Source organism: Lepus europaeus, chromosome 10 (genome assembly GCF_033115175.1).
Source record: "Lepus europaeus isolate LE1 chromosome 10, mLepTim1.pri, whole genome shotgun sequence".
Classification (NCBI taxonomy): domain Eukaryota; kingdom Metazoa; phylum Chordata; class Mammalia; order Lagomorpha; family Leporidae; genus Lepus; species Lepus europaeus.
Genome location: NC_084836.1, coordinates 19,591,193 through 20,167,908, shown reverse-complemented (window position 1 = coordinate 20,167,908; position 576,716 = coordinate 19,591,193). Strand labels below are relative to the sequence as shown.

General features: G+C 40.1%; 1 protein-coding gene and 2 pseudogenes across 1 annotated transcript; all 3 read left to right on the top strand.

The window, feature by feature from the left end:
* The first annotated feature begins 149,820 nt into the window (after positions 1 to 149,820).
* ANO4 (anoctamin 4) lies at positions 149,821 to 559,312 on the top strand. The gene is made up of 26 exons (XM_062201997.1): positions 149,821 to 149,895; positions 278,401 to 278,598; positions 327,673 to 327,809; positions 331,103 to 331,261; positions 382,567 to 382,667; positions 386,374 to 386,418; positions 400,083 to 400,214; positions 438,951 to 439,057; positions 453,050 to 453,105; positions 455,681 to 455,802; positions 458,369 to 458,503; positions 459,583 to 459,679; positions 471,798 to 471,858; positions 484,281 to 484,363; positions 487,555 to 487,695; positions 490,300 to 490,464; positions 495,061 to 495,097; positions 497,120 to 497,231; positions 498,198 to 498,255; positions 498,401 to 498,498; positions 500,474 to 500,616; positions 530,320 to 530,472; positions 532,212 to 532,359; positions 541,893 to 542,012; positions 556,225 to 556,330; positions 559,121 to 559,312. The coding sequence occupies exons 2-26, from the start codon at positions 278,544 to 278,546 to the stop codon at positions 559,310 to 559,312; spliced, it is 2,763 nt and encodes a 920-aa protein (XP_062057981.1). The 5' UTR covers positions 149,821 to 149,895; positions 278,401 to 278,543.
* On the top strand, positions 400,778 to 420,586 carry LOC133767428 (serine/threonine-protein kinase Kist-like; annotated as a pseudogene).
* Positions 508,608 to 512,047, top strand: LOC133767575 (mitochondrial-processing peptidase subunit beta-like; annotated as a pseudogene).
* Positions 559,313 to 576,716: the final 17,404 nt, after the last annotated feature.

Sequence of the window (576,716 nt, the reverse complement as noted above, 5' to 3'; positions counted from 1 at the left end):
CAGGCCTATTAATGGCTGATCTGTACAGTGATCTGCCCTCAAGGAGACCCAACAGGCCAGTCCACTGCAGTGGCTTTCAATGTGGTAAGCCTGGGCTTCAGTAGAAGTCAGCTTGTGAAGAGTCCTGGCAGCTCTGCCAAGAGTTGGATCACTGGAAATGGACCTGCCCTGGAGTCGAAGGATGCCCAGGTCAGAGCCACAGATCTTATTGGCTCTAAGCTGAAAAGCCCTTCACTCAGCCCAACTTCCAAAGTGACCACTGCAGCTGAGGGGATGGTCAAGTAGGGTCAGCAACATTGCAGGCAGAACTGTAAATTTCTTGTTAGAGATGCCACCTGCCTTTACCTGGCCAGCTCTCCTCCCAGGCCAGCCAAGTAATGAAAGTCAACAGAGTGCCTTCCCCTAGGAGGTTCACACCTCCCTTAGGATATACCCCATGTGAAGAGATAGATAGGCCTGGGCCTCTGAATTTACAAGGCCTAAAGCCCACCAGATTATTATCAAGCCCCTTCTATCAGGTTCTATTTGCCTCTCAATCAGAAAACTTAATTGTAGCTTAGAAAGCACCTTTCTTAGCTCCTCTAATAATGACTCTGTCCTTTGTTCTAGGCCCTGTCTAGTGCACTTGGGCCTCATTCCTTTGTAATCATAACCTCTACTCTACCACCAATGGCTCTACTCCCAACCTGTGTGTACTGATGGTCCTCTTCCCCACTTAATGCTGTATAATTGTTCAAACCTGGTAAATGCCACTCTTAGGATCATTGGTTACTATCCTCACTCTGTCTTTTATGACCTTGTCTAAATATGATCACAGTCGGCAAACTTGGAAGGCTTCCATAGCCTTGGCAACTCATGACGAGAGCCTAGGATGGTTACTGGCGCCATAAACTAGAGTGTCAATTTGTTGGGTCAACAACAGGAGCCACTGTGCACTTGCTCCTCATGTGGGATCTCTGTCCTTAATGTGCTGTACATTGTGATTTAATGCTATAACTAGTACTCAAACAGTATGTTTCACTTTGTGTTTCTATGTTGGGGCAAACTGTTGAAATCTTTATACTAAATTGATCTTCTGTATATAAAGAGAATTGAAAATGAATCTTGCTGCAAATGGAAGGGGAGAGGGAGCGGGAGAGGGGAGGGTTGCGGGTGGGAGGGAAGCTATGGGAGGGGGAAGCCATTGTAATCCATAAGCTGTACACTGGAAATTTATATTCATTAAATAAAAGTTAAAAAAATGATAAAAAAGTATAACTTTAGACAGCATATAACTGGTTGTGCTTCATTTATCAGTCCAATAATCTCTGTCTTTTAGTCAGAGTGTTTAAACCATTCACATTTACTACAATTATTGATGTGGTTGCATTAAAGTCCACCATCTGATATTTAGATGCTATTTTCCCTTCTGTTCCTTGCTATCTTTTCGTTCCCTTCCTGTCTTGTTTTAGATTGACTAAGTATATTTTAGGGTTTCATTTTATCTCTATCATTAGCTCATTATCCATACCCATTCACTTTGCAATTTTTTTTACTTCAAATAGTTTGTATTATGTCTATAAGTTATATGTACTTCTTTTTTTGAAGTATGTTGGTTTCTCTACAGACAATAAATTCCTTTAAATACTTGTACACAGTTATAATTATGTTATAATACATATTTTATGTCCTATATTAACTCTATCATTTTTATTACTTCTTGGTCTTTTCATTGACTTATATTTTTGCTGTAAGTAATTTTTCTGCTTCTTGATGTGTCAAGAAATTTTTGATAGCATGCTGAATATTATGTTTGAGCTAAATGCTTGGGCTTGATTCTGGTTGACAGTCAAATTATTCAGCTTGGTCTTTTCTTTCTTTTTTAAAAGATTTATTTATTTACCTGAAATTCAGAGTCAGAGAGTGAGAGAGAAAGAATTTCCTCCACTGGTTCAGTCCCCAGATGACTGCAACAGCCAGCGCTAGACCAGGCCAAAGCCAGGAGCCAGGAGTTTCATCCAAGTCTCCCATGCGGCTGTGGCCCAAACACTAGGACCATCCTCTACTGCTTTTCCCTGGCCATCAGCAGGTAGCTGGACCAGAAGTGGAGCAGCTGGGACACAAACTAGCATCCACATGGGATGCCAGCATTGCAGGTTGAAGCCCTACCCACTACACTACAATGCTGACTCCTCAGTTTGGTCTTTTCAAGGCTTGTCTTAAAGTTTTGTTAGAATGGGATTAGATTATCCTTCTCCATAGGAATAATTTGGTCCCTCTACTAAGTGTGGATTTTCTAAAGTCTCTATAGAATGCTCAAATGATCAATAAGGATTCTTTCCTTATCTGGTGGGAAGTAGAATAATTCCTAAAACTGTATGATCTATAGGAAATGTTGAGCTTATAAATCTTCAGCCACTGAAAATTTTTTTATCTATTTATTTATTTGAAAGGCAGAAAGACAGAGAGGGAGAGAGCTCTCATCTGCTGATCCACTCTCTAAATGCCTTCAATGGCTGGCGCTGGGCTGGAGAGGAAGCCAAGAGCTGGGAACACAATCCAGGTCTCCCACACAGGCGGCAGGAACTCAATTACTTGAGATGTCACTGTTGTTTCCAATAGTTTACATTGTCAGGAGACTGGAGTCAGGAGCTGGAGCCAGGAACAAAACCCTGGCGCTCTGATAAGGGCATCACACATTGGCATCTTAATTGCCAGGCCAAATGCCCACTTCCCTCCTCAGTCTTTTCTTGCCTGGCTTTGTGAAGTTTCATTAGCCCCTTTAAAGAGGATGTGTGTGAAGACTTGGGGTCCTCTTTTACCATGTCTCTCCTTTCTCTCTGGAACTCTGCTGCACAATTTTTAGCCACATTAGTTCCCTGAGCTTCAGACTGTGTCTTCCGTTTCAGAGGGACCTCCAGTCTCTGCTTGGCACTCCCTTTCCTATTCTACTACATAAAATGTGCCTCTGGGCAAAAAGCTGGAGTGATAATAAAGTTCACCTTTTTTGTATTCTTTCTCACAAGAATAATAGTTCTATGTCACTTGTTTGTAATATCTGAAAAGAATTGTTTCACATATTTGCCTAATTTTCTAATTATTCAAGATGGGAATTTACAAATCCAATTTCTGTTCCACAATCATGGCCAGATGCAGAAGTCTGATAATTCATACCTGATATTTATTCAACTAACATGTGCTAAATGCCTACTGTGGGTCAAGCATTTTGCCTTACCCTAGGGTTCAACAGTTAAATGATAACTAAAAAGAGGCTCATAACCTATTTAAGGAGAGAGGTAGGAGTTACCGCAACACAAAGTTAAAAAAGCATAGTCCATCTGCTTACTATACACTATGGGGTAAGAATTGAACAGAAAAAAAAAAAACAATCAAATCTGAAAGTGTAAAGAAACACTTTTTCAAAGAGGAAGACCTAATGGGTGAGTAAGTAGATGGGCGTTAAGGCCCAGTTGTGTAGCCTTCTCACGTGCTCAAAGGATGACCCAGCCCCAGATCAACTCTCCTTTCCCATAGACAAGGCTCCAATCCAGGCTGGTTAGACTCAGATGTGGGCATGATTGAATTGACTGCTACTATTATTTGAACTCCATTAACGTATCTTTCCAAAGGGGGATTTATAATTGAAAATAACAACTCACTTAATAAATTACTTTCATGATAAAATTGTAATAGATGTGTTTTGAGTTAGGAAACTTCTGGTTTTGTCATTAAGTTTTGTTAATAAGTGTATGTCAATAAGCTAAAATTTATAGGATCTGCCAAGATAACACTTAAAACAACTATTTTTCTACCTCCTTCATCACCATAACCACTTTCTTCAAATATACACTTTCAAAGCACTGAAATAGTATGTCCGAGTCAGCTAGACAGACCATTGATTTGCTGGACAGTGGCTTCATTCCTTTTCACGTAGCAAAAATTAGAAATATTGTGATGTGAATAAACCTACTTGTTCCAGATCTTAGAAGCTGGGAGACTATAGTGTCTCTTTCCTTGAAGGAACTGCTTTTCTGGAGATGTTGCTAGGTAGTGAGCTCTCTCCTTTCAGAATGGTAGAGGTTTCTGAGGTAGATAATGAATAGATAGATAGATGTAGGAATGAGTGGATCAAACAGAGATGAGTCAATGTAGTGCACTAGAGAGTGCATTGAATAAGGAGTATAAAGAGAAATAAGAGACGATTGATAATAGATACAGCAGAATCACAAGTCTCTTTCTAATGCACTTAGTAGATGAATCAGAATCACAAGTCCCTCTCAACAGATAAAATCAGAGACTGTGAAAGAGGTGAGAGCTGGTTCAGCAACTGACTTCACGAAGTTCATCAGAGGGTTGCAGACAAGGTCCCAAGGCAGGAGACAGAAATACTTGTGCTGGTTCAGTTCCTCTGTATTTCACTCTCCTGTATTCACTGTTTCTTGGCTAAATGTAAAAAGATGTAATCTTCATTATGCCCAGTACACTGTTTCATTTTGATTTTTTTTGTTGAGACATTATTCACATGCTATAACATCCACACCTTTCAAGAGTACAGTTCAGTGACTTTTTGTGTGGCTGGAGAACTGTGTGGACATTACCTTCCCAGCCCTAAACCCATTAGCAGTTATTCCACAAGCTTTGCTTGCCCAGTCCCTGGCTATCATTATCTGCTTTCTGTCTCAGAAGATTTGTGTAGTGGGCCTTTCATATAAATGAAATCACACAAGTAGTATTTTCTGTCTGGTTTATTTCACTTAATATGCTTTTTACTCTCACACGTTAACAAATCAACTTTATATTTTAGAACAATTTAGTTTTACAGAGAATTCCCTCACCCCCACTCCCCTGTGCCTTACACACACTTCCCCATTGCTGTTTTTTTTTTTTTTAACTATCTCAACTATCTTTAAGTATACAGTTTAGTAGTGTCAACTGCATGTGGACTGTTGTGCCAGTACACCGGGGTTTTTATGTTTTAAAAAGAGAGAGAGGGGAGGAGTCTGCAAGCCAAAGAAAAAAAAAAGTTGTGTCTTCCCTGGAACCAAAAGCTCATAATCTTTAATAAAACTCTCATTTCTCATCATCATACAGCATCCAGTCAGGCTGGCCTTGGCTCTGCTCCTTTCCTTTTCCCTCTCAGGAAGCCGGGTGAAAGGCCAGAGATGAGCTCCTGGGAGCAGCGGCGACTCTCCAAGAATATGCACCTTCCTCCCTGACCTTGGCGGTAAGCATTGATTTGTTCTCCTCCACTTTAGTAAATATTTTAAGGCACTGAATTGGATTTTAAATTCAGAGGCTTATTTTTATTCTGCATAAAACTTACCTGAATTAATGTTGAAAGCACTAAGTGATTCAACTCTGAATACTTGTTGAATAAGCCTTCCTAAAACCATTTTCATTGTTTAGTTGTAATATATTTGTTATGAGCCCTGAGGGCAATTGATTTATAATACTTGGAATATTGTTAAAATTCTTAAACATTAGAGATTTTTGAAAACATGGCAGGTAATTTAGAAATAATTCCCATGAGACTAAAATACTTCTCAATGATTCCAGAGAATAAACTGGGTTGAATGCATAGGGACATGATAAAATGCTTTCTGCTTTATTTATATCTAGTAGAAAAAAACACATTGTACTGGAAATAATAACCACTAGCATTTCTTGAGGGATTAGTATGCACCAGGAACTGTGCTAAGCATTTTCACATGTATTTTATTTTTTTTAAATTCACGATATCCTTATGAGTTAGGTGATTTTAGGAAGATGATGAAGCTAAGAAAAATTTAATAACGTACTCAACCACCTCCATTTTAGAGGTGGATTTAACTCCAGAGTGAAAGTGTTTTTAAGTATTTGTCGTCATTGGAGTTTGATCAAGTGAATTTTCATCCTGATTGTGTGGCTTAATATACGTAAATCTTATTTTCCTCATTTGTGAAATGAGGAGATTGAACCACAGTCATGATTGCTGACTGGTGGCTGCTTTGGACACATTCTGTACCATTTCTTCCAAAACTGATGTGCTGAGCATGGTTGATGTTATGCCCAGATAAGTGGATCCCCAAGAAGCTATCAGCGACCTGATCACACCGAAATGCAAAAGCAAGGTTTTTATTAAAAAGGTACAAGCTGCGACAGGGACCTCATCCAACCAACCGGTGTGGCGGAGGAAGGAGGAAAGGCTCAGGTCTTTGTTCCAGGACGCTTTTAAAGGGAAGATACGTCAGCAAGGGCTTAGGGTGCAGGGCCTTATGGGATTGGGCAGGGCGGGGGCGGGGGGTCTCTGTTTGGCTTGGGTGCAGGGAGTTACCTCATTTGGTAATCTCTACTGAGCTGCCCTTGGTCTGCTGAGCTAGCTGTCCTTGGTAGGATTTGATATCTCTGGAATGCCTGAATGCCTGCTTTTACAAGGCCTCGGGTCTGCTATGGGGAACGGAGGCTGCTTTTTATTGTTTCAAAATAGAGTCGCTTTGGCTCTTCAGTTGACTGGCAGCTCCTATTGCCTCTGTGGGCTAAGTCCACTCTTCCAGAGTGCGCTCAGCCAATGGCTGAGTATGGAGGGGTACTGGTGTCTGCCAATGGCCAAATGGGGGACTCCCAGGCAGGGCTTTCTCCTAACGGTGCTTCAGTCTGAGGTTCTTCCTGCCCAATTCTTCCTTCTCTCCTTCCCAGGTGTTGAATCTTCTTTGTGATCGGAAGGCTCTCTTGGCCCTCTCCCGATCCTACCCCTTCTATCCACAGAAATTTCCCTCATTAAGTTGTTTCCAAATTTAATCTGCTAGGCTTCTGCTATTCAGATGCCCGGAAATGAGAGAATTTCCATACTTGAGAAGTCAAGAACATATTTCAAGGAGTACAGAAATTCCCATGTGTAACTAGCAATGAATCCTAACTCTCACAATTACAAGGATATAAACTGCAACTTCCAGATGAGACCATGGATAACAAACATAATGCAGATTCATTTGAGAGCATTATTGAATTTTAGCTACTTCTATCACTGTGTATGTTTTCAACTTGTGAAGGTTAAAACAATGATTAATCAACAATCTTGCTTGAAAATATAGGGAGCCATAGACTAGATTCATATTCAGGGTCTCTCAGATCTGACACCCTTTGACCCACAGTACAGGCAGTACAGAACAGTGGTTACAGAGCAGTACTGAGAACATGGGCTGTGGCATTAGATGGACTTGTATTTGTATACTTACCTTTCTCCCCATTAGTTCAGGCAAGATCCACAACCTCTGCGAGCCTTTATTTCCTCATCTGTAAAGCAGAGATTCTAATAGTGACTTCCTTAAAGGATGATTGTGAAGGCCAAGTGAGAAAAAATGAATGTGGAGTCTTTTTCTGGCCCGAACCAAGTGTTCAATGAAAACTCATTGGAGTCATAATCATTCTTCATTCTTGGTGTAATCTTGTATATTCACCTTCAGTTCTAACCCAAGCATTGTTCATAGTATATTTCGTGGTCCTTGACTTAACTTTATCAGAATGTCTCTTCTTCCTGAACCACATGGTTCCTCTTTCTATAGAAATTGCACCCTGCTCCTTTAAGCTTATATCTTTGTAACCAACTAAATTTTCTTTTAATAGTCTGGAATAATCTTGCCCTTAGCGTTTTTCTACCTATGTAATGTCATTTAAGAGCCAATTTGTCCTTAATGCTCAGAATAGTGTAATAATATCAACATGAAGAATTAAGGAAATCTTGCATCATTCATACAACTCCATCTCAAATAGATAATTATTTCAGGCAGATTTAGAGGCCTAAGTTTTGCAGATAGGGTAGTTTTCAAAATAACATAAATAACTGTTTGTTGGAGTGCTGATTTTACAGTTGACAGCAAAATGTCTTATGGGATGACTCATTAGTGGGACAGGTGCAAGGACAGCTGTTCTAATTATTGTGTTAGGAATCCCCATTCTTGGTTTCTTTAGAGAGAGGAGAGAAGCTTTGCTATCTACCTGGTTACATAAAAAACTGGACTGAGAAAGGGTAGCCATGAGGATTTTTGTAGGCTAAAAGTAACCAGTTCAAACAAATAGAAATTTTTCTTAGCAAATGGTTGCTGGTGTCACCAGTGTGGCAATGTCTGACTACTGAAAGCATTGACTTTGGCATCAGATGGCCCTCAGTTTCTGTTGGCCTTTCTTTATCCTAAAATGGCTACAGGAATTCCAATCTTCACGCCTACAGTCTTCACGTATTAGTCAAGGCAAGAAGAAGAAGGAAGGAGTTGGGGAGGAAGCAATACTGGCAGATCCTGGGCAGTCCTCAGTATAATCGGACGCTATGCCTAAATCCCATGGGCCTGGGCTATGTCATGTGGCCTGCACTTAGCTACAAAGGAAGCTGGGAAAGGAAGTGTTTACCTGGCCGGCAGGCTGTCCTGCTCTACTAGTCAGGACTCTACTAGTAAGGAAAAGCAGAGGCAGTACTTTGGGAAGGCAGTTAACTCTAGCTGCTCTCAGAGGTGAGCCAGGAATGCTCTTCCTGGTAAGAATGGGAATAGTCAATGTAGTAGTGAATGCGCTGGAGCTCAAAGCACATCACAACAAGCTCAAACAGGTGTCAACATGTACCCTCAGTTTAGTCTTCCATTATCCCGAGAAATATTTGTGAGAAAAACTAGGAACCATTTTTAGTCATGAAGAAAATTTTGTGTAAAAATGTTATGGCAGTACAAGTTACCTGAAATTAGAGAATTTCAGAATGTAACAGAGATTCTTATGAAATTTCCCAATTTCTCAGAAACAATGAGGTATACCTAAGGGGAAGTTTATATTGGAATCTGTTTGAGAAGCAGTTGTAATTCCCCGAAATTTGTTGTTCTCAGATTCACAAAGTTTTTAAAAAAGATTCAGACTGCATCAGAAGCTTAGCCAGAATATAAATAGATCTTATAGTCCTGAGGTGTGCAATATAAAATAGGACATGCCTCAGGAGTTTCTTACGGAGATGCCTGCAACGTGAACTTTTGGACCCTGATTCTGCAGAAATTATCCATCTTCAGAACTAGGTGAAATTGTTATACTTGAGCAAGTCTCTCAAATCCATGGCATTTGACTACTTTGTCAGAAATTACAATTTAAATAGTTTTATTTCATTTACATTTTAAATATTGCTTAAATTTATGTGCTTGTTATGGATAAAATGAGTACAAGTACTATATATATATATACACACACATTAGTGAATGAAGGGTATTCAAAAAGTTCATGGAAAGTATATATTATGAAAAAACTATGCATGGATTTCAAATTTTTTTTGTACCAAAATAAATTTATCTTTTAAATCCATTTTCTCCATGAACTTTTGAAATTCTCTTCCTTCCTGATATCTTTAACACTCTAGCCTTCATGCTTTCCTCTTTGAAAATGAGTGATATTGTCAGATTATGCCCTTTGGGGAAAATTTGAGAACTAAAGAAAAGGGAAAAGTAAAATACCACATTATTGCAGATACATGTATATGTGTGTATCTGTTTCAATGCTAAGGACTATTTGGGGCAGGATCCAGGGTGAATTAATAGATAGATAGACAGTGATGGTGTGTCCCTGGAATATATGAGCACTTCCCTAAATCTTGGAGAAGCTAAAATGATGTCCCAAACTATTTGGCGGAGGGGTCAATTTATAGCCTAACTTGAGAACGGAAGTGAGGTCAGGGAGGATGGGAAAGTAGAAGAAAAAGCTGAAAGCAGCAGCTTTTAGAACTATTTGATCATTTATCATACTATGAGTAGATATGGTATCTCATTAATTTAAAATAAATGCAAATACCTATTAAAACAGGAAAGTTAAGTGACATAACTGGGGACACAGAGACAGTCACAGAATCAGAATTAGAACTTGGGCTTTCTTATCCGTATGTTTGAGTTTTGCCACTAAAAGTGGTGGCCCAGATTATGCAAATGAACTCTAATATGCTTCTCTAACAATTACCCCTGCAGTATTTTCATATTTTATGTTTGTGCCTGAGGATAGGCTGAGATGTGAGGCCTAGTTTAAAACAATGTCCTTATTATTGCTTTTGTTTTCTTCTCCCTCTCTCCCTGCCTGGATTCCTGCCTCCCTTTTTTCTCTATTTCTTCTTGGAGGGTGTGGGCAAAGAGGATTTGGGACTCAAACAGACCTGGATTTGAATCGTGGGTCTGCCCCTCACTAAATATGAGACTCTAGGTCATGTGTTTAATTTTTTCTATGTTTCCATTTCTTCTCCTATCAAATTGAAGGAAAGACACTTGACTTATGTATTATTTAAGGTCTAATTGTCCAGTTGGGCTAGTTTTGTACTTCAGTAAGAACTAACTGCAAAGATTCCAGTGGCCCATTACACAGGTTCATCCCTCACTCAGGAAAAGTGTGTTGCGAGTCTGCTTGACTCTCCAGGCCTCAGCATTTAGCCGCACATCACCTGTATAGTAACGTGTTTCTATGGTCACCATGGCAGGTTTAAACACTTTAACCTAGAAGCACTTCTGCTCACATGTTAAACCAGACTAATAACCAGTTTCATGGAAATGCCTAATTTCAACACGGGAGAAATGCAATGCCCTTGTGTGCCCACAGTGGGAGAACTAGAAGTGCTTGCAAGCAGTACTAATAACCACCTCCCCTCTCCTGTCTGCTTTGTATTTTAATCACCGAGGTTTCAGTGTGTTCCCTTTTGTTCACACTGAATCCACTTCCCTTCCCCCAAGGAGACAACCTGATAGTTCCTTGTCATCACAGTGTCAAACTTCCAGATGAGGCATACTTCACACCCAAATTTGGCTTTTGTGACCCAGAGGCATATGATATAAAGTTCATAAAGTGCCTGATGCCTCCTTCAAAGTAAATTCACTCTGACTAGTTGTGAGTGATTAGTTAACAGCAGCAACAGTAGTGTTTTGCCAATCATGTAATCACACAGCATCTTCTTCATCAGGACATTTTTACAATCCAGCACTTCCGTTGTTTGGACAACTCAGCATCTAGTCCTCCTTGGGGAGTTCATCTCATCTCATTTCAGCCCATGTGATACATGTGAGATTTCTCTACCCTATCACCAAGGCCAGGCATATGGCCAAGGTCTAAAGAATCACTTTATGCTTCTTCACCAGCCACAGGGGCAGGTTTAGAAGTGATGCCTTATTTAAGGAAAGGAAGACTCGGTCCTAGGACTTGCATTCAACTTATTTTTCTGTGTTGGGATTTTCCAAGAGGCTGAGATGAAAGTTTATATCTGTTAAAGGCCAAATCATGATAAAAGTGAGATCCTTCCAGGAATGAATCCGGCAAGGAGGGAGAACTGAGAATTGGTGACAATATTACTGAGTTCTACTGATAGTTTGAGCCCCTGGATTCAGCCATGGTTTGTTCCCTGCAGGTTTTTTTTTTTTTTTAAGATTTATTGGTTTATTGGAAAGGCAGAGTTATAGAGAGGCAGAGAGAGGGAGAGAGGGAGGGAGGGGGGAGGGGGGGAAGAGAGAGAGAGAGTCTTTCCTTTGCTGCTTCATTTGCTGCAATGGCTGGAGAGGGGCTGATCCGAAGCCAGGAGGCAGGAGTTTCTTCTGGGTCTCCCACGCGGGTTCAGGAGCCCAAGGACTTGGGCTATCTTCTACTGCTTTCCCAGGCCACAGAAGACAGCTGGATTGGAAGTGGAGCAGCCAGAACTCGAACCAGCGCCCATATGGGATGCCGGCACTGCAGGCAGGAGGTTTACCCGCTACGCCAGCACCAGCTCCGGTTCCCTGCAATTTTAACAACATGAACCAGTAATTTCTCCTGTTGCTTAAATTGGATTGACTTGTGTTACTTGTAGTGATAGAATAAAAAAAAAAATGGCCAGGAACTTCCCCCCTCCATTATTCTTACCCATACAACTTAGAGATCCTTTGCACTTTGATTCTTGGCCTATTCATGTGATTTGCTTCAGACCAAAGTTTCCTGCAAACAAGATATGAAAGAGGTTTGCAAAGCACATGCATAGCAGGCTTGTCCTGTTTTGATGCTCTTTGGATGTCTCATCACAGATGCATGTGGATAAATCTAGGCCACCTTACAGAGAGATCACAGGAGTAGAAGAGTTTCCCCAGCTGAGCCATCCTAACTGAGACAGCCTCAGCCAATCCGCCAATTAACCACAGATGCATGAAAACCCTAGTGGAGGACAATGTCTTGTCCAGATGAGGAAAACTTCTCAGCAGTATTTTGAGTCAAATAAAGGATAACTACTTTAAATCAGTATGATTTGGGTTGTTTGTTATGCAGCAAAAGCTAACTGATATGCCTTCCAACAAAAGAGTGCTACCTGCTGCAACCATACCATGGTAGATAGATGGTAGATAGTTCTCCTTTTATATCTTCTCTTGCCCCTTTGAAATCATGCTCATTTTGTGATAGTTCAATGAGCACAAAGCAGATATTCAACAAATGTTCCTTAGAAAATGTTCCTTGAAATGAATTGGCAGGGGTGGTAGAGATTTGAGACACAATATTTTAGCCTCCACAAATGAGTTCACTGCTGAATATTTTAGGCATCAGGGCAGAGCTAACTGAGAAGCCGAGCATCTTTTCATGCACTTACTGATAATTTACAATCTTTGTTTTTGAAGTGTCTGCTCAAATATTTCCCCCATGTTTGATAGGAAATACTTGTCTTATTATTGAGTTGTGAGGATTCTTTATATATTCTAGATACAATTCCTCTGTCAAGCCCTAATCTAGGACTTGCCTTTTTCATTTTTAATTATGTCTTTTAAAAACAAATTTTATTTTTGGTAAAATCTAATTGATCAATAATTTAAATGCTTAACAATTAAATTTATTTAAAATTTTTTTTACCTAACCCAAGACCACAAAAAATTTTCTCCTATACTGCTTGCCAGAAATATTTTGGCTTCAACTGTTATATTTAAGGTTGTGATCCATTTCAAATACAATTTTGTTTACAGTGTATGATGAAGGTAGAATCCTTCCATCCTTCTCCCTTCCATCCCTTCCCTTATTCATCCTTTCCTTCCATTCTTTTTTTTGCTGCGTCTAGATGCCTTGTTATCCCAAAAATATTTATTGATAATGTTGCCCTTTCTCCATTGAATTATGTTGCTGCTTTTCTTCAAAATCAATTGACCATCTGAGTCTATTTGTGGATACTCTATTTTGTCCATTGATCCATATGTGTGTGCTTGTGCCAGTATCACACTGTCTTGATTCTATGGCTTTGAGTTTTCAATCATTAAGAATAAATATTCCAAGATGTTTTTTCTGTTTTAAAATATTTTTTGCTGTTCTAAGTAGTTGGCATGTCCATATATAATTTAGAATCACCTTGTTAATTTTTACAAGAAGTTCTGCTGAAATTTTCATATAGGTTACATTGAATCTATTGTTCACTTTGGGAAGAGTTGATATATCAATGATACTGAATCTTTATTGATAAGTATGTATGTCCTTTGTCTTAGTCTGTTTTTTCTTGCTATAACAAAACCCTTGAGACAGGATAATTTATAATAAAAGAGATTTATTTAGCTCACAGTTCTGGAAGCAGGAAGTCCCAAGATCAGGTGGCTGCACCTGCTTTGCTTTTGGAGAAGGTCTCCTGCTGCCCTATGCACGATGGAAAGGTAGGAAAGCAAGTGCAAGAAGAAGCAACAGAAAGCCGAGGAGGCTAAACTTGCTTTATAACAAACCACTCTCTTAATAACTAAATCACTCTTGTGGGGACTATATAAATCCCCTTATGGAGGTGAAACTCCATGACTAATTACCTCTTAAAGGTCTTACCACCTCTCTACACCATTAAATTGATTATTATTATTTTTAAGATGTATTTATTTGAAATAGTGATGGGAGCAGGGAGAGAGAGAGAGAGAGAGAGAGAGAGGTCCATCCAATGGTTCACTCCCCAAATGGCTGCAACAGCCAGTGCTGGGCCATGCTTAAGCCAGGAGCCAGAAACTCCATCCAGGTCTCTCATATGGGACAGAGAACCAAGTACTTGAGGCATCACCTGTTGCCTCTCAGGCACATTAGCAAGAAGCTGGATCAGCAGCAGAAGTAGGACTCCAACTCAGATACTCTAAGATAGGGTGCGGTGCCTGAGTGGTGGTTTACTGCTTGCTGTACCACATCATCCACTCTAGGAGTGGCTATTCACACAAAGTTTTATTTTTCCTATAGAGATGGAGGTTTGTATCAAGGTTTTTTATAAGCAAGAATTCAGAATAAGGTAGATTAACTTGAACTCCATTCAGATGGTTTTGAATATAATATATTTTCATCTGTATAGTCATTGCAACACCTAGAATTGGAGCATAAGATACAAGTGTCTGTTTTCAGAAAAAAAAGTCATAAAACATAACAAAATAAAGCACATCTGAGGTAAATAAGATTGGGTCCTATCATAGATTTTCTCTGTATTAATGCATGGGATCCAATGGCAAGGCAATGCCTGACCCCTAGAACTATGTTTTATGTATTTTAAACTTTATTTCAAATTCTGTTAAATTTTCGTTAGTATAATTAGTGTGATTTGTTACAAAAGGCATTCATATAAGGACAAAATTCATGATGCAGTAAGAGACTCATATTATAGCTAAAAGTGTTTTCTGCTATAAATTGAAGAGAAATCTTCGTGACACTTGAAAAATGGAGACCAGGAAGGCAGAATAATCTGTTCTCTTTCTTGAGATAAGAACTCACTGTTCATGTTTCCTCCTTCTGCAGCTTGTTTCAATGGGCTGAGCCTGATGAGCTTAGGCAAACCTCACTGAATCTCTTCTTTATCATTTATCACACCTTAACTGCCTTTCAGTACAACTTACCTATTAATTTTTAAAGAAAAATATCTGAATAAAATGATGAGATATTTTAAATCAAAGAGGACTTAGAAGGCAAAATAATCAGATGGCTTCTGTGCTTTCAATGTTAAGAAGCATTGGCTGTGGAGTCCAGTTACAAACCCTGAATTCACCCTTTATGGGCAGTTAATTGACTGCCAGGTACCTCAGTTTCCTTTTCTGCCAGTGCTGATCCCAGTAGTATCTGCTAGTGTGTGTGAAATAGGCACAGAATAATATACATACACACACACACACACACACAGACTTCCAAAAATTCATGGAAAATAGAATTAGAAGATAAAAAAAGACATAAATTTCATTTCTCAACATAAACTCCATCAGGTTCAAGGTGAACCAGCCATTTAGTCCATCCCTAAATCACTGAGGGTTTAACTATGTCTATGAGGTCTTTTGAAAGCATTAACTGAAGAAAAGCAGGTTCTTTTTAAAGATCTTTTTTAAGACTGGGAAGCAAAGAGAAGTCAGAAGGAGCAAATCAGAAGTAGAAGGTGGCTGCCTAATTATTTCCCATCAAAACTGCCCTTGTTTAATGGGAGGAATGAGCAGGAACAATGCTGAGGTGGAGAAGGACTCTCTGGTAAGAGTTTTCCTGAGCATTTTCTCTGTAAGGCTTTGCAAGACTTTCTTAAAACCCTCTCCCAAAAAGCTGATGTTATCATTATTTGGCTTTCCAGAAAGTCAACAACCTAAATGCCTTGAGCATCTCAAAAAACTGTTGCCATGACCTTGTTCTTCACCACGTTTGCTTTGATCGGACAGCTTCCAACTTTTGGTAGCCGTGGCTCTGATTGTCTTCAAGATCATTCTGGTACAATCATGTTTCATCTCCTATTCTAATTCTTGGAAGAAATGTTTCAAGATCTTGAGTCCATTGTAAAAGATTTTGATTGAAATCTCTGCCCTTAGCCTGAAGCTGATCAAGTCAGGACGGTTTTATCATCTTTTGAGCAGAAGGTTTTCTCCACTTTAAATTTTCAGTTGCAATTGCATGTGATTAACTGATTAAGGTGTCTATGGTGTTGACTTTCATTTCTGCTGTTAATTGTCAGTTCTATTCAACAAAGGCCTGAACAAAAATTTTATTTTTTCCTTGCTTATAGATGTGACTAGTCTGTTGTTCCAGGCTTCATCATCAACATTATCTTACCCCTTCTTTTTTATTATAAGATTTATTTATTTGAAAGTCAGCGTTTCACAGAGAGAGGAAAGGCAGAGAGAGAGAGAGAGAGAGAGAGAGAGAGAGAGAGAGAGAGAGAGAGGTCTTCCATCTGCAAGGGCCAGAGTTGGGCCAATCTGAAGCCAGGAGCCAGGAGCTTCTTCTGGGTCTCCTATGCGGGTGCAGGGGCTCAAGGACCTGGGCCATCTTCTACTGCTTTCCCAGGCCACAGCAGAGAGCTGGATAGAAAGTAGAGCGGCTGGGTCTTGAACCAGTGCCCATATGGGGTGCCGGTGCTTCAGGCCAGGGTGTTAACCCGCTACACCACAGTGCCAGCCCCGTCTTACCCCTTCTTAAAGCAAGTTATCCATTTGTAAATTGTTGGTTCCTTTTGGGCATTGTCTCTATAAGCTTTCTGTAAAGCATTAAGGATTTCAGTATTCTTCCAACACAAGTGTCACCATGAATTTGATGTTTGTTCTTTTATCATCTCTAGCAGAATCCATGATGCTCCTAGGAGCCCTTTTCAAACTGATGTCTTATCCTTCTTAGAACTAGATCCTGTGCAGACATGCTGTAACAACATGTTAGTGCAAGTTTATTTTGATGCAAAAATATTTTTAAATCTGTAAATACTTTTTTCATAGTATGCATTTTAATGAACTTTTAAGAGATCCCTCACATGTATCACTTAGAATAATAGATAGTACACAATAAATTTTAGCTAATTTCATTGTTGCAAATATGATAAATTTTGAGTATGCTATAAAACATACAGTCTCAAAATATGAGCTTGATGTACATGCTTCTTTGACATTTTTTTCCCAGAAAAATAGCTTAATTGAGGATTTGACAATATTTTTTAAGAAACTCCAATTTAACTGTGAGGGCCTAATTATACAATTTGAATTAACTTTGAAATTTTGAAAAAAAAAGGGTCATTTTATCTTTTTTTTTTTTTTTTGACAGTTCAAATGTATTTATTTGCTAAGAAAGTAAAAAATACTTTTGGGGGTAAGTAATAAGCATATAATGCCTGCATTGTGTAAGTTTTGATTTAATGCATTAGATGTACTTGTTTTTTTTTTTTTTTTTTTTTTTTTTTTAACTTTTATTTAATGAATATAAATTTCCAAAGTACAGCTTATGGGTTACGATGGCTTCCCCCCTCCCGTAACCTCCCTCCCGCCCGCAACCCTCCCCCCTCCCGCTCCCTCTCCCCTTCCATTCATGTAAGGATTCATTTTCAATTCTCTTTGTACACAGAAGATCAGCTTAGTATATATTAGGTAAAGTTTTCAACATTTTGCCCATATAGCAACACAAAGTGAAAAAAACTACCATTGGATTACTAATTATAGCATCAAATAACAATGTACAGCACATTAAAGACAGAGAACCCACATGATTTTTTTTTCAAATTAATTAACTTTCTATGCCATTTCCCCTTCAATACCAGGTTGTTATTTTTTTTTTTCATTTCCAATTCTCTTTATATACAGAAGATCACTTCAGTATATCATTAGTATAGAGCTCATCAGTTTGTGCCCACACAGAAATGCAAAGTATAAGGATAAAGTATTACATTCTATATCTAGAGTCAGGACCTAAGCTGATCAGGTCATTGTTTCTTATAGTGTCCATTTCATTTCAGCAGGTTTCCCCATTGGTGCTCAGTTAGTTGTCGCCGATCAGGGAAAACAAATGATATTTGTTTCTTTGGGACTGGCTTATCTTTTTTATCAGGTGTAGAAAATTATAGCATAGATCCAAGGGGATCATTATTATCAAAAGGATCTAATATATAGCTATACGGCTTCATCATTAGTTTTGTGTATAGGGTACACTTCAGATGTGAAATGCTTTGTCATTTTTTTTCTTTTTCCTTTTTTCTTTTTCTTTTTTTCTTTTTCTTTTTTTCTTTTTCTTCTTGACAGGCAGAGTGGACAGTGAGAGAGAGAGACGGAGAGAAACGTCTTCCTTTTCTGTTGGTTCACCCCTCAGTGGCCGCTTGGGCCATCCTCCACTGCACTCCTGGGCTACAGCAGAGAGCTGGCCTGGAAGAGGGGCAACTGGGACAGAATCTGGCGCCCCAACCGGGACTAGAACCTGGTATGCTGGCGCCACAGGTGGAGGATTAGCCTAGTGAGCCGTGGCGCTGGCCACTATGTCCTTTTTAATAGGTCAGGCTTTCTTCTAAAACTCTTCTGAAAATGACGTGTATTAGTATGGATTCTCAAGCAACAGAATCAATGAGATGTATTTATATACACACAAAGAAATGTATTAAGAAGAATTGGCTCTCATGATTTTAAAAGGTAAGAAGTCTTTCAATCTGCCTTCTGCAAGCTGGAGACCCAGAAAAGCCAGTGGTGGTTTTAGCTGGTGTCATTTGACACAGAGCAAGAAAGCTGGTGTTTTAGATTCTGGGTTGAATTTGAAGGCCTCACAACCAGGAGCTCCGAGGGCAAGAGAAGACCGATGGCCCTGCTCAAGCAGCCAGGCAGAGGGACAACTCAACTTTCCTGGGCCCTGTGTTCTATTCAGGCCCTCAACAGATTGCATGATGTCCACTGCGTCACGGAGGGCCATCAGCTCAACTCAGGCCCCCAAGACAAATGCTGACCTCTTCTGGAAACACCTTCATGGACACACCCAGAAATAAAGTTTAATCAGATATCACAATGCATATTATGACTTGGTTAAGCCGAAGTAAAATTAACCATCACACTATGGATCTTTTTTCCTAAAAAAGTATACACACACAGCTAATTTTGAACATGATTTTTAGAGGTCTTTATGAACCCCATGCAGTTCAGTCATAGACTCTTTTCCCAACCCAGTAGTCCAGGGAGAGCTTCAAGGATTCCAGCACAAGACCTCATCCTAGGGGCCAGCGCTGTGTTGCAGTGGATTAAGTTGCTGCCTGCAGTGCTTGTATCCTACATGGGTGCCGGCTCCAGTTCCGGATGCTCCACTTCTGATCCATCTCCCAGCTGATGCACCTGAGAAAGCAGCAGACAGTGGCTCAGTGCTTGGGCCCCTGCCAGCCAGCTACGTGGAAGCCTGAGAGGAAGCACCTGGCTCCTGGCTTCCAGGCTGTTGCCACCATATGGGCAGTGAACCAGCAGATGGAAGATCTCTGTCCTTTATCTCTCTGTAACTGCCTTTCAGAAAAATGAATCTTTTTTAAAAAAAGAACTTACTGGGGCCGGCGCCATGGCTCACCTGCGGTGCCAGCATCCCATATGGGTGCTGGGTTCTAGTCCCAGTTGCTCTTCTTCCAGTCCAGCTCTCTGCTGTGGCCTGGGAAGGCAGTGGAGGACGGCCCAGGTGCTTGGGCCCCTGCACCCGCATGGGAGACCAGGACGAAAGCGCCTGGCCCCTGGCTTCGGATCAGCGCAGCGCGCTGGCCGTAGCGGCCATTTGAGGGGTGAACCAATAGAAGGAAGACCTTTTTCTCTTTCTCTCTCTCTCACTGTCCAACTCTGCCTGTGGGGGAAAAAAAAAAAAAGAACTTACTCCCTTTTATTTTTCAGTGCCTTAACAGAACAGACATTGCAGTTCTGACAGTTCTCTGGCCCTTCCAACGTGTGTTATACAATGGTTTCCATGTAGTTGTCTTCCTCAAATGAAGGAGGTGGTTGAGAGCTACACAACAAGCCCTGTCCCAAGTGAGGCCTCTTAAGCACTGATGACCTCTTCCCAATCAACCTTTTTATTTTTCCTCTCCCACATATTTAACTGATAGATATATGTTCCCCAAGATGTGCCAGGTACTGTGCTGGGTGGCTATTGAGATATCCTAAAGCACTCATATCAGACCTGGTCTCTACTTTCCAGTGGGGAAATGGGAGGGGAAGTAAATTAAATTATGTGATAAGATGCCATAATAAAGATATTAAATGGTATGGGCATACAGAGGGCAAAAGCATTATTTTAAAATGTTCAGTTTGCTGAATTGTTAATAACAGATCAAATTCCAAGTTGATTGTGGGCAAATGGGAACTAAATTATTTTTCTGATGCAATACTATTTAAGTGATGTTTGTAGAACAGTTACTAAACTATAAAAATAAAATGAATGATTAAAATACTAACCAGAGATAGCCTCTTCTTTGCCAAATACAACGTAAACACATCCAGGGCAGTTAACAGTAAGCCAAGGAGTTCAAGTGCAGAGCATGCTGGAAAGGGAAGGAGACTTGGTTTCCCTCCATCTATCATCCAGAAAAGGCATTTTCCTGGAAAGATTCAGAGCACAACCTTCAACAGGGTTGTGGCAGTTCATATTTTACTCATGAAAACATGGAGAATGAATAAAACATAAGAAAATCTGAATGGTAAGCTTGTCTTGAAGAAATTTTATTGGCAACAACACAAATCCCAGACCTCATCTTTCAAATGTCACTTCCTGAGTGAAGGCACGTGTGCATCCTGCAAAGATGGAACCTCCTGCTCCCCTGGGGTTTATGAACCGCCCTGTGCTTCCCCAAGGGTATCAGGCTTCTTCAGTTGCCTTCATCACCCCCCACCCTCCCACCCTGCCCCCAAGAATGGGAGGCAGGTGGAGACCAGGCTCTCCTGGTACAGACCCGAGGCAGGTTGGCTGCTTAACGCTCTCATCGCCACCTGACAGCATTGGGACTAACAACTAGGAGGCCACTAGCAAATCTGACAAGGGATGAGGTGTACTTGGCCACCAATTGCTCAGAACGTGGGGCACAGTGTGCCCTACCTTAATTCTATCTCTCGGAGTGGTGTTAGATGGGCAGAAATTCAGGTAGCCTTCAGAGAGGTTAACTGCACACTACTTCATAGTTTCTGCTAATTAGATGGAACTGCCAAGAAGAATTAGTGCCATTTGTAACTCATGATGAGTGTCCTTTCTCATGACTCTATAAGAGCTGAAGCCAGGCGGGCGACGCAGGAGGAAGGCCTGGGTATCAGAAGACAACTTACACAGGAGTCTGCACCCAGGAGGCAGAGGGAGCAGCCTTGGGCTCAGGGAGGGCCCCAGAGCTGGAACAGACAGAGGAAGGGCCCTGCCAGCGCTGCTGAGTAGCAGAGGGTGGGGTGCAGGAAGAAGAGTCTGGCGAGGGCTAATAAAGTGGGTCCTGAGGCCGAGGAGGCGGCTTGGAGCGCACCATGGCAGGCAGTCCTGCCCCAGCCTACATCACGTACTGGAGCTCAGGGAAGGTGTCTAGACTTGGGGGACGACAAATTCAGCCCGGGATCCAGAAATATGTGAGGCTGAAGAGCCCCTGGCGGGTGGGGGAAGAGGCAGACGGGGACTCTCAATGACAAGGTGGAGGTGGGGACCACGCGGTCCGTGTCCCACATCATCCCAGCAACGGTGGGCACGTCGGTAATGGCGGTTAGAGAAATGAAGCCTTAGGAAGGTGTTTTGATCACGGGTCACCCAGCTGGTGGTGGTCTGGGGGGGGGACAAAGACCAGCGTCAGAGAAGTGCGCACTGCAACTTTTCAGCCTAGAGCTGCTGTCTTGCTGCCTTCACCAGGGCGCAAGTAGGAAGCGCCAAAGGCTCTGAGCGTGCGCCTGGAACTGGGGCGCTCTGGATGCTTCCTGAGTAAAGGCCTGGTTCTGCCACCGCCCAATTTCTCTGCCCTCTGTGCCTCCACCAGCGGCCCCGAGTTCGCGCCCCAAGCCGGGCGCGGGACCGTCAGAGTGGAACAGGACACCCGTCTCAGCCCCGTGGTGAGGTGTACGCACGAGGAAAGGTGACAGGATGGTGTGCTGGGCTCAGATTCGCTGCTCAGCGGACAACGACTTCATTAATAAAAGCCCTCAGGGCAAGGCTGCCACTCTCCCCTGGGCTTTGGTCTCCTGGGCTGGGGATCGCGGACCCACCCCTGCGTCCCCGGCGTGCGCTCCAGGGGGACCTTCACCAGGAAGGGAGCTCCGGGCGAGGTCTAGAAAGCGGTGGGAGCTCAGGCCTCCCCGACCCCTATCCTGGGGGACCTCCTGCTTGGCGTCGACCCAGGAGGGCTTGTGCAGGACGCCTGCCCGAGGGCCGAGCGCGCCGCGCCTCCAATCGGCACCTCCCGCCGCCTCCTCGCCCCTCCTCTCTCCCAGCCGCGCGTCCTCGGCCGCAGGTTCAATCCCCGCGGGACCTTGCGCCCGGCGTCCAGGCCGCGCCCTCACAGCCGAGCCCCTGCCGCGGCACCTGCGCGCCCCCACTTCTCCGGGAGGTGGCGGCGGCTGGCTCACTGGGCATGCTCAGGAGCGAGGCGGCCGGGCGCCGCGGGAGCCGAGCGCATGCAGTCGCCGGGCCGGGCGCCGGCCGTCCAGGGGCGCGGAGCGCAGGCGGCCGCTCTCGCCGACGCCCTGGCCAGCCTGGGCAGGACGCGGGCCAGGATGGCCTCCCTCACTGCTTACGGTAACGGCGGGGCCGTAGCGGGTTCCCTGGGCGCGGGGTCGGGTGGGGCGCCGGGAGCCGTCAGGGCACCCCGAGAAACTTGGGGGTTCGGCTCCGCGGGAGGATCTGGAAGGGACGTAGCCGGTCCCTGCTCGCGGCGCCTTTGGGACTTGGGGGACCCTGCTCCACGGAATAGGAGGCTCCCTGGAACCCGGGGAGGGGGTGTTGGCAGGAATGGTCGGTGCAGTCCGGGCGTCTCACATTTATGGAGGGTTTGGGAGCTTCAGGACAGACTCTGGTCGCTTCCCACCAGTTTAGGGGAAGGGATTATGGCGTTAGTCGGTTATAGCGGTGCGATGCTTAAAGTTGGGAGACGTGTATTCAGTCTGCGCCTTTCTTGTCCCTGACTGACCTTGGGCAAGTTATTTAAACTTTTCTGTTCCCGCATTTCTCCATCTGTAAGTGAGAGATGAGAACATCTCTCTGACAGATGCTGTGGAGTGAAAATAACATGCACCGAAATATGTTTTTAATGCAAAAAAAGTCAGCTTGGAAAGAAAAGTTCCATGGACTAGAAGGGAACCCCCACCCCTATGTTTGGAATTAGGAATGTATACTCTAGGGCAGTGCACAATTCTAAGGAAAACAAAACCGACGTGTAAAGGCTTGGGACTCAGCTGGAAATCCCAGCGACGCTTATCAACATTCCTGCTTGTGTGGAAAAAGCGATTCTCTGGTTCTTTATCAGAAATGCTGCCGTGACTGGGTTGTGGTCGTGGGAGGCACAAGCTCAGGTGGACCTCCCTCCCTTCCCTTTGCTAGCAATCAGCTGCTGTGATAACAGCTGGGCTTCACATTTTCAATGCGATGCTGGGACAATGCTCACGGACTTCTCAGAGCCTGGGGTCGTTGGGAGAGAACTGACAGCTCTGTGGTCTAGAGGCTTTGTTCACCTGGCCAGGGATGTCCCCTGCTGATTTTTCCAAGGTTAAATGGGCTGGCCTCAGTCTTCTGGATTTACTGTTTGCAGTGAGCATTCAGGGGTCTCTGATGGTTTACAGTAGATGCCTGGGACTCACTAAGAAATTGAGCAGACTGCAAATTGCTTACTAGTGGTTCTCTCTTACTCTCACTCTCTTTCTCTCTGGCTCTCCTGTCTTTCCCTCAGCATTCTTGCTGGGCTGTGAGTTCCTTTTCATACTGATTTAACATTGAACATTGTTCTGTGTTTCCATCTGGCAGTAATTGAGTATTCTGATTGTGTTTTAGGTACATTGATTGGCAGTATACCCCTTTACCTACCAGAGGGATCTAACTTGTGGTTATCTACTTTTTTTTTAAACTTACTGGAGAGGGGAGGGAGAGAGGGAGGGAGATAGCTCTCATCTGCCAAATTGACCTGCAGTAGGCCTGGCAGAAACTTGGAGCGAGGAACTCAGTCCTGGTCTCCCACATGGGTGGCAGGAATCTAACCTCTGGAGCTGTTCCTGCCACCTCTCCAATAGCAGGACGCTTGGATCGGGAGCCCAGGCACTCTGATACGGGACACGGGCATAGTAACTGCAAGGGTGAATGCCTGCCTGTCCCTCATTTATGTAAAATCTGCCCTCCAGGTCCTTGTTAGTAATAGATTTATGTAACATTCAGTTCCATAAATTTCTAGAAGCTTTAAAACTTTACTGGGCACCCAGGTGGAGAAAATGATGTCAGAGTAAGAAGTCACTTTAAAAAGCATGTAATTTCAGTAACTAGAGGAAAAAGGTAGGTCTTTTTCAACTAAGAATCACACAGGTTTCTCTACAGAACCTTAAATGGAGCTGAAGCAGACTTAAATAAGGATTATCAGTTACAACTTTTAAAAACATTGTTGTCTTATTCTCCTCTCATCTCTAAAATGGTAATTATAACTGGCCTCAAGTGTTCCACATTGTTTTCTCTTTTTTTTCTTTAAAGCTATATTTGAAGTTAGATCTTCTATCTGCTAGTTCATTATCCAAATAGGCTCAATGGCCAGGGCTGGGCCAGGTGAAAGCCAGGAGCCTGGAGCTCCATATAGGTCTCTCACATGGGTGCAGCAGGAATCCATTTATTAGGCCATCTTCTGCTTTCCCGGGCACATCAGCAGGGCACTGAATTGGAAGTGGAGTAGCCAGGACTAGAACCAGCACTCATATGGGATGCTGGTGTCATGGGTGGTGGCTTCATCCCATGTTCCACAAAGCTGGCTCTCATCTTGGGTCGGTAGCTCTGTGGACCAAGAGATGACAAGAGAAGTTAGTCCATCAGGGTTTCCGGACTAACGAATACAGGAAGGAAAACTGAATTTGTACACATTCAATATATTCTTCACTCACTGGATGCTGTTGATCATTGATAAGGGCTTGGCTCAGTTCTGGAACTCTTTGCAAATCATCTAACTGCTTAAAGAAATGTCCCCTTGCACTTCTGAGTCTGGGTTTAGACGACATGATGGAGGACAATCTAAATTTTTTGCCTAGAATTCATAGGTTTCAGCTTATCTAATCATTTGATTGATGCAATCAATGCTTTAGTCCTATCTTTAGCATAGGGGCTGCCAGGAGAATGAACAGTACACTGTAGACTGTGTTTTAGGCTTCTAGGGAGAGAAATTTGGCCTATGTATACATTTCATTTGCAGCAGCCTGCAGTAAACTTCATCAGCTTTCCTTCCAATATGCATTTTTGATCCTATATAACAACTTTCTTTTTTTGTATCTTAGCATGAATTTTTACTTTTAAGCCACCATCTACTCATATTCTATAAATGTGATATGAAAGCAGGGTAATAAATAATGACCTCTGGTAAATATATGTCCCATGAATGATGGAATTTTTAAAATTCTGGATTTTAAAACCTCAACTCTTTATTATCATCACTGGCATTTTTTTCCTTGTCTTGTGAAATGGTTTGGATTCTTAGCAGCTTTTAGCTCATTATGTAATCATGTGCACGAGACTAAGGATGGGTGACAAGTCTCTTTCAGAGAAGTGACTGGGACTTGGTTTGATCCTGGCTAGGCAAAGAGAGCCACAGGGGCCTTGTCCCTGCCTGAACCAGGAAGGGCTTTGTGGATGTAACTGCAGGCTTGGCGTTGAGCTGTCAGCTTTTGATAGGAGGCAGCTTAACAAGGGACCCAAAGAGCTGACAGAGCATAATGGTGGTTCTTCCAGATTAAGAAGTCCTCTCTGGGAACATGTTTGAGCAGAGACCTATGTGAAGGTAACGAATGAATCCTTATCTGTACCAGAAGGCGGATTGCTGGCAGAGTAGAGAGTAAGTGCAGAGGACCTGCAGCAGGAGGGAGCTTGTCATGTTCAAGGCTAGCTAGAAGGTCAGGGTGGTACAGCAGAGAAAGCAAGCAGAAGACAGGAGGAAAACGCAGGCAGAGCTGTCATTGTTGTAACTTCTCCCTCACTTCCCTGCTACCTCCTCAGTTGCTTTTTTGTGGACGATGACTTCTGTCCATGATGTTTGCTTGGGTTCTGTTGTTGACCTTGTACAAGCTCACTCTAAACCATTTGGATGATGTTGATGAGATAACCTCCCAAGTGCCAGTTGCCAAGTCAGTCTCTTAGTGGGAGGCCTACAAAGTAGGACCACAAATTTTTGTGAGTTTTAAATAGAAGTGTGGCATGTACTTGGATACAAAGAATAATAATGGTACTTTATATGGATTGGTTCAGTTAATCCTCACAACTTGTGAGACACTAGTCCAATACTAACCCTGTGTTCATTTGAAGAAGTTGAGGCATAGTTAGATTGGTTAGGGGGCTTATTCAGTGTCACATAGTGAGGGAGGAGCCCAAATGCAGATGTCAGATTTGGCTCTCGAGCCTGTGGGTAGGGGCAGTAAGGAAGGGGAAGAAAGATGAGCAGATGTGTGGTGAGTGTGGGTCAATCCAGACGGAAGGCTGGCTTGAGCCATGGTTGGAAGACAGTGGTTGACTGGAGGACCAGCAGTTCTGATTGAAAGTAGGTACAGCAGAGGGGTGTAGTGAGAGCTAAGCCTAACCACAGGACATGGAAATCAATGCAGGCAAAAAGCGACGAGAGCCTAGGATACAGCTTGCCCTTCTGTGACTTCATCTATTCAGAAGACATTTACATGGAAATCAAAAACTCAGAACTTCCTTCTTGCAGGTGCAATGCTTGTGTAGCCAGCTGTCGGCCAAACATCTGTACTAGAATGCCCTTCTAGCATCTCAAACCCTGTGTGTCCAAAGCAACTTTCACCTTGCTCTCTCATACATATTTCCTGTAGCATATCTCCAACTACTGTAATCAAACTATGTGCCAGGCTCTAGCCTGTACCTGAGGTTGCCAGAGGGAATGAGATCAATATTTCTGTTGGAGGTAGCAGAGTTGGCTGGGGGAGACAGATTCCTAAATGTGGAATGACAATGCAGTACTCTAGGACACGGATTGTGAGGGACAAAGGATAGACAAGGAGGAGGAGAAAAATGTGAGAAGACTGGGAGGAGAGTATTCCTGGGAGTGATGACAGCAGGAAGGGGAGAGAGCAGAAGGGGAGAGAGGCCAGCATTGTGGCACAGCAGGTTAAGCTGCCACCTGCGATGCCTGCCTCCAAAATGAGCGTGGATTCAAGTCCTGGCTCTCCACTTTCCATCCAGCTCCCTGCTAATGTACCGGGAGAGCAGTGGAAGATAGCCCAAAAACTTGGACCCCTGCCACTCTGGTGGGAGACCTGGATGGAGTTCCTGGTTCGGGCCTGGCTATTGCAGCCATCTGAGCAGTGAACCAGCAAATGGAAGATGGATCTCTCTCTCTTCCCCTAACTGCCTTTGAATTAAATAAATCTTGGCCAGCGCCGCGGCTCACTAGGCTAATCCTCTGCCTGCGGCATTGGCACCCCAGGTTCTAGTCCCTGTCGGGGCACCAGATTCTGTTCTGGTTGCCCCTCTTCCAGTCCAGCTCTCTGCTGTGGCCCGGGAAGGCAGTAGAAGATGGCCCAAATCCTTGGGCCCTGCACCCGCGTGGGAAACCAGGAGAAGCACCTGTCTCCTGGCTTCAGATCAGTGCTGTGCGCCAGCCACAGCTGCCATTGAGGGGTGAACCAATGGCAAAGGAAGACCTTTCTTTCTGTCTCTCTCACTGCCTACTCTGCCTGTCAAAAAAAAAAAAAAATCTTAAAAAAGGGGGGAGATGAAAGGGAGAAATGTGAGTGTTAGGAAGGCATTAGTGTAGGTAGAGGCCCATCCAAGGATTTAGGCCATGGAGTGGCTGGAGAGGTTTGCTCTGCCCATCACTCGGGCCACAATCCTGAGAGTCATCTGCAAGTTTCCCTTATTCTGGTACTAATAACTGAGTAAATCAACTCGTTTCCTGTGCCTCCATTTTCTTATCTGTAAAATGGGATCACCATAAGGTATAGATGCAATCGAAGTGTGAGTGGGACATAGCCAACATTCAGTTTATATTAGGTATTACTGTTGGCTGTCTCTTCCAGCCACTGTGCTCTCAATCTTTAAATCCTGTTGCTGCTTTCTTATCTATCGCCGCTTTCTTCTCTGTCTACCCCAGGCCTCATTGTTCACTCTGACTGCAGTGGCAGCCCCTTCACTGGTCCCTCTGCCTCTAGTCCTAGCCTCTTCTGGTCCCACTTTCAGAGCTGATCAAGGTATTCTCCTGCTTGGAGCTCTTGGTTGCTTCCCCTCTGCCCATAAGTTGCAGCCTAATTCTACTACTATTGGCCATAACATCCTGTCCTTCGTGGAGGGGGATAAGGCTGGCAGATCGCACCAGGCGTGATGTTTCTGCACCATGGCACGTGCTCTGGAATAGCCTCCCTCCTCCTCTAGCAGGCATCCTCCCCTCTTCTTGACTCCTTCTGTCTGACTTGATGTGGCCCCAGGGGCCTCTCATGGGGAGATCCTGTCCCTAGCACCTTCTCTCTTATGGGTAATCGCCTCCATAGGTTGTAAAGTCCTAGGGGACAGGGACTGTAGCTTTCATCTTTGCATTCCTGGTACATAGTAGGCAATCAAGATGTGACTGTTGGAATGATTGAAAGACTGACTAGACTCAAGCAGGGGGCAGAACACATGCGTGCATTTTAAAAATTCTATTTTCTTATTGCAAATCATAAGCAAAGTAAATTTTACCCCTCAGAAAAGAACAAATAGCAAAAATGTCCGTACTGCATGGTGAAACCAGATGCATGCTGACGACCTGAGAATTGTGCTTTAGCTATGAAGTCTAGCAAAGGGGCTGTTGGACTTCTGTTCTCGAGGTCTACTGCCTGACATGCTTCTGGTATACATCCAGACACTGATGGTCAACATGGATTAGGATCCTTTTGATGAAGCCCCAGCAAAGCACGAATTACTCTCTGACCTTCAGCTCTTCAGACTGTAAAAGTTTTTCTGGGATAAAATTAAATTTAAATTTTATTAATCTTGCTAGAAAACACTTTAACTCTTTCATTTTAAACCCACATTCTCTTTGATAGTGCCTTTGTTCACTCCAGGATGCTATATAACAAAATATTAGGGACTGCAAGGCCTAACCAAGGCAGTTTTTTCTCACAGCCCCAGAGGCTGAGAAGTTAAAGATCAAGGTGCAGGCAGATTTGGTGTCTCACTTGTCAGCCGCCTCTTGCAGTGTGCTCAGAGAGAGTGAGATCTGTCTCCTGTTCTCATTGGGTGCTAACCCCATCACAAGCCTCCTGGCCTCAGGAACTGATCTAAACTTAATCATCTCCTAAATACCCCACCCAAACCGATCACGTTGGGAGTTAGGGCTTCAGCGTACAGATTTGGGATGGGCACACAAACATTAAGCTCAAAGCAAACAGTGATGTGGATCCTTCCCTCAGAATGCAGTTCTAGACAGTCCACAGCTCCCAAGAAGTTTCTAGAACAAGCAATTCAGCATAGGTTTGGTGAATGTTTATTGTATGTTAGCATGTAGATTCTGGAAATTAAACTCTTCGGTTAATCAGTCTTACATGTTAATAATAGCATGGTCTTTACCATCTGGAGAAAATGAGTAAAAGATGATTTTCAACTGAATGAAGTAGTGTAGGTAGGGAAGGAAGGCTTTTTCTCTAATTAGGGCTCATGAAAGGGCTTTTGTCATAGTGCCTGCTGCTCCAGGGGAATCAAAAGAAAGCTGAGATAATGAGTATTAGGCACAGTATTTAAAATGCAGGGATGGTGATTCAAGTATTTGGAAGCTTTCTAGAGGCTTTGGCAAACATTTATTGTGGTTTCTATGCATCGGGCAATGCACTGTGGAAGCAAAGCAAATAAGGGACAGGCCTTGCCCTGTGCAGGGGTCTGGGTCTAGCTCAGGTCTGGTAGAGGATGCTGCTGCCACTGGTTCTACTAAAACCAGCACCTACCCTGCCTGTCGCCTAGAGCAGTGGCAAAGATCCTATTGAAAAGCAGATGCAGAAACTATGAAAACCTGGAAAGCCCTATAGGACACAGCACTATGATGTGTTTCCTTAACATCATAATAAAGAGCTCTGCATTATAAGGAAAGTGCTGTTCAGTGGAAACACACCTAAACTCTGAATCCTCTGCATTTCAGAGAGACCTCCCAAGGCACTAGTTTCTACCTGTGTCTGCGGTACTAGGGGGAGGGGGAGTGCACACTCAGTGGTTTTTTGAACTGATACCCTTCAGGTACAATGAAAAGTTGAAGTCTAGGGAATTTTAGTGAGGGAAGAAATATTACCCAGCGAGGAGGAAAAGGTAGGTCTTGAGCATGAACTTTTCTGTAAACCTATAAAATACACAGGAAACATGGAATAAACTCACACACTAGTATTTCAGAGGATCACACTCATGTGCACAAGTACACTTAGCACACAAGTGTGCCACAATGTTTTTTCGCTGATAGGTTTTCTAGAACCTTTTATAAATAACATACAATGGTTTAAAAAATTGGATGCAGTCATCAGTTATAGCTCACTGTATGCAGTGAGTGTATATATATATACACATATATATTTTTATTTGACAGCTAGTTAGACAGTGAGAGACAGAGAAAGGTCTTCCTTCCATTGGTTCATCCTCCAAATGGCCACTATGGCCAGAGCTACACTGATCTGAAGCCAGGAGCCAGGTGCCTGCCTCTTCCTGGTCTCCTACGTGGGTGCAGGCACCCAAGCACTTGGGCCATCCTCCACTGCCTTCCCAAGCCACAGCAGAGAGCTGGACTGGAAGAGGAGCAGCCAGGATTAGAACCGGCGCCCACATGGGATGCCGGTGCCTCGGGTATATTTTGCAAGTTGTAATTGTAGAGCACCACTGTAGGTAGTTTTTAAAGGAATAGTATAGTGAGTATTTTTGTGCAGCTCGTAGTTATGCTGTCCATCATGCATTTGGCAGATTTTTTTTTTTTAACTAAAATGGCGGGCCATAGCAGAGAGCAAGATTGGAAGTGGAACAGCAGGGACTTGAAGCGGCACCCTTGTGGGATGCTGGCGCTGCAGGCTGGGGCTTTAACCTGCTGTGCCACAGCACTGGCCCCTGGCCGATTCTTGAGTTTCATCTGTGTATCAACAAGCTTATAACATGTTTTTAAGGTTCAGTGAAAGCATTTTCTTTTTTATATTTGTCCTTACTTTCTCAAGAGTGAGATGTTTGCCCATTTAGGGAGTGAACCAGTGAATGGAAGATCTTTGCCTTTGTTGCTTTCTTTTCTCTCTGCCTTTCAAAGAAAACGTTTAAAAAAAACAAAAAACAAAAAACAATAAGCTGCTGCTCACTTACTGGGTTAGACTGATGTCAGGAGATCTGAATTCCAGCTCTTCTACTTTCTAGCTGTGTGACTGAGAGCAGATGACTCAAAATTGCAGGTTAAGTAAAAACAAGACTAGGACCCAGCCATTCTTGTATTTCTGGCAGGCTGAGTTGTCACTCCTCAGAATCCAGTTATGGACACCAATCTAACTTGCCCTTGACTTGGTGATATCAGAACTACTCAGTATTACCTGTTCTTATGCATTCTCAGGTAATTCTTTATGTCCTCTTACCTGGTCTATCTGGAGACTGACCCCTCCTTACCGTAGTTATGTGACCCTATGATGTGTTTTTGTGATAACGTTCACTGCATTGTGCACTTGGGATTTGGGCATTTTGTTGCACATGTGTTAAACAAGTTGAAAAGTTACTTTTTTTAAGCTCTTTGTTGCTCAGGGCAGGTTTTTTGCAGAAACAGCTGTTTGAATCACAGATGCCTGTCATTTTTTTCCCTCACAGCCTCAGGCTATCCATACTCTAAGCAATGTATTTCCCCTGGCTTCTCCCTTCTGACCACACCTTGATTCTTTTAGTTCCTAGCACAAAGCGGATCACATAGCTCCTTGAAAAAGTCTTTGGTTGATTCCTAATCCCTTGTGAGTTGAGCTTTAGACTTCAGAGTTAGGCTGCTTAACAGTGCTTTTTGTTTTAATGAGACTGGGAATCACTTGGGTGATTATTAAAATGGAGATCTTGATTTGGTAGCCTGGCATTCTGCAATTCAAATGGACGTCCAGGAGGTGCAGGTGTACTGTCTAGGGGTACTGTACCTTGAGTGGTGGGTACTGTCTAGGGGACTGTACCCTGAGTGGTGGGCATGTAGAGAATAGTAGTCAGTGCTTACATAGCAAATGTTACCCTGATTCCTTCATGTGATTTGTTTTACAGGTGGTATTGGTGGTGGCTAAAGGAACTAGACCTGGAGTTTAGTCTTTTAATTTAGATATTTTTTATTGTGTTTTGCTTGTTACAAGTCTGCTATATATTTTATTTGGCCACTAGAACAACTTAAAAGAAAGCAAAGCAAATGAACTTTGTTTTACATTGACTTCCACACACACACACACACACACACACAGTACCACTGATAATAATAGTTAACCCCTCTCTGTTCCCTAAAAAAGACTTCAACTGACTTCTGTCACCATAGAATAAGATCAGAAAACATGCCCTGTACCTGTAATGATATCGATTTATTTTGTAATTGCCAAGATTTACCTTATGGCCTAATGTGTGGTCAGGTTTTGTAATCATTCAGCAAGAATTTATGACTGTGTATTATCTAATTGTCAGACATGGATTCAGTATCTGTCCACTGAATGGAAGTTGTGCTGTTCAAATTGTCTTATATTTCTACTAAGCTTTTCCTGTTCAACCAGTTATTAAGTATGCTAAAGTCTCCCCATCTGATGGTCAATTTGTCAGTTTCTCCCCATAACGTCATGTATTAACATGTTAATTTTAATTTTATCATGTATTTTGAGATTATTTTGAGCATACAGAATTTTTAACGTTTTTATAGAGGAGTAAACCTTGAATGTTTGTTATTAACCTCTCTGTCCATAATAATTCTTTTCACCTTAAAGTCTTTTTCATCTAAAAATAAGCTATCCTCATTTCCTCTTGGTTAGCATTTGCTTGCTGTATGTTTGATTTTCAACATTTTTGAGTGCTTCTGTTTTAGATATTCCTCTGATGAAGAACATTTAGTTTTTTAAAAGAAATTCATCTCCTAGTTCACACCTCCCTTAGGATATACCCCATGTGAAGAGATAGATAGGTCTGGGCCTCTTAACTTACAAGGCCTAAAGCCCACCAGATTATTATCAAGCCCCTTCTATCAGGTTCTATTAGCCTCTCAATCAGAAAACTTAATTGTAGCTTAGCACCTTTCTTAGCTCCTCTAATAATGACTCTGTCCTTTGTTCTAGGCCCTGTCTAGTGCACCTGGGCCTCATTCCTTTGTAATCATAACCTCTACTCTACCACCAATGGCTCTACTCCCAACATGTGTGTACTGATGGTCCTCTTCCCCACTTAATGCTGTATAATTGTTCAAACCTGGTAAATGCCACTCTTAGGATCATTGGTTACTATCCTCACTCTGTCTTTTATGACCTTGTCTAAATATGATCAGAGTCGGCAAACTTGGAAGGCTTCCATAGCCTTGGCAACTCATGACGACAGCCTAGGATGGTTACTGGCGCCATAAACTAGAGTGTCAATTTGTTGGGTCAACAACAGGAGCCACTGTGCACTTGCTCCTCATGTGGGATCTCTGTCCTTAATGTGCTGTACATTGTGATTTAATACTATAACTAGTACTCAAACAGTATGTTTCACTTTGTGTTTCTATGTGGGTGCAAACTGTTGAAATCTTTATACTAAATTGATCTTCTGTATATAAAGAGAATTGAAAATGAATCTTGATGCAAATGGAAGGGGAGAGGGAGCGGGAGAGGGGAGGGTTGCGGGTGGGAGGGAAGTTATGGGGGGGGGGGAGCCATTGTAATCCATAAGCTGTACACTGGAAATTTATATTCATTAAATAAAAGTTAAAAAAAAAGAAAGAAAAAAAAAGAAATTCATCTCTTAAATAGCAAATTTAGATAATTCACATGTATTGTTAGAAATGCATTTGGGCTGGCGCTCAATAGGCTAATCCTCTGCCTGCAGCGCCGGCACACCAGGTTCTAGTCCCGGTCGGGGCGCCGGATTCTGTCACGGTGGCTCCTCTTCCAGTCCAGCTCTCTGCTGTGGCCCGGGAGTGCAGTGGAGGATGGCCAAGTGCTTGGGCCCTGCACCCCATGGGAGACCAGGAGAAAGCGCCTGGCTCCTGGCTTCGGATCAGCGCTATGCGCCAGCCGCAGCGCGCTGGCTGCAGCGGCCATTGGGGGGTGAACCAATGGCAAAGGAAGACCTTTCTCTCTCTCTCTCTCACTGTCCACTCTGCCTGTCAAAAAAATAAATAAAAAGAAATGCATTTGAATTTCAATAATTTTCTTTGCATTTTGATTTTTTCCCTATGCTTTTTTATTTGCTTTTTTACCTATTTGCACTTTGTTACACCCCTTCTGCTCTTCTCTTCTAACTATCCCATGGTACATAAAAACCTGGTTTAGAAATTTAGAATGTTTGTTTTTGAAATAATAGCCCTTGTGATTTTATATAAATCTTAAATTCTATACTTATTCACTATATTTTGTTTACCTAATTCCAAATTTAACATGCTAATCTCTCTTCCAAACAATAGTTTGAATGCCTAGCTGCTGTTTTTTAGTTTAGTCCTTTTCTAAATCTCCAAAATTAATATTATTTTAACACTTTGTTTAGAGTTCCCTATGTTTACCAGAATTTCTCTTTGAGTACAAAGATATAAATATGGTACAGGTATGGTACTTCTTATTTTTTCTTTTCCAGTTAGGATAAGATGTGAGATAGGTTGAGTGTTGTGATAGGCCTAATTTTCTTTCATTATAAGATCATAGTGTCTATGAGTATATTCAGAATAATTTGAAGTGAAAAATGTTCTAACTTCATCCACACTTTTTTGCTAAGTGGTCCCCTAAAGCGAGTAGATCCTCTTACCTATGGAGCCTCAACGCTTAGCACATCAGATGAGTGAGTAGACACAGCACCAGATAACAGAGGCATCTAATGAACCCAACTTACAATGAATCTGTCCTTTTTCTGTCCTTTCCTGTGTTCTGAACTACTCTTCTGCTGTAGGACGCACCTGAGCTTTAATTCCAGCTCTGTGACTTCCCACCAATGTGAGTCTAGGCAAGTTCTTCAATTTTTTGAGCAGCTAATTCTTTATCTGTATAGTATAATAGCACATCAACCTTAAAAGAGTTTTGAAGCTTAAAGGAAATAATGGGTCTAAGTAAAATGACTTTTAGTGTAGGGCCTGACATGGGCGTGTGCTTGATAACTGCTCCAGATTCATAGCCATTTCTGCCTTGCAGATCTCCCTCTTTCTCTCTGTGTAAACCATTGGCTTTGTCGCTTGAAGAGCATCTCACTTCCAGAATCTTTGAAGGACAGATAAATAGTGAAGGGTTTGAAAAGAATTAGGAATGGGGCCAGCATTGTGGTGTAGTGGGATGAGCTGCTGGTGTCCATATGGGTGCCGGTTGGAATCCTGGCTGCTCCACTTCCAGTCTAACTTCCTACTAATGTGCCAGGGAAAGCAGCAGAGGATGGTTAAAGTGCCTGGGCCCCTGCCCCCACATAGGAGACCTGGGGGAAGCTTCTGACTTCTGCTTGGCACAGCCCTGGCTGTTGCTGCCATTTCTGGAGTGAGCCAGTGGATAGAAGACCTCTTTCATTCTGTCTCTCCCTCTCTAACTCTGATTTTGAAATAAATAAAACCTTTAATAAGAATAAAGAATTGGGAATGACAATTTTTTTTAGTGTAGTTTGACATACCTAAATCTAGATTTTGTTGATTCAATAGATTCTACAAAGATACTGAAGTATTTGCTAACTGTGCATTTTGTGTAGCTGAATTATTTCTATTAATCATACCTCATCCTTTCCCTTAAAAAAGGTGAGGTAAGCATTATTATCACCATTTTCAAGTAGAGAGACCATTACTAAAGGAAGTTAAAGGCTTGGTCAAGTTCGAAGAGCTGGGCTTGAAACCCACGTCTCTTTAAGTACAGCAACTTCTTCAAAGGAAAAGTAGTCATTTGTTCTTCCTTTTATTTCATTCCTTTTTTCTTTCTTTGAATCAATGAACATTTATTGAGCCTTTACCATATGCCACACATAACACTTAGCTCAATAAGTGACAAATCACATAATGTGTCTGTCCTTGACAAACCCATGGTTAGGAGATGTGTGAACCAGTGCAATCCAGCATGCCCGGTGGTGGTGTTGGAGGGGCTGCTGGCTGTTCAGGAAGTACTCTAGAGGTTGGATGGTATGGAGATGTTTTACAGAGGAGGAATTGCTATCTGCACTTGCTAGAGTGATTTTTCTTACATTAAAAAATGTCTAAAAATATTTCTTAGCAATTTAGCTCCCTATTTATGAACCTGCTTGTGGCCTCATGTACCCTCTGCAGGCCTCCATCTTCCTGCTCACTGCTTGTTTTGTCAATTGCTTTCTAGTTGCTTTCAGAGGGCACATGGGGATCACCCTCTGCAAAGAATTCCCATCTTCTGCCTTCTATTTCCAGTTCCCTAAGAACTGGACACCTGCAAACCCATCTTCTCTACCAGCCCATATTATGCTCTCGTTAAATTTGTACTCAGTGTTTCTAGATACCCTTTCTCTTTGGATGCATTTTTATTTAGGAAGCTTTTATTTAGTAAACATAAACTTCATAGGTATAGCTCTTGGAATATTAGCTGTTCTTGCTCCATACCCACCCTCCCACCCCACTCCCGTCCTACCTCCTACTCCTTCTCCCATCTCATTCTTCATTAAGATTCATTTTTAATTATCTTTATACACAGAAGACCAATTCTATACTAAGTAAAGGTTTCAACAGTTTGCACCCATAGAGAGACACAAAGTATAAAGTATTGTTTGAAGACGAGTTATACTGTTAATTCTCATAGGACAACTCATTCAGGATAGAGGTTCTACATGGGAAGCAATTGCACAGTGACTCCTGTTGATTTAACAATTAACACTATTACTAGGTCAGTGATCACCCAAGGCTCTTGTCATGAGCTGCCTAGGCTAAGAAGCCTTTTGAGTCCACAAACTCTATGGCTACTCAGACAGGGCCATAGTCAAAGTGGAAGTTCTTTCCTCGCTTCTGAGGAAGGTACCTCCTTCTTTGATGTCCCATTCTTTCTACTGGGATCTCACTCAGATCTTTCATGTAGGTTGTTGTTGTTGTGTTGTGTGTGTTTGTTTGTTTTTGCCACAGTGCCTTGGCTTTCCAAAACTGAAATGCTCTCATGGGCTTTTTAGCCTAATGCCTTAAGGGCTAATTGAGGCCAGTGCGCTGTTCAGGGAATTTGTCATTCTGAGTCTGCTGTGTGGCCCGCTTCTGATGATGTTGGATCATTCTCTCCTTTTTAATTCTATTGTTAGCAGACACTTGGTCTCCCCAGTGTTGTCTTAATGTTACATAATGTTGAATTATTTCCTTTAGGTTGGTTTAGCAACCATTATTTCAATGACTCTTCTAACCTATAGTATTTTATGTTAGATAATTTGTATTTAGTTTGATATTTTAAAATAATTTATGCCCTTCTATATTGTTTTAATTTTAGAGCCCTTTCAGAAGCACTGCAGAGTTGAGAAGGTGTAGGGAGTTCCCATCTACTACCTGCCCCCAGACAGGTGTAGCCTCCTCCATTATCAGTATCCCCTCCAGAGTGCTACCTTTGCAGCAAGTGATAAACCTACGCTTACACAGCACAGTCACCACAGGACCACAGGTAACCTTAAGGCTCACTCTGGATTGGGAAAAGGTATGATAACATATATCCATTATTATAGTTCATCCAGAGTAGTTTTCACTGCCCTAAAAATCCTCTGCTCCCCCATATAGTCATCTCTACCCCAACCCTTAATCCCAGTGATTTTTTTTTCTGTCTTCATGGTTTTGCCTTTTCCAGAATGTCATATAGTTGGAATCATATAGTATGCAGATTTTTCAGGCTGACTTCTTTCACTTTAATGTGCATTTAAGGTTGCCCATGTCTTTTTGTGACTTGATAGCTTATTTGTTTTTAGTGTTGAATTATATTCCCTTGTATGGATTTACCACAATTTCTCTGATGTGTATCTTGATTGCTTCCAAGTTTTGTAAGTTATGAATAAAGCTGCTATAAGCATCCATGTGTAGATCTTTGTGTGGGCATAGCTTTTCAACTCGTTTGGGTAAACACCAAGGAGCATGTTTTGGCTGGGTCACGGTAGTAGAATATTTGGTTTGTAGCAAACTGCCCTACTGCCTTCCACAGTGGCATACCATTTTGTATTCCCACTAGCAATGGATGAGAGTTCCTGTTGCTCCACATTCTTGCCAGTATTCAGCGTTGTCGGTGTTCCCAGTTTAGGCCATCCTAATAGGTTTGTAAGCAGTGTCATATTTGTACTTTACTTCTTTATTTTTTTCAACGATTTATTTATTTGAAAGTAAGAGAGGTAGAGACAGAGGTCTTCATCTGTTGGTTCACTCCCCAGATGGCCGCAATGGCTGCAGCTGTGCCGATCCAAAGCCAGGAGCTGCTTCTGGGTCTCCTATGTGGGTGCAGGGGCCCAAGCATTTGGGCCATCTTCTACTGCTTTCCCAGGCCATAGCAGAGAGCTGGATCGGAGGAGGAGTAGCTGGGACTCAAACCAGCGCCCATATGGAATGCTGGCACTTCAGGTCAGGGCTTTAACCCACTGTGCCACAGCACCAGCCCCAATATTTATGTGTTAATTTATATTTTCATGGTGATATATGATGTGGAACACTTTTTAAAAAATTATTTATATGAAAGTCAGAATTAGAGGAGACAGAGGTCTTCCATCTGCTGGTTCACTCCCAAATGGCTGCAACAGCTAGAACTGAGCCATACTGAAACCAGGCACCTGGGGCTTCATCTGGGTCTCTCACTTGAGTAGCAGGGGCCCAACTACTTGGCTCATCTTCTACTGCTTTTCCCAGGACACTTGCAGACAGCTGGATTAGCAGTGGAGCAATAGGGACTCGAACTGGCTCCCATAGGGATGCCAGCATTGCAGGTGGTGGTTTTACTATGTCTCAGTGCTGACTCCATGGAGCATCTTTTGAAATGCTTATTTTCCATCTATATATTTTTGGTGAGGCATCTATTGAGCTCTTTGGCTCTTTTAAATTAATTAATCAATAGTTAACTAACTTATTGGATAGAGATCCTATCTGCTATTTCCTAATGCAGAGTCCCACAACAGAGCTGGGAACAAAGTCTAGGTCTCCCGTGTGGATGGCAAGAGCCCAGTTATTTGAACCATCACTCCTTCCTTCTACCACCTGTGTTAGCAGGAAGCTGGAGTCAGGAGCTAGAGCTGGGGATAAAACCTAGGCACCCCAGTGTGGGATATGGTTGTCTTAACTCCTAGGCTAAACACCAGCTCCTGACTTTTTTAATGGATTGTTTTCTTGTTGAGTGCTAAGACATCTTTGTGTGTTTCTGAGTAACAGTCTTTTATCAGATGTATCTCTTACAAATACGTTTTTCAATCTGTGCCTTCTCATTCTCTTCATACTGTCTTTCCTGAAACGGATGTATTAAATTTTAGCTTCCAGCCTATCACTTACTTCATGGACTTGCTTTTGGTGTTGTATCTAAAAAGCCTTTGCTATACATCCTCAAGGTCGTCTCGGTCTTCTCTTGTGTTTTCTTCTAGGAGAGGTATAGTTTTGCATTCTTGCCATGTTTCAGAGGTGATTTGAAGTGGTTCTGACCTGGACTTGAGCCTGCTTCTGCCACGTGCTGTCAAGTTGACCTTGGGAAGGGCAGTCAGGCCCCTAGAGTCTCGGCCTTCCCCCCAGAGATATGGGGGTGGCGCTTGCCCTGTTTTACTTCATTGGGACAGGATGTGGGTGAAAATGCTAAAATGTGAGGTTTTGATTTCTTTGTCCCCCGCTGGCTAGAACATGTCCTGCGGACTGTGCTGAGGGATTTGATGTACTGTGCTGTGCTTTGCTTTCAGCCTGGAAGGGAATTGTCTCCACCCCCATTTCCTCCAGCCCTCGTCCCATGGCTTGGCCACTGTTACCTCTCAGGGTAAGGTGAACGCTGCACAGGTTTCTTTCTGCTCTCCTGTTGCCTCCTCCAGTCCGTCCTCCACACTGCCACAAAGTGATCTTTCTGGAATGAAAATGGGGTTCTGCTTTCTAGACAAAACCCACACTTGTTACAGCAGTTTACAAGGCTCTTAATCTTCCAGCTGCTGCTCACCTCTGCTTTTCTTACTGTGTTTGGCTGTTCACACTCTAGGCTCTCTGAGGCCTCTGAAGCCTCTAGACCTGATGATAGCACCTGACCTAATCTCTTTTCCCTCAGCTCATCCCTGCTTCTACCTAGGCAGGTAGTAGTCACCTTTTACTTCTGGTTTGCAGGTCTCTTCCGGGAAGCCTTAGGATACATAACTTCTTTGTCTAGATTAGAAGTCATCTCACCTACCTTCTCTTGTCTTGACCCGCCCCCCCTCATTACATAACAGTGACATAAAATTGAAATCACCTGTGTGGGGCTGTCTGGGTTGTTCACTGAAGTGTCCCAAGTGCCCATCCCAGTGCCTGGCACCTGTTACTCCCTCAGCTCCCTAAGTCGGTGGATGGACCAGTGAATGGTTATGGGACTGCTCTGTCACAGACACAGGGAGTTGATTTATTTCCCACCAGTCATATATTCATGTTGTGCTCATGGTGTCTGCCGGGCTATCGTTAACCTTGTCTTTTATTTCCTTAACAGACAAAGACGTGAGCAGTGGGAGCTATAACCTTTCCTCTGCAACAACAGGCAGCTACTACAGTTGTGTCAGCCAGATCACCATAGGTGAGTACCTGTGTCATTTTGTTTTATAAAAATCATTGCCCGGGAAGGGGAGGAAGGCTAAGGGAAGAGCAAGAATGAAATGTAAGTGTGTGCCCATTTGGTGTAGAATCAGATGTTGCTTGCGGGATGACCTCTCAGAGGTGCCCTCTTGTGGCCTCTCACTGCTTTTGCTAGAACAAGATCGTGCAACTGTGGCGTAAAGCTGCCCCTCTCCTCTGTAGATGTCTTTCGTCATCTGCTCCAGTCCTTTCCTTCGTGTATCACCTGTGCTATTTTGCACTCAAAATTACAAGTGAGTTCCTTTTTAAATGAACAGTCATCTATTTTAAAAAATTTTCTAGTACAACTGCAAATAGAAAATTTGTAATCAGTGTCTGCTCTTGGTTGTTTGAAGAGCATGCTAGGCAACTCATATTGGAGAGGTGTTTAAAACCAAAGTGAGAGTCTGTCCTTGTCATGATCAGAATGGGTAACAGAATTATGAGCGACATTCTCGTTATGTCACTTTCCACCTCATAATACACTCTTGTGTTTCCTGTACCTGACCCCTGTACCAGTGTTACAAGGCAGTCCATGAGTTGGGGGTCCTGTCCATGCTGTCCCCTGACTTCTCAAATAAAATCCCCATGTCCTAGCAGGTGTCTGCCCTAGAACTTTGAAGTCTGCAGTTTGAGGCCTGTTTTCTCTCCATCCAGAGGCTGCAGGGAGAGTGTGGACTTCACATGCCTGCCTGATCTCTCTCCCAGGTCTCTTACTACTCAACCCTAGACATGTTTTGGTTAGAATGGGAAGCGTGACCCTCATTTTTCTATTTGGTGAATCCTTTTCTGCTTTCTACTTCCCCCTGAAATTTTCTTCGGTGTAGAATCTTGGGCACTGACTTGGAGAGTTGGGAAGTAAAAAAACTAAAGCTGATTACAGCTAGCATTTGTCTTGTACTTGGTTCCTTGTATGCCTTATTTTATCTTTTTGGGAAGGCACCGTTATTCTTTCATTTTATGGATGACTTGGTTTGTGTCACCCAGTTAATGTGCTCGGATTTCAATCCAGGTCTCTCTGACAGTAAAGCCTATGCTTTTTAACATTATGCCATGGTTTCACAAGTGCTAGCAATGTGGATCCATGTAAGAAGAAATAATGAGTATTTAAAGTTGATTTAAATTATTTTTACTATAAGGTTATCTAAGTCTGGTCAAATATAAAACTAAATATAGACAGCTTATATTCTAAATAGCCATAAAAGTCAAATTAAACACAAAACAAATTCCCTACACTAACATGATGTATGTTATTTTGTTGAAATGCAATCACTGAGACAGTGTGGTACTGAAGAGGTGTAGGTTCTGAGTTAGGCACAACCTCACTGCTAGATATCTTAAGATAACACCTTTCCTTTGTCTCGCTCACTGTGTGATCTGTTAATGCTTGCTGATGTGAGGCTACTGGATCTTTGTTTTGTGTGACTGTACCTTGACACATTCATTTTCTCCTGTTCTTGTTTTGCAGAGCAGTTGGTGCCAACAAAAACACAAACAAAACTAGGCACAAAAATTGAGTGATTAAAATGTGCATATTCTAGAGAAAGTGAATGTTCAAAAAAGTAGCTTTTAAATGGAATATAAAGATAATTTAGAAATTTTTGTGGTGCTCCTTGTTGGAAAACACTGAATAACCTAAAATCTTTTTTTTTTTTTTTTTTTTTTTTTGCGGGGGAAAGCAACATAGCAAGGTTTATTAGGGTAGGACATCCGTAAGAACGGATGGGCAACCTCTCCAGACAGGACCTGAGAGAGAGCGCCCAGTCTCTCAGACTGGGGGAGAGCGAGGTTACATGGTTGAGTGGAGAGAATACACCTGGGCAGGCCAGGCGGGTGGCTCAGCAGAGAGCTAAAGGGCTAAGCATGCAGTCCAGTTGAGGCCGGGGTTTTTTAAGGGGATGGGTCTTGCCTTCCCTTCCCCCTCTCCTTCTCCTCCTCCTGGAACAAAGGAGTTTTTGGATGTAAATATGAAAAATTCCTTTCTGAGTTTTCCCCCTGAAGTTATCAGACAGGGGGAAGCCTGGCTGGCATTGCCCCACCTTAGAGGAAGGATGGTTATCAGGTAGAAGGGGCAGGGTGTTTGGAGTGCAGATACTGGGCTGCACCTGGAAGGTTATTGGGATGACTTTGAGATGTGGATTCTGGACCTAGATGTCAACTCCTTAGGCCTTTGTCACACACATAAGCTCATTTATGACTTCTACTTAACATTGCCCCTTCAAGAGGAATACCCATAATTCTTTTTGGGATAATGGATGGAGTTCAGCCTTCTGTAGCTTCTTCAAAGCTGACATATGGGCGTCAAGAAGGAAATGGGTATTTTCTCTTGCTATCTGTCCTATGGTGTGCGACAGTGGCCTTGGAAAGACTGTCCTGCTCGGTCCAGAGGGCTGCTCAGGTTGTCCAATGGAATCAACTGGAAGCCTTATCTAATGACCATTTGGAGTTCGACAGCTTTTATTCTGTTAGAGACAAAAAGAACAAGGGCATTAAAAACAGTCCAAAGAGAAGCAGCAAGATTATAGAAGTTATAGGGCCAAGGAGAGGAAATAGCCAGGATTTCCATGACCAGATGTTGGGCCAGAAATCCCAGCCCTGCTTGGCATGGTCCTGGAGCTGTTTGGCTTTGTCCAAGAAAGTACAAATTTGGGTTTGTACCTGTCCAGTCTGATTGATCCAGAAACAACATTCTTCCTGGAACATGGCACACTAAAATCTCATTCTTAGAGATATTTGTCAAGTAGTATAAGGCCATTAAGGATTTGGAGTAAGCGGTGACAAGATGAATCCTTGAATGAAAGATGATTCTGATTGTGAACAGGATGCGTTTCATGTAGGAGAGCCCAGTATCATAATAGTTAGGGGCTATGATTGTGGTCTTGACGTGAGGCAGTAATAAACCAGGGAGGTGGGAGAATTGGCCAATCTGGAGGGAGGCCGGTGGAAGAACTGGTAGGACTGTTTGTTGGTGAATATGGGACAGGCAAGTATATCCTGATATTGGGTCAAAGTGAGACATTTCCAGAAATGCCCAAGTCAAGACATTCTGGTTGTAGGTTGGATGTGTTTGGTTTGAGGTGCCCATAAAACTCCTTACCTTTGAATGCCTTGAGGGAATTTAGAAATGTAAGGGAAATGGCCAGGAGAAGAACATGCAGGCATCCCTCTATGTATACAAAATCCACATCTGTGGATTCGGCCAACCACAGATCAAAACAGTTAGCAAAAATGTTTATCTCTACTGAACGTACAGGCTTTTTCCCTTGCCATTACTCCCTAAGCAATACAGTATGACAACTGGTTAGATAGCATTTACATTGAATTAGGTATTGAAACAGTTGATTTAAAGGATAATTGGAGGATTGTGTGGGTCCTATGCAAATATTACACCATTCTGCAGATTTCCATATCCATGAGGAGAACCAGAACCATCCCTCATGAACTCCTAGTGACCGCTCTGTTGGCATTATCTGCACAGAGGTTGGTGGAGTCTCTGGAAGAGGATGAGATGACAGAGCGAGAGCCAACACGTTGAGTGTGCAGAGGGCCAGTCTTTGGGGGAAGCATAATTCAGGCAGAGGTAATGGCAGAAGGAAGGAACAGAGCCAAGAAGGCAAGTTTCTTTGCAAGCCCAGGGAATTCCTGGAAGGGAATTCCTGGAAGGGGAGATGAGAAGGACTGTGGGGATGGGAGCCAGGTTGTAAAGCTCTGAATAAGGAGTGAAGGACTGTGAGTCAAGATTTCCCTTCTCAGACACTTTTCAGGGAAAGTAGATGGGTGGCAGTGAAGATGATACAGGAGCACACACTTTCTGGGAGGTTTTTTTTTTTTTTTTTTTTTTTGCCAAATGTTCTACTTTTTCTGTTTGCTTATTTAATCCCCACCAAAAAATCCTATGGTGTTATTTCCCCCATATTACTGATTAGAAAACAGAGTTCCTGAGAGGTTAAGGAGTTGTCTTTGGCCATGTGCACAGTAAAGCTCGGATTTGAACCTGGGGAACTTGGCTCCTATTGGATGACATTCTTGCTACTTGCCATCTTGCAGACATGGAGCCAGGAAAGGACATTTGGGCCATCAGCTGTAGCCACCATGTCAGGGTGATGTAAGGTTGAGTTGTGTCCCAAAAGCTATCTTGACATCCTAACCCCCAGTACCTTTGAATGTGAACTTTCTTAGATATGGAGTCTTTGCAGGTGTGATTAAGTTAAGATGGATCATATGGAACTAGGGTGGGGCCTAATTCAATATGGCTGGTGTCCTTTTTTTTTATTTTTTTATTTCTTTGAAAGGCAGAATTAGAGGGAGAGCTCTTCCATCCACTGGGTTACTTGCCAAATGGCTACATTAGGCTGGGTTGGGCCAGGCTGAAGCCAGGATCCTGGAACTTCATCCAGGTCTCCTGTGTGGGTGGCAGGGGACAAAGGACTCGGGCCATCTTCATTTGCTTTCCTAGGTGCATTAGTAGGGATCTGGATTTCAAGTGGAACAGCTGGGACTCAAACTGGTGCTCTTATGGGATGCTGGCATCACAGGTGGTGGCTTGAGCCATGTATCATGGTGCCATTCCTAGATGGCATCCTTCTGAGAAGAGACACACACATACAAGAAGAAATCCATATGATGATGGCAGTAGATGTTAGAGTGATGGATCCACAAGACAGCAACACCTAAGGCAAAGGCATGGAATGGGTTCTCTTTGAGAGCCTTTAGAGAGTGTGCCCCTGCCAACACCCTGATTTGACTCTGACTTCCAAAACGAAGAATAAACTTCTGTTACGGGAAGCCACCCAGTTTGTGGTACTTCCTTACAGCAGCCCTAGGAAATTAACCTCGGAAGGGAGGTAGGTATGACAGGTGCTTCATCCTCTGAGAAGTGGGTAGGGTGGCCAAGGTCCTTGAATACTTCTTCAGTTCCCAGACTCAGATTGGTTGCAACCCATAGGGAGATTTATTGCACATAATGGAAGACCAGAGGCAGGCCTGTCCTTTGGGCGGGTTGATTAAGCTGCTCAATGATGTTGTGAAAGACCTTCTCCCCTCTGCCTTCCTCTGCCAATTTATCTTCATGGTGGCAGCCAGATGGCTGCTATGGTTCCAGAAACAAAGTTCAGACATGATGATGTGCCTTGGTGCTTTTCTCAGGCCTTCACTTGAGGGGCCGAAAAGCTTTCCCCTGCATCTCCTCAAGAGACTTCTGTGTCAATAGGTAGGACTGGTTCCCACGACCATTCTTGAACCAATCCCTGGCAAGGAAGATGGCAGCATCATTAGCCCCGTCAGGCCTACTGGAGGCTTTTGAAGGAGAGGGATGAGAATGAGGTCCCCTGCTTGGAGTCACAAGGCTGCGTGGGGGTGGAGTGGATTCACAAATGGAACGGTGGCTGTTGGGAGGAAGGAGGGGATGGATTCTGCGTAGGCAGTGGCAGTGTCTCTGCAACGTTGATAGTAAAGCAGATGATTACTCGGAGTACTAGAGGGAGGACAGATCTTTTTGGGTCACCAAAGGAGTTCTTTCATAAAACTTCCGTTTTTCATCTCCTGTACCTCATTGCTTCCGTTCCAGACCAATCCTCTCACACAGAAGTAGTGCATTTGTGAGGGCATTCCATTAAGAAAACAGTACAGATGTGGATTCTCTAATGAAGTTTCTTTAGGAACCTATGTCCTGCAAAAATCAGAGGTGCCAAAAAGTATCCAAGGAACAGAAAAATGAGGCGTGCTGGAATCACACTGTTTATGAGACTTTTGGGTGACCTCTGTCTTCTGGTGGGAAACTCCCTTTTTGCCTGTGTTTGAGAGATTTAAGAATCCTATGGTTCATTAGTTTTTCTCCAGAAAAGTCTAGAATTCCTGGTGTTATTTCCATCTCTCTCTTGATTTTGGATTCTGTGGTTAAAGATGTTGACTTAGAACTAGGATCTCTGTTCCCATCCCCTCTCCCCAAGGGACAAGATGGTAGGTGGAGGAAGATTTGAAGGCTTCCAGTGTGACGTTCCTGTTGCTTGCCTCTTGGATGCCAGCTGTTCCTCTGCATGTTTGTTCCTTCAAAATATTTTGACCTCATTGTTACTTTTAGAATGCTTCATTTATATTCTAACATAATTATACAGGTCTTATCATAGCTCATTTGTATCAACATGGATTAAAATACTTGCTGATGAACTCCATTTCTAGAGTAAATGATGTGGTAATTTCCTAAACTAATAGAAAGGCTTGCTAGTTATCGGACTGATATTTTTTCAACAATATGCATATGCTATAAATTCACTATGGTTTTATAAGATAAATGGTAAAACTTGAAGTCATGAAAAGCCCAGAGTTTCTAGAGACTACTTTAAAAGTTTTTATTTTCAGGGGGAAAACAATGTATACTTACTAAGTGCTTAGGATGAATCAAATGCTTTAAATTTTATTTATGTATTTAATTGCATATATATAAGGCATACAACATGATTTTCTTACATTTGTTAATATGAAAGGCAGAATTACAGAGAGACAGTCAAGCAGAGACACAGGCCTTCCACCTGCTGGTTCACTCCCAACATGGCCACAATGGCTGGAGCCATGCTGATCTGGAGCCAGGCACTTCTTCTGGGTCTCCCACATGGGTACAGGGGCCCAAGCACTTGGGCCATCTTCTGCTTTCCCAGACACATTAGCAGGGAGCTGGATTGGAAGTGGAGCAGCTGGGACTCAAGCTGGTGCCCGTATGGGATGCTGGCACTGCAGGTGGTGGCTTTATCTACTATGCCACAGTGCTGGCCCCAACATATTTTGATAGACATAGTAAAATGATTACTACAGTGCAGGAGCGGGGCATATCCGTCATCTCAGAGTTGCTGTATGTATGTGCTTTTGTATGTGTATGGTGAAAACACATACAATGTTCTCTCTGCAAATGCCTGATACAGAACACAATGCTACTAACTGTAGTCCTCATGTTGTACTAGATCTCTAGATTTATTCCTCTCACATTACTGAAACTTAGTACCCTTTGACCAACATCTCCCCATCCTTCCTTCTGCTCCATCCCTACTTCCTAACTCTGTTAACTGCCATTCTGCTCCTGTATCTCTGTTTAACTTTTTGAAAAGATTTGTTTATTTGAAAGGCAGAGTTAGAGGGACAAATGAGGAGGGGGAGAGACAGATCTTTGATCCTTTGGTTCACTCCCTAAAAGGCTGCAATGCCCAGGGCTGGGCCAGGCCAAAGCCAGGAGCCTGGAACTCTATCCAAGTCTCCCACATGGGTGCAGGGGCCAAAAGATTTGGGCCATCTTCTACTACTATCCCAAGTGCATTTGCAGGGAACTGGATTGGAAGTGGAGCAGCTAGGACCCCTATTGGTATCCGTATGGGATGCTGGCATCACAGGTGGAGGATTAACCTGGTGCACCACAATGCCAACCCCTGTATTTGACTTTTTAAAAAGATTGTGTGTGTGTGTGTGTGTAGAGATAATGTATTTTCCTGTGTCTGGCTTATTTAACTTAGTGCATTCTAGATTTAGCCATGTTACTACGAATGGCAGGATCTCCTTTTTTAAGGCTGAGTAATACGTCACTGTGTGTATATCACAATTCATCCGTTTCCATCGATGGACACTTAATCCTTAGAGATATTTAGACATAATTCTTTCGCAATGCTCTCTATTCTGTGTAATGCTTCCAGAGGAGCTTGGAAATATGAAAAGAGAAGGATTTGAGTGAGTTTCTAAATGAAGCATCAAATAGATGGGGAGACATGCTCTTGGTGTTACTCTTCTTGTAGAAGGATCTCTGGTGCAATAGAAAGCAGCAGTTCTCACATTCTTAGTAAGAACATTATGGGATTTCATTTCTATGGCTCGATACTATCTTGCGAGCTATGGGAGACTGGAGTACTGATCACAAATTTTCATCAGTGCTTTAGTTCAAGAAACGGTCAAGTTCAGTCCTGGGGCCAATGTCACTCAGTTTGGTCTTCTGCAGTGTTCCTGGCTCCATCACAGTTCTGAACTTTGGGGGTTTGTGTTCTCATTGTTTACAGAAGCTTCATATCCCTCAAAGATCCACTCGCACTCCCTGCATTCCACGGAGTTACTTGTTAGGCAGGGAACCAACCAAAAGAGTTGAAGTGAACCTATTGCTTGTTCTCAGCATTTTTCTGTCTTCAGGGATTGTGGGAGACCAAAATGCCTCCATGAAAAAAGTGGTTCAGTAGTAAATAATATAAAAGCGGTTTTTCAGGGAACAGGCCCCATTTTTTTTTCAGCTCCGAGTCCCTCTTGCTGTGCATTATCTTAGGAAGACTTGCTGCTCAGTGGCCCAGAGCATCTGTGTGGACTTCAGGGAGCCTGGGCTCGAGTCTTGACTGTTATTTCTGGGCAGCTATCAAACCATGAGAAAGTTCTGATGTCCTCAAGCCTCAGTTTGCTCGTCTGTCAGTGAGAAGAACCCTAGTACCTGCCTGTCAGTTATTGTGAGGTTTAGATCCCTTATCACAGTGCCATTAAGTATTAGATGGAATTTCTGATGAATTTATTCTGTGATGGGGAAGCCGATTTTTTGTTTCTAGGCTTCAGCCGTGATTTCCTGTGGGTGACTTCTGGATTTATGACCCTGGTCATTTCTCCAAATCCTCATTTCCATTTCTGTTCCTGTTTCCTGCCAGATAATTCCATATGAATATTTCCACTAAAGCTCAAGTGCCTGCTGTCCAACTCGACCTTCCTCAGCCCGTGGCAAAGCCCCAGTTACAGGGAGGAATCTACCAGTCTCTGTCCTGTGTCTTCTCTGACACCTTGCCAGTGAGGGACAAAGCTACCTGGTGGAAAAAGCTCCTTTCTCCCATGTCAGCATCTCTCTCTCCCTTCCTTAATGTCAGCACTTTAATTTGGTCCCTTAATGACTCTCACCTGGCTTTTACCCAACAGCCTTTGGCACAGTCCCCAGGCTGCTGGCATCGAGGAAGAATTCAATAAGGGGGGTAGTGTGTGTTGAGCCTCAGCTTGGAGCTTGGCCTATTGCTAGGTACTGGCAGGTGGCAAAGAGCCAAAGAGGAGCAGGGAGGGATTTTCTGAGATGACTAAGGCACCCTGTAAGATGAGGGAGGTGCAGTTCATGGAGGAGACACACAGAAAGGAGTAAAAGTTGGCTGTAAGCATGGACCAGGATGGACTGTTACACATGTGTGTCCAAGCAGGCTGCAGCATCCACGTGAGGCTGCCCGACACTGTTGCTCAGCCATCGAAATCCCAAAGGCGTGCCCTTGTCTTTCCCCTTTCGGGCTTCTGCATTTTGCTGTACCTGCCCCTCCCCACTCCCTACCCCCATTCTGGACTTTCCCCGCAATACTTCAGGCACTGCTCACCAACATCTTTGCTGGGCATCACTTCACCAGGGGTAAAACAGCTTGGGGAACCAGGGGGAGGGCTTCCCAAAAGAAGTGGTCAAAGGAGGAAGTGGTAGCTTCTGGCTGTTTTTGATACCATTGACAGGATGATGTTAATCCCCATTTCACAAACTTTAATGATATTGCTTTGCCAAATAAAATATGGTCTTTTTACTTTGGTATTTTGGGCTTTTAACTATCTGTTAAAATATTTATTTAAAAGGTAGAATTAGAGATCAATCTTCCATATTCTGGTTCACTCCCCAAATGGCTGCAACAGCCAGGCCATGGGCCAGGCTGAAGCCACTAGCCAGGAGCTGCTTCCAGGTTTCCCACACGGGTGCAGGGGCCCCAACATTTGAGTCATCTTCCTTTGCTTTTTCCAGGCCATTAGCAGAAAGCAGGATCAGAAGTGAGGCATCCAGGACATGAACCGGTGCCCATATGGGATACCAGCATTGTAGGTTGCTTTGTTACCTGTGGATCCATCTCCTCCCCCACTCCCCCCCCCCCCTTTATTTGAATGGCAGTGTTGAGGCGAGGAGAAACAAGTCTTCCATCTGTTGGTTTACTCTCCAAATGGCTGCAATGGCCAGGCTTGGGCCATACCGAAAGCCCGAGCCTGGAACTCCATTCTGGTCTCCCACATGGGTGCAGAGACCCAAGCATGTGGGCCATCTTTCATCACTTTCCTGGGTGCATTAGCAGGGAGTTGGATTAAAAGTGGAGTAGCTGGGACTTAAAGCAGCACCTGTATAGTATGCTGGCATTGCAGGCAGCGGCTTAACCTGCTATGCTACAGTGCTACCCCAAGACCTTTAGCTATCCTGTATCAACCTCTTTTTCCACTCTTATTTTCTGACTGAACTTATATTCCTATATTATGGATCTAGGTTGCAAACGAAAGGCCTATATAAATAGGTAGATGAGTGAAGCAAGCTAGGGGTAAGGCACTAGGGAATGCTGGGAGGTGTGGCAGATTGGAATTCCCTACCACAGTTTGAGGGGGTGGTGTGGTCACTGCTCTAGCTGATGGCTGCCATGTGGGAATGTGGTACAGAGTGACTTCATCTTAGGAGAAGATGGAGACTTTTTTTGTTTTTAAAGATTTTATTTATTTGAGAGGTGGAGTTAGACAGCAAGAGGGACAGACACAGAGAGGTCTTCCGTCCGCTGGTTCATTCCCCAAATGGCCTCAACGGCTGGAGCTGCACCAATCTGAAGCCAGGAGCCAGGATCTTCTTCTGGGTCTCCTACTTGGTTGCAGGGGCCCAAAGACTTGGGCCATCTCCTCCTGCTTTTTCAGGCCATAGCATAGAGCTGGATGGGAAGAGGAGCAGCTGGAACTAGAATCAGTGCCCATAAGGGATGCTGCAGGCAGAGGATTAAGCTACTGCATCATGGCGCCGGCCCCAGGAGACATTTTTAAAGAGATGATAGGAAGCTACATTTTTGTGACAACAGTTTAGATTTTTATTATGGATTCAAATTTTGTGTCATCTTTTCTTTCTTTTTTTAATGTGGACAAGCCCTCCCCAAACACACAAATATCTGCAGAACAGATTTGTTTCTCTGACCTCTGGACGCTCTGGGCTGCAGACTTTGTCTCTGAGGTCAAGTTCATGCCATATTCTATATTACTCAGTCCCTCCATCTAGGAGCTCACTCTCCCCTGAACTCCTGAAGGGTGCTTTCTGTCCCGCTTTTAAACTGTTTGTTTAGTCTTATTTTGTGTTATAATTAGTTGTAATTTTGGGGAAAGAACACAGATTCTGGAGCCAGATGGATCTGGGCTTCAATTCTGCCTTTGGTACTTGGTGGCTGCTTGACCTAGGGCCAGTTGAAATGCAATTTCTTCATATGTAAAAACCCAAGTAGTAAGAGTCCCCTTGTAACACTGCTGGAGAGCTTGAGAAATAAATCATGCAAAGTATCTAGCATATAGTAGGCTTTCAATTATTTTCTATTATGAATGCAGGTCTTCTCTCTTTTTAGTAGTCTCTGAGCTCTATGAAGGCACAGACTGGGCACCTAGCACATAGTATGTGCTTAATAAATGTCTGTTGAGCATGTGAAGGAGATCCATCAAGTGTGAGGATACCTACCTTATCTCAAATGATGTTTTATTTGACTCTAAATAAAGGGAATGCAAAACCAAAGCTTGATTGCTGCTGCTGATCTGATGTGTTTGTCTCACCAGGTTATGATGTTGCTGGGCCTGTTGCAATTGGACTCACTCACTGGAAAAATCCATATGCACAAGGCAGACCTACCCTCCCATCAGATCTGCCTCTCTTCGTCTCCAAAGATGCAGGCATTCCTGTGTACCACCAGTCCTTCACCCGCAAGGCTGACCTGGCCACACCCTTGTCTTGCCCAGCCTCACTGTCCATCACTCCAGTGCCTTCTTACAGCAGCAGTAGCCAGGAAACCCTGAGTCAAGACACCACAGGTAACAGTGTTGTCTTCCTGCTGGAGATTCTGGACTTGGTGTACTTCAGTTTCCTTTGTGCATTTGTCTGCTTAGTGTGTTGCAGCTGTTTTCTTATGCAATGCTATGGGCTCCAACCACACTTGGATACTCACTGGCCTTTAACAGCTTAGCTGTTAGGAGGAAGGTTGGATGTGCTTAGAAATCGTTGCCCTAAGTATTAGTTCTAGTTAGTAAAGTGCCATCTGAAGTCATCAATTCTGAATTGGAATTTCAAATCTGTCATGTTGGTTTAATTTCTTTAATGCTCCATTTAATTATAAGTTATCAACTTGGATTAAGCTCTTGTATTCAAGAAAGCTATTTTTGAATAGTTCAGTTAATACCAATTTGTGTTGCTCTATAAGCCACCATCTCTGGGACAGATCTGATCAGTTGCCTGTTTCTGTACAATCCAAGAACTATGTAGTGTTTACATTTTTATCAGTTGGAAATAATTAAATGAATAATGTACTTGAGATACAGGAAAACCTATAAAATTGCAATTTCAGTCTTCATATTTGAAGTTTTATTTGGATATAGCTAGACTCCTGCATTTATGGGCTGTTCATCTGTTTTTTCATGATAATGATGGAATTGAGTAATTGTGCCAGAGACTTTGATCTGCAAAGCTGAAGTTATCTAATATCTGACTCCTCGTTGAAAATGTTTTTGACTGCTAAAGTTGTGACTTAAGTAATCAAGGCAAGAAGAATACCTATAACATCCTGCCTTGAAATTTATTGCATCACTCTTGAAGTCAAGCTCTACCTGTGCTAGGATGGCCCTTGGACTGTTCTTATTTCTAAAGTCTGAGCTGGAGGCTTAAGTTATACAAAATCTATCCTGTCCCATGTTTCTTCTATAGATGAGGCACTTAAAGATAATAGTTTAGTCAGCCAACTGCAATGTGTAATTCCTGTTCTAGAAATAAATCTTTGACTGTTGGGATTCTGTGACATTCAACAACTCACACAGATGCTGCCACCTAGAGATACGACTTTGAAATTGCAGGAGTTCCAGATTATCAAAAACAAAAGTTGTAGCTTGTGGACTTCACTAAACTCTGAGTCCCCATTGAACTGGTTAAAAGCGCACATTCCTGGGCCCTACTCCATGGGATGCTTCATCCATGGCACAGGGTGAGCTTTAATCTGCATGTTTCAGCCTTCCCCTCCTGGGATTTTGATTCCTGAGTTTTCTGTACAAACCTTGGCAAACCTCTGCATGATGTCTTTAGTTAAATGCCTACATCAGAATCAGATATTGAAGAGCACTGGGCAACATTTGCATACGTGAGCTTTGTACATGACAAAACTAAATGTCTTTCTTATTGTCCTGATTGAAGGTCAATTTGACAGCAGAAAAATCATGATGTAGGGTTTGAAAAGTTTTCTTCATAGTAAGTTTGAAATATCCTGGGTTTTGATTTTTCTTATGAAGGAAAATTATCTGTTTGCTTTAGTTTAATAAAATCTGAAGTCAGAAAATAAAGTGACTTCTTTGGCCAAAGTAGCTGAAATATGTTTTTATTTATTTATTTTTTTGTTTTCTTTTTTGTTTGCAAAGAGTATGAAATGACAGCTACTAGATTAACATTTTGTCATGTTTCCCTTTGAGTTGGTTTTTCTCTCCATAGAGTACCACACTCAAAAGCAATTCAATTTTAGGAGCAAGTTTATTTTTAACTTGTAGGCTTTCAAAAATTAAAAGCCTATGATTCTCTATATTTCTGTGCACTTTCCATTAAATAAAATCCTGAATTTTTCAAGCAGCTTTTTAAAATCATTATCACGTTATCATTACTATTTGTATCTTGACAGAGTAGGCCTGAACATATAAAGTCATACTGCACAAGCATATGCCATCATTCACCATAGAAAATTGTGGCTGCTGGGGTGGATTCTGTAAATTTTCAGGTTTTTTTTTTTTTTTAAGTGTTTATTTGGGAGGTAGAGTTAGAGAGGGAGAAGCAGAGAAAGAGCTTCAATCCACTGGTTCACTCCCCAAAAGGCTACAATGGCTGGAGCTGGGTCTATCCAGAGTCAGGAGCTTCTTCCGGGACTCCCACGCAGGTGCAGGGACCCAAGCAGTTGGGCTATCTTCCACTGTTTTCCCAGACCATTAGCAAGGAGCCAGAGAGGAAGCAGAGCAGCTGGGATAGGAACCAGTGCCCATATGGGATACCAGTGCTGCAGGCAGAGGCTTAGCCTACTTCACCACAGAGCTGGCCCCAAATTTTAGTTACTAAATATGGGGAAATTATTGCATATATTTGATTTCTTAGAGAAATCTATTGATTTTAACATGTTTACTACAAAAACTTCCAATTTTCTTCATTCTTAATTATTTGAAAGGCAGAGACAGAGAGAGAAAACAAAAATTACCCATTCCCCAAATGCTTGCAATAACTGAAACCAGACCAGGCCAAAGCCAGGAGCCAGGAACTTAATCCAGGTTTCCTATGTGGGAGGCAGTCGCCCAACTACTTAAGCCAAAATGGCTGCTTCCCGGGGTCTACATTAGCAGGAATCTAGAATCAGGAGCAGAACTGAGACTTGAACTCTGACATTCCATTCCTAAACAATGTCTTAACTGCTGTGACAAATACTTGCTCCCCCTTTTTTCTATTTTGTAAAAACAAAAAAATTGATTGCTTCTGCTAATTAGAAAACTGGAGTGAAATATGTCAGTTCAGCTATACAAGCATGTTATACAAATTCCAGACTTTGCTAGACATCCTATCTCAATTCTAAGCTCTTTGTGTAAATTTCGGGACTGATGTGGAGGAGCTGATGTGTTTTAGGTACAATGTAGCTATACAATTACTCATCAAGTTATGAAATTCTCATGTTTAAGAACTTGCCAAACATATTAAAAGTAATTTTCCCATTTTCATAAACCCTACCACTTTACAGTTCTAGAATCTGAAAACACTAAATGACTAGAGTCTTTTAAACTCATTTGTTTTTGCTCTTGCCACCATCCTGTCATCCTTGCCCTTCATGTGTCGCTAACTAGTGCAGAAGGTTCTCGTATCCAACTTGATACAGCTCTTAGACCCTGCTTACCACCTTATGCAGCACACAATCTGTGACACTCTGTAGTGGTTCTGATATAGCGCCACTTGCTCGTGATAGGGAATACTTAAGATTTTTTTTTTCCTCAAAAACCTGAATATAACCCTACCATACAACCCAGCCATCCCACTCCTTGGAATTTACCCAAAGGAAATTAAATTGACAAACAAAAAAGCTGTCTGCACCTTAATGTTTATTGCAGCTCAATTCACAATAGCTAAGACCTGGAATCAACCCAAATGCCCATCAACAGTAGACTGGATAAAGAAATTATGGGGCATGTACTCTATAGAATAATAAACAGCAGTCAAAAACAATGAAATCCAATCATTTGCAACAAAATGGAGGAATCTGGAAAACATCATGCTGAGTGAATTAAGCCAGTCCCAAAGGGACAAATATCATATGTTCTCCCTGATCAGTGACAATTAACTGAGCACCAAAAAGGAAACCTGTTGAAGTGAATTGGACACTATGAGAAACAGTGACTTGATCAGCCCTTGTCCTGACTGTTGATGTACAACTTAATACTTTGTCCCTTTTAGTATTTTTTTGTTCTAGTTAATACTATTGGTTGAACTTGGTAATCAACAAATATTTATTCTTAGGTGTTTAAATTTAACTGAAAAGTGATCGCTGTTAAATATAAGAGTGGGAATAAGAGGGAGGAGATGTACAATTTGGGACATGCTCAAGCTGACTTGCCCCAAATGGTGGAGTTAGAAATGTGCCAGGGGATTCTAATTCAATTCCATCAAGATAGCATGTACCAATGTCATCTCACTAGTCAAAGTGATCAATTTCAGTTCACAGTTGATCATACTGATAGGTCTAAGTCAAAGGGATCACACAAACAAGACTAGTGTCTACTAATACTAACTGATAGAATCAAAAAGGGAATGATCCAACATGGGAAATGGGATACATAGCAGACTCATAGAATGGCAGATGTCCTAAACAGCACTCTGGCCTCAGAATCAGCCCTTAAGGCATTCGGATCTGGCTGAAGAGCCCATGAGAGTATTGTAGGCATGGAAAACCAAGACACCCTTGGGGAAAAAAAAAAAAAGAGGACCTAAATGAAAGGTCTCTGCGAGTGAGATCCCAGTAGAAAGAATGGGCCATCAAAGAAGGAGGTACCTTTCTCTGAAGGGAGGAGAGAACTCCCACTTTGAATATGGCATTGTCTAAATAAGATTGAAGTTAGCAAACTCAAAAGACTTCCATAGCCTTGGCAGCTCATGACAAGAGCCTAGGGAGATTACTGACTCCATAAACAAGAGTGTCAATTTGTTAAGTCAACAACAGGAGTCACTGTGCACTTACTCCTCATGTAGGATCTCTGTCCTTAATATGTTCTTCAGTGTGAATTAATGCTATAGCTAGTACTCAAACAGTATTTTACACTTTATGTTCTGTGTGGGTGCAAACTGTTGAAATCTTTACTTAATATATACTAAATTGATCTTCTGTATACAAAGATAATTGAAAATGAATCTTGATGTGAATGGAATGGGAGAGGGAGCAGGAGATGGGAGGGTTGCAGGTGGGAGGGAAGTTATGGGGGGGGAAAGCCATTGTAATGCATAAGCTGTACTTTGGAAATTTATATTTGCTAAATAAAAGTTTAAAAAAAAACATGGGAAAATTAAAAAAAATTTTTTTCCCCATGGTTAGCATTGTGGTATGGTAGGATAAGCTGTCACTTAGGTTGCCCATGTCACATATTAGAATGCCTGGGATTGAGTCTCACCTCTACTTCTGTTAAAGCAGCTGGGAGGTAGCAGATGATGGCACAGGTACCTTCCACCCATGTGGGAGACCAGGATAGAGTTCCTAACTCCTGGCTTTGGCCTGGCCCTGATTATTGTGGGCATTTGAGGGGTGAACCAGCAGATAGAACATACTCTGTCTCCCTCTCTCTGTCACTCTGCCTTTGAAATAAATCTTAATTTTTTTTGAGAGATAGAAATGGAGAAAGGCAGAGGTAGGGGATGAGGAGAGGGAGAGAGGAAGGGAAGAAAAGAAATAGGGAGCGAGTGAGTGAGCTCCTATCCACCGAATCAATCACCATATACTCACAAAGTAGGGCTTGGCCTGGGACCAGGGTCAGGAGCTGCAGACTCAATCTAGTTCTCCTATATGGGTGACAGGGACCTAACTAATTGACCCATCTCCTGCTGCTTCCCAGTATCTGCATTGGTGGAAAGCTGGAATTGGGAGCTGGAACTGGGAGAAAAACCCAGGCACTGTGATACAGCATTCAGGCATCTTAAACACTAGACCAAACACTGGCCCTGAAAGATGTTTTAGTAAGTTAATAAATTGTATAGAGGGTTAAGTTGCAACAATAGTCTCCAGTGTCTGGCTTGCTTCATCCGTATACCTACCCGTTCATCCATCCTTCCATTCATCCATCTGCCCTATAGATCCACTCTAAATTCCCACTCTGTGCCAGATGCTGTGGTAAGTCCTTAAGATATAAAATCAAGTCATCACCTCTGTCTCAAGGAACTCCAAATCTATCCCTACCCCTTTGTCTCTCTCTCCTCCATCTCTCTCTCCTCACTTTGCTTCTCCATTCCTTCTTCTCTCTCCCTCCAATCCAATTGGAAAATCTCTGTAGTTTCCCCATTGCCAATAGAATGAAGTCTAGCTTTTATACTTGGTGCCTGAGGGCCTTCCTAACCAGTTTTAGGGGACTTTGCAGCATTTCTCACCATTCTCTACAGATACATCCACACAATAGTTACTTACTTCCTTACTGTCCCCTAGAGATTCCTGACTTGACACATGCTGTGCCATCTACTTGAGTGGCCTTCCTGGAAGATTCCTAGTCTTCAAATACAACTAAGAGGTGACCACCTCTATAAATGCCAGCCCCCTCATCCCTTTTGCCTCAGCATTTTTAGTTGTTCTGTTTCCATTGGCAATCCCATACGCATTTTGAGTTCTTTTTTTTTTAAACTTTTATTTAGCAAATATAAATTTCCAAAGTACAGCTTATGCATTACAATGTCTTTTCCCCCCCATAACGTCCCTCCCACTTGCAACCCTCCCAACTCCCGCTCCCTCTCCCATTCCATTCACATCAAGATTCATTTTCAATTATCTTTGTATACAGAAGATCAATTTAGTATATATTAAGTAAAGATTTCAACAGTTTGCACCCACACAGAACATAAAGTGTAAAATACTGTTTGAGTACTAGCTATAGCATTAATTCACACTGAAGAACATATTAAGGACAGAGATCCTACATGAGGAGTAAGTGCACAGTGACTCCTGTTGTTGACTTAACAAATTGACACTCTTGTTTATGGAGTCAGTAATCTCCCTAGGCTCTTGTCATGAGCTGCCAAGGCTATGGAAGTCTTTTGAGTTTGCTAACTTCAATCTTATTTAGACAATGCCATATTCAAAGTGGGAGTTCTCTCCTCCCTTCAGAGAAAGGTACCTCCTTCTTTGATGGCCCATTCTTTCTACTGGGATCTCACTCAAAGCGATCTTCCATTTAGGTCCTCTTTTTTTTTTTTTTTTTTTTTTTTCCCAAGGGTGTCTTGGTTTTCCATACCTAAAATACTCTCATGGGCTCTTCAGCCAGATCCGAATGCCTTAAGGGCTGATTCTGAGGCCAGAGTGCTATTTAGTACATCTGCCATTCTATGAGTCTGCTGTGTATCCTGCTTCCCATGATGGATCGTTCTCTCCCTTTTTGATTCTATCAGTTAGTATTAGTAGACACTAGTCTTGTTTGTGTGATCCCTTTGACTTAGACCTATCAGTATGATCAACTGTGAACTGAAATTGATCACTTTGACTAGTGAGATGACATTGGTACATGCCATCTTGATGGGATTGAATTAGAATCCCCTGGCACATTTCTAACTCCACCATTTGGGGCAAGTCAGCTTGAGCATGTCCGAAATTGTACATCTCTTCCTTCTCTTATTCCCACTCTTATATTTAATAGCGATCACTTTTCAGTTAAATTTAAACACCTAAGAATAATTGTGTGTTAATTAGAGTTCAACCAATAGTATTAACTAGAACAAAAAAAAATACTAGAAGGGATAAAGTATTAAGTTGTACATCAACAGGACAAGGGCTGATCAAGTCACTGTTTCTCGTTTCACTTCAACAGGTTTCCTTTTTGGTGCTCAGTTAGTTGTCATTGATCAGGGAGAACATATGATATTTGTCCCTCTGGGACTGGCTTATTTCACTCAGCATGATGTTTTCCAGGTTCCTCCATTTTGTTGCAAATGACCAGATCATACTGCAATACAATTTTCTTTTTTTTGTATTTTTTTTTTTTACTTTTTGACAGGCAGAGTGGACAGAAAGAGAGGTCTTCCTTTACCATTGGTTCACTCTCCAATGGCTGCTGCGGCCGGCACATCGCGCTGATCCGAAGCCAGGAGCCAGGTGCTTCTCCTGGTCTCCCATGTGGGTGCAGGGCCCAAGGACTTGGACCATCCTCCTCTGCACTCCTGGGCCACAGCAGAGAGCTGGACTGGAAGAGGGGCAACTGGGACACAATCCGGCACCCCGACCGGGACTAGAACCCGATGTGCTGGTGCTGCAAGGTGGAGGATTAGCCTAGTGAGCCGCGGCGCTGGCGGTGCAATATAATTTTCTTTTCATATGTCTGGCTACCATACAAGACGTAAAGTTTTTAAGTTAGGATTCAATGTATTAATCATGTGTTTGTTGGGTCAGTGAAGAACCTGGCATATAGGAAGTGTGTTTTTCATGAATACTTAAACTGCAAAATAGACCCAACTGAAGAGAAATTTAAGCCTTGAAGGTAGATAGGAATGATCTCAAATGCAATATAGATCAATGGGTGACAGAAAAGCAAGAAGGAGGAGGTTGAAATATAGAAGATAGAATGAGAAATTCCTACATTTAATAGGAATCCTCTTATGGATTAAGAGGCTGTAAGAAGGAGGAAAGAGACAGATTTCCTTAGATTCAAGAATCACAATGACTGCCAAACAGCATACATAGAAATAAGTTCATCTGGTAACAGTATTGTGAGTTAGCAAAACAAAACCCAAAAAGCCAAAAAATGAAGAGAAAAACCTTAGAATAACCTTAGGGAAAAGATAGATTACCTGTGAATGAGAAACAAGCTGAATATAATTTTTCTGATAGAAATGATAGTAGATGGCAGTTGATATCTTCAAAGTGATGAAGGACATGAAAGTCAAATCTAGCTAAATGATCATTGGAAATGGAGGTCAGCATAAAAATATTTTTTGTAAAAGGACTGGGAAGGTGTATCCTAGGCCCAGCTCCTGAAACAAAGTCTAAAAAGGCTATTTTCAAATTTTACAACCTAGAAAAGACTAAGATGTAAGAAATGACAAGAGACTGTGTGTGTGATGTTATACACACAGATGCACATATAATTCTAAAGAGTTTTTAACCAGAGATTATTTTTTTTTCACTGAGGATATTTGACACTTTCTGGAGATGTTTTTGGTTATGAAAATTGAATATCTGGACAGGAGGTATGGTAGGCATCTGGTAGGTTGAGACCAGCAAAGCTGCTGATTGCCCTGCAAAGCACAGGATGTGGTCCCTAACGCATCATCTCAGGTTAACTGTCAATTCTTAACTCTCCCTTTGAGCTTCTCTTCCTATTTCAGCCTTCCTTCACCACATGCCTTAGTCCTCCTGTATCTTGCAACTGAACCCAGGCCTTTTTCTTGCTCAATTATATAATTTTCTCAGCCTTGTCATGTTGATATTTTGGGCTGAGTAATTCTTAGCTGTGGGAGTTCTCCTGTTCATTGTAGGATATTTAGCGGCATCCTTGCCCTGTATCCAGTAGGTGCCAGTGATAACAACCGAAAATATGACTGGACAGTGCCAGAAGCCCCTGGAGGGCAAAATCACTCCTGGTTGAGAACTACTGATTTAGCACCAATGAAGTCTGGGCCTGTTTTTATGAGGCTGTGCTTGGTAGGAGTAATCTGGTAATAAAACCATTGAGACTGAGTTCATGAATTGTAAATTTTACTGTTTCAAAATGGGCCCTATGCAAACTATGACCTAATCAAAAGCATGGAGAGAATTTCTTGCTCAAGAGGGAGATTCCACCTTTAACTCTGATGCTTGCCCTGCATCTGCATTAGCCCCAGTATACTTTTCTCTGAAGTTATGCTGTAAATCACATCCATTTGGGTTCAAGACAGTGATGATCTCCCTGCATCCCCGTATGCAGGAACAGTGGAGACATTCATTTTACCTAAGGCCCCCTTTCCCCAGTCTCTTCTATCTCAATGCTTTCACTTGAGTGGTCTCCTGGTAGAGCTGAGTTTTAGAAAGAGAACATTAGTGAATTCCAGACATTCTTTATGGATTTTATAAATATATCCTTGATTTGTGAAAAAGGAGGAAGATGTGGATTTACTATTCTGTGTCCCAGATCAGTACTAATTTCTGTAGAGTCTGGCTTTTTTCTTGTGTACCTAAGCGGTGAGGTAGATGATATTCACTCCCCTTTTGAGGTGACCTCTCTGGGGTCACTAACTTCTGTGTGTGCAGACTCTGAAAACTTGAGATGTGTGGTGATGTGATACATTTGCCTGAGGTGTAGGGTACGTTAGAAAAGGTGTCCATTCAATAGCATGAATTCAATGTCTTTCAACAAATTGTGACCAGATACTTCCAGAATTGATGCTAAAGGAAACAGAGGGGTTTTACATTTCAGAGGTAGGCTGCCACACTGACCTTGCAACCTGAGCTACTGAGGAGACAGGAGATGAGATGCGGAGTAATATGATCTCACTGGGAGGCCCACATGCTCCCTTTCAGAAATGCGGAGACAATCTTTGACCTGCACTGTAGACCCAGCCAGTCTAAAGCCTTTCCACTTGATGTTAGCCTGACTCAGTCTGTGGTACAGAGGAATGGAAGATGAGCTACCCTCTACAAAAACAGAAAACAGAACAATATTATCTAGAAACAGTCTCTAAACCATTGTGTTTAAATCCGGTTTCTTGTATACAACATAGAGTTGAATCTTAAGTTTTAGCTACCCTGAACATATTTTAGTTGATGTCATTGGCACTATTGACATTTAAAGTGTTTAATAATATAGTTGGAGTGATAACTATCATGTTTGTAACCATTTCCTATTCATTGCATTTATGGTTTCATTTTCCTCTTTCTCTGCCGTCTCTGGTTTTAATTAACATTTTATATGGTTTTAACAATTTTTTAGTTTTAATTGAAAAAAGTTGTGCATATTGAGATGTGATGTTTCCATGCATGCATTATGGTTATTTTGAGTGGAATGGAGTCTTTCTGCTTCTCTCTGTGCTTTTAAATTCCTTTTGTCAAAATGGCCCTGATGGAGTATTTCAACTTTAATCATATGTAATGTAATAAATTTCCTGGCTTGGTTCATTTAGGATGTGGGTATGAGGGTTAACATAGTTAAATTAGGGAGCTGTAACAAGTAAAACCACTTGTCATGGCATTTACATAATCTTTGGAAGGCGATTTGTGGCTTCTTGGCTTGCTGCCTGGATAGATGTCACTGAATGACCAGTTTGAGTAGAGGTTGCTGAGGCGAGGGCCTGGTGTTCTAAGCAGAGGAACATTGTACAGAAGCTGATTCCCAGGTAATTGCAGGTAAATGTGACCTTAATGTTTAAGGTCGAGCCCTACCTGTGTTATCCATAGAGATCTTGCTGCATGTGGTGATTGGGTTCTCTGGGCCCTGGCTTTCTGGCTTTCCATTTTGACATCCTTTGGGTTAATTGACATTTATGTGCAGGTGCAGAATCTTAACCTCCTTGATATGCTGCTGCTTTGAGGAAAAAATGACATAAGTTGGGGACTCTCTGTACTTTGGAACTAAGAGGTTGATTGCAAACATTCATTTGACAATAGAATTAGCTGAAAGAAAGAAATCACTGGGCTTTCTTCAAGTTTCCTGTTTTCCTAAATTTGGTTATATTGTTCTCTTCAGAATTCAAGGCCATGTCTCATCACTTAATTTCTGATTCTAGCAGAATTCTGTTCATTCCTTCTATGTGTGTGGTGGTTAGTTTTAGAAGATTGAAAACATCAGTGAATCAGAGTGATTGATGGCACACATGGAGCAAAGTCAATTAAACAATGTTGCTATGAGGTTACTTGAGCATTTCTGATATAGGAAACTGAAGTACTTGAATTAAAGCTGTATTGAAGCCAATTTGCAAAGAATGATATATGAAGAATCTTCAAATGTTCATGGAAAATGCTATTATGGGAAAATTATGCATGGATTTCATTTTTTGTGTGTGTATCAAAGTAAACTTTAAATTCTATTACATGAATTTTTTGAAGTTCCATCCTAATTTAGAATGAAATGACATTGAGATGCTCCAGTAAAGCCATCTACTCACCCAATCATCTAAACTCTTGCTACACAAAGTGTGGTCTGTAGGAGATAAAGCAGTCGGAATTGGGTCGAGCAGTATCATCCAAAGGTGGTGGATATGAGAGAATATTTTGGTGATTGCTTTAGTAGCACTTGGTAATGAATGAAATGTGGTATGTGAGCCATGGATATCCCAAGTATGTCCAATAAAGTTAAAATCTGGTTCCTGAGCACCATTTTAACCAGTGATTTTCAAATTCTAATATGAATATAAGTTACCTACGGATCTTGCTAAACTGAAAATCCTTATTCAGAAGATCTTGGTAGTTGGTGGTGAGAGTCTGTTTCTAAGAAGCTCTCAGGGAATGCCAATGCTTCTGGGTATGGAGCTTCAAATTTTATGCAAGACTCAGACAATAAGAGTTACTGTACCAAAGAATGCATGGTCACCCATAAGCATGTGCTGTGAAGGAAAGGAATAATCCTCTTATGAGTCCTTGGAAATTTTTTTTATCAAAACATGATTCTGAATTCCCAGAACAGCACTCCATAAGGGACATTTGCATCACCACCAGTTGTAAGTAGGTCTGCTTAAAACTTAATATGGGACAAGTACTGACTCCTGAGATACAAGATACATTCTAACTTCTCCATAGACACACTTTTCTTCAGTACTAAGAACAAAGTAAAATCCCAACAAGTATGGTATTGACTCAAGAGGGAGCTTAGCTGTCATAGTTCCAGTTCTCTAGAAAGAGATTCTGAGCTGGAGGTGTACATGTGAGAAGTTAACTGGGGAAAGCCCTTGCAATCATTATGTAGGCATGCAATGTGGGATGTGTGAAGGGAGTGAGAGCCTGAGGAATGTGTAAGTGAACACAGGTAAGATTTCATCTATGATGATGCACATACAAGGCCTCAGCCAGTTGCACAGAGTTCTGGAGTTGGAACACTCTAAGTTGTTCCACAACAGATTTTGTTCCTTCCTGTCAATGCTTGTATACGTGTTGCTAAAAGCAAGGGGTATGACCTTAAACTGCTGTCTTTGAGGGCCTACAGTTCCCTTGAGAGATGGAGCTGGGAGCCCTTGATAAGCTACACTGTCTACTCCATCAGCTAACTGAAGTGAAGCAGTTAAGAAGAGATAACGGAAAGCAAGTTGGAGAGCACAATAGAATTCTCTGTTAAACCCCAGGTATGTAAATCCCTGCAGACCTTTGCTGGGAGGGGGATGTGGCTTGCAACTTGTCTGTTGGAGCCAAGGTGAAGTGGGTTAGGGTTTTTGAGACCTGGGTCATCAGAGTTCATCCAGTGGATTTGTGGACACCTGCTTGTGAATCATTTTGCAAGGCACGACCAAGCAGAGACTCAGGGTTCTGAAGTCTGAAGAAAGCAATCCTGCATCTGGGCAGGTTTTGCTACCACCATGACTTGCTGAGCACTTGGATTCTGGTTCAGTTTGTAGGAGCATCTTATGTGTTGTGAAGCACCCTCTGATTGCTGGTCCCCTCATTCTGAGAGTGTGTGTTTTGAAAGCTGAACAGTTTCTGTCTGGGTCAGGGATATTTATCTGAAAGTGATACCATGCTGTCCTGCTCATGCCCTGGCTAGCTTGTCCTCATGTTACCTGTTTCCACCTAAACTTCCTTGTAAAGGTTCCCTTTCCCCAGTGTCGATCTTAGGAAAGCAGGTGCTTGTTTTCTACATGTTCTGCCAACATATGAGATATACCTGGACTACCTTGATCCTAGATGTAGGCATAATCTAAATTAAGCCACTACCCACATCTTATTTTTTTACTCCCATTTTTTTCCAGCTCCTCATAGAAGGATACCTATACTATCATAATACTTTGAGTTGATTCATGATATTAGGTACCTAAATGAGATCTTAATGACTAAAACACCAATAGTGTATTTCAAAAAAATTTCATCACAACTTTACTCCTAGGGTTTAACTCTGAATTTATGGCTGTCTTTTGGTTATCTGTGCCCTCATGTTCGTTCTTGTCTAAGTTACTTCTGTGTTCCCTGTCTCAATAAGTGGCATCACCATTCTTTCTTAAACAAGAAGCAAATAGTTTTTTAACCCCTCATCTACTGTCATTATCTTTCAGTTCTTTTCCTTTTGTGAATAATGACTGGTACCATTATTCAGCCAGACACTGAAATTATTCTTTGTTCATTTACTGGGCCAGGTTGTGTCCTGAGAACTGGGGATGTGAGGATGACTAAGGCATGCTTCTTTCTCTTTGAAGCTAAGCATCTAGTCATGGAGAGTATGTAACTCACAATGTAATGTCAAAGCTATGAACAAAGAGTTCTCATTTATCTCTCTTCACATCTAATTGCTCCTCAGTTATTGCTCATTTTGCCAAAAGGATGTCCTGAAAATCTATTTTCTTTGTTCCCATGGTCATTGTCTCTGCTGTGGATCAAGGCTTTCTACTTTCTTACTTGGGCAGGGATAGTACCCATCTACCTGGCTTACTGTCTTTAGTCTTTTCCCAGAATATCCTCTTCTCCCTCTGCTTGTTCTTATTGTCTAAAACATTTATTTGAATTCATTGCTCCTTGACTTAAAAACCATCAATGGGCTTGGAGATCCCTCAGTAAGTTAAATACAGAATTACCATATGACCTAGGGATTCCACTCCTGGGTATATATCCCAAATAATTGAAAACTGGAGTTGAAACAAAAGCTTGTAACAACTGTTCGTAGAATCTCTGGTCATAATAGCTAAAAGGTAGAAACAACGCAAATGTCCATTAACCAATGAACAGCTAAACAAATCATAGCATATCCATACAATGCAATGTTCAACCATACAAAAGAAGTACTGATATGCAACAATATGGGTGAATTTTGAAAACATTGTGCCAAATAAGAGAAATCAGCCACAAAAGGCCACATAGTGTATGATTCCATTTAGATGAAATTTCCAGAATAGGCAAGTCCATGCAGACAGAAAGCAGATGAGGGGGCAGGGAGAGGGGGAGAATGAGGAGAGGCTAAATGTGTTAAGAACTTCCGTTGGAGCTGATGAAGATATTTTGAAAATAGACAGTAGTGATGGTTGCACAGCATTATGGATATACTAAATGTCACTAAATGGCAAATATTAAATGACAAATATGTGCATTTTACCACAATAAAATAAATGCAACTGCCCCCTCCAACACACACGCAAACCCATGAATAATACTTGACCACCAGTACAAGAGTACTTTAAAGAATTTGTGGGAAATGGGATTAAAAGACAAGTTTATTTCATTGCAAAATTGTTTGAAATTCATGTGTGGAGAGTCTTTAAACAGTTCGTATAAAATGTATTATGAAAAAACTATGGATTTCCAAAATTTTGTGCGCCAGTGTAGACTTATAATTTTATTTTTCATGAACTTTTTTTAAGGATTGATTTATTTGAAAGGCAGAGTCACAGAGAGGCAGAAGCAGACAGAGAGAGAGGTCTTCCATCTGCTTGTTTACTCCCCAAATGGCCACAAGGGCCAGAGCTGGGTCGATCCGAAGCCGGGAGCTTCTTCCACGCCTCCCATGTGGATGCGGGTCTTGGGCCATCTTCTGCTCTCACAGGCCATAGCAGAGAGCTGGGTCAGAAGTGGAACAGCCGGGACTCGAACTGGTGCCCATATGGGATGCCAGCACTGCAGGCAGCAGCCTTACCTGCTACCCCACAGTGCTGGCCTCTTTCCATGAATTTCTTTTTTTTTTTTTTCTTTTGTTGTTTGTTTATTTACTTTTTATTTATCTGAAAGGCACAGCTACAGAGAAAAGAAATCAAGAGAGATCCTCCATTCAGCAGTTCACTCTCCAAATGCTTGTGATAGCCAGGGCTGGGCTAGGCTGAAGCTAGAAGCCTGGAACTGCATCTGGGTCTCCCAGTTGGGTAGCAGAGACCCAAGTATTTGAGGCATCATCTCCCAGTGCCCAGGGTGCTAGTAGGGAGCTGAATCAAAAGTGGAGGCGGAATTAGAACCAGACACTCAATTACAGGATAAGAGTGTTCTAAGCAGTAGCTTAACCCACTGCTCCATGATCCCTACCCAACACTTTTATTTTCTTAACACTATTTTCAAATTGGACTTATTCACATTTTATTTATTTTTTTAATTAAACTTTTATTTAATGAATATAAATTTCCAAAGTGCAGCTTATGGGTTACAATGGCTTCCCCCTCCCAAAACTTCCCTCCCACCCACAACCCTCCCCTTTCCCGCTCCCTCTCCCCTTCCAATCGCATCATGATTCATTTTCAATTCTCTTTATATACAAAAGATCAGTTTAGTATATATTAGGTAACGATTTCAACAGTTTGCCCCCATATAGCAACACAAAGTGAAAAAAAAAAATACTGTTGGAATACTAGTTATAGCATTAAATAAGAGTGTACAGCACATTAAAGGCAGAGATCCTACATAATATTTTTTAAAAATTAGTTAATTTTCTATGCCGTTTCCAATTTAACACCAGGTTTTTTTTTTTTCATTTCCAATTATCTTTATATACAGAAGATCGATTCAGTATATAATTAGTAAAGATCTCATCAGTTTGTACCGACCCAGAAACACAAAGTGTAAAAATACTGTTTCAGTACTAGTTATAGCATCACTGCACATTAGACAACACATTAAGGACAGATCCCACATGGGATGTAAGTACACAGTGACTCCTGTTGCTGACTTAACAATTTGACACTCCTGTTCATGGCGTCAGTAATCTCCCTAGGCTCTAGTCATGAGTTGTCAGGGCTATGGAAGCCTTTAAAGTTCGCTGACTTTGATCTTATTCCGATAGGGTCACAGTCAAAGTGGAAGTTCTCTCCTCCCTTCAGAGAAAGGTACCTCCTTCTTTGATGGCCCCGTTCTTTCCACTGGGATCTCACTCGCAGAGATCTTTCATTTAGGTCTTCTTTTATTCTTTTCCATGGTATCTTGGCTTTCCATGCCTACAATACTCTCGTGGGCTCTTCAGCCAGATCCGAATGCCTTAAGGGCTGATTCTGAGGACAGAGTGTTGTTTAGGACGTCTGCCATTCTATGAGTCTGCTGTGTATCCCACTTCCCATGTTGGATCTTTCTCTCCCTTTTTGATTCTATCAGTTAGTATTAGCAGACACTTGTCTTGTTTGTGTGATCCCTTTGATTCTTAGACCTATCAGAGCCATCAATTGTGAACTGAAATTGATCACTTGGACTAGTGAGATGGCATTGGTACATGCTATCTTGATGGGATTGTATTGGAATCCCCTGGCACATTTCTAACTCCACCATTTGGGGCAAGACTGATTGTGCATGTCCCAAACTGTGCATCTCCTCCCTCTCTTTTCCCACTCTGAAATTTAACAGGGATCACTTTTCAGTTAAAATTTAAACACCTAAGAATAATTGTATGTTAATTACAGAGTTCAACCACTAGTACTAGAACAACAACAACAACAAATAATAATAATAAAAGGATAAAGTATTACATTGTACATCTAGAGTCCGGACAAGAGCTGATCAGGTCATTGTTTCTTATAGTGTCCATTTTACTTCAACAGGTTTCCTGTTTGGTGCTCAGTTGTCGCCGATCAGGGAAAACAAATGAAATTTGTCTCTTTGGGACTGGCTTAATTCACTCAGCATGATGTTTTCCAGATTCCTCCATCTTGTTGCAAATGACCTGGTTTCATTGTTCCTTACTGCTGTATAGTATTCTATGGAGTACATGTCCCATAATTTCTTTATCCAGTCTACTGTTGATGGGCATTTGGTTTGGTTCCAGGTCTTAGCTATTTTGAATTGAGCTGCAATAAACTTTAATGTGCAGATGGCTTTTTTGTTTGCCAAATTAATTTCCTTTGGGTAAATTCCAAGGAGTGGGATGGCTGGGTTGTATGGTAGGGTTATGTTCAGGTTTTTGAGGAATCTCCAGACTGACTTCCATAGTGGATTAACCAGTTTGCATTCCCACCAACAGTGGGTTAGTGTCCCTTTTTCCCCACATCCTCTCCAGCATCTATTGTTGGTAGATTTCTGAATGTGAGCCATTCTCACCGGGGTGAGGTGAAACCTCATTGTGGTTTTGATTTGCATTTCTCTGATTGCTAGTGAGCTTGAACATTTTTTCATGTGTCTGTTGGCCATTTGGATTTCTTCTTTTGAAAAATGTCTATTGAGGTCCTTGGCCCATCTCTTCAGTGGGTTGTTTGTTCTGTTGTTGTGGATTTTCTTGATTTCTTTGTAGATTCTGGTTATCAACCCTTTATCTGTAGTATAGTTTGCAAATATTTTTTCCCATTCTGTCGGTTGCCTCTTCACTTTCCTGACTGTTTCTTTTGAAGTACAGAAACTTCTCAATTTGATGCAATCCCAAATGTTAATTTTGGTTTTGACTGCCTGTGCTCCTGGGGTCTTTTCCAAGAAGTCTTTGCCTGTACCTATATCTTGCAGGGTTTCTCCAATGCTCTCTAATAATTTGATGGTTTCGGGTCGTAGATTTAAGTCTTTAATCCATGTTGAGTGAATTTTTGTGCAAGGTGAAAGGTAGGGGTCTTGCTTCAAGCTTCTGCACGTGGAAATCCAATTTTCCCAGCACCATTTATTGAATAGGCTGTCCTTATTCCAGGGATTAGTTTTGAATCTTTGATCAAATATAAGTTGGCTGTAGATGTTTGGATTGATTTCTGGTGTTTCTATTCTGTTCCATTGGTCTATCCATCTGTTTCTGTACCAGTGCCATGCTGTTTTGATAACAACTGCCCTGTAGTATGCCCTGAAATCTGGTATTGTGATGCCTCCGGCTTTGTTTTTGTTGTACAAGATTGCTTCGGCTATTCGAGGTCTTCTGTGTCTCCATATGAATTTCAGCATCATTTTTTCCATATCTGAGAAGAAGGTCTTTGGTATCTTGATGGGTATTGCATTGAATGTATAAATTGCTTTTGGGAGAATAGACATTTTGATGATATTGATTCTTCCAATCCATGAGCATGGAAGATTTCTCCATTTTTTGGTATCCTCTTCTATTTCTTTCTGTAAGGTTTTGTAGTTTTCATCGTAGAGATCTTTAACGTCTTTGGTTAAGTTTATTCCAAGGTATTTGATTGTTTTTGTAGCTATTGTGAATGGGATTGATCTTAGAAGTTCTTCCTCCACCGTGGCATTGCCAGTGTATACAAAGGCTGTTGATTTTTGTGCATTGATTTTATTTCCTGCTACTTTGCCAAACTCTTCGATGAGTTCCAGTAGTCTCTTAGTAGAGTTCTTTGGGTCCCCTAAATAAAGAATCATATCATCTGCAAAGAGGGATAGTTTGAGTTCGTCCTTCCCAATTTGTATCCCTTTAATTTCTTTTTCTTGCCTAATAGCTCTGGCCAAAACTTCTAGAACTATATTGAATAGCAGTGGTGAGAGTGGGCATCCCTGTCTGGTACCAGATCTCAGCGGAAATGCTTCCAACTTTCCCCCATTCAATAGGATGTTGGCCGTGGGCTTTTCATATATTGCTTTGATTGTATTGAGAAATGTTTCTGCCATACCCAGTTTGCTTAGAGTTTTCATCATGAAAGGGTGTTGTATTTTATCAAATGCTTTCTCTGCGTCTATTGAGAGAATCATATGGTTTTTCTTCTGCAGTCTGTTAATGTGGTGTATCACGTTCATTGTTTTGCGAACGTTGAACCATCTCTGCATACCAGGGATAAATCCCACTTTGGGTGGATGATCTTTCTGATGTGTTGTTGCATTCTATTGGCCAGAATTTTATTGAGTATTTTTGCATCTATGTTCATCAGGGATATTGGTCTGTAGTTCTCTTTCAATGCTGCATCTTTTTCCGGCTTAGCAATTAAGGTGATGCTGGCTTCATAGAAAGAATTTGGGAGGATTCCCTCTTTTTCGATTGTTTTGAATAGTTTGAGAAGAATTGGAGTTAGTTCTTCTCTAAATGTCTGGTAGAACTCAGCAGTGAATCCATCTGGTCCTGGGCTTTTCTTTGTTGGGAGGGCCTTTATTACTGTTTCAATTTCTGTGTCAGTTATGGGTCTGTTTAGGTTTTCTATGTCTTCCTGGCTCAATTTAGGTAGGTTGTATGTGTCCAAGAATCTGTCCATTTCTGATAGATTTCCCTGTTTGCTGGCATACAAGTCCTTGTAGTAATTTCTGATGATTCTTTTTATTTCTGTGGAGTCTGTTGTTACATTTCCATTTTCATCTCTGATCCTATTGATTTGGGTCTTTTCTTTTTTTAGTTAGTTGGGCCAATGCGGTGTCAATTTTGTTTATTTTTTCAAAAAACCAGCTCCTTGTTTGGCTGATTTTTTTGTAATGTTTTTTTTGGATTCAATCCTGTTGATTTCTTCTTTGATTTTAATTATTTCTCTTCTCCTACTGGGTTTGGGTTTGGTTTGCTGCAGATTTTCTAGATCCTTGAGATGACTTGAAAGCTCATCTATTTGGTTCCTTTCCAATTTCTTGATGTAGGCACCTATTGATATAAACTTTCCTCTTAACACTGCTTTTGTTGTATCCCATAGGTTTTGGTATGTTGTGCTTTTATCCTCATTTACTTCCAGAAAATTTTTGATTTCTCTTTTAATTTCTTCTATGACCCATTGTTCATCCAGGAGCATGTTGTTCAATCTCCATGTGTTTGCCCATGCTCTAGGGATTCCCGAGTTGCTAATTTCCAATTTCATTCCTTTGTGGTCTGAGAAGCTGCATGGTATGATTCTAATTCTTTTGAATTTGCTGAGACTTGCTTTATGGCCTAGTATGTGGTCAATCCTAGAGAAGGTTCCATGTACTGCTGAGAAGAATGTAAAGTCCTTAGATGTAGGGTGAAATGTTCTGTAGATATCTGTTAGATCCATTTGGGCTATAGTGTCATTTAAATCTGCTGTCTCCTTGTTGATCTTCTGTCCTGTTGATCTGTCTATCTCTGAGAGTGGAGTATTGAAGTCCCCCAGTACTATTGTATTGGGGTCTAAGTCTCAAGTCTTTTAAATAAGCTGGTGCCCTGTGATTAGATGCATATACATTGATAATCGTTATATCTTCCTGTTGAATGGATCCCTTAATCATTAAATAGTGTCCCTCTTTGTCTCTCCTAACAGTTTTTGTGGTAAAGTTTATGTTGTCCGATATTAAGATGGCTACGCCCCTCTTTTTTCATTTCTGTTGGCATGGTATATCTTTTTCCAGCCTTTCACTTTCAGCCTGTATGGATCATTATTGGAAAGATGAGTTTCTTGTAAGCAGCAAAAAGATGGGTTTTGTTCTTTAACCCAATCAGCCAATCGGTGTCTTTTAACTGGACAGTCAGGGCATTAACATTCAATGTGACTACTGAGAAGGAGTAACTTTGCCCTGTCATTTGCCAAAGATTTTTTCTAATATATGGTTTGAGACTCCTGTGATCTTTTGCTGTGAGGTTTTCTTCCTTTACCTTCTTTCATATTGGTGACCGTGTTTCTGTGTTTCTGTATGTAACACATCTTTAAGCATCTTTTGCAGGGCTGGACGAGTGGCGACAAATTCTTTCAATTTCTGTTTGCTGTGAAAAGTCTTTATTTCACCTTCATTCACAAATGAGAGCTTTTCAGGATATAATATTCTGGGCTGGCAGTTTTTCTCTCTGGGCTATATTTCACCATTCTCTCCTAGCTTGTAGGGTTTCTGATGAGAAGTCAGCTGTGAGTCTAATTGGAGATCCTCTGAGAGTAATCTGGCGTTTCTCTCTTGCACGTTTTAGGATCTTTTCTTTGTGTTTCACTGTGGTGAGTTTGATTACGACGTGTCGTGTTGAGGATCTCTTTTGATTATGTTTATTAGGGGTTCTATGAGCTTCTTGTACTAGGATGTCTCTGTCCTTCTCCAAACCTGGGAAATTTTCTGCTAGTATCTCACTAAAAAGGCCTTCTAATCCTTTCTCCCTCTCCATGCCTTCAGGAACTCCTAGAACCCGAATGTTGGGTTTTTTAATAGTATCCTGTAGATTCCTGACAGTATTTTTTAGATTTCTGATTTCTTTGATTTGACTGTTTCCTTTCCCGTTCTCTGTCTTCTAATTCCAATATTCTCTCTTCTGCTTCACCCATTCTGTTTTTAAGGCTCTCTAATGTGTTTGTCATCTGATCTATTGAGTTCTTCATTTCATTGTGGTTTTTTGTCACTATCACAGTTTCCTGTTCTACTAGTTGTTTTGTTTCATTTTGATTCCTCCTTAATATTTCATTTTCACGGGAGAGATTTTCTATCTTGTCCATTAAGGATTTCTGTAGTTCAAGAATTTGTTTTTGAGAACTTCTTAATGTTCTTATCAATTTTTTGAGATCCGCTTCTTGCATTTCCTCTATCTCTTCATCTTCATAATCTTGGATTGGGGTGTCTTGTTCATTTGGGGGCATCATAGTGTCTCCCTTGCTCTTGTTACCTCGGCTTCTACGTTTGTTGTTTGGCATGTTGGAGATAATTTATGGTTTTTTTTTTGTTTTTTTTTTTTTGGCTGTGGTGTTTTTTTTCTCATTATACTATGCCTCTAAGTGGGCTGTCTGCTTTGATGGATCCTTAGAGGCTGTGATGGGTGTGGCCAGAGAGTTCCGCTTGATTCTTCGGGTTTAAGGCTGTGCAAAAAGTGACTCACCCAGATTGTTCTCTCCCTTGCTCCTTGCTGGATTGCTCTCTCTCTCTCTCTCTTTTTTTTTTTTTTTTTTTTTTTGACTCAGTTGGGAAGTTATTCGATACAGGTGAGTGGAATTGAGTGTAGTTGAAATCTGGCCTCTGTGAGTATTCATTTGATCTACCCCTGGGACCACACAAAGAGTTTATGCAGCCCTCAATGTGTTCTCAAGTTTCACCAAAGTTCCAAGTTACTGAGTTTGTGAACTCCTTGGTGGCGCTTTACATATGTAAAATGGCGCCTGCTCTTTGTTTTGCTAGGTGAGTGAATAGAGAGGCCTCTGTTTCCCCCCCACCCCCAATGTCTCGGGTTTCTGACACCTTTGTCTTACCTCCCGCTCGTTCCCGCGCTGGCAAGATTCTGCGGCTCGGCTCCCGCGGTTGGGTTTCCACGCAGTGGGCTCCCTGTAGGTTCTCTGTGTCACATCCACTAGATCCGGAAGCGTTTCCTCTGCAGTTTTTTTCTTGAATCTTTTCCTGAGGCTACAGTAATTCCACTTTTATGAAACTTTATTTTCCCAAACTACGGCGCATGTCCTCACTATCCGCCATCTTGGCTCTGCCCCTCTTTCCATGAACTTCTAGAAGTACCTTTATGTATAGTTTGAGTCCAAACTTCAGATCATGGTGCTCAATCCCCTCAAAGTCTGGCCTGACCAGTCTGATTTGCTCTGTTGCTCTAAGCTTCATCTGTTTCATCTCTGCCTGGTGCACTGTTAATATCTTCTGTTACTTATTTGGAATCCTCACCTGCAAGGCCCCATTCCTCCTCTTCTACTTGATGAAATTAAAGGTCTGACTCAAATGCCAGTCCCCCTGTGCGAGCCTCTTAGTGCCCTGTGCTTCTCCCTCTGTGGTCCCATAGAACTTTATTCAGATAATTAATCACAGTGGGTCATAGCTGAGGATGTGTCTTCACCTTGCCAGATGGTTAGTACCATCCAGGCAAAGTGTCTGATTTGAATTTGGATCCCTGTGGTCTTGTGTTTTATAATAGTTGATCAATGTTTATCAAATTAACTGACTTCATTACTTAAGTTTGGTTCTGTGAAATTAATTCTGTATCCCCAATATTTAAAACCCTGAAACAGCCACTATAATGTGATTACAGGCAACTTTGGTTACCTTTAACTACCTTTAATTGTCTTAGCCTTAACAAATTTCTTCCTAGTGTGCTACCATCTACTCAACTCAAATATTTGTTTTCTTGACAGTTTGAGTACTATTACTCTGCTTTCACCTCCTGAGTTGCTGCTATTGGAGCTAATTTTCTCTCACCTTCTTTCCCTATGTAGAGAGGGCCTTCAGAACCCTAGGAGTTACCTTGGAAAAGTGAGACAGAGGACAAGTGTTTCATTATTTTATTAGAGGATTGCTGGGTCTGAGAGTAACAGTTGATAAAAAGGTCCAGAGTGATCAAGTGCTTGAAGAGATGGGGTAGTTTCCTCCACCTAATCAGGGCTCCTTCAGGTGTCGTCATTATTTCTATGGTCATTAATTTCTTAGATGTTACGTACATTTTCCTTATGAAATAAAATACAACCACAAGTTTCAGATGTTATACCCAAGTGGTTTTAGTTGTTGTAGATTATCCGTCCACACTGCTAGCACTGAGTTGCAACATAAAGGCTTTGAAAGAAAATGGTTTTGAGTGCTCTCTATTAATTTTAGAAAGACCAAGATTTCAATATTATGTGTCTTGCAATATCACTTAACTTTGGAGCCTTCTTACATAAAAAGTAGCTTAGTGAAGATTCAAGATAAAAGTGAAGTGCCACTTTAAATTTGCACGTGGGACATTGTTCTATAATATGACCTAATGATGGAACAAGTTCTGACTGGGAAGCAGAAAGTCTACAGCTTAACATAACACGTAGAAGTGGAATAAGAAATTAGGTGATACCTCCTCTTCTTTTTGCACCCTACCCATAATTGAGCTGTCTTTTTTTTTAAATTGGTGTCACATTTTAAGAGACAGCTTGCTTTATATTTCAGCGATATGAATGAAAAACATTTTTATCCTGTGCCTAAACCTCAATAGCAAACCAGAAAATCTGTTTTCAGCATGGCTTTGTCATTTATTTTCTCTGACCCAGTGTAAATAGGTGGAGATGATAATGATAATATCTACATCGCTGTGTTTTTACAGAATTTGAAGAGTATGACCAAGCTATTAGAACAATGCTGGCATGTAATTACTGCTATTTTTTTCATAAATGTAGTAATATATTCAACTAACCAGTATTTATTGGACACCTTTTGTGTGCCTGACACTATGCAAAGTGTTACAGAATTTTTGAAAACGAAAATGTAGGGTCTCTGGTCCCTTTGGAACATCTTAACAGAATAGAGTTGAATTAGTAGTTAAGATTCACTGGGATACGCTTGTGTCTCATCTTGCATCCCTCCTTTGGTCCATGCCTACTCTTTACAGTAGTGGATCCTGTCTCTTCAGCATCTTTAGGGACTTTGTATTTTTTTTAAGGATTTATTTATTTGAAAGGCAGAGAGCAAATGAGTGAATGCTTCCATCTGATGGTTCACTACCAAAATGGCCCCATTAGCAAGGACTGGTCCAGGGCAAAGCCAGAAGCCCAGAACTCTGTGTCTCCCACACGTGTGGCAGGGGCCCAAGCACGTTGGCCATCTTCTGCCTTCCCAGGTGCATTAGCGGGGAGCTGAATGGGAAGCAGAGCAGCCAGGACCTGAACCAGCATGGGATATGGGATGCCAGTGTCATAAGTGTTGGCTTAACTCACAGTGCCAGCCCTAGGGACTTTGCCTATTTAGTCATCTTCCTCTGTGCTGCTTTAAAAAATGATTCATTCATTTTCAGTGAAGCAAGATTTATTTGTCAGAAACCTTCTGCAGGAGCCAGGAGGGAGGCTCCAAGGAAGGAGGACCCAAGAAACTGGTTGAAGTGGTGTCTTAAGCACAATTTGGGCAACAGTCAAAGGGCAGGGACAGAACCTGTCAGGAGGCTGGAATTGTAATCTTGTCTAGACTGCTCATGATAAAACAAAAAAATCAGGAAGGTAGATAGGTAACTTCTTTCTAATGATAAAACTAGAGACTCAGAACAGTGGGATTAGCACTTCTGTCTTGCTAAAGGTAGCTTTTGGGGAGAAGCATGTGTTTTGTACCTTCTTAGAGACTTCCCCATCTTCTCACTCCCACAAGAACCTGACCTAATTACCTGTTAGCTTATCTATTTCCTCACATTCCACCCTCCAGAAGAATATACCTCAACTGCTACTGGTAGGGATGTGGGAGTGATGACCACTCTGGCTGCTTATACTGAAAGGAGGCATCGTTGAGGGACAGCAGCAAAGCATTCCTCTGAGGGTCTCTGGTACATTGCAGATTTCCTCCGGAGCATTGTCTGGGCTCCCACCTGGAGTCTGGTGGCTTCCAGTTGTTTAGTCCTGGGTAACACAAAGCATAAGGCGGTTACTATCTCTCCCAATTGAGAGCATCTTCTGAAAGTTCCAGGGATTCAGCTGGAAGCCTTAATGTCAAAGGCTCAGTTTTGGATGTGAAAGAATTGTCAGGTTTAAACCATTTGGTCAAAGTTAAGCTGTAGCTTTTTTTTTTTTTTAAGATTTATTTATTTTGCTTGAAAGTGAGAGTTACACAGAAAGAGAAGGAGAGGCAGAGAGAGAGAGAGAGAGATCTTCTATCCACTGGTTCACTCCCCAACTGGCCACAATGGCCGGAGCTGTGCTGATCTGAAGCCAGGAGACTCTTCTGGGTCTCCCACACAGGTCCAGGGGCCCAAGGACTTGGGCCATCTTCCACTACTTTTCCAGGCCATAGCAGAGAGCTGGATAGGAAGTCGAGCAGCTGGGTCTCGAACTGGTGACCATATGGGATGCCGGCACTGCAGGCGATGGCTTAACCCGCTATGCCACAGTGCTGGCCCTAAGCTGGGGCATCTTAACCAAAGCTGTGGGCCAAAACTAATGAGATAAAGCTAACCCCTTTAAAGATTCAAACTTTGAAAGCAACTAAACTCAATAAAGGCAACAGAGGACATGAAACTTCCCTGAGATACATAAAACCTTGTTATCTAGGTCAAATCAAAGTAAAACCCGTACTTGAAAGATTAGGATGTGATTTCAGTATAGGATCCATCACAGGACTGATAGAGACATCGTGTTCCAAAGAGTTAGAGAATCAGGTAATCCTGCTACTTATCTTGTAAGCAGAGTTAACTTTAATTTCCTTTTAATCTCATCCAAAGTAATCTCAAATTATTCAGCTTCCACAAACCTCCTACAACATGCTTATTTATTCCTTCAGTTCTTATTTGTATAAAAAAATTCTTTGCAAAACTTCGCTTAACTTGCTATATCTGAGAATATACTCTCATGCTTATAGCTTTCTCCACAACTTTTTTCCCTTCCTACTGGTTCCTTCAATTCATATCCTAAAGCAATCCACAATCTTCAACATCTCTAAATTAAGGACAAAACATCTTTTAAAAGAACACATAGAATTTTAGCCCATAGTTATTTTAAAGCAGTTTTTGGGATTTGAAGATGTTAAAGCAACTTTTGAATTCAGGTAAGAAATAGGTAAATGATTTTTACATAATTCTAATTTATCTAAGTGTTGCAAACCCTGGGAATCTTAGGAAAATGTTTAACCTAGAAGACCAGATACTTTAGCATGGTACCAACAATGCTTTGTAAAGATATACATGAATATATATATATATATATTTTTTTTGACAGGCAGAGTGGACAGTGAGAGAGACAGAGAGAAAGGTCTTCCTTTTGCTGTTGGTTCACCCTTCAATGGCCGCTGCGGCTGGCGCGCTGCGGCCGGCGCACCGCGCTGATCCGAAGGCAGGAGCCAGGTGCCTATCCTGGTCTCCCATGGGGTGCAGGGCCCAAGCACTTGGGCCATCCTCCACTGCACTCCCTGGCCACAGTAGAGAGCTGGCCTGGAAGAGGGGCAGCCAGGACAGAACCGGCGCCCCGACCGGGACTAGAACCCGGTGTGCCGGTGCCACAAGGCGGAGGATTAGCCTAGTGAGCCGCGGTGCCGGCCTATACATGAATATTTTTGAGAATCACATTGTGGATGGTAAAAGATTTAAACTAGTTATGATTACAATAACAACAATCTGGGAAATTTAACATCTTGGGAAATATAGCAGGGTTTCACAGACCTTTATACCTTTTAGAGCTTTAGTTTAACAAGGCATATGTTGGTGATTGGATGACAGAGAAATCTTAAATAGCTGTCAGAGAAACTTTTATATATCTTAGCAAGAAGATGTGAACTGAGTCAGAGCAGCCAGGGTGCCCACCTTTGTTAGTCTAGAAGAAAACTTAGGGGGAGATTGGGAACATGGCCCTGTAGAGAGTCTGGTCAGTGGTAAACAAAAACCCAGCATTTTAAAATGAACCTTGTTCTGACAAGTTCTTCCTAGAGTCTTTTCAAAATGGTAACTAAGGAGGTAGAAAAAAATGAGACATGTGGCATCCTTTATTAGGGAGGGCTGACGGAGACCAGGTGCTGGGCCTTGGCTGCTGAATGGATGCATCATTGCCCCTCAGCCCGTGTGTGTTCTAACTCTGTCTCTTACTTCCCAGCATTGAGATGAGGAGAGAGGTTAGTGAACAGGCTTCGGGCAAGTCAGGTGAGCCAAAGCCAGGGGGGTCCTAGGTAGAGAGTTTGAGGGAGAGTAAGTTGGCCTAGGCCTCTTCTAAGATATTACTCCTGCATGAATGTGGCTAAGACTTTGGCTGGAAGAGAGGTTTTGTATTCATGCAAGAAAGAATTTAAATGTGAAATGTGAGTTGGAGAGCAGCAGTAAGCAAGACAGAATGGCACTGGGATTAGGAACATAGGATATACGGTACTGCTGCCCCAACAATGAGGCTGAGATCCTATGGGAGTTTCCATTCTCCATTTGGCTTTTGAACCTTTAGAATTGGAGTGTTGCAGGGACTATTGTAGGCTTTAAAAGTCCCAGCATCTTGAGGTTTTCACTATGGCTCTTAGTCCTTGCCAAGTGTCAAGCTTTGATGGAAATTATCTTTGACAGAGAAAGAGGACAGGTCTTTTAGGATGAACCTGGACAGGCTGAGAGTTATAGATCAACTTTTCTTGGGCACTCCAAATGTCGGAATTGATGTCTATCTCTGAGAGGGAGGCATAAAGTCTCAGCTTCTCTGATAAGAACCTTGGTCTTCATCTGAGCCAGGAGATCTCTGCCTAGTAAGGGTGCTGGGCTCTTGGTATGATCAATAGGAATAAATATTAGATTATTCTCTCAGCTCAAAGATTGGGGGAAATAGCTAACTTGAGGGTACAGGGCTCCTAAGACACCCTTTACAGTTGTCATATAAGAAGACAGGGCCAATGAAGTCGGAATCCGCTAAGGAGTGTGTAACAACTCACCTGCCGAATCAACTAGCCCTGAAAATGGATGGCGCTGGAGCGTTGGGCCCATACCCGGCCGTCGCTGGCAGTCGGCAGAGCGAGAAAGAGAGTGGAGCGCGCCGCGGGGCCCGCCCCCCGCGGGTGGGTCCCCGGCCACCCCCCCACCGCGGACGCTACCCCGCGACGAGTAGGAGGGTCGCTGCGGTGAGCCTTGAAGCCTAGGGCGCGGGCCCGGGTGGAGCCACCGCAGGTGCAGATCTTGGTGGTAGTAGCAAAGACCTGCTCCCTCATTTCTCTATTCTAAGCCCAACTAGTTCTTTCATTTCTCTATTCTCTTCAAGGTAGGAAACTAATTCTATTATGAAGGAATCTGTAGGACGCACAATTTAATCTTTAGACCTTATAAAAGAGATGGCTAACATTTTTCTGTAATAGCATAGCCAAAATAAGAACGTAAATAATAATCTCATAGCTAGATTCACTTCGCCATCAGCAAAGTATACAGTAAGTAGAAAAAACCTCCCTTTCAGACCAAAGGGAAAGAAAGTTTTAAAGTGAGAATATAATTTTCCTCATGGGCATTGTCTACCTTAGAAAAACTACTACAGAACATGCCTGTGACTATAGACTTGTAGTTCAGGCCACCGAAGATTAGAGATGGGACACGGGCACTCCCTTGACTTGCATCCTCTGGTCTGCTTTAACGAAAACCAGGAGGAAAAGAAAGCTAGGCATCAGAAGCAATGGGTGGCAGGCCTATTAATGGCTGATCTGTACAGTGATCTGCCCTCAAGGAGACCCAACAGGCCAGTCCACTGCAGTGGCTTTCAATGTGGTAAGTCTGGGCTTCAGCAGAAGTCAGCTTGTGAAGAGCCCTGGCAGCTCTGCCAAGAGTTGGATCACTGGAAATGGACCTGCCCTGGAGTCGAAGGATGCCCAGGTCAGAGCCACAGATCTTATTGGCTCTAAGCTGAAAAGCCCTTCACTCAGCCCAATTTCCAAAGTGACCACTGCAGCTGAGGTTATGGCCAAGTAGGGTCAGCAACATTGCAGGCAGAACTGTAAATTTCTTGTTAGAGATGCCACCTGCCTTTACTTGGCCAGCTCTCCTCCCAGGCCAGCCAAGTAATGAAAGTCAACAGAGTGCCTTCCCCTAGGAGGTTCACACCTCCCTTAGGATGTACCCCATGTGAAGAGATAGATAGGTCTGGGCCTCTTAACTTACAAGGTCTAAAGCCAACCAGATTATTATCAAGCCCCTTCTGTCAGGTTCTATTTGCCTCTCAATCAGAAAACTTAATTGTAGCTTAGACATCACCTTTCTTAGCTCCTCTAATAATGACTCTGTCCTTTGTTCTAGACCCTGTCTAGCGCACTTGGGCCTCATTCCTTTGTAATCATAACCTCTACTCTACCACCAATGGCTCTACTCCCAACCTGTGTGTACTGATGGTCCTCTTCCCCACTTAATGCTGTATAATTGTTCAAATCTGGTAAAGGCCACTCTTAGGATCATTGGTTACTATGCTCACCCTGTGTTTTATGACCTTGTCTAAATATGATCAGAGTCGGCAAACTTGGAAGGCTTCCATAGCCTTGGCAACTCATGACGAGAGCCTAGGATGGTTACTGGCGCCATAAACTAGAGTGTCAATTTGTTGGGTCAACAACAGGAGCCACTGTGCACTTGCTCCTCATGTGGGATATCTGTCCTTAATGTGCTGTACATTTTGATTTAATACTATAACTAGTACTCAAACAGTATGTTTCACTTTGTGTTTCTATGTGGGTGCAAACTGTTGAAATCTTTATACTAAATTGATCTTCTGTATATAAAGAATTGAAAATGAATCTTGATGCAAATGGAAGGGGAGAGGGAGCGGGAGAGGGGAGGGTTGCGGGTGGGAGGTAAGTTGTGGGAGGGGGAAGCCATTGTAATCCATGAGCCGTACACTGGAAATTTATATTCATTAAATAAAAGTTAAAAAAAAAGAAAAAAAAAAGAAAATATTAAAAAAAAAAAAGGGCCAAAGCTGCAGCAAAGAACAGAGAAAGTTCCTCTCCTGTGTCGAGGTTCATAGGCTTTCCCTCCACTATGAGAACTGCCCAGGGCTCCTAGGTGCTGATTTGATACATCACCAGAACCTGTAAGGAGAACCCTGGTCTCCTCCAGTCCTGGGTGGATCTGTTAGAAATGCCTGACTCTGGATTTCTTGGCATTAGGGGACAGTCAAGTCTCCAGTGTTTTCCTTTGTAAATAGGACAGGGCCCTGGGGGCCCTTTTTGACCATCCTTAATGAAGTGTCCACTGCCATTGCAGGAGAAGCACTTGGGAGTTCCCTGGGGGTCTGCTAGAGCTGAGCTGTCACTGGGAGCGCACCCCTCCTCTTATCCTTTGGCTCTGCTGTTGGGTCCCCTCCTTATTTGTTATAAAAGACCGTGGTGGACACCTTGAATAGTTTGTCTGGTACTCCCAGGTCCCATGGCAAGTCTGGGAAGCTTTCTTCTAATGTCTAGGGCAGACTAGGTTAAGAATCTTTTTTTTTTTTATTAAACTTTGGAAATTTATATTCATTAAATAAAAGTACAGCTTATGGGTTACAATGGCTTCCCCCCTCCCATAACTTCCCTCCCACCCGCAACCCTCCCCTTTCCCGCTCCCTCTCCCCTTCCATTCACATCAAGATTCATTTTCAATTCTCTTTATATACAGAAGATCAGTTTAGTATATATTAGGTAAAGATTTCAACAGTTTTCCCCCATATAGCAACACAAAGTGAAAAAAATACTGTTGGAGTACTAGTTATAGCATTAAATAAGAGTGTACAGCACATTAAAGACAGATCCTACATAATATTTTTTTAAAAATAATTAATTTTCTATGCCATTTCCAATTTAACACCAGGTTTTTTTTTTTCATTTCCAATTATCTTTATATACAGAAGATCGATTCAGTATATAATTAGTAAAGATTTCATCAGTTTGTACCCACACAGAAACACAAAGTGTAAAAATACTGTTTCAGTACTAGTTATAGCATCACTGCACATTAGACAACACATTAAGGACAGATCCCACATGGGATGTAAGTACACAGTGACTCCTGTTGCTGACTTAACAATTTGACACTCTTGTTTATGGCATCAGTAACCTCCCTAGGCTCTAGTCATGAGTTGCCAGGGCTATGGAAGCCTTTAGAGTTCGCTGACTTTGATCTTATTCCGATAGGGTCATAGTGAAAGTGAAAGTTCTCTCCTCCCTTCAGAGAAAGGTACCTCCTTCTTTGATGGCCCCATTCTTTCCACTGGATCTCACTAACAGAGATCTTTCATTTAGGTCTTCTTCTTTTATTCTTTTCCATGGTATCTTGGCTTTCCATGCCTACAATACTCTCATGGGCTCTTCAGCCAGATCCGAATGCCTTAAGGGCTGATTCTGAGGCCAGAGTATTGTTTAGGACATCTGCCATTCTATGAGTCTGCTGTATATCCCGCTTCCCACGTTGGATCCTTCTCTCCCTTTTTGATTCTATCAGTCAGTATTAGCAGACATTAGTCTTGTTTGTGTGATCCCTTTGACTCTTAGACCTATCAGAGCCATCAATTGTGAACTGAAATCTTTTAAAATCACCCGTGCTTCTACAGTCAGGATCTACTGGAGTGTATTTTTTTTCAAAAAGAAATCTAAAGATTTATTTACTTATTTGAAAGGCAGAATTACAGATAGGCAGAGATAAAGAGGTCTTGCATCTACTGGTTTACTCCCCAATTGGCCACAACAGCCAGAGCTGTGCCAATTCAAAGCCAGTAGGCAGGGGCTTCTTCTGTGTCTCCCACATGGGTGCAGGAGCCCAAGTATGTGGGCCATCTTCTATAGCTTTCCAAGGCCATAGCAGGGAGCTGGATTGGAAGTGGAGCAGCCAGCACTTGAACCAGTGCCCACATAGGATGCTGGCACTGCAGATTACAGCTTTATCCACTACGCCACAGCACCAGCCTGTGGAGTGTATTTCTTTAAAGTGTCCCTCAAATGTTCTAAGATGATAGGGGGATTTTCCTTTGGCCCCTGATCTATCAAGGATAGTTTTGCACAAAGAAAGCCTGGACATAAGGAACCTCAACCCATTTCAGCTAACTTTCTCTGTCCTTTATCTTGTAACCAGGCCATATGGTGGTGCAGAAAAAGAGCAGGCATTTTTTTCTTTAAGCTTAGGGGGTCAAAGGAATGCCAGTGTCTAAGGATGCATCCCAAGTGAATGCCTACTTAAGTGGTTTGCTTCTCGTCTGGAATGAGAGGATAAAAACAGAAGTGTCACTCAGTTATCTCTCCTGAGTTTGAGTTATCTCTCAAAACTATCTTGCTGCTTGTGGCATCCACATGTGAAATGAAGCCCACAGAGAAGAGAGAAATGTGCAGGTGAGACTAGCACATATTACCTATGCCTACTGAGTCTTTCATGCCTTAACCTAGGATATTTATATTTGGCAGAATAGCACGTGTAGGATGTGATCAGTTCTCTTTACTGGTAGCATGCTAGAACTGAGTCTCTGCCTGGTCAAAAATATACTATTGCTTTGCTCCCCTACATGAAAAGAAATAGTTGTTCTACACCTCTTACACTTGAGTCCCTTCTTGTGGGCCTGATTTCACAATGAGCCTTAGCGAAGGTATTTTGAGCTAGAGTGTGGAGGGAGTGTATCAGTCCTGGCCACCATTTAGGTTGGTAATCAGGCATGAGGAGGGATAAAGAAGCATGGTGGGGGAATAAACATTCTCTCCAGTGTGCTACCTTGAAGGTATGGACTACATAGAAAGGACCTGTCTGAGAAGGAGGACCCCAAAGAGAGAGACCTGAGAAGGGAGGAGATCCCACAGAACATGCTGGAATATTTGTCTCTACAAGTTCGGGTCATGAGGGGCGGGCTCATTACCTAATGAGGAGTCTAGATAGAAAAGCTGCCTGTCTGCAGAAGGGATACCTAGACTCTGACCCAGAACTAACTAGATATCTAAGGAAATACTGGCTAATGGGACCAGGAATTTGAGTTTGTAGAAATTAAGGAGATTTGATGGGTAGGGAAAGGATCTAGAGTGAGGCAAGCAGGAAAAGAGACAGAGATCATATCAGGGACTGTGGTAAAGAAAAGATCCTTTGGGGCTTGAGGCATGGAGCCTGTGGCCTTACTCCAAAGTGCACCCAATCTCATTGACCAGTTGATCTCTGAGGAAAGAACAGAATGCAGTTTTCAGCTCGACATCCTAATGGGACTGGGTGCCCAGTCAAGGAGCCTTTGCAAAGCACCAGAGTGTTGCCCCTTGCCTGAATTTTGCAACTACTACAGGACCTTGATGCAGTCTCGTGCAACAGTGCACTCTCATGCGATGGGTTGATCTCTGTGAAAGGAAACTGAGCAAGACAGGACCAACATTCCCCGGGGCTGAGGGGAGAAGCATAGAGTCTCAGCTCCAGGAGATTGCTCCAGCCCAGTCAGCAAGCCTGACTCCCTGACTCTTAAGAACGGCAGCCATGCTAACTGCTTTTCGCTGACAGGGACCCAGTGTTTTTTGTTTTTGTTTTTAATTAATTTATTTGACAGAGTTACAGACAGTGAGAGAGAGAGAGAGACAGAAAGGTCTTCCTTCTGTTGGTTCACTCTCCAAATGGCTGCAACGGCCGGAGCTGCGCTGATTCGAAGCCAGGAGTTTCTTCCTGATCTTCCATGTGGGTACAGGGGTCCAAGCATTTGGGCCATCCTCCACTGCCATCCCAGGCCATAGCAGTGAGCTGGACTGGAAGAGGAGCAACTGGGACTAGAACCGTCACCCTTATGGGATGCCAGTGCCGCAGGCAGAGGGTAAATCTAGTGCAGCATGACACCGGCCCCATGGACCCAGTGTTCTTGAGATAGTTACTATGGAGGAGAGTGAGGTTCTTTGAAAAACAGAAACCAGAGCAGTCCTGCTCGCCTGTCTGGTGCTGATGATCAAATCTCCTATCTGAGGCTGGAGTCGAATTGAACTGGACCCAAGTCACGTGGAGTTGTGTAAGTCATGTTGGAGTTGCCAGGTCATGGCACCAAGCCATTATGGGGAAAACAGCAATGAAGAAAGATGACTTTGCTTCTTATGTTGCACAGAAGAATTTCCATGAGGACAAGGCAGTGAGCAAAGCAAGATTTATTTAAGTCAGAAATCTGCAGCAGCTAAGAGGGTGGACTCCAAGAGAGGAAGACCCAAAGACTTATTTGTTTGAAAGTGAGACTTAGGGAGTGGGGAGAGATAGAAGTGTTTTCTCCCTATCTCTATCTGCTGGTTCACTCCCCCAAATGATCTCAATGGCTAGGTCTGGGTAGGCCAAAGCCAGGAACCAGGAGCTTCTTTTAAGTCTTCCATGTGAGTGGCAGGAATCCAAGCATCTGGGCCATCCTCTGCTGCTTTTCCCAGTCCATTAGCAGGGAGCTGGATCAGAGGTGGAGCAGCTGGGACATGAACTGGTGCCCATATGGAATGCCAGCATTACAGGCAGTAGCTTTGTCCACTTTGCCACAATGCCGGCCCCTGTGCTTCTTTCTACTTAGCATATACAGTCATCTGTTCTATATCTCCTAAAAGAAATAGACAAAACCTAGTTTCCAATCTATAATAAGCAAAGAAGGAAAAATCAACAAGCAAAGAAAACCTCAACTCCTCTAGAGGGCTGTCTAGCTATTGCCCTCCGTTCTCTTCATAGCTAAACTCCATCAAAGAGAAGCCGACACTCATTCTCTTCACTTGTCACCTCTCATTTCCACCTCTGCATCTGGCATCTCCTACATAGGACACAGTCTCTACTCTTCCCAAGTCATCACCGACTTCCTAATTGTCAAACCCAGAGGTTATCTTTCCATCATTAGCTTTCCCCTACTGTCTGTTGGATATGTTAACTCTTTGGTGATATCCTCCATGAAGCTCCTCAGCCATGGGTTCTCTACCATTTCTTTGACCTACTTATCTTCTTGTGCTAATCCTTTTCCAGAAGTCCCCTAAATGTTGATGTATCTGCCCTTCTTGGTTTTGTCCACTGCTTCTGTTTCACCTGACATCCTTATTCTGTACAAAGGTTCGGATCTCCTTCCTGACCTCTTCTGAATCCTTAAACATTTCCATATGGGTATCCTAAAAGCACCTCCAACTCAGGTTAACCAAGAAGACATCTTTTTGCCTCAATTTCTTTTCTGTCCCTTATGTATTTTCTCTTGGTGAATGCCCCCTGTTGTCCAAGAGCAACCTAGAATGATCAGAGACTCTTTCTTCTTCCCTTCTCGCTACATCTAGGTGACAGACCTCCTGACTCTGTCTCCTTCGTATCCCTACTCACCTTGCATTGATTGAAGTCTTGTCCCCTCTGCTGGCACTGTGGCTCACTTGGCTAATCCCCTGCCTGCGGCGCCGGCACCCCGGGTTCTAGTCCCAGTTGGGGTGCCGGATTCTGTCCCGGTTGCTCTTCTTCCAGTCCAGCTCTCTGCTGTGGTCCGGGAAGGCAGTGGAGGATGGCCCAAGTGCTTGGGCCCTGCACCTGCATGGGAGACCAGGAGGCGGCACCTGGCTCCTGGCTTTGGATCGGCCGCAGTGCGCCAGCCATAGCGGCCATTTGTGGGGTGAACCAACGGCAAAAGGAAGACCTTTCTCTCTGTCTCTCTCTCTCACTGTCTAAATCTGCCTGTCAAAAAAAAAAAAAAAAAAAAAAAAAAAAAGCCTTGTCACCTCTAACCGACCATTACACTGTCATTGGTCTTCCTTGGACTTGTCCCCATCTGTTCTCTACATGGCTGTCAGGTTAAGCTGTCTAAAGTACAAATATGGCTATGTAGTTTTGTGAAATTTTTTTTAAAAACTGTATTTTATTTGAAAGGTGGAGTTACAGAGGGAGAGACAGAGAAGGATCTTCCATTCACTAGTTCACTCCCCAGCTTGTGCAGTGGTTGGGGCTGGGTCAGGCTGAAGCCAGGAGTCTGGAAGTCCATCCAGGCCTTCACCTATGGTGGCAGGGCCCCAAATACTTGGCCATCTTCCACTGCTTTCCCAGGTGCATTAATAAGAAGTTGGATCAGAAGCAGAGCAGCCAGGATTCAAATTTGCACTCTTATGAGATGCAAGGCTTAACCTACTGTGCCACAATGCTGGCCCTTGTAAAACTTTTTATCATTCCCAATTGTTTTTGTCTAGAGAATAAAGTCCTTTCTCTAACAGTTTATTGGGAATCTGCCTGTCTCTTTTCAGTCTCATCTCTGACCATTCCTACATAGGTTCCTTTCTTTGCCAAGAGCCTTATGGAGGGTGGATCCACTGCAGATTTTGCATACAAAAAGGTGAATTTCAAATTGGAAGAAACTTTTGAAAGCCCTTGAGTCCACTCATCCATTAATTCCTGATGTGTGGGGATTTGAGCTGGATAGACTGCCAACCTGTCTCCTGCTTTGTTCTCACTGATAAAATGGGAATAATACCAACTTTCACAGAAGCATTTTAAAAAAGATTTATGTATTTATTTGAAAGTCAGAGTTGCACAGAGAAAGGCAGAGACAGATCTTCCATTTATTGGTTCACTCCCCAGAAAGTCACAATGGCTGGGGCTGGGCCAGGTGGAAGCCAGGGGCTTCATCCAGGTCTTCGGCATGGGTGGCAGGGGCCCAAACACATGGGCCGTCTTCCACTGCTTTCCCCAGACCATTAGCAGGGAGCTGGATGAGAAGTGGAACAGCTAGGATACGAATTAGCACTCCATACAAGCATTTCTGTGGAGTCTGTTTTATCATCAAAGTCATCAAGGATGATTGTCCCATTTTGCTCATATATTCACTTTTTCTTTATGGTTTCTGCTGTCCCTGTGACATCTAGGCAACTTTTACATATTTTGCCCCCTACTCTGATCCATTTGTATCTATTTTCCAAGGACTGTGGATTTTAATATTTAAAAAATTTAAATTCAGTACTTACAAGACTATTCTGGGGCTGGCTCTGTGGTGCAGTGGGTTAAAGCCCTGGCCTGAAGCACAGGCATCCCATATGGGTGCCAGTTCTAGTCCCGGCTGTTCCTCTTCCGATCCAGCTCTCTGCTGTGGCCTGGGAAAGCAGTGGAAGATGGCCCAAGTCCTTGGGCCCCTGCACCCACGTGGGAGATCCAGAGAAGGCTCCTGGCTCCTGGCTTTGGATCAGCACAGCTCCGGCTGTTGTGGCCATCTGGGGAGTGAACCAGTGGATGGAAGACCTCTCTCTCTGCCTCTAACTCACTCTGTAACTCTTTCAAATAGATAAAATAAATCTTTAAAAACAAACAGAAAAGACTATCCTTAAAGGTCAGAAGTATCGCAGAAATCATATCGCGCCGAGCAATATCCCAAACAAAGGCTCTTGGGTTAGAGATTGGAGGGTGAGCGTGTCCCGTCCTTCTCCAGCAAAGCCCGTCTGCTGCTGTTCCAGCATCACAGTATTCAGGGAAAGACTCTGCCCTCAGAATGACCTGCCCTCAGCTTGGGTCATTCAGGATTAATGTCAGGCTGACACTGAACTGTACTTGGATGTGAGTTAGTGCAGATGGTAGCCTCAGTGTGTAACGCACCTCATGTGATCAGCGCCTGGGAACAGAGGGGCACCTTCTGCACCAGCTGACACTTGAATCTTCCTCAAAGGTACAAATGCAAATGGAGTGAGGCAGTCTGGAGTCAGCAAGGCAAGGAAACTCCTCAGTGCCAGTCACCATCATTGTGTTTTCTCTGGAAAGAGCTGCTGCGGACTTACCCTTAGGTACAGGTCTAGAATTTGGTTCCTGAAAGAAGACATGCTACCTTTCAAAACTCCATGACTCCATAATTGACAGCTACCACTTTTATCACTTTAAATGGTTCAGTGTATGCTTTTCTTATGCGTGTGATCTTAGTTGATGTTTACATTGACTGTAAAATTAGTGTATTAGTTTCCTGGGGCCGATGCCATGAATTATCACAAACTTGGAACAGGAAGCACAGACATTGATTATTTATCAGTTTTGAAGGCTGGAAGTTTGAAATCAAGAAGTCAACAAGGTTTGCTCCACCTGAGGACTCTGGGGAAGAATCCTTTCTTCTGCTTCTCCTGGCTCTAAAAATTCCTCAGCTTGTGACTGCCTCTGTCTTCACATGGCTTCTCTGTGTTTCTGTCAGCTTTCCCCTTTTCTGTCTTTTGTGAGAATACCTCTTTGGATTTAGGACTCATCCTAATCCAGAATAATCCCATCTCATGATCTACAACCTTGAATTACATCTGCAAAGATTATTATTCCAAATCAGGTCCCTTCTTGAGGTCTCTGGTGGGCGTATATTTTGGGACTTTTCGTCAATCTCTTATAAATAGGTATTTGCATCCTTGTTTGACAACATGGAAACCTTGAAACGGTGTTTTGCTCGGAGACATATTGGAACATATTCTCAGCTTCAGTTCTTCGGATGCCAAATCACATATCCTTTCAATTATATTAGTCTTCAGTCTATCAACAAGCAAGTATTTATGTGTGGTGGGAGCATATCTTTCATTACGTGTACTTATTAAACATCTATTGTATGTATCTTTATCTGGTGAAGAACAGACTACACTTGAGCTTTCTTATCATGGTTGCAACCAGAAAATTAGGGGAAAGTGAATTAATGATTGTGTCCTCTGTCTTGGGTCAGTTATTTTTCTCTCCTTATCCTTCCCCTTTCCCATGTTCACAGGGCTGCCGGCAATGCCTAAACAAAGCTAGTGGTTAGAGTTCTGTGGTCAGTGTGGCTGAGCTGACTTGGTCAAGGCCTGAGACACCCCTCAACATGGCTGCTGAGCAGGAGCTACACGGCTTCCTCCTTCCCTGGACTTAGAGCACCCACATGCTGAACCTAAAGGCTGAGAGGAAGTGTAAATACAAACTATGTTTCCTGTTTCTTTATTCATTTCCTAGGAGGGCCAGGGAAGCAGAGATAGAGGCCAAGGTCATGATGTGCCCTCCTTGAGTTCATCTCACCAAGGAATACATGAACATGGGGTGGCTCTCCAGGACCCTTCCCTGGGACTGTCTTCCTGGGGTAGTTTCCCACACTCCCATTGTTTTCCTGTTTTTTTTTTTTCCTCCCATATAAAGTCTATATATAAAGACTATTGTCATGTACCAATTTTCCCAAGGTTTTATTTTGATTTGTTTCTTTAGACATTTTATTATGAAATATTTCAGATGTATGAGAAGGCATGAAAATGATATGATGACATCACATGCACCTGCCACTCCCCTGAAGACATCAAACATTATTGATGCAGTTGAGGTCCCTGTGGCCTGTCCCTCTCCCCTCAGAGGTAGCTGCTATTCTGAACTTGGGGCTTACCATTCCCATGCATGTCTTTTGTGTTGTTACTTCATTGCCTGTATCCTTGTGTGATAGTCTTGTTCCCAAAGGTTTGCAGAGCTGCTTCAGGCTTTGGAGAAGGCCGGCTGGAGTGGCATTCAGGAAGAAGATACGTGGCTAATATTTACTGGCACCTGTTCTGCTCTGGGTCCCGTGTTTACTGTGTTCTCTCAATAACAGCAGTCATCTGCATAGGAGTCATCATCTTTGTTTGACAGCCAAGAAAAAGAGAGTGGAGATAGTAAAGTGTCCTCCCCAAAGTCCAACAGCTGATATCTATGTGACTATACCCTGCAGTTCTCCTAAAATTGTAGCTCATTTCACTTAACATAGAGTGGTGGAGAGGGCACTGGTCATGAACTGGCTATGTGATTCTGAATAAGGTCCTAGACCTCTCTGGTTTGAAGTGAGGAGTACTGAGTCATCTCTAAGGCATGTCCTGCTCCTCTTAAACATACACAGATTTCAATGATTTCACACAGGGTAGTCCTACCAAAGGTCCTTTCTCCTCTAGTCATCTTTTAAGACGTTCAGGTGGGCTCCTGTCTAGCAGCCTGAAGTTGTTTTTTTGTTAAACCATGTCAGCTTGGCACTTCTTTATCATTCTGCAGAGCACAGTGGAGGACCTGTATACACCACCATGGGGCAGCCCCCAAGAGGTGAGGTGGGGACTGCAAAGTACTCAAGCTGGCTCATCTTTCCTCATTTCCTCTGCACTTTCCCCTCTGGGTCAGGTGCAGAAACCCATTGAGATGGAACATGGTCTTTTCTGGAGCAAAGGAGACTCAGGCTGAGTTTGAGTGAGGCTCTCCTGCTTCTTTTCCTAGGTCTCTCCCTTCTTCTTGTGTGTTCTCTCTCCTGCTCTTTTGGTTACTAGGGCCTTCCTTGTGGCTTTCTGGCTGCTAATAGCCAAGCCCACCTTGGCAGTGCCTTATATTCCAATAGCTCATTTCCAACTCCTTACTGTAGTCTGTTCCCAGTCCAAGTAAAAGCCAAATTCTCCTAGCATGGGAGGCAAATGTCCTCTCAGAAGGCAACCACAACTCTTGGCTGCATTTGTCCCAGGTGTCCTTGGGTTGACTTCCAGTGTGTTCTTAGCTTTGGGGATTCCTAAAACCATCTCCAGCTTTGATGATTGGATGGCATAGGAGTCAGCACACAGTCATACTTGCAACTAAAATTGATCAAAACAGAGGACAAAACACAGCAGTGTTTCAAGGAAAGGTGTGTGGGGCTGTCTGGTGCTGTGTGTAGCAGGTAAAGCCACCGCCTGCAGTGCCAGCATCCCATGTAGGTGCCGGTTCAAGTCTTGGCTGCTCTGCTTCTAATACAGCTCTCTGCTATGGCCTTGGAAAGCAGTAGAAAATGACCCAAGTCCTTGGGCCCCTGCACGCACGTAGGAGACCCGGAAGAAGCTTCTGGCTTTGGTTTGGCTCAGCTATGGCTGTTGTGGCTATTTGGGAAGTGAACCAGTAGATGGAAGACCTCTCTCTCTCTCTACCTCTCCTCTCTCTCTCTCTGTAACTCCAACTTTCAAATAAATAAATAAATCTTAAAAAATGTATGGGGCCAAGTTGGGAGGAACTAGGTGCATGCTGAATTCAATTCTTCCAGCATCAGTGACAGCACATGTGAAATGTTGTCTACCAGGAAGGCTTGTTAAAGACTTAGCACCTAGGGATTTAATTTGCCATGTAGGCACCTCAGCCTAGCATGCACCAAAATCTCTGACCCCCAGAAGGAAACTGACCCGCAGTGTTCAGCATAAACTCTATTGCTTGAACAACCTGTTTAGGCACAGTGCCATTCTGTCAGGCAGAGATCAGCAAGAACACTCTCAAATCCAAGTTCTTGGGTGTTAGCCAAGTACCCGCCTTACAAACAAGCCTGCTCAGGCCCCTGCATCTTCACTCTTTTGTGCATGATTCAAGTCCTACTTTCCTTGGTTCTCATTTCTCAGAAGCTCTGAGTTCTCCTTCTGCCTCCAAAGCTTTCCTTCTTTCTCTGCTTCCTGGCATTCCTTTCCTAGAACTCATAGTGAAGAAGCTATGGCCACCTAGGCTCCCAGTGTCCTTGCCTCCTCTTCACTAAGCATCCAGAAGCTTTATTATCCATTAGCAGGGGAGAGGGGTTGTAAGCAAGGGGATAGAAACCTTGCAACGTGCCCTTAATGAAAATATTCCATTTCTGACTACTCTCATGTCATATTTATAAGGGATTGCAGGCTCTTCAGGTGATTCTAGATGTTGGGATTTTCAGGGCTCAGTTACAAAGCCACTAGATTTTGGAACTAATTGAGAGGTAGGTGCAGGTGCTTGGTGTGTGGAAGTGAAAATGTCAGCTTTTCCCCAGACAGAGCTATTTGGAACACGTGGCCCAAGTTAAAAAATGCTCCCCTGTGCACTTTGGGTAACAACCACTTGAGACACAATTTGAGCCAGTAGAGCAGCCACTGACAGGTGTTGATCCAGGTGGAGATGGAAGGAGAATGGCAAGTTTTGAATAGATCACCTCTTCCCAACTGAAAAACATGGGGTGCTACTGTCAACAGAAGAAAGTGCAGGTAGATTCTGTGCTCTGCTCCTTAATTTCTCTTCGAGTTAAGCCCTAGAGAAAGAAGGTGGGAACGTTCTAGAATGGACATATCCTAAATACCCACTCTGTGCCATGGCTGATGCTAAGGGGTGGGGGGAGGAGGAAAAACTCCAGTCCATTAGAATGCAGAGTCCAAGTGGGCTGGAAGGCAGGGAGCTCTTGTTTTGTTCGCTGCTGAGTGCCCAGTACTAACAAATACCCAGGACATGGTAGACACCCAATGAGTATTTGTCATATAAGTCAGTTATCTCATTGAATCTTCAGAATAGCTTTTTGAATACTATGTTAGATATTGCTTTCATTTTAGTAATGAGGAATCTTAAGTTTCAGTGAAGTTAGATAACTTGTACTTAGTGAACAAGGATTCAAGCCAGGTGTATCTGGCTATAAAAATGAGGTTCATCTAAGTCATGCCTTCTACCTGTGGCATACTGAGTGTAGTGTGCAACACTGGGAGGGACCAGTTGCGCAACTTAGATTCGCTGTTAACATCAGAGCTTAGTTTTTCTGGAATCGACATGACCAGAAGAGTCTGTAGCTACTGACCAAAACCCACAGGCCTGGAAGCAGCACCATCACCCTAGAAGCCTGTGGATAATACTCTGGAACAGATTCCAGTAGGTTAGCACTGTTCTTTGAAGAAGGAAAGCTATGATAGAAATAAAATGGGCATATTTCCACCCAGGAGAAAGGCTAAGCACGCACAGCTAATTCACCCTAAGGAACAAGTGACCTGTGGGTGTTTGCTGTGCAGCTGAGCTCCACCTTTCATGGTATTCCCTTTCTACCCACGGTCATCCATTTATTAACGCCTGACACCCAAAGTTGGGGTTGTTCTTGTTGGAGCTCACGGGACCCTCTTCCAGCCCTGTGACAGGGGCTGTGGCTGATACCTAGCATGTTATATCCTCGGGTCACATGGGCCTGGGTGCTTTATTTTAGGACTCTGGGCTTTTCTGAGCTGGCCTTGAATTTTTGTACCACTTAAAAGCCTGTTTCTTCACTCATTCATCAATTCCCTTTTATTTAGCACATGCCAAGTTCAGAGCTATAGTGTCCTGGTGATAAAAACCAAGTACACACTGCTTTTAGTAACTGGAAAATTTCTAAGTTTGTTTTTTTTTTTAAGCCTATACATCACTTTTACTTTTTTTTACCTAAATTGAGGGCTATCTCTTATGCATCTCAAAGAGAAGCAGCAAAGATTGTGGTTGTATTTGGTTAACGGAGGCCTCCAAGGAGAGCTAATACATTTAGCTGTGGACTGAATTTAACTGTACAAAGCCACCTGGCAACCATTGACGGCTAGGATAAAGGTGGCCATTTTGTTCATATGTTTCCTTGGGGCATCATTCAATCAAACATGTGTTCTGGAAGAAATAGTGATGATTATGTATAAAGTAAAAATTAATAGTATTGGTCGCACTCTTATTTGAGAGTGACAAGAGGTGAGTCCGGGGGCCTTTGGTGATTATGGGTGAGTTAATGACAGTGCTTGCTTGATTTGCTGTTATTATAGCTGTAAGGATTTTGCATGGAGAATGTGTTGAGAAGGACGCTGATTAAAGTGAGTAAAAATGTCAGATTGCTTTATTAAAGAAATGAACTGAGATGAAATGAAATTTTGGCAAAACCCACAGTTTTCCTAACACTATGAGGTTTGAGCACTATGTGGAGGTCTTGCAGGAACAGCAAAGTTAACCTTCTTGTGGAGGGGAACTAAGAAAAATTCAGGACTTTGCTTCTAGTTCATGAATACGTTCTAGTTCCGTAGCTGACTTTTCAGAGAATCTTAGAAACCTATGTAGTTTACTCCAATAATACCCTTTTGCAGTGAACATCAGCTGCCTTTGAGTAGCATTTTTGTGCTATAAGCTTGATTGTGGTTAATATAATGAAACTGTACAAGAAAATGACTGTAGGAGGATGTACTGAAGCTCTGAATTGAGGAATGCCAAATTACATGCTACTTGAGACCTTGCGGAATTGTAGCAATGGAAACATGAATCCTGACATAGTGTTCACCTAAGAATAGCAGAGTCTTTCTCTTCTCTTCACCTTTCCACCAGGACACAAGGATAAAATCAGATCCTGGGGGATCATTGATAAGTCCTCAGTGCTTTGTAATGTATGCATTTATATGATGGGAGGAATGAAGGTAATGGAGAGTATAAATTCTTTGAAACCCACTGAGAAGTTATGATTCTGATGGTGCACTTTTATTTCCGTTCTCATCATAGTATATTAAAAATTTTTTGTACAGCATTATTATTTTTTTGACAGGTGGAGTTAGAGACAGAGAGAAAAGTCTTCCTTCCATTGGTTCACCCCCCAAATGGCTGCTGTGGGCGGCGCACTGCGCCGATCCGAAGCCAGGAGCCAGGTGCTGCCTCCTGGTTTCCCATGCGGGTGCAGGGCCCAGGAACTTGGGCCATCCTCCACTGCCTTCCCAGGCCACAGCAGAGAGCTGGGCTGGAAGAGGAGCAACTGGGACAGAACCGGCGCCCCAACCGGGACTGGAACACGGGGTACTGGCACTGCAGGCAGGGGATTAGCCTAGTGAGCCACAGCGCCAGCCCTGTACAGCGTTATTGAGATATAATTGACAAAAGTATATATATTAACAGTGTGCAATGTGGCATCGTAATATATGTAGACATTGTGAAATGATTCCCACAACCAAGCTAAATTAATGTTCTTCACCTCACATAATTATCGTTTTGGGGGAATTAGAACATACAAAATCTACTCTTAGTTATTTTCAGGTATACAGGACTTAACTAATGTCACCATGCTGTATAATAGATCTCTAGAATTTATTCATTCTGGCTGATAAATTTTACCTTTTGACCAAAAATCTCCCCCATTGTCTACTCTTTCTCCTTCCCACCCCCACTCCTGACAATACCATTTTTCTGTGAGTTTAACTTTTTAAGATGACATGTTTACGAGATTATACAGTATTTGGTTTTCTGTGCCTGGAATTTTCACTTAGCATCATATCTCCCAGGTTCCTCTATGTTGTTGCCGATGACAATTTCCTTCTTTAAGGCTGAATATTCCATTTCATACCACATTTTGTTTATTCATCTGTTGATGGACACTTAGGTTGATTTTATATCTTGGCTGTTGTAAACCATGCTGCAATGAATATGGGAGTGCAGATATCTCTTCAACATACTGATTTAATTTTCTTTGAATATATATCCCCAAAGGTAGTATTGCTTGGTTATATGGTAGTTCCATTTTCAATTTTTTGAAGAGCTTTCATACTGTTTTCATAGTGGCTGCATCAATTTACACTCCTACCAACAGTGTACAGGGTTTCTTTCTCTATATTTTTACCAATATGTTAACTCTCATCTTTTCTAAAATAGCCATTTTAACAGATATGAAGTGATATCTCATTGGGGTTTTAATTTGCATTTCTGTGATGATTTGTGGTATTGAACTTTTTTTCATATTGTTGGCTATTTGCACGTATCCTTTTGAGAACTGTCTATCCAGATTCATTGCCAATGTTTTAATCAGGTTATTTGTCTCTTTGCTATTGAATTGTTTGAGTTCCTTATAAATCTTGATTATTAGCCCCTAATCAGATACATGGTTGCAAATACATTCTGCTATTCTTAAGCTTTTTCTTCACTATGTTGATTGTTCCCTTTGTAATGAAAAAGCTTCTTATCTTGATATAATCCCATCTTTGCTTTTATTTCTTATGTTTTTGGGATCATATCCAAAATAACATTGCCCAAACCATTGTCAAGGTGCTTTTGTCCTGTGTGTTTTTTTCTGCTAGCTTTACAGTTCCAAGTCTTGTGTTAAGTCTTTGAGTTGATTTTTGTATATGGTGTGAAATAATGGCAGTTTCATTCCTCTGGATGTATATATCCAGTCTTCCCAAGACCATATATGGCAGAGACTACCCTTTCCCAGCTGTGTGTTCTTAATAATTTTGTCAAAGATCAGTTGACCATCAGTGCACTAATTTGTTTCTGGGATCTTTATTCTGTTCTCTTGGTCTGTTCATCAGGTTTTTTTTTTTTTTGCTTGCATTAGCTTTTTGTCAGAGTGAAATACCTGAGGGAAGCTACTTATGAAGCATGGAGGTTTATTTTGACTCAGAATTTTAGATTCACAGGCCAAGGTAAGGTGACCACACTGGTTTGACATTTGGCAATGGTGTTCTTCCTGCAGAGTTCTGAGGCAGGGCAGAGCATCACATGGCAAGAAAGAGTGTGTATCTATCTTTGCCTCTCTTCTTAAAGCCACCAAGAGTTGTTCCTGGGGGCTGTAACCTAACAGTCTAATCCAATTAAATTACTTTTCAAAGGCCTCACCTCTGAATACCATAAATGGCTTAAGTTTGCATTCCCTTTTATTTTCTTGCACAAAAACAAACTTATCTTTTATCTTTTATTATCTGAGTGACAGAGCTCCCTTCTGCTGGTTCACTCCCCAAATTCTCACAGTATTCAGGGTTAGGTCAGACCAAAGCCTGGAGTCAGGAGCACAATCGATCTCCCATGTGTGTGGCAGGGACCCAGGCACTTAAGCCATCACTGCTGCCTCCCAGGTGTGCTCCAGCAGGAAGCCAGAGTCAGGGGTAGAGCTAGATTTGAACCCAGGCCTTCCAACAGGAGACGTGGGCATCTTAGCTGCTAGATAAAATGCCCACCCCTAATTTTTTAATTCCATTCTCCAGGAACTTTTTTTTTTCCAAAGAAACCATTTATATAATGAATACAAATTTCATAAGTACAACTTTAGGAATATAGTGATTCTTCAGTCATACCTACCCTCCCAACCCCACCCCACCTCTTCCTCCCTCTCCCGTTCCCAGTCCTATTCTCCATTAAGAAAAAAAAAACAAACAAACAAAAAACCCCACTATTCCTCAAAAGGCAAGACAAAGGCTATTCAAGTCCTTGCTTCTCAAAGTGTCATTTAACTTCTACAGATTTCCTTTTAGGTGTTCTATTATCACAGGTCAGGGAGAACGTGTGGTATTTGTACCATTGGGACTGGTTTATTTCACGAAGTATGTTTTCCGGATTCATCCATTTTGTTGTAAATGACTGGGGTTCATTTTTTTTTAACTGCTGTGTAGTATTTCATAGAGTACATATCCCATAATTTCTTTATACAGTCTTCGGTTGATGGGCATTTAGGTTGATTCCATGTCTTAGCTATTGTGAATTGAGGTACAATAAACATGAGGGTGCAGATAACTCTTTCATTTGCTGATTTCATTTATCTTGTGTAAATTCCCAGGTGTGGGATGGTTGAGTCATATGGTAGGTCTATATTCAGATTTCTGGGGTATCTCTAAACTGACTTCCATAGAGGTTTTACCAGGTTACATTCCCACTAACGATGGATTAGGGTACCTTTCCCCCCACATCCTTGCCAGCATTTGTTGTCTATTGATTTCTATATGAAAGCCATCCTAACTGGGGTGAGGTGAAACCTCATTGTGGTTTTGATTTGCACTTCCCAGATGGCTAGTGATCCTGAATATTTTTTCGTGTGTCTGTTGGCCATTTGGATTTCCTCTTTTTGAAAAATGCCTGTTTAAGACCTTTGCCCATTTCTTAACTGGGTTCTTTGTTTTGTTGTTGTGGAGTTTCTTGATCTTTTTATATATTCTGGTTATTAATCCTTTATCAGCTGCATTGTTTGCAAATAATTTCTCCCATCCTGTCATTTGCCTCTCCACTTTGAGTGTTTATTTTGCAGTACAGAAACTTCTCAATTGATGTAATCCCATTTGTTGATTTTTGCTTTAATTGCCTGTGCATCTGGGGTCTTTTTCAAGAACTCTTTGCCTGTCGCCGATATCTTGAAGGGTTTCCTCAAAGTTCTCTAGTAATTTGATGGTATCAGGTCATAGATTTAGATCTTTAATCCATTTTGAATTAATTTTTATGTAAGGTGTAAGGTAGGGGTCTTGCTTTATACTTCTGCTTGTTGTGGAAATCAAGTTTTCCCAGCACCATTTGTTGAAGAGACTGTCCTTGCTCTAGGGATTGGTTTCAGCACCTTGGTCAAATATAAGTTGGTTATAGATGCTTGGATAGATTTCTGGTGTTTTTGTTCTGTTCCATTGGTCTATCCATTTCTTTTTGTACCAGTACAGGCTGTTTTGATTATAACTGTCTTGTAATATGTCTTGAAATCTGGTCATGCCTCTGGCTTTTTGTTGTATGAGATTGCTTTGACTATTCGAGGTCTCCTGTGTTTCCATGTGAATTTCAGTACCATTTTCTCTAAATCTGAGGAGAACACCCTTGGTATCTTGATTGTTATCACATTGAAGCTGTAAATTGCATTCAGAAGAATGGACATTTTGATGGTATTGATTCTTCCAATCCATGAACATGGAAGATTTTTCTTTTTTTTTGCTATCTTCTTTTATTTCTTTCTTTAATGTTTTGTAATTCTCATCAATGAGGTCTTTGACATCCTTTGTTAAATTTATTCCAAGGTATTTGATTTTGTTGTTGTTGTTGTTGCTATTGTGAACGGGATTGATGTTAGAAGTTCAGTCTCAGCCTCAGCATTGTCTTTGTTTACAGAGTGTTGATTTTTGAGTATTGATTTTATATCCTGCTACTTTAACCAAACTCTTCTATGAGTTCCAATAGTCTCTTGGTTGAGTCTTTTGGATGCCCTATATATAGAATAATGTCATCTGCAAATAGGATAGTTTGACTTCCTCATTCCTAAGTTGAATCCCTTTGATTTCTTTTTTGTCTAATGGCTCTGGCTAAAACTTCCAGGACTATATTGAATAGCAATGGTGAGAGTGGGCATCCTTGTCTGGTTCCTGTACTTAGTAGGAATGCTTCCAACTTTTTCCCATTCAATAGGATGCTGGCCATGTCTTCATCATAAATTGCCTTGATTGTGTTGAGGAATATTCCTTCTATACCCAGTTTGCTTAGAGTTTTCATCATGAAAGGGTGTTGTATTTTATCAGATGTTTTCTCTGCATCTACTGAGATAATCATATGGTTTTTGTTCAGTAGTTTGATAAAGTGATGTATCACATTGATTCATTTTGTGAATATTGAACCATCTTGCATATCAGGGATAAATCCCACTTGGTCTGGGTGAATGATCTTTTTGTTGGATTCGATTGGCTAGAATTTTGTTGAGGCTTTTTGTGTTTATGTTTATCAAGGAAATTGGTCTGTAGCTCTCTTTCTCTGTTGTATCTGTTTCAGGTTTAGGAATTAAGGTGATGTTGGCTTTATAGAAAGAATTTGGGAGGATTCCTTCCCTTGCAATTGTTTTGAATAACTTGAGAAGAAGTGGAGTTAGTTCTTCTTTAAATGTCTGGTAGAATTCAGCAGTGAAGCCATCATGTCCTGGGCTTTTTTTTTTTTTTTTTTTTTTTTTTTTTTGGGACGTTCTTTATTACTGATTCACTTTCCATCGAGGTAATCTGTTTAGGTTTTCTATGTCTTCATGGTAGGTTGTATGTGTCTAAGAATCTATACATTTCTTCTAGGTTTCCCAGTTTGTTGGCATACAGCTTTTTGTAGTAATTCCTGATGATTCTTTTTATTTCTGTGGTATATGTTGTTACCTTTCCTTTTTAATCTCTAATTTTATTGGTTTGGGTCTTTTCCTTTTTTTAGTTAGTTGGGCCAGTGGTATGTCCATTTTATTTTTTTAAAAAATGCAGCTCTTTGTTTCACTGATCTTTTGTATTTTTTTGGCTTCAATTTTTTTTCTTCTCTAATTTTAATTATTTTTTTCTCCTGTTAGTTTTGGGTGGGGTTTGCTGTTGTTTTTCTAGATCCTTGAGATGCATTGATAGCTCATTTATTTGGTGCCTTTCCAATGTCTTGAGGTAGGCACCTATTGAAATAAACTTTCCTCTGTTTCCAGAAATATTCTGATTTCTCTTTTAATTTCTTCCATGATTCGCTGTTCGCATGTTCAGTCTCCATCTGTTTGCATATATCCTAGAGAATCTGGAGTTGCTGATTTCCAGCTTCATTCCATTTTGGACCAAGAAGATGCATGGTATGATTTCAATTTTTTGAATTTGCTGAGACTCATTTTATGGCCTAGTATGTGGTCGATCCTTGATAAAGTTCCATGCACTGCTGAGAAGAATGCGTATTTTGGAAATGCAGGATGAAAAGTTCTGTAGATATGTTAGGTCCATTTGCTCCATAGTGTCAATTAAATCTGTTGTGTCCTTGCTGATTTTCTGCATGGCTGATCTGTCTGTTGCTGAAAGAGGGTATTGATGTCCCCCATTACTATTGTATGGGAGTCTAACATTTCTTTTAAATAGCTAGGTGCCCTATAATTAGGTGAATATGCATTTATAATAACTGCATCTTACTGTTGAATTGATCCCTTAATCATTACACAGTGCCCTTCTTTGTCTCTTTTGACAGTTTTTGTGTTAAAGTCTATTTTGTCTGACGTTAGGATGGCTACACCAGCTGGTGGGGTCCTAAGTTGTGCCTGCATTCCTTTTACAGGGGTAGGTAACCTTTTTCTAACAAGGGCCATTTGAATATTTATAGCATCATCTACAGGCCATACAAAATTATGAACTAGCCTACTTATAGATTTATTGGATTTCGAGTCCTACTTGTGATTGCTTGGCAGGGCCAGACCAGATGATTTTGTGGACCTTTAAGGCCTATGGGCCTGACATTCTCCACCCCAGAGCTTATACTATTAACTTAAGACTTTGAAACCAAACTTAACACATGGGACTTTGAGAAAACCCAAATAAATATCCAAACCATATCATACTGTCTTTTTTTTTTTAAAGATTTATTTATTTATTTGAAAGAGTTACAGAAAGGCAGAGGCAGAAAGTGAGAGAGAGAGAGTCTTCCATCTACTGTTTTACTTCCCAAATGGCCATGACAGCTGGAGCTAGGCCAATCTAAAGCCAGGAGGCAGGAGTGTCTTCTAGGTCTCCCATATGAATGCAGGGACCCAAGAACTTGGGCCATCTTCTACTGCTTTCCTAAGCCATAGAGAGAGCTGGATCAGAAGTGGAGCAGCTGGGTCTCAAACTGGCACCTATATGGGATGCTGGCACTGTAGGTGATGACTTTACCCACTATGCCACAATGCTGGCCCCATACTGTCTTGATTACTATGGCTTTCAGGTGTATTTTGAAATTAGATATTATGGTGTTCCAGCTTTTTTGCCTCTCAAGATGTCTTTGGCTATTTAGGGTCTTTTGTGGTTCCATACAAATTTTAGTGTGTGTTTTCTATTTGTGTAAAAAAGTCATTGGAATTTTGATAAGGATTGTATTGAATCTGTAGATTTCTTAGGATAGTGTGAGCATTTTACCAATATTAATTCTTCAAATCTATGAAAATGTGTTAGCTTTTTGTTTGTATCTTTAATTTCTTTCATCAGTGTTCTGTAATTTTCAACATAGATCTTTGGCTTATACTAAAGTCATTCCTAACAATTTCATTTCATTTGATTTTTGAAGCTATTATAGATATATTTTTTTTCTTGATTTCTGTTTTGTATAGTTACTTGTTAATGTGTAGAAAGGCACATGATTCTTGCAGGTTGATTTTGTATCCTGCAACTTTACTGAATTTGTTTATTAGTTCTATACTTTCTTAATGGAGTTTGCTTGGTATTCTATACATGATATCATGTCACCTGCAAACAGAAAATTGTATCCCTTTCTAATTTGCATACCTGTTACAGTACTTTTTTCATACATAATTACTCTGGCTAGGACTTCTAGTGCTATATTTAATAGAAGTGATGAGAGTGCTTTAAGTTGTTCAGGATCTCGGAGGAGAAGTTTTCCTTTGAGTATGATGTCAGCATTGGCTTGTCTTACATGGCCTTTTTTATTTTGAGGTACATTTCTTTTATTCCTAATTTGTTGAGTTTTTATTCACAAATTCATGTAATTATAAATTTCCGTTATAAATTATAAATTCATGATAATTTATAATTGTGAAATCTTTGTCATGTCACATACTTTATATGCATCTGTTGACATGATCATATGATGTGTGTCCTTCATTCTGTTAATGTTAATGTGGTATATCACATTGAGTGATTTGTATATATTTAGCCATCCATGCATCCTATAGATAAATCCTACTTGATTGTGATGTGTGGTGCTTTAAATGTGCTGTTTGATTCATTGTGTTTGTGTTTTGTTAAGGATTTTTGCATGTATGTTCATCAGGGATATTCGCCTGTAATTTTCTTTTATTATAGTGTCCTCTTCTGGTGTTGATATTTGGGTAATGCAGACTTCACTAAATGAATTTAGAAATGTTCATTCTTCTAGTTTTTGGAAGAGTTTGAAATGGATTGATGTTAAATCTTCTTTGAATGTTTGGTTGACTTCACCAGTGAAGACATTAGGTCCTGAAATTTTATTCCTTAAAATGCTGTTGACCCCTGATTCAGTCTTACTTGTTAATGATTTGTTAATGTTTTCTAATTTTTTCATGATTTTATCTTAGTAGATGATATGTTTCTAGGAATTTGTTTAATTTGGGCTATGCAATTGATTGGTGTAAAATTATTATTTTTTTTTCTTAAAGATATATTTTATTTATTTGAAAAAGTTAAGGCATTTGGATCTGGCTGAAGAGCCCATGAGAGTATTGTAGGCATGAAAAGCAAAGATGCCATGGAAAAGAAAAAAAAAAAAAGAAGAAGACCTAAATGAAAGATCTCTGTGAGTGAGATCCCAGTGGAAAGAAAGGGGCCATCAAAGAAGGAGGTACCTTTCTCTGAAGGGAGGAAAGAACTTCCACTTTCACTATGACCCTGTCGGAATAAGATCAAAGTCAGCGAACTCTTGGTGTAAAATTATTAACAGTAGTCTCTTACTCTTTGTCTGCAGTATCAGATATAATGTTTCCTTTTTTATTTATAATTTTGAGTATCTTTTTTTCTTTATATAATGATTTGTCTATTTTTCTTTTCAAAATAGCAACTCTTAGTTTCCTTGATCTCTTCTCTTTAAAATTAGTTAACTAAATTAACCATTATATATATATTTATGAGGTACAGTGTGATGTTTTGATATATATGTGTGTATATATAGTAAAAATATTAAATCAAGCTAATATGTTAACTTCAAATATTTATAATTTTAGTGGTGAGAATGTTTAAAATCTTATCAGTTTTGAAATACACAGTATCAGGGTGGACATTTGTTACAGGGGTTAAGATAATGCTTGGGTTGCCTACATTGCATCTCAGGAGTGCCTGATTCAACTACCAGCTTCTCTGTTTCTGGCCCAGCTTTCTGATATTGTACACCCTGAGAAGCAGCAGGTGATGGCTCAAGTAGTTGGATGTTGGCCACCATGTGGGAGACCTGGACTCCTGACTTTGAACTGGCTCAGTCTTCCCTATGTTGGTGCATTCTCCAGATGCCCACAACAGCCGGGGCTGAGCCAATCCAAAATCAGGAGCCAGTAATTTCGTCCTGGTCTCCAACATGGTGGCAGGAACTCAAGTACTGAGGCTATCTTCTATTGCCTTTCTGAATACATTAGCAGAAAACTGGATCAGAAGTGGAGTAGCTGGGACTTCAAGCAGCACTCTGATATGGGGTGCCATCCTCACACACGGCAGATTAACCTGGGTTGCTATAACGCTGACCCCATTTTTCTGCTTTTATCTGAATTATTTCCTATATTCTTCTTTCTTTGGAAGTAATTTGGACTTCTTTTATAGCTCTTTGAGGTGGGATCTTTCTTTTTTCTTAATGTAGGCATTTGTTGCTACAGAATTTCCTCAAAGGACTCCTGTTGCTACATCCATCCCATAAATTTTGATGTATTATGTTTTCATTTGTCTCAAGATATTTTCTATTTCTCTTTTGATTTCTGCATCGATTCATTGCTTGTTAGCATTGTGTTGTTTACTTTCTACTTTTTCCTGAATTTTCCAATTTTCGTATTAATTTGTAGTATTATCCCATTGTGGCCAGAAAATATGATTTCAGTGTTCCTAACTTTGTTAAGGACTTTGTGGCTAATATATCATCTACGTTGGATGATGTTTCATGTGTACCTGAAAAGAATGTATATTTTGCTGCTGATTGATGAAATATTTCACGCATAGCTGATTCCATTTGGTTTGTGGTATTATTCAAGTGTATTTTTTCTTTATTGATTTTCTGTCTAGATGATCTAAATATTTTTGACAGTAGATACAGAAATTCTCTAATATCATTGTCTTGTGGTCTACTTCCTTCATTTACGTTAATATTTAATATATATTTAGGTGCTGTGGTACTGAATGCATACATATTTACAATTGTTACATACTCTTGATGAAGTTGGAATCTGGAAACTTCACTCAAAATTTTGAGGGTTCTTGCCGAATATTTAGATAAGAATTCTAATCATCAGCTGCTTAGAAATGAAATAAGCAACATGGTACAGTTTTTAGCATTCATTCAGTGAGAGAAATATGCAGCAATGTGAGGGCTTTATTTAGGGGAGAAAGAAGTCTAAAGCAAGGGCTTTATTTAGGAGAGAAAGAAGTCTTGAAACTAAGATGGGTCCATACCAGGCAGAGAGCAGGCCAGGAGCCACTTGAAGCAAGCGTGTATTTTGGTTCAGTCACAGGTAGTGCATAGCCTAGGCAGGAAAGTGGAGAGTGGGCGGCCAGAAGGCTTCTAGCTTAGAGGCGTGGGATGACAAGGGCAGGCCCACTGTGCTCCAGGCCTTTTACTCATTTCTAAAGGGAAGTGGTTACAAAGTCTGACTGGCAGATAGGCGTACAGGTGAGGTCAGATAGGGGCTTATCACAAAAGGGGGCATGGCCAAGGCGTGATCTCTAGCTCACAAATCTAAATCGATTTAATCCTATTTGCCTGCCTATATCAAAGTGAATGCTTTATCATTTTTTTTGTCTCTTGAGACTTTTTTTTAAAAAAGATTCATTTATTTTGAAAGTCAGAGTTAGAAGGAGAGATGGAGATCTTCCATTCAGTGGTTCACTCCTCAGAGGGTTGCAATGGCTTAGGCCAGGCAGAATCCAGAAGCCTAGAGCTTCATCTAGGTCTACCATGTGGGTGACTGGGGTACAAACACTTGGGCCATCTTCTGCTGCTTTCCCCCAGGCCATTAGTAGGAGCTGGAATGGAAGTGGAGCAGCTGGGACATGGACTGGAACCCATATGGGATGCCAGCATAACAGGTGGTAGCTTTTACCTGCTATGCCAAAGTTCCAGCCCTGTCTTCTGAGGCTATTTGCATGCTAAACTCTATTTTGTCTGATGTAAAGCATAGCTACTCTTGCTCTTTTTTGTTTATTGTTTTCATGGAATATCTTTTTCATTTCACCACTTTCAGCCTATATATATCCTGAATGCTTAAGTGAGTTTTGGTCGGCAACATATAGTTGGATCTTGTTGTATTTTTTATATTCAATTATTCTTTCTTTTTATTGGATAATTTAATCTATTTACATTTAAGGTAATTATTATAGGTAAGGATTTACAACTGTCAATTGTTTTGTGACTGTTCCTTAATTTCTTTGTTTCATTCTTTTTTTTTTTTTAAAGATTTATTTATTTATTTGAAAGTCAGAGTTACACAGAGAAGCAGAGAGAGGGAGAGAGTCTTCCATCCGCTGGTTCACTCCCTAATTGGCTGCAACAGCCAGAGCTGCCCCGATATGGAGCCAGGAGCCTCTTCCAGGTCTCCCACACGAGTGCAAGGGTCCAAAGACTTGGGCCATCTTCTGCTTTCCCAGGCTATAACAGAGAGCTGGATCGGAAGTGGAGTGGCTGGGACTAGAATCGGCACCCATATGGGATGCTGGCACTTCAGGCCAGGGCGTTAACCCGCTGCGCCACAGCACTGGCCCCTGTTTCATTCTTTTCTTGCTGTTTTTCTTTGTGATTTGATTTTTTTATGGTGGCATGCTTTGATGCCTTTTCATCTTTGCATGTCCACTATAAATTTTTCCTTTGTTACGAGGTTTACATAAATGTCTTTTAATTTTAGCATTATATTTTAAACTGATAACAACTTTGCTTACAAAACTGTAATTAAACTTCCCATTACTCCTGATTTTGTATTGATGTCACAATTTATCTTTCATATGTTGTGTTTCCAACTAATAGGTTATTGCAACTACAGTTATTTCTCATATTTGCCTTTAACTTCTTTGTTAAAATAAGTTAGTAAGGGCTTACTTGCCATTATTGTGGCATTAGAGTATTCTGAATTTTTAGAAAGTCTACAGTGAGCTTTATACATCCATGTGTTTTCATGTTGCTAGTTATCATCCTCTTGTTTAAATAGCTCTCTTTAACACTTTTGTGTGGCAGATCTAGTGGTGAGCTCTCATGACTCTGGTATTTCTCAGAAAGTGTTTCTGTGTCCTTCATCTGAAGGACAGCCTTGATGGGTGTAGCATCCATCCCACAGTCTACCCGACTGTAAGATGTCAGCTGAGGAGACTGCTGGTGGTTTTCTTGCAGTGATGAGTTTCTTTTATTTTGATGATTTTAACATTTTGTCTTTGTTTTTTTTTTTTAAAGATTTATTTATTTGAAAGGTAGAATTAAAGATAGACACACACACACACACACACAGACCTTCCATCTGCTGGTTCACTCCCCAAATGGCTGCAGTGGCTGGAGCTGGCCTGATCCGGAGCCAGGAGCTTCTTCTGGGTCTCCCGCAAGGGTGCAGGGGCCCAAGGACTTAGGCCATCTTTGGCTTCTTTCCCAGACCTGTTAGCAGAGAGCTGCATTAGAAGTGGAACAGCCTGGGCTTGAACTGGTGCGATGTGGGATCCTAGAGTTTCAAGTGGTGGCTTTACCCACTACACTACTGTGCCGACCCTTTTGTCTTTGATTTTTGACACTTTGGTTATAATGTGTCCAGGTAAGATTTTTATTTTTAATCTATTTTTCATTGTTTTAGCTTCACAGATCTGAATGTTCATTTTCCTCTCTATGCATTAGCAGTTTTCTGTCAGTCTTTAAAGATTATGATGTGTCTCTTAAGTCATGTAGGATTTCTTAAGTCTTGTCATGTTTTTCTTTTTGTTATTATGTCTGGATGATTTCAAGTGACCTGTTTTGAGTTCACTAATTCTTCTGCTTGATTCAGTCTGATATTAAAACTTGCTGTGGAACCTTTCAGTTGTCATGTGTTCCTTAGCTTCATTTATCTGTTTGCTTCTTTTATGATTTCTTTTTGTTGAACTTTGAATTTGCTTCTGGTTACATTTACTTGTCTATCTGTGTTATCTTGTAGCTGACTTAAAATGAATACTTTGAATTTTTATATAGCTTGTAGATCTCCATCTCTTTGAGGTGAGTTACAGCTGTTTGTCTTAAATGATTTTATCGACTTACTATTTTGAAAAGGAGGGAAAGAGAGACTCACAGACAGGTGAAGAGAAAGTAAGTGAGTGCCCATATACTGGATCATTTTCCAAATGCACACAACAGCTGGGGCTAGGCCAGGCTGAAGCTGAGAGCCAGAATGCAATCCCGTTCTACATGAGTGTCAGGGACCCAATTACTTGAGGCATCACTTGTTGTCTCCCTGGATACACATTAGCAAGAAGCTAGAATTGAAGCCAAGCTGGGGTGTGATATATATCCTAGACACTATAAGATGCTAGTGTCTCGAGAGGTGTCTTATCCACTAGGCCACAAGCCTGCCTCTGGTGCTTTGTTTTGTTCCTATTTTTGAAAAAAGATTTATTTACTTATTTGAAAGGCAGAGTTGCAGAGAGAGCGCGGGATCTTCCATCCACTGGTTCACTCCCCAAATGGCTGCAATGGCCGGAGGTGGACCAATCCAAAGCCAGGATTCTGGAGCTTCTTCCAGTTCTCCCATGTGGGTGCAGGGACCCAAGGACTTAGCCATCTTCTACTGCTTTCCCAGGCCATAGCAGAGAGCTGGACCAGAAGTGGGGCAGCTGGACATGAACTGGTGCCCATATGGGATGCCGGCACTATAGATGGTGGTTTTACCTGCTACACCACAGCACTGGCCCCTGTTTTGTTTCTTTGATAGTGTCATGTTTCCATGATTGCTCATGGTTCTTTTGGCCTTGCATTTGTGTCTGCATGTCTGAAGAAATAGGTACTGCTTCCAATCTTGACAAGCTGAATTCAGCAGGGAAAGCTCTTCACCAGTTATCTGTCCAGATTCTGAACTGGTGGAGTTCATGGTAGGTTTGCTACTGAAGTCTTCAGGTGGGCTGACCTGGTGTCCTAGTCAGCAGGTGGACTGACTGGGTGCCTGGGACTGCACGAACTAGCTGGTACCTGGCTTCACTTGGACAGGCCTGGATTCTCTGTCCACTGGAACCATTTCTGCCATCCAGTCCTATTTGGGACCTTGAGTATAGGCTAGTCCTTGGGAATGATCCTAGAACCTAGGTTTTTATAGGGGCCAACCTAGTACTAGAAACATCCAGTAGGCCTGGAAGATAGATCTGCTGGATCCTGAGACCCACTGAACCAACTTGGTGCTGGGGTTGGCCTGGATCCTTAGACCAAAGTAGCAAGTCTGGAACTTTGGTTCATGGGTGCTGGCCTGATGCTGGCTACTGAGGCTGCTCTGGGGGCTGGAGCTATAGAGATTACCTTTCCTGTAGTAGACCTGGTGCTGGGATCTGAAAAGTTGAGTGCTTACTTACCTTTTCTTCCACCATGTGGAGGAATCTGTGTTGTACTGAACTTAGAGGAGGTTGACATAGATATTTAGAATCTGTCCTTATTGTCTTCACTGTGTATTATTTCTGTGCTACACTCAGATGCTAAAATTTCTCTCCTGAATTCCTTGTCTCTTGTGAAGGTATTTTTGCTTGTGTATAGTTCAAAATAATGTGTTTTTTTTTTTTAGGGGCATACATTATGAAGTCCTTGGTGACATCAGCCCCCCCCCCACTGCATTTTAATTTACATGTCTATTTTATCTGACTCTTGGGATGATCAGAAATTTTATTTCATTGCTGTACTTTCACGTCTAGCCAGTGCCTTTGCAAAGTAGTTTTTCAATGTGTTTATTAGCTTTTTTGCAAAGGTCATACTTTTATGTTAATGTTTTTACCCCTGTCTTTGAATCGAGACTAGTGGATATCTTTTTTTAATTAAACTTTTATTTAATGAATATAAATTTCCAAAGTACAGCTTATGGGTTACAATGGCTTCCCCCTCCCAAAACTTCCCTCCCACCCACAACCCTCCCCTTTTCCACTCCCTCTCCCCTTCCAATCACATCATGATTCATTTTCAATTCTCTTTATATACAGAAGATCAGTTTAGTATATATTAGGTAATGATTTCAACAGTTTGCCCCCATATAGCAACACAAAGTGAAAAAAAATACTGTTGGAGTCCTAGTTATAGCACTAAATAAGAGTGTACAGCACATTAAAGGCAGAGATCCTACATAATATTTTAAAAAAAAATTAATTAATTTTCTATGCCATTTCCAATTTAACACCAGGTTTTTTTTTTTCATTTCCAATTATCTTTATATACAGAAGATCGATTCAGTATATAATTAGTAAAGATCTCATCAGTTTGTACCCACGCAGAAACACAAAGTGTAAAAATACTGTTTCAGTACTAGTTATAGCATCACTGCACATTAGATAACACATTAAGGACAGATCCCACATGGGATGTAAGTACACAGTGAATTCTGTTGTTGACTTAACAATTGGACACTCCTGTTCATGGCGTCAGTAATCTCCCTAGGCTCTAGTCATGAGTTGCCAGGGCTATGGAAGCCATTAGAGTTCACTGACTTTGATCTTATTCCGATAGGGTCATAGTCAAAGTGGAAGTTCTCTCCTCCCTTCAGAGAAAGGTACCTCCTTCTTTGATGGCCCCGTTCTTTCCACTGGGATCTCACTCGCAGAGATCTTTCATTTAGGTCTTCTTCTTTTTTTTTTTTTTCTTTTCCATGGTATCTTGGCTTTCCATGCCTACAATACTCTCATGGGCTCTTCAGCCAGATCCGAATGCCTTAAGGGCTGATTCTGAGGCCAGAGTGTTGTTTAGGACGCCTGCCATTCTATGAGTCTGCTGTGTATCCCACTTCCCATGTTGGATCTTTCTCTCCCTTTTTGATTCTATCAGTTAGTATTAGCAGACACTTGTCTTGTTTGTGTGATCCCTTTGATTCTTAGACCTATCGGAGCCATCGAATGAGAACTGAAATTGATCACATGGACTAGTGAGATGGCATTGGTACATGCCACCTTGATGGGATTGTATTGGAATCCCCTGGCACATTTCTAACTCCATCCTTTGGGGCAAGTCTGATTGTGCATGTCCCAAATTGTACATCTCCTCCCTCTCTTTTTCCACTCTTAAATTTAACAGGGATCACTTTTCAGTTAAAATTTAAACACCTAAGAATAATTGTGTGTTAATTACAGAGTTCAACCACTAGTACTAGAACAACAACAACAACAACAAATACTAAAAAGGATAAAGTATTACATTGTACATCTAGAGTCAGGACAAGAGCTGATCAGTTCATTGTTTCTTATAGTGTCCCTTTCACTTCAACAGGTTTCCCCTTTGGTGCTCAGTTAGTTGTCACTGATCAGGGAAAACAAATGATATTTGTCTCTTTGGGACTGGCTTAATTCACTCAGCATGATGTTTTCCAGATTCCTCCATCTTGTTGCAAATGACTGGGTTTCATTGTTCCTTACTGCTGTATAGTATTCTATGGAGTACATGTCCCATAATTTCTTTATCCAAGAGACTAGTTGATATTTTTATGTCATGCAAAATGCTACAATCTCCCCAAGTTTTTAGATTTCTCCATAGCGAGTTCATATTACCATCAGACATTCCAGGGAGTGTGGGTGTAGCATTAACTTTAGCATAATAATTCTGTTTTTATAAAATCTGAAAGTGACTTTGACTCCCATAAATCTAAGTAATTAACAAATATTAAAAATGTCATGTCATGAATCTCTGTGCCTGTGATAGTATCTAATTTGTGAAAAACCATCTGTTTAGGTAGCTATTTACAATGTGACAAATAGCTTCTCTGTTGAAACCAGGAAACAGCCAAAATGGAATGACAAAGAAAACAACCTACTCAAGTAACCATTTCCAAACCTACAAAAACATGCATGCTTTCTCATGGGGAGATTTTTTAAATCAACTTTCTTGAGTTCTGTTCATTTAGTTACAAACTTATGCAACTTTATCAGTTCCACTTTCTCATCAAGGGTACAAGTATATCCTGAGAGGTATGCATTTGTGATTTTAATACAAAGGAAAGATGCTAGTGATCTATCTATCTGGTCCTTGAAATTGATCTGACCTATTAATAAATAATGCAGAAAGATAACTAGGCTATTGATGAAGATAATAAAATGTAACTGTTACTCTGGTGTTATGATCTAACTAGGAGAGTTTACATTGTGGGCATGCCATTGGAGTAGATTTCATTCCTGCTTCTGCCCTTACCAGCTGTCGTCATGAGCAACTTGTAGAATTTCTGAGCCCTATTTTCTTATTTTTGAAATCAGGCTATTAGAAATTTGCATACAGTGTTCTGATGCTTAAATGAATGTAAGAAATCTTGGTATGAACTCTGAAAGGATACATAGGAACAAAGGATGTATAGCCTAATAATTCTTTGTGATATAAATAATTACTTTTGTAGAACAGATCATACTGATTTTGGATTACCCCTGTGAAATCTTTAAGTCGGTTCTTGGACATAATGAAGTGCAGATGCATTCTAGAATGATGTATTTTTACTCCCAGGTGTATTATGACCTCTTCCCCCCATCCCTTAGCTCTATGATAAGGCTCTATTAAGTTATTTGAACTTAAAACACTTGCCATAAGCCATCTCTTATGGAGGCTCAGAAGACAGGCAAAATCATAAAATGTAGTTGTAGGATATTTGCTTAATATAAATTCTAGGAATAGAATGCCTTAGAATTTGCATTTATATATGATGTTTTCTTAGCTAACTTTTCTAAACTTCCAGGAGTTATAATTTAGCAGTTTTTAAGTAACTTATCATGAGATTGTTTATTATGTAGATAATCATTAAATACATGTTCTATTGCTTTTAGAATGTATAAGATATTTTCCTTCAGTTAAATATAGTGATAATTTGTATTACATAGTGTCTTCCCTGTATCTTTTTCACAAGGAAACTCAAAGGTCAAATTGAAATTATAGTGACTGTTTTAACCAATACAACATTGTTTCTTGAGTTATTCTTGTTCTATTTTATCAGAGTCACCTGGAGTCCTTGTTCATGGGGACCTTAGACCTCACCCCAGATTTACTGATTTAGAATTTTTAAATTCTGAACCATTTTAGACAAATATCGCTGCATTTTAGATAGAACACTGAAAATTAGTGGCTTAGGGTTTTGTAGCTTTGCTTTTTCCTCCCATTAAATTAGTTTTGCTTTTTCTGTTTCTGTCTTCATAGCCATATTGTCTATCTTGTAATAAATCACCCACAGCCTTTTTAGAAGTAGGCAGGAAAAATAATGAAAAACATAAATGTTCATTTGGAAAATGTTTTAAAAACCAAGACAGAGTCAGAGTGAAGAAAATAGTTGCTTCTAGTTGTCTTGTTTTTTCTTTCCTAAGGTGTAAGGTAAGAGCTGCAGCTCTTGCTTCGAAGGTGATGAGAAGGAGGAGTTACAGCTGGGACCCACATGCTCATATTTAATGCCCTGTCTGGTGGGGGACGATGATGCAGAAGCTATATAAAAGCCACAAAGATCAATAGATTTCACAAACTCTCCAAGAGGCCCTATCTTGAGGGTTTTTTTTTTTTTGCATTTAATTATCTCTCTTTAATTTGATTATAAAGTCCTTTCTCTTAAAACATACTTATTTAAAAGTAGCAAGAGACAGGAGTAGAGAGAGAGAGAGCTATCTGCTGGTTCACTCCCCAAATGCCTAAAATAGCTAAGACGAAGCTGGGCCAAAATCAGGAACTTGAAACCCTGTCTAAGTCTGGGTATGTGTGGCAGGGACCCAAGTATTTGATCCATATTCTGCTGAGTCCCATGGTATGCATTAGTAGGATGTTAGATTCAGAAGAAGATTCAGGACTCAGACCCAGGCACTCTGACATGGGATGCAGGCATCCTATGTGACATCTTAACCATTGTACCAAACACCCACCTCAAATCCTTTTTTTCCCACAGGTCAAGGACCCTTTGTTTTATCTCTTTAGCGTGGCACAGTATCTAGCACTTAAAACACAGTTGGAAGGATGGAAGAATGGAAAGATGGGAAGTGAGTTAATGGTATTGATAGGCATCAAGAATCCAAAATTTATGTATTGGTTTAGGTTCCTGAGAACCTAATTGTAAAATATGCCCAATAAGCCTGAGAACTCATATTATCAAATCTGCCTGTTTTTAAAAATACACATTATTGAGCCAAATTTAATGTACTTAAAACTATGTTGTAGCCTCTAGAACTCATCATTCCACTGACACTATTGAAGAGGATGAGTTAAATTGAAATGAGCAGATTTTTACCAGCACCTGTATCTGTGTGTGTAAGAGGTAGGGGTTTTGTCTCAGTGGGGACAACAGAGAGGGCCTAGCCATGAGGGCTCATCTAGGGTCAGATCAGTTGGTGGGCAGGGAAGCTAGAACATGGAAGTTATGGACAGAACCAATTTCCTTGACTCTTGCAAGACTGGTGGGGTCTTTCAGTAGCTGAGGTGTGTTGGAGAGAGCTGAGCTTCCACGTGTTGAAGTAGTTAAGACAACAAACCACAGTGAAGGCAACAGACAAGCCCTCAGTGACTTCCTCCTTCAGTGTAAGCAAGAGGCTAAGCTGGACAAAGTGTAAAATTCCACATAGACCCGTGCTTTCCTATCTTTTTTTTTTTAATTTATTTATTTGACAGGTAGAGTTGTAGACAGAGACTGAGAGACAGAGAGAAAGGTCTTCCTTCCATTGGTTCACTCTCTAAATGGCCTCTATGGCCGGTGCTGCGCCAATCTGAAGCCAGGAACCAGGTGCTTCTTCCTGGTCTCCCATGTGGGTGCAAGTGCCCAAGCACTTGGGCCATCCTCCACTGCCCTCCTTGGCCACAGCAGAGAGCTGAACTGGAAGAGGAGCAACCGGGACTAGAACCCGGCATCCATATGGGATGCCGGTGCCGCAGGCAGAGGATTAACCAAGTGAGCCACGGCACTGGCCCCGTATCTCTTTGAATATATGATTTCTGCTCCTGTGCCTGGAATGTGACATTTTTTAATCCCCCAAATTATATTAGAATACTAGCTCCAAGGCTTTAACAAATTATTGCTTTATTTATATATTATTGCACATTCATATCCTTAAACATTATAGAGTTTCATTTTGCATGTATCCCCACTTGTCTTTCAACACTCAGCCTAGGTGACAGCTGATTCACTGGGAGACCATGTGGCATAATGGACCAACCCATAGAACAGGAAGCTTCAAACCAGGGGTTCCAAATGATCAGTGAGTACTAATATTTCTGAGATCTGTGACTCAGGCAGACATTGGTAATTGATTTTAGATCCCCTCCACCCCTGCCTCTGGAGCCTAATGCAATTGCAGAATTCAAGGCAGCACGTCAGTAAATTGCTACCAACCAGGTAGTGGATGCAAAAAAAGAATCCTATTACTTGCAACGGACACTTTTGTTCTTTTTGTTCTCCTGGTCAGCAGTAACCTCTCACCCTTTAATTCTTTTTTTAAAAATGGGTTTTCATTCATTATTGAGTGGATATAGAATATTTATAAAGTGTAAGTAAGATACAAGTGATCACTGCCCTCAAACACCTATATAACACCATGCAGTTTAAAGAAAAGAACTTGAGGTTGTGAAGTCTCCTGCGGTCTCTCCCCAGTTCTGCCCCATTCTGTCTCCCACATTAGAGGTAACCACTCTCCCAAATTAGGGGTCATCTTAGCCTGTTTGGGACTATAACAAAATACCATAAACCAAATCAGCTTATAAACTTCTCACGAGTCTAGAGGCAGGGGAGTACAACATCAAGGCATCAGGGGATTTGGTGTCTCGTGAGGGCCTGTGGCCTGCCTCATAGGTGGTGCTGTTTTTATTGTACAATTTTTCACCACTGATATGGTGGAAGGGACAAGGCAGATTTCTGGGGCCTCTTCTAAAGGAACTGACTCCAGTCATGAGGGCAGAGCTCCATGTCCAAAGGGCCCATCTTCTAATACTATTGCTTTAGACTTTAGGGCCTCCATATTGAAATTATTGGAGAAGGGCAAAAACTTTCAGACCATAGCAGGGATTTATAATATTCTTGTTTTATGTTATAGTTGTATGATACATTCATATTATTTTTTAAGATTTATTTATTTGAGAGGTAGAGTAATAGGCAGGCAGAATGAGAGACAGAAAGGTCTTCCATCCACTGGTTCACTCCCCAAATGGTTGCAATGGCCAAAACTGGGCTGATCTGAAGCCAGGAACTTCGAGGTCTCACAGGCAGCGTAGGGGCCCAAGAACTTGAGCCATCCATCTTCTACTGCTTTCCTAGGCCAAAGCAGAGAGCTGGATTGGAAGAGAAGTAATCAGGACTTGCACAGGGGCCCATAGAGGATGCTGGCACTGCAAGCGGCAGCTTTACGCATTGTGCCACAGTACCAGCCCCACATTCATATTCTAAGCAATGTGCAGTTTACTTTGATATGCTTTTGAACTTAAAGAGCATCACACTGTATATATTATTTTAAAATTTTTTATATAAGGTTAACAAATTTCATATATATACACTTAAGAGCATAATATATATATATATCTATAAAATTTTTGAGACCATTTTAACGCTAAGATAAATGGGATTAGATTCATCTATTTGGGCAGGTGTCATTTATTTATGCTACTGTGTAGTTTTCCACTGTATTCATAATTCCAATGTGTTTATTCATTCCATCATTTGTATATTGTGACACTTCTATATTGTGATCGTGGGCTACTAAGAAAAATGTTTCTATGGATTACCTTGTACATGTCTTCAGGTGTAGAAGCTTTGTACCCAGGAGTGGAGCTGCTGGCCACAGGGTATGAACTTGCTCAGCTTTATTAGAAAATGCCAAATTGTTTTCTAAATTGGTTGTATCAATTTATACTTGCACCATCATTACATAGTAATAATTTTATTAAATTTTTAGAGAGGTGGAGAGAAGAGCTTCTTTCTGTTCATTCACTCTTCAGATGCCCACAACAGCCAGAGCTGTGCTGGAGCGGTGACGCAGGAGTTGGAAACTAATCAGATCTTCCACATAGGTAGCAGGGACCCAATCACCTGAGCCATCACCTGCTGCCTCTCATGGTGCACATTAGCACAAAGCTGGAGTCAGGGGTTGGTGAGCTGAAGCTGAGTGCAGACAAGCTGAGTACAGGATGCAGGCATCTTAATCAGTATCTTAACTAAAGGCAAATGCCTACCCCTATAAAGTAATTTTAAGGATAAATTTATATTCATGAAGTTGACTGATGATGCTAATTCATATAATATTTGCTGAATGCCAGACACTATAAACACTAACCATATACACTCATTCGTTCCTCAAGCATCCTTGACTCTCCTAGCTGTTGTGCATGCTTGCAAAATCCCAAATTATGACTTGGAAATGTTGCCAGCCTGCTGGATATGAAATGTTACCTTATTGTGGTTTTACTTTGTATTTCTCTGGTTCTTAATGAGTTTAAGCACCTTTTCCTATGTCTATGCTATCTTTCAAGTCCTTCCCCATTTTTAAATTGAGTTAATTTTTGTCATTCTGTAAGTCCTAATAACTTCATACTATTTAAAATTTTTATTGTAATGTCTTCTTAGATTAGATTGCAAGCTCCCTAAGAGACTAACAGTATCTTAGATTATTTGTGTTCTCCCAAAGACAAATATGAATTGAACATGATCATTGCACAAGAATATGTATTTAGCAAAATAATTATAAAAGAATGATTTTGCTTTATAAAATGGTAAGCTTTCCCCTGACACCAGACCTAGACAGTTTTCTCAGAGGTTAGCTCAATGCCTACTAGGGATGTTGCAAAAGAATTCCTTCATTGAGAAAGATGTTGAACTACATAATTGTTTTCTAACTACAAAATTTCTCAACCTCTGGGATAAACTCTGACCCATCTGGGCAAGTTCCCTTAATGTCCTGCTCTTAAACTTCGACCAGGCAGCTTCCTAGATTCCTTGATCAATTACTTAAAAAATCCAACTTCATCATGAAATAGAGCATAGCTATGCAGTCACGTGCATGAAGCATAAATGTACAGTACAATGAATAATTGTCTAATAATCCAAGTCCATTTCTAAGCAACCTCTATTGTGGTGGTAGGTTAGAGATTTGCTACCTTTCAAAATTCAGTCTTTTGGTGTGCTGTAGGAAGTGTTGGTGAACTATGATCTGTGGGCCAGATATGGCCCACTGCCTGGTTTTGCGAAGAAAAGTTTTATTGGAACATAATAATGCTCATTCATGATCATACTATTTGACTGCTTTCATGCTATGACAGAAAAGTTGAGCATTTGAAGTATAGATCATATGGCCTGCAAATCTAGAAGTACTTGTCTTTGCTGTCTGGCCTTTAATATGAAATGTTTGTCAAACTCTGTTCTGGACTCTGACTTGGAGAAGCATAATCACCTCTGTATCCTGTGGGATTTTCTCTCTTAATAAAGCTAGTCTATCAAACTTCTATTTGAGAACAGGAAGTTAAATAATTATAACATTCAAAAATATTAAACTATATGATCTATTTTAATGAAATCATAAGAATAGTCAGAAACTAAACCCAAAGCAAATTATCTCTAAATCTTGACCTCCTTAAGGATCTGCTGAATTGCATCAAAAACATTTCATAACTAGAAGACTGGAGCAACCCAATAATTTTTTAGGTCACAGGGTATAACTAATTGAATAGAAAAAGGGATCAACATTTTGAGAATATGTCCCTGGAGAAGGTAACACCTGAAAGAGATTGAGTTTTTTGATTAACTTATTCCTTAGTGAGTCGAGGTTAAACATCCAAATGGATGATAAGACCTAGAAGGAAATAGAGTAGAGCACACATGATTCTTTAATTGACATTTGGAAAGTACTTATGCACACTCCTAGCTTTCTTCACCCTTGGGAATGAAGCTCAGTCAAAGCCAAACTCAAAGTGACCACTGTCCATGCGTTTGCTACTTGAACACAGGTCTTTTGGCTTCAATTCTTTTTTAACAAAGATCAAGTTCCCTTTAGCAAAACCAATTTAATTTTCTTTGGACAATCCCATATATGAAAACAAGGAATAACTTACAGGGGAAATGCATTTGAAGATAAATGATTCTATGAAGTTCATTTTTTTTTTTTTTGACAGGCAGAGTGGACAGTAAGAGAGAGAGACAGAGAGGTCTTCCTTTGCTGTTGGTTCACCCTCCAATGGCTGCTGCGGCTGGCGCGCTGCGGCTGGCACACCGTGCTGATCCGATGGCAGGAGCCAGGGGCTTCTCCTGGTCTCCCATGGGGTGCAGGGCCCAAGCACTTGGGCCATCCTCCACTGCACTCCCTGGCCACAGCAGAGAGCTGGCCTGGAAGAGGGGCAACCGGGACAGAATCCGGCACCCTGACCGGGACTAGAACCCGGTGTGCCGGCGCCGCAAGGCGGAGGATTAGCCTAGTGAGCCGCAGCGCCGGCCTTGAAGTTCATATTTTTAAAAATATTGTTATACAAGTTTTATGTATTTCATATGTACAGATTTAGGAACATAGTGATACATTCCTCCCACCCAAGCTCTAACCTTTCTTCTTTCTCCCTCTCACATTCCCACCCTTAATTTTTATAGAGACCTATTTTCAGTTTATTTAATAATCATATAGTTAACCCTACACCAAGTAAAAGAGTTCAACAAATAGTATGAAAGAAAAAAAAACTTAACAGTAGAGACAGGCCTGTAAACAATCAGCAGATCTTAAAATGTCCATTTCACTCCAAAACATTACAGTTTAGGTAATCAATTACCTTGGATCAGAAAAAGCATATGATATCTGCCTTCTTGGGAATGGTTTATTTCACTAAGTATAATGATTTCCAATTGCATTCATATTGTTCCAAAATACAGGATTTTTTTTTTTACAGCTGAGTAGTATTCCTTAGTGTATCTGTGCCATAATTTCTTTATCCAGTCAACAGTTGATAGGCATCTGGGTTGGTTATTTATCTTAGCTATTGAGAATGGTGCTGCACTGAACATAGGGGTACATACAAATAACTCTTTAAGATACTGATTTCTTTTTGTTTGGGTAAATTCCCAGGAGTGGGAGGACCAGATGATATGGTAGATCTATATTCAGATTTCTGAGATATCTCCATTCTATTTTCCACTGTGGCTGCACCAGTTTACATTCCCACCAACAGTGATTAGGGTAACTTTTTCCCACACCAGCATGTGTTGTTTGTTGATTTCTATATGAGGGCCATTCTAATTTGAGTGAGGTGAAATCTCATTGTGCTTTTGATTTGCATTTCCCTGATGGCTTGTGATCCTAAGAATTTTTTCAAGTGTCTGTTGGCCATTTGAATTTCCTTTCTTGAAAAATGCCTGTTCATGGCCGGCGCCACGGCTCACTAGGCTAATCCTCCGCCTTGTGGCGCCGGCACACCGGGTTCTAGTCCCGGTCAGGGCACCGGATTCTGTCCCGGTTGCCCCTCTTCCAGGCCAGCTCTCTGCTGTGGCCAGGGAGTGCAGTGGAAGATGGCCCAAGTGCTTGGGCCCTGCACCCCATGGGAGACCAGGAGAAGTACCTGGCTCCTGCCATTGGATCAGCGCAGTGCGCTGGCCACAGCGCGCTGGCCACGGCGGCCATTGGAGGGTGAACCAACGGCAAAAGGAAGACCTTTCTCTCTGTCTCTCTCTCTCTCACTATCCACTCTGCCTGTCAAAAAAAAAATGCCTGTTCAAGTCCCTTGCCCACTTCTTAACTGGATTGTTTGTTTTGTTTTCATTGAGTTTCTTGAGCTCTTTACATATTCTGGATGTTAACTCTTTATCAGTTGCATAGTTTGTATATATATTTCCTCTCATTATGTCAGTTGCCTCTTCACTTTCCTGAGTGTTTGTTTTGCAGTGCAGAAGCTTCTCAGCTTGGTGTAATCCCATTTGTCAATTTTGGCTTTGCTTGCATCTATTTCTGGGGTCTTATCCAAGAAGTCTTTGCCTATGCCAATGTCTTGCAAAATTTCCCCAATGTTCTCTAATAATTTGATGGCATTGGGTTGTAGATTTAGGCCTTTGATCCACTTTGAGTGGATTTTTGTGTAAGGTATAAGATATGGGTCTAATTTCATACTTTTGAATGTAGAATCCAGTTTCCCCAGCACCGTTTGTTGAAGAGACTGTACTTTCTCCAGGGATTGATTTTTTGCTCCTTTGTTAAAGATGAGTTGGTTGTAGATTGATTTCTGGAGTTTCTATTCTGTTCCATTGGTCTACATGTCTGCTTTTGTGCCAGTACCAGGATCTTTGGATTATTACTTCCATGTAGTATGTCTTGAAATCAAATATTGTTGTGATGCCTCTGGCTTTGTTTTTGCTGTGTAAGATTGCTATAATTATTTAGAGTCTTTTGTGTTTCCATATGTATTTTAGCATTTGCTCTAGATATGCAAAAAATGTCGTTGGTATTTTGATTAGGATTGTATTGAATCTCTAAGTTGCTTTTGGTAGTATGGTTATTTTGATGATATTGATTATTTCAATCCATGAACATGGAAGATTTTTCCATTTTTTAATGTTGTCTTTTTATTTCTTTAGTGTTTTGTAAATTTTATCATAAAGATCTTTGACATCCTTGGTTAAATAGATTCCAAGATATTTAATTCTTTTTGGAGCTATTGTGAATGGGATTGATCTTTTTTTATTTTGGACAGGCAGAGTGGACAGTGAGAGAGACAGAGAAAAAGGTCTTCCTTTTCTGCTGGTTCACCCCTCAATGGCTGCCACGGCTGGCATGCTGCTGCCAGATTGGTGTGGTGTGCCAAAGGCAGGAGCCAGGTGCTTCTCCTGGTCTCCCATGCGGGTGCAGGGCCCAAGCACTTGGGCCATCCTCCACTGCCCTCCTGGGCCACAGCAGAGAGCTGGACTGGAAGAAGAGCAACTGGGACAGAATCTGGTGCCCCAACTGGGACTAGAACCCAGGGTGCTGGCACCACAGGCGGAGGATTAGCCTATTGAGCCGTGGTACATTGTGTATACAAAGGCTATTGATATTTTTGTGTTGACTTTATATTCTGCCACTTTACTAAACTCTTCTATGCGTTCCAGTATCTCTCAGTGGAGTCTTTTGGATCCCCTTAATATAGAATCATGCCATCTGCAAATAGGGATAGTTTGAATTCCTGGTTCCCAATTTGTATCACTTTGATTTCTTATTCTTGCCTAATGGCTCTAGCTAAAATTTCCAGGACTATATTGTATTTTATCAAATGCTTTCTCTGCATCTGTTGAGATAATCATAAGGTTTTTGTTCTTCAGTTTTTTAATGTGATGTATCACATTAATTGATATGCAAATATCGAACCATATTTGCATATTAGGGATAAATCCTACTTGGTCTGCGTTAATGATCTGTCTGATGTGTTGTTGGATTCAATCACCTAGTATTTCCTTGAGGATTTTTGCATCTGGTACAGAAATCCAAAATAAACAGGAATATTTATGCAAAAATGCCAGGTCCAAGTCATTACTTAATAGTCACCTTGAATATAAATGGCCTCAACTCTCCAGTTAAAAGCTAGAGACTGGCTGAATGGATTAAAAAACAGGACCCTTTTATTTCCTACCTACAAGAAACACATCTCACCACCAAAGATATACTCAGACTGAAAGTGAAAGAATAGAAAAAGATATCCCATGATAATGGAAAGCAGATATTGCCATCCTAATATCAGACAAAATAGACTTTAACACAAAAGCTGTTAAAAGAGACAAATAGGTTACTATGTAGTGATTAAGGGATCAATTCAACAGGAAGATGTGACTATAATAAAATATACACATCCAATTACAGGGCACCTGGCTATTTAAAAGAAATGTTAATGGAACTAAAGGCAGACATGGACTCCCATACAATAGCAGTGGGGAACTTCACCCCACTTTCATCTACGGACAGGTCAACAAGACAGAAAATCAACAAAGAATTAACAGTGCTAATCGACAGTATGGGTCAAATGGACCTAACTGATATATATAGAACTTTTTATCCCACAGATGTAGAATACATATTTTTCTCATCACTGCATGGAACATTCTCTAGGATAGACCATATGCTAGGCCAGGTCTCAGCAAATTAAAAAATGTAGAAATCATACCATGCATCTTCTCTGACCACAATGGAATGAAGCTGGAAATTAACAACTCAAGAATCTCCAGATCATGTGCAAGCACATATAAACTGAACATGTTCCTGAATGAATGGTGGGTCATATAAGAAATCAAAAGAAAAATCAAATAATTTCTGGAAGCAAATGAAGATGACAGCAAATCATATCAAAAGTTATGGGAGACCGGGAGGAAGCACCTGGCTCCTGGCTTCGGATCAGCGCAGCACCGGCCGTGGCGGCTATTAGGGGAGTGAACCAACAGAAGGAAGACCTTTCTGTCTGTCTGTCTCTCACTGTCTATAACTCTACCTGTCAAACAAACAAAAAGTTATGGGATACAGCAAAAGCAGTGTTGAAAGGTAAGTTTCTAGGAATCAGTGCCTACATGAGGATATTGGAAAGATAACAAACGAGTTATCATTATATCTCAAGGACCTAGAAAAACAACAATAAACCAAACCCCATATTAATAGGAGGAAAGAAAATATTAGGGAAGAAACAAAATTGAAACAAAAAAATCAAAAAGATCATTGAAATCAAGAGCTGTTTTTGAAAAATTATACAAAATTGATGCACCAATGGCCCTAGTAACCAAAAAAAAAAAAAAAAAAAAAAAAAAAGAGGGAGAATGGGAGAATAACCAAATTAGTAAAATCAGAGATGAAAAAGGAGATGTAATGACAGATACCACAGAAATAAAAAGTATCATCAGGAATTACTTCAAAGAGCTGTATGCTAAGCAATTGGGAAACTAGAAGAAATAGATTCCTAGACACATACAAAGTTCATCTTTTAAAATTCCAGTGTAATCTTTACTCCCAGATGTATTTCAGTCTAAAAATCTCTAATGGTCAGAAGTTGAGTACCTTTTGTTGTGCTGCTTGAGGCAATGAATGAGTTGTAATCTGAGAAAGAGATATCAGTTCAAGCCTGATTATATGGCCTCACTTATCCTGCCCTTCCCAATTTAAATAAATAATTGTATATAAAAGCACCTTGCTTTTCAAAGTTTACTTTTAAAGAATGCTTGTTGTGGGCAGAGTGAAAAATGGAATACTTTAAAATAGCAATCTCTGAAATATATAGAGAATTGTTTTTCTATCCTCACAGGAACAATTACTGGGAGAGTAACTCTTTGGAAACATTCCCTACATATGCAGAGTAGAGACTCACAAGGTTGGAAATCAGGAGACTACAGATGCAAACAGAAACCCTCTCAGAGAAAACTGATCCATGTGCATGGACTTGCATATTTGTTTTATTAGTAGTTGCTTTATATCCTTCATCAAAGCAAGTTATAAGTGACAACGGGACAGTGAGACACAGTGATTGAGAGACAGTGTTTGTCATCAGCCGGATCTGGGCTCCATTCCTAGATTTCTCACTTTACAATCATGAAACCTTGGGAAAATGTTCTCTCAGAAGCTCAGGCACCTAACCTGGATATTGAAAATAATAATATTGATCCATACCCTGATGTTGGGTATTTGATGAAATACATGGGGAGTCTTAGTAAAGGAATGGGAGAAAAATGATGATTCATGTGCAAGTTAGAAGGCTAGAGGTAAAGCCACTAACTCCTAGTCCTGATTTTTTTTTCTGATTACCATTCTGACTTCTTGAAGGTAATAGCTTTTAGCTTTTTTTTTTTTTTTTAGAAGAAAAAAAGGGGCTTGTGCTGTGGTGTAGCTGGTAAAGCTGCCACCTGCAGTGCTGGCATCCCGTATGCCTGTCAGTTCCAGTTCCAGCTGCTCTGCTTCTGATCCATCTCTCTGCTATGGCCTGGGAAAGCAGTAGAAATGGTGCAAATCCTTTTGCCCCTGCACCCATGTGAGAGGTCTGGAAGAATTTCCTGGCTTCAGATCAACCTACCTCTGGCTGTTGCAACCTTTTAGGGGAATGAACCGTAGGATAGAAGACCTCTCTCTGTGCCTCTGCCTCTGTCTCTCTAACTCTGTCTTAAATAAATCCTTAAAAAAAAGAGGAAAAAAATATTGGCTTCTTTCAGCTATATGTTTTAAGTTCCAGTGATGTTAAAAATTCGTAACCTGTACTAATCTGTACTGTAGCCACTGCACTGACTTTTCTTACGTATCAATGCTGTTGGATGCATTGAGTAGAGGAGCTAAGTAGTAGAACAGTAGTAACAGTTAATGAGTGCTTACTGTGTATCAGGCACTACCTATTCATGCATTGGTCCCCATAAAACCATATAAAGTAGCAATGTTATTATCCCTGTTCTACAGGAAGGGTATAGAAGTGCCAAGAAGTAAAGTAGCTGTTCAGGTTTCATATCCAGGAATGCCCCAAACTCCAGGGTCCAGTGCTGTTCTGGGAGTGTCCCTGTGTCATAGCTGCTCAGACTTCCTCTGCTGTTGTGACCAGTCATGGAAATTGGTTGTTGGTCCTTCAAGGCTTTCTGCAGCTCTGCGACCCATCAGAGAGCTTGTATGAGTTACACTTAGGTTTCATTATCATCCCCAGAAATGATTTGGAAGGAAGACAGCTTGCTGCTTCAGTTTAGTTTTCCTTCTGGGCCTTTCACTGGGGGCATTAAGGGGTAGGGAATCCATAATTATTGGAATCTGTTGGGATACATTTTATGGACTCTTGTTTGGACAGGAGTGACTTTTAACATGAAGAGCTTATTTGAATTTGTCATAAAATATTGGTTTCCAGGGGCTGGCACTGTGGCACACTAGGTTAATCCTCCACCTGCAGCGCCAGCATCCCATATGGGTACCGGTTCTAGTCCCAGTTGCTCCTCTTCCAGTCTGGCTCTCTGCTGTGGCCTGGGAAGGCAGTAGAGGATGGCCCAAGTGCTTTGGCCCCTGCACCAGCATGGGAGACCAGGAAGAAGCACCTGGATCTTGGCTTCAGATTGGCGTAGCTCCAGCTGTTGCAGCCATTTTGGGGGTGAACCAATGGAAGGAAGACATTTCTCTCTGTAATTCTGTCAAATAAATAAATATTTTTAAAAAATTGGTTTCCTTAAAGAACTAGCCTAAGGACTAATTTAATTACAGTTTTGTTTTTTCTTTTCAATCCTTTCACCTTCAGGGCCCACTCACTCATCATTTAACTTTTTCCCTCTATTTTTTCTCTTTTTTTTTTGGATTTCTTTCTTTTCTTTACCTTTCCTGACTACTTGTCCTTTGGGGTAACTTTTTTTTCCTTGCAGAATAAACTTTGGAGCACTCGCAGGAGATGAGAAGAAGATGAGCAACTGTTAGGATATGAGAAAAATATCCGAGCAGTGGTATTTAAGGTGACCCCTTAGGGACACCTTGCCAAATGTCTCTTAGAGGGGATAAACAGGTATTCAGTAACATTTAGAATCAGAAGGAACTCTAATGACAGTTTTGTCCTCATTTTTGCAGCTCAGCAAAATGAAGAAAAACTACTTAGTGACAAAGGAAGGGCTATAGATTTCTGTGCATCTGTTGTTTTATACTGACAGTTCACTGGGAAGAGCCAAAAACCGTGAGCAAGAGGCAATCCTCAGAATTGTCACATGGTTGAAAGACACAGCCTGACATCCTTTACTTGCTGTTTGGATTCTTCCATAAAGAGATTCTATATGTTGGAGAAACATTTTTCTAAGTTTTATGTGGGAAAAAGAAAAAAGTTCCATCGTAGCAAACAGGTGCTGACATTGTGGCGCAGTGGGTTAAGTCACCACCTGCAATGCCAGCATCCCATATGAGCACATCCAGCTCCCTGCTAATGTACTTAGGAAAGCAGAAGATGGCTCATGTATTTGGGTCCCTGACACTCATGTGGGAGACCTGAGTAGAGTTCCTGGGTCTTGGTTTTGGCCTGGCCCAGCCCTCGTTTTTGCAATCATTTTGGGAATGAACTAATGGATAGAAGATTTTTTCTGTCTCTCTCCATCTCTATAACTCTGCCTTTCAAATAAATACATAAATCTTTTTTAAAAAGTTTGGTAATAAAGAGTAATATTATTTTGTAATATAATTGCTTAGTATTCAGATTTATAAGTTTAATGTCTTTTCACTTCCTCCCACAAAATGAATTTTAGCATCTATAAAGAATATTTTATAACCTGTTACTCATATTAATATTTATCATTCAGCAATTGTGATTTTCTGTCTTAAAACTCACTTATGATCAGAATCATTCTCGTGCTGTCACAAATGAAATGGACTGGCCATTGATCTTGACTTTAGAAGATAATGCATAACATTAAAAAATTTCTTTGCCACAGAAAAGAGCTTCAATGGACTTAAACACTTTTGGTGATAAGTGACAGTGTATGTATGCTTGAGTTTTTCTCTAGGATCTTAAAATACTCTAAGGCAATGTGAATCAACGAGATGGGCAAATGTAATTTAATCCATGTGTATACAAATTTAAAAATACCTCCAGAATATTTAGTGTTGTCTTCTGCCACCACAGAGAATCAAAACCCAAGAGTCCTGTAACTCCTGTAATGAATCTTTTCTGAACTGTTTTGTGGCTGGAAGTTGCATGGAAGAGTAGGAAGACCTAGACAGGAGTTCTGGAGATTCAAGTTCATGGGAGCTCTGCCCTTGAGCTCATCATGTTTGGGAGCAGACAGTGTTACCTCTATGGCCCAAAGTTCTCATTTGTAAACTTGGGGTTATGGCTTTGGTCAGTGATTGCCAGCCATGCTGTGCATCCTAGTCGGTTTGGCAGCTTTTGTTTTCCCAAGAGTTTATTAGTTTTAAAATGTTGGAAGAGTTTTACAGTGAATACCCACCACACAGAGCCTGTGATTAGTATTATATGAAGCTTATTTTATCACATATCTATTTATCAATCCATTAGTTAGGAAGCCTCTAACATACAGAGTCATTCACATACTCATATACATTGTGAAATATATATACATGGGGTTCAGGAGGGTGAAGAAAGGAGATTTCTATATTTTATATACTTATATAGTTTGAGATCTTATTTTAGCAATGAATATGTATAGATGAATACTATTGCTACATCTATTACTAAAAAAAAAATCTCATAAAAATGCACATACGTGGGGCTGGCACTGTAGTGCAGCAGGTTAACGTCCTTGCCTAAAGCGCCGGCATCCCATATGGGCACCGGTTCTTGTCCCAGCTGCTCCTCTTCTGATCCAGCTCTCTGCTATGGCCTGGGAAAGCAGTAGAAGATGGCCCAAGTCCTTGGGCCCCTGCACCTTCGTGGGAGACCTGGAGGAAGCTCCTGGCTTCGGATTGGCGCAGCTCCAGCTGTTGCAGCCAACTGGGGAGTGAACCATCAGATGGAAGACTCTCTCTCTCTCTCTCTTTCTCTCTCTCTCTCTGCCTTTCCTCTGTCCATGTAACTCTGACTTTCGAATAAATAAAATCTTTTTAAAAATGCACAAACATATATATCCTGGACCTCTACCTCCCAAAGCTTGTTAAACAGTAGATCTGGGTTGAAGTTTCTGTATTTTTAAATGGAATGTCCAGGATTGAGAACACAGCACTATGCCATCCCTGAAGTGCATTAAGGTTTAATATTGTAAGAGCCCATGAACTCTCCTTTATTGCCAACTGAAATTTCCACCTGTAGTAAAGTGGTTCTGGTTTCTTCTAGATAGGCTTTGAATTCTTCCTTGTTCCTACCAGGCTTGCAGCCGAGTGCTGCTGTTGGCGTAACGATGAGTCTGCAGCCAGTGGAAGGGAACTTCCCCTGTGTAGGTGGAGAAAACCTCAGATCCGTGTGCAGATGGATTTCCTACTCATTTTTTTTATTATTGATTCTACCGTGACAGCTGTTTCAGACACCCATTCTTAAGCCCTTAAAACCATCTCCTTTGTCTCTTCTCCATAAATGATCTGCTAGTTTTCTGAGATTGGGAGCATTGTCAGCCTAATGTCCTTTTGGCTTGCCATTCACACTGTATCAACCGAGTTCAGATGCTCCCTTCAGGGGATATCCCTTTGACCCCAAATCTGGTCTGGATATGCCAGGCTTCCCAAACACCCTTGCCTTTCCTTCTTCCAGATTCTTCCCCAGCCATACTGCCGTTGCTTATCTCTGCTCTGTCTTGCTCACCACGTTGCTTTGTTCATCTCTCTGCTCCTAGTTGGTAACACATAGTAGATATTGCTCTGTAGGTTCTAGATACTTGCCACTCCATTTCAGTGATCTATGTCCATGTGAATTTTTGGAGTGTTCTTAATAGGACTTTTATGCCCTGAGAAGACAATTTGCATTTGCCAGCAATTTAAATATTAGTGTTTACTTTGTTGCAATTATGAATTCAAAAGCCTGATTTTTCCCCCCAAGTTATAAGTTTAACAGATTTTATTTTTCAATTTATAAATATTAATAGTCACAATGACTTTGTTGGCTATTATTTGACTTCATTTAATTATTTTTCCCTAAAAAATTTAATGAATTAATAATTTTATGTTTTAGACTTCCTTTGCCTTCCTAGTAAACAAAAATATTCCTAATTCTTACAAATACAGTACATTAAATGTTTGAAAACAATGAAACTAAAGTTCTCCTGGTCAGTTCAGTATGGTAACATATTTAACAAAATTCTGCTGTATCTTTTTATTTGAAATCACAAGTCTCAGCTATTCAATCACAAACTTTACCTAGAATCACAGTTCTTGTCTATTAGATACACTAAGGTGCTGGGTTCTCTTAAACAACATAAACACTCTAAAATCCAAACACAATATTAATATGACAGCTTGGAGTTAAAACATTATTTTCATTTATTTCTGAGCTCCCCAAGGCACAGTTAGTGATTGTTTTGCTACAAAGGGCCTCTTCATTATCCCCTGCTATAGATGTGTGTTTTGGATTTCTATTTAAAAAGACAACATTTAATTAATGGTAATTAATTTGTGATCACTTTCTTTTGGTTAGCCAAATTATCAGAGCTTCTTATCAGCATAATTAGTGTTACCAAAATGGATTGATATAATTCTAAACAAAAGGAAATAAATTGTTCCTGTTTGTGTGCAGCTTAACCAGAGCCAAGTGCACAATTTCTGTTAGGCTTATTGGCAAACTGGAAGTGGTTCTTCAGATTCATCATTCTGTTTGAGGATGTCGTGTTGGGGACTATAGCTCAGTGGTCTATTTCCATCTGTTTGGGACTGCTATTATCCAATGCCTTTACTTCCTACATGTCTTCTCTCTGGACCGTAAACATTTTTCATATTACTAATGTTAAAAAAACTCGTGCTTGATTTGCTTCTTCCTCTTACAATCATCTAGCCTTCCAATGGCATTCAGACTTTTTGACTGTGACATGTAGAAATTACCTATTTTCCATTTACTACCAAAAAATACAACTTCTGTGCCTCTTCCCTACTTTACCCTGTAAAAAGCCAATGGATTATAGTTGAATACCATGGATTATTCTTCGCATTGCCTAATCTGCCCTCATTGTTATCAATCTGCCTATATGGCTTCTTTGTCACAGCCTTTAGCTACTTATCTTCTTTCCTCTTTGACTAGTCATAAGTCATTCTGTAATTCATTTTCTTATGGAGACTGTGGGAGCATAATAAGGAGTACAGGTTTTAAAGTCAGACCAGGGTTTGAATCTCAGCTCCATCATAACCAGCTGTGTGACCTTGGGCAGTGCTGAATTTGCTGAGCTTCAGTTTCCTCAATTGTAAAGTGGAGTAGTAATATCTTAGGTATACCTTGTTTTGATCAATAGAAGGACAATCCATTGTGAATATAGTATCTAGTAAGGTGACTAATACATAGACTCTTCTCTTTGTAGTTTGTAATAATATGTACAGTATCCAACATTTGCTGAGGCATCCTCTTTCCCACGAAGCAGTCAGCTTTCATTCTATGTTGTGCAGGCCCCATTGGTTTAGCCATTCAGTGAGGCCACAGGGTGGCAATGGTAGAGAACATTTGAAATAAGAATCTCAGAAAAAGCCAGGGAGCAGAGAAGGCAGCTAAGCCCAACTCAGCTTTTATAACCAACCTTCTTATGAGAACTTGTGGCACACTCTCAATGACCTAAAAACCTCCCACCATAATACCACCTCCTAAACACCATAATTGGATTAAGCCTCCACCCTCCTAGCACCATCAATCCATGACTTTGGGCTTTAAACATTTGCATGAATTCAGGAGGTACATCCTGTTTAAGCCACAGCCAAGTTCCCAACCTCCATACTCCTGCTTCTACCAGTGTGTTAAATTTCTTTATCTGGATGTACCATTAATCCAAGATACAGAATTATTCAAGCAGTGTTCTGCCTGTGGTTACTTCCTTGGTTAACAGAATCTTAGTCCTCACAGTGGTTCTGAGATTGGAGGCTTCCTTTCTTTTCCCTTGTATCCATCCAATCTGTGTCTTGAGCACTCTGTTATGGGTTTTGCCTGAAATAAGTGAGGATTTCTCTTAAGGAAGGGTGGTTGGTTCTATGATAACAGGAATAAAGAGTGAAGAAGGGGTATTTCAGGGGACCCCCAGGAAAGGTGGGATAAAGCCATGCCTTGTTTTCTCAAATTCCAATTCCCCATATTCAGTAGATTCTACTTATGAAGTATCTTATCCCCATCCTTCTCCATTCTCAGCACAACTCTTTTGCTCATCCAAGTATTCCAGGCAGTAGTTTTGGCTGGGTATTCCTAAGAGTTTCCCACGTCTGTTTCCAGTCAAGCCATCTTCTATGCAGCTGACAAGGTCACTTTCTGAAGCACAAATCTGATGACCTCTCTCCATTGCTTAAAAATCCTGATTGACCACACCAATCAGGATTCAGTCTAGGGGACAAAGGACACTCTGGGTATTTTAATTAGGAATGAATTTAATGGAGGGGAGGAGGTTGTTGAGGATACTAGAATCGGAGGAAGTTAGAGAAGCAGGTGCAGGATTGATCCACCAATGTCTACTTCTAAGGTCTTTACTGGCAGTCTGGAGTTCTGAGAATGTCCAGCCATAGCTGAGAGTTCATGAATCTGGAATCTAATGATGCTACTGCCTTGCACTTGCCTTTCTTCACTTAGATGATGGGGGCCGATGCTGTGGCTTAACAGGCTAATCCTCCACCTTGCAGCGGTGGCACACCGGGTTCTAGTCCCGGTTGGGGCGCCGGATTCTATCCCGGTTGCCCCTCTTCCAGGCCAGCTCTCTGCTATGGCCAGGGAAGGCAGTGGAGGATGGCCCAAGTCCTTGGGCCCTGCACCCGCATGGAGACCAGGAGAAGCACCTGGCTCCTGGCTTCGGATCAGCGAGAAGCGCTGGCTGCAGTGGCCATTGGAGGGTGAACCAACGGCAAAAGGAAGACCTTTCTCTCTGTCTCTCTCTCTCTCTCACTATCCACTCTGCCTGTCAAAAAAAAAAAAAAAAAAAAAAAAAAAAAAAAAAAAAAAAAAAGATGGGCCCTGGAATGGTGCTGCAGAGAAATATTACATCTCAATGACCTTGTTTGTTACCATGGAAAATAGTCAATAAAAGTCAGGAAAATCTCCACCTCATTTCCACCTTCCAGAGGTTATGCAGTGGTGTCTAATTCATAGAACTGAGTTGTCATTCATAGTCCTAGCTTGAAGGAATCTGATAAATGTTAAGTTTTAGTGTGGCAGTGTCTGTGTAGCAAAGGAGACCAGAGGAACAAGGAGTTGAGGGTGAGAAGCACATTCTGTGGCCTCATTGCCACCAGGCTGGTCATTCATTGCTTATAGTAAATGCAATCTCACCTTCAGAGCTGCATGTGACTTTGTCACTGCCCATCACGTTTTTGCTTTACCCCTTGTCTTCTGCCGTGTATAATGTCTGTCACTGGCAGGTGCTAAACAGACATTTGTGGAATGCATAAAGGAAGAAAAATATCCACTCTTAGGCCTATTATTTCTTACTTTATGGCTGTAACTTGATCAGGAATGGCCTTCCTGGCCTGACCTAACTTCTACCTGCTACAGTCCTGCCCTTTTTCTGATAATCTTCTGAAATCCCCTCAGACACCTCCTCTCCCTAGTTTTTTTGTTGCTCTTTGTGCCTCTATATTAGAGCTTTCTACCATCTGCCAACGTTGGGTGCAGCCACGTAGTCACATTTTTTACCTGCTGTGTTGAGACCTTCTGGGAAACAGTGACTGTTTGCTTCGCTGATCAACACCCTCCCTCCACCTGCCCTTGTGCTGGCTCTACCACTTCCTCTTCCCTCTCTCCAGATCGAGCAACTGCAATTCTCCTCTCCTAAGGACATTTGTTTGCCTCTTGTATTCTCCTGTAATTGCAGTTGAAGTGTGCTAATTTACAGATGTAGTTAAATCTTTGGTAGCTGCTTGTCTCCTGTCCTTACTTCTGTTAGCACCCTACGTGCTGTTTTTATCCTCCAGGGACACATGTTTCCTATTTTAGCTCTAGGCAGTAATACAAAATAATATAAAAAGGGGAGGAGCCTTAGGAGAAAGAAGTACCTTTTTTTTTTTTTTTTTTTTGACAGGCAGAGTGGACAGTGAGAGAGAGACAGAGAGAAAGGTCTTCCTTTGCCGTTGGTTCACCCTCCAATGGCCGCCGCGGTAGGCGCGCTGCGGCCGGCGCACCGCGCTGATCCAGTGGCAGGAGCCAGGTGCTTCTCCTGGTCTCCCATGGGGTGCAGGGCCCAAGCATTTGGGCCATCCTCCACTGCACTCCCTGGCCTCAGCAGAGAGCTGGCCTGGAAGAGGGGCAACCGGGACAGAATCCGATGCCCCGACCGGGACTAGAACCCGGTGTGCCGGCGCCGCAAGGTGGAGGATTAGCCTAGTGAGCCGTGGCGCCGGCCAGAAGTACCTTTTTTTAAAATTTCTTTTAAGTTTTTTTTTTTTTTTTTAGTGGAATTCAGAATAGGTTCACAGTGTTCTGGCTTGTCAGGTCTTACCAATGGAAACTGTATGAGAGAAATAGTCTATTCCTCTAACCTTCATAATTTAGACATATGATATATCTGTCACAATGAATTCCTTGGAACTTGGCTTTTAGTGGGTTATGAGGAATCTTCTCACCTCTCCCCTTCCTCTCTCTCTCCCCCCCCATCTCTCTCCCCCCCATCTCTCTCACCCCCTCGCCTCTTTCCCCCCCTCGCCTCTCTCCCCCCCTCGCCTCTCTCCCCCCCTCGCCTCTCTTTCTTCTCTTCTCCTCTCTTCTTTCTCCTTCTCCTCCCTCCTTTCTCCTTCTCCTTCTCTCTCACATCTACTTCATATAACAAATTTGTTAAAGGGCTACCCTAGACTTCAGGGAAATTTTCAGAGTAGGTTTTTTTTTTTTTCTGCAGCAAAATTAAGAGGGTGCAGATATTTCAATGTACCCTCTGCCCCATACACATGTCTCCTCCATTATCAACATCTCCCAGCATGGAAGTATATTTGTTGCAACTGATCAATTTATGCTGACACATCATGATCACCTAGAGTCTATAACATACATTGTTCACTCTCCTATGGTGCATTCTGTGGGTTTAGACAAGCTTATAAAGACTTGTATCCACCATTGTAGTATCACACAGAATGCTTTCACTGCCCTAAAACTGACCTTTGCGGCACTTATTTATTCCCCCTCCCCTCCATCCCTCTTGCAATCATTCATCTTTTTACTGTCCCCATAATTCTGCCTTTTCCAGAGAGTCATATAGTTAGAATCAAGCAGTATGTTGGCTTTTCAGATTGGCTTCTTTTACTTGGTAATGTTCATGTAAGATTCCCACATGACTTTTCATGACTTGATAGCTCATTTCTTTTTAGTGTTGAATAATATTAGGTTGTCTGGATGTACCACAATTTATTTATCCATTCACTCACTAAAGGAATATTTTGATTGCTTCCAAGCTTTGGCAATTATAAGTAAAACTGCTATAAACACACACATTCAGGTTTTTGTGTGGATATATGTTTTCAACTCATTTGGTTAAATACCAGAGTGTGATTGCTGGATTCTATGGTAAAAGTATGTTTAGTTTATAAAAAGCTGCCAAATTGTCTTCCAAAGTGGATGTATCATTTTATATTCCACCAGCAATGCAGATTTATTTTTGTTAGAGGTTCAAAAGACTTCTTAAAAATTCATAAAAGGAAAAATCCATCCCTACAAAGGTGTTGAATGTTCCACTTATGGCCTAGTTTCATTTTATCAACGTATGAGCATGTCACAGTCCTTTAAAATGCTCATTCTGCTCTCTCCTCTCACCTCAAATCATAGAACTTGAAATTGGTTACAAAGAAATGAGGGGAAATTCTCTAGCAATGGTAGGTAAGATAATCGCATCCATAGCACCAATATTACAGTTCTTGATTTTCTGTTTGTGGATCAGCAAACCATCTGCCTCTTCCTTTGCCCCAGCTGATTTGACTGGATCCCTACTGTTGTTTGGGTGGGATCTCTATTGGGTTTGGCTTAGCCCAACCAAGGGGAAAGAGGGTCTTTAGGCACTGATGGTTGTTGCAATGATGGGCAGAGGAGTTTTATTAATTCCAGTTCCTAGGATGCACTGTCATCAATTTTCTGTGAAACGAGGAGAGTGAAAGTAGAAATTGGATAATCCACAGACTGGTACAGAGAGTTAAGGGTAAGCTTTATGATTTGTCCTTCTTTCTCAAGCCACATCCCTTCTTGGAATGGCATTTATGTGTTGGTGCAGGGCACTGGGAGACCAAGGATCAATAGCCCAGGGGTTGTCCCATGCTGTACAATGAAATTCTGCCCTCAGAAAGGCAGGGCTCTTTCCCCTCCAAACTCAAATTCTGGTGAAATCTCTCCAAGAAAGCCCTTCTGCTCTTTCCTCTGCTGAGACATTCAGAGTAGAAAGTGTGTTTGCAATGCTTTATTATCCCCAAGGTGCCTCAATTAGTCGAGTTAGCATTTAAAATCTAGAAGTTTCTGAGGAGGAATCTATGTGGAGTAAATTAATGCTTGTGGTGGTTTATAATCTCAAGGAGAAATTTTATATTTAAATTTTGAAAAAATAAACTAATTAGAAGTTAGAGGAATTTTTAATTCTTTAAAGTGAAGCCTTTTCTTTTTGGCCAACCATATTAAAAACAATTCTACAAATATACACGAACAGCCACTTGTGCTAGGCATTGTAATAAACTGAGAAGTTAGGTAACATACTTTGTCATCCATTAGGAAACGGTGCAGAAAGAGAGCCAAACACCCAAGGAAGCCCTGTCTTTTTATAACAATTTATTTGTATGTCTCCATGAGGAGTTCATTTCTGGGGATACTAAGATGAATAAAACTCAGGCCTGAGACTTCTCTGTAGGATTCATGTAATATACCAGTTATGATATTGTATCATCAGTGCCCAAATTTGGAGATGGCTGAGTTGGGCCTCAAATAAGAGTTCACATGGAGGAAGACAAGGAAAAGAAATCTTAAGTGATAAAAAAAGTTTGTGCCAGGAACTTGAGGTTGTAGATGGCCTGGAAAATTCTGGAACAATGTATGTCAGGACATGAAAGAAGGAGAGGTTACAAGTGGGGAATGATGGCAAGAGGTGGGAGAGCAGTCATGGGGCTTTCATAAATGTGGGTCAGGAGACCACATCATCCTGCCCATGGCGGGAATCAGGAGTTTTAGTGGGAGAAAGCATGATGACATCTTCATGCTTCATTTAAAAATCCTCAGGTAGCTATGTGAAGGATGGATGCAACAGAGTGAGACTCAGGGCAGGAAGGTTGCTTTTGAGCTGTCACAGCAGTCCTGAGAATTGGGAACTAGACCAGGGTGGTAGCTGCAGTGAGGATAGAAAGAGGAAAGAAATGTTTGGGAGCTGTTACAGATAAGATAGGTTAAAGTAGGTATGACATTGAGATTTCTTGGTACCCTAAAAAGTGACCAAAACAGCTGTCCAGATAAGAGTTCAATAAGTGTCATTTCCTTTGAGCAACAGAGGAAAGAGTGGTTAATTTAAATGAATAGAGGGGGCCTGCTGTGGCAAAGCGGGTTAACGCCCTTGCCTGGGGTGCTGGCATCCCAGCTGCTCCACTTCTGATCCAGCTCTCTGCTATGGCCTGGGAAAGCGGTAGAAGATGTGCCAAGTCCTTGGGCCCCTGTACCCGTGTGGGAGACCCGGAAGAAGCTCCTGGCTTCAGATCAACGCAGCTCCGGCCATTGCGGCCAGTTGGGGAGTGAACCATTAGATGAGGGACCTCTCTCTCTCTCTGCCTCTGCTCTCTCTGTGTAACTCTTACTTTCAAATAAATAAATAAATCTTTAAATAAATAAATGAAAAGAGAGAAAACCAAAGTAAGAGAGTTTTGAAGAAAAAGATGGGTTTGTTACTAGGTCCAGAATGTTTATACCTTTAAAAAGATCACCTGTTTCCTATTTCCTGCTAAGGACAAATCAATTCCCATGCCCATTTGGTAGATTGGCATAATATTGCTAATTGAAAATGCTCTAATTGAAATGACCATTGGAAAGTAACCTTCATACATTAATAAAGGATTGCCATGGTTATTTATTTATTAGGTCTCCTCTAAGCCTGGGCTAATCAGGAACAAGGAAGATGTGGTCAGGCTTGGGAGGATTTTGTGTATCTTGCCTTCGAGACAGCTCCCTGGGAGGAGAGAAAAATTGCCTCTATTCCTGGGCTCCCCGATAGCATTTGTTCTAGTTGATGCTTCAGAGATCAAGGACCTTATAAATTTCTTCCCAGGATAGGGTTGGACCAGAGCAATTTTAGCATAAAAAAAACGGAAAGAAGATGTGAAATAAGGATCCAGTAAACTTCTTGATTTATTAAACAAAATTTAATTTTTGGCTTAGTGCTTCAGTTCCAGTTACAAAAGTGAGAATCTGCATGCCGTTCATGACCATTCCTGTTTCCATGGGGGACGAGTTGGCATATTACTTGTAGATTCTTCCTGTCCTTGGATAGCATTTTAATGCCTGCTAATGAGTGCCTCACATTATTAAATATCTATATAAAGTTGAATATTGTGGTACATACTACGTGTCCTCTGAGATTTTGTTCCTATTCAGTAACAGAAGATAATTGGAACTCTACAGCTGTAGAGGACATGCGGATGGCTGTGTGAACGTTGGTCCTGCTGTAAATGTTCAAAGGAATGTATATGGAGTGTTATTGTATTTCATGCACTATTTTAGGCTCTGAGGATCCAGTGAAGGGGTACAACAAAAATATTCTTTGCTGGACTAAAGGGCAGGGCATAGACATTAGGTAAGCAATTGAACAAATAAGGTAATTAGAGATAAATGTTTTGAAAAAAAAGAGAGTAATGTACTGGAAAATGGCAGGTGGGATCAGCAAGGCTTTCTGACAAGGAGCTATACCAGGATCTAAGGAAAAGAGCTTCCAGGCAAAGGAAACACATCCGCAGAACTCTGGGTGGGAAAGAACTTGGTGAGGTAAAGCAGCAGGAGCATATGTAGAGTCAGGGAATATGTAGAGTTAGGCATATTCCAGAGTTAGAGAAAATGGTTGCCTTTTTCTAACAGTTCAGTGAATGCTTATTGGAAACTCATAAATATTGTATATAATATATATGTATATATATATAAATGGATATTTCAAAATGCTCATGGAGATGGAATTTAAAAATAACTTTATTATGGTGCAAAACATTCTGAAATTCATGAATAGTTTTCTCACAATCTACATTTTCAGTGAACTTTTTAAGGGAAAAAAAAACTTTGCATGGGCATGGCATTGTGGCATGATGGGTAAAGCTGGCACCTGCGATGCCAGCATCCCACATAGGTGCCAGTTCATGTCCCAGCTGTTCCACTTATGATCCAACTCCCTGTAATGGCCTGGTAAAGCAGCAGAAGATGGCCCAAGTACTTGGGCCCCTGTTACTCAGTTGAGTGACCCAGATGCAGCTCTTGCCTCCTGACTTCAGCCTGTCTCAACCCTGGCCGTTGTGGCCATTTGGAGATTGAACTAGCAGATGGAAGGTTGATCTCTCGTCTCTGTCTCTGTCTCTGTCTTCTATCTCTGTAATTCTGACTTTCAAATAAATAATCATTTTATTTAAAATAAAACTGCATGGATTTCAAAAATTTTTGTACCAACATATTTTTTATTTCAATTTCTGCACAGATTTTTTTGAAGGTCTCACATATATGCTATATATAAATATATGCAAGGTTATTTCCCAAAGTTTGTAGAAAAATGGAATTAAAAGATAATATGCATGTCTATAAGCTTTTTGAAGACTGTGTGTGTACCCCATTTCATTTGAGAATATAGTGAAGTAGGCATTGTTACTTCTCATTGCCTGGGTGGAGAGAATTGGATTTCAGAGACCAGTTCTATTCAGGAAATAGCAAAACTAGAGCCTGAGTCAGGGCTTTCCAACTCTTTTCACCTCTTCCTAACTGCAGACCAGCAAGACTGAGAAATGGCACTTGTATTGACTTAAATGCTGAGTCACTGGCTTTCTATGCTGGCTTGCATAGGATGCCTATATTTTAAAAATTTATTTATTTTCACTTTATTTGAAAGGCAAAGAGATATCTTCCATCTGTTGGTTCATTCCTCAAATGCTTGCAACAGCCAAGGGTGGGGACAGCTGAGTCCAGGAGCCAGAACCTAACTTGCATCTCCCCTATGGCTAGTAGGACCCAAGTATTTGAGCCATCATCTGCTGCCCCTCAGGGTATGCATTGACAGGAAGCTTGATCAGAAACAGAGGTTGGCCGGCACCGTGGCTCACTAGGCTAATCCTCCGCCTTGTGACGCCAGCACCCCGGATTCTGGTCCTGGTTGGGGTGCTGGATTCTGTCCCTGTTGCTCCTCTTCCAGTCCAGCTCTTTGTTCTGGCCCGGGAGGGCAGTGGAGGATGGCCCAAGTGCTTGGGCCCTGCACCCACATGGGAGACCAGGAGAAGCACCTGGCTCCTGGCTTCGGATCAGCGCAGCGCGCGGGCCGCAGCAGCCATTTGAGGGGTGAACCAATGGATAAGGAAGACCTTTCCCTCTGTCTGTCTGTCTGTCTCTCTCTCTCTAACTCTGCCTGTCAAAAAACAAAAACAAAAACAAAAACAAAAAAACAAAAACAAAAACAAAACAAAACAAAAAAACAGAGGTCCATGGACCCCAAACTGGGAACTCGGATATAGGATGCAGGAGTCCCAAGTGGTAGTTTTAACTCCTGTATCTAACTCCTGCCCCTAGATACCTGTCTGAACAAATTTTGTGATGGCTTTGATGGGATATTAGCAACAACCACAGCCATAAAACAATGATGACAGCAATGACCATAACTAGGCCTGCTAGAATATACTTTCTTGGTTTTAAAGCACTTTACAATGTAGATTCTCATTTATAGCTTAGAAGAGCACTTAAAAGTTGGCAGGACACATTAGATTTCTCTCATTTAGGTTAGGAGATTACCCAGATGACAAAGAACTCAAGGCTGGGACTTGGATCATCTCACTGTAATCCAGGGCTCTTTCCTTTTTTTTTTTTTTTTTTGTCAGGCAGTTATACAGTGAGAGAGAGAGACTCCCCAAATGGCCACTATGGCCGGTGCTGCGCCGATCTGAAGCCAGGAGCCAGGTGCTTCCTCCTGGTCTCCCATGTGGGTGCAGGGCCCAAGCACTTGGGCCATCCTCCACTGCCCTCCTGGGCCACAGCAGAGAGCTGGACTGGAAGAAGAGCAACCAGGACAGAGTCAGGCTCCCCAACTGGGACTAGAACCTGGGGTGCTGGCGGCGCAGGCAGAGGATTAGTCTAGTGAGCCACGGTGCCGGCCCTTTTTTTTTTTTTTTTTTAAGGTTTTTTAATTTATTTGAGAGGTAGAGTTACAGACAGAGGAAGAGACAGAGAAAGGTCTTCCTTCTGCTGGTTCATTCCCCAAGTCGCCACAACAGCTGTAGCTGGACTGATCTGAAGCCACGAGCCCGGTGCTTCTTCCTGGTCTCCCATGTGGGTAGAGGGGCCCAAGCATTTGGGCCATCTTCTATACTGCTTTCCCAGGCTGTAGCAAAGAGCTGGATTGGAAGAGGAGCAGCCGGGACTAGAACCGGCACCCTATGGGATGCCAGCACAGCAGGCAGAGGGTTAACCTACTATGCCTCAGTGATGGCCTGGGCCCTTTCTTTTAAGAAGAGAAACTCCTGTGGACTTCCCAGAAGTTGTTTGCACTCTTTGAAGGGCTTTGACTGCAAATAAGGGGCATAAAATATGGATTCATTCATCATGTACTTAACTGAGCTCCTACTGTGTGTGTCAGACACTCAAAGGATCATAATTAAATAGGTTAGAAGATAATTTAGCAGTGTAATTTATTTGTATTTGATAATACAAGATTAGTAAAATGCTGTGAAAATAGAGTAAGAAGTGATTAAGACATTGAACTGGATCTGAAAGGACAAATAGTGGTTTCCTCCAGGGAGAGAAGCAAGGCAAGTTGTTCTAAGAAAACCAGAACTGTAATAAATAATGTTCTTTTTGGGGAATAGGAAGTCAATGTGTAAGCATGGCGTGGATGTATAGGAAGTAATGTTGGAAAATGATGCTGTAAGTATGTAGACTGCCAGATTGCAGAGGGCCTTGAATGCCAGGGTCAGGAGTTGCTGAATTTGGCCTGATCATTCCATACTTGTTAGCAAGGGGATGGCACGATTGTATTAGCTGTTTTATAAAGAAAATGTTAATTGCAAGGAGAAGTTGAGTTGGATCAGGGGAGAAGTTAGAAGCCATTGTAATAGTTTAGCAGTAAGAAGGAGGCCCTGAATTGTTTGTAATTCCTGATTATATGTTGAAAAGTGGAAAGGTAACATGGACGAGCCTTAAGGACTTTTAGATGTGGCGATACTCTAGTTGGGTTTTAGGTGACCATTCTAGTTTTCCAACATTTGTACACCCACACATGCTGCTTATTTTGGCTTTCTCAGACTTAGCCTAATCCTCCTTGATTCTTTAATCCAACCATTGATTTACTTCTCTATCTTCAAAAAAAGGAAAAAAAGTTGTAGGTCTCTTATCTTATGGATTCTTTCTGTAAGATATGATCTTTGATGATCTCATAGGATTCTTTTGGCTGAGGAATGCAAGTATAAACAAATTTTTTTAAGATTTGGATGCTGTGATTATATGAGTATATTTATACACCTCACATACCTTTTATGTATTTGGAACTGTTGCTGTATGGTTGAAAGCCTGCCTACTAAGCACTTTGGGGAAATTATCTCAGCTAGCGACCTCTGGTAGGGAAACATTAGCAGCTGATCTTCTGTTCTCTCCATTTCAGGCTTCTGCTGAAGGCTGAAGAATTTACATGTTAGATAAGGGACTAATACTTCATGTCAGCACCACACTTTTTTGGAATATTCTTTCCTTCTAGTAGTTGAGGACCACTCATCCTAGCCTTAAAATGTTATCATGAGGGAAAGAATTAGAAATAAATCAATAAATATGAATAATTTCCTCTTTAGATTATAAGCATCCAGAATTCATTTATATTGCATCAAAGGTTGACTTGACTCTCAGAGGTACACTAAGTTTTCCTGCTTTAACATGGAAATGTCTCTTTCCCACTTCATCCAAATTTATGTTATGCTGTGGGGGAAAGGCTTTCAAATAGTCTCAAAGATTTAGTTAGAAGGCATTCTTGGGGGCTCCTCCCATATTCAAATCAATGTTTCCATGAAAAAGAGGAGGTATTTTGAGGCTGTTCTCATTGCTCATATGCTGGATGGGCTTCAAGTTCCCCTGAGACCCAGAAAGTTCCATGCACATAACAACACTCATGTCTTAGGAGTACTTTAAGGACTAAACAAGAGAGTGGAGCCACTAGAATAAAGTCTGTTACAAACTGGGATTTAGGAAACATGTTTCTTTAGTCACAAGTTTATTACAGAAATGAAAGAAATACAGGCTTCCTTATGTGGGTTATGACTTAGTTTTCAAAACCATTCATTGGCAAAATGATACAAGGGTACTTCAAAAAGTTTGTGGAAAATGGAATTAAAAGATTTATTGTTTTGTTAAAAAATTGAAATTCACACATAGGTTTTTTCATAATAAACACTTTCCATGAACCTCATATGCATGGATTTCAAAATTGTTTGAACTGAACTTAGCTTTTAATTACATTTTCCACAGACATGGAGGCATCTTCATATTTAAAAATCCTTGGTTTTCAAATGTCTGTTAACAGATTATGAAGAGTTAAAACTGAAATTACATGGTCATTTGCACACTTGATTATTTACAAAATAGGTCCATTTTTCATTTTTTTTTTTTCTCCTCGGGCTGATTATAGAATGTAGAACAATCCAGTTAGCATGAATGGTGCCTTCCCTGGGTTGACATAGCTTGAAGAATCCTTGTCTTTCTGATGTTATAAAGCTCTGTCCACAAACTACTCTGAAGTTCCTGGAAAAGCTTTTTCTCTTTTTAAACAAATGGTCGGTGCAGGTGCATAATTCAATAGATACAGCCTGTACCTTATCTTATAGTCTTCAAAAATGGCATTACGTCATGCTTTTACAGAATTTTAGCCAGATTCTCTTGGCCATTCGAATGCCCATCTAACAAATATTTACTGAAAAACCTATTGTATTTTTTTAAGTACCTGTGCTATACCAGTGAGCAAGTCACAGTCCTTGATACCATCCCAAGTTTAATTGAGTTCAGAAAATTTTTTTTTTTTTTTTTAAATTTAGGTGTTGCAATGTGATCGTGATGAGAGGTGAGACTTCTAAGAGGCAATTAGACCGTGAGGGCTTCTTCCTCATTAAGGAGAGTAAGGCCCTTATGAAAGAAGCTTCTGGCAAGCGTTGTTTTTTTTTGTTTGTTTGTTTTGTTTTTTTTGTTTTTTTTTTTTTTCAAGATTTATTTTATTTGTTTGAAAGATAGAGTTACAGAGAGAGGTAGAGACAGAGAGAGAGGTCTTCCATCCACTGGTTCACTCCCTAGATGGCTGCAATGGCCGGAGCTGAGCCGATCTGATCTGAAGCCAGGAGCCAGGGGCTTCTTCTGGGTCTTCCACATAGCTGCAGGGTCCCAAGGACTTGGGCCATTCTCCACTGCTATCCCAGGCCATTGCAGAGAGCTGGATCGGAAGAGGAGCAGCTGGAACTCAAACCTGGGCCCATACAGGATGCTGGTGTTTCAGGCCAGCGCTTCAACTCGCTGCACCACAGTGCTGGCCCATATAATATGTTTTATGTTGCAAAAATTATTTGGTGGTTGTTGGTGTCTGAAATGGGAGGCACTTCTATTGTCTTTTGAGGGGGGAGTAATATAGAAATGACCAAACTTTAAAAATTAATTGTATTTGAGTAAGTGACTGGAATATCCATTTTCATTGACCTAATTGTCATATAGATGTACAGTTATTTAATCTACTAGAACATTTGTATTTCTGCAGTATTATCTTTTTCATGCTTCATTATCACCGTGTATATTCAAAGTATTGAACCTGTTTAGTAAATATTATTAATTTCAATTAATTTGTGAGCTTTAAATAATATTATTAAATATATTCTTTATGCTCCCCATGTTTTTACAGAGTTGAAAATTGTTGATGCTGGTAAAAACATTCAGTAAAATAACCTGCTCATATATTCATTAGAGTTTTAAAAATTATACATGTTTATATTTCCTAAATGGTTTTAGTTATGGAAAATAACTTTTTAGGCTAATTCTGACCTCTGAGGCTGAGGTCTAACCTCATGGCTTGGTTTTCTCTGAAGAACATTAATAAAGGAGAACATTTTATGTCCTGGCAAGAATTGTAGTAGTGAAATCTTTAAAAACCAAAAACCAAAAAATAAGAGTTTAAATTTGCTTATAATACAATAAACTTCTTGAAGATTGGGATTTATCGCAGTGCCTTGATACAAGATTGATATTTCTCAAATGTTTGCCAATTTGAGTTGAACTGAGGTGAAAAAGGAAACAGAATTTGACTCAGTCTCCCAGGTTTTCCTTATTTAATATGTATAGGGCTTCCCTGGCAAGCCATCCTTTCTTATTCATTTAAAAAAATTTCATTTTATTATGTTCATCTTTGATGTGGAAAATTTTTATGGCCTCCTGCTGTGACTCATTTTGATGCTGTGTTAACTGCTTCTTTGGAGCCCAGCCTTTCCAACTAAGCTGTGGTAGTCAGCCCCCTGAAGTCAGCTTGCATGTGGGTGGAAATGATAACAATGTCCAGTGATACCCCAACTTCTAGGTAAAACAGAGAACTAAAATGGAAAACCCTATATCATGTAATTCACTAAACAAACAAACAAACAAACACCTCTGGGGCATCTGTATCTTCCTGTTAACTTTTGGTGACCCAAATGAATTAGTTTTTTTACAAGGATATGATAGTGCTACAGTTTGTAAAAAAATGGATTATAGTCCAGGTTAATTTTGATGCAAAAACGTCTTTCTAAGATTTATTTATTTGAAAGGCAGAGTCAGAGAGAGGAAGAGACACAGAGATCTTCATTTGCTGGTTCACTCTTCAAATGACTGCAGTGGTGGGGATAAATGAGGCTGAAGCCAGGAGCCAGGAATTCCATCTAGGTCTCCCATGTGGGTAGCAGGAAACCTAGTACTTAAGCCATTATCTGTTGCCTCCCAGGTACATTGGCAGGAAGCTGGATCACAAGCATAGAATAGCCAGGATTTGAACCAGGCACTGTGATATGGAACGTGTTTATCCCAAGGGGTGGCTTCTCCTGCTGCACCACAACTCCCTTTCTTAGTGCAGACTTTTGGTCTGCATAAATAACAGGAGAGTCTTTTAAAAGTTATTAGAAATTGTATATTATGGGGAAAAAAACTCTGCAGGAATAAAAATTCCATTTGCTACGAACTTTTTGAAGTACCTTTGCAAAAAAGGTCATGTATGACAAATTTCCCAAGTTAAAAAATTCTAAGGCCGGCGCCATGGCTCACTAGGCTAATCCTCTGCCTTGTGGCGCCGGCACACCGGGTTCTAGTCCCGGTTGGGGCGCCAGATTCTGTCCCGGTTGCCCCTCTTCCAGGCCAGCTCTCTGCTGTGACCAGGGAGTGCAGTGGAGGATGGCCCAAGTGCTTGGGCCCTGCACCCCATGGGAGACCAGGAGAAGCACCTGGCTCCTGCCATCAGATCAGCACGGTGTGCCGGCTGCAGCGCACCAGCCGCGGCGGCCATTGGAGGGTGAACCAACGGCAAAGGAAGACCTTTCTCTGTCTCTCTCTCTCTCACTGTCCACTCTGCCTGTCAAAAAAAATAAAAATTAAAAAAAATAAAAAATTCTGTGAAGTCCAATTAAACTATCATTTAACTTCAGAAACTATGTCTATATATAATCATCACCATCACATACAAATTTTATGTATATACATATATGTACATACACACACACACACAATAAGTAGATAGTTTCCTTATGAAATTAAAGAAGAAAAAAAAGTCCATAAAAGACATTTAGAATTCTCCATGCCACCCTTTGTTCACAACTAAGAGATTTGATACTTTGCTTTTTCCATTCTTGAATCTCAGGGTTTCTCAAACTTTAGTGTACTTATGAATTATTATTACTGGAACCTCACAGGGGACTATTAACCATTTTTAGAAACTTATCTCTTTATGACACTTCCATACATATATTATCAGAGAAATCAATCAAGAGTCAAATTCCTCAAGGAACCTTTAACCCTTTCTGCCCAGATGTCTCAGTTATGGAATAGAAAGCCCAGACCCTGATGACCTCAACTTGGTTACAAAGAAGCTGGGGTCCCAAGGGTCCTGCTGTACTCCTGGTCCCTCTGAGGCACATCAGCAGGGCTGTCTGCTCTGTGGGGTGCCGTTAGACATTATTTAGGGTGGGCTTGGAGCCTTGCGTCCTGCAGAGATCCTGTGGGATGCCTCAGAAACTTCCTGAGTGACTCCGACAACTATGGGGCTTTTGGTCTTAGCTCAGAATAAACAGATATTAGCAGCGGCCCAGCAGAGGGTGAGAGGCCAGTTCTGGTAAACTTGTGTTCCAGGCAGGGGGCTGTCCTGCCACTCTCAGAACCGGCTGTCATCCTCTGCTCTCTTGTCACACTGACACGGCCCCCTGGCTGGACTGATTGGTCGGGGGCAATAACTGATATGGAATACTGATGTCCTCACCGGCAATTCCTTCCGCTCCAGAGGGATCCTTTCCACCCCTCTTCTCGCCTCCTGGAGCCCAGCAAGGTGCCCACCCTCCCCCGACCATGCCGCCCCTGCACCCGGAGGGGGAGGACCGGTCCTGGGCGTGATGCTCTGAGACCGTGAAATCCACCAGGCTGCTCTCGCTCCGGCTCGCTCTCCAGAGAGTCCTGTTCCAGACTTCTCAGGGTTTTTACAGCACAAACAACTGCATGCGGCCCGAGGGGAGGCTGAAAGGGACTTGGGTGCTGGTTGCATCGCCTCTCCTCACTTTGCTGGCCTCCTTCTGAGTAGCACCTGGGGGCTCATGGTGGATTCCTCTCTGCGGAAAACACTGAGGAGAGATCCCTGCTCCTTCGGTTGACTTTCTATTTTTATGGTAAGTGCTTGACTTGAATGAGCGGCTCTGCTGCAGTGAAGGGAACCGCTCGCTGTCTTCCCTGCTCGGCTTAGTGACCTTCCTTCTGCGTTCCTTCTGTTTGCACCGGTCCTTCTCTGCAGGTGACCAAGCTAACTAAGATGCCAGAGGTCATTTGTCTGGATTGTTTGTCTTTTAATTTTTTTTTTCCTCCCGTAAACCCGAGCTCTTCAGCTGCGATGGAAACAGAAGAGCTTTCTCTTTGTCCTTGAAGCAGCAGCCGGGGGAAAATGTGTTCGCGATGGGAAACTGCAGCAGTGTGCAGGGGATCTGTGGAGGATGACTGACAAATTTGGGCGAGATGCATCCTCAGCGTGCTGAGGGCCACTCTCTCTCCGGATCTGGCAGAGCTGGAGGGGGATCTGCCTACATAGCAAACTATTCCATCTTTCTGGGGGAAGCTGTGCACTCACGTGTGAGTTATGTCGGAGTCTGCTGTGGGCAGCGTGCTTCGCTCACCTGCCTGTGGGTCCAGAATGGCCCTGTGTCTTGTGGGGTTTACAACTTGGGCAGGGACATTCACAGCGGGAGGGATCCTGTGCTGGCAGCCTGAGTAGACTGTATGACCTCATTGCTTCCTTCCCTTCCTGGTCTCAGGGCACCCAGTTCTGCAAACCATATTTTGCAGCCTCTTCGGAGGGTGATGGGCAGTGATGAGAGGAACATTTTTGAGTTGACAGCAGAGTTTCATTCTGCTGGGAGACAAAGATGCTTTGAGGCTATTGGAATGGTTAGAGTTTTGTAAGAGAAAATAAGCAAGTTTCCAATGGAGACAGTATGTGTCGGATTATTTATTCTAGGGCAGAACTCTTAGAATAGTGCTCTTATTTTTTTGCTTTCCTCCTGCAAAGAGCACCCCAATTTCAAATGTATCCCTGCCCAAAGGAAAACAATATTTTGGTAGTTTTATCAAGACTGCATCGCAGGCATCTCTCTCTCTTTTTAAGTAGCCGGTATGTTGGATTATTTTGGTGAATAAGCTTTGCAGTTGTAATCCTGTTTAGTTCTTTTCAAGTCCAAGGGTTGGAGATGGGTTATCTCATTTGATCTTGTGTGGGTTTTTCAATTCTGGTAGGTCCCTTTCATTCTATGCAGCGATCCCTTCAAATGTAACTCAACCTCTGATTCATATGGTACTGTACTAATACACTGTGATATTTGTGATAAATGAAGGAGAAAATATGAAATTTCTGAACTCTCCCTTGGCTCACTGGAGTTTAGAATGTAAAAGTTCCTTAACTGTCTTGCTCATTTGCATGACTTTTATTTCCACTGGCTGTGTGGATTTTTCTTAAAATAGTGGTGATGACATCAGACGTATGCTTTCATCCTGTTCTCTGGGTCCAAAGTAGATATATCTGGTGTTTTTATTTTATTTTTTTGTGAAGTTTCTTCCATATATAAAAGCATAAAAGCCTACATTTAAATACAGAGCAAAACTGTTGATATTCACCTAACAGCCCAGTGCGAGTAAACAAATAGAATGACAGCAAAACAAGCAAAAAATAAAACCAACAAATTCTTCTTGCATTCTGTAGTTCTCTGATTCCTTAAGTAATGTTTGAAATACTTTCAGCATTGTTTGGATTAGCTAACATCCCCTCTTTCCTACACTCAATTGTGGTCCTTAGCAAAACTGTGTTCTGACTCACTGACTTCCCTGCTTCCTCCTGATGATTCTTTAATGCTTAGCTGTTTGTTTTAATCCTTAGCGGTGGTTCCTTATTTTGCTTAATCTTTTCTTTTTCTCCAGTTAAAAGGATTTTATCGGGTGCCTGGCAACTCAACTTGAGGTATTCATCAAGAGGGAAAGAGTTAGAATCAGCTTGGGTGTCATGGAGATAGACTTTGTAGCTCTCACTGCAGGCAATTTTCAAATGCATTTAGAACATATTTCATTTAATTAGGGAGCAACTTTAGCTTTGTAAGAAAAAAGTCTTTATGTTTCTTTTATTTTGTTCAACAGTTTCCCTATGTAATCAGCAAACATACCCAAGCATATGTAATGTATGTGTAATGTATGTGTATATATACACAAATTCCTGCATGCTTATTATGTTTACATATTTTCAGTAGATACAGCATGCTCTTTTAGAGGAGAGGAGGAAAAAAAAATCCTGAGATATTGCTTAACATCCTCTAGCTATATTTTTTTCTTTAGGATATCCCCACCTCCAGATTAAGCCCTTGGGAATTTCTTTGACTTGGGAGAGTGCATTCTTCAGCATTTCCTTGTCTCACAGCACGAGGTCATGTTAATGCCTTTGCAGGGTCTGTGTAAGCAGCACAGAAAACTACTGCAGGGAAAATTGATAAAAACTGTGCTGAGTGGAGTCTCTAACCTCTTGGTGGGGTGAAGTCACTGCAACATTTTTATTGTGTGTTTATTTTGCTGTTGTGCCTTGCAACTGATTTTTGCTTGCAACCTGAGCCAACTACAGTTATTTGAAATGGGCCTGGAAACCCTACATTGGTGTAGTTGCACTTACTAATTTTTCATACTCTTTAATTATAGCTGTTATCAAAACTATGTTTTTTGTTGTTTTTACTGTTTCTTTAGATAATGTTTTAATTTGAAACCTGCACTTTACATTATGAACCAGGATGTTCCATTTTATATCCTCTTGCTTTCTGTTCTGTTTCCCACTTCTCTCTCTAATTGTGTATGTGAACATGCACAATGAACACAGACAAACTCAGTGAGTATTGTGCAACAATTAATGAAGAGTTGGTCACAGGTTCTCTTAGTAACCAAACTGCACATGTTCAAACCATAATCACTGGGGGAAGAAATTGTCCCTATTAATATAAATACAACCTCATACTTCTGCAGGCATTCTTGTCACTGAAACTCTTTTCCTTAGTTGATTACCAGGACCAGAAATAGAATCAGTTTTGCATTTTAATTAATGACATTCTGGATCGGTCTAGGTTGGACTGCCCTCAAGTCTTGACATGTTTACTGTCTAAAAAGGTCTTTGTGTGGGGGAGTAGGTGGGTGACACAAAGTAAAATCATTTGATTGTGTGATACAGCCTTTCTTTGGGAATTGAATGAACCATATCATTAGGATGCTGGTCGAATTTTTCTGTTGCTTTTTCTAATATAATTAAGTCAATATATTCCCTTTCACCATCTCTGCATGAGCCCCTTTTAGAGTAGAAAAAGCAATGTGCAGCTCCCACATAAAGATTATAAGAGGGAGGACCATTCAACACAGAGGCAAAACCACTTCCAACATCAGTTTTGGTGATCTACTTTGAAAGGAACTTGCTATTCAATTGGCAACTTAGATTGTATAAAATAGGAAAAATGCTTCGTAAACTGTGTTGAAAACTGCATTTTTGAACTGTGCCTCCCTACTGAATTCATTTAGGGCTGTAGTCACTAGATCAGCCTCTCAGGACTAAAAAACATGTCCACAGTGGCATAATAATCTATACAGACTGTCAGAAATGTTTATGTTGCCGGTTATACCTCTTTGGTGGTAGAAGGAGATGGCAGAACATTGGAGGAAAACCAAGTCACAGCCCCAAAATAATGCGAGACAAAAGGGGGAAAATTCTTCCCTATATTTAACATTTAATTCTCCAGCCAGGCTGTTGGCTGTTAAGTCTGAAGTTCTAAGATATTGCTAAAAACACATAATGACAGGTTTTGTGGGCCTTTTCTCTAAAAGAAATCCTTGACCCTTCCTTAGACGTTTGCTGAATGAGCTTTTGGCTTGTATGAGACACTAGCCCTTCTTACAGAAAGCAGACATATTGTAATGCAGCAGGAATTCATTTACTTACATTTTTCCCTGTTGATCCCCCACCGGGGACCTCCTGAGAGTGTCTGAGAGGGCACGAGTGGCGATCATCAGAGACCATGGCCAGTCACAGAGAGATAGCTTCAGGATTCCTAGGTTCCTATCCAGCCTTCACCATTTGCTGTCTGACTCAGGTTCTATATTTGCTGCTTTCGACTTGGGCGAGATAATCCACTAAAAATGTGGATTTATGGTATTTACCTCTGTTTATTACTTAATGGATGGTCATTTCTGAGCAGTTGACCCATATTAGACATTCTCAGAAATGATGGGCTGCAAGGCTCCTGGAATGGTCATAGTGACATGAGCATCAGGGCTACTCAGGGAACAGTGATAATAGTGAACCTCCATGAATAGGGCTCATGTGTGTGGGATGACCATCTGCTGGGACGTGTTGAAATGTCTTCTGTCATCAAAAGGGACCTCGAGGGAAGGGCATCTTAACTACTTTCTTCATTCATAGAAGTTAAGGAAACAAAGTAACTTCTGCAGGCAGAGTTGGTTGGAGAGCTACAGTTAGGGAAGAAAAATGCAATGCAAGGAGCATTTATTTTCTCAGGACCCTGCTCCATTCTTGCTGTGGGATCCCTTCTACAATACACAGCTGACACTCACTGTGTCATTCATTGGTCACAAAACTTCTTTGTGGTATCTTACTCACTGGTATCCATTATGTCTGGATTCATTTCATGCAGATTACGTGGCTGTACCAGTCAGAGTGAGTCATGTCAAGCAAATGTTCATGATAATTGGTTCATGCTTGTGTGGTACTGCATTTTTTAATATTGAAATTCTATTCTTAGGAACATTTTAAGAATTTTTACAAACATTATGTTTCTCCCCTATGTTTAAACTAAGTGATTATTTGTTGTTTTTTTTTTTTTAAGGGAATGATGTTTATGGATTGATTCTTTAATGCATTCATTCACTTACCCAATAGTTGTTGAACACCTACTGTGTGCAGCCTACTGCCCCACCTTAGGGGTCCAGTGATAAAACAGCCAGATTCAGCCATTGCTTTGTGAGCTCAGAGTCCAGTCATGCTTCATGGAGTTGATTGTCTCTTGATTCTCAGCCAGCGTCCTGCTTACTGTTTCACACAATTTCTCAAAGAATCCAGTCAAAAAATAGTTTGCATGAGCAGGTTTTGCCTGTGGTCATTCTGCTCAGAAGTTCTTTTCATAAAAAGGCACCTTTGCTGTCATTGCAATGTGTATCTTACAGTGTTCCCAAAACATTATTTTTAGCTTCTGATTTTGTTACTTGACTGAACAAAAGAAATTAATTAGCTAAAGTTGTTTGTACTATGGCTGTGATTTACAAAATGACAATTCCACTTCTTTTGGGGGGGTTAAACTAACCTGTTCCCTGAAATCCTAAACTCATAATCTGTATAGTACTGTGTCTGTAATACTACCAAGAGGTTAAAGATCTAATTCCATGGCTCTGAGGAGCAGGCCCTTTGTGATATATAGGCTTGTGTCCTCGTTCTGCGGTTTGTTCTGAAGCTTGCAGTGAATGCTCTAGAAATACCCAAACCATTTATCGTGCTTCGGAATAGTACTTTGGTTTGCCTCAGTGCCTTTGCACATGCTATGTCTCACCTCAGATGTCTCTACTGTTTCAGATGAAACTATCATGGAAAGTTCAATCAACTGTGATCTTCCTGAAGTTTTTTGAGATTTGTTATCTGTATTTACCCTATTGCCCAAAGCTGAGATAGGCAGACCATCTCTGTCTTCTTGTATCACTTGGTACAAAAATCTCATGGAACTCCACAGATTCTAATGTAATTACTTGTGATGCACTTTCTCAAATAGATTTTTTAAAAAGAATTATTTATTTGAAAGGCAGAGTTACAAGAGGGAGAGGCAGAGGCAGAGAGAGAGAGAAGTCTTCTACCTGCTGGATCACTCCCCAAACATCTGCAAAGACCAGATCTGGGCCAGACAAAAGCCAGGGGCTTCATCTGGGTCTCTCATGTACTTGGGCCATCTTCTGCTGCTTTCCTAGGCATGTTACTAAGGAGTTGGATTGGAAGTGGAACAATGGGGACTTGAACCAATGCCCATACGGGATGCCTGCACTGCAGACAGCAGCTAAACCTGCTACACCGCAGTGTAAGCTCCAGGATCTATATGTTCATATCTGTTTCCGAAGGCCTGATTTCATGACTACAGTTTGGTAGATACCCAATAATTCTTGAACAAATAGATAAGGAACCATCATCTAAAACCCATAGTGCTGGCTTTAGCAGCTACTGCTCTATGTGGAAACTAACTTTTTCAAACCAGTGTGATTATGTGATTCACACTAAGAAGAACAAAGAGATTGACAGACATCCTGATTTTCATTAGAAATTCTATGTGAAAACTCCTGAAAATGCCTCTGCTTCCAAATGACTTTCAGTAAACCAAGAATTTATTAAGTGCCTTCTGTTAGCAAAACATTACATTAGCTCCCAGGGATTGAAAGATTTTAGAAGCAACATACTTTTTATTCTCTAAAAGGCTATAGACTAGTAAGGATTTGTCCCGTGTGTAAAGAGCTCGTGACAAAGGCAGACTGTTTGTAATTACACGTTTTAGTAGGCTGTAGACTTGAAGGTAAGGCAGTCAGTAGAGAGTGAATTCTGTTCAGAAAGGTTGACTTGAGCAAGGTATTAAAGATCTGGTGGGTGTGTCAACAATAGCATGGCTTTGGTAGGGTGGAGTGTTACGATGGCAGAAAGGGAAGAATGGAAAATATGGGGGAAGACAACGAACCTTTGAGTGGAGGAGATGGGGATTATTTCAGAAGATCTACATGTCATTTATTATTTTTGAGAGTTGGAGGATGATTAATAGGGTCTGGAAAAAACCAAATGGAAATTTGTTTGGAACCTCTCCTCAGGTTTAATTAAATCAAAAGCATGTATTCAGCAGTGAGGGAAAACCTTTGCTTAGTATATAACTGCATAGACATTGGCTTCTCACCCATGCCATTGCTCTTGAGGATACACTTTGACATTGAAAGTCATCACAGGGAAATGGAGCCATGAAGTCTAACTTAAATCACTCAGTTTAGACCTGGAGAGAGTTTCAGGTTGAGATCTCTGGGGTGCCTGTTGATAAACCATCCAGTATGTGAAGAACCCCATGGGCCTTTGGTACTTTCAATGCTAATAACTTAGTTATGTTGATTTTTATGTGCTGTTTACAAGAAATATTATTTTATGAGCTTGTGGGAAATGCATACATAAGCTAGACTCATGTAAGTGACAAAGTGGCTTAGAAAATTCTGAAGTAGATTCAGTGCCCCCTCTAAGTGTGATATCTGCTGTGCCTCTTACCTTCTTTCCTTTTTCTTAAAGAATCTGTGAGCATATTTATAGGGAATAGTAAGTTGGTAGGTTTTGGGCATTCCAGAGTTAGATCTGATGAGATAGCTCTCTGCCTTGATATTAACCTAAAAAGATTGAAGAACTTGGAGGGGGCTGGCACCATGGCTTTCTTGGTTAATCCTCCACCTGCGGCACCCACATCCCATATGGGAGCCGAGTTCTAGTCTTGGTTGCTCCTCTTCCAGTCCAGCCCTCTGCTGTGGCCCTGGAAGGCAGAGGAGGATGGCTCAAGTGCTTGGGCCCCTGCACCCATGTGGGAGACCGGGAGGAAGCACCTGGCTGCTGGCTTCAGATCCGTGTAGCTCCAGTCATAGCGGCCATTTGCGGGGTGAACCAACGGAAGGAAGACCTTTCTCTCTGTCTCTCTCACTCTCAAACTCTATCTGTCAAACAACAACAAAAAATAAAAACTTGGAGGAAAATTTGCAGCTATCTTGGCCATAGCATGAGGGCACATGAATTTTACTCACTAAGAGATGATCAGGTAGTAAGGAAACTTCATTCACTTGCTCACTCCACAGATGTTTATTTCACTCCATGTACAATCTATTTTGCTACTGTCTTCACATTCGGCTTTGTTTACACTTATTTGACTTATGCATTGTATTTAAATTATTCTCTCCATTTTTTTAGTATACTGCTTTTGTATTAACTACTTGACTAGTCTATTGTAAGCTATAATCTTGAGGGGATTTTTTTTTCCTGAAAGATGCAGTTGTTGAAAAAAAAATCAAAGTATTGTGACAAATGTTATAATCAGGCATTTAGTTCTTGAATTGATTTAAAGGAAAAGTGCTATGGATATCAATGCTCGTATTTTTTCTCAAGGATAAACTTGTCAGAATTTAGATGAAGAACGTGGGATACAAACATATCTGCTTATCATCTGAGTGTGAGGAGAGCAGATTGGAACATTCTTCTGGGAGAACTCAAGAGCTGTTAGCCTGGGGAGCTCCCTTCCTGGGAGGGGCAGGGATGTGGTGGGCGTCACCAGTGAGCACAGCTCACTGGGGAAGAGAGACGGTTATGAACTAGAAAGTGAATATGCAAGGCACTTAGCAAAAGATTTCTATTTGGGAGGGAAGAAGGGAGAGAGCATACAGCCAGTGAGATGTATATAGGATAATAAGCAACACTTACAAAAACAGATTCTGCCCAATGTAGAACATCTGGGTGCATTGATTAATGGAAATGATGCCTTGAAACGAACAGTAATATTTATGGATTTCCAGAATTTCTCACTATTTAGTCTGTGTGTCCCTTAATTCCACGTCAGTGTTCTGTTCTACTCTGAATAAGCTTTCAGTCAATACTTTCTACTTCGCTTCTAAAAGAGTTAATATTTAAAGGGAAATGTCTCCTGTGGTAGAGAGCCCAGGCTTTGGGCCAGTCTACTCACATCCTGGCTTTTCCACTCATTCACTTTGACTTGGATGAGTTCATTGTTCTCTGTGCCTCGTTATCCTCAATGATAAAATATAAGTAACTAATAATCCCTCCTTCACAGAGTTGTGATAAGGGATAAATTCGAGAGGACCTGGCAAGTACTTAGTACAGTGTGAGAAAGTCACAACAAGCAGCAATTTTCAGTTAACGCATTATCATTGTTTGTCTCTCTGGTGTTAGGGGTTTGGAGAAGTACTTTTAAGTATGTATTCATTTCCCTGCATAATAAAACTTTTCTTAAATAATTGTAATGATACTTTCTTCCTCATTCTCATGATTAATGATCTTAAGCTGAAGCTTTTTTGGAGAAAATCAGTTTTTTTTTTCTTTTCTTTTCTTTTTTCTTTTTTTGGCAGGCAGAGTGGATAGTGAGAGAGAGAGAGAGAGAGAAAGGTCTTCCTTTGCTGTTGGTTCACCCTCCAGTGGCCACCGTGGCTGGCGCGCTGCAGCTGGCGCACCGTGCTGATCCGAAGGCAGGAGCCAGGTGCTTCTCCTGGTCTCCCATGGGGTACAGGGCCCAAGCACTTGGGCCATCCTCCACTGCACTCCCTGGCCACAGCAGAGAGCTGGCCTGGAAGAGCGGCAACCGGGACAGAATCCGGCACCCCGACCGGGACTAGAACCCGGTGTGCTAGCACCGCAAGGCGGAGGATTAGCCTGTTGAGCCACGGCGCCGGCCAGGTTTTTTTAGACCAATCTCTCAGATGCTTATTGCAATTTGGAATTTTGATTGTAAGTTTATATCATAGAACCCAAACAGAAGACCTAGAAGACTGTGGGACCACAGGATCCCTGAAAGGAGGAGTAGTAAAGTGCCTTTGTGGCATGCAGGTTACAGAGGCCCAAGTACTTGGGCCACCATCCACTGCTCTTCCCAGGGAGCTGGATCAGAAGCAGAATAGCCAGGACTCAAACTGGTACTTTGATATGGGATCCTGGTGCTATAGGCAGCAGCTTAACCTGCTGTACCACAATGCTGCCCCCAACAGCAGTTATCTCTTCTTGCCCACTGTACTCCCCAGCACATCTTGCTGCCTCCTTTCAGCTTCAGCTTCAAGACAGATCCCCAGTCCTATAACCTCTTACCACCTGCAAAGCTACCACCTTGAACAGTCATTGCAATTCTTCTGGATTTCTACACCAGTCTCACAATGGGTCTGTTACACCCTGAGTCCTACAGTTGATTCTGTACATAGCAGCAAGTGAGATCCTTCTATAGGCTGTCAATCTAAACATGACAGTCCTGCACCCAAAACACGGTTCTGAGTGAAATCTAAATATTTCCCCCACTCCTCTATCACCCTGCTCTAACACACCTTAACTATGCCCTAACTGTTCCTTAGCTATGCCAAGCACATGCCCTTCTCAAGGCTTGCCTACTCACTGGCAGTTCCCTCTGCTTGGACAGCCTTTCCCATATATCCCTGCTTTGCACCTGCCCTCTGTCCTCTCACATCTCTGTTCCAATGCCACCTTGCAAAGGGGCCTATCTCACTGGCCTATCTCCCTTTCCTCTTTTCTTGCCACATTCTGCTTCACTGCACTTACCACTGCTTGACAAATTAGCTTAGTACATCAGCTCACCAAGCAACTCCCACTGGAGTGTAATCTCTTTGGGAGCTAGGAACATATCTATTTTGTATACTGTTTTTGCCAAGTGCCCAGAACATAGCCTGGCAGACAGGTGACTCTAATAATTGCTGACTGAATGAGTCTTGCACAGAGGCCCTCTGTCATTTCTAGTGCCACTGTTATAATCTCAATACTAGTATTCCTGATTTTAAGCCCATGCCCTCCATAGGTCTACCATAGTGATGTAATCTATAATCTGACCTTGCTCGGTCTTACTCAAAATTTTCTCCATTAAATAGAAAATACAGAACTCTTCTGCTTGTCATGTCGTATTTTCAGTTCTGGCACCTGCCTACTGGCTACGTTTTATCTCCTCTTAGAGCTTCATAGACTCAATTGCTTTCCTACAAACTTACCAGAATGTAACTGCTCTTCCCTATCGACTTGTCCCCACCTGCATCAATTCTTTCTATTATTCCCTCTAGGAGACTGTGAGTTGTATTGCTGTAGTAGTCTGTCTAAAGTCACACACCATCAAAGAAGTAGCCATCCTTGAGCCCTCTTGAATGCCAACAGAGGAAGGAAGTTAATCCCAAATGCCAAATTTAGGCTGTTGGTAAAACACATAATATTTGACATAATAATATGAAGCAAAAGTAAATAAGTTTAGTTATGCTCAGAAATGGGCCAAAGTAAATTGCAAGACAGAATAACGTAAGTATACAACACAGAGGACACAACTCTAGCTATGAGCTTCTGATGAGCCAGTGGGAAGAGGAAACTCTGGTAGGAGGAAAGATAAGCCAGTTGTTCAGGATGGTTATAGCTCCTCTTTGCACCAGCATCAGACAAGAGCTTCTCCCAGAAATCCCTGTAAAGAATACACCGTGTTTTGTTATGAGAATCATCACATTTTATAATTCTGATTCTCCTACAGCATTTTTGTGTGAATAACATTGCCTCAAAGCAGAATTTTACAAAAGCCTTGGCGAAGTTCTTTTTAAAGACCAGATTTCTGACCTAGTCTGACGCAGGATGAGAAAAGTGGGTGCACTACTTGTCCTTCAAGCAGTCTTCCCTGTGTATTGTGCTTTCAATTCAGGTTTTGAGAATTACTCGTTGACATTGAGCTTATGACATTCCTTCCTGGCAAATAAGGGCCTAGAGTCCAGCTATTATGTGTAGCTAGTTAAGGACAGACTTGATGTTCTAGCAGTATGAGGGAACCAAGTTGTCTAGCTAAGACATTTGCCTGAATAGCAGGTTGCCTTCTTTATTTCCAAGGGGATGGTGAAGGAAAACAAATAGCAAGGCCAGGATTATACACAGAAAATTGTTTGGATCTTCTTTTCTGCTCACACAATTGAATGGTCCACTCCAGGGGCTTTGGATAGGTGTTTGGTATAGGGAGTGGAGGAGGGGTTCTCAAACACTTGGCAAAGTAAAGAAAATTTTAGGGGCATCAAATCCTAATGTCTGAACCATATGCTCACCCTCATTTCCCACCTCCCCATTAACAATCACACTTTGCCCATTTGAACAAAGCAAAACATCTGTCTTCTCCATCCCAAGTCTTACTGTTGTGCTTTGCGGAGGGGTGTAAAAACAGCCTGGGCACCAGACAGCAATTTGAAATATTTCCTTGCAGACAAGTATGGTAGTGTGAGCAATAAAAGTCTTTTCCAACATAAACATATGCTTTGTTTGGAGAAAGTTCTGTGTGGAAATGGACTGGATACGAGTCAAAGGAGAAAAACTGTAATGAGTTGGAAAATTTAAAAATTAGTTATTTTAATTTTGATTGAATACCTGTAATTTTTAAACTCTTTCAAATCCGGTTTGGAATGAACTGAAGTAGACGTTAGTATGTGCATCTGGGCTTTCTAGGTACGGCGAGACTCGAGGAGGAGCTGTGTTGAGGGCTACTTGGGTGTTGACTTTGCTTTCTCAACTCTTCAACTCTCATATTCCCACGGTGTGCAGGTGGGAGGTAATGACCTTGTGGGAATAAGGCTGATCAGGTCCAAGAACTAGCAAGGTTTTATAGGGGGCACTTAAAAAGGAAAAAGCATGGTTGTTTGCATATTGACCAGAATGTAGACTAAGCCTCACAATGAAAGGACAAAAATCTCATGAGAATTTAGCTTATTTCTTTTCTTTTTCTTTTCACTTTAAAAACATTACTATTTAATATTTTGGTTTTGAAATAATTGACCATTATTTATCTTGCATTCAGAAGCTTGACAGTTACAATTCATTGAATATTCTGTTTTTTTTAATATTCAAGAGCAGCGCTAAAATATACATAAAATAATCAAAATTTATCTTGAATAAAAGTTAGTGAAAACTATTTGCCCATTCTTGTATTATTTTCACACTTTATAGTTCCATAGTTTTGATTTTTTGTACATTTGCTAACCATGGCATATTAGTTGTTCTTAAAAATTACTGTATAGAGGAATAATTGACATACAAAGCCTACATATTTAATATATGAGCATATACCTGTGAAACCATCCCTATAGTCCATGTCATAAATCTATTCATCACCTCTGACAGTTTCCTCCTCTTACCTTTGTTTATTATCTGTATATGTTTGTGTGTTTACATTTTTTTTTTATTTGACAGAGTTAGACAGTAAGAGAGAGAGACAGAGAGAAAGGTCTTCCCTCCATTGGTTCACTCCCCAAATGGCCGCTATGGCTGGAGCTACACCGATCCGAAGCCAGGAGCCAGGTGCCTCCTCCTGGTCTCCCACGCGGATGCAGGGACCCAAGCACTTGGTCCATCCTCCACTGCCCTCCTGGGCCACAGCAGAGAGCTGGATTGGAAGAAGAGCAGCCGGGACCAGAACCCGATGCCCATATGGGATGCCGATGCCGCAGATGGAGGATTAACCAAGTGAGCCACGGCACCAGCCCCTGTGTGTTTACATTTTAAGACTACCTAACATAACATCTCCCCAACAGAAAAATTTTAAGTAAACAATATTGGTAATTGTGGGCTGTATACTATACAGTATATCTCTAGGACTTAATCATCTGAATTTGGTTTCTCTAACATCTCTGGCAGCAATCTGTTTACCTAGAGAGGGAGGGACACTGTCACTATAAACAAGCCCCATAAGGAATCAAGGAAGAAGGGAAAATTGAGGTACAGATAGATAAGCTATCTCTCCATTTATGTGTAGATACCTTTCCCTGTTAAATTCTGTATTCTTGCTAAGTAAATTAGTAATTTGTAGCAGGTAGATGTATTTAGTTGGGGTTGGAGAGAGAATTTCTGGTAGTGTTATGGTGGTTATTGGTGGATGATCACTATTGCTGGTGATGTTGGAGTGGTTTGTGGTAGATGGTTGCTGGTTGGGTTGCAGTTGTTGATTGCTAGTGGGTGGTGGTGGTTGGTGATTAGTCATTGTTGTTGCTGATGGGTGGTTGTTGGATGGTCGTTGTTGCTGGTGGGTTTGGGGTGGTTGTTGTTGGTGATGATCATTGTGATGGTATTGGTGTGGATAATGAGGAAGAAGAGGTGTTCTTTCCATAAATCCGTAATGAAACCTACTGTGCTACACAAACTAAATAAAACTTTCATTTCTAAATGTGACTTTTTAGAATAGCTCTAAAGTAGTCATTGTTCTTATTAAGTAAGTGACTACACTGGTATCTCAAGAGATCTTAAGATTTCCAGGGCCTTCCTTGAGTCAGAATGGTAGGGACATTTTTCTATTTGTGGTCCTTTGGACTCTCTCCAACCTTTAACAAGTTAGTTGTTTGCGTCTCTGATGGTTGCTCATGCACACATGCTCTCTCTTACTCATATAGATCTCTGTCTCTATGTGTCAGGCTAAGATGTTTTCAGCCTAATGTCTTATTATCATCCCAGACACCTTGAAACAAAGGCAGAGCTTTTGTTTCCCCATTGAGCCTGCCTTGCAGTGTTAGCTTGTTAATACTACATTGCATTTTCCAGAATACTTTGCATACATTGTCTCACTGTGTCCTTGCAATAGTTATGGGAAGTAGGTAGAGGTTATTATTATCTCTATGTACTTTATGTATTATTTGGAAGCTTGTTTGTTTACAAATAACAAAATGGAGACTCATGAGAAAGGAATTACTCAAACTCAGCAAATCCAAAACGGAATCAGGACTCCCAATTCTAGGTCCATTCACTAGCAGTGTTATTCTTTTCCTGTTCCCAGGGATTCCACCTCATCCTCTTTTCTGACAGAAGCCTCTTAGTTTCTGCTTCTGGTCTGGATTATTGCATCCTTACTCTGGAATAATTCTCTTTTTCTTTGACCTCAATTGTCAACTGTCGCTTTTCTCCCTTCTCCTGCCAGTCTTTGACACTAGACTTAAATATAACTAATAGATTGCATTCATGTATATCATAATTTCTCTACCAACCAGAAACATCTTTAGTTATAGAAAACTGGATAATATATACTTATATTTCTCAGGAATTTTTTTTCATGGTACCTAGTTTAATACAGAAAGACAAGCATTAATAAAAGATTATTGAGGTAAATCTTACACATAATCTAGCCACTTCAATGGATATAGAATTTAACACTTTTTTTCGTGAGCTTACTGAGTTTTGAAGTCATAATGAAAGTTTTAAAACATTTTCATGACCCTAATAAGATTTGTTGTGTGAATTTATATTCATATTCCTGTGTTTTTATAATTTTTAATGGGCTACAAATTCTCCTGACAAAATATATAAAGAGGAAGGATGTAGAAAAACAAGAGAACCCTGGTTGATGGAAGCTCACGGAGCTGGATGTGTGTTTCCTGACTCCAATCTGGGGGGCATGTGCTCTTGAAGTCTTACCTTATACCCCCCAGACAGAATTCATGAAAAGCTGTGACCAAAACTTGTGCTGAGAGCAAAGAGGATCGAGGGTCTGCAGGGAGATGGCTGCAAGGGTGTGTGTGGTTTTTAATGGACCATGTGGATCCCTGGGATTGTTTTGAAAAAGAGAATGCATTCAAGAGGACCAGGAAGGAGGGAGAGGTAGCAGGGAGATGGTTTTCAGTTCTGGTAGCTATTCTGGATATGTAGGAATGTGGTACACTCGAAAAATGATTGCAGTTTGACCATCTGGGAAATATTGTATAGAGCTCTGGCATGTGAAAATCCTGAGTTTAAATCTCTCTGTGGCCTTTTTTTTTTTTTTGAAAGATTTTATTTATTTATTTGAGAGGCAGAGATACAGAAAGAGGGAGAGGCAGGGAGAAAGGTCTTCTATCACTCCTCAAATGGCCACAAAAGCCAGAGCTGAGCCTATCCAAAGGCAGGAGCCAGGAGCTTCTTCTGGGTCTCCCTCGTGGGTTCAGAGGCTGGAGCACTCAGGTCATCCTCCACTGCCCTCCCAGGCCATAAGCAGAGAGCTGGATCAGACGAGGAGCAGCCAGGACATGAACTGGGACCCATATGGGCTGCCAGCACCACAGGCAGAAGCTTAGCTTACCACACCACAGCGCTGGCCTCCTCTCCTTGAACTTCTTACATACTGCTTTACTTCTATGAGTTTTCAGATTTTTTTATGGCTAATATTTGTGTAATATAATCATTATTGATAAGTAGATAAACAAATGTTTTTTTTAAAGATTTATTTTGTTTATTTGAAAGAGTTACATAGAGAGGTAGAGACAGAGGGAGGTCTTTCATCCACTAGTTCACTCCCCAGATGGCCGCAATAGCCGGAGCTGCGCCCATCTGAAGCCAGGAGCCAGGAGCCCCTTCTGGGTCTCCCACGTGGGTGCAGGAGCCCAAGGACTTGGGTCATCTTTTACTGCAATCCCAGGCCATAGCAGAGAGCCAGATCAGAAGAGGAGCAGCCAGGACTAGATCTGGTGTTCATATGGGATGCCAGGGCGTTAACCCGCTGCGCCACAGCGCCCGCCCCAATAAACAAATATTCTATAGGAACACTTAATATCCATAATTTATAAAGAGATCTGAAAGTCATTAATAAGTACTATAAGTATACAGCATATAACGTAGTATTTTGCAAAACTCATGATATTTCATTTACTGTACTGCTGTTTACTTTTGTTTTATTTGGATTAAATTTATTATAAGTTGTATAAGACTGTTTTCTTGTATACTCTTTCTCTAGAAAACAATTCAGATTTGCCAGTTTATTGTTTTGTTTTTTAAATTTATTTTATTGATTTCAAATACCAAGTGGCAGAGCAGGAGAGGATAGGGGGAAAGAGGAAGGTTGGGAGAGAGAGGGAGAGACAGAGAAAGAGAGAGAATATCTTCCATCCATTGGTTCACTCCCTAAATGGCAGGCAGAATCCTGGAACTCCATCTGGGTCTTCCACATGGATGGCAAGGACACAAATACTTATGCTGCTTTTTTAGGTACATTAGCAGGGATCTGGAATAGAAGTGCAGCAGCTGGGACTCAAACTGGTGCTCATATGGGATGCTGACGTTGCAGGTGACAGCTTAACCCCATGTGCCACAATGCTTGCTCCCAGACTTACTAATTGTACGTAAGAATATTTTTGCCATTATTGTTAATAAATAAGAATTTATTTAGCAAATAATTTACATATACTCATTTATATGTGTATATATTCGTGTGTATTTTTGTCTGGTGCCATAAAGTTCTTTTGCTGACAGAATTGAATATTTGCCATCACAAAACTGTAAATAAAAATTTTATAATTAAGTACTTCAGTGGCAGTAACACCTCTATAACTTGTGTATGGAAAAAAGGTTTTATAGATTGGAAGATGAATTCCATGGACATTAAGAGTGAAGTTTGATAAATTTTTAAAGAAAGCAAAATTAATCTTTAAGATACCTTTAATTCAACTTAGTTCTTTTTTATGGTCTCAAACTATTTACTGTCCTAGTACTAACTATATGACAAAATACTATTTCACTAGTTCATTGATTTATATAAAATATTTACTGAGTACCTGCTATATGCCAGGTAAACCGCTATAACTAGTAGTTATACAACAGTGAATAAATATGGAATAATCTCTGATGTGGTGGAACCTAGAGTGTCAAGGGTAAATATGTTCAAATACATAGATAAATGCGTAATTGCAAACTGATCCTTGCCACAAATGTTAAGAAGCCAAAAGTATGAGAGAGAATAACTGGGCAGTATTATCCAGCTTGAGGCATCAAGGAAGGCCTTGCTGACAAAGTGATATTTACATGAAGATCTCAGAGTAGACATTGGGCAGTCCAGAGTGGGTGAAAGGGCATTTCAGGCAGCGGGAACAGCACACGCAAAGGCCCTGTGGTGTGAAGGAAGATGAAGTTTCAAGCAGGAGGCAATGGATGGATATGAATGGCTCTGCTAGAAATGAGGTAGTCTGGAGATTAAGCTAGCATATGTTAGTGGCAGTAAAGCTAGAAGTAAATGGATTTGAATAAGTAAGTAGAGAGCAGAGTCAACAGTCATTGAATTAGGTAGGAAACAGGATGGACTATGCCTAAAGGAGAGGGACATAGGGGTGAACTAAGGCTGTTGGTAACAGTGTGTGAGTTATAATTCAGATTGAACCATTAATGACATGGCATAGTTATTTTCTGTGAATCCTACAAGGAAGCTTGTGTATTTATTTTCATGTTTTATGTGTTCATACAGTTATAACACTATTGATTTTTCTAAACTTTTAAATTGTAAGCTTCATAGAATTGAAGATTGGCTCCTCTTGGTATAGGTTCAAAGTTCTTTTTTTTTTTTTTTTTTTTTGACAGGCAGAGTGGACAGTAGAGGGAGACAAAGAGAAAGGTCTTCCTTTTGCCGTTGGTTCACCCTCCAATGGCCGCCGCGGTAGGCGCGCTGCGGCCCGTGCACCGCGCTGTTCCGATGGCAGGAGCCAGGTACTTATCCTGGTCTCCCATGGGGTGCAGGGCCCAAGCACTTGGGCCATCCTCCACTGCACTCCTGGCCACAGCAGAGAGCTGGCCTGGAAGAGGGGCAACCGGGACAGGATCGGTGCCCCGACCGGGACTAGAACCCGGTGTGCCGACGCTGCAAGGTGGAGGATTAACCTAGTGAGCTGCGGCACCGGCCAGGTTCAAAGTTCTTACCCTTGTATACTCAGTTGTTATTAAGTAAATTTTAGTTTTTTACAGTACAGTTTAGAGGATCTAATTTGAGAGACAAAAACTTAGATTGAGAATGATTTAGAAACAGTTTCCTTCAATTGTCATTTGATCATTACATTGTAGCAATATTGGAAAATATTTTAATAATAGCATGAGTGGGCATTTATTTAGTTCCTTGGGTATAAGTAATAGCAATCTTTCAAAAATACATGTTAAAAGGTTAAAAGAGCTTGATTATCTGGCTCTGGGGCATACTTGTAAAACAAACGTGAGGTTAAAACTTGCAGATGTACAATTTATGTTCCAGCTGTAATTATGGTATATGAAAACATAAGTGGCTCCCAATAGACACCAAGGGTAATCCCTTCCATGATCATGGTCTAGTTAGGGTCCACATAGTTCTTTGGTTTGGATGTGATTTGAGATTTAAAGAATACAGAGAAGAATCAAAATATCTTTTTAAGTTTATATTTATCTGAAAGGCAGAATAACACAGATAGATACACACACAAAGGTGGGACAAGAGAGAACTTTTTCAACTCCTAGTTCACTCCCCAAATGTCCACAACAGCCTGGTCTGTGCCAGGCTGAAGTCAAGAGTCCGGAACTCAAAACTCAATCCAGGTCTCTCGTGTGGGTGGCAGGGACTCAAGCACTTGAGCCATCATCTACTGTCTGCCCGGATGCAATAGCAAGAGTCTGGATCAGCAGCAGGGGAGCTGAGAGTCAAACCAGTGCTCTGAAATGGGATCCAAATTTAGCAAGTGGTGGCCCAACCTACTGTGCCATAATGCCTCCCCTTCAAAGTAGCATTATAATGAAGCTGTAATTCCTAAAACAGCTAACTTAGCCATGCATCTAGCCAAGTAAGTATGAAAAAGATGCGGGTTTTACCATAATAAAGCTCTGTATCACCTTACTAAAGAATGGGAAAACTTTATCGCCATGACTGACAGAAACTTTGTCGTTCAAGTGATATATTCTGCACTGTGTGATAAACTGGCCATTGGTTTTCATGCTGTGAACTTTCTTCATTGTACCAAAAAACAGATTAGAAGCCATCTTACTCTAAATTCTTAGGACTGATTTTGTCCATCAGTGGGAAAAGATGGGTAAATAAGGGAATAGTTAAACCAATATGACACATGTTTTTCTTGAATATTTATTCTGACCTGAAACATAAATTAAACTGATTTGCTAATATTTTGGTGTGGAGCTAATAAGGGCTTTCCTTCACATAAGAATCTATTAATTTCTTCCACATTGCCTTTGTTGCATAAATCACAAATGAAATGCATTACCTATGAGGACTTAGACACTTGCAGAAACAGCGTAAGTGCAGAATCATCTAGTATTTTATTTCTCTCATTGTTACTACATTTTTTTCTACAATTTTTTTGTATATGTGACTTAGCCTTATCAAGTGTTTCCAAAATTTTAATCTTTCTTTCCTTTTACACTCACATTTAATTGGTTTACATGGCCCTTAATTATAATCACATAATTATAATAATCATAAATAGCATAACAATGGGAAAAAGCACAGTTAAGTCTTGAAAATCATATAACTTTAAAAAAAGAAAAGGACACATGTGCTAACAGATATCCAGATTAAGCTGTGAGTTTTGGCAAGCTGTGGGCATCAATTTTTGTGTTTATAGAGGGAATGAAGAGATCATTAAGGTCAGATAACAGAGTTCCTTTTTTGTTCTGGTTTTTGGCTTATTAGCCTCCAGTTCTATTTACAAAATCAGATAGCTGTAATGCAGTTTAGAGTGGCTCCTGACAGTGGTGTCGGTACTTTGTCAGCCTGCTCCGAGTAAGGCTCAGTGTTTCTGTTTGGTCAGAACTAGAATGTTTCACTGTGTTCAAATTTGCACGTGGTGCTTCCCTTTGTGTTTTGTGTGTCTGTAACATCTGATAATTTTCATTCTAACTTGGGTTTCTCTTTGTATCTACTTTCAAGATTTTCCATTACTGTTGGCTGCCTACTCCCAAATCAGGTCTCAGTTTTCCTACCCTTGGCTATAGAGCCCCCTACTCTTGGCCCCAGAAGTGAGGTAAAGTGACCCATTCTCCAATTACATGGACAGAACTAATCTATGACCACGTCAGAGCATATCTGTATTTGAGTGTCAGTGAACCCTCCTGGGTTCTAATTATTTGAGTCCTGTTGGTTCGCACTTCCCATCTCCCCGAAAGTTGGCAAGATCTATAGATCATGACCTTGTGGACTGTGCTGGCATTGGCTGGCTTGTAGGAAACTATGATGGGATACAATGGACTGTTTTCTGGCTTCTCAGCAGAAGGCTCTGTTACAACTCAGGATTCACAACTTGTGGTCATGCCTCATGTGCAAAAACAGTTCTTACTACCACATGTGGGTTCCATAATCTATTAAATGACAATATTTATAGATAATTTGTGTATGTTAAAATTTAACCCCATATTTATGATGCAATATATGTTTGTGAATATATTTATGAGTAACTAGTTTTTGGAAACCCTTGTATCTTATCCTCCTCTTAGTTCTCTAGCCTAATATTTTTTTAGAATTGAGCTGTTAATAAGTTGAATTGTGAGTTTTTCATCGATTATTATTTTTTAAAATAATTTTTAAAAAGTTTTCACGTATTTCATAAATACAATTATATGAAGATAATCATATTTCTTCCTTCCCTCTCTCTTTCCCTCAACCCCACGCCTTCCTTCATTCCTTTCTTTTTTAATTTTTGCAAGAAAAACTTCATCCTTCATATATAGATAATTACAGGCTTAATGCACCACTAACCGTAATATTCAGCAAGTAAAAAGTAGAAAGACTATAGTTTCACAGAAATAGAAACAGGAGCTAAAAACATAATCAAATCATGTCTATTTCATTCCTACAAATTTTTTTTTTTGTATTCTGTGTTAACAACCATATATAAGATAAAACATATGATCTTTGTTTTTTTTTTGTGGGGGGGGCTGGCTTATTTTATTAAGCATAATGGTTTCCAATTGCATCCATTTCACTGCAATAAACAGGATTTCATTCTATTTTATGGTTGAGTAGTATTCCATACTGTATATATACCACATTTTCTTGATCCGGTTATTAGTTGATAGACATCTGGGTTGATTCCGTATCTTACCTATTGTGAATTAAGCTGTAGTAAATGATGGGAATGCAGTTAACTCTTTCATATGCTGATTTCATTTCCTTTGGGTAAATTCCCTGAAGTGGGATGGCTAGGTCACATGGTAGATCAATTTTCAGATATCTGAGGAATCTTTCTACTGTCCACCAATATGATTGTTAGTTTGTATTCCCATGAAACACATATTAGACTACCCTTTACCCCACATCATCACCAGCATTTATGTTTTGATTTTTTGGTGATAGCCATTCTAACTGGGGAGAGGTAGAATTTCATTGTGGTTTTTGTGTCTGTTGGCCCTTTGTAGTTCATCTTTTGAAAAATTCCTGTTCATGTCCTTTGCTCATTTCTTACTTGGATTGTTTGTTTTGATGTTGTTGAGTTTCTTGAGCCTTTTGTAGATTCTGGATATTTATCCTTGATCAGTTGTTTAGTTTGCAAATATTTTCTCACATTCTGTCAGTTGCCTCTTTGCTGAGTGCTTGCCTTGCACTGCAGAAGCTTTTTAGCTTGAGGTAATCCCATTTGTCTATTTTGGCTTCATTTGTTTGTGTTTGGGGTCTTTTCCAAGAAGTCTTTGCCTATGCCAATGCCAAGCAGAGTTTCCCTGATGTTTTCCTCTAGTAATTTGATAATATCAGGCCATAGATTTAGATCCTTGTTCCTTTGTGAATTGATTTTTATGTAAGGTATAAGGTAGGGGTCTTGTTTCATACTTCTGCATGTGTAGATCCAATTTACCCAATACAAGTTGTTGAAGAGAATATACTTTCTCCAGGATATAATTTTATCTTGTTCGTCAAAGACTAGTTGGTTGTAGATATGTGGATTAATTTCTGGGGTTATTATTCTGTTCCATTGATCTACATGTCTTTTTTTTTTTTTTTTTGCCAGTACCAGCCTGTTTTAATTATGACTGTCCTGTAGTGTGTCTTGAAGTCTGTTATTGTAATGCCTCCTACTTTTTGATGTATATGATTGCTTTAATTATTCAGGGTCTTTTGTGTTTCTACATGAATTTTAGCAGTTTTTTCTAGAGCTGGGAAGAATTTCCTTGATATTTTGTTGGGATTGCATTGCATCTGTAAATTGAATTTGGTAGTATGGACATTTTGATGATATTCTTCTAACTGATGAACATGGAAAGATCTCCCTTTTTTGTGTTGTCTTCTATTTCTTTGTTTAATGTCTTGTAATTTTCACTGTAGAGATCTTTCACATCCTTGGTGAAAATTATTTCAAGGTACTTAAACCTTTTTGTAACTATTGTGAATGGTACTGATCTTACAAGTTCTTTCTCAAGCATGGCTTTGCTCGTTTGAACAAAGGCTATTGATTTCTGTGTGTTGATTTTATATCCTATTTTTATCCATTTTATATTCAAACTCTCCTATGAGTTCCCTTAGTCTGTTAGTGGAGTCATTTGGTTCCCTTTTGTATAATAATTTCTGCAAACAGGGATAATTTGACTTCCTCTTTTCCAATTTGTATCCCTTTGATTTCTTTTTCCTTCCTAAAGACTCTGACTAAAACTTTCAGAATTGTATGTAATAGCAGTGGTGAAAGTGGGCATTCTTGTCTGGTTCTGGATCTTAGTAGAATTGTTTATAATTTTTCTGCGTTCAATATGATGCAGGTTGTGGGTTTGTCATATATTGCCTTGGTTTTGTTGAGGAATGTTTCTTCAGTACTCAGTTTGCTTAAGGTTTTTAACATGAAGGTATGTTGTATTTTATCAGATGCTTTCTCTGCATCCTTTGAAATAATCTGGTTTTTGCTCATCAATTTTATTAATGTGTTGTATCACATTTATTGATTTGAACTTGTTAAATCCATATCTGTGTAACAGGGATTAATCCCACTAGGTCTGGATGAGTGATCTTCCTAATTTGTTGTTGCATTTAATTACCCAGTATTTTGTTGAGCATTTTTGCATCTGTGTTCATCAAGAATATTGGCCTATAATTCTCTTTATTGTGCCTTTTTCTTGTTAGGGAATTAAGGTGATGCTGGCTTCATAAAAGAAGATTGGGAAGATTCCTTCCCTTTCAATTGTTTTGTATAGTTTGAGAAGAAATGGAGTTAGTCCTTTTTTCCCACCTAGAAACATTTTATTTAAGGTATACAAATTTCATATATTTCATATATATAAATTTATGAGCATAGTGATTCCTCACATCCTGCCCTCCCTCCCACTTGCATTCCCACCCTTCTTTCTCCTCCCTCTCATATTCCATTCTTATTTTTTAACAAAGGTCTATTTTCAATTAACTTTACACACATAAGATTAGCCCTGTACTAAGTAAAGAGTTCAAAAATAGTATTAAAAAAAACCTGTTCCTCAACATGTGGGCCAATGGCTATTCAAAGTCATCACATCTCAAAATGTCAATTTTACTTCTATAGATTACCTTTTGGGTACTCTCTTAATTACCACAGATCAAGGAAAACATATGGTATTTGTCTTTTTGGAACTGTCTTATTTCACCATGTATAATAGTTTCCAGTTGCATCCATTTGTTGTAAATGACAGGATAGCTTTTTTATTGTTGTTCAGTATTCCATAGTGTACATATACCATAATTTCTTTATCCAGCCTTCAGTTGACAGACATCTGGGTTGATTCCATATCTTAGCTATGAGATGGTTGGGTCATATGGTAGGTCTATAATCAGATTTCTGAGGTATCTCCATGTTGTCTTCTACAGTGGCTGTATCAGTTTACGTTTCCACCAGCAATGGATTAGGATACCTTTTTTCTCACATTCTCATCAGCATTTGCTGTTTGCTGGTTTCTGTATGAAAGCCATTCTAACCGGAGTGAGGTGAAACCTGATTGTGGTTTTAATTTGCATTTTCCTGATGGCTAGTGATCCTGAGCATTTTTCCATGTGTCTATTGACCACGTGGATTTCTTCTTTTGAAAAAATGCCTGTTCAAGTCCTTTCCCCATTTTTTAGCTGGATTGTTTGTTGTTTTGGTGTTGAGTTTCTTGAGCTCTTTATATATTATGAATATTAATCCTTTTTCAGTTGCATAGTTTGCAAATATTTCTCCCATTGTTTTGGTTGCCTCTTCACTTCGATGACTGTTTCTTTTGCAGCACAGAAACATCTTAATTTGACATAATCTATTTGTCAATTTTAGTTTTGATTGCCTGTGCTTCGGGGTCTTTTCCAAGAAGTCTTTGCCTATGCCAAAATCTTGCAGAGTTTCTCCAATTTGTTCTCTAATAATTTGATGGTATTGGGTCATAGATTTATGTCTTAATCAATTGTTAGTAGATTTCTGTGTAAGGTAAGGGTCTTGCTTCATAATTCCACATGCAGAGATCCAGTTTCCCCAGCATCATTTGTTGAAGAAACTGTCCTTTCTCCAGGGATTGATTTTAGCTCCTTTGTCAAAGGTAAGTTTCCTGGAGATGTACGGATTGACTTCTGAAGTTTCTATTCTGTTCCATTGGTCTACATGTCTGTTTTTGTGCCAGTACCACGCTGTTTTGATTGTAACTGCCCTATAGTACGTCTTGAAATCTGGTGTTGTGATGCCTCTAGCTTTGTTTTTGTTGTATAAGATTGCTTTAGCTACTCTGGGTCTCCTCTGTTGCATTATTTATTTTAGCATTTTTTTTCTGGATCTGTGAAGAATGTTATTGGTATTTTGATTGGTATGGCATTCAATCTGTAAATTGCTTTCAGTAGTATGGACATTTTGATGATATTGACTCTTCCAATCCATTAACATGGAAGATTTTCCTTTTTTTGTTTCTTATATCTCTTTAGAGTTCTTTAATGTCCTTGATTAAATTTATTCCTAAGTTTCTAATTTTTTTTATAGTCATTATGAATGGGATTGATCTCAGAAGCTTTTTCTTAGCCATGGCCTTTTCTGTGTATGCAAAGGCTATTGATTTTTGTTTGTTAACTTTGTATTCTGCCACTTTATTAAACTCTTTTGTGAGTTCCCTCTTAGTGGAGTGTTTTGAATCCTTTATATATATAGAGTCACATCGTCTGCGAATAGGGATAGTTTAACTTCTTCCTCCCCAATTTGTATCTCTTTTATTTATTTTGCTTGCCTAATGGCTCTGGGCAAAACATCCAGTACTATATTGAATAGTAATGGTGAAAGTGGTCATTCTTGTCTGGTTTCAGATCTTAGTGGGAATGCTTCCAACTTTTCCCCATTAAATAAGATGCTGTCGATGGGTTTGTCATAAATTGCCTTGATTGTGTTGAGGAATGTTTTTTCTATAACTAATTTGCTTAAGGTTTTCATCATGAAAAGATGTTGTATTTGCACAAATGCTTTATCTGCATTTATTGATCATCATGTGGTTTTTGTTTTCCTGTTTGTTAATGTGATATATCACAATTATTGATTTGCAGATGTTGAACCATCCCTGCCTACCAGGGATATATCCCACTTGGTCTGGGTGAATGATCTTTCTGATGTGTTGTTCGATTTGAATGGCTAGTATTGTTGAAAACTTTTGCATCTATGTTCATCAGGGAAATGGGTCTTTAGTCTTCTTTTTCTGTTGTATCTTTTTCTGGTTAACAAATTAAGGTGAAGCTAGCTTCATAGTGGTTTGGGAAGATTCCCTATGTTTAAAAAAATTGGAGTTAGTTCTTCAAATGTCTCATAGAATTCAGCAATGAATTTAGATCCATAAACATTTCTTTTAAATAGCTGGGTACCCTGTAATTGAGTCCATATATATTTATAATAATCACATCTTCCTGTTGAATTTAGCCCTTAATCATTACATAGTGCCATTTTTTGTCTCTCTTAACAGTTCTTTGTTAAAGTCTATTTTGTCTGATTATTAGGATGGCTACATCAGCTCTTTTTTGGTTTCTGTTAGCATGGAATATCTTTTTCCAATCCTTTCACTTTCAGTCTGCATGCATCTTTGTTGGTGAGATTTGTTCTTGTAGGCATCAAATAGAAGAGTCTTGTTTTTTAATCCTTTCTGACAGCCTGTATCTTTCAACTGGAGAGTTGAGGCCATGTACATTCAAGGTTATTGTATATTATATTATATATAATAAATATCATGTTATATGCATTTATATTATGTTATTATATATTAATACATAATGTGTTATATATTATGCTATTATATATTATGTTATTATATACATTATATATCAGATATAATATATATTATGTTATATATTGTTGAGGCCATGTATATTCAAGGTTACTATTTTTTTATTTTTGACAGGCAGAGTGGACAGTGAGAGAGAGAGAGAGAGACAGAGAGAAAGGTCTTCCTTTGCTGTTGGTTCACCCTCCAATGGCCGCTGCGGCTGGCGCACCACACTGATCCGAAGGCAGGAGCTAGGTGCTTCTCGTGGTCTCCCATAGGGTGCAGGGCCCAAGCACTTGGGCCATCCTCCACTGCACTCCCTGGCCACAGCAGAGAGCTGGCCTGGAAGAAGGGCAACCGGGACAGAATCTGGCGCCCCGACTGGGACTAGAACCTGATGTGCTGGTGCTGCTAGGCTGAGGATTAGCCTGTTGAGCCACAGCGCTGGCTCCAAGGTTACTATTGATAAGTAATGTCTTGGCTCTGACATTCTTCCATAAATATTCCTATTGTTTACTTTGGATATTCTTTGTACTTTTACTGGAAGATTTTCTGCCTTCAGTTTCTTTCATAGTGATGACCAAGTTTCTGTGTTTCTATGTGTAGCACACCCTTAATCATCTTTTGTAAGACTGGATGTGGGGACAAATTTTTCTAATTTCTGTTTGTTATGGAAGGTCTTTATTTCACATTCATTCATAAATGAGAGCCTTGCAGGGTACAGTTTCTGGGTTGACAGTTTGTTTTTTTTTTTTTTTTTTTTGTCTTAAGACTTGGCCTGTATCCTGTCATTATCTTCTAACCTCCAGGGTTTCTGATGAGAAGACAGCTGTGAGTCTAATTAGAGATCCTCTGAAAGTAATCTGGAGTTTCTCTCATGCACATTTTAGATTCTTTTCTATGTTTTATCCTAAAGAAAATTCCATACAGTGATGAAAAGAAAGTATATTCTTCAGCTGTGGGATGAAATGTTCTGTAAATATTTACTTGGTCAGTTTGGTTCATAGTGTTGGTTAGCTCTGTTGTTTCTTTTGAATTTTTGTCTTGTTGTTTTGTCCATTGATGAAAATGGGGTATTGATGTCCCCCATTAGTATTATATTGAAGCCTGTGTCTCCATTTATTCCATTAACATTTGTTTTAATTAACTAGCATTGAGTGCAAATACATTACTATAGTCAAATCTTCCTATTGAATTGATCCCTTAATCATTATATAATGACTTTCTTCATCTCTTCCAACAGTTTTTGTCTTAAAGACTATTTTTTCTGATATTAGGATATCCACCGCTGCTCATTTTTTTATTTCTGCTTGCATGGAATATCTTATTCCAACTTTTCACTTTCAGTCTTTCAGTCTCTTTGTATGTGTTTCTTGTAGGCAGCATATAGATGGGTCTTGCTTTTTAATCCATTCATGCGATCTGTGTCTTTTAATTGGAGAGTTTAGTCCATTTACATTCAAGATTATTATTGATATGTGATGACTTTTTCTTGCCAGTTTTCTGTAAATATTCCTATTATTTGTTTTGGATCTCCTTTGCACTGTTTTTGGCAGGTTTTCTGCCAAGTTCATTCATCATGCTGGTTATCTTTCTTTGTTTTTGTGTGTGGAGTATTCTTAAGTATTATTTGTAAGCCTGACTGGGTAGTGACAAGTTCTTTCAGTTTTTGTTTTGGAAGCTCTCTGTTTCACCTGCATTTATAAATGAGAGCTTTGCTGGGTACAGTATTCTGGATTGACAAGTTTTTTCTTTAAGGACTTGGATTATATCTGTCCCTTCTTTCCTTGCCTGTATGGTTTTTCATGAAAAATCTGCTGTCAATCTAATTGGAGATCCTTTAAAAGTAATCTGTAATTTCTCTCTAGCATATTTTAGAATCTTTTCTTTCTGTTTTACTTTTGAAAGTTTGAATATAATGTGTCATGGTGAAGATCTTCTGATCATGTCTATTTTGGGTTCTATGTGTTTCCTGTACTCTGGATATCTATATCGTTGTCCAAAATCAGCAAATTTTTTGCTGTTTCACTGAATAAGTTTTCTAACTCATTCTGCTTTCTCCATTTCTTCAGGAATTTATAAGACACATATATTTTGTTGTTTGATGGCATCCCATAGATCCTGAGCACATTTTTAATTTTTATGATTTTTTTTCTTAATTTTTGTCTGTGATATTTAAAAGGTTTGTCTTCCAGCTCAGATATTCTTTAGTTGGCCTTACCTAATATATTCAGGCTTGCCACTGTATTTTTTATTTGACATATTGAAGCTTTCACTTACAACACAATACTTCAGTTTGGTGGTTCTTTAATATTTCTGTTTCCCAGCCAAATTTCTCATCCGTGTCATTCATAGATTTCTTTAACTCGTGAAATTGTTTCTCTGTGTTTTTGAGTAATCTTACAATTGATCTTTGAATTCCTTTCAGGTTTATGTCATTATCCTTATCTTCACAGTCTAATATTAAAGTATTTCATTCCTTTGGGGAGTCATCTTGTCTTCCTTATTCATATTACTTGTATTTATATGATTTTTTTGCATTTGTGTTGATATTTCCTATGAATTATTTGTTCTTGGGGTGTGTCTCTAGGTGTAGTGGGATGCCTGTACCTTCAGGGGTTATACAGAGGTATATGCTGGGTGGGGCTAAGGAGCTCTGGCCAGTGTTGTTTATTTTTTAGGAGGGGTGTGGGACAAAAGTCCAGCATGGTAGCTCTCCTCTGTAGTCAGTAGGGAAAAAGGGATGATCACCCTGATTGGCATGGTCACTACCTCCACCCTTCTCTGTGCCAAGGTGAGCATCTCTATGCTTTGTGCCCCCCGCCCCCTTCTCAGGTGCTTGAACTCCACAAAGAATCTATGCTTTCCGTAATGTGATCATGGAGTCCTCCTGGCCAATAGCACAGTCCCAGGATTGTCACATTCACAGGCTGTAGGGGTTTAACTCTTCCCTGGGAACCTCTTGTGCAAGGAGAGACTTGCTCTTTCCCTGAGCTAGGCACCTCGGTGAGGACAGGGGAGGAAGGCAGTATGCCCTCCATTCACTGAGTTAAGTGGGCACCCTGCTCCTACTCCCCAGCTCCTCTGCTCAAACACAAAGTCAGTGGGGACCACAGACTTCTCCAGAGGCACACAGGCTGCTGCAGCCTCCACTTAGCCTTATTCTCAGAAGACTGTGCGTTCCTCAAATTCCTGGGTACCTTAGAGGAAGGAGAGAGCAGTGTGTCCTCCATTTACAGAGTTAAATGGGCACCCAGCTCCCTGTCAACTTGCCTGTCCACACTGAAAGTCAGTGGGGATTGTGGGTTTCTCTCTGACAAATTCCACCAAAGGCACACAGGCCGCCCAGGCCTACACCCACCTTATTCCTGGCAGCCACAGGCCAGGGGAGTTGCTGGTGATGTCCTGCAAGCTGCTGCATGTCTATACAGTCCTTGCTGATCCACAGTCTCTCCTTCTACTGAAACATTCTCTTCCACTCTCTCCCAGGAACACAGTTCCTCCTGATTTTCTGGTACTTTCCCATGATTGAAATCAGTGAGTCTTTTCTTAGTCATCTAGGGATCCTCCAACCTAACCTTTAACATTTATCTCACAGTTTGAAATGTTGAATAAAAAATTGCATTTCCCACTGTTTCATGCTCCCTTGCTTTTGCTGTTTCTTTTGTTGAAATTCTCTTCCTGTTTCCTTCCCCTCATTGGCACGCTAACATATCTTCCCTCCAATCTGCTCAAGGGTGGCTTTCTTCACTCGGTCATCCCCAGTTCAGTTTGGGCTCATTGCCCCTGATTTTTGATACCATGGTATCATTTTTAGTATTTAAAAATTAACTGTGTGTGTTAAACACTGGGTTGTCTTTTAAAGGTAAGTGCTGTCTGATTTAACTTTATACCCAGAACATAGCACAGTGAACATGCTAGGTACTCTGCGTTTGTTTAACTGAAGGACACAGTTTCAAATAATCATTCAGGTATAGACTTTTTCCTTAAAGACCCTCATAAAATCCCTTATAGGGGCCGGCGCTCTGGTGTAGTGGGTAAAGCCACCGCCTGCAGTGCCGGCATCCCATACGGGCACTGGTTTGAGTCCTGGCTGCTCCACTTCCTATCCAGTTCTCTGCTATGGCCTGGGAAAGCAGTAGAAGATGGCCAAGTCCTTGGTCCCCTGCATGCACGTGGGAGAACCAGAAGAAGCTCCTGGCTCCTGGCTTCAGATCAGGGCAGCTCTGGCCACTTGGGGAGTGAACCAGTGGATAGAAGACTTCTATCTCTCTCTCTGCCTCTCCTCTCTCTGTGTAACTCTGACTTTCAAATAAATAAATATTTAAAAAAATCCCTTATAAAGTTGGATTAGAGAGATGAAACTTGGCAAAGGACTAAAAAAAGATTAATCTAAAAGTTGCATTTTAAAACTGCTAGCATTGGGCCCAGCGCTGTGGCATAGCAGGTAAAGCCACTGCCTGCAGTGCCAGCATTCCATATGAACGCTGGTTCGAGTCCTGGCTGCTCCACTTCTGATCCACCTCTCTGCTATGACCTGGGAAAGCAGTGGAAGATGGCCCAAGTCCTTGGGCTTCTGCACCCACATAAGGGACCTGGAAGAAGCTCCTGGCTCCTGGCTTTGGATCAGGGCAGCTCCAGCCATTGTGGCCAATTGGGAAGTGAACCAGCAGATGGAAGACTCTCTCTCTCTCTCTCTGCCTCTCCTTCTCTCTCTGTGTAATGCTGCCTTTCAAATAAATAAATAAATCTTAAAAAAAAAACTGCTGGCAGGACAATAGATTTATATCTTGAGTACTTAGTTTTCTCATGTTAGCGCTTACAAAATTTGGGTGAGTTTCAGAAGTAGCTATATAAATGGTAGAAGCTTGCATGTGTTCATCTAATGTTGGGCTGCTTCTTAAATCCTCTCAAGGTAACTGTCAGGCAAGCTGGAAATCTTAGATTATCCCCATGTAGCTAAAGGAAGTCGAGGGTGGGGGAGTTTTCGTGTGGTGCCAATTGATTTCAATTTTTGTAAATCTAAAAAATTTATTATTAATGAGCTTCATCATTGTAAACCAGACAAGTAATTAAATCAACCATTTAATTACCTAATTGATGCTAATGAGAGATATAGGCATTGTTGAAATAGCATTTGTCTGAATTCTAGATAATTTGGCTGTATTCCCGGGGATGCCTTACTCCTGGTTTTTAATATTGCACATATTACTGAACCTTTCTGAAATCCTTCCACATCTTCAGGTTGGGAATTCTCAACTAGTGGTGATTTTTGCTTGCTAGAAGGTACTTGTCAATGTTTGGAAATATTTTTGTTTGGTGAAATTTGGGAGATTTTTCTAGCATTTAGTGAATAAAGGCCAATAATACTACTAAGATCCTACAATGCTTGGGATAACTTATAACCAGAGTTTCTGTAGTACTAGACCAAGAATTCCTGGGCTAGATAATGTAAAAGGATATTTTTAACTTCTGAGTATCTATCACTCTCAATCTTAAACACATAGGCACATACAATTTTATATGACCCAAATACATAAACAAGACATCAAGTAAATTTAATTGCTCAGTAAGTCTTTAAGTGGTGTAATAGTAATTTTCAATGAATTAAATAAGCTGAACAGAGAAGAACAAATATAGCAAAAGTTTACTACTCTTTTTCTTCATTCAGGATTCTCAAATATGAGTTAAATATTTGTGGAAAAGCAATGATAGATTAAGATGTTTCTTCTTTCAGTTGTGTTACACTTTCTCAAAAAATGCCATTTGTCAGGAAGATCCTAGTAGTATTTATAGGGCTGTGTGTGTGTGTATGTGTGTGTGGGGGGAGCTATTTAATGTTGGAGAGTTCAAATACTATAATTTAGTTGAAAACTGTATTTCAGCAAATAGCAACTTTCTGAGATATTTACACATCCCTGTGATTTATAGTTGAGATTCAATTTTTCATCTTATCCTTTCTCCTTAATTCTCCTCTGTCCCAAAAATTGGAACTCTGGAACTCCATCCAAACTGGAATCACGATGAATGAATCCAAAGTTGGAACCTAACGCAAGTTCCATAGATGATGGGGCCGTGTCTTTTTTTGGTCCCTGTGTCCCTAATGTCTGACATATACTATTTGTAAATCACCTCCCTGCCTACAAGCCTTAGGCTGTCCCCTAAGGGCATCCCTGGCATGATATCTGCTTACTATAAGCTCTGGCATATATATATATATATATATATATATATATATATATATATATATATATATCCTTCCCTCCCTATTTGCCCGCCCTTTCTTCTCTTCCTCTCCCTTTCTTCCAGATTGCTTTGACATACATTTACTTTAGTGTAGCTATGTGTGTCTTCCTTTTCAAAAGTTTGATGCACAATAATTGTACATATTTATGGTGGTAACTTGACCCATAGTCACAGTCATGATCAAATCATGGTATTTTATATTTTCTTCTTTTTCATCATTTTTCATTTCTTTGTGTTGGGAAACTTTACACTCCTTTCATCTTGTTTTTTTTTTTTTTTAAATATAACTTGCTATAACCTGTAATTGCCTTACTGTGCTGAGGAACACTGGTTCTTAATCCACCCTTCTAACCACATTTGGGTGCCATTTACCCCATCTTCCATTATGCCTTCCAAATTCTAATGACCACTGTTTTCCCTGCTTTTGAGATCAGCTTTCTCAGCTTCCACATATGTGTGAGGATCATGCAGTAGTTGTCTGTGCCAAGCTTATTTTACGTAACACAATGTCCTCCAGTTCTGTTCTCTTTTATGGCTAAATGGTAGTCCATTGTGTGTACACACAACATTTTCTTTATCTATTCATCCGCCAATGGTCACCTTGGTTGATTTCATGTCGTGGTGCTTGTGGATACTGCAATAAACATGGGTGTGTAGGCATCTCTTTGATATACTGATTTCATTTTCATCGGATACACAGCCAGTAGTGAGACAGCTGGATCATGTGGGAATTTTTTTAGTTTTTTGAGGAACTGACAGATTATAGAGTTTCTGTAATCTAGAAACTCTGGATGTTTAGAGAAAGAATGAGTGCCATGCCACCTGACCTCAGCCTGCCACAGTGCTGAAACCTGTGCTTCAATCTATTAAAATCTTACTCCTTTTTTGTTACCAAAGAAACTTTTCAAACAGCTACTTGATGAGTCTCCCAGTTTTCTTTTTACCCCAGCAAGAAACACAGTTTGTCAAAACAAATATCCCCTTTCCATTCCCTGATTATTATGTAGCATGAGAATTGACAGAGCATGAACTGTGAAGGATTACAAAAAAAAATTATTTTTATTCTGGTTTGAAATAAACTTGTGGCATTAATGTCTCAAGTAAAACCAAACATGTGTCTCATAATTGAGAAAAATGTAAGTCAGCATGCTTCTCTCTTAACTATGATAAAATTGTTTCAGAGCTGTCAGCAGAACTTGTGCAGTTCTTTCCCACTGCTATGTCAATTAATCCCTCCTCCCCACTGATGACAGAACTAGTGTATAGGCAAAATTTAAGCTAGCAATTGAGATTTCTAACTACCTCTCCATTCCATTTAACTTCCACATGTCCCCTGAGGACCTCCTCATCCCTGGTTTGCAATGTAGAGTTGAAGTAGTAATCATTTTATCATATGCTGATGAGGAAGATAATTCAATAATGGATCCCTGTCTTCTTCTTGCATTGTTAACTTGACCCTAATTGTGCCGGGTCAACATTCTCATTAAGACTCAGGGTCCAGTGATTTGTGTTTTGCTCAGCTGGGCATCATTTCATGCAACTTATTTTTACTAGTCAGCATTGTAGTTAATAGAATTGGAACTGATTTACCTAGCACTCAGCCCTCTTAGAATAAAATTGCTGATGCTTTGTAAGAACTGAGGGGAGTTTCTGTGTTTCTGATTGGCTCCCAAATTCATCTGCTGGTGCCCTGGAGGTAATTGTCAACTAGTTTATTTATAGAAATGGTTTATGCAATGTAATCATGTCTAGTAAGTTGCCATATGGTGTGTTAATATGCCATCAAATGGATAATCAAAGCTTAGAAGCAAACTCTTAGGAGCTAATAAAACAATTGTGTTGGATAAAATGAGCTTCATTGAGATAGTACTTGTCAGTGGTTGGAGCAGTGAGAAAAGCCTTGCTATTTTCTCAGCTATTTGCGAAACAGACCTTTTTAAACAGTTATGCTCAACAGAGTACTTAAATTTTTTTAAGTTGTAAAAGCAGTAAATGCTTAGGATTTGAAAAATCAATGTGGAATGGAAGAATAAAAATGAAATAACTCAGTTTAATCTCCCCTGCTACTCTAGTACTACTAGGGAGGAATATGCTTTCAGACAATCCTAAAGATAGAAAAAAATAGTCACACAGGTAAAGTTTAAATGATACAAATGTATCATAAATCACATGGTTTTCCAACTTGTTTTTTCCAAAGTATTTGTCTTGGAGAGTATTACATGTCAGAATATGGAGGTCTGTGTTTTTTTAAGATTTTATTTATTTATTTGAGAGGGAGAGACAGAAAGGTCTTCCATCCAATGGTTCAGTCCCCAAATAGCTGCAATGGCCAGAGCTGAGCCAATCTGAAGCCAGAAGCCAAGAGCTCCTTCCAGGTCTCCTACATGGGTGCAGGGACCCAATAATTTGGATCATCTTCCACTGCTTTCTTGGGTCATCTTCCACTGCTTTCCCAGGCCCTGAACAGAGAGCTGAATCAGAAGAGGAGCAGCTAGGACAAGAACTGGCACCCATATGGAATGCCGGCACTACAGGAGGAGGCTTAGCCTACTATGCCACAGTGCTGGCCCCTACATTGTTCTTTTTAGAGCAGTGCAGTACTTTAGACCATAGATGCCACATGACATGATTTAGATAAGTCTTCCATTGATAAACACAAGATTGCTACTGTAGTTTCATTGTTGTACATGTCAACTTAATGAATATCCTTGTACATCTATCTTTGAGTAATGGCTTATTTCTGTAGTATTTTTAAAATATATTTATTTAAAAGGCACACCAGCAGAGAGCTGGATTGGAAGTGGAACAGCTGAGACTAGAACTGGGTCTCTGGTATGGGCTGCTGACATGGCAAGCAGCAACATAACATGCTGCACCACAACTCTGGCCGCACATTTCTGTGGAAATTAGCTGATCACTCAACAACTATACATTTTTAATTTTGTTAGATAGTCTCAAACTTCCCCTTTTCAGAGACACTGTGTTAACTGATGTGTTCACCAGCTCGGTTCCCCTGAGTTCCCGTCAGCGTCCAGTGCTTTGCTTGATTGAAAAAGCATTTTGAGGTTCTTCAGTGTTTTTTGATCCAGAACCCCTACCCTGACCATATGAAGTAGAATACCATTTTACTCTATGGAATGAAAAACGATACAAGGCAAATGAAGTGACTTATTGTTCCTGTAAAAGGCTTTTTATCCTCCCTGTGCTAAATCACAGCCAGAAAGATTGGACCGGAGTGAGATGTCCTCAACAAAACTGATCGCCTCGATGAGCCTGAGAGAGATCTCTGTCTTCCTTCCCTGAAGTCCCACGCTGAGTTTTAGTTCAGCTTTTGTCACTGTAACTAAATTCTTAAAGCAAACTTGTGAAGGGAAGGTTTATTTAGGCACCTGGTTTGGGGGGTTCACAGTTGAAGTCCAGGTGGACTACATTGGATTGGTTACCTAGTGGGACAGAGGAACAATCAGATGGTGACCCAAGAAGCAGGGAGAGAATGGCCAGACCTGACTCAGACTTTTATAACCAGCCACCTCATGAAAATTACCTTCCCAGGTCAATCTCCCAATATCCTAAGAGCCTCGCACTAGGCCCACCTCCTAAATACCATCATTGGTTAGATTCCCATGCTATTAACACCATTTTTTGTGTGTGTGTGATTTATAGAGTTTAAATATCTGTGCGAGTTTATAAGCCAAATCTGGTACAAATAAAAGTAGGATCTAATGACTTAAATTTGAAGACAGTCCACACCTACCAGTGTACAAGCAATGGATACTATTTGATCTGAGACTTAGCAGATCTTCTTAAGACTTACCAGATTTTCTTTCTTTCTCAAAGATTTGTTCTTTTATTTATGAGCCTAATTGAAAGGCACCGTGATGGAGAGAGTGAGGGAGAGAAAAAGAATTTCTCCTCTGTTAGTTCACTCCCCAAATGGCTGTAATGATCAGGATTGGCCCAGGTCAAAGCTAGGAACCTGAAGCTTCATTTAGGTCTCTTGCTTGTGTGGCAGCGGCCCAAGTACTTGGACCATCTTTTGCTGCTTTCCCAGGAGCATTATCAGAATGCTGGATTGAAAGTGGAGCAGCAGAGACTCAAACTGGTGCTCAGATGGGATACCAGTGTCATAAGCAAGGATTTAACCTGCTGCACCGTATTGCTAATCCCAGTTTACCAGACTTTCTTAAGGAAAACAGCATCCCCTGGGATCTGCAGGAAGTATGTGTCAGAGATGGTCCATGAGAAAAAACATACATACTCACATAGAAGGAAAGATGGACAGAGATTGGAAGAGGGAAATTTTTTTTTCAAGGGAGTTCAAAACAATGGGTAAAGAGAATACATTTTCCACTTTACTGTAAATTTCTTATGGCTTTTACCCCTATTAGTCACCAGGACTTGAATTATAAGTCAATTTCATTCCTATACATTATATTTTCTATACTCTATTAGTTACCATAGATCAGGGAAAACATGAGGTGTTTGTCTTTTTGGAACTGACTTATTTCACTAAATGTAATGGTATCCAGTTGCATGCATTTTGTTACAAAAGACAGTTTTTCATTTTTTTAACCACTGAGTGGTATTCTATAGTGTATATATACCATAATTCCTTTATCCAGTCATCAGTTGATAGACATCTGGGTTGATTCCATGTCTTAGCTATTGGGAATTGAGCTGCAGTGAACATGGTGGGGTACAGATCACTCTTTCATATACTGATTTCATTTACCTTGAGTAAATTCCATTGCTGGGTCATACAGTGGATTCATTTTCAGCTTTCTGAGGTATTTTCATACTGTCCTCCACAATGGCATCATTGTGTTTGTATTCTCACCAACAGTGGATTAGGGTACCCTTTTTCCCACATCCTCACCAGCATTCATTGTTTTTTGATTTTTGGATGATAGCCATCCTAACTGGGGTGAGGCAAAACCTCATTGTGGTTTTGATTTTCAAATCCCTTATGGCTATTTTTTCAAGTGTCTATTGGCCATTTGACTTTCCTCTTGAAAAATACTTGTTCAAGTCCTTTACCCATTTCTTAACTAAGTTGTTTGTTTTGTTGTTATTGAGTTTCTTGAGCTTTTTATAAATTCTGGATATTAATCCTTTATCAGTTGCATAGTTTGCAGATATTTTCTCCCATTCTGTCAGTTGCTTCTTGATTTTGCTGAGTGTTTCTTTTGCAGTGCTGAAGTGTTGCAGCTTGATGTAATCCCATTTGTCAGTTTTGGCTTTGATTGCTTGTGCTTCTGGGTTCTTTTCCAAAGGATCTTTGCCTATGCCAATGTCTTGCAGGTTTTCCCCAATGTTCTCTAGTAATTTGATGGTACTGGGTCATGGATTTAGATTTTTGATCCATTTTGAGTGGGTTTTTGTATAAGGTATTAGGTAGAAGTCTTTTTTCATATCTCTGCGTGCAGAGATCTGGTTTTCCCAGCACCATTTGTTGAAGAGACTGTTCTTGCCCCAAGGATTGAATTTAGCTCCTTCATCAAAGAAAAGTTGGTTGTAGATGCATGGATTGATTTCTGCAGTTTCTTTTCTGTCCTATTGATTTACTTATCTCTCTCTCTCTCTCTCTCTCTCTCTCTCTCTTTTTTTTTTTTTTTTTGCCAGTACAGGCTGTTTTGACTATAACTGCCCTATAGTATGCATTGAAATCTGATATTGTGATGCCTCCAGCTTTGTTTTTGTGTTGCAAGATTGCTTTAATTGTTGGGATCTCTTGGGTTTCCATGTTAATTTTAGTGTTGCTTCTTTCTAGATCTGAGAAGAATGTCATTGATACTTTCATTGGTATCACATTGAATATGTAAATTGCTTTTAGTGGTATGGATATGATGATGATATTATTTCTTCCAATCTATGAGCATGGAAGATTTTTCCATTTTTTTTTTGGAAGTCATTTTCTTTCTTTAGTGTTTTGTATTTTTCATCATAGAGATCTTTGACTCCTTAGATAAATGTATTCCAAATTATTTACAATTTTTTTATAGCTATTGTGAATGAAATTGATCTGGAAGTTGGGAACTTTGGCTTTGTAATATGCCCCTGGACTAAAATCACAAGCAAGATATTTTAAAAGAATTTGATATTCAATGATTGTTAAGACTAGTTTATTTATATAAAATCAGTACATTTTCCACTTTACTGTAAATTTCTTATAGCTTTTTTTCATATGATCACCAGTTCTGCTTTAATTCTTTTTTTTTAACTTTTATTTAATGAATATAAATTTCCAAAGTACAGCTTATGGATTACAATGGCTTCCCCCCAATAACTTTCCTCCCGCCCGCAACCCTCCCCTTTCCCGCTCCCTCTCCCCTTCCATTCACATCAAGATTCATTTTCAATTCTCTTTATATACAGAAGACCAGTTTAGTATATATTAAGTATAGCTTTTACCCCTATTAGTCACCAGGACTAGAACTATAAGTCATACATCTCCAAATGACTTTTATGCCTGAAAGTGTTATGTCCTGTAGTTTACAATGACTCTGTAGCTACTACACCAAAATCTATTTGGAGAATGAGCTGTTGTACATACACAATGTGTATTTGATGAAACTGTGGGCAACTAAAGTTCACATGAACACACACTATTTTAGAGTAGTTCACATATAGCAAAGATATTAGATTTTTCACACAGTTGTCAACCAGGTAGACAATAGAATTAAAAATGCTATACAAGTTAAGCTGAGGAAAGATGGTCCATTTTAATGTTGCTTCATGGTTTTTCTGAGTTTGAGTGGGCAAATGAGTAACTGAAAAATAAAATCAACCTAGCAGTTTACCTACAGAGATTCCAAACTTGTTCTTCACGGTTGGGAACTTCTGAAGCTCTTCGGGCAGCTGTGCTCTGGGCAGAGCTCTAGATTAGGAGCAGGGAACTCTGGCATTTGACTTGATTCTCTTGTGAATTAGTCACACGACCCACTCCTTCTGAGTCTGAAGCTCCTTATTTTCAAAAAGAAAACTTTGTGTTATCAAGTAACGAATCCATAAGTGTCAAATGAATACAAGGATGTTTGAAAATTTTAAAGATCCTTTTCCAACTCTAAGATTCTGAACTAGGAATTTACATGAGGAATGTAATAAAAAGCATCACACATTTCAAAAAACTCCAGCCAAAAATTCTTTATATTTAGTTTAATGTTATACTTTTATCTTCAGATTTATTTATCTTTTAACTATTTATTTATGTATTTCAAAGGCAGAGATCAAGAGAGAGGGAGAGACAGAGAGATCTTCCATCCACTAGCTCACTCCCCAAATGGCCACAGTGGCTGGAATTGGGCTGACCCAAAGCTGGGGCCTAAGGACTTGAGCAATCCTCTGCTGCTTTCCCAGGCACATTATTAACAGGGAGCTGGATGAGAACGGGAACATCTGGGACTCGAGCCAGTATCCATATGGGATGCCAGCATTGCAGGTGGTGGCTTTAACCTGTTATACCACAATGCCAGCCCCAAGAGTTACTTGAGAGACAGAGTTACAGAGATTTTCTTAATACATTTTCTTTAGTGTGACACAAAATGACTTCTGGACTCAGAATAAAGAGTCATATTAGTTGGTTTAGAGAAAGTCTACAGAATATGACTTTGGATAATTTCAGTTTATTACAGATGGGGATGAATTAGTTGTTGAAAACATCTATAACTAGTATTCCAACAGTATTTTTTCACTTTGTGTTGCTATGTGGGGCAAACTGTTGAAATCTTTACCTAATATATACTGAACTGATCTTCTGTATATAAAGAGAATTGAAAATGAATCTAGATGTGAATGGAAGGGAAGAGGGAGCGGGAAAGGGGAGGGTTGCGGGTGGGAGGGAAGTTATGGGAGGGGGGAAGCCAATGTAATTCATAAGCTGTACTTTGGAAATTTATATTCATTGAATAAAAGTTTTTAATAAAAAAAGAAAACATCCAAATGTATGATGCAAAATCCAACATTGGCAAGCAGTGGGGAAGATCTTATCAATGAAATATCCAAACCTCTAAATGTTTACTTCACAGAGGAAATGGTTTCACAGAAGAGGGAACTTAAGTTGTCATAGATACCTCCATGACAGATATTTTGCTTTGAGTATTGACAGATGAAGTGGAAAAAGGAGCTGTATAGAAAATATTAAAGTTGGTGTCCTTTTATTTATTAACTTCTTAATTGGTATCCATTTTCAAAAGGCTTTTAATATATAAAAGGGAAAAATTATGTGTAACTTGTAGTTTTCTATTGAAAAACTGTATGAAATTGAATCTATTTTATAAGTTGGTGTCACATTTATTTCATATCATACATTATCATTTTACTTGGTATCATCAAAAATAATTAGTACCAATTAGTGTAGGAAGGAATATGTGCCAACTATCTTCATTTTTATGTACAGAATCCATTGGTTTAGAAGGAAATCTAATAATTGGTTTTTGTAAACTACTTAATATCCAGTAATAAAGAAAACTACTGAATCACTTGATCATCTGGAGAGCTGATATTTATTGAGAGCCTGCAGTGGATTGCCCTGGCCATACTAGACTCTATGCATGTGATCTAATTTGATCCCCTGACTAGTTTGAAATATAGATCCTTTTACTTATTATGTAATCTGAGACTAAAAGACACTGAAAGATACTCAGGTAGATAGACAGAACTGGAACTCAGACCTATTGGCCTCTCAAGATAGCACCATCTTGTCTTGTGTCATAATTAATTGGACATAAATATTTAAGAAAAACAAACATTTAATGATAAATAAGATGTAACTGATTCTGTAATAAGAATTAGGAGAATGTCTAGGCCTCACGTGCAAAGACCCTTGTAGGCCCACACTAAAGCTTGAATTAGACTTTAAAATCAGCCTCCCAACTGGTATGTAAATTTGGGACACTTAATTGTGGACGTCATATGCATTTCTATCTGATTCATGCTAATTCTGTTTTGGTAAATGATGCAAAACATGCCTGTAAAATTTTTCAGCTTCTTAAATGGGAATAATTTGATTCTAGGCTTTTGGTATATAATCTGTTGACTGGATATTTTCATATGTTTCCCTGAAATATTTAAGTGCTATAGTTTATAACATGTTATTATTTTTGTAACTAAAAGTTTAAGTTGCACAAACTTACCTCTTATAGAAGCTGTGACCAAAATCACTGCCTTGGGAATCAATTTTCTAAGGAATTTGGAACACTCAACTCATTAGCCGGAGAAATATAATCATTCCTAACTCAGTCAAGCTATTATGATGTGTGAGTTAGTTGCACTATTATTATTTCTGGTTTAGTTGATGTGCATATTATAATGAACACAGATTTGTTGATAAGGAGCAATGTTTATAAACAAAAGACAGTATAACAATATTTGAATTGAGACGTGAAAAATGACTGAAGAGGGAAACATTGGAAAATGTATTAGAATATTTTCTTAAAAATGTGCTTAAACACAGAAAAATGTTTCAAGGTGCAGTTGAGAAACCAAAAAAGATACTGAAAATAATGATTGCCCATTGAAGAAGTTTCACAGAACTCATTCATTCAGTATAATACTGATTTTATGGATACAACTAATGTCTATGAAAAAAACAGATACATTAACATTGATGCATTGAGCTCCACTAATTTTCCTCTTGGATATTTTGTAGCTAACCTCTGCCCTCACCTCCTCCATCTCTGCTCTCTGTTTCTGTATTTGGCTTTTATGCTTGTGCTGGGCACTGTCCATAGTGCTGAACCAGTGTAACCTGCTTGGTTCTGGTGTTGGTCTGGGAAATTGTAGGGGTCATTTCTCTGTCGCAACTGTAATCCCCCATTTCCATTTATATTTCCTTACCTTACAGTTTGTTTGTATCACAAACACAACATCTAAACTTACTAGAGACATTTATTATCACGGTAGTTTGCAAGTATGGGATTTCAAAAGAGATCTCCAAACAATATGTCTAAAACAGATCCCGATATTTCCTCCAAATAAATTTCTACTGTCTTCTTCCCTATCTGAATTAATAGTGTCCCAATTCTTTGTTACCCAGACTGAAAACACTGTGTATTACTTTAATCATTCTTTTTCTCATTTCCCACATCTATCATATCTGCTTTTTTTTTTTTTTTTTTTTTTTTTTTTTTTTTTTTTTTGGACAGGCAGAGTTAGAGAGAGAGAAAGATCTTCCTTTCCATTGGTTCAGCCCCCAAATAGCTGCTGTGGCCGGCGCGCTGCACCAATCTGAAGCCAGGAGCCAGGTGCTTCCTCCTGGTCTCCCATGCAGGTGCAGGGCCCAAGCACTTGGGCCGTCCTCCACTGCTTTCCTTGGCCACAGCAGAGAGCTGGACTGGAAGAGGAGCAACCGGGACAGAATCCGGTGCCCCAACCGGGACTAGAACCCGGGGTGCCGGCGCCACAAGGCAGAGGATTAGCCTAGTGAGCCGCAGTGCTCACCAGCTTTTATACTATATGTAGAATCTGACACAGTTTTCACTCTCCCACTATGACCATCCTTGTGTAAGCCACCACCACCTCTCACTGTATAGGTTTCCCACTGTTCTTCCTTGCTTGTGTTCTACACCTTTTCCATCCCCACTTTTGAAGTCTGTTCTTAGTACAGCAGCCATAGTAAATCTCCCAAAATATAAGCGAGGCCGTATCACTCATTTGCTGAATCTCCTGTGATGACTTCTTGCTTCTGTGAGATTAAAAGCCACAGCTTTTTTTATGGCTCTTATATGACATGTCCTTCTTGACTATTATAAATTGAACTCATCTACTTCTCACCACCTAGTGCACCTCATTTCAGCCACACAGGCTTGTTTGATGACCCTTGAGAATACTTAATTATGTTCTTCCTTTAGGAACTTTGCATTTGCTATTCCCTCTTTCCAGATAGAACTTCCATCATTATATGCCTGGTTCATGTCCTTACTTTCTTCATGTCTTTATTAAAAATCTCTTCTTCACTGATACTCTTCCTAGTCTATCTCTACTTGTTTATAAAAGAGAATGAAATCTCTCACCATAAAAGCTTGTATCTCTTCTTTTTGGATTTTTTTCCCTTAATATGTTAATGATCCAAAAACTGTATATTTTAATTAAATGTACTGTTTCTCTTTCTGAGATGTAAGCTCAGTGAAAGTAGTTTTTGTTTTACATGTTTTGCCTTCTGCTATGCCTTGAGTAGTACCTGACACATAGTAGCAGCTCAATAAGGTTTGTCAACTGAGTAATTGAGATTATATTCATAAATGAGTTATTTGGGGAAGAGAAGATGTCAATATTTCATTATCTAATTAGATATATCTTATTTTTTTTTAACTTTTATTTAATGAATATAAATTTCCAAAGTACAGCTCATGGGTTACAATGGCTTCCCCCTCCCAAAGCTTCCCTCCCACCCACAACCCTCCCCTTTCCCGCTCCCTCTCCCCTTCCAATCACATCATGATTCATTTTCAATTCTCTTTATATACAAAAGATCAGTTTAGTATAAATTAGGTAACAATTTCAACAGTTTGCCCCCATATAGCAACACAAAGTGAAAAAAAATACTGTTGGAGTACTAGTTATAGCATTAAATTAGAGTGTACAGCACATTAAAGGCAGAGATCCTACATATTATTTTTTTAAAAAATTAATTAATTTTCTATGCCATTTCCAATTTAACACCAGGTTTTTTTTTTTCATTTCCAATTATCTTTATATACAGGAGATCAATTCAGTATATAATTAGTAAAGATCTCATCAGTTTGTATCCACGCAGAAACACAAAGTGTAAAAATACTGTTTCAGTACTAGTTATAGCATCACTGCACATTAGACAACACATTAAGGACAGATCCCACATGGGATGTAAGTACACAGTGACTCCTGTTGCTGACTTAATAATTTGACACTCTTGTTCATGGCGTCAGTAATCTCCCTAGGCTCTAGTCATGAGTTGCCAGGGCTATGGAAGCCTTTAGAGTTCGCTGACTTTGATCTTATTCCGATAGGGTCACAGTCAAAGTGGAAGTTCTCTCCTCCCTTCAGAGAAAGGTACCTCCTTCTTTGATGGCCCCGTTCTTTCCACTGGGATCTCACTCACAGAGATCTTTCATTTAGGTCTTCTTTTTTTTCTTTTCCATGGTATCTTGGCTTTCCATGCCTACAATGCTCTCATGGGCTCTTCAGCCAGATCCGAAAGCCTTAAGGGCTGATTCTGAGGCCAGAGTGTTGTTTAGGACATCTGCCATTCTATGAGTCTGCTGTGTATCCCACTTCCCATGTTGGATCTTTCTCTCCCTTTTTGATTCTATCAGTTAGTATTAGCAGACACTTGTCTTGTTTGTGTGATCCCTTTGTTTCTTAGACCTATCCAAGCCATCGAATGTGAACTGAAATTGATCACTTGGACTAGTGAGATGGCATTGGTACATGCCACCTTGATGGGATTGTATTGGAATCCCCTGGCACATTACTAACTCCATCATTTGGGGCAAGACTGATTGTGCATGTCCCAAACTGTGCATCTCCTCCCTCTCTTTTCCCACTCTGAAATTTAACAGGGATCACTTTTCAGTTAAAATTTAAACACCTAAGAATAATTGTGTGTTAATTACAGAGTTCAACCACTAGTACTAGAACAACAACAACAACAACAACAACAACAAATACTAAAAAGGATAAAGTATTACATTGTACATCTAGAGTCAGGACAAAAGCTGATCAGGTCATTGTTTCTTATAGTGTCCATTTCACTTCAACAGGTTTCCCCTTTGGTGCTCAATTGTCTCCGATCAGGGAAAACAAATGATATTTGTCTCTTTAACTGGTTATTATTTTAGGTAACAAAATGTTTTTAGCATTGATTGATTTATGATTAGAATTCTGGTGTTCAGAGATGCCATAATAGATGTGAAGTCCAGCCTCTGTAGATGCAGAGAACTTTAACAAGTTCCTAAATTGGTGAAGTCCTCAGGAGAAAGCTCATTTTAGACTCCCTGATCTTATGCTTTTTGCCTGTATTAGTGATTCCCAATTATGACCTATAAAATATTCTGTGGACACTCAAAGTCTTTAATGGTATGAGGATATGAGGTCTGTCTCCTCATACTATTTCAGGTGGACAGAGATAACTTGTATCTGGAGTCTTAATTTTAGAAATAAGATTTGATACATGCTCTTGATTTATAATTTTTTGATAAATGTAGACTAGCCACTAGGGGGTGCTGGGCATTCATATTCAGAGTCAGATCTGCTGGCTCATTGGGCTTGGTAAGAAGTCTAGTCTACCTACCTTCTGACCATGTCTTTATTTGTGTTCCTTTTGGCTTTTTGTGTAAAACTTTGATTAACATTTCCTTCCTTTCTCAGTGTATTTACAATTGGGGAGGGAAATTATGGGCATGTTTGATTTATTGATAGCCTCACATGCATTTGTGGTAGTGACTTACATGGGAGGATCAAGGCACTAGGTTATTGATAGCCCTTTCACCATTCTTTTTTTTTGTCTTTAAAGATTTATTTTATTTATTTGAAATAGTTACAGAGAAAGGTAGAGGCAGAGAGAGAGGTCTTCCATCCACTGGTTCACTCCCCAGATTGCCGCAACGGCTGGAGCTGTGCCTATCCGAAGCCAGGAGCCAGGAGCTTCTTCCGGGTCTCCCACAAGGGTGCAGGAGCCCAAGAACTTAGGCCATCCTCTACTGCTTTCCCAGGCCATAGCAGAGAGCTGGATTGGAAGAGGAGCACCCGGACTAGAACCGGCGCCCATATGGGATGCTGACACTTCAGGACAGGGCTTTAACCTGCTGTGCCACAGCACCGGCCCCTCATTGTTCTTTACATTTACTCACTTTCCTAGACAATCCAGAAAGTCTTTATTGATCTTTTCAATGTATGTAAAAGAAAGACTTTAAGAAAAGTAACTCAAAATGGCATTTATTCTTCTGAGTATCTGTTCCTCCAAGATTTTTGTTGCATGCTATTTTAGTTTAGGAAAGTAACAATCCATGTAGCACCAATTTATTTCTTTTACATGTGACTGATTGTGAAGGTTACAGGGACACAAATATTCACTGCTTAGAGTTAAACAGGAATCAGGTAAGAGCAAAGAGTGAAAAGTGGAGAAAAAGATATACAAGTAGTTTTCTCCCCCCCTAATTAAGCATAGCTTAATAGATTCCTAATTTAAGCTTTAATCTTCTTTTGTTAGGACAAAATACTCTTAGAATGTACCCTGCTGGTAGAAATTTATTTGGACAACAGAACTTTAAAAAATAAATCAATAAATGAAAATGTTGAATCAGTATATGTTGTCATAATTTAGTAGGTAAGTTCAAAATCTTTTGTATTAATCACTTTACTTAAAACTCAATCCTGCTACTTATGTTGGTAACTTAAGAAGAGTTACTTTTTTTTAACTTGTCTTTGATTTCCTTATTCATTTAATGAGTTTAATCCATACACATGCATGTAAATGAACACACACACACACATATATATACAAATATACAATATTTTTAAAAAGTTTATAGAAAATATGTATCATGAAAAAACTCAGGAATTTTATTTTTTATATAAATAAGCTTATAACTTGTGATAGCATGTTTGATTAGTTCTTTGAAACTCTAAGAATGATATGACATTAGTTTGATGAGAGCTCTTATTGGAACATCATGAATACTGCTAAAACTGAAGCAAAAACAAACATCAATTTTATGCTGAAGCTTGGATGCAAGAATGGTGAAATCATTATGTTTTTTTTTTAACTTTTTTTTTTTAAATCATTATGTTTTACAAAATGCTTATGGGGTAATTCCCCAAAGAAATCTGCAAATGGATAAGTCAATTGAAGAAGGGATAAGATGATGTTAAAATCATTATGTTTTACAAAATGCTTATGGGGTAATTCCCCAAAGAAATCTGCAAATGGATAAGTCAATTGAAGAAGGGATAAGATGATATTGAGGATGAAGCCCCTAGCAGTAGACCATGCATATCAATTTTATAGGAAACATTAATTTAATTTATGCCATAATTGAAGAAAATCAGTGATTAATAGTAAAAACAAAACTGATGTAGACATCTTAACTGATTCAGCTTACACTTTTATGACTGAAAAATTAAAGTTAAGCAAACTTTATGCTTGATGTGTGCCAAAACTGGTGTGTGCCAGATCAGCTTCTGACAAGAGCAGAGCTTTCAATGGAAATTTTACAGAAGTGAGATCAAAATCCTAAGAATTGTAACAGGAGAAGAAATGTGGCTCCACCAATATGATCCTGAATATAAAGCACAGTCAAAGCAGTGGCTACCAAGAGGTAGAAGTCCAATCAGAGCAAGAGTGGATTGGTCAAAGGCAAGTTTTGGGAGCTGCTCAAGGCATTTGCTGTTATATTTATGCAGGGTTAATAAATGATAACATTTATTTATTCTAAAAGTGTCTTGAGAAAGTTAACCAAAGCTTTAGGAGAAAAATGCCTGGGAAAATTTCACCATAGTCCTTCTTTACCTTGACAATGCTCCTGATCATTCCGCTCATCAAACAAGAACCATTTTGTTAGAGTTTTGATATAAAATCATCAGACATCCACCTTAAAGTTCTGATTTGGTTCCTTCTAACTTTTTGTTTTCTTAAAAATATTTTAAGGGCACCATTTTTCTTCATTAATCAAGTAAAAATGATTGCATTGGCATGCTTAAAATTCCCATTGCCCTCACTTTTTAGGAATGGGCTAAATGGCTGGTACAAATCATTTACAAAGTTTTTGACTTGATGGCAATTATATTGAGAAGTAAAGTACTATAATTTTTGTTTTTACCTTTTAGTTCTATTTTCCATGAATGTTTTGAATTCCTATTATACAATGACTATCAGCGCATGGTTTTTTGATGCTGGGTGCCTCACCCAAGGCCTTCTGCATGTACTAAAGGTGCTGGTTTTGAGCATTTAAGAGGTACTTGGATAGATCTTCAAAAACCCATTCTCTCTGATGGAGATTTGCAACAGTTTCAGGTTAATTCCTATTTTTGTTTAAGTTTTTAAAATTTTATTTAAGGTATACAAATTTCATGTAATTCATATATATACAGATTTAGGAACATAATGACACTTCCACCCTACCCTCACTCCCACCCCCACCCCCACCCCTTTTCCTCCTCCCACTCTTAAGTTTTACAAAGATCTATTTTCAGTTTATTTTATACTTACAAGGTTAACCCTACACTAAGTAATTTTGTGTGAGTCAGTGTTTCTTGTGTACTGTGCAGACACCATAATTAGTCATTTCCACCTTTGGAAAAATAATTAACTAGTTTTGATGGGAATGAAGAGAAAGAAAACAATTTGAAAACATTGAGATCCTCAGTGGGGTAATAAGGGCTGGCAGAGAGGAAAATGGTTTTTGAAAATTTGACCCTTGGAGATATTTAATACATACTTATTAAATAAAATATGTTTAGTAAAGTAAAGTTGTCCTACCTTCATCAGGTGGAAATACAGGGGTAAGCCAACTGCCTTGGTATTGGGAAACATGAGTCTCGCATGACTGACTCTGCAGCTCTCCTACTTAACTGACCCCTTGAGTAATTCATTCACTTATCTGGGCTACAACTTCCTTATTAGCATAGTGATGGAGTGGGACTACATGATTTTAAAATTCAGTGTTTTTTGGGTTTTCTGAAGCATGTACACTTGAATTTTATTGAAAATAATGGTTAATCTTTATTGAGAAATTGAAAGGTAAGAGAATGGTACCATCCTTATTCTGGCATTACAAGTAGTACAATTGGTAAGTTAATCCCCAAATTTGTTCCAGTGTCAAAACCAGGATTTGAACTGAGACTCAACAATGTCAGATAACCACATGTCTTAACCAGGATGCTGCACAGCCTCCATAGTAAAGCTGATAGATACAGGGAAGCTCTTCCTCATCAGTCTTCTATGGAAGTTTCCAGATCACTCCAAAAGATACCTTCTATCACAGTGAAACACACATAAGTTTTTTAGGAGAATAATGTAGTCCTTCATTTCAGGGTACCTTAGAGGCCATCTGTTATTCTAAATTATTTTTTGTGCAATAAAGGAATGTTTTCTATGAAATATATAACATCTGTGACTTTGTAAAATCCGTGCCTTGCTAAATGATGGGTAGGCAAAACTAGTAGTTTATCTGAAAAACCTGGTGCAGTGTACAGCAGTCAATGAAAATATATTGTTACTCAACACCCTAATCCACAGAACTGATAACCAGTTTTTCGTTATCACTTCAGGAGTTATTCTAGTTTCTCAGACATATATGTAAAATATCCACTTAGATAAATATTATTTTGTGTTGCTGATGCTGGGAACATCTACTTTAATTCAGTTAGTCGTTCTTTGCTGTGCTTTTTGCTCATGTGTTTGTTCAGATCTACTGTTTAATGTTAGTTTGGCACCAGCCCAGTCAAAACTTTTGCCTCTCAGTGTGTGTTGAACCAGTCAACAGAAATGGGTTCATTGACCCATTTTGGATTACATCATTTTAAAGATATAATCTTAAATAAAGAGCAGGAAAAAGAATGAAGATTTCAGTCTTTTCCTAGGTGAATTTCATCCATTCATTACTTGTTCATTTTCTGCTAACACTTTGGACATTTAAGTATCATAAATATTTAAACTTTAGTGTAGGCAGTTGGCTTTTGGACATTCTAGCAGTCTGATTGCCTTGGCCTGACACTTCTAACCAAGTAAAATAAAAAGTATTTCAAAATGCTTTGTAGTTTATTTTCTCCATTTGTGGACAGTAGAATTTCCAAATGGAAGAATATGATCAAGTGGACACATAGCTTAAAACAAAGTGTTGAGGAACTGGAAAGGGTAATGAAAATGGAAAATATAATTTAGGGGGCCCAGTTTTCTTTAAAAGTAACTGAGAAATGGGGGCTGGCGCTGTGGTACATTGGGTTAAAGCGTTGGCCTGAAGCGCCAGCGTCCCATGTGGGTGCCAGTTCTGGTCCCGGCTACTCCTCTTCCAATCCAGCTCTCTGCTATGGCCTGGGAAAGCAGTAGAAGATGGCCCAAGTCCTTGGGCCCCTGCACCCATGTGGGAGACCCAGGAGAAGCCCCTGGCTTTGGATTGGCTATTACGGCCATCTGGTGAGTGCACTAGCGGATGGAGGACCTCTCTCTCTGTCTCTGCCTCTCTCTATAACTCTTTCAAGTAAATAAAACAAATCTAAAAAAATAAAATAAAATAAAAAGTAACTGAGAAATGAAAACTAAAAGAATAATCATTTCTTAGCTTTATTACCTTCAGTCTAATGTGTTGTAGTCATTGGGATTTGATGCAGCTTACAGAAAGCATTGTGTGGAAGAGTAATATATAAATTATATTGCATTTAATATGCATAAATACATTTATTTTGGAGCATTCATTCACTACTTCATATTCAGATTTGTGCTTCTTAGCAAATTTGTAGCCTCACTTCCATCTATGAATCATAGTCAGGGATGAATAGCAACAGCCTAAAGATTTAAATTTAGATGTTCTGCCATTTACTACCTCACACTTAGTCAGCTCCCTTCCAATGAAGCTATTCTTCTGGTAGTCATTTGTTCTTATGTCTCAGCCTTGCTTAACCCCAGGAGAAAACATGCTTTGATCTTGTCACACATCTCACCTCCCACAGTCTTACAATTGTGGACCCCTGAGTAATATGTCTAACAGAGTGACTGGTTCATTTTGGGAGATTTTTAAATACTGTTTTTCCCTCTACCTCTGAGTCCACCTATCCAGATAGTGTCTATTATAAGGACTGTATCTGCTCACATCTCTTACATGGAGCCTATGGGAATCACATCCTCTTCTGAGCCAAATAAAAACCTTTTTTTGGTCACCTTATTGACACTGCTGTGAACTATTATTTTTTTATGTTGTATCATCAGAGAATTGGGGATACAAACAATAAAAAGAGGCAAAATTTGTGACTTGAGTGAAGGGAGAAAATTTAGGGGAGGTATAAGTAGCTCATTGAACTCACCATAGCCTAGAGAACCAGGGTTGGAATTTGATGGGAACCATGGAGGTCTCATATGGTGAACAATGAAGGCTTTTCCAGAAGGAGCAGCCTGATCAACAAGCCCTGCTGCTGCTTCCACTGTTGTGGCTGTTACTCAAGACACAGACAAGAAGGCACTGTGTAATCGTTCAGCAGGGAGTGGAAGGATCTGCCCTTTTAACTGTGCTAGTAGGAGGCCCAGCACCTGGTATTACAATCTCCAAAGACTTTATACAAAGGGAGACAGATAGGCTCCTAAAAAGAAATGGGGATTCTGGTAGAAAGGAGAAATAGATGTTGAGTGGCCAAATAAACAAGCTATTCTTTCTAGTTTTGTCCTTCAAACTCCACACATTTTCTTCCCTGGAGAGCACAGGTTGTTGTATGTGAAACTTTCTTAAAGGTTTATTTATCTATTTATTTATTTGAAAGGGGGAATGATGGAGAGGGAGAGACAGTGACAGGGAGAGGAAAAGGGAAGGAGGGAGGAATCTTTCATCCATTGATTCACTCCCCAAATGACCACAACCGCCAGGTCTGGGCGAGTGGTTGAGGTCTAAACCAGGAGCCAGAAACTCCATCTGTGTCTCCCATGTGAATGGCAGGGACAAGCACTTGAGTTGTTATCTGTTGCCTTCCAGCCATATTAGCAGGAAGCTAGATCAGAAGATTCAATCCCAAGCACTCTGATTTGGGAGCATTGGGTTAACTCATGCCACAGTGCCTCCCTCTGTATCATGCTAATTTTTTTGATTATTTGCACTTCATTCATCATGTTTATTAACTCTTTATGTACAAATCAGCATCTATTTTAGGTGCTGTGGACACAACAAGATATAGATACACATTTCCATTTTCTAGGAGCTTCCATATTGGTGGCTGAATGAGACAATGAACAAGATGAAGAAAATTCAGGTTATGTTAATGATGTGTGTTATGGAGAAAGAAGTCCTGACAGGGCAATAGAAAATGCCATGGTACTAGATTTCTTGCAGCGCTAAGAAGTGGTCAAAAAAGGCCTTCCTAAGAAGGGGGTATTTGAATAAAGAGAGGTGATGTGAGAGAACTCACACTGCAGATATCTGGAAGAAGAGTGATGGAGGCCAAAGATCTACAAGTGCACAGGGCCTCAGGCATGTGCTTCCTTGGCAAGCTGAGTGGCAGCACAGAAGCCAATGTGCTTGGAATGGAATGAATGAGAGGGGAGTTGTTGAGGATGAGACCGGAAATGTATGAGGGAACCAGACTGTCATGGAGGCAGATGTGAACAGGTGTGGCTTCTGCTCCCAAGTGCAATGCCATCTACTAGGAGGCACATATGAGCAAAGACCTATTTTAGTACATTACAGAATGTACCAAAATTAGGCAAAGGGTGCAGGCTTATGTGTCTAGGTAGCAGGACAGACCTGGCTGGATCTCCACTTGTGCGTAAGATATTTGAGGGAAGGAAGTAACTTTTTTATTTTACAGACTAGGTGACTTATAGAATGCTTTGCATATATACCTCTTGTTTATATATATTTTTTTATTTTGAGTGATAGTAGTTGGGATAGAGACAATGTAAAGAAGAAACACGATATCTTCCATTTTCTTTTAAAAATATTGATTTATTTATTTTGAAAGAGATAGAGAGAGAGGGAGAAAGAGAAAGCAATCTCCTGTCTGTTGGTTCGCTCCCCTGGATGGTTGGGATGGCCAGTAGTGGCCCAGGCTGAAGGCAGGAGTTTCATCTGGTTCTCTCATGTGGGTGGCAGGGGCCCCAAAACTTGGGTTATCATCTGCTGCTTTCCCCATGCCATTAGCAGGGAGCTGGATAGAAAGTGGAACACCTGTGACACAAACCAGCACCCGTGTGATATGCCAGCGTTGCTAGACAACAGTGTTGACCCCTCGATATTTCTTTGATCATGCATAGAACAGACTTAGCAGATTAAGGAAAATAGGAAAGTCACAGAGGATGGAAAAGCTGGGATTTGAATCTCTGCAATCCCTTCTCTATTCTATACCTTTTCTGTTTCTCACATCATTCCTCTGATATAAAACATTGAAAACAAAAGCCACTGTAAAAAATCTGAAGAGGCAAACGTGTATACTAGTTGCATGATTTGTAATGTCAAGAGTCTGATCATTTTACTGCAGTTTAGGGTTTGATGTATTGGCTTATTTTTGCTTTTTTGGCCCCGAGGTGGGAGGCTTTGTGTTTGTTAATATAGATTTTCTCTACAGTATATCTGAAGAATGAACAAATGTAAAATTGAGCCACACCCACATATGGCCACAGGTGGCTATTTGACAGGCTGATAATTTAAATTTTTCTATTGCTACCAGAATATCCAGCCACTTATTATTATCTGATGCTGAGTGGCTCCTTTCATAATGGTCTTGTGAGACCCTTATATAACTGAGCACTTGAATTATCTAACTAAGCAATGTGCTACCTGAATCAACAAAACAACCCAAGCTGAATATCAGGAAAACACACATTTCAATTAGTGACAGTGGGACCAGTTCTAAGGATCTCATTTGTTGAGTGAGAAATGTGACAATGCCAGAAAAAAGTGCTATTTTATAAAATAAGTTCCTGTGTTCCAAACTAATATTTAGTTCATCTTGGCATATACATTTTGCTTACTTCCCTTTATATTCCACCTACCAATGGATTCCTGGAGGCCCTACTGACATCCATGTTAGTCTGTATTAAGTAGTTAAAGTATCCAGGAAAGATTTGCCTGGGCTTAGAAGTCTAAACAGAATCTTCAGAAAGTTTTTTGGAAAATGAGAATTACAAAAAAAGCATAGATTTCAAATAATTTCATGTCAGGTACCATGCTAGGCATTATAGGGGTCACAAAATCAACACACCATGAAGTCTTCACTTGAAATCTGTCTTAAGGAGAAAGGAGGAGACATTTGTCATGTACCATGATAAGGTCTGTGATATAGAATTTTTCTAAACATTTTTATTATCTGAGAGCCAGAGACAGAGATAGACATAAAGACCCCATTTGTCAGTTCATCCCATAATTGCCCACAATGGCCAGATTTGGTGGGCTCGGGCTGAAGTTGGGAGCCAGGAATTCAATCCAGGTTTTCCATGTAGATGGTTGCAGCTCAATCACTTGAGCCATCATCTGCTATCTCCTAGAGTTTGAATTAGAGGCAAGCTGAAGTCAAAAGCAAGAGGCTAGGCTTGAATCCAGGCACTCTGTTATGGGATGCAGGGTCTTAACTGGTTTGCTAGGCTAAACACATACCCACTGCTCATGATATAGAATATTTTAAAGCACTTGGAGGGCCTACTAGAAAGAGAAGATATTCTAATGGGGCATGGAAAATTCTTCTAAGGATGTTTATGTTCCAATAGAGAAAAAGGAAAGAGATTCCAGGTAAAAGGAACACCATGATCCAAGGCCTAGAAAGTGGAAAAGGGTGGCACTTTAGTGTCATGTGAAATGCACACAAGAAGGCTGGACTGAGGGATCTGGGTGTGTCCCATAGGTAGGGGGAGCCAGGAGAGAGATGTTATTGTTGAGGTTCTTATGAATTGGTCATCCTGGTGAAGGTGCTAGAAAAGAGTTTTGTCTTTACTTAGACTATAGCTGTAGAACTCACCGGGGCAGCTGGATTGCTAATATCCTCAAAGCAGAGAATTCATATTGGAGGGGAAGACTGATGACAGAAGATTAAACTACTGTTTAATGGATAGTTTGAAGAAAGGATGTCAAAGAAACCAGATTTTGCCTTATGTTTGGAAAAGGTCTGCTGGCAAAATTGTTTTAGCATTAAAAAATAACAGTAAGTCAAATAATGTTTTAAGGATTTAATTTCTTTATTTTAAAGGCAGAGTTACAGAAAGAGAATCTTGATTGATCTTCTATCCAATAATTCACTCACCAGATGGCCACAATGGCCAGGGCTGGGCCAGGCCAAATCCAGTAGCCAGGAACTCCCTTCTAGGTCTCCCACAAAAGTGGTGACACCCAAGCACTTGGGACATCTTCTGCTGCTTTCCCAAATGTATTAGCTGGGAGCTAGATTGGAAATGGGGCAATTGGAACTTAAAGTGGCACTCTGAGATGGGATGCTGGCATTGCATATGGTGGCTTAACCTGATATACCACTACACCAGCCATGATAATAAGTTTTTAAGAATAATAACATTGGTGATGATGGCAATGATAATAGTGGCTAGCACTTACTGAGCACTTGCTCTGTGACTAAGCACTATTCTAAGAATTTTTTATTTAGTCCTTAAGTGATACTCTTATTATTTTCATTTTTAAAATGAGGAGAGCTTAGTCATTTGCCCAAGGACACCCAATTAATAAACACTAGGTTTGGTTCATCAGTGGAGGTGATCTGGCTCCAGAGTTTGTAGTCTCAACCCTCTGTAATATTTTTTGTGTAGTCTAGCCATGGTTTGGGAGAAAGTTGTTTTTTTTTTAAGTTATTTATTTATTTGAAAGGCAGAATTACAGAGAGAAGGAGAGAGAGAGAGCTTCCATCTACTAGTTCACTCCCCAGATGGCTGCAACGACTGGGGCTGGGCTGGGCTGGGCTGGGCTGAAGCCAGGAGCTTCTTCCAGGTTTCCCCTCAAGGGCTGAAGGACTGGGACCATCCTCTGCAGCATTCCCAAGTGCGTTAGCAGGGAGCTGGATCAGAAGCGGAACAGCCAGGACTCAAGCTGGCACCCCTATGGATGCCAATGCTGCAGGCCGTGGCTTAACCTACTGCACCACAGCACTGGCCCCAGGACCACAAGAGAAATTTTATAAAAGTGCTTTGGCTTACCCAAAAGTCAGAACAAAAAAAAAAAAACTTGAGAGGTCTAATTATATAACAGTAGAATTTCAATATATTTTTTTCTATAGATTTCTAAGTCAGCATGAGTTTATTAGATTCAGGCATCATAGACACCATTATTAAGTGACCTCATTTCTCAGCCCCTGTGCTTCTTGTAACTGCCACTTCCTATGCAGCAGATCAACTCAGTCTGCTGAGCAATGGGAGACTTGGGTATTCAGTATTCCAGCAGCATATCAGACCTGTTGGTGGCCCTGAAAGCAGGTATGGTGGGTTTGTGATCCTTGTGATAAGTAAGTATGGTTTAAAATTTAATGGTGCCAGCTGGCTCAAGTTAGTGATGGCGAAGGTGAGGGAGATACAGTAGGAGGAGTAAGGATGCATTGAGTGCCAACTTGGCAGTAAATGAGATCCAATGTTCTGCTTTGAATGTTCTAGGATGACAGTCTCTTATAGAAAAAAAAAACTAAACTGCATTCAGTCTTTAACTAAAATATACTCACTATCAGAGCAGGAATACAGAAGAGAGATCCGTAGGTCTGAAAAAATTAGAGATGACTTTGTCAAGTGATGAGGAATAGTACTGGATTTGTGGAAGGGGAACATCTTAAGGAAAGATATCTACTGGGAGTATATATGGTATACAAAAAAGATAAGGAGGAGATCAGGCTAAGCATCAGGCCACATGTGTGACAGAGAAGATGGGAAATAAATTTGATGACTAAAGTAAGGTCTGATTATGGGGCTTTCTAAGGAGTTTGATGTTTATAGGAAAAGGAGAGCCAAAGGAAATGTTTTTTGAAAAGGAATTTATGATGAGTGTCATTAATCCTAATAGGTCAAGTTATAGACTAAAGTGGGAATGACAGTTTTTGCGACTGAACTGATTGGGTGTCAGAGTTGGGTTGAAGCCTGGAGGAGGGTGTGGCTATGGTCCTAAGGAGAAAGGGGCAAGTCTAGTGGTCAGTGAGAATAGGATTGGTAAGGATAGAGTTAGACACAGTAGATGAAAGAAAAGGAGGTTAAAAGCAGGTTCTGACCTAGTCTCCAGGATTAGATAACTGAGGTTACCCCAGGGAACTACTTAGCTGATAATACTATTTTCGTTGTTAGAAAAATTTTCAGATTTGTTTCTCCTAAGAATTCCAAAGTGCATTTTATTGATTCCAAGATACACATCTTTATACCTTTGTGTTTGGGATACACCTTATACTTGCCATGGGCTAAACCATAGTTGTGATATCATTGCTTTGGACCGTAGATTTGTACCAGATGTGGCAGAATGGATATCAGGAGCTCAGGTGAAAATATGGGAAATCTTTGAAGAGATGCAACACTGCCATTTTCTCACTAGCACAGAGGATGATTTCATTTGGAAAATTACAGAGATTAGAAATGCCTAGCCAAAGGTGATTTGGGGATTCAGACTCTGCAGACACAGAGTTTAGGGATACATTAACCAGTTCATTTCTTTTTAAATGTATGCATGAAAAAGATACATGGTAAAAATCAATCTAAGATTCAAAAGACTTTTAATAAAGACAAAATAAAAATCTTATGAGAACACTCTTTTATATTGACTTTTTATGCTCAGTACCTATAATAATGGAGCAGCTTACAATCTGTTATTTAGGGAAATAGGGGAAGGTAGCCAGGACTCACTGCAAGCTTGAGATTTGGTTTGCTGGAGGGTTAAGACATATACACAATATGATGCCATATTAAGGGGGCAGCAGAACTTTGTTTCGTTGTGTAGGCTGAGTGGATATGGATTTGCTGCCCACTGGTTAATTGAAGGTGAGAAAAAAAAAAACCTAGGAGTTCTGCCCATGGGTATTAGACTCTGAGAAAAGAAATGAATCAGGCTGGCGCCACGGCTCACTAGGCTAATCCTCCGCCTGTGGCGCCAGCACCCCAGGTTCTAGTCCCGGTCGGGCCGCCGGAGTCTGTCCCAGTTGCTCCTCTTCCAGTCCAGCTCTCTGCTGTGGCCCGGGAAGGCAGTGGAGGATGGCCCAAGTCCTTGGGCCCTGCACCCACATGGGAAACCAGGAGAAGCACCTGGTTCCTGGCTTCGGATTGGCGCGGTGTGCGGGCCGCAGCAGCCACTTGGAGGGTGAACCAACGGAAAAAGGGAGACCTTTCTCTCTGTCTCTCTCTCTCTCTCTCACTGTCTAACTCTGCCTGTCAAAAAAAAAAAAAAAAAGAAAAGAAAAGAAATGAATCATAAAATGGTCACTGGTCTACAATAGGTATTGGTCTTCCTGAAATCTGAGTAAGTGATGTCTTACACATAATCACCCACTCTTCCTCACAGGGACGTGGATCCTGTAGTAGTTGGGAAATAGAAATTATCTAAATGCATCATCTAGTACATAGTACTTTTGATTATTTTCAGCTTTCCTAATCTGGTGCTAGTTGTAGTCTCGGCCCCATCCCCTACCTCATTTGTGTCTGAATGGTGTGTTCAGTGACAGTTTGTGAATATACAAGAAAACAAAAGGAACTACTGGCTTTGAGAACATTAGTCACCATCATTCCTTCACCTTTACAAGGGGGAATAATTTTAACATCAGTGATAATCTGTGCTTTTTGGCTATTTGAACTTTCACAATATGAGACAGCTTATACTACTAGGTTGGTTCTTGTATTAGAAAGCTCTTAATTAGGAATCAAATCTTGATCCTGTGAGTTAGTAATAATCATACTGCCTATACATAATGTTACAGATTCCAGAGGGCTTTTGTCATCAAAGGAAATATGAAGCAGGGAAGCAGATGTTAGGCCACTTTACAGTTGGGGAAACTGAGGCTCAGGGAGGGTGAGTGACTTGCTCAGGTTGTGTTAGGTGGTAGCAGGCGCGGGAGGAGGGATGGAAGCTAGGTTGGATGGCCTCTTGATCAGTTCTCTTTCCTCCTTAATATTCAGTTATTCCAGAGATTGAAATAAAGAACAAAGTAAAACAATTTCCCCTTTCATTGGATCACAGTTCCTCAGATTTCTGAAGACAGCTCTTATGAGTCCTCATTTTTCCAGGCCAGATAGTTCCCTTTTGCACATTGGGGCAGTGTAAGAACTCCCTGAAAGCTCCCTGTGTTGCCACAGATGAAGGCATTAACTGGTCTTACCTGTAAATTGGCCCAGGGGGCGTATCAGATTTTGTTTGCAATGTTAATTATTTTCTGAATTTGTTTTTGGCTAAGCTCCTCTAAATACGACATAAATCTACCTTCAAAGTCATGTTATTTTTGAGTTAAGTCTCCAACCCAGACAGAATCTTTTAGATATGCTTAGAACATTGGTTGTCAAAATGCAATGAGATGGTCACCTCCATTTCTCTAACTAGTAAGTCTTAATAGGAAATAAGCAGTTGAAATGCTTTTAAAAAGATACCTGAGTCTCACTATATGCCTTCCTAACTTTGGAAATTTGGGAAAAGCAGCCCAAAGATGATAAATAAGTTTGGGCAATTTCAGTGTATCCATGTGATACTGTTGTTATACTAATTAAGCCTCAAATGGCACTTTTAAAAAAAACTGCAACCACCTAACTTTATTGCCCCATCATTATTGTCATAATTGATACTGTTGTGTCTTTTTTCTTTCCTTTTTTGTTAAAAAGTATTCATTTATTTATTTGAAAGGCAAAGTTATAGAGAGAAAGATGCAGAGAGAGAGAGAGAGAGTGAGCGATCTCTGTTTGCTGGTCTATTCCCCAAGTGGTCAAAAGGACCAGGGCTGGGCTAGGCTGAAGCCAGGATCCTGGAACTCCATCCAGGTCTCTGACATGGGTGGCAGGAGCCCAAGCATTCAGACCATCCCCCACTGGTTTCCTGGGTGCATTAGCAGGAAGCTGGTTCAGAAGTAGAGCAACCAGGACTGGATGCTAGCACTGTAGGCATTCCTGGCTTAACCTGTTGTGCTACAATGCCAGCCCCTGTTGTGTCTTTTCATAAAAAGCTACTACTCAGCTAGATCCCCCTGTTCAAGAGCATATTTATTCATTCATTTATCCATTCAAGAAATACTCATTGATGCTTGGTATGACCTAGGTGCTGTGACCTAGGTGCTGGATAAGGTGGTGAATAAGACAAAGTCCATATCAAAGAAAGAAGCAGAAACATTTCTTAGATAGTGGTGAATGCTGTGAAGAAACATGAAACTGGGTGAAGGCATGGGAAATAATGAATAGGAGGTTGCAAGCTATTTACATAGAATTGTCAGGGAAGGATGAGGAGGTAACATTTGAAGAGTCCACTGGATTAAGCGAGGGAACAAATCCACGGAAAGGAAGTTTCCTTGGTGAAAGATGATGCAGACAGAGTTAGTAGCATGTGCAAAAGCCTGGAGGTGGCAATGAACTTGAGCTGATGGCTTTCTTATTAGTTGAGAACTCTAGCTTGATTCTGTAAGACAGTTGTACTACTCTTCTAGAAATTTTTGGTTTTGTTTTTCTTTATTTGTTTTTTTACAGGCAGAGTTAGTGAGAGAGAGAGACAGAGAGACAGAAAGGTCTTCCTTCCTTTGGTTCACCTCCCAAATGGCCGTCACGGCTGGTGCTCTGTGCCGATCCAAAGCCAGGAGCCAGGTGCCGCCTCCTGGTCTCCCATGCGGGTGCAGGGCCCAAGCAATTGGGCCATCCTCCACTGGCTTCCCAGGCCACAGCAGAGAGCTGGATTGGAAGAGGAGCAACCAGGACAGAATCCGGCACCCCAGCTGGGACTAGAACCCGGAGTGCTGGTGCCGCAGGTGGAGGATTAGCCAAGTCTTCTAGAAATTTAGCATTTAATTTTGGGTGCTAGAGGCTGGACTCTATTGGAATAGCTTAGGGGCTTGTCATTGTTCTCTCTTAATAATACTTCATCTGCCTTTTGCTGTTTATATTTTAGAGAAGACATACATGTGTTGGATCGTTGTGCATCTTCCATAACGTTTTTGCTTCCTTGTGGGTCTCTGGAATCTTCCTGGTAGCTGAGTCAACTGGATTGGTGACCCCAACACAGCCATGAATCTCAGCCAAATACCCTGTATAACTTCTGGCAGGTGCCAAACTGCTAATGTCTACCCCCTACTGAGAGGGAAGGACATAATATTCTTTATTCATTTTCTGGCTCTCAGTGTCTTTTCTTTTTGTTTATTTCAGCCTAACCTTTTTTGTCATCTTTGGCATTTTCCACAGGCCCCAGCTCACTCGTGATTGTGGGTGAGCATTTCTGACATTCTTCGTATAGGTCAGTACTACTCTTTTATTTCATTCTTTTTAGTATGTGCCTCCTTATATCTTTTATGTACTTGCTTTGAAACTGAGCCTGAGAGAGTTCCCTCTTTAGCTACCTTCTTTTCTCTGAAAGGCTGGTGTTTTTGCCTTTTCCCTGGAGCATTTGTTTGTGTGCATGCTCTGACATTATATTTGTTTGCTGCTAATTTTACTTAATACTTACATTGTGACCCATTTCTTGTGCTTCTATAATAAAATACCTTAGACTGGATGATTTGTAAATAATGTATATTTATCTCTCATAGTTGTGGAAGCAGGGACGTCCAAGATCAGTTTCAGAAGCTCTCTGCTTCCAAGATGGTGACTAGTTGCTTTGTCCCCTCGAGAACATATCACTTCCATGAAAGTGGAACCCTGTGGCCTAATCACCTCCAGAAGTCCCTATTCTTAGTACTGTTGCATTGGGGATTAAATTTCATTATGAATTTAGGGAGCACACAAACTTTCAAACTAGAGCAGATCATAAGTTCATGTCTTAACCTCTTTCTTCTTTCGTGAACAAACTCCAAGATGACATGATGGCTTTCTACCAAGTTTGTTATGTGAGCATCACCAGACAGTGTTTCCTTTTTGTTAGATTATGTTATAGGAGCTTTTATTTTCATTTGAGCTTAGTTACTAAGAGCATGGGAAAATCTGAGTTCAAATTCAACTCCACCACTTACTCTCTGGTAATTCTGGGCAAATTTTGAGGAAGACTGAAATAGTGCATGCCAGGTACTTAGAATGTTTCTTAGTACCTCATCTGTCCTTGATAACTGTTAGAGGTCACATCATCATTGTCAGCATCAACACCATATTTCTGAGTGGGTAATAAATTTAGAAAAGTATCTGGATTGTTGACGTTCCCCATCAATATGGAATTGTAATTCTGTAAAAATCTTCCTAATCAATATTCATCATCTATTCCTGGGGGCTTCGATTTATTTTTATTTAACAGTTTAACTCTCTCCAACTTCTGGTCCTAGATACACACACACACACACACACATAGTCATCATGGTGCCCAATAGTACAAAGGGACTTACCAATATCAAAAAAGTACTGTGTAGAACATGCCTGTGACTATAGACTTGTAGTTCAGGCCACCGAAGATTAAAGATGGGACACGGGCACTCCCTTGACTTGCATCCTCTGGTCTGCTTTAACACAAACCAGGAGGAAAAGAAAGCTAGGCATCAGAAGCAATGGGTGGCAGGCCTATTAATGGCTGATCTGTGCAGTGATCTGCCCTCAAGGAGACCCAACAGGCCAGTCCACTGCAGTGGCTTTCAATGTGGTAAGCCTGGGCTTCAGCAGAAGTCAGCTTGTGAAGAGCCCTGGCAGCTCTGCCAAGAGTTGGATCACTGGAAATGGACCTGCCCTGGAATCGAAGGATGCCCAGGTCAGAGCCACAGATCTTATTGGCTCCAAGCTGAAAAGCCCTTCACTCAGCCCAACTTCCAAAGTGACCACTGCAGCTGAGGGGATGGTCAAGTAGGGTCAGCAACATTGCAGGCAGAACTGTAAATTTCTTGTTAGAGATGCCACCTGCCTTTACCTGGCCAGCTCTCCTCCCAGGCCAGCCAAGTAATGAAAGTCAACAGAGTGCCTTCCCCTAGGAGGTTCACACCTCCCTTAGGATATACCCCATGTGAAGAGATAGATAGGTCTGGGCCTCTTAACTTACAAGGCCTAAAACCTACCAGATTATTATCAAGCCCCTTCTATCAGGTTCTATTTGCCTCTCAATCAGAAAAATTACTTGTAGCTTAGACAGCACCTTTCTTAGCTCCTCTAATAATGACTCTGTCCTTTGTTCTAGACCCTGTCTAGTGCACTTGAGCCTCATTCCTTTGTAATCATAACCTCTACTCTACCACCAATGGCTCTACTCCCAACCTGTGTGTACTGATGGTCCTCTTCCCCACTTAATGCTGTATAATTGTTCAGACCTGGTTAAGGCCACTCTTAGGATCATTGGTTACTATCCTCACCCTGTCTTTTATGACCTTGTCTAAATATGATCAGAGTCGGGGAACTTGGAAGGCTTCCATAGCCTTGGCAACTCATGACGACAGCCTAGGGTGGTCACTGGCGCCATAAACTAGAGTGTCAATTTGTTGGGTCAACAACAGGAGCCACTGTGCGCTTGCTCCTGATGTGGGATCTCTGTCCTTGATGTACTGTACATTTTGATTTAATGCTATAACTAGTACTCAAACAGTATGTTTCACTTCGTGTTTCTATGTGGGTGCAAACTGTTGAAGTATTTTATACTAAATTGATCTTCTGTATATAAATAGAATTGAAAATGAATCTTGATGTGAATGGAAGGGGAGAGGGAGCGGGAGAGGGGAGGGTTGCGGGTAGGAGGGAAGTTATGGGAAGGGGAAGCCATTGTAATCCATAAGCTGTATACTGGAAATTTATATTCATTAAATAAAAGTTAAAAAAAAAAAGTAAAAAAAAAAAAAAAAAAGAATCTGGAGTCAGGAACCAGAGCTGGAAACTGAACCCAGGCACTCTGATGTGAGACTTAGGCTGCTGAACCCGACATCTTAACTGCTAGGTCAAATGCTTGCCACTCTGCCCACTGTTTTGAAACTTTGCCAGCCCCTCTTTGTCTTGGTCACATTACCCTAGTAATTCCCTCTTTGACATTTGATAATTTGTAATGATGTGTTAATTTTATTTGGTTGCCTATACAAGACCTTCTGGGGATAGCAATCATGCTGACTTCGTCTTTGCCATTACACTTACAGCATTATTTGAACCCTGAGAGTGCTCAGTAAATGCTATGTTGAATAAATGAATAAGAAGTAAGTAAAGGGAAGATAATGAGAGTAACTATTTAAAAGCATTTTCACAATTAACCAATAGAAGGAGATATTATTTTGGCATGGGGGAATTTCCTATTGTTTCTGAAATCATATCACACAGGTAGAAACTTTGCCTAAGAATGGTCATATGTGGTTTGGGATAATGCGATTGCCAAGATTGCATCTGTGTAGCAATCTGGGTAAGTAATGCTGAGGGTATTAATAAACAACCTCCAAATCTCAAAAAAAAAAAAGTACTGTGTAAAATACCTTATAATTTGGAAGATAGGAGGACCATTACACAACCATGGAAAATATATTATTATTATTAGGAATGACTGCCATCACCTCAAATATATACAGAATCATTTTTAACTTGGTTAGAATTTTGAATAAAGAGAAAGGAATGGCTCAAGTAGTCGTTTTAGAGTAAATAATTGTACCATACTGATAGAGTGGGGTTGGATAATCTAAGAGTGATTGTGAGTGTTTAGACTACAATTTGAAATATACAACAGGTTGTTCATATGGGAAAACTGGCCTGAAGAAAAGAATGTTGACATTATTAGATAAGTCTTTTCCAGTAGAAGTTGAGCTAAAAATAAACTTATTACTCACTTTGTTTCTCTTCCTTTCATAAACTTAAAGGCAAGACAGGCCATGTCAAAGCTATTCTGCATTCATCCCCTCAGTGGTATTTATTGGGTAGGCACTTAATGACTGGACTGTTCCTGACATTAAGGTTACAGAGATGAACAAGACAAGCAAGGTGCCTGCCTTCGTGGAGCTTACATCCTGGAGAAGGGAAAGTACTTTCCTTTAGTTCTGAAGTTTTTCATCATCCCTATCTCTTTCTTAAGTATCTCATTTTTCCCCTCTTGGCACTACCCATTCCATTTTCCAGTCTTCTTTTCTTCACAGTTCTTAGCATTATCTGAAGTTATCTTTCAAACTCACTCTCATGTTTAACATCTAGTTTCCTCCTCTAGGGAATCCATTTGGTGGTTGCAAACATGCTCTAGATTTCGTCTCCTAGTGCTTCCCCCTTCTTCTCAATACTAATATATTGGATAGAGATTACACTGGACGCCAGTTAGAGTCTGGTGCAGAAAGAGGATGGTGGCTTGGATTGGATTCAAGATATATTTGGGGGCTGCACTGATAGAAATTGCCAAGAGGAGAAATCTCATGGTGGTAGTTGTCTACCATATCAAATTCTACTGGAGATTAAGTTTCTGGAGAAGGGGGCTGATATTATGATACAGTGGGTTAAAGCTATCACTTGGGATGCCTGGATCTGTATTGAAGTGCCTGGTTGGAGTTTGCCTATTCCTTGCATCTCATCCAGATTCTTGCCAATTCACCTGGTAGACAGCAGATGATGGCCCAAGTATTTGGCTTTCTGCCACCCCTGTGTTGTTTTTAGATCACATATAACATTTTTGTTTTACCATTTCAGTATAATTTAATATACATTTAGAACTGAAATGAAATTGAAGGTGATATGGTTCAACTTCTTCATTGAATAGGGGACCATAAAGATCACGGTACTTGAAAGAAAAAAATCCAAGACTTAGTTTCAAACCCAGGTACCAATGCTTTGGAATCGTATCTACCTGAGTTTTAATCCTGGCTCTGACAGAACTGTTCATTTATGTCTTCTATCTATAAAGTGAAACGATAATACATTGATCTTCCATTATTGTGAGATATAGATGAGGTTGAAATTAATCAGGAAGGCATCTGGCACCCAGAAACCATTTGATTAGTGTTAACTTGATACTATCCTCTTGAATGAATTGACAGTCAACTATGAAAAAATGTGGATCCTTATATATTTTTTCTCTTCTCTTCTTTTCTTTTCTTTTTTTTTTTGTTTGACAGGGAGAATGGACAGTGTGAGGGAGAGAGACAGAGAGAAAGGTCTTCCTTTGCCGTTGGTTCACCCTCCAATGACTGCTGCGGCTGGCGTGCTGCAGCCGGGCACACCGTGCTGATCCAAAGGCAGGAGCCAGGTGCTTATCCTGGTCTCCCATGGGGTGCAGGGCCCAAGCACTTGGGCCATCCTCCACTGCACTCCCGGGCCTCAGCAGAGAGCTGGCCTGGAAGAGGGGTAACGGGGACAGAATCCGGCACCCTGACTGGGACTAGAACCCGGTGTGCCAGTGCCGCTAGGCGGAGGATTAGCCTATTAAGCCATGGCGCCTGCCAAGGATCCTTATGATATTTAAAGATCATACTTTCTTCTTCTTAACTGGTTATTTCTGTTTTCAACAAATTATTAATCAAATAGTTATTGATTTATATGAAGTTAGAAGAGGGAATGCAGAGGGAATTTGTATACAGTGAACCCAGCTTTCCCCAAGAGTAACTTTTTTAAAAGCTATAATAAAATGTCATTCAGTAATTTGATGTAATGAACAAAATACTTTTATTGGTCCTAATCTCTATTAAAACATCACAAATTATCCATTAACCCACATACTATCAACTTTCAAATTTTACCATTACTCACATAGAAATATGGATAGAATGCATTTCCATTTTCTTCTTTTAATATTATTTGTGCATAATTTGGAGCTGAAGCAGCATGCTGACTTGAGTGTCTGATGGAACCATTACACTAATGGATCAAGTGCAGCAGACTTCTGACTTTGCGCCAAACTAGTGACCTTGGTCAAGGCACTTGACATTTATGTGCTAGAGCCAATTGTAAATTGGGACAAAAATGCTCATCTCAGCCTAACTCATGTTTTAGTTCTGGATGCATTGAATACCATGTGCACCTATCCCCTGTCTGTCCCTTCTGCCTCCTCTCCTGACTTTCTGCTTCCTTTGCTTGACCATGATGTTCTAGTACCTCAAGCATACCGTGTTCTATCATTTTTGCACATTTCTACTGGTGTTCCTTCCACCTGTTATCATTTTTCCTCCCCCTCTACCTCATTCTCTTCCTCCCCTACTTCTCAATCTGTAAAATACTTAATCTTTCATCTTTCTCTCTCTTCCTTCCTCTCCTTAACATCTACTTATTTTCCAGATCATAGCTTTAGCACAGTCACGAGGGGATGCTCTCCAAAGATCTCACATCTGTCTTCCCTTAGTGTCTTGTGCCTCCATTTCACAGGAGTATCTCCTTGTGCTTTGTCTGATGTGTGTTTTTAAAACTAAGTGAGGGCAGGGAGAGGATTGCCTTGGTTCCTGCTTTATCATTTCTATTATGCTTCCTTCTAGAATGGGTGCCTAATACTCATCAGAGGAGTGAATGAATCAATGTCATAAATATACGCTAACTTTTTGAAAGAAAACACTATACAGATAAGGTGGAATTATAGGTGATATTTCTACTTATTTTGTGACTCATCTAGACATCAAGCTGTTAAATGTTTAAAAATATATCTTTGTGGAGTGGCTTGGTTTTTCTTTTTTGTTTTTTTATCCTTTGTGTAATTTTGTCATGTAAAATACCTTAAACTGTGACCAGGGTGAGTTTTAAAAAGGAAGAGGTACCCAAAATAGAGATGAGAGCTTACTTTGGTGTGTTCCAGAGTGATGAATGTGAAATTTACACGTGTCTTCAGTAAGCATTCTGTTGTCTTGGTACAGAAGCTTCCCATTTTTAGGTCAGTTGAGGTTGCATGTGCTGGATGCATGTGAATGCTAGATAGGAAATCTACCTGGAACTGTGTGGCTGAGGTAAACATGATGTTAAATTGTATCCTCTGTTACTAAGCTACAGTTAGGAGAAAAATATTCTAGTGTTCTGTGGCATAGTAGGGTGGCTATCAACAATAACTATGCATTTCTTTTAAAAAGCTAAAAGAAAGTATTCAGAATGTTTTCAGCAAAGAGAACTGTTAAAGGAGGAGATAAATATACTTACCCTGATGGGACACTACACAATATGTACATGTTTCAGAACATCACATGGTACCTCATAAAAATGTCTAGCTTTCATGTGTCAGCAAAGAAGTCCAAAGTAAATTGTACCATCTGTTTGGTACTGAATTTTTACAGTGTCAAAATACGAAGTTGTACCATCGGGGCTCCCATTTGGTTTTTTCTCCTTGTAGGAAAAGACTGGATGTCCCCCTTTGGGAGACTGGCCCTGATTTATTATATTATTCCTGCTCTGTATGTTCTCTGCCTCTGGTGCTGGGAACAGCCCAGTAAAGGCAGTTTTCAACCATATTCAACACTTCCATTGGAAGGAAGAGCAATAACTACTTTCTTTGTGGCATTCTGTCAGCCCGAGAGTATCTTAATCCTTGAGGAATCTATGGCAGCAGCAGATCCTAAATACTAGTCATTCTTTTTTTTTTTTTTTACTTAATGAATATAAATTTCCAAAGTACAGCTTATGGATTACAATGGCTCCCCCCCATAACTTCCCTCCCACCCGCAACTCTCCCCTTTCCCGCTCCCTCTCCCCTTCCGTTCACATCAAGATTCATTTTCAATTATCTTTATATACAGAAGATCAATTTAGCATATATTAAGTAAAGATTTCAACAGTTTGCACCCACATAGAAACACAAAGTGAAAAATACTGTTTGAGTACTAGTTATAGCATTAAATCACAATGTACAGCACATTAAGGACAGAGATCCTACATGAGGAGTAAGTGCACAGTGACTCCTGTTGTTGACTTAACAAATTGACACTCTTGTTTATGGCATCAGTAATCTCCCTAGGCTCTTGTCACGAGTTGCCAAGGCTATGGAAGCCTTTTGAGTTCGCTGACTCTGATCATATTTGGACAAGGTCATAGTCAAAGTGGAAGTTCTCTCCTCCCTTCAGAGAAAGGTACCTCCTTCTTTAATGGCTCCGTTCTTTCCACTGGGATCTCACTCACAGAGATCTTTCATTTAGGTAATCTTCTTTTTTTTCCAGAGTGTCTTGGCTTTCCATGCCTACAATACTCTCATGGGCTCTTCAGCCATATCTGAATGCCTTAAGGGCTGATTCTGAGGCCAGAGTGCTATTTAGGACATCTGCCATTCTATGAGTCTGCTGTGTCTCCTGCTTCCCATGTTGGATCGTTCCTCCCTTTTTTATTCTATCAGTTAGCATTTTCAGACACTAGTCTTGTTTATGTGATCCCTTTGACTCTTAGTCCTATCATTATGATCAATTGTGAACAGAAATTGATCACTTGGACTAGTGAGATGGCATTAGTACATGCCACCTTGATGGGATTGAATTGGAATAGTCATTCTTATGTTTGGTTTACCATTAGAGTCTCCAGGCAAACCTTTTAGAAATGCAAATTCAGGGTCCCTTAGCCTAAAAGTCTTATTCAGTAAATTTAACGTGGGATCTGAAAATAAATTTCTTTTGCGGTTCTTATGTACAACCAAGTTTGGAAACTACTACTTGGGAATTCCAAGTACTTGAAAATCTTTTCATATCTTTGATATCTTTGAGCTAAAATTCCAGTTTGGTCCTTTGTGATCTTATTTTCCTGGTGCATTGCTGTAGCTTCATTTCTGCTCACAATGCTCTCCTAGTCTTCTCTCTAGCCACGTCAAATAATTGTGAGTTCCTAATGTGTCATAAATTTTCTTGACTTTTGGTCATGGTGGTGTATATTATGCTCTTTCAGATCCTGCATGATTCCCACTTCTCTCTTGGACTTCTCATCCCTCCTTTCATTGTACTGGTCATTGCCTGGGTTCTCTGGTGCCTGTAACTTCCTTGTTCTTTCATTCAGACTCAACATAGTGTGTTGATTTCCCTTGCACATAGTAGGTACTACATCAGTAATTATGGACTGAATGAATTGCCTTTTACTTTTTTGTTTGTATTATGTTATGAGCTCCTTAAAATAAGAACTGTGTCCTTTACACTTTGTAAGCTCTGTGCATGTGTTGGCAAATGGAGAATAGTCATGAAATCATAATTCGATGAGTACATGAATTAATAACAGATAAAATTAAAAGAATCCTGTCTTTTGGGCAGAAAAATGTTATAGTTATTTGTCAATATTCTGAGCTACAGAAGATTTGCCTCTTAATAGACATATTTTACTAGAATAACAAAAAACCTTGGGATATCAATGGGTTTGATGCTGGAAATATTAGCTAGAAAAATACAGAAAACATAGAGGTAAATTTTCCTGTGTGTATTTTTCAAGTATTTTATTTATTTTTATAGAGATAATACAGTCATATGTGAAAAATTCTAAAGGTACAAAGAATATACAAGAAAAATGTCATTTTGGACCCAGTCTCCCCTCAAACCCAGGCGCCAGTTTTTCCAATCCAGAGGTAATCCATGTTTCAGATTTATATCTTTTAGAAAACAAATGGTGACTTAGGTTATGCATTGTTCTTCTCCTTGTGACTTATTTACTAGTGTGTCCTGACAAACATATGAGAAAGTACAGAAGGAGCTTCTTTCTTTGTGTATTTCAAAGCATCCCAGGGTATATGTATATCCCAATTTATTTTACTAGTCCTTCACTGTTGGATTTTCAGGTTGCTATTTCAAACTCTGCATCTAAGAATTAATGGACCTGCCCTGGAGTCGAAGGATGCCCAGGTCAGAGCCACAGATCTTATTGGCTCTAAGCTGAAAAGCCCTTCACTCAGCCCAACTTCCAAAGGGACCACTGCAGCTGAGGGGATGGTCAAGTAGGGTCAGCAACATTGCAGGCAGAACTGTAAATTTCTTGTTAGAGATGCCCCCTGCCTTTACCTGGCCAGCTCTCCTTCCAGCCCAGCCAAGTAATGAAAGTCAACAGAGTGCCTTCCCCTAGGAGGTTCACACCTCCCTTAGGATATACCCCATGTGAAGAGATAGATAGGTCTGGGCCTCTGAATTTACAAGGCCTAAAGCCCACCAGATTATTATCAAGCCCCTTCTATCAGGTTCTATTTGCCTCTCAATCACAAAACTTAATTGTAGCTTAGACAGCACCTTTCTTAGCTCCTCTAATAATGACTCTGTCCTTTGTTCTAGGCCCTGTCTAGTGCACTTGGGCCTCATTCCTTTGTAATCATAACCTCTACTCTACCACCAATGGCTCTACTCCCAACCTGTGTGTACTGATGGTCCTCTTCCCCACTTAATGCTGTATAATTGTTCAAACCTGGTAAATGCCACTCTTAGGATCATTGGTTACTATCCTCACTCTGTCTTTTATGACCTTGTCTAAATATGATCAGAGTCGGCAAACTTGGAAGGCTTCCATAGCCTTGGCAACTCATGACGACAGCCTAGGATGGTTACTGGCGCCATACACTAGAGTGTCAATTTGTTGGGTCAACAACAGGAGCCACTGTGCACTTGCTCCTCATGTGGAATCTCTGTCCTTAATGTGCTGTACATTTTGATTTAATGCTATAACTAGTACTCAAACAGTATGTTTCACTTTGTGTTTCTATGTGGGTGCAAACTGTTGAAATCTTTATACTAAATTGATCTTCTGTATATAAAGAGAATTGAAAATGAATCTTGATGCAAATGGAAGGGGAGAGGGAGCGGGAGAGGGGAGGGTTGCGGGTGGGAGGGAAGTTATGGGGGGGGGAAGCCATTGTAATCCATAAGCTGTACACTGGAAATTTATATTCATTAAATAAAAGTTAAAAAAAAGAAAATGAATCTTGATGCAAATGGAAGGGGAGAGGGAGCGGGAGAGGGGAGGGTTGCGGGTGGGAGGGAAGTTATGGGAGGGGGAAGCCATTGTAATCCATAAGCTGTACACTGGAAATTTATATTCATTAAATAAAAGTTAAAAAAAAAAACTGAAGATTTTCTCATTGGAATTTCACCAAAATTTTTACCATTTATCTTTGGAGAAAGACTTGCTGTATATGATTAAAGTAAGGAATTTGGAAGTAATACAAATTAATAGCCAAGTTGACAGCTGACTACAGTAACTTAAAAACTGACTTCAGTGTACTGGGTTTTTCCTGTATACCTGCAGGTCATATCTGTTGAAGAGTATCATTCTCCTCCTCCTATTCTTTCCACTTTGATAAGGGATCATGATAATGGGCTGCACCTTCTGATAGAATTTCACGTAGTGCTCCTGCCAGGTTCACCATCATTTTCATGTGCTTCCTATTGGTTTGCATTTGCTTGGGGGCTATTAATTTTTCCCTTTTGTACCTTTTCTGGCACCGGAAAATGATAATGTCTAACACTACTCATATCTAAAAGAGGCATAAATTTTATGTGAATATTTAATAGGCTTATTAATGTTCACTGTAACTCATAATTAAAATAGCAGAACTTAGAATTTTGAAAAATACATTTTAAATATGAATTTAAATTTTCTCTTAAATGAGATTCATTTAATCTGGTCATTGATGAAATTTAGGAAATTAAAAAAAATATTTGAGAGAAAGGGAGGGAGGCAGGGAGCAGAATGAGAGAGAAAGAGAATGAATGTGCATGAGTGAATATCCTATCCATTGGATCCCTCTCCAAACGCCTGCAGCAGCCAGCACTGGACCAGGTTAAAGCTGCGAACTGGGATTTCAGTCCCTGTTCTCCAAGTAAATAGTGAATGACAGGGACCCAAGCACTTGAGATATCATTTGCTGCCTCCTAGAATCTGCACTAGCAGGAATATGGAATCAGGAACGGAGCTGACATGTGAACCCAGTACCTTGATATAGGATACAGGTGTCCCAACTAGCAGCTTAATCTCTAGACCAAATGCTTACCTCTAGAAATGCATTTTTGAAAGGAAGGAAAACATTCCCAAATTTCTCCCAAAATTATATCAATTATGGATATTCAGTATGTTTTCTTTGATGTTTTGGATTTAGATATTTTCACATATATAAAAACTACATTGTGTCATCTATGTGGCATACTGAATGTTTTCAACTCTCATAACACTATACTACACATTTTTCTGGACTGTTAAAACTTCCTTCAAATAATTTTAGTGGGACATTAATATTCTGTGCTGTATATACTTGAGAAATATTGATTTAGCCATTCTCCAATTGTGGGATTTTATGTTTCCAAATTTTAGGTCTTATAAAATATGCTGCAACTAATATTATCTATGAATGTTAGTCTGCATATAGCCTGCATTGTATATAATGTAAGAAGAGAAACACCAGGTCAAAGGGTATAAATTCTTGATATGGAATGCCAAAATGCTTCCACATCTTAAGAAATTGTTCATATCACCGGTTCTTTAATCTTTGTCATGTTTAAAGCAATGTACTATTATATCATCTTGATTGAATTTTTAATTTTATTATTAGTAAAACCAATGTTTAAAAAGTTTATTGCTGGCTGGCGTCGTGGCTCACTAGGCTAATCCTCCACCTGCAGTGCCGGCACACCAGGTTCTAGTCCCGGTTGGGGCGCCAGATTCTGTCCCGGTTGCTCCTCTTCCAGTCCAGCTCTCTGCTGTGGCCCGGGAGTGCAGTGGAGGATGGCCCAAGTGCCTGGGCCCTGCACCCGCATGGGAGACCAGGAGGAAGCACCTGGCTCCTGGCTTTGTATCAGCAGAGCGCCACGGCCATTTGGGGGGTGAACCAATGGAAAGGAAGACCTTTCTCCCTGTCTCTCTCACTAACTCTGCCTGTCAAAAAAAAAAAAAAAAAGTTTATTGCTTATATCTATTTCCCATTCATTAAATAGCTATCCCTATATTTATGTATTTAAGAGCTTTCCCACTTTTTCTCATAGTTTGTTTTTTTTTTTAAGATTTATTTATTTATTTGAAAGTTAGAGAGAGAGAAATTGATTCTATCCACTGCTTCATTCCCCATGGCCACAACGGCCATGACTGGCCCAGGCCAAAAACAGGAGTCAGGAGCTTCATCTGGGTCTTTCACTTGGGTAGCAGGGACCCAACAACTTGGGCCATCTTCTGCCTTTCCCATTAGAAGGGAGCTGGATTGGAAGTTAAACAGTTTTTTTGAAGTGGCACCCATATGTGATCCCAGCATCACAGGCTGCAGCTTTACCTGATGTACCAAAACATCAACCCTTCCTCAAAGATTTTAACACTTTTTCTATGTAGACTCTATATCTATGGTCATAGATATTTTTCTAGATAATTCCGGTTTGTTTGCCTTTTAATTTTCTCAATACAAGTTCAAGAATTTTGTATTGGTCAAATCTACCTGCCTTTTTCTTTGTGAATTCTTTATTTCCTTTTGAGTTTAGGAATCCTTTCACATTCACCATGCAGATAGACATTCACCTATATTTTTTCTTATATATTGTAATAATTTCATTAAGGAGTCAAAAGTTCTTAAAGAAGTTTTTTTTTTAAGTTTGTAAATGATTCTGTAACATGTCAGGTGTTGCAAAGAAGCAAAGTAAGATCAAGTAGAAGGGATATACAAGAGTACTTCAAAAAGTTTGTGGAAAATGGAAATCAAAGATTCATAGTGTTTTATGATACACATTTTCCATGAACTTCTTGCAGACCAGGGTGAAGTGTGGTGGTGCAGGAAGGCTTCACAGATCACAATGTACTTGCACAGAGATTGGAGGGAGCTGGGGTGGGGAGGAAAGGAGCTCAAGCAAGAGTGATCAGGAAGTATAAAGGTCTTCAATGGGTGCACACTTAAGCTCAGCATGCTCAAGGAAGATCAAGAATGGCTAGTGTGCATAGAGCAGCACAGGTGCATGTGAGAGCAGGAAATTAGGTATGAAGGAGAATGGGCTGGGGCGGAGCATCCCAGCTTTCATAAACCATTTTGGGTACTTGAAATTTTCACTCTCAATCACATGGGAGCCATTGCAGGAATGTTAAAATGGGACTAACCTGACATGACTTCTTTATGTTGTTGTTGTTTGAGATTTGTTTATTTGAAAGCCTAGGGTTTGGGGGAGAGAGATAGAGGGAGAGGGAGAGAGGGAGGTGGTAGAGGGGGGTAGAGGGGTAGAGGTAGAGGTCTTCCATTCACTGATTCTCTCCCCAAATGACCCCAACAGCCAGGTATGAGCCAGGCCAGGAATTCTGTCCAGATCTCCCAAATGGGTAGTAGGGGCTTAAATACTTGGGCTATCTTTTGTTGCCTTCCCAGTTATATTAGCAAGAATCTGTACCAGAAGTCAAACATCCAGGACTTGAACTGGTGCTCTGATATGGGTCTACCTGTGTCACAAGGGATGGCTTAACCCAGTGTGCTATAATGTTAGTTCTTGACTTGGTTTCTTCTTTCTTTCTTTCTTTTCTTTCTTTCTTTCTTTTCTTTCTTTCTTTCTTTCCTTCCTTCCTTCCTTCCTTCCTTCCTTCCTTCCTTCCTTCCTTCCTTCCTTCCTTCTTTCTTTCTTTCTTTCTTTCTTTCTTTCTTCCTTTCTTTCTTTCTTCCTTTCTTTCTTTCTTTCTTTCTTTCTTTTTTTGACAGGCAGAATAGACAGTGACAGACAGACAGAGAGAAAGGTCTTCCTTTGCCGTTGGTTCACCCTCCAATGGCTGCCGCAGCCCGTGCGCTGCGGCCAGTGCACCGCGCTGATCTGAAGGCAGGAGCCAGGTGTTTCTCCTGGTCTCCCATGGGGTGCAGGGCCCGAGCATTTGGGCCATCCTCCACTGCACTCCCAGGCCACAGCAGAGAGCTGGCCTGGAAGAGAGGCAACCGGGACAGAATCCGGTGTGCCGGCGGTGCTGCAAGGCGGAAGATTAGCCTATTGAGCCACAGCACCAGCCTTGACTTGGTTTTTAAAGTGATTGCTGTCAATTAATACAGCAGGATAAGTATCTGAAGAAAAATGTTCAAGTGGAGGAATAACCGTGACAGGGAACAGTGTGGCATGTGGAAGTAACAGCAGCATGGCCAGTATGTCTGAAAGATAGGAGGGTAGGAGATGGAGATGGGGTCAGAAAACGTGGGAGATGAGTAGCAGACACTCTGGGGAAGTCATATTCTTTCAATTTCTTTATTATTTTGTAATTACCTTATTCTTTTAATTTTGCTAGTTTATATTTTATCATAAAACTATATTTCCACTGCTTACCTGTTTACTTTTTCTCAGAGCTTTTCCTTTGTGTCTATCATGTGCATCTCCTTTTCTTTTGAAATTTATATTTTGGACTGCTGCATATTCATGGCCAGTGCCTGGCTAATAAGTACCATCTTTCCAGGCAAAGTGAGAGGAGGCTATCTCTGTCTTGACTCAGGGAATGGCAAGCAGTTTGCACTGCAGATGGGCAGCTCATAGGGTAGAGATTGTACTCCCTGCTCCATGTGATTGAGAATTCTGGGGAAAGGCTAAAGAACTGAGAGGCACACAGGTTCTGGCTGGGTTCCTTTGCACTTGAGCAGTCTGACTATAGAAACTTGAGTTTTCTGCATGCTGGGGACAGATCTCATGGAGGGCTTTGGGGATACACCATGAACTAGGTCGGTGTTCTGCATGGTGTGTGTATCTGCATGAGTGGATAGAGAGCATAGCCAGCATGAGCTCACTAGGCTTTGATTTGAGAAAGGCTGGGGTTGTGAACACACTCGCCAGCTCCAGCATCCGTTCTCTCTACTAACTGTAGCAAGAAGTGCTACACCACATCCAACTTATGGGTGTCACCTAGACTCTTGCCACACCCCCAACAAGTGGTGGCCAACCCTTCCTAGCCCCACCCAACATGCACCCCTGGAACTCCAGTGCAGATCTCAGACACTCCACCAACCCAGAGAGAAACATTTCCAAGAATAAAGTCTTCAGTAATAATAATAATAATAATAAAGTCCCTGTGAGGAGATAACAACAAGTGATCCTCAAGGTCTATAAAAACCAATGTAGGAACACAAGAAACACAAAGAATGTAATATGACTCCCCAAAAGGAACACAGTAATACATTAATACTATATTGTGAAGAAGGGGAGATTGAAAAAGTGCCTGAAAAAGAGTTCAAAGGAATGATTGTAAGATTACTCAAGAACAGAGAGAAACAGTTAACATCATATAAGAAAATCCCTATGGGAGACGGGGAGGAAGTACCCGGCTCCTAGTGGCCGTTAGGGGAGTGAACCAACGGCAGGAAGAGCTCTCTTGCTCACTGTCTATAACTCTCTCTCTGTCTCTCTCTCTCACTGTCTAACTCTGCCAGGCAAAAAAAAAAAAAAAAGAAAAAGAAAAACAGAAAATCCCTACATGGCATGGTCAAGAGATTCAAAGAGATTGAGATACTGAAGAGAAAAATTAGAAATATTAGAAATGAAATATTCAGGGGCCGGCACTGTGGTGTAGCAGGTAAAGCTGTTCCTGCAGTGCCAACATCCCATATGGGTGCCGGTCAAGTCTTGGCTGCTCGACTTCTTATCCAGCTCTCTGCTATGGCCCGAGAAAGCAGTAGAAGATGGCTCAAGTCCTTGGGACCCTGCACCTGTGTGGGAGACCTGGAAGAAGATCCTGGCTTCTGGCTTTGGACCAGCCCAGCTCTGGCCATTGCAGCCATCTGGGGAGTGAACCAATGGATGGAAGACTTCTCTCTCTCTGCCTCTCCTTCTCTCTGTGTGCAACTGACTTTCAAATAAATAAATAAATATCAAAAGTATTCAATAAGTCAAATAAAAAATATAGTAGAAAGCCTTAACAACAGAGTTAGTGAGGCAGAAGAAAGAATATCTGATACAGAAAACAGATCTTTTCAAATAAACTAGACAAAAAGACAGAAGAAAAAGAAAAAAATACCAAGAATAGTGTTCAGGATCTATGGAATACCATCAACCAACCAAAGATAAATTATTAGGAGTTCCTGAAGATATGGAATTACTTTCTCAATAAATTAATATTAATAGGACATTCCCTCAATTTGGAGAAAGATAGAGACATCTAAATACAGGTGCATACAACCCCAAATGGGCATGATCAGAAAAAGATCCTCACCATGATAAATTATAATTAAATTTTCAGAACTAAAATATAGAGAAAATATCCTGAAAAATGTGAGAGAGAAAGTAAGGTGAGCTACAGGCTCTTTCTGTTGGTTTAACAGCAAAGTTCTCCACAGAAACCCTACATACCAGGAGACAATGTATAGAAATAATCCAACTCAAAACAACCTGCCAACCTGTAATACTTTACCCACAGAAGCTTTGATTTCATAATGAAGGTGGTTCATAAATGAAGGTGAAGGTGAAATAAAGACATTCACAGACAAGCAAAAATAGGAATACTGTCACCACCTCAGGCAGCCTTAAAAATGATACTTAATGATGTACTACACATAGCAAATAAGAAAGACTTGGAGCATCATGAAAGAAAGTGAAGGCAGAAAGCCTCCTAGTAACAGGGCAAAGGATATTCTAATAAACAGTAGGAATATGCATGAAAAATATGGCAGGAACAAGTCATTACTTGTTGATAATAAACTTTGATTGAAATGGAATAAATTCTCCAATTAAAAGTTTTCAACTGGCTGAATATATTAAGAAAACAAGACCCATCTCTGTGCTGTCTACAAGGAATACACTTCACCAATCAAGATATACAGACAAAGTATAAGGATGGAAAAAGTTATTCATGCAAATGGAAATAAAAAAAAAACAGGAGTAGCTATTCTCGTATCAGACAAAATAGACTTTTTTTTAAGACAAAAACTGTTGAAAGAGACAAAGAAGGTCATTATGTAATGATTAAGGGATCAATTGAACAAGAGACATAACTATAGTAAATGTATATGCACCCAATGCCAGTGTACCCAGTGTATAAAACAAATGTTAATGGATCAAAAGGTAGGTATAAACTCGAAAACAGTAATAATAGGAGACATAGAATACCTGAATATACAAATAACCAAAAATGAGATTGAATCAGTAATAAAGAGCCTCCCAACAAAGAAAAGCAAAGGACTAGATGGTTTCACTCTGAATTTTACCATACTTTTTTGTTTGACAGAGTTAGACAGAGAGAGGTCTTCCTTCCGTTGGTTCACGCCCCAAAATGGCTGCCACAGCTGGAGCTACACCAATCCGAAGCCAGCAGCCAGGTGCCGCCTCCCAGTCTCCCATGTAGGTGCAGGGGCCCAAGCACCTGGACCATCCTCCACTGTCTTCCCAGGCCACAGCAGAGAGCTTGTTTGGAAGAGGAGGAACTGGGACTAGAACCCAGCGCCCATATGGGATGCCGGCACCACAGGTGGAGGATTAACCAAGTGAGCCACAGTGCCAGCCCCCATACTTTTTTTTTTTTTTAAAGATTTATTTAATTGAAAGGTGGAGTTAAAGAGGTAGAGCCAGAGAAAGAGAAAGAGAGGTCTTCCATCCACTGGTTCATTCCCCAATTGGCTGCAATGGCCAGAGCTGCACCTATCCGAAGCTAGGAGCTTCTTCTGGGCCTCCCATGCAGGTGCAGAGGCCCAAGGACTTGGGCCATCTTCTACTGTTTTCCCAAGCCTTAGTAGAGAGCTGGATAGGAAGTGGTGCAGCCAGGACTCGAACTGGCGCCCATATGGGATGCTGGTGCTGCAGTCTGGGACTTTAACCCACTATGCCACAGCACCAGGCTCTTAAAGAAGAACTGATTTCATTTTTTCTTAAATTATTAAAAAAAATTTAGAAGGGACAGAACTTATCCAAACTCAGTCTATGAGAACAGCATTATCTTAATTCTAAAATCAGAGAAAGATACAGCAAAAAAGAAGCCAATAGACCAATATCTCTGTGAACATAGATACAAAAATCTCTGATTAAATAGTAGCAACTCAAAACCAACAACACATTAAAAAGATGGTTCACCTGGACCAAGTGGGATTTATCCCAGGGATGCAGGAGTGATTCAACATATGAAAGTCAATAAATATGATATGTCACATCAATAATATGAAGGATAAAACCATATTATCTCAGTAGATGTACAGAAAGCACTTGATAGAACATGGCATTCATTCATGATAAAATGAAACCTTAAAAATTGGGCCTAGAAGGAATATGTCTCAACATAATCAAGTCAATATATGCCAAACCCACAACCAGCATCACTAAATGGGGACAAGCTGAAAACATTTCTACTAAGATCCAGAACCAGACAAGGTTACCCATTCTAACCATTATTATACAATATAGTTCTGGAAATTTTAGCTGGAACCATCAGGCAAGAAGAAGAACTCAAAGGGATACAAATTGGAAAAGAGGAAGACAGATCATCCCTGTTTGAAGATGACATGATCCTTTATAAAGGGGAGATGAAAGACTCCACCAAGAGTCAGTTGGAACTCATAAGAGAATTTGGCCAAGTTGAAAGATATAAAATCAACATAAAAATTCAGTAGCATTCTTATATACCAATAATACTCTGGCTGAGAAAGAACTTGTAAAATAAGTCCCATTCACAATAGCTCCAAAAAAATTTAAATACCTTGGGATAAATTTAACAAATGGTGAAAAAGATCTCCACAATGAAAATTACAAAGCACTAATGAAAGAAATGGGAGAAGAAGCAAAAAATGGAAAAGTCTCCTATGTTTCTTAGATTGGAAGAATTAGTGTTATCAAAATGTCTATGCTACCCAAAGCAATTTACATATTCCATGTGATTCCAATCAAAATACCAAGGATGTTCCCATATCTAGAAAAATGATAAAATTCATATGGAAACACAAAAGACTCCAGATAACCAAAGCAGTATTAAACAGTAGAAATCAAGCCAGAGGCATCACAATACCAGATTTCAAAGCAAACTGCAGGGTGTTATAATCAAAACAGCCTGATGCTGGCACAAAAATAGACATGTAGACCAATGGAACATAATAGAATCCCCAGATATTAATCCATGCATCTGCACCCAAGTAATCTTTGACAGAGAAGCTAAAATCACTCCCTGGAGAAACGACATTCTCTTCAACAAATGGTATTGGGAAAATTAGATTTACATGTGCAGAAATTTTAAATGAGACCCCTACCTTACACCCTTACAAAAAATCAACTCACAGTGGACAAGGATCTAAACAAAAGACCTAAAACCATCAAATTACTAGAGGCAAATTTAGGGGAAACACTGCAAAACCTTGCAAAAGCTTCTGGGATAGGACTCTAGAAGCGCAAGTAATAAAATCAAAAATGGGTAAATTGTATTCCATCAACCTAAGACGTTTCTGCACAGCAAAGAAAATAATAAAGTGAAGAGGTAACCAACAAGAAAGAAAATATTTTCAAACTGTTCACCTGATAAAGGATTAATATCCAGAATATCTAAGGAGTTTAAGAAACTCAACAACAAAATGAACAACTCAGTTAAGACATGGGAAATGGATTTTTAGAGGAAGAAATACAAATGACCAACAGACATGAAAAATGCTCAGGATCACTAGTCATCAGGGAAATGCAAATAAAAACCACAATGAGGTGTCACACCAGTTAGAATGGCTATTATCCAAAGATAAAGAAAAAAAGTTGCTGCTCAGAATGTAGAGGAAAAAGTACCCTAATACACTGTTGTGGGGTTGTAAACTGGTCCAACTGTCATGAAAGTATAAACTTTCCTCAGAAAACTAAATTTAGACCTACCATATGACCCAGCCATCCCACTCCTGGGAATATATCTAAAACAAATGAAATCAATATGTGGAAGAGTTACCTGCACCCTGTGTTTGTAGAAGCTTAATTCACATTAGCGAAGATATAGAACCAACCTAGATGTCCATCAACTGATGACTGGATAGAGCAAATGTGGTGTATATACAAAATAGAATATTACTCAGCCATAAAAGAAGAAATGTGACATTTGCAACAAAATTGATTCAGCTGCAAATCATTATGCTAAATGAGATAAGCCAGACCAAAAAAAGTTATGTTTTATTTGTGGTTCTTAATATAGCGATATACTACTATAGTTTTAATGATCTGGGATTATTTAAAATTTACTATGTATGAGTGAAATGGACATCTTTTCATCTGATTGTTATTTATCACTCTTGCCTATATTCCTCTTTTATTTTTACTTGATGAACTCTTTACTTTATGGAGCATTAAGCCTTTGAATATAATTTAAGTTAAAAATGTTATCTCAGCTAGTGCTGTGGCGTAGCAGGTAAAGCCGCTGCCTACACTGCCAACATCCCATGTGGGCACTGGTTCAAGACCCAGCTGTTCCATTTCCAACCCAGCTCTCTGCTGTGGCCTGTGAAGGCAGTAGAAGATGGCCCAAGTCCTTGGGCCCCTGCATCTGCATGGGATATCTGGAGGAAGCTCCTGGCTCCTGGCTTCGGATCAGCTCAACTCTGGCTGTTGCACTCAATTGGGGAGTGAACCAGAAGATGGAAGACCTCTCTTTCTGGCTTTCCTTCTCTCTGTGTGTAACTCTGACTTTCAAATAAATAAATAAGTCTTTATAAAAAATTTTATCTCAAAAATAAGAAAGCATTAGAGGGAGGAGAAAAGGGAGGCAAATAGGGAAATATTATACTCTTAGAATTGTATTTAAAACTACATTAACTTGAGAATTGTGTTTTAAATATCACATATTTGCTGTGACTCTGAGAATCTAATGTCTTAATAAATTCTTAAAAGAAATTTAGATCAGAAGAAAAATTTATACTCTCTTACAGTATTAATAAAAATAATATTATACATAATCTATTAAAACATAATTCAGGCGGGCACTGTGGCTCACTAGGCTAATCCTCTGCCTGTGGTGCCGGTACTCTGGGTTCTAGTCCCGGTTGGGGGCACCGGATTCTGACCCGGTTGCTCCTCTTATAGTCCAGCTCTCTGCTGTGGCCTGGGAGGGCAGTGGAGGATGGCCCAAATGCTTAGGCCTTGCACCCGCATGGGAGACCAAGGGATAGCTCCTGACTCCTGGCTTCAGATCAGTGCTGCGTGCAGGCCATAGCAGCCATTTGGGGGGTGAACCAACAGAAGGAAAACCTTTCTCTCTGTCTCTCTCTCTCTCTCACTATCTAACTCTGCCTGTCAAAAAAAAAAAAACACATAATTCAAATTAATAAGGAGATGAAATGTATCACATTTCATTCAGGCATATGAAACAAACCCCAATGTGGAGGTGCAACCAAGTGGAACTCTGGAGGAAACAATTTCGGGCCCCTTTTGCAGTTCAAGAAAGCATCAAGGATGTAGCCTTCTTCTATTGTCCTAAAGCTTATATGTATACTTTAAATATATATCATGTTCACAAAATTGTTGCATCCCTCCAGACATCAAGTTTTGCATTTCAGACAGGAAGAGGGAGGAAAAGGGCAGGGCGCATCTGAGACTGTCCTTTTTTCTTTAGAAACAGCTTATGTTCTTGGAACCTCCAGTGGGAGGCTTCTGATTACAACCAAGTCAGCACTGGGTCATACAGGTGCTGCAACCTTTAGGGGAGTCTGGAAAGCAAGTGTTTCAAACTGGGTATATTGCTGCCTCAACAGTCCGCGCTTTCTTACTGAGAAAGGGGAAATAGTTGCCATGATATAGGATAGCCTATACACAAATGAGTACAAAAGAGAAAAATGTATGAATACATGGTCTTGTCTATATATCATGATAAAATAAAATATATGTAGTATGTATTATAGTTTATAAGAAAAATATATATATGAGTATGTGTTCTAGTGTATATTTTATAGATATACATAGCAAAATATATAATTTTTTGGCATGTGATTCTTTTATTACTTGACATGCACACAGTGATCAAAAATTATGTTCATTTAGAAAAATGATTCCAACTAAAAATGTAAAAGATATTTCAATGAGTTTACATTTTCTGACCCCTTTTACATTTACCATAAATTGAGTACATGATCTAGAATATTTATTACATATGTATATATAATCTGTTAAGTTCCCAATGCAGATTAAAGCAATTAGTTATCACTTTGTCCATGAAGTTGTCAATTTAAATAAAAGTGATAACACTCAGAGTTATCAAGCATAAGATAAAATGGCACTTTTTAATCTGCCAGAGGGTTTACAACTGATATAATCTTACTGGGAGCAATTTAATAATTCATGTGGTGTGTTTGGAAGGGTATCTTCCTAAGGATTTGCTTTTTGTTTCCCTGATGACTAATGAAGTCAAGCACCTTTTTGCAAGTTTCCTGATCATTTGAATTTCCTCTTTGGTGAGTTTCCTGTTCAAGTCTATTGACCATTTTCTACTTAATTATACTCTTTTTCTTAGTAATATGAAGAAGCTACTTATATTTTCTAGATAGAGACCATCTGTCTTATATGTTTACTGCAAGCATCTTTTCCCAATATATAGCTTACCTTTTGAAATCTCTCTCAATAATGTCTTATGAATAGAAATTCTTCATTTTAATGTTTTCTAATTTATTAGCTGTTTCTTTAACCATTAGTACACTGTGTGTATATTTTTCTTGTGCCAAGTTCATGAAGATATTTTCTAATGTGATAGTCTAGAGATTTGTTTTTTTCTTCATTTTAGATCTTAAGCACATTTGTTAAAAAGACTGTCCTCTCCCAATTATCCAGTGACATTACCTTCACCATAGTTCAAATGCTTTTATATGCATTTGATCACTTTAAGCTCTTTCTTCTGTTTCGTTTGTCAAACTGCCAATCACTGCAAGTTCCCCTCTTTCTTAATTGCTGTACTTTAAAAATGTTTGATATGGAACATTTGTTAAGTTCTTCCCTACTTTTTTTCTTCTGTTGGTTTGGAACCTATAAAGTCTTTCATTTACTTTTACTCTATAAATTACAGTATAATTCTTTCACCTATTAAAGTATAATATTGGCTGAGGATACACATGTTTACTTACCAGAAGTTAAATTTAGTATCTATATGCTCTTTTGAAAAGGACCAGAATATAAATACTGTTTTAGCCATAATATTTTCAAACATACTATAATTTGGTTATACAAGATTTTATTTACACTTGCTTCCTGACCTTCCCCAGTACATTTTTACAGTCATTTTATGTAGATTTGCCAACATGATTACTGGCTTTTTTACTTTTTACATTTTGCTTACTCTTTCTGAATTCAGTCTCCTAACAAGAAGCATTTTCAGAGATGGCTCTACAAGTAGTAAAGTTTCTCTGTCTTAACATTCTTGAAAATGTCTTTGTTTTGTTTCACTCATGAGTGCTAGTGTCATTGAATAAAATCCTACAGTGACATTTATTTTCCCTTGGTTCTTAAAAGATACTTTCTTGGAAATCCTTAGATATTTTTTCAATGCTTCCTGGAATCTTTTATAGCTGCTGAGAAGCCTGTCAATCTAATTATATTTTCCTTTTAGCCAGTTGCTGTTTTCATTGTTTTCTCTTGTAGTTTCCTCTTTCTTTTGTAGGAATACAGTTTTAACTAGTTGTGCTAGTTGTGGTTATATTTAGTACCAGAGTATCATCTTTGGATAGTGGAAAACTTTTCAATCATTATTTGGAATATTCTGTCTTTTTTCATTTTAGAATGTGTGTGTACTTAGGGTTAAGAATTTTATGTCTCATATTTCTTAATGGGTTGTTCGTATGTTTTCATTTTCTTCAGTAAAGAATTTTTTCATAACTTTCTCTCTTCTACCTTACTATCTATAGTTGGTTTACTTTTGGTTATTTTTCAAAACAATGTTTTATTCCCATGCTTTCTAGTACTTTTTACTCATTCAGTATATTAAATGAATTCATTTTATGGGCACTTACAGATTTTTAGTTCTTTATTTCTAGTTACTAATCTTCCCATCATGTTCCATTTCTTTTTTTGTTTTGTGGATTTCCTCTATGAGCTCCTCTACTGAAGATTTAATTATTGTGATTGTTTATGTGTACACTGCTGGGCAGTAGGTACCACATGTCTTGGCTTGTGCATGGGTCCTTACAGAACAAATTCATGTTTGCTTTTAAATAGTTTCTACATCTTAAAAAATTTCTATTTTAATTTCCCAGCTCAGAATTCTTACTTCATGCCAGTGTGAATTTGAATTCTGTACCTACCCATGATCAAGCTTATGGTTTGGATTTGTAACAGGTGACTTCAAGAATTCTTGTTATTCCTGCACAAGCAATCACTATCCTTGCTGCTTTCTTAAGTGAGTGGGCAGTGTTTACCTAGTTTCTTTTTCATGGAATCAGTGACTTTTTAAGTATTTTTGCTTCATGTAGGTGACTTAATACCAGCTTTCAAGAGAGATTCCAAGATGGTGGAATAGGAGAGCGCTTACTGCTGTAGTCAAGGGGATTATACATAAAATAGTAACAGTTATATGCAAACAAATTTGAAAATCTAGAAAATGCACAGATTTCTGGACACAATCTGAAGACTTAGAAAACCTAAAAAGACCAATAACCGAGACATTTTTTGAATAAGTAATAAAGACTCCCAATCCCAATCAAAGAAAATCCCAGGACAACATGGCTTCTCTTTTGAATTCTTCTAGACCTTCAAAGAAGAATAATTTCAATTCTTCTCAAGCTATTTAAAACAATTGAAAGGGAAATAATCCTCCCAAATGCCTTTTCTGAGGTCAATATCCATGTTTCAAAACTAGACAGATACAACAAAGAAAGAGAACTATAGACCAATATCACTGATGAACATAGATGTAAAATATTCTCTACAAAATACTAGCTAATCAAATCAAACAACACATCAGAGAGCTCATTCACTCAGACCAAGTGGGATTTATCCTTAGTATGCAGGGATGGTTCAACATATGCAAATCAGTAAATGTGATACATCATATTAACAAATTGAAGAGCAAAAATCATATGATTATTTCAATAGATGCAGAGAAAGAATTTGATAAAATATAGCATCCTTTCATGATGAAAACTTTGAGTAAATTAGATATAGCCATCAGGGAAATGCAAATCAAAACCACAATGAGGTTTACAATGGCTTGCATACAAAAATCAACAAACAAAAAATGCTGTCAAGGATGTGGGGAAAAAGGTACCCTAATCCACTGTTGGTAGAAATGTAAACTGGTCCAGCCACTTTGAAAGACAGTATGGAGATACCTCAGAAATCTGAATATAGACCTACCATATGACTGAGCCATCCCACCCCAGGGAATTTACGTAAGGGGAATGAAACCAACATACGAAAGAATTATCTGTATCCCCATGTTTACTGCAGCTCAATTCACAATAGCTAAGGTATGGAATCAACCCAAATGTCCATCAACTGAAGATTGGATAAAGAAACTATATTATATTTATACCATGGAATACTACACAATGGTAAAAAAAATGAAAACCTTTTTTTTTTTTTTTTGCAATTAAATGGATACAACTGGAAAACACTAAGCGAAATAAGCTAGTCCCAAAAGGACAAACACTATATGTTCTCCTTGATTTTGGTAACTAAAAGAGTACCTGAAAGGTAATCTATAGAAGTAAAATTGACACTTGGAGATGCAGTGATTTTGAACAACTCTTGCAGCTGTTGATGAACAGTTATTTTGTAATATTTGTTGAACTCTTTACTTAGTATGGGGTTATTCTTATAAAGCTAATTGAAAATAAATCTTAGTTTAAAAATAATAGTGAGGTTAGGAGAGGGAGGAGAAAGAAGGGTGGAAGAGTGGGGAGGGTGGGAAGAATCACTGTGTTGCTAAATTTATATTTATGAAATGCATCAAGTTGTATACCTTAAATAAAAGGTTAAAAGGTAAAAAAATAATTTAAAAATTTAAAAAACAAACAAACAAAAACCCTTAAAAAAGAAACAGCTCTCAGCTTGCATGGTCCTAAGTGTTTTTCCCCTCTCTCCTTATATGCCTTATGTGCCATAAGGCCATAAGGCACGTAACTCTACATTTCTAAAGGCCAGTTGGAACATCTATCCATCAGTTCCTGCCTCCAGCTCAGGAAGTGAGGAATTTCTTTTTTTCCATATTGAAGAATTCCATTTCTTATTTTCAAACTTGACTCTGTATGACTTCCTTTGTTCTATTTGCAAAAATTGTCTCTGTGTTAGTGATTTCGGCTTGATTCATTACATCTTTTTTTCCTCTTCTTTATTTCTGTTTTTAGATTTATCAACTTCTACTCTCTGTCCATAGTTATTGTTATTTACTAAAATAACTTTTTAAATTGGGAGAGGCTTATTAAAAATAGAAAAATTCCCCATAACCCTTAATTGAGGCGTAGTGGTTTATTTTTATTCTCTGTTTAGCCTCAAAATCTTTATTCTTAGGTCTCTGTGGTTACAATCATGGTGTATGGTTAATTTTTCATTCTCTTCTTGTTTATATTTTTCCTTATTAGTGAAGTTTAAATTATTTTTAATGATTTTAATATTCTCTTGAATTGGTATATTTTAACATGCTTAGAGAGATTCCTGTTTTTAGTTTTTCATTGTTCTAAACAAAGTTTCCTGGAATACTTCTTACACATGTAGCTTTTGCATTATTTTCCATGGATGAATCTTAGAAGCGAGAAGGTTAAATTAAAAATTCTTAACCCAGCATTGCCAGTTTGCCCTTTGAGTGGACTTTGGCATTTCACAGGAAATTCAGGAATGTGTTCATCTACAACCCAAAGTGTTTATTTAACAACCTACTGTGTGGGAAGGTCTGTACATTATTAATGGCATAAGACCTTCTTGAAATTTCAAGTAACTTGCAGTAAAGTCAAGGATATAGACATGTTAGCAACTTTTAAAATTTTAGTGCAAATGGAATAAAGGGAGGAACTTCAGAGAAGGGCTTGCACTGCATCCAGGGATAGAGGAAGGAATGGAATTTCCCTGGGGAGGGAGAGACTGGGTACTGTTTCACCATCAGAGAACTTAATGGATGAAGAGAAAAAGGCATCAAAAGTCTCTAGTATATCTTGAGAATATTGAAATTGATGTGACTGGAATAATGAGTAAGGGAAAGGAACAGGTGGGCAGTGAAGTTGGAAGCAAGGCTGTTAGATTGTAGAAGACTTGGAGTGCTTTGGTAAATAAGTTTGGTATAATCAGCCAGAGATATCATCTATGCCTTGAATTGTAAATGCTGGGGTTTGTAAAGTGTGCATTGTAGAACCGTGGTACTTTATGATTGATAGAACTGACCTGTACCCTGTTTTATAGATGAGAAAATGTTTTCTATGAAAGTAAGGACTTTTCCAAGTTTACCTTGGTAACTAGAAGTGTATCTGAAGGTAGCTTTCTCCTCCTGTCAGGAAATACTTGTGGAATATTGATGGCTCTGTCCTAAGCACCAGATAATAGAATTTAAATAAATAGGACCATCTCTTGTAGCCAGCTGGGGAGAAATAGACAAATAAAACAATAATTATAAGACAGAATGAGAACAATGGCAAGGGTGGAAAAGAAAATTCTGAGGACACAGAAGGATGGCAGCTGTTTCAGCTAGGCATGGTGGCCATATTGACTCATCAAGGATGGTTGGGCAGAAATTTGTCAGGTACACCAAGACCTTGGTGAGGGATGGGAAACTACAATGTGGAGATGGGCAGGAAACCGATATCAGACTGTTGGAGAATGAGCTGAGGCAGAGTGTGGCAAGAGATGAATGATGTGTGCCATGGTAAGCAGTGCAGGCTTTATTTTTCTGGGCAACAGAGAATCTTAAAATATTTAAGAAGGAATCTTGGCAAGACTTTCTGCTTGACTGGATGTGGGTAATGCTGAGGACAGAATGAGCAAAACATTGATTCCCAGGTGGACTTATCCTTTCTTCTCTAGTTAGTTGAGTTCATCAAGACTGAAGGTAGTAGTGACGTTTCAGTACACGCAAGATGGTACTATGTGATATGGCAGTGAAGGAGTCCTTGTGGGGTTTATGGAGGTTCAAGTGACTTGAGAGCTCCATAAACAAAAAGTATAAAATAACCTACATTACTCTATTTCCACTGAAAGAATGTTCTTACTAAATAAGTTAATGTGAGAAGAGAAAATCAAGGTTTAAATCAAATTATAAAATCCAATTTTAAAGAGAAATTTTACTAGACTATTTGGCAACTGTCATATGACTAGAACCATAAAATAAAATGTAACGTGACCATCTCTTAATTCCTTAGCAGAGATACATGTGTGAAAACTTAATTTCTGGCCGGCGCCGAGGCTCAATAGGCTAATCCTCCACCTTGTAGTGCCAGCACACCGGGTTCTAGTCCCGGTCGGGGCGCCGGATTCTGTCCCAGTTGCCTCTCTTCCAGGCCAGCTCTCTGCTATGGCCCGGGAAGGCAGTGGGGGATGGCCCAAGTGCTTGGACCCTGTACCCGCATGGGAGACCAGGATAAGCACCTGGCTTCTGCCTTTGGATCAGCATGATGCACCCGCCGCAGTGCTCCGGCTGCAGCGGCCATTGGAGGGTGAACCAACGGCAAAAAGGAAGACCTTTCTCTCTGTCTCTCTCTCTCTCATTATCCACTCTGCCTGTCAAAAAAAAAAAAAAAGAAAGAAAGAAAGAAAGAAAACTTAATTTCTGGCATTGGTGATAGGGAGATTTGAAATTGAGAATTTCAGGAGTTGTGAAGACCAATTTTTAAAATAAACTGATGAGAGCCTATATAAATATGGTTTTATATTTGCTAAAATAAAACTATAGACCCCATGCTGACTAGAAATGGTTGGCATTGTCTTTTGTGTTTGGCTGTAGTGTATATAGTCAGTTTTCACTTAGGATCCTTTGTTTCCTAGAAACTTAAGTTGTCTCCAAGTTTAAAAAAAGATCCCCCTTATTTTCTACTGTTTGGTTACATATAATTTGCACATAAAAAGGCTTTTGCTTTTATTTTCATTGCCTGTTTCTACAGTCAAATATCCAACGCCTGTGCAACTTAGAATGCTTGTAAGATTTAGGCCTCTGTCTCTTACCAATATGAATTAACATTTCAGGATTTGGAGTCCATTTTCTCTCAGCTTCCTGTTTCTTGCCTGTAGCTTCATTACAAAAACAATTCTCTGCCATCTGCCCTGCTTCCTCTTTCTATTTCCACCCCCAGTTCCCTCGTTTTCTAATTACTCCCAACAGCAGTGACTCAAACATGTATTGGAAGCAAGATTCCCACAGTTGCCAAATAGGAAGAGGAAAGTGTTACTTACTAGATTTTCACAAAAGGAGTTATTGTGCATCTGGATTTTCATCAACCAAAGAAGAAAAGGAGCAAAGTCAAGACTTAGGGGGGGAATAAATACAATAGACATATTCAGGAATAGCACTTTTAAACCTGTATACCTGTCATATCTTTATGATATATTTAGGGCTGTTCACAAATACTTGATTTTCTCCCTTTGGGGATTATAGTGCAGCACAGTTGATTTTCCCCACTCCACTGAATTCAGATGTGTTCATATGACTTGTTTTAGTCAATTAAATGTGAAGGGCAATGACAGGTGTCACCTCTGGGCAGAAGCCATGAAAATCAATAGCTTAAGAGCATACTTTAATATAGTGTACCTTTTGACAGTAGTTACTTTGTCAGTGTGCATCTGTGGGTGACAGTGTGAACAGAGTCCCCCAGCTGATTGATAATGGGGAGGTAATATGAGCCAGGGGTAAACTTTTCATTGTTTTAAGTTATTAAAATTAGTGGAGTTGTTACTGTGCCAAACCTGTCCATCCTAATACACTAAAACACTTTTGACATGTTAGGCCCATAAAAAAATGCATAACAGATGGATATCTCATAATACATCCTATACATGAATCAAAGATTATTGGAAGATTTAAAAAATTTAAATTATTTTTAGAGCATTCACTCTAAGAAGATGTAGTTTTCTGCATCTTTCTCATAGCACTTAACCTATGGCACAGTTGTTCTGTTTCTAGATCTGCCACTGCTCTGAAGACTCTTTGAAAGCAGGAGTAAAGTCTCCTGCTTTTCAAATCTTAGACATCTAACACCAAGTGTGGCATTTAATGGGTACTTAATAATGTTAATACAATTAATGAGAACAACAAAAAAATACTTGAGACTTAATAGGTGTTCAATTAACATTTGACACTATCTTAATATCTGTAGTGACACAGAGTCTTGTTGACATTTTTATTTTTTTTTTGGTAGCTCTTGGGCTAATTTTCCAGGCACAAAAAAAAAGTGATTTAATGTGGATTTTCAGGTTGTGTGTTCCCTGCCACCAGAACCATTAAAGCCTTTTTGAAGAAGTACCATTAGTGCAGTTCTGGCTGGAGGGGTGATGTATTTGCATAGAAGCTGGTTTGGAGCTAGATGCTGAATCTGCATCTTGACCACGTTTCTACTGGGCATTCTCATTCGGTGGAAATTCTGATGTGAAAGCTTTGTACTGCAGTTATTGAGTCAAAGTTTATTACTTCACCAGGGATTGCAAACAATTTTATTTGGTTCAAAAAAGTGCTTAATCGAGGTTATTCTGAGGTAATGGGAAATTATCAACTTGGCTGCCAAATATTCTACACGGTTCAATGAAAGCTTTGCCTTACACCCTGGCCCCAGCCAACCCCCAACTTCTTTCTTCCCAGAAAGGATTTTAGGCATCTGGGCACATACGTAAGGTCATAAGGCTGTTGCCAATGGACCCCTGCTTGTCTACTTCCACATTGTCCTACTACTACTTTTAAGTTCCTTCAGTGGAACATGCTTCCCCCTCTAAGCAGGTTCTGCAATGTCCAAAAGGTCCTTCCCTGGATTCATTCATTCTCAAATATTTATTAAGAATATACTGTATCACAGGCATTGTTCTAAACCTTTTGCATACAGCCTTCCTGGAATTCATACTGTGTTGGAAGAAGCAGACAATAACAAGTAAATAAATATATTCCAAGTCCAGGGGCTGTAAACGGTGTAACAACTAGTCAAGGGGGAAGGAGGGTTATAAATGTGGAGATGGGTGGGGTGCTTTTACTAACCATTGCAGGACAAGCCAAGTCTAACTGATGAGATGTTATTTGAGCAAAGAGCTGTTCCCTTAAGCGAGTGAGGAAGAAAGCATATAGTGAAGAGAGGAGCTGGTATGGTTCCCAATAGAAAGTGCAAAGGCTCTCAGGCAGGACTATGCTTGGAAGGTTGAAAAAGAGGAGGGAGTTCAAGGTTGGGAGGTGGGCTGTACCCTACACTGTGTTTTATAGATCATGCTGAGCTTTTCGGTCGATGCAATTTTGTCTTTAGTTGGAGAAAAGTGGTAAGCTGTTGTGAAGTTTAAAATAATTTTTAAATTTTAAATTTCTTGTTAGAGATGCCACCTGCCTTTACCTGGCCAGCTCTCCTCCCAGGCCAGCCAAGTAATGAAAGTCAACAGAGTGCCTTCCCCTAGGAGGTTCACACCTCCCTTAGGATATACCCCATGTGAAGAGATAGATAGGTCTGAGCCTCTTAACTTACAAGGCCTAAAACCCACCAGATTATTATCAAGCCCCTTCTATCAGGTTCTATTTGCCTCTCAATCAGAAAAATTACTTGTAGCTTAGACAGCACCTTTCTTAGCTCCTCTAATAATGACTCTGTCCTTTGTTCTAGACCCTGTCTAGTGCACTTGAGCCTCATTCCTTTGTAATCATAACCTCTACTCTACCACCAATGGCTCTACTCCCAACCTGTGTGTACTGATGGTCCTCTTCCCCACTTAATGCTATATAATTGTTCAGACCTGGTTAAGGCCACTCTTAGGATCATTGGTTACTATCCTCACCCTGTCTTTTATGACCTTGTCTAAATATGATCAGAGTCGGGGAACTTGGAAGGCTTCCATAGCCTTGGCAACTCATGACGACAGCCTAGGGTGATTACTGGCGCCATAAACTAGAGTGTCAATTTGTTGGGTCAACAACAGGAGCCACTGTGCGCTTGCTCCTGATGTGGGATCTCTGTCCTTGATGTACTGTACATTTTGATTTAATGCTATAACTAGTACTCGAACAGTATGTTTCACTTTGTGTTGCTATGTGGGTGCAAACTGTTGAAGTATTTTATACTAAATTGATCTTCTGTATATAAATAGAATTGAAAATGAATCTTGATGTGAATGGAAGGGGAGAGGGAGCGGGAGAGGGGAGGGTTGCGGGTAGGAGGGAAGTTATGGGAAGGGGAAGCCATTGTAATCCATAAGCTGTATACTGGAAATTTATATTCATTAAATAAAAGTTAAAAAAAATAATTTTTAAAATTTATTTGTTTGAAAGGCACAGAGATGAGAAAAGCTGCTGCCAGAGGTCTCCTATTTGCTTGTTCATTCTCTGAATGCCAGCGTTGGCCAGAGCTGGAGCAGGCCAAAGGTGGGACCTGGGAATTCAAACTAAATCTCCCAGATAGGTGGCAAGTACCCAACTACATGAGCCATCACCTGTTGCTTCCCAGCATATACATTAACAGGAAACAGAAATTGAGAGCAGAGCTAGGAGTCAAACACAGGCACTCTGATACGGGATGTGGACATTGCCGTGTCTTAACCACTATGCCAAATACTGTTCCTATTGCAAGTTTGTTTTGTTTTGTCTGTTTTTGGAGGTTCAGAACGTATTATTTTTTGGATAGTTTTAAAATTTAACATTTTTTTTAACATTTTGCTGCATTCACCTTAAATACAGGCATTATATACGTACTCATTATACTTTTTTGGTCATAGGTGGGTCTTAAAAGGATCTAGCTGGTGTAATGATAACATACTGTAAGGTTGCTGAAAGAGAAAAAGGGTCATCAGTGAGGCTCTAGTAGAATAATTCAGGCAAACCTTTCAATACTCAGCTCACGTAGCTCCATTGGAAAGTCCCTCCTAATTTCGCTAGGCTGAGCTGGTTCACCTCGTCTGAGTTCCCATAACAAGCTAACTTTTGGACTGCAGGCATACCACTGGATCCACTTATATCTGGAGGCCAATTATATAATTGAGAGTCTTCTGAATTAATTTCCAATTGGATTCCTGTTTATTTAAAGACAGTTAAAGGCCTAATATAAAGGATATTATGTATATTATATGTTCTATACTGTGTAAAGTAAATATGTGTATTATGTGTAAACATAATAGTATTGCAGAACTTAACTAGGACATTTGGAAGGAGACAGAGCACCCCACTCAAAGTGTCTTGAGCAAAAGAAAATTCTCAAGGGAAATCCTAGTTTCAGGCATGGCTTGATCTAGGGAGCTCAAACAATATCATCAGAGCTGCTTCCCATTATTTCCACATGTTTTCCTCTGGGTTGGCTTCCCTCTCAGGCAGGCTGTCCATTCTTAGTTACAAGGTAGCTGACGTCAGATCCTGTTGTTTGGATGCTTTACAAATGATTCTTCATGATGTACTACACATAGAATCAAAGAAAGACTTGAAGCATCATGAAAGAGAGTGAAGGCAGAAAGCCTCCTAGTAACAGGACAAAGGAGACTCAAACAGTGCCAGGACAGTGTAACAAAAATCCTCAAATGTGGTTCTCATGTCACATGCCAATCACAGTTGCCTTGGGGGTAGGACGTTCTCATTAGGCAGACCCTGGATCACTTGCCTGCAATTAGAGTTGGGGATGAAGTGGGTCCATTTCATATGAATTACATGGAAGTAGAGGAGAGGGGGCAGGCCCCTGAGAAAAATTAGGGTGCTGTTAGAGACAGATAGGATAAGTACTGGGTAGTTAAGCAACAACCAGATCTGATAAGCATTTCCCACTTCTGTCAGTTATACCCTAAACGGCTCTCAGCTGGGAAATCAGGCACATGGAAGTGAAGTTCTCAGCCCTAAATTGATTTCACTACAGCTGTCTCTCCCTGAAAGCTTAGCATTTTCCAAAAGAATCCCCTTCTCAACTCCCCCTCCACCTGGATACCTTTAATTTTACTCAGGCTTATCTGTGTGTGTGTGTGTGTTCAAAAAAACAAAAAGTAATGCCTCATAGAAGTGGCATTTTATTTTACCTTGTTGATGCTATATAAATATAGATCTAGAAGGAAGCAGGTGTAACGTGAGCAAAAAATGTCATAAAGGGAACATCTGCAAAGGTGTGTACGGAGATCACAGGGACAGTGCAGCACCCTGGGGTGAGTAACCCCCGTTCTGTGTGATCTTCTGAACCTGAGGGATAGGGACAGAACGGGGAGCCATTTGCAGACTTTAGTGGGAGACCACAGTCAGCTGTCGAAGACTCTGCAGCAGAGGGACTAGGACAGTAGCACTCTGACATCTCCTTCCTTTTGCCCTCCTGTCTTCTGCAGAAGCCACAGACAGGGGAGCCCATTGGCACAGTCCATCCTTGTCAGTTCCTCTGAGCAGAGGTAAGGGTGGAAAAGGGTGGTGGAGGTGATCAGGAGGGGCAGTGGATGTCATCATGGCAGCGCATCCCCATGCCCCTCGATGTTTACCTTTTGTATAAATGAGAAGTTCCTGTTCCCTTCTTGGAGGACATAGGAATACCATCAGCAGTGTCTTATTGTTGTATAATTTCAGGTCTGTCATACTCCCTCCCAAACCAGTAGGGAGAGAATAAAGCAGCAGCATATTATAAAGTTGCTGCAGTTCTGGATTCTCTAGCACAAGCTATCTGCTCCCATGACGACTCCATGTTCCCCTTCCTTTTTCCAGTGCCTCAGTGATACGGGACTGGATGGTGGTGACTCAAACCCATATTTCTAAGAATCTCAGTTCTTGGTAAACTTATTTTATGACTTGCTTCAGTGTTTTCTGACCCCAAGCATTGTTCCCCATGTTTGTCCCTGGTCTTTTTTGCTTGTTGGTTCAGTGGAGGACAAACCTAAACTACTCGGGGGCAATTTTAGCTTCCAACTTAATGGTTTGTGTTTCCTGATAGAAGCTTTGCAATCTTAGAAATTCCAAGATCAAGTGATCAAGAGCAAGGTCATACAAATGAGAGGCCAATGTTCTATAAGTGGATTATTAGGTGGTAGGATTAGAGATAGGAGAGGGACATTCTTCCCTCTCCTCCCTGCCCCTCTCCTCCTTGGACATTCTTGTTGAGGAGGAGCACATATACTAAAGCCTATGGAGCACCATAGGACTTCATCATTTGTCAAGTTTCTAGAATGTGGAACGCATAGTATGACCAACAAATCCATGCACCTGAGTGCAATGCTGCACTTTTTTTCCCCCTTGAAATGCATTCATGGTCAGAGGCAATGTTGAATGAGAAACCACTGCACATGGGAAGGGCATTACAAAAGTTCATGGACAATAGCACTGGCAAAAGTGTTCCAGATAGTCTGATGCAAAAGTAAAAGTATACTCTTATCCCCTAGTTAGTGAAGCAAATGGATTCTGATTTTCTTTTATGATGATGAAGGTGAGGGCCATTTGCCTGGCCAGTACCTGCATACCAGTGCCACAATCTGTATTCATATCTCCTGTAAAAAGATCACTTCTGTGTCCACAGTTGTGATGGGCAATGTCACTCAGTTCAGTTTGTGATTGTCTCTTAATAGACTTCACAGACTATCTTGTATTGTTCAGAATTTTCCAAAGAAACAGAACCAATAGCATGGATAGATACTCCCCCTCCCCCTCCCCCTCCCACAGTCTTTTAAACATTCATAGAAAATCCATATTATCCAAAATCTCTGCATTGACTTAAATTGTTTTTGCAGTGAAATTAACTTATCTTTTAGTTCCATTTTCCACAAACTTTTTGAAGTATCTTCAGGTGGAGAGAAAGACAGAGACACACATACAGAGATTAACAGTAATGCTATTCTTAGTTTTGGGGTCATACATAAACAGAGAGCAGGACAAATTTGGCTCAGGAGCTAGAGTTTGCAAATCTGTGTTCTACAGGATGTTAGGGAAATTCAATTTGACTACATTAATTCATCTTAGAGTCCATCTTGGGTTTTGATTGGCCAGTTTGGCAGTTTACTGATTCTACTTCCTGGTACACACACCAAAACACTGAATTTCATAACTTTGGCAAATTTACCTCTTCAATGAATTCATCCAGATTGCATTTTGTACTCCTTGGTCCAGCAATAACTTGTACATTTGTGAGGTTCTGTAACTCTTAAGATTTCTTATGTAAGGTGTGTAATTTGGTTCAATTCTCCCTCTGAGCTGTTCTGGGACCAAACTTCATAACAGACCTACAGGCAATGAGAGGTGATAGATGGGGCTGAGTCCTGAGGAGAATGACCCAATGACAGGTTATTATGCAGGGAGAGAGGAAACATGTCCCCATGGGCATGACGATTTCTGTGGGTTCAAGTTCTTCAGCTTTGTCAGTGTCTGTACAGATAGTCCTAGCCCATATATCAGAGTCACTCTCCCTTTCCATCATGCCTGATCTTGACAACAGATGTAGTGGGACTGATCATAGAGATGGCACTGTGGTTCTGCAGTCTCTTCTTGTAAATTTTAATTGACACATCATATGTGAATGTATTCATGGGATACAATATAGTGTTTTGATTCATGAATTTAAAGGGTCTTTAGAAAGTTCATGGGAAATGGAATTAAAAGATATATTTATTTTGATGCATAAAACTTTGAAATCCATGAATAGATTTTTCATAATATGCATTTTCATAATATGCATATGCATGTGAATTTCTTGAATACTCCCTTATAGATTGGGTAAGGATCAACTCAGGGTAACTAGCCTATCCATCATTTAAACTTTTATCATTTCTTTATCTTGAGTACATTCAAAGTTCTGTCTTCTAACCTGGGATAGCTTGATTCTCACCATATGTGTCCTGCAATTCTAGAAGATTGCCATGGCTACGGTGGATAAGTAGCTTGGGGAGACTTTATTGTTTTTTGAATGCATGCTCCAATTATATATTCCAAGATTTCAATTTCTTGTTCATACACCTAGGGCTGTGAGAAGAGTGAAGAGCCTGGAAAATCTTTAAAATCGATGTTGTCACTGTAGCAATTAAATACCTTGGCTTCTTGATTTTCCAATGCCTTCCCTTCTGCATACACTTCATGTATTGCCACTACTGTGACAACTTGAGTAGCTGATGTCACCACTTATCCTGGATTGTCTTCCATTTTCTCCCAGCAAGGAAGTTCTGCTTTCCAATGAGCTTTCCAATCCCAGAATCCCATTCTAGACTCTCAACAGAATGCAGATAAAAAACTCAGGATAATTTAAAGAAACTTTCATAAATTTCTACAGATGCCTGGCACAGTTATGGTGAGCTCAGTTGTTGGAATGTGGAGACAGACCTGACTGTGGGAGAGTAAATAGAGAGGAGGTAAAATCTTAAGTTGAGGGACATGCTCATTTCTTCTAAAATTTTATGTAGTTATGAAGCAAATCCCATTTTAAATGTACCTCATTTAAAATTTCAGAGCATCGTGACTCTTATATTTAAAAAGTCCACAGAATATGTTCTTTAGTTATCTGGAATTCATTTAGGTAGGTAGCACTGGCTGTCTATTAAAAACTAAATTAATAGAGTAAGGATTTATTTTCAATTTTCTTAATTTGTTTTTATATCATATAGCCTTGAAACATGGCAGTTTGTCATTCTATATATTTGCATTTTTTAAGAAAACCATCCTGATTTTCTATTTTCTTACTTTCAAATGCAATCAAAGTATAATTTATTTTCATACCTTAGCCAGTGGATCACTTTTATCTGATGATTGTTTTCATTTAAATTTTAATTAGGCCTTGCAAACCCTTTCTTTAGGCTGCAGGGCAATAAATAAACTTTTTTAAGTGTGGCAGGGTGATCTATAGTCCAGGAAATCAATATCCAGGCTTCTGTATGTAGGAATTATTTTCTCATTTGTCCTGAAATCACTTCAAGTTTCCAAAGATATAGTTTATATGTGAGTCTTTGAGCTAAGGGTATAGATTTGTTGGTTCTAAAGAAGTCTCCTTCTCTATAATGACATTTTCAGGTATTACTGTGATTTGCTCTTATTTCTTTGGAGAATGAGTATACTTAGTCTTTTCTTCCACTACATCATTCCTACCCGGTGTTAGGGAATGACAATTCGTCATCTAATAGAGAGCACAGTTACTTTGTAACACTACTGTTTCCAGATATGGATTGCTCCTGGAAGTCCTCTTACCAGAGCTATTCCTGTTAGGCTATCTCGTCATCACTTTGTAATTACAGTTGTTATATCACCTTAAATCTTCGTTGAGCTGTTTCGCAAAGAAAGGTCCTTTGTCATGTCTGTTTCACTGACAGACAGACAACATGATGCCAAGAGGTCTTACATGATCCATTCCAGTCATGATGCTTTCTAAGCCATATTCCAAAATGGGATGGCAAGTTTTTTCATCCAATTCTGTACAAAATAAAATGGCGAGTTATTTGGTGACCCTGAGCCAAACTTGTTGGCACTTTTAAATTTATAACTTGGAAGTCAGCTTCTCTATGCTGTGGTTTTTGAGTCTGCTGGAGGTAGTTAGCAACCCCCCAGAGCCATGGCCTGATGTACTGTGTGTGCCCTTCTATTAAAGCATCAAGTACCTTACGGTTTGTAATATATCCTTGTCCAAGTCTTTCTCCATTTGTGAACTAAGAGCAGGGACTATTAATTATTCACCATTGTTAATGCAGGGTGTCTTGGTGTATTCAGGCTGCTATAACAGGATAGTATCAACTGGGTAGCTTATAAACAACAGAAGCTTATTTCTTGCAGTTTTAGAGGCTGAAAAGTCCAGAATCAAGGCACTGGCAAGTCCAGTTTCTGGTGAAGGTCTGCATCCTGTCTCACATATGGCTGTTTTCCTTCTGTATCCTCAAGTGGTTCAACAACATGAACTCTGGGGCCTCTTTATAAAGGCCCTAATCCCATTCATGTGGGCTCTTCCCTCATGACCTAATCACCTCCCAAAGGCCCTTACTTCCTAATGTCACCACATTGTAGATTAAATTTTTTAAAACATTTTATTTATTTACTTGAAAGAGTTGAGGCAGAGAGGTAGAGAGGTAGAGAGGTAGAGAGGCAGAAGAGAGAGAGAGAGAGAGAGAGAGAGAGAGAGAGAGAGAGAGAATCTATCCACTCATTCACTCCCCAAATGGCTGCAATGGTCAGGGGTGAGGCGATTGGAAGCCAGGAGCTTCTTCTGGGTCTCCCCCACTGGTGCAGGGCCCAAGGACTTGGGCCATCTTTCATTGTTTTCCCAGGCCATAGCAGAGAGCTGGATTGGAAATGGAGCACCTGGGACTTGAACCAGTGCCCATATGGGATGCTAGCACTGCAGGAGGCAGCTTTACCCACCTACTATGCCACAGCACCAGCCCCATGGATTAAATTTTAAATATTCAAAGTTTGGAGGCCACAAACATTGTCTATAACAGGGCTACATAGTCAGTGTTGGCCAACTGAGTAATTTTTTTAAAGATTTATTTATTTATTTATTTATTTATTTATTTATTTGAGTGGCATGGAGAGGAAGAGACAGAGATTTTACATCTGCTGGTTCTCTTCACAAATGCCCCTAATGGCAAGGTCTGGGCCAAGCCAAATCCAGGAGCTAGTACCTCCATCCTGGTTTCCCACACAGGTGGCAGGAACCTGAGTAGTTGGGACATCTTCTGCCTTCTCAGGGATATTAGCAGGAAGCTGGAGCAGAAACAGAGCAACCGAAACTTGAACCAGTACTCTAGTATGGGATGCTGGCATTGCAAGCTGTGGTTTACCTGCTGAGCCATATCACGGGCCCAAACTCAGCAAACTTAGCTTATTTGTATTTGTATGAGATTCTCCCTAATATCTCAAGTTATTGAATTTATGATATTTCAGTGATGCTGTTTTCCTAGTCTTCACAGCCAAATGGCCAATGGACTGACTTCTTTAAATATTTTTCATTCATTCATTTAAAATTTATTAAGTGCTGACATAAATGTGAGGCTCTGACTAAAGTCTTATGCCTGCCTTTCACTTCAATTATGATGCCAGACATAAGAATAAAACTGTACCCTAATATTATATATGTACAGTGTCAGGGACAGAGTGGAATGACATTGAGTGGGGGCAGGGAGCTAAAAGAATGCCCTCTGACCTCCATGGCGAGTGAAGATATGATCTCAAGATCAGCTACATTTTCTAACAACCCTGGTAACCCAGAATGGTCAAGAACATGGGATTATGTATCCAGGTAACAATTTGCACTGCATTTTATGATACTAAGTGATTATGATGATTAGCTACAGAAATAACATGGATTTTCAGCTAATCAAGCCATTAAAAATAAATGTAAGTCCAATTTGGCTGCTCTTTTAGCTTCAATAAACTAATGTGTTACAATAAGAGCCTTGTTAATTTGTGTGTTAGTAGGAAAAAGCCACAAAATGACCTGATTTATATTCAAGCAGCCATAATTTTGTAAAAAAAAAATGGGACACATTGGTCATCTGAGTAGTGCTTAGTTATGTTATTTGCACAATTCTTTTACAGGAATTGTAATATACAGGAATATAAGCTAAATGCTTCTCAGAGGTCCCCTTAAGAAGTAGAGAATATTTACATCCTAAGCTACCTAGTGCCTTTTCTCCCTACTATCCATTTATTTAACAGATTACTTGCTAGGCATTCAGTGAAAAACAAAAACCAAAAATCCCAAGGTCAGTTTTGGCCTGACTCCCAAGTGACATCCCATAGGTTACTGTATTATTGGATAGGATGCCCTCAGATGTGCTTTCTGACATCTTACAGGTTGTGATTCCTAAACCAGTTCTTTGTAAGACTCCCTCTCCTTCTGAAACCACACATGTCTTAAGTTCTGATGCCAGAGAAGTGATACACTGTATTAGTTAAAGCAACTCTAGTTACTATAACAGTAAACATCAACATCTGTAGGCCTTGGTGTGACAGGAGTTTGTCACTCCTGTAGGAAACTTAAGTTCTGCCCAACCTCTGGAATTCAGAGTTCAGCTCTTGCATTGTCAACAATGATTTCCAAGTTCTCTGAGCTGGGACAATACACATAACTTCTGCCCATATGCCACTGGTCAGCACTCAGGCCCACAGGAGCACACAATTCAAAGGAGCTTGGAAATACAGTCTAGCTATGTGCCTGGGGGGATATAAAAGGACTGAGTTTGGTGGATAACTAGCCATAATGATGATAAACTTTTTAAGTATTAATCACAATGTCTACAACAATCATTTCTTGAACACTAGTTATAGTATTCATAAGAACTGTACTTTTAATTGGTTCATAATTTTTACAACCCTGTCAAACTATTCATTTAGTAACAAGTATTTATTGTGTAGGTATCTGTTACAACCCACACACATCAAGCCTGTATGGATTGAGTCTGGGTTATAAGAACAAGAGAAGGGGCTGACGCTGTGGCACAGTGGGTTAACGCCCTAGCTTGAAGCGCCAGCATCCCATATGGGCGCTGGTTCTAGTCCCGGCTGCTCCTCTTCTGATCCAGCTCTCTGCTATGGCCTGGGAAAGCAGCAGAAGATGGCCCAAGTCCTTGGGCTCCTGCACCCATGTGGGAGACCCGGAAGAAGCTCCTGGCTGGCTCCTGGCTTTGGATTGGCCCAGCTCCAACCATTGCAGCCATCTGGGGAGTGAACCAGCAGATGGAAGACCTCTCTATCTGTCTCTGTAACTCTGTCTTTCAGATAAATAAAATAAATCTTAAAAAAAAAAAAGACCAAGAGAAGAATTAAGAAGGACTTTGAAATTTTGGGCACAAGCAGTTAGGAGAGAGAGGATGCCATTTATTGAAATTAGAGCACTGAGGTAGGAGTAGTCTATATGTGGAGGATGGGTAGCTCAGTAGTTTGCTTTTGGCCAATGTCAAATTTGAGATACTTCTTAGACACCCTGGTAGAAATACCAAGGAAGCAATTGGATAAATAAATCTTGGGATCAGGAGAAAATTTAGGGGGTAGAAATTTAAGTGTCTTCATTAAAGATATGATTGTTAAGCCTTGGGAACAAATGAGATCTTTAAGAGGAGAACAAAAAATCAAAAGGAGAAAAGGTTTTGAGATGGTGTTTGAGGATTCTACATAGCAAGAGGAGATAGAGCAGCTATATAGACAGACAACCCTTGCAGTGGACATTCTAGGGTTTGAAAGCAATGCATAGTTTTTTATCATACATATTTTACACAAATTTTTTTGTATCAAAATAAACCTCTTTTAATTCCATTTCCATGAACTCTTTAAAGTACTCTAGTTTAATGGTTCATTGTTATAGTCTGCAAATTCTTAATAATTTTATAATAAGAGCCCACATTTTCATTTTTTCCTGGGTGCTGCAAATTATCTAGTCAATGCTGGGAGGAATTTCTAGTGAGGCAGAAAAAAAACCATGAGAGAGTGAGGTCTTGAAAGCAATGAAAAGAACATTATGAGAGGTCAAGAAACAATACAAAGAGAAATAACCATGGAACTTAGCAAAATGAAATTACTGATAACATCTCCAAGAACCCTGAGAGTGGGGTACAGAGATCAAAGAGTTGGAGAATTGCCTATGCCCAGTTTTATTGTGGGCAGGAAGTAGGGAAATAGGATGGTAATTGGAAGGCAATTATACTGGGTCAAGAAATGTTTTTGGAAAACCAGATAGAATAAGGGATGTTTATCTGCTAATCTAAGTGATTCAGCAGAGAAGGAGAAAGTGATAATGCAACAATGATGGAGATGAAAATGCCTGGGTAGATGAGAAGACAAGGACACAGTGATGACACATGGAAGAGTTGATTATGAGAATAGACGTGTTTCTGGTTCAAAGGCAGAGAAAGCAGATTACTTAGCACCATTCATTGAAGAGACCGCCTTCTTCCCATTGTGTATTCTTGGAACCTTTGTTAAAAGTCAGTTGATTGTGTGTGGCTTCATTTCTGGGCTCTCTATTCTGTTCCACTGGTAACTGTTTTTTTTTTTTTTAAAGATTTATTTATTTATTTGAAAGTCAGAGCTATATATGTAGAGAGTTCTTCCACCTACTGGTTCACTCCCCAGGTTGCCGTAATGGCTGGGTCTGAGCCAAGCCAAAGCCAGGAGCCAAGAGCTTCCTCTAGGTCTTCCCATGTGGGTGGCAGGGGCCCAGACATGGGCCATCTTCTGCTTTTCCCACACCATTAGTAGGGAGCTGGATCAGAAGTGGAACAGCTGGGACATGAAGTGGCACCCATATGGGATGTTGGTTTCACACATGGCAACTTTACCCACCCACTGTGCCAGACTGCCAGCTCAAGCTTTGTAAGGTATCTTGGAACCAGAGAGTGTGATGCCTCCAGGTTTGTCCTTTTTGCACAATATTGTTACCTATTTAACATCTAAAAACGAAGGACTTTCAGTCATTTGTGACAACATGATGAACCTGAAGGACATTATGTTAAGTAAAATAGACCAGGTACAGAAGAACATACATGATCTCATTTATATGGGGGTCTACATAATTGAATTCATAAAAACAGAGAATAAAATGGTGATTGTTGAGGACTGGGGGTGGGGGTGGGGAATGAAGAGGTTTGTCAAAGCGTATATAGTTTCAGTTAGAAAGAAGAAATAAGTTCTGGAGATCTATCATATAACATGGAATTGTAGTTAGTAATAACATGAAAATTGCTGAGTAGATCTTAAATGTTCTCACCACACAAGAAAAGGATGTAAGGTGATTGATATTAATTAACCTGATCTAACATCGCAGTGTATGCCCATATCAAAACACCACATTGTATACCATCCACATGTACAATTTTTATTTGCCAGCTGTGCCTTAACTTTACACTTGATCTTAGCCAAAAGACCATGTTGTGCTGAGTTCCCATTTGAGATTTTTGTGACCATCCAATTACAATCAACAGGGGTGAGTGATTCCTCCCAATATCTTTCAGCAGCAAAGTGCAAGTACAGGCTAGAAGGATAGTTGGGTTGAGACATGAATGGTTCATTATATGTCTATTTTACAGATGAAGAGACTTCAAGCTCTTGAGCACTAAGTCATATTTCAGAGCTGTTCTTAATAGCACAGACAACACAATGTAGATTGTGTGAACTTCTGTTTCTTCCCCTGGTGATGAGCAGGAGAACAAATAGTACTATAATTTGTATTTCAACTTTTTTTCCCCAAATGTTATCCAAAAAAGATATATTTCTCAGCTAGTTACCAAGTCCTGCTAACATTATACATTGCAGATAGGTTGCCTGGATAGTAAATGTTTTATTACTGCCCACTGGCCATGTGACTGACAGCACTACTGGAAGAATGTATGCAGTATTAATTGAGTACCTATAATATGCCAAGTAGTATAGAAGAAACTGTGGAGATAATCATGAATCCGAATCAGTCTTGTCCCCCAAGACATGATAGCCAGTGAATTGAAGGAGTGTATATGAAAAGGTCTTCAAAAAGTTCATGGAATGTGTATATTAAAAATTATGCATAGACTTAAAAACTTTTGCACCAAAATAAACTTTTCATTTCATTTTCCACAAATTTTGATGTCTCATTGCCTACATGTTCAGTGTTATGTCCAACATAGGGTGTACACTCGGTAAGTTTTGATTCTCTTTGCCTTCTCTATGTAGTTTGTTCTTAGGTACCTGATACTTCTGGATGAGAACATCAACATGCATGAGGAAGTTTCTTTCATTTTTTATTCAGATAGTAAGTGAGGGTCCCACATATGTAAATATCCAGTGCTGTTGCCATTTAAAAATTAGTTCCCACTCTGCTGTATCAGAATCTCAGCAGCTGAGAGCTAAGGAAGGACTCTTACTGACTTAATTCTGTGTCCATCTTTGAAAAACAAACAAAAATCAACAAAAGCAAGGAAGAAAGTAACTTTTCCCAAAAGCAATAGGAACTAACACAAATTAGCATAATTATCTATTGGCAGTGCTGTGATAGTATCCTTAAGGAGTGCTGTTCTGTAGCTGGCTGTTATATTTTATTTTTTAATGAAAGGAGTATTTGCTTTTCCTAGTTTATTTGCTTTCAAAAAGAAAGGAGTATTATTTAAGTGAAGTGAATCAACAACTGATAAATCTTAAATTTTATCTTCTCAATGGTACATGGTTTGATTCACCAGTCAATATTTCTGAGCCTTCAAACCCTGAAAAGGTCTGACTTAATGTGTTGCAAGGAACCATCCCCAGGAAGGTGTGTATTTTGTAACACAAATGAAGTTGGATCGTTGTACTCCTGGGAGGGAGGTGTTTTGTCTTTCACCCCTATATTGAGGCACCTGTGGCAGGGAAGTTTATTAAACAGAAGAATTATGGCTGCACAGCAGGGAAAGGGAGTGTACTTTGTATCCCTGTTTTTGAGTTTTGTACCTTAAGTCTCACTTTCTAAATTTCCTAGTGCTGTATATGACAGTGAAGCAAGACACTGGAATATGCTTTTGGGAATATTAAATGTTTTACTATGCACTTTTAACTTTTTATTCTATATAATTCTCCAAGTGAAAATTATGTTTCAGGTAAAGGAACAAGAAATTAGAATTTCAGTGACCTGTGGGTTTGACACAACTTCTACTAATAGATGACTTTGGGTCACTGTAGCCGTAGTTATATTTGGGAATCACAGATTGGATTAGAGCTTCTGAGTCCAGTTACATGCTCCCTGTGAGGTCCAAAGTACATCAAGAGTGAGAGGTGATCTCTTTTGGATCTATTTTGGTACTTAACACAGTGCTAGAAATACTGAAAATACATAGTAGATATTTGATGAATTAAAAGTTAAGTACTCTAATTTTTGGAGAAAAATAGAAGCTTTTTTTTTTTTTTTTTGCCAACCAGCAAAAGTTAAGACAGCGAATATTACCTGTTCATCTTGTATTACCAGCTTTGGAATTACATCAAATTGAGAAGTTTCTGTATTGCAAAAGAAACAGGAAAGTGAAGAGGCAACCAACAGAATGGGAAAAAATATTTGCAAACTATGCTACCAATAAAGGATTAATAACCAGAATGTACAAAGAGATCAAGAAACTCCACAACAACAAAACAACCCACTTAAGAGATGGGCCAAGGACCTAAATAGACATTTTCTTTTTTTTTTTTCTTCTTTTTTATTTTTTTGACAGGCAGAGTGGATAGTGAGAGAGAGAGAGAGACAGAGAGAAAGGTCTTCCTTTATGCCATTGGTTCACCCTCCAATGGCCGCCGCTGCCAGCGGATCTCGCTGATCCGAAGCCAGGAGCCAGGTACTTCTCCTGGTCTCCCATGCGGGTGCAGGGCCCGAGGACTTGGGCCATCCTCCACTGCCTTCCTGGGCCATAGCAGAGAGCTGGCCTGGAAGAGGGGCAACTGGGATAGAATCCGGCGCCCCAACCGGGACTAGAACCCGGTGTGCCAGCGCCACAAGGCGTTAAATAGACATTTTCAAAAGAGGAAATCCAAATGGCCAACAGACACATGAAAAAATATTCAGGATCACTAGCAATCAGGGAAATGCAAATCAAAACCACAATGGGGTTTCACCTCACCCCGGTGAGAATGGCTCACATTCAGAAATCTACCAACAACAGATGCTGGCGAGGATGTGGGGAAAAAGGGACACTAACCCACTGTTGGTGGGAATGCAAACTGGTTAAGCCACTATGGAAGTCAATTTGGAGATTCCTCAGAAACCTGAATATAACTCTACCATACAACCCAGCCATCCCACTCCTTGGAATTTACCCAAAGGAAATTAAATTGGCAAACAAAAAAGCGGTCTGCACCTTAATGTTTATTGCAGCTCAATTCACAATAGCTAAGACCTGGAATCAACCCAAATGCCCATCAACAGAAGACTGGATAAAGAAATTATGGGATATGTACTCCCTTAGAATACTATTCAGCAGTAAAAAAAAAATGAAATCTGGTCATTTGCAACAAAGTGGAGGAATCTGGAAACCATCATGCTGAGGGAACCAAAGGGAAAATATCATATGTTCTCCCTTATCAGTGACAACTAACTGTGCACCTAAAAGGAAACCTTTTGAAGTGAATTGGACACTATGAGAAACAATGACTTGATCAGCCCTTGTCCTGACTGTGAGGAACAACTTGCTACTTTATTTCTTTTAGTATTTTTTTGTTGTTGTTCTACTTAATACCATTGGTTGAACTCTTTAATTACACACAATTATTCTTAGGGGTTTAAATTTAACTGAAAAGTGATCCTTGTTAAATATAAGAGTGGGAATAAGAGAGGGAGGAGATGTACAGTTCGGCACATGTTCATTCGGACTTACCCCTAATGGCAGAGTTAGAAACGTGCCAGGGGATTCCAATTCAATCCCATCAAGGTGGCATGTACTGATGCCATCTCACTAGTCAAAGTGATCAGGTTCAGTTCATAACTGATCAAAAATATAGGATTAAGTGTCAAAGGGATCAAGACTAGTGTCTGTTAATGCTAACTGATAGGATTAAAAAGGAGAGAACAATCCAACATGGGAAGTGGGATACACAGCAGACTCATAGAATGGCAGATGTCCTAAACAGCACTCTGGCCTCAGAATCGGCCCTTAAGGTATTCGTATCTGGTAAAAGCCCCTGAGAGTATTTCAGGCATGGAAAGCCAAGACACTCTGGTGCAAAAAAACAAAAACAAACAAACAAAAAAACCTAAATCTAAGATCTCTGTGAATGAGATCCCAGCAGAAAGAACGGGCCATCAAAGAAGGAGGTACCTTTCTCTGAAGGGAGGAGAGAACTTCCACTTTGACTATGGCCTTGTCTGATTAAGATTGGAGTTGGCAGACTCAAGAGGCTTCCATAGCCTTGGCAACTCATGACAAGAGCCTGGAGTGATTACTGATGGCATAAACAAGAGTGTCAATTGTTAAATCAACAGGAGTCACTGGGCACTTAACTCTCCATGTAGGATTTCTGTCCTTAATGTATTGTACTATGTGAATTAATGCTATAGCTAGTATTCAGACAGTACTTTATACTTTGTGTTTCTCTGTGGGTGCAGTCTGTTGAAATCTTTACTTAGTATATACTAAATTGATCTTCTGTATAAAAGATAATTGAAAATGCATCTTGATGAAGAATGGGATGGGCGAGGGAGTGGGAGATAGGATGGTTGAGAGTGGGAGGGTGGTTATGGGGGGGAAAAGCTGCTATAATGCAAAAGTTGTACTTTGGTAATTTATATTTATTAAAAGTTTAAAAACAAAAACAAAACAAAATAGAACAAGAGAGGGTAAGTGAAAAATTCTATGAATTTGCAAATTGTAATTGTTTGAAATCTCAAGCAACAAATTCAGTCTGTAAAAGGGAGAGAGAGAGAGACAGAGAGAGAGAGAGAGAGAGAGAGAGAGAGAGAGAGAAATCGCTTCAGTACATCATAATACCTGAGCAACGCTTGCAAAATTACCTTCAGAAAATTGATGTAAGAATGGGAAAGGCAAGCTTCTTTACAGGGCCAGTTAATATTTCTCAGCTTTGAGAGCCATAAGGTCTCTGTCACAACTATTCAGCTGTGCTTGTAACAGCCATATGTGGTTGTAAAAAATTGAATGCTGCTGTGTTCTAATAAAACTTTATTTATAGAAACAGGCTGGGATCTAGATTTGGCCCCTGATCCATAATTTGCTTACTCCCAATCTGAGGGAAAGATAACCTACTCTGTTATTTTGGTACTAGTGGCCTCTTGAAACTATATATTTAAAAACAATTGTAACACCATATTTATTTTCCCTTTGCCTCTTTCCTTCCTACGAGAACTGATCTCATCATCCCACATTTGCTGAATGAGGCACTTGCCAACTGTGGTTAGGTTAGGCTTACATTATTTACAAGGCTGTGAAAGTCACACATACCCTATTCCAGCCACTTGACTCATTAATATATAGAAATTTGACTTTAGAGCCAGGCTTTCAACATTTTTCATCAGTATATAACATTGATGACAAAACAAGTTTTACAAGGATGTATAGAGTGAAACGTGTGAATATTTGCCTTGCTTTGAGCTATCTCAAATCCTTTTGCTAAGTAAGTTGGAGATCAATTATCTTAAATGAAAGTTTAAGGACAATGGAACACAGCTTTAAAAAATAATGTTAAACCATTTCAAAAAGGCCTTAAAATATAACAACTGTCAGAGCAGTTTTCATTAATTATTAACTGTATCAGAAATTTAATTATGTTAGCATTGAAATTAGTCAAACTTTTAAGTCAAATCACATACATTTTGTTCATTGTCCCTATGAATTAATCATTGTGAATTTGATTTAAAAAGTTACATTTCAAAGACCACATAACTTAATGCCATTTTGTCCCAGTTTTTCAAACATTTGCTAAACCAAGTATGTAAACAGGCAAGTTATATGGCTAAAATCTAATTATGCACTAGTATTAACATGGAGATAAAATCAGTAATTAGTAGCTTGTATTGTGGTGTTAATTTTGATGAATTTTTGGGCTTCTCTGAGTGAACATTTATTTTATGGTCAGTCAAGTAAACTAAATGTTGGTTAAAGAAATCCAGACAGAGCCATCTTTACTATTTCTGGCCTTCACGGGGGCTTCTTACTCATTCACTGCTTCACACCTGTCCAGAAGACAGTGTGCTGACATTGAGGATAGCTCATTGTCAGTGGCCATGACCTTGGTCATGCTGATGGACACAGGGCTGTGAGGTCATGTTTGAGAATATTGATCAGATTAAATAAAAATGAGACTTGTATCTATTTTTCATTTTTGTAGTAATAAATCGTCACACTCTTAGTGGCTTAAAGCGTCACAAATTTATTATCTTATGGTTTTACAAGTGCGGCCGGCACCGCGGCTCACTAGTCTAATCCTCCGCCTGCGGCACTGGCACCCCGGGTTCTAGTCCCGGTCGGGGCACCGGATTCTGTCCTGGTTGCTCCTCTTCCAGTCCAGCTCTCTGCTATGGCCCGGGAAGGCAGTGGAGGATGGCCCAAGTGCTTGAGCCCTGCGCCCGCATGGGAGACCAAGAGAAGCACCTGGCTCCTGGCTTCGGATCAGCTTGGTGTGCTGGCCGCAGCGGCCATTGTGGGGGTGAACCAACAGAAAAGGAAGACCTTTCTCTCTGTCTCTCTTTCACTGTCCACTATGCCTGACAAAAAAAAGAAAGACAAGTGAGAGTCTGGCACAGGTCTCGTTGGGTTGCATTTCTCGTGAAGGCTTTAGGAGAAAATAAGCTTCATTGCTCCCTGTCTCTTAGCCTTTTCCTCTGTTTGCAAAGCCAGCCATGTCACATCTTTCTCTAAGCCAGCCACAAAAGATTCGCTTCGCAAGTCACAGTGATTAGATCACCGCCACCCCAAATATTCCAGGATGATCTCTCTGTATCAAAATTCTTAAGTTTGTTTTGCCACGTAAGGGGATGTACTCACAGGCTGTAGGGATTAGGACTTGGACACGTTAGCAGTCTTTGTTCTGTCTACCCCGCAGCCTGCACTGAGTGTATTGACTTACTGTCTGCATGTGATCTGTTTATTGTGCCATCTTCTCGTGCTCTAGCTTCTTGCTTCTGCACCCATTTCTGTCTCAGCCTAAATAAAAATATTCTCTTCTCAATCTTTGACCTTCCTTTAGCATATAGCCCTGTTAATTCTGTTCTGTGGTGATTGCTGGGCAGGCTGCCTTGGTTCAAATCCTGGCTATGCCACCTCTGTATAACCTTTGATAAGTCAAGCACTGTTTCCGTACCTCGATTTCCTCAGAAATAAAAAAGAGGATTAAAAATGAGCACAGGATGGGGCGCGGGTATTGTGGTACAGTGGGTTGAGCCATGAGACATCTGGATGCCATATCAGAACGCTGTTTGAGTCCTGGCTACTCTGTTTTCAATCCAGTTTCCCTGCTAATGCATCCTGGAAGGCAGGAGATGATGACTCAAGAGCTTGAGTCCCTGCCACTCACATGGGAAATCCAGGCCCCTGGCTTCGATCTGGCATGGCCCCGCCTGATATTGCAGGCATTTGGGGAGTGAGCCAGTAGACAGGAGATCTCTATCTCTCTAATTCCGCCTTTCAAGTAGATGAAAATAAATAAAACATATAAGAATATAAGAATGGTCATGACTGATATGGGATTGATGTGATGATTAAATAATTTACTACAGTTTTCAACTCGTAGAGCAATTCCTGGCATTAATCACTCTCTAGTTTCTGAGAGAAGCTGCCTCAAGATTTCATCTGTGATCTCCTGTCATTCCTCCAGGAATTGTAGTCTTCCTCAGAGCTTTTGGCATTAATCTCTAGGCCAAGATTTCCAGCCAAGCAAGTTTCCAACCCCCACATCTCTACTTCTAACTGCTGAGTTAATATTTGTATTTGGATGTTCCAAGGGAGCTCCAGACCTAGCAAATCCAAAGCTGAACTTAACATATTACTTATCAAAGTATTCCATTCATGGTTTACTTTCTATTACCATCTTCAGATTCAAAGTCAATATGGTTTTTAAAATGATTTTCATTTATTTGAAAGGCAGTGAGACAGGGATAGAGAGGCAGAGACAGAGTGAGATCTCCATTCCCTGGTTTCTTCCCCAAATGCTTGCAACAGCCAGAGCTGAGCCAGATTGAACCTGGGAGCCATCACCTGCTGCCTTGCAGAGAGAGAGAGAAGAGAGAGACATAGACATGCACATGCTTATGTTCATACAGGTGAATTAGCAGGAAGCTGGTTTGGGTATGGAGCCAGAACTTCAGCTCAGGCACTTTGACATGGGGTGTGGACATTTCAAACAGCATCTTAACCACTGAGCCAAATACCTACTCATCCAAAGTCAATATTGAAATTTATCAAATATTACAGAACCTATTTAAGATTTATTTATTTATTTGAGAGATAGAGTTACAAAGAGAGGGAGACACAGAGAGAAAGGGCTTCCATCCGCTAGTTCACTCCCCAGATGGCTGCAATGGCCAGAGCTGAGCTAATCTGAAGCCAGGAGCCAGCAGCTTCCACCAGGCCTCCCATATAAGTACAAGGCCTCAAGCACTTGGGCCGTCCTCTGTTAGCTTCCCAGGCCATAAGCAGAGAGCTGGATCGAAGACAAAGATCCGGGACATGAACTGGCACCCATATGGGATGCCAGCACCACAGGTGGAGGCCTAGCCTACCATGCCACAGCACTGGCCCCAGAATGTACTTTCAGACTGTCTCTTTAATCTGTTTCCCCGTGGCCATGGCTCTGACCCAGGTCTCCATGAGTGTCACCTGATCCTCTGCTACAGTTGCAGCAGAGTTGTCTTCTGATATCTCTGAGCACGTGACACCTAGTGTCCCCACGTGGCACACACAGCTCCAGGGATTCCTCCTTGTCTTAACGTGAGGACTAAACTCAGTGAAGCATTGAAATTGTCTCCACAACTTCTCTAAAAATTTTAAAACTGTATAAAAATGAACTGTCCTGGTAATTACTTTCTGTCTAAACACCCATCGTTATTGCTCATGCACCTTCAAGAATCGACACTGAACACCTCTTCCGCTCCTGAATGAGCTCTGTTCCTTTAGATTCGTCCACCTTTACCACAGGGAATGCTCTTCCCTCCCTCTCCATCTGTGACAAGCTTACCCAGCAGTCCAGGCTTAGCAGCCATACTGACCTCTCTCTTTCCAAACCTTTCCTGATGGCCCTGCCTCCACTCTCTAAGTCAGAAGTCAGCAAACTGTGTCCCACGGGCCCAATATATCCCACTGGCTTAGAAGTAAAGATTTATTTGAACTCAACCCACTCTTTCATTTATGTATTACCTATGGCTCTATTTTGTGTTACAACTGCAGAGTTGAATTAATTGCAACAGAAAACACATGGCCGTTGGCTGGCCTTGTGGTCTAGTGGGTAAAGTTGGCATCCCATATGGGCACTGGTTCATGACTCAGCTTTTCCACTTCTGATCCAGCTCCCTATTAATGGCCTGGGAAAAGCAGTGGAAGATAACACAAGTGTCTGGGACCCTGCCACCCATGTAGGAGACCCAGATCCTGGCTTTTGGTTTCAGTCTGACCAAGCTATGGCCATTGCAGCTATCTGGGGAGTGAACCAGCAGTTGGAAGAGCTTTCTCATCCCCACCTCTCCTCTCTTTCCCTCCCCCTCCATCCCTTTCTCTCCCTCTCTCCCTCTGTAATTCTTTCAAATCAGTAAACAAATCTTAAAAAGGAAAACAAAAAAGGTGCCGGCATTGTGCTGTAACAGGTTAAGCCATCATATGCAATGCCAGCATCCCATATGGGCATCAGTTCGAGTCCCGGCTGCTCCACTTCCATTTCAGTTCCCTGCTAATGAGCCTGGGAAAACAGGGGAAAATGGCTCATGTCCTTGGGCCCCTGCACCCATGTGGGAAACTTGGAGGAAGCTGCTGGCTCCTGGCTTCAGCCTGTCCCAGTCCTGATCATTTCAAGCATTTGGGGAGTGGAGCAGCAGATGCAAGACTGTCTCTCCCTTCTACCCCTCTCCCTCTCTCCCCCTCCCCACCTCCCTCCTTCCCTCTCTCCCTCCCTCCCCCTTCCTCTTTGTCAGACTCACTCCCTCTCCCCCTCCGTCTCCTCCTCCCCCTCTCTCCCTTCCCCTATCCCCCTCCCCCTCCTCTTCCCTCCTTCCCTCTCTTCCTTTCTCTCCCTTCCTCTTTGTCAGTCTCACTCCCACAAGGACTCACTCACTCTCTCTGTAAATCTGCACCTCAAGTAATTAAAGTTTCAAAAAAAAAAAAAAAAAAAAAAGAACCCTCATGGCCCACAAAGTCAAAATATTTACTCTCTGACCCTCTACAGAGAAAGCATGCTGATCCCTCCCTCTCCTCAGTCAAACCACAGACATCTCCCTTCTGTTAGAATCACTTCTGCACACCCTTTTCCATTGCTGGGACACTCTCCTCTTGTAGACACACATTCTGCCTTTATCATCTTTGTTTCTGTCCTTTGACCTAAAAAGAGTTTAAGGCTCAGTAGTTGCTGAAAGAAATAGTTACTCTGTAAAATATAATTGAACATAAATTTTACTCACATGCTCAAATAACCAACATCTTATATAAAGCACTGTTCCCTTTAGGGGCTTAGTTCCTATCACTTGTTTTTACTGGTAGTGAACTATTTTGTGTTTTATTCCTGGAAGCAATTTTTTGAATGCCAAGATAAGGTACAAAATTGAGTCCAAGGATCTTAAGGAATAACATTCCCATGCTATTTATGTTGCCCACTTGGTGATACCCTTTAAGTGGTTCCACTGAAACTAAGGATAACAATGCATACATTTTTGCAATGAGTGGGTTTTACCATGTGAAGTAGATACCTAATTCTTGGCTATTTTTGTTGCCTACCCAGGGTGTGATAATATTTGAGTATACTACTCTTTTATGAAAAATGCCAAAGAATTAAATTTATTTTAGGAAAGTCAGAGATGCCTCACTGGTTACTTAAGGAGAAATCAAATAACTGATGTTTCTTTTTTTAAAACCCAGGAAGTATTGATGTCCTTTTTCATGTTACATTAGATGCCCTTGAACTGTGCCGCTTTAGCACTGTGGGATGCCTGCTGTGTCAGACTGTGAGGGCCGTGAGTGCAAGGACTGTCTCAATCTCTACATCCACCATGCCTGGCACAGATAAAGCCTTCTAACATACTTGTCAAATGTCAACAAATAAACAACTGAAGAACTCTTTCCCAAGTTACGAATGTTATACCATAGAATTATGATCATCTGTTTCCATATAGTTAACATCCTTAAATAACAACTATGAAAATTTTCTGTTATGAGATATGTCATGTATATCCATAGGATTTATTGTTCCTAAGTCCACAAAACACAAGGAAAACCCTTAAGCTTCCATGAGGTGACAGGAAATCTATAGCTGCTCTTTCAGTACTTCCCTGGATGAGGATGTAAAGATTTGGGTTAAATTAAATACAATAGAATGAAACAGTGTGAGAAATTCAGAGTTCAGATTGGTGTTCAGAGTAGTAAAGGTAAGAATGAGACCCAAAATAAGAATATTGTGGGCATAAAGGTGAAAGGCAGCCCATGATATTTGAGGATCTTTTAAGGATGTTTTCAGTGATGATGTTGGTTTACTAAATGTGGAACCGTTAAGTGTTAAAATGGAAAGAGATGGGTTTTTTAAGTCTCTCACTACAGACATTAATGTGCAGATTCTTTATAGATATACGTTTTTAACTCATTTGGGTATATACAGTTTCATTAGAAGCTGTCAAATTGTCTTTCAAAGTGGCTGTATCATTTTATATTTCCACCAGCAATGGTTGAGAGCCCTTGTTACTTCATATACTTTCTAGCCCTTGATGTTAGTGTTTTTATTTTCACTGTTTCAGTAAGAGCATAGTGATACTTTAATTTCCAATTCCCTAATGGCATATGCATCATTTATTAAAATTTGTTTTTAACTGACAAAATTTATATACATATATTATGTACAAAATAATATTTTGAAATATATTTGCATTGTGGAATGGTTCAACTGGGCTAAATGAGGTAATATATTACCTCACATACCATTTTTATGGTGAAAACACTAAAATTACTAAAATTACTCTTAGTGATTTTTAAGAGTACATTGTGTTATTCACTATAGTCATCAATTTGTACATTAGATTCATTTAGTTCCTACTTCCTCTGATGTAGGAAGCTGATAGTGAGGGAAGGCGGTGCATATGTGGGAACTGAGAATATTTAGGAACTTTGTAATTTCCATTCAGTTTTGCTGTGACTCTAACGTGCTCTAAAATTAAAGCAGATTTTTAAAAAAAAATGATATTCACTATTGGGGAACACATGATGAAACATGGGATCTCAAGCGTAGCTGCCCTACTATTTGCAAATAATCAATTTTTCATTTAGATTCCTCCTAACTAAAATTTTATATCCTTTTACCAACATTTCCCTATAGTCTCTCTCTACCCTCCAGTCCCTGGTAAGCACTACTCTATTCTCTGTTTCAATGAATTCAACTCTTTCAGCTTGTACATAGATGTGAGATGATGTGGTATTTGTCTTTCTATGCTTGGCTTACTTTTACTTCACATAATGTCCTCAGGTTCATTTATATTCTTGAAAATGGCAGAATCTTCCTTCTTAAGGCTATGTAGTATTCCACTGTGTATATTTACCACATTTTCTTTATCCATTTATCCTCTGGTAGATATTTAGGTTTATTTCATAACTTGGCTATTGTGAATAATGCTACTATGAACATGGGAGTGAAAATATTTCTTTAACTTACTGATTTCATTTTTGGTGTATATGGAATCATTTTTAAAGAATTTAAATTACTCCTTATGAAGGAAAAAAACTCAGATGGGGCCTTTTTCCCACTGTGGAAGGGCTTACAGGTACAAGGAACAGATAGTAGGAAGAACTAAGGTGTCCAGGGCCCTGTAGATTCACATGTCTTACAAAATCTTAGCTGCTATCCCAGAAACTGAACAGTCTCCAAAATTATCAACATCACAAAGATGTCACACTTGAGAGGACACTTGTCCTTCCTTCCCTCTGCTCCTTTCTCTAAAATTTTAGCAGGAATCCCTACTGTGAGCAATGCATTGTGATCGACATTAAATAAGACGGCCCCAGTCCTAAAGGACAGATATGTAGACAGTTACAATGCAGACAGATACCCACTGATACAAGCGTGTAGCAGGCACTAATATAGTACATGGAGTGACATGTGTTTGGGGTAGTATGTGTCAGAGTGAGAGGTTACGGGTACTTGACCTTCTTCCAAAGGATGATGAATGAGCTGATTCTTGGAGAATGCATTGGATTGGGGCTCTGAAAGAGAACATTTCAGGTCAGAAGAAGGGGATTTTATTTGTGAACTGACCGGTTACAACTGAACTATTAGTACTGGACCTGTTTTATTTCCATCTAATGAAGACTGCTGTAGGAGCTGTAGTCATCAAATCTTTGCTGTGTACCAACAACCCCAGATCTCAGTGGTTAACACCCAGAAACATTTGTGCTTTTGTTTAGGGGCCTTTAGGGAAGCTGATGTTTGAACAGTCTTGGCTGGGTGGAATGGTGCCTGGCTTTGGGCTGAAGATCAAGTTGAATCTACTCTACATGTCTTATTCTGGGATCTAAAGCTACTGAAAATACAGGTTTTTCATAATGATGTTGGAAGCCGAGTAGACCATGCCAAAAACTGTGTAAACAGGTTTCAAGTCACTGCTTTCATTATAACCACTTAGTATCACCTCAACCAAAGCAAGTCATTATGTTCAAGTCCAAAACCAGTGGAGCAGGGAAGACACTTTCCCTTTTCCCTGAAAAATACTGACAAGTCATGTGGCAGAAGACATGAAACAGAAACAATAATCTACTCTGCCATGGTGGTTTCCTGAAATGAAGTTCTCCTAGTAGAATTCTTTTTTTTAAAAAAACACACAGGGCATTATGCCCTTGTTCCTTTTGTCTCTAACAGACTAAAGGCTGTCAAACTCCAAATGGTCGTCAGACAAGGCTTCCAGCGCATTCCATTGGACGACCTGAGCAGCCCTCTGGACTGAGCAGGACAGTCTTTCCAAGGCCACTGTCACACACCATAAGACAGATAGCAAGAGGAAATACCCAAATCTCCCTCAACGCCCACATGCCAGCTTTGAAGAAGTTACAGAAGACGGAACTCCATCCATAATCCCAAAAAGAATTTTGGGTATTCCTCTTGAGGGGGGAATGTTAGGTAGGAAGTCAGTTATGAGCTTATGTGTGTGTGACAGGCCTAAAGAGAAGACATCTATATGCATCTGCATCTCAAAGTCATCCTAACAGTGTTTCAGGGGAAGCCCAGATTTCGCATCCTGCCTGCCCTGCCCCCTTCTACCTGATAACCTGCCAGGTGGAGGCCCTCACCCCTCCTGCTTCCTGCCTGATAAATTTTCCACAATCTCCCAGGTGCAGCCTAGTATCTGCATCTCAAACACCCTGCTCCCTTCCTCAGGTCTGATAACATTTGCATCCATAAAGTCCTTTGTTTCAGACCTTCAAGAGAAGTTTTTCTATTTACATCCAAAAAGCCCTTTGTTCCAAGAGGAGCAGAGGTGGGGAAGCAAGACCCATCTCCTTAAAAACCCCCAGCCTCAACTGGACTGCGCGCTCAGCTCTCTGCATCTTTGCTGAGCCGCCCGCCTGGCCTGGCCAGGTGTAATCTCTCCACTCCTTCCTCCTCCCCAGTCTCTCAGGCCCTGTCTGGAGAGGTGCCCATCCATTTTTACGGATGTCCCTACCCTAATAAACTTTGCTACTTTTACCTCCCAAAAAAAAAAAGAATTCTTTTTTTTTAAAATATTTTATTTATTTGAGAGGTAGAGTTATAGACAGTGAGAGGGAGAGACAGAGAGAAAGTTCTTCCTTCCGTTGGTTCGCTCCCCAAATAGCCACAAGGGCTGGAGCTGGGAGCCAGGTGTTCCTTCACGGTCTCCCAAATGGATACAGGGGTCCAAGCACAGAGGCCCAGGCACAGGCCACAGCAGAGAACTAGATTGGAAGAGGAGCAGCCGGAACTAGAACCGGCACCCATATGGGATGCCAGTGCCACAGGCGGAGGTTTAACCTACTGTGCCACAGCACTGGCCACACTAGAAGAATTCTGTAGCAGGGACAGGAGAGAAGTTACAAAAGAATCTAGAGGTGAATTTGAAGGAGAGAAAGCACCAGTAATCTACCTATACTGCTTTATTTGAATTCAAGTATTGCTGGTTAAACATTCTTATCACTTTCTGATTATAGAAGTTTTCTGTATTGACATTGAACCACAAGTTAAACCTGGGTAATATTATATCTAGTCTTCAATATTTTGATTTCTTTTCATTGTGCTTGAATGCCAGGTTAATGTGGCTTTAGACATACAACTGTCATGAAATTACAAATGACAATGTCTTGGCAGGGAGTTTTTCCTGGTTTTGAAGTGTTGGTACTGCCAGATTTGTATAACATGCTGACACCAATTTGTCAAAAATCCTGGCACAATGTGAGAAGATAAAACAGAAGGATACATGACATATCCAATGATCTAGTGTGGTGCAGGATGATTGGGCTAAAGCAAGTCTTCTTGCCAGACTTCCTGATGGGGTCCTGTATGGCTTAGATCTGAAACCACTTCCTGGAATCTACCTAGAATTCAGTTAGCCACCAATTCTGATGCTCTAAGCTCCTCAGAATCGGTTTGCTCTGGGTACAGCTGATCTCACCTCATCAAGGAGGCACAAATTCTGTATCCTCTATTGGGAACATACTTAAACTAATGACAAGTGGATTATTCTTTTTCTACTTGTATTGCTATATGTTAAAACTTTTCCCTTCTTAGAATATGGGAGGGTCTCAGCCTATTTTTTTAACATGTTGTAAAAATTTTTGGACCCAACTTACAAAGGGTATTAGAAAGAATCTATAAAGTTTGGGAAAGAAAATACAGGCCTAAGAGTAGCCAAGAACATTTTTACCTTCTTTCTGGTCAGTATTCCAAGAAGCTGCAGCTGTATTTGCACTAAATATTGTAGTTAAGGTGAAAACTAGAAATAAACATCCATTTCCATAGATTACTTTTTTATTACTTAGGAATAAATGATCCATATGCTTTATGATAGTGTCAGCATTCAAAACATAGTATTTCCACAGTTTGAAAAGTAATTTACCTAAGAAATGACAAGAAGAGTGATGCAACACTATGGCTTCAAGTTGTAAAACAGTGACAGAACTACAAATGTTCTCATGGCACACAGCTCTTCTGAATCTTAGGAATGACATTGAGATGAAAGTGAATCATTTTTACTCAGGCACACTTCTGCTGGGCAATGCATCCAGGAAGAGTGCACCTTGCAAGTGAGCCAGAGAGCAAGAATATCTAAGAATTTTATGTACTTGAGAGAAAGTCTTTTTTTAAAAGATTTTTTTTGACACAGAGTTACAGAGAGAGGTAGACACACACACACACACACACAGAGAGAGAGAGAGAGAGAGAGAGAGAGATCTTCCATCCACAGGTTCACTCCCCAAATGGCTGCAATGGCCGGAGTTGAGCCAATCACAGAGAAAGTCTTACCTTTTAAAAAGATATTTTTTTCTAAATATTTTATTGATTCATGTGAGAGGCAGAGTTACAGACAAGGAGAGACAGAAAGGTCTTCCATCTGCTGTCATTCCCCAGATGACCACAATGGCCAGAGCTGGGTAGAACCAAAGCCAGGAGCTCCACTGGGTCTCCCACATGGGTGCAGGGCTCAAGCACTGGGACCATCTTCCACTGTTTTCCCAGGCCATAAGCAGAGGGCTGGATCTGAAGAGCAGAAGCCAGGATACAAACCAGTGCCCCTATGGGATGCTGGCACCACAGGTGGAGGCTTAGCCTACCATGCCACAGTGCTGGCCCCCCAAAAAGAGTTTTTGTGAAGACCTTAAGTGAAATCTGAACTTATTTTTGTTTGTTTATGAAAATATTAAACATTATGTTACTGTAGATGTATTTAGTTTCTCGTGAGAAAATTCGGAACAAGCAGTAAATGTGGGCCTGAAGTTTAGAAGACTGAGCAAAGTAAGTGATATGATTTGGGGAGCTAATCACACAGAAATGACAGGAGACATGAAATGCATAGATTACTTGGGGATCTTGTAGATTTTCAAACATGTATAGCATGTAGAAAACAGAAGGCCAAAGTCAAAACCTTGGGAAATGCCTCCTGGAGTGGGTTGATAATGGCTCCAAAATATATATCCATGTTCTAGTCCCAAAAATCTGAATATTATGTTATTTGGGCAAAGTATTTTTGTATATGTGAGTAAGCTTAGAATCTTGAGATGAAGAGCTTATTTGGGGTTACCCAGGTGGCCCCTAAATAATATCACAATTATCTTTAAGAGGGAGGCAGAGGGAGATTAGACAGGAGCATAGAGAAGGTGTTGTGACCACAGAGTCTAGATAGGAGTGATGTTTGTGCAAAGTAAAGAACCACAAGGAATATTAGCACCGTGAGAAGGTCAAGGAATGGGATTCTCCACAGAACTTCTACAGAAAGCATGGCCTTGCCAACAGTTCTAGACTCCAAAACTGTGAAATAATCAATTCCTGTTGTTTTAACCCACAAAGGTTGTGATAATTTGTTACAGCGGACGTAGGAAACTAATACCCCATCTTCAAGAACAGGAAAGAGAAGAGTTCAAAGAGGCAGGAGAGATAGCAAGGAACTTTGAGAGTGTTTAAACAGATGAGCAGAAGCAACAGTGTTAAATGCTAGAGCTTAAGAGGTAAGAACAAAGATTGGGGCAAAGTGATTGATAGAAGAGACTGATGGTGGCTAACTTGTTTGGGCACCTACCATATGCTGGACACTGCCACAGATGTTAGATATTAACTCAGTTAATCCCACAATGACCCTATGAAGTAGAAATTATGATTATCAGTATTTTACAAATGAGAAAAATTGGGAAGGAGGGAAACACATTAAACAACTTGCTCTGTTTAGCACTGGAAGTGAATGATGTGGACAAGATTTGAACATAGAAACTCAGAATCCAGCACCCACATTTTAACTGTATTTTACTTCCTCTCCTCATCCCTAAAGATATGTGTTTCCCAAGGTTCTGTCTTTGGGCCTTTTATCAAGCAAGTTAGATGATAGGTGTCAAATGGAAAAGGTAATTTTTTTTTAAAGATAGTTTGAGGTAGAAAGGCTGGGAAATGAGAACTTTATAACTGGGCTCTCTCTCTTCTCATTGGAGTTAGGAAACTCTCTGCTGAAGATGACTAGGGCAGCCAGGTTTCAGGTTCAAGGAATCTTGGAAAGATGGTGAAGGTATAGTGAAATGTGGAACACTGTCTTAAAAATTCGTTCACGGGTAACCATGCTCAGTATCATTTCCTTGGCCAGCTCTCGATCTTATGCTCCTTCCATGCTTAAGGAGTGTTTGCACTCCTTAAAGTACAAAGTTCAGTGAGAGATGGGACATATGGGAGATCATCATCCTTCATCTGCACTATGGAAAGTATTTTGTTTAGAGCTGAGGAAGGAATCAGAAAAGTACAAATACACGAATTGTGTCATTGAGACTCTTGATGTAGTTGGAGAAATTTTCCAGCAGGTAAAGGACAGTTCAAGGGCATTGCATGATAAAGGCTATTTGCAAGATTAAAAATTGAATGTTAAGTGGAATGAGCCAAAGGAACTTGAAACACTTTAAGAGGAAGGTATATCTCTAGCGGGTTTTGACTGATGAAGGTATTTGTTAGCCTGTCAGAAACTGAGTCAGGAACTAACTTAGCTGGTCAGGAACTAAGAAGGCATTTCAATATCAAAAAGGGAGGAAAAAGGCAGTTCTATAAGAGCTTGGGTCAGAGAAGTGTCAGAAATCTGCACCTTCCAATCCTGCTTGGATTAGTTTCTGAGTTATTAAGAACCACTGAAACTTAAGACAATTAGTTTGCGTATTGGCACTTAATTTGTCAGAGTATGTGGTATAATGGGAAAGAGCAGTTTTAAAATTCTGATCAATCATTTGTGTTGACCTGGGACAAGTAACTTCTTGAGTCTCAGGTTCCCATCTGTAAAATGTAGGTACAGTTCATTGCCTTTTATGTTTGTGGTGAAGTATTAATGGGATAATGATCAATATCTACCACAGTGCCTGACATTTAGTAGAGATTCAGCATCAACAATTTTTTTTTAAATAAGAACAAATTGGATGATGTAATTCTTTGGCCAGCAATTCATTTTAAAGACATGACTTCTGAATCTTCCATAAATGTTAATGCTTGTGAATGTCTGGAGTATATATGTTATCATGTATACCAACTATTTGCTCACACATCTCTCTATCTTTTACATGAACCAGCTCTCTGCCATGGCTTGAAATTTCGAGGATTCTTAATTCCTAGAGGACTGGGATGTGTTTGTTTAGGCATTAGGAGTTTTTTCCAAATTCTTATATAACATTCCCACCATCCTCATATTCATCTTTTCCTATTGATACTTATGAATTATTTTTTATTTCAACATTTTCCCCATTATGTGTTTTATTCTCTTTGTAACATAGAATTCAAGTACCTATGTCATTTACTTCCATGATGTAATTCTTATTCTCATTTAGGTCATCATGTACACCCTTGAAGGTAGTTGCATAAGAGCTGGAAATGCCACATTAAGTCATAATCCTGATCCTTTCAGTCCAGTAATCTTATACAAAAGGCACAAGAAGAAATTTTTGGGAGCACAGTATTTCATATTTGCAGGCTGAGACTGTTTATATTATCTGAGGGTGACTTGAAATCTCTCCTGTTCCTTCATCTGTCACTCTCAAATCTATGTGAATTCTTGTAGTCTTCATGAATGTACAGGCATACACAGGTGTACATTCTGTATCTCTGGAAACGCAAATACAAAAGTGACATGGAGCACAGGCAGGTGGAATTACACTAGGTTGATGTTATGGTATCATTCCTGCACATAGAGACATCTGAGAGTAGAAGACTCACTTGCCCAGGCACCTGCAAAGCAGGGCATGCACTGCCGGGGAAGCTTATACCAGGCTGTCTCCCAGGGGGCCGTCCAGTATGAAAGTCCTAACCTGGGTGAATCTCCCCAGCCTGAGGCACAGGGTCACAGTGTTGTGTGCTTAGTAACTGTGATTAATTTAAATTGTATATGACTGAAATTAGCATTTTTTCATTTGATGATTGCTTATAGCCCTTGCCTATATTCCTGCTGAACTATGGTATTTTTATTCTTTACTTGTTGAACTCTTTATTTTGGGGAGCTTTGTATCTTTGACTATAATGCAAATAAGAAATATGTTATCTCAAAATTAAGAGGAAGGGAGGGAGGGAAACAAAAAAAGGAAGGGAGGGAGAGAGAGAAAGGTAAGCATCATATTATTAGAATTGTCTATGAACTACATTAAATCTGCTATCTGCATTAATATAATTAATAATTCATATAACATCACAATAAAAACTTATAAAAAGAGAAACTGGACCCTGGGGACAGACATTCTGAGCAACTCATGGAGGGTAGATGTGTGGAAGCCAGAATGCCAGTTTGTTACCTCACACTGGACTAGAAATGAGCACCAGTGTGATGACTCTCTTCCTAGGCTGGAAGCCAAGTCCTAATCCATGGATTGTATGGTGAACACTGTCAGGCCGAGGGCAGTTGAGTGGATAAAGGAACGTCAAGTTGTGCATCAAGGCAGACTGGCTGTGCATGTGGAGCCTGTTGCTTGGATGGGCACCATTCATATTTATCTCTGTTACCTGATTTGTTGTTAATGTTTTAGAATCTACAGACGAGCCCACGTGATACCCTTTCCACCCCGAGCTGGGGAGATCTGAGGTGACTTCATACCTCTGGCATGGCTCCTGATTGCTGATTGTGTGGCCTTGAGCAAGCATGCCCTTTCCCTCATTTCTGGGTTTTCAGTAGACTTTTCACGGGAACCTCCAAGTGCTGATAATCCATAAACTACCAGGCCTCACTTTTCTCATCTGTTAGACATCTGATTAATTAGCTAAGCATTAGTGCAACTCCCAGCTCTCAGTTTCTACCTTCAAATTTCAGCAAATTCTCCTCTTTATCAAAAATTCTGCCATTTAGGAAGCTTCGCTTTCCTCTGTTGGATGACATGATTCCTGACCCAGTCCCTCTGGCTTGTTGGCATTAAATGAGGCTAACAGCTTTCCTTGGCTCTTTTTAAAGGACAGAGCTGATTTCAGTCATTTATGAATTTGGATTCCAGCTCTGTCCTCATGGTGTTTCTTTTGAACAATCATGTCCCCTTTTTTCACTGGGGTTTCAGAAATGATTTCCTAACCTTATATTCCAGTGTTTGCTAACAGGAATTCTGTAGTGAAGAAGTTTCTCCCATCCACGTGCTGGTTGCCATAAAATATGGCTCATAAGGAAAAGAATTAATGGTTCCTTCTTTCCCTTTATCAATAATATGACTAATGAATGGGGTCCTTAACCTCCAGTGGTGATCGATAAGTGTTGTTTTTTAAAAAAAATCTATTAAACTTGGGATTTCATGTACATCCATGTTGATATAATCATTGTAAATGAGTGCAGTCAGTATTGCTTTTGATGAGATTGACATGATGTCTGAAATTTGCTTTAAACTACTCCAGCACCTAGAAGACAGATCAACACCAAAGGGAGTGGGATGGATAAAGTTTTGAAATTGTTGATATTGGGTGATCATATGAGAAGTCTTCAAAAGTAAAGGGAAAATGTATATATCATGAATAAATGCATGAACTTCAAAGTTTTTTCACCAAAAATTTTACCTTTTAATTCCATTTTGCAGACTTTTGAAGTACTTTCATACTACTTATTTTTTGTTTTTAGGATGGTTGATATTTTTGAGAATAAAATAGTTCCCAAAAGACATATAATTCTAAGGTTATCATAAATATAAATGTGAGCACAATCAGTAACTCTGGCCTGTCTATAAATTCCATGGATAAAATTCTTTTGATTTCTATTGAAAATCCATATACCCAGTAGCAGTTCCTCAATCCTATGCTCTGTGTGATCATGCAAAATACGTGCACATTGCCAGTGCCATGGCTCACTTGGCTAATTCTCCGCCTGCGGCACCAGTACCCCGGGTTCTAGTCCCGGTTGGGGCGCCAGGTACTAGTCCCAGTTGCTCCTCTTCCAGTCTAGCTCTCTGCTGTGGCCTGGGAGAGCAGTGGAGGATGGCCCAAGTGCTTGGGCCCTGCACCCGCATGGGAGACCAGGAAGAAGCACCCGGCTCCTGGCTTCGGATCAGCGCAGCGCTGGCTGTAGCGGCCATTAGGGGAGTGAACCAATGGAAGGAAGACCTTTCTCTCTGTCTCTCTCTCACTGTCTATATCTCTACCTGCCAAATAAAAAAATAAAAAAAGCACATGTCCATGATTTTGCAAAGAATTTTCATCAGAATTTTAATATTTTCATTTATTGGACATTCATAAAATCTAGTCTTGATAACTTAGGTGTTCCGCTTTTGAATGAAGCAATGGCCAGCAAATAATATAATATGAAAAGTGATAACACAAATGTCCCTAAATGCCTTAAGAATTTGAAAGATAGTTGCTTATGCTCTTTAGACTTATGCCATAACATAACCCAACATTTTTAGCCATTCTGAACTGACTTCTTTCATCTAATGATGATGTTTGTCTTTCCAGGTTTAAGCTTATCTATTCATGGGGCTGAAAAGCGTTTGCAAATCCATCAACGGCGAAGTGTGGCAAGCCGCCCTGGGTCACGTCATCGTCGCTTGCCTGTGGTCAGGCATTCCTCACTCCCACCAGGAAGAAGGTCAATAAAAATGGAGGCAAGCTCTTCTGGAATCACTAATGGAAAAACCAAAATTTTCCACCCAGGTAACACACAGGGTAGTTCAACAAGATACCCTTGTTAGCAGCAACCTGCCCCAACCTGCATTATCTTTTAATTATATTATTATGTCATACTTTCAGTCGAGCTTGCTTTTTTAGTCTTATTTTTCTTTTCTGCCTCTTCATTACAAACAGTGGTAAATGCCACCAAGACCAATAAGGAGAGAGAGAGGGGGTTGATGTATCAGTGAAGGTTAAGGTAACATTCCACCCACAGCAGTAGAATCTAATTGAAAATCAGACTGAATGATGTCTTGACAGTTCAGAAAAACCTGTTATATAATAAAAATGTGTAGATTTGGACATTCCTTGACAATTTGTCCAAAGATAGCCCAGGGAATATATAAAATGAAAAATGACTTTTTGAAAGCTTGAATTGGCTTACCCACATCCTTGTGAGGTCAAGAAAGAAGACTAGAGGCCTCTATGAAGTTTCAAGACTTCTGGGCAGCATTCCTCTTAAAAAATGTTAAAATACATTTAGTTTTTAGTACAATTAGTTTATGGCAATAAAAACAAATAATCTAATTAAAAAACAGGTAATTCCAGCTAAAAGATTTCGTCTGTTTGTTTATGTAAGAAGCTTACTTAAGTATTCAGTCATTCATTAAACAAATATTTAGTGAGTGCCTATTCCATGTTAGGCGTTGTTTTGAGTGAGGAAGAAACATCAGTGAACAAGGCAACAATGTTCCTGCATGGTGACATCATAGAAATGTGCTATTATGAGAGAATTCACTCTGTGATGCTCTGGCAGTGACTTCATGCCCCCCTCATGGAAGCCAAGTCTTCACCGTTAGCCATCTTACATCACCTTCTCTTTCTTTTTGCTAACCTAAGAAACACCACAACCATTGGACATGAATTACTCCAAGTGCCTCTTTCTCTGCCTTCAAATGGATCACTGTTGACTCCCATCCTTTCCTCTTTTCCTCAACTTCAGAAGACAAGGGGCCTCCTCCTGTCTTTTTTCACTCATAGACAGTACATTTTACAAATAATCACAGGTCGCTAAAGCTCTAGAGTATATCCTTCCTAACCATTTGTTTGACAGATATAAAACAAGGTTTGACAAAACTGTTTTTGCAGCAATATTGATACATACAGGCATTTCTTTCCCTTAATTATTTTCTTTTTTAATTTTAGTTCCCATATATAAGGGAAAATGTGCAGTATTTATCCTTCTGTGTCTGGCTTATTTCATTCAATGTTATGTCCTCCAGTTGCATAATTTTGGGCAGAATTTTATTTTTAGAGCTGAAAAATCCATTGCACGTGTGTGTGTGGCTGTACATACATCATGTTTTCTTTATCTATTCATCTAATCATAGATAACTTAGTTGATTTCATATTATAAACATGGTGGTACAGGTATCTCTTTGGCTTTGGGGTATATACCCAGTAGTGAGATTGCTGGATCATGTGGCATATCTGTTTCTAGTTTATAAAGAAATCGCCATATGTATCTGACAGTAGCTGTGCTAATTTACATTCCCACCAGCAGTGTTTAAGAGTTCCCTTTCTCCACATCTTCACCAGCACTTGTTTTTCTCTGTCTTTGGATAATATCCATTCTGACAGGAGTGAGGTGATCTCCTTGTGGTTTTGATTTGCATTGCTTTGATGGCTAGTGATGTTGAGCATTTTTTCATGTATTTGTTGGCCATTTGTATTTCTTCCTTTTGTGAACTCTGTTGAGGTTTGTTACTGATTTCTGGTTTTTTTAAAAGATTTATTTATTTATCTTTAACACACACACACACACACACAGACAGAGAGAGAGAGAGCACAAGATTTTCCATCCACTGATTCACTCCCCAAATAGCCAAAGCAGCCAGAGCTGAGCCAGACAAAAGCCAGTAGCTTCTTTGGGGTCTCCCATGTGGGTGCAGGGGCCCAAGCACTTGGGACCATCCTCTGTTGCTTTCCCAAGCACATTAGCAGGGAGCTGGATCAGAAGTAGAGCAGCCAGGACTCGAACTGGTGCCCATGTGGGATGCTGGCACTGCATACAACAAACAGCTTTACTTGCTGTGGCACAACACCAACCCCCTTTACCCATTTCTTGATTGGTTGATTTTATTTTGTGCTTAAGTTTTTTTTGTTGCTGATATATTTTATGTACTAATCCTTTGTTACACAGGTACCTTGCAAATATTATTTTTCCCATTCTGTTGCATGTCTCTTCACTCTTTCCTTTGTGCAGAAGCTTCAGAGTTTGATATAATCCCATTTGTCTAGTTTTGTTTTTGTTCTCTGTGCTTTGGTGGTCTTATCCAAGATGTTATCACCTACACCAGTGTCTTTAGGCATTTCCTCTATATTTTCTTCAGCAAATGCATAGCTTCCCACTGTCCTTGTCCAAGCCTTTATCCATGTCCTTTGACCTTGACCACCTCTCCTCTCTTGAACCTTGCTCAGGAGAATATGCTGTTTGCCCTCAGTCTGTGAAAAAGGCTGAAGCTTCTTTCTTTTGAATCATCTTCATTTGACACTGTATCTTTTCTGTTTTTTTTTTTTCTTCCTCCCTTCTCAAACTTCTGAAATAGCAATATGCCTTTATTTTTGCTCTGTCCTTGCACTTCCAGACCCTGTTCAGCTAACACAATTTCTGGTTCCTTCTCCATATGTCTGTCATTGAGGCCCTTAGTGACTTCCCTTTGCCACATCACGATGGATGCTTTCATACTCTTTCATGTACCAATCAGGGAGACTACCCAGTCCTTCCTAAAACACTGTTCCCACAGCTTCCATAACAGTCTTCTTTCTTTCTTTCTTCTCTTTCCCCATATCTAACTATCCTGGTTTCCCAACCTCCAATATCTCTTTCTTCCTTTTGTTCCTGTGTCAGGACATCCTTTCTGGCAAATCCAGATCATCTATCTCTACCTCTGAATGTTTCATTTATCTTTTATTTATCTTTCTAATGATAAGGTCAAGTTCAAACCTTTTACCATGTTAAAAAGCAAATGTCCTTTAAGAACTGGCTTCTGCTCCTTGTTCATTTTTTTTCCCCACCTCTGGCACACCAGTGTACTAGGCAGGGTTTTACCCTGCATAACCACTAGAAGAGATATTCTATAAACTGAGTTGGTTTTCTATATTGTGAAGCCTGGCTAGGCAAATCTGAAATCCACAGAGAAGACTATTTGGAAGGGTGAGCTAGAAAATCTTGCGCACAGTTGGAGCTGTAGTCCACAGGTAAAATTTCTTCTTCAGAGAAGTCTCAGCTCGGCTGTCTAAGGCCTTTAAACTAATTAAATCAGTCCTCACCTGGATTATCCAGGGTAATCTCCATTTCTGAGAGTCAAATGATTATAGATATCAGTTACTCTACAAAATAGCTTCATAGCAATGCTAATTTAGTGTTCACTGAATAACTGGGATCTATAGCCTAGCCATGTTGAGATATCAAACAGATCATCATATATAGTTATACTGACTTTCAGTTCTTAACATACATATGTGGTCCTGTTTCATTCCATCCTACTTTTGCTCATACTGTTCTTTCTAGAATGCCCAAGTTTTGCTATATTATTTTTTAATACATTTTGAAACAACCTGTCACTTGTGCACTGCAAGGTGTTCAAGGATATGAATCTTTGCTCTCCCAATATGTATTTGTACAGTAGGAAGGAATTTAACCTTAATTAACTATTTTTAGACTATTGTAATAGCTTTCTTTTTTATTTATTTATTTTTTATTTATTTTTTTTGACAGGCAGAGTGGATAGTGAGAGAGAGAGACAGAGAGAAAGGTCTTCCTTTTTGCCGTTGGTTCGCCCTCCAATGGCCGCTGCGGCCAGTGCATTGCGCTGATCCGAAGGCAGGAGCCAGGTGCTTCTCTTGGTCTCCCATGTGGGTGCAGGGCCCAGGGACTTGAGCCATCCTCCACTGCCTTCCTGGGCCATAGCAGAGAGCTGGCCTGGAAGAGGGGCAACCGGGATAGAATCCGGCGCCCCAACCGGAACTAGAACCCGGTATGCTGGCGCTGCAAGGCGGAGGATTAGCCTGTTGAGCCACGGCGCCAGCCTTTTTTTTTTTTTTTTTTTTAATAGCTTTCTAATTAGTCTACCTGTCCCTTTTTTCAGCAGATATTTATTGAGGGTGTGATAGGTTGCCAGGTACTCTTTAGTAATTAGGGTACATCATGAATGAAGAAGTCAAAGGTCCCCAGCCTTGGGAAGTTCACCAATAGCTGAGAGAGGAGATAATAAACATAAATAAGCTATGTTATATATACATATATATGTACTATATATAATATGTTTATATATACATTTATTATTAAATATATATTGTTCAAGAAGGATATAGGCATTATAAGAGAAAGAAAAAGTAAAATAACCAGATAGTAGAAAGGAGGTGGTTACAGTAGGACACATTGTTGTGGAGATGGTGATCAAATACTAGAATTTGCAAAGAGAGCCATATAAATATCTAGGAAACTTTATTCAAGTAGGAGGACAGTTGGTGAACAGGCCCCAGGGTAGGAGTAACTCTGGTAGTTTTAGAAATATCCTGAAAGACCTTGAACCTGAAGAGGAGTGAATGAGTGGAGAAATCAGCTTGCCAAACTCATAGGGATGAGTTGGGGCAGAACTTTGTGGACCAGTGCAAGGACTTCGAGCCCTGTGTGAAATGAGAGCCCCTACATGGTTTTGAGCAGAAGAATCTCATGATTTTTATTTTAATAGACTCAGTTTTTACCATTGTTTGAGAATAGACTATGGGAGGATATGATGAAAGTAGGAAGTTCAGATAAGAAGCTTCTAAAATAATTCAGTTAGGAGATGATGGTAGTTCTCTCTACAAATGGCAGAACTCATGGTGAGAATGTGAATTCTGGATGAATTTTAAGTTGGACCTACAAAATTTTCCAAAGGATTTGATGTGAGATAACAGAGAAAAAAGAGAATGATTCCAAAGTTTTTGACCAGAGTATGGTATTAGTTTCACCTGAAATGGAGAAGACTATGAGGGAAGCAGATTTGGTGTGATTGAAGGCAAATGTGGAGCTGAGATGAGAAGCTTTATTGCATAGACATAGTATTAAGAACTGGTGACAGCACATGGATGGTTGGATGAACTTATCTGGAGTTTGAAAGATTGGTCTGGGAAGGAGATGTAATATTGGCAGTTGTGGTAATAATGTAATAATATTGGCATGTAAGTGGTACTTAAAGCCATCATGTGAAAGGGGGTGACCAAAAGTATAAGTGTGTAAGGAGCTGAAGGTCAAATACTGAGGTCTGGGCCATTGCCACAGGTAAAGGATCAGAGAGGACACAAACCACTAATCATGGAGGCCAAGAATTATAATGGAGGAAAGCCAGAAGAGCTGTCTTTAAAAAGAAATAGATTTATTAAGAGGAGAGTTATCTTGTTAAGTGTTGTTAAAAGTTAAATTAAGAAGAGCAGCAAGAACTGGCAATTGATTTTAGTGAAGTGGGGGTCAATGGTGATTACAATAATTGTAGTCTTGGTGAAGGTGGGGGAATTGAAATTCTGAAATGGGTTTAAGAAGGAGTTAAAGGACACACATTAAGTATTGTGAATATAAGCAATTTTTTGAGCAGTTTTGCTCTGAGGTGAAGAAATAAAGCACTGGCTACAGGTCAACAGAGAGTTTATTTTCAAATTAGCAAATCTCCAGAAGATGATTCATGATGTTCAAGAGAATGGAGAAGTCATGATATGGGCATCAGTGAGAATATGGGAGTTGTGTACAACAGGATCATGGATGGTTTATTTGCAATAATAGGTAACAGGTAGGAAGGGAGGATATGGGTGTTTGCAGATGTAATAAGGCTCTAAGAAGTTATTTTCCTACTGTGTCAGTTTTATCTATAATGTTAGAAGCAAGATCATCACTGAAAATGAGAATAAGCCAAGGAGAGCAAGAGCAAGAATGACCAGGGTAGGGTGGATGGATGGGGGAAAGAGAGACGTGAAAATAAATTAGGAGTAATTACCATAATTGTGTATTTTTTTCTTTAGCCCTGTTTATCTACAGGAGTGAAGGCATAGAATAAGTGGAGATTTGGATTTGATCAGGATTATGGTTTTGTCACAGAAGTAGGAACAAAGAGAGAATTGAAAGTGCATGAAAGGGATTGATTATGGTGATTAATTGTGTGATTTTAAACTTGGTAAAGAAGTCAGTGAAGACATCAAAGACATGAGGAACAGTGGTAGGATCAACTGGAATTCCCAAAGGGGTGAAAAGGGTATTGGGCTTAGAGTAGAGAGTGCTCAGAGGACAGAATAAATGATACTAATTTGATGGAGATGGGCTGCCACTGGTAATGACAAAGTCTACACCAGGACATGAAATAAAGCTGAGGGCAAGATCATTGGACAAAAAGATTCCAAGGGACTGAGAGACCAGGGTGTGGGGAGGATAATATACATATGTATTAAAGTGGTAACAAAAATATTGGGCAGTTTTGGAGTGAATGATAGACCAGGAATTAACCTCCTTAAGAAGTAAGAGAATACAATCTGGAAGGTAGCAGCTAAATGCAAAGATGAGGGGTGAAAGATGTTATAACATACTAACTGAGATTCAAGACTTGGAGTACTTAGGGAAGAGGTAGGACAATGTTCTGAAAGTGGCTTTGAGATGCTAAGAAAATGCCTACTTCTGTTGATCCATTATGCCAGAGCTATGGGAGAAAAATAGTACCATGGGAAAGAGCAAAGGAAGCAATGACTTTTGGAAAGACCTAGATTTTCTTTATTTTTTTAAAGAAAGATTTATTTATTTATTTGAAAGGCAGAGTTACAGAGAGGAAGAAGTTAGGGGTGGATGGAGGGAGAAAATGAATGAATGAATGAATGAATGCGTATATAATGAATGCTTCACTACCCAAACAGCTACAAGAGCCAGTGCTGAGCCAGTCCAAAGCCAGGAGCCTGGAACTCCATCTGGGTCCCCTACATGGGTGGCACTGTCCCAAGTACTTGAGTCATCTTCTGCTGATTTCCTAGGTTCATGGGCCTGGAACTGTATCAGAAGTGGAGCAGCCAGGACTCAGCTAGCACCCATGAGGGATGCCAGCATCACAGGTGGGGACTTAGCCCATGGAGCCACAACCCCAGCCCCAAGATCCAGGTTTTTGTTAGGACAGTAAGATGAAGGGAATGATCTGGGAAGACACTGATGTCATTCAGAAAATTCTGGAGGGCCCAGCAGTGGAAAGGTTTTGGAGGTTGGGTAATCACTTTCAATGGCTCTCTCTGTTTACTTTTCTAGAACATCTCAAAGTCCTCCTCTGTAAAAGATGGTTACTACCAGCCCTTCTCTTAAAAATCTCTATTTAAGTCCAGAAAAAAAGGGAAGCCTTGTTTGCCAGTTTTTTCAAGCCTGCTATCATTTAACCTCTCCCTACTTTCTGGACTCATCTCCTTTGATATTCCCTTTGCCCATTTTCTTCCACTGTAACCATCCACAGCTTTTTCCCAATTTCTCAGGAAGGTTTTCACTTGTTCATTTCTCTGACATTGCTCAGTCTCCTTCCTCATTTTGTAATTTTTTTTGCTAATGAATTTCTACTTAGCCCTTCTTGATCTTCCAAATAAAGCAAATTCTGTTTAATCCAAGAACCCTTTCTAGATCTCACAAGTTAGAAATGATCTCGCACTTCCCCCTGCTTCCACAGAACTTGGAAGCCTCATAAAATCTACCTGTCTTTAGGGTTTCATAGCTCTCCTGGAAGGCAGGGACTGTATTCAATTGATCATTGTATCTACCATCTCTCCAATGCATGCATTGTTCAGAATAGATTCCTAATAAGTGACTATTTCTTGTGTGTCAAAATCTGTTCCGCCTACCAAATATAGTTTTCACCTTCTGAAGTTAAACAAGTTAAGTCTGAACCTTCTTTCATGATGATCCTTCAGTTGTTAAAAAAACCATCTAGAGCTGTTTTCCAACTGAAACATTCCCAGGTTTATTCAGAGCTTCCTTGAATGACATAGTATTCAGCTCTTTTAATACCCTAACCACCCTGCTCTTAGAAACAGTCTCATTTCATTACTGCCTCCTTGGAATTGAAGAGGATATTCTGTTAGAGTCTGACCCATGAAGAGTGAAGCGAGTCTGTTCTTTCTTTAACTGACATCCTGTGCTGATATTTATAGGTTAAAAATTAAAGAAATGTTATTAAGATGTTTCTTAATGATATAATATCAACATGGAATGATTATCATATTTCAAAGCACTGCTTTACCCACAAAAACACATCACTACATTTATTTATCTATGACTTTATCATGGGTTCTTAAACCCTACACTCATTGACTATTCGTTGAAAATACAAATAAAGCCAATCTGTTAGCACTGATGTATGATTAAGAAAAATTATGTTAAATTAGAATTAGTAACATTTTTAAGGAAAGTACTTTTAAAATTCATCATTCTGGCAAGGTAGTATGTAATTTCAATTCCATCCTCCTTATTTTTAGTACACTTGCATTAATGCAGCATAGTCCTCTGTTGGAAGATTGCAGAAGAGCTTTCAAACTGAGTTTCTTATTTTTAGTGAGTCATAGATATTAGAAGCAGCATGGAAATTTTAGTCATATTGAAGTCTATTAAGTCATCCATCTACTTTTTACAAAGCTAATAATCCCAGTTCTGAAAGTGCTTTCTAAAAGCCCACTCAGTCTGGTTGTTAAGTATGAAAATAAAGAGCACAGAGTTTTCTGGATCTTCCATGCCATCATCCTGAATAATTTCAGTTTATCTCCCCCTTTGAATTTATAAACATTCTGAATACCTACTGTGTACTAACAAATATTTACGTGGGTGGGACTCCATTTGAAGCTGGAATAATGCAGAACTCCACTGAACATCAACTTTAGGGGACTCACAGTCATGTCCAAAATAGAAGATCAGTCAGGGCTCTTTCTGTGAACAACAGAAAATAATTATTTAAAGCAAGCGATGGAAGAATATGGCACCGATCCTGTCCTGGTTGCCCCTCTTCCAGGCCAGCTCTCTGCTGTGGCCAGGGAGTGCAGTGGAGGATGGCCCAAGTGCTTGGGCCCTGCACCCCATGGGAGACCAGGATAAGCACCTGACTCCTCCCATCGGAACAGCGCGGTGCGCCGGCCGCAGCGCGCCTACCGCGGCGGCCATTGGAGGGTGAACCAATGGCAAAAAAGGAAGACCTTTCTCTCTGTCTCCCTCTGCTGTCCACTCTGCCTGTCAAAAATAAAAAAAAATAAAAAAAATAAAAATAAAAATAAAGCAAGCGATGGAAGAATTTAAATTTGAAGACTGGATGGAAAGTCTAGGGAACTACCCTTTGAAAAGAAACAGAAATCAAGAAAAGAACTATTTGATGATCTGAAATGAATGAACTCTTGCCAATTTTCCTTGGATGTCATTTGGCTCCAGGTTTGAAGGTTTGGGAGAGATAATCCTATTGACAATGTGCTGTTCCCTTGATTAGGTGGAGGGTGATGAGACAAAGGGTGGAACAGAAGACAACCTCTCCCTCAGCTTTCACAATAGGAGTGTAGGACCCCTTGATATATCCTCCTATCTTGGCTATACCTCAAAGGAAAATGAGATTGTGTTAGAAAAGAGAAATGGATGTGAAAGAATGTCTGGGATACAGACACATACTAAACCTCCTTTGATAGAATTAAAATTATATTAAGGACTAGAACAGAGATACAAAACTATGGGAGAATTCTGGTTGGGAAAAATTTAGAGGGATTCAAAAGATATACTGTCTACAAGATGTCAACAAGAGGAAGAGGGGTGATCCTCCAAATATAAAGAATTGCATAATGATAAAGACAGTGCATTATACTGGTTATGAATGTAGTCTTTGTTGTTAGGTGCTTAAAATCCAATTATATTACCTGATAGCTTTGGGCAAGCTACTTAATTTCCCTGAACCTCAATTTTCTCATCACTAAAATAAGGATATTAAAATCTATCTCACAACATTAGGGTTGCCAGATTAAATACAGAAATACCAATTAAATTTGAATTTCAGATAAACAAGTACCTTTTGAATGTATGTCTCAAATATTACATGGTACACACATAAAAGTTAAAAATTATGTTGGAGTCAGCACTGTGGTGCAGTGGATTAGGCTGCCGCCTGCAGTGTTGGCATCCCATATGGGTGCCAGTTCAAGACATGGCTGCTCCACTTTTGATCCAGCTCCCTGCTAATGTGCTTGGGAAGGCAGAAAAAGATGGCCCAATCGCCTGGTCCCTGCCACCCACTTGGGAGACCTGGAAGAAGCTCCTGGCTTCAACTTGGCCTCATCCTGGTTGTTGTGGTCATTTGGGGAATGAACCAGTAGATGGAAGACCTCTCTCTCTCTGTCTCTTCTTCTCTGTAACTCTGACTTTACAATACACAAATCTTTTAAAGAATTATGTTGCTTTCTGGCTTGCACTATGGGATAGTAGGACAAGCCTCCACCTGTAGCACTGGCATCCCACATGGGTGCCTGTTTGTGTCCCAGATGCTCCTCTTCCAGTCCAGTTCTTAACTTACGACATGGGAAGGTAGTGAAGGATGGCCCAAGTGCTTGGCCCCTTTCCCCTTGTAGGAGACCCAGAAGAAACTCCTGGCTTCTGATTTTCCCAGCTTCAGCCGTTGTGGCCATTTGGAGAATGAAGCAGTGGGTAGAATATCTTTCTCCTTCTCACTGTCTGTAACTGTCTCTCAAATAAATAAATAAAATCCTTAAAAAATTGTTGTTTTTGAAATTTATACTTGACTTGGAATTCTTTTTTTTTTTTATGTCTGGCAATGCTGTGTAGTACTATGATTGGTAATTATCTAAGTCATGTTTTCATTACTTTAAATGAAGTAATAAAATGCTAGATAGAAGCTACTTAGGAAGGAAGAAAGTAGATTTCAGTTTACAGTTTGGAGGTTCACAATCCAAGATCAGGAGGCCCCATTGGTTCAGGCGTCTGCTCAGGCCGGAGGATGGCAGAGGATGATCACATGGCGAGCAGGGAAGCAACCTAATCCAATTCATTCACTTCCCAAAGACCCTGTCTTCAGACACCATAGTTGGATTAAACCTCTGCTCCAATCCACTAACTAGTGTTATTTACTCATTAATAAAAGACTTTAGGGTTTAAACGTGTGCATGAGTTTGAGGAGTAAATCCTATTCAAACTAACTGCAATTAAATAAGTTGATGCAAATTGTCCAGCATGGTTCCTGGCACACATGGGGTACTTGGTAATAAGTGATAGTGGTCATTTTTGTTGTCACCATCATCATAAGGAAACTTCAGAAGCCTGAGAGTACATGTCTCTCAGAAGCATTCTTGCTCAGTCACCACTCTATAGAGCAGTTTCCCAGTAAACGTACACTGGGAAACCAAAAAGATGGACTCTCATTTTGCTGAATTGCCACGGCAGCCATCACCTTTCTATGTGCTCTCTGTTGTATGGTTTCTTTCCCTTCTGATTGTTTCAGATCTTTCTCTTGTGTATTGGTTTCACTTTGACTTTATCTGTTAGTCACTCATAATTAATGAAGATTATTCCATTCCCCTTTATAGGCCAATAATAAAAGTTGCAAATCCCACGAGGCTTGAGAGTACAATTTAAGGGTCAAGGGGCACTGATTTTAAGTTTTTTTCTTTTTTAGTTTGAAACTTTAAAGCTTAGTAAGCAAAGATCAAATTACCTCAGTTTAATTACTATGCCATATAAAATAGAATCAGAAGCTTTCTGAAATCTAAAATATTTCTTCTGCCTTTCCTTTATCTGTTACACCCATCATAGAATCCTGAAGAAGTGTCACTAGACACAGAATATGTGCTTTGTTCTTTTACAGTTTATAAAATGACTTTTTGCTGATATGTTTCATTACTTTACTAAGTAATTTCTAAGACAATTTCTTTTATCTCACAGTTAAAACCTAAATAGCTCTTTCCCCCTTTATGCATGGTTATTTTTTCCCTTATTTAGATATGGGACTTAAATTCTGGGACATATTAATTTCACAGGAGAGAAACTTGAGGATTTTGTTATTTCCAGTGAACTAGAATGACTATATTGCCATCTGTATACAGAGGCACTGAGTGCAGTTTGAAATAATAAAAATATAGCAACAATTTATTAAGCATTCTATATTTCTAATCTCAAGAATTGTTGGGCTATTTTCATTTATTATCTAATTCAAATAATATTCTCATGCTATTATTCTTATTTTATATATGGAAAAGGCACAGAGAAGGGCAAATAATTTTCACAGGGTCATAAAGCCAAAATATCACTCTTGTGGCCTGATCCTCTCTTCCTATATGTGCTAACTTCCTCAGACAACTTGTAGCAACATGTCTGGCAAGTTAGCGAACAAAGCCTTGGAAAATTTAAATTAAAAACCCTGTGATAGTTCAAACCTTAGCGTGAGAACAGCTAACATAAACTTAACATAAAAACAGTAAGTTTAATTGAACACATATATTATAGTCCCTGTTTTGAGTTGTTATTTCTTTCTATATAAATGATGCCCTACATTGTTCTATTCTGCACTACATTTTTTTTATCTTTTCTTTTTTTCTGTATCGATATTATAATATTTGTTTCTGTTTCCCTGTGTTTCAAGGATTTTTTTCTTTTTCTGTAACCAGTGTCAAGGCCTTGTCTCAAATTAAGGAACAGACTGAAGTACCTTCCCTATGCTGTTTTACCCCTAAAACAGTCATCACAGAGGCTATGGGTAGCTGGAGAGGAAAAGATCAAGAGATTTTGAAAGATGCCAAGAAAGGCTTGTCTTTAGTTCTGCCATTGAGGACAGTCAAGCTTGAGGCCATCTCATGCTTTAGGACAGACACAGTAAGGAAAAAGTAAATATGTGGCCAATCTGTAGAATAATCATTCACCACCTTATATTTCCACCATGTTCTATTGTTCCCACAGGGCTTTCACAAATGTTTCTCCTGTATTTCATTTAGTTCTCACAGCAGTCTGTGAGCTGAAATTACACCTATTTCACCATAACTCAGGAAATGAAATTACTTGCCCCAAAGTACCAAATTAGTGATTGATGAACTCTAACTAGAATCTATGTGCATAGTTTCTTATGGGTGTTTTTCCAATTGTGCCAACTTTTCTTTCCTTGGAGATGAGAATTCATTGAGTCTGAAATGTTAATGTTTTCTCATCCACTTAACTGAAAACAGACATTTTCTTGAGAAGTGGGAATGCAGTTTGTTTAGTGAACCTAAGAAGTATGGCTGCTTTCTTTGGATAGACCTGAACCTTACATAAAATTATATCCATTTGGAATGGATTTTCAGTGTGGCTGAAAGAGAAGGCTTTCAGCAATGAAATCATATGGAAGACAAACTACAAATACAAGGGCTACTTTGAACATGTCTTTCATTTGTGGTGCCTTTCAGAACAGTTAGTGCTATGGTTTAGAAATAACCCTAATCATCCTTCATTTGAAGCTCATCCTCTTTAAGTTATTTTTTTTTAAGATGTGTGATGTGAGTTTATTAAATGGGGGGGGTGGTGCTCAGGAAAACAAGTTATTTTGGGTCTTGGCAAATGTGGGCATAAGTATCTGTGTTCCTTGCTGTCATTTGCTGAGTAACAAAATATATTTTCTAAAAATATATTCCAAATTCTTCCTCTATTTGCATTTCTCCCTTTGCTGAGGGACATGTGTACGTATTTTGACCTAAATGGTACTTTTAGAGAGAATGTTATGAAAAATCTTTTCACAAACATCTGAGTACACAACGTAATTGAGAAAAATCCATAAAAAAGGAAACCACAAAGAAAACCAAATGATTATTTCTGGAAAGAATGTTCTAGTTTGATGGATTTAGAGGTACTTCTATCAAGGCTATTTCACGTAATTTTGTGTTAAGAATCCTGGTGAGATTTAAGTCACTATCTAACTCAAGATCATACCACTAAAACTAGAAGAGGTTGGGACTTAAAGGCCTAATGCTTTAACCATGGTGATAATTAATACTGAGCTTCTACTATGCTGAATTTCCCAAGTGGAAAGGCTGAAAGACAACATGGGCAGAGTCCTAACTTTTATGATGCTTATCATCTTGCAATGGAAGGCTACATTTCCTTCTACATTTACCTCCAGCCCTTTCTGTATTTAAGACTTATCATTTGGCCAGTGCCGCGGCTCAATAGGCTAATCCTCCACCTGTGGCTCCGGCACTCTGGGGTTCTAGTCCCGGTCAGGGCGCCAGATTTTGTCCCAGTTGCCCTTCTTCCAGTCCAGCTCTCTGCTGTGGCCCGGAAGTGCAGTGGAGGATGGCCCAGGTCCTTGGGCCCTGCACCCGCATGGGAGACCAGGAGAAGTACCTGGTTCCTGCCTTCGGATCAGCGCGGTGCGCTGGCCGCAGCGCGCCAAACACGACGGCCATTGGAGGGTGAACCAACAGCTAAAAAAGGAAGACCTTTCTCTCTGTCTCTCTCTCTCACTGTCCACTCTGCCTGTCAAAAAATAAATAAATAAAAAATAAAAAAAAATTTAAAAAGACTTATCATTTAAGTTAAAAGAGTAAATAGCACTGTAGGGAAGCGGATGTCTCACAGTGTTTATTCGTCAACCCCTTCTAATTCTGAGTTTCTCTCTTCATCGGAAGAGTCCTTGTCATAGCAATAGACCTCAACAACTAGAGGATTGGAAGGCACCACGAGCCCCTACCTACATGACTCACATACTTTCCTGCTATTTGGAACTTTACAGGGCAGACTCCTAGACCCTGTTTGAAACTCTTAGGGCAAGCATGCATTATAACTTAGGAGATCATGATCTTGCCAATCCCGAGCCACATGGAAGCAATTTTGTTGAAGGTCAGCCATTACTGGTTAAAGCAGTGAAATTATTGTTTCCATTTTAGATCTGAGAAACATCCGCCCGCTATTATCCAAATGTGGTTCTCCAGTCAGGACCCTATCCGGAACTGTGCTGTTAGGACTACTCAGTACTGATCACATGAGCGGACCTTTAACCTTATACTGACTAGTGTGGGTAAATCTATTCCTGCTCTCATAATCCAAGCTTTCTTCTGTGAAAGAATGAATTTACAGCATCACTGGATTTGTGATTATGCAACATGGAAGATGGTAAAGAGCATGATTTATGTGTCTTTTACAGCATCACTTATGAAGTATTGTGAAACCTTTTTAGTTATGGAATATTAAATAGATTTTGTTAAACCCTATAAATGAAATTAAGAAAAAAGGTGGAAAGTTTTTTCAGAACCAGTGGACTATCCCCCATATAAATCTAGAGTTTCCAATTTCAGATCATTTGGAAGATGAATTCATTCATTTGGAACTGAATTCATTTCCTTTCTCTCTTCTTCTAAGATTTATTTTGATCATTGGAAAATCTATAAAGAGAATGTATCTCTCTCATTTATACTGTTCTCCATCGTAACACTGTCATAGGTATACTGAGTCCACCTATAGAGAATTCCAAACAAAACTTCCCGATTTCAAAAGCAATGTATTTGCAGCCTATTAAGTCCAAAAACATTACTGGTAAGGATTTATTTTAGCTATTTAGCCCAAGTTTTAAAATATTACTGCTATCTATTCTCTAGAAAATGCTTCTTTTAAGGATTTATGTTAAATATGCCTCTCAGGACAGGTATTGCCAGTTTTTATTTGTATAATAAGAATAGACTGTACAATAAGCTGAGATCTAGCATCATTTATTATGAGGAAATCACAGAAAACATCATTTGTTTCTTTAGCCTACTTTGCATATTTCCCAACTTCTGTGTTATGTGATAAAGGTAAGATTTTATTTGTTAAGGTTTCTTTTATTTCTTTTTCCATATGAAATAATTATTCCATATTCTGTATTTCAGGGGTTTTTTTTTGTTTTGTTTTGTTTTATTGAACTATTTTATTTAGCCTAGGTCCAAACTTAGAATAGGCCTTCATTTTGCAGATAAGGAAAATGTCATATAAAATATTTGGTGAATCACCCTGATCTAACAAAATGGGCCAAATTATTTACATATACCATCTATAATTTTTGATAAAGCCTCCAAAAAAGTCCTCTACATTTTATCAGTGATTGCAATGAGGCTTACTGTGCTTGTTATTTAGTGACTCAAGGTCACATAAAAGTAGAATTCAAATCTAGGTCAGCTTAGTGCCACATCTGCTTTTTATAAAACCTTGTGTTAATATCTTTCTATATTTGATTGAACAAGAAATTTAATTTTAAGTAATTTGCTAAAGTCACTAAACTACAACAGGCTAACAGAATAGAAATAGTGATTTGTTTGGGCAGTGGAGGGCAACTAGGCAATGGTGTTAAATTATATTGTCATGTGTCATAGCAGAAAAGAATAAGTAATATGTAAAATAGATGAAGAAACAAGGCAGTATATATATGGAAAAAATCAAGAAATACTCTTCTTTAAAGTGGTCATACTAGGGGAAGAGAAGTGGGGTGGCCAAAGCGATAGCTAGCTGTTTATTATCTTTTTTTTCTTTCTTTTTTTAAACTTTTATTTAATGAATATAAATTTCCAAGTACAGCTTATGGATTACAATGGCTTCCCCCCCATAACTTCCCTCCCACCCGCAACCCTCCCCTTTCCCGCTCCCTCTCCCCTTCCATTCACATCAAGATTCATTTTCAATTCTCTTTATATACAGAAAATCAGTTTAGTATATATTAAGTAAAGATTTCATCTAGCTGTTTATTTTCATTATAAGCACTTTGCGACTTTGAGATTCTCATTATTTGGTAAAGTTTAAAAATCTTTTTTACAAAAGCAAAAACACTAAGTGAGCAACTAATATGTTATAAGTTTTGCTCCAGGTTTTGTGAGAGATTAAAAATAGATGCAATTTGGTCCGAGGCCTCCATGTGTTATTGTCTAGTTGAGAGTTCTAGCAACATGGAAGAAATTTAGAGTGAAATAGAAATTCACATTTTCTCTTTGTTAAGGCCCTTTACCTACTTTTTTTGTGGAAAGCATTTACCATACAAAAATAAAATACAAATTGCCATGTGGCTTCAGTGTATGGAAAAGTGGCATTTACTTACCAAGATTAAGAAATTTTTCCTGAAACAGAATGCACTGTGCACCTTGAAAGTATAAAAGTATTTCTGTAGACAGAGGTGATGCAGAGATATTGGCGTATACATATTTGCTAATGGAGAAACTTATATTGGAGTTCATTTTTGTGTTATTCATCTTGCATATAAGCCCTTAGCTAAGTTCTGTGTAAGCTGGATGTGAATCTAAAATGAATTTTTAAATATTATTTACCCAACTGAAGGCTTTCTTTCATTAAATGCAAGTGCTGTTATCAAGCACTTTTATTGAAACTACTTTCAACTTTACTATCTTTAAGAATCAGAAGAGTTGAGTAAAACCATTCCTATCCATATCCCATTAGTATGAGAAAAGCTAAGAACAAATTTGGATTTGGTAGCTATTTTTTTTAATTGTACAGTGTTCTACATCTTTAGGAATCTTTCTTGATTTCTAATTTTATTTTTAATTGGAATTTGCATTCATTTTAATTTTATTTGAAACAGAGACAAAGACAAATAGAGGAGTCTTCCATTAGTCCACTACCCATGTGCTCACCATAGCTGGTGCTGGGCCCACTAGAAGTTAGACACCTGGAACTAAGATGGGGTTTCACATATGTGTGGTGAGGACTCACTCAACTACTGGAGTCATCATCATTACCTGCCAGGGTTCACATTAACTGGAAGTTGGAATAGAATTAGAGTCAGGACTTGAACCCAGGCACTGTGATATGAGATTCCCAAGTGGCATCTTAATTGCTGTATTGACTGTCTACCCCAAGTCTTTATTTTTAATTAACAAATAATAATTATATATGTATGAGTATGGGATGTAGTTTGATCTTTCAGTGCATGTGTATATTATGGAATAACAAAATCAGGCTAATTAGTCTATCCGTCACCTCAAACATTTATCACTGTGGTAGGAACACCCAAAATCCCCTTTTTTAGCTCTTTTGAAATATACAGTGTATTGTTATTAATCCTGGTAACTGTGCCGTGCAATAGAAGACCAGATCTTATTTCTCCTTATACCAATGACCAAACCACCTCTTTCTCTGTCTTCTCCCCATCCTGCCTTCCTCTAATAACAAGCATTCTATTCCCTCCTTTCTGAGTTCTACTTTATTAGACTCACATGTAAGTGAGATAATACAGTATTTCTTTCTCTCTCTCTCTCTCTCTCTCTGGCTTATTTCACTTACTTAATGTTAAGTGTCTGAAGAGGTTAAGTCTTATTTTCCTTCTTTAATGTAACTTATTTGTGTAGTTTCCTTGGGATTAGATTTAATTGCATGTCAATTACAGGGGCCCAGTGGGATTGTATTTTTAAGACTTTTCAGTTTGAAACTGAGGCATCTTCATCATTTGCCTATTTTTCTTTTTTTTTCAGAAATTTCTTTTGACCCAGGTTCAGAAATACCTGTGACTGTGGGGAAGCGCTCAGATTCTTGTGTTTTCGAATTCATGTTCTAACTATAGGGATAATTAATAAATAAATAAATAACAAAGTTAAAATAAGCATACTTTTTATAGTGAAGTCATTAATCTCTTTCACTTGTGCAGTTTGTGCTGAGGGTGAAGTTTGTTCTTTAAGGATTCATGAAAGTGTCCTTGGGGTGGGTGCTGTGGCACAATGGGTTAAGCTCCAGTTTTTGATGCCCCGCACCCCATTTTCGAGCTCTGCTTTGATTCCTGGCTACTACATTTCTGATCTAGTTTCCTGGGAGGCAGCAGATGATGACCCAGGTACTTGGGTTTTTGCTGCTCACAAGGGAGACCCAGAAGGAGTTCCGGCTTTTGGCTTTGGCCTGACCCAGCCCAGGAAGTTGTAGGCATTTGGGAGTAAATTAGCACATGGAACATCTCTCTCTGTCTTTGTATCTCTTTCACTCTGTCACTCTGCCTTTCAAATAATATATTTTTTAAATGTCCTTTCACACTGGTCACCCTACGTTCAGCAAAGTTTACAAAAGTCTTTGTTTTACGGAGTCCCCTGCTTTATCACTTTGGACTGTAATGAATGGCTTACTTCCAGCATTTCTAGAACGCTATCTTACACCTAATAAAAATGTGTTCTACATTTCTTTTTGAGCAAAGGAAGAAAAACTTTGTATTTTAGAGATTCTAAATGTGATCATAATGCTTACCATGAGGAGCATGTTGCTTCCTGAAATTTGGACCTACATTTAAGATTTGTGTTAATTTGGAAAATTATTTATATTAATTTATATATTTAATACTTATGGTTTAGTATCTACAGTCTCTTTTTACATCCTATACCCTGAATTCTAAATAATTATTATATTTCACAGTTCTAGTCTGAATTTTTAAGTGTCTTTGAAGTTATAAAAATGTTTTGTGCTTACTGTGAAAAGCAGAAAAGATTAAAGAAAACCAAAATCTACCCATAGTTGCATAGCTGAGAATTAACTTCCATATTCGTTTTGCAAATATTCTTCCCATTCATTTTTCTAGTCATATAAAAGTTTATGTTTTTAAAATATGCTTGGGACATGTCTAAATCTACATCTGTATTCTTGTATTAGTTTATCACACTTTTTTATTTTAAACATTTCCCATGTTATTAAATATTTATTTATTTATTTATTTATTTTGACAGGCAGAGTTAGACAGTGAGAGAGCGAGAGAAACAGAGAGAAAGGTCTTCCTTTTTCCATTGGTTCACCCCCGAAGAGGCCACTATGGCCAGCGCGTTACGACCATCGCGCTGTGCCAATCTGAAGTCAGGAGCCAGGTGCTTCCTCCTGGTCTCCCATGTGGGTGCAGGGCCCAAGGACCTGGGCCATCCTCCACTGCACTCCCGGGCCACAGCAGAGAGCTGGACTGGAAGAGGAGCAACCAGGACAGAATCCGGCGCCCCAACCAGGAGATAGAATTTCACAAATGCCTTCTTCCTTCATATTGCTTCTTTTGTGACTTATACTTCCATACTATTTTCTAACCTAAAAAATATTAAATTTTTTGTAATTTTAATTAATAAAATTATAATTATTGAATAGTTAAAACTATTTTTCCATGAGTTTATGAGATCTTAACTATTACAGATAGCAAATAAATAAATTGAGCTTCTATGTGTTAGTATATTTAGGAAGTCATTTGATTTTTAGTTTATTTGATGGCTCTTTGAATATTAGAACATGAGACTAAGTCTATTGAGTTCTTTTTGAAAAAAGATTTATCCATTTACTTGAAAGTCAGAGTTACAGAAGGCAGGGGGAGACACCAATATCTTTCATCTGCTGCTTCTCTCTGCAAGTGGCTGCAACAACCAGAGCTGGCCAGGCTAAACCCAGAAACCTTATCTGGATCTCCCACATTGGTACAGAGGCCCAAGCACTTGGGCCATCCTCTGCTGTCTTCCCAGGCCATTAGCTGGGAGGTAGATTAGAAGTGGAGCAGCTGGGACATGAACCAACACCCATGTTAGATGTTGGCATCACAGGTGTCAGCTTTACCCACTACACCACAATGCTAGCAGTCTATTTAATTCTATTGAATTTATTTGATAAATCTAATTCTCTTATTTCCAACAGCCTGCTTCAGTATGGTTAGAATTAAAGACTAGTTAAGAGCAGGGCATAGTATTATATTGTTAAGCCTTAGTGGCTTTAGGCAAATTATCCATCTTACTGTACCTCCTTTATGAGATTAAAGATTGAGACAATAAATTATATAGCACAGAGCTTGAGTGACACACATTATTGAATATTCCTGTAATTTTTGGGGGGTTGTTTTCATTATGGAGTCTTTAGCTATTGAACAAGACAAAGATGCTAAGTTCTGGTAGATGTTGGAAAGCATCAAACTCTCTGATATTCATTTGAGGTAGAGAGGAGGCATTTTTGTTTCTCTGTGAGAAGCTGTCTTACATTTACCTTCAGGCTTTGCAGTGAAACAACTGTATGCATGAATTTGAGATGTTCGCTCCTGTGTCTTCACTGGAAAACAGCACTGGCTGACAGTCACTGAATTGTATGCGGGCGTCCCAAGGAATAAACTTAGAACTTTCTTCTCTCTGTTGGTAGCTACATAGTCTATATAAATGCCAGTGCTGCTTTAGTAAGTTATTATGGATGATAATAGCCATGGTTTCCATTTACTGAGTGTTGATTTGTGACAGCAAAAAGATTTTCATGCATTATCTCATTTAATCCTCCTGTCTACTCTGTGCAGCTATTATTATCTCTATATTATAGATGAGGAAACTAAGATTTAGAGAGGTTCAATATTAGCTGTTAAGGATTTGAATGCTGATCCATCTGGCTCCAGAGTCTGAATGTTTAGCTTTAATTGTAGCTCTACTGCCTTGGTTTCATAATTATTGCAAAGCCTTCTTCATTGATTCCACCTGCATTAGTTGAGGGCCTCCTCTGTGCCATACACTATTCTGAGTGCTGGGGTTACAACATGCAGACAAAGTCCTTGCCCACCTAAGGCTTACCCTCTGTTACATCAAGTTTCTTGTGTTTCTCTCATAGAAATAGCATCCATGTAGGCCATGACTATGTCCTATTTTTGTTCTAGGACTATAACTGAAATTTTATCTAAATATATGTCCTGAGCTTACTAAAGTATTATTTCTACAAAAATATTGGAAGCTGAGGCATACCCCATTTTATTCATCAGGCTGTTTATTTTAGCAGTGGCTTTTAACTGTTGCAAATTCCTCGAATGGGATATATTCCATAAAAATGAGGAGGAAGAAGAGGAAAAGAGGAAGTGGGAGGGCTGGGAAAGGAGGAAGTATCATTATATTCTTAGAATTGTGTCTATAAACTATATTGAATCTGTTATCTTTGTATTAATATCACATAAACATAAAAATGATGTGAATTGTGTTGTAATTATCATGCATTTGGTATGACCTTGATAATCTAATATATTAATAAATCCCTTAAATTTTTTCTTTGCTTCAAAAAGTAGAATTTAGAATGCTTATTATTATTAATGATAAAGCTTTTCGGTATATTGGTTTCTTCCTTCAGTGTTCTCTGGGTGTGTGAAGCAGCTTAAAAAACCTTTCTTTAGTACATGCCAAATATGCACTAGACAAAGCTAATACTGAGCTTTAATTACTTTATAAAAAATGGAAAGATTCTGGTATAGTTGAAAAATAAATGATGCAGCATTTTAAAGTCCAGCTGTGAGGGGGAAAATGTTGATACTTTGTTTTCTGTGATATCAAAAACATCTTCCTTGAGAATGTATTTTATAAGATGTCATAAAGTATTTGTGTTAAATATGATTTTTAAAAATCTGTGCAGAAGCTGAAAATAGTTTTCAGTGTCCTTGAGTGGAGGCTACTGTTCTACTTCTCACCTAAGAAATTATTAGTAAATATTATAAGGTATGTTAGATTGTGATAAAGTAGTTGACCTACTAAAAAATTGAAAATTCAAGAAAACCTTTGTGGTCCCATGAGGAGAAAATTGCTTGGGTTCCTCCTTTTCTTTAAACAAAGATAAGTCTTTTGTCTAAGAGGGAGTATCTCTGGCAAACCAGCTAACTGTTCATTTTGCATTTTGACATTGCTTCTCCTTGGGACCCTAGTGCTGGGCTCTCTGATAACCAGTGCAAACTCCATGAATATCTTTCATTTCTCCAGAAGGAGGTGTGGATTTGCAAGGCTACCAGCTGGATATGCAAATACTTCCTGACGGCCCAAAGAGTGATGTGGACTTTTCAGAGATTCTTAATGCAATACAAGAAAGTAAGTTTCACTCAAATTTTAAATTCACCATGAGAGGAGAAACTATTATAATATTTGGAACTGTTAATAAAAATAGAAACCTTAGATCCAAGCTTTAAAAAATAACATGATGTCTTAAAAGATATACTTTACAGAATGGTTTTGAGACCAGAAAAGATGGTTCATGAAATGAGGGTTTAATTTTTTAAACTGAATAATATGATATCAGGATCTTCAAGTAATCCTGTTATGGGGTTGTAAATTATGTTTATTTACAGTGTTGTAATACTCAGTATACCTCTAAGTATTATATTTTTAAGTTCCTTGATTAATCACAATCAAGAATATTTAAGAAACCAAAAATACTATTCCTTTCCTCAAATGTAAGTAGTAAGAAATAAATATTGATATAATAAATTGAAATCAGGAACTTATTCTTCAAAAGATGTATCTGGAACGAGTCCCAGAAATAAACTCCTTTTTCTGAGCACTGTGATTTATCAAGGTTTAATATTCTTAGACTGTTTTATTTGTGCTTTATATTTTCTTTCAGAATTTTATCACAATCAACACATTCACCCAAGTTATAATATAGCATTAAGGATGAATGATGTTGTATCATATTCTAAGTGCCATTCATGTTTTATGTTGGATCTCTAGTTCTAGCGTCAGTACTCTTTTTTTAAAAAAAAAAATATATTTAGTTATTTATTTGAAAGGCAAAATTACAGAGAGAAAGAGAGAGAGAGAGAGAGAGAGGTCTTCCATCCTCTGATTCACTCCCCAGATGGCCACAATGGCCAGAGCTGTGCTTATCCGAAGCCAGGAGCCAGGAGCTTCTTCCGGGTCTCCCAAGTGAGTGCAGAGGCCCAAAGACTTGGGCCATCTTCTACTGCTTTCCCAGGCCGTAGCAGAGAGCTGGATCGGAAGTAGAGCTGCTGGGACTCAAACTGGCGTCCATTTGGGATGCCGGCACTGCAGGCAGCAGCTTTACCTGCCACGCCACAGTGCCGACTCTTTTAAATATCAAATAGTGCTGTATAATATTGGATTGGAAGATATAAATGGGAAAATCATTCCATAAAGAACAACTGTGTTTTTCCTCCTTTCAGTTTTTTTCTTTGTCTTATACTAACTTCCTTATGAAGAATTTTAAGCATTTTTATTGTAGTCACCTGCATTTACCATCATACTGTCTTCTTGGACACATGTGATAGCTAGTATCTCCTTCTTAGAAGTGGAACAACTCAGTGCATGTCTTAAACACATTGAGGGGAAGCATCCTGAAATTGAGGAAAATGAGCCTACTTTTGAGAGAAATATTTTAATGAAGAGTTTAAGAGGACCAGCTCTTTGTTCTGGTTGGGAAAATTCTCTATATTGAGTTAATGAATAAAAGAGAAAAAAATTCTCTAACAGAATAAAAAATCAAATTAATAGACATTGGAGGGAAAATAATTTCTCATGTAAAGTTATAAAAGAATGTAATTACTTCATTTTATTTCAAAGATGATTAATTGTTCAGTGCTCAAAGGAATTTTTTAGAAAAAAATCAGTAAGTGATAAAAGTTGGTTTCTATGGAAGTGCTGGAGATAAACTTAAAAAAAAATTTAATGCTAAATGAAATTAAAATAAGCAAATTGATTAAGGGATTTTTTTCACATTTTTAAAGTAATTTTCTGGGTTTTTTAAAATTTTTTATTTGCATGTGTCTCAAAAAGACATTAAGAGCATAGTAATTCTTCCCACCATACCCACCCTCCCAAACATTCTCCACCCCTGTTCCTCCTCCCTCTCCTGTTTAGTCCAAGAAAGAAAAAGAAAAAAAAATGGAATAAAAAAAACTAAGAGAACTGTTCCTCAAGCGTCTAGACAAGGGATGTTCTATGTTATTGCTTCTTGAAGGTGATTTTGCTTTTTTCTCCCTTCCTCCTCCCCCTTCTTTCCTTTTAGAAACTTAGTCTTTAAAGAAGAAACCAAGGATGATACATCTTTTATGGGCTCGTAGACATAACTATAACGTATAGGACATAATAATATCCTCCATTTAATACACTAAAAGGAGGTGATTCTTGAAAACAAATTTTACTATTAAGTCTCATGGTACAACTCTCTGGGGACAAAGGTCTTGCATAGGAAGTTAGTGCACAGAGACTCTTGTTTATTTAAAAAAAATAGCACTCTTATGTGTGACATCAGTGATCACCCAAGGCTCTTGACATGAGCTGCCTAGGCTATGGAAGCCTTCTGAATCCACAAACTCCTTCAGTATTTGGACAAGGCCATTAAGAAAAGTGGGAAGTTCTTTCCTCCCTTTATAGAAAAGCACATCCTTCTTTGGTGGCCATTTCTTTCCACAGGGGTCTCACCCACAGGGGCCCTTTATGTAGGACATTTTTTTTGCCACGGTGTCTTAGCTTTCCATACCTGAAATGTTCCTCCTGGGCGTTTCAGCCAGACTGGAGTGCTTGAGAGCTGATTCTGGGGTCAAAGTGCTACTTTAAGCAATTGTCATTCTATGAGTCTGCTGTATGGACTGCTTCTCATGCTGGAGCCTTCACTCCTTTTTAATTCTACTATTGTTTCCAAAGACTTATTCCTATTTATATGATCACTGATCACTTTAACTCTTGATCCTACCTATATGGTCACTTTACCACTTAATCTTATCCATTTGACCTTTATAATACTTAAGATGCTATTTTTTTTCTTTTTTTCTTTTTCTTTTTTTTTTGACAGGCAGAGTGGACAGTGTGTGAGAGAGAGAGACAGAGAGAAAGGTCTTCCTTTCACCGTTGGTTCACCCTCCAATGGCCGCCACGGTTAGCGCGCTGCGACCGGTGCACCGCGCTGATCTGATGGCAGGAGCCAGGTGCTTATCCTGGTCTCCCATGGGGTGCAGGGCCCAAGCATTTGGGCCATCCTCCACTGCACTCCCTGGCCACAGCAGAGAGCTGGCCTGGAAGAGGGGCAACCGGGACAGAATCCAGTGCCCCAACCGGGACTAGAACCCGGTGTGCCGGCGCCGCAAGGTGGAGGATTAGCCTAGTGAGCTGCGGCGCCGGCCAAGCTGCTATTTTTATCAGCCACTGTAAGGTAATTTGAAGTCCTCTGGCAAGTTTTTAAGCAATGCCCTTAGAAGTAAGTCCCTAGGAGTATATGTAGGACTACACTGCTTTGCAGTTACAAACCTCATATATTTCACAATTACACCTTTAGTATCTTGGTAATTCTTCCCACCGTGCCCATCCTCCCACCCTGAGTCTCACCTACCCTCCACCTCCCTTTCTTATTCTCCCTCTTATTCTTTACTAAGATCTATTTTCAATTAACTTTATATATATATATATATATATATATATATATATATATATATATCTGGTTAACTCTATGCCAAGTAAAGAGTCCAATGATATGTATGAAAGAAAAACAAAGATAAGGAAAATATTATAAAGGAAAAGAAAAGCTAAAAAATATAGAATAAAAAGCTATTTTTGAACAGTCAAGAGAAGGGCTATTGAAAATCATTGCTTCTCTTTCCTGTTCTCTGTCTTCTGATATTTTCTCTTCTGCTTTGCCCATTCTGTTTTTAAGGCTCTCTAATGTGTTTGTCATTTGATCTATTGAATTCTTCATTTCATTATGATTTCTCGTCACTATCACAGTTTTTTGTTCTACTAGTTGTTTCATTTCATTTTGATTCCTCCTTAATATTTCATTTTCACGAGAGAGATTTTCTATCTTGTCCATTAAGGATTTCTGTAGTTCAAGAATTTGTTTTTGAGAACTTCTTAATGTTCTTACCAATTTTTTGAGATCCGCTTCTTGTATTTCTTCGATCTCATCATCTTCATAATCTTGAATTGGGGTGTCTTTTTCATTTGGGGGCGTCATAGTGTCTTCCATGTTCTTGTTACCTTGGTATTTGCGTTTGTTGTTTGGCATGTTGGAGATATTTGGTTTCTTCACTGTGGTGTTTTTTTTTTTTGTTATACTATGGTTCTATATTAAGTGGACTGTCTGCTTTAGATGGAGCCTTAGAGGCTTGGGATGAATGTGGCCTGAGAGCTCTGTTTGGTTCCTCAGGGTTGAGGGTATGCCAAAGGTGACACTCCCAGGTTAGGCGTGGTAAATCTCTCTTTGTTTCATTCTTTTTTTTTTTTTTTGATTAAAAAGGGAAATAATTCCACACAGCTGAACGTGATTGGAGGTAGTTAGCAGGCGAATGATATATCCACAGGAGCCAGAGATCAGAAGCTCTTTCCCAAGGACCACACAGGGAATCTGTGCTGCCCTCAGTGTGGGCTCCAATTCTCCTGCAGTCTCCCACTGGGTTGCCAAGTTAGATCCTATTCTCCTGTTATTTCACCCTCCCAGAGTCAGGTTTTTCTGCTAGGCTCTGGGCCGGTGCAGACCTGAGGTTGCTCTGCTTATGACGTATGTCCAAAATGGCGTCTGCTCTTTGTCTTGCTCGCCTTTGAGAGGTGAGGGGAGAGAGAAACTCCTGTCTGTATTGGTCACTTTTTTTTTCTCTCTCTCTCTCTTTTTTTTTTTTTTTAATTTTTGACAGGCAGAGTGGACAGTGAGAGAGAGACAGAGAGAAAGGTTTTCCTTTTGCCGTTGGTTCACCCTCCAATGGCCGCCGCGGTAGCGTGCTGCGGCCGGCGCACCACGCTGATCCGTTGGCAGGAGCCAGGTGCTTCTCCTGGTCTCCCATGGGGTGCAGGACCCAAGGACTTGGGCCATCCTCCACTGCACTCCCTGGCCACAGCAGAGGGCTGGCCTGGAAGAGGGGCAACCGGGACAGGATCGGTGCCCCGACCGAGACTAGAACCCGGTGTGCCGGCGCCGCAAGGCGGAGGATTAGCCTAGTGAGCCGCGGCGCCGGCCTCTCTCTCTCTCTTCTAGTTAGCCTGGTGAACTTTTCCCCACAGAGTTTCATGCCTCGTTCCCTCTAGTCTCCTCTTTCCGCTTTCCCGCTGGTGTCTCGGGCTGTTGAGGTTCGGCTCACCTCGCATTCCAGCGCTGGTGTGTTGAGTCTGCCGCTGGTGTCCCGAACTTGGGCTCTCACGCTCTCCACACAGGTCCACTGTGAATCATTAGTTCCGGAAGAGTTTCCTTTGCTGTTTCTTCCCCTACTCTTCCTTGAACCTTCAGTATCTCCACTTTTATTAAACTGTCTCTTCCCGGACTATCAGTGTGCTCCCTTCGTATTCCGCCATCTTGCCGCTCTGGACAGTTCATGGTGACAGCATCCTTGAGATAGAGTTGCTTGCTGGATGCAGCTAGTCCTTGGTGACCCTGGGTTTGACGTCCAGCTCTAGCTTCTGCCTCTAGCTGCTGGATATCCTCTGTAATTATCTATTTCAAATGATACAATATCCACATAGTTTTCATGCTTTCTGTATAGTAACTCCTACATATGAGAGAAAATATGTGATATTTATCTTTCTGTCTCTGCCTTGTTTTCTTAGCATAATCTCCAATTCCATTCATTTTATTGCATATATCAGGATTTCATTCTTTTTCATGGCTGAGTATATTCCATCATGTATACATCCCAAATTTTCTTTATCCATTCATCAGTTGATTGGTATTTAAGTCCATTCCATATATTTGCTCTTGTGAATTGGGCTGCTGTAGCATGGAAGCACAGGTATCTCTGTCATATGCTGACTTCCTTTTGGTATATTCTCAGAATTAGGATAACTTGATCATATGGTAGATCCATGTTTATTTTTTTGAGGAATATCATTTGGTTTTCCATAATGGTTGTATTGATTTGTGTGCCTCCCAACAGTGTATCAGGGTTCTTTTTCTCTACAACCTTACTAGCACTTGTTATTTTTTCTTTTTTGGATAATAGCCGTTCTTACTGGCGTGAGCCGATACCTCATTGTGGCTTTAATTTGCATTTCCTTAATTAACTTCATCTATTCAAAAGATGTCTCAGATTGGCTAGTCATACTCAAGTTGCTTTTCAAATGCTTCAAGTTAAATATGCAGCTTATTTTTAAAAAATAGTTATTTTATCTACTCATCCATTTATCTACCTAACCTGTCATGGGCCAGGCAATGTGATAGGCATAAATACCTTTTAAAGCAGTGGTGAATATTTTGGTACAAAGTCCAATTCAGGAAAACAAAAACATTTGCAGATCACATCTTGTTTGGTTGTTCAAAATGAAAATGATTTTATTACTTTCTAGGGAAAACAAAGACATTTTATGTGGAATTATAAGCAGATGTGAATGTGTGTGTGTGTGTGTATAGTGATTATTTCCCTTGACACTATTTTTCCTTGCCTCTCTCTGCTTACCTTTCACTCCCCATCCCAAGATGGCCATCAGACTTCTTGACCTCCTTTGTCTTAGCAGCATTTTGTGTTGCCTGAAGTTTCTGGCTTGTGTTTTTCAAAAACTTCAACTTTGGGAAGTGTTATGGGGGGTGGCTTATGCTTGGATAGGAGAAGAAAAAAATATGGGAAGGATTCCTAAAACCAACTCCCTTTCAGTGTCCTGTAGAAGTAACAAAGCTTCCTGTAGAGTGGATCAAATGGGAGTGCATGGCTAAGTTGTGTGCCTTTGAGACTACGTTGGATCAGAGTCCCCAGCCACAGGAAGGGATGTTGGAGGCTCAGGGAAGGTGACAATTTCATCTTCCTGTGTCCTGATTGTATCCTCAGTGTCTTGGACTCACGGTTTTGACCTAAGTGGACTCTCAATATTCTGTGCTTTTCAAAACTCCCATGACAATTTGCACAATCCTGGATACCATAGGCAAAAGAATGATAATGTAAAAAATGACTGAAATTAAATTGTATACTGAGGCAGTGGAAAGGGAGCTTGGAGAAAGATTTAATTTGATACACTGCTAACAAAGACATGGGACTTCTTACTCGAGTTGTCAAATAAAATTAAAACCCTTTCTATAAAGATTTGGTGCCTATTTTTTTCTGCATAGTAGCATCAGTTAAACCCCAAGCCCCTGATTTTTTTTTTGAAAGGCAGAGTTAGACAGTGAGATAGAGAGACAGAAAGGTCTTCCTTCCATTGGTTCACCCCCCAAATGGCTGCTGCAGCCGGCACGCTGCGCCGATCCAAAGCCAGGAGGCGGGTGCTTCCTCCTGGTCTCCCATGTGGGTGCAGGGCCCAAGCACTTGGGCCATCCTCCACTACACTCCTGGGCCACAGCAGAATGCTGGACTGGAAGTGGAGCAATCAGGACAGAACCGGCCCCCCAACCGGGACTAGAACCCGGTGTACCAGTGCCACAGGAGGAGGATTAGCCTAGTGAGCCACGGTGCCGGCCACCCCTGATTTTTAACCATGAAAGTTTTCAAATGTGAAATTTTTAAAAGAGGTTGATTTTCTCAAATATTTCCTTCTGAGATTAGATTGAGAATCATGTCTTAAAGCTCTATAGTCTGTTAAGCAGGTGCACATGTGTATGTGTGTATTAAGTTAGCTACCACTGTGAAATGTGAAATGTAATTTAAAGGTTATATTGGACCTTTTAATTATTTAAATTATTGCCAATGTCCAGCTCTTTCTAGAGACCATTCATCCTCCCACCCTCTTGTCTCCCACTCCTCTTATTTTGTTCTTAGTTTTTCTTTTGATTCCCAGCATGTACAGATAAAGGGATTCTTGACTACTATTCACCTTGGATGATCTTATTGTGTTATAGTCCATTAGGCTTTAATGAAGCAAAGAGAACAGGAGATAGTGTTTGAAATTAGAACTTGTGGATGAGAGGAATTATCAGGTCATTGCCATTCTATGGTCTTAGATTTTTGCTTGCACATATGGAGTCCATAATCACATGACTCTTCCTACATTGACTTTGATCTGTATTTCTATGGCCAAAAAGGCTGAGCTAATTCTCAGTGACATCCATAGTTCACTTTGAAACCAATTTCTTGAGTTTTGATTTCCTATTTTGTTTCTTTATTAAATTTTTTTTATTCATTTGAGAGTGTGAGATGGGGAGTAGTGTAGAGAAAGTGCTCCCATCAGCCAGTTCACTCCCCAGGTGCCTACAAAACCTGGTGGCTGACTTAAATTGGAACCAGGAACTCAATCCTGGACTCTTACATGAGTGGCAGGAATCCAATTACTTGAGCCATCACTATTTCCTCCCAGGATCTACGATTAGCAGGAAGTTGGAGTCAGTAGCCAGAGCCAGACATAGAATCCAAGCACTCCTGAATGGGAAAAGGGAATCCTAACCAGAGACCAAACCATTATGCTAAATGCCTTCCCCATGAGTTTATTTTTAACCCATAGAATGCTATCTCAGAGGGGAAGTTGGCAAGGGATGGGATAGTTGAGATATTAACCACATGATTTTGTATGGCATCTCTGTGGCTGACCTCTTACTTATGCTATTTTATTTAGTCTTAAATTCTCTTAATTTTCACATCTGTAAAAGGGAAATAGTTATAGTAAATCTCTGTATAGCCCTTAGCATTGGTCCTGGTACATGGCAAGTGCTGTGTTAATTGTTGGCTGCCACCTTTGTCTTGATTAATAACAACAACCCTATCTGGGAAATGGGATTATCCCACTTAAAAGATAAAGAACCTTAAGCTTGGTTAAGTTCAATAACCCAATCTAATAGCCAGTAAGTGGATGGGCTGGCATTTGAACTCAGACCCATCTGAATCCAAAGCTCGTGCTCTTTTCAAAAAGACATAAATTGTCATTAATAGACTGTGAGGATATTTAATGCAGAATATCACTGACCTCATTTTGTGTTGTGAAAATGTTGTCAAGACTATTAAGAAAACTTGAATTAGGTACACAATTCACCTCTAAACATCATTCCCAGGATGGGAAGAGGTGCCAGCATTATTTGCTTCTTCAAGGTGTCTGCCTTTGCTTTAGAATGCAATAGTAGCCAGAGAAGTTCTTCATGGAATACCTGATATCCCAGTAACAAGTTCATGATCTCTTCCCCATTGCAGAGGGTGCTGGGGTGCATGTGACACAATGTTCTGTGTTATAGTAATAATGAACATCATTATTATTGGAATAGCCAATGACATGTTTGTAATGACCATGTTTGGGCTGGTGTTGTGCAGCCGGTTAGGCTGTGACCTGTGACACGAACATCCCACATGAGTTCCAGTTTTAGGTCCTGGTTGCTCCACTTCAGATCCAGCTCCCTGCTAGTACACCTGAGAAGTCAGCAGCAGATGGCCTAAGTGCTTGTGCCCTGCCACCAACTTGGGAGAACCAGATGGAACTCCAAGCTCGTGGTTTCAGCCTGCCGCAGACCCTGCCATTGCAGCCATTTGTGGAGTGAACTGGTGGAAGGAAGGTTTCTCTCTCTTTTCTCTTCTGCTCCCCCACCCCCTTTCAAATAAATAATTTTTTTAAAAAAGGATCATACATGTTTTTAAACTTCATGGGTTTTTGTTTGTCCATTTTCAGATATTGTTTGAAACTCAAAGTATTTAAAGTAACATTCCCTGACAGAGGAAGGTGCTGGCTTTCAGGTCTGTAACAGAACCACAGATTTTTTCTTTAAGGAGAAGTTAATATAGCCAATTAACTGTTTCTAGAACACACCAGTGGAGGCTACCAAATTTTAAAAAAAGTATAATTTGATTTTACCCCAAATATATTGTCGGCACATGATCTCGATATATAGAACAGATGGGAACTGAGCTTTTTGTTGTGGGTGGGAGAGAAGGTGGGCTTTGCTTATTCAGTTTCTTCTTTGCCCTCCTATATCTCCTGAAGCTCCTCAAAGGGATTCTGTGGTTCCAGAGTACTCATTTTGAAGAGCACTGGCCCATTGGAAAGGAATGAAGCCAGTTAAGAAAGCATTTATGTCCTTTCCCATTACTTTGTTTATTTTTAGTTTTTCTTCTTGTTCTTATTGGTAACTCAGGCAGTTTCTGCCTTAGGGACGCTGTCATATTTGTTTGAAGCATAATGACCATCTAGAGAGTCCTGGGCTTATTTGTGTCATATAAATGCTAAATAATGTTTAGCTTTGAAAATCCCAGCCTCAGGTGCTTGAAACTGCTGTTATTGTCTATTTTCCTGAATTTCTAAAAACATTCAATTTGATCTATTTGCTAAATTTTAAAGTGTCAACCTGTCAGGGCCACAGATATAGTCTCATTTTATTCAGATAAATGTTAAAACAGTGACAGGATAATTGCTTGGTGGTTAAATAACTTCCTGTTATTGAAAGCCAAACAGGATTTAAGAACACTAGAACGCTTCCCACAACAAGATGCCTGCTAGAAATAGCATGGATGCAGGAGTTGAAACTGGGTTAGAACTCATCTTTGTTACTTCTTAGCTGCATGACTGACCTTACCATTTCTGAAATTGGCTTCTTTTCCTTTTTAAATTATTTTTCAAAATTTTTAAATTTTTAAGATGATCAAATTTCATGTATTTCATATATGCAGATTTAGGAGCATAGTAAAAATTCTCACCCTACCCTCCCTCCTCCTTCCTTTCCCATTACTTCCTTTAATTTTAACAATGATATACTCTTATTCTACTTTATACTCTTAAGATTAACCCTACGCTAAGTAAATAATTTGAAACATAGTAAAAAGAAAAAAAAAAAAAACAAAACACTGATCCTCAACAGTAGAGACAAGGCTGAAAATAATCATTGAATCTCAAAATCTCATTTTCACTCATATACATTTTTGATAGTCTATTAGTTACCACAGATCAGGGAAAATATTTGGTATTTGTCTTTTTGGTTCTGGCTTATTTCACTAAGTACAATGGTTTCCAATTGCATCCATTTTGTTGCAAAAGACAAGATTTAGTTCATTTTTTTCTTTTTACAGCTAAGTAGTATTCCATTCTACATATATACCACACTTTTTTTTTTTTTTTTTTTTTTTTTTTGGACAGGCAGAGTGGACAGTGAGAGAGAGAGAGAGAGAGAGAAAGGTCTTCCTTTTGCCGTTGGTTCACCCTCCAATGGCTGCCGCGGTAGGCGCGCTACGGCCAGTGCACCGCGCTGATCCGATGGCAGGAGCCAGGTGCTTATCCTGGTCTCCCATGGGGTGCAGGGCCCAAGGACTTGGGCCATCCTCCACTGCCTTCCCTGGCCACAGCAGAGAGCTAGCCTGGAAGAGGGGCAACCGGGACAGAATCTGGTGCCCCGACCGGGACTAGAACCCGGTGTGCTGGCGCCGCAAGGCGGAGGATTAGCCTAGTGAGCCACGGCGCCAGCCTATACCACAGTTTCTTTATCCAGTCATCAGTCGATGGACATCTGGGTTGATTCCATATCTTAGTTATTATGAATGGAGCTGCAATAAACGTGGGATGCAGATAACTCTACTATATGCTAATTTTATTTCTCTTGGGTAAATTCCCAGAAATGGGGTTGCTGGACCATATGCTGTATCTATTTTCAGCTTTCTGGGATATCTCCATACTATATCCACATATCTATACTACTTTATATTCCTACCAACAGTGGATTAGTGTACCTTTTCTCCCTCATCCTCACCAGCATTTATTGTTTGTTGAATTTTGTATCATGCCATTCTTACTGGGGTGAGGTGTAACCTCATTGGGGTTTTAATTTGCATTTCCCTATTGGCTAGTGATCCTCTGCATTTTTTTCATTTGTCTGTTGGCCATTTTAATATCCTCTTTTGAAAAATGCATGCTCAAGTCATTTGCCCTTTTCTTAACTGGGTTGTTTAGGTTTTGTCGTTGTTGTTGTTGAGTTTTTTGAGCTCTTTTAGATCCTGGGTGTTAATCCTTTAGATAGTTACATAGTTTGCAAATATTTTCTACCATTATGTCATTTATCTGTTCACTTTGCCAAGTGTTTCCTTTGCAGTGCAGCAACTTCTTAGCTTGATGTAATCCCATTTGTCTGTCTTTGCTTGGATTCTGTGTGGTTCTGGGGTCTTCTCCAAGAAGCCTTTATGTATACTAATGTCTTACACAGTTTCCACAAGTTCTCCTCTAGTAATTTGAAGGTATCAGGTTCCAGATTTAGATATTTTTCAATTTTCAGTTGATATTTCTATCAGGTGTAAAGTAGGGATCTAGTTTCATATTCTGCACATGTGGAATTTTCTCAGCACCATCCTTGAAGAGACTATCCTTGCTTCAGGGATGAATTTTAGCCCCTTTGTCATAGATTGACAGTAGATGCATGAATTGATTTCTGTTTTTTTTTTTCCTGTTACATTAGTCTACATGTCTATTTTTGTGCCAGTGCCAGGCTGTTTGGATTAACTCCTCTGTAGGATGTCTTGAAATCTGGTATTGTGATGTCTCTGGCTTTATTTTTGTTGTTTAAGATTGCTTAGCTATTTGGGGTCTCTTGTGTTTCATATGAATTTTAGCATCATTTTTTCTAGGTCTGAGAAGAATGTTATTGGAATTATAATTGAGATATTGAATCTGTAAATTGCTTTTGGTAGCATGGACATTTTTATGATATCAATTCTCCCGATCCATGAATATGGAAGATTTTTCCATTTTTTACATTGTCTTCTATTTCTTTCTTTAATATTTTGTAACTTTCACCATAGCTTCCACCTTCTTGGTTAAATTGATCCTAAGCTATTTAAATTTTATGTAGCTATTGTGAATGGGATTGTTCTTAGAAGTTCTTTCTTAGCCATGGCATTGTCTCTTAGTAGTCTTTTGGTTCAGTTATATATAGGATCATGTCATCTGCAAAGAAGGGTAATTTGATTTCTTCCCTTCCAATTTGTACCTCTTTGATTTCTTTTCCCTGTCTAATGGCTCAGACTAAAACCTCAGGGACTATACTGAATAGCAGTGGTGAATGTGGGCATCTTTGTCTGGTTCAGGACCTTAGTGGAAATGCTTCCAACTCTTCCTCATTCAGGAATGCTGCCTGTGGGTTTGTCATAAATTGCCTTGATTGTGTTGAGGAATGTCCCCTCTATACCCAGTTTGCTTAAGGTTTTCATCATGAAGGGATGTTGTATTTTATCAAATGCTTTCTCTGTATCTATTGAGATAATCATATGGTTTTTGTTCTTCACTTTGTTAATATGATGTATCACATTTAATTGATTTGTGTATGTTGAACCATCCCTGCATCCCGAGCATATATCCCACTTGATCCAAATGAATGATCTCTCTGACATGTTGTTTGATATACTTAGCTTGTATTTTGTAGAGAATTTTTACATTTATCTTATCAGTGATATTGGTCTATAGTTTTCTTTGTTGTATCTTTTTCTAGTCTTGAAATGTGATGCTGACCTCATAGAAGGAGTTTGGGGGGATTCCTCTCCTTTTGATTGTTTTAAATACCTTGAGAAGAATTAGAATTAGTTCTTTAAAATTCTCGTAGAATTCAGCAGAGGAGCTAGCTGGTCCTGGGCTTTTCTTTGTTTGGAGTTGGAAGGTCTTTATTTCTGATTGAATCTGTGTCTTGTTTATTGGTCTATTTAGGTTTTCTATGTCTTCATAACTCAATTTTGGTATATTAAATGTATCAGTAATCTATCCATTTTGTAGATTTTTGAATTTGTTGGCATATAGCTGTTTGTAGTAATTCCTATTCCTTTTTATTTCTGTATTATCCATTGTTACATCCCCTTTTTCATCTCTGGTTTTATTAATTTTCTCACTTTTTGGGTCATTGAGCCAATAGTATATAAATTTTGTTTATTTTTTCAAAAAACAGCTTTTACTGATTTTTTTGTTTTTTGTTTCAATTTTGCTTATTCTCTAATTTTAAGTGTTTTTTTTCTCCTACTGATTTTGAGTTTGGTTTTTGTTTTTCTAGGTCCTTGAGATGCATTGATAGCTCATTTATTTGATGCCTTCCCAATTTCTTGATACAGGCACTAATTGCTACTACCTTCCCTCTTAAAATGGATTTTGCTGTATTTCCCAAGTTTGATATGTTGTCATCTTCATTCAGTTCCAGGAATTTTTAAATTTTCTATTTGATTTCTTCTATAACCAATTGTTCATTCAGGAGAATGTTTTCCAGTTTCCATGTGTTAGGATATTTTCTAGAGATTCTTAAGTTGTTAATAACCAGCTTCATTCCATTGTGGTCAGAGAAGATGCATTTTATGATTTAAGTCTTTTTGAATTTGCTGAAACTTGCTTCATGGCCTAGCATGTTTATCCTGTAGAAAGTTCCATGTACTGGTAAGAAAGGTTTTGTAAATATTAGTTAGGTCCATTTGGTCCAGAGTGTCGATTAACTGTTATTTCTTTGTTGGAATCTATTTTATCTGATATTATAATGGTTACACCTCATCACTTTTGCTTTCCATTAGCATGGAATATCTTTTTTAAAAGAATATTTATTTATATGCGAGGTAGAGTTACAGGCAGAGAGAGAGGCAGAGAGAAGGTGTTCCATCTTCTGTTTCTCTGCCCATTTGGCTGCAATGGCTGGAGCTTGGCCTCTTCAAAGCCTATCCAAAGCTTCTTTCAGCTTTCCCACAAGGTTACAGGGGTCCAAGCACTTGGGACAACTTCTGCTGCTTTCTCAGTATACGGCAGAGAGCTGGATCAGAAAAGGAGCAGCTGGAACACAAACCAGTGCCCGTATGGGATACTGGTACCACAGGCAGAGGCTTAGCCTACTTTACCATGAGCCCTAGCATTGAATACCTTTTTTCATCTTTTTACTTTCAGTCTGCACGTATCTTTTTTTAGTGAAGTGTGTTTTTTGTAGGCAGCAAATTGATGGGTCTTGTTTTCCAATCAATTCAGCCAGTCAGTATCTTTAATTAGAGAATTTAAGCCATTTATATTCAAAGTTACTATTGATGAGTAGCAGCCTGGCTCTGCCATTTTTGGTAAACATTATTATAGTTTGCTTTGGTTTTCCTTTGTATTTTTACTAGGAGATTTTCTTTTGCTTTTTTCTTTAAGCCTTTTTTTTTTTTTTTTGGGACAGGTAGAGTTATAGACAGTGAGAGAGAGAGACAGAGAGAAAGGTCTTCCTTCTATTGGTTCACTCCCCAAATGGCAGCCACAGCTGGTGCCACACCAATCTGAATCCAGGAGCCAGGTGCTTCCTCCTGGTCTCCCGTGCAGGTGCAGGGGCCCAGGCACCTGGGCTATCCTCCACTGCCTTCCTGGGCCACAGCAGAGAGCTGGACTGGAAGAGGAGCAACCAGGAGTAGAACCCGGTGCCCATATGGGATGTCAGTGCCACAGGCAGAGGATTAACTGAGTGAGCCATAGCGCCGGCCCCATAGGAGATTTTCTGCCTTCATATTCTTTCATAATGATGACCATCTTTCTGTTTCTTTGTATAGCACATCCTTAAGCATCATTTGTATCGCTGGGTGAGTGGTGACAGATTATTTCAATTTGTTTGTTATTGAAGGTCTTTATTTCACCTTCATTCATAAATGAGAGCTTTGTAGGGTATGGTATTCCAGTTGACATTTTTTCTTTTATGACTTGGTCTATATCTCTCCATGCTCTCCTAGCCTGTATGGTTTCTGATGATAAATGAACTGTCAGTTTAATTGGAGATCCTCTGAAAGTAATGTGGAGTTTCTCTCATGCATATTTTGTATCTTTCATTTATGTTTTACTGTTGAAAGTTTGACTACAATGTGTTATGGTGAAGATCATTTCTGGTCATGTCTATTACAAGTTCTATGTGATTCGTTACTTGGATGTCCCTGTCCTTCTCCAGATTAGGGAACTTTCTGGTTACTATTTAACTGAATAGTCCTTCTAATCCATTCTCTTTTTCCACACCTTCAAGAACTCCTAAGAGCCATGTATTGGGTCATTTGATAGTATCCTATAAATCTCAAACATTATTTTAAATTTTTTTAATTTCTTATTTTTTTGGTCTATTTCCAAAGATTTGTCTTCCAGCTGGTATATTCTCTCTTCTGCCTTACCAAGTCTGTGGTTAAGGGATTCCACTGTATTTTTTATTTAATTCTTCATTTGCAATATTTTAGTTTGATTTATCTTCATAATTACAGTCCCATGGGAAAATTTTTCATCCATGCCCTGTATGGATTTCTTTAACTCATGAATTTCCTTTCCATTGCTTCTGAGTAATCCTATAAGCATTTTTTAATTCCTTTTCAGACACTTCATCAACCTCTTTGTCTTTACATTCTAATATTTCTGTATTATTGTGTTACATTGGTGGAGTCATGTTTTCCTATTCTTATTTCTTGAATTTCTCTTTAATTTTAGGCATTTGTGGAAATACTTGTTGATTTTCTACTCTGTTGGATCTTATCTTTGAACTATGCCTCTATGACTTTGTGGAGTTCTGTTCTTTCAGTGAATACCTAGAGGCATGGCTTTGTGTGGCCAGGGAGTTCTGGTCAGTGCTGCAGGGTGGGGCAAGAATCCAGGGTGCCTCCCAAGCTGAGCATGGTAGATCTCTCTTTTCAGCAGGTGAGAGGATGTGATCATGTCTGTTGGCATAATCACAACCTCACCTCCTCTCTTCTAAGGTTATCAGTGATGGGGATTGGCCCACAGTGGGTACAACCCCCATCCACCCTGGCACATAAACTGCACAAAGGATCTGTGTGGTCTTCAGTATGAGTCAGGAACCTTCTGCAATGACCCACCCCAGGCCATCAGGGAGCTCTGAGCCTCTGATACCAGACACAGTGATTTCAGAGATCCAGCTACACCCCATGCCCAATAATGCAACCACATAATTCTATAGTTTCAGCACTCAAGGCTCCCACAGTCACAGGAGAGAGCAGAGACATTCCCAGGGCCAGCTGCCTATGGGTGCTCTGGCAGTTTGAGCCCTAGAGCCAAAGATAGATTGAGAAGATGAGAGCACCTCACGGTCATATGTGGGTGCCCAGCCCCTGTCGAGCCTCCCAGCCGGATTCAAAATCAGTGGGGAAGGGAACAAGGTTTTTTCCCTCTGGTGAAATCTGCTGGTCGCATCCATGCACAAGAGCTGCCACTGCAGCCACTGTTGGTGTCATAATGGCTTCTTCTCCCCACCAGTTGCTGGGCACCCTGTGGGGACATGGGGAGAAAGAAATATGCTTTTCTTTCACTGCATTAGACAGGTACCCTGCCTGCTGCTAGGGCTCCAAGCCAGACTCAAAGGCAGTGCAGTCCACAAGGCACTCTCACAGGCAGTGGCACTAGTGGCACTGGCTGCTACAGACTGCTCTCACCTTGCTCTCTAAAGCTGATGTCTCTTCCAGCTTCCAGATGCAGGGGCCATTTGTTGTGTTTCCACTCATTTTTGCACATCCACACTTTTCATGCTGCTCCTTGCCATCCCTCTTCCTTCTGTAGAATTTCCAGTGAAGATTTCTCTCCCTAGGAATGCAATTCCTCTGCTTTTCTTCTGCTATTTTCCTCTGTTCAAATGCAATACATCTTTTCCCTACTTAGCCATCTTTTCCCTATTTAGCCGTCTAAGAAGCCATCTCCTTTCTCTTGATGCCTGTCTCCTAGGTTGTTCTGAGGATGCATTGAGCAAATAGACCTATGGGTCTTTAACACACAGTAGACTTCTGTACTCCTCTTGTCTTTGTCTCCTTCCCAGTTTCCTTTATATTTAATCTCTTAAAAGAGAATACTTTTTTTTTTCTTAAAAGAGAAACAGATACTTTCAAGGAGCCTCTTAAAGAATAAGAAAAAATAAAAAGATATAATCTTAAAATTTGCTATTATTTATTTCCAAATGGACACTGAATGTCTCCTGTTTTCAAGCTTGTGTCGATTTTGAGCTACCAGAGCCCTTCACTGAAAAGAAAACCTGGTGTAGATATAGAGACAGAGTTGTTACAGAACACTGTGTGACTTGATACAATTGAAATAGGAGCAATCTTTTTTTTTTTTTTACTGCATTCTGAATTATTTCTGAAGTTGTCATTTTTTGTGTTTGCTAGTGATACTTTGAGGTCAATGTGTAATGCCTTTAGAATTCTAAGTGTCAAATGTGATAATTTTGGATTTAGGACAAAAATAGTATATAACGAATGGACACTGTAGAAAAATGCAGACATCTGGATTACAACTGTACAACCCTATTATGTATTCATTAATATATAATTTCACCTTATTTTCTGTGCATCAGAAAATACCGAGATTAAAGTACTCCTGTATAGTAATGTCAAGGTGAGAATATTCTATAATTATAAAAAGGAAGAGAATTAAAAGAGAAATGAATTATACTCCAATTTTTTGGTTTTATTTCTTACTCTCTTTTAAACTATTTCTAAACTATGTTTACTTTTTAAATTGTCTTTATAACACTGATTCCTTTATTTCATTCAATTGCTTTGAGGTATGAAGCCTTCCCACTCATGAAATTTTTTTTGCTTTTCAACATTTTATTAAAATACAGTATACATGCCAAGAAATGAACATAAGAGTATAGATAAATGAGTTTTTTTTTTTTTTGTCATCTGATGACCCTCATAACCAATATACCAATTAAGAAGAAAGAATTACTGGTATCACAAGAGTCCTAACTCTTCCCACCTCTCTATTTCTTTTTTAAAAAAACGTGTGAAATAAAGAGTATGTTGTTGTATGCATGGTATGATTTAATGAAACAATATAACTATATACCAGATGATCTGAAATCCACTCAATTTTCATACTATATGTATTTTTTAACTTTTATGTAATAAATATGAATTTTCAAAGTACAGTTTATGGATTACAATGGCTTTTCCTCCCCCATAACCTCGCCCCACCCGCACCCCTCCCTTCTCCTGCTCCCTCTCCCATTCCATTCGCATCAAGATTCATTTTCAATTATCTTTATATACAGAAGATCAATTTCGTATAAATTAAGTAAAGATTTCAACAGTTTCTCCCACACCAAAACACATCCTATATGTATTAACTACCACAAATAAAAGAAAACATAATTTTTTTCTTTTTACATCAGGCTTATTTCAGTTAGCATAATCTCCATTTACATCCATTGCATTTTGTTTCTTTTTTGTTTTTCCAGGTCCTAAAGATGTATTGTTGGATTATTTGATAGCCTTTCTAGTTTATTGATGTAGGCACTTATTGCTATAAGCCTTCCTCTTAACACAGCTTTAGATATGTCCCACAAGTTTTGATATGTTGTGTTGCCATTTTCATTCATTTCATTTTTATTTTATTTATTTTTTTTATTTATTTATTTATTTTTTTTGTAGGCAGAGTGGATAGTGAGAGAGAGAGAGACAGAGAGAAAGGTCTTCTTTTTTGCCATTGGTTCACCCTCCAATGGCCGCTGTGGCCGGCGCATCTCGCTGATCCGAAGGCAGGAGGCAGGTGCTTCTCCTGGTCTCCCTTGGGGGTGCAGGGCCCAAGGATTTGGGCCATCCTCCACTGCCTTCCCGGGCCATAGCAGAGAGCTGGCCTGGAAGAGGGGCAACTGGGACAGAATCCAGCGCCCTGACCGGGACTAGAACCCGGTGTGCTGGGGCCGTAAGGTGGAGGATTAGCCTGTTAAGCCACGGCGCCAGCCTTCATTCATTTCAAGAAATATTTTTATTTCTATTTTAGTTTCTTCTATGACCTACTGTTCATTCAGGAGCATGTTGCTTGGTCTTCATGTGTTTTTATATTTCCTGGAATTTCTTTTATTGCTCATTTCCTGCTTCACTACATTGAGTTTAGAAAAGATACATGATATACTTCATTTTTTTTTTAAATTTGTTGAGACTTATTTTATGGTCTCGTCTATGGTGTATCCTAGGGAATGTTCTATGTACTGGTGAAAAGAAACAACATTCTGTTGTTATGGGATGAAATGTTTTGTAGCTATCTATTAAGTCCATTTGGTCTATAGTGTAGATTAGCTCTGTTGTTTAGTGATCTGTCCACTGATGAAAGTGGGGTGTTGAAGTTCTCCATTTTATCATATTAGAGTTCATTTCTCCCTTTAGATCCACGGACACTTGCCCTGGCATTGAGTATATATATATATATACATTTACTGTAGTCACATCTCCTTGTTGAATTGATCTCTTAATCTTTACATAATGAATTTTTTGTCTCTTTTAACAGTTTTGTTTTATAGTCTATTTTGTTTGATATAAATATAGCTACTCCTGCTAATTTTCTGTTTCCATTTTCTTGGAATATCTTGTTCTATCCTTTCATTTTTACTCTGCATGTATCTTTATTGGTGAAGTGTGTTTCTTGTAGGCAGCATATACATGGGTCTTATTTTTTAGCCATTCAGCCAGTCTATCTTTTCACTGGAGAATTTAATCTATTTACATGTAAGGTTATTTTTGATAAGTAATGACTTAGTCTGCCATTTTTCTGTAAATATTCCTCTTGTATAGAATCTCCTTTGTTCTCTCACTAGATTTTTGGCCTTCACATTCTTTCATAATACTGATTAACTTTCTCATAAGATTCATTTATTTGGTCCCTTGATGGTATCATAGAGATCCTAAACACCGTTCTCAGTCTTCTAATTTTTTCTTTTGTCTGAAATATTTCAAAAGACCTACATGCTAAATAAGATATTCTTTTTTCTGCCCCACCAAATCCACTATTAAGACTTTCCACTGTATTTTTAATTTAACCTATTGAATACTTCATTTCTAGAATTTCTATTTGATTTTTCTTCAGTATCTCAATCTCCTTGCCGAATTTCTTATACATGTCATGTACAGATTTCTTTACTTAACTGTTTCTGTGTACTTGAATAACCTTACAATCATTTTTTAGAATTTCTTTTCAGGCATTTCATCCATCTTTTCTTTTGGACAACCCAATATTAATGTATTGTTGTGCTCCTTTGGGGAAGTCATATTGCCTTTCTTGTTTATGTTTCTTTTATTTCCGCATTGATTTTTATGCATTGGGTGACTATTTGTTACTATTTCCCTAGGAAGATTTTTTTTTCTTGAATGAAGGCTTTATTCTTGGAAATGTACCTCTGTGGCTCTGTGAAGAGCATAGGCTTACACCAGAGTTCCATGGGTGTATGCTGGGTGAGGCCAGAAGCCTTGGCCAGTTTTGGGGTGGGGTAAGAGTTCAGAGTGATACCCACATTGTGCCTGGCAGAGCACCTCTGGCTATAGTTAATAGATGGAGGGGATGTTGAAGTTTGCTCATGTGGTCACAATCCCAGCCCTTCTCTGTGCCAAGGTGAGCCAGCTGATTCAAAGCCTGGTTTGAGCATGTGATGACTTGCTTCCCACCCACCTAAACATGTATACAATACAGAATACTGACCCTCTCCATAGAGTGTCCTTTGAGCCCCCTGTGAGGTATTTCCCCAGTGTGCAGCTAACTGAGTTTCTATAGTCAGACTAGGTAGGTTCATCAGAACCCAGCCACAACCTACATCTCTCTCAGCTCCATTTCCTATACCCACAACTCCATTCATGTGCAAAGGATCTGCTGTCCATGCTGTGAGCTTCCCATTTTTCAGTGTGAGTTACCTGCTATTCCCTGATTCAGGAAGCTGGATGCATCTCTACCTTACCAAATTGAATCTGGTGCTTTGGTTGGGGGAGGAGAGAGAAGCATTGTGACCTGTTTTTCCCAGTCCATTGGCAGCTCCCTAGCAGTGTGGACTCAAAGCCAGTGGTGACAGTGGAATTCTTTTTTTTTTTTTTAATTTTTTGATAGGCAGAGTGGATAGTGAGAGAGAGAGACAGAGAGAAAGGTCTTCCTTTGCCGTTGGTTCACCCTCCAGTGGCCGCGGCGTCCGGCGCACTGCGGCCAGTGCACCGCACTGATCCGAAGCCAGGAGCTAGGTGCTTATCCTGGTCTCCCATGGGGTGCAGGGCCCAAGGACTTGGGCCATCCTCCACTGCACTCCCAGGTCACAGCAGAGAGCTGGCCTGGATGAGGGGCAACCGGGACAGAATCCGGTGCCCCGACCGGGACTAGAACCCGGTGTGCCGGCACCGCAAGGTGGAGGATTAGCCTATTGAGCCACAGCGCTGGCCAACAGTGGAATTCTTAAACCAAAGCTACATATGGCCAGGGGACCACAGCAGCCACCTCTTACCTTGCCCTGGGAAGATGGCACTTACCAGCTGGAAGTCAGCCATGTATATACAGGAGTCACTGGATGTTTTGTTCATATTCATACCTCCAACACCTAACCCTAAATGTTGGCTCAGTGAAAAATGGGAGAAATACTTTGTAACTATTTAGATTATTAGAATCCTTGCGATATATGTGTGACCTCTGACCTCTTTTCCCTAAAGAATTAATAATCATACCTCAAATTATTTTACTTGAAGAATAATTATAATCATTGCAAATATTCGATGAGTAGAATCATTCATATCAAAGTACTATCAAAGTAAATTCGCTTTCCCATCATATAAAGAATGTTAAGATCTGCCTGCCTGCTGACCCCCTGACTTCTATGTTCTTCCCCAATCCTGGGGTTGCATAAAAAGAGCCAACTCTCAGAAATCTCTTTTTTGTACTGAATTTGATGCTTTATTCTGACTTTCTGGCTGATTTTTGGCCTCCTAAGCAAATTGAGGTTCTTTACCTTACTTGTTCATGTGATATATATGAATCTCTGCTTTACTGTTCCCAAATCTTTTTTTGTCAAAGGCTGGGTTCCTAATCTTCACTAATCATTTGAGCTTCTCCCTTGCCTTCCCAACCACATAAGAGTCACCTAAACTGACCCACTTCTGTTTCCCCCTTCTGCTCACACAGCCCTTCCTGGTCTGAGTACAATACAATCCATTGTTTGGGCTACATGGAATTTTTGTATTCTCTCTCCCCTTTTCATTCTTAGTTGACTCCTTTTAGTATTTGACTCCCTTTCCCATTCAATGAGCCCAATAGCAGAATTCTACCAGACAGATAATTATCAAGCATTTTTCACTTAGAATAGAAGTTTAAGGGAGGTGATGAACCCCATTAACAAGTGACTTTGTATGAATGAAAAGCATTTTTGTGGTGTCCATGCCAATGGTAACAGAGATAACATCCCCATGTTGGCAGAACAGGGAGCTCTCTGCCAACAGAGTCCATGCCTGTCATGTCAAGTACTTAAACTCCAGTTTCTAGCCCAGCACATTTTCTGGCCATAGTAGGTATTCAGTATCTACCTGTTGAATAGGTTTTTAGAAATTGTGTCACATTTGGAGGTTGATGGTTAGTTTTCTACTTAAAGAAACTATGTAAGTTTTCATCAAATTCAGAATATTGTACTTGGTTCCTAAAAATTACCCTGTAGTTAATGCTGATAACATCAAACCCAGTGGTGAAATATTGATGAAAAGTGTACATTTCCTGTGCCTGCAGAGAGTTTATGTTGTCTGTATTGTTCTAACTGACCAAACATTCAGCTGAGAGTTTTCTCATAGTTCAGCATTTTCAATCTCTCCAGAAACTATTGAGATGCCAACAGGTGACCATGATGCTTCATATCCCTTATTCTCTAAAATCATACTAATTTCCCTGAGTACTCAGGTGGCAGCAGCCCTATAATAACTTACAGGCAGTAATTCTGATGGGCCACAGTATGGAGAATGAGGGGCTTCTCTCCCTTTTCCAAGTTAGCTGTTCCCTGTAGAATCAAATACTTGGGATTTTAATGTAAAGTAGGATTTCTCATCCTTAGCACTGTTGATATTTGGGGCTGAATAACTTTCATAGGAGAGGTCCTGTGCACTGCATTGTAGGATGTTTAGCAGTGACTTTACTTACTAAATACCACAACATTGCCCCTTACCCCAGCAAAGACTATGGAAATGACCTCGAAAAATGTCAGATGCCTCCTGTGAGACAAAATAAGTCCCAGTTGAGAACCCACAAACAGAGCTTTGTTGAAAGAAATACTGGCAGGTGATAACCTGGTGATTTCTATCTTTGGCAGAAGCACAGATGTGAGTCTCATGGATGGATGCATACACATTCTTGCACTCCTTCCTAGTGTGAAGCAGTCATTGAGAAGTGAATTTCAGTGTCGTCTTTAGCTTCATTTCTTCTCTCATACTCCATCCTAAGCATTCCTCACAGCAACCTTTCCAACTTGTAATTGCCTTTTCTGCTTTCTGAATTGATAAGGCTGAAATGCTAACTGCAAGCCCCAGAATCTAGAATTGACATCCACCATTCCTTGTGGGTCTACAGTGTGTCAGCCAAAAGTTAATAGGTCCATGATCTCAGTTAATCTTGGCCACCATGGAAGAGTCATTTTCTACCCCTGCAGGAAACAGAAGCACAAATTCACATGGCTAAATAATAGCAAACATGTCTTCTGACTTGGTTAAAATGATATTTTACCCTATTGTTCAAATCCATCAATATCTACTTGAATGTAATCATTATCAGCTTGAAAGTTTACTCATTATCTACTTGAAATTTTGAAGTCTTGGCTTGTGCATACAAATCATGTTAAGAAAATATATGTGCAAAGTCCAGGGCCATGGAATGTCAGACAAAGAGGCTGCTTGACATCACTAAACTGACCACCTTAAGGTCATCATTCTGTCATTCAACAAATACGTATTAATGGCTTCCTCTGTACCATGGTCTCTGTACATCAGTTACAACAGAAAAGTATGCTGCCTTATGGAACTACATTCTAATATGTCAAATATCCAATAAACAAGTAAACAAATAAGATAGTGTGTGTTTAGTCCTGAGAAGGAAATAAACAGTTGAAGGATAAAATTAGTTGAGGGAAGCTTCCTTACATGAAGTGGGCAGGGATGTAGTCTGATTTTGACAGCTCCCCAAACACTGGGCAGGTTGCACTTCCACAGAAATATTAGTTCCTCCTTGAGCACTTGGCATGGTAACTAACTTAGTTTGTTGGAAAGATTGATAATTTTTTTTCTCTTTAGCCTATTGTCTAAAAACCTATAGCAAGTATGTTAATTCCCACTTGCAGCCGCCGCGCAGCAGCTCAATAGGTTAATCGGCGCCGGCACACCAGGTTCTAGTCCCGGTCTGGGTGCCGAATTTTGTCCAGGTTGCTCCTCTTCCAGGCCAGCTCTCTGCTGTGGCCCAGGAGTGCAGTGGAGGATGGCGTAAGTGATTGGGCCCTGCACCCGCATGGGAGACCATGAGAAGCACCTGGTTCCTTGCTTCGATCAGTGCGGTGCGCTGGCCATAGCGGCCACTAGAGGGTGAACCAATGGAAAAGGAAGACCTTTCTCTCTCTCTCTCTCACTGTCCACTCTGCCTGTCAAAAAAAAAAAAAAAATTCCCACTTGCTACTATAATAAGCTACTCCAAACTGAGTGACTTCAAACAATATAAATTAATTAATATTATATTAAGATAATATAAATTATATTATTGTCTAGAGTCAGAAATACTAAGATCAAGGTGTTACATTTCTTTCTTTATAACCAAAGAGACAAATGCCACGTCACTTTAATTCACCAAAACCATCACACAAGTTCTGTGCTTGGCACACAAGTGCACACATTTCTCAAATGATTTTGAAAGACAAAATAACAGTCTGTTATGTGTTTGACTAAGAAGAACGTAATCCCATATATGTTATTTTGTACAGCAGCTTCTGACAGGTTATACACACTGGGCCATTTTTAAAGCATAAGTGGAAAAGGCAAGCTGGAATGTTGGCCCATAATTTGAGTTGGTAGAGAAAGGGCCCTCACCTGGTGTTGTGCCTTTTTCCACACTGAGAATTGACTCTTTCCTGTGTACTGCAAGGCACTGAACATGATAGTTTGTACCTAGAACTCTGATATGCTGCATTTTACATGTTGACATGTTTATAACATCAACAATCTCATGGGAAAGCCCCTGAATGGGTCATTTTATTGTTTCAGCTCACTATTAGAGGAAGAAGGAAGGCAGACGTCGTAGCTTCATTTTTTGTGTTAGCCTTCCCCTGTTGCCCTTCAAGAGATAACTAAGGAAGGGAGGGGTAAAAAATCACAGTTCTTACGAAACCATGCAAGCAGCACATTTATAGGTTCACTTTAGCAAGCTGTATGGCACTTAGGTGATAAAAACAAAATCAGAAAGTAAAGGGCATCTCCAACCCAAAGAATGAATTCTTAGAACTCTTCAGTCCATAGTGCTAAACAACCATGGGAAGGAAAGCTAAACAAACACAGCTCCTATTATCATCAAAGACAAGTCACATGTATTTTATGGAGGTTCCTTACATTGCTTTACATTTTTCTTAATCTTGCCTAATGAATGCATTGTTTGATCAAACACGTTTTACATCTGACCTCCTTCTCTTTTAGAAAATAATATACCTGTTGCTCAAGGTGTTACTGAAAGACTGAGGAAATATGAAGCCAAAGGGAGAAAACGTCTCTTTGGGTGTTGCTTTCAAGCTCTCAGAATCGTAATCCATTTGTCATGTGTTTACTTTGATTCCAGTGGCCAAGGATGTCAATATTCTTTTTGATGAATTAGAAGCTGTCAATAGTCCTTGCAAAGATGACGATTCTCTCCTTCACCCTGGAAACCTGACCAGTACTTCAGATGACGCCAGCAGATTGGAAGCAGGGGGAGAGGTAAGACTGCATGATGTTGTAAAGGATAATCCTTGATCCAGGTGGAAACCCGTGATGCATGCTCTTATGGACTATTTGAAATCATGATCTCATTGAACTGTGGGCCTAAAGAAATTGTGGAGCAGTTTTCATTTTTGTTTCATGGGTTTTGTTGTTGCTTGTTGTATTCTAAATAAATTTTATTAGAAAAAAAACTTGAAGCTTTAAAATAAATTGTATGGTTGGCATAGAAATTCCACTTCTAAAAATACATCCTAAATTATAATCTTGAATAATTATGTAAAGTAATAAACACAAATATGTGATATTTGATAGTATTTTTAAACTTAAGAGGATATGACAGCTTATTGCAAACCTTTAAATTTTTCCTGGAGTTACTTTATATGTATTATATGTTACATAAAGAACTGGAGGAGAGGACCTGGTAGACTCCAATCATGGAGGAAGGATGAGAAAGTAAGGAAGCTGATGGCCTGATTTGTTCAGTTTGTGCTGGATGCCTGTGTTGAAATATTGCACCGTCCCCCATAATGGTACATAAGTATAACATGCTAATCAAACATTTTAAAAAAATAAATGGCAGATTTTTGTACCTTTGGTATCCCGTATGGGTGGGTCTAGCACATTTTGAGGATCCTAGATCTTCCAATGCTGAAAACAAACTTTCTTAAAACTAAAGAATTGTATTTATACAAACGAAGAGTCCTAAACCCACCAATCATTTAAAGTAATCTAAAATCTAGATTTTCTGGTCATTAACCATTCTTTACAAGAATGACTTCTTATAAATCTACCAGCACTTAGAATAGGGACATGAAATGTGTGTGTCTGAAGCCTCTCTGAGTTTCCATTTGCCTTTGTAACTGAAAACTTCATTGCAATTGTAAATAGACCCATCTGTTCATGTGTCATTTTGGAAAAACAAGTATTTTGTTTGGAGCATTCACTGTTGCACAACATTCTGTCTCTGTCTCCATGGAGTTTACTATTTCTTTAATACATGCACTGGATACAGGTGATAGGCACACAAAATCAGAATAGTTTATTGGGTACATACTCCTAATTTTTTTTTTCTAGAGCCAATTAACCATTGGAAGGATGATACCTTTGAGGCATCATTAGATACCAATTAACTGTTGAAATAATGATACCTTTGAAGGGTTGTTGCTTATTTCTAAGCTTCCCAGACTTCTCCCCACAGATACTATAAGCTACTATCCATGTTTTCTTTTTCAAGAAAAAAATTCATCCTGTCATCATCTCTTTGCACAGATTCTTTGATGCTGTAATGTGGCTTGATGAAGGGGCTTTGGCAGGGATCTCATTCAGCAACTAGACTCATTGCTGTAGGTGACAGAGGAGACATCTGAGAGGTTAGGGCTGTGCTGAAGGCAGCGCAGGTGTGCGCAGCACCAACTCTCACTCTCTGATGCCTTGGCTGAAGCCCTGTTTTTAAGGCAGGTATTGATGCGCTAAATCTGCAGAGTAGTTTTCTTGCTTGGCAAATAATAAAGTGTTTTTTCTGGTAGATTACTGAGTGCCACTTCAGGCAAGAAAAAAAAAAAAACATGAAGATTGATCTCTGATTGAAAACCGTTTATGCTAAGACATTGTGCGTGAGACCTTCCATTGATCTTCTGAGAATTTTCTTTTGGTTGAGGTTGCATGCATCATGCTTGTTCAACATGTGATTTCTAGCCATGACCTTGGAGGTCTGGCATGTTTGCCTTCCTCATACTACTGTTTGGAAAATAGTGTATTCTGTGCCTTGGAGAAGACATCGAGCTCCATTTCTACTTGGCTAGGATTACAGAAACCATTTTGAAATCTATTAGTCTGAGAAACCTGGCTCCAGCCTTTTCAGCCTTTACTTGATGGTCTCATCAGTAATGTCCATTATTACCACAAGCTTAAGGAGCCTGGATGAAAAGTAGGCCGGCACCGCAGCTCAATAGGTTAATCCTCCACTATGCGGTGCCGGCACACCGGGTTCTAGTCCCGGTTGGGGCACCAGATTCTGTCCCGGTTGCCCCTCTTCCAGGCCAGCTCTCTGCTGTGGCCCGGGAATGCAGTGGAGGATGGCCCAAGTGCTTGGGCCCTGCACCCCATGGGAGACCAGGAGAAGCACCTGGCTCCTGCCTTCAGATGAGCGCAGTGCGTCAGCCGCAGCAGCCATTGAAGGGTGAACCAACGGCAAAGGAAGACCTTTCTCTCTGTCTCTCTCTCTCTCACTGTCCACTCTGCCTGTCAAAAAAAAAAAAAAAAAGTAGCCCTCTCCTTTTGTTCTTCACTTTTTAAATATGAAATATTGGATTATTGCAAAATAATATATTCTATGTCAATTATGGAGCTTAATAGTAAACTGAACATTTTGAACCACCATTCAACTTATGAATTACAGTGATATTTTTCAAATTTTTCTGACAACCTAATTATAGGTTGCTAACTCTAATTTTTTAAAAAATATTTTATTTATTTGAAAGGCAGGGTAACAGAGGGAAAGTCAGAAGCAGAGAGAAAGATCTTTGATCATCTGATTTACTCCCCAGATGGCTGCTACAGCCAGGGCTGGAACAGGCCAAAGCCAGGAACTCCATTCTGATCTCCCCTGTGGGTGGCAGGGTCCCTTGCATCCTGAGCATCATCTGCTATTCTCCCAAGTATATTAGCAGGGAGCTGGATTGAAAGCAGAGCAAATGTTCTTTAAAAAATGGTATCATGTGGAATAAAGTCTTCTGTGATTTAGTTTTTTCTTTCAATGTTACTTTTAAGATTCATTCTTATAGTCAGTACAACTGTGGTTTATTGTTTTCATTGCTATATAATATTCCAGAGTGGTGCCAATTTTGTAATTTGTTTATTGCCTCTCCATGGGTATTTGAATTAATTTGCATTTTTAAAGATTTCTGCTGTTTTGAGCAGTTCTGCTATGAACAATCGTGTACATAGCTCCTCATTTTCTAATCTAGTCTCTATGGTTGTATGATATGCAAGTTTTCACTTTTATAAGATAATAGCAGTGTATTTCTAGAGTTAGCATATTTTTACTTTAATCCAAACAAGATGAGAATTATTAGTTGCTCCACATCCTTACTAACACTTATTATTTTGGGATGTTTTGCATTTTGCATTTTTTGACCCAATGCTTCGTCCAATTTTTATTTTCTTTTATGTTTTTCATTAATAACAATGATTTTAATGAAGCACCATGGAAAAATTAGTTTTCATTGTTCTTTCACATGACTCACCTGAAGCTGTTTTATGGTTGACTTAAACTTTCTCTTTGTGTGCAGGCAGTGCCAGAAAGAAACAAATCCAATGGACTTTACTTTAGAGATGGAAAAGGTCGAATTGACTACATTCTTGTGTACAGAAAATCCAACCCCCAGACTGAAAAGCGAGAAGTATTTGAAAGAAATATCAGAGCAGAAGGACTACAGATGGAAAAAGAGGTAAATAGATATAAATAAATAAATAGGTAAATATATATAAATATATATATGCATCTGTTTATATCAAGAATCAGTTTTTTAAAGTAAGTGGTTAGTCATTGTGTTAACTGAATGTTTGATCATAGGTTGACAATCTGTGGTGGTTGGGGTATGTTCTAGTAATTATTCTTGCTCAGCTCACCTCGGAGACCATGATACTGCCAAATGAGTTCATGAAAAGTCCAGTTAAATGGATTGTTTCAAGGTGTGAGCATTTACCTGACTTCCTACATCTGTTGCTTCTATGAACTGAAAAGTACTGTTAAATGGGTTAAAGACGACTTTGGGTGAAAGCCGATTACTCTCCTCTGGAGGCCCTTTTGCATTTCAGGAAACACAATGAGCTTTGGCACCCTTGCACACCAGAACAGGCGGTCTGGCTGATTTCACCAAAAACAACTGGAGTATACAAAATGATTCTGCTTTTAAGAGACACTCGGGTTGTTTTGGGCAGATTCTCAAGCTTGGAAGGAACCAGTGCAGTATTTTGCTCTGTACACTTTCTTCACCTTCTCTGCATGGGTAGTTTTAAGGAAGAACTAAGTAAGGAAGGTACAAAAGATCCAGCCAGGCCTGTGATAGTAATCCATAGTGGGATTACTGTGTATCCAGATACATTGTGTGCATGTTTAGAATTTGGCCCTATGAACTGAATTGCGTAACTTCTCAAATTTTCCCTAAGCACTATGCACAGCATTTGGAGTTTACCATGATCAACAAGAAGAAACTTTCGGCAATTACAAATGTTTGCTTCTGATTCTGTGCCTCAAGGCTGAGGAGGTAGATCTTTGAAGTGAGACATCCAGGTTTTTCTTGGGACACTGCAGGTTACAGTTCATGCAACTTATATTTTGCATTAAAATGTCAAATATTAGGGACATGTTATTACCACACTTGTGTTTAGCTTGGGGCACTTCAGATAACTGATATTGTTCCAGGTCTGTTAGTTTGACTTTAACTCTTAAACATGCAGAATACTGAAACAGCATTTTTTTCCTCCAATTCCTCAACAAGAAAGATAGTGAGATGAGGCCTTAAGGGAAATAGGTTCATATTCTCAGGAAAGTGGAACTAAGTTGCTCAAAAGTCTGTCTCAAAAATATGTTCCCCCAGAGCAATAAACAGATTTAAATATAATTTTTCCATCTTTGTAGGGTTCCAGAAAAGCTTTCCACCACCAGTGCATATCCTTGAGATATATCTATCTATCTATATATATATATAGATATAGATATAGATATAGATATCAGTCTTTATTTTTTTACCTTTTATTTAAGATATACAAACATGTCTTTCATATAAACAAATGTAGAGACATAGTGATTCTTCCTACCCCACCTTCCTTCCCACATGTGCTCCCACCCCCTCCTCCTATTCCCATTCTTATTTTTGCTAAGATCTATTGTCAATTAATTTTATACACATAAGATCAACCTACAGTAAGTAAAGACTTCAACAAATAGTATGCAGAAAAAAGTTATTCTTCAACAGTCAAAAAAGGACTGCTCAAATTCATCGCATCTCAAAGTGTCAATTTCACAGCTACAGATTACCTTTTAGGCACTCTGTTAGTTAGCACAGATCAGGGAGAACAGATGGTATTGTCTTTTGGGGGACTGGCTTATTTCACTAAGTATAATGGTTTCTCATTGCATCTATTTTGTTGCAAACACAGGATATCTTTTTTTTTAATACCACTGTGTAGTGTTCCATGGTGTACATGTACCATGATTTCTTTATCCAGTCTTCAGTCGACAGCCATCTGGGTTGATTCCATGTCTTAGCTATTGTTAATTGAGCTGCAATAAACATGGGGTTAACAAATAACTCTTTCATATGCTGATTTTATTTCCCTTGGGTAGATTCCCAGGAGTAGGATGGATGGGGCATATGTAGGTCTGTATTCATATTTCTGAGGTATCTCCATACTATCTCCATTGTGGCTTTACTAGTTTACATTCCCACCAACCGTGGATCAGGGTACATTTTTCCCCACATCCTTGTCAGCATTTGTTTTTTGTTGATTTCTGTATGAAAGCCATTCTAACTGGGGTGAGGTAACTTCATTGTAATTTTGATTTGCATTTCCCTGATGACTAGTGATCCTGAGCATTTTTCTATGTGTCTGTTGGCCACTTAGATTACTTCTTTTGAAAAAATGCCTGTTCAAGTCCTTTTCCCATTTATTAACTGGGTTGTTTGTTGTGTTGTTACTGCATTTCTTGAGCTTAATATATTCTGGATATTAATCCTTTATCAATTGCATAGTTTGCAAAAAATTTCTCTCATTCTGTCAGTTGCTTCTTCACTTTGTTGGGTGTTTCTTTTGCAGTGCAGAAGCTTCTCAATTTGATGAATTTCTATTTCTTAATTTTGGCTTTGATTGCCTGTGCCTATGGGATGTTTTCCAAGAGCTCTTTGCCTATACCAATGTCTTGCATGGTTTCCCCAGTGTTCTCTAATAATTAGATGGTATCAAGTCATAGATTTAGCCTTTGATCCATTTTGATAGGATTTTTTTGTGAGATGGAAGGTAAGGTTCTTGTTTCATATTTCTGTGGGTGGAGATCCAGTTTTCCTGGCACCATTTGTTGAAGAGACTGTCCTTGCTCCAGGTGTGGATTTTATTTCCTTTGTTCAAGAGAAGTTAGTTATAGATGTCTGGATTAAGTTACGGAATTTCTATTCTGTTCCATTGGTCTACCTATTTTCTATCCTTTCACTTTCAGCCTGCAGGTATCTTTGTTGGTGAGATGTGTTTCTTGTAGGCAGCAAATAGATGGGTCTTATTTTTTAATACATTCAGCCAGTCTATATCTTTTAACTAGAGAGTTGAGGCCATTTATATTCAGGGTACTAGTGATAAATAATGACTTGGCCCTGCCATTTTCCCATAAATATTCATATTGTTTGCTTTGGATTTCCTTTGTACTTTTACTGGGAGATTTTCTGCCTTCACATTCTTTCATAATGATGACTATCTCTGTGTTTCTGTGTGTAGCACATCCTTAAGCATCTTTTGTAAGGCTGGATGAGTGGCAACAAATTTAATTTCTGTTTGTTGTTGAAGGTCTTTATTTCACCTGCATTCATAAATTAGAGCTTTGCAGGTTACAGTATTCTGGGCTTTTTTTTTCCCTTAAGATTTGGATTATATCTCACCATTGCCTCCTAACCTATAGGATTTTTGATGAGAAGTCCACTGTGAGTCTAATTGGAGATCCTCTGAGAGTAATCTGTCATTTCTCTCATGTGCATTTTAGAATCTTTTTCTTTCTGTTTTCCTGTTGAAAGTTTGACTACAGTGTGTCATGGTTAAGATCTTTTCTGGTGTTTATTAGGGGTTCTATGTGCTTTTTGTACTTAGATGTCCCTTTCTTTCTCCAAATTGGAAAATTTTCTGTAATTATTTCAATAAGTAGGCCTTCTAATACATTCTCTTTCCACACCTTCAGGAACTCCTAAGACCTGTATATTGGGTAAAGTATCCCATAAATCTCCAATACTGTTTTTATTTTTCTCTAATTTCTTCTGTTTTGGTCTGACTATAAAATTTTCAGAGATTTTTCATCTAACTTAAATATTCTTTCTTCTGCCTCACCAAGTCAGTTGTTAAGGCTTTCTATCACATTTTTTATTTTATCTGTTATTTTTATTTGATGTATTGAATTCTTCATTTCTTATATTTCTTTTTTATTTCTCTTTTATATTAGTAGGAAAAATTTTCATTTATGTTAGGTATGGGTTTCTTTAATTCATGAATTTGAATAATCCTATGATTGAGTTTTTGAATTCCATTTCTGACATTTCATCAGTCTCTCCTATTTCAAATTCTAGTATTGAAGCGTTGTGTTCCTTTGGGGGAATCAGGTTGTCTTACTTATTCTTATGTCTTAAATTTCTGCATTTATTTTTATCATTTGTGGAGATACTTGTTGCGTTTTTTTCCCCCTCTGATGACTTTTATCTTTGGACTATGCCTCTGTGGCTTTGTGGAATGTCTGCTGTTTCAGTGAATACTCAGTAGTGTGCTGGGTGTGGCCAGGAAGCTCTGTTCAGTGCTCCAGGATGAGGGGAGTGTCCAAGGTGATACCCATGTTGGGTGTAGAAATTTCTTTCTTTTTTAATCACAGTAGAGGTTTAATATGCTATGTTGGCATAATCTCACCCTTTCCACCTCTTCTCCAAGGTGACCAATGACCATGAACTGGCCTCAGTGGGCACAATATCCATCCACGCTGCCACCAGGACTACACAAAGATCCATGCTGTCCTCAGTGTGAGTGTGGATCCTGCAGCAGTGACCCACCCCAGGCAATTAGGGAGCCTAGAGTGTGTGGATCTGCCCACAGTGACTTCCCAGAGACCCAGCTACACCCTGAACCCTCCCGTGCAGCCACAGTGTTTCCACAGTTGCAGCACACAAGTCTCTTACAGTCTCTGGGCGCCAAGAATCCACTCTGCCCTGCCAGTCCACCCATCCACAGAGAGGAAGAGATGCTTGCATAGCCAGCTGCCTGTGTACTCTGCCCTGGTAGCCTAAGCTCCACAACCTGCGATGTGCTGGGAGGCTGGGATCACCCCACAGTCATATATGGGTACCCAGCCCCCTGTCAATCCTCCCAGCCAGACTCGGGCATCTCCTCTTGGCTGGTTGCTGGGCATACAGACACAAGCTGGAGTAGCTGTTATATATGTCCAAAATGGTGCCAGCCCTCTCTCAGCAAGTTGTAGGGTGCTGTGGTTGAGGAGAAATAAATGTGCCCCCTTTTTTCCTGTGGGTTGGCAGATACACTGTCCCCACAGGTCTCTAGGCCTGACTCACTCCAGGCTCTCCTGACTTTACCACAAGTGGCTTGATCTGCTGTGGTCTGGTATACTTCACTCTCCAAAGCTGGTGCTGAGGCTCTCAGCTGCTGGGATCCTGTGTTGTGTCTGTGCTCTTGCTGCACATTCACACACTCTACATAGATCCACAGCATCCCTCTAACTTCCGTGGAGTTTCCACTGCAGTTTTCTCCCTAACTCTTCCCTGAGATTGCGCTCTCTCCACATTTTTTTTTAAAGCTCTCTTCCCCTAGACTAGAACAGTAAGCTCCCTCCATATTCCACCATCTTGGAATCTCCTATATTGGTTTTTAAATACTTATTGAGACATTTGTCTTCCCTCTTTCTTAACACCAACAACACATCAATATTTTATCCCTAAAATCATTTTTATTTGGTTTTACTCCTAAGGGAACGGATTTTTATATGAAGAAATAAAAGATAGGGTTTTCCATGTAATTGGAACTAATATAGCTCTTCCTTTAATCCACTGTGACTTGTGTCAAAATTTTGATTCCTATCAAAACTAGGTAGCTCTGTTCAATCTTAAAAAATTCATAGTTTAAGTTCCATGACTGTATAGGTCTTATCTTATATAAGTCTTTTCAATGTCATCACATGACTTCTCCAAAAACCTGGTAATTGTTGAAATAATGCATATTGCTAAACAGATGACAAGTCTATTGTGTTTGCTAAAGCATAATCTACATTATGATGTTTGGTACAATAATTCTAGTAGGTAGCTGAGGAAGAGTTTGCTGTCTGTTTTACAGCTGTGCTGCACAGGGAGGCATCAACCATGGTATAATGCTGGACTGCTTGTTCAATTTTGCTTGTATGCACAAAAAAGTTTTGTTATTTTTAACAGTTTTAATAGCTAAGTATTTGTATTGGTAAAAATAGCAGTTGGGAAAAAGGTGATGTCATCATATGTTGAAAGCTGCTAAAAACTTATCTAAGTATATCGTACCCACCATTTCCCAAAAATTCTTCTTTGGGCAGCAGCTTCTTTATTCTCCCTTTTCCCTCCTGTCCTCTTCCAAGCGCTCTTTCTGTTCCTGGACCCTGATTCTCCAGCAGCCTGTCACATTACCTGGTTCTGGTCTTGCCCTGCTGCCAGCTGCTTTGCATGGTGGCTCAGTGTGCCTGTAACTCAGCCTTGCAACTGTGCTACATGTTCTTTTGGCCTCAGCCAGCTAAGCAAAAAGACTCTGGGACCTTTGCCTTAGGAGACAAAATAATTTAAAAAAAAAATCCCTTCGTGGAACAAGAAGCAAATTGGTAGCTATGTTGTATTATCATATTTAAAAGCACTGAAAACCCCTTTATGTGAATCAAATTTTTATTCGCAGCTACAGCAGAAACAGCCATTTGAACAGTTATTTCAGCTTCCAGAAGTTACTAACACTTTTTATAGGACATAGAACAAAGACTTAGTTGAAGGTGGAAGAGAAAAAAAGCAAATCCCAGGGAGCTTACTGTGAATCCATGTACATCTGAAATGACTGACACTAAGTACATTGCGTGAGTGATTAGTGTCTTACTTGTTAGCTACATGTCCTGATGTCCACCAGTTATGGAAATTACATTTCACAGGTATTGGTTTATTTATCCAAATGGATAAAGACAGGTTCTATAGTTCAGTTTAATGTAAGGGAGACCTTACCTCTTAATATTGAATTTCAAGAAGTACAGTAAGGATAATCTGTAATTTATGAAGAAGCGAGGATGTAGTCAAATTTACTCTTTCATAAAACCTTTACCCCAGTCAACAGATAAGTGCTTACTTTTGCAGCCTGGGTCTATGATAGGCTGTAGCTCAGCTTTCATAGTAGCCCAGGCAAGGCAATCCACAGCTGAGTTCCATTATAAAGTACCATTAAGTCCAAGTGTTTGGCATCTTATTATTTATTTAAAGTGATTCCTTTATTGGAGGTAGGCTCGTATTAATTCACATTTTCTGTGTTTTATTTCTTTTTTAAATTTTAACTCTGTGTCCCTTATTGATCTTTTCATACCCATTTTGAAGTCATTATTATCAAGAAGATGTTTATGTCCTCCTTTGTATAACTAGTCAAATCATGGGTGGCTTTTGAATTCTTTGTGATGTATGAATGGAAATTGTATTAATGGAGTAGACTTCCTATAGAATTACATGGAACATGGAAGAAGACCCCTATTATTGCAGTCATTTCAAAATAACTATAATTAAATCATACCATCTTGATAGTTAATTCACTCAAAAGATATTTATTGTACACTCACTCTATGCTATGCACTGGTTTAAACACTAGGAACTCAGTGAGAAATAACACAGACAAAAATCTCTGCCTTATTGAAACTTCAGCACAAAATAATTAATTAAATTATTTAAAATATCATTAAGCACTAAGGAGGAAAGGAGAAAGCTGGAAATGTTGAGAGGGTCTTGAAATTTGGCAAAGATAAATCTGTCTTCCAGAGGAAGAGAATGGCAAGTATGAAGGCCCTGAGGCAGGAGCATGCCTGGTGCGCTAGTGGAACAGTGGAAAGGATAGTATGACTGCAGTCAGGTGGGCAGTATGGAGAATGATAAATTACACCAGCCAGACAGTAGAAGTAAAATCACATTGGGTCTTAATAGTTGCTTGGAAATTTTACATGGAAAGCCATTGGAGAATTTAAAAGCTTTTAACTTTATTAGAGATTCAGGGATGGGTGGGGAGACTCCCATCTGCTGGTCCCTTTCCAAATGCTTGCAATGGATGGGGCTGGGCCAAGCTGAAACCAGGAGCCAGGAATTCAATCCAAGTCTCCCACATGGTGGCAGGGAATCAACTACTTGAGCCATCACTGGTGTCCATTGGAGAGTTTTGAGGAGAGTGTGACAAGATCTGGTTTCTTTCTTCAGTTGTCTGGTAAGATTAGACTGATGTGCAGGGGGGTGAAGGGGAGAAGCAGAAAGACTGATTAGAAGACTTTGTAAATAAGAATTCAGGAAAGAGTTGTGGCTTGGTCAAGCACATAACAGAGAAGATATTGAAAAATATAAAAAGTTGGGCTGGCGTTGTGGCTTAGGTTTAAGCCATTGGCTGTGATCCCAACATCCCATGTGGGTACCAATTCATGTTCCGGTAGCTCCACTTCAATCTACCTGCCTGCTAATGGCAAAGAAGTGGGAAATGGCCCAAATGCTTGGGCCCCTTTCACTCATGTGGGAGGCCCAAATGAAGCTGTTGGTTTCTGGCTTTGGCTTGTCCTAGCCCTGACATTTTTGGCCATTGTGGGAGTGAACCAGTGGATGGAAAATCTCTGTGTCTGTCCGTCCCTCTCTGTAACTCTGTCTTACAAATAGATAAATAAATCTGAAAAAAGACAAAGGTAAAACATAGAGCTGATGAGAGTTGCAGACAGATCAAATGAACAGTGTTGAAGAGACACTAGCTATTCATTTGCCACATGCCATTTCCTTATTTGAAAGGAGCTGCTATTTACTGGGATGTGGAGAAGAGTGAGTCTCAGTGTAGCTTTATTAAATTTGAGGTATCTAAAAAGAGATATTGCATATAGAAGGATGGAAGAGTCAAGATTTGGAGAGAGATCTGGGCTTGAGATTTATTTGGATGCAATTTCCAAAAGAATGGCTACAAATAGAAATGAGAAGGGGTCCAATTATTGAATTGTGGGACACATTAGTATAACCAATTTGGAGGAAATAGAGGTGACAGCAGAAGTGAGTAAGGCGCCACTAAGGAACTAAAATGAAAATGTAGAGGATCTGGTGCCTGGAAGAAGGTATTTCACAAGGGAGGGAGTGATCTGTCAAATGCTGCTGTTGGGAGCAAGATCAAGACCCAAATGTTAATCATTGAGTTTAGCAATATATAGGGTTTGGGTGATCTGGGCAAGGGAAAGTTCAGTGGGGGGATGGAAATGTAAGTATGATTAAAGTGTTCCAGAAAGAATTGGAGGATTGTTAGGAAACTGGCACAATTTTAGCCAGGTGGCTGCATGGCCCAGCTACCTGAGCCAGGCTCCATCCCCATCCTAATGGGATTCGCTGCTCCTGCTTCCCTGCCCGCCTCGGGCGAAGTTTTAAAAGGGCCTGTTCCTGAACATGTGCTCTCTTGGCCGTTCTCTCCTGTGCTCTCTTGGTTCTTCTCTCTTGGTCCTTCTCTCCTGCGCTCTCTTGGTTGCTCTCTCTAGCCTCCTCCTCTGGTCTCTTGGCTCTCTCTCTCAGCTCCTCTCATCTCTCTTCTCTCCTTGCAGCTCCTCTCCTCTCTGTTTCTCTCTTATACTCTGTTTCTCTCTCTTTCCCTTTGCCGCCCCTTCACTCCGGTCTGTTGGGTGTTCCCCAATTAACCCTTTCCCTTACTCCGGTGTTCGGTGTGTTTTGTGACAGCTAACATTAATATATAACATTGGTGCCGTGACTCAGATAGCCTCACATTGGGAATCCAGCGTCCCCCAGTGCTCTGGGATCCTGGATTTCTGTCAGTTGCAAAACACACCCCCGGAACTCCTTCCACGCCACCAAACGCTCTACGATCTCCATCCACACATCGGCCTTACAAATTCTGAGGTAAGACGCGGAACGAAAATTCCTCACGGTGACTGCTATTTGAGTGGTGGTCCACTGTCGTATACTCACCTGACTCTCATAAAGGTCGTAGCACTGGACTTTAGCCACCACTCCTACTTCTCCTACTTAAGGCCTTTGGCCTCTACGGACACTGTGTCCGGGCAACAGTGGGTGCAAGTGACAACTCCATCTGTTCCTCTTTTTACAGGCTAGGCCCTGGGCTCCAGTGGGCGCTTGGGTGACAACCCCGCCTTCTGTTCCCATATTCTCTCATTAGTCAGATAACTGGGATGCAAGGACACTTGCAATCCATGGATCTGACTCCACAGGTCACAATAGGAACTTTTCTCTAACCGCCTTCCGTCTGATGGTCCCTCTCAAATGGGCCCCAGCCCTCAAACAGCGACACCTAATCTTTCTCTGTAACCAGGTGTTGCCCAAGTATGACCTTGACGGTCAACTGGGATGGCCCCTCACAGTACCTTTGACCCTGATATCATTCATGACCTTTATCACTTCCGTGAGCATTTGGGAAAATGGAAGGAGATTCCATACATTCAAGCCTTTTCCTATCTTCGAACTAAACCTTCCCTGTGTACTTCTTGCTCTTCCGCTCAGGTCCTTCTGGTCTCCAAGACTCCCACTAGGGGTCAGAGGCCTGGACAGAAAACCTCGTTTTCTACCTCTAACCTTGGTACCGCCAATACCACAGCCTCCTTTGATCCTGCAGATGAATCTCCCCCTTATTGCTCCAATCTACAGGCACCAGCTCAGCCACCTCCTGAGGCCTCGTCAGCTGAAGTTCTGGCGCCATTATCTCCCACGTGGCAGCCATGGAATCCACCTGGCTGCGTGGTCACCTCCCCCTCCTGCCGAATTCCAGGGGGCGGTGTCAACCTCTTCTGTCCTATCTCAAGCCCCTTGCTCATCTATTCTTCAAAAGCATCCTCTGCCCTTGTGTACCCTAGCTTCTACCCCCTCTCTCACTGTATCTCCCCCTCCCACCTAGGAATTCGGACTTTATCTTAGAACCAGTCCTGGCCCAAAGTCTACTATTTCTGTCTTACTGGTTTGGGAATGGCGGTCTCCATGGTCTCCAACTGGTCTTTTGTCCCTCTCTTGTCCAGGTCTTACCATAAGAATAGCAAGGGAATGGTAGACCCATCCTTTTGGGCTCCCTGCTTATTGAGAAAAAAAAAAAATTAGGTATCCCACCCTTCTGGTGGCTCTTTGTTTTATCATGAGCAAGACAGATAGGAAAATTGGGTTTCCTGCATGGACCTGGCCCACTGTAACTAATTTTTCTTTGAATCTAGGAAGATCACTGCCTTTAAAAATATTGCTTTGTAACTTGCTGAACTTATTTTGCAATTTATTTTAACAGGTTTCCGGGTAATCAGTACTCAATGAAACAGCAATGGGTAATTAGTACTTGTCTTAGATGAATGCAATTTTAATTTTAATTAAATTCAGATAGAAATATATCAGCATCCTAAGTTATTTAGGTGTAACTGCTAATTTAAATTGGGTAAAGGCAAATGAAGTAAATACATCTAAATGTAAACTTTTGTATACTTGACATGTTATATTCTATAAAAAAACTATTTCAGTTAGTTTATAAACTGTCTATAAAAATAGTTCAACATTGCTTGGAATAACGCAGGCTGAAATTTGTGTTACCTTATTTAAAAATGTTATCTTAGGCCGGCGCCGCGGCTCACTAGGCTAATCCTCCGCCTTGCGGCACCGGCACACTGGGTTCTAGTCCCGGTCGGGGCACCGATCCTCCAGGCCCCTCTTCCAGGCCAGCTCTCTGCTGTGGCCAGGGAGTGCAGTGGAGGATGGCCCAAGTGCTTGGGCCCTGCACCCCAGGGGAGACCAGGATAAGCACCTGGCTCCTGCCATCGGATCAGCGCGGTGCGCCGGCCGCAGCGCGCCTACCGCGGCGGCCATTGGAGGGTGAACCAACGGCAAAAGGAAGACCTTTCTCTCTGTCTCTCTCTCACTGTCCACTCTGCCTGTCAAAAATTTAAAAAAAAATGTTATTTTAATCTGAAGATTTTTAACAGGTTATTTCAAAATGTAAATCAAGAACATTGGCAGATGGAAAACACAACAAGTATACTCATCTATTCCTCTTTACTATTAAATTAAAATCTGATTCTCTGTTAAAGCAATGAGTTAAAGTAATATATTATGTTCTCTTGATGTCTCTGTTAAATTCTAATTGTTTAAAAACAACTGAGTTTTTATTAAGAGCTATGGGTTATTTAAATATGTGCTTATTTTCAAATATTTAAATAATCACCTTGTAACTGATCAAATTTGGTCTATATTATGTCATAATATTAAGGAAACCTATTTCAACCAGACATTAAGGATTTTGAGCCTTCTTGGCATTCTTGACAGGCATTCAAAAATAAAAGTTTCAAAGAATTTGGACTCTGAAATTTCCAGTAAATTTTGGACTTTGGTTTTTCCAGTTCAGGCCCAACTGAAAAAATCGAAGGATATATGTCTCTCATCTTGTAGAGACACCAGCTAATCAGGCTATTTGGACTATATTAGTACTGTCAAGATGTGAAGTGGTGCTGAATTTTAAGTTTCTATAATATAAAAAAATCTAATGATAATATGAAATGCTATTGGTAGAAATGTCTGAGAATTAAAAGGTCTAATGATCTTGTGTTACTAGACATGATGGTCCTCTTAATGAGAAATCCCAAGAGGCCTAAAGAGTTAAATGCTTTGTAAAATCCTACAGGTGCTTTCAAAAATACTGTGTGCAGTAAGTAAATGCCTCTTGTTGGTTAATGAGTTTATAATTTTAAACGTGGCAACTGTCTTTTGTCATCCATAGTTTTATATATCAAGATTTGTTGCTCATAAAACTAAAGCATTGCAGGTTCTGTGTTTAGCTGTCCTCCTATAGGTCCTGATGGAATTTTTCCAGCCACTTCTATTGTATTCAATACTTTGGGACGGCTCTGTAAACTGAAGCCAATAATGTATTAAAGGTACCAACTGAGAGAAAGTATGGTTAACTGAGGTTACTAAAAACAAAAAGTAATTCAAATCAATTGGTACTTTACAAACAGGAGTTAGATTTTTTTTAAAAGCTATTAAAACTGCTATATTAGTCTATGATGTTATGTTATATGTGTATACATATTGTATGTCTACATGGGAAAATTTATTAAGAGTTTTATTTTAATTGACTTATAGATAAAAGATTGCCCATAAATTTAAACAGCTAAAATTAATCAAAGATACATTTTGATTCGTGTGACCTGAATCTGTGTATAATATGTTTTAAACTTGTTGGTAGAAAGAAACTAAAAACATTCTATATGCTTGTGCTTAAATTTGCTGGTTAAACAAGCTACACCATGTTAGACACTTAAGAGATGTTTCCAAATACATGCATTCTTAAAATTTATGGAAGGCATTGGACCTTCTGGTAAATGTTTTCTTAAGTTGTTTGCTAAGTTTTCATTTGATATTGCTATTGTCAGTAAGCAATCTGGGACTGGCACCCCCATTTCTCTAGTATAAGCCCGACTTGTTCTCTCATTTCTCTATTCTCTTTGAGGTAGGAAACTAATTCTATTATGAAGGAATCTCCAAGATGCAACATTTGATTTTTAGTTCTTATAAAAGGGATGGCTAACATTTTCTGTAATAATGGTATAGCCAAAATGAAAGCTTAAATTATAATTTCATAGCTAGATTTACTTCGCCATCAGCAAAGTAAACAGGAAAGACCTCCCTTTCAGACCAAAGGAAAAGTAAGTTTGAAAATAAGGACATAGCTTTCCTCATGGGCATTGTCTACCTTAGAAAAACTACTACAGAACATGCCTGTAACTATCGGCTTCTAGTTTAGGCCACAAAGATTCGAGGTGGGACTTGAGCACCCCTTGACTTGCATCCTGTGGTCTGCTTTAACAAAAACCAAGAGGAAGAAAAAGCTAGGCATCAGAAGCTGTGTAGAGATGGGTGGCAGGCCTATTAATGGCTGTTCTGTACAGTAATCTGCCCTCAAGGAGACCCAACAGGCCAGTCTACTGCAGTGGCTTTCAAGGTGTTAAGCCTGGGCGTCAGCAGAAGTCAGCTTGTGAAGAGCCCTGACAGCTCTGCCAAGAGTTGGATCCCTGGAAATGGACCTACCCTGGAGTTGAAGGATGCCCAGGCCAGAGCCACAGATCTTATTGGCTCTAAGCTGAAAAGCCCTTCACTCAGCCCAGCTTCCAAAGTGACCACTGCAGCTGAGGGGATGGCCAAGTAGGGTCAGCAACATTGCAGGCAGAACTGTAAATTTCCTGTTAGAGTTGCCACCTGCCTTTACCTGGCCAGTTCTCCTCCCAGACCAGCTAGGTAATGGAAGTCAACAGGGTGCCTTCCCTAAGGAGGTTCCCACCTCCCTTAGGATGTACCCTATGAAGAGATAGATAGGTCTGGGCCTCTTAACTTACAAGGCCTAAAGCCCACCAGATTATTATCAAGCCCCTTCCATCAGGTTCTATTTGCCTCTCAATCAGAAAACTTATTTGTAGCTTAGACAGCACCTTTCTTAGCTCCTCTAATAATGATTCTGTCCTTTGTTCTAGACCCTGTCTAGCACACTTGGGCCTCATTCCTTTGTAATCATAACCTCTACTGTACCACCCCAACCTGTGTGTACTGATGGTCCTCTCCCTCACTTAATGTTGTATGATTATTCAGAGTTTCTCTACAGACAAAAGATGAGTGGCTTTTAAAGAATGGTAAATATAAGTATTTCTTTCAAGGAGCTTTATTATAAGGAAAGGACAGAAATGATGTTTTTTTTTTTTTTTTGAAAGGCAGAGTTGGAGAAAGTGAGCGAGAGAGAGAGAGAGATCTTCTGTATTCTGGTTCACTCCACAAATGGCTGCCATGGCCAGGGTTGGACCAGTCTGAAGCCAGGAGCTTCATCTGAGTTCATCTGAGTTCAGGGGTCGAAGCACTTGGGCTATCCTCTGCTACTTCCCCAGGTGCATTAGCAGGGAGCTGGATTGGAATTGGAGCAGCCTGGGCTTGAACCAGTGCCTGTATGGAGTGCCACTAGTGCTGCAGGCTGGGGCTTTAACCTTTTGAGCCACAGTACTGGCCCTGAGAAATTATCTCTTAACTAGAGAAAAAAAGGATCAAAAAAGAGGTCCTTTTATTTAAGAAGGAGAAATAGCTTCCTGTTTTCATGCTAATAGATATGATCCCTTTGAAAGTGGAAGTTGATGTTGGGAAAGGAGAGAAGACTTTGGAACAGTGTCCTCGAAGCAGAAAAAGAATGACCACAAGTTCCTCTCCTTGCAGGGATCCATCCACCTTCACCTATGCCTATAGATGCTGCCTCCCCCTAGCACTAAGGATACATCTAGCTGAGTGCACATAATCCAATTCCTTCAGTTGTATTCACATACATTGCCTCCCAGAGAGGTAAGCTTTAAAAACTGAAATAACAGGGCTATTGTGTCATAGGGGTTGAGCCATCTTCTGCAATGCCAGCATCCCAGGTGGGCACTAGTTCCATTCCCTGCTGCTACACTTCTGATCCAGCTCCCTGCGAATGCACCTGGGAAAACAGCAGGGGATGCCCCAAGTACTTGGGCCCCTGCACCCATGTAGGAAACCCGGAAGAATCTTCTTGCTACAGATTGGCCAAGCTCCAGCCATTGCGGCCATTTGGGGAGTGAACCAGCAGATAGAAGATATTTCTCTCTCTCTTGCTCTCACTCTCTAACTCTGCATTCCAAATAAATCTTTTAAACCTGGGCTAAAAACTGAAACATATAAAATAATGCAGTTTTGTCAAAAACAGTTTCTGTTTTCAGTCATCTCAGAAGAATTGAAAAATGTACCTAGTAAACACATACACACTCCTGGTTGGGTATCTTGGACATTTTTTTGTGATAGTGACAAAAATACTACTATTAAACTTCTCTCACATTCATTATTCACTTAATGTTATCATTCTCATTTATTTTACATATGAGATAATTGAGGCAAAATAGTACTTATAGCTTGCCCTAAGTGACATGACTTGTAAGAGATAAAGACAAGATTAACACCTAAGTGTATTTACTCCATATCCTTATATTGTGTTGATTCCTGATACAAATCCAAGGGTTAATGAGGTTAGGAGACAGGCTGAGAATACAGAGTTAGAAAAAGGAAAAAGGAGGCCAGCGCCGTGGCTCAACAGGCTAATCCTCCGCCTTGCGGCGCCGGCACACCGGGTTCTAGTCCCGGTCGGGGCACCGATCCTGTCCCGGTTGCCCCTCTTCCAGGCCAGCTCTCTGCTGTGGCCAGGGAGTGCAGTGGAGGATAGCCCAAGTGTTTGGGCTCTGCACCCCATGGGAGACCAGGATAAGCACCTGGCTCCTGCCATCGGAACAGCGCGGTGCGCCGGCCGCAGCGCGCCAACCGCGGTGGCCATTGGAGGGTGAACCAACGGCAAAAAGGAAGACCTTTCTCTCTGTCTCTCTCTCTCTCACTGTCCACTCTGCCTGTCAAAAAAAAAAAAAAAAAAAAAAAGGAAAAAGGAAAGGAAACCGGAAAATTGAGGTGAATAATGAAGTTTAGTCCTGCCCAGATTGTAGTTCTTGGGCATTGTAGCCTCCGATTGTCATGGATTTGAATCTCGGCATGACCACCTACAAATTGAGAGGTCTTAGTCAATGTGTTAGACTCTTCTGCATCTTAGTGTTCTCATTTATAAAAACTATACGAGAAATAGAGAGAACTCCCATCTTCTGGTGCATTCCCCAAATGCTCACAGTGGCTGGACCGGGACCAGGTTTAAGCTGGAAGCCAAGAACTCAATCCATTCTGTGCCCACACGAGCGGCACAGACTCACCTACTTTGGCCATCATCACTGCCTCCCAAGCTGTATATTAGCAGAATGCTGGAATGGCATCAGAGATAGGATCTGAACTCTGGCACTCTGATATGGAATGTGAGTGTCCCAAGTAGTGTCTAATCTACGTGACCTGCTCCTCCATATTTTCAATAATGAGGTTATTATTTGAGTTGTTGTGAGCATTAAATGAGCTTATATATTTGAATATATACATGCTAGTATAAATTTTTGCTCTATCATTTATTTTTACTTTTTATTTCACAGCATATTTTGTTTTTACTGTATTTGCTTGATTACCTTTGTGGCAAGTGGTTTGATTTTCCATTCATAACTATGATATAAAATTTTTTGTAAAATATATTTAATGAAATATATGAAATTAAAAATCTAGTAGCTAATGTACAAAATTGGCAAAAACAACTTTGTGGAAGTGGCACAAGAATGATTACAGTCTATGTTACTTGGCTAGGGCTCATCACAGACAGACCCTGCAGCAGGCCTCTTGGTGCTGTTGTGTAGTCCCTTCCCCTTGAGTACAGGTGGGACCCACTTTTTCTTTTCTACCAATAGAATATGGTACAGAAGTTGCCATAATAGAATATGACAAATGTAATCGAATGTCATTCCTATGGTTATACTGACTAGTACTGTTCCAGCAGACTGGAGTAAGAGAGATTCCCCCTTTCTGGCTTTGAAGAAATAAGCTACCTTGTGTGACACAGTCTATGGTGAAGAGCGTGTATCCAGGAGAGGGCTGCCTTAGGGAGCTGATAGCCAGCAATAAACAGGGACCTCGGTCCTTACAACCTCAAGGGATGTATTCTGCCAATGACCACGGGATCTTAGAACGAGGTCATTAGTCAGCCGAGCCTCTTTTGAGACTGTAGAACTGGCTAAGATCAAGGTTGCAGCCTGGTGTGACCCTGAATCAAAGGACACGGCTATGCTGAGCCTGACTTCTGACTTACAGAAGCTGTGAGATAAGTAATGTGTGTTGCTTTAAGCTACTCGGCTTATGGTAATTTCTTATGAAGCAGTAGATAATGAATATAGTGATTAAGAGTCTGGCCTCAGCCTGAGTGCTAAGCTGTGTGCTCTGGGGAATGTTAGCTCATCCTCAAAATAAAGCTAGTAATGGGATCCATCTCATGGGTTATTATAATTAAATGAGATAATTTATATTGTGTAACTCTATATCTGTCAGATGGTAAACATTTAGTAGATATTATCATTGTTGTAGATATAATGACTAAATATAGTATATAAATACCTTGACTTTTTTTTTTTTTTTTTGATAGGCAGAGTGGACAGTGAAAGAGAGACACAGAGAGAAAGGTCTTCCTTTGCCGTTGGTTCACCCGCCAATGGCTGCCGCAGCCGGCGCACTGCTGCCAGCGCACCGTGCTGATCCAAAGCCAGGAGCTAGGTGCTTCTCCTGGTCTCCCATGGGGTGCAGGGCCCAAGCACTTGGGCCATCCTCCACTACACTCCTGGGCCATAGCAGAGAGCTGGACTAGAAGAGGGGCAACCGGGACAGAATCCAGCGCCCCGACCAGGGCTAGAACCTGGTGTGCCGGCGCCGCAAGGCGGAGGATTAGCCTGTTGAGCCACAGCGCCGGCTTACCTTGACTTTTTTATTTTTAAAAGTTTTCTTGTTTTTTTTTTTTTTCTTTCTTTCTTTGTAATAATCGGTGAACTCTCTACCTGGTGTAGGGTTAATCTTATGAGTATAAAAATTAACTGAAAATTGATCTCTAAAAATTAAGAATGAGAAAGGAAGAGGGGGGGAGGAAGAAATGCAGGAGTATGGGTGGGAGAGAGGTAGGGGTTGGGGAAGAAGCATCATGTTCCCAAATCTGTATATATTAAATGCATGAAGCTGTATTCCTTAAACAAAATTTAAAAAGTTTTCAAGGCAAACTTTAATAAACTTTTTGAACAGATTATAAAGACTCTAAGCTGTAACCATTAGGAATAGAAATACCAGCTGACCATCTGTGACTACTGTATATGCACTTATGAGCATCATAATTATCTATAACTCTGAATATACTAGGTAACAAGTTGAGCATGAGTCTGCTCCAAGAGGATCTAGTTTTGGATTAATCAGGGAATAAAATTATAAATCATCTCAGAGCTCAAAACTAAACTTGATTGTCCAGCGTAGTCTTGCTTTACCCCTACTCAAGGGAAACCCTCACAAAGATTTTCCCCATTTAGAGTGAAAATCTCACCCAGGTTGTTCTCTGCCTCCACAGGCATCCAATTTATTTCTTCCCTTTCCATCTTCATCTCTGTTTATGTTTTGCAACCACATCCAGCTTCTCTTCTCTCAGAATTCAGGCCTTTGAGGATGTGAGTGGAGAAGCACCAGAGACCCTTCTCTTCCTGAATAATTAAAACCGTAATTGTGAGTGTCCAAAATAAATGAGTGTGAAGACAGCCTGACCTACCAAAATGCCTGTCTTCTAGGATTTTCTGGTCTCAAAGCAATTCAAGATTTACTACACTCAGCAATGTCTACTTTTATGTATGTTACATATATTTATGAGATGTATGCAATTTTTCATGGAAATATGTATTATGAAAATATTATACATGAATTTCAAAATTTGCAAGAAAACCTTTTAATTTAATTTTTCTGTGAACTTTTGGTTGTATCCTCTTATTAAAGTTGGGAAGAAAAGAAAGAAGAATTAAGGACTGTTATATTCAAAGCCTTTAGAAAACAGTCTCTTTTGAAGCTCTTAGCCATGGATAGTCTTAGTGTAGCTTTTACCAATATTAATCTGCACTTACAGTAATTTTTTTTTGTTAACTGGCATCTTAGGTTAGATTCCTAAGCAGAAGAAGGGCCTGAGTTGAGGAGTCCTGCTGACGTTGTTGACTGGGTGGTAATCTTAGGAGAAAGGGTAGAAAGGAGAGATAGGCTAAGCCAAGAATGTGGCCTCAGCTGGAGACTAACTTCCACCTGATCCAACAGGGATATGTAGAGCAGAAAGCACAGCAGAAAGCTGGTTCACTTTTAAGGCCACAGTCCTCCTCCAGCTTTGGCTGAGGTCTGTGGATGTGGTGAGGGGTGAGCACTGCACCTGTTTGGAGGTCATTCTCCAGCACTCAGGACAGATCAACTTGGTGCTGGGCACCATCAGCATTCGTGACCACTGGCTTGAATTAGTTGCAGACAGGCTGCCACATGTGCAATAGTCAGACAGTTACTTTGAAGTCCCAGCCATCCGAATTCATGGGAGTCATTAATGGGTGTGAAGAAAGAGAGAACAAGTACAGGCAGACATGTATTCTATTTTAATTTCCCAGGTTTTTCCTCAGGTTTAGGCGACTACATCTTAAAGGCAAAGATTCTATGTGTCTGATGTAATCACTGTAGCGGCAGACTATGTGTTACTGATTTTTACATCCCAAAGACTTACTCAGTGCTTAGCTCATAGAACTGCAAGTTTCTACAAAAATTATGGGTAGCTGATTTCCCTAGCTGTGTCTAGGTAACACAAGTCAATTCAACTCTATAGAGTTTCTCAACAATTGCACGATTGATATTTAGGATTGGACAGTTTTTTCTAAGGGGCTGCCCTATGCATTATAGGATGTTTAGCGACCTCCCTGGTCTCTACCCACCAGATTCCAGTAGCATCCCCTTCATGTTTTAACCAAAAATGTCTCCAATCATTGTCAAATGTCGTTAGGAGGAGGGAGTGCCATAGTCCCTGGTTGAGAATCACTGGGTTAGATTCTTGATCTACCATTCTCCAACATTATATTGCAGTGTCCCTGAGATACCTAGAGGAATTAAAGGCAGCTACTCCTTTCCTTAATTCCTGTGGGCCACCAAATTTAATTATTCATAACATCAAAGACTCAGAAGTCTGTCTTTGCATATTTGAGAGGAAGAATAGGGTAAGACTGACTTCTCAAGCCAGACAACTAGGATTCATATCTACTTAACTTTTCATAGCGTCCTAAGTAACTGACTACGTGAGGTTTTTAATCTCTCTTTCACTCATTTTCACTATTAAATGGCAGATCATTCCTGCTTCATGGGGTTAAAGTGTCTTGCATATATTAAGTGCTCAGTAAATGGCTGCTGTTGGTACTGATAAAGAAGGGGGAAGCTTCCATCTCTGATCATTCTGTTTCTCAATCTCATGCATCTAACTCTGGTGCCTCTAGGACAGAGGGTCCCTAGCCTCTGTTCAGAAAAAGCTGAAGGCATCTAGTACTTGATATAAGATATCAGTGGAGAAGTCCAGCCTCATCACTGGAACTCAGTTTACCTACCACTGATCCATGTCAGTCCGTAGGATCAGGGCCTTATCCTCACTGGTCCATCTTCTTGAAGCAGTTTTATTAAATTGATGATGGTAGAGGGATGGTGAGAGGGGTGCTCTACCTCTCAGTCTCAGTCTTCTGAGATCACCTGATCAAATTGATCATTATCACCTCAACTACTTTTGCTTATTTAGGAAGATAAAGTCTAATGAAAACACTTCTGTTGTCAGGTCAAGATGACTGGGACAAAATCATTGTGATCTGATTTACTGAAAAAATTATTCTAAATCAATATATTTTATATGATTACTCATGTGTATTCCTTCACTCAAGACTATTTAAAAAGAAAAATACATAATACATGGCACAACTGAAGAATTGAAGTCATAATATGAAGTATTGTTATTCTCCTCCTTCAAAGAGAAACTTAACTAATCTGAAAGATCTTTTCAGCAGTCTAAAGTGAACTTTCCCAGCATGAAGCACATTTTTGCACTGTTATCATTATGTGCCAAATGTGGGCATCATATTCTATCTATGAAAGGAACGCAAGTCATTTCTTTCTTTTTTTCCTGTAGATATTTTTTTTTTGACAGGCAGAGTGGACAGTGAGAGAGAGAGAGACAGAGAGAAAGGTCTTCCTTTTTGCCGTTGGTTCACCCTCCAGTGGCCGCCGCGGTTGGCGCACTGCGGCCGGCGCACCGCGCTGATCCGAAGGCAGGAGTCAGGTGCTTCTCCTGGTCTCCCATGGGGTGCAGGGCCCAAGCACTTGGGCCATCCTCCACTGAACTCTTATGAACTTATCTTTTTATTCCATTTTCCCATAAATTTAAAAATAAGATTTAATTTGTTTGAAAGGGATAAAGAGACAGGGAGGGAAAAAGAAAGAGAGAGGAAGATAAAAAGAGAAAGAGAGGGAGAAAGAGATTGGTTTCTCCCATCTGCTGATAATACTTCCCAATTGCTTGCAATAGCCAGGGCTGGGTCAAGCCTAAGCCAAGAGCCAGAAACTCAATCTACATCTCCCACTTGGATGGCAGGGATCCGAATACTTCAGCCATCACCTGCTATCTCACAAGATTTCCTGCAGTAGCAGGAAGCTGGAATCAAGAGTGGAGCCAGGATTCAAACCCAGCCACTCTCATATAGGATGCCACTGTCCCAAGTGGTGTCTTAACTGCTGTGCTGGACACCTACCCCATTCTTGTTTTTTCTACATGTTGTAATAAATTGCTGAAAAGTATATACCAAAAATATGGCACTAGTTATTCATTAATTACAGAATGACTTAAAAGCTTTGGAGCAGTCAAGAGAATTGTATATCCATGATCTACAGCTTGTGATCCTTACTAATAAAATTTTGAGAAAGGTGAATTGTAAACTAAAGTTTGTTAATCAGCCCTGATATAACGTAGTTGTAAAAGTGATATACAACGCTGTCTCTTGAGGCAGGTGCCAAGGCTTACCTCACTCACTCTTGTGTTTTAGGACTATTAAAAGCAGTCAGTGCTAACTAATGACTCCAGTTCTGGATGGAGCCATTCATTTATTCACCAAATATCTGATGTCTGCTCTGAGCTCAGTAAATAAATATGTCAGTTGTGATGAATGCTGTGGAGAAATAGACCAGAACACTAGGAAGGAATCGGCATTTAATTTGGGGAGTTCAAGGAAGGTTTCTGTGGTTATGGGTGAACAAAGCACAGAGAAAAGTGGGAGATTTAAGGCATAACCTCACCGTTGGGATTACTTTTGCTTTACGTTTCAGCTTTAATAGATTGAGATGTGTGTTGAAAGTGTGTCATTGTAAAAAATAAAAGAAAAATAAGAATGAGGGACGGCAGGGTTGGAAGCTTCATTATGCTCTTATGAATGAAGTTTGTTCCCTTTGTATAAATAAAAACTGTAAAAAAAAAAACCCACAAGCTTCTTGAGTAGAAAATAATGATGATAATCAAACTATCTTATAGGTAATCTTTAGTAACAAGCTATACATTGATTTCAGTTTGAAAGCCATTTTTACTGGGGTGAGGTGGAACTCATTGTGGTTTTAATTTGCATTTCCCTGATACCAAGTGATACTGAGCATTTTTTCATGTGTAGGCCATTTGAATTTCCTCTTTTGAAAAATGCCTATTCAATTCCTTTGCCCATTTCTTAACTGGATTGTTTGTTTTTGTTGCTGTTGTTGAATGTCTGGAGCTCTTTATAGATTCTGGATATTAATCCTTTATCAGTTCCTTTTCTAGCTATTTGAAAGGTAGAGTTACAGACAGAAGGAGAGACAGAATGGTCTTCCACTTGCTGGTTCACTCCACAGATGGTCTCAATGGCTGGAGCTGAGCCAGTCAAAGCCAAGAGCCAGGAGCTTCTTTTGGGTCTGCCACATGGGTGCAGGGGCCAAGCAGTTGGGCCATCTTCTAGTGCTTTCACCAACTATAGCAAAGAACTGGATTAGAAGAGGAGCAGCCAGGACATGAATTAGTGACCATATGGGATGCCAGTGTCACAGGAGGAAGCTTAGCCTACTACACCACAGTGCTGGCCCCGGTTTATCAGTCCACGATTTGCAAATATTTTCTCCTATTATTTCAGTTGCCTCTTCACTTTACTGAGTGCTACTTTTGCAGTACAGAAGCTTCTCAGATTGATTTAATCCCATTTGTCAATTTTGGCTTTGATTGTTTGTGCTTCTGGAGTCTTTTCCAAGAAGTCTTTGCCTATTCCAATGTCTTGCAGAGTTTCCCCAGTGCTCTGAAATAATTTGATGGTATTGGATCATAGATTTAGGTTTTTGATCCATTTGTGTGGATTTTTGTGTAAGGTGTAAGATAGCAGTCTTGTTTTATACTTCTCTGTGTGGAGATCCAGTTTCCCCATCACCATTTATTGAAGAAACTGTCCTTGCTCCAGTGACTTATTTTAGCTCCATTCTGGAGTTCCTACTCTGTTCCATCAGTCTACACCTCTTTTTTTTGCCAGTAACAGGATGTTTTGATTATAATTGCTCTGTAGTGTGTTTTGAAATCTGGTACTGTGATGGCTTCAGCTTTGTTTTTGTTGTAAAAGATTGCTTTAGCTATTCCAGGTCTCTTGTGTTTCCATATGAATTTCAGCATAGTTTTTTCTAGATCTGAGGTGAATGTCATTGGTATTTTGATTGGGATACTTTGATTGTGTAAATGGCTTATTGTATGGACATTTTGATGATATTGATTCTTCCAATCCATGAACATGGAGGGTTTTTCCATTTTTTACGTGTCATCTTCTATTACATTCTTTGTTTTGTAATTTTCATTATAGAGACCTTAACATCCTTGGTTAAATTTATTCCATTTACTTTTCTGTAGCTATTGTGAATGGGAGTGATCTTAGAAGTTCTTTTTCAGCCATGGCATTGTCTGTGTATACAAAGGCTATTTATTTTTGTGTGTTAATTTTATATCCTGTCACTCTACCAATCTATTTTTTGAGTTACAATAGCCTGTCAGTGGAGTCTTTTGGATCCCCTGTACATAGAATCATGTCATCTGCACAGATCTGTAGTTTGACTCCCTCCTTTCCAATTGGTATCCCTTTGAATTCTTTTTCTTTCCTAATGACTCTGGCTAAAACTTCCAGGACTATATTGAATAGCAGTGATGAGAGTGGGCATTCTCGTCTGGTTCCAGATATTAGTGGGAATGATTCCAACTTTTCCTCCATTTAATAAGATGCTGGATGTGGGTTTGTCATAAATTGCCTTGACTGTGTTGAGGAATGTTCCTTTACCAAATTTGCTTAAGATTTTCATCATGAAAGGATATTGAATTTTATCAAATGCTTTTTCTGACTCTATTGAAATAATCATGTAGTTTTTGTTCTTCAGTTTGTTTATGTGATACATCAATTTTATTGATTTGTGACGTTGAACCAACCCTGCATACCAGGTATAAATCCTACCTGGTCCAAGTGAGTGAACTTTCTGATATGTTGTGGGTTTTGATTAGCAGTATTTTCTTGAGAATTTTTTCATCTGTGTTCATCAGAGATATTGGTGAATAGTTCTCTTTCTCTGTTGTATCTCTTTCTGGTTTAGGAATGAAATTGATGGTGGTTTCATAGAAGGAGTTGGGGAGGATTCCCTCCCTTTCAATTGTTTTGAATAGCTGAGAAGAATTGGAATTAGTTCTTGTTAAATGTCTTTGAGAATTCAGCAGTGAAGCATCCAGTCCTGTGCTTTTCTTTGCTGGGAGGATCTTTATTACTTATTAAACCTCTGTTTTGGTTATTGGTCTGTATATGTTATGTCTTCACAGCTCAATTTTCTTTTTTTTTAACTTTTATTTAATGAATATAAATTTCCAGTGTACACTTTATGGATTATAATGGCTTCCCCTCCCATAACTTCCCTCCCACCTGCAACCCTCCCCTCTCCCACTCCCTCTCCCCTTCCATTCACATCAAGATTCATTTTCAATTCTCTTTATATACAGAAGATCAATTTAGTATAAAGATTTCAACAGTTTGCACCCACATAGAAACACAAACTGAAACATACTGTTTGAGTACTAGTTATAGCATTAAATCAAAATGTATAGCACATTAAGGACAGAGATCCCACATGAGGAGCAAGTGCACAGTGGCTCCTGTTGTTGACCCAACAAATTGACACTCTAGTTTATGGCGCCAGTAACCACCCTAGGCTGTCGTCGTGAGTTGCCTAGGCTATGGAAGCCTTCCAAGTTTGCCGACTCTGATCATATTTAGACAAGGTCATAAAAGACAGGATGAGGATAGTAACCAATGATTCTAAGAGTGGCATTTACCAGGTTTGAACAATTATATAGCATTAAGTGGGGAAGAGGACCATCAGTACACACAGGTTGGGAGTAGAGCCATTGGTGGTAGAGTAGAGGTTATGATTACAAAGGAATGAGGCCCAAGTACGCCAGACAGGGTCTAGAACAAAGGACAGAGTCATTATTAGAGGAGCTAAGAAAGGTGCTGTCTAAGCTACAATTAAGTTTTCTGATTGAGAGGCAAATAGAACCTGACAGAAGGGGCTTGATAATAATCTGGTGGGCTTTAGGCCTTGTAAGTTAAGAGGCCCAGACGTATCTATCTCTTCCCATGGGGTATATCCTAAGGGAGGTGTGAACCTCCTAGGGGAAGGCACTCTGTTGACTTTCATTACTTGGCTGGCCTGGGAGGAGAGCTGGCCAGGTAAAGGCAGGGGGCATCTCTAACAAGAAATTTACAGTTCTGCCTGCAATGTTGCTGACCCTACTTGACCATCCCCTCGGCTGCAGTGGTCACTTTGGAAGTTGGGCTGAGTGAAGGGCTTTTCAGGTTAGAGCCAATAAGATCTGTGGCTCTGACCTGGGCATCCTTCGACTCCAGGGCAGGTCCATTTCCAGTGATCCAACTCTTGGCAGAGCTGCCGGGGCTCTTCACAAGCTGACTTCTGCTGAAGCCCAGGCTTACCACATTGAAAGCCACTGCAGTGGACTGGCCTGTTGGGTCTCCTTGAGGGCATATCACTTCACAGCTCAATTTTCAATGATTGATTGATTGATTGATTGATATGTCCAGGAATCTCTCCATTTCTTCTAGGATTCCTGATTTGTTGGCATATAGCTGTTTGTAGCAATTTCTGATGGTTCTTTTTATTTCTGCGGTATCTGTTGTTATATTCCTTTTTTAAAAAAATTATTTATGTATAATTGAAAGGCTAAAATATAAGGGGGAGAGAGAGAGAGAGAAAGAGATAGATCATCCTTCTGCTGGTTCACTCCCCAAATGGCTGGGGTTGGGCGAGGCTGCAGGCAGGAGCCTGGAGCCTCCTCTGGGTCTCCTAAAAGCGTGCTGGGGTCCAACCCCCCGGGCCATCCTCTGCTGCTTTCCAGACATATCAACAGTGATCTGGATCTGAAGCGGAGCAGCAGGACTCAAACAGATGTCCCTATGGGATGTCTGCACTGCAGGCAGAGGTTCAACCCTCTATGCCACAGCTCTGGCCCCTATTTTTAAAAAATATTTATTGGACAGAAAAAAAAACTGGCTATAAATGTTCCACATTCTTTAGTTCATTCAATATATTATGCATGATTTTTTTAAGATTTACTTTTTAGGGCCTGGCACTGTGGTATAGTAGATTAATTCTCCACGTGCGGCACCAGCATCCCATACGGGCGCCGGTTCTAGTCCTGGCTGCTCCTCTTCCCATCCAGCTCTCTACTATGGCCAGGGAAAGCAGTAGAAGATGGCCCAAGTCATTGGGCCCTGCACCCGCGTGGGAGACCCGGAAGAAGCTCCTGGCTTCGGATCGGTGCAGCTCCGGCCATTGTGCCATTTGGGGAGTGAACCAGCGGTCAGAAGACCTTTCTTTCTGTCTCTCCCTCTCACTGTCAGTAACTCTACCTCTTAAATAAATAAATAAAATCTTTTTAAAAAGATTTACTTTTTATTTATATGAAAAGCAGAATTACAGAGAAAGGAGGTGAAACAGAGAGAGAGAGAGAGATATTCCATCTGCTGATTCACTCCCCATATGGCCACAACAGCTGAGCCTGGGCCAGGCCAAAGCCAGAATCCTGGAGCTTCTTCCAGGTCTCCCACCTGTGTGCAGGGACCCAAGCACTTGGGCCATCTTTTTCTGCTTTCCCAGGTTCGTTACCAGGGAGCAGGATCTAAAGTAGCTGCCTTGGAAGCTCTGGGGATTTCAAGATTGTCTGACTGCAGTGCAGGCAATTCTCAAAAACTTACCTGAAGCTTCTCTAAATTTCTTATCTGCAGCCGGCGCCGTGGCTTAACAGGCTAATCCTCCGCCTTGCGGTGCCGGCACACCGGGTTCTAGTCCCGGTCGGGGTGCCGGATTCTGTCCCGGTTGCCCCTCTTCCAGGCCAGCTCTCTGCTATGGCCCGGGAGGGCAGTGGAGGATGGTCCAAGTCCTTGGGCCCTGCACCCGCATGGGAGACCAGGAGAAGCACCTGGCTCCTGGCTTCGAATCAGCACGATGCGCCGGCTGCAGTGGCCATTGGAGGGTAAACCAACGGCAAAAAGGAAGACCTTTCTCTCTGTCTCTCTCTCTCTCACTATCCACTCTGCCTGTCAAAAAAAAAAAAAAATTCTTATCTGCATCCACATTTGTCTTTATCTGCATTCCGGGAGGGAGAAGTGATTTCTGCTTTTCCAGCTTCCAGATCTCATCTGAATGCTGCTTGTTAGTCTCTAACCCAGAACTCCATGGGGAAGGGGATTCTGGAAATGTAGTTCCAGCTTCTCCTTGGCAAAGCAAAGTAAGCATCAGAAGAGGGTGGTGGAAGAGAGTATTGTGCAGCCATCAGCATCCCCCCAACATGTTTGGCCACCCATCCCCTCACTTAAGTGTATGCCAGTCCTGTCTCTAAGACCTAGGTGTTTTTACTTTTGTAAGACATGAACTCTGCCTCTGGGATGATGTAGGAATCTTTATTTCTGGTTCTTCACATGGGCATGACTGAGTAAATTGCCCATTGTCAGGGTTCCTCCCAGACACCCACACCTTTGTTCTGAGGGTAACAGTATGCAATTGTCTGCTCAAAGCAGAGCTGAGATCATTGAAACTCAGTCTTTAACTAGAGGGCCAGCAGCAGTCACAAGGCTGCATAAAGAAATAGCCTCATATTCATGGTGCCAGGGAAGGGGAATGAAAAAGAAAAGTTTTATTGAAAATTCCTTCTCCCATAACTGCCCACAGAGGAATAAAAGAGGACTCCTCCACCACTTCTGTCTCCTGCCATGTTAGAGCATCAATCAACATGCAGACATACACTGAGTGTCTAGTGTATCCCAGGCACTAAGCCAGGCACCAGAGAATCAAAATAAGTGTTCCAATATCTGTTGATATGTAACAGAGAACTTTAAAACGTGTAGTTTAGACAACAGTTATTTGGTTTGCTCTCAAATCTTCAAGTTGGCAAAATCAGTGGGGACATTTACTCTCTACTCCATAGGGCATCAGCTGGAGCAGCACGACTTAGGCCTGGAAAACACTCTGCCAAGATGGCTGACTCACATAGCTGAAAAGATGGTGCTAGCTATCAGCTGAGAGCTCAGCCAGTACTGTGGCCTCTGGGCCTTGGCTCCTTTCCATGTGCGACTTGGCTCCTTGGGCTTCCTCATGACGTGGTGGCCAGGTCCCAAGAGGTCAAGGTGGATGTGCACACCTTTATGACGTATCCACAGAAGCATTCCTTCTGTGCTTCAGTGGTAGAGGCAGAATCAAAATGGAGGGACTCCTTGATGGAGAAGTGTACTATTCTGGGAGATGTGTAAGCTGCCAGGTAATGCCAGGGCCATCTTTAAAAAATTGCATATGCTTACTGTGTTTGAGTTCACTAACAAGGAAGGCAGACATGACATAGATTGTAGTCTGAAAGGTTTCTGTGAAAGCACTAAGGGAATTTTAGAACTCTTCCCAGAGGTTTCAGGAAGGTTAGAGGAGGTGATCTGGCATGGCATTCCAGGTGGGAAACAACATAAACATAGGCACACTGGAGTTCAAATTTAAAAATGTGGCTTCTCTGTGTGTCTCTGCTTCCCAGTTGGAAAGAAAATCCCATGAGCACCTCATGGATTCCCCACAGTGCCTTGGTCTTGAGTCCCCTTTCCTTTTCAATCTCTGTCCCTGTGCTCTCATCCAGTTTGGTACAACTTCTATGTTCCGTTCCTGTCTCTGTCATCTCAGAGGTCATGTGTTGTTTAATAATTGGGATATGTTCTGAGAAATGCAGTGATCACATCATTGAGCAAATATCATAGCATGGACAGTGGGAAGTGGTGGCAACTGTTGTTTTTTTTTTTTAACTTTTATTTAGCAAATATAAATTTCCAAAATACAGCTTATGGATTACAATGGCTTTTTCTCCGCCATAACTTCCCTCCCACCCGCAACCTTCCCAGCTCCCACTCCCTCTCTCATTCCATTCACATCAAGATTCATTTTCAATTATCTTTATATACAGAAGATCAATTTAGAATATATTAAGTAAAGATTTCAACAGTTTGCACCCACACAGAAGCGTAAAATGTAAAATGCTGTTTGAGTACTAGTTATAGCATTAATTCACAATGTACAGCACATTAAGGACAGAGATCCTACATGAGGAGTAAATGCACAGTGACTTCTGTTGTTGACTTAACAAATTGATACTCTTGTTTATGGCGTCAGTAATCTCCCTAGGCTCTTGTCATGAGTTGCCAAGGCTATGGAAGCTTTTTGAGTTTGCCGACTTCAATCTTATTTAGACAAGGTCGTAGTCAAAGTGGAGGTTCTCTCCTCCCTGCAGAGAAAGGTACCTCCTTCTTTGATGGCCCATTCTTTCTACTGGGATCTCACTCGTAGAGATCTTTCATTTAGGTCCTCTTTTTTTCCCAGAGTGTCTTGGCTTTCCATGCCTAAAATACTCTCATGGGCTTTTTAGCCAGATCTGAATGCCTTAAGGGCTGATTCAGAAGCCAGAGTGCTATTTAGGTCATCTGCCATTCTATGAGTCTGCTGTGTATCCCGCTTCCCATGTTGGATCGTTCTCTCTCTTTTTTATTCTATCAGTTAGTATTAGAGTGGACAGTGGGAAGTGGTGGCAACTGTTCTGATAGGCCTGATGGTTTAGCATGTACTGTGTGCCACGCAGTGTACTAGACACTTCACCTGTGACAGTTCATTGTCAGTGCTGTAGTTATATCAGCACTATACTAATGAGGAATTGATGTGAGTTGAGGTTATTACCTGTCATTTAGATTTCTGTGTGATCAAAAATTACACAAGATGCTGGAGTTGTGATACAGTGGGTTAAGCCACTGCTTGTGATGTTGGCATTCCATATCAGTACACTGGTTCAGCTCCCAGATTCCCAGCAACTCTATTTCTGATTCAGGATCCAGCTAATATGTCTTGGAAGACAGCAGAAGATGGCCCAAGTACTTGGGCTCCTGCCAGCTCCATGGGAGATCAGAGTGGAATCTCTAGCTCCATTTCTTTTAAAATTTTATTAAATATAAACAAAACAGATTTCATGTATTTCATAGATACAAGTCTAAGAAGATAACTGTACTTCCCTCCTTCCCTCAATCCCCCTCCTTTTTCTTTTAAGTTTTACAATAACATGCTTTTAATTTATAATCACAGGCTTAATGCATCGCTAACCATAATGTTCAACAAGTATTGAAAGACCACTGTTCCATAAGAATATAGACAAGAACTATAAATTATAATTAAATCATATGATGTCAGTTTCATTCTTATACATTGATTTTTTTTTGTGTGTTCTATATTAACTACCATATATCAGAGAAAACATGATATTTCTCTTTTGTGGACTGGCTTATTTCAATACCCATAATGGTCTGCAACTAGTTGCACGTCTTGATGGTTTTTCAAAGTCGTTAGGTAAGCTGGCAGTTTTCTACCAGGAAACAAATTTAATAGTCCTTAAAGGGCTGTCAGGCCGGTGCCGTGGCTTAACAGGCTAATCCTCCGCCTTGCGGCGCCGGCACACCAGGTTCTAGTCCCGGTTGGGGCGCCGGATTCTGTCCCTGTTGCCCCTCTTCCAGGCCAGCTCTCTGCTTTGGCCTGGGAAGGCGGAGGAGGATGGCCCAAGTCCTTGGGCCCTGCACCCACAAGGGAGAGCAGGAGAAGCACCTGGCTCCTGGCTTCGGATCAGTGTGATGCGCCGGCCACAGCGGCCATTGGGGGGTGAACCAACAGCAAAAAGGAAGACCTTTCTCTCTGTCTCTCTCTCTCACTGTCCGCTCTGCCTGTCAAAAAAAATTAAAAAAAGGGCTGTCATAACCTTTTAAGAAAGTTAAATTGTTTCTTCATGAGCAACAGTCTCCCAACTCTTCCATCTTTTCTGGGTCACCCTTATTTCATGGTTGCTAATTGCTGCAGGTTGCTTAAGACATAATGATACGTGGGCTTCTGACTGGGCCATAACTGAATAGTTATCAGCAGGTTGATAACCTGTGAGAATAAATAACACAGCTGTGATGATATAGTCATCCTCAAATTCGACTTAATCTCATCCACCATCTTTGAAGGAGTAGGTAAAACATTTTGATGACCTTTAACAAGTGAAAGAACTTTTGGAGCTTTATAGATCAGAAATGAGTTGCTTACTGGAATGGTGGGAGTATCTACAAAGGAATATTTTTCCCCTGTGCTCTCAAAGGATATTAGACCAACTGTTGTTCATATTCATGATATGGTCTGTAGTTAGAATAATAGTTGCTCAGAAAACTATGAGTACCTTGAAATCTAGGACCATATCTTAGACTCATTTATATTCCTAGGGTCTAACATAGTATTTGTTTAATATGTAGTCAAGATCAGCTTTATGTGTTTGTTAAATGACTTTATTTGTGGTCATGTTCTGAAGTAGATAAAACATTTATGCTAAGTAATACCTCTGCTATTTTCCTAAGAAGGTGATTGGCACAGTGGACAAGAATTTGACACAGCAGTTAAAACACAGAGACATCTATATCCCATATTGGAGTACTAAGTTAGGGTTCTGGTTCTGCTTCTGATTCTAGCTTCCAACTGATGTGTACTTGGGTGGCAGCAGGGGATGGCTCAAGCACTCAGGCCTGCCACCCAAATGGGTGACCAGGACCTAGGACCAGTTTCCAGGTTCCTGGTGTCAGCCTAACCCAGCCCTTGCTATGAAGAGCAATGAGAGTGAACTGGTGGGTGGAAGATTGTCAGCCATTCTCTCTCTCTCTCTCTCTCTCTCTCTCTCTCTCTCTCTCTCTCTCCCTCCCTCCCTCCCTCCCCCCTTCAAATACAAATGAAAACAAATGAATTTTTAAAAAGTGATGAGGAAGAGGGAGAGTGCCATCTCAATGTGTTTTACTTAGCATTAGTCATCAAATATAATTCCTCTTCCTGGTGGCTTAGTGGACAGATGAGGCCATTTGACTGCTTCTGTCCAGTGATCTGGGCACAGAAGTGATATGTGTCCTGGTGAGACTCTATGAGTTACACCTCCCCTCTGGCAGAGTAACCCATTAGCATGAACCACTAAGTCACTAAGATGAACTGATCTGAAGTGGAAAAGTGGCATGCATAAGAAGTAAACCGTTATCATTGCACCAACCAATGAAAATAATTTAATTTAAAATTTTCTAACAGCCATATATAAAAGGTAAAAAGAAACAGATGAAATTAAACAATGTGTACTATAAACAATGTTTTATTTAATGCAACAGATCTAAAGTATTGTCATTTAAACATGTAAGCAAGGTAGAAATTATTGATATTTTACATTGTATGTGTACATACATGCTCTAAATCTTCAGCATCTGGTGTATACATTCCACAGATACCACATCTCAGTATGGTCTATAACTGCAGCTCCAACATGCTTCTACAGCTTTCTTGCTGTGTATGGGTAATGTCTACCATACTGACAGTACAACTCTGCTGTTTTAAGTCACTGATACATGGGGATTACTTATTGCTGCACACATAAGTTAGCCCATCCCCACTGCCACACCAAACACCGATTTTCCTGAGATACCCTGTTGCAGTCAGTTTCCTAGGCTTTATGTAGAGATCACCAGGTTTGATACAAGAGTAACCAAGAGCAGGTTGCATCAATATTTATTTCATGGCAACACAGAACCTCTGATGGACACTGTAAAGACTTACGCTTAACTCCTCAGCACTGAACGGCTCCTGATTATAGACTGGAATGGGAAGATTTACTTGAGTTTCTTATGAATTTAATCCCATTGTAACCTGTATGATAGTGTGAAAATGAATATTCTAATAATAGTGTCTAATAATAGTGCTTAATGCAGTAATCCATAATTTTAGAAAGCTACATTCTTGTTAGATCCCAAGATTGTCATAAGTTAATTTAGAAAACAGTCATTCTGACTGACTGTGGGAGGTAGGAATACTGCTGTGGAGCGGCTATGCTGTCTCATGAAGGCAATAATGAAATATGTAATTATAGCATTAATTAACTGAAATAGGATCTATATTAGTTTTATAGGACAGCCAAATCTTACTGATTCATCATTTTACATTTTACAATTACTGTCCATTTCTGTCACCATCTCTAACATCTGCAACAGATAGTGGCAGTAGAGATGGAGAGAAGTAGACAGATTCAGGATAAACGTGAAAAGAATTAATAAGACTTGGTGATTAATGGGGTGTAACATAAGGAAAAGGAGAGAGAACTCCTGCACTTGAGCCACTGGGTGGATGGTTGTACCACTGCCTGGGAGAAAGAGCAGTTTCTCCAGAAAAGTGGGTCCCTGTTGGACACATTGAGTCTTATGTGCCAAAAAGGACAGAAGTGGTGTTGCCTTTGGCCATGCTGAACTGGACCTCAGAAAACAGGTCTAGGCCAAATATGTGAAACTTGGAAACATCAGACAGTAGCTGACATCCAAGCCACTGGGAAGAAGTGAGATCATCTGCGGAGGATGACAGAATGAGGCAGGAGCCTGGATCTAGTCCACAGGGAACTCCCATGTAAAGATCTGCTAAGGAAAGTGAAGGACCATTTCCTATTGCTGATGCCTTTTCAGATGATGAACATTGTGGCCACTGAGGAGCATGCAGTACCGCAGAGCAGTGTGTGTGTGTGTGTGTGTGTGTAGGGGGTGGGGGAGAGAGAGAGAGGGAGAGGGAGAGGGAGAGGAAGAGGGAGAGGGAGAGGGAGAGGGAGAGGGAGAGGGAGGAATTACATCAGAGACAGCTGCAGAGGTTTTTGAACTACATTCACAAATTCTGATGTGTCTTTAAGAGAATCGAGAATAATAGACACATAAAAGTCTTTTTAGAGACATATGCCCTCATTTTTCAGGGAAAACTGGAGCTCAAGAAAGTGCAAGTCATTTGCCCAGTGACACACCACTGGGTAGATGGCAGCCCCACTGAGTGGAGCTGAAATTGCGTAGTGATTACTTTGAGCCCTTTAACCCTTCAGGAATGTACATTACCGTTTTAGAGTTTAGATTCCAGAAACATAAAGAAATTCTAGCATAGCTCTGTGTTAGCAGAATGTCCACCAAGCATTTGTAACTATGAGAAAAAGAAAACAATTCTCATTTTAAGCCACTACTATGGAAATATGTCAGCTTCGGAACAACCTTGCAAGGAAAGTATCATTATCCTCATTTGTACAATGGGGAAACAGGTTAAAGTAATGTGCTCGGGAACACATAAGTAGTACGTGGGAGAATGAGGTTTGAATTTGCTTTTACCATTAGCTTTGCATTAATGCTAGGAGGCATAGAGGAAAACATATGCCTTGTGCTTTGGACCCAGTATGTAACTAAGCATATTTCCAAAAAGTAAAATGGCAATAGGATCAAGTCCATGAACAAAGAAAGTCCTGTGAGCCCTAGATTTTCCTCTTGTGGAACTGCAGTTCTGAGACCAAACTGCATTGGATAGAATCTAGGCTCCATTCTTGACTTACTGAGTGTACTAGACCTTTTGTGCTTTATTTCACCATCTTCAATAAACTTGGATAATGATAATGCCTGCCTCATGTGGATGGTGTGGAGATTTCATAAAATAATGATGCAAAGGCTCTAAAATACTACCTAACAGGAAGTACTGCTATACAGCTGCTGTAACCTCTACTGCCACTATTAGCTCAAACTTATTGTGGCTTTTTTCATCTAAGGGACTTAACTGAGTCCCCAAGTGGAAATTAATATCTCATTGTTGCCCCTGAATGTTAGGGTTGTACTTTGTTCTCAAACAGCATAGTTATGAAAAAGTGACATCCGGGCTATTACCTAGGGGATAGAGAACAGATTCAACTGGCTACCCTGATTTGACCCTTCATGCTCAATAAATTGAAGTGTCAAGCATATTTATGCCTCAGGGCCTTTTTCTTTTATTCTCCTCACTGCCTGCAATGATCTCTCCCTGCATAATGAAACAACCTTCTTTAGCATTTGCTTCAGATCTCAAATGTCACCTTATCAAAAGATCCATCCACACCACTCTACCTAAAATAGCACCCCCTTCCCATCATTGCTTTCTGTTTACTTACCCTCTTTATTCTTCAAAGAACACCATCAGATATATTATGGATCTGTACAGTAAGAGTCTGTGTCCTCAATAGAACTTGGGTTCCACAAGAACAGGAATTGGTCTGTTTCGTTTATGGCCGTATTCCTAGAACAGTCTGTGGAATATCACAGGCTCTCCATGGAAGTCTGTAGAACAGATGAATTAATGAGTGACTAAACTAATTTGTCATCTACAGAGATCACTTTGATTTCCAGGTGCACTGTCACCTACACAAATTTTGGACAAATTAAGTGTTTCTAACCTTCCTACTGCAGGTGAGAGTACTACTGCCCAGTTTTCTGTGCAAAATAATATGCATATCATTCTAGGTGCTGGATATTTTCCCTCTCCTCATTTGATCAATCCCAAGTCCTTCCAATTCTAAGACCAGTAGATCTCAAGGATGTCCATTTCTCTCCTTATTATGTCTGCTTCCTGGTTCTAGCAACCATTCTGTGTCTCTCAACCTACTGGGTTAACATTATTATTGAATATTCCTATCCCTGTGCTTCTTCCATATTATTCTTAACATTTAGCATTACACTTTCCAAATCAAGAGATCCTCACCTATAACACATTAGTGACTTCCTATTAACCTTAGTAAATAAAATCCAAACTCCTTCCCAAATTGTAGGCTGGCCCAGTGAAGTCTTTGCCCAACCCTTCTCTCTATCCCCATCTCAGGTAACCCTCTCTACCTCAGGTTTTACTAAGTCCAATCGCCCAGGACTTTCATTTCCTGATACAAACTGAATCTTTACACTTGCTGGTTCCTCTGCTTGGAATGAGTTTCACTTGAATCCTCCCATGGCTAACACCATCTTTCAGAACTCAGGTTAAATGTCACATGATCAGGAATTAAATAGCCAAATCTAAAGCAAGTCTTCCTAGTTCTTTTAACCCTTTTCATAATTTTTAAGTCATATATTTGAATTGTTTAATGTCTGTTTCCTACTCTAGGTTGTAAATTCTGTCTACTGTGGTAAATCCAGCTCCTAGCAGAGACCCTGACATATACTTGTCATTTGATGAACATTTATGAGTGTGGTTGAATAAATTAATGTCATAGGGGAACATATCAGAGACCTTGAGGACCCTGAAGGGACAGGAATTAGGGGCTTGATTCTCAGGTTCTCAGGTTTTTTTCTGGTTGACACTTGTAGCCAAAGACTAGAACATTGTTCTGTTTGTCATCTTTCAAGTGTGTAACATGGAGCAGTAGGGAGTGCTGTGATCTCCCCACCACTGAAAAAATGTAATGACTCCTTTTGGAGATCATGATAACTGACATATTTCTGAAGGCCCTATGAGAACCTAGCTATACTATAAAATTCAATGAGGTAGGTATTGTTTTGTTGTCCCATTTCACAGTGAAGTAAACTGAGGGACATAGAGGTTAAATAACTTGTCCAAGACCACAGAGCCGGTAAGAAGTAAACATATACATATGCCTATGCATATTCACTGTATGACCCCAGAAATTGACTTCCTAACAAGCCTCGGTAGTGAGACCACCCTTTATGTTTTGTACTTTTACTCTGCCAAAGCAATCTCAGCCAATTTTTTAATTACCTTTTCTTTCATTACAACACTAGCTGTGTATCTGTTGCCCAGACTTCTCTGAGCTGCAGACTCACTTGCCTATCTACTCACAAAACATCTTTTCATGTGCATTCCAAAATTAACATTTCCTAAACTGAATTCATGATCTACCTTGTATTCTTGTTTCCAAATGTGATCTTCTTCAGTTTCCTCTTCTCAGTAAATTTGTCAAGGGTCATTTGCTATAGAAATGTATATGAGGGCACTTAAAAAAGTTCATTAAAATGTATATTATTAAAAAAACTATGTGTAGATGTCAAAATGTAAAATGTTTTGCACCAAAATACACTTACTTTTTAAATTCTACTTTTCCATGAGTTTTTGAAGGACCCTCTTGAGATAGAGTGTTTGCATTAGATAATGGTATGCTCTGTTTTTCTCTTTTCTTTCCTTCCTCCTCCCTCCTCCTTTGCCTTATCTGACTTTCTTTTACTGAATTGTTACATAAGGCTGCAAAGATTGTGATTTATTTGTCTTTACACCCCTAGCATCTAGTACACAGAAGGTGTTCAATACATTCTTGTTGTATGGAAGGAAAGAAGGATAAATGGATGGATGGATGCATGGATGATACATTGAGGGTGGGTGGATAGGTGGGAAGCAGGGAGGGAGGGAGGGGGAAGGGGTAAGAATGGAAGGGGAAAGGAGAGGGAAGGAGGGAGGAATATTTGCTTATCTATTTCTCCTCCAGATGGTTTCCATTGCTACTTACTCATTTCTCCAGTCATTCTTCTAAGGACATTTTCCCAAACTTCCCCTAACGGTCATTTTTCTTCTTTCTTGGCTTCTAACCTCTGGGTTTTTATTGCAGCATATTAATGAAAACATTCTGTCTCATACAAATGACTTTTATTTCTTTTCACTTTGGCACTGGCACAGTTGGATGTGTGTGGAAAGTAATACTTAATAATAAGGAAAGACCTATGTAGCTACAGTAGCATAATCATTCAGCAGTAGGGAAAGAGTGATCTATGGGCCGTATAATTAGCAATCATCTGTTTCACATTTATTTTCCAGAAGGCATGCAACAGCAAGCAGTAGGCCATGACTTCTTAGTTCCTCCTCGAAAACAAATAATAAGCCCTATACACTAAATTGTATCTCTTAAGTATGTTAGAACATACATACATACACAAACACACACACACACCCCAAGAAGAGATACTCATTGTAACTCAAGGGAATGCAATTTATGTTTTTCTCAAGATAATCAAAATAACTTTCAATAGCCCTCAATCTAATCTCAGTTCATTAGTAGTTTAAAATTGCTTTCCACTAAAGGTTACATTTTTATTGCTTTATTTTTGTTACTTTGTTTTCAAAATATGAAATTCTTTTAAGATTAGTTTGTATATATTGATAAAAGAACAATTTATGGAATATACATCTTAAATACATGTAGGAAGTCATGCTTAATCTAATGATTACCTTATTTAACCTAACAACCAAAAGTTATTAGATGACATGCACAAGAAAGGTAAGAGATTTGATTACAAATCAGCCCTTCTGGAACATTCAGTTTGTCTTTGAGTGACTTGATCATTTCCAACCTCTAAGAAACTGAAGGCAAGTCTCTTTCACAACTTTGTGAACAAAATAAAGTGGAAAATAAATAAATAAATGAGAAACTGTTATAAAGAGATAGATAAGTAAATAAAAATTATTTTTTTTATTTATGTGAAAGGAAGAGATAGAACTCTCATTTTCTGATTCTCTCCTCAAATTGCCTCAAGAGCTGAGACTGGGCCCCGGGCAGAAGCTGGGAGCTGAGAACTCAATCCAGGTGTCTCACATGGATGGTGGGGGCCTACACAGTGTTGAGCCAACACTGCCTCCCAGGGTCTCCAATGACAGGAAGCTGGAATCAGGATCTGGAGCCAGCTACCAAACCCAAGCATCCAATGTGTGTCATGGGCATCTTAACCATAGACTAAATCTCTGCTCCTGAGAAGGTGCTTTGACATTTACACAGCATTATAAACAAAGTGATGACATTCTAGGAATGAAATAATAAGAAAAAAAACAAAGTTATTTGTTGCCAGGCTGAATAAATCAAAATAGCAATGCTTTTATGTAGAGATGTGGCTGAGCTCCCACAGTAGAATTTTAGTTGACTCCTAATGTGTTTAGATAATGAACTTGGCTCTCCATACACAGAAATGTGGCATTTCAAATGTGTCCTAATTGGGATATTTTAATGTATTCTCTTTAATGCTTTCATACATTTTTGGAGAGTTCCACCATGATTATTTTTCCACTGAAATGTTTATTTTCTATAAAACTAGCAAATCTATGGAGAATGCATACTCAAAGTATCATCTTTTGTTCTCAGTCAAGATTTCTGTGGTTCTGTGACTCAGATTCTACAAGTCAATCATGTTACCTATATTGTCTCCTTGTGTTGTTTAATTTTACCTCTCTTATACAAAGATGAAAGAAGAACCTTGTATGAAGCCTAGGTGAATATAAAAAATTCCACTATGACAATTAAGATTTCCAAGTGAGAAAGTCACTGAACCTTCCTAGATTCTGAGATGTATCCTTCTTATAAACAAAAGGAAGCATTTTTAGGAACTAGAGTCTTCTGCTATAACTTGGAAAACTGTGATATGAGGGGACTTCAGAAAGTTCATAGAAAAAAAAATAAAAGAGAGATTTGATACTTACTATTTGTTTGGGGGCAAAAGAATTGAAATCTATGCAGTCTTTTTTCTTTAATAACTATTCCACACCTTCCAATAATATAATACAAGTGAAATAAAATGTATGTTTCCATACACTACAATGTTAGTGGGAACTGCAATATTGGAACAAATGGAGGCTGCAGGTCAGCAGGGCCTGGGCACTGTCCACAGCACCGCTACGAGGCACAGGGGTAAGAGACTGCAGGCCAGAACCTGCATGGTGCCGGTGCCTTCCATGTCATCAGCCCCACCACATGCCTGGCCCAGATGGCACAGGCTACATGTGTGATTCTTGCAGGAACAGCCTGGCCTCTAGTGAGGACCTAGCAAAGGAGAATCCCAAAGGCTTGAGCCCTCAGGCCCAGAGCTGACTGGGCATAGTCCCAAAGGGGGAGTCTTTGATATGCTTCAGGCCTGAGCCATTGGCCTGCAGGCTGCCTCCTAGTGGCACACGGCCCCTGAGTACATTGCCAGCTGAGGCTGGACTCCCAGCCCCCTACACCTGGGCCTTGGCAATTGCATCTGGCTTGGCAACACTTGGGAAGCCCTCATGTTTCCTTGTCTGTGGGCACACTTGTTGGCAGTCAGTGGCTTGTGGTCACGGTTGTCCGGGTCTGGTGGTGGGCTTCAGTACAGCTTAGGGGAGGAGCCGATGAATTTCTGCAGCCAGGACCAGAGTGGGTGTGCCTGGCAATCACACACCCAGGGGTTGTGGTTGAGTTGTAGGTACTGCAAGTCCCTCAGGGCTGCCAGGGTCTACGTGAATAGCACTGAGAGGTACAAATAAGAAAAGCATCAGGAGGTGGCCAAGGTCACAGAAGATGTGCAGGTGCATGTGGGCCACATGGTTCTGGTGCAGCAGGATGCGGTCAGGGCTGTGGAGGCCACTGAGGGCGTGCTCCAGCGTGCCGTGGGTCATGCTGGGGATGCTGTGGCACATGCAGGAAGAGGTGCCTGAGGTTGCACGCATCTTGGAAGGCATCCTTGAAAGTGCCTGCAGCCCGTTTTCCTGCAGATAAAGCTTCTTCAGCTGTTCCTGGCTGGTCCACGAGCCATGTCACTCACAATCCTTCCTGCTTCACAGCACTCACCTGGGCCATACTGGGCCGAACTGTTGACTCTGTGTAGTCATATTCATGGATCAAACAATTATTGATGTGTGCTTTCTCTGTACTAGCCCCAGAGGACTGAATAATGAGTAACAGAGACTTGTCTTGTCCTCAGAGGGATTATATGCAGGGCACTACTTGTCCCAAACTGGAAGGTAAAACCTCATGCCACCCGAAATTCCAGAGTTTGATTTTCCAGAACAGTCATCAGAGGATACCCTCCGCCTTTGCAGCAATGGGCCCTAACCTGCCTAACCCAGGGAAATCCAGCATTACATCAGCGTCCCTGAGAATGCTGTATTTGAAACCAAATTTTTATAATATCATGATGAGTTCATACAAACTAAGAAAAACATTTGTAAGCCCAGCAAGAAGACTCTAAAGTAAAGTCTGCAACATAAATTACAATTATATGTCTTCTGCAATTTTTGTTTTAATTTTACTTAAGGTATACAAATTTCATGTCTTTCATATATATATATGTGTGTGTATATATATATATATATATATATATATAAATTTAAGAACATAGTGATACTTCCCACCCTACCTTTTCTCCTGCCATGCTTCCCCTACTTCCTCCTCCCTCTCCTATTCCCACTCTTCATTTTTACAAAGATCTAATTTCAGTTTACTTTATACTCATAAAATTAACGCTAAAGTAAGTAAAGAGTTCAACAAATGTTTGAAGAAAGACACTCTGTTCATCAACAGTAGAAACAAGGGCTATAAATGATCATCAGATCTCAAAATGTCAATTTCACTCCAATACATTACATTTTAGGTAGTCTACTACAGATTAGGGAAAAGTGTGTGGTATCTGTCTCTTTGGGACTGGCTTATTTCACTAAGTATAATGGTTTCCAGTTGCATCCATTTTGTTGCAAAAGACAGGGATTCACTTTATTGTTTTACCACTGAATAGTATTTCTTAGTGTATGTATACCACAATTTTTTATCTAGTCAGCAGTAGATGGATATCTGTGTTGATTCTGTATTTTAGCTATTGTGAATTGAGTTGCAGTGAACATGGGTGTATAGAGGTACCCTAATCCATTGTTGGTGTGCATGTAAACTGGTGCAGTCATTGTGGAAGAGAGTATGGAGATGCCTCAGAAATCTGAAAATAGATCAGATTTTGCTATCACATGACCCTAGAAATCCCTGTCCTGGGAATATACCTACTTGATCCTATTTATATGATCATTTTAACACTTAATCATATCTCTATGTTCTCTTTTTTAACACTTAATATGATCACTTTAACACTTAAGATGGCATTTTTACCACCCATTTTAATGGGATTTGGGGTCCCATGCCAAGTTTTCAAACTGTACCCTTAAAAGTCTGTAGGAATGTATGCAGAACTATACAGCATCACAGTTACAAACTTCCTCCTCTCTCTATTATTCCCACTCTTATTTTTTACTGATATCTATTTTCAGTTGACTTTGTACACATGATTAACCCTATATTAAGCAAAGAGTACCAAAAAATAGTACAAAGAAAAAACTATTCTTCAACATTCAAGACAAGGACTCTGTTCAAGTCATTGCTTCTCATAGTGTCAATTTCACTTCTACAGTAGATTTCCCTTTAGGTGCTCTATTAGTTATGACAGATCAGGAGAACATATGTTATTTGTCTCTTTGGGACTGGCTTATTACAGTGAGAATGATGTTTTCCAAATTCATCCATTTTGTTGCAAATGACCAAATTTCTTTTTTTTTAACCACTGTGTAGTATTCCATAGTGTACATATCCCATATTTTCTTTATCCAGTCTTCAGTTGACAGAAATTTGGGTTGATTCCATGTCTTAGCTATTGTTAATTGAGCTGCCTAAACATGGGGCTGCAGGTAACTCTTTCATATGCTGATTTCATTTCCTTTGGATAAATTCCCAGGAGTTGGATGGCTGGGTCATATGGTAGGTCTATATTCAGATTTCTGAGGTATCTCCATACTGTCTTCCATAGTTGCTTTACCAGTTTACATTTCTACCAGCAGTGGTTTAGGTACCCTTTTCCCCACATCCTCACCAGAATTTGTTTTTTGTTGATTTCTGTATGGAAGCCATCCTAAATAGGGTGAGATGAAACCTGATTTGGTTATGATTTGTATTTCCCTGATGGGTAGTGATCCTGAAAATTTTTTTATGTGTCTGTTGGCCATTTGTATTTCCTCTTTTGAAAAATGTCTGTTTAAGTCCTTTGCCCATTTCTTCACTGGGTTGCTTGATTTGTTGTCATTGAGTTTCTTTATCTCTTTATATATTTTGGTTATTAATCCTTTATCAGTTACATAGTTTGCAAATAATTTCTCCCATTCTGTCAGCTGCCTCTTCACATTCCTGAGTGTTTCTTTTGCAGTACACAAACTTCTCAATTTGATGTAATCCCATTTGTTAATTTTGGCTTCAATTGCCTGTGCCTCTGGGGTCATTTCCAAGAACTCTTTGCCTATGACAATGTCTTGCAGGGTTTCCCCAAAGTTTCTAATAATTTGATTCAGTTGGTTAGAATTCTGTTGAGGATTTTTGCATCTGTGTTCACCAGGGATATTGTTCTGTAATTCTCTATCTGTGTTGCATCTTTTTCAGGTTTAGAAATTAAGGTGATGCTGGCTTCATAGAAAGAATTTGGGATTATTCCCTCCCTTTAAGTTGTTTTGAATGACTTGAGAAAAATTGGAATCAGTTCTTTTTAAATCTCTAGTAGAATTCAGCAGTGAAGCCATCTGGTCCTGGGCTTTTCCTTGTTAGGAGTGTCTTTATTACTGATTCAATTTCCATCTTGGTTATGGGTCTGTTTAGCCTTTCTGTGTCTTCATGGCTCAATTTAGGTAGATTGTATAGATCCAAGAATCCATCCATTTCTTCTGGGTTTCCCAGTTTGTTGCCATGTAGGTCTTTGTAGTAATTTCTGATTATTCTTTTTATTTCTGCAGTATCTGTTGTTACATTTCCTTTTGCATCTCTGATTTTATTTATTTGGGTCTTCTTTCTCCTTTTTTGGTTAGTTGGAACAATGGTGTGTCAATTTTGTTTATTTCTCCGAAAAATCAACTCTTCATTTTGCTAATCTTTTGTATTTTTTTGATTCATTTTGTTGATTTCTTCTCTAATTTTAATTATTTATTACCTCCTCCTAGCTTTGAGTTTGGTTTATTGTTGTTTTTCTAGATCCTTGATATGCATTAATAGCTCATTTATTTGGTGCCTTTCTGGTTTCTTGATATAGGCACCAATTGCAATTAACTTTACTCTTAACACTGCTTTTGTTGTATCACATAAGTTTTGATATGTTGTGTTATCATCTTCATTTGTTTTCAGAAATTTTCTTATTTCTCTTTCGATTTCTTCTATGACCCACTATTCATTCAGGAGCATGTTGTTCAGTCTCCATGTGTTTGCATAGGTTTTAGGGATTCCTGAGTTTGTGATTTCCAGCTTCACTCCATTGTGATGGAGAAGCTACATGGTATGATTTTGATTTTTTTAATTTTCTGAGACTTGCTTTATGGCATAGTATGTGGTCAATCCTAGAGAAAGTTCCATGCACTGGTGAGAAGAATCTGTATTCTGCAACTGTAGGATGAAAAGTTCTGTAGATATTTGTTAGGGTCATTGGTCCTTAGTTGCAATTAAATCTGCTGTTTCCTTGTTGATTTTCTGTCTGGTTGATCTGTCCATTGCTGAAAGGTTGGTATTGATGTCCCAAATTACTATCCTATTAGAGTCTATGTATCCCTTTAGATCCTTTAATGTTTCTTTTAAATAGCCAGGTGCCCTGAAATTAAGTGCATATACATTTATAATAGTTATATCTTCCAGTTGAATTGATCCCTTAATCATTACATAATGCTCTTCTTTATCTCTTTTAATAGTTTTGTGTTAAAGTCTATTTTGTCTGATATTAGAATGGCTACGCCAGCTCATTTTGGTTTCTGTTGGCATGGAATATCTTTTTCCACCCTTTCACTTTAGTCTGCTTGCATCTTTGCTGGTGAGGTATGTTTCTGGTAGGCAGCAAATATATGGATTTTTTAATCCATTCAGCCAGTCTATGTCTTTTAACTGAAAAGTTGAGGCAATTCACATTCAAAGTGACTATTGATAAGTAATGACTTTGTCCTGCCATTTTTCCATAAATATTTCTGTTTTTTACTTTGACTTTCCTTTGAACTTTTACTGGAAGATTTTCTTCCTTTATCTTATTTTTTTTTAAATTAAACTTTTATTTAATGAATATAAATTTCCAAAGTACAGCTTATGGGTTACAATGGCTTCCCCCTCCCAAAACTTCCCTCCCACCGCAACCCTCCCCTTTCCCACTCCCTCTCCCCTTCCAATCACATCATGATTCATTTTCAATTCTCTTTATATACAGAAGATCAGTTTAGTATATATTAGGTAACAATTTCAACAGTTTGCCCCCATATAGCAACACATAGTGAAAAAAAAAAAAACTGTTGGAGTACTAGTTATAGCATTAAATAAGGGTGTACAGCACATTAAAGGCAGAGATCCTACATAATATTTTTTTTAAAAAAAATTAATTAGTTTTCTATGCCATTTCCAATTTAACACCAGGGGTTTTTTTTTTTTTTTTCATTTCCAATTATCTTTATATACAGAAGATCAATTCAGTATATAATTAGTAAAGATCACATCAGTTTGTACCCACGCAGAAACACAAAGTGTAAAAATACTGTTTCAGTACTAGTTATAGCATCACTGCACATTAGACAACACATTAAGGACCGATCCCACATGGGATGTAAGTACACAGTGACTCCTGTTGCTGACTTAACAATTTGACACTCCTGTTCATGGCGTCAGTAATCTCCCTAGGCTCTAGTCATGAGTTGCCAGGCCTATGGAAGCCTTTAGAGTTCGCTGACTTTGATCTTATTCCGATAGGGTCATAGTCAAAGTGGAAGTTCTCCCTTCAGAGAAAGGTACTTCCTTCTTTGATGGCCCCGTTCTTTCCACTGGGATCTCACTCACAGAGATCTTTCATTTAGGTCTTCTTTTTTTTTCTTTTCCATGGTGTCTTGGCTTTCCATGCCTACAATACTCTCATGGGCTCTTCAGCTAGATCCGAATGCCTTAAGGGCTGATTCTGAGGCCAGAGTGTTGTTTAGGACGTCTGCCATTCTATGAGTCTGCTGTGTATCCCATTTCCCATGTTGGATCTTTCTCTCCCTTTTTGATTCTATCAGTTAGTATTAGCAGACACTTGTCTTGTTTGTGTGATCCCTTTGATTCTTAGACCTATCAGAGCCATCGGTTGTGAACTGAAATTAATCACTTGGACTAGTGAGATGGCATTGGTACATGCCACCTTGATGGGATTGTATTGGAATCCCCTGGTACATTTCTAACTCCATCATTTGTGGCAAGTCAGATTGTGCATGTCCCAAATTGTACATCTCCTCCCTCTCTTTTTCCACTCTTAAATTTAACAGGGATCACCTTTCAGTTAAAATTTAAACACCTAAGAATAATTGTGTGTTAATTACAGAGTTCAACCTTTTTTGTACTCAAAGGAATGCAATTTTATAAAGACTGACAGTTTAATTAAGATAAGTTAGACATTTATATGTGGTGACAATTACAACAAAAACAGACTTTAAGGTAGATAGCCTGAAGATTAGTACAAAAAGGATGGAAGGTCCCCACACTTTAGAACAACAAGAACAACAACAAATACTAAAAAGGATAAAGTATTACATTGTACATCTAGAGCCAGGACAAGAGCTGATCTTGTCATAGTTTCTTATAGTGTCCATTTCACTTCCACAGGTTTCCCCTTTGGTGCTCAGTTGTCGCCGATCAGGGAAAACAAATGATATTTGTCTCTTTGGGACTGGCTTAATTCACTCAGCATGATGTTTTCCAGATTCCTCCATCTTGTTGCAAATGACCGGGTTTCATTGTTTTTGACTGCTGTATAGTATTCTATAGAGTACATATCCCATAGTTTCTTTATCTAGTCTACTGCTGATGGGCATTTGGGTTGGTTCCAGGTCTTAGCTATTGTGAACTGAGCTGCAATAAACATTAATGTGCAGATGGCTTTTTTGTTTGCCAAATTAATTTCCTTTGGGTAGATTCCAAAGAGTGGGATGGCTGGGTTGTATGGTAGGGTTATATTCAGGTTTCTGAGGAATCTCCAGACTGACTTCCATAGTGGCTTAACCAGTTTGCATTCCCACCAACAGTGGGTTAGTGTCCCTTTTTCCCCACATCCTCTCCAGCATCTGTTGTTGGTAGATTTCTGAATGTGAGCCATTCTCACCGGGGTGAGGTGAAACCTCATTGTGGTTTTGATTTGCATTTCTCTGATTGCTAGGGATCTTGAACATTTTTTCATGTGTCTGTTGGCCATTTGGATTTCCTCTTTCGAAAAATGTCTATTGAGGTCCTTGGCCCATCTCTTAAGTGGGTTGTTTGTTTTGTTGTTGTGGATTTTCTTGATTTCTTTGTAGATTCTGGTTATCAACCCTTTATCTGTAGTATAGTTTGCAAATATTTTTTCCCATTCTGTCAGTTGCCTCTTCGCTTTCCTGACTGTTTCTTTTGCAGTACAGAAACTTCTCAATTTGATGCAATCCCAAATGTTAATTTTTGTTTTGACTGCCTGTGCTCCTGGGGTCTTTTCCAAGAAGTCTTTGCCTGTACCTATATCTTGCAGGGTTTCTCCAATGCTTTCTAATAATTTGATGGTTTTGGGTCATAGATTTAAGTCTTGAATCCATGTTGAGTGAATTTTTGTGTAAGGTGAAAGATATGGGTCTTGCTTCAAGCTTCTGCACGTGGAAATCCAATTTTCCCAGCACCATTTATTGAATAGGCTGTCCTTACTTGGGATTAGAAATATTCCTGTTTTTTACTTTGACTTTCCTTTGAACTTTTACTGGAAGATTTTCTTCCTTTATCTTATTTTGTAGTGATGACCATGTTTCTGTGTTTCTGTGTGCAGCACATCCTTCAGCATCTTGTGAAGGGCTGGATGGGTTTTGGTTTCTGTTTGTTGTGGAAGATCTTTATTTCACCTTCATTCATAACTCAGAGCTTTGCAGGGTACAGTATTCTGGGTTGACAGTTTTTTTCTCCTAAGACTTGGAATGTATCTCACTCTTCTCTCCTAGCCTATATGGTTTCTGGTGAGAAATCAGCTGTGTATCTATTTGGAGATCCTCTGAAAGTAATCTGACCTTTCTCTCATGCACATTTTAGAATCTCTTCTTTATGTTTTACTTAGTGAGTTTGATTACAGTGTTTCATGTTGAAGATCTTTTCTGACCATGTCTGTTATGAATTCAATTTGGCTTCTGTACTTGGATGTCCCTTTCTTTCTCTAAATTAGGAAACTTTTCTGTTATTATTTCATGAAATTAGTCATCTAATCTTTTCTCTTTCCACACCTTTCAAGAAATCCTAGAACTTGTATATTGCATTGTTTGATAGTATCCTGTAGATTCCCAAAGGTGATTTTTAGTTTTCTAATTTCTTTTTGTGTTTGGCTTCCTATGCTTTGTCTTCTAAGTCACATATTCTTTCTTCTGCTTCACCAATTCTCTTGTTATACCACTGCATTATTTATTTGTTCTGTTGAATTCTTCATTTCCAATATTTCATTTTGATTTCTCTTTAAGATCTCAATTTCATGGGAGAAATTTTATTTCATGTTGTGAACTGATTTCATTAGTTCATGTTTTTGCTTCTGATTACTTCTATGTAATCTTACAATAAATTTTTTGAATTCCATTTCTTGCATTTCTTCAATCTCATCATCTTCACAATCTAGTATTGAAGTGTTGTGTTCTTTTGGGGGAATCATTTTGTCTTCCTTATTCTTGTTTCTTGCATTGGTGTGTTAGCTATTTGGCTTTTGTGGAGATACTCATTGGTTTATTCTTTGTTTTATTGCTGTGGTGGCTTTTATCTTTGTACTATTCCTCTGTAGATTAGTGGAGTGTCTGCTTTCAGTGAATACCTACAAGTGTGTGGTGGGTCTGGCCAGGGAGCTCCGTTCAGTTCTGCAGGGTGAAGGGCATGTCTAAGGTGACACACTCAGTTTTGGGGTGGTAAATCTCCTCTTTTTTATTTTTATCAAAGGGAAGGTTTATTCTGCTCAGCTGAGCTCCTCTCCTCAAACAAGACCAGTGCCTGAGTGCTCACAGCAGTGGGTATATATTCTCCATTCTGTCCCAAGGACCAAAGGATCTGTGCAGTCCTCAGTGTAAGTTCAGATTCCCCAGCAATATCCCTCACCAGGGAACCAGGAAGCACTGAGTGTGTGGAGTCTCCTGCAGTGACTGCCCATAGTCCCAAACACACACTGTGAGTCCTCGCACACAGCCTCAGATTTTTTTCACAGTCTTGGCACAGAAGCCTCCCACAGCCACAAGCTCCCAGAACCCTATTAGTTCTCCCCACCAGTCAGGAGTCTCCACTTGGCTGTTTGCTGGGCATGGATATGAGCTGGTGCAGCTGTTATGTATTTCCAAAATGGTGCCTGCTCTATATTGGCTTGTTACAGAATGCTGTTGCAGGGTGATTGGGGAGAGAGAAATGTTTCCTGCCTTTTTTTTCCTCCTCTAGTTTGGCAGATACACTATCCTCTATGGGACTCCAAGCCAGATTTCCTCTAGGCTCTTCCTGCAGCTTTATCACCAGTGGTTTGGGCTGCTGTAGTCTGGTCTCACCTCACTCTCTAATGCTTGTGTAGAGGCTTTCTGCTGCTGGGATCCTGAGTTGTGGGTGTCCACATCCTCCACATAGGTCCACTGTGTCCCTCTAATTTGCATAGAGCTTTCTCAGCCATTTTCTCCCTAACTCTACCCTGAGACTGCACTCTCTCCACTTTTTTAAAACTACCTTTTCCTAGACTAGAGCAGTAAGCTCCTCCCTTTTCTGCCATCTGTCTCCCCCTCCCTCTCACTTTTCTATCTCTTTCCATAACTCAGCCATCTCCCTGGGAGGTAACTTCCAAAGAGAAGGCACCTAATTGGTTCTTCATGTCTTTTGGGCAAAGACAGAGGCCAAAATTTGTGAACGGTTTTCAGGGTACAAATCCTAGTTTTACCTCCCTAGCTTTTGTGTTTATAAACAGACCTAAAAGAAGCAAAGGCTTTGGTTCAAATAACTCAGCCTATGAAATTCTTTGCCTGACACCAACCTATTTAAATCTCATGTCTCCTCCTCTCTGCTTTCACCACCATTCTCCATACAAATGTATTCTCCATGAGGAAGCCAGGGGAATCTTTGGATACTTAAATCACAAAGGCTCCCAGTGTCCCATGATAAATTCCAGCTGTCTTTCCACATGTGAAGTTCTTTACACTATGATCTTCCACTTTTTCAGCCTCTTCTGATGCCATGTTTCCCTATTCTGGACACCCCAGGCACATTGCTCTCCTTTTTGTCTCTTAAGGATACCAAACAATTTTTCAGTCCAGGGCTTTTTTCTCCTAGAACATACATTCCATGCTCCTTATCCAGGGGGCTGCCTTCTTCCTTAGATCTCAGTTTATGTGCTCCCTCCATAGAGAAGCCTTCCCCTGACCCCTTGTCCACAGTATCATGTACCTCCCCCTACCCTTCTCCCATTATCTTCTCTTCAGAACATCCATCCTTATCTGAACTTACCCCTCTCTTTACATCTTTTTTAAATATTTAGTTTTACTAGGAGGGTGTGGGAGAGATAGGAGAGGGAAAGAACTTGCAGCTGCTGATTCACTCCCCAAATGGCTGCAATACTTAGGGCTGGGCCAGATCGAAGCCAATAGACAGGAGCTTCTCCCAAGTCTCATATGTGGGTGCAGGGGTCCAAACATTTGGGCCATCTTCTGTCACTTTAGGGAGCTGGATCAAAAGTGGAGCAGCTGGAACCTGAACCCATGCTCATATGGGATTCTGGCATTGCAAGTGGCAGCTCAACCTGCTATGCCACAGCGCCAGCCCTGTCCCTCTCTTTGAAAGTCACTTTTGCCCATTTTTAAAATATATTTTGCAGAATGCAAATGCCATTCATACCTCTCTTGTCCACAGCTTGGTCTCCAGTGCCTGACAGAGTGGCAGATTTGTCACATGAATATGTCCACACTTAAGGGCCTGGCTTATTGGTAAAGGCACTCCACATTCTAAACATCATACAAGTTCGTGTGTTCTAAGTTCCAACTCAAACCAGAGGAAATGTGGGTATACATTCCAACTTAGTTTCTTTTTTCTGTTTCAGTCCTCTCTAATAAATAGTGACATTATCTTTGTGAAGTTGCATGCCCCATGGGAAGTCCTTGGAAGATATGCAGAACAAATGAATGTAAGAATGCCTTTCAGGTAGGTGTCAATGTCTTTCCCCCCCACTCCCCTTGTTTCTTCACTGCAAACCTAATGTTCTCTCTAGGGAAAAATAAAACTAAAATGCAGACCTGAAAGCCATTAGAGGAGAAAAATCCTTCACATATTTAGAGGTGCAGATAAATCTTCATGGCCAGTATGATTTCCTGACTTTATGTGAAATACCTTAGCTAATTCAGTCATTAGCAGGCAGACATTTCAAGAGCCTATGATAATGAGGCATTTTCCAAGTAGCATTTTCATTTTAACAATGCCAATTTTTAGAAGTTCTGTGTATTGTGACTTTGAATACCCAGACTCCAGGCACCATGCTTCCTACTGACGAGTCCCTTTCAGAAAACCATTTAAATCTTCCATAGAAACAAGTTCAAGAGATTTCATGAGAATGTAATCTTTCTAAATAACCTGTTCTTGATTTAAAAAAAAAAAACATAATACTGTGCAAACAAAAATGTTGTTACTTGTTCCATGAAGGAACAATCTATGTGGATTATCTAGTTAGTGTTATTAAGAAGATTGATTTATCTTCATCTCACAGTGAATATTATGTTACCTGTGGACTAAGGAAAAGTGATTTTGATTGGCTTGATAAAAAGAAAATAATGTATTAAACTTGAAATTTTAAAAGCTATATGGGAATGCCTGTAATGGAATCTTCTCTAGGAGGTGGGAGGTTTAGTACCAAGAACAGTTCCAAAGGGACTTGAAGAATTAGTACTTTATGTTTGCATTTTGCCAGTAAAACTAAGTCAGATGACAGAAATTAGACAAACTGGTACCAGTTCTACAATATACCTCTTAATGAGCTATGGAAAGCTGTACTGACAAAGAATCAGCTCTGCTTACCGAGACAGAGAAAGGAACCGGGGACACATTTAGAAAAGAACACTCTCCATTTGTAGGCCTCTAAAAATATCTCCTTTTTTACATCTTATTTCTTTTTTATTGGCCTGTCTATCTTAATAGCAAGTTAAACTAGAGGTTGGGGGTTCTAACATCTGTTTTCCTGGTGGCAAATTTCTCACAGTTGATAAATATAGTTTTGATTTTCTCATGTATTTTTGTACTTACCTTGTTAAAAAGGAAATCTGGGAACTCAAGGGTTTAATAAATTAAGAGAAGGTATATCAACTTAGTTTCCATTGAAATTGTTGCATTATGGTTCATTAAAGCCAATTATTTATCAATGATATAAAAACTATCTAACATGAAATAATGTAATATTACACCTAAGATTCAGGAGGAAAAGAAATGACTACAATATATGCTTAGCTAGAAATTGATAGTTTCTCCCATGTATAAATTTCACAAAACCCTAAACATACTTCTGTGACAGAGAACCCAAAGAGATTTGTGCAAATGTGAGCAATGTTAATACAAAGAAAGTTCCCTTAGTACTTACAAGGATTTCATATCTGGAGAGCCTGGCCACATCCTAGATAGCACCACTACTTTCCTCTCACATGGCAGAGAAGTGATGCTTCCAGTCACCATTAATATACTATTCTCCGGCCGGCGCCATGGCTCAACAGGCTAATCCTCCACCTTGCGGTGCCAGCACACCAGGTTCTAGTCCCAGTCGGGGCACCGGATTCTGTCCCGGTTGCTCCTCTTCTAGGCCAGCTCTCTGCTATGGCCCCGGAGTGCAGTGGAGGATGGCCCAAGTTCTTGGGCCCTGCACCCATAGGAGACCAGGATAAGCACCTGGCTCCTGCCATCAAATCAGCGCGGTGTGCCAGTCACAGCACGCCGGCCACGGCGGCCATTGGAGGGTGAACCAATGGCAAAAAGGAAGACCTTTCTCTCTCTCTTTCTCTCTCACTGTCCACTCTGCCTGTCCAAAAAATTATATATATATATATACTATTCTCATACGACAGTAAAATATGATCCAAGTAATGCAATGAGTGTGAGCGTGAGTAATAACCTTCTTAGATGTAGGAATTCCTGCAGGACAACAATTTTAGGAGAAAATACTGTTGGCTATTATTGTTCATGTTCCTATAGATAGGACACTTATAAATACTTAAATTGAGCAATAAATATGCCACTTATGGTAACTTACAAATAAATATTATGTCACTGAAGAATTTGCAGATTTGAGAATTTAGGTTATATGTGATACTAATTGCCTCCAGTAGAGATGTGGTTTTACTTAAACATATTGCAGGTGCTACAACCTGATGCACTTAAAATTTATGCTGTTGTCTTGTCCACAGTTTCAGCCTAAGGAGATACATGCATTTTTGGAGAATTCTCCTACCATGTCATTTCAACAAAATGAACAAATATCAATTAAACTGAATTTAGATGCCCCAAAGAATCTTATCCATATTTATTATTTTCTGTATAATTCAGTTCTGAATCTCAGTTTTAGTTTCCTTCTATTTTCACCCCTACAATGTTAAAAAAAAACATATATCCATGGATATGTTTTTGTAAAGTTAATACAGTTGATTTTTAGGGTAATTTTAGGTTTACAGAAAATTGAGCTTGCAATACGGGGAATTCCCGTATACTCTTTCCAACCCCACTCAGTGTTTTGTTATTAACATCTTGCCTTAGTGTAGGGTGTATCAGTTACAATTGATAGGCCAGTATTGGAACATTAATATTAACATAAGTCCATAGTTCAGGGTTCACTCTTTGTTGTACAGTTCTCTGAGTTTTAACAAATGCATTTTGTCATATATCTACCATAACAGTTGCATGCAGAATAGTTTTATGCCCTAAAAATTCCCTGTGCTACACCTATTCATATCTTTTCCCCCACAGCCCACATCCCTGGCAACAACTGATATTTTTATTATCTCTATAGGTAATGTCTCAAAGATGCACAATATTTTGTGGTTATTTCCCATTTTCCAAAACTGAGATAGCTCAGTAACAGTTTGGAGTATACATAAACCATGTCAGTTTCATTACTTCTCCATTGGTTGAAGCTCAAAATACAGAAAGGGAGATTGCATTTTATTGAAGCATTGAACTCTTCATTCAAACTCATCTAGAATTTTGTTCAGTATTTTAAGAGTAGTGTTGAGCAGTATAGCAGACCCTTATTAAGTCTGATTATAAAAACCTCTTTCTAGAATCCCTTGGCTTCACCTGTTTAATCTGTAACCAGGGCCTCATGGTTAGCAGATGCCCCAGTGTGGTTATTTACAACTTGGAGTTAATGTCAATGTTAGCCTTCTTAACATACTGGTTGTAAAATATATATTTTTATATTACCCTTGTGTAGATCAAAATAGAAATATTCTGTAAACTTGAAGGGCTGTATAAACATAGTTAATATAATAATGTGCCCATAAAGTTATGTTTGCTGCCCCAACCCATCTCTGCATTTCCCTGGGAAAAAAAGCTGTCCTCAACTAAACCCATGCAAGTACCAATCCATGCAAGTACAAATCACCACTCTGTGCATGTTTTGTTGGCAAAGAGCAACCATAAAGATTATGGTAATGAGAAGAGGAGGATAGCAGTGGAAACTTTCATAAGATTTCATGATGCAGAAACACATGCCCTGTGTTCCCACTACATTTCTCACTGTTAATCTCTTTTTAGTTTTTTCTTCTTCACCTCTTACAGGCTTCTATCTTCAATCTCCTTTCCTTCCTTGCTAGTTCAAACTGTAACTGACGATGGGTTTTCTTCTCGACTGGCTTCATTTTTGCTGTTCTTCCAGGAGAAAAATCTATTACCTGCCCCGCCGGTACAAGTTCATGAGCAGGTGAGTAGCATGCTCTGTCTTGATGGTGTGTGTTTGCCCATGGGCCTGTGTACTCCCACCAACGACAAGGGGCTTCAAGCCAAGAAAGATGAGCCTTTGTCACATGGGAAAACCAGCTGCCATGCATGTTCTAAAAATAGCTATTTCAGGTTAACCTGAACAACAACAAAAAAATCCAAACTGAAAATGTCCTTCTTGGAGGCTTCCCCTTCCCACTTGGAAGGATGCAGTCCACCTGCAGTATGTTGAGGCTGCTGCTTTTAAAACCCCAGCTGTCAGATTAATCACCTAAACTCTCAGCCTATGAGATCATCTGGAGGCTTCAATGTTGTTTTTTTCTCTCCCAGATTCCTCCCCCTACTGAATGTAATTTGAACCTTGACGTGCAGTCACCTTCTCAAAAAGCTGATGTCTACATGGCACCCCATCATAGGAGGAAGGGACTCTCCTATGTTAGTAATGCTTTGTTAATAAAATATACAAATGTGTAACCTCATTCAGGAGCCACTCATATCCTCCCCTTTTTTTTTATCAAAGAAAAACCTCATTGGATAACATTGTGTTTTTATTATAATTTGTGTCCTTCTCAAGCTTGCTTCTCATTTTTTTTTTTTTGAGAACACATCAATAATAATGTGTCCTAGTTGTAATCATTCGCAAATCCAATTGAAACTTTAATGTCCTAGTTGTAATCATTCGCAAATCCAATTGAAACTTTAATTGGTCGTGTGTCTCCCTTCACCTTGAATTGAGTTGATTGTTAAACTGGGAAACCAGTGAGTTTCTCTGAAAGTCCTGTAGGTCAGTGTGGTAAGACTTAGCGATTCACATTTGCTGTTTGTGTGCTATGCATGGTTATAAGTAAATAATTGGTATATTTTGGTGAGTTTACTTAAATGCACATGCACTCAAGTAAGTATGGTGTGAGAATTGGCATCCAAGGAAACTGAACTGTGGCTTCTCAGAATGTCCCTGTGCAGCACCTTTTTGGCCGTTCTTTCACTAGAAAACAGGCATGACATTTGGTCTCACCTTATTTAAATTAGTCCCTTGTCGCACAGTGACTTTCTATGAAAACCCGATGCAACATTTTAGCCAGTATTAGTAGTTCTCAATAGTTCTCAAACTTCAGGCAGTGTCAGAATCACCAGAAATGGCTTGGTAGAAACACAGATTTCTAAACCTCACCTGCGGAGTTTCTGATCCAGCAAGTTCATGGCAAGGCCATAGAGTGTTAAGCTCTAGCTAGTTCCCAGCTGAAACTAATGCTGCGAGTCCGGGGACCATGTTTTGAAAACCACTGGTCTATAGAACAGATCAGTCTCCACCTTCCAATTACAAGTAAGGATTTTACTGACCGTAGATGGAGGGAATGAAAACCAAAATCAAGTAAAACCTGAAGGAAATACAACAAGGTGAGAAGTTTCTCCCAATTTTCATGACATAGTAAAAATATCAAGTCTGTACATGATCACGTTTCAATCTACTGAGTGAGATATAATCCAGATTAAGAAGCGTTACTCTTGTTCAAATGTGCCAGCCAGCCTTCACTCAGGAAATCCCACATGGGTGGGACAGAGCATATTATTTGTGATCACAAAGCCCACATTGTTACTGGGTGACAGGAGGCAACTTACTTCAAAACTCTGAGCCTAAATTTCCAAAATTTATAAAATTTTTTCCTGAATTTATAAAATTAGGATACTTATATATTCCCCAAAAGATTGATGTAAAGTTTGTGACTAGTAGATTGATTTTCTAAAAGTGACTAGCATAATGTTTATAATATGTAATGTTTATAAATATACTGTCATGTGTTTGTGTACTTCTGTTGTCTTTCTGCTTCTGAACTTGTCACCCATCTCCTCTGTCATCCCTTTCTTCTGTCCCCTAGTGACTGATTCTCCATTTCTCTGGAAAGCTCTGATATTACTTACCAAGTGGTCATTTATATCTATTCCATACATTCTCAATATACATTCCCTATTCATATCTTGTATCCACCATACACACAGTCACATAATTTAAAACCTCTGGGTAATTCTGAATGGTTAGCCCCTGATATAATCATCCTTTCAAGTTCTGCAGATGCAGTTCCATGAATACTTACTCTTCATTTCCACTGATATCACTGAAGCTGAACTCTGATCACCTCTTGTCTGTTTTATATCAATTTATGTTCCTACCCCTGTCCTGATGTCCTTCCAAATTCTATTCTAATCATCTCCCTATGTAGCAAATCTGATTATGTCACAAGGTGGCCACCCCACAGTGATTACAATGAAGTTAAAAGCTTCAGCTTAAAAGAGCCCACTTTAGGGTCCTGCACTGCAGCATAGTGGGTCAAGCTGCCACTTGCAACACTGGCATCCAGTATGGGCACCAGTTCAAGTCCCAGCTACTCCACTTTCCATACAACTCCCTGCTAATGCACCTGTGAAAACAGCAGAAGATGGTCCAAATGCTTGGGCCCCTGAACCCATATGGGAGACCCATATGAAGCTCCAGGCTCCTTGCTTTGGCCATTGTGGTTATTTGGGGAGTGAACCAGCAGATGGAAGACTTCTCTCTGCCTCTCCCTCTCTGTAACTCTGCCTTTCATATAAACAAATTGAAAAAAAAATGAAATCAGCCCATTATAAACCATCTTCACCCATTTCTCCCTTCCTACCACTCTGCTCCAACTATTTTGAACCATACATGGTTCCCATACATATTAAGCCTCCTTAAGGTTGTGTGTCATTGCATATAGTGGTTCCTCTTTAAAAGTCTTTCCCATTTTGTTCACTAAGGTTATACCTACGCAGCCCTCAAAACTCAGCCTATGCAGTTGGACCTTTTTACCAGGTTAAATGATGCCCCCTCTTTGTGTTCCAGTTGGCACCTGTGATCCATTACCCTGTAGTCTATGATGTGGATGTCTGTTGCACCACCTGTACAGTATTTGAAAGCAAAATAACATTCATTTCTATATTTCTATTACCTTGAACATTATAAGTGGAGTGAATCTCCATACACTTGTGTGAAGATGGAGTGGGGAAAGAGGAGGTCAGAAAGAAGAGAATCACAGAGAAACCATGTCTCCCATAGGGGTGAGAAACGTCTGGCTCGTTGGACATATATAACCTATTGAATCATTTGGCCTGTCTCTTCCAAGGCAACCACAAGTGGGACTTGGAATTAAATAAATCTACAGCAGGGTAATTTTTAAGTTGGCAATTTTTCATGGTCCATGAGTGATGTTATAAATATCCAAATGGCCTCTGGCAGGAAAAAAGAAGGTTTCCCACCCCTGGTAAAGCATCTGATGCAGAATTGGGACTAGAACATTCACTCAAACAATGGCGGAAAGATCAGTAATGAGGGGTTGAAAAAGATACTAATAAGAGGAAAAACATAGGACCTGAACCCTGGTTAGGATACCAAATTTCGGCTGGCGCCGTGGCTTAACAGGCTAATCCTACGCCTTGCGGCGCCAGCACACCGGGTTCTAGTCCCGGTTGGGGCGCCCGATTCTATCCCGGTTGCCCCTCTTCCAGGCCAGCTCTCTGCTGTGGCCCAGGAAGGCAGTGGAGGATGGCCCAAGTCCTTGGGCCCTGCACCCCATGGGAGACCAGGAGAAGTACCTGGCTCCTGGCTTCGGATCAGCGCGATGTGCCGGCCGCAGCAGCCATTGGAGGGTGAACCAACAGCAAAAAGGAAGACCTTTCTCTCTGTCTCTCTCTCTCACTATCCACTCTGCCTGTCAAAATAAATAAATAAATAAATAAATAAAGGATACCAAATTTCATGAAGTCCAACCATTATCAGATTCAACTGTTCTTCAATAAATTTGTGGAGAAATAGAACTAAAAGATAAATTTATTTTGTGCAAAGAATGTTGAGATCCATGCATGTGACTAGTAGTCAGAAAGTTCATAGAAAATGTATATTGTGAATACAATATGCATAGATTTCAAAATTTACTTCCAAAATAAATTTATCTTTTAATTTCACTTTCCTCACACTTTTTGAAGTACCCTCATATTTAAACTTCTACAATACGTTTGACAAGTTCACTTCTGAAAATTCCTGGTGTTAGGAAATTCCCTAGCCCTCTGTGGGAATCTGATGAAAAATGCTTCCTTAAAATAAGTCATCATCCCTCTATTTAGCTTTCACTCCTTGACTATAGTTCTCATCCCAACTAGATAAAAAATCTATAGAGCAAAACAGGCAACATATGTTAAAAGAATGTGAAATTACTGAGAAAAATGCGTGGTGCTTAGCAGCTATTTGGAGATTCAGAGTTGGGAAAGAGGAAGAAGTCCATACTTAAGGGATTGGGAAAATGTTGGAAGTAAAAGCAGAATAGAAATCCAGAAGAGATACAAGTGTGATAAGGAAGAGGATTTTTCTTTTAACAAATTGTGCATTATAACTATACTAGGTCTTTGAGGTATTGGTGCCCTGGAGGCCTTTGGAACCGATGGCAAAGCAGTTGAAGCAAGAGTAAAGCTAGAGAGTCAGTTTGGGAGTCACAGCTGCAGAAATCCTGATTTTAGCCAGGAGAGTATATGGACTTTCCAAGGAAATGATGTGAGGAGTGAAGAAAAAAGCACAAGTGGCCATGCTTTAGAAAATCGACTTCAAGGGTATCAGAGGAGACATGTGGAGGATAGAGAGGAACAGATTGAAAGTAGCAGAAGAATGAAGGGAGGGCAATTTCAAGAAACCAGGAGTGAACATTCATAAGGAAGCATATTCTTCAACTTCTGATGACCAATGACAAATGAGAATTGATTTGGGATACTTAGAAGTTGTTGGTGACCCCGATGATAGCAGTCTCTGTAGAAGACTGGTTCTCAAATGTTAGCATGCATCTGTATCATCTGTAGGACTTTTAAAATCATAGATTATTAGTCTTATTCCTGTGGCTTCTGATTCACTTATCTTAGTGGGGCTCAATAATTTGCATTTCTATCAAGATTCCCAAGTGATGCTGATGCTGGCTTGTCCAGGGCCCCATTTTGAGAACCAAAATGGAACAGAAACTAAATAATAATAGCTAGTGCAAGGTAGACAAGATCCTAATGAGCCAGGCAGGGAGGGTTCCCTATAACTTTTGAGACATTTCATGGTAGAGGAAGGAGCAAAGAAGGCTGGCTTTAGAATACAACTTAAGGGAAGGCAAACAGTGGAGGCTTGAACATGTGACCGGTGACATGTTCTCCATATGTGCAGAGGAGAGATTCTGAGTAAATAAAGTTTGAGAACTCCTATTTCTAAAGCTGGAAGAATGATTTACCATACACTAATCTTTGGCTGGAAAAAAAAGGCTATGCTAAATCAAGGGGATAAATCACAGTCATGGAAAAATTTAAGTATTGGACGGCCCTGAAAGATTGTGGGCCAAAACAAAGGAAAAAGAAATCTCAACTATGGTATTATGGTACATTTATTCAGAATGGCTCTTAAATTAGGCTTCAGGGCTTTCCAAATAGAACTGATTTGGACATCACTGGAGTGATATGACTTTCTAAAGGACAGTGTCTGGTGTGATCCTTAAAATGCAATTAACCAAAAGTTTTGTAACTGCTTAACCCGTTATTTCATCTCAAATGGACTGATTTAGATGATGAAGAGTATTTGTCTCTTGGTAGCCAGCTGTGATATTTCAAATCTTTGAAGAGCACATCTATATTGCATCACCTTGTATACCAATAGTGAAGCACTTGATTTCCAATATTGTAAAATTTACCTGTCATACTAAATATGAAAGTTAATTTATCTTCCCATTTCACTTATATAAATGATGTTTATTTTCATTAATCCATGAAAGCATCCCTGAAACAGACTCACCTCCTTTAAGGATAAGAAAAATTAATGAGAAATTCTGAATTATCTGAGCAGGCAGAAAAATTAAACATCCTAACACAAATATCTTTATTTTACAAGTCACCTACTCCCATGTAGTTCAGATTGTGTTTTGGAATAAATGTTGTTTTTATCCATATACTTGGAATGCTGCTTCAACTTTTACCTTGGGGCAGGCTTCTAGGCATTATAAATTGCCTTTCCCATAAATTAGGGGGAGTTTATCATGTTTTTCTGCCTTGTTTACCTTCACAGAACAGTTCAGTATAGCTTATAGAGGTTGTGATTACAGAATAACTAATCTGATGATCGTGGTAGCTGATAGCTGAAGTCTCAATACTACTGATTCCTTCTGCTCCTTCCCTCCACGTACACACACATTCTGCCAGACTTTATCATTTGTGATGCTTGGCATAGTGAATGCTAGGCCCTATTGTATTATACATTCAGTGTAGTCTCAGTCTTATCAGATGAGCAAATAGGCACAATGACAAAGTGGTTTGTATTTTTCCATCCCCATTTTTAAAAATTAATATATTTAAATGTTCCAGGGCCTTTGGACTCTTCTATAAGGTATTAAGCTACACCCCAAATAGTAGCCCTGTGACCTAAAAGAATTGCATTAGCTTCCAAAGATCCCTAATTCCTATCCTGGGAGAGGCTGTAAATACAAGAGACTTGGCTCTAAGAAAAGGAAGAAGAAATCTGAGCCTCCTGTTGTCTGTTGTCAGTCCAGAAGGGCTTCTTTTTACTGCAAAGTGGGACTGTAATGTCTCTACTGAAATAAATAAATAAATAAATAAATAAAAAGCCTATCTGTAGGTTCCCTGGAGGCATATCAATCCTGAAAATGTAATCTGTTGGAAACACGATGCCATTATTATAATATTCTGGTCTGGGAAAAAGCAGGTGTCTCTGCAGTAGGCCTGTTTCATTTAATTCAATGCAATTAACTTGTCATTAGTGCACGCTGTCTTCTGGGTTGTTAGTGGCTCAAGGGAAGAGGCCTTGTCGTCTTCTTCCTCTGGGTACACAGTAGCATCTGAGTTGCGACTGCTCAGTGGGCCATTTATAAAGGCTTATGCATGGGTTAGCATGTTGGGAGCACAGCTCTTTGCATATGGCCCTTTCTTTAATCACTGCCGCTCCTAAGGTAGGTAGGATTGTCTCCCCCTTTACAGTGAGGTAGCCAAGGGTCAAAGAGGGCAAGCAGAACCTTTCCGAGATTCACCTTGAACAGCCACAGCAGAGGTGGCACATCTGTGCCCGTGTGCTTCGACGGCATTGCCAGCTCTTTCCAGCTCCTTTTCTAAAATCTTGCCTTCTGTGAACCAACGTTTTAGGGGAGGAACCTGAACTGAATCATAAGAACAACTCTTTATAAAAGTAATTCACCTTGTAGTTCAGCTACTGACTTGACAAGTCAAGGCCAGAAATGCCCACATGGATGATCCCCCCTTCTCTTTATTGATTTGCCTTTGTAATCCACAAGAGGGCTTTTGCTCAGTGAATGGCAGACATGAAACAAGGTGACCATATATCCTACCAAAATCAATGCTAAATCATTAAGCCAATGTTTTCTCTTTTCTTTTCCCTGTCAGAAGAAGCTTTATTAGGTAAACTCCACTCCTATAGGAAAATAGAAATGGGATGCTTTCTGGTTATTTGTCTACAGGCTTATCTGAGTAGTTTTTAGGATTACTTGTTTCTGGAACTTTCCTTCTTATTATTGAAAGGCAGAGGCCCAGAAAAAAGAGCAAGCAAGCTCCACCAGTGGGTTCAGTCCCCCAAATACTTGCAATGGCCTCTGGCTAGGACTAAGGCTAGGAAAGCAATCTAAGTCTCCCATAGGGGTGGCAGGGACCCAATTACTTCAGTCACCACTGCTGCCTCCCAGGGTCTGCATTAACAGTAACCTGGAGTCAGCAGTGGAGCCAGGGATCCAAGCCAGCCACTCCTATATGAGACATGGGCATCTTAACCAGTGCCTTAACTACTAAGCCAAATATCTGTCCCCTATTTGGGGGTTTTGTTAGATCAGGGTAGCACAACCTTCAAAGGAGCATTATAGTTTTTGAGTTGCTTTTGGAAGGAGAATTTTCTACATAAAAATCCATCCTTCATCCTAGAAACTTTCATCTAATTGAGCCCTTTGTACAGCCAAGGCATTGTGCAAGCATTTGATATTCATTATTCAGTGCATTCTCCACCACTGCTTTATGCAATGGGTACTTTTAGCTCAGAGAGTTTTATCCACCTGCTTAGCCTCTCATATTAGCAAGCTGTGCAAATGGGCTGCGACTCTGCTTCCAGCTGACTCCAAAAGCCATCACTATACACAGAAAGTTTTCCATTCAATATTGCAAAAAGGAAAGCTGTTTGTTTGTTTGTTTAGGTAACATAACCAAAGTATTGCCCAAATCACAAACAGCATGTATTATCTACAGAGCATCTGGCCGATCATCATTTTAGAAATGAGGATATGAAAGCATGACGAGGCTAAAAGGCTTGTCACATGCCACTCTTACATATAATGGCAGAATCAACACTCCAGCTTGTGCCTCCTACTTTCCAACTCATCAGTTTTTGTGCTGTGTGTATCTCCTTGTGTGGCTGAAGGTTATCCTCAGTGGAGTGTGAGTGTGGCTCAGTTTGGAGACAGGCATGGGTTTATGGAAGAGCAGCTTAAGGTAGTACTCATTCATCATGTCCCTGCCAAACTGCCACAGCGAAATAGACTCATTCCTGGAGTCGTCAACTGGGAGGCAGAGACTGCATGTAGAACGCCAGCCTTAGCACAGTGGGAAACTACCTGACTGTGGCCTGGTCTTAAGGGGAGAATCAGATAAGACAGTATGAAGGAATATGAGCGTCCCATTGTTGTAATGATGCATTACCACAACTCAGACGCACAGAATAACACATTTACTATCTCACAATTTTGCAAGTCAAAGAAGCCCTGGGGAACAAGCCTCAGCCAGTTTCTCTGTTCAGGGTCTGTCTCCCATGCCTGATAGTGAAGCGTTGGCCTGGGGAAGAATCTGCTTGCACGTTCCCTGAAGTTGCTGGCACAGTTCAGCTCATGCAGATACAGAGCTGAGGTCTCTCTCTCTTTACTGGCTCGTGGCTGAAAGCTGTTCTCAGCTTCAAGAGGCTGCCTGCATACCCTGGCTTCTAGCCTTTTTCGTCTTCAAAGCAAGCTGTGCAAGATCAAGTTTTTCTCATACTCTGAATCCCTTTAATCTTGTCTTCTGCCACATCACTCCTGCATCCAACAAGTGAAAGGTCTCTGCTTTGAAAGGGCCCATGTGTGAATCCAGGGCCCTCTCCCTATCTTTAGGTCTGCAACCATATTTACATCTTTTAAATCCCTTTTGCCCTGTAACATAACATACTCAAAAGTTCAGGGGTAATGGTATAGACATGCTGTAGGTGGGGGAACGATTCTGCCAACCAGAGGAAAACGCAAACTGCTGACCATGTTTGAGTGGCCATTCCTCCATGAGAAGGCAAATTATGATAGAACCTGGAACATCTGTCCTTTGTTTTCCTGCATCTGCTTGGGCTCCCTACTGATAGCCAGTCTACCCTCTTCAACCCTGTACCTAGCTCTATGTCTCAGAAGTTGTTTTTTAAAAGATTATTTTTATATGAAAGAGTTATGGTGTAGGGGGGATCTTCCAGCCACTGGTTCACTCCCAAAATGATTGTGATGGCCAGAGCTGGGCCAGGCCAAAGCCAGGAGCTTCATCTGGGTCTTCCACCTAGGTGACAGGGGCCCAAGCACTTAGGCCATCTCCAGCTGCTTTCCCAGGTGCATTAGCAGTGAGCTGGAGCAGAAGTGGAGTTGCAGGACTTGAACTGGTGCTCCCAGGGGTTGCCAGCATCATGGTCCACAGCTTAACTTCCTGTGCCACAGTGCCAGCCCTACAAAAGGTTTATTTTTAAGATGCTCTTTTGAATGTCTGTCTTCTACTATGGTGGTGATGTGTCCAACCACTCTATATTCTACTTTTACATCCGTCCTGTGGGTCCTCAAGAAGTTTTTAACAACATTTGCTGTCTGCTGGCAGCTTCTTCAAAGCATGTCACACACACAGTCTTTTATGAGCTCCTAACCACCCTGGAGGTCAGCGAAATGCTGGTAGCAGTGATGACTCTCATTACCATTGCTCTACTCAATAACCCTGGCAAAGAAGGCTCAGAACGGTGAGTCACACAGCTGATAAGCCCCTGGGCCAGGCTTTAGGCCCCTCGGGAATAGACCCTAGCTCCCTTCCATGACGCCAAGCACTTTCTTCCAGCTCTCTCTTCACTTCCTTTCACTGCTCCTCATTTTTAAATTAACTGATCATTTTCATTATGCTGTTCTACTCTCTCTCTCTACCATTTAAACATTTCATTGAAATTGCAGTGGCACAACTGGCTGTTAGAAGTTACCATTTCATTCCCATAGAGTATTTATGCCTAATTTTTTTACAACTTTATTTGTGTTTATCCACGTTGAGCACTGTACCCAGCTGGACTGGATTCATAGTCAGTGCACACAGAGCCCAGATTCTGCAAAGTATAGTCTGATTAGTGCTACAGACTAGAGATGTGTGGGAGGTAAAAGTTCTATTGTTAAAAAAAAAAAAAAAAAGCATTTTTGGGTCAATGTCCTCTTTCTTGAATGAGTTTTAAGATAACCAGACAAAATAAACCCCTGAATCGTAGGAAAGAGCACAAGATTAGCCTAGGAGGTCTAATTGATGAGTCCGTTTAAGAACTAACTCATGAACTTAGACAAGTGATAAATTCTGGTGAAGCTCAATTAACTTTTAATTGAAAAAAGAAATGTTAAGAGATAAGTGATTGTTCTATTCTTTCTTAGAAGAAGGGGAAAACATAATAATAGCCAGAATAACTGTAAAACAAATACTGTTCTGAACACTTTACAGGGGGACTTCAAAATGTCCATGGGAAATAGAAGATAAGCTTGTTTTGGTGCAAACATTTTAAACCCAAAGCATAGTTTTTTTTTTTTTTTCATAATATGTATTTTCTGTGAGTGTTTTGAAGATTTTAGGTATGCATAGGATCCAAAAATTTTTACACCAAAATAAACTTATCTTTTAATTCTATTTTTCCATGAACTATGAAGTATCCTGTATGTGTGCATGCATGCGTGTATGTGTGTGTGTGTTGGTACTTGTGTGTATGTGTAGCAACTCCTCATTACAACTCCATGAATATCATTACTTTGCCCATTTTGCAGACATGGAAATTGAAGCACAACACAGAATCACACCACAAATATTTATGGATCCAAGATTTGAAACTAGGCATTCCAACCCCAGAGTCCATGTTCTCAAATTCTGAGTCATGCTGCTTTTCTGAACCACCATCATCCCACTATATTTTAAGTATTTATAGAGAGATGGGGTTAGAGGGCAAAGGAAGAAAAGTTGGGAGAGATGGGAATGTTTTCCCCTTCTTGTCTGTCTGCATGGTCCTGAGAACAATCTTTACTTCAGTGTGTGTGTGTGTGTGTGTGTGTGTGAGAGAGAGAGAGAGAGAGAGATGGCTGGGTGTGGGGATGAGGTTCCTTTTTCTAAAGGAAGAGCCTAGGGCAATTGTGAGTTTCTTTCCACTTTGAATGCCCAGGGGTTCTGAAAACAGCCAACACTATGCAGTGCTGAGGTCATGGTTAGGCTGAACAATCTGGAGAATGAAGGCGATAATAAAATAGAAGTTCACCACCAATTTCCAGCTTGGAAATGATTGATCATATAAAAAATATTCCTTTCATCTGGGAGTTTCACCATGATGGTTAATTTTATGCTTCATCTTGAGTGGGATAAGAGTTACTTACATAGCTGGTAAAATGTTGGTCTGGGCCGGCGCCGCGGCTCAATAGGCTAATCCTCCGCCTTGCGGCGCCGGCACACCGGGTTCTAGTCCCGGTCGGGGCACCGATCCTGTCCCGGTTGCCCCTCTTCCAGGCCAGCTCTCTGCTGTGGCCAGGGAGTGCAGTGGAGGATGGCCCAAGTGCTTGGGCCCTGCACCCCGTGGGAGACCAGGATAAGCACCTGGCTCCTGCCATCGGATCAGCGCGATGCGCAGGTCGCAGCGCCAGCCGCGGCAGCCATTGGAGGGTGAACCAACGGCAAAAGGAAGACCTTTCTCTCTGTCTCTCTCTCTCACTATCCACTCTGTCTGTCAAAATAAATAAATAAATAAATAAAATAAAATAAAATAAAAATGTTGGTCTGGCTGTGTCTGCTAGCCTATTTCCAATAGCATGTTTTGACTTGGTAGACCGAGTAAAGAAGTGAGCGGGCATTATTCCATTCATTGAAAACCTCAATAGAATCAAAAGCTGAAGGCAGGGCAAATTTCCCCAAAGGGTGAAGGGAGAGTGAATGTGCCATTGGCTTAGAGGATCATGGAAGCTGAGAAGTCCCTCCAGCTGCAGTTTGTAAGCAGGAGGCCTATGAAAGCTGCTGCTATTAATCCCAGTGTAAGACTGAAGACCGAAGGACCAGGAATACCAATGTCTTGTCAATGTTCTGGCTTGAGAAGACAGCAAACTCACCCTTCCTTATGTTTTGGTTCTGTTCAGGCCATTGAATTGGATGATGCCAACCAGCAATGGGGAAGGCTAAGTTCACAGTTACAACCAGAAATAACGTTTTATCCACTATCTGGCTTCTTCTTAGCTCAGTCAAGTTGACATATAAAGTAGCCATCACATTCACTGAAAATGACAAATTGCTGTGTAAAATAGTTTTAAGCTGAAGAAATAAAACATGGCCAGATGTAATCCACTGTCAACTAGTTTTACAGAGATGAAATCAGAGGTCTAAAATCTGCACTTAGGTCCTGATTTTATTCACTGGCTGAGTAACTAGGGTCTCTTTTGTAATGTGTAAAATGGTACCTGTCCAGTTCTTCTGAAATAGATGCTGCTTGCTAAATGCTCTTGGGCCAAAGACTATTTTTCAGAGGCCTTGATACTTGAGGGAGCATAATCTTTTTAAAGTCAGATATGATTTTTGCTCCTGCTAGTGGTTTGCTATGAACAGTGATTGAGAGCTGGTCTCTCGGATGCTTGGTGTTTCCATCAGCAGGAGTCAGTGGGGGCCAAGGGAACAGGGACACAGCCAGCAAGGAAATAGCATGAAACCAATTTTCAGGACATTGCTATTGTCTCCCTTGAGTGTGCTAGGCGAGGTAGCACATCCACATCGTGATGTTCTGGCACTCAGGGAACTCAGGTTAGCTTGAAAAGACAGCAGTGAAAGCTAAGGAGTCTGCTTCAGGAAGGTGTGAGAGGCAGGCAGCAAGCCATGGCCCTGGGGTCCCTAGGCACATTCCCCACCCCCAGGATGTGCTGACAGGTGCTCTCAACAGTGACCTACAGCCTCAGAGCTCTTATCTGACCTCAGAATTTTTCCAAACAAAAAATGAGTTTCTAGACCCTACAGAATGTGAGAAGTGGTGGTCTCTGCTGCTTTGCTTAAGGGACTGTCAGCTTCCGTTTTAGAGTCTTGCAGCCTTGTTATGACCACTTACTTGGTCATTTATTGGCATGTAGTAGGCGTGACTGCTGTTTTGTAGATGAACTGAGGTCACGCGGTGAGATTCAAATAACACTGGAGTTACAGCTCTTTTCTTTACATCTGTGAAATGTGGGTACCACGAGTACAGTCAGAGTGCCTGGAGAGTGTGGTGCTAGCAGCATGGCTCTGTGGAGTCTTCCCTGCTGTGTTTTGGGGCAATGCTGACATGCTGTACCCTTTGGTCTTGCCTTCCATGTACCACAGGATCGATAAACAAATAAGCAGGTTTCGGAGATGGTTACCTAAGAAGCCAATGAGGCTGGACAAGGAGACACTGCCAGACCTGGAGGAGAATGACTGCTACACTGCCCCTTTCAGCCAGCAAAGGATCCATCAGTGAGTGTTGCATGTGGAAGCCCCTGCTTGCCGAAGGGCAATGCCACTGTGGCAGAGCCTTCCCCTGCATGCCTTTGTTTTCTTACTATGTGCAAAGAACAGGATAGTAACCTTTATCTTAAGAATACTGTGAGTGTTCCTGTCCCTTTAAATTAGGAAGAGCTGGTAACTGCTGTACATCCCCACATCTCAGTAACGTGAAACCATATGTGTGTTGGGTGAATGATGTTCTCCATGGTGGTTCCAAAACCCAGGCTCCCTCTATCATTGACTCTACCAACTCGTTTACATCTAGCCAGCAGACAGGGGAAGTACCCTGTTCCCTTCCCTACTTAAGAGTATTTGGTTTTTATCTCAGTCCCTTTTCCTTCAACACTTCACCAAGCTGTCCTGGGAAACACTACCTCACCTGGCAATCCTCCCACTGACTCATCTATCAGACCATCACAGAACAGTGATTTGTCAGTTTTGACATGTGGGGAGGGAACAAAAAAATGTTGACTAAGTAACGGTGAGACAGTGAAGAATTGCTACAGTGATAATTTACTTCTGAAGCTTCTGAAATGACAAGAAATGATAGCCAGGTGGCAGGAGAGAGAAGTGTGCCGGGGCTGTTGTCAACAAAGAGAGAACAGACTCCCAAAGAGGGCACATACCCAAGCAGCCCTGCCACACCCTCAGCCACTGCAGGAGTTCCCAGCCCCCCTGCTCCAGCCATGGTGACAGCCTCGGTAACGATGACTTACCTGAAGGCAGGGAAGGGCTGACAGATGATTTTTTTAAAGGCTGCTGATTTTGACAAAAAATAAACTGCAGAGCAGTTGTCAAGAAGTTACAGGGAGTATGAGGGAGGGCATATTTCAGCAGCAAAAAAAAAATTTTAATTTAATTCTGTGAGCCTCTAGAGGGCAAAAGAGAAAAGAAAAAGCACAGGCATTCTGCCTCGAAATAGGTGATGCATGGAAGGATCAGCTGCATGCAAGGGAAGGGGGCGCCCGAAGTGAGCAGACCTTAGATCCTGAGGGGTCAGACTGATGCCCACTCAGCCACATCACTGCAACACTGAAAGGGGAAACCACAGTCTGAGTGAAGCCCTTCCCCGGGAAGTGGGAACCAAGAGGAGGTTAATGCTAGCTCATAGATCATGGCCTTTAGGTATTTCCTTAAGAGGAAAATATAAAAACTGATATCTTCCCACTCTTAGGTAAACCCTTTCCATGTCTGTGCCATTCATCTTAGGAGTTTTTAAGACAAATAATTGGTTGCTTTTTTAAATGCCTCTGGGGTAGAGTCTGGCTTGTATGCAGATTTCCCCTTGGCTCCTATCCTGCCTGAGAGAGTGCAGGAGAAAGTTTTCTAGACAGTAGGTAGATGGATCCATGGATACTTGGGCGATGGATAGAAGAGTCAATGAGTTATACAGTGTCTACTCTAGGGATTTGCTTTACTTCAAAGGGATATAGGTGAATGGAAGAAGAAAGTTTCTCACTGCTCTTCTTCATGCCGGCTGTGTCCCTGATATTCTCACTGTAGAATACCATGTGGAACATGGTTTGCAAAGACAAATACACCTGGGTGCCTATCAGGACTTCTAGAGAGTAGAACTGAGAATTTTGTACTTTTACAAGTATTTTAAAATACATAATCAATGAAGAATAGTAACAGATGAGAACTTTTTTTTAAGATGTTTGGGTATTGAGTCACCAAATAACGGATTTGTTTAACAATCCCTCAGTGTCTACTTCTTGTCAGGCACTGTCTAGGTTCAGAGCTTATAAAGATAAATAATACACAGTCTTGGTCCCAGCCTAGGGAAGATGCAGACCATTTAAAAAATTTTTGAACAGTTCGGTGGGTATGACTTCAAAGAAGGAGTGAGTGCTTGGTTTTCCAGAGTGGAGGGAGGTTGATAATGATAAGGCTGATCAAAAAGAAGAAAGTGTTTGCTATACATTTTGAGGGAAGGGAGAAAGATGGACCAAGAAGAGAAATAAATATATTTAGAAAAAACAAAGACATAAAAAGGATGGTGTTTAAGGAACCACAAGTAGCTGACTGTGATTAGGGATACAGGAAGTGTGGAGGGCCTAGCATTATTGATTGAAAAGAAGAAAGTGACGAGGAAGATGTTATTTGAAGACAAAAGAACGAAGAAGGAAAAGTGGTATGAAGCAAATATCAGAACCAGACGTCAGTGGGACCAAGAGAGTAGAAGAAGGCCTATGATGCAAGCAGGAGATGAAACATCAATTGTCTTGAATGTTATGGGTGGTAGGAATTCCTTTCTCTGTAAAAAATAGTCATGCCACACAAGCAACATCTCTCTGATGAATATAAAATAAACTTGAAGAATACTGGCTTTCCAGTTGGAAACAATTGTTTAGAACAATCAGGAGATAAAGGCCTTTAAGATGCTTTAAGGGCAATATGAACAGGTTCAAAGTAATCAGAAGTAGCTCGTGAATGAGCTCTGGGAGTTATAGCATAATATCCTAGGTTTCTAACTTAGTCCAAAAATCTCATGTGTCTTCTTGGTTTTGCAGAATTTTCATATTGTATTTGCCTTAGAACAAAAGTGACTGATAGACATTTAAGTGTGTCTAGGGGGTAGGGAAAGAGACATGAATGTAGCACAGAGAATATAATTGTAAGTTTAATAAATAATTATTAAGGTGGAAAAAATCTTTAAAGATAGTTTGTTCTCAGGATAAAATCCAGACTCCTAAATTGATTCACTAGACTGAGCTACGTTCACCTCCTTAACTCACCTTGTGATCTGCTGTCTCCAGTGGACACAGGACTCCTTCTGCCTGAATCTTTGGGCTCCCTCCTTTTGAGATTCATCAAAGACATTTCCCCTAGTGTAGCTTCCATGATTCCCAACCTCTATCCCCAACTCTGGGAGAGGAACACACTTATATGTCTTGATAGCATTTTTCTTTTCCTGAGTTAATAGTACTGTCCATTTTCATTGATTTCTCCTAGACCATAAGCTCCTTAAAACTATATATTTCTTACTGGTTTCTGAACCCCTTAGTAGGTTCTTAATAGTGATTTGTTATGAAACACATAAAGGAGTTCATAGAAATGAAAAGAAGAGAATCACATGAGTAACACAGATAATGTGAAATTGGCTGACTGAACACTCATCTAAAACTGAATTTGCAATGTCTTGTTCCCAAATACAGCCCACCTCCATGTTCCTAGCATCAGACACGGCACTAATAGCTGTCCAGTTGCTGAAACTGGAGGCTGGACTATATGGCAGATACTTCATCTCTGCTTTCCACGTCTCATACATCTCCAAGGCTGGTGATTTTCCATCTAAGCGTGTCTTTACTGCAGTAAATTTCCCTCATCTTTGCCACTGTTATCTCACTCCTAAAATGCAGAAAGAATATGAAAGTTCTCCTTAGTTCTAATCTTGTCCATCTCCATTTCAATTTCTTGGGTTTCTACAGAATATTTTCAAAACTTTCATCTAATCATGTCATTTCGCCCTGTAAAAACCAGAGCATACCAAAGCTATTGACATGATATTCAGAGCTTCACGGGACCTAGCCACTTTGCTGACTCCTCTCCAGTGTAACCTGCCTTCACTGCCTTCTACCCTTCATTTGTAACCATCCAGCTGCATTACAGCCTCTCTCAGTCCTTTGGAAGTACTGTCTCAGGGCATTGGCACATGCTGTTACTTCTGGGATGCCCTTCCCATTCCTCCCTCTTTACCTTGTGTATTCTTATTTATCCTTCAGACCTCAGCTTCAAGGAGTCTTCCCAGGGCCACCCCTGCCCCCAACACCAGGTGCATTAGCAGGGAGCTGGATCGGAAGTGGAGCAGCCAGAATGTGAACAGGTGCCCAAATGGGATGCTGGCACTGTAGGCAATGGCTTTACCCATTATGTCACTATGCCATAATTCTGGCCCCTAGTATTAGGTTTAATTCTGCAGAAATTCATCTGTTGCTTGCACCACTGTCTCATGTGGAGTCTCAATGTCTTTTTCATAGTCTAGTCATTCAAGTTCAACCTAGTAACTCTTCCTTCCCCTAAATTCTTTACAAAAAGAGAGACAGAGAGGGATAAGTGAATCTTTTGGGAAGCGTGTATGGCTTAGAAGTGGTATATAGCACTTTCACCCTCATTTCATTGGTCAGTTCTCAGATATGTATTTACCCTTAACTCAATAAATGCTGCGATAACTATTCTACCTGCATGCCAAGGGTAAAAAGGGAAGTATATTTGCTGAAGAACTAGACAGTCTATCTCATTGATGAAGCAGAAATTCAAATTCAGATAGGGAACCTCCAGATTTGCTCTACTGCAGAATTTCTCAACCTTGATACTATTGACATTGGGGTAACTCTTTGTTATGGGGAGCTGTTCTGAGCATTATAGAATATTTTAGCAGAATTCTTGGTCTTTACTTGAGATGCTGGTAACATCCCTCTCCCCATTAGTTGTTAAAGTCAAAAATGTCTCCAGAGGCTGTCAAGTGTCCTCTGACAGTGATGGCAGGGTGAGTGCCAAATAGTATTCCTTTCCATGACTTTGAGAACCATTGCTCTACTGTCTTTCTTTACCTGACACCCTCTCTCTGTGCTAAATTAAACTCGAGTTTAACATGAAGACAGACAAGTCCATCTAAGAATTCACTTATTTCTTTATTTTCTTGCCTGTGAATGTTGCCCTTTTTAGGTATCACTCCCCTTCATCCTTGAAATGGCATTAACAGTAACACCCTGGAGGCAATTACTTCCTAAAGTCAATACACATAAAAAAGATTCTCTGCTGGCAGACAGAAAAAAAAGGAAAATATAGAAAAGAATTGTGTCATTTTTAATAACAGATATGTAGTATATTTTTTCAAGAAATGTATCTATTCTGAATTGCCAGCAGTCAGAGTCTTCTTGTTCAACTTGAATTTCCCCTTGACTTGTGAATTTATTTTTAGACTCAGTTCTGCTAACTGATAAAACACAGAGGATTATGAGCATTAAGTTCTGTTCGCAGAACTCATGTCTGATTCTAAGAGATTTAATTCATGTATCACACCTTTTAATTCATGTGTCATGAACATACAAGAAATGGGCTTTATAAAAAGGCCACATGACAAGATTTATTTGCATGCATTTTCTCCTTTCTGTATTGTGAGCTAGAGAATAACAAAAAATCTAGGGAATAACAAGCAATATAGCCCTTGGAGCCTGAGAACACACTTACCATGGAAATAATGCAAGGATAGGGGGGTGGTTCGCAAGGGCTGATAAGAAAGGGAGAAGGTTGCTGGAGGTACAAAGGATGAGAGATTATCCATAACCTCCCTTTGGTTCTGTTCTTATCATTTGACTTTGTTCTCAGCAAACTATAACAGTGAGTTATAGACAGTAGCAATCAGACAGCCAAGTAGACAGCCAATTGTAGAAACAATTATAATAATTAAGGGATAGCAACCACTATTTCCTAAGCAGATCCCATATTCCAGGGTTACACCACATTACAACTCTGTGAAGATGGGGGAATGTTGAAGATCAGAGAGACTGAATGGCTCATTCAAGGTCACTGGGTTCAATGTTAGGTTAGAGAACAGGAGGGAAGTGTGTTTTCTACATAATGCTGCCATCTCATGCATGAGCCACAGGAGTGAAGCCGAGCACTCTTTCAGCTGTGTTGCTCTGGAGGTGACCCTGTATGTGTGAAGACATCTCATAGTCTCTGGAATTTGCTGGTAAAGTACTTGAGGCACATTGAAAAGACAGATGAAATAAGGTGATAAAATTGAAGGAGAATATAATGTAGAGTCAGCTTTGAAGTTCAGGGGGAAAATGGGCTCATATTTGTAGGCCTCAGTGGCCTGTGTATTTGTAGGAATTGACAGATGAGCCAACCAATAGGGCTTTAAGCCTAGTGGGTCGAGCAGAAGAGAGAAGCATAATAAGTCACATGATTCTGACTGTCAGAGAAGAGAAAACACATTGCATAAAAGACACTTTCCTACAATTTGACTGTGAGTATGAAGTATAATTCTTGCATGAGAGCATTGGGAGACTCTTAATGAAATAGTGGGCAATATCATTAGCAACCTCCCTAAAGCAAATGCCTCACTGGGCTCTTTTGGAGGCTGTTTCTGGTGGGCCCTTCTGCATGGTTCTGGAGAATTAATTGCTTATAGTCATAACCATCTAGAAGTATGTAGAGAAGCTGTCTAGGAAAATACTGCAGCATCCCCTAATCTTAATCTTAATGCCATTGCTAGAACTTAGAACTTTATTCTGCAAATGTTAAAACTGAGACCTGCTTAAAAAGAAAATAACTTCACATTCTATATAAATATTTAGATATGTCCATATGGGAAAAGCAATAAAATCAAGCTAGTGAGTATATATCTCTGTAAGCCATGTATGAGTCCATTCATTTTATCCAATATCATTGTTACCAGGTCAGGGCCTATAGGCTATTACCAGCCATGATAGTATGGCCACCTGAACATCTAATCCACAGTTTTCTCACACTAGCCAGCTGTGGGGCCTGAGTTTGTCATCATTGTAGTCAGTTATTTCATTGAAGTATTATGCTTCCAGAAGATACCTCTCAAAACTCCAGCCATCTCAGGAAGGGTAATTCAATAGAGCCATGTGGAATTTATTATAATAATATGATATCTAATATTTATATGCTAACAACGTTCCAACTACTTCACAGATAAAAACTACTTTAGTCCTTTAAATAAGGTACAGTCATTATCCTCATGTTCACAAAGGAGGACACTGAAGCACAGAAAGGTAAGTAATTTACCCAAGGTCACACAGTTGGTAGTGGCAGGGCTTGGATTCCAAGGCCAGGCATTGTGGCTTCAATCTTTCCCTCTGAGTCCATTTCATGTTGATACAATAGAATACCCAATATTTCACACACACACACTAAATATATTTATAGAATAGAGAGTTATTTTTGCTCGTGGTTCTGGCAGTCAAAGAGCATGGCACCAGCGTCTGCTTGTCTTCCATGGAGAGCTCTGTACTATGTCATGTCATGGCAGAAAAAAACAGAAAGGGGAAACACATGTGTATGGAAGAGGGAGGGGACAAAGGAGCAGTCTCTCTAGCAACACAATCTTGGGAACCACCCCACTCTTTCAGAAACTCCATTCATCGCTTCATGAGAATAGAGCCCCCATCACCTAATTACTTCAAGGTCCCACTTCTCTATACCTTTACACTGGTAATTAAATTTCAACATCAGTTTCGGTGGGGGTCAAACTATAAATGTAACCATGCAAATCATAGCACTGCGGTGACAAATTACCACCTACCACAACAAAATTTATTATCTTACATTTTATAGGTTAGAATACAACAACATGGGTCTCACTCGGCTGAACAAAGAAGTGTCAGGGCCTCAATCTTCGATGGAGACTGTTGGGGAGAATCGATTGGTTTGTCTAACATCTGGTAGCTTCTGTATTCCTTTGCTCATGTGATATGAGTCTTTACATCACATCATTCTATCTTTCCGTCATCACATCTTTTTCTTCTCTGATTCATCTGCCTTCCTCTTCCATTTTTCTGGACTCTTGTGATTACAGTGGGCCCACCTTGGTAATCTAGGATCATCCTTCTGTGTTAAAGTCAGTGGATTAGCAACCTTAATCCATCCGCAACAGGAATTCCCCTTTGCCATATACCTTAACATATTCACAAAGTCTAGGTTTTAGGATGTAGACATTTTTGGAGGGTCTTTATTCTGTTTTGCACAGTTACATTTTTTTTTTTACCAGTCTACAAAGCTCCAAGCATCTGGTGCAGAGGACAAGTAAGTTTTGATGGGAGAAACAAAGGAGAGAATAAACGATGGGAGGCAGCAGTAGGATTTGGGGACATGAAATGAAATGTGTCATCCAATCCAGTACTTGTCACATAGAAAGCACTCAATAGTGATAGCTATTATCATTATCAAGTCTGATGAGCCAGAAGTAAATTAAGAATCCTTGAAAGAATTTGAAAGTTGCAGTAGCTGTTTAAAGTGAAACTCTGAAGTAACAAAAAGTGATTTTACTGAGTTGACTATCTGACCTGACCTAGAATAGCATTAATTTTAACCTAAACGTTACTCAGAGCCCCAGGTACAAAGCGGTATCACATTTGTTAATCAGTAATGTAAGCCTATTTGCTTTTTCAACAGAGACACCTGGAGAGACTGATTCTTCTAGCATGTGCCTTTTGCTGTCTTTTCCTTTCAGAGCTTTTGGAGATTTTCTGTTGTTTTCATTGATCTGAAATCTTCAGAGACTCCTTTAGGCTAAGAGATGCCATGTTGGATATTGGCAGGATTAACATCGCTTTAGTGCAGTCTCAGAACAGTTGTTTTCTGTCAGTTTCTTATTCAGCATTCAGATCCTCAGTATACAGATTGCATTGATCCATAGAGTCAGGGGAAATATATCCACGTTCTGGAAAGTTTTAAACTGAAGTGAAAATGAAACGAGTCACACAATGCTGAGGTTTGTGCTATTGACAGTTGTGAGTCTCTGTTTTAAGTAGGACATAACTTAATGGTTTCACTTTAAGGGGACAGACAGGTCACCTAATCATATAGGAAAAGCACACATTTGGGGATGAGAAGATCAATTTATTAATTAGGGGTTGTCTTAATAATTTAAGAGGTCATGTGTGATAAGTCACTTGGAAATATTTTACTGCAATCATCCATCTTCAAATAGTTGTTTTCCCAGTTTATCAACGCAGTCATTCAACAAGTGCTCTCAGTGTCTGTTCACCAAGTTTTGTACTGTAGAAAATAAGTGTACTCGCATATGATAATACATGGTTGTATTTACATATTAATACAGATATATATTTTTTACTAAAAATTTTAACTTAAGCATGTTAAATTTTATTGTTCAAGAGACTATTTTCCTTATGAAAATAGTAAAAGGCTATTTTTAAAGCACCTATATTAAAAAAGATTTGCCACATTTAAGTACAATAAAATAAGGAAGTGTTAACAGAAGAAGAACCTGGGGACTAGGAGCACTTGTGTCAGTGGGTTGTACATAAAGCAACCACCTTGTGCTTTCCATCATCACAATAGTAGTGGTCAGGAGGAAACAAGAGAGAGCAGAGGGCAAGGGGAAAACCATTTCTTGGAAGTAAGAGCCCTGGGGGTTGGGCCGTGTATTCGTCGTGGTCCTTTCAATACCCCTGCAACATAATTCATTCTCATCATCTTACAGAAGAGTGAACAGGGACCCAGAGAGGTTAAATACTTCATCCTGGGCCATGCAGTCACATGTAGACTTTAGGGTTAGAGCACAAATCTGAGTACCAGCCCATGCTTCTTCCATCCATTCGTTGTATACTGGGCTACCCACGATATGGGGAGTGTTATTGTCTCCATTTAGAGACAGAGAAATGGAAACCAGGGAGGCTAAGTCACTGACCTGAGCTCACAGTTGTCAGAAGTGGGAAACCATCTGAGCAGCAGCATGACCAGGGAAGGACACTTCTTGCATTTTAAGGGAGGAGGAGGAGTTAAAACTGTAAGGTTGATAAATAGTCATTTATTTAAAATAACCGCTAACCCAGAGCCACCTCTTAGAAATGTCTGCGTCCCTGGAGATCAACTTGATTCTTCTCACTTCCCACTGTCCTCTTCCCTGATCCTACACCCACAGCAGCAGCTTTGTGCCCCCTGCTCCACACCAATGACATCACCACTGCATGCTGACCAACCTTGACACTACCATCTTCCTTGCTGCCCTCCATCACCACCAAATGTTTTTGGTCTTGCTTCCTCCTTTCTGATCACAATGCCATTGCCTTGGTGGAAGTGGACACCAGTTCATTCATGAACAGTTCTAACGGTCTTGGCACCACTTTTGTCTTTTCTTACTCCCAAATCTATCAGCACACTGATGTTGCAGGTGAATTGCAAGGCCCAGATAGAAGCGAGACAACCTTCTTCCAGCTGTTTACAGTCTTTGAATTGGCAATCCTATTGGGGGCAGGATTTCCACCCTCCCTTATCCCCTTAGATGTGTAACTTCAGCAGTGAATGATATGCAATATCACATGGAGTAATATTGCTTCCTTGCTTAAATGCTTTTAGTGATTCTTTAAGACCTTCAGGATAAAGATTACTGTGGGCAAAAGGGAACACTGAAGTCACCAAGATAAAAGCTGTAAGAAGTAAAGCAGTGATAGCCCCTCGATCTGAGGGAACTAGTGGGGTTGGGGTTGGGTTATTGGAACCAAGTATCTTGTTGGAAGGCCCCTTGTAGCCAGACTTCTGAGTAGCTGCCTCCTGGTCTGATGGCTCAGGAGTGTGAAGCAACAGAGTGAGTCTGGTTTGGGGAATATGTGTTTCCTTTAATGCTAGAAACTGGCACCAAATGCCATTGAGAGATTGAGGGTCATTGCTGGGGTGACAGTGACAGGAACAACAGGCCAGCAAGAAGTAGCAATTGTCTTCGAATCAGAGAGACACATGGTGATGCAGGGAGTGTCAGAGAAGAGAAAAGAGGAGAAATAGAAAGACACTGAATGAACTCCCACTCCCTGATGTCTGGAGTTTTACAGTCTGAATTTTAAATACTTTGGATAATGCCACATCATTGGAAAGATGAAACTTTTAATGTTATTATTCATTTCCACTCCATTATGAACAGTTAAAACTAAAGAACGAGTGCAAGCAAGGGAAGGAAATGGATTGTATTGGCCGTAGCAGAGATGTACAGAGAATGCCACAAAGATGGTAGGGGAAAGGCTAAAAATGAAAAGAGATCGTAGAAGATACATTTTACCAATTTACAAATTTTGCAGCTATTTGGCGGAGATTTTAGTATTTTGCTGTTCACAATAATAGAAATGAACTGCATGGAAGTAGACATATCCATTCCTTTGTGACAACTGTAAATAAGAGATGCTAAAAACAAGACCCAAGCAAGATCAAACCCACACCAAGACAGCCACAGATGAGTCATTGAATTAAAAAGAATGCATTCACAATTGCTTAGATAATTCAAGTCAAACTTTACTATTGACTGAATTACAGTAGGATTCTAATTAGGGGAAAGCAGAGGGCCCTTACTCCAAATTGGATTTTTCCTACCTGAGGATTAATTATGAAACTTTATTTTTTCCAAATTTTATGTATGCTTATATATATTTATTTATATTATACACATATAAAATGATTTTTCTATTTCACCTTTGAGGAGCAAATAAAAGGGAACTCTATCAACTTGAGTAGGGTGAGCTTTCATATCTTTATTCTGAATATCTATCTCAGTTCATTACACATCAAGCACCAGCTCTGTGACAGGCACAGGATAGGACTGGGACAGAGATGAATGAATCACTGTTTCTGCCCTTAAGGGTTAAGAAGTGAGCTCATAAAAGCTCTGGTCAGGAGCAATAGGCTCTGGAGTTAGTTGGCCCTGGGCCCCACATGCCAGTTTTGCATCTCTCAAAGCGTGTGATTCTAAGCTTCAATTTCTTCATCTGCAATTTGGAAATAATAATGATGGTACTCATATAATACTGTCAAAATTAACAGTAGTGCATCAGTGTCTGTGCAAATGTTCAATAACATCTATTTTTGCTAACATTGTTGGTATACCCTGATATTATATAATTTAAATATATGTGAATTCTATTGTTGATTTTCATGGTCTGGTTTTAAAGATGGGAATCATTTGAAACATTATTAGTTCAGGATATCACTTTTTAATTCTTTTTTTCTCCACTTCCTACAGCGTTTTTCTCTTTTCTCATATCCTTTCTACTTCCCATCTTCTCTCCTCTTTCAGAATTATCCAGATTGCTGTCCACCTCACCAGTTCTGTTGTGCACACCTAGCTAAATGTACAAGGAACTGTTTAGACTACAGTGTCTTACCAAGGCATTCTCAACCACTGACTGAAAAAGAATACATATCCTCTTGATAGGTTTTGACCTAAAAAAAAAAAAAAAAACATTTTATTATTTATTGATTTAAAAGGCAGAGTTACAAAGAGAGAGGGAGAGACAGAGAGCTTCCATTCACTGTTTTACTCCCCAGATGGGTGCAACAGCAGGCACTGGGCCAGGCTGAAGCCAGGGGCCACAACACTGGCCCTGAGGTTTCTGAATTTTAAAAATACCTATTGGTTAAATCAGTTATTTGCCAAGGCTCCAGTATTGTGGCATAGCAGGTAAAGCCACTGCCCACAATGCCAGCATCCCATGTGAGCACCATTTCCTGTCCCTACTGCTCCACTTCCCATCCAGCTACCTACTTATGGCTGGGAAAATGGCCCAAGTGCTTGGACCCCTTCTACCCATGTGGGAGACTTGGAAAAGTTCCTGGCCCCTGGCTCCAGGCTGGTCTATATCCAGGCCATTGCGGCCATCTGGAAGTGAACTAGTGGATAGAAATCTTTTGATTTCTCTCTCTCTCTCTCTCTCTCCCCCCTCTTCCTCCATCTCTCCCTTTCTCTCTCTCTCCCTCCCTCCCCTCCTCCCCTCTATCCTCTCTCCCCCCCCTCTTTAGTTTCTCCCCCTCCCCGTGCTCTCCCCTCTTCTCCTCTCTCTCTCGCCTCTCCTCTCTCTCTCGCCTCTCCTCTTCTCTCCCCTCCTCTTCCTTCCTCTCCTCTCCTCTCCCCTCCCCTCCTCTCCCCTCCCCTCCTCTCCCTTCCCCTCCTCTCTCTCTCTCTCTTTCCTCTCCTCTTTCTCCTTTCCCCTCTCCTCTTTCTCCTCTCCCCTACCTAGCTCCCTTCCCTCCCTCCTCTTCTCTCCACTTTTCCCTTCCCATTACCTCTACCTCTTCCCTCCCTTCCTCCTGTCCTCACCTCCTCTCCCCTTCTCTCTCTCTCTCTCTCTAACTCAAAGGAAAATAAATCTTTTTTAAAAAGATTAGCCAAATTTTTCTACCAGAACACACTGTTTACTTATGCATCATACTCTCTTATGCCTTCCTAATTGTACAGAAACCACAGTAGAATACACAGGAGTAAAAGGGTATTATTATAAAGCCACCTTGACTCTATTCTAATTTATTTTCAAAATACTGTTCCCAAATTCAAGAACTCTAACCATTATCAATGTCAAAGTAATCACAACATGTCTTGCCATTGATCCTGTCCCATGAGGATGCCATAACACATGGGTGAATTGACTGCTGCTGCTTCCTTAAGACCAGTCTACATCCTTAGACCCAGCAATATCATTCCTAATTTCAGTGTGTCCTTCCTCAAGAAACATTTGCATGTATGAGTTTAATAGAATATTTACCATAGCATTTTCATAATTATAAAACATTGAAAATACCCTAAATATCCACCAGCAAGAGAAAGTTCATAAACTGTAGTGTCCTCAAATGATATAAGCAGCAGGGAATACAATCAGAGCTCTTTGTACCAATATGAATGAACCTTAGGATTGTAGCACAGTAAGTGTAGCATAATGTTATTTCTATGAACTTTTAAAACATGTGATAGTCCATTTTTAGAACTATTTGTAACACTGGGGATTACAAAAAATTCCTAATAGTGGCTGCTTCTGGGGAAAAGGAATTTACAAGGGGCATGCATGGGGCTTCAACTGTATTTGCAAACTTTAAAGTGATTATGTAGGTATTTGCTACTATTCTCAGTGCATTTTGTCTGAAAATGTTTTGTTAAGAGAAGAGCTGGGATAAAAGTCATGGCTTAGTGGGTTAAGCCACAGCTTAGGATGCCTACATCCAATATTGAAGTGCCTAGAATTGAAACACACCTCTGCTTCCAATCCAGCTTCCTGCTAATGTGCCTGGGAGGCAGCAGATGATGGCCCAAGTTCTTAGGAACCTGCCATGTGAAAGACCCAGATGGAGTTCTTGAATCCTGACATTGGTCTGGCCTATCCATAACTGTTGCGGGCATTTGGGTACATTTCAGTATAGCAGATGAACAGTGTCTCTGTCTCTCTCCCTCTCCCTCTCTCTCTCTCTCTCAGGTAGGTAGGTAGGTAGGTAAACAAAAGACTTTAAAAGTCCTATCTTTAAAATACTCACTACATTAGGAACTGTTGGAACTATGAAGGACAGTAATGCTTCTAAAAAGTAACAAATGGGGGCCGGCGCTGCGGCTCAATAGGCTAATCCTCCGCCTTGTGGCGCCGGCACACCGGGTTCTAGTCCCGGTTGCCCCTCTTCCAGGCCAGCTCTCTGCTGTGGCCAGGGAGTGCAGTGGAGGATGGCCCAAGTCCTTGGGCCCTGCACCCCATGGGAGACCAGGATAAGCACCTGGCTCCTGCCATCGGATCAGCGCGGTGCGCCGGCCGCAGTGCGCCAACTGCGGCTGCCATTGGAGGGTGAACCAACGGCAAAAAGGAAGACCTTTCTCTCTGTCTCTCTCTCTCACTGTCCACTCTGCCTGTCAAAAAAAAAAAAAAAAGTAACAAATGGGGACCTATTAATAAAATCATAAAATGCCATGTATGGGTATGATCTGTACATGAGTACAGTGCATAGACTATCTCCTGATCCTTGAACATCCCTCAAATATGGGCATTACTGTTGTCTTCATTTGAAAAACAGGAATCCTAAGGCTTAGAGAAGTTTTTCTAAAAGAGTTAGTGGTTGGCAGAACAAAGACTCTAGCCCAGGTTTGTTTTTTTTTCTCTTTTTTTTTATTTTATTTATTTATTTTTTTAAATTTTTGACAGGCAGAGTGGACAGTGAGAGAGAGACAGAGAGAAAGGTCTTCCTTTTGCCGTTGGTTCACCCTCCAATTGCTGCCGCGGTAGGCGCGCTGCGGCCGGCGCACCGCGCTGATCCCATGGCAGGAGCCAGGTGCTTCTCCTGGTCTCCCATGGGGTGCAGGGCCCAAGGACTTGGGCCATCCTCCACTGCACTCCCTGGCCACAGCAGAGAGCTGGCCTGGAAGAGGGGCAACCGGGACAGGATCGGTGCCCCAACCGGGGACTAGAACCCGGTGTGCCGGCGCCGCAAGGCGGAGGATTAGCCTAGTGAGCCGCGGCGCCGGCCCCAGGTTTGTTTTTAACCAATAAAGTAGATATTATTATATTGTTTCATTATATAATACCAATCAAGACGTAACTCAGCTGTGTTATTTGGGAGGGGAAATCACAAGGAATGCAAGGGATTTTTGTGTTTTTTTTTTGAAAGCAATACTTTATTTTTTCATTTACATTAATGTGTACTCTATAAAGAATATTTCAAACTAGCAAACATGTTCACAAGCTCTTGGGCACATAGTGAGTAAATTATATCTATCCATGAGGCAGCTTCTCTCAATAGAGTTCACCATCAAGTCAGATATGAGCATTAGCCTCTCTGATCTACAGCATAAAATATTGACCTTTAACATGAAGAATCACTATGAGGAGTCTTACTTTATTTAAAAGTGAATGTTTTAGTTTTTGAAAATAATTAAATTTTGAAAACTTTGTCTTTGACAAATTTAGTATTCCAAAGAACTCTTTCCTTTCTTCTTTCCTTACCACTTCTTTAAATAAAATTAACTTATCCATATCCACAGTTTTAAGAGTCCAATAGTCTTATGGGCTTTCTTTTTTCTTTTCTTTTTCTTTCTTTCCTTCTTTTTTTTTTTTTTTTTGACAGGCAGAATTAGAGAGAGAGAGACAGAGAGAAAGGTTTTCCTTCCGTTGGTTCACCCCCCAAATGGCCGCTATGGCCAGCGTGCTGTGCCGATCCTAAGCCAGGAGCCAGGTGCTTATCCTGGTCTCCCATGGGTGCAGGGCCCAAGCAGTTGGGCCATCCTCCACTGCACTCCTGGGCCACAGCAGAGAGCTGGACTGGAAGAGGAGCAACCGGGACAGAATCCGGTGCCCCAACCGTGACTAGAACCCAGAGTGCCGCCGCCGCAGGTGGAGGATTAGCCTATTGAGCTGCGGCGTCAGCCCTGTCTCATGGGCTTTCTTTGAAAAACAAGAATCCCAAGATCCCCACCCCTGGCAACCCCTTATCTTTCTGCCTCCAAGAGAAAACCACTTTAAACTCTTAGCTGATCCTTTTGGTAATTACTTCTATGTATCTACATACATTATTTATTGTTACTTTGGGGGTTTTCAGATATTGATTTCCCACTACAGAGAAAGTAATTTAGCTGTTTTTTCTTCCTGCCAGTTCTCACATTAGAAACCTAATTCCTAGTTTCTTGATGTGGTCATATAATTAAGTATATTATTAGAATGTATATAAGCGCTTACATAATTATTAATGTTCACATGCTGTGCAGAACTCAGCCATGTAGTACAATATGGCTGGATTTTCCTTTCCTGCAATATTTTTATTGAGCTAGAGTATCTCATTCTTTCAATTTTTAACTTCCCAAGTTTTCTATGCATTTGTCACCAATCCCATAGTAAACATTGCTAATTGTCTAAATTTCATAATGTACAGGTACATCATATATGCAATCATTTTCATCCTATTTGGTAAATCTCTCAATAGGCTTTTGACAGATTCCAGTCTGAACTTTTGCCTTCTATTCCTGGTATAAATTATCCTGGGATTTTCTTGTACTGATATTCTCTTTGACTCTCACACATGTTGTATCCTCTGTGTCCTGGCTCTTATTCATTCTGTTCTTTTTATTACATCTTCAATTCAAATTTCATAGAAGGGCTGCATAGAAAATATTTTCTTTAAGATCTTGCATAGTGTTATGGGATGAATTGTGGCTCCCTCAAATATACATATTAATGGTCCACCATATAGTATTTCAGGAAGTTACCTTATTTGGAGATAGTCTTTAATGGAGTAAGTTAAGATGAAGTCATTATGGTGGGACCTAATCCAATATGACTGATAGCATTATATGAGGAAGATACCAGGACAGAAAAGGAATACTATATGAAGATACACAGAGAAGACTAATGTCGGGGCCAGTGCTATGGCGCAGCGGGTTAACACCCTGGCCTGAAGTGCCGGCATCCCATATGGACACCGTTTCTAGTCACGGCTGCTATCTTACGGTCCAGCTCTCTGCTATGGCCTGGGAAGGCAGTAGAAGATGGCCCAAGTCCTTGGGCCCCTGCACCACATGGAAGACCTGGAAGAAGCTCCTGGCTCCTGGCTTTGGATCGGCGCAGCTCTGGCCATTGTGGCCGATTGGGGAGTGAACCATTGGATGGAAGACCTCTCTCTCTCTCTCTCTCTCTCTCTCTCTCTCTCTCTACCTCTCCTTTCTATGTGTAACTCTGACTTTCAAATAAATAAATAAATCTTAAAAAAAAAGACTAATGTCTATAAGTTAAAGAGGTTTTGGAGGAAGCCAACCTGGCTAATACCATAGTCTCAGACTTTCAGAATTATGAGAAAGTCAATTTCTGTTATTTAAAACACTCAATACTGAGTCTAGGGGAATATAGTTTTTAAAAAGTGGAGAGAGTGCCGTCTCGGGGAAGAGTTAGGGAAAAACAGCAGAGGAAACTCTACACAAATTACAGGGACACCGTGGACCTCCATGGAGGGTGAGGATGTGCACAACTCAACCCCAGCAGTCAAGAATCCAGCATCAGCCCTGGAGAGAGGTGAGACCAGACTGCAGCAGCCCAAGCCACTAGCAATAAAGCTGCAGGAAGAGCCTGGCATGAGTCCAGCTTGGAGCCCTGTGTGCCTGTACCCAGTTAGAAGATACAGACTGGCTGAATGGATTAAAAAAGAAAACCCATCTATTTGATGTCTACAAGAAACACAACTCACTAACAAAGATGCACACAGACAAAGTGAAAGGATGGAAAAAGATATTCCATGCTAACAGAATCCAAAAAAAGAGCTGCTGTAGCCATCAGACGAAATAGACTTTAACACAAAACCTGTTAAAAGAGACAAAGAATGTGGCCAGCGCTGTGGCTCACTAGGCTAATCCTCCTGTGGTGCCAGCACTCTGGCTTCTAGTCACGGTTGGGGCGCTGGTTCTGTCCCTGTTGCTCCTCTTCCAGTCCAGCTCTCTGCTGTGGCCCGGGAGTGCATGGCTCCTGGCTTCAGTTCGGCACAGCGCACTCGCCATAGCGGCCATTTTGGGGGTGAACCAACGGAAGGAAGACCTTTCTCTCTGTCTCTCTCTCTGTCTAATTCTGCCTATCAAAAAAAAAAAAAAAGACAAAGAACAATACTATGTAATGATTAAGGGATCAAGTTAACAGGAGGATGTGGCTATTATAAACATAGACAAACCTAATTACAGGGCACTTGACTATTTAAAAGAATGTTAATGGGCCTAAAGGAAGATATAAACTCCAATACAATAGAAATGGGGGACTTGAACCCCACTTTCACCAATGGACAGATCAACCAGACAGAAAATCAGGAAGGAAATAACAGTTAATCGACACTATAGACCAAATGGACCTAACTGGTATATACTGAACTTTTAATCCTGTAGATTCAGAATACACATTCTTCTCACCAGTGCATAGAACTTTGTCTAGGATAGACCACATGGTAGGATATAAAGCAAGTATCAGCAAATTAAAAAATCAAAATCATACCATGCATCTTCTTGGACCACAATGGAATGAAATGGAATGAATGCTGTAAATCAGCAACCCAAGAATCTCTAGAATATATGCAAATAGAGACTGAACAACATGCTCCCAAATGAAGAGTGAGTCATTAGAGAAATCAAAATATTGCTAGGAACAAATGAAGGCAACAATATAACATATCAGAACAATGGGATACAGCAATTCAAAAATTGAATGTTAGTATTTGATTTTCCATTTTTACCTGAAAGTGTTAAGACCAAGTGATTTTTTTAATTTGTATTCAACTCTCAGCAAAGATGATATCAAGAAGTACAATTAGAAGTGACTGAAAAAAAAAATCTCACATTGCTTTATATTCTAGTAGCTTATCGCTTTAATCCTAAAAAGTGGCTAGAAAATCTTTTCTAGTCAAAACTTTTAATTTTGTATATTTAGTCTGATAATATCTTCCTCCTTTTACTCATAACAAGTACACTTAAGATAAGAAGTTAGTTTTTGCACTGCAGTTACCTAAAATCCAGAAAACTCTTAAACTAAGCCTTGCTACATAAAAAATTAATTGGTTGCTTTATTCCCATCTAGATTTTCATTCATTTGAAGACATAATTCAAGTGACAGTTAACTATCACCTTTACTTCTCCTTGTTTAAAAAAAAAGCATCTATTTAAACATCTAATTAAGAAAGTTTCAAGGGTTTCCAGTGCCAAGGAGGCTTGAGCTCCCAGAAATCAGTGAGGCAGCCCCTCCCAGTGGATCCGCTGGTCCAGCGGGCGGGGATGTGACCTCAGTCCCAGACAGCCTCCCTCAGGCGTCACCACAGCTCCGGTGTCAGTACCCTTAGCCTACACAGATGGCAGGGTACTTCTGTGCATGAAGCGCGGAGCTGCTGCGGTTTCTGGTGGCCTTCAGGCAGCTGTGGCAGGTGCAAAGCCACCTGGGCAGCAGCTCCTCAGCCTGGGTGTTTAGGTGCACACCTGTGGCACCCCAGGCTCACCACCCAGCACCCTCAAGCAATTCTTGTCGCAGGGAACCACCGGTGGTGCGGCCTCAGCTGCCAAGTATGGGTTCTGCAAAGAGAGAGCAGCTCTGGAGTGTGCAGACCTCAAACAGCAAAACTTGTGGAGTGCAGAGAATGAATGTTTTAAATTCATTGACTTTGGTTTAGTGTCAAAGAAGGCAATCAGGATGTAAAGTATATTCAGACAGACAGGTATCTTCCAGAAGCAGAGCTGCAAAATTGCTTGGCCCAGGCTGGCCTGCAGAGAGACACAGAATGTACCTCAGCTGTTGATCTGTGGAGCCTCAGAATCATTTTACTGGAAATGTTCTCAGGAATGAAACTGAAACATACAGTCCCATCTCAGGAATGGAAGACAAACAGTTCTGCTATTACTGACCACATATTTGCCAGTAGAGCAGTGGTGAATGCTGCAATTTGAGCCCATCACCTAAGAGACCTTATCAAAGCCTGCTTCATGGTGATCCAAGCAGAATTCCCGCAGAAATGGCATTGCGCAGTACGTTCTTTAGCATTCCTTTCGCCCCCGAAATTGAAGATCTGGTGGTGATTCCTACCCCACAGCCAAGACTGCGGAATGTACTAGATGATGATTATCTTGAAAATGAAAAGGAATTCATGAAGATGTTGCAGAAGATGTAAAAGAGGAATGTCAGAAATATGGACCAGTGGTATCTCTGCTTGTTCCAAAGGAAAATCCTGGCAGAGGGCAAGTCTTTGTTGAGTATGCCAATGCTGGTGATCCCAAAGCTGCTCAGGAATGACTGACCGGAAGGATGTTTGATGGGAAGTTTGTTGTGGCTACATTCTACCCACTGAGTGCCTACAAGAGGGGCTATCTGTATCAAACCTTGCTTTAATCCTAACCTAAGGACTATTTCCTGTTTCTCCTCTTCCATTTCCTGGGTTATTCTACTCCACAGCTGAACGCAATAGTACCCCTTTACCATTTTAAGAAGGTACTTTGTACATGTATTCAGTCCTGTGGATGTGCAGCCAAGTCCAAGCAGTGACTGCAGTGTAAACATTTGGCACTGAGTAGGACAAGACCTCTCAGCTATACATTAAAGTGTTTATAGCATCCATGTGGGCAGCTTGTGTGTGTGTGTGTGTGTGCAGTAGAGCAAGATGGTGCTCTTCAGTATAGTGCTGCTCTTCAGTATGTTACCTAAAAAGTTAATTTTTTGTGATCATGAAACAAGGATAAATAATATGTTGTAGCAAATATTAAGAAATGTGTTAGGGCTGGTGACATCATTTACACATTTACAGATTATTCCTTTTGTCATCAGGTAGTTCTTACAGTTGATATCATAGCTGGCACTAGATGCTCTCAGTAACATGAAGTAATTGTCAAGCAGCAGTTACCCACTGTGTTAACACTGAGTTGTGAAATTTTTTTTTTTTATTTTTTTTGACAGGCAGAGTTAGTAAGAGAGAGAGAGACAGAGAAAGGTTTTCCTTTTTCCGTTGGTCCACCCCCCAAGTGGCCGCTACGGCCGCCGCATTGCGGCCGGCGTGCTGTGCCAATCCGAAGTCAGGAGCCAGGTGCTTCCTCCTGGTCTCCCATGCAGATGCAGGGCCCAAGCACTTGGGCCATCCTCCACTGCCCTCCCGGGCCACAGCAGAGAGCTGGACTGGAAGAGGAGCAACAGGGACAGAATCCAGCGCCCCAACTGGGACTAGAACCTGGGGTGCCGGTGCCGCAGGCGGAGGATTAGCCTAGTGAGCCACGGCGCCGGCTGAGTTGTGAATTTTTTTAAAGGAATATTATAGTACTGAATATCCCTTTAAGAAAACTGCAGTGAGTTTATCTACTTTTTTTTTTTTATTAAGGCTTTTAAAATAGAAAGCTGATGCTTGATCTTGCACAATTTTTATATCTAGTATGTATCCTTGAATGAGTGTGCAAGTGTGAAATTTGGAGAAAATTTGAGTCAGTGTACTTTATAGTGTGCATCTTGTGAGATAGTGTAGTCCATACCCATCTGTTCTCTACCTGTTTCACACATCTGTAAAATTTAGGGTGCATGGTTTTTGAGAATTAGTCTGATAGAGTATGTAAATGACAAGACGGTTCATTCCTGAGAGGCTCAGGACAAGTTGGAATCTAGCCTGGGGTTACACTGAAACTCTTAAAGGTGATTGGAGCAGAATTTTTGCTACATGTGAATCACCCCATTCTTCAGTTGACTTTAAACTCTGGATCGGCTCATCTTTGCTGTTCTGAATCTCCTGTGACAATTATAAGATTTCCCAAAATGTGTTTCAACTTACTATGATGGATATTTAAAGTGGATCCAAAAGAATAAAAAAATTTAGATGTACAGTGAAGGGAAAAAGAAAAGAATAGGGGGATAATCCGGATTCTTTTTTCCTTTTGTCTCTGCCTCTCGTCCATCCCCACCCCTATTCTTTCCCCTTTCTCATTCTCTGCCTCTATCCTCAGCTGAAGAGAAGCTAGGGGAACTATATGTCAGGTAGTCTGGCTTTTGACTACAAGGAAATGAAGGCAAGTATTGATAGAATAAAGTGGGAGTTGAAAGGAAGAAAAACTCAAAGAATTCTTAAAAGATTTCATAGCAATTTAATGTGTCATGAGTTAGTGGACACAGATTGATCACATGATTTTAAGAATTAGAATTATGGATTCTTGTTACTTTATGATAGATTGTCTTTAAAGATATAAAAATTGGGAAACCTCTATAAAGCATTGATGATACAAGAAAAAGACAAGTTGTATACAGATTACGAATTTTTTCCTGTTTCATTGCCTGAATGATATTTCTGTTTATTAATTTTTTTCCTAAGGAAAAAGTCCTTTATATCTTTCCTTGCTGAAAGCCTCCTCATATCTTTTCTTGTATATATCATGCAAGTTACCAAGAGCCCGATTAGAACTTACATCTTAGAGAATGAAGATTTTACCGTATTCAAAAAATCACTATCCTTCTAGTTATTATTTACAGTTATCAAATTATACAGGACTCTCCCTTAATATTTATTTTAAAGCCAATTTTGAAATAATGAGGCTGATTTATGAATTACCAAAGGGTCTTGTAGCATGGTCCTTAATATGTGCCTTTAGAAGGAAGAACTGTTATTCTTTATTTTGGAGCTTTCTGAGTTTGATTAGTTGGTTTGTTTTCAAGTCAAAATTCAAAAGTATAGCACCAATAATGTGAAGACCTTAGGCTTTCCTAAAACATAAATGTTTGTATGGGTAACAGCTTCTGTGGTGATTAAAAATACCAAGTCCTTACTTGTATACTGATGAACACAGAATACAAATGAATTCTTTTTAAAGGTAAATATTCTTTTTTTAAAAGATTTTATTTATTTATTTGAGAGGTAGAGTTACAGACAGTGAGAGGGAGAGACAGAGAGAAAGGTCTTCCTTCCGTTGGTTCACTCCCCAATTGGCTGCAGCAGCGGAGCTGCGCCAATTCAAAGCCAGGAGCCAGGTGCTTCTTCCTGGTTTCCCAGGCGGGCTTAGCGGCACAAGGACTTGGGCCATCTTCTACTGCTTTCCCAGGCCACAGCACAGAGCTGGATTGGAAGAGGAGCCGCCAGGACCAGAACTGGTGCCCATATGGGATACTGGCACCACGGGCGGAGTATTAACCTACCGCATCACAGCGCCGGCCCCAAAAGGCAAATATTCTAAGTTAGCATATTCACCTTTCCCCCATTTCTTCCTCCCTCTCCCAAAAGAGAAATCCTTGCAAAAAAGAAAAAACAAACAAACAAACAAAAAACTTCAGCTAGGCTTCTGAGTTTTGTCGTGCAGTATGCTGAAAACATTGATGCTGAACTTAACACCATTCTTGGATCATCTTAGTGCTGATGTATTCATACATATATGTAGTGTTTAACACTATCAAATTTTATTACAGAAGATGCTAACTGGATTTTAAGGGAACTGAGGGAATAGCTGCCGAGCCCAAATAATCATGCATTGAATTCAGTATTTTATATTAAATCCTCAGTGTTGGAAAAAGATGCCTCCTATCACTTAAATTGTCCTTTTATAGCTCTTAGCCCCTTTTACCAAAGATGACACTTGTAGATTTTCTTTCCTTCTTTTATATTTTCAGAAGTTGAGTCTTTTTTTTTTTTTTTTTTTTTTTTTGACAGGCAGAGTGGATAGTGAGAGAGAGAGACAGAGAGAAAGGTCTTCCTTTTTGCCGTTGGTTCACCCTCCAATGGCCGCTGAGGCCTGTGCATCTCGCTGATCTGAAGCCAGGAGCCAGGTGCTTCTCCTGGTCTCTCATGCGGGTGCAGGGCCCAAGGACTTGGGCCATCCTCCACTGCCTTTCCGGGCCATAGCAGAGAGCTGGCCTGGAAGAGGGGCAACCGGGATAGAATCCGGAACCCCAACCAGGACTAGAACCCGGTGTGCCCGCGCCAGAAGGTGGAGGATTAGCCTGTTAAGCCACGGCGCCAGCCAGAAGTTGAGTCTTAATGTCTTTCTTAAACATGAAACAAATGTTACCAAAAGATGTGATGATTCTTTGGGGATGACATATATGAGTGGGCATATTGATTCCCTGAAATCACTGAAAATTTAGAAATTTTGTAATTGAGAAACAGTATAAAGAGTTGAGAATTCATATCACTTAACCCCCTTTCTTTTGGGAAAATTTTATCTCAGGTAGTTTTTCTTTCCTTAAATTGATACATGTGCTTCCTCCTCTCACATTCCCAATTTCTTCTTCATTGTTCCATGGTATTCTTGCAGCATATTTTGCCCCAGAAAAATCAGGCAAAGTGATTATTCTATAGGAAAATCATTGGTTCTTTAAAAATCATTTGGAAAATGTGACTAGGTAGCCATTATCAAAAATAGAGGAGAGTAGCAAATAGAGTTAGATGCCTCAGTAAGAGCTAGCACTAGCTAAAAGTAAGTATTGGTTGCATTTTAAAGGAATTGAAAGTAATTTATCCTCTTGCAATAAGAGATCTACCTTTAATACCACTGGATGTCTTCCTAATTTTGTGGCCCTAATTATAGCAGCTCTCTCTCTTTAGAGAAATTCTTTCTCTGCTATACCTTGAGCCAAAATTGTGGTTGCTTTTAGAACAAAAACAGTTTTTCTTATCTTTCTCTTTACTGTGATCCAGAGAAGTGTTGCCTTCACTTTGGTAATCTAGCTGCTAGAGAGTGCTGAGATATGTTAAATTAACCTGCCAGAAATAGAGCTGCCATGTAGGTAGGAAAAGTTGTAGGAACTATGGGTGTAAGGCTTGTGTTCTGTTTTATTATACTGGACTTTCAGCCTGGTGATGGCAGCAGTTACTGTTCTGAAATAAATTAAAGGCTGAGCTAGAACACTCATCAGATGCTCTTTTGAGTTCATTTATCAAAAGCAGGTGACTAACATTTTGTCATCACTTTCTTAGGCTTTATTTTCTGACTTCACTAAATTAGGCCTATCTTACATAATTTCTATCAGTTATACTTGGCAGCATGGCATTTTATTTTTTACAATTTAGTGAAAATCAGCATCATAGAAACTGATAGTGAATAGAGTAGTTTATGGGTGAGGAAGTGAGGGAGACACTCAGTAACCACATGTTTTACCTGGTCTCTTATGCAAGGGTACCTGCTAGACGGCTTTATTCGGATTATGATACAGATGGAATCACATCTTGACTTTCAGTCTGGATGGAAGTGGATATGTATGTAGTTAAGAGATTTAAGCTAGTGCCTTGTGTTTCCTGGAAACTATTGAAACTCATTTGGGTGAAAGACTCTCAGATGGTGATAAGTCATTACACCTCTGCCTTTTTCTTGGGATAACTTAGAGTCACATAGTAAAGTCCAAAATATCCTTGTTGACCAATTTTTATTTGAAACTATTCATATTTGATTTTGTTGCCACATTACATATGATGGAAAAGCCAGAATTACCTGGCATAATTTAATTATTACTTGGATCTATTTCCATTTATAATGTTGGATTTCTTTCTCAAATCTGATTATTCTAGCTCTAGCTCTCTAGAATAACTTAAAACATCCTTACCAAGACCCTGGTCACAAAAGCTCAAAAGAATTCCCTTTTTTTGTTTTTTGTTGTTTTGTTTTGTTTTGTTTTGTTTTGACAGGCAGAGTGGATAGTGAGAGAGAGAGACAGAGAGAAAGGTCTTCCTTTGCTGTTGGTTCACCCTCCAATGGCCGCTGCAGCCGGCGCACCGCGCTGATCCAAAGCCAGGAGCCAGGTGCTTCTCCTGGTCTCCCATGCGGGTGCAGGGCCCAAGCACTTGGGCCATCCTCCACTGCCTTCCTGGGCCACAGTAGAGAGCTGGCCTGGAAGAGGGGCAACCGGGACAGAATCTGGCACCCCGACCAGGACTAGAACCCGGCGTGCCGGCACCACAGGCGGAGGATTAGCCCGTTGAGCCTCGGCACTGGCCCCCATTTCTTCTTAAGGTGCTCAGCAAATCACCTTTGTTTCGAGATGGTAGTCTTTCAAGTTTGTGTTACTTACAACCCTTCTCAGTGATGATAAAATACTGAGTTCCCATCACAGGGAACACATCTGAACCTCTTGAGGTATATTTCAATAAGTTATATTCTTAGTCTTAGAAAACATGGACATTTTAGTCTTTGGAATACCCCAAATTCTAAAAGGTTTTGCTTTGTTTTAGGCTAGCTTCTTCTCTTCCTGATGCCATAGAATATAACATGTTAGGTATCCTATCCACCTTCCCCAAATGTTTTTCACTGTTTTTTAAATTGTATATTGACCAGTAGTTTCATCCAATGGCATGCAATTGACAAGTACTATGGATATTTAAAATGATAGTAAATAATTTTAACTGTTTTTTTCTATAATTTTATAGAAGAAATGGGCTATTAAAAGTCTGTATAAAACCACAGAGAGCATTTAGGAAACTTTATATTTTATAGAGGGTCATTAATATGTCCTTACCTCAAGATATAAGATATATAGTTTACACAACCTTTGTTCTCCTGATACAATGTTTTTATTCATTTTCCTATAGGTCAGCACTTTTATTGTTTCTTGTACTGCTTATGCAGACCTATTTTCAATTTGCTTTATTTGTGCTTTTCAGAGTTGTCATACTCATGGCGGTTGTGTTTCTGCCACCGTAAGTGCCAAAATTTATGGGAAACTTAACAAGTGATTGCCTAAGTATTATTTCCCTTCAAATTGGGATGGTGCCACAGTAACCAGAGAAAAATGGATGGCTTTTTTGAAAGCCATGTATGTTTCATGACTGTATTGCTTTAAGGCACAGAAAAGCATTCTATCTTACTTGCCTTATGTGACCATAAACCCTTGTTGTGCAGAGTGGAGATTGTTTTATTATACTACTTTGTATAATAAAAATAAGTCACATTCTAGAGGAGGGAAACCTGAAATTTTTCTTTTTTTTTTTTTTTTTGTTTCTTCTTGAGAAATTCTTATGTAAAAGTCAGAGCTACTCTACCTTATGCTCTGGATTGTCCACGAGGATTATTTGCAGTCCCTTCTTTATCCCATGTTGGAACTGCCCTCCTCTTCTAGATTGTCTCCCCTTCATGATAATCATGATATCAGGACAGTGAATGTATAGTGTGTAACATCAAATGTGGTGAGGTATCTTGAAATCATGCAGGATAAACTCGAAATCTGTAGTTACTGAATTATCTATGGCTGAATTATTAGCATGGATTGTCAGAAGACTGCCCAATTTGAGTAAGGAGGAAAAAGATAAGTGATATAAAAGAGAGATGAGGGAAGAAAACGTATTTCTTACTGGTATCAGTAATCTTCCATGTAGCTGGTGGTCTAAAAATCAGATTTACTTTTTAAAATCGAGGTTTGGTACTGGAAGCATAGAAATATTGACTTTTCTGTACATTCCTCATAATTGGTTCCCCAGGAAATAATTATTAAGAGTTTATGAAACCAGATTAAACATCCATATTCACTTTACCTTATTTTTTCAAATAAAAATTTTAATTTCAGCTTTTGTGTATTTGGTGTTCATCACTGTTCATGAAATCAAGGATCAGAAAGGAAGCGGAGATTGGACATCTCCATATTTCCCTTTGTACTTTGGCTACAGTGGGTGGCATTAGTGTGTACTAGCTGCAAATTTACTGCATCTTATAGAACTTAATAGTGTTTATTATAGTAGAAAAGTTAAGCTGCACTTCTATAAATAATTGACATTAGAGAGTATAAAGCTATCATATCTTCCAACAGGATTTACTCTTTCATTCTTAATTGTTTTTGAAAAATCTTAAGTAATTTAACATTCCTTTATATCCTTTTAAACAGTTTTGAATCTGGGGTAGAAGAGATTGTTTTTTTTTTTTTTTTTTCAAAAAGGACTTCATCATTGCTATCTTTTAATCATACTTAGGAATCCAGTTATAATCAATAAACTTTAACAGTTTATGGCTTCCTATGTCAGCACTGCAGTGATTGGTTGTGAATAATAAAGTTGATTACTATTTTACCTCTATAACGTGTAATTGCTATGTTGTTGGTAGGAAGGTATGACTAAAAAAAATATGAAAGATCACTTAAACAAAAGGCAGTTTTAAGGTGTATTTTTCTCCTGATGGTTAACTTCACCTCAGAACTATAAGACTATTTCAATGCATAGAGAATAATTGCTTATAACATTTCTACCAGTTTCAATTGCATATTGGTCTTGGCATTTTTTGGCACTATGATTCTCTGTTCTCTGTGATGTCTTACTTTTTGTGAGGGATTTTTTTTATTTTTTAATAACTAAGTAGGACTATAAATGTAGATGTGTGTCAGTACTGAGTTCTTTTCTCAAATCCCCAAATTTCTGGTTTCCATTCAAGTCTTTTACTCTATATTTTTTTTTTGCTTGCTGAGTGGCAAAGGACTATTATTTTCCACTTCTCCTATATGCCTACAAAGTATGAACACTGCATTTCAGTTGACTATTGCATACTTTTTTGCTGAAAACCTTTTCTATAAACACAATTGCCTTGTTCAGTTTTGTTGTAAACTGACATCATAAGATGCACTGTTTGATATGCTTTCTAGTGTATGTTTAATAAGAGTGATAAAATAAAGCTTAAAAATAAAAGAAACTTTCACAAAATACTTTCAAAATGTTAACCTAAACTTTTCTTTTTTATTATGAAATAACACATTTTCAACTACCAGTAATGATTAGGATATTGGTCATCTATTGCAACATAATAATCCACTACAAAATTTACTGATCTAAACCAACAGACATTTTATTTTTTTTGGGGGGGGGGCATATGTACTACATTTTTTATTTTATTTAAGTTATACAAGTTTCATGTGTTTCATATATACAGATTTAAGAATATGGTAATACTTTCTACCTTACCTTCCTTCCCGCGCATTCTCCAACATTTCTTCCTCCTCCCTCTCTCATTCCCGCTCTTAATTTTTACGCAGATCTACTTTTAGTTTATTTAGTGATAATAAAGTTAACCCTACACTAAGTAAAAGAATTCAGCAAATTGTATAAAAAAATAAATCACTATTCCTTAACAGAAGAGACAAGGGCTGTAAACAATCATTGAATCTCGAAATGTACATCTCACTCCAATACTTCTACATTTTAGGTACTTAGTTAACTTAGATCAGGGAAAACATATGATATCTGTCTTTTGAAGATTGGCTTATTTCACTAAGTATAATGGTTTCCAGTTGTATCCATTTTGTTGCAAAAGACAGATTTTTTTTTTTTTTTTTTTTTTTTTTTTTGCAGCTGAGTAGTAACCCATAGTGTGTATCTACCATAATTTCTTTATCCAGTCTACAGTTGATGGACATCTGGGTTGATTCTATATCTTAGCTATTATGCATTGTGCTGCAATGAACATGAGTACAGATAATGCTTTCATATGCTTATTTCTTTGGGTTTAGGTAAATTCCCAGGAGTGGGGTGGCTGGATCATATGGTAAATCTATATTCAAATTTCTGAGATTTCTCCATATTGTCATCCACTGTGGCTGTACCAGTTTACTTTCCCACCAACAGTGGATTAGGGTACCTTTTCCCCACATCCTCACTAGCATTTGTGGTTTGTTGATTTCTGTATGAGAGCCATTCTAACTAGAGTGAGGTGAAACTTGATTGTGGTTTTGATTTGTATTTCAGTGATGGCTAGTGATTTGTGTGTTTTTTCAACTGTCTGTTGGCCATTTGAATTTCCTCTCTTGAAAAATGCCTGTTCAAGTCCTTTGCCATTTCTTAACTTGATTGTTTGTTTTGTTATTGAATTTCTTGAGCTCATTTTAGATCAGACATTTTCTTTGTTCATGATTCTTTTGTTCCAACAATTTGTGCTGCTTTCAGATGGGCAGTTCCTCTGCTGGCTTCAATTGGTGTCAACACATGGCTACAATCGTCTCTTTGCTCAACTGAGCTGGATAGTAAAAAATTATCTCACTTGCAAATCTGCTGATTGATGCCAACTCTTGGCAGGGCTTCTCTCTCTCCCATAATCTCATCTTCAGAGAGCCTTATTCAGGCATGTTTAAGACCTTGGAGGACTCATGCCAACATTCCAAATAGGCAGGAGCAGAAGTTACAGAGCTTATGCCTAAAAACCATAAATATCACTCCTGTCACATTATATTGATTAAAGCTATTCACAAGTCCTACTAGGATTCAAGAGCTAGAGAGAGAGACATTCTATAACTTGATGGACAAAGCAAGAAATTCACATCACAAAGGAGTGTAAATATGGGAGTAGGAGGAACTGTGGCCAGTTTTGGTTTTTTTTTGCAGTCTGATAGTATTCCATTTGGATTAAATGTATTCATATTTTTCCACAAAGAAAATATAGTCATCTGCTCATAGAATGGCAAATGCCCAAAACAGCACTCCTGCCTCAGAATCAACCCTTGGGACATTCGGATCTGGCTAAAAGGTCCATGAGAGTATCACAGGCATGGAAAGACATGACAAGATGGCAAAAAACAATCTAAATGAAAGGTGAAAAAGACCCCAGCAGAAGGAACAGGCCATCAAGAAGAGAGGCGCCTTTCTCTGAAGGGAGGAAGGAACCTCCACTGTGACACGGCCTTGACTAAACAAGTTCAGAGTCGGTGAACTCAAGGGACTTCCATAGCCTAGACAGCTCACAGCAAGAGTCTCGGGTGATTGCTGACGTCATAAATAAGAGTGCCAATTATTAAATCAACAACGGGAGTCACTGGGTGCATGCTCCCCACGTAGGATCTCTGTCCTTAATGTGTTTTACTATGAAACTTAAAAACACTACTAGTCGAACAATACCCTATACCTTGTGCGGTTGTGTGAGTGCAGCCTGTTGAAATCCTTGCTTAGTATATATTAAGTTGATCTTCAGTATATGAAGGCAATTGAAAATGAAACTCGATAAAGGGCAGGATGGGAGAGGGAGAGGGGAGGGCCACGGGAGGGAGGGAGGTTGAAGGGGAGCCACAACAATACAAAAGTTACACTTTGTAAATTCACATTTATGAAATAAAAAAAAGATGAAAAAAAAAAAGAAAATACAGTCATCTCCCCATGTCCAGGAGTACCACTGGTATCCCAGTATTTTGTCAGGCTCAAAGTCCAAGATTTCCTTTTGTATATCAGGTTAGTTAGGAACAAAAATCTTTAGATATAGCTCCACAAGTATAGCACGGAGATCTGTAAACAGAAAAGATAGTTATCTGCTTCCTATCTTTCCAGCATATGTGATGGAATAGTGATAGGATAATCACAACATGTATTATCATTCAAAATGTCTGTATAACGGTCACTCTTCCAGATTAATTCTGAAATCTGGCTGAGCACACGCCTCAGTCTCCTTTACTCCAGTGGAAAGAAACATGCTTTGGTCAGTTATCTGATTCTGTTTATTATTTGCCCGGTGCCTTATTTTTTTTTCATTTAGAAGGATCAAAAATGTGGCTATACTAAAATAATTGTATAGAGCTATCTATTAGTAACTAAATGTTTCTTAATAAGGTCACTACATCCCCTTGAAGTTCAAAGTCATGGAGATGTTCACACATTTGAAGAAGCTTGTTTGATATATGAATCTCAGAAGTTCTAGGACATTTGTTAAAAACAGATTTAAAAATCCTTTCCATCAAATGTATATCCCCAAAACTAGTACCACATACAAAGCATAACTACAAAATAAAACCAACTTTGAGAAACTTCAAGTTATACACAATATGTAAAATTTATAATTTGAAAATTTCCAAAACATCCAATGAGCCTCTGGGCAATGGAGAAGACATGGTATACTTATTCACCCAGGACTTGGAGTAAGAAAGAAGGCAGACCAAGCCCTGCGTCAGAAATTTACAGGGGTGGGGAAAGCAGATAAGAAAAAATGTAAATACATGTCCCTCTACTCTCACCCAATTTGTTTTTAAAATTAAGAGAGTCAAGCATAAGAAAAATAAACAGTGTATTCGAATAGAAATCGATCATGATTTGTGAGGCAAGACAACTTTCTTGGCTAGTATGGTAAGGAAATGACATTTGAGACCCAAATGTTGGCAAGAAACATTATGCAAAAATCTGGGGACAGCATGAATAAGAGCCATGGGAAATGACAAGATGGGTTTGTTCAGGGCAGAAAAGAAGGACAATGTGCTTGTTTATAAAGAGCACAGAGAAGAGGAAAATGGGATTGTTGGTTAGGCAGGACTGAGGAAAGGAGTTTGGACTTTATTCCAAATCTCTGCAAGTCACCAAGGAGTTAAGTAGAAGAAAGGTAAGATTTTTTTTCTTTTTTTTTTTTCTTTTAAAGGTCATCCTATTTGCTCTATAGAGAATGAACTACAGAGAGAGTGAAATTAGAACTGTTAGGACGCTATTACGATAGTCCAAGGAACAGCAGCCTCAAAGTAAAGAGGATGAGAAAGGATCAGACTCAGAATGACATTTAGGAACAGAGAATGGAAGAACTTGATGGATTGGATGTTGGACATAAAAGAAAGAGGAGGTCAAGCATCCATCTCAAGTTCGTGCCTTTCAAAATTGGGTGCATAGCAGTGTCATTTTTTTAAGATGGAAAAGACTAAGAGAAGAACAGATTTTTCTCTTGCAAGGGCACAGATCAAAAGTTATGTTTTGGAAACGTCTACTTTGAGCTGTCTCTTAACCATCGAGTGAGGCATCAAAAGGAAGTGGAATGTAGGAAGTCTAACATCTACCCAAGGTTTAATAACTGTCTCAGTACTCTGTAGTCTCACTTTCTATCTCATTGTGTCCATAAGCAATTCAGGCATTCTGACCCTAAATTTTCTGACAAGTAGCAGTGTTCAAAAGAGACACAATGATTTTCCCAAGGCCTTATAGTTAATTTGGAAGAGCACAACTTGAATCCAGGTTTTCTGGCAACCTGTATGTGATCCTTAGAGCATTCCTTACCCCCAATCACTCCTGTTTTAGTTTGTGTTGTCAAAAGGAGATGTAGATTTGAGGCCCATCACTGAGGCAGTGGTATGGGCCATACCCATATGCTCAAAGTATCACCCATGACTTACACAATTGTTATCCATACCATCAATATGGTATCCACTAACCATAAGTGACTATTTACATTTAATTTCAATCAGTTGAAATTAAATAAAATTTAAATTCACTTGCTTAGTTGCACTAGCCATAGTTGAAGCTTTCAGTGGCTCCAGTGACTACTGTTACATACATGACTAACATTGTCATTTTTGTATGTACCATTGGATATCACGGATGTACAGAAAAACATTTTCAATATCTCAGAAATTGCTACTCAAGAATTCTGGGATCTAGATACCTCAGTTATATGAATTTGTACAGAATGTGTAACTTTATCCCACTTCCACACTCCACTGACCTCCACGTATACATACCTTCAGTGCTCAGAACTTTGTACCAAATCATATTTACTTGTCAAAACACCTAGCACATCACAGTGTTTTACAACACTATTGTGAAGAGTTGGCCATAGGAAGAACCTATCAATAAAGAGCAAATGCAGCCCCCTAAGATCTAAAGCTAAAACTCAATTGCACAGACTACTCTTTTTTTCCATCCCTTCCTAGCAAGGACAATGTTGGGATCCCACCCCCCAGGACCCCAAGTGGAAGCCCAGGCTGCTCACCACCACAGAATATAGGTTAAACCCTACAGGGGAATCAGTGGGACTTCAGGCTCTGAAGTGCCCATTGCCTACAGAGCAAGCTTCCTTCCAGGACAAGACAGACACATCCGGAAAGCCATCCTCACAAACACATGCGCACAGGCATGCCTGTGCTTCTGACAGTTCCCTTCATGAACAAATGAGAAGGTAGGGAACAAGATATGTGGTTTTTTAATCCCTCATCACAACTTGATGGTTGTATGGCTTTGGGAAAAACATTTAACACTTACAAAGGGATCAGATAAGGAGAGGTGTGTAGAGAGTCATGATCCCAGAGTTATCCTCCACCAATTCAGCAATTTATTCACCCTTCAGGGGGAGGGAGGGAGAGTGAGAATAAACCAGGAACAGAAACATATTTTCCTTTTAATTTTTATTTACAAACAAACATTTGAGTTTTTTCATTAGTTGTGCTTATTCAAGCTAAAAATTTCCTAAGCATGTACATTGAAGTTTCCTTCCTGCCTCCCCAGCCATCTGGCTCTCCACAGAAGAAACCGATGTCTCCAGATGTGTATATAACCTTCCATAGCCATTCTGTGCATGCACAAGCGGCTATGTATGCTAATATATTTTTCCCAATGTGCCTCTGTATGCATTTGTTTTCCTCTGACACAGGTGGCTGCGTGGCTGTTTTGAACCCTGTTGTCTCCCTGGGCTGTCTTATAGGTTTAATATATCTATACTCAGCACCCTTCATCTCTTTACAGTTTCAGAGTATTCTATAGAGTTGTACCATAACTTGCCTAAAATACCCCTGAATGAGTTCAAACTCATGCCATTGTGAATATTTTTGTACATCTGTCACCTGACACATGCATAGGTATATTTTTAGAATAAATTTCTAAAAGAGAAATTGCTGGGTTCAAACATGTATAATGAGGATACTACCTGGTCAAATGGGCCTCCTGGAGTTTGCACCAGTTTGCTATCAACCTATAGGAGTAGAGCTGAGTTTCTTTTTTTAAAGATTTTATTTATTTATTTGAGAGGTAGAGTTACAGACAGTGAGAGGGAGAGACAGAGAGAAAGGTCTTCCTTCTGTTGGTTCACTCCCCAAATGGCCGCAATGGTCAGAGCTGTGCCAATCCAAAGCCAAGAGCCAGGTACTTCTTCCTGGTTTCCCATGCGGGTACAGGGGCCCAAGCACTTGGGCCATCTTCTACTGTTTTCTCAGGCTACAGCAGAGAGCTGGATTGAAAAAGGAGCAGCCGGAACTTGAACTGGCGCCCACATGGGATGCCGGTGCTGCAGACGGAGGATTAACCTACTGCACCACGGCAGCGGTCCCTAGAGCTGAGTTTCTATGCCTAAGTGGGAGCCCCACTCAGACTGAACCACAAAGTATCACATTTGCTAGAACCACCCAGTTTGCATCATGTGTGTTGTATGAGTATGTGTGTGTGGTTTCACTTGGACAAAGTTGTTTGTAGCTAAGAAAACTGGGAGAATATCAGATAAGGAATTATCACTGTTCCTTTTCCTCATCCTCTAATTTGAAGGAATTATGGAGAAAATGAGACTTCTCCACACTGTATATGAAGATTCTTAGACACACACTTCTGAGAAAATGGTTCAGCTGGTATTTGGATGTGCTGGAATGAACAGAATGCTCTCCAAGAAGTAGGGGTATAAGATGATGAGATATATGATAATGAGATTTTGTCCTGTGGCCTCCAAAGTCAGCTAGTATTCTCCAGAAGGTCAACCCACTTGATCTAACTTTAAGGATTTGCATGTGGTAAGCCCTGCACCAGTGCTAGGAATACAGAGATGGGTGTGGCTGGGCTGCCTGCAGGAAGCCCACACAGTGAAGGAGGTATGTAGGCCACTGAGTTTGATGTAATAAATATGTCAAATGTGATGACAGCTAACCCTGAAAGCTCCTAAAATGCCAAGCCGTGGCCTCACATGGTTTATCATCTCATCTCATTCTATGAAAACTCTGTGAAAGTGATTTCAGTGTTGTCCCCATTTCATAAATGACAAAACCAAGACCCAGGAAAGTTAAGGGATGGCCCCACACCAGATAGCAAGTGGTAAAGTTAGGGTATGGACTGAGGTCTGTGTCTTCAGGTCTAAGAGAAAGCCATTGCAACTGTTTGGGCTCACTCTTGCTCTCTCTTTCCTCTGTAACTCTGCCTTTCAAATAAATAAATCTTTTAAAAAAATACAAAAGAGAGGATGAGTGGAAACAAGAAGAGCACTATGGGCAGAGAACTGCTGAGCTAAACTCAGAAGGGTCAATCTCCAGATTCAAGGAGTTTCTGATGTAGAGAGGGAGGCAGGCAAGTAGCGCGATGAAGAGAGCAACCTCTGAAGCCAGACTTCTTGAGTTCAAGACCTAGCTGCGTCCCTTGTTGGCTGAATGACTGTAGACACATTACTTAACCTCTCTGATACCTCATCTGAAAAATGGTTCATGGGTTGCTGTAAGCATTGAATAAGTATTTTCAGCATTTATAATGGTGCCTAGCACATGCCTTTACAGGTCTGCTTCTAGTGTAGAATCTTCAGGCTCAGGGTACAACATGGATGTAAGGAAGAGGAGAATAAAATGTTTCAGCTTGTCTGGGGTGTTTATTATAGAGAAAAATCACATGCACACAGGAACTGTAATGTGATGCTATAAAAAGAGGAGAAAGCAGAAAGCTATTTAATGGAGGAGGGCCATGGGCATTTAGCCCCAAATTGTCTTGTCAAGCATGGCCGCGCTGATCGGCTTTCAGATACCATTGGAAATTGTGAGTCAAAATGGGCTTTTTTATTTGTTGTCTAGTTCTTTATGACATCTTTATTTGGTATTAAAATGTAATGGCCTATCTCAAATAAAGTGAAAAAGCAAAGGAGGATAAAACAGAAAAGAGCTCTATTCAGCGTGACTCTGGGTTTTCTCCCCTTCCTCTTTGATGCACATATTTTCAGAAAATGTAAGATAAATGCTGCAGCTTCCTCTTTTACCCACATAGCATTTCTCTCTCATCCACCTAGTTGAATGGCTTTTCTCTGAGAGCAATATGCTGTGAGAGACTTCCAAAGAGGTAAAAATGAGAGGAAAATATGTCTTCAAGGAACCTGTCCACATGATTTGCTTGTTGTCCCTGTAATCTCTAGCCTTTCTCTCCTTTGTGTGCTGTCCCAAACTCACATTCCCAACCCATTCCCATATGAAACCCAAAACCTGACCCACCCCTCTCCTGGGCCACTTTTATGCTTCCTCTCTCCATTTGAACAAGTCCTGAGAATCAATCTACTTGAAGAAAAACATGAAACAGCAGTTCCCCCAATGTCAGTCCCCTCAACCGTCAGGTACCTGCATACCAGCCACTCACTGGATCCTGTGACTGCAGAGGCTCAGATTCAGCCTTTGTCCTGATTGAGCTCAGTCTTAGGTGGGGGAAAATGAATTAAAAGGGAGGTTTATGGACAATCTTATCTATAAGCCATTTAAAATAAAACTCTTAATAAAATTTCCCCATGTGGACATACAATATGTACACACATATAACATAGCATAGTAGACCAATATAGCAATTTTAATAATAGCTTTTAAAATCTTTAACTCTTTTTGTAGATTGCCAATTGATTTGAATTGCTTTTTGTTTTTAGTAACCTCAGTTAACCATACTTTCTCTCAGTTGGTACTGTTAATACATTATTGGCTTCATCTGTTTACAGAGCCATCCCAAAGTACTGAATACAATAGAAGTGGCTGGAAAAAGTCCATAGGAACCTATAGGAGGGCAGCTAAACACAGAACCAACAACGCTTTAGTTTTATGAGCAGCAAATCATATATAACTGTGGATGACAAAAGACTTTAAGTCGCCATGTTTAAAATTATAAACTCATCAACCAACAAGAGGCACTTGCTTACTTCACAGTATTTTTGAAAGCACCTGTAGGATTTTACAAGTATTTAACCCTTTAGGCCTCTGGGGTTGATGCTGCCCTTCTCTGGCACAGGATCATGTTTGTCTTGTTCCCCATGAGTTTGTAAGGTCTCAAAAGCAAGGACCTCTGTTTTGTTTACCATATTATGGTCAGTACCTTATGGTGTAAGGTAAACATCTGATGAACAAATGGATAACACTACAAAATGGTCAGGAAACTGATACGGTTTCAAGTTATGAAATAGCATGGAAGAGGTAGCCTTGAATTTTGGGGAGATGAGAATGCAGTTGAAGAGGTAGAGAGATTTGTTGGAGGAAGTGACTTCTGAGCTGTGTTTTAGAGGTGATGGCTACCAACATTGATAGTCCTTTTTGTGGTGTTTAACTTATAAGAGGCACCCAATCAAAGTTTGGTAAGTTGATACACTTTATAAAGCAATTGTACCCTTATTTTTCACCATTTATCACATTTCTGAGAAAGAATGACATAGTCACTTAATGATGGATTTTGTGGCCCTGGAAGTTCTGTTACCTGGCCAACCTCTCAGTAGGGTAGGAACACCTGCTGGAAATCCCAGTGTTGCGGTGTGTGAGTATGTGTGTGAACAGGCATGCATGCACCCTTCAGACTCGGGACTGTCTGGGCTGCTGGCCGAGAGTAAAATCCACTCCTCCAGGAAAGAACTTAGGTAAGGAAAGGACAGAGTCTGGTGTCTCACCTTACCCCTGAGCCAGCTCAAAACTCATTACCTAAATCTACCATTCAAGCCAATTTCAAATCTTAAAACTGAAAACCACCTGGTTATGACTCAGGAGGGGGTGGAATACAACAGAAGAGGAGATAAAAACAAAATTAAATTTTAGTTGAATTTGTCTAATGACCTTACTGAGAAAACATAGGCCATGAGAGATAGACTTGCTGTTGGTTTATTTTGAAGTCTGTTAGTTTTATTTAGCTCCATCTCCCTCCTAACATAATGATGTTAATACTCAAGATTCTGAGAACAAAAAGTACCCAGATTTGTGGAGCCTATGGCTCTGGTTGTGGTTTTGTGGTAATCTTATGCTGTTCCAGACACACCCTATATGACTTTTAAGTCATAGCAACACCAAATTATGGCAAAGATCAGATTCCTCACCTCCAACTAATTCTCAGTTTATGTTTTTACTGTGTGTGCAGCTTCATCATACACAACAAAGACACTTTCTTCAACAATGCCACAAGAAGTAGAATTGTGCATCATATTTTACAAAGAATAAAGTATGAAGAAGGAAAAAACAAAATTGGTAAGTAGTCTATTAGTATAAAGGCTAAAGTTGGTATTTGGGGATTACAGATGTCTTCCTGTTGTTTCATTAAGTTCATATCAATTCTAGAAATGCTTACCATTTATTAAACCTCTGACTACACCCTTATCAGATAACTAACAAGTGTAAAATCTTCATAATGTCCTTGAATATGAGAGTGCATCAGGAAACCTATGGAAATGAAATTAAAGATAAATATATTTTGCTGCAAAATTTTTTGAAACCCTTGCTTAGGGTTTCTCATGATACACATTTTCATGAACTTCTTAAAGATTCTTCCCTTGCATAGATTTCAAAACATCTTTGTGCTGAAGTAAATTTATTTTTTAATTCCACTCTCCATGAACTTTTTGAAGTACCTGGTATCTTCTTTAAACGTTTGTCATTGCACTTATCTAGGATCATGGACAAAATCTCTCAGTTCAACAGATATTTCTGGAATATCCATTGTGTGCCAGGCACTGAGCTAGGTGGATGATCACAGTTCTGTATAGCCTAAAATTTATGTTTAAAAAGTTAGTACATGCAGCAAACAAATAAGTAACATGAAGAAATTAGCTGGGTGAGGATAGGGAGACAAACTGCAAAAGGGTGAAGTTGAGTCTGCTGAAAGTGGGAAGTCAGGGGAGGCTTAACTGAGAAGCTGCAGTTTTTACTGAGACCTGAATGGTGAAGAGGCAGCCTGGGAAGATCCAGGGGTAGGGAGTCCAGGTAGAATCAGCTGTAGTTTCGGAGATGAGCTGTCACACTTAAGTAAATTCTCCAAATAATCATTCCCCACATTAAACATCTTCTACAATGTATGGTTTAGGTGCTTTTATGAGAACCTTTCCGTATTGTATTAACAAATGGCCTGCCTTATTAAATAGGTTATTATGTATCAGGAAGGTTTAGGTAGATTTGCTATTATCGCCATCTTAGCAAGATTTTATCAAGTTTGAACAATGACCTGTATTACTCCAGGTCCCCACAGGAGGCAACATATAATTTGAATAGAGTATGTTTAATACAAATAATTGACTATGATAGAAAATCAGAGTAATGGAGGATTGGAAAGCCAACGGTAAGAAGAACTCAGAAGAATCCAGATATTATGAGCAGCCAGCAAACCCTAGGAAGGCTCTACCAGACGAGACTGAGATCCACATCCTATTGGAAGGGGTGTCCCATGGCAGAGTAGTTTTCTAAGAACTCACTGGGAATCTGCATTCTCGCAAGGATTTCAAGGAGTCACTCATTGGAAATTCTATACCAGTAGCACTCGGTGAAGCCACTGAAGGGGATACCAAGAAATGTGACTTTGTGAACGTGCCAGGCGCACCCACACCATAGGGGTTGGGGACGGCAGAAGCCCAGTCAGAGGAGCCTGCTGTGCTCCTTCCGTTGTTCCTCCAGTGCCTTCTACTGACACAGCTTAGCATTTACCTCCTGGTAAAGGGTAAGTGTTTACAAGATACAGCTCCATCGCTGCAAAGCAGACAATGACATTACATCTGGAGTCGTGAGATAATAAATTGATAACTGGCACATAGCCTGAATGGCCTACTCATGAAGATTTCTAGCAGGATGATGCTGGAGTTAGCCATTGAAATCAGGAGCCTAAAATATCCACAGATCTCAACCATATCCAGCAAGATGGCATTTAATAGTTAGTAAATGTAAAATCCCACACACTCAAATTCAGCAAAACTACTACCCTGGTAAGTGTGGGGGAAATGTTACTCAACAGCATCATGAGAGGAACAGAGCTGAGAGCTGAGTTGAATACAAGCTCAGTGTGAGTCACTAGCATAATGAGGCTGCCAAAAAAATCCTACCTTTATTCTGAACTGCATAAATTAACATATGATAAGGGAAATAGAAAGTTATTTAGCCCAGATATGAGTACACTCGACATAACTATGTTTAGTGAGAATCATTGTAGGTTGGTATAGTGAAATCAAACCTGATTTAGGTCCTTCTTTACTTCGACGGAGTTGTAATTGAGCTCATCCAATATTCTCTGCAACAATCAACCATACTTGAGGCACATCTTATCCATAAAGTCATTGTGATAATTCCAGCCTGTAGGAACCTTCCCTCTCTGAATCCCTATGGCAATTATTTTTAGAATGTTTATTGGGTAATTAAATATTTCACAACTCTTATTGTCTTACTTTCAATGACATTATTAAAACCTACCACCTAAGGAGAAACCACTTTAAATGTTTGATATAAATAATTTAAATATTGCCATATTACTTTTTCTCAGATTCCTTATTCATTCATAGGATTTTTAATAGACCTGAGATACTCTGTACCTACTTTTTTATCGCACTTTTTTCAGTTAATATTGTGTCATGAACATACTAGATAAAAAGTTAGTGAAAGTAAAACCATAGCAATAGCTATTCCAGATTATTTCATAAAATGCAAATAACTGAAAAAGAAATTCTTCACTAACTTTGTTAGTATTTTTAGCACCCTCACAGCTCATTGTAACACACAAATGTGTTAAAAATGTGCCACTGAAAACTGCTAGTCTAAATAGTAAGCTCCTTAACAGTAAATAAGTACCTTATTCATCTTTGCATCATCAATACCTAGCACAGTGTCTGGCATATGCATTGGAGTTCAAAAAGTGCATTTTCTTTTTTTTTTTAAAGATTTGTTTATTTATTTGAAAGAGTTACACAGAGGAGAGGCAGAGAGAGAGAGGTCTTCTATCCGATGGTTTACTCCCCAATTGGCAACAACGGCTGGAGCTGTGCCAATACGAAGCCAGGAGCCAGGAGCCTCTTCTGGGTCTCCCACGCGGGTGCAGGGGCCCAAGGACTTGGACCATCTTCCACTGCTTTCTCAGGCCATAGCAGAGAGTTGGATCAGAAGAGGGGCAGTCAGGTCTTGAACCGGCACCCATGTGTGATGCCGGTGTTTCAGGCCAGGGCATTAACCTGCTGCACCACAGCACCAGCCCCCCAAAAGTGCATTTTCAATTGAATTGAAGATCTTTTAAACATAATTAATGTTTCATCATCAGCGTTCTTACACCATCAAAAACTGCACGATGAGACCATGCCACAGTTAATGTACCTGATTTCTGTATCTCAGTATGTAGCTGTTTTTACAACTCCTCAAGAGGAGACAAAGGAAAGACAAAGACAGTGATGTATTTTAAATATTATCAAGGAATTGAGAGAGTGTATTATATTTGCTAGTCAGAAAGAGGCTTTGTATAATATTCTCTCAATTGATGAAAGAAGGGGAGTTCTATTCAAGAACTTCAGTACTTTGAAAATTGGTAATTATAAACTTGAAATGTGTCTAATTAGAAATAATCACAGACTATTATTAACCCAGGATCAGGCATTATGCTGAAAAAATATGCAGTAAAATTACAAATAGCCTATTGACCCAATATTTCATTGTCACCTTTAGTTGCATAAAGAAAAGAAATAATGTTAGTAGAAAATTTTAACTTGATAGAATTAATGTTTACCCAATGTTATTTTCTGCCTCAAACTTGTTCTGAAAGCTTCTTCTTGCATGAGCCAACATTGTTTAGAAATAACACAAATATATTTACTTGCAGACATGATTTACATGGTGCTTTAGTGGAATGTATATTGCCACTATGTAAACTTTTCAATTTCACTCTGAATTTATTAAAACAGTGACAGTCAAACCTGGTGAAACTCACTTTGAAAATATAGCAGTTAATAGCTCAATAAAGATTTATTCAACAATGCGTGCACACAATAAATTTGAAATTGATTTAAATTAGTACTTTCTCATTTTTCAGGATTTTGATAAGTTATGATAGAATTACAAAGGTCATCATCAGAATTGCTTACAAAGTCTCTATGAATCTTATTTTTTCCTGTTATTTGGTATGTTTGAAGATATTAATGAGATATGTGTAATTCTCAATAGAGACTCTAGCCTTCCAGAAAATCAATAATTTATTCATTTATTTCAAAATCATTTATTGAATGCCTCCTGTGTGCTAGACAAAATACAAAGCCTTATGGATATTTGTATTCCAAGTGTTTTTCCTAAACATGCAGTGTTAATGTCAAGCAGCTTTAGCACATTAATGGGTTACTTTGATAAGAAGTATCTAAATGTTTGTTTACCCTCAATCATTAAAAAATGGATCAGTGCATGTGTCGTTTTCAAGTTGGGCTGAACTCCTGGATTTTGATCAGAACATGAAGTTAGTAAAAAACATTCTCCATATAAATCATCTGATAAGATCATCATCTTTGAGATACATTTTAAGAAGTAGTATAATTCTTGATCTGCAGAGTAACAACACATTAAAATTCCATTCTGACCAACTGGAGTAACAGGCACAAGGTTTATTCTTCTACATGAAATAATCCAAAAAGGAAAAACATTGGGCAAACCAAAAATGGAGATTCTGAAAGAAAATAAAATAGGTGATTCCTATAATTGCCCCATCTTACTGCATTGAGATAATGACTAGTCAGCAGCACAGGGAGAAAGAATACAAGAAGGGTACCTGAACTGAAAAGATGTTTCCTGGAGTCCAGGGAGACCAAGGAAGCAAACCCACAGAACAAAGTACCAGAAAGCAGGCAGATGCAGAGACACAGAACTCTGAAAATCTGCAGAGGATCATTCTCAAGCATTCAGTGCTTGAGTACTGTTCATTGCTCACAGGTCAGGAAACCATCCAAAGCAAAAGAAAGAGTCCTACAACAGGATTTCTAGTGAAACTGGGCCACGTCATAATCCACAGGGCAGTGAGTAGAGCACTTAGAAAGCCTTTCCTTAGCCTTGCACTAAACAAATCCCACCTACTACATGTAGAAAGCAAGACCAAAATGGATCACACTCTTAAAGTGACTTACTGTGTCTCAAACTTCAAGAATCTATTGATACAAACACGGCATTTATGTTAACAAGAAAAATCACCATATTTGATATCTAACCAATATTACCAGGCAAACAAAAAGAAGAAAAATCCATTATTCAAAAACCTACCCAGAATTTTTATTGATGTTAGAAATAGCAAACATGGGGGGCCGGCACTGAGGCGCAGCGAGTTAATGCCCTGGCCTGGAGTGCCGGTGTCACATATGGGCTCCAGTTCTAGTCCTGGCTGCTCCACTTCAAATCCAGCTCTCTGCTATGGCCTGGGAAAGTAGTAGAAGATGGCCCAAGTCCTTGGGCCCATGCACCTGCGTGGGAGACCTGGAAGAAGCTCCTGGCTCCTGGCTTTGGATCATCGCAGCTCCTGCCAGAGCTGCCATCTGGGGAGTGAATCATCAGACGGAAGACCTCTCTCTCTCTCTGTGTGTGTGTCTCCTCTCTGTATAACTCTGACTTTCAAATAAATAAATAAGTCTTAAAAAATAGAAATAGCAAACATGGGTATTAAAACAGTAAATATTTGAAGAAATAATTATGGAAGATTTTCCAAATTCAGAGAAAACCATAAACCCTAGACCAAATAAGTTCAATAAACACTAAGTGCAAGAATATGAAGAAATTAAAACCAAGGCATACATAATCAGCTTGGTCAAAATCTATAATAAAGAGAAAAATATTCAAAGAAACCAGAAAGGAAAAACATGAAACATACCATGGCACAAGGATAACTTCACAGCAGATTTCTCATTGAAAACAATCAGATTACAATGGAGTAACATCTTTAAGCACTAAAAGAAAAACAAATTAAGTCAACCTAAAATGCTATACCCAGCAAAAATATCTACCAAAATGGGGTAAATAGAGACTTCTCTTAGATATACAAAAACTGAAAGAATTCATCACCAGCAGACTTCTACTTCAAGGTATGTTAAAGGCAATCCTCCTAGAAGAAATATATACATCTCATATTATTTAAACCTCTTGAATAGATAAGGGTTTATAAACAAAAATAACATTGTCTTATAAAGTGTATAAAAGTAAAAGTACATGGTGACAATAATATAAATGCCATGAGGGAGTAAAGAGGCATAATAACACAAGGTTCTTACACTACATAACTACATATGTAGTGGATATCTTTTCATTTGGAGGAAAACTGTGATAAATTAAATATGTATGTTATAAATCAAAAACAACCCAAAATAGCAAAAGCACAGAGTTATAGCTAATAAGCCAACAAAGAAAAAGATTAATCATAAAAAATTAATCCAAAATAAAGCAGAAAAAAGAAGGGACAAACAGAAAACATATAGTGAGATCAGAGACTTAAACCTAAACCAATCAGTCATTACACTGAATGTGAATGGTCAAAATACCCCAATTCAAAAGTCAGAGATTGATACATGGAATAAAGAGCAAAACCCAACTTTTCACCATCTATAAGAAATGTACTTTAATATAAAGAGACAGATAGGTTAAAAATAAAATAATGGGGAAAAGAAGAATATTAGCACTAATCAAAAGGAAGTTTTAATGGATACATTTGTTTAAATGTAGATTTCAGACCAAAGAATATTACAGGAATAAAGACCATTTTTAATTATAAAGGAGTTAATTCATCTGAGGCTATAACAATTCTAAACATTTGTGCACTCAACAGCAGAGTTTCAAACCATATGATGGAAAACCTAGTAGAACTGCAATGAGAAAGACACATCTACAATTATAATCAAAGATTTCACTACCATTTTCTGATCAACTAACAAGTAGAAAATCAGAAAGATTTAGAAGACCTGCACAGCATTATCAATGAAATTGATCTAATTGCCTTTTCAGACCACGCCACTGAACAACAACAGAAACTCATTCTTTTGAAATGCATGTAGAGCACTATCAAACAACAATATTGGGGAACAAAAAACAAGACAATGAATTCAAAAGAATTCAAATCACAGGTTTTTTTACTACAGTGTTATTACATTTGAGTCAATAGGGTAAGAACTCTGGGAAACTAAGAATTATTTAAATTAAGTTCTTTACTGATAACTCATTGGCAAAAAAAAAGAAATCAAAATGGAAATTAGAAAGTATGTTTTACTGAATGAAGATAAAAGCACAGTATATCAAGAAGTGTGCAATGCTGCTAAAGCAGTTCTTGGGAGTCTACAGCATCACATGATATGTCTATACAAGAAAGAAGATGTCCCTGATTAATGGTCTCACCTTCCACCTTAAGGAACTAAAAAGGAAAATAAATTAAATTGACAGTCTGTAGACTAATGGAAATAATGAAAATTAGAGCAAAAGACAATATAGAAAACCACTGTAACAAAAATCTGGTTTTTAGTGGTGGGGATAGGGGACAATCTATGAAATGAGTGAAACTGATGATGGTTACAAAGGAATGAGGCCCAAGTGCACTAGACAGAGTCTAGAACACAGGAAAGAGTCATTATTAGAGGAGCTAAGAAAGGTGCTGTCTAAGCTACAATTAAGTTTTCTGATTGAGAGGCAAATAGAACCTGACAGAAGGGGCTTGATAATAATCTGTTGGGCTTTAGGCCTTATAAGTTAAGAGGCCCAGACCTATCTATCTCTTCACATGGGGTACATCCTAAGGGAGGTGTGAACCTTCTAGGGGAAGGCACTCTGTTGACTTTCATTACTTAGCTGGGCTGGGAGGAGAGCTGGCCAGGTAAAGGCAGGGGGCATCTCTAACAAGAAATTTACAGTTCTGCCTGCAATGTTGCTGACCCTACTTGGCCATCCCCTCAGCTGCAGTGGTCACTTTGGAAGTTGAGCTGAGTGAAGGGCTTTTCAGCTTAGAGCCAATAAGATCTGTGGCTCTGACCTGGGCATCCTTCGACTCCAGGGCAGGTCCATTTCCAGTGATCCAACTCTTGGCAGAGCTGCCAGGGTTCTTCACAAGCTGACTTCTGCTGAAGCCCAGGCTTACCACATTGAAAGCCACTGCAGTGGACTGGCCTGTTGGGTCTCCTTGAGGGCAGATCACTGTACAGATCAGCCATTAATAGGCCTGCCACCCATTGTTTCTGATGCCTAGCTTTCTTTTCCTCCTGGTATTTGTTAAAGCAGACCAGAGGATGCAAGTCAAGGGAGTGCCCAAGTCCCATCTCTAATCTTCGGTGGCCTGAACTACAAGTCTATAGTCACAGGCATGTTCTGTAGTAGTTTTTCTAAGGTAGACAATGCCCATGAGGAAAATTATATTCTCACTTGAAAACTTTCTTTCCCTTTGGTCTGAAAGGGAGGTTTTTTCTACTTACTGTATACTTCGCTGATGGCGAAGTGAATCTAGCTATGAGATTATTATTTAAGCTCTTATTTTGGCTATGGTATTACAGAAAAATGTTAGCCATCTCTTATAAGGTCTAAAGATTAAATTGTGCATCCTACAGATTCCTTCATAATAGAATTAGTTTCCTACCTTGAAGAGAATAGAGAAATGAAAGAACAAGTTGGGCTTAGAATAGAGAAATGAGGGAGCAAGTCCTAGATCGCTTGCTGACAATAGCAATATCACATGAATACTTAGCAAACCGTTTCAACCATTAGATAACAACTTAAGAAAACATTTACCAGAAGGTCCAATGCCTTCTATAAATTTTAAGAATCATGTATTTGGAAATACCTCTTAAATATCCAACATGGTGTAGTTTGTTTAACCAGTAAACTTAAGCACAACCATATAAAATGTTTTTAGTTTCTTTCTACCAACAAGTATAAAACATGTGATACAGAGATTTAGGTCACACGAATTAAAATGTATCTTTGATTAATTTTAGCAGCTTAAATTTATGGACAATCTTATCTATAAGCCATTTAAAATAAAACTCTTAATAAAATTTCCCCATGTGGACATACAATATGTACACACATATAATATAACATAATAGACCTATATAGGAATTTTAATAATAGCTTTTAAAATCTTTAACTCTTTTTGTAGATTGCCAATTGATTTGAATTGCTTTTTGTTTTTAGTAACCTCAGTTAACCATACTTTCTCTCAGTTGGTACTGTTAATACATTATTGGCTTCATCTGTTTACAGAGCCATTCCAAAGTACTGAATACAATAGAAGTGGCTGGAAAAATCCATAGGAACCTATAGGAGGACAGCTAAACACCGAACCAACAACACTTTAGTTTTATGAGCAGCAAATCATATATAACTGTGGATGACAAAAGACTAAGTTGCCATGTTTAAAATATTTTCAAATATATCTTTAAAAAAATTTGATTTCAGCTTTGTGAAACCCTAAACAGATAACCCAGCTAAATGATACCTAGACTCTGACCATCAGAAGCTGAGACAACGATGGGTATTTTTCAAGCTACTACATTTCTTGTAATTTGTTAATCACTGATAGAAAACAAATACAAACTTCTAGGCAGGCTAGTCACATGAACAAAATAGAGAAAACACAAATTTTCAGATTACCAGGAATAATAGAAATAGTATCACCACGGATATTGAAAGGATAATAGGGAACTGTTATGGATAATGTTATGTCAATAAATTTGACAACTTAATGAAATGTGAGAATTCCTTGACACAGTCTAAACTCACTAAGTGAGAAGTATGTAGTCGGTAATGAATTGGTGCTTTAAAATATTCTCACAAAGAAAAGTCCAGGATAGACTTCATTAGTGAATTCTATCAATGGTTTAAGAAGTAATACCAATTCTAAGAAAGGCTTTCACAAACTGAAGGATGGAGAATACTTCCTGCCTTATCCTATGAGAGCAACATTCCCGGGATACCAAAACCAGGTAAAGAATACTAGAAAAGTACATATCAGTAGCCTTCAAAACTAGTTCAGCAAATCAAACCCAGCAAAATATAAAAAGGATAATATATTATGACCAAATACGATTTATCCAGGACTGCAAAATTGGCTTAACATTTGAAAGTCAACCAGAATAATTCACCATTTTAGCGCACTAAAAATGACATGATCTCTATAGACGTGGAAAAAGCATTTGACAAAGTCTGACATCTACTCCGGATAAAAATTCTGCAAACTATGAATAGAAACTATCTTTGTGAACGTCATTAAATACGTCTATGAAATACTTATAGTTGACATATTTAATGGCAAAGGACTGATTGCTTTCCCCTAAGATGGTAAATAGGACAACACAAGGGTGCTTCCAAATGTTCATTTGTGTTACTAAAAGTGATTAGTGATTTTTTTAAATACAGACTTGATCAAGCCTCTCTGGATTATTTATGTAAATTGTTTCTTTTTTCATTTTTGAAGACCCACTCATAGACATGCATTTCAGAAACATTAAACACCAAAATAAACATATTTAAATTCTATTTTCTACAAACTTTTTGAAGACCCTTATGTGCCTACTCTTTTTTCTTTCTTTCTTTCTTTTTTGGACAGGCAGAGTTAGACAATGAGAGAGAGAGAGACAGAGAAAGGTCTTCCTTTTTCCATTGGTTCACCCCCCAAGTGGCCGCTACAGCAGGCGCGTTGTGGCCGGCACGCTGCACCAATCCGAAGCCAGGAGCCAGGTGCTTCCTCCTGGTCTCCCATGCAGATGCAGGGCCCAAGCACTTGGGCCATCCTCCACTGCCTTCCCGGGCCACAGCAGAGAGCTGGACTGGAAGAGGAACAACCAGGCCAGAATCTGGCACCCCGACCGGGACTAGAACCTGGGGTGCTGACGCCACCACAGGTGGAGAATTAGCCTATTGAGCCACAGTAGCGGCCCTGTGCCTACTCTTAACATTTGTATTATTTTACTAGTCACTTATAAGACAAAAGTAAGTAAATAAAAGGCATCCATATTGGAAAAGAAGTAAAACTGTTCAAATTATAAGACAATATAATCATCCATGTAGAAATTCCAGTGACTACAAAAGGCTACTGGAACTAATAAGTTAGTTTAGGTTGCAAGAGACAAGACTGATATAAAAATTCAATTGCATTTTCATAAACCAGTAACACAGAGAAACAGATCTTTTAAAACAAGTACTACTTAAAATGCATCAAAAATGTAAAATACTTAGGAATAAATATGCCAAATGATTAAGACTTGAAGAAAACAAACTACAAAACATTGCTGAGAGAAATTTAAGAATAATGGCCGGCGCCACGGCTCAATAGGCTAATCCTCCGCCTTGCGGCGCCGGCACACCAGGTTCTAGTCCCGGTCGGGGCACCGATCCTGTCCCGGTTGCCCCTCTTCCAGGCCAGCTCTCTGCTGTGGCCAGGGAGTTCAGTGGAGGATGGCCCAAGTCCTTGGGCTCTGCACCCCATGGGAGACCAGGGTAAGCACCTGGCTCCTGCCATCGGATCAGTGCGATGCGCCAGCCGCAGCACGCCTACCGCGGCGGCCATTGGAGGGTGAACCAACGGCAAAGGAGGACCTTTTTCTCTGTCTCTCTCTCTCACTGTTCACTCTGCCTGTCAAAAAAAAAAAAAAAAGAATAAGTAAATGGTGAGATATCCCTCAGAATATCAATATTATCCCTCAGAATCCTCAATATTATTAAAATGCCAGTATTCTTCAAATTGATCTAAAGATCAAATGCAATCCAAATCAAACTCCCAGGAGAGAGAGAGAAAATTAAGTTTATTCAAAAGTTCATAATAAATGGATAGAATAGACAAAACAACTTTAGAAAACAGCAGAATAGAGGGCGAATACTGCCTGTTTTCAAGAATTCTTGTAAACTAACTGTAATCAAGACATGTGGTATTGGTCTAACAATAGATCAGTGGAACATGATAGAGAATCCAGTGGTATATCCACATATAAATGGATAATTGATTTTTAATGAAAGCTCAAATGCAATTTAGTGACTAAAGGACTGATTGTTTTGCAATAAATGATACTGAGATAATCCATATGTAAAAAATTAATTCAGATGGGTAGCAGACCTTTAAAACTTAATACTACAAAGATTCTAGGAGAAAATCTTTATGATTTTGCATGAGAGATATCTTATATATGACCCTAAAAGCATAATCCATAATAGAAAATGATAATTGGGACTTCTTCGCAAGTAAAGCTTCATTCTTTAAAAGATGTATTTCAGGCCGGCGCCGCAGCTCAATAGGCTAATCCTCCGCCTAGCGGCGCTGGCACACCGGGTTCTGGTCCCGGTCGGGGCACCGATCCTATCCTGGTTGCCCCTCTTCCAGGCCAGCTCTCTGCTGTGGCCAGGGAGTGCAGTGGAGGATGGTCCAAGTACTTGGGTCCTGCACCCCATGGGAGACCAGGATAAGCCCCTGGCTCCTGCCATCGGATCGGCGCGGTGCGCCGGCCGCAGCGCGCCAGCCGCGGCGGCCATTGGAGGGTGAACCAACGGCAAAGGAAGACCTTTCTCTCTGTCTCTCTCTCTCACTGTCCACTTTGCCTGTCCAAAAAAAAAAAAAAAAAAAGATGTATTTCAGAGAATGAAAAAAGAAGCCATATACTAGGAGGAAGAAGATCTCCAAAGCACGTCTAATGAAGGGCATATACCTGAAATATGCAAGGTATTTCAAAAAGCTTATAGAAATGTGTATTACTGTAAAAAACTATATATGGGTTTTGAAATTTTTTGCAGCCAATTTTAATAATTCAGTTCCATTTTTCCATAAACTTTGAAGTACTCTCTTTTAAAGAACACTGGATACTTGGTGATAAAAAAGTTAATATGAAATTTGAAAAGATATTTCAAGAAGATATATAGATGGCAGACAAACACACTAGAAAATTTTCAATACTGTTAGTCATTAGGGAAATGCAAATGAAAAGCAGAATGAGATATCATTGTGCTGCTTATTAAAATGGTTAAAATTTAAAAAACTGAGCATACTAAGTGTTGGAGAGAATGTGGAGAAAAGGAAATCCTTGTCAACTGTTGGTGGGAATGAAAATTGTATACAGCCATTATGTAAAATAATATGGGAGTACCTCAGAAAATAAAAAAATAGAATTATCATATAATCCAGGAATCACATGTCTGGGTACATACTCAAGGGAAATGAAATCAGTGTCCTAAAAAGATGTCTGCACTCCCATATTTATCATGGTAGCCAAGATATGGAAATAAATCAAGTATCCGCTGATAAATGTATAGGTAAAGAAATTGTGGTGCATGTGTTGAATGGAATATTATTCAGCCAGGCCAGCGCTGTGATGTAGTGGGTAAAGCCACCACCTGCTGCACCTGCATCCCATATGGGTGGCGGTTGAAGTCCCAACTGCTCCACCTTAGTCCAGCTTCCTGCTAATGTGCCTTGGAAAGCAGTGGAAGGTGGCACAAGTTCTTAGGTCCCTGTACACATGCGAGACCCGGATGAAGTCCCTGGCTCCAGTCTAACCCAGCCCTAGCCATTGAGACTATTTGGGGAGTGAACCAGCAGGTGAAGATTTGTCTCTCTCTCTCCTCCTCCTCCCTCCCTTCCTCTCTCCTTCCATCTCTGTTACTTTGCCTTTCAAAAAAATAAATCCTTAAAAATATATCTATATATATTATTCAGCCATAAAAAGTAAATGCTAGGAGGTTTTGTGATAACATGGATGAACTTGGAGGACATCATGCTTACTGAAATAAGTCAGACACAAAAAGATAAAAAAACTGGATAAACTTATACATAGAATGTAAAAATGTTGGATTTTTAGAAGCAGAGAGTCAAATGAAAGTTGCTGTGGTCTGGGGGATAGGAGAAATAGGGACATCTTTGTGAACAGGTACAACATTTCAGTTATAAAACCAGTAAGTTCTGGGGGCCTAAAGCACAGCTTGGGTGCTGATGGATGTCTTAATTAACTGGGCAATGATAATCATTGCATAATGTACGTGTATATACCTTGAATATATTTAACCTTTGATGATTAGATATTTTAATTAAAAAAAATAGAAGAACTGGATATCCTAGCCCCAGATCCCTATTTTCTAGCAGATAGCAAAGCTCTCTTCCTGAACTGTTGATGTCCCCATGTGAATCTGAATCATTTTTGCAAGCCTAGATCCTTCTTTCCAAAAAGAACCACTTTGTATTAGTTGTGAACATTGTGAGATTTCAAACTCAGTATCACTGGGACTGACTTCTTGTTCTAGGTCTGAATCGTTTGCTCACCAATGGCTCCTATGAAGCTGCATTTCCCTTGCACGAGGTATTTTGCTGTCTTTTCTCCTTACTTTTCTTGCAACTTCTTGTGACCATAATAATAATCTAGGGATAGCCATTCTTTGAAATTGTGGGAACAGTTCAGAATGAATCCAACTGGTTCAACAGGTAATTAGGGGGGGATTTTCTTACATTTCTCCATCCATATTGATTTATATCTTTTTATCTAAGTATTTGCAAGAATTCTTAAATGAACAGTCACTCATGAGTTCAGAGGAACAGCTTAAGGAATCTAAGTCATAAAATTAAAAAGCCATTGAAAATTTGCATGAGGCACCAGATACAAGAGGAAAATATCCTTGAAGTCAGTAGTCATAGCCAAAAACAAAGTTAAAGCTAGTCCTTAAAAAAGTGGGAGGAAGCCATGTGGCAAGGTCTTTGGCTAACCAAAGGGTGATAAGTGAAAGTTAATAGTATCATACTCAGCATTGTAAGATATACAAATGTCGACTTTCCTTATTTCCAACATGGTCTTTGTCATGAGTAATGACTTCGTAAGTATGACTGTGATTACACTTAAATCTATTTCTCCACTGGTTCTTGGGATGTTTAAGCAATTAGTCTTCTGTATGTAGATTTTCAGGAATATAGTTCTCATAATTATTAGGAGATTATTAGCATTTTAATTGTTTGAGCCCCTGCTCTGCACTAGGCATGGTAAGCTACATAAACTACAAAGGTACATGCTCTCTGGAATCTCACATACTAGCCAAGAGGAAACTGTTAGAGTGATCTTTAGTACAGTATTCTGTTAGAAACACTCCCAACAATCTCCCTGTAAACTTTGGAGAACACTTCAGATTCTACATAAGCGACAAATCCAAATCTTCCCCCAAACATATTTTTCTTCAGCTTACAGTGTTCTCTTGATTTTAAACACAACAGGATATAAAAAGTGAAGCAGAATTCTTAAAACCTTATTGGGGGGGGGGGGGGGGGCGGTGCCGTGGCTCACTTGGTTAATCCTCCACCTGCGGCGCCAGCATTTCATATGGGCGCCAGGTTCTAGTCCCGGTTGCTCCTCTTCCAGGCCAGTCTCTGCTGTGGCCCAGGAAGGCAGTGGAGGATGGCCCAAGTGCTTGGGCCTCTGCACCCACATGGGAGACCAGGAGGAAGCACTTGGCTCCTGGCTTTGGATTGGCGCAGCGCCAGCTGCAGCAGCTATTTGGGGAGTAAACCAACGGAAGGAAGACCTTTCTCTCTGTCTCTCTCACTGTCTGTAACTCTACCTGTCAAATAAAAAAGATGCTATTAAGAAAAAACCTTATTAGGAAAACTGAAAGCTGTGATCTGAGACTGTATTTACGGACTGTACAGAAATTTTTTCAGAATGCTCCTTTTAGAACAACAGAAGCAAACATTCTGACACAAAGGTTTGCTAGAACCATGCACACGTGTTTTTGAACTCTGAAGACAGATTTCTCCCAAAGCATCATGTAGCTTTCTGCAGTGGTTAGGTGGCTTGGCCCAGAAATGGACTACACTGTATCCTCCCACTCCCAGTCCTTGCCCAAAGAGGGAGCCGTGTCTAAGCAATGGGAGGTGGGCAGAAGTGTCTGCTCAGGGGAGTGGGTGAGCAGGCATGAGGGTGTCTGACAGACACAACTACAAAGCCCCACAGAATAATTCACAGTCTCCTCTATGACTTTCATATCTCAGTAAAGCCCTGAGTCCTACAAGAACAAACAATTCCAAATCAGTAATAGCAACAACGATAAACATTCCATTGTTCTCTTGACTTTTTACTCTGTTTAACCTGATTACGTTATTTAACCTCCTGGCAGCCTTCAGAGGAAGACAGAGCAGCTATGGTTGCCCTTGTTTCATGTTAAACATGTAAATAGAGGTCCAGAAAGGTTAAGTCTTCTCTGGATCACACCATGAGTTGCTTTTTTTTCCATGCACTGTGCTCTTTCCATTAGGAAAGGTCTTCTCAGGTTAGTGTAATTGGTTTGCCTCCAGAAAGCACCCTTTCTTTTTGTGAATCTAGCATTGCTACCCACTGACCTCCAAAAAGTATGCACCTCTCTCTGACCCTCATTTGTTTATTTAGTAGATTGAATTTGATTTGGATTGTTAAAATTCGCAATGACTTCCAACTTCTACATTCTGAGATTTTCTGGTAGCTAAGGCTGTGTGTAAAGGTTACAGTTGTGAGTTGATCAACTGCCATCTCTTGAAAGAAGTAGGGCCTAGCTTCTGAGCCAGGCACTTGATTAATCCAAAGTGCAGAAAAAGCCTAATGAGGCAGATAATATTAGTTCCATTATGGATTAGGAAACCAAGCCTCAGAACATTGAGGAGTCTTGTCCAAGAACTGAATTTGAACTCAATTCAAACTTGCCTCAATTTAGCAACCTTGAGCTTTTTACTGGACAATATCAGCAGCAAGACAGAATTACTCAGCAAACTGCCTTCCCTTTTTAAAAAAAAATCACTTAGAATCACTTTTCTTCTGTTATCACCCCTATTGCTACTCTGCCATAAGAGACTAATACTATCAGCATTCTCTTGTAGCTTTTGTTGGTACTACCTCACTGGCAGTGGTGTTTTTGTCCCAGGGAAGTTACAGAAGTAAAAACTCCATTCGAACCCACGGAGCAGTAAACCACCGACATCTACTCTATGAGTGCTGGGCTTCCTGGGGCGTGTGGTATAAATACCAGCCTCTGGATCTTGTAAGGTGAGTTTCTGACCAGCGGCAAATATAATCAAGCTTACACAGAATGATGAGGGCAGACCATCAGCTGAGAGAAGCCAGCAGTGGAGAAAAAAAAGATTGGAAGTTCATGGCTGCTTCCCAGAAGAGCAATTTATCAAAGGATGTTGGTTGTTTTTGGTAAATCAACTCTCCCTCTGATGAGGATAGTGTTTTCCTGCAAAGGGCCTTAGAGAGGGGCCCAGGAAGGGACATAGGAGACCACTTAGGTCTCCCACAAGACTCAGTACAGAGCAGGTCACCCGTGTTACTGTTACTGACAAGTTGTCCTGGAGATAACATTGCTTACCTATACTAGTAACAAAATATTACTTAGTACAGGTTGAGCATCCCTAATCCAGAAATCCAAAATTCAGAATGCTACAAAATCTGAAATTTTTTAAGCACAAATATGATGCTACAAGTGGAAAATTCCACTCCTGGCCTTACATGACAGGTTGCAATCAAAATGCAGGTACACCAAAAATATTATGTAAAACTACTTTCAGCCTATGTGGATAAGGTATATGTGAAACATAAATAAGTTCTGTGTTTTAGACTCGGATCCTATCCTCAAGGTATCTCATTGTATATATGCAAATACTTCAAATAGAACTAGAATAACTCTAAAATCCAAACATTTCAGATAAGGGATACTCAACCTGTGTTATGCAAATAGGACCTATGTTGTACTTTAACTTCAATATATTTCAATATCATTTTAATTTTTGTTTAAAACCAATAACCATTAAAAATTGTTTTAATCTGCAGTTTGAAAGTATATAAGCTTTTAACCTATGGTAATTGTGCAGTGAAAATGTATGTTTCTTTGGACCTTCTGTCTCTTCCCAACCTTCTGCCATGGCAGCATTGTGCTCTGGCATCTCATTATTTATTTGAAGACTGGCTATTAAGATTGGGTAAAAACAATCCACACTTCATGGATTCCTCATTAGAGAGAAAGTCATGTCTCATTTCCTAGACTAACTGGCTATGTTTCACTTATACTCAGTCCCTGAGAAGTAAGCCCAGAAGAGAGAAACAAAAACCACAACTCACTTTATACCTCATTCCTGTGGGAAGTCTTTCTTCCTACCAGAGCCCTTGTGACCTTGCTACCAAATGTTTACAACAATGTTCCAAGGACATTGACAAATTGTGTCCCATTCTTTGGTTGATAACTAATGATCCAGATGATTGAGGAGACAAGAAAATACTTTCTGAGATGAGATCATTTTCCTTTATCCAGGCTCAATGATAAACAGTAGGGAAAAAAATTTTTTTAAATCCTCTCTTCCTAGCCTCTGTATCAAATAATAGAATTACATTGATTAGAAATTTCAGCTCATGGCTGTAGGTAAACTACCTCCTATTCATGATGGTGTTGATTAAAACTTTGCAGTTAGTCAACAAGTATGAATTACTCTTTGATTTTATCATATGGTACTAAATACTGTTGGCAGTGACATATGAAAGCCATGATGTCTGGCTTTGAGAGACTCAGAGTTTCCTTCAGGAAGACAGGTCCTACATAATGGAGACAACTGGAAAGAAAAAATTGAGGCCGGCGCTGTGGCTTAACAGGCTAATCCTCCGCCTTGCGGCACCGGCACACCAGGTTCTAGTCCTGGTCGGGGCGCCGGATTCTATCCCGGTTGCCCCTCTTCCAGGCCAGCTCTCTGCTATGGCCCAGGAAGGCAGTGGAGGATGGCCCAAGTCCTTGGGCCCTGCACCTGCATGGGAGACCAGGAGAAGCACCTGGCTCCTGGCTTCGGATCGGCAAGATGCGCCGGCCGCAGCGGCCATTGGAGGGTGAACCAACGGCAAAAAGGAAGACCTTTCTCTCTGTCTCTCTCTCTCACTATCCACTCTGCCTGTCAAAAAAATAAAAAAATAAAAATAAAAAATAAAAAATTGAGACCATGCATAAAGGTTTACAGCGGCTCAGAAACATGGAGAGGATGGGATTTGAGTTAGCACCCTTATGGAGGTATCTGCAGAACTGAACCCTGGAAAAACAGGGGCACTTGTGTTGGCCAGAAGGAAGAGGGATTTAAATCACAGTTGAGCCTTGAGTAGAATGACATTTTGGAGCATCTTAAGAATCTCATGTCCTTAAAAGAAAAAAAAAAAAAAACTCTCAGAGATTTCACTTCTTCCATATCTCAAGAATCTAACCAGAACCCAGCCTCCCAGTATCTCCTCTGCCACTCTGGCTACCCTCACCTGTTATCTAGACAATGACAATTATCTCTGATGTGATCTCCCTTTTCCCACTGTGATCCCTTCAATTCATTCTGTGTTCACAGAATCAGCTTGTGAATATATGAATATTCTCTTATAGAAAGAGTAATTCTATTTCTGCTATAGAATAATAGGAGAAGGAATTTAAGCCCTTTGCCTAGATTTGGTCAAATGCTTCATTCTCTTAGCTTACCTTGTCTGCCATTGACCAGAAATACCACTACAAAGGAAAATGACCATGCAAAGTATTATAATGCTAACTGTACATACTTCACTATAACTCTCAAGGCTGTTGTGTCTTAAACAGGCGATACTTTGGAGAGAAGATCGGGCTGTATTTTGCCTGGCTGGGCTGGTACACTGGCATGCTCTTCCCAGCTGCCTTCATTGGACTGTTTGTCTTTTTGTATGGAGTCACCACTCTGGATCACTGCCAAGTCAGGTACAGGGAGCTCTTGGGTGACCTGCATTTGCTAAGATTTAAAGATGGCTATTTGCACTGTAGATATGTTCACAGACTCTGAACACACTTCATGCTAGCTTCTTTCCAAAACTCTCATGGAAAAATTTGAAAGAGGAAATTCACTAGATTCTCTCCATCTCCTGCTCTTAGTTCTGTATTCTTCAGGTACCATGGTGGCAAGATTTACACTTATAAATATCTGTGCTACTATTCATCCATGAAACATATCACTTTCATTCACTGGCTAAAAGTTGCTCTTTCTGTCTTTATAAAAAGTCTGTCTTCCAATTGATACTGCAAAATAGGGGGCTAACAATCCTTTTTTATGAATCGTGTGTGTTTACAAAGACTTTTAAGCCTAGGCTAGAAAGACATCTCACCATCTTGCTAGTGCCTTGGGAATGGATCCATAGTTATGATTTTTACTTTGATTTTCTCACCAGAATATAATATTATATATTTGTAGAGATCTTATTGCAAAGCTGTAAAATGATCTTAAATAATAAATGTGCCTTTCAAAAGTGATTACAAAAATTAAAGAGAGTGATTGAGCCTCCCACATATAAAAGTGTTTTACTTTCTGGTGAAATGGTTAATGAGAAGTCATTTTCTCTCAGGACTAAAATCCCTGGTCAATTTTATTTCTTTCTCCATTATTAGTTTTAACTTATCATGCACATAAAGATCAAGGCAGGCATTTTTAGATATCGTGTTGTTCCCATAAATCAATATGAAATTACTTTAGACCTATAAAATGTTGTACAGGACTTTGGTATAATTTGGAGTAGAACAACCAATGTTTTGCTTCATATATTTTCTTGAATTTAACTCATTAATATGTAAAGCCAAGGTTTAACCTCATAAATAAGTAGATTTATCAAATTATTGAAATGTGCAGGAACTTGTTTACATTAATAACAGATAGAGCTAAGAAGCTTCCAAGGGCAAAGATTTTATCTATTGGATCTTATTTGTCAGTGAAACATTTTTAGTGAAGTTGAATGGGAAAAAATGTCTTGTGTCATCAAAATGCAGTCCTTTTCTGTTCTCTTTTCCAGTAAAGAAGTCTGCCAAGCTACAGATATCATCATGTGTCCTGTGTGCGATAAGTATTGTCCATTCATGAGGCTGTCGGACAGCTGCGTTTATGCCAAGGTATTTCCATTCCGCAGCATTGTAGGTTAATTGAGTTTAACCATAAACCTTCTTGAGGGCTGGTGAGTGTTCTCTCTGTCCTTTCCAGTCTTTGATTCTCAAGTTAATGTTGCAAGATAGATTTATCTCCATCACTGAGTATTCTAATGCAAGTCACTTTTCTAATGTATATGTATTTGAAAGATATGACTCAAGACACTGTGGCAAGAAAATGACCTACATGAAGGATCTTTGTGAGTGAGATCCCAGTGGAAAGAAGGGGCCATCAAAGGAGGAGGTACTTTTCTCTGAAGGGAAGAGAGAACTTCCACTTTGCTTATGGCCCTGTCTAAATACTGACAGAGTTTGTGGACTCAAAAGGCTTTTATAGCCTTGGCAGCTCATGTCAAGAGCCTCGGTGATCACTGATGTCATAAATATGAGTGTAATTTTTTGTTTTATTTTTTTGAAAGCTTTTATTTAATAAGTACAAATTTCATAGGTACAGCTTTAGGAATATAGTGATTCTTCCCCCATATCCACCCTCCCACCCCCACTCCCATCCTACCTCCTACTCCCTCTACCATCCCATTCTTCATTAAGATTCATTTTTAATTATCTTTATATACAGAAGACTAACTCTATACTAACTAAAGATTTCAACAGTGTGTACCCACACAGACACAAAATTTAAAGTACAGTTAGAAGACAAGTTTTACCGTTAACTCTCATAGTATAACTCATTAAGGACAGAGGTCCTACATGGGGAGCAAGTGCACAGTGACTCCTGTTACAGGAGTTGTTAAAAACGAGTTAAATTGGCTGGTGCTGTGGTTCACTTGGCTAATCCTCCATCTGTAGCACCGACACCCTGGGTTCTAGTACTGGTTGGGGTGCCAGATTCTATCCCGGTTGCTCCTCTTCCAGTCCAGCCCTCTGCTGTGGCCCAGGAAGGCAGTGGAGGATGGCCCAAGTGCTTGGGCCCTGCACCAGCATGGGAGACCAGAAGGAAGCACCTGGCTCCTGGCTTCTGATCAGCGCAGTGCGCCGGCCGTGGCGGCCATTTGAGGGGTGAACCAACGAAAAAGGAAGACCTTTCTCTCTGTCTCTCTCTCTCACTGTCTAACTCTGCCTGTCAAAAAAAAATAATAAATTAAATAAAGAATAAAAAAACGAGTTAAATGGGAAGCAGGATACACAGCAGACTCAGAAGGAAGATGTCCTAAACAGCACTCTGGCCTCAGAATCAGCCCTTAAGGCATTCGGATCTGGCTAAAAAGTCCATGAGAGTTTCGCAGGCATGGAAAGCCAAGACACTCTGGCAAAAAAATGACCTAAATGAAAGATCTCTGTGAGTGAGATCTCAGTGGAAAGAACGGGCCATCAAAGAAGGTAGGACCTTTCTCTAAAGGGAGGAGAGAACTTCCCCTTTGAATATGGCCTTGTCTAAACAAGATTGGAGTTGGTGAACTCAAGAGGCTTCCATAGCTTTGGCAGCTCATGACAAGAGCCTCAGGTGATTACTGACACCATAAACAAGAGTGTCAATTGTTAAATCAACAACAGGAGTCACTGTGCACTTACTCCCCATGTAGGATCTCTGTCCTTAATGTGTTGTACTATGTAAATTAATGGTATAACTAGTACTCAAACAATAGTTTATACTTTGTGTTTCTGTGTGGGTTCAAACTGTTGAAATCTTTACTTACTATATACTAAATTGATCTTCTGTATATAAAGATAATTGAAAATGAATCTTGATGTGAATGGGATGGGAGAGGGAGTGGGAGATGGGATGGTTGCGGGTGGGAGGGAGGATATGGGGGGGAAAAAGCTGTTATAATCCAAAGTTGTACTTTGGAAATTAATATTTATTAAATAAAAGTTTAAAAAACGAATTAAAAATGGCAACAAATTCTTTCAGTTTCTGTTTGCTATGAAAAGTCTTAATTTCACCTTCATTCACAAGTGAGAGCTTTGCAGGATATAGTATTCTGGGCTGGCAGTTTTTCTCTCTTAGTACCTGGGCTATGTCTCGCCATTCCCTTCTAGCTTGTATTCCTAAAGCCGTACCTATATAATTTGTATTTATTAAATAAAAGCTTTCTAAGAAAAAAAGATATGGCTCTAAATATCAACACAAGAAGCTACAGCATGGCACAGCAATAAAAGGACAGGTGTTAGGGAAAGTTAAGTTCATTTTTTGTTATTTAACCTGATTTATTGCATTGGAAGTTCTATGACAATCAGTGTGCCTTTGTGTTGTTTTGCTCTTTTTAATCTACGTATTTATATTTTACATTTGAAAATGTCATGTGATACAGGGTATGCAAGTTTCACTAGATTGCCAAAGCTGGAAAAAAAGGGGTAAAATCTCTGCTCTAGGAGTTGTTGTGACTAATTGAGGACCTCTGATATTCATTTGTTATTACTAGAGACACCTGCTATACGTTGCTTTAAGTTTTGACCCTGTTCTTTATTACATGGCTGTCTGGAAATGAGTTACTTAACCTCTCTGAGCCTCAGTTTTGTCATCTGCAAAATGAAGAATATGTTGCTTGTTTCACATGCATGTTATAAAAAGTCAGATTAGATGTACACTGAGCATAGTGTTTAGCCATGGTAAGATCTCAGTAAATGACAACCACCACCATTCTCTTCATCATCATTGGTGTCAACAAGACCTCAATTCCAAGCTAGCTCAGCTTCTCGCCTCCTTGACATTGCACATGTGTACTTTTCTGAGACTGAGTTTTCCAATTTTCATCTGAATGCCTGGGTTTGAGTCCTGCTCTGCTTCCAGTTCCAGCTTCCTGCTTATGTCTACCTTGGGAGGCAGCTGATGATGACGTAAATTCTTAGGGCCCTGGCACCCACAAGACAGACCCGGGTTGTGTTACAGGCTCCTGCCTACAGCTTGGCCCAGCCTTGGCTGTGGTGTACATTTTAGGGATTGAATCAACAGATAGAAGATATCTCGCTCTCTTTCTCCCCCTTCCTCCCTCTCCCTCTCCTTCTCCTTCTCCCTCTCCCTCTCCCTCTCCCTCTCCCTCCCTCCCTCCCTTCCTCCCTTCCTTCCTTCCTTCCTTCCTTCCTCACCTCCCTCCCTCCCCACATTTTTCTCTCCCTTTCAAAAGAAATGAAGTATTTTTTAAAAAACTTTAAATTCAGGCAGTACATGCTCTATCACATCCCATTGGCATGGCATGAAGACCAAAAAAGACAGTATATGTGAAAGTGGTTTTTTTTTTTTTAAAAAAGCACAAATTACTTAACAAATAGTATTACATGGCCCTTTCTAATAGTGTGTAACTTTATTAAAACTAACAGGTAGATTCATTGAATTCATGGAGCTGATTTTACTTCAGAGGCAGTGTCACTAGTGCAAAGAATAGCTGAAATGTGGGCTGCTGACGACTCTTCCAGGACCCGCTATCTGTTGGTTTACCCACATTCTACAGATAAAAGGGGCTGGCAGATTGTATTGAATCTCTGTGATTACTAAAGCCTGAGTGTGTCTCATTTCTCTGTTGGCATTGCAGAGTGTTGTTCATTTTAGATTAGAGAACACTTGATAGGCAGCTGAGTAACCATTCACCCATAATGTCTTTAGTTGTGCAGGTGGTCTGTCCCTCTGGGAGGAGCCCAAACTGCAGCAGTCAGCTGTGATTTTAGAAAGATTTGGACTCTTAGTATGTGCTGCTAGGGACCAAAAAAGCACAAAATGTCCTCCCTATCTTTGGAGAACACACAGATGGACCCAAATGGATGAGGACAAATTTAACAAAGTGACCTTAGGAAATAGAGATTTGGTGAGGATCAAGAATTTTGTCAGTAATATAATTTTTTAAAGGCCATGGGTTAAGCCTGAATGACTGCAATTTTTAAATTCTAATTTTTGGAGAATCTCAGAAGCACAAGCCCATTGTGTGTGTGTATGTGTGTGTGTGTGTGTGTGTATGGGGGGTATGGATTTTTTTATTTTTGCTTTTGCTTTTAATGTGAAAAGATACAGAGGGAGTGAATTATCAAGAAGATGATCCCTTAAAAGGATCATAATGAATAGTTCAAAGTACTCAAGTTTTATCAGAGCTGCTTCTGATAGTTCTACCTAAAGTAAGTTCTAGCACAATAACAATTGCAATTAAACCAAAGTTACTGTAATAGCTAGACAACCTGTGTTTATGATTTCTGATTCTCACAGTAACTTCAAGGTAGCTGTAAGTATTCTCATTTTGTGTGGTGGCTCAGAGAGGTATAAGTTATTCATGGTCACGCAGCAATGCATCACTGGGCCTTGGATTAGCAAACATGTCTAGTCACCACTGTGCCACACTGAGATACAAGATTTTAACATTAGGATCTTGCTGAGAAACTTAGTGAAATGAAAGATAAAAAGCCTCAGAATTTCAGGACCTGGGTTACACAGGGTTTCCTTTAGAAATGTTTATTAGCATGGTCATAGTGATTTCCTGGCAGTGTGGGTACGCAGGATTACCAGATCCAACTGGAGCCCAGATGCAGCTCCATCAGTGTTTGACTCCAAATGGCTTAAGCAGAGAGAGACCTAGTGGCTGATTTCACTGCTAACTGGAGGCAGCTCCCAGTTTATGAGCATGAGGCCCTCACAACCTAAAACTGCTCCTCCAGGCCCTTAGGTGACTCTGCCCACCTGTCTCCAGTTCTCTCTGCACCAGCTGGGAGGTGACTGCCAAGTACCTTGACTCCAGGCTTACCTCATCCTTCCTTTATCTCCCTAAGATATTTGTGGTGTTTATTTTCAATTCTTGGCATGCTGATACAGAACGTGTACTGTTTCACAAGATGTATACGACTTAGCTGGGAATTGATTTTGGGGGACAGGAAGATGTTCTCCAGATATGCTGTTACTTGGGCTGTGAGTGTATATTCCCTGGAGCTATCAACCATTTTAGATCAGCATCAGAGACCAGCCCAAGTCGGTCAGTTCTACAGTGTTAGAGAGAGAGGAGGGCATTGAGCACCAGGCACTGCTGTGTGCTGCCACTCTACCAGAAGACGTGGCTCTTCAGAGGCTCATTTTAAATTTTTATTTATTTGTATTACTTGAAAGAGAGAGAGAGATCTTCTTTCCGCTGATCCACTCCCTCAAACGCCCGTGATAGCTGGTGCTGGGCCAAGGCTGAAGCCAGGAGCCAGCACTCAGTCCTGGTCTCACATGTGAGTGGTGGGGACCCAAGTGCTGGAGTCTCAGGGCGAGCACATTAACAGAAAGCTGGAATTGAAGCAGAGCTGGGACTTAAAACCGGGCACTCTGACTTGGGATGTGGATGTCCCAAGCCACATCAACCACTGCACCCAGAGCCCCCCTGAGAGTCTCATGCTTAAACCTGCTTTGAACACAGCAGAAATAGGAGGAAGCACTCTCCCTTGATGGTCATCTGCCAGCCTGGGGCATAAGGAAGAAGGACGGAGGAGTGAGGACTCCACTGCAGCTCTCCAGGAAGCACCTTCTTTCTTCCGTTTTTCTTTTATCAGCATCTCAACCTGGCAGTAGCCCAAAAACAACAGCACCTGCGGTTTGACTTGCTGTAGCTTGGTTCTGAAAGAAGGCAAAGTAGTTGTCCAATGTCCATTTAAGTAAGAGGCTAGAATAAAGTGAAAGTATTTCTCTAACCTCTGGTCGCCCTGCACACGCGTGTGCGCACACACACACACACACTCACACACACTTGTAGAAGACAACCTTCTGTCTCTCCTGGGGTTTCTTAGGGTCTTTGACTTTGCATTTTCTTTTTTTTTTTCATTTATTAAACTTTTATTTAATGAATATAAATTTCCAAAGTACAGCTTATGGGTTACAATGGCTTCCCCCCTCCCATAACTTTCCTCCCACCTGCAACCTTCCCCTTTCCCGCTCCCTCTCCCCTTCCATTCACATCAAGATTCATTTTCAATTCTCTTTATATACAGAAGATCAGTTTAGTATATATTAGGTAAAGATTTCAACAGTTTGCCCCCATATAGCAACACAAAGTGAAAAAAATACTGTTTGAGTACTAGTTATAGCATTAAATAACAGTGTACAGCACATTAAAGACAGAGATCCTACATGATATTTTTTTAAAAAATTAATTAATTTTCTATGCCATTTCCAATTTAACACCAGGTTTTTTTTTTTTCATTTCCAATTATCTTTATATACAGAAGATCGATTCAGTATATAATTAGTAAAAATCTCATCAGTTTGTACCCACACAGAAACACAAAGTGTGAAAATACTGTTTCAGTACTAGTTATAGCATCACTGCACATTAGACAACACATTAAGGACAGATCCCACATGGGATGTAAGTACACAGTGACTCCTGTTGCTGACTTAACAATTGGACACTCTTGTTTATGGTGTCAGTGATCTCCCTAGGCTCTAGTCATGATTGCCAAGCCTATGGAAGCCTTTAGAGTTCGCTGACTTTGATCTTATTCTGATAGGGTCATAGTCAAAGTGGAAGTTCTCTCCTCCCTTCAGAGAAAGGTACCTCCTTCTTTGATGGCCCCGTTCTTTCCATTGGGATCTCAATCACAGAGATCTTTCATTTAGGTCTTCTTCTTTTTTTTCTTTTCCATGATATCTTGGCTTTCCATGCCTACAATACTCTCATGGGCTTTTTAGCCAGATCCGAATGCCTTAAGGGCTGATTCTGAGGCCAGAGTGTTGTTTAGGACATCTGCCCTTCTATGAGTCTGCTGTGTATCCCGCTTCCCATGTTGGATCTTTCTCTCCCTTTTTGATTCTATCAGTTAGTATTAGCAGACACTTGTCTTGTTTGTGTGATCCCTTTGATTTTTAGACCTATCAGAGCCATCAATTGTGAACTGAAATTGATCATTTGGACTAGGAGATGGCATTGGTACAAGTCACCTTGATGGGATTGTATTGGAATCCCCTGGCACATTTCTAATGCCACCATTTGGGGCAAGTCTGATTGTGCATGTCCCAAATTGTACATCTCCTCCCTCTCTTTTTCCTCTCTTAAATTTAACAGGTATCACTTTTCAGTTAAAATTTAAACACCTAAGAAAAATTGTGTGTTAATTACAGAGTTCAACCACTAGTACTAGAACAACAACAACAACAACAAAAAATACTGAAAAGGATAAAGTATTACATTGTACATCTAGAGTCAGGACAAGAGCTGATCAGGTCATAGTTTCTTATAGTGTCCATTTCACTTCAACAGGTTTCCCCTTTGGTGCTCAGTTGTCACCGATCAGGGAAAACAAATGATATTTGTCTCTTTGGGACTGGCTTAATTCACTCAGCATGATGTTTTCCAGATTGCTCCATCTTGTTGCAAATGACCAGGTTTCGTTGTTTCTTACTGCTGTATAGTATTCTATGGAGTACATGTCCCATAATTTCTTTATCCAGTCTACTGTTGATGGGCATTTGGGTTGGTTCCAGGTCTTAGCTATTGTGAATTGAGCTGCAATAAACATTAAGGTGCAGACCGCTTTTTTGTTTGCCAATTTAATTTCCTTTGGGTAAATTCCAAGGAGTGGGATGGCTGGGTTGTATGGTAGGGTTATGTTCAGGTTTCTGAGGAATCTCCAGACTGACTTCCATAGTGGCTTAACCAGTTTGCATTCCCACCAACAGTGGGTTAGTGTCCCTTTTTCCCCACATCCTCTCCAGCACCTGTTGTTGGTAGATTTCTGAATGTGAGTCATTCTCACCGGGGTGAGGTAGAACCTCATTGTGGTTTTGATTTGCATTTCTCTGATTGCTAGGGATCTTGAACATTTTTTCATGTGTCTGTTGGCCATTTGGATTTCCTCTTTAGAAAAATGTCTATTGAGGTCCTTGGCCCATCTCTTAAGTGGGTTGTTTGTTTTGTTGTTGTGGATTTTCTTGATTTCTTTGTAGATTCTGATTATCAACCCTTTATCTGTAGTATAGTTTGCAAATATTTTTTCCCATTCTGTTGGTTGCCTCTTCACTTTCCTGACTGTTTCTTTTGAAGTACAGAAACTTCTCAATATGATGCAATCCCAAATGTTAATTTTGGTTTTGACTGCCTGTGCTCCTGGGGTCTTTTCTAAGAAGTCTTTGCCTGTACCTATATCTTGCAGGGTTTCTCCAATGCTCTCTAATAATTTGATGGTTTCGGGTCTTAGATTTAAGTCTTTAATCCATGTTGAGTGAATTTTTGTGTAAGGTGAAAGGTAGGGGTCTTGCTTCAAGCTTCTGCATGTGGAAACCCAGTTTTCCCAGCACCATTTATTGAATAGACTGTCCTTATTCCAGGGATTAGTTTTGGATCTTTGGTCGAATATAAGTTGGCTGTAGATGTTTGTATTGATTTCTGGTGTTTCTATTCTGTTCCATTGGTCTATCCATCTGTTTCTGTACCAGTACCATGCTGTTTTGATAACAACTGCCCTGTAGTATGTCCTGAAATCTGGTATTGTGATGCCTCCGGCTTTGTTTCTGTTGTACAAGATTGCTTTGGCTATTCGAGGTCTTCTGTGTCTCCATATGAATTTCAGCATCATTTTTCCAGATCTGAGAAGAATGTCTTTGGTATCTTGATTGGTATTGCATTGAATGTATAAATTGCTTTGGGGAGAATAGACATTTTGATGATATTGATTCTTCCAATCCATGAGCATGGAAGATTTCTCCATTTTTGGTATCCTCTTCTATTTCTTTCTCTAAGCTTTTGTAGTTTTCATCATAGAGATCTTTAATGTCTTTGGTTAAGTTTATTCTAAGGTATTTGATTGTTTTTGTAGCTATTGTGAATGGGATTGATCTTAGAAGTTCTTCCTCTTGTGCTGACTGCTGATGTACAATGTAATACTTCATCCATTTTAGTAGTTTTTTCTCTGTTTTGTTCTAGTACTATTGGCTGAACTCTGTAATTAACACACAATCATTCTTAGGTGTTTAAAGCTTAACTGAAAAGTGATCCCTGTTAAATATAAGAGTGGGAATAAGAGACGGAGGAGATGTACAATTTGGGACATGCTCAATTGGACTTGACCCAAATGGTGGAGTTAGAAATGTGCCAGGGGATTCCAATACAATCCCATCAGGGTGGCATGTACAGATGCCATCTCACTAGTCCAAGTGATCAATTTTAGTTTACAAATGATCACACTGATAGGTCTCAGTCAAAGGGATCACACAAACAAGACTAGTTTCTGCTAACATTAACTGATAGAATCAAAAAGGGAGAGAAAGATCCAACATGGGAAGCGGGATACACAGCAGACTCATAGAAAGGCAGATGTCCTAAACAGCACTCTGGCCTCAGAATCAGCCCTTAAGGCATTCGGATATGGCTGAAGAGCCCATGAGAGCATGGTAGGCATGGAAAGCCAAGACACTGCGGCAAAACAAAAAAAAAAAGAAGAAGAAGAAGACGACGACGACCTAAATGAAAGATCTCTGTGATTGAGATCCCAGTGGAAAGAACCGGGCCATCAGAGAAGGAGGTACTTTTCTCTGAAGGGAGGAGAGAACTTCCACTTTGACTATGACCCTGTCGGAATAAGATCGGAGTCGGCAAACTCAAAAGGCCTCCATAGCCTTGGCAATCATGACTAGAGCCTAGGGAGATCACTGACACCATAAACAAGAGTGTCAAACTGTTAAGTCAACAACAGGAGTCACTGTGTACTTACTTCTCATGTGGGATCTGTCCTTAAATTAGGGTTCAATGTGAAGTAATGCTATAACTAGAACTGAAACAGTGTTCTACACTTTGTGTTTCTGTGTGGGTCCAAACTGATGAAATCTTTACTTAATATATACTAAATCAATAATCTGTATATAAAGATAATTGGAAATGGATCTTGATGTGAATGGAATGGAGAGGGAGCGGGAGATGGGAGGGGTGTGAGGGGGAGAGAAATTGTGGTGGGGGGAAGCCATTGTAATCCATAAAATGTACGTAGGAAATTTATTTTTACTAAATAAAAAATTTAAAAAAAAATAAAAAAAAAAAGTTCTTCCTCAGCCGTGGCATTGCCTGTGTATACAAAGGCTGTTGATTTTTGTGCATTGGTTTTATATCCTGCTACTTTGCCAAACTCTTCGATGAGTTCCAGTAGTCTCTTAGTAGAGTTCTTTGGGTCCCTAAATAAAGAATCATCTCATCGGCAATGACTTCGCATTTTCTTAGTTCCTGAAATTACTGTCTTGCTCTTCCATGGGTGGTTTTGGCAGAGAGTGCCATCAGCCTGAGCTGACCTTCCCTCTCATGAGGACTCAGAAATCCCTTTGACTTGGGGCCAGTGCTGTGATGCAGCAAGTTAGCGCCTGGGCCTGAAGCGCCGGCATCCCATATGGACACTGGTTTGAGACCCAGTTGCTCCTCTTCTGCTCCAGCTCTCTGCTATGGCCTGGGAAAGCAGTGGAAGATGGCCCACGTCCTTGGGCCCCTGCACCCACGTGGGAGACCTGGAAGAAGCTCCTGGCTTCGGATCAGTGCAGCTCCAGCTGTTGCGGCCAATTGGGGAGTGAACCATTGGGTGGAAGACCTCTCTGTCTCCCTGCCTCTCCTCTGTGTAACTCTTTCAAATAAATAAATCAATCTTTTGAAAAAAAATCTCCTTGACTTTACACTTCCCGATTCACATTCTCCCAAACTGATAACTGGAACAGAAAATGCTCTTTCCAAAGGTTTGCCTGTCAGTCCCAGGAAAGTACTGTGATTGGCTCTGTTTTGAGCCATGTGCCCATTTGGACCAGCCTGAGAGAGAGAGAGTGAGAGCTTGAAAGAGTGCCTGTGAGCTAGCTAGCTCTACTCCCCAGAGAAGGGAGAATGGGAAGAAAAATTGCCTGGGCAGCCAAAGCAGCAACAAGCACAGTCCATTTCAGAAGACACTGAGAGTGCAAGCTGTGTCTTCAGAGCGAGTGAGCGAGCGAGCCTGAGAGTGAGCACAGACCAACGGTATAACCACTGGGACTTTCAAGCTTGATTCGATGTTGAGGGTCAGCATACTCCTACAGCTTGCACTTCTTCTGGCCTAGGATATCATTTGTCTCACCTCAGGTGTTTGAATACTGCCAACATCTCCTATGTTCAAAGAAAGGGAGGTCATAAACTTTTGGAAGAATATGAAATAATTCATCCTGTGATGTAATAGGAAAAGACCTGCTCATACCTGACACATTCTCCCAAAGACAGTAAAGTGTACTTTTAGGGAACTATAAAATGCCAAAAGGGAAAAAAAGTTGTGCTTTATGAAGCTGTCAGTCCTCATTTCAGTTTGGCATGGACATCAGTGAGATTTATACTGCAGGTGGGAACAAGCTTGACAGTTGTGCAGGGAGAATAGATATTTTTGCTTTTTGCTGTGCTGATTGCAATAGAATATATTATTCTAGAGACAAAATGTTGCTGACTGTCTTTGCATTATTTGCAGTAGGTAAATACAGTGGTTACCTGAGGCTTTAATAGAGGTGGAAGTGGACTTTGTTAATGGTTCTGCTCTCCGATCTTTTTAATGCAGAAATCTGGAGAATAGCCCAGAAAATGTTTGGTCAAAACTGTACACAAAATACCCATGTTTTCAAAGTAAATAATTGAAGCATTAAAAACAATGCTTGGGAAGTTGGAAACTTTTTTTTTTTTTGACAGGCAGAGTGGACAGTGAGAGAGAGACAGAGAGAAAGGTCTTCCTTTTGCCATTGGTTCACCCTCCAATGGCCGCCACAGTAGGCGCGCTGCGGCCGGCGCACCGCGCTGATCCAATGGCAGGAGCCAGGTGCTTATCCTGGTCTCCCATGGGGTGCAGGGCCCAAGCACTTTGGGCCATCCTCCACTGCACTCCCGGGCCACAGCAGAGAGCTGGCCTGGAAGAGGGGCAACCAGGACAGGATTGGTGCCCCGACCGGCACTAGAACCCGGTGTGCCGGCGCCGCAAGGCGGAGGATTAGCCTAGTGAGCCGCGGCGCCGGCCGGAAGTTGGAAACTTTTAAAGGAGCAATAAAAATATCTTCCTGGTGCTAAATATAACTATGTGTGTATCTATTCCATATGTATATGTTTGAGTTTTTGAAATGGGAAAAGAATTTTTAGTAGTGCTGCTGGGGCCACAGATAAATATCCAACTGATATTCAGTAACACTGATGCATATTGTTCCCAGGTGACCCACCTCTTTGACAATGGAGCCACCGTCTTCTTTGCTGTTTTCATGGCAGTGTGGGGTAAGTCTTTTACCAGTGTAAAACCCGAGTTCCTCCCATGTACTCTATGATGTGTTCTTTCTTTGGATAGGGGGAAAAAAAGCTTGAGTACACTGAGTTAGCTTTTCTACTAGCAATTAAATGGTAAATAATTTATTTGCTATATCTTAGAAGTGATGTGGTACAAAAGAAACATGTCTGATTTCTTTTAAAACTCAGCAGCTTCATCAGCATTCCATTATTGAAGTAAAATCCACCTTCTGTTGAAGATAAAAAGAAAGCTTAGAGCTCACCAGTTCTTCAGTCTGGGAAAAACTGAACACTCATCTCAGTATGTGTAGGACTTTGTACTGTGAGTAGCTGATGGATGAAGACTTACAGCTGGCTTTGTTCTAGGTCTGGACAAAATGACCCCCTATAAGCAAGGACTACTCTCTGAACTGAATTGAGTCTTGTCAGTACCTGGTCAAGCTGTTCCAAGTTTTTGGAACTAACAGGCCTTCGTTGAAATCGCAAATCCTCTACATATCAAGCTGTGTAATTTAGAACAAATTACTTGAACCACTTCTTAGTAAAGTGGGCTTAATAACAGCTTATAGTTAAATATTATCAAGCTTTAATTGCACAAAAATGTCTGGTTAGATTCATAGTAAATAGTTAATGGTGCTCGCCTTTGGAGAGGAGAAATCATGACGTTCTAAGAAATAAGCAAACAGTGATAAGAGACAAACTTAAAATGCTATGTATTTTCAGTTTGATTTGAAATTCTTATAATGATTATAGTTTATATGGTTTATAATGATTAAATTTACTCTATAGCCTAAAATGCCAAAATCTGAATTTTAGTGTGCAACATTCTACTAACTTTGGGCATAGGCTCATCTTGTCCCTCATGTCTGGAATGAGTTATCAGAATCTTCCCCATCATTCAGGGCCCAGATGAAATGTCATCTTCTCTGGCCATAAAGTGTTGCTGCCTTGAACTTCCATAGCACTTGGGTTATGATAATTTTAGGGAACTTGCAATTATTTGCATGTGCATTTTTCTTGCCTAATAGATATATTATTCTTAAGGATGATTATGGCCTCATGAAATTATTTTTGAGACTGAAATATTTAATACCTATCTGTTGGATGGATGGATGAATGGGTGGATGGATGATGGAAAGAAGAAAAGAGAGAAGCAGGAAGAGAAGGAAATTACCTAAGGATTTCTTTGACACAAAGAATGCATTTCATTGGCTTTTTTTATAAGTAAATATAAAACCTTGTTCTCTTGAGCAGGCTGGTTCTAGAATCATTCTGCCTTTCCTACGTACAGATCATCAAAGGAAATTCTCTTACCCAGCACAGCTCTGTTGAAGGGATATGTTTTGAACCCTGTCACTTCAGCCCCTCTCATCCAATAGGTATTTGATCCAAGATCAATCAAATCAAAAGCTGGAGAGTAGCCTTGGAAAAGGCCTGAAATTCTGCCAAGATTGGTAACAACAGTCATATTCTTATTCTCAGGAACAAGGACTAGGACATGTGGAGGGAGATAATGAGTTAACAGCAGAAACTGGCTTTGAACAATGCACATATGGCAGGACAGAGAGAATGAGAGAGATTGAGATTGACTATCAGTTACAAGTAGGGACTACCAGGAATTATGAGGAGGCTAAATTTATGGGAAACGGAACCCAGAAACAAGAAGTAAAGAAATTAGCAGAAAATATATAGAATAGAGGGTAAAGAAGCCAACCAGTAGCCAACTGAGAGGAAACGCAGCTCAGTCTCCCAAAGCAAGAGAAAATACAGCAAGTCATGTTATTAGTGGGGTATCAGCATAAAGGCCCATGGTCTCTTGTGGCTGAGGTCTCACAATCTGCTGTCTTCATATCCACCGCTGCATAAGCCCAGTCTTCATTCCTATTCATGCCTCCCTTCATGCACATTGAGAAAAGCTCTGTTAGTGCTACCCTTAGTGTATCCCTGTCCCTTGCAAACAAAGGACACTAGCCATGTCAGAGTTTTGGTTACAAGGCTGAACTCGCAGATTGAGAATTGAGTCTGGGTTTTGTTAGAACATGTTACTATCAGTAACTGTAATTAAGTAATGAAATAAGCCACCTACTGCCTGAGTTTTGCCATGGTTACAAATGAGGGGACATTGGAACATATTTTCATTTCTTATATCAGTGGTTCTCATGGCACACATAGGAAATGAATATATTTGCATAGTATATGATGTCCATGGAAGATCCTGTTCATCATCAGAGATAGAGGTACCCTAAGCATGCGAGCCCACTAGCATCATGGGCTACAGGAAATATTAGTAGAAGTAGTAGTCCTGACATTATCACTTGGAAGATCTTCCTTGGGCTACTAACCTTCTGTGTACTGAGTTAATGCCCTGTATAGTGAGAGGTATCCTGGTGGTATTCTGAAACAATTAAAACACAAAACCCCCTTATTCGCTTTAGTATTTCACCAGTTTTACATATACTTTTTTTTTTTTGACAGGCAGAGTGGATAGTGAGTGAGTGAGAGAGAGAGAGAGAGAGAAAGGTCTTCCTTTTGCCGTTGGTTCACCCTCCAATGGCCACTGCAGCCGGCGCTGATCCGAAGGCAGGAGCCAGGTGCTTATCCTGGTCTCCCATGCGGTGCAGGGCCCAAGCACTTGGGCCATCCTCCACTGCCTTCCCGGGCCACAGCAGAGAGCTGGCCTGGAAGAGGGGCAACCGGGACAGAATCCGGTGCCCCAACCGGGACTAGAACCTGGTGTGCCAGCGCCGCAGGCGGAGGATTAGCCTATTGAGCCATGGCGCAGGCCTACATATACTTTCGTTGTGAGGCAGGCCCTGCGCTGGATTTGTTCCAAGTTTTTTATCTCCACTTGAGAAAGAATTCAAGGAAGAAACATAAATAAAGGTGAGCAGGAAAACAAGATTTATTTAGAGGCAAAGGATAATTACATCCTCAGGAGGGAGTGCTGGTAACGCAAGAGTGATGCTGTAGTTCACAAAGTTCAGAGTCATCCTTTTAGAGGCCTGGAGGTTGTGTCTGGGGCATACCTCACTCATTTGAATATTCAAGTTAAGTGGTTTCCACAGGGTTTGTGTATTGCCCATTTCCATGCCCTCTCTTTTGGAAATCTCATAAGTGTTATGGAGTCGGTGCGTGATAGGAATAGTGTGTGATAGAAGTGATTGTGCTAATCAAGATGGTTTCATTGCCATCACAGACACCCAGCTCGCAGCCATTTTGGATATTTCTAGCCAGCTCCAGCTCTTAAGCAGCAAATCTCCCTGCAATTGTGGTTGGCATGGGAGGAGGGTTTGGGTGGTGCACAGAGAGCTGCAGTACTCACGCTGGCAATTTTAAATTCCTTGCTACCTCCCTAACTACATCACTTTGACTGAAGTAATGGTTTCCTCTTCCACAGTTTACCCCCTGAGACTGTATAGAAGAAAAATTTTGCTATAATAACATTTATCTATAAGGCAGAAGTTTTCATCTCTCCCCCAAGTACCACCATTAAAAAAGGGATTGCATCTCTTCTTTGCAAGTTGGAATGTTTCATGCCATGGATGACAAATAGGATTTATTTTGTCCCCTTAGCCTAGAGCATGGAGTTTAGAAGCTTTTGAGTTTGCACGTGGGTGGATTGGGGATTTGACAGCCGTTGTGCTTTGGAATATACTTCATAAGATTCTGATGGATATTCTGTAATAAACTCTAGGCATTTTAGGGCCACTCCAGGCAAAGCAAGCCTAGAATAATTTACCCTCTGAATTGCTTTGTTGACAATTTATTGCTTAAATGCTATATTATTCCCAAAAATGTGGTAGTTTGAGAAAAATAATGATTTAGATAGGGGTATGTGTTTTGTAGAAATCTGAAATTGCAATAATGTAACACTTATCATGATCACATACATTTTATATACATTTATTAACAGCTTACTATGCGCTGAACCCTCTCCTAAGCATTGTATATGGATCTTACTTAATTTCTATGGCAACTTTTAAGGAACACAGTGTTATTATCCTGATTTGACAGGTGAGGAAACTAAGGCAGTCCTGGATAGTGGCAAAGCCATGAGGTAAAGTGGGCAGGCTTAGCTCCTCTGCTAGGATCAGCTACTGTTGCAGCCACTTCTGCTTTAGAGATCTGCACTTGAAGATAAAAGACTATTGATTCTGCTTTGAGGTGGTGATGGTGTATGAAAGCATGTCAGTTCTAGTTTAGTTTAATGGTCTCAGGATCGTCTCTTATGATTGACAAGTTAAAGCATAAGAAAACCAATGCACTCTGTTTTCAGGAACTTGCTAGGTATGGAGATGATGAGAACACATGTAAGTGGTTTGCGAGGCTCTGAAGGGCCAGTGTTGAGCTGTTTTGCTGCCTTTTGCTTTGTGTGTTCACCAGAGAAACAGTACGACTCCATTTGGAACCAGTTTGTAGCAGCTGGGCAGGGCCTTTGCGTCAGGCTGGAAATCTTGATGGAACTCCTCTGGCTTTGTTCACGCTCACTTATGTGTGAAAGAGATATCAGTGCTCCCTGCAGACTTTGTGTTGCGCTCTGGGCCTGGGGCTCTGGGCTTCAACTTCGGTGCCCCTCTTTCATTGGTGCTCATTTTTGTTCAGAAAGATGCAAGGGGCAGAATAATGATGAACTAAATTGGCTTCCCTCCTTGGGGAAAGAAACATGAGTCAGCAGAGAACTAGATGTTGGCAGAAACCTGTCAGGAAGTAGATTATTTCCCTCTGTTCTTTGTTTCTGGTTTCTTTCCTTTTTTCCCTCCCTTTTTTTTTTTTTTTTTGGTCTACTTTCAGTGTTACCAAAAATTAAATTATTCCCATTAAACAAAGAAAGCAAGCCCCTCAGAGCTCTGCAATCAACATGACAAGACTGTGGTTGTTTTATTGCAAATTCAAAGATCTGTGTCATTCTATTAGTAATTGGCAAATGAAATATGTGTCATTTTTAAGATCTCTCTCTCTCACTCCCTCCCTCCTACACTCTCCCTCCATCCATCTCTCTCTCTCTCTCTCTTCATCTTCCTCTCTCTAAGCCTGCTTTTCAAATGAATAAATTAAATCTTTAAGATAAAATAAAATAAATTTGATAATAATTAGCCTTTTGTTCATAGATATTTATGCTGTTTATCATTGATAAACTTATCTATGTGTCCAGCAATAAAGTACTAATTCTTTTTTACACAAAATGAAAAGATATAAATTTTCTAAGTATCTATCATGTGTGTAGATGCATTCACATATGATACCTCATCAATTTCTCCTAACCCATCCTGAAGAAATCATTACCCCATTTTATAGATAAGATTACTATCACCATTTCATATTGACACTCAAAGAAATTATACATCTTGCCCGAGATTACCCAACAATTGATAAATGGTAGAGTCTGGGTGGCTGAGACTCAAGTACTTGGGCCATCTTCCACTAGTTTTTCCAGGCTTGTAGCAGGGAGCTGGATCAGAAGTGGAGCAGCCCATCACAGGTGGTAGCACCTGCTATGCCACAATGACGGCTTCTAATGTCTTAAGGTAAATGGCTAGGTCATTGATGTGAACTCTTCTTATTTTAAAGTGTAAGAATTTAAATTAACATTAAATGAATGAGGGCCAGCACTGTGGCTTAGTAGGCTAAGCCTCCACCTGCAGTGCCAGCATCCCACATGGATGCTGGTTGGTGTCCCACTGCTCCTCTTCTGATCTAGCTCTCTGCTAATGTCCTGGGAAAGCACTGGAAGATGGCCCAAGTGCTTGGGCCCCTGTACCCATCTGGGAGACCTGGAAGAAGCTCCTGACTCTGACTTCAGATCAGCCTAGCTCCAGCCATTGCGACTATTTAGGGAGTGAGCCAGTGAATGGAGACCTTACTCTCTATCCACCCCCACTTCTGTAATTCTACCTCTCAAATGAATAAAATCTTTAAAAGATGTTAAATGAATGGAAAGAATGGATCAGTTCTTGACAAGTCTTTCCACTTGATTAATCATCTTGACTCCCATTACATAGAACACCCCTAGAGTCTGAATTCATGTTGGGATGTCTTTATAACTCTGCAAAACGTGTGTTCTTACACACATGTCATTTTAAGGAAGGCTGACCACCTTCTGGTTGGGCACACTGTCTTCAGGAAGTAATTCAATACCAGTGATTAAGTTCCATTTTTATAAAAGGTGTGCGTATCCATGTGCTTTCCAGACTCACTTGACATTGTACAATGTTTCACAAACTTTCTATTCATTTACATTCACTTACATTACTATTGCCAATGGCCTACCTTATATGTTGTAAGTTAGCAACTTTAAACATTCTATTTGGCTCTCATTAATTTGAAAACATGGAAAAATCTGTTATGATTTTGATATTGAGATATTTCACATAAAAATACATTTTTATAATTTCTTGTGGAAAAGGTCCACAGCACCATCAATGGGAGCTGAGGAATACCCACCACCTTACAGTGTGCACAAACTGCCCTTTGCCCCAGTCCCCACCACTTTTATTGTATGACTCTTCTACTTGGATTTTATACTCTCTGTCTGTTCTAGCATTTGAGTTTGTGACTCCTAGCTGAGCTCATTTATCATACATACACTTTACAAATTAACTCTCAAGAAGTGACCTCGAGACAGTATATCATTGTAACTCCCCTGTACTTTTTTCCAAATAAACATTCTCAGAAAGTTATAAAGGACTAAAAAAACCAAAATCTGTTAATATTATTAATTCACTATTTTAAGAAATGAAATTAAAATTGGAAGAAAAGGATTATGTATGTGAAGTAAGCAGACTTGCAAAGAAGTAGAAGAATCATCTTGAACCAGTTTCTGAAAATTGCTTTGAGTCACAAAACAGAGAATCACCATTGTGAAATAAAAATCATCCTTTCTCTTCTTTATGTACCACTCATTTTCTCAAGGACCAAGGCTCCATTCTTGTTTCTGTGCAAACAAGTGGAACATCATTTTTTGATGAGTTAAGAAAAATATATTAGGTTACAGGACCTTTCAACCTCTTTTAGAAAATAAGGAAAATGTTTTACAATTATTTTTTATGACTAGACATAATTATCTTTTGGATTACCAGGGTAGACATTTTGACAATGGAGAATCAGGTTAGGCCTTTCCAAACCTGTCAGGTTAACAAATGGCAAAGAGTGGTAGCCTTTTATCCCTAGCAGCTGTGTGAATAAATGAGGGCTTTTCCTGGATTCTTGGTTGAAGAGTAAAGATCTGAGGGCAGGTTAGAGAGTAAACACCAGGCTCACCCAGTGAGCCTATAATCCTGGGATGCAGCCCTTTCATGTCTATAATAGGCTTCTGCAACATGCTCCCGTGTGGTTGGAAGAGTGGGTTTTTCTTTGTCTTGTTTTTGGCTCTTCTCATTTCAATAGACTTTCAAGCTCCCAGTTGAGAGTCCAGCCTAGGATTTGAGAGTCGGGAAGGGCAGGTCTGAATCTCAGCTCTGTTATTTCTTAGTTCTCTGAAGATATTTTAAAAGTATATCATTTCAACCCTACCATGGAACCTAACAAGGATGTGAGAGGGGAATTTTCTATAAGAGTCTCTAAATGCCTTAGTGCGATGATGAAAGATAATTAAGTCAGTGGATTGTTTTTTTCCCTCCTACTTTCAGAATGTTAACCATGACTATATATATATATATATATATATATATATATATATATATATATTTTTTTGACAAGCAGAGTTAAACAGTGAGAGAGAGAGAGACAGAGAGAAAGGTCTTCCTTCCATTGGTTCACCCCCCAAATGGCCGATACGGCTGGCGCACCGCACGGATCCGAAGCCAGGAGCCAGGTGCTTCTCCTGATCTCCCATGCGGGTGCAGGGCCCAAGGACTTTGGGCCATCCTCCACTGCACTCCCGGGCCACAGCAGAGAGCTGGACTGGAAGAGGAGCAACCAGGACAGAATCCGGCACCCCAACCAGGACTAGAACCCGAGGTACCGGCGCCGCAAGCGGAGGATTAGCCCAGTGAGCTGTGGCGCCGGCCACCATGACTATATTTTACAGAAAAGCCTATATTAATTATAATGCTATAATACACAAACCACAAAACTTGATGTTTGACATAACCCAGTCAGGTATTTCTTGTGGGCAGGCAGCTTTCCTGTGGTCCTTCAAATGTAAGAATGGGTTCCTTCTGTCCTGGATCCTCAGAGTCCTCTCTATCCATCCGGCAAAAGAAAGGGAGTGCAGGGAAGCTGCACCCACTTCTTAACTCTTCAGTCCAATAAATGGCACATACCACTTCTACTCACCTTGCACTGACCAAAACTTGGATCATGACCACATCTAATTGCAAGAAATGGTAAGAAATGTAACATAGCTATGCCTTGGAGGATAGAAAATTGTTTTGGTATGTGGATCATGGTCAGCAAAAATTTATCTGAAATTGGCAATAGTTGTCCTAATTAAGAGCATAATAATAGAGTGTGGCCTGCAAAATATTCCATGCCCTGTGCCTTCTGTGTCCCTTATAAGCTGCATGAGACTACTTCTCAATTGTGTATAATTCTGAACCAAGAGTTTCCTGGTACAGTAGTTCCTCCTTGTCCACGGTTTTCCTTTCTGTGATTTCAGTTACCCATAGTAACCATGCTCTGAAAATATTAAACATAAATTTTCAGAAATATACACTACCCATCCATTAGTCATTTAGTAGCCAGCTCAGTTACTGGATCAACTACCAAGATATTACAATGCTAAGGTTCAACTAACCCTGATTTTACTTAATAATAGCCCCAAAGCACTTGAGTATTGAATCTGATAATTCAAATATACCTAAGAGAAGTAACTTCCCTTAAGTGAAAAGGTGTAAGTTCTCAACTTAAAATAAAACTGTATGCTGAGATTGCTACAGTCTCTATATAGTGCTCAGTACTACCCATGGTCTCAGGCATTCAGTGGAGGTCTTGGAATGTATCCCTCATGGGTAAAGAGGGATAACTGTATTTGAACACCAGCTGACCTGAGCACTACCCATAATCTTATCTCTACTGAGAGAACAGCTCATATTTTCCTTATGTGTTAACTAGTTTTGTGAGAGTATTGTTATCTGGAATTGGTGTTAACCCACTCAGGTGAGCTTCGTTTGTGGATAGGTTATATGAATGTGTGAATAAAAGATACATTTAGCATGAGCCAAATTGAAAGAGGCAAAGAGCAAAATGTGAGATCATGATGTAAGCTGCCATGTGACTGGATACACCCAAAGTGCAGGGCCCTCCCCGGAATGGGTGTCTAGAAGGGAGGAATTTAATAATGGGATGCTGAGGTTATGGGATTGGAGATTTGCCTTGAAAAGAGATGCCCTGTGTTTGGTTATGTCCTCATTTCCTGGGTAGAAGTAAAGGCAGATTCTTCCCCCAAGACATGGTCATTTTCACAGAAATGATCACAAAAGAATGGCAGTGGCACCAGCAGTTCATTTCTTCTTCCCATCCTCCCAAGCTCTAAAAAGGAGGAGAGGAGAGGATGGGAGTGCTATGGTCTGAATGTTTGTGTCCTCTAAAATTCATAAACAGTAAGAGGTAAGACATTTGGGAGGTGATTGGTTAGGTCTTGAGGGTGGATGAATGAGGTTAGTGCCCTTATAGAAAACCTCAGTGAGCTAGCTAGTTCCTTCTGCCATGTAAGGACACAGCCAGAAGCCATCATATGTGAACCAGGACACAATCTGATGGTACGTTTTCCTTGGACTTTCCAGCCTCCAGAACTATGAGAAATAAATTCCTATTATTTGTAAGTTATCTGGCTTGTGGCATTTTGGTATAACAGCCTGACTGAGCTGAAACAGGGGCTTACTGGTTAGAATTTCTCTCTCCTCCAGGCATAATTCTGCACATGCTGGGGGAAAAAGAAAGGTAATGCAGTAATTCTGGTAGTCACTGGCTTGTCTTTGAAATCAGTTCCTTCAGATGGGATCCACAGACTGGTCAGTTAGAAGCAGCAATGGCCAATAAGACAAATTGAATGTGTATCCTGTGGTCTATTCCACAATGATCCCCCATCAAGCCTCCCTGAGCCCACTGTCCTGACTCCCATGGAAGAATCCAGGGCTGGGCTGCTTTATTTCTTCAAGACCAATGAGACTTGAGAGACCAAAGAAAGTCCTTACAAAGTAGCACTTGCTTGAGGGGCCAAAGGATCATGAAAAGGAATTGTCCCAGGGACCCTGTGCAAAGCCAAGACAATTCAGTGAGGCAGAAGGCACATGTGCAGAAGTTGACATTTCAGGACTGCTTGAGATGGGCATGTGTACAAGGTTGACCCTTCACTGGCATCTGGAAACTTGGATTTGAGGAGAGTTTCCACCACTATAACTGCTAAGGATGTTTCACTGTGCAAAAGTGCGTACTCACACAGTATAATTTACGTTACTTTCTGGAATTTGCATATGTGCCGAGTAGCAGGTAACAAGACTGACCCCGATAAAAACCCTGGTCACAGAGTTTCTAATGACATTTTCTGTTAAGACAATACTTCTTATGCATTGCCACAACTCTTCTGGAGGAATTAAGTATATATTATGTGACTCTCCTATGTGACTATTGGAAACTTGTGCTGGCTTCCTCTGGGCTTCTCCCCATTCACCTATTCCCTTTGCTGATTTTGCTTTACAGACTTTTACTGAAATAAGCCACAGCCATCAGTGCAACAATGTTCTGTGTCGTGTGGATCCTCCTAATGAATCACTGGGTATGGAGATGGTCTTGGGGACCCCAGTGCAGTAAGACTCACGGGAGGAATCCAGTGAAAAAATTGCTGTCCCGTATTATACTATTTTATCCTCCATTACATAGATTATCTTAATTTATATCTTCCAGAATTAAGCACTTGATTGTTTTAGGAATATCTTTGTTAATAACTATAACTAGGCAGAAATTTTTTGTGTTTTAGAAAGGTACTACCATAAGCAAAGCATATTTTCTGTAATTCCCAGGAGATCTGAAGACAGATTCCACACTCAGATACACTAATATGGCTGCTTTTAGCCATAATATTCACACGAAGAGAATAAATAAAGACTGTCAGGAGTCTTGCATCATTCTAAGTCTATGTCTGCCAGTATGAGTTTGTGCCAAACTTTAGGGGAGAAACTTAGAATTTTTAGAGTATTTTGACTTTGCGCATGCAAGATAAGGGGTTATGGACCTGTATTACCATCCATTTTTTGCTTATCAGGAAATTGAGAATTAGAAAAGCTAATTGATTTGCCAGCAGTAGCACAGCTTGTACCTGAGCTGGATTTCAAGTTTAGGAATGTCTAGTCCACATGCCAGAGGATTCTATTGTCCTTCTAGATAAAAATCATGTCTTCTGCCCCTGAATACCACTAATGAGAAGGTCATGTGGGAACAAGTAGGGATAAAAATGAAGAATGTACCTATCCTTCTTTGGAACATGTAGTTCAATATTTCCTTTCCCCATAACCTGATTCCAAATATATGACATGTTTTTGCCTTTTGTAAGTCTAATTATACAGCAAGACTCAAGAGATATAACAAGACCTCAATAGAAATAAATTCACCTATTCTCTCTCCTAGGGTGTCTCTGTTGTATACTTAGTTGTGGCCACTCATTCTCCGAATGAGTGTGTGGGGTGTGTGTGTAATTGGATTTGTGCCATCAGGAGTATGTCTTTGTTCTTTTATCTCTTGCTTTTATTTGTTGCATTATGCTCAATAATTCATTTGAGTAGATTTTTTTTTTAAACTGAACTGAGTAGAAATTTACTTTGGCTAGATGAGGATAACTCCCAGATTTCCCTGGGTGGGAGGCCAGCTGGCTCACAACTGTTGGAAATAGTTCTTAATAGACTTAAAAACACTTTCTGCCTTCACCATGACAACAAGGATATGGTCTGGAGAAAAGGAGATGCAAAAAGACTCCTTCCGAAAAAATAGCTTCCTTCAATAAAATAATAAAGAATATTTTTATGTAGATATCTTCTGGAGGAAGATTTGGAGACAAGAAATCCCTTACAATCAAATAGATGTGAACTGCTAAAATTTTAGTTGTCCTTTTCTGCCCCTACCTGGCCCTTGCTTTTAAAAATAAATGCTCCATCAATTAGAAAAATGTTGATAATCCAGTATTCTCAGGTCCTCACATCCCTAGAGCTTTGTTATGCTAATGAATCTGTTCTGCCTCAATTTGCAAGATAGATTAATTTAATTCTAAATGAAGCCTCATTTTTTTCATTATGTTCAACACACGTTTAGTAAGGCTCTGAAAATGGTCCTTGTTCAATGAGATTAAGCTAGGAATCCTGATACTTAAGGATGCTTACACAACTGTCATTCTTCACAGGGGCTTCATTGCTTCCAACAACACTGTTAATAGCATTGTTTTACTTTTATTTGAAAACATCTTTGTCTTTCTCTGCCTGTTCTAGCGACAGTTTTCCTGGAGTTTTGGAAAAGACGGCGAGCTGTAATTGCTTATGACTGGGACTTGATAGACTGGGAAGAAGAGGAGGTTTGTATCCTTTATCTCAGAATTTTAAAAAAGAAAACTACCAAGAAATGCACAGTCCCCTTGAGTCATCACTTTTGGCTCGGGACATAAGTCGGGTTTACTCATACAGCATTTTTAATACCTGTCTGCAGGATATTTCAAGCTGTATGAAAAGGGACTGACAGAATCTCTTGTAAGACATTCTGATTCTTTGTGGTAGTAAAATTCCATGAGTACATGAGGAATTGCAATTGGAGGCTACCAGAAGAATTGGTAGTACAATTTGTTTTCTTAAATGTCACCTATTTTCTTTACTTCAGTGGGACGAGGGTACTCACAACTCTGAGAAAATGGAGGTAAACCTTCCAACAGAACTACTCCAAGGAAGTGTTTCTGTGAGCACTCTGCTACCCAGGCAGAGTCCAGATGTGCTCAGGCTCAGAGGTGGCCTCCCTGCTAGATGTAGGTAATTGTAGGGCCAGCTGTGACCAAAATGCCAAGAAAGGGTAACCCCAGTCTCTTGGACTGCACTTCCCCAACATATGCCCCCACTCCAGCCCTGTCCCTTTCCTTCTGGGCCAACACAGTGTGTTCTTTCCTAGCTGTGTCTGGTTTTGATGCCTCTCTTCTTACCCCTGCCTCCTGGGCTTGGGTACCACAAGACCCCAGTTTCCCCTCACTGTTATCCTGGCCTCAACTCCTCTTTCCTTCATCTCAGCCATCTCTTACTCTCCTCAGAGCCTCGCTGTGCCTATGAATCAGATAAACTAATCATGTAATATGATAATGGGATTGATGGATGTTTCCTTCCCAGAGATACATGTATAGATTTTTATATATTAAAAGGAACCTCCTAGAAACATAAATGATGAGAATTCTAGCCCTGTAGTAAACTTACTGAGAGAGATAATTTTTGAGAGGTTTTTTTTTGATTGGTTTTTGGGCTTTTTGTTTTGTATCCTTTAAATTATGCCTTGTGAATGGCTGCTTTTTCTTTTATTCCATGAATATGCATGGGTAGCTTTTGGTTTTGTTTTTTGTTTTGTTGTATATATTTGAGGTGAATAATATGGTTTTTTTAATATATGATACTGAGATTTTCACCAATCCTTGTTCTTTTAAGGCCTTCTTTTTTTTTTTGTAAATTTTCTCCAAAAAAAAATGATCTGGGCTGGAAGCAGCTGCCAAGACAGACTGTGGGGTCTATAGGCAGCAGGCAGGCTGCCTTTAGGACTTCGCCTGGGAGGTGTGCACTGCTGTTTTTGGTTACCTGTCTTTATGGGAACAGTTCCCTCTGGTATAGAAAATGATCTTTCCAAGTCTCTACTAAGCAACTGAATCACTGTGGACAGATTACTTCACCTTTGGACTTATTTTCCTTCCCTGGAAGATGTGTGATGAAATTTCCCCCACTTAAGTATGACGCTATTTAAGCGACTTTGACCAAACCAGAATACAAGTCATGATTGGCACTTGTGATGGGCCTGAGCTGTGAGTTCTCTCAGGGCACACAAATGCCTTGTAAGTCTAGAGGCTCTTCTGAGTCCCTGTGGAAAAGCTTAGAACGCTGTAATAGTGAAGTCAAGGCTCACCGGATGCATTCTTGGTGCGTAGCCTAGAGTAAGAGTCTGCCTGGGCTACCATAACCAAGGGCCACAGACTACAGAATAACAGAAATTGGTCTGCTTACACTTCTAGAGCTTGAAAGTCCAAGAGCAGGGTTCCTCTCTGAGGGCCATGAAGGAAGTATGGTTCTAGGCATTTCTCCTTGGCTTGGGGATGGCCGTCTTCTCCATAGTTCTTTACATCATCTCCTTTCTGTATCCATATTGTATCCATATTTCCTCTTCTTACAAGGATACCTGTCATTTGGGAATAGGGCCCATGCTCATGACCTCATTTTTAATTTAATTACCTCCATTAAGACCCTATTTACAAAATACAGGCACATTCCAAGGTACTGGAACTTCAGACTTCAACATAGGACCTGAAAGGAACAAAGGTCAGCCTATAACACCTAGCCACATGATTGGCCTCACTTCTTGGGTGACCAGCTCAAGGGCTCTTGACAATACTTAGAGCCTGGGGAATAAAAAGGATCAAATGAAGCAGAAGAATCTAAATCCATTCTCTTTATATCCTCAAGTATAACTGCCTAAAATAAACGAAGGAAGGCAAAGCCTCTTGATTAACTGGATTTCCATCTTATCCTTGACCTGCCACTAAGTGAAGTCAAAAAACATTGAGCTTACCAGGCAGGAGGAATCAGGCTGAGCTAACAAAGACTGCCATTCATGCTCTCCAGAGAGGCTGCTATCAATATGTGTCCATTCTCCATAACCTCTCTTGTCAGTTGCTTTTTGACTTTCTATCAATACCTTCATCTGGCTCTCCAAGCTTTCTGCCTGGATTAACTCAATCTCCCTTTCACCAATTTCTGCTCATTTTCTATCCTCTTTCAAGGCACTCCAATAGAACATGTACTTAATTAACTGGAACCACTTCAGCATCACCTCTTGCTGATTACCTTTTCCTAATCCCATAATTGCTTTGTAGGCAGGCACTTTTCACATTTGTATGGGGCTCAGCTAAATGAAATGAAGTCTCAGCTTGATTTAGAATTGGAAAAGCCTTGATTTTAGCTAGACTTGAAAGGTATTTCCTTTGTTTTCAATGCCAATTAAGAAGACATTTAAAATCTAATGGTTAAAATGGATAAATCATATACAAATGTACTAAAAATAGATTCAACATGTAAGTCTAAAAATGCAAAAAAAAACAAATAATATTGTCATTGTAACTCACAAAATTATTTTAGACACTTTCTTGATCAGATGCCTTCTTTGTCCTGGTGTCCATATTACTGCCTGATAATAAAAGTAAAAGCTTAATAAATGTTTCCAACCATTAGGGTAACGATGCATGATTCCTTTAAAAAGTATTATGCTCAGTTTAATTTTTCAAGCCTAGCTTACGAATAGAGGAACTAAGTGATAGTCTAAATTACATTGCTTGCTTTGATGACAGTAAATCTTGATGTTTATTCTTTATATTTTTTACAAGTCTATGTCTTCCAAACATTTAAGTCTAGGTCTCCAAGTCCAGTTCATTGGTTCATGTGGCAGCAACTTTATGGTAGGGTAAAATAGATTTTTTCCTTATTGTGTAATCGACTCTTCAATGCATTAAAAGTATATCTTCTTGTTCTTTAGGAAGAAATACGACCCCAGTTCGAAGCCAAGTATTCCAAGAAAGAGCGGATGAATCCCATTTCAGGAAAGCCAGAACCTTACCAAGCATTTGCAGATAAATGCAGCAGACTCATCGTTTCTGCATCTGGAATCTTTTTTATGGTTTGAATTTTTTTAAAAAATCCTTTATTTGTTTCATAAAGTACAAACTTGTTGCATAGTAGCAATAATAATATTAGGCATTCACATAGTTTTGCAAAAAAATGTTTTTTGCATGCTGTGTTGTTTAATCCTCACAACTGTGGTAGTCTGGGATGGTATTGCTGCCTCCATAAAACAGATGGCACAACTGATTCTCCAAAAGATTAATGAGCATACTCAGGGTCACCCACTTGGTAGCTAAGAGCTCAGATTCCAATCTGATGTTCCTTCCACTCACCATGTTCCATTATGTCACACTGAGAGAAACTAAAAAGGTGAAGTGAGATTTACAGTACTGTTTTTCCAACTTGTTTGTATAATGCCCATATAATAAGTAATATGAAAAAACATGTGGGCAAATAGAATGAAAGATAAGCTGATTTTGATGCAAAAATTTAAATTCATGCATCATTTTTTTAATAAAACATACTTTGTGAATTTTTGAAGACCTGTTTGCAGATTATTTATTCACCAAAATAAGCTTGTTTGTCTATTCATTTAGTTTTTCATGAACTTCCTGAAGCACCCTCATATACTCATATACACCAGTATGTGTTATGCAAATAGATATGAGTACATAAGTGACTACAATAACTAAAACAGTGCTCACTTTTACAATGGGCAATAAATTGGGGTTTTTTCAGTTTTATTATAGTCTTAGACTATCTTTTTAAGGCCAGATATAACCTCCTAAAATGGATCTCCTGACTCACTAAGGGTCACACAGCTTAAGAAACGTTGAGAACTAGGTAGCTGCCTCTTTCTAAAAAGCTGTCGATTTGTCATGAACTTGGACACAATTGATACTGAGCAAACATATGCATAGTCATCAGAAATGTCATTTTAGAATCATAAAGGATGGTTAGGACCCTCCTTACCTCTTTCCAGGTGATGTGTGTGACTATACATCCTAGATCTCTGTAGTAGAAAGGACAAGACTCACAAATCCAGACAGTCTCATCCATCTTGACAGTGAAGAAACCAGGGAGGTCAAAGGCTAGGCAGCTCACACAGGGACTCATCAAGATTCAAGATCAAGATTGACACCATGCCCTTCCGCAGATATGACTTTGTAAATTGTTATGTCATGCTTTGCCTTCTATACCCACATTCATATTTATTAACTTAGTTCTCATACAAGATTTATAGACATAAATTAAGTCTTCCCTAGTCAATAGATGAGGAACCTGGAGCACAGGAGGCCAAAGCCATGAGGAAGACAAGCTTGCTCAGGATCACACTGCTAGGGAAATAGCTGAGCAGGGACTCTGATCTGTTCTCTGAATCTCAGTCCAGCAAATTGTTTGTTCCGTATGTGACCACCCATGGCTGAATTTCAGGAAAGATTTCACCTGTGTCCCTATCAACAACTCTAGGGTTGACCTGTGGGCAGGTTTTTTATTTATTATGATTATCATTATTATTTTTATTATTTTGACCAGTTCCAGGTAGGGGTCATACACAAGCTTTCAGAACATTTTATCCTTTAGAGTAAGTAGAAAATAAAGTTTATGCAAAACAGAGGGATGCTTCTGTGAAGAAAGAAATGTCAAGGCGCAAGCTGTCCTGAGGCTTGACATTATGACCTAGCATTTATAATGAAGTGAGCTGAGGTCTCTAGGACATAGTAGTATCACCTAGTAAAACACACAAAAATTTTGGGGGTTATAGATTCTCATTATTCTATAGAGATAAGAGATATGCCATGTTTGTCTCAAACACCATGAAATCTTCAGGGGAAGATGCTTCAGGCTGCAGATACATCTGATTAATAAGGCATTATGTACCTATCGCATAGATGGTTCATTTGACCACAATTAATTGAGCACCTTCTGTGCACCTGTAATTATGTGAAACTGCTGAGCAAAACAGATGCCATCCCTGCCATCATGGAGTTTCCTTTCTAGTGGAAAAGATTGACAATAATCAGGCAGATAAATTGTCAGAAATCATACTTAGTGTCCTAAAAATAGATATATACCCATAGGTTACAGATATAGCAACTGCAGAAAAAAACTCTAGGGACATGACAAGGTTTAGTGGTGCAGAGAAGTAAAAAAGAATGAGTAAGTGTATATTAGGCTGTGAGTATATGGACGTGTGTGCATATTGGGTGTGCGGGAGATTGGGTGGATAGGTGTTGTAGAAAAAAAAAATCCAGATTGTAAAGGTGAAGGGAACTTAGCCTGTTTGAAAAGCATGAGGGAAGGCAGAATGGTGAAGCGAGCCACAATAAGGGCTTTGTTTTAATTCTTGGCTGATGAGAAACCAATAAACAATTTTGAACAGCAAAGCAACTTGCTAAGATTCATATAATAAATATTGTTTCTCTGTTCAACCTAGTATTCTATGTTAAAAGAGCTTTATAAACATTATCCTCTAGCTTACACAGAATCTTAGTTTTCAAGCATTGTGGCTTTTCTATTTGAATAAAAAAGAAAATCCAAAGAGGATGAGCCAGGGCTACCATTGCTTTATTTCCTTATCAGAGGATTTCCTAGGAATGTGACTTCTCTTCTGGAAACCTTCCAAGGGGCTCACTAGGACTCTCTGTCTTCCTGCCAGATATGCGTGGTCATCGCTGCCGTGTTTGGGATCGTCATTTACCGGGTGGTGACCGTCAGCACTTTCGCAGCCTTTAAATGGGCATTAATCAGGAATAACTCTCAGGTTGCAACCACAGGGACTGCCGTGTGCATCAACTTTTGTATCATTATGTTGCTGAACGTGGTAAGTGATGTTAAAAGACAAAATTGCAACAAGTCTAGCTTGCCTATTGGACTTATTTTTGATTCCAGTATCTGACAGCTGGTAGAACCACAAATGGTTCACATTGTTCCACTCTACTACATGGGCAGGTAAATTTATAGCCAGAGAAGAGGAAGTGACCTACTGAAAACTGAAGTGAGGTACAGAGACAGCCCAATTGGTTACAGCCAGTGTCTGATTTGAACTTAATTTGAACAGCTGGGTGCTTGTGGTTGACTGAGCTACTGGATAGGGGAGTGAGTGACAACCTGTTCGCACCTCAAGGTAGGCTGCAGTTCACCATGTACAGAGACACCTTTAAGCCAAATTTAAAGTATGTGCAGAGGCATCTTTAAGCAGAACGATTCAACTGATTCAAATCCAGCCTGCAAGATTTACTACAGTGTAAGACTGGGCAAGTCAAATTCTCGGAACCTTTATTCCCTTATTTATCCAAGAAGATAATGCTTTACACCCCTGGGGGACATTTAGAGAAAGAATGGATTTAGAAACCCCAACTCAATCTGTGATAGAGCTTAGCACTGTTAGTCCCTGTTTCCTTCTGATTCTGAATGATGAGAAGTTAGTCAGTAGCCAGAGTGTCCTTGAGATAACCCTGCCAGGGAAATATCAGCGTGGCACATGCTGCTTGTGTTGACGTCAGACTTTTTTCAGTTGCATATTTCATCCCGGATCTCTTCCCCCAAACCCCAAACTTAAAAGTTGATCTTCCCATTTGATTGTCTCCTTCTTAACATTTTCAACCCTGAACTCCCATCTTCCCAGCAAAAATCAGCTCCTGCCACAGCTTCCCTGACTGTAGTTGTTCAGGCCAAAACCTCATCATCCTCCTTGACTGCCCTATTTCTCTTATCACCAGGATGTATTCAGAATGGGACTTCCTTCCACACTTGCCCAGTTCCCAGCTTGGTCCAAGTCCCCAGTGTCTCCTACTGCAGGGACTTCCAACTGGTCTCAGCTTCTTACTTGGCTCCACGCCATCTAGGTAGATTGCAGCAGCCAAAACAAACTTTTTTAAAGGATTTTATATGCTTCTTTGAGAGGTAGAGTTACAGACAGAAAGAGGGAGAAACAAAGAAATGTCTTCATTCACTGGATCACTCCCCAAATGGCCGCAATGGCCAGAGCTGCGCCGATCCGAAGCCAGGAACCAGGAGCATCTTCCAGGTTTCCCATGCAGGTGCAGGACCCAAGCACTTAGGCCACCTTCCACTGCTTTACCAGGCCATAGTATAGAGCTGGATTGGAAGAGGAACAGCTGGGACACTAACCAGCGCCCATATGGGATTCCAGTGCTGTAGGTGGAGGCTTAGCCCACTACGCTACAGCTCCAACCCCAAAACAAATTTCTTACATGGGTTAGCTCATGTTGCTCCTCTGTTCCCACAGTCCAGTGAGTTCCCTTCCCCTAGAGCAGACACTCATGTCTTTGTGGTAGCTACTCAGCCTCTTCCTCATCTGGCCCCAGTGACATCTCTGACCTTATCTCTTCCCCTGCTGCGTGCCTGATGCACCTGCATGAGCCACACCTATCCTTTTCATGTAACAGACATATTCTCACCCCAGGACATTTTACTTGCTGTTCTGTCTGCCTGGAGCTTTCTTCCTCCCATGGTATGCATAGCTTACCCCCTACCTCCTTCAGATCTTTGTTCAAATATTATTTCTCTGATAAAGGTTTCCCTTGTCACTCTGTTTAAAATTGCAAACCACTGCTGACATCTGACAACTTTCCACCTCCTTGCCTGCTTTATTTTTCTAACATTTATCATAAATTTCTGTATAGCATATCTAGTATGCCATCTGTTTTCCCTATGTATTTTGTTTATTACCAGTCTTCTCCATTAGAATCTAGACTCCTAAGGGCAGAACTTTTGTCTGGGTTTGGTTTTTAGTTTTTGTTATTGTGAGCTTTTTCTTTTCTTTTTTTTTTTTTTTTTTTTCATGAGAGAGAGAGAGATCTCATCTGTTGCTTCACCCTCCACAAATACCCGCAATGACCAAGGCTGACAGACTGAAGCTGGGAGCTAGGAATTCAATTCAGATCTCTAATATGGGTGACAGGAGCCCAACTGCTTCAGTACTGCTACCTCCTAAGGTGTACTTTTACAGGAAGCTGAAATTTAGAACATTTCTTTAAAAAAAAATTATTAATTTCTTTGAAAGTCAGAGCTACAGAGAGAGAAGGTGAGAAAGAGTGAGATTTCCTATCTACAGGTTCATTTCCCAGATGGCTGCAATGGCTGGGACTGGGCCAGGCCACACCTAGGAGCCAAGAGCTTCATCTGGGTCTCCTACATGGGTGGCAGGAACCCATGCAGTTTGGTCATCTTCCACTGCCTTTCTCAGGTGTTTCAGCAAGGAGCTGGGTCGGAAGTGGAACAGCCAGAACTCCAGTGCACTCCTATATGGTATACCAGCCTCAGAAACAGCAGCTTTACCTGCTCCACTACAATGCCAGCCCTGGAATTAAGAACATTTCTAAGACTCTAACCCAGGCATTTGGATATGGGACGTAGATGTCCCAACCAGTGGCTTAACCACTAGTCCAACACTCACCCCTGTTTTGTTTTTCACTGTTATTCCTTAGTGCCTGGTGCACCGTAGGCATTCAGTAAACTGTTGTTATTATTTGTAAGATAAAAGGTAGGAGCTGACATGGTTAAACTTTGACGTCAACCTACACATGAAAGTACTGGCCTTAGTAGTTTATGGTAGGCAATAAATAAGATAATGTGCGTGCTGAGCACAGCGTTAGACAGTTCCTCTCAGCCTTATGTATATTGCAACTTAAATCTGGGTCATACTGCTGGAACGTTCACATCCTTAGGAAAAGACTAGGACTTTCTAAAGATCAAGTAATGTCATACTACCACCAACTCAGTTTTATCCATTTGGATTGTCGTGTCTAGTCCTGTAAACAATCCTGAATTCCATCGCCAATAAATTCTAAGAGAATTCAGCCTACCCAATAATAAATGACTTATCTATGATTCCTAGGTATCTAGTGATCACTGAGATAATGAAATAGAGGTAATTCACTAATGGTAGTAATACTACTAAAATACATAGGAACTTTTTTATTATTCTAGGAAAATATTTCAAAATCAAGTTATAAAAAAGAAAATGAAGCAGTTTCTGATCAGTTTTGGTGTCAGATACTGACTGGTCGATCCAGTGGAGACTACCTCCTACCCACACCCACACACACCCATACACACACATACAGTGCTCAGTTACTCTACATGTTAATCATGTATTCTACATGTTAATCATACATTGAGGAGGTAACTTGCCCAAGCTCTAAAGCTTAATGGTTGGTAAAAGCATAATTCAAGCTGGAGAAATTTTTTTTATTTTTATTTATTTATTTTTTGACAGGCAGAGTGGACAGTGAGAGAGAGAGAGAGACAGAGAGAAAGGTCTTCCTTTGCCGTTGGTTCACCCTCCAATGGCCGCCACAGCCAGCGCACTGCGGCCGGCGCACTGCGCTGATCCGAAGCCAGGAGCCAGGTGCTTCTCCTGGTCTCCCTTGCAGGTGCAGGGCCCAAGGACTTGAGCCATCCTCCACTGCCTTCCTGGGCCATAGCAGAGAGCTGGCCTGGAAGAGGGGCAACTGGGACAGAATCCGGTGCTCCGACTGGGACTAGAACCTGGTGTGCCGGCGCCGCAAGGCAGAGGATTAGCCTATTGAGCCAAGGCGCCGGCTCAAGCTGGAGAAATTTTAACCAGTGTATTGGAACTACTAGGATGGAAAGTATCACTATATTCCTGAATCTGTATATAGGAAATATATGAAATTTGTATATCTTAAATAATGTTTTAAAAGTACTTTAATCTAGATAAGATGTTCATTTGTACATTATTCAAATCAATAGACCAGTTTTCATTTATCATCTTTCATTTTAGATATCACTTGCTTTTTCCTCTCAATTTATTCTCTGTAGAATCTCCTACATCTGGCTTTTCCCTAAACTATACTCTGCACCTCTGTGTGTATACACACACACACACACACACTCAGTTTCCTCTTAAGAGCATCCATTTACTAGATGGCCGAGAGAGCTAAGGATATGTCCAGTGTACTTATGGAAAAGCAGAGTACCATAAGCTCTGGGAGTGTCCAATAATGTTTGATTACATCACCATTTATAAATGCTATGCCCTAGAATTCCTCAGTCCATAAACAGTAGGATTATAGAATCTTACTATGAGTCTTTATCATTAGGAAGGACCCTGGAGACTTAAATTTAGATTACTGGGGCTCAGGAATATTATGACTGCCCAGCCCAATGTAGAAAGCTGGAAATTCATGCAAACAGCTTTGTTGCCACTGAATTATCTCTCCAAAATAAGAAGTGAGATTTTGAAAATATTAAAATGGATGCTGTTTATTTCTTTCTTGCCCTGCAAGGAGATAATTGCCTACGATGTTTTCATTCCTTGAGCAGTGCATATGACATTATTTTCAGTCATGACTTGTCTGTTTCCTTTAAAATTATAGATTTTTGTAATATCTACAATTTACTTGTTAAATGTATGAAATTTCTTTTATAGCTCTATGAAAAAGTTGCACTGCTTCTGACAAATTTAGGTAAGTGAAAAACTTTTAATTTCATGGTTCAATGTTGTGACCAAGAAATTATGTTTTCAAAGATTCCTTTTGCAAACACTGGTAAAAATCAATCACTTTTATTTGCATACAATTTTGTTTTTCCCCTTCACAGAATATCTTAAGTATGTTCTAGTAATAAGAGGATCTCTTCCACCTAAAGCTTTCAGTAAGAATTATTTGTAAAGAACTAATGTTATTTAAGTAATTTACCCTTTCATGCACAATAAAAATATCAACACAAAAGTATATGTATAGAATCCATCCAATATAATATAGGAAAATGTTCATTCACTATTGCCTATAATTTTTAATTAAAAATCTATGAAGCTTTGATGGTCTATAAAATCACATCCAAGTTACTTGCTTCGAAGTCCAGGAACATTCTAGCCAGGAATGTAGGCAGATGAATGACCCCTGACATGATGGGATAATATCCCTCTGGGCAAGTCACTTCTGAGAACATTTCTTTGACCCATAAGAATCAGAACAATTTAGTACTCAGCCATAAGCTGTACATTTACCACTTTTTCAAGATATAAAAATAGCCCTAATTTTATTAATGAGGTATTGGACATTATGCTCTATGTGATCTGAGAAAATTACATGCTCCCCACAGACGACTTGCTTTAATACATGCTGAAATGTGATTTTCTGGAGGGTGGGAAAATCACAAAGGTGTTTTTATTTATAATGATTATTATAATAATAGATACCATCTATTGACCCTTTCTGTGTACTAGATACAGGGCTAGGCATTTCACGTTATCTCCTTGGATGTCATTGAAAGCTTCCATCACCACCACCCATCACCCCTAAAGTATAAAAAGGTTTATGTCTATGGAAGAGGTATCACCCCATTACTAGCCTGTGTCCAGTGGCACCTTGATCCGGACTGGCAAAGATGCTGATGGAGGAATAGCCCCAGTCCATCTGTGGTTGAAACACCTGGGCGCCTAGCTGCCTGGCAACCCAAGAAACCTTGCCATGTAACCAGAAGCTCAGGAGCAGGAATCAGTAAAACTAAAACCCCCAAGAATCTTTCATCTTCTCTACTTTCAGGAGCAGTTCAGCCTCGTTCTGAAACTGACATTTAAGCCATTTTAAGTCAAATTCTCTTCCTTTTTTCTCATCCCTCCTCAGGTTCATTCCCACGAAGCATTTTGAGTTATAGTTCATGGGAAAGGAATCGATGGAGTGAAATGTTAAACAAACGATTAGAGGCTCGGGGAATGTTGGGGCAGAGAGAGTGCTATGGCATCAAATACATTTTTCTTTGACATTGCTTGAGGTGAAATGCAGTTCCCAGGGAAGGTTAAGTGCCTTGGGCATGAGATACAGGTTGGAAGTTCGACCTTGAGGGCAAATAGATCCATATTTTGGAAACACAGGAGATAGATGAAAATAGGCCCCTGATTGAAGTCAGGAAATTGTAAGCCACAGACGTTTTGGTGTACAGTAGAAACCTCTGAGATGAGGTTGTCACCTTGGGATAAGTCCATGAGAATGCAGAATGGTGGATGAAGCTGAAGGCAAAGGAATCAAATAAATGCTTTCAGCATCCTGTGACAGCAGCTTGACTCCCTCTCGCCCAGTAGCCTTGCCATAAACACTACAGCTACAAGATGAGACAAAGGAATTTTTAGGAGTCCCAAGTCCATGAGCAGAAATGAAGAGGAAAACGCAAGGCTACTGCAGAGAATGGGGTGGATATGAGGTCCTTTCAGACTGGCTGTCTGCCCCAGCTCCCTGGCATCTTGTCACTCTGGAGCTCTCTAGATATTCCGTTCCCTTCCATGCATCCATTGCCACTTCCTACCAAACCCTTGTTGATGCTGATGTGAGCTTCGGGATCCCACAGATGGTCCAGTCCGCCACTCGCCATCTATGGGTGAAGTAGAGACCCCTGCAACCCTCTGAGGACCCACTGCCCCAACCCTGTGTGTGTGAGGAGTGGAGAGGAGGAAAACCGACCTCTCAGACTCTGCTCCCTTTTGTCCACAGAACAGCCTCGCACAGAGTCGGAGTGGGAGAACAGCTTCACCCTGAAAATGTTTCTTTTTCAGTTCGTCAATCTGAACAGCTCCACGTTTTACATCGCGTTCTTCCTCGGAAGGTAGGCGCTGGACCCCTGCGCATCTCCCCGGGCCGGGCTGGTGGACCAGGGTACTCGGAGATCACTGTCTAGGACTGATACACAAGGCCCCCTTTAGGGTGATGTATCCAAAGGGTAAAAAGGGAAGAGCAGTTGTCCCTTTCTCTTACCAAATTTCAAAACCACCTCACACCCATGGGAACTGTAAGAGGGCTCCTCCCCTCACCAGTGGCTGTGCGCTTTTGCTAAAGTATGCAGAGGAGAGTAGTGCACAAGTGTGGAGGATGGAAGGAGTCAGCTCACGAATCTCATGTCCCTGCAAGCTGATGGCATAAAGGGGCAGTGATCTGCTGCATGTCTTACATCCCTGACTTTGCAGAAGAGAGAAGGACATCCTTGCAGGAAAGGGGGTGAAATGGGATGCTAGAGAATAGAGGGTGACTTCTGAACCCAGCAGCATGAAGCCTTGGGCAGGATTCATAGTAATAGCCTGTGTACTTGGTTGCATCTGGAAGCATTTCTGAGATGGGCAATGGAAGGGCTGCTGGACAGTTTGGGTGGCCTGAAGGCATCTGCCTCTCTCTGTTTTCTAACTATGCCAGCAGCACAGAATTCCAGTCAAATAGCTAGACTACTTGAAAAAAAAAATGAAGTACCATTCCTATTATCCCAAAAGACCAAATATGTTTAAATCTAGGAATAAAACTGCTGCCTGTGCATTTGATATTCAGCAGAAGAATGTTAAAAGTCACAGCAAGCTGGCCCCTGTGTGTGTTCAGCAGTTGGACAGAAAGGCCAAAAGAGAAATGTCCCCGGGAGAATTCCAGAAGCTGTAGTTATGGTAACTGGCAAAATCTCCCAATTCCCGCAGACCCAAGAATTAGTGTGCCAGTAACTTGCACTGGGGGATGTGCTGAACTGAGTAGAATATTCACTGAAGGCTTAGATCTACAGCATGCTAATGGCTTGTTTTTCTGTGTGTTGAAGATTTACAGGACACCCAGGTGCCTACTTGAGGCTGATAAACAGGTGGAGACTAGAAGAGGTTTGTATTTCCCCCTTCATCCCCTTCATCCATTGTTTCACAGTCTCACATTTAAGTTTTAGGGCAACTCTGTGCAGATTAGAAACCAGACACCCTTTCTTCCTCTCCATTGATTCTTGAATTTCTGTGTTTGCTTACCTTGCAGTGCCACCCTAGTGGATGCCTTATTGATCTCTGTATGCAAATGGGTATTATAATGGTGCTAAAGCAGACCTGGAATAATTTCATGGAACTTGGCTACCCGTAAGTACCTTAGCTATCTGTCATTGAGAGGAGGCATTGCTCATTCATTGGCTGTTCTGGGTGTGGCAAGTAAGATAAGCAATGCAGACTCCAGTGCTCAAAGGCAGTCCTGAAAATAATAAACGTTGGCTCCTTGGGAAGGTTTAGCATGGGTCACATGAATGAAAGTGAGTGTTCTTTAGGAAGTTTCTGTGGGCCCCTAGATATTGAAGCCTTGCTAGCAAGTTGTTTTAAATGATGCTTCTGACCCTTGGGGCTGTAGCACTGCAAGTCCCTAGCTGTTGATGACACATTAACTAGATCTCCACTTCCCCACCCCCAGAATAAATCAGAAATGGTCATTAAAAAAAAAACTACCTTAAGGCCGGCGCTGTGGCTTAACAGGCTAATCCTCCGCCTTGCGGCACCGGCACACCGGGTTCTAGTCCTGGTTGGGGCGCCGGATTCTATCCCGGTTGCCCCTCTTCCAGGCCAGCTCTCTGCTATGGCCCAGGAAGGCAGTGGAGGATGGCCCAAGTCCTTGGGCCCTGCACCCGCATGGGAGACCAGGAGAAGCACCTGGCTCCTGGCTTCGGATCAGCGAGATGCGCTGGCCACAGTGGCCATTGGAGGGTGAACCAAGGGCAAAAAGGAAGACCTTTCTCTCTGTCTCTCTCTCTCACTATCCACTCTGCCTGTCAAAAAAATAAAAAATAAATTAAAAAAAAAAACTACCTTAAAATCAGACTGTGCAGGAAAAGAATTTATGGAAAGCAGACTTCGGGGAACACTCTCTATAGAAGTCAGCCTAACTGAAGCAGTAAAATACTATCGCCCAGTCACTGACAACAATGGTCAACAATTTACATTACCTTTGTAAAGATAACCTTGAATCCTGCTGTGTCTGCGCAGTCTGGTTAAGTCTTAAGAGGACATAACTCAGCAGGGCTTGTACTTCTGCTCTCATTCCACACCTCTTGGTTTCCATGTCAGCTCAGCGTCTGTAGAGACAGAGCTCTCCAGGTTGCAGAAAGGGAGGGTCGCTCAGCTAGAACCACGAGCTGGAACGTGGTTCACTTCAGAAAGTCTTTTCCTAGCTCACTGTTAGTGGATCTCGCCTGACATTTATTTTTAGAAATCTTATTCCAAGTATTTGACGTTTTCTTTAAAACTTTTTAAATGAAACATAAAACAAGAAATTTAGAAAAATTACATTCTACTTTAAACTATAATTAATCAAAATGCCATAGCCATCAAGGGGACTATATTTTATCTCCTGGTTATGTGAACACAGAGCAAAATGGCCAAGTAGGAGAGTTTGTCCCTGATACCCTTTCACTTCCTTAATTCACATGTTTTTGTTTTGGCACTTCTATTCAGAGATGCCCCTCAGTTTTTTCCTGGCCCCCTCCATTTCCTCAGTCTTTTCCTGTATTGTAAAATGCACTCATGAATCCTGCTTAGGAGTGAAGGACTAACCTCCCCAATGAGATGTGTACCCTGGGATTCAGAATCCCTGTCATGCTATAGCCCAAAGTGGGCAAGTGCAGTTGTGGAAATGTAGACATCTATGTACTAAAAGAGCAAGCATTTTTGTGGGTTTGCTGATCTTCCAGGCCCTTGAAGTGTGTGTGGTAAGACTTCTTCTGGGTCATATATTGAACTGTCTAACACAAATCTTGCTGTCTGGGCATTGTTTTTATACTGAGAATTAATTTATAGATGTTCTGAGTTTCTCTGTGCTACCCTCATAGGCAACACTGAATGTGAGACAGTTTCATGAATGATTAAAACAAGTTTATTAACCATTCTCTCTACTTGCAAGCAGATATTCTTGAAGTATATGCTCCATTGCTATTTTCTTCCTAGCCAAGGCATTATTTCCTTGACAACCTGTTTTGAATTTTTTAACTATAGTTCTATATTTCAAATCTTTTTTATTACTTAAAACTTATGAATAGTTACTTCTTTGTAAGGAACTGATATTGTTATACAGGTTAATTCAGAATTGGTGGACTAGAAGAAAAGTACGACAAGAACATGGACCTGAAAGGAAAATAAATTTCCCACAGTGGGAGAAGGACTACAACCTTCAGCCGATGAATGCCTACGGACTCTTCGATGAATACTTGGAAATGAGTATGGAAAATTATAATTAATATCCTATTAATTATAAATGCAAATCTTAGTCCTCTAGGGACATTCAACTGAACATATACCCATTACCATCAAGGCCATCAGTTTGTGGAGACTCCCAAGCTATTTGCAGAGGACCACATTCCTTATTTTAAGAAGCTCAATATTTATACATAGTGCCAAAAGCATAATCACTCCAAACTCTTCATGATATTATGTCTTGTCCCTTGTAATCAATCACTAGAAAACAAAATGAGTTAGGAAATTTAGTGAGAAAAACAAAAAGGAGTTATCTCTCGTGAAATGACTGACGCCCTCGTTTGGCAGACATCCATCCAGCCCTGTTGTGTGCAGGTATACACTGGGTTTGACACCAGAGATACATAAAGCAGCAAGGCACAGTGCCCAGCTTTGAAAGAGTGCATAGGCTAGAGGAGAGAAACTAACCTTAAGAGAATAAATAAGTGAAGTGTAATAGACACTGCAATATGAATCACTAAGAGGTATGTTGGGGTCAGTGGTTTCTATTGTAGGAAAGAAATGGCAGGAAGCTCGGGTCTTAGCCTGTGCACACTTACAATTAAGGTATCAGATTTCTCTAGACTCAAAACCAAGCTACTTCCATTAGCAGGTAACCAAGACCACGGGTTATTTTTTAATATTTATTTATTTATTTGAAAGTCAGTTACAGAGAGAAAGGGAGAGGCAGAGAGAGAGTGATTGATTGATTTTCTGACTTCTAGTTATTGAGCCGAGCTAAAGACAGGAGCTTCATCTGGGTCTCCCACTTGGGTGACAGGGGCCCAAATACTTGGTCATCTTCTGCTGCTTTCCCAGGCATATTAGCAGGAGCTAGATACAAACTGAACCAGCCATATCTCAAACCGTTGCTCAGATGGGATGCCAGCATTACAGGTGACAGCTTAACCTGCTGTACCACACTGCTAGCTCCAGACCATGGGTCCTGGAAGCAAATTACATGGGCTCCAATCCCAACCCTATCATTTATTGATTGTGAAACATTCAACAATTCCTTAATCTCTCTTTGACTCAAGTTCTTCATCTTTAAAGTGAAGACAATAATAAAAGTAACCATATCTTAGAGTCTTTTGGTGGATTAAATGAGTGAATTATGCAAAAGTCTTTAACAGTGCCTGGCTCTTAGGATGTTGGCTATACCATTATTGTTCTTGTCCTAGTCTTTCCTCCTAGGAGTAAGGGAGCTAATAAATTCCTTAACAGATATACTGAGTTTGTTTATATTTGCTTCTTTTTTAATTATGCTCAGGGGTTTGAAGTAGGCGTAGGTATGGGCAATATGCATTACTTTTTTTTTTTTTAAAGGAAAGGGTTTATTGGGGGAAACCCGACAGACCCGAGGGAAGGGGCGAAGAAGGAAAAGAGAGAGATGGAGAGCATAAGAGAGAGATCATGAGACAGAGAGAGAAACAGAGAAATCAGGAGATGGAGAGAAAGAGAGCCATGTGTTTAGGAACAGGTCCTTTTAAAACTTTGCCAGAGGGTAAGCAGGGAAATGGGAGTAGCGAATCCCATTAGAGTAGGGATGGAGCTGCTACCTGTGTTTGGAATATGCATTACTTTCAAAAGAAGCAGTTCTTTTTGAGGAAAATCTGAAAATCAAAGGAGTGGTAGAATTAATTCTTAAAGTTTCTTAGATTGTTTATGTCCTAAGAATCTACTGATGTTTTTTAGAGTTTCAATTATAAAATAGCAGAATGATATAACTCGGAAAAGAAATCAATTGGGAAATTAATAATAAAACTTAATAAAGGGAATTCATTAAGAGAACTAACTACTTTGAGGACTCTTAATGGACTCTTCTCCCATATAGAAGGAAATGAACAATAATGTTGGTATATTGAGTGCTTGAAAAGAAGCTTTTTATTTTAATGTGGTTGGAATTAGTAATGTCGCAAATACTGCAGTATCTTTGCAGCATGAAATGAATCGCAAACAGACTAGGGAATTTCTTTCTATTGTTTTGTTATTCTGACCTCCCTACTTTGTTATATTTTTTTAAGTATAATCACTTAACTATAGCTTATAGTGAGAAAAATGTACAAATCACAAGTGTTACAGAACAAGGAAATTTCACAAATGTAAATAAATCTGCAAATATTAGGGATTGGCAAACTACTGCTCACAGACCAATCTATTGCACTGCCTGATTTTGTCAGTAAAGTTTTATTGAAACTTAACCATGCCCACTTATTTATGTAGTAGAAATTACTGCTTTTGCAATACATGTAAAAGCGGAAGTGAATAGTTGTGACAGATTGTATGGACGCAATGCCTATAATGTTTACTCTCTGGCTCTTTATAGAAAACATTTGCCAGCCTGCAAGCTAGATCAGGAAACAGAATATTATGAATATCAGAGAAAGTGCCTCTGTCCTCTCTCCCATTCATAATACCACCTCCAGCACCTTTCTTGACCTACAACAGCACAGATCAATAAAATGGAATATAAATGGAATTGGAGTATATACTCCTTTGTAACTGGATTTTTTCACTCAATGTCACCTTTATAGAATTCTTCCAAGTTGCTACCAATACTGAAACTTCATTTTAGTTGTTATATGGTATTCCTAGAATGTGGACCTAAACCAAAATTATGAGACAGACAGAATTGACGTTTGATTTCCGCTAAACCCATCTTTCCTTTTATTCTTGTGGTTTTTGCATTTCCACTCCCAGATATAATCCCAACTTTCTCTTTTGCACCTGCAGCACACAGATACTCTCTTATCAATCCCTCATCTTGCCCATATCATTAAATGTACTCCTGAGAATTGCTGTGGATAAATTTGCTAGAGACGCACTTGAATAGGAGTCAAAGTGTCTGTTACTTGTGAAATTGCAGGCATCAGTGTGCCAGTAGATGAATAATCTTGTGAGTGTGCACTTATTCTAGGCTCCTGAAAATGGGAATGTACATTATTTATTATCCATTATACTACTGATAAACACTTGGGTTGTTTCCAGGTTTGAGCTCTTACAAATAATACTGTGAAAAATTTGTACCTTTTTTCACTAATATATGCATAATATTCCTGTTAAGAATTTATGGGAGTGGCAGTGGTGGGGACGGCATTGTAGCATAGCAGGTAAAGCTGCTGCCTTCAATGTCAACATCCCATATGGGCGCTGTTTCATGTCCCAGATGCTCCATTTCCAATCCAGCTCCCTGCTAATGGCCTGGAAAAAGCAGTGGAGGATGGCCCAAGTGGTTGGGCCCCTGCCACCCATGAGGGAGACCCAGGTAAAGGTCCTGGCTTCTTCCTGGCCTAGTACTCCCCTCATAGTCATCTGGGGAGTGAACCAGCAGATAGGAGATGTTTGTGTCTCCCTCTCCCTCTCTCTCTGTAACTCTTTAAAATAAATAAATAAATCTTTTTTAAAAAATGTATGTGGGAGCAGTGTTACTAAGCCATATATATACATTTGTTGGTTTTCAAACTTGCAAACAGTTTTCAAAACTGCTTTGCACCAATTTATGCTCCAACTAGTAGTATAAGAACACCAGTTATTCCACATACTGACTAGAACTATTTAGTCAGTCTCTTAAAGGTTGGTACATCTCAGTAGCTCACCATGGTTTTAGTTAGAAATTTCATCTGAACTAATGATGCTAAGCAATTTTTGTATGCTTCAGCCATTTGAATATCCTCTTTTGTGAGCTCCCATCCAAGTGTATGTTTTTATTGGGATTCCTGCCTTTTACTTGGTAATTTATGGAAGTTTTTTTTTTTTTTTTTTTTTTTTACATATTCTGGATTAGAGTCTCTTGTCAGAAAAATAGGTTGCAAGTCAAATACCTTTCCCAGTTTGTAGCTTGACCTCTGATTCTTTTAATGATATCTTTAAATGAATAGATGTTTCAACTTTGTTCTTTGAAATGGGTTCCATATAAGTTTTAGAATCAGATTTCTACAAAAATCCTAATAAGTTATTGGGGTTGACTTGAACCCTTAGAAGTTTCAGGATAATTGGGATTTTTTCCCAATCTATGAATATGATGTGTGCTTACATTTATTTGTGACTTTTTACATTTTCCTCAGCAGTTTTTTTGTAGATTTTAATATACAGATTTTAATGTACCCAGGTACTTGGGTTCTTGCCACACATATGTGAGACCTGGATGGAGTTCCCTAGCTCCTGGCTTTGACCCAACCCAGTCCCAGCAGTAGCATGCCTTTGAGAATTGAGCCAGTGGATGGAAGATATATCTCTCTTTCAAATAGATAAATAACTATTTTATAAATGGATGCTAGAAGAAAAAATATGAATAGTACTATATCAACTAAATAAATTTATAATTAAAAGCTTTTTTTTTTTTTTTTTTGACAGGCAGAGTGGACAGTGAGAGAGAGAGACAGAGAGAAAGGTCTTCCTTTTCCTTTGGTTCACCCCTCAGTGGCTGCTGCGGCCGGCGCACCGTGCTGATCCGAAGCCAGGAGCCAGGTACTTCTCCTGATCTCCCATGCGGGTGCAGGGCCCAAGGACTTGGGCCATCCTCCACTGCCCTCCCAGGCCACAGCAGAGAGCTGGACTGAAAGAGGAGCAACCGGGACAGAATCCGGCACCCTGACCGGGACTGGAACCTGGTGTGCCAGCGCCACAGGTGGAGGATTAGCCTATTGAGCCGTGGTGCCGGCCATGAAAACTTTCTCATGAAGAAAATTTGGGAGCCAGGTGACTTCCCTAGTGAATTCTTCCAAAAATATGAAGAAGAAATAATAGTAGTCTTATTAAATTGCCTAAAAAATAGAACAAAGGGGAAAAGTTTCCAAATAAGAACCCATAAAAATGGGGCCGGCGCCGTGGCACAGGAGGTTAATCCTCCACCTGCAGTGCCGGCATCCCATATCAGCGCTGGTTCTAGTCCCGGCTGGCCCTCTTCCAATCCCGCTCTCTGCTGTGGCCTGGGAAAGCAGTAGAAGATGGCCCAAGTCCTTGGTCCTTGTACCCACATGGAAGAGCCAGAAGAAGCTCCTGGTTCCTGGCATTGGATCAGCCCAACTCTGGCTGTTGCAGCCATTTGGGGAGCAAGCCAGAGGATGGAAGACCTCTCTCCCTCTCTCTGCCTCTCTAACTCTGTCTTTCAAATAAATAAATAAATATGCATTTGAGCATGGAAAGCCAAGACACTGTGGCAAAAAAAAATATCCTACATGAAGGACCTTGCTGGGCGAAATCCTGGTAGAAACAAGTGGTCATCAAGGAAGGAGGTACTTTTCTCTGAAGGGAGGAGAGAACTTCCACTTTGCTTATGGCCTTGTCTAAATAGTGACAGAGTTTGCAGATTCAAAAGGCTTCCACAGCCTAGGCAGCTCATGTCAACAGCCTCAGGTGATCACTGAGGTCCTACATAAGAGTGTTAATTGTTAAATTAGCAACAAGTGTCACTGTTGCACTAAATTCCCAGGCAGGACCTCTGTCCATAAAGAATTCTAAGTGTTTGCAAAAGATGTGTCATTCTTGGGTGTTTCTTTAAAGTTAATTAAGCTTTAAGAAAAGGAAGTTTAATTAACTTCAAGATGCAATGACTTTGAACAGCCCTTGTCTCAGTGTTGAGGAACAGTTTTTTGTTTTTGTTTTTTGTTTTTTGTTTAATTGGTGCAAATTGTTGAACTCTTTACTTAGTTTAGAGTTGGTCTTCTGTGTATACAGTTAATCGAAAATGGATCATAGTGGAGAATGGGACTGGGAATGGGAGCGGGAGGAGGACAAGGGGTGGGAAGGTGGGTGGGAAGGCAAGTATGGTCGGAAGAATCACTATATTACTAAAGTTGTACTTATGAAATGCATGAAGTTTGTATTCCTTAAAAACAGAAAACATTAGAAAATTTAACTATACAAGTAACATTAATTTCAATCACTAAAATTCATAAACTACCTAGGAATAAATAGGCACATTAGCAGGAAGCTGGATGAGAAGCAGCATAGCTGGGGCTCAAACCAAGCACTTCTGTGTAGATGCAGGCATCCAAAGCAATGGCTTAGCCCTCTGCACCATTATGCCCTCCCCTCTTATCCATTCTTTTTGCAAACATGAAAATGATTTTATTTGGGGTCTTAGGAATTGAAATTCAGGAGGCACATGTTCAGATAGCTCCAAATCAGTGCTCAAAAGAAGGTGAAGAAGGTGAACACTTTATATATAATTTCTATTCATATAGCTGAAAAAAGTCAAGATTTTTTAAATTTTTTAAGGTGAACAAATTTCATATATTTCATATATACAGACTTAGGAGCATAGTAACACTTCCAACTCTACACTTGTCCTACTCATGCTGCCTCCCTTCCTCTACCTTTTCCATTCCTTCCTTTAATTTTTACAATGATCTCTATTTTATACTCATAAGATTAACACTACACTAAGTAAGGAATTTAATAAATAGTAAGAAGAAAAACACTGTTCCTCAACAGTATGGACAAGGGCTGTAAACAATCATCAAATCTTAAAATTCAGTTTCACTCATATATATTACATGCTTTTGGTACTCTATTAGTTACCACAGATCAAGGAAAACATGTGGTACTTGTCTTTTGGGAACTGACTTATTTCACTAAGTATAATGGTATCCAATTGCATCCGTTTTGTTGCAAAAGTCAGTATTTCATTCTTTTTTATGGCTGAGTAGTATTTCATACTATATATTGATTGATAGATACCAATGTAGATATCACAGTTTCTATATCTAGTCATCAGTTGATGGTCATCAGGTTGATTACATATCTTAGATATTTGAATTGAGCTCCAGTAAACATGAGGGTATGGGTAACTCTCATATGATGATTTAATTTAGTTTGGGTGAATTCCCAGAAGTGGGATTGCTGGATCATATGCTATATCTATTTTCAGCTTTCTGAGGTATCTCCATATTATATCCACAATGTTTATACTAGTTTGCACTCCCACCAACAGTGGATTAGTATACCTTTTCCCCCACATCCTCACCAGCATTTATTGTTTGTTGATTTCTATATGAGAGCCATTCTTACCGGAGTGAGGTGAAACCTCATTGTGGTTTTGATTTGCATTTCCCTTATGGCTAGTGATCCTGAGCATTTTTTCATGTGTCTGTTGGCCATTTGGATTTCCTCTATTGAAAAATGCCTGCTCAAGCCATTTGCCCATTTCTTAACTGGATGGTATGTTTTGTTGTTGTTTTTGAGTTTTCTGAGCTATTTTATAGATTCTGGATATTAATCCTTTATCAGTTGCAGAGTTGGCAGAATTTTTTTCCTATTCTGTCAGTTGCTTCTTCACATTGCTGAGTGTTTCTTTTGCAGAACAGAAGCATCTCAGGTGGATGTAATTGCATTTGTCAATTTTGGCTTTGATTGTGCTTCTGGGGTCTTTTCCAAGAACTCTGCCTATGTCAATGTCTGGAAGAGTTTCTCTAATATTCTCCTCTAGTATTATGGTGGTATCAGGACAAAAATTTAGATCCTTGATCCATTTTGAGTTGATTTTTGTAGAAAGTATAAGTTAGAGGTCTTGTTTCATACTTCTGCATATGGAGATCCAATTTTCCCAGCACCATTTGTTAAAGAGACCAACCCTTGCTCCAGGGATTTATTTTAGATCCTTTGTCAAAGATTAGTTGGTTATAGATACATGGGTTGTTTTCTGGTTTTTCTATTCTTTTCTGTTGGTCTGCATGTCTACTTTTGTGCAAATAACAGGCTGTTATAATTAAACTGTCATATGTCTTAAAATCTGGTATTGTGATGCCTCTGGCTTTGCTTTTGTTGTTGTTAAATTGCTTAAGCTATTCCAGGGTCTCTTGTGTTCCCATATGAATTTTAGCAGTGTTTTTATTAGATCTGAGAAGGCTGCCATAGGTAGTTTGATTGGGTTCACACTTTATCTGTAAATTGTGACCGTGGAAGACCATCCTCCACTTTGCCCCTAAGCAGACATGGTGGCAGCTCAAGGGGTGCTTCTGTCCATGGGGCAGCAGCGCCTCTGGGGGTTCAACAAGAAGCTCTTGGTGCAGGGCGGCCCTTACATTTTGGAGGGAACAGATGGAGACATGCACAGGGTGTGCCACAAGTTGTTTCGAATGTTCCTGAGACTTGGATGACATTTCTGAAAAATGGACTCCAAGTGGCCTCTGAAGACTCGGAACTGTCCACATGCACCATTGGGCTGTGGATTGATGCCTGAAGCTGATATGAAAGTGAGAATTTGATAATGAGCTGATATGAAATAAGCTGATATGCTTCGACTCCAGGGCAGGTCCATTTCCAGTGATCCAACTCTTGGCAGAGCTGCCAGGGCTCTTCACAAGCTGACTTCTGCTGAAGCCCAGGCTTACCACATTGAAAGCCACTGCAGTGGACTGGCCTGTTGGGTCTCCTTGAGGGCAGATCACTGTACAGATCAGCCATTAATAGGCCTGCCACCCATTGCTTCTGATGCCTAGCTTTCTTTTCCTCCTGGTTTGTGTTCAAGCAGACCAGAGGATGCAAGTCAAGGGAGTGCCCAAGTCCCATCTCTAATCTTCGGTGGCCTGAACTACAAGTCTATAGTCACAGGCATGTTCTGCAGTAGTTTTTCTAAGGTAGGCAATGCCCATGAGGAAAATTATATTCTCACTTTAAAACTTTCTTTCCCTTTGGTCTGAAAGGGAGGTTTTTTCTACTTACTGTTTACTTCGCTGATGGCGAAGTGAATCTAGCTATGAGATTATTATTTAAGCTCTTATTTTGGCTATGCTATTACAGAAAAATGTTAGCCATCTCTTTTATAAGGTCTAAAGATTAAATTGTGCATCCTACAGATTATAATATTTTATATTATATATTTATAATAGAATTAGTTTATAATAGAATTAGTTTCCTACCTTGAGGAGAATAGAGAAATGAAAGAACAAGTTGGGCTTAGAATAGAGACATGAGGGAGCAAATCCTAGATCGCTTGCTGACAATAGCAATATCACATGAATACTTAGCAAACCGTTTTAACCATTAGATAACAACTTAAGAAAACATTTACCAGAAGGTCCAATGCCTTCTATAAATTTTAAGAATCATGTATTTGGAAACACCTCTTAAATATCTAACATGGTGTAGTTTGTTTAACCAGTCAACTTAAGCACAACCGTATAAAATGTTTGGAGTCGAAGGATGCCCAGGTCAGAGCCACAGATCTTATTGGCTCTAAGCTGAAAAGCCCTTCACTCAGCCCAACTTCCAAAGTGACCACTGCAGCTGAGGGGATGGCCAAGTAGGGTCAGCAACATTGCAGGCAGAACTGTAAATTTCTTGTTAGAGATGCCCCCTGCCTTTACCTGGCCAACTCTCCTCCCAGGCCAGCCAAGTAATGAAAGTCAACAGAGTGCCTTCCCCTAGGAGGTTCACACCTCCCTTAGGATGTACCCCATGTGAAGAGATAGATAGGTCTGGGCCTCTTAACTTACAAGGCCTAAAGTCCACCAGATTACTATCAAGCCCCTTCTATCAGGTTCTATTTGCCTCTCAATCAGAAAAATTAATTGTAGCTTAGACAGCACCTTTCTTAGCTCCTCTAATAATGACTCTGTCCTTTGTTCTAGACCCTGTCTAGCACACTTGGGCCTCATTCCTTTGTAATCATAACCTCTACTCTACCACCAATGGCTCTATTCCCAACCTGTGTGTACTGATGGTCCTCTTCCCCACTTAATGCTGTATAATTGTTCAGACCTGGTTAATGCCACTTTTAGGATCATTGGTTACTATCTTCACCCTGTCTTTTATGACCTTGTCTAAATATGATCAGAGTCGGCGATCTTGGAAGGCTTCCATAGCCTTGGCAACTCATGACGAGAGCCTAGGGTGGTTACTGGCGCCATAAACTAGAGTGTCAATTTGTTGGGTCAACAACAGGAGCCACTGTGCACTTGCTCCTCATGTGGGATCTCTGTCCTTAATGTGCTGTACATTTTGATTTAATGCTATAACTAGTACTCAAACAGTATGTTTCACTTTGTGTTGCTATGTGGGTGCAAACTATTGAAATCTTTACTTAATGTATACTAAATTGATCTTCTTTATATAAAGAGAATTGAAAATGAATCTTGATGTGAATGGAAGGGGAGAGGGAGCGGGAGAGGGGAGGGTTGCGGGTGGGAGGGAAGTTATGGGAGGGGGAAGCCATTGTAATCCGTAAGCTGTACTTTGGAAATTTATATTCATTAAATAAAAGTTTAAAAAAAAGAAAAATAAAATAAAAAAAGAAAAAGAAAAAAAGAAAAAAAAGAAAAAAGCTGATATGAAAATGAAAATGAGAATAATGGGATAGCCAACTTCTTGGAGCACATGGCTTTCAAGGGCACCAAAAAGAGATTCCCAGTTAGATCTGGAACTTGAAATAGAAAACATAGGTGCACATCTCAATACCTATACCTCCAGAGGGCAGACTGTATATTATGCCAAAGTGTTCTCCAAAGATTTGCAAAGAGTTGTAGAAATCCTTGCCAAGATTGAATGTGAGTGTGGAGTAATTCTCAGAGAGATACAGGAAGTTAACCCAATTTACAAGAAGTTGTTTTTGATTACCTTCATGCCACAGCTTTTCAAAATACTGCACTTGTACGGACAGTCTTGGTACCAACTGAGAATATCAAGTCTATAAATCGTAAAGACTTAGTGGATTATATCCACACACATTACAAGGGGCCAATAATAGTGCTTCCTGCTGGTGGAGGTGTTTCCCATATGAACTGCTTGAGTTAGTGAAGTTTCATTTTGGTGACTTTGTGCACACACAGGAGATGTACCAGCTTTGCCTCCCTGCAAATTCACAGGAAGTGAGATTCATGTGGGAGATGACAAGATGCCTTTGGCACACCTTATCCTAGCTGCTGAAGCTGTTAGTTGGGCACATCCAGATACAATCTGTCTCATGTTTGCAAACACACTGATTGGCAACTGGGTTCAATGTTTTGGGGAAGGAATGAATTTAGCAAGCTGATTCAGGTTACCTTTCATAGAAACCTCTGCCATAGCTTCCAGTTCTTCAATACTTCTTACACAGATACAGGACTGTGTGGACTCTATATGGTTTGTGAACCAGCCACAGTTGCAGACATGCTACATATTGTTCAAAAACAGCGGATGCAACTCCATACAAGTGTCACTGAAAGTGAAGTTGCATGAGCCAAAAATCTTCTGAAACCAAACATGTTGCTGCAGCTTGATGGTTCATCTCCAGTTGGTGAAGATATTGGTGGCCAAATGTTATGCTATAGTACAATTTATATTCCTGAGCTTGAAGCAAGAATTGATGCTGTGAATGCTGAAACAGTTCAAGAAGTACGTATCAGGTATATTTATGAAAAGAGTCCAGCTATTGCTGCTGTTGGTCCCATTGAGCAACTACTAGATTTGCAGTAACATATGCTGGCTTCAGGATTAAAATATTCCTAAATCAAGACATTTTGAATGTTACCTAAAAAGAGACCTGCAACTTTTATCAATACCTAAAAAAAATAAAAATTGAAAAAAATTAAATCTGTAAATTGCTTTTGGTACTATGGACATTTTCGTGATATTAACTCAATCCATGAACATGAAAGATTTTTCTATTTTTGATGCCTTCTGTTATATCTTTCTTTAATGTTTGTAACTTTCAGAGTAGAGGTCTTTTACCTTCTTAGTTAAATGTATTCCATGGTATTTAATATTTTGTGGCTTTTGTGATTGGGACTGATATAAGAACTTTCTCAGCATGGCATTGTCTGTGTTTATGAAGGTTTTTGATTTTTGTGTGTGACTTTTATATGTTGCAACTTTACCAAACTCTCTGTGAGTTCTAAAAGTCTCTTAGTGGAGTCTTTTATTTCACCCTATAGATAGAATCATGTCACCTGCAAACAGGAACAATTTGATTTCCTATCTAATGAGTATCCCTTTGATTTCCTTTGATTTCTTTTTCTTACCTAATGACATTTTTTAGCCTAATGACTAAAATATCCAGGGTTATATTGAATAGCAGTGGTGAAAGTGGGCATCCTTGTCTGGTGTGGTACCTTAGTTGAAATGCTTCCAGCTTTTCCACATTCAATATGATGCTGGCTTTGGGTTTGTCATCTATTTCCTTGATTGTGTTGAGGAATGTTACTTCTATAACCAATTTGATTAAAGTTTTTATCATGAAAGGATGTTATAATTTAACAGATGTTTTCTCTATATCTATTGAGATTATCATATAGTTATTATTCTTTAATTTGTCACTGTAATTTATCACATTTATTGCTTTTCATATGTTGAACCATACCTGCATACCAGAGATAAATCCCACTTGGTCCAGTGAATGATCTTTCTGATGTGTTGTTGGATTCAATTGGATAGTATTTTGTGGAGGATTTTCACATCTATGTTCATCAGGGATATTGGTCTGTATTTCTTTTTCTTTGTTGTATCTTCTTCTTATTTTGGAATTAAGATGATGCTGGATTTATAGAAGGAATTTTGGAGGATTCCTTCTCTTCGAATTATTTTTAATATTTTGAGAATAACTGGTTCTTCCTAAAAAGCCTGGTAGATTTCAGCATTGAAATCATCTGTTTCTGGGCTTTTCTTTATTGGAAAGGTCTTCATTACTGATTCAATCTCTGTCTTGGTTATTGGTCTGTGTCATCATGACTCAATTTTGGTGGATTGTATGTGTCCAGGAATCGATATATTTCTTCTAGGCTTCCCAATATGTTGTCATATAGATATTTGTAGTAATTCCTGATGATTCTTTCTATTTCTGTGGTATCATTGTTACATCTCCTTTTTCACCTCTGATTTTATTAACTTGAGTATTTTTCCGCATTTTTGGTTCATTGGGCCAATTGTATAAATTTTTTTTTATTTTTTTTTTCAAATATCCTCTTTATTGATCTTTTGCATTGTTTCTTTGGTTTCAATTTTGTTTATTTCTTCTAGATTTTAATTATTTCTTTCCTTACTAATTTTCAGATTGGTTTGTTATGGTTTTTCCTAAGGCCTTGAGATGTATTGATAGCCCATTTATTTGATGACTTTCCAATTTCTTGATGTATGTACCAATTGCTATAAACCTCCTTTTTAACACTGTTTTTGCTATATCCCATAAGCTTTGATTGTTGCATTGCCTTCATTTGTTTCCAGGAATTTCATTATTTCTCTTCTTATTTCTTCTATGACCCACTGTTCATTCAGGAGCATGTTGTTCAGCCTCCAGTCTTTGCATATGTTCTAGAGATTCTTGAGTTGTTAATTTTCAGCTTCATTCCGTTGTGGTCAGAGAAGATTCATGGTATGATTTCTATTTTTTTTTTATATTTGCTGAGATGTGCCTTATGGCCTAGTGTATCATGTATCCTAGAAAAAATTCTATGCACTGATGAAAACAATATGTATTCTGAAGCTGTGGGTTGAAAAGTTCTGTAGATTTTAGTTACATTCATTTGGTCCATAGTGTCAGTTAGCTGTGTTGTTTCTTTGAGTTTTCGGTCTAGTTGATTTGTCCATTGATCAAAGTAGGGTGTTGAGGTCCCCTATTACTATTGTATTGGAGTCTATGTCTCCCTTTAGATCCATTACATTATTTTTAAATAGCCAGGCGTCCTGGCATTTTCTGCATAAACATTTTTTGTAGTCACATCCTCTGTAGAATTGATTTCTTAATCATTACATAATGCCTGTGTTTGTCACTTTTAATAGTTTTTTGTTAAAGTCTATTATGTCTGACATTAGGATGGCTATATCTGCTCATTTTTGCTTTCCATAGCATGTAATATCTTTTTCTATCCTTTCACTGTCAGTCTGCAGATATCTTTGTTGGTGATGTGTGTTTCTTGTAGGCAGCAAATAGATTTGTCTTGTTTTTTAATCGCTTCAACCAGTCTCTATCTTTTAATTGGAGAATTTAGATCATTTACATTCAAGGTTACAGTTGAAAAGTAATAACATGGCCCTGTCATTTTTCCGTAAAAATTCCTATTATTTGCTTTGGATTTCCTTTGTACTTTTACTGGGAGATTTTCTGCCTTTAAATTCTTTCATACTGGTGGCTATCTTTCTGTGTTTCTGTGTATAGCACATCCTTAAGATCTTTCGTAAGGCTGGATAAGAATGACAAATTATTTCAGTTTTTTAAATTTAATTTTACTAGTTTCATGTATTTGATATACACAGATTTAGGAACACAGTGATTCTTACCACCTTACCAGCATTCCTACCTATGCTGCAGTACCTCACTCTCCCATGCACACTTTTAATTTTTACAAAGCTCTACTTTCAGTTTACATAATAATCGTACAGTTAACCCTACACTAAGTAAAGAGTTCAACAAATAGTGAGCAGAAAAAAAAACACTGTTGCTCAAAAGTCAAGAAAAGTTCTGTAACAATTGTTGAATCTCAAAATGTAAATTTCACTCCTATACATTACATTTTTGGTGCTCTATTCTTTACCACAGATCAAGGAAAACATACGGTATTTGTCTTTGGAGACAGACTTATTTCACTAATTATAGTGGTTTCCAGTTGTATCCATTTTGTTACAAATGACGGAATTTCATTTTTTTACAGCTGAGTAGCAAAATAATTTCTTCATCCAGTCAATAGTTGATGAACATCTGGGTTGATTCCATATCTTAGCTTTTATAAATTGAATTGTAGTGAACATGGGGGTACAGATAACTCTTTCATATGACTATTTCCTTTTGTTTGGGTAAATTCCCAGGTGAGATGGCTGCATCATATGGTAGGTCTAGATTCAGATTTTTTATATATCTCTATCTGTCTTCCACAGTTGCTATACCAGTTTACATTCCCACCAACAGTGGATTAGGGTACGCTTTGACCCACATCCTCACTATTATTTGTTGTTTGTTAATTTCTGTATGAGAGTCATTCTAATGGACAAGTACCATGCTGTTTTGATTATAACTACCCTGTAGTATGTCTTGAAATCTGGTATTATGATGCCTTCATCTTTGTTTTTGTTGTTTTAAATTTCTTTTGCTATTTGTGGTCTCTTGTGTTTCCATATGAATTTTAGCAGAGTTTTTAAGATCTGAAAAGATTGTTGTTGGTATTTTGATTGGGTTCACATTGAATCTGTCCATTGCTTTCGGTATTATGGACATTTTGATGATATTGATTCTTCAAACCCATGAACATGGAAGATATTTCCATTAGTAATGTATTCTTCTACTTCTTTCTTTAATCTATTTTGATTTTCATCATATTTAGTTTTTGTAGCTATTGTGAATGGGATTGACCTTAGAAGTTCTTTCTCAACTGTGGCATTGTTTGTGTATACAAAGACTATTGATTTTTGTGTTAATTTTATATCCTGCCATGTTACCAAACTATTTTATGAGTTTCAGTAGTCTCTCAGTTGAGTCTTTTGGATCCCCTATATAGAAATATGTCATTTGTAAATCAGGCTAGTTTGACTTCCTCCTTCCCAATTTATAGGCCTTTAATTTCTTTTTCTTGCCTACTGGCTCTGGTTAAACCTTCCAGCATTGGTGAGAGTGGGCATCCTTGTCTGGTTCCAGATGTAGGGGAAATGCTTCCAGCTATTCTCCATTCAATAAAATGCTGGCTGTGAGTTAGTCATAAATTGCCTTGATTTTCTTGAAGAATGTTCCTTACATACCTAATTTGCTTAAAATTAATCATGAAAGGTTGTATTTTATCAAATGCTTTCTCTGCATCTATTGAGATAATCATATGGTTTTTGTTCTTCAATTTGTTAATGTGATATATCACAATGATTGAATTGTGAATGTGAACCATCCCTGCATTCCAGCGAAAAATCTCGCTTGGCCAGAGTTAGTGATCTTTCTTATGTGTTATTAGATTTGATTGACTGTTATTTTATTGAGAACTTTTGTATCTATGTTCATCAGAGAAATTGGTCTGAATTCTCATTTCAGGTTTAGAAATTCTATTTCAGGTTTAGGAATTAAGGTGATGCTGGCTTCATAGAAGGAGTTTGGGCCGGCGCCGTGGCTTAACAGGCTAATCCTCCGCCTTGCGGCGCTGGCACACCAGGTTCTAGTCCCGGTTGGGGTGTCGGATTCTATCCCAGTTGCCCCTCTTCCAGGCCAGCTCTCTGCTATGGCCCAGGAAGGCAGTGGAGGATGGCCCAAGTGCTTGGGCCCTGCACCCCATGGGAGACCAGGAGAAGTACCTGGCTCCTGGCTTCGGATCAGCACGATGCGCTGGCCACAGCGGCCATTGGAGGGTGAACCAACGGCAAAAAGGAAGACCTTTCTCTCTGTCTCTCTCTCTCTCACTATCCACTCTGCCTGTCTCAAAAAAAAAAAAAAAAAAAAAAAAGGAGTTTGGGAGGACTTCCTCCCTTTCACTTGTTTTGAATAGGTTGAGAAGAACTGGAGTTGGTCCTTCTTTAAATGTCTGATAGAATTCAGCAATGAAACAGTCCAATCCTGGATTTTCTTTTTTGGGAGGGCTTTATTACTGTTTTAATTTCTGTCTTGGTTATTGCTCTGTTTGGGTTTCCTATGTCTGCATTGCTCAATTTTGGTAGGTTTATTTTCCCAGGAATCTATACATTTCTTCTAATTACCTGATTTGTTGGCATACATCTTTTTGTAGTAAATTTTGATGATTCTATTTATTTCTGTGGTATCTGTTGTTTGATTTCCTTTTTCATCTCTACTATTATTGTTTTGGGTTTTTTCCATCTTTTTTGTTAGTTACACCAGTGGTGTGTCAATTTTGTTTATTTTTCAGAAAACCAGTTCTTCATTTTGCTGATTTTTTTGTATTTTTTTGTTTCAATTTTGATGATTTCTTCTCTAATTTTAATTATTTATTTTCTCCTATTAAATTTGGGTTTGGTTTGCTGTTGTTTTTCTAAGTCTTTGAGATGCATTGAAAGCTGATTTATTTGGTGCCTTTCTAATTTCTTGATATAGGCACCAATTACTATAAATTTCCCTCTTAACAATGCTTTTAATGTATTCCATAAGTTTTGATATGTTGTATTGTCTTCATTTGTTTCCAGCAATTTTTTCTTTGATTTCTTCAAAGACCCTCTGTTTATTTGGGAGCATGTTGTTCCTTCTCCATGTGTTTGCATAAGTTCTAGAGATTCTTGAGTTGTTGATTTACAGCTTCATTCCATTGTGGTGAGAGAAGATACATGGTACGATTTCAATTTTTTTGAATTTTCTGAGACTTGCTTTATAGCCTTGCCTGTGGTCTATCCTATGAAAAGTTCCATGCACTAGTGAGAATGTGTGTTCTGCAACTGTAGGATGAAAAGTCCTTTAGATATCCATTAGGTCCATTTGGTCTATAATGTCAATTAGCTCTGTTGTTATTGCTGGAACAAGGACATAAGCCTTAGCCATTTTAGGTTCTTGTTACTCCTACCTTCTTTCAAGAGACCAGTTCAGTCTCACATCCTGTATTGTTACACACTCCACCCCCTGCATGCTTGCCCAGGTTTGGAAGCCAGTGGACCAAACCTGAAGAACCAGTCTGGAGAAGCTCACCTCTGCCTACAGCCCCCTCTCCCTACCCCTATATCACCTAGTTATAAAAAGACCCAGCATACTGGGGTCAAGGCCTCTGTGATGTGTCCTCTGTGAGCATGATGGCAGTTGGTCACCCACCTCTTTGAATTTATTTTCTCTGAATAAATTTGATCTGGCTGTGAGTTCATATTCTGTCTCCTCTCTGTTCTGTGACTCTTTTTTCTTACATTTGGTGCCACATGTGAGGTGGCACCCATCTGCACTCTTTCTCTTACATTTAGGTGCCCCCTGTGAGGAGGCACCAATCTGTACTCTTTTCCTTAAAGTTTTCTTGCTGATTTTCTGTCTGGTTGATCTGTCCATTGCTGAAATTAGGGTATTAAAGCCCCCCATTCCTATTGTTTTGGAGTCTGTGTCTCCCTTTAGATCCATTAACATTTCTCTTAAATGTTAATTAATAGCCAGGTGCTCTGTAATTTGGTACATATGTATTTATGATAGTCACATCTTCCTGTTGAATTTACCTCTTTATCAATACATAGTGCCCTTCTTTATTTCTTTTAACAGTTTTTGTGTTAATGTCTATTTTGTCTAACATTAAGATGGCTACACCAGCTCTTTTTGCTTTCTGTTAGTATGGATTATCTTTAGCCATCCTTTCAATTTCAGTCTACATGTACCTTTGTTGGTGAAGTATGTTTCCTGTAGGCAGCAAACAGATGAGTCTTGTTTTTTAATCCATTCAGCAGTCTATATCTTTTAACTGGAGAGTTGAAGCCATTTACATTCAAGGTCACTGTTAATAAGTAACAATGTAGCCCTGCCATTTTTCATAAATATTCCTACTGTTTACCTTGGATTTCTTTTGTACTTTTACGGGAAAATTTTCTGTCTTCACCTTTTTTCATAGTGATGACCATGTTTCTGTGTTGCACATTCTTAAACATCTTTTGTAAGGCAGGATGAAATTCTTTCAATTTCTGTTTTTTATGTAGGGTCATTGTTTCACCTGCATTCATAAATGAGATCTTTGCAGTGTATAGTATTCTAGGTTGACTTTTTTTTCTCTTAAGATTTGGACTAGCCGGCGCTGCGGCTCACTAGGCTAATCTTCCGCCTTGCGGCGCCGGCACACCGGGTTCTAGTCACGGTTGGGGCACCGATCCTGTCCCAGTTGCCCCTCTTCCAGGCCAGCTCTCTGCTGTGGCCAGGAAGTGCAGTGGAGGATGGCCCAAGTGCTTGGGCCCTGCACCCCATGGGAGACCAGGAGAAGCACCTGGCTCCTGCCATCTGATCAGCGCGGTGCGCCGGCCGCAGCGTGCTACCACAGCGGCCATTGGAGAGTGAACCAACGGCAAAAGGAAGACCTTTCTCTCTGTCTCTCTCTCACTGTCCACTCTGCCTGTCAAAAAAAAAAAAAAAAAAAAAGATTTGGACTATATCTTCCCAGTCTCTTCTAGCCTGTAGGGTTTCTGATGAGAAGTAATCTGTGACTATGAAAGTAATCTACTGTTTCTATCATGTGCATTTTAGAATCTTTTCTTTTGTTTTACTGTGAAGAGTTTGACTACAGTGTGTTGTGGTTAAGATCTTTTCTAATCATGTATAGTAGGAGTTCTATGTGCTTCCTGTACTTGGATCTCCCTTTCTTTCTTCAAATTATGGAAATTTTTTAATATATCAAATTTATGTAATTATTTTGCTAAAAAGGCCTTCTAATCCATTCTCTCTTTCCACATCTTCAGGAACTCCTATGACTTGTATGTTTGGTCATTTGATAGTATTTTACAAATCTCCAACACTTTTTTTTAATTTTTCTAATTTATTTTCTTGTTCTGACAGAAAAATTTCCAGAGATTTGTCTTCTAACTCAGATATTCTTTCTTTTTATCATTGAGTCTGAGTCTTTCTACCACATTTTTTGTTTGATCTATTGACTTCTTCATTTCTAATATTTCATTTTGATTTATGTTCAGAATATCAATTTTATGGAAAAAATTTTTATGTCATGTATAGATTTCTTTAATTTGTGAATTTTTCTGATTACTGCTAAGTAATTCTGCTAAGTAATCTTTAAGTTTTTTAAATTCATTTTCTTCATTTCTTCAATCTGTTCATCTTCACATTCTAGTATTAAGGTGTTTTGTGTCCATTTGGGGGTGTCATGTTGTCTTCCTTACTCTTATTTCTTGAATTTCTGTTTATTTTTAGGCATTTGTGGAGATACTTAGGTTTTTTTTTTTCCCTCTGATGGCTTTTGTCTTTGGAATATGCCTCTGTGGCTTAGTAGAGTGTCTGCTCTTTCAGTGAATACCCTGAGATGTGTGCCGTGTGTAACCACAGAGCTCTGATCAGTGCTCCATGGTAAGGAGGTGTCTGATGACACCCAAGTTGGCTGTGATAAATCTCTCTCTTTTTTTTTAACCAGAGGGGAGGTGTTTGATCCACTCTGTAGTCATGCAGTCTCATGCTCACCTCCTCTCCTCCAAGGAGACCTGTGCCTGGGCAATAGCCCCATTGGATGCAGTATTAATCCGCACCTGCCACAAAAAACACACAGTGAATCCATGCACTCCTCATTGTGAGCACAGATACTGCAGCAATGACCCTCACCAGACAATCAGGGTGCCACAAGCATGTGGAGCCACCCTCAGTGACTACCCAGAGACAAGCCACACCCTGCACCCTCCCTCATAGCCTCAGTATTTTTACAGTCCCAGCATATAAGATTCCCACAGTCATGAGCACCCAGCCCCCATCTATGCTCCTAGCCAAACTCAGGTGTCTTCTTTCAGCTGGTTACTGGGTACATGGACACAAGCTGGCACAGCTGTTCTGTATGTCCATATGCCACCCATCCTCTCTCAGCCAGTTACAGGACACAGATGACCGATGGTCAGGGAGAGAGAAATGTGCCACCTTTTTTTCCCTCTAGGTTGGCAGGTACACTGCCCCCCACAGGGCTCCAAGCTGTACTCACACCAGGCTCTCCCACAGCTTTATCTCCAGTGGCTTGGGTGGCTGAAGACTGGTCTCGCCTCACTCTCCAAAACTGGTGCTGAGGCTATTAGTTGCTGGAGTCCTGTGTTATATATCTGTGTTGGTGCTGTGCATCCACACCCTCCATGTATATCCACAGTGTCCCTCTAATTTACATGGAGTTTCCTCTTCAGTTTTCTTCCTAACTTTTCCCTGAGTACTCTCTCCACTTCTTATTCTATCTTCCTCTAGACTAGAGCAGTAAGCTCCCTCCCTATTCCGCCATCTTGGAATCTCCAACATTTCTTTAAATAACCAAATGAACTATAATTGAGTGCATGTACATTTATTGTGGTCACATCTTCCTGTTGAATTGATTCCTTAATCATTACATAGTGCCTTTCTTTGTCTCTTTTAACAGTTTTTATGTTAAAATCTATTTTTATCTGATATTACATTTTTCCTCTTGTAAAATCCCCTCATCACAGGCACACACAAAAGCCATTGTAGCTTCTACTGGTGTCAAAATGGTGCCATTTCCCCCCAGTTGCTGAGTATTCTCACTCTCTAAAGCTGGGGTCTCCTCCAGGTCCAGGCTGCAGGTGTCACGTGTTGTGTCTGCCCTTATTGCTGCACACCTGCAGCTTCCATGCTGCATCATGACGTCCCTCTTCCATCTGTGACTTTCCACTACCAACGGCTCTCCAACTCCTCCCTGGAAATGCACTTCCTCTGCTTTTCTTCTGCTGTTTCCCTCTGTTCAAAAGCAGCATGTCTGTCCCAGATTCAGCAATCTTGGAATTCCTATATTGTGACTCTCATAGTGATACTTCCCACTCCACTCTCCCTCCCACATTCCCACCTTCCCTTCTACTTCCCTTCTTATTCTTTTAGTTTTTACAATGACATATTTTCCTAGTATCCATTTTAATAAGTTGTGTTAATAGTTGTGTTTCTCAGGAAACTTGTCCATTTCATCTAAATCATCAAATTTAGTGGCATAAAATCATTTAGTTTTATGATAATAGCTCCATTGTTAACTTTCATGTATATAAGGTCAGTATTGACTCCTTCTTTTTAACTGACTTCATAGGTTTGTGCTTTTCTCCCTTTTTTTCTTTTGCAGTCTGGCCAGAGATTGAACTTTTAAAAAGTCAACTTTGGGCTTCATTAATTTTTCTTTCTTACATATTTGCCTTCTATTTCATTCATTTCTGCTCTTACTCTTCTTTCTTATACTTTGGGCTTGGATTTCTCTTCTTGTGACATCTTGAGATGGAAACTTAAATCATGATTTTCATCTTTTTTTTTTCCTGTTCTTTTTTTAAATTTTATTTAATGAATATAAATTTCCAGTGTACAGCTTATGGATTACAATGGCTTCCCCCTCCCATAACTTCCCTCCCACCCGCAACCCTCCCCTCTCCCGCTCCCTCTCCCCTTCCATGTGCATCAAGATTCATTTTCAATTCTCTTTATATACAGAAGATCAATTTAGTATAAAGATTTCAACAGTTTGCACCCACATAGCAACACAAAGTGAAACATACTGTTTGAGTACTAGTTATAGCATTAAATCAAAATGTACAGCACATTAAGGACAGAGATCCCACATGAGGAGCAAGTGCACAGTGGCTCCTGTTGTTGACTCAACAAATTGACACTCTAGTTTATGGCGCCAGTAACCACCCTAGGCTCTCGTCATGAGTTGCCAAGGCTATGGAAGCCTTCCAAGATCGCCGACTCTGATCATATTTAGACAAGGTCATAAAAGACAGAGTGAGGATAGTAACCAATGATCCTAAGAGTGGCATTTACCAGGTTTGAACAATTATACAGCATTAAGTGGGGAAGAGGATCATCAGTACACACAGGTTGGGAGTAGAGCCATTGGTGGTAGAGTAGAGGTTATGATTACAAAGGAATGAGGCCCAAGTGCGCTAGACAGGGTCTAGAACAAAGGACAGAGTCATTATTAGAGGAGCTAAGAAAGGTGCTAAGCTACAATTAAGTTTTCTGATTGAGAGGCAAATAGAACCTGACAGAAGGGGCTTGATAATAATCTGGTGGGCTTTAGGCCTTGTAAGTTAAGAGGCCCAGACCTATCTATCTCTTCACATGGGGTACATCCTAAGGGAGGTGTGAACCTCCTAGGGGAAGGCACTCTGTTGACTTTCATTACTTAGCTGGCCTGGGAGGAGAGCTGGCCAGGTAAAGGCAGGGGGCATCTCTAACAAGCAATTTACAGTTCTGCCTGCAATGTTGCTGACCCTACTTGACCACACCCTCAGCTGCAGTGGTCACTTTGGAAGTTGGGCTGAGTGAAGGGCTTTTCAGCTTAGAGCCAATAAGATCTGTGGCTCTGACCTGGGCATCCTTCGACTCCAGGGCAGGTCCATTTCCAGTGATCCAACTCTTGGCAGAGCTGCCAGTGCTCTTCACAAGCTGACTTCTGCTGAAGCCCAGGCTTACCACATTGAAAGCCACTGCAGTGGACTGGCCTGTTGGGTCTCCTTGAGGGCAGATCACTGTACAGATCAGACATTAACAGGCCTGCCACCCATTGTTTCTGATGCCTAGCTTTCTTTTCCTCCTGGTATTTGTTAAAGCAGACCAGAGGATGCAAGTCAAGGGAGTGCCCAAGTCCCATCTCTAATCTTCGGTGGCCTGAACTACAAGTTTCTAGTCACAGGCATGTTCTGTAGTAGTTTTTCTAAGGTAGACAATGCCCATGAGGAAAATTATATTCTCACCTCGGTTTTTGCGTTTGTCGTATGGCATGTTGGAGATATTTGGTTTCTTCACTGTGGTGTTTTTTCTTGTTACACTATGGCTCTATATTAAGTGGACTGTCTGCTTTCGGTGGAGCCTTAGAGGCTTGAGATGAGTGTGGACTGAGAGCTGTGTTTGGTTCCTCAGGGTTGAGGGTGTGTCAAAGATGACACTCCCAGGTTAGGTGTGGTAAATCTCTTTCTTTCTTTCTTTTTTTGATTCAAAAGGGAAGTAATTCCGCACAGCTGAACGTAATTGGAGGTAGTTAGCAGGCAAATGATATACCCACAGGAGCCAGAGATCGGAAGCTCTTTCCCAAGGACCACACAGGGAATCTGTGCTGCCCTTGGTGTGGGCTCCAGTTCTCCTGCAGTCTCCCACTGGGTTGCCAAGTTAGATGCTAATCTCCTGTTATTTCACCCCTCCCCCCAGAGTCAGGTGTTTCTGCTAGGCTCAGGGCCAGTGCAGACCTGAGGTCGCCCTGCTTATGACATATGTCCAAAATGGCGCCTGCTCTTTGTCTTGCTCGCCTTTGAGGGGTGAGGGGAGAGAGAGAAACTCGTGTCCGTATCGGTCACTTTTTTTTTCCTCTCTCTCTTCTAGTTAGCCTGGTGAACTTTTCCCCACAGAGTTTCAAGCCTTGTTCCCTCTAGTCTCTTCTTTCTGCTTGCCCACTGGTGTCTCGGGCTATTGAGGTTCGGCTCACCTCGTGTTCCAGCGCTGGTGCGTTGAGTCTGCTGCTGGTGTCCCGAACTTGGGCTCCCACGCTCTCCATGCAGGTCCACTGTGAATCACTAGTTCCGGAAGAGTTTCCTCTGCTGTTTCTTCCCCTACTCTTCCTTGACCCTGCAGTATCTCCACTTTTATTAACCTGTCTCTCCCCCGGACTAATAGTGTGCTCCCTTCCTATTCTGCCATCTTCTGTTCCTATGATTTTCATCTTTTTAATATAAGCTTTAGAGCTATAATTTTCTCTATTAACATCACTCCAGTTGCATACCAAAAATTTTGATATCTTACATTTTCATTATCAAGTCATTTCCCAATTACTGTATTAATCTATTTTGACCTATGTATTTTAGGAATTTGCTGCTTAATATCACAATATCTAGACATTTTTCTCCTTATCTCTCTTTCACTAGTTTCCAATTTAGTACCACTGTGGTCAGAATATATTCTCTATGTTTCTTCAGTCCTTTGATATATGTTGAGATTTGCTTTATGCCCAACATATATTGTCTCTTTGGTAAATATTTCTGGTGTATCCTGCAGATGTTGGATGTAAAGTTCCACATATGCCAGTTAAACAAGACTGCTTAATAAGTTATTAAATTCTGTCTTATTTTATCTACTAGTTACTAACACAGAATTGTTGAAATCTTCAAGTATGCTTGTGTACTTCTCTCATTTCACTTTTAGTTCTGTCAATTTTGCTTTGCATATTGTGAAGCTATGTTCATATACATATACAATTTAGTATTGTTATGATTTACCAATGACTCTTCATCAATATGTAAAAATATTCTTTTTCTCTAATAATGCAGAATTTTGAAGATGTGATAGGCAGGAGGTTAAAGGACTAACCATAAATCCTCTCAAAGGGCAGAACTGAATCTCCTACAGTCTTTCAGTTTCTCAATCACAGCCGAGCAATAAGAACAAATCAGGGGTGAACTGAGCTTTACAAAAACTGCACATAACACCAGCCCAGCTTAATCCATGATAAGACTGAGGGACAGATATTCTTTTTTTTTAACTTTTATTTGATAAATATAAATTTCCAAAGTACAACTTTTGGATTATAGCAGCTTTTCCCCCCATAACCACCCTCCCACCCACAACCATCCCATCTCCCGCACCCTCTCCCATCCCATTCTTCATCAAGATTCATTTTTAATTATCTTTATATACAGAAGATCAACTGAGTATATACTAAGTAAAGATATCAACAGACTGTACCCACATGGACACACAAAGTATAGAGTATTGTTAGAGTAGTAGTTATACTGTTAATTCACAAAGTACAACACATTAAGGACAGAGATCCTACATGGGGAGTAAGTGCACAGCGACTCCTGTTGTTGATTTAACAATTAAATTTAACAATTTAACTCTTATTTATGACGTCAGTAATCACCCAAGGCTCTTGTTATGAGCTGCCAAGTCTATGGAAGCCTCTTGTGTTTGCCAACTCCAATCTTATTTAGACAACGCCATAATCAAAGTGGAAGTTCTCTCCTCCCTTCAGAGAAAGGTACCTCCTTCTTTGATGGCCTGTTCTTTCTGCTGGGATCTCACTCACAGAGATCTTTCACTTAGGTCATTTTTTGTTGTTGTTGTTTTGCCGCAGTGTCTTGGCTTTCTATGCCTGAAACTCTCATAGGCTTTTTAGCATTAAGGGCTGATTCTGAGGCCAGAGTGCTGTTTATGATATCTGCCATTCTATGAGTCTGCTGTGTATCCTGCTTTCCATGTTGGATCATTCCCTCCTTTTTAATTCTATCAGTTAGTATTAGCAGACACTAGTCTTGTTTATGTGATCCCTTTGACTCTTAATCCTATCATGATCAGTTATGAACTGAAGCTGATCACTTTGACTAGTGAGATGGCATTGGTACATGCCACCTTGATGGGATTGAATTGGAAGCCTCTGGCATGTTTCTAGCTCTACCATGAGGGGTAAGTCCGAGTGAGCATGTGCCGAATACAGATATTCTTATCTGAATAAAAGAAGCATGAGCAGTACTTTATTAAAAAGAACATCACTGATAGCAGACATCAGCACATTTATTCCTAAAGGGCTAGTTTTGGGGCACAATAGGAAAAATCATAGCTATTATATAATAGCTTCACAGATTCAGCATACACAGTAAATCCCAATCATTTTACCATGCCACTCAAACTTATTCCACCCATATTCCTCATATCCAACCATATTCCATACCCCAGACAGTTTTCCCAAACAATCCTGTATTCTCTCCACACAAGACTTCAGTTTATAGAAACAGATGATAGGTTAGCATTTCTCAAGTATGCCCTCTTCCTATCCTTCTATAACTGTAGTTAACTACTGCCACCTTTAACTCCTACAATGTTGATCACCATCATAGAACTTATTTTTTCTTGATTTTATGGCTCTTGGGCTTTCCTCCTCTCACACTGGGCTTTGTGAGGGTAGGAATAGTAACCTCTTTATGTTCCTATTTCCTACACACTCAACAGATGGCTGTGTGGCTAGAAGGGACTTGTTGGATATCATATAAGGCTGGATCAAGGACTGACATATAATTACAATGAAAGAAAGTAGAAGTAGAAAGAAAGGAAGTAGAAGTGTGGAAGCAGAGAAACCAGGTAGAAAATCAGAGTCTTGAACTTTAGTAAAAACAGTGGAAAGGAGAGAAATGAAAGACATTTTTGTTACATAATTTATTGGACTTGGAACCCAGCGCTTCTGAAGACTGAGCTAGCTGGGATCTGGTTTTTTATTTGCAAGAGATCTGGGATGGAAAGACGAGGAGGAGAAGGACACCAAGGGAGGAACAGGCTTAAGGATGGGGTTGAGACATTGGTTTGGAGACTGCTGGTTCTATAGCATGACTGGCAAGTGGAAATTTACTGAGAAGAGTAAGAGAGACAGAAAATTGGGAATTCTTATCAGACAGAAGTCCTGGGAGTAGGTGAACTTACCCTAGGAAAGAGAAAAGTCAGGAAAAAAAATAAACCAAGGGTGAAACAGAGAGTAATAGCTACATTTATTCTTGGGATCAAGAGCCACCTTAAATAGGCACAGTGTGTGAATGTGACAAAGAGAAAGGGACATCTGAATGTGCTAGTGTCATAGAAATGAGGCAGATGGACTGTGCATGTTCCTGAAGCCACAACTCTGGGATTCAAATAGCCTCCTTGTTGTGTGTCCTGAGCAAGTTATTTAATCTATTGATGCCTCAGTTCTCCTGCCTGTAAAATAAGAATAATATTGGTACCTAACTCATATGATTGTGGTGAAAATTAAACAAGTTAACATAGGTGAAATAATTAGAACAATATCTGTTACATAAAAAATTATATATGTATGTGTGTGTTAGTCATTGTTTTGTTTCTTGCTAAAACAAAGTCTAACAAGTAAAACTAGCAGAATAGGCAGTCATTCAAATATTTTTTGGACTGCATGATGGCTAATAAATTTTATTATTTTTAGTTTCAGTTATGGCTTCCAGTTGCATTATGGAGTTCTCATATAGTCGTCACCTTACTTTCCTGATGTTAACCTCTTATTTATTTATTGAAACCAGAAAATTAATGTTATCAAAATACTATTGACTAATCTTCAGACTTACTTGAATTTTCTCAGTTTTTGCATTTATATCTTTCTTGTCCATGATCCAGCCAGGAACCAACATTGGGTTGAGATGTTGTGTTTCCCTTTTCTCTGCCAATCTGTAACAGCTCTTCAGTCTTTGTTTTTTCATAATCATGATACATTTGAAGCCTACTAGTCAGTAGTTTTGTAGAAGGTCCTTCAACTCAGGTTTGTCTGATATTTTCCCACAGTTGAGTTGGAGTCCTTCTTTATTGGCAATACCATTGAAATTATGTTGTGCCCTCCTCAGCACATCATTTCACAGGTGTGTGACATCAGTGTGTCTTACTTTCATGTTAACTTTGATCACTTGGTTAAGATGTGGTCTTCCAGCTTACTCCACTATATAAATACTTTGTAATTAATAAGTATCAAGTGAGGAGACACTGAAAATATACAAATATGTTACATTATTCAATATACTTCCCGCTACTGATTTTAACACTCTTTTGGGGATTCTTGCCTGAATCAATTATTGATTTTTTTAAAGATAGATTTATTTATTTACTTATTTATTTGAAAGGTGAAACAACAGAGAGAGGGATACACACCCACAGAAAGAGAGAGAGACTTTTCATCTACTTGTTCACTCCCCAAATGGCCAGACAACAGCCAGGAAGTCCATCTTGGTCTTCCACGTAGATGATAGGGGCCCAAGTACTTGGTCCATCATCTGCTACCTTCCTGGGCACCTTAGTCGGAGGCTGGATCAGAAGTGAAATAACTAGGACTCGATCCAGCACTTAGATATGGGATGCCAGCGTCACAAGCAGGGACTTAGCCTGCTGCACCACAGTGCTGGCCCAGTGTAGTGTTTCATTAATGGTGATTTTCTATTTTGATTATTATCTCTGGATTTATTAATTAGAATCCGACCAAAGAAGAACCTTGCTCTTTCTCTTTTCTTATTATTTAATTATATCAGTATATGTTTATATCAGTATGGACTTGGGGGGCCAGCACTGTGGCATAGTAGGCTAGGCTTCTGCCTGTAACGCTGCATCCCATATGGGCACCAGTTTGAGTCCTGGCTGCTCCTTTTCTGATCCAGCTCTCTGCTTATGGCCTGAAAAAGTAGTGGAAGATGGTCCAAGTTCCTGGACCCGTGCACCCTAATGGGAGACTCAGAAGAAGCTCCTGGATTCAGATTGGCCCAGCTTTGGCCATTTGGGGAGTGAACCAGCAGAACTTTCTCTGTCTCTCACTCTGTATCTTTAGAACTCTACCTCTCAAATAAATAAATACAATCTTTGAAAAACAAAAGAATCTTTAAAAAAAAAGTTAAGGACTTGGATGTTTAGTCTCTGGTTTATATGCCAATGCTCTCATTACTTTTAAAATTTATGAATTTGAAAGGCAGAGTAACAGAGGGAGGGAGAAACAGAGAGATCGATGGATCTTCCATCAGTGGTTCACTCTCCAAATGGCCACAACAGTCAGGGCAAAGCGAGGAGCTCAATCCTGGTCTCTTACCTGGGTGGCAGGGGTCCACGTCCCCAGGCCATTTTCCATTGCCTTCTCAGGTGCATTAACAGGAAGCTAGATCAAAAGCAGAGTAGACAGGACTTGAACCAGCACTCTGATATGTAATACTGCTATCACAAGTAGTAGCTTAACCCTCTGCACCACAGTGTGAGCCCCTCATTGCTTTTTGCACTAATCCTTCCAGATTTGACCTTTGAGAATGCCTTCAAGTTTGTTCTGTGCCCAACTGATATGTCCCCGTCATTATCTGAGCGCTTCCTTGCTTTCTGGCTTCACAAGATACTCCAGACTCATCTTGTATTTTCCCTACCACAACTCTTGGCACAAACATTCTGTCAAGTAGCCTTGGTCCCTTTTATTTAATAATAATGATTATAAAACAAGGTCAGGATCCTCACTGTATCCATTTCTCCTAGGAGGCCACTGCTTCTAAGCCCACAAAGTACCTCTTTTTTCCCATGTACTGGCCATCTTTCTAGAAGGGATGTCCCCTGTACTTCTGTATCAGGAAGAAATACAGCTTACGACAATGACATTATCCTTTTGAAAATAATAACAGAAAATCAATATTTTTTATTCTTCATCCCTTCTTCTTCTCTAGTTCTTCAGTTTGGATTTACTACTATCTTTGTGGCAGCTTTTCCCCTTGCACCACTCCTGGCCTTACTGAATAACATAATTGAAATTCGACTTGATGCTTATAAGTTTGTCACACAGTGGAGGCGACCTTTAGCTTCCAGAGCCAAAGACATAGGTAAGTTGATCTGAGTATGTTTCTAAAAGGATATTAACCATCTAGAGGATACGATTTTTTTGCTATCTTTATGTATTTTATTTATTTTGTGCTGTTAGGAATAATGCTAGAATGAACTAAAGGATAAGATTTTAAAAGCTACCAATTTTATATTTTTACTTATGATTTTCATGTAAAATGATTGAACTGATTTTTGCAAGGAATGATTTTGTTGGTTTTAAATAATATTGGATAAGAAGTAAAACTTCCTCTTTGGAAATTTATAATATTCAGTTCTTGATAATTTGCACTTAAATTCCCAATCTGGTTTTTCTACCTTAAGACTTTTGATTCTAAAAACTTGGTTTATTACTAGTTACTCCCTTTTGAAAATAGATCTTCCATTTGCTTAACTTTGTATTGCTCTTTCCTAAATTTTGCTTACTTCACAGGAAGCATAATCCAGTTTTTATAGAAATGAGCTTCAGCCTTTGGCTAGATGCATGGTTGAGTCAGATGCAGCCCCTCTTGAGAGCTGTCTGAACCCAGAGACTGTCTTTTATTCATTTCTGCCTCCAGGGCATAGTATAGAGAAGGCAGGTACTCAGCTAGTATGTGTGGGAGAAAATTGGAATATGCATATTCTTGCTCATCAAGCAAGCACCTGTTCTGGACTGGTATATCAGGGACAGCCCACAGATGTGAACAGGACTTTGTCCATACCATTAAGGACCTCACAGTTTGGTGAGGACTTGATACTATGTGTGCTGTGCTAATGTTATGATATGGTGTTTTGGAGCCTTATCATTGACCTGAATTCTCTGGCTTATATCTTATTCTATTTTTTTTTAATTTTTTTTATTTGACAGGCAGAGTTATAGACAGTGAGAGAGACAGAGAGAAAAGTCTTCCTTCCATTGGTTCACTCCCTGAGTGGCTGCTACAGCCGGCACTGCGCCAATCCAAATCCAGGAGCCAGGTGCTTCTTCCTGGTCTTCCATGCGGATTCAGGGGCCCAAGCACTTGGGCCATCCTCCAATGCCTTCCGGGGCCACAGCAGAGAGCTGGACTGGAAGAGGAACAACTGGGACTAGAACCCGGCACCCATATGGGATGCCGGCACCACAGGCAAAGGATTAACCAAGTGAGCCACGGCACCGGCCCCTATATCTGATTCTATTAAGTCATGAACAGACAGGTGCTTCCTCAGAAACTTATTAAATGCCAAGGTGATTGTAAGCACAACTTCTCATCCCAGGTTGTGTCACTACTTGGAAAGATAAAAGGTGGCCGGTGCCACGGCACACTTGGCAATCCTTCTCCTGCGGCGCTGGCACCCCAGGGTTCTAGTCCCGGTTGGGGTGCTGGATCCTGTCCCGGTTGCTCCTCTTCAGTCCAGCTCTCTGCTGTGGCCTGGGAAAGCAGTGGAGGATGGCCCAAGTGCTTGGGTCCTGCACCCGCATGGGAGACCAGGAGAAAGCACCTGGGTCCTGGCTTCAGATCAGTGCAGCGCGCCAGCCGCAGCACACTGGTCATAGTGGCCATTTGGGGGTTGAACTAATGGAAGGAAGACCTTTCTCTCTGTCTCTCTCTCTCACTGTCTAACTCTGCCTGTCCAAAAAAAAAAAAAAGAAAGAAAGAAAGATAAAAGGACCCATGGGAAGGACCATTGAAAATGAGTTATCCCCATCGTTTGACATTGTTTATATGCTATGTTTGCTATTATGTATGCAATTAATATATCACTTCTCTTTGAACAGGAATTTGGTATGGAATTCTTGAAGGCATTGGAATTCTCTCTGTTATTACAAATGCATTTGTCATAGCGATAACATCTGACTTTATCCCTCGCTTGGTGTATGCTTATAAGTATGGACCTTGTGCGGGCCAAGGAGAAGCTGGGCAAAAGTAAGTTTGCTGTAAATCCATTATGAAATCCTCATTTTTTTTTTAACAGGCAGAGTGGACAGTGAGAGAGAGACAGAGAGAAAGGTCTTCCTTTTGCCGTTGGTTCACCCTCCAATGGACGCCACGGTAGGCGCGCTGCGGCCGGCGCACCGCGCTGATCCGATGGCAGGAGCCAGGTGCTTCTCCTGGTCTCCCATGGGGTGCAGGGCCCAAGGACTTGGGCCATCCTCCACTGCCCTCCCGGGCCACAGCAGAGAGCTGGCCTGGAAGAGGGGCAACCAGGACAGGATCGGTGCCCCGACCGGGACTAGAACCTGGTGTGCCAGTGCCGCAAGGCAGAGGATTAGCCTAGTGAGCCGCGGCGCCGGCGAAATCCTCATTTCTTAGTCTGATGTGTTGACATAAGCCTTTGCACTGGGTATGTGAGGCATGTGCCCAGAACCAGAAGGCTTGTGGCAGTGGAGGGAGCGGTATAATAATACTTGCTGGCAAAGAAAACACATCCTGATCTACTGAATGGCTGGAGAATCACATACTCTGGAGGGGTGTTAGATGTACTCCAGTGTGAAAGCTATCATCAGTCATTTCCCCTGCCCACTATACATTCAGAAATGTGTGGTTTGCTAACAATGTGTGTAACAAAAAGGACGTGATCTAGAATATAGTTATGCTACTTTTGTGAGTTCTTAAGAGGGCACTTAAAATGTGATTCACAATGACTGATTAAATGTACACTGCAATGTTACATGGACAATATGGAACCATGTGCCAAGTATCCAACAGGTACTCAATAAATTCTTCAGGAATAAGGATATGAATGATTGTTTCCCTGGATATTTACATGACCAGTGTCTATAAAACCACAGGTAAGTTGAGTACACTAAACCCTCTAGAGGCTACAATTTTATGGCATTGCCTCAATGTTTCCAAAAGCCAGGGCACTAATTTTATCAGATGAAGTCTAGATAAAATTATAATTGGTCATTTAGCTTTCATTTCTGTACCTTAGAAAAGAGACAAGAAGTCTTAATATACTTTTAAAATTCCTCTTTGTGGGCAGGCATTTGGCGCAGCAGTTAAGATGCTGTGTTGCGGGGCCAGCGTTGTGGTGTAGTGGGTAAAAGCCACCCCTGCAACACTGGCATGCCATATAGACACTGATCCGAGTCCCAGCTGCTCCACTTCCATCCAGCTCTCTGCTAATGTGCCTGGGAAAGTAGCAGAGGATGGCCCATGCCAGGTGGCTTCAGCCTGGCCCAGCCCTGGCTGTTGGCTGTTGCAGCCAATTAGGGAGTGAACTAGTGGATGGAAAATTCTCTCTCCCTCATCCCTCTCTCCCCCTCCCTATCCCCCTCCCCCTTCCCTCACCTCCTCCCTCTCCTCCTCCCCCCACCGTACCTCTGCTTTTCAAATCAATAAATCTTTTAAAAAGATGATGCCACCTGGGATGTCCGCATTGGAGTCCCTAGGTTTGAGTCCCAGTTCTGCTCCTAACCCAGCTTCCCGCTAATGTGCAATCTGAGGCAGCAGATAATGGATTAAGTCCTTGGGTCCCTGCCACCCATGTGGGAGGCCTAGAATTAGTTTCAGGCTTCTGGTCTTGTCCTGGCCCAGCCACAGCTGTTGCAGGCATTTGGGGAGAGAACCAGCAGATGGAGGATATCCCTATCTCTTACCACCCTCTCTCTCCCTGCCTTTCAAATAAAAAAAAAAAAAAGTATCCTCTGGCTAAAGTCAAAATAATCAAATTCTAATTATTGATTTTAAATGTCTGTATATGAGAGTGAGGTGTGGATCATATGGTCTTCTCAATGCCTCAGAAATCATCCCACATGGGCTGTGACTTACTCATATAAACAGCCCTGACTTCATGTCAACTAGGCTAAGCCAAATTAACTCATCTCTGCAGCCAGTGTAGCTAGATCAGCCCCAAGGACTGAAGTACTACCAAATCAAGTCAGCTGAATTCATGCAAATCTGGCCTGCATCCAATTTCATTGTTAATCCCATGTAAGTGCACTAAGGCATGGATGACTGAGGAATACAGTAATGCTCACAATCTAGCTATTCAATGAGACCTGTACAGTCCTTTACTATAGTAGCCATGAGGTCATTGAACAGTAATTATCTAACAGCTTAAAGTGAGCACACCATCCCATTTTAAGAGATATTTAATCTTTTTTTTTTTTTTTTTGACAGGCAGAGTGGACAGTGAGAGAGAGAGAGACAGAGAGAAAGGTCTTCCTTTGCCGTTGGTTCACCCTCCAATGGCTGCCGCGGCCAGCGCGCTGCAGCCGGCGCACCACGCTGATCCGATGGCAGGAGCCAGGTGCTTCTCCTGGTCTCCCATGGGGTGCAGGGCCCAAGGACTTGGGCCATCCTCCACTGCCTTCCCGGGCCATAGCAGAGAGCTGGCCTGGAAGAGGGGCAACCGGGACAGAATCCGGCGCCCCAACCGGGACTAGAACCCGGTGTGCCGGCGCCGCAAGGCGAAGGATTAGCCTGTTAAGCCATGGCGCCGGCCAAAGAGATATTTAAAGAACGATACTACCCAGGCATTTTTTTCCTAGTTGCAACTGTTGTCAACATCCTCTGCTTGGGTTAGCCTGAAAATAGTGACCTTCATTCAAACCACTTTAGTGTCTATTTTCATTTTATCCTCAGAACACCCCCGGGAGTTGCCGTGCATCATTACCCTTACTTTAAGCAGAGGAAAAGATGAAGTGAAGCTCGGAATCACAAGGCAGGGTCAGCTGAAGCCCACACAGAGATAGAGCCTGCACTGCCAGGAAGCTCTCCACACTGTACTTCCCAGCCTTCAGAGCTGTTGCTAACAGTGAGAATCCATTTCATCTAAAGTAAACCCCAAGAGGCTTAAACCCATTCTTATCTCAATTATTTACTAACTCTAATTAGGGTAAAATTTGTCTTGTTTGGGACAAACTGAAAAGCAAAATGGGACCACTGTGCAGAGCTGATAGTGAATCAAAGCTCTAGAACTTCGACAACCCAGCAGATTTAAGACAATGTTCACAGTGATTAAAATATATTATAACAGCCTCTTTGATTCAGTTTTATTGGGCTTTTCTTTTTTAAACCTTTCTTTTTTTACTCAGCCTCCTGCCCCTTTCAATTTATAGATCTACATTTCGTCTTGTAATCCATTGGTCATTTTTTTTTCTTGTTTTCAAATAGTTATTTTATGTTGTTTCTTCATGAATCTTATTTTCTGGCTCACCAGCCACTCTATTACTTGTCAGAGTTTTTTCTTCTTTTTCCAATTTAGAAATGCTTTAGAAATGATTGAACTCATAGAGTGCAGCATTGTCAAATTTTAGAAAGTCATAGGCTTTGGGGGTAGTCTGTGCAGTCATAATCAAATCTCACTTACTGCAATTTAATCCAGCTGTGGAAATGCCATATTTCAATTTAAATTGAACATAAAGAAAAAGTCATCCAAACAAATCGCTTTGCCTGCCTGACTCCAAAACTCCTGGCTTCATCAGTGCCTCCATCTTACTGCTCTTTCAGGTTTCCTTGGCTTCTCCGTGAGTGAGAATTTCATTCATTTATCCGCAGTCACTGGTTCACCTGCCCCTCGTCCCTCTGACATACATTTCTGTCTGCCTCACTTTATCCCTGGCTGTTGTTGCATGACTGCCACCCAAACCACACTGTGAACTCCTTGATAACTGGGGCTGTGCATTGCAAGCAGATTCCCTCTACCGTCAAGGATGCTGAGCATCAAGTTCTCAGTTCCAGAGTGCAGAAGACGTTCTTGCTTTTTGTGTAGACCTGAATATGAAAGAAGCGCCCTGGTTTTAAGCAATGTCCTCTACACATCACATGGACAAGAATGCGTCCAGTGTTTCTATCTTTGCTCTTGGCACATTCCTTCTCTTCAGCTACAGCCCAGCCAGCCTAATTCCTTGACCTCAAACTACTCACTGTAAAATGAGGCCACCTCCTCTTTCTAGGCATCTTCCCCCGAGTCCTTTAGAAAAGAGCTCTCGACAAAACTTAAAGATGTAGACCATAAAATTGTTCTGCCAAAGTTAAACATGTCAGTCAGGGACAGGCATTGACCTCAGCAGTGAAGATGCACTTGGGGCATCTGCGTTCCGCATTGGAGTACTTGGGTTTGAGTTCTGATTCCACTTCTGAGTCCTGGTTCCTGCTAATATGCACCCGGGAAGGAGTAGAAGGTGATAGCTAAAGTACTTAGATCCCTGCCACTCACGTGGGAGACCCGGATTGACTTCTTGGCTCCTGGCTTTGTTCTCTCCCAGCCCTAGTTGTTGCAGGCATTTAGAAATTAATACAGAAGATGAAAGATTGATCCCTCTCTCTTCACCCCTCCCTCCCTCCCTCTAATAAATAATAAAACTATGAATATGGATCAATAAACCAAACATTTGTTCAGGCAGCACAAATAATCAGTGGGATTTTTTCCTCCCCACAGAACAAAATGTTACACACCTTAGAATTATCTTGTTGGATATGCCTTTGAAAGATGCTCTAGGTTAGTGATGTGAATCAGTAGATTTTCTCATGGAAATAATTATATAGTGAGTTAGAATTTTTTATCAAAGATCTGGTGTTCAATTTTTATAGATTTGACCATGAATATCTTTTTGTAAGTTTTATTTATTTGAAAAGCAGAGTAACAGTGACAGAGAGAAAAGGAGAGATAGAGAGATCTTCCCAAGTGCCCACAACAACCAGAGATGGGCCAGGCTGGAGCCAGGAGCCAGAAACTCCATCTGGGTCATGTGAACTTGAACCATCATATACTGCCTCCCAGGTACATTTGCAGGAAGCAAGTTCAGAAGCAAAGGCAGAACTTCATCCCAGGCTTAACCTGCTGGGCCACAAGCCCCAGTCCACACAAATATCTTAATAAACAATAAATAATATGTTTGTATACACCCTAAAATCACTTAAATAGAACAATAAAAATATATTTCTATAAACCCTAAAATCACTGAAACATTTGCAAAGTCGTATTTGAAATGATAATGTTTGCAGCAAGTACGAGTCTACCCCTTCTGTTCTCATCTTATTAGCCTATGTAGCCTATTTGACCCTAAATGTATAAAGCCAAACTTATTTCCTTTGCTCTAGCATCATGATATTTGCATCAGAATGTTTAAAACATCAGGGGTGAATATGATAGAATAATTCAAAGACATTCTGCAGCAAATTTGACCTGAAATCCACAAATGCAGAAGTCAACTTCTGGTTCTCTTCATTCTCTCAAAACTGGTGATAATGGTCACTGGTTTATCTCTCATGTACTAAAGGGTGAAAATAATAAATAAATAATTAATGCTTTTTCAAAGGCAGAATTCTCACATTTAAATGAATGTGGATTTCTCAGAAGTGACTTCAAAGAGGTTTGCCTCTAATCTAAACAATGTTACCCATACATAAGACATTTTCTAAATCTTTCTTGGAAATGTATTTGGAGTTTCTAATAAAACTGACTTTATACATTTTTTAAATATTTACTTATTCATTTGAAAAACAGAGTTACAGAGAAACAGGGGGAAAAAGAGAGAGAAAGAATATCTTTCATGCACTGGTTTGCTCCCCAAATGGCCACAGTGGCTGGGACTGTACCAGACTGAAGCTAAGAGACCAGAATTCCATCTGGGTTTCCCACATGGGTGACGGGCCCAAGGACTTAACCTTCTTCTGATATGTTCACAGGTGCGTTAGCAGGGAGCTGGATCAGAAGTGAAGCAGCTAGGACTCAACCCAGCATTCATATGGGCTGGCAGCATCAAAGGTGGCAGCTTACCCTACTGTGCCACAGTGCTGGCCCCTGACTTCATGCGTTTTACTGACAGGAAACCCTTCATTTGCCTGATGCTTTTTTCTTGGTGCCTCTCACTTTTGTCTGATCATTTTTGTAGTTTCATCTTCCCTCTGTCTCTCTGGGTTCTGGGGGGAGAGTTAGATAGAGCTGCTATCAACAAATCACTCAATAGATGTAGGCTGTGCTGCTGTCAGTAGCCCTCCTGATACAACAGTGAGTCAATGTGTTGAAACATGGATGTCCCTGGATAAACTATACAAACTGTATACAGTAAAATGTGGGAACTCTCATTTCCTAGAATTGATGGCAGCCTCAACAATTTGACACTGACAGTAGCTATGATTCTACCTTGGTGAAAAGAATTGGTGAAATGCCTTAGACAGTTCATTATTAGTAGTCCCTATTCTTCCATGATATAGGAATGACATTGAAAGAAGACTGACAGAGCTCAGGACTGTGTATTTATATACTAGATCCACATTTCATGCTTTGTACCCAGAAAGAGTAGCCATCCATTATCAACACTTTTCTAATGCAACTTTGTAGCTGGCATTGCATAAATATGCTTAATAAATAAAGCCAAAGGTTTGTTGACCTCATTTTATTTGGTTTTTGGTTTGGGTGGATGATGTTGGTGAAGGGAATGTTGTTCATGAAACAGGTGTTTTATTTGAACTTAGATTTTCTCAGTGGAGCTTTTAAACAGAGCAACCAATGGACAGCAGCTTGAATCTCAGCAAAGCTGAGGGCTGCTTTGTGTGATAAGGGTACAGGAGAGCTCATGAATATTCCTTCTTAATGCTGGACTTGTTTTTTCATTTTTTTATTTTGTTTTGGCCAGTTTCCTGAGCACTTTCCCTTTCCACGGCTGAGCTCCTGAGAAGACACTGCTAGATTTTGTATTTCATAAAAACTCTCTGGTTCTCTCTGTGACAGCTAAAATCATCAGGGTACTAATTTGTTTTCATGTCAAATTCTAGACAGTTCATAGATGAGGGAGCCATCGTTCCAAATTACCCTTTCAAGGAGAGATGGGGGAGGGGGGCCATGGTGATAGCTGCCAGTGGATTAAGGTGTCTTACACACCTGCTAACCATTTATTTCACCCACGAGTGACTTGACAAATGGGTCCTTCAGCTCCGCTCATTTTTTTAAGGCCATGATAAAGCCAGTGATTTGTCTTGAGTGAGACAACACACACACACAAAAACCGTGTTCTCTCAAACTTATGTTCTTGTCATCATTTTGGCTTGGTGCTCAGCAGCTTCAGATAATCACATCAGACATGTTAATAAACAGAATCTAAAGACCATGAATTAACCACTTAATCAATAATTATGTATTGACCCTCTGCTAGATGCAAGAATGCAAGAAATAAATAAAATGTGTAGCTGCACTCACGTTTATCTTGCTGTATAGGCTAAGCACTGTATCACATATTATGCATGCATTAACTTGATCCCCACAGTGACCCTTTGAAGTGGGCACTTTTGTCACTTAGAGAAGTTACATAACCTGCCAAGGTTACATAGCTAGAAAGCACCAGAGCTGGGGCCAGTGCTATGGTGTAGTGGGCTAAGCCACCACCTGTGGCATCGGCATCTGATATGGGTGCTGGTTCATGTCCCAGCTGCTCCTTTTCTGATCCAACTTTCTCTGCTAATGGCCTGGGAAAGCAATGGAAGGTGGTCCAAGTGCTTGGGCCCCTGTGCCCATGTGGGAGACCCAGAGGAAGCTCTTGGCTCCTTGGCTTTGGATCAGCCCAGTTCTGGCCATTGCAGCCATTTGGGGAATGAACCAGTAGATGGAAGAACTCTCTCTCTCTCTCTCTCTCTGCCTCACCCTTTCTCTGTCTGTAACTCTGCCCCTCAAGTAAATAAATATTTAAAAAGAAAGAAAGCACTAGAGCTAAGATTTGACTCCCAAAGCCCAAGTTTTTAGTATTATACTGCCTTCCTATAGAATGTGAAAGTCATGTCCTCAAAAATTTATTAATTATTCCTGAGGAATCCAGCCAATGGTTTTATTCCCAATCCATTCTCAAGACAGTATTTTGAATGTATAACACTGTTGAAATAAAAATTCATATAAGATCTAACCATGCTAATGGCATGCAAGATTTTAAATATTATGTCAGTAAAAAATGTGTTCACCACATTTAGCATGTAAAGCACTGTTTAAAAGACATATGAAAATGATGTTTCTCATTTTCTAAGAGCACTACTTATGATAATCCTTTTATAAAGTGCTATTGCTTGAATGGAAATGTAGATAGAATTAGTGATAGAATCTCTAGTACTTTAATATCCCTCAAATTAAATCAACTGAATTTGATATACATTGGATTCCTACACTGTATGGAAATGGCCTAGATCCTAGGGTACAAAAATACCTAAGACACCTTCTCTGCTCCCAAAAGCCCACAGTCAAAAGGAGAAGACATGCAAGAATGCAGCCAACTCTCCTACACTATGTAGTCACTGTGAACTAAGTACAGTGACCACAGAGAGAAGGAAGAAGGTGAATTCTTCTGACTGGAAGGATTAGGAAGTCTCCCCAGAAAGGGGAACATTTCCGTTGGCCACTGAAGGATAAGTACTATTTCTACTTGGAAAGAAAAAGTAGAGAATTCCAACTGAAAAGATAACTTGAGCAAATACATGAGAGTAGGCGATGTATTCAGAGAATGTAGTCTTCCAGTATGACTATAGAATAGTATATGAGTTGAAGAGGGGTATCATATTTATATTCAGGACATTTTGAGAACAGCAGTGAAGAAATATATTTGCAGGTGTGTCATCAATGAAACAAGCTGAGATTTAACATAAGAGGTCTTCAAAAGTTTATGGGAAATGCCTATTATGAAAAAACAGTGGGAGTGGGTGTTGTGATGCAAGTGGGTTAAGCTACTGATTAGGATGTCTGCAGCCTATATCAAAGTGTGTGGGATGGAGACCTGCCTCTGCTTCCAATTTGAGCTTCCTGCTAATGAGCCTGAGAAGCAGGAGATATAGCCCAAGTAATTAGGTTCCTGCCACTCACATGGGAGGCCCAGATTGAGTTCCTGGCTCCTGGCTTTGGCCTGGCCTAGCCCCAGTCTAGTCCTGGCTATTGTGGGCACTGGGGAGTGAACCAGCAGATGGTATATTTTTCTCCCCTCCCCTCCTCCTCTTTCTTTCTTTCTTTCTCTTTCTCTTTCTCTCTCTCTTTCTCTCTCTCTCTCTCTCTCTCTCTCTCTCTCTCTCTTTCTCTCTCTCTTTCCCTTATCACTCTACTTTCAAAAAATTAATGTAAACAAATTATAACCATGAATGGATTTCAAAAGTGTTTTGCACCAAAGTATATTTATCTTTCTAATTCTTTGACTCAAACTTTTGAAGTACCCTTGTATAATTTATGCCCATTGAAAAAAATTAAAAATAAAAATAAATTATGCCATTGGTTAATGCTGTCTTTTACTTGTTTCACTGAAACTGATTGATTGGGATAGTAATGTTCTGGATGATGATTCTGCATAATAAAGAACTGAAACAAAAGAAGTGACTTGTTTCTGATTCAGCTGCTTAGGGATTTTCAGCATATCTCAACTTAATTTCCTGGGCTAGCTAAAGGCACTTTTCACTACAGGGACTTCTAGGAAGTAGGGCCTTTAGTGAACTGACTGCAGAAAAGGTGGTCAGTGTTCTGATTTCAGAATTTTTTTGTCTTACAGGTGCATGGTTGGTTATGTGAATGCCAGCTTATCTGTGTTTCGAATTTCTGACTTTGAGAACCGATCTGAACCTGAATCTGATGGCAGTGAGTTTTCGGGGACTCCTCTCAAGTACTGCAGGTGGGCATGGCACTCTTGGCATGTCTCTGTCTAAGCAGAGCTGGCTCTGCATAAGCTAAACTGGCTCTATCATGAGGGGATTTTACTCGGACAGCCCATTCTGTCTAGTGGGCTTAAAACTGGTTCTTGGCCATAACAGTACAACAGAATCACATGGGGAATTTTGAAACCTCATCTTACCAGACCAATTAAAACGAAATATCAGGGAGTGGAACTCAGACATCATCAGTATGATTAAGGAATCCAAAATGCCAGTAAAGTTCAGAACTGATGGCTTAAAGGGAAAAACTAATAATAATAAGTGATCAAGGGTTATAAGCCTGCTCCATGGAGTCTAGGACAACTGATCTGGTGGTTTGAGTGACAGCTGTTGAGGGCATGAGTCTTTGTTCTATTTCTCTCTCTTGTCCATACTATATAAGAGTGCATCTCTAGATGTTCAACAGCTTATATATATGAGCAGAGTCTCATCTTGTTTCTGACTGTACCATAGTAAACTCTGCAGTACATGCTCATTCTCCCTTTCTCTCTCTCTCTCTCTCTCTCTCTCTCTCTCTCTGAGGAAACTAACTAAATTGTGTATCTTTGTGTATACCTATACAATAATACAAGAAAAACAATTTATTGAGCATGTACTATGTGAAAGGAACTATTACTTCATCTGATAGTCATATCAACTTTCAAGAGCTCGGTGATATTATTTGTATACAACTAAGTATAGATAATATCTTTTAATACTTTATGTGATGCTTTAAGAATTTTGGATTTCTCATTATGACATTCTATGTCCTCTCTACAATAAAACCATGAGAAAAGACAACCATTGGGTCCTAGACCATTTGACAGAGGAACCTTTGTAATTATCCACTTCAACCCCTCATTTTACGGAAGGGGAACCTGGGGACCAGAGATAGTGATTTATTTGTTTAATGAGACACAGCAAGACTACCAGTAGAATTCAAGGCTCCCAACTGTCACCACAATGTTCTTTCAAGTAGCTTCATGAGTGCAGGTACCACATAATACTTTCTATAATGCTATAATACTCTCCCACATGCTAAGCTAGCCTGGAAGGGGCTCTTTGGTTAGATTCATAACAGTGAGACTGCAACATAGTTATTTGTGGCATTAATAAATAGTGCCTATTGACACTAATTTTTTCAGCTTTCTGTAAATCCAAACCAGATTACCCTTCTTTTATAAGCTAACCTCTTAATTACTTATTGCAAGATAATCTATTTCCTTTGCACATTCTCTTTCCTTCGCCTACAATTGGTTTTTCAGAAAAATGTGTAAAGGCACAGAAATTAAATATTGGGACCTACAGAAGCTCAGATTTAACCACTTAGTCCCAGTCTAAAAAACTAGGGCTTAGAGAATAGATTCTGGCTTGGCCTGCTACAACAAATGACACTCTCTATGCTTACCACATACACCATAGCATCAAAAACACCCAGTGATCCTGGACATGGGGAGCTCCAACAGTACAAGAGACAAGCTAAGCAATCCCTATTTCTGTGAAGTCACAGGGTACCCCATTCCCTTTTAAATGCTTAGACCAATTTACCAGTGTGTCATTGACTGTCAGTGTTCATCAGACAGCTCATTTCCTCCCCCCACATGGAAGAACAAGATGAGAGGAAAGAGTGGCTGTAATGTTATCCAGTACTGCCCCCTGTTGGGATCTGGCTGGGAAGTAAGCAGCCAACCAACAGTAGATACTTTCTTTGCTTGCTTGTTCAGACCATTTCCTATATGAAATTATCTACCAAACACTGTTAGAGACAAATAGGAATCCAAGTATAAAATGATTCCAAATAAAGTATCAAATATTACTGCAATTTAAAAACTTTTAGTTGTTAAAAATAACAAAATATAAATCTTTTCTCATCTTCTGCTTCTTGACTCATTAGTTTCCCTATCTGTCCCACATAATAACATAAAAGCATATTCCACAAATTTCTAATGTGAATGGAATTGTTGATGCTGTCTGCTGTCGTCATTAACTTAAAATTATGACTGTTTGATTTGACATTTTCCTTAAACATTCCCTAAATATCTTTAAAATTTTAATTAAACAAGGTAAAATAATATTTTCATATTTATTTAAAATTTAAATTTTGGCCTGTATATATGCTATCATGGAAAAAATAGATACATTAGACTTCTATTTTCAGTCCTAATAGCAGGTAATGCACCTGCATCAGACCTCATGCTGAAAACATCTAAACATGTGAATCAGACTTTAAAAACACTTCAAATGCATCAATCAGCTGGGAAGAAAATTTGATATTCTGTTATCTCCCACCTCATTACCTTAACTTTTGTTAAGGTAGACAGTTGTCCAAGTTGGTATTTCTATGGGAGGACGATAGCTACAGAGCCCTATTCTGCCACCATGAGCCATTCTCAAAATTTGTTGTCTTCAGGCCAAAACTAAATAAACCCATAGCAGTGTGCAGAGCATTGCAGCCGATTTTTTCCCAGTGAGCCTTTGCTGAACTGGGTGACCTTTAGTTTTATTTTTCAAGCCCTTTCATGGTTCAGAAAATAAAAGAAAATATAGAAATAGCCACTCTTTTGAGTGAATCTAAACATATACTATATAAAACAGCTATAATATATTCACCCTAGGTCTTATGTACAACAGGGAAAATAAATTCATGCTACAGCATGGGTGACTATTTGTAACAGAGTAGTGAAAAAAATCCCCAGAAAACAATTTATGGCATAATACTCATTCATTAAGTTCAAAACAAATTTAATAATGTAACACTCAGACAAATGTATACAAATACATGCATATTTTATAAATATATGTGATGATAAAAATGAAATTCAGGATTGTGGAAGCAGCATACAGGTACATATAATTCCCTGTTAATGTTCTAGTTCTTGGGCTTCATGCTAGAATTATGAGAGTATAATGTATTATAAAATTATTAAATAAACAAATACAAAAACTAGATAAAAAAAGAGGATCATGAATGGTCCAGTAAGGTTAGTTATAAAAATTAAGAATTATGATTAGGTCAGTTCTATGCACCTGAGAATCAAAATAATGTTATATACGGAAATGAAAAAGATGAACAATATCATCACTTTTGAAGAACAATAAAGTGATAGATTTACCTTATATTAAAACATAGTGTAAAAATATAGTCATTAGTGTGGGGTTGTTACAAGAATAGATAAATTGAAGATGCAGCAGAATTGAGAACTCAAAAATATATTGCATAAGTAAACATGATACTGCAGAAAAATGCATACACTATGATTCCATTAGCAAGATGGCAGAATAGGGAAGGAGTATACTGCTCTAGGCTAGGGAAAGAGAGAAAGAAAGGAAGGAGGAAGGAAGAAAGAAAGAGAGAAAGAGAGAGAAGAGAAAGAGGAAGGGAGGAAGGAAGGGAGGGAGAGAAAGAGAAAGAAAGAAAGAAGGAAAGGAAAGAAGGAAGGAAGGGAGGGAGGGAGGGAGGGAGGGAAAGAGGAAGGAAGGAAGAAGAAAAGGAAGAGGAAGGAAGGGAGGGAGGGAGAGAGAGAGAGAGAGAGAGGGAGGGAGGGAGGGAGGGAGGGAGGGGAGAAAGTGCATCCTTAGAGGAGAGTTAGGGAGAAAACTGCAGTGGAAATTCTGTGGAAGGAAGAGGGATGCCATGGATCTACATGGCACAACATGAGACCCCAGTGGCCAAGAGCCTGAGGGCGAGCTTTGGAGAGTGAGGTGAGATCTGACTGTAACAGCTTGTGCTTCTAGAAATATAGCTGGAGGGAGAGCCTGGCATGAGTCTGTCCTAGAGCCCTGCGGGGGACAGAGTACCTGATAAGCTAGAAGAAAAAAGGCACATTTATCTCTCCCCATTCCCCAGACAACAGTGCCCAGCAACCATCTGAGAGAGGGCAGGACCCATTTTGGACATACAAGGCAGATGCACCGGCTCTTATGAGGGTATCCCACAACTGACTGAGATGAGACGCCATCTTGTCAATAGCTTTGGCAGCAGGTCAGGTACATGCACTGGCAACCAGCAGGGAGAAAGCACCACTGTGAAACAAGAAGGGGCCGCAACCTGCAGCTCTTGTGCATGCATGTGATCCAGGGAATTTACCAGAGGGGAAAATCCATGTTTCCCATAGACTTTGAGTCTAGCTGGGAGTATTGACAGGATGCTGGGCACCCATGCAGGACTGTGAGATGCCCCCAGCCTCTCAACATATCACAGGCTCTGGGGCTCAAACTGCCAAGGTGGAGCACAAACAGCAGCTGGCTCTGGGAATGTCTCTGCCTCTCTGTGAGCAGGACAGTCTAGTGAGACAGAACATATCTTCTGCACCCCATGATGGTGGGAGCCTAGTGTGCTGAAACTCTGAGAACTCTGTGACTGCATTAAAAAGCCAAGGGTGTAGCTCAGTCTCTGGGCAATCACTGGGAGTGACTCCACACACTCAGAGTTCCCTGATAGCCTGGGGTGGATCTTTGCAATGGGATCTGTGCTTACACTGATAACTGCATAGATCCTTTTGTGGTTCTTAGGGCAGCACAGATGAGTATTGCAACCACTGTAGGCCAACACCCAGGCATTGATCACCTTGAAAGAGAGCAGATGAAGATGTGACTGTGCCAACAGAGGTGATCAAACACTCTCTGCTGGGAAAAAAAAATAGAGCTCTACCACACCACACTTGAATGTCAACCTGGATACACACCGCACCCTGAAGCACTGACTAGAACTCCCTGGCCACACCCAGCACATGCTTCTGGGTATGCACTGAAAGAGCAGAGACTCCACGAAGCCACAAGTGCATAATCCAAAGATAAAACCCATCAGAGGGAAAAACAAGTATTTCCACAAATGCCTAAAAATAAATGCAGGTTTACAAGAAACAAGAATAAGGAAGACAATATGACCCTCCAAAGGAACACAAAAACACTTCAATATTAGAATGCAAAGACTGAGATTAATGAAATGCCTGAAACAGAATTCAAAAGATTAATCAAAGGATTACTCAGAAGGAGTGAGAGCAAATTCATGAGTTAAAGAAATCCATACATGACATGTGTGAAAAATTCTCCCATGAAATTGAGATTTTGAATAGAAATCAAACTGAAATGTTAGAAATGAAGAACTCAGTATAACAAATAAAAATACAGTGGCTAAGCCTGAACAACACATTTGTTAAGGCAGAAGAAAGAAAATCCTAGATAGAAGACAAATCTTTGGAAATTTTTCAGATTAAAAAAAAAAGAAAAAATTAGAAAAATTAAAAACAGTGTTGGAGATATATGAGATACTATCAAATGATCCAACATATGGGTCTTGGTAATTCCTCAAGGTGTGGAAAGAGAGAATGGATTAGAAGGCCTATTCAGTTAAAAAAATTTACAGAAAACGCCCTAATTTGGAAAAACAAAGGGACATCAAAATACATGATGCACATAGAAACTTTTTTTTCATTTATTAAACTTTTATTTAATGAATATAAATTTCCAAAGTGCAGCTTATGGGTTACAATGGCTTCCCCCCTCCCATAACTTCCCTCCCACCCACAACCCTCCCCTTTCCTGCTCCCTCTCCCCTTCCATTCACATCAAGATTCATTTTCAATTCTCTTTATATACAGAAGATCAGTTTAGTATATATTAGGTAAAGATTTCAACAGTTTGCCCCCATATAGCAACACAAAGTGAAAAAAATACTGTTGGAGTACTAGTTATAGCATTAAATAACAGTGTACAGCACATTAAAGACGGAGATCCTACATAATATTTTTTTAAAAAAATGATTAGAAAAGATCTTAACCACAACATATTGCAGTCAAGCTTTTAACAATAAAACATAAAAGATTCTAAAATGTACACAAGAGAAATGCTAGATTACTATCAAAGGACCTTCAATTAGACTCACAGCTGACTTTTCATAAGAAACCCTATAGGCTGGAGAGAATGGAAAGACATAGTCCAAGCCTTAAGATTAAAAAAAAAAAAAAAAAACTGTCATCCTAGAATAGTGTACCCTGCAAAGCTCTCAATTATGAATGAAGGTGAAATAGAAAACTTCAATAACAAACAGAAAACAAAAGGATTTTTCACCATTTATCCAGCCTTACCAAAAAAAAAAAAGCTTAAGGATGTACTACACACAGAAACACAGAGGCCGGTGCCGTGGCAATAGGCTAATCCTCTACCTTGCGGCGCCAGCACACTGGGTTCTAGTCCCGGTCAGGGCGCCGGATTCTGTCCCGGTTGCCCCTCTTCCAGGCCAGCTCTCTGCTGTGGCCCGGGAGTGCAGTGGAGGATGGCCCAAGTGCTTGGGCTCTGCACCCCATGGGAGACCAGGAGAAGCACCTGCCTCCTGCCTTCGGATCAGCGTGGTGCGCCGGCTGCAGCGCGCTGGCCGCGGCAGCCATTGGAGGGTGAACCAACGGCAAAGGAAGACCTTTCTCTCTGTCTCTCTCTCTCTCACTGTCCAGGCCAGCTCTCTGCTGTGGCCCAGGAGTGCAGTGGAGGATGGCCCAGGTCCTTGAGCCCTGCACCCACATGGGAGACCAGGAGAAGCACCTGGCTCCTGGCTTCAGATCAGCATGATGCGGCCGTAGCAGCCATTGGAGGGTGAACCAACGGCAAAAAGGAAGACCTTTCTCTCTCTCTCTCTCTCTCTCACTGTCCACTCTGCCTGTCAAAAAAATTTAAAAAAGAAACACAGAAAGATAGTCACTATTATGAAAGAATGTGAGGGCAGAAAATCTCCCAATTAAAGTTCAGAGGATATATCCTGAGTAAACAATAGGAGTACTCATGGAAAAATGGCAGAGCCAAGTCATTGCTTATCAATAGTACCCTTGAATGCAAATGGCCCAAACTCTCCAATTAAAAGATATAGGCTGGTTATGTTAAGGTGACACCCAGATTGGGCGTGGTAAATCTCTCTCTCTTTTTTTTTTAATCAGAGGGGAGGTTTCTACTCTGTTGACATAGAGAACTACAGACCAATTTCCCTGATGAACATAGATGCAAAAATCAAATACCATGGATTGGAAGAATCAAGATATACTATAGGGCAATTATAATCAAAAAAGCCTGATACTGGTACAAAAACAAATGGATAGACAATGGAACAGAATAGAAGCACTAAAAATCAAACCAAGCATCTCCTACTAACTTATATTTGACAAAAGAGCTAAAATCAATCCCTGTAGCAAGGACAGTCTCTTCAGCAAAAGGTGCTTGGAAAACTGGATTTCCACATGCAGAATTATGTAGCAAGACACCTACCTTACACAAAAATCCACTCAAAATGGATTAAAGACCTAAATCTATGACCAAACACCTTCAAATTATTAGAGAATGTTGGAGAAACCCTGCAATATATTGGCATAAGCAAAGACATCTTGGAAAAGAACCCAGAGGCACCAGCAATTAAAGCCAAAATTCACAAATGGGATTACATCAAATTGAGAAACTTCTGTACTGCAAAAGAAACAGTCAAGAAAGTGAAAAGGCAACTGAAAGAATGGGAGAAATTCTTTGCAAAACATACAACTGATAGAGGATTATTAACCAGAATATGTAAAAATATCAAGAACCTCCACAACAACAAATCAAACAACCCAGTGAAGAAAGGGGCCAAGGACTTAAACGACATTTTTCAAAAGAGAAAATCCAAAAGGCCAAAAGACACATGAAAAATTCTCAGGATCACTAGCCATCAGGGAAATGCAAATCAAAACCACAGTGAGGTTTCACTTCACCCCAGTTAGAATGGATTCATACAGAAATCAATAAACAACCAATGTGGAGAAAAAGGTACCCTAATCCACTGTTGGTGGGAATGTAAACTGGTTCAGCCACTGTGGAAGACAATATGGAGAAACCTCAGAAATCTGCAAATAGACCTAACATATGACCCACCATCCCACTCCTAGGAATTTACTCAAAGGAAATGAAATCAGTAAACATTAGAGTTATCTGCACTTCCATGTTTATGGCAGCTCAATTCACAATAGCTAAGACATAGAATCAACCTAAATGCCCATCAACAAAAGACTGGATAAAGAAATTATGGAATATGTAAACTATGAAATACTACACAGTGGTAAAAAAAATGAAATCCAGTCATGTGCAACAAAATGGATGAATCTGGAAAACATACTTAATGAAATAAGCCAGTCCCAAAAGGAAAATACCACATGTTCTCCCTGACCTGTGATAGCTAACAGAGCACCCAAAAGGCAATCTGTAGAAGTAAAATTAACACTTTGAGAAGCAATGACTTGAACAGCCCTTGTCTTGACTGTTGAAGAGCAGTTGTTGTTTTTTTTATACTATTTGTTGAACTCTTCAATTAACATAGAGTTAAACATATATGTATAAAATCAATTGAAAATAGATCTTAATGAAAAATAGAGTGGGAATGAGAGAGAGAAGGGGAATAGTGATTGGGAGTATGGGTGGGAGGAATCACCATGTTCCTAAAGCTGTAATTATGAAGTGTATGAAGTTTGTAACTGTAAAGCTGTATAGTTCTACATACAATCCTATGGACTTTCTAAGAGAACAATTTAAAAATTTGCCATGGGGCCCCAGATCCCCCTAAGATGTATGGTAAAAATACTACCTTAAGTATTAAAGTGATTATAATGATAATAATAATAGATAGAATTAAAAAGGAGGGACTCTCCAACATGAGAAGCAGTCCACACAGCAAACTCATAGAGTGACAATTGCTTTAGATAGTACTCTGATCTCAGAATCAGCCCTTAATGCATTCTGGTTTAGCTGAAAAGCCATGAGAGCATTTCAAGCATGGAAAGCCAAGATACTGTGGCAAAAAAAAAATGTCCTACATAAAGGACTTTGGTGGGTAAGACCCCAGAGGAAAGAAGTGGTCCTCAAAGAAGGATGTACTTTATTCTGAAAGGAGGAGAGAACTTCCACTTTGCTTATGGTCTTGTCTAAATACTGAAGGAGTTTGTGGATTATTCAGGCTTCCATAGCCTAGGCAGCTCATGTCAATGTCCTCGGGTGATCACTGATGTCATATATAAGAGTGTTAATTGTTAAATTAACAACAGGAGTCACTGTGCACTCACATCCCATTCAGGACCTCTGTCCTCTAAGAGTTGTATTAGAATTATGTCTAAATGTTCACTAAAGATGTGTCATTCTTGGGTGCTTCTTTAAAGTTAATAAAATTTCTTTAAAAATGAAATTAACTTCAAGATGCAATGACTTTGAACAGCCCCTGTCTCAACTGTTGTGGAACAGTTTTTTGTTTGTTTTATTTTATTTTTGTTGTTTTTGTGTAAATTGTTGAACTCTTAGTATAGAGTTGGTCTTCTGTGTATAAAGATCATCAAAAATGGATCTTAGTGGAGAATGGGACTAGGAGTGGGAAAGGGATGAGGAAGGGGGAGTGGTAGAGTGGGTGGGAGGGCAGATATGATGGGAAGAATCACTATATTACTTAAGTTGTACTTATTAAACTAACTAACTTAATTAAAAGGTTTCTTTGGGTGAAAAAAATAAATTTAAAAATTTTTTAAAAATCCACACAAAATTGATCAAGGACCTAAATCTGTGATGACCAAATACCATCAAATTACTAGACATTGTTGGGGAAACTCTGCAAGACATTGACATAGACAAAGCATTCTTGGAGAAGACCCCATAAGCATAGGCAATCAAAGCCAAAATTGACAAATGGGATTAGATCAAGCTGAGAAGCTTCTGCACTGCAAAAGAAACACTCAGCAAAGTGAAGAGGCATCCAACAGAATGGTTTAAAGCATTTGCAAACTGTGAATTTGATAAAGGATCAATATCCAAAAATCTATAAAAAGCTTAAGGAACTTAACAGCAACAAAACAAACAACTCAGATAAGAAGTGGGGAAATGATTTGAACAGTCATTTTTCAAAAGAGGAAATTCAAATTCACATGAAAAAATGTTCAGGGTCACTATCCACCAGGGAAATACAAAACAAAACCACAGTGAAGGTTCACTTCACCCCAGTTGAATAGCTCTCAACAAACCGCAAATGATGGCTAGGGTGTGGAGAAAAATTTACCCTAATCTGTTGGCGGGAATGTAAACTGGTACAGACATTATGGAAGACAGTATGGAGGTACCTCAGAAAGCTGAAAATATATATACTATGTGACCCAGCAAGCTCACTCATGGGAAATTACCCAAACACAACGAAAACAGCATATGAAAGTTATGTGTACTCCCAGGTTTATTGCAGCTCAATTCACATAGTAAGATGTCCATCAACTGATGACTCCATAAAGAAATGATGGCATATACACACTCTGGAATACTACTCAGCTGTAAGAAAAAATGAAATCCTATCTTTTGCAATAAAATAGATGCAACTGAAAACCATTATACTTAGTGAAATAAGCCAGAACCAAAAAGACAAATACCACATTGTTTCCCTGATCTGTGGTAACTAATAGAATATCTAAAATGTAATGTATAGGAGTGAAATTGACATTTTGAAATTTGATGATTGTTACAGCCCTGTCACTACTGTTGAGGATCAGTGTTTTTTTTTCCTCATACTACTTATTAAATTCTTTACTTAATGTAGGGTTAATCTTATGCATATAAAGTAAACTAACAATAGATCTTTGTAAAAATTAAGAGTGGGAATAGGAGAGGAGGAAGAAGAGTGAGAGCATGGGTGGGAGGGAGGGAAGGGTAGGAAGGATTACTGTGTTCCTAAACCTGCATATATGAAATGAATGAAATTTGTATACCTTAAATAAAATCAAGGAAAAAATAAACCACAAAAAAGAATGAGTCCATTTATATAGAGTTTAACATAGAAAAAGAATTATGGCATTTAGGAAAAGCATAGAGATAGGCGAGAACATGGTTGTCAGAAAAATTAGAATAGCAGTACCTCTCTCAGCATAACTTGAAATGTCAACAAAGCATTTAAAACCATGGATCATGTTCTGTATATTAGCTTGGATAAGGGTTATGTGAGGTTCATTTATTCTTACAGATGTGCATACGCCTTTATTTTCACTATTTAAAAATGGGAGTAAACTAACTAAACATGATGCTGGAAAAATAATGTCTTTAGGCCATTGCTTGTGAAATAGAAGCAACTTTAGGGAATGCACTAACTTAAGCCAAAAGAGAACACCCACCTTCCCACATTTACAGTTGAAGCCAAGAAATTATATGTCACTTTCTGAAAACAACTCTGAGACACTTGAAAAATTTTTTCCCCTAATATTAATGCCACTGGACTTAATACCTTTGAAGGCACTGGACTAAAAGATTAGAGGAGTAAAACTTCAATTTTATTAGATTTAAAACTTGGCTTCATGACTGTCTCTACAGCAGCAGAGGAAAGTGTGTCCTTTGTACAAGTGCCAGAGAGCATTCAGCCAGTCATTTTGCAAAAAATGGCAGCACATCAAAAGCAGAGAACCACAGCACAAATGACAGCTGAGCTTGGTCCTCTTCCAAATCTTGGCCTAATGGAAAAGACCAGAGGACCAGGGGCAGTCTAGAATGCAAACTAAGGGCTTTGCTTGCCACAATCATCTGCAAAGTCACAGAAGAAGAAAATGAGAGCTCAAAATTTTAGAGCAAGATGACACACAGATGCAGTGATTTTATTGATGGAACTGATGTCCAGAAAAAAAAAATTCCCAGCCTTAGTGAACTGTTTTGTACAAAGTTTAGAGAGCCAGGAAAATGACTCTTGAAATAATTCTGGGTCTTTCATTGTATAAATATACTTTTCTCTGATAATCAACCGTATGTACAATAGAAAGTATACTACTGTTTTTCTTCTAGAATATTCACTTGGATTATGAAAACTTCAAAAAGTTCATAGAAATGCATGTTATAAAAAACTATGCATGGATTTCAATTTTTGCAACAAAATTAGCTAACATATTTAACTCCGTGTTTCATGAGATTTTTCAAGTACTCTTGCATTTGAAATATAGATAGCTAATGATTAACAAAGAAATTACATTTGTTATCTTAATTGCAGGAACACAATTTCCAGTCCTTGACTGGCTAGATTCTACAAAAATGTAAATAGAGGTGACTATAAACTTTTTAGTCTTGAATAAAATTATTCTTCTTAAAATTCCATGCATAGCTATCGGGCCTCAAAGTGGAATATATCATATAACGAACATTAGAAAGTGTAGTGTTTTGAATTAATTAATCCTCATCACCATAGAGAGAACCAGCAGTCTGAAAGCAGATTCATTGTTGATTTCAGTACCAAACACTCATCATAAATATTACTGTAGTGACAAGATAATCATGTTATATTACTGTTACATACCCATAGACATTAATAATAATTAAGATGATGATTATGATGATGACAATAATGTTGACAGCTCATTTTTTTTGTAGTCTTTGATACATTTGCAAGATACCCTGCATAGGAAATTATCCTTTATCCTCAAATGGAAGTCTTTGCTGACCTTGAGGTTAGGTGTTATCTTACAGGAGAACCTGAATAATCATGATTGTTATTCAGACCAGAGAGTTTGGTATGTCTGCACAGCAAAACTGTTGGAATAACCAGTATTTGCAGATCATTCCACATTACTCAAGCCTTGGGTTCAAAACACATGGAAACTTTGTTTCACTGAGCAAGTCACTTTTCAATTTTCCTACCTATGATAATAGTAGTGGTAATGGTCAGAAAAATGGAGCCACATAGAACAAACTTACTAGAATAATGCTTTCCCCTACTAGGTGCTAAAAAACATGTGTGGAATTTCACTGCTGACTTCAAAGTTATTAGAGGGAGAAAACAATAGAAAAGACATTTTAGTGGTGAGTGACAGAAATCCAGTGTAAATTTATTTAAGGAAAAAGAAACAGTGATTTAAGTAACGTGGAAAATCAACTGTGATAAGAACTTTAGTAAAAACTGAATCCCCACACAAACAAGACTAGTGTCTACTAATACTAACTGATAGAATAAAAAGGGAGAGAATGATCCAACTTGGGAAGCGGGATACACAGCAGACTCATAGAATGACAGATGTCCTAAACAGCCTCAGAATCAGCCCTTAAGGCATTCGGATCTGGCTGAAGAGCCCATGAGAGTATTGTAGGCATGGAAAGCCAAGATACCATGGAAAAGAAAAAAAAAAAAAAGAAGAAGACCTAAATGAAAGATCTCTGTGAGTGAGATCCCAGTGGAAAGAACGGGGCCATCAAAGAAGGAGGTACCTTTCTCTGAAGGGAGGAGAGAACTTCCACTTTGACTATGACCCTATCAGAATAAGATCAAAGTCAGTGAACTCTAAAGGCTTCCATAGCCCTGGCAACTCATGACTAGAGCCTAGGGAGATTACTGACACCATAAACAAGAGTGTCAATTTGTTAATTCAACAACAGGAGTCACTGTGCACTTTTTCCTCATGTAGGATCTCTGTCCTTAATGTGTTGTTTAATGTAAATTAATGCTATAACTAATACTCAAACAGTATTTTACACTTTATGTTCTGTGTGGGTGCAAATTGTTGAAATCTTTACTTAATATATACTAAATTGATCTTCTAAATATAAAGATAATTGAAAAATGAATCTTGATGTGAATGGAATGGGAGAGGGAGAGGGAATTGGGAGGGTTGCAGGCGGGAGGGAAGTTATCGGGGGGAAAAAGCCACTGTAGTCCATGAGCTGTACTTTGGAAATTTATATTTGCTAAATAAAAGTTAAAAAAAAATGAATCCCAAGCTTCCAGCAGTGTCACCAAGACAGGGCCTCTCTGCTAGCTTTGCTTTGTTCTAAGATGTCAATCTAATGTAAAATTTCTCTCCATTCAGTTTGTGATAGCCATCAGCAGTTCCAGACTTTTACCTTCTGTGTGCTTAGTTATTTAACTGAAGATCATTCTAACAAACATCCAGTGATGAGTCTCACTGACTCATCTTTTGAACTGGGAACAGAGGAGGAGATGAACCCTATCCAACACACATTGATGATTCCCCATCTTCTGGTAAAAAAAAAAAAAAAAAAAAAACACAAAAAACAAAAAACAAAAAACAAACACAAGTGTTCATTTACCAGAAGAAAAATTGCTGAACAAGCAAAACAAATATCTAGTATAGAGAATTATTTAAAACTTTTATTCCAGGAGTGAAAAACTATATGCTGAAAATGTAAGAGATTTGTGAATCAGAGAAAGTACAACATTCTCTTGTGTCTTTATAGATACCGGGACTACCGGGACCCTCCTCATTCACTGGTGCCCTATGGCTACACACTGCAATTCTGGCACGTGCTAGCAGCTCGACTGGCTTTTATCATTGTATTTGAGGTATGTTTTCCTCGGCCAATTCCTTTTTCCCTTTGCCATAATGAAGTCACTAGTAGTAATGAATAAATATTAAGTAAAAACAACTTTGAATGTGATTATCTACTTCCAGAAGTAGGATAGTCATTTATGTTACCTCTTGCTTTTAAAAATTTGTTTTCTTTTCTTTAATTGAAGTGTATTAATTTCCCAAGAAATATTTGAAAGTGTATTATTGATTGTTGACAGACATGTTAAGACTCATTGATCTTAACTTTAATATTCCAGGGTCATGGTTCTTAAGCTTTGGGAAATGCAGTTTTCCCATCCATATTCCCAGAGATTATAAGACATCATCCTGTGATTTCACACAAAGTCTTCACACAAACTCTCCAAGGTGATTCTGATGTGAATGTTTAAGGATGCCATTTTGGAAAACATTGACCTGGGCATACAAGTGTACCTCTAGTTATGTATCATCAATGGCATTACTTATATTAAACACATAAATGGAAAGTTCATCATCTTAAGTTCATTAAGATATCCATTGTCTAAGAAAAACATAGATATATAAAGCAAAAATCTACCTAACAAGCGCATCCATTATATATCACTAACAATTTTATCTATTTTTTTTTATTTTTAAGGAAACTGCTACAAAATATTTTGCATTTTTATGATTCTAGTCTTAAATGGAAATTTCATCTTGCATCACATATATTAGACAGACCAATGTTAATGTGAAATCAAGGTTGCCTTTTGGCTTGGACCAGACATTTCCTGTCTCTCTTTGAAACTATCCTATTGCTGGTTTTTCTTCACTCCAAGGAGCCAGGAGAAGACAATATTAAATTATCCTTCCCTGCAAATTAGTTTATCAATGGCTCAGTACTTCTTTAAAGAAGAAATTTTGTAACCCACAGTGTCTTAAACTTTTTCAGGCAAAATAAAAAAGGAGTTGGATTTTCAAGTAGCACTTTGCATTTCCTTGCAATATACTATTATGAGCTATTATTTAAAAACTAAAAGTATACAGAGAAGCCTCTTAATTGACAGAATCCTGTGACATCTGTGTGTCACCAAATTTATCAAGTTTTAAATAACAGGATTGTCTAGAGATAACATTTGAACATGACTTTGTCTTTTTTTTAAAAACTTTTATTTAATGAATATAAATTTCCAAAGCACAGCTTATGGGTTACAATGGCTTCCCCCTCCCATAACTTCCCTCCCACCTGCAACCCTCCCCTTTCCTGCTCCCTCTCCCCTTCCATTCACATCAAGATTCATTTTCAATTCTCTTTATATACAGAAGATCAGTTTAGTATATATTAAGTAAAGATTTCAACAGTTTGCCCCCACATAGCAACACAAAGTGAAAAAATACTGTTGGAGTACTAGTTATAGCATTAAATAACAGTGTACAGCACATTAAAGACAGAGATCCTACATGATATTTTTTAAAAATTAATTTTCTATGCCATTTTCAATTTAACACCAGGTTTTTTTTTCATTTCCAATTATCTTTATATACAGAAGATCGATTCTGTATATACTTAGTAAAGATTTCATCAGTTTGCATCCACACAGAAACACAAAATGTAAAAATACTGTTTCAGTACTAGTTACAGCATCACTTCACATTAGACAACACATTAAGGACAGATCCCACATGAGATGTAAGTACACAGTGACTCCTGTTGCTGACTTAACAATTTGACACTCTTGTTTATGGCGTCAGTAACCTCCCTAGGCTCTAGTCATGAGTTGCCAAGGCTATGGAAGACTTTGTCTTTTATACTTTAGAATTATAAAGGCCTGGCCGGTGCCACAGATTAATAGGCTAATCCTCCACCTGCGGCGCCAGCACCCCGGATTCTAGTCCCAATCAGGGTGCCGGATTCTGTCCCGGGTGTTCCTCTGCCAGTCCAGCTCTCTGCTGTGGCCCGGGAAGGCAGTGGAGGATGGCCCAAGTCCTTGGGCCCTGCACCCGCATGGGAGACCAGGAGGAAGCACCTGGCTCCTGGCTTCGGATCGGCGCAGAGCGCCAGCCGTAGCGGCCATTTGGGGGGTGAACCAATGGAAGGAAGACCTTTCTTTCTCTCTCTCTCTCTCTCACTGTCTAACTCTGCCTGTCAAAAAAAAAAAGAATTATAAAGGCCTTTCAGTTGTCATTTGGTGCTTGATTGGTCATCAGAGTATGGATGAACAAAGTGACAGTAATTCCAGAATTCCAGTTATTCCTATGTCAGGTAATCTGTGACAATTTCCTAAAAAAAAATTTATCCTAAAATTCTTATTTCCCTAGTCCCATTGATAATTCCTAGGGTCAAGCATTTGATTCCAGTAAAGCATTTGGCAATCTACAAATCATGTTCTAATGTTTTTTATAATTTTCAAAAAAATGCCCATTATAAAGTTGAGGAAATTGAGGGTCAGAGAAGAAAAGTGACTCACGCTCTGGTTAACAAAGATCTCTTAAGATGCAAAAGCTCCTGAGCTGGGATTTATCCCTGGGTTTTCTGATTTCATGGTCTACATTCTTCTGACTCCTTTGAGTTAGTTCTCTGACTATTCCTTCCTCCCCTGCTTTCCTGATTCCTCCTCTTATTCTCTAGGTGGTGCCATCAGACCAAGTTCAGTCCTCTTCTAATCCCTAGCCTACGGTCATTATCCACGCCTTTCCTGATCTGATCCTACTTTCCGGATGCCCAGAGGCTCCAGGTCCTTCTTGAACCAACTTCCAAAACTCATTCAGACAAAGGACGGACAGCGTGCCTGACTGTATTGTGTTCTTCTCTGTTGTGTTTTTAGCACCTCGTGTTTTGTATAAAGCACCTCATTTCATATCTGATCCCAGACCTCCCAAAAGATCTCCGGGACCGAATGAGAAGAGAGAAGTACTTGATTCAGGAGATGATGTACGAAGCAGAACTGGAGCGTCTCCAAAAGGAACGAAAGGAGAGGAAGAAGAATGGAAAGGCACAGCACAACGAGTGGCCATGACCGGGAAGGTGAGAGGTGTGCTGAGGACTTGAAACCACTCTGAATGGGGAGGAGGGACACTTTAAACTCTCTGAAACAAAGCCTGCCAGTATAGGGATAACAATAGACTCCTTAGGAGCTTCCAAAAGCAGCTTGTTTCTTGCTTTAATAATTAATTGCACTTCAACTTGGCTTTCCCCTCCTATGCACTTCCTGCAACTCTGTCTCCTCTGACCGGACAAGCAAAGTCCTCATAGTCTGCCCAAGTGCTCCCTAAAGTAGACCTTCCTTTCCCTTCCACGCCAGCTAGGCCGTTGTCACTAGTCTCCCACAAGGCAACACACCTTTTTGTTCTGGTTGAAGTCAGCCTTTCGTCTCACCCAACATGGCCTTCCCTCCCTCGCCCATGCATTGTTCCCTGTCCAGCTCATCCATGTCGCATCATACCCTCTAGGAAGGTTTCCCCAGGCTCATTAGCCCATTGAGACTTATTCTGTATAAACCTCTCTGGTTATTGCCACCAGTGCCACATGTATTGAAATGTGCAGATTTGTATTTTTAACAAATTTCAAATAAGTTTCAGACTTGCCCAACACAGTAGTAAGCATCTTTAGGGACTTCTCTATGAATTATAATTTATACTTCTAACTGGTTAGCACAGTGTTGGGCACATGACACCTATCAGATGCACATTCAGTTGAGAAGGGCTGGATGGATTAAGGTTGAATACATTGTAAGAAAGCTCCATAACTTTCCTACGTGTCCCTACAGAAGGTTGTTCTGAAGCCTTCTCTCTAGCAAGTCAATTACCTGCTGTGTAACCCTAGCCAGTTCCCTTAACTTCTCTGGGATTTAGTTGCCTCAGTGATACAATGTTTAGATGAGTTCTCTGATACTCTGTAAGTCTAATACTATTACAAAATTCCCTTTGCCTTCTTTGTCCTTTCATCTGTCTTCTATACTTATTTGAAAACATTTTACAAAATTTGGTTTCCAAAAGAAAAATGAAATGCACAGGAAAAATAAGTATGGTATTCACTTTTTCTATAGGTTAAGATGTAGCAGATATTATCAAGGATATTTATTGTTAAGTTAGCAAAGTTCTATCAACCCAGACCTGTGTTAGTAGTCCTGAAGGTTATTATGAATTGGGTATGAATGTGGGCTTGGAGGAAATAACCTAGACCCCGAGCCCACTACAGGTTGAACATCTGCAATCCAAAACTCTAAAACCTGAAATGCTCCAGAACATGAAACTTTTGAGCATCAACCTGATGGCAGAATTGGAAATTTCCACACTTGACCTCATGTGATGGGCTTCGTCAAAATGAAAGCCCACTAAGAATATTATATAAAATTTCTTTCAGCTTATGTTTGTAAGCATACATGAAGTGTAAAGAATTTCTTGTTTAGGGGCTATCATTGTAGTGCAGTGGGTTAAGCTGCCACCTGCATTGCCAGCATCCCATATGGGCACCAGTTCAAGTCCCAGCTGCTCCACTTCTGATACAGCTCCTTGATAATGTGCCTGGGAAAGCAGAAGATAGTCCACCTGTTTGAGACCCTGCCTCCCATGTGGGAGACCTAGAAGAATCTCCTGAATCCCACCTTCAGCCCAGCCTAGCCCCAGCCGTTGCAGCCATTTAGAACATGAACCAACAGATGGAAGATCTCTCTCTCTCTCTCTCTCTCTCTCTCTCTCTCTCTCTCTCTCTCTAGCACTGCCTTTGTTTTTGTTCTCTTTTTCTTTTCTCTTCATGCTATTCGGTGAACTCTCTACATAGGGTAGGGTTAATCTTATGAGTGCTGAAAATTGATCTGTGTAAAAAGATAAGAATGGAAAGGAAGAGGGAAGAGGAAGAAAGGTGGCAAGGGAAGGATCACCATGTTCTCAAATTTGTGTATATTAAATGCGTGAAGTTGTATTCCTTAAAATAAAAAATTGATAAAAAATAAAAGAAAAAATAAAATAATTTTTTAAAAAAAGAATTTCTTGTTTAGACTTGGGTAACATCCCAGGATATCTCATTATACATATACAAATATTCCAGAATCCAAGCAAATCCAAAATCCAACAGACTTCTGGTCTAAACATTTCCTATACTCAGCTGTATACAGATGTTGAACCCTGGCCCCTGTTCTCAATCCCAAAGATGGCCTTGGCTTCACTAAGGCCAGAAATGTTTTGCTTCTTAGTAAGTTTATCATTTCCTAAATATGCTATTCAATTGTGGACTTTGGGGACATTATTTTAACTTTTCTGGGCCTGCCTATTTAGCAGAATTAACATTCAATTCCAAGGCAATGTATGTGAAACATTTACTATGTGATACCGTGCTGTAAATACCATACAGATTTGTGTGATTGTTAAATATACTGTATTCTACCAGATTCTAGACTTTGCTTTTCTATTTTCTGTCTCTATGATCTGGGGCAGGGATTCACGTGGATTCAGTTTCCACATTTGCAAAGGTAACGAAGTTGGGCTAAACAATTTTAAGAGCCTCTCCAACCTTCTGTGATTTGCAACAAGTCCCTGACCCCTGCCCATTCTGCTTTCCTCTCCTCTGGCAAAGGATAGTATCCAGATGACTGTAGGTGGATTCAGAGGCAGATATTGAAGAAGAGAAATTGCTCCTGAGAGCTCCAGCAGCCAGGAGCCAGGGTGCAGCAGAGTGCCTTTGTCCACACTCAGGGATGGTCTGGGCTGCCCTGGCTGCATTGCTGGCCTCACCACTGCGTGCCGCTTTCTGCCTTCCCAGAGTTGCCATCTCTGTTTTTGCTAAAAGCACAGTGTCTGCCTCTGTTCTCCCAGCAGCGGCAGGGTATCCCCTTGCTTCAGAAAGCCTTCTGATTCAGTTTGTAATGCAGACGTAATAATGTTTACACAGGACCAACTCAGTCTGGGATTACAAATTCTATGGATGTTTTTGTTGTATGGTAAATCTACATCCTTACAAACTATGTTGTTAAACCACCCTGGGCGCATAGGATTTTGACAACTTCTTTTCTCTTTCCAGGTGTAGTCATTTCCAGGCCAAGGACCTGAATTTTGTTTACTTCTCCTGGCTGTGCAAAAGCACATTCAAGTGACTAAAAATGCAACCACAGTGCATGTTGCAGACACTGGCAGCAGTAGGAGGGTCGGCACCCCGTAGAGGACTGAGAGACTGATGTTGGAGTCCAGCACACAATTGCTATCTATCCATAGACCATTCTTGACCAAGCAAGCATGCACGTTATGGGCAGTTACATTCTCAAGTTTTTAAAACCAAGGGGAACTTGTATACTGGGCCTGTTTTTCAGCCTGTTTGCTACCTTTTTTGCATTCTATCCTGTGTGAATTTTACAGACACTGGGCTAAAAAGGGTATTCAGACACCTGGACACACATTCCTAGAATGTCATCATATGGTCCTAATTCCATGTCACCAAAAGACACAGACAAGACCCTGTTTACAACTTTTTCTTTCTTTTTTTTTTTAATTTCAGATATTTCTGAGGAGATTATTATATATGACATATCTATAGCTATGTGTATGGCCATAGATGTATTTCTGTGTGTACATATGTATAGTCATGTATTCCTACATATGTACATACAAAGACAGAGATATATAAAGTACATAGAAATTCCTTATGTGTAAATAGCCAAAAAGTACTGACATGAATGATGAATTTTCACATTTAAATAGTCATCAACATGAAGCCATGTTTAATGCTTGTACAATGTGATGCAATAAAATTTAAAATAAATTTATGCATATGGAATATTTTCAGCTGGCTCTTCTGAAATTCTGGTATTTTTTTCTGATAGAATAAGGGAAATTGTAGCAGAATGGAATATTTTTCTATTACTATTAAGATAAAAATAATATATTTCATGCATTCCATAGGTGCAGTTCTAAAAAGACAACCGCACTTCCCTCCCTCCCCTCTCTTTCTTTAATCAGTTTTGGGAAAGACAAAGTGTCACTCCCACAGCACTCCTAAATGTTCCTGCAGAATGCAACGTTTTTCTTCCTCCCCCACCTTTGCAATCCTGCTTCTATGCCGCCTTGTTGGTATGTAAAGCGGGTTGATCAGAAGTTGCTATGGGGAATGGGAATTTTACACAGTATTTACGACACCTGAATTCTGTATCAGAGTGCCTGAGATCAAGTCCCAACTTTACCTCCAATTCCAACTCCCTGCTTATATGCACACTGGGAGGTAGCAGCAGTTAATGACACAAGTAGTTGTGTCCTTACCACTCATATTAGAGAACCAGATTAAATTCTGTGTGGGAATTTGAAGAGTGAACCAGTATATAGAAAATCAACTCTAACTCTCTCTCTTTCTCTCTCTCTCTCTCTCTCTCTCTCATAAAAAGATACTCTTAAAAAAAGAAATCACTAAGATGATCTTGGAAAATGCCAGTGACATAGGTAGTTGAAGGCATATGAAATATACAGTAGATGTTTTTGGTGACTCTACCTGGGGAGGAGGGTAGAATGTTTAATTACTCTTCAGAGAGTAAGAAACTGTCTTTTTAAACTTTTTCTGAAATGTATTTTGTTGTATATAAATATTGCAACGCGATGTTTTGATGTACCTATACATAGTGAAGTCATTACTACATTCAAATCAATTTACACACATCCATCACCTTCCAGTAACCTGTACATGTGTGTGATCACCTTAACTATGCCAGCTGGGGGAAGTAAGAGTGCTCTTTTTAACATGTTCATCAAACATGGCCTCTCCTTGGCTGTAAGTCCACCTGAGCTGATTCCCAAGGACTCTGTCCCCTATGGGATGAGAAAGTCTGTCAGAGCGGCTTTGAACAGGCTAGAATGTCAACCATTTCTTTCTTTTTACTAGTATTCATCTGACCTAATACATTAGTATTTTTTAACACTAAAATATTAACCCTAGATTGGTCTAAACTAAGATGTGCTTTATGGCCACTGAAAGATAATATACTATTGATAAAATTTTCAATCATTAAGTAAGAAGTCTGTGAAATATTTCTCATCAGCCCAAGAAAAAAGAATTGTTAGGGGAAATTTCAGGAGATGAAATACAAAGAGATGCTCCAAGATAACAACTTGTTCTGTTGACTCAGCATTGTGACTTGCGGTTGCTATGCCTAAAGGTCTGTACTACAGACCATGGTCCAGATAATGCTTGGCTTTGAAACAGTCACAATCTGCAGTCACAATTTTTGAAATGTGTCTAGCATATCATTTCTTTCCATCCTTTACCCTTCCCTCTCCCCCTTCCTTCATTCATTTCTTTCTACCATCACTAAAAATGTGCTCATTACCTTCCCTGTTCAAAATGTACAAGGAGCATGTGGTGAATCTTCTGAGATGTCTTTAGGTGTGGCGTGAGGAGACAGGCAAAAAGTTTATAGAGAGAAATTTCTGAGGGACTTTGTCAAAAATCAAATGTTTATTGAATGAGTGCAAACAAATACAATGTGACCAACAATATATTAACATGTTCCTGATTACCATTTTCCCCAATCCTGATGGTGTAATGTTTTGAATATAAAGCATAATAAGTGTGCCATAATTTGAGGAGTTGCTGATACTTCTAAACTCATGGGTCTTCCTAAAACTAGAGTGTTAGAAATATCCTACTTCAAGACTGTAATCATCATTAAAACTTTGGCTCTCTGGATCCCTCTGGACAAGTAGTGATTCCAGATATAAAGTTAGCAAGGGGGATTAATCTTTGAACTGTTAATTTTATGTTAACTGATTTTCTTAATGCACGCCATTCTAGATTTCTTAAAGGAAACAAACATTTACTCATCCTTTGTTGACTCAGTGTCAGCACTGTCAAAGTCGAACTTTTTTAGCATGTCCCACAAAGGGTTCTAAACCACTAGGCTTCCCCAAGCCCCAAAGTCTCCAATTGCACAATCTTTTCCATCTGCTCAGTTTCTTTCCCCTACTCAGTGTTTCTCTCCTAATGCATGCATACCTGTGTGATATCCCCCAGATAGCCTGTAAATGACAGAGGTCAAGAAACTACTTTGACCTTCTTCAGTGTCTAACCGGAGTGGGATCTATAGTCAAAGTTTTTGGTGCTTCTCAAAATAAATGAATGTAAATGGTACACACACTTTTGCTTCTAGCATGTAATCAATTTAAACTCACTTCCCTGTGAATATTTCACCATGAAAGAACCAAGTGTGTCATACTTGTATAATCCTCTATTGTAATAATGTTAAATTAAAGCTGTGCAGAAAAGTACCAGTTAGTGTTTTCCCAGCAGGGCCAGTAGGTAGCTTCTCAAGATTGTCCATTGGCAGTCAGGATTTAGACACCAACTTTATAATATTTTCAACACAAAATCAAGTAAGGCTTGCTTAGCAAAGTTTCTGTTACATATGAATGGTTTTAGAGATGTGCAGCACTCAAATTAGGTCCCATTCATCCCCTGGTAGAAAAGAGTAAGTACTAAAGCTGTTAGTGAGATACAGTCACATTCAGCTTGCACAGAGCTTAGCCCCGAAGGAGGGCATCTTTTTCTCTTTTCTTTTTAAGGTTCATTTTATTTATTTGGAAGAGAGAGAGAGAGATTCCATCCATTGGTTCACTCCAAATGGCCACAATGGTCAGGGCTGGGCCAGGCCAAAGCCAGGATCCCAGAACTCTACCTAGGTCACCACACATGGCAGAGACCCAAGTACTTGGGCCATGTGCTGCTGCTCTCCCAGGTGTATTAGCAGGGAGCTGGATCAGAAGCAGAGCAGCCAAGACCTAAACCAGTGGTTATATGGGATTCAGGTGGTAGGTTATCCTGCTACTTCACAACATCAGCCCCAAAGGAGGGCATCTTTAACTTCATTAATTCGGATCTCACTAATTTGAAAATTGCAATAATTTAGAAGATCCAACATGGGCAAACCAAATAGTAGAAACAAAGTAGAGGAAATACTTAAGCTAATTTTAAATATTTATCACTTTTTTACACAAACTTCAAACGGTTACACTTAAGGGTACATTTCTAGATATTAACTATCAAATGAAACTAGAAAATGTTTGCCTCACAGAGGCATCTAAGGTTCTGACAAGATGCTGTTTCTTATCTGAGTAGTATCTCTACAAGCCAGTTTTAAAAGAACCAATTTTATATAGAGATTTGCTAATTCTAAACCCCTTTGTTTTTCTACTAATTATCATCTAATCCAGTAGTTCTCAGACTCTAGAATACATCCAAGCCACCTGGGCCTGACTGACCACTGCCACCGTTTCTGATTTACTAGATCGGCAGTAGTATGGAGAAGTTCTATTTCTAGCAAGCACCCAGGTGGTTTGTGTTGAATGGGGAACACCCTTTGTAAGGCATTATTCTGATTGGTATTTTATGCTCATAATTTAGATTGCTTTAATATATGCTACAATTAAATCTGAATTTAGCTTTATCTGAATGTATACTAGTATACCCTTGTAGAAAGGGGAGTGAGAAGCAGTTTCAAACTGTGATCTTAATATAGTAGCAATTAAAATTTGACCCTATCACTCAACTGAAAGCACTTTCTTTTTTTTCTTTTTTTTTTTTTGTTTTTTGTTTTTTGTTTGTTTGTTTTTGACAGGCAGAGTGGACAGTGAGAGAGAGAGACAGAGAGAAAGGTCTTCCTTTGCCATTGGTTCACCCTCCAATGGCCACCGCGGCCAGTGCACTGCAGCTGGCGCACTGCGCTAATCCGAAGGCAGGAGGCAGGTGCTTCTCCTGGTCTCCCATGGGGTGCAGGGCCCAAGCACTTGGGCCATCCTCCACTGCCTTCCCAGGCCATAGCAGAGAGCTGGACTGGGAGAGGGGCAACCGGGACAGAATCCGGTGCCCCAACCGGGACTAGAACCCAGTGTGCCGGTGCCGCTAGGCGGAGGATTAGCCTGTTGGGCCACAGCACTGACCTGAAAGCACTTTCAATAGACTTTCTAACTAAGCAGAGCATTGGGCATTTCTAGATGGATCAGGTCAGTACTTTTCAAAAGTCCTTTACCTTGACCTGCATTCTGTGTTAGCCCAAAAGGCTGAGCACATTTCCCAACTCCAAACCCCACCTTCATCAGTTTAGGAGTAAGCTTACATGAACTTACACATACAATGCAGCAAATACATTAAGATTATGGGCTCAGGAGTCAAACAAGTTAAGCTCAGATCCAAGATACATGACTTTAGACAAGTAATTTCACTTCTCTAAGATGCAGCTAACTCACAGAGTAGACACCAAGATCCCTCTTCACTGAAGGACCTCTTTCCCCAGCTGTTGGAGGGCTGTGCGCAGAAAGTCTATAGTTGACAATCCAGGCAAGAATGCCTCATTGCTTCAGTCACCTGGTCCTTTCCTGGGCATCTCACATCAATGACTAATCAATGGAGGAATATAAAAGCCTGGTTATCTTGGTCCAACGTGGAACAACGGTGAAGAGCTCCTGTCACTTCAGAGTTCTCTGGGAAGTGACTATCCTTGAGGCGACATTGGAACGTATCTTCCACTTTTGCTCAAATCTGCATGTGTCCCTGTCTTTCCATAGATGTTGAGCCCCAAGGCACTCCCTAATAAACACTAAGCACTTGTTACAGTCCATATAGGAATCTCCTTCCTAGGTATAAAAACTTGCAACATGCACTTTTTAAAAAATGTAGATAAAACTCTTAGGATATGGAAATTAAATTGGCTCATTTATTCAATAAGTATTCAATGGGCCAGACTCAGTTCTAGATACTTATAGTAGTGAATACAGACATCAAGCTTTAGGAAAAGAGATCATGAAAAGCATTAAGAACTTGAAATCAGTTTTTAGCAATAGGACTGACTACTTGCTATAAAAAGACAATAAAAATGAATAGTATCTCTCATCCCTCCCATCTACTGGTTCATTTCCCAAATATCAACAATAGTTGCCAGTAGTTGCCAATAGTTTGGGCTAGGACTGAAGCCCAAAACTAGGAACTCAATCCAAGCCTCTAACGTGGGTGACAGGGACCCAACCACTTCAGCCATCTCTTGCTGCCTCTCAGGTTCTGTGTTAGCATGAAGCTTCAATCAAGAGCCATGGTTTGAACCCAGGCACTCCAATATGAAATGTGGGCATTTTAACCAGTGTCTTAACCACTAGGCCAAACACTTGCCCCAGGATTTTACCTTTTATATATATTTTGCTCAGACACTGTGATCCTTTTGTCCTCTGGGCTTTCAAATTTGTAGTTACCTTTTCCTAAACCAATCCTTCTCTCCATATTGCTTAGCTAATGACTATTAATCTTCACATCTCAGCTTCTACCTCACTTATTCAGCAAAGTGTCCTATGACTGGGTTGGACCCCTTCTACATTCCTGTTGCTCCATATTGCAGTCACCACTTAGCACCTGTGCAGCAATGTTCCAGTTGTAGTTCATACCACACTTTATTTTTCTTATCTTTACTAGAATAACTCTGTGATAGTAGAGACTAGGGATCATTATTTCAATAGCACTGGTATTATAAATTATGGATGGTTTGAAGATATAGCTAATTGCATGGCAACAAAAGTTTCTCTAATTGTGAATCTCACAATTAGACACATCTGGTTACAGGCTGGCATTAAAATTCTAGGTGTCCCCATTGAAGTAGGTTCTTGGTATCACTGACTCTATCACACAGCCAAAAACATTCATTCTGGTTCATAGTGAGTATGACTTAGTGCTATGTTCTTGTGCTCTTAGTGCTGGAGAATTCACTAAATAAAACTGGCAAACATACTGGTTTCTTGGGGTCTTTATTTTACTAGAGGATGGCATGCAATTAACAGAGTAAAATTTGTTCAGTATAATGTGTTCAATAATAATAGAGACTAAGTGAAATAAAGCAGGGAAGGGGGTATTGCAAAATAAAGTTGCATTTCTAAAAAGAATTCAGAGAATATCTCATCTAAAAGGTGCCATCTGAATAAACCCTATAAAAGGTGAGGGAATGGACCAAGTGACTATTGGGGAGATTGTTCTAAGTAGAGTAATGACCTTGAGATGGCAGTGTGTTTCTTGGACTCAAGGAACAGCACTCCAGTGTGACTAGAGTAATACAGAAAAGTCAGAGGGTAATAGGGGCAAGGTTAGTGAAGTGTGCATTCTTCAAGTAGGCAGATCCTGAAGTGTAAAGACCAAGACATAGATGCCTAAACCTTCTCTCAAACTTACTGCTCACAGAAGTCACTCCTTGTTTCCTTGGGAAGTAAGCAGTAAAGGGGCAGAGAGGTCAGGAAAGTCACTTTAATGGGTGGTGCTTCCACATGGATGGAAACATCATGAATGGAGACTGTGCACCATCTATGAGAAAAGTTGTTTATACTTACAGATTTAAGCCACATCAAAATAGAGGCAGAACTGAAAATATCAGATCACCCTTGGAAAATTTCTACAGTGATGGAAATGGTATATGAGCTGAATTCTAACAATTAAACAGGTGTTTCCCAAACAAAGATCTGCAAAGTGGACAAAGGGAGGGTAACCTAGACAAAGGGGAATAGCATGGAAAATAATATGAAAGGAAGAAAGTGGGTGGTATATTTAGCAAATCGTGGGAAGCTCAATGTGATGGGCACATGTGACAGAGGGACATTCAGTTCTCTGAGAAGCCCGCTAAGCTACAGGATTCAGGTTTTATTCTGTAGGAAATGAAGGCATAGAGATTTCTAAGTGAAGAAGTGAATCATTAGATTCAAGATTTTCAAAGACAACTGGTCTCTATCTGTATTTTTCAAAGTGTGGTTCCCAAGCAGGAAGTGCCATCATCCGCAGAGAAATTATGAGAAATGTACATTCTCAGACTCCATATCAGAGGTATTAAATCAAAAACTCGGGGGGGGGGCAGAAATCTATGTTTTAATCACCCCTTCCATGTGATTCTGATGCACACTGAAGTTGGAGAATCTCCAAAAAAGAATGGGAAGATCCCAGTGGCAGACTGGATCATGGTCCAGGAAAGAATGAAGGCTGAATTTGGGAAGTCGAAGAGAGCAGAATTATGGAGAATCTTGAATCTTGCACACCTGTGAAAGTGGACATGGAACCCCACAAGTAAATTCTATCAATTTCTTTCAAATGTCCTTTGGTGAAGTGGCCTAAACAAAGGTAAGAGGTAAAAATAGATCTTTTAAAGTGAGGAAATAATAACAATAAATGGCTACAAAACGGTATTAATTAACAAAGTTGGCAATTTGAAAATGTTATTTTCTTTGATGAATTTATAGTGACTGACCTTCAATGTGAAAGTTCATGAAAGAGCTATCTGCACCCCCTTGTTTACTGCAGCTCAATTCACAATAGCTAAGATATGGAAGCAACCCAGAAGTCCATCAACTGAAGACTGGATAAATAAATTGTGGTATGTATGTTTATGTATGTATCTACATATTATATACATATGTATAAAATACTAATCAGCCATAAAAAGAATGAAATCCTGTCTTTTGCAACAAAATGGGTGCAACTGCAAACCATTATACTTAGTGAAATAAGCCAGTCCCCAAAAAAACAAATATCATATGTTTTAAGTGTATCATGGTAACTAATAGAGTACCAAAAATGCAATGTTAATGTATAGGAGTGAAATTCATGTTTTGAGATTTGATGATTGTTTATAGCCCTTGTCTCTACTGTTGAGGACCAGTTTATTTTCCTTCTTACCATTTGTTACTCTACTTAGTGTAGAATTAATCGTATGAGTACAAAGTAAACTGAAAATAGATCACTGTAAAAATTAAGAGAAGAAGTAAGTGAGAAAGGAGGAGGCAAGATGGGATTGTGGGTGGGAAGTATCACCATGTTCCTAAATCTGTATATATGAATTACATTAAAAAACTTAAAGGTAGGAGGCGGTGCCAGGGTGCAGTAGGTTAACCCTGTGCCTGTGGCACCAGCATCCCATATGGGCTCCAGTTCTAGTCCCTGCTGCTCCTCTTCCCATCCAGCTCTCTGCTATGGCCCAGGAAAGCAGTAGAAGATGATCCAAGTACTTGGGCCCCTGTACCCGCGTGGGAGACCAGAAAGAATGACCTGGCTCCTGGCTTCGGATCGGCACAGTTCCAGCTGTTGCAGTCATTTGGGGAGTGAACCAACAGAAGGAAGACTTTTCTCTCTGTCTCTCCCTCTCACTATCTATAACTCTACCTCTCAAATAAATAAATAAAATCTTTTTTAAAAACTGAGAGGTCATGTAGAAGTCTCTTTACATGAATAATTTGTATTTTGCTCAACCAATAATCAATACATACTTTGTTTTTTAAAAAAATTTACTTTTTTTTATTGATTTGAAGGGGAGAGAGAGAGAAATCATCCATCTGCTGCTTACCTCCCTAAATGCCCCCTACAGTTGGGACTGAGCTAGACTGAAGCTAGGATCCCAGAACTCAATCTGGGTCTCCCACATAGGTAGCAGGACCTATGTACATGAGCCATCATGTACTGCTTTCCCAGGGAGTGCATGAAATCAGAAGCTGGAATCAGAAATAGAACTTGGACTTAAACCCAGGGACTCCAATATGGAATGCAAGCACAAATGGATGTTTAACAATTGTACTTAATGCATCAGTACTTTCATAACCAATGGGCAGAATAGGTAGTGGAACCTTTGGCCCAGGTGGAAACGTGATACCTGCTTCTTCTGTTATGCCTTTTCAAATTGGGTGACTGAGGGAAAACACAGACATGTTTAGTACCAAATGAGTTAAGGATGTGCCATCTCAAAATAAGCTGAATTGACACATTGATTATTTCAAGGGTAAATCACTTAAGAAACTACAAGTTCAGAAAAGGTCATCTGATCTGTCTTTTCTTCCATGCAGCAAGATGGATAGGCTCTTTGCAGAGGGTGTCCTCACCTACCAAGGTTGGAAAGTAGCCTTAACCACAGAGACTGGTAACTGGGACTGTAAAGAATTTGAATAAGCTCATTGAAGTAACCCTTATCTTCCACTAGCCTTTATACTCCTCCCCACTCCTATTAGTGGCACCCCTAGAATTTGTCCCCTCAGTTCTTCACAAGTTTATTGCTCCTTGTCTGAAAAGAATAGAAGCATCTCACTCTGATCATTCTCTTCAGACTTCATGATCTTGTGCAACTTTTGTGTTAATTTGGCTCCTAGATGCTGCCTAAGAGCCCATGTAAGAACTGGGGTATGGTAGAAGGATCTCTCCTTCCCTTACAATACCTAACTTCTTTAGCTTAGATGTCTGCTTTTGTATGCCACAAACAAAATATAATTTTGAGATATAAAGTGTAAATTTCAAAGTGATATCTTTTCAAGAGAAAAAAATATGCTGAGATTAAGAACATCTGTTTCAGGGCCAGTCTGTGGTGTAGTGGATAAAGTTGCTTCCTGTGACACTGGTATCCTATATAGGTACTGGTTCCAGTCCCAGCTGCCCCACTTCTGATCCAGCTCTCTGCTATGATCCTGGGAAAGCAACAGAGAATGGCCAAAGTGCTTGAGCCCCTGAACTTATGTGGGAGACTCAGAAGAACCTTGTGGCTCCTGGCTTCAGATTGGCCCGCTCTTGCTGTTGCGGCTATTTGGGGAGTGAACCAGTGGATGGGAGTGCTCACGCTTGCTCACTCGCTCACCCACTCTGCCTCTGTGTAACTCTGCCTTTCAAATACATAATTTTTTTAAAAAAAATCTATCAATTTTGAAGTCCTGATATTATCAACAATTGTTTGGACCAACTTTATAAAAATTACTTCAATTAAAATCTAAGTTGTGACAGGAAAGTTGGTATTTTTCATGCCTAATTTTGCACTTTCTTTTTTCAAATCCAGTTTTAACTTATTAAAACATAAGCTATTCTTCAATGACAATTCCTCATATTAACTTGCTTACACTTTTATAAGTACTTATCTATGGCATTTGGGAAGAGTCATTTATGTAGTAAGTAGGTTAGACATTTCTTTCCATAAAGGGTGATGAAATTCATTATATTCAATTTGATATTGATCTTCCAAGAGTATGCAACTGCAAACACACTTGAGAAGAGTTTAATCAAGTTGAAAAATCATATTTACAACCATCAAATTAGTTTTTCACCATGATATTCAACTCTCCCAAGCTTTTTCATAAGCAATGGGCACAAAACTTAAATACAAAAGCATATAGTGAAATTTCAGTAACTGAATTGTTATGCATTCAATTGAATCTTTATCAATAATCTTTATTAAAAACTCAGCATTTTCTATAAGAATCAATACAAAGAATTATTTCTTCCATCTGAATTCCACCCCCTCCCATGTATCTGCTCATGGACACTTGAATATTAAAGAAAAAAACTATACTTTCTGTAATTTTCATAAATATAACAAAATTCTGAAATTTTTACATTCACATATTTAACATTAACTTCATCACAATGTTTGACAATATTAGAAACCCAGTGGAGAACCTAAACTATCCTATGCCTTGTTTACATAATTATTCACAATTCCAGAGTCTTCAATATTTTCATAATGCTGCCAAAATATATGTCCACTATTCTGCATCATAACAGTTCATACGCTAGTGGCATTTCCATCCTCATCTGTAGATGAAAACATTCAGATCAAATAGTCAAGATTTCACTGAAGAAACATAACCTGTCAGTGTGACTTCAGCAAAACCAACCACAGACTCTAGGCAGGGTTTCTCAAACTCTATACTATTGATGTCCTGAGCTGGATAACGTTCTTGTTTTGGGGGAGGTGAGTTGCCCCACCCCCAAAGATGTTTAGCATCTTCTATAAATTCTACCTGCTAGGTTCCAGTAGCACTGCCACTAGCCAGTTGTCACAGCCAAAAATATCCCCAGACATATTCAAATGTCCTCTAAGGGACCAAGTTGCCCCTGTTGAGAACCACTGGGCTGAGATAAAATGAATGAATGTGAACTTATGCTTTTTTATATTCTGCTTATATAATTTTCACTTCTTGATACAGTGAATATGACTGATCTAGATCTTTCTTTAAAGTTTATATTCTGTCTCTTAGGATAATCCTGCTGATTCCTGAATATATCTTAATTTAGGAAAATAGCACACTTTTTTTGAGAAAACACTATCTCTACATCATGACACTGAAAATTATTAAGAGTTCATCTTTTAAAAAACTGGCAAGTGACTTTTGTCTGAAACTTTGAATCCCAATATATTGAAATATTAGGTAACAGTATGTGAGTTAACATAAGTGCTGTTCTGCCAAAATGCTCAACCCAATGTTTTAGATTCCTGTTATTTCTGTGAGGTAGGCAGGAGTTCAGTGCTATGGATCACCAACAGAGGAGATTAAGGATAAATTCAAGAGCACAAACTTGTCATCAACAAAACATCAATAGATAACATGTGTGGCTTTCCCTCATTAGAGTATGTATGATTTAAAACAACCAAAAACAAGAATTTATTTTTTATTACAATATATTAAATTTTTTAACAATTTATTTTTTATTTATTTGAAAGGCAGAGTTACAGAGAGGAAAAGAGACAGAGATCTATAAACTGGCGCACTCCCCAAATGGCCACAATGGCCAGGGCTGGGCCAAGCTGAATCCAGGAGCCAGGATGGGTTCATGGGCCCAAGAAATTGGGACATCTTCCACTGCTTTCCCAGGCACATTATCAGGAAGCTGGATAATAAGTAGAGACTCAAACCAGTGCCCATTTGGGATACCAGCATTGCAGTTGGAGGCTTAACCTGCTGTACCACAATGCCAGCCCCAAAATTTTACCCCTATTTGGTTTTACCAAAAAATTTAGAAATTAAGATAAATTCTTCTAAATTAATACTATTACTTTGCTTTCTTAGGAACTCCATCTGGCATTCCCTGTGTTTATAAAAGTAAAACATTGATAGTTCCAAATGTCACAAAGGCATACTTTGTCTAAGGGAAAGTGGACAAAATTGCAAGTTGCATATTTCTTAAGAATACATTGCACAATCCCTTTGCAGTCAGGTAGGAGGAAACGTGATTTAATAAACCTGATTTTGATTTCCAAAATAGAAACATTCTACACACATTCATTTTGAATTATTAAATAAACAATGATAGTTAAAATCACACTCACCCAAACCAAAAACAGGATTATATTTCATTCATTAAAACATTGTAGAAATACTCATAAAATTTGCTGTTTACTTATAAATATACTGATTAAAAATAACATCTATACACATAATATATGAATATATAGTTCATTTAAGTGTTATATAAGTCTCTTTACTACAAGTAAGTGCTACTTCCTATTTTTTATTGTTTCTATTATCAGCAACATCTAAATATACCGAACATGGTTTCCTAAATAATGTAGATCAAAAAAGCACAAAATTATTTAATTATAAAACAAATGCATATATCTAAATATTTTTCTTTTAAAAAATATTGAAAAATTTTAAAAAAACTTTGAAAAATATCTAATGTGGATATTATAGAAAAAAATAAGTTACCAATGAAATCCTGTAACCAAACTCTTAGCTAAGAAAATAGCAAAACAAACAGTTAAGCAGCTTTGAAATTGCTAATTGAAATTTTAAAACATGGTACATATATTTCTTAAGTCCAGAACATTAAAAATATGGTATTTCCCTATGTAATTTAGCTCTTTACTAGATTCATACACTAGAATTTTGAGATTTCTAAGCACATGTACCCAAGTCAATTTAATGGACTGTTAATGATTGACATACAAAAGTTCAAATTAATAGTATTAAGTGTGATCATTGAACTCCATGGAACTTAATCATTTTTAATAATACAGTGTTTTTGGATCACCAAATCTGTAAATATCTACATCAATGGTATGCCTGTGGGTACCAGGTTAATGGGCTTTTATCACTTATAGTCTCCGACTTGGTGAGCCAGGATCAGGGGTGGAATGGTTCATTTCGAGTGCCTGAAGACATAGTCAAGTTCAGGGCAATGGAGGAAACAGGAAATTAGGAAGGCAAGCTCAACAAAGCACATAACAAAACCAAAGTTGTCAGGTCAGAAACTAGAAACGCAAATAAGAATCACAGTCTACAAAAAGCAATAAAAGCAGCCAAAGGCCAGGACCTTTGGAGAATAAGCCAAATGTCACCCAAAGACTTGGATAACTGGGTCCATGTTCTGTTCCAGATGGACCATTTCCCCATCCCCACCTTCCTGAGCCAGAATCAATTCCAAGTTAATACTGTGTCCTGGGCTGCTAATAGACCTAAACACTAAATCTGTCACCTTATTGCTCCCTAAAAATAGAGAAATGGCAGGAGGGAGAAAATTATGATTTTGGCAAACCCCAAAACTTATATGGTAGCATCAAAAGCATGGAAAATAGTTTCAGTAATGCCCAAATTTAAAAATATGCCTTTGACTATCAAGTATCATGTGTATGTGTACATATTAGCCTTTCAAGTTACATGTGATCATAAATTTCACAACCAAAGCTG

What these genes read in the sequence shown, in the direction of transcription:
- ANO4 (XM_062201997.1), top strand. Translation starts at nt 278,544, where the DNA reads ATGGAGGCAAGCTCTTCTGGAATCACTAATGGAAAAACCAAAATTTTC. An exon ending in GATTGGAAGCAGGGGGAGAG is followed by an intron (nt 327,810 to 331,102) that starts GTAAGACTGCAT and finishes CTTTGTGTGCAG; the next exon opens with GCAGTGCCAGAAAGAAACAA. An exon ending in AGCCAGCAAAGGATCCATCA is followed by an intron (nt 400,215 to 438,950) that starts GTGAGTGTTGCA and finishes CTGTGTGTGCAG; the next exon opens with CTTCATCATACACAACAAAG.